The sequence below is a fragment of the Vanessa tameamea genome, chromosome 16 (genome assembly GCF_037043105.1).
Source record: "Vanessa tameamea isolate UH-Manoa-2023 chromosome 16, ilVanTame1 primary haplotype, whole genome shotgun sequence".
Lineage (NCBI taxonomy): Eukaryota > Metazoa > Arthropoda > Insecta > Lepidoptera > Nymphalidae > Vanessa > Vanessa tameamea.
Genome location: NC_087324.1, coordinates 6,316,762 through 6,867,858, shown reverse-complemented (window position 1 = coordinate 6,867,858; position 551,097 = coordinate 6,316,762). Strand labels below are relative to the sequence as shown.

General features: G+C 30.7%; 53 protein-coding genes, 6 long non-coding RNA genes and 1 pseudogene across 70 annotated transcripts in view; 34 read left to right on the top strand and 26 right to left on the bottom strand.

Moving 5' to 3' along the window:
- Positions 1–7,306: 7,306 nt before the first annotated feature.
- On the top strand, positions 7,307–11,296 carry LOC113402971 (tether containing UBX domain for GLUT4). Of its 2 annotated transcripts, none has more exons than XM_026643366.2 (8): positions 7,307–7,507; positions 7,651–7,843; positions 7,926–8,142; positions 8,562–8,937; positions 9,182–9,376; positions 9,842–10,004; positions 10,575–10,758; positions 11,171–11,296. In XM_026643366.2, the coding sequence occupies exons 1-8, from the start codon at positions 7,427–7,429 to the stop codon at positions 11,271–11,273; spliced, it is 1,512 nt and encodes a 503-aa protein (XP_026499151.2). In that variant the 5' UTR covers positions 7,307–7,426; the 3' UTR covers positions 11,274–11,296. The 2 variants fall into 2 exon arrangements, with proteins under 2 accessions (XP_026499151.2, XP_064073298.1); XM_064217228.1 differs by having other exon boundaries at positions 7,374–7,507; positions 7,727–7,843.
- Positions 10,420–57,797, bottom strand: Pka-r1 (Protein kinase, cAMP-dependent, regulatory subunit type 1). Of its 2 annotated transcripts, XR_010309372.1 has the most exons (8): positions 57,504–57,797; positions 55,651–55,812; positions 54,107–54,307; positions 53,045–53,264; positions 52,144–52,266; positions 51,429–51,597; positions 50,900–51,244; positions 10,420–10,429 (listed from the first exon to the last, which is right to left on the bottom strand). XR_010309372.1 is itself a non-coding variant. In XM_026643385.2 (7 exons), the coding sequence occupies exons 1-7, from the start codon at positions 57,663–57,665 to the stop codon at positions 51,160–51,162; spliced, it is 1,122 nt and encodes a 373-aa protein (XP_026499170.1). In that variant the 5' UTR covers positions 57,666–57,797; the 3' UTR covers positions 50,710–51,159. The 2 variants fall into 2 exon arrangements, 1 of the variants encoding a protein (XP_026499170.1); XM_026643385.2 differs by lacking the exon at positions 10,420–10,429 and having other exon boundaries at positions 50,710–51,244.
- On the bottom strand, positions 11,595–14,870 carry LOC113402970 (U6 snRNA phosphodiesterase 1-like). 2 transcript variants are annotated; one of them, XM_026643365.2, is made up of 5 exons: positions 14,680–14,870; positions 14,243–14,385; positions 13,881–14,064; positions 13,589–13,751; positions 12,943–13,347 (listed from the first exon to the last, which is right to left on the bottom strand). In XM_026643365.2, exons 1-5 carry the CDS (start codon positions 14,763–14,765, stop codon positions 13,168–13,170), a joined length of 756 nt encoding a protein of 251 aa, XP_026499150.2. In that variant the 5' UTR covers positions 14,766–14,870; the 3' UTR covers positions 12,943–13,167. The 2 variants fall into 2 exon arrangements, with proteins under 2 accessions (XP_026499149.2, XP_026499150.2); XM_026643364.2 differs by lacking the exons at positions 13,881–14,064; positions 14,243–14,385; positions 14,680–14,870 and having other exon boundaries at positions 11,595–13,347; positions 13,589–13,750.
- On the top strand, positions 20,010–29,209 carry LOC113402993 (dehydrogenase/reductase SDR family member 4). Its single transcript, XM_026643398.2, has 6 exons — positions 20,010–20,319; positions 24,147–24,324; positions 25,870–25,947; positions 26,048–26,194; positions 28,185–28,319; positions 28,864–29,209. Exons 1-6 carry the CDS (start codon positions 20,189–20,191, stop codon positions 29,032–29,034), a joined length of 840 nt encoding a protein of 279 aa, XP_026499183.2. The 5' UTR covers positions 20,010–20,188; the 3' UTR covers positions 29,035–29,209.
- Ecd (ecdysoneless) lies at positions 29,325–35,458 on the bottom strand. The gene is made up of 3 exons (XM_026643363.2): positions 35,178–35,458; positions 34,529–34,731; positions 29,325–30,627 (listed from the first exon to the last, which is right to left on the bottom strand). Exons 1-3 carry the CDS (start codon positions 35,374–35,376, stop codon positions 29,350–29,352), a joined length of 1,680 nt encoding a protein of 559 aa, XP_026499148.1. The 5' UTR covers positions 35,377–35,458; the 3' UTR covers positions 29,325–29,349.
- On the top strand, positions 41,913–45,362 carry LOC113402959 (xylosyltransferase oxt). Its single transcript, XM_026643347.2, has 4 exons — positions 41,913–42,686; positions 42,918–43,060; positions 43,259–43,416; positions 43,499–45,362. The coding sequence occupies exons 1-4, from the start codon at positions 42,100–42,102 to the stop codon at positions 45,293–45,295; spliced, it is 2,685 nt and encodes an 894-aa protein (XP_026499132.1). The 5' UTR covers positions 41,913–42,099; the 3' UTR covers positions 45,296–45,362.
- On the top strand, positions 46,440–50,445 carry LOC113402951 (ATP-dependent DNA helicase Q4). The gene has a single exon (XM_026643331.2). It carries the CDS (start codon positions 46,555–46,557, stop codon positions 50,407–50,409), a length of 3,855 nt encoding a protein of 1,284 aa, XP_026499116.2. The 5' UTR covers positions 46,440–46,554; the 3' UTR covers positions 50,410–50,445.
- Positions 57,798–58,802: 1,005 nt separating the features above from the next.
- LOC113402948 (nucleoprotein TPR-like) lies at positions 58,803–74,439 on the top strand. 3 transcript variants are annotated; one of them, XM_026643328.2, is made up of 14 exons: positions 58,803–59,049; positions 61,080–65,972; positions 66,059–66,267; positions 67,131–67,220; positions 67,394–67,532; positions 67,691–67,992; positions 69,060–69,188; positions 69,409–69,513; positions 69,674–69,827; positions 70,197–70,296; positions 70,507–70,670; positions 71,798–71,898; positions 72,784–72,910; positions 73,857–74,439. In XM_026643328.2, the coding sequence occupies exons 1-14, from the start codon at positions 58,872–58,874 to the stop codon at positions 73,937–73,939; spliced, it is 6,774 nt and encodes a 2,257-aa protein (XP_026499113.2). In that variant the 5' UTR covers positions 58,803–58,871; the 3' UTR covers positions 73,940–74,439. The 3 variants fall into 3 exon arrangements, with proteins under 3 accessions (XP_026499113.2, XP_064073413.1, XP_026499112.2); XM_064217343.1 differs by having other exon boundaries at positions 67,691–67,998; positions 71,801–71,898; XM_026643327.2 differs by having other exon boundaries at positions 67,691–67,998.
- Positions 74,440–75,764: 1,325 nt separating this feature from the next.
- On the bottom strand, positions 75,765–76,527 carry LOC113403020 (gamma-aminobutyric acid receptor-associated protein). The gene has a single exon (XM_026643434.2). The coding sequence runs from the start codon at positions 76,393–76,395 to the stop codon at positions 76,045–76,047; it is 351 nt and encodes a 116-aa protein (XP_026499219.1). The 5' UTR covers positions 76,396–76,527; the 3' UTR covers positions 75,765–76,044.
- Positions 76,528–78,006: 1,479 nt separating this feature from the next.
- LOC113403004 (uncharacterized) lies at positions 78,007–80,145 on the top strand. Its single transcript, XM_026643416.2, has 4 exons — positions 78,007–78,291; positions 79,162–79,398; positions 79,625–79,789; positions 79,870–80,145. Exons 1-4 carry the CDS (start codon positions 78,175–78,177, stop codon positions 80,005–80,007), a joined length of 657 nt encoding a protein of 218 aa, XP_026499201.1. The 5' UTR covers positions 78,007–78,174; the 3' UTR covers positions 80,008–80,145.
- Positions 80,146–83,711: 3,566 nt separating this feature from the next.
- Positions 83,712–85,597, top strand: LOC113403002 (E3 ubiquitin-protein ligase rnf146). The gene is made up of 6 exons (XM_026643414.2): positions 83,712–84,009; positions 84,086–84,171; positions 84,251–84,407; positions 84,667–84,858; positions 85,059–85,245; positions 85,319–85,597. The coding sequence occupies exons 1-6, from the start codon at positions 83,991–83,993 to the stop codon at positions 85,389–85,391; spliced, it is 714 nt and encodes a 237-aa protein (XP_026499199.2). The 5' UTR covers positions 83,712–83,990; the 3' UTR covers positions 85,392–85,597.
- Positions 85,598–86,399: 802 nt separating this feature from the next.
- On the bottom strand, positions 86,400–87,103 carry LOC113403023 (uncharacterized). Its single transcript, XM_026643436.2, has 2 exons — positions 87,036–87,103; positions 86,400–86,829 (listed from the first exon to the last, which is right to left on the bottom strand). Exon 2 carries the CDS (start codon positions 86,822–86,824, stop codon positions 86,492–86,494), a length of 333 nt encoding a protein of 110 aa, XP_026499221.1. The 5' UTR covers positions 86,825–86,829; positions 87,036–87,103; the 3' UTR covers positions 86,400–86,491.
- A 5,216-nt stretch (positions 87,104–92,319) lies between these two features.
- On the top strand, positions 92,320–95,608 carry Uk114 (UK114). The gene is made up of 3 exons (XM_026643427.2): positions 92,320–92,573; positions 94,430–94,656; positions 95,392–95,608. The coding sequence occupies exons 1-3, from the start codon at positions 92,491–92,493 to the stop codon at positions 95,532–95,534; spliced, it is 453 nt and encodes a 150-aa protein (XP_026499212.1). The 5' UTR covers positions 92,320–92,490; the 3' UTR covers positions 95,535–95,608.
- Positions 95,609–99,180: 3,572 nt separating this feature from the next.
- Positions 99,181–103,184, top strand: LOC113403005 (uncharacterized). The gene is made up of 4 exons (XM_026643417.2): positions 99,181–99,328; positions 100,928–101,116; positions 102,657–102,912; positions 103,028–103,184. Exons 1-4 carry the CDS (start codon positions 99,274–99,276, stop codon positions 103,182–103,184), a joined length of 657 nt encoding a protein of 218 aa, XP_026499202.2. The 5' UTR covers positions 99,181–99,273.
- Positions 103,185–107,792: 4,608 nt separating this feature from the next.
- Tsen34 (tRNA splicing endonuclease subunit 34) lies at positions 107,793–342,600 on the bottom strand. The gene is made up of 8 exons (XM_026643395.2): positions 342,311–342,600; positions 342,065–342,151; positions 341,583–341,718; positions 341,324–341,439; positions 341,125–341,235; positions 340,566–340,715; positions 340,176–340,395; positions 107,793–107,804 (listed from the first exon to the last, which is right to left on the bottom strand). The coding sequence occupies exons 1-7, from the start codon at positions 342,360–342,362 to the stop codon at positions 340,199–340,201; spliced, it is 849 nt and encodes a 282-aa protein (XP_026499180.1). The 5' UTR covers positions 342,363–342,600; the 3' UTR covers positions 107,793–107,804; positions 340,176–340,198.
- On the bottom strand, positions 109,894–111,880 carry Rexo5 (RNA exonuclease 5). The gene is made up of 2 exons (XM_026643357.2): positions 111,682–111,880; positions 109,894–111,595 (listed from the first exon to the last, which is right to left on the bottom strand). Exons 1-2 carry the CDS (start codon positions 111,758–111,760, stop codon positions 109,908–109,910), a joined length of 1,767 nt encoding a protein of 588 aa, XP_026499142.2. The 5' UTR covers positions 111,761–111,880; the 3' UTR covers positions 109,894–109,907.
- Positions 112,857–115,485, top strand: LOC113403012 (UBA-like domain-containing protein 1). Its single transcript, XM_026643426.2, has 4 exons — positions 112,857–113,145; positions 114,259–114,336; positions 114,503–114,745; positions 114,891–115,485. The coding sequence occupies exons 1-4, from the start codon at positions 113,038–113,040 to the stop codon at positions 114,915–114,917; spliced, it is 456 nt and encodes a 151-aa protein (XP_026499211.1). The 5' UTR covers positions 112,857–113,037; the 3' UTR covers positions 114,918–115,485.
- Positions 129,897–132,228, bottom strand: LOC113403006 (uncharacterized). Its single transcript, XM_026643418.2, has 2 exons — positions 132,068–132,228; positions 129,897–131,677 (listed from the first exon to the last, which is right to left on the bottom strand). The coding sequence occupies exon 2, from the start codon at positions 131,660–131,662 to the stop codon at positions 131,027–131,029; it is 636 nt and encodes a 211-aa protein (XP_026499203.1). The 5' UTR covers positions 131,663–131,677; positions 132,068–132,228; the 3' UTR covers positions 129,897–131,026.
- LOC135193686 (vitelline membrane protein Vm26Ab-like) lies at positions 130,748–509,315 on the bottom strand. Its single transcript, XM_064217230.1, has 3 exons — positions 509,215–509,315; positions 508,813–509,057; positions 130,748–130,760 (listed from the first exon to the last, which is right to left on the bottom strand). The coding sequence occupies exons 1-2, from the start codon at positions 509,224–509,226 to the stop codon at positions 508,815–508,817; spliced, it is 255 nt and encodes an 84-aa protein (XP_064073300.1). The 5' UTR covers positions 509,227–509,315; the 3' UTR covers positions 130,748–130,760; positions 508,813–508,814.
- LOC135193699 (acyl-protein thioesterase 1) lies at positions 133,579–139,720 on the top strand. Its single transcript, XM_064217334.1, has 5 exons — positions 133,579–133,735; positions 133,801–133,832; positions 133,904–134,117; positions 134,228–134,401; positions 139,329–139,720. Exons 1-5 carry the CDS (start codon positions 133,685–133,687, stop codon positions 139,518–139,520), a joined length of 663 nt encoding a protein of 220 aa, XP_064073404.1. The 5' UTR covers positions 133,579–133,684; the 3' UTR covers positions 139,521–139,720.
- On the top strand, positions 142,764–149,337 carry LOC113403063 (sodium/hydrogen exchanger 8). Its single transcript, XM_026643508.2, has 7 exons — positions 142,764–144,177; positions 144,499–144,655; positions 145,129–145,283; positions 145,713–145,864; positions 146,923–147,051; positions 147,182–147,274; positions 147,807–149,337. The coding sequence occupies exons 1-7, from the start codon at positions 142,989–142,991 to the stop codon at positions 147,957–147,959; spliced, it is 2,028 nt and encodes a 675-aa protein (XP_026499293.2). The 5' UTR covers positions 142,764–142,988; the 3' UTR covers positions 147,960–149,337.
- On the bottom strand, positions 149,556–150,505 carry LOC113403016 (probable prefoldin subunit 4). The gene is made up of 3 exons (XM_026643431.2): positions 150,348–150,505; positions 150,053–150,274; positions 149,556–149,856 (listed from the first exon to the last, which is right to left on the bottom strand). The coding sequence occupies exons 1-3, from the start codon at positions 150,378–150,380 to the stop codon at positions 149,704–149,706; spliced, it is 408 nt and encodes a 135-aa protein (XP_026499216.1). The 5' UTR covers positions 150,381–150,505; the 3' UTR covers positions 149,556–149,703.
- LOC113402968 (uncharacterized) lies at positions 153,539–206,772 on the top strand. 2 transcript variants are annotated; one of them, XM_026643360.2, is made up of 12 exons: positions 153,539–153,853; positions 157,891–158,103; positions 166,117–166,290; positions 171,144–171,313; positions 172,495–172,635; positions 175,240–175,390; positions 197,864–198,019; positions 198,262–198,399; positions 200,478–200,540; positions 201,263–201,412; positions 203,531–203,678; positions 206,253–206,772. In XM_026643360.2, the coding sequence occupies exons 1-12, from the start codon at positions 153,758–153,760 to the stop codon at positions 206,336–206,338; spliced, it is 1,686 nt and encodes a 561-aa protein (XP_026499145.1). In that variant the 5' UTR covers positions 153,539–153,757; the 3' UTR covers positions 206,339–206,772. The 2 variants fall into 2 exon arrangements, with proteins under 2 accessions (XP_026499145.1, XP_026499143.1); XM_026643358.2 differs by having other exon boundaries at positions 201,263–201,418.
- Positions 188,860–189,583, bottom strand: LOC113403017 (uncharacterized). Its single transcript, XM_026643432.2, has one exon. It carries the CDS (start codon positions 189,541–189,543, stop codon positions 189,148–189,150), a length of 396 nt encoding a protein of 131 aa, XP_026499217.1. The 5' UTR covers positions 189,544–189,583; the 3' UTR covers positions 188,860–189,147.
- Positions 236,285–314,015, top strand: LOC113403025 (BAI1-associated protein 3). Its single transcript, XM_026643438.2, has 24 exons — positions 236,285–236,542; positions 246,943–247,147; positions 260,281–260,473; positions 264,785–265,004; positions 269,988–270,213; positions 273,786–273,964; positions 277,757–277,920; positions 285,166–285,404; positions 285,901–286,122; positions 286,495–286,578; positions 287,053–287,217; positions 288,689–288,740; positions 290,920–291,016; positions 292,295–292,445; positions 295,536–295,618; positions 297,128–297,191; positions 302,496–302,656; positions 305,588–305,678; positions 307,851–308,013; positions 308,818–309,043; positions 309,380–309,545; positions 311,023–311,182; positions 311,428–311,662; positions 313,315–314,015. Exons 1-24 carry the CDS (start codon positions 236,389–236,391, stop codon positions 313,407–313,409), a joined length of 3,795 nt encoding a protein of 1,264 aa, XP_026499223.2. The 5' UTR covers positions 236,285–236,388; the 3' UTR covers positions 313,410–314,015.
- On the top strand, positions 236,896–237,786 carry LOC113402998 (pupal cuticle protein G1A-like). The gene has a single exon (XM_026643407.2). The coding sequence runs from the start codon at positions 236,936–236,938 to the stop codon at positions 237,674–237,676; it is 741 nt and encodes a 246-aa protein (XP_026499192.1). The 5' UTR covers positions 236,896–236,935; the 3' UTR covers positions 237,677–237,786.
- Positions 241,064–241,900, top strand: LOC113402999 (cuticle protein 38-like). Its single transcript, XM_026643408.2, has one exon. The coding sequence runs from the start codon at positions 241,101–241,103 to the stop codon at positions 241,833–241,835; it is 735 nt and encodes a 244-aa protein (XP_026499193.1). The 5' UTR covers positions 241,064–241,100; the 3' UTR covers positions 241,836–241,900.
- On the bottom strand, positions 245,474–246,309 carry LOC113402997 (cuticle protein 38-like). The gene has a single exon (XM_026643406.2). The coding sequence runs from the start codon at positions 246,270–246,272 to the stop codon at positions 245,538–245,540; it is 735 nt and encodes a 244-aa protein (XP_026499191.2). The 5' UTR covers positions 246,273–246,309; the 3' UTR covers positions 245,474–245,537.
- On the bottom strand, positions 323,865–324,763 carry LOC113403062 (ommochrome-binding protein-like). The gene has a single exon (XM_026643506.2). It carries the CDS (start codon positions 324,665–324,667, stop codon positions 323,891–323,893), a length of 777 nt encoding a protein of 258 aa, XP_026499291.2. The 5' UTR covers positions 324,668–324,763; the 3' UTR covers positions 323,865–323,890.
- Positions 326,874–329,746, bottom strand: LOC113402978 (lipase 1-like). The gene is made up of 5 exons (XM_026643380.2): positions 329,571–329,746; positions 329,190–329,391; positions 328,640–329,007; positions 328,406–328,564; positions 326,874–327,278 (listed from the first exon to the last, which is right to left on the bottom strand). The coding sequence occupies exons 1-5, from the start codon at positions 329,718–329,720 to the stop codon at positions 326,889–326,891; spliced, it is 1,269 nt and encodes a 422-aa protein (XP_026499165.2). The 5' UTR covers positions 329,721–329,746; the 3' UTR covers positions 326,874–326,888.
- Positions 333,813–336,276, bottom strand: LOC113402979 (lipase 3-like). The gene is made up of 5 exons (XM_026643381.2): positions 336,112–336,276; positions 335,643–335,844; positions 334,880–335,250; positions 334,641–334,799; positions 333,813–334,232 (listed from the first exon to the last, which is right to left on the bottom strand). Exons 1-5 carry the CDS (start codon positions 336,262–336,264, stop codon positions 333,852–333,854), a joined length of 1,266 nt encoding a protein of 421 aa, XP_026499166.1. The 5' UTR covers positions 336,265–336,276; the 3' UTR covers positions 333,813–333,851.
- On the bottom strand, positions 338,313–339,732 carry LOC113403019 (programmed cell death protein 5). Its single transcript, XM_064217368.1, has 3 exons — positions 339,538–339,732; positions 339,125–339,233; positions 338,313–338,797 (listed from the first exon to the last, which is right to left on the bottom strand). Exons 1-3 carry the CDS (start codon positions 339,601–339,603, stop codon positions 338,583–338,585), a joined length of 390 nt encoding a protein of 129 aa, XP_064073438.1. The 5' UTR covers positions 339,604–339,732; the 3' UTR covers positions 338,313–338,582.
- Positions 343,328–346,332, top strand: LOC113402989 (epimerase family protein SDR39U1). Its single transcript, XM_026643392.2, has 5 exons — positions 343,328–343,570; positions 343,860–344,064; positions 344,138–344,372; positions 344,780–345,013; positions 345,935–346,332. The coding sequence occupies exons 1-5, from the start codon at positions 343,546–343,548 to the stop codon at positions 346,139–346,141; spliced, it is 906 nt and encodes a 301-aa protein (XP_026499177.1). The 5' UTR covers positions 343,328–343,545; the 3' UTR covers positions 346,142–346,332.
- LOC113402924 (purine nucleoside phosphorylase) lies at positions 348,940–356,021 on the bottom strand. 2 transcript variants are annotated; one of them, XM_064217314.1, is made up of 6 exons: positions 355,804–356,021; positions 354,367–354,479; positions 353,814–353,992; positions 350,821–351,063; positions 349,715–349,858; positions 348,940–349,607 (listed from the first exon to the last, which is right to left on the bottom strand). In XM_064217314.1, the coding sequence occupies exons 1-6, from the start codon at positions 355,923–355,925 to the stop codon at positions 349,404–349,406; spliced, it is 1,005 nt and encodes a 334-aa protein (XP_064073384.1). In that variant the 5' UTR covers positions 355,926–356,021; the 3' UTR covers positions 348,940–349,403. The 2 variants fall into 2 exon arrangements, with proteins under 2 accessions (XP_064073384.1, XP_064073385.1); XM_064217315.1 differs by having other exon boundaries at positions 348,943–349,607; positions 354,385–354,479; positions 355,804–356,017.
- LOC113402923 (farnesoate epoxidase-like) lies at positions 359,101–365,862 on the top strand. The gene is made up of 9 exons (XM_026643283.2): positions 359,101–359,221; positions 359,291–359,542; positions 360,479–360,704; positions 361,070–361,250; positions 361,895–361,994; positions 362,631–362,817; positions 363,171–363,288; positions 363,794–363,932; positions 365,356–365,862. Exons 1-9 carry the CDS (start codon positions 359,143–359,145, stop codon positions 365,574–365,576), a joined length of 1,503 nt encoding a protein of 500 aa, XP_026499068.1. The 5' UTR covers positions 359,101–359,142; the 3' UTR covers positions 365,577–365,862.
- LOC113403061 (equilibrative nucleoside transporter 4) lies at positions 368,781–377,219 on the top strand. Of its 2 annotated transcripts, none has more exons than XM_064217226.1 (10): positions 368,781–369,106; positions 369,465–369,619; positions 371,232–371,435; positions 371,923–372,161; positions 372,642–372,714; positions 374,581–374,802; positions 375,584–375,771; positions 376,323–376,451; positions 376,728–376,839; positions 377,015–377,219. In XM_064217226.1, exons 1-10 carry the CDS (start codon positions 368,940–368,942, stop codon positions 377,197–377,199), a joined length of 1,674 nt encoding a protein of 557 aa, XP_064073296.1. In that variant the 5' UTR covers positions 368,781–368,939; the 3' UTR covers positions 377,200–377,219. The 2 variants fall into 2 exon arrangements, with proteins under 2 accessions (XP_064073296.1, XP_026499290.1); XM_026643505.2 differs by having other exon boundaries at positions 368,782–369,106; positions 374,581–374,793; positions 377,015–377,217.
- Positions 398,291–400,132, top strand: LOC113403666 (RNA exonuclease 4-like). The gene is made up of 2 exons (XM_026644249.2): positions 398,291–398,663; positions 399,979–400,132. The coding sequence occupies exons 1-2, from the start codon at positions 398,328–398,330 to the stop codon at positions 400,129–400,131; spliced, it is 489 nt and encodes a 162-aa protein (XP_026500034.2). The 5' UTR covers positions 398,291–398,327; the 3' UTR covers position 400,132.
- Positions 400,413–406,279, bottom strand: LOC113403664 (enhanced level of genomic instability 1). The gene is made up of 3 exons (XM_026644247.2): positions 406,075–406,279; positions 402,403–405,990; positions 400,413–401,085 (listed from the first exon to the last, which is right to left on the bottom strand). The coding sequence occupies exons 2-3, from the start codon at positions 405,981–405,983 to the stop codon at positions 400,842–400,844; spliced, it is 3,825 nt and encodes a 1,274-aa protein (XP_026500032.2). The 5' UTR covers positions 405,984–405,990; positions 406,075–406,279; the 3' UTR covers positions 400,413–400,841.
- Positions 407,001–410,539, top strand: LOC113403665 (cytochrome b-c1 complex subunit 2, mitochondrial). Its single transcript, XM_026644248.2, has 10 exons — positions 407,001–407,151; positions 407,311–407,444; positions 407,641–407,815; positions 408,007–408,138; positions 408,510–408,680; positions 409,122–409,213; positions 409,322–409,419; positions 409,552–409,715; positions 409,840–410,061; positions 410,313–410,539. Exons 1-10 carry the CDS (start codon positions 407,107–407,109, stop codon positions 410,394–410,396), a joined length of 1,317 nt encoding a protein of 438 aa, XP_026500033.2. The 5' UTR covers positions 407,001–407,106; the 3' UTR covers positions 410,397–410,539.
- LOC113403669 (multifunctional methyltransferase subunit TRM112-like protein) lies at positions 412,096–412,787 on the bottom strand. Its single transcript, XM_026644251.2, has one exon. It carries the CDS (start codon positions 412,626–412,628, stop codon positions 412,251–412,253), a length of 378 nt encoding a protein of 125 aa, XP_026500036.1. The 5' UTR covers positions 412,629–412,787; the 3' UTR covers positions 412,096–412,250.
- LOC113403667 (DIS3-like exonuclease 2) lies at positions 413,138–417,600 on the top strand. The gene is made up of 3 exons (XM_026644250.2): positions 413,138–415,827; positions 415,913–416,171; positions 416,256–417,600. Exons 1-3 carry the CDS (start codon positions 413,279–413,281, stop codon positions 416,448–416,450), a joined length of 3,003 nt encoding a protein of 1,000 aa, XP_026500035.2. The 5' UTR covers positions 413,138–413,278; the 3' UTR covers positions 416,451–417,600.
- Positions 420,173–422,180, top strand: LOC113393925 (E3 ubiquitin-protein ligase FANCL). The gene is made up of 4 exons (XM_026631044.2): positions 420,173–420,743; positions 420,816–420,974; positions 421,391–421,578; positions 422,011–422,180. Exons 1-4 carry the CDS (start codon positions 420,302–420,304, stop codon positions 422,113–422,115), a joined length of 894 nt encoding a protein of 297 aa, XP_026486829.2. The 5' UTR covers positions 420,173–420,301; the 3' UTR covers positions 422,116–422,180.
- LOC113393924 (COP9 signalosome complex subunit 1) lies at positions 422,316–425,375 on the bottom strand. Its single transcript, XM_026631043.2, has 4 exons — positions 425,230–425,375; positions 425,023–425,101; positions 423,579–424,925; positions 422,316–422,830 (listed from the first exon to the last, which is right to left on the bottom strand). Exons 2-4 carry the CDS (start codon positions 425,032–425,034, stop codon positions 422,738–422,740), a joined length of 1,452 nt encoding a protein of 483 aa, XP_026486828.1. The 5' UTR covers positions 425,035–425,101; positions 425,230–425,375; the 3' UTR covers positions 422,316–422,737.
- LOC113393999 (gamma-glutamyl hydrolase A-like) lies at positions 425,812–433,222 on the top strand. Of its 3 annotated transcripts, none has more exons than XM_026631157.2 (8): positions 425,812–425,963; positions 426,189–426,259; positions 426,435–426,711; positions 427,540–427,590; positions 430,152–430,384; positions 431,466–431,572; positions 431,874–431,971; positions 432,849–433,222. In XM_026631157.2, the coding sequence occupies exons 2-8, from the start codon at positions 426,247–426,249 to the stop codon at positions 433,129–433,131; spliced, it is 1,062 nt and encodes a 353-aa protein (XP_026486942.1). In that variant the 5' UTR covers positions 425,812–425,963; positions 426,189–426,246; the 3' UTR covers positions 433,132–433,222. The 3 variants fall into 3 exon arrangements, with proteins under 3 accessions (XP_026486942.1, XP_064073415.1, XP_026486943.1); XM_064217345.1 differs by having other exon boundaries at positions 426,189–426,334; positions 432,849–433,221; XM_026631158.2 differs by having other exon boundaries at positions 426,189–426,338; positions 432,849–433,221.
- Positions 455,904–457,673, bottom strand: LOC113393891 (SCAN domain-containing protein 3-like; annotated as a pseudogene).
- LOC135193697 (uncharacterized) lies at positions 477,682–478,937 on the top strand. The gene is made up of 2 exons (XR_010309384.1): positions 477,682–477,821; positions 478,695–478,937. It is a non-coding gene; the product is annotated as an uncharacterized LOC135193697 (long non-coding RNA).
- Positions 483,092–484,424, top strand: LOC113393929 (uncharacterized). The gene is made up of 2 exons (XR_003368528.2): positions 483,092–483,451; positions 484,118–484,424. It is a non-coding gene; the product is annotated as an uncharacterized LOC113393929 (long non-coding RNA).
- LOC113393950 (uncharacterized) lies at positions 488,626–490,684 on the top strand. The gene is made up of 2 exons (XR_003368529.2): positions 488,626–488,935; positions 490,338–490,684. It is a non-coding gene; the product is annotated as an uncharacterized LOC113393950 (long non-coding RNA).
- On the bottom strand, positions 494,844–512,711 carry LOC113402086 (uncharacterized). Its single transcript, XR_010309373.1, has 2 exons — positions 512,663–512,711; positions 494,844–495,156 (listed from the first exon to the last, which is right to left on the bottom strand). It is a non-coding gene; the product is annotated as an uncharacterized LOC113402086 (long non-coding RNA).
- On the bottom strand, positions 499,477–500,104 carry LOC113393949 (pupal cuticle protein C1B-like). Its single transcript, XM_026631080.2, has 2 exons — positions 499,947–500,104; positions 499,477–499,838 (listed from the first exon to the last, which is right to left on the bottom strand). The coding sequence occupies exons 1-2, from the start codon at positions 499,956–499,958 to the stop codon at positions 499,539–499,541; spliced, it is 312 nt and encodes a 103-aa protein (XP_026486865.2). The 5' UTR covers positions 499,959–500,104; the 3' UTR covers positions 499,477–499,538.
- LOC135193687 (uncharacterized) lies at positions 502,382–503,075 on the top strand. The gene is made up of 2 exons (XR_010309374.1): positions 502,382–502,455; positions 502,809–503,075. It is a non-coding gene; the product is annotated as an uncharacterized LOC135193687 (long non-coding RNA).
- Positions 512,712–515,292: 2,581 nt separating the features above from the next.
- On the bottom strand, positions 515,293–515,911 carry LOC113402088 (vitelline membrane protein Vm26Ab-like). Its single transcript, XM_026642204.2, has 2 exons — positions 515,753–515,911; positions 515,293–515,595 (listed from the first exon to the last, which is right to left on the bottom strand). Exons 1-2 carry the CDS (start codon positions 515,762–515,764, stop codon positions 515,353–515,355), a joined length of 255 nt encoding a protein of 84 aa, XP_026497989.2. The 5' UTR covers positions 515,765–515,911; the 3' UTR covers positions 515,293–515,352.
- A 2,863-nt stretch (positions 515,912–518,774) lies between these two features.
- On the bottom strand, positions 518,775–519,355 carry LOC113403092 (vitelline membrane protein Vm26Ab-like). The gene is made up of 2 exons (XM_026643530.2): positions 519,216–519,355; positions 518,775–519,059 (listed from the first exon to the last, which is right to left on the bottom strand). Exons 1-2 carry the CDS (start codon positions 519,225–519,227, stop codon positions 518,817–518,819), a joined length of 255 nt encoding a protein of 84 aa, XP_026499315.1. The 5' UTR covers positions 519,228–519,355; the 3' UTR covers positions 518,775–518,816.
- A 2,332-nt stretch (positions 519,356–521,687) lies between these two features.
- LOC135193701 (uncharacterized) lies at positions 521,688–522,641 on the top strand. The gene is made up of 2 exons (XR_010309387.1): positions 521,688–521,792; positions 522,387–522,641. It is a non-coding gene; the product is annotated as an uncharacterized LOC135193701 (long non-coding RNA).
- A 7,748-nt stretch (positions 522,642–530,389) lies between these two features.
- Positions 530,390–538,428, top strand: LOC113393890 (cuticle protein 63-like). The gene is made up of 3 exons (XM_064217382.1): positions 530,390–530,401; positions 530,502–530,765; positions 538,086–538,428. Exons 1-3 carry the CDS (start codon positions 530,390–530,392, stop codon positions 538,416–538,418), a joined length of 609 nt encoding a protein of 202 aa, XP_064073452.1. The 3' UTR covers positions 538,419–538,428.
- LOC113393997 (uncharacterized) lies at positions 534,366–535,655 on the top strand. The gene is made up of 2 exons (XM_026631155.2): positions 534,366–534,411; positions 534,529–535,655. Exons 1-2 carry the CDS (start codon positions 534,400–534,402, stop codon positions 535,549–535,551), a joined length of 1,035 nt encoding a protein of 344 aa, XP_026486940.2. The 5' UTR covers positions 534,366–534,399; the 3' UTR covers positions 535,552–535,655.
- Positions 538,429–541,837: 3,409 nt separating the features above from the next.
- LOC113393963 (uncharacterized) lies at positions 541,838–542,811 on the top strand. The gene is made up of 2 exons (XM_026631107.2): positions 541,838–541,971; positions 542,054–542,811. The coding sequence occupies exons 1-2, from the start codon at positions 541,954–541,956 to the stop codon at positions 542,690–542,692; spliced, it is 657 nt and encodes a 218-aa protein (XP_026486892.2). The 5' UTR covers positions 541,838–541,953; the 3' UTR covers positions 542,693–542,811.
- An 863-nt stretch (positions 542,812–543,674) lies between these two features.
- LOC113393946 (cuticle protein 38-like) lies at positions 543,675–544,430 on the bottom strand. Its single transcript, XM_026631071.2, has 2 exons — positions 544,289–544,430; positions 543,675–544,208 (listed from the first exon to the last, which is right to left on the bottom strand). Exons 1-2 carry the CDS (start codon positions 544,304–544,306, stop codon positions 543,711–543,713), a joined length of 516 nt encoding a protein of 171 aa, XP_026486856.2. The 5' UTR covers positions 544,307–544,430; the 3' UTR covers positions 543,675–543,710.
- Positions 544,431–545,135: 705 nt separating this feature from the next.
- LOC113393936 (cuticle protein 16.5-like) lies at positions 545,136–545,883 on the top strand. Of its 2 annotated transcripts, XM_064217320.1 has the most exons (3): positions 545,136–545,289; positions 545,413–545,618; positions 545,661–545,883. In XM_064217320.1, the coding sequence occupies exons 1-3, from the start codon at positions 545,272–545,274 to the stop codon at positions 545,761–545,763; spliced, it is 327 nt and encodes a 108-aa protein (XP_064073390.1). In that variant the 5' UTR covers positions 545,136–545,271; the 3' UTR covers positions 545,764–545,883. The 2 variants fall into 2 exon arrangements, with proteins under 2 accessions (XP_064073390.1, XP_064073389.1); XM_064217319.1 differs by having other exon boundaries at positions 545,413–545,883.
- A 2,761-nt stretch (positions 545,884–548,644) lies between these two features.
- LOC113393974 (cuticle protein 70, isoforms A and B-like) overlaps positions 548,645–551,097 on the top strand; it is a 6,035-nt gene continuing 3,582 nt past the window's right edge. The window contains exon 1 of the mRNA XM_026631122.2: positions 548,645–548,781. Coding sequence (XP_026486907.1) covers positions 548,770–548,781 — 12 coding nt within the window. The 5' untranslated portion in view covers positions 548,645–548,769. The remainder of the gene's footprint in view (positions 548,782–551,097) is intronic.

Below are 551,097 nucleotides of genomic sequence, written 5' to 3'. Positions count from 1 at the left end.
AGATTATTACATAAACGCATAACTCTATGGCGTGAGGTTTTCTATAAACTAAGATCTTTATTGTAACTACTTTAAAAGTTAAGAGCGCTTATTCTAATTTCCGCTTCTCAGTATCTGTATTTTTTTAAGCTTGTTTGCGTGTATCGTAGTGTACGTGTATAAGCACAACTATATAGTTAAGCCAATCGATATAAAGCATTGTGATACTGTTACATTATTTATTCCGTATATATTTTCTATGGGTTTTATTTCCAATTGTACAGAAAATAAAATGACATACGAATCATAATAAATTACTGAAATAATTATAATAAACAATAAAAACTTTGTGTAAAATAATAAACTGTTGTATATGATACGAAAATTGTACAAAAAAAATATTACCTTTATAGACACTGATAGGTAGTCTAATTATAAATAGCAACTAAACTATGAGTTCGTATGGTTTTTTTTTTAATTCAAGGTAGATGGTATTTAATGTACCTAATAACCTCATTTTTTTAGTCGTTAAAATATGTTATAATTTTTTTTTTTTATATATAAAAAATTTAATGTAAGTTAAAATGACTACATAAATAGTTTAGATCAAAACGTCTTAACCGCACTATACCTATACAAAGACTTAAACTTTAAATTTGCATGAGTATTCCGTTAACAATATAGTTTTGTAGAAATAACATGAAGTTTCAAGCTTAATATTGCAATTTTACACTGGTTTTCATTCCTATTTTTTCTCAAAAATTATATAGGAATACATTTTTTTTTATCAATACATTCTATAGGCTCGTTTATGTAGTGCTTTCAGAAATAACTTGTTAAAATACCAGTAATGTTTATTTTGGATTTTTTCTAAACATTCTATTAAAAAGAGACTAAAATGTTATGAAAACGGCTAATCTGGCATAACGGCTCTTAATTCCAGAACAACTTTTATGAAAAAATATTATGCATAGAATACTTTTAAAAGATCGTAACCTTATTGGCAAAGAAACAAAAAATACTTGAAAACTATGTGTTGCTTTTTTTATTAAAATTTAAAATTTATATGTAGCTTTGCTGAAATATAATTAAGCATTTTGTCATTTAAATAGGATATATCTTTATTTTAGTATATTCCAATCGTGGAAGAATAATGCGATTTCCTAATAGCTCAGCAATAGTGTTATATATATTTTACAACACTAAAACACTTAACTAGTTATAACCAATTTAATTCTACTTCCAAATTTCCGACAAACGCAATTTTTTCCCGAATCCACTTATTTATATCCTATTCAAATTCGACCTACATATAACTATCGAATATTGTTTATTTATTTAGGTTGGCTTTTGTCTTCCGGAGATTGAAATAGACTATAGGTATTGTGACAACAACAAGTATGTTTTATAATAATATCTATTCATTTAATAAAATAAAATAAAAATGGGTGATGAGAATTGTCATACCCATGAAAGGCGATGACCTAACGGAAGTTCTTGTGAAAAAAAAATCGATAATAAGACAAATCGTTTACGTTAAATAATTAGGAACACGACGACGATGTCGAAATAATGTGGCTTGTGCATACTTAAATGTGCCATGTGGTATGCGTATACAGTTTTTATGCGAGAAACTACATCATCTACGGCGGAAGACGTCCACTGCTTGACAAAGACCTTCCGAAAGGATCTCCACAACGGCCGGTCTTACCCGTACCCAGAGACTATCCGCGACCCTCGCAAGATCGTCAGTTTCAGTTTCAGATTGCTGCGTCTTCCGGCAATTCTTCATTCTATGTCGGTTATTTTGGTTCACCGGCGGATATCGTTGATTTGATGACTTTGAACCTTCTTATGAGGCGGCTAGTAAGCGACCTCGTCTCTATTTAATGTCATCACTGAACATACGCTGGTCGAAGACTTTTGAATAGAGATACTGTGATATTTGAGTCAAAAAGTTGTAAAGCTTATTGCATGCGATGCGAGAAGCTTGAGCATTCGTGTGTTTTAGAGCAATTGATTCAATATGCCAGTTACGCTCGGGACACGTTGCTTGTCCAACACGCTACATCTTCGTCAACCTATCACTTAACAATGAACATTAATAAAAGTAATGTATGGATCAAAATGTTAGACTTGTAAAATTTACCAAATTTGTGGGATACCAGAAATGGTAATTAAATCAAAACAAAAATACGAGACAGGTTAAGTCGTCACGTATACTTATGGAAGTATAGGTACACAGAATTCGACAGAGGCTACTTTAGAATCGTTGGAAAAGAAACCTACTTCTAAAAATTATATTACAAAACTTAGATAAGTTATTAGTAGATATAGTTATAGTTATTAATTTGAAGGAATGCAAAATTGACTTTTTTGCAAATTGTTTGCTTATAAAGTGTCTATATTATGTAATTTTAATGAGCTGAATTCGAATATGCTATTGTTTTATTTTTTAACACGTAAGGTTTTTTAGAAATAACGTAGGTGGGCCATGGAAGGCCACCTTAAATGAGGGAACCAAATTTTTAAGTAATACTTTGTTTTATTGTGCACCACATAAATCACTTTTTTTTAAGCTAGCTTTAATCAAGTTTTATTAAAATTAAGTTTTATGAAGCTCTTCCAAATGGCTTTGCAAGGAACACGGCTCCAAACAAGGCGAATATTATACATCAGTCGTTTAACTTAAAAATAGAATTGTAATAATTGATATATCTGCTTTTACTAAAATAACATCATAAGCTCTTTCAGTTAAGCCAAACATTAAATGCTCAATATGTATTTATCATCTATAAAAAACTCAACGATTTTTATAGATGATAAATATCATTACTTGAACACCATCCTATAACTAAGAATATATTTATGGGAATTATTTAAAAATAGTAGTAATGAGTATTATATTGACATCAAATAACTTGCTAACGCGTTATATAATAAAATTAAAAAAACATTTTTTAACCTAAAATGGACTTCTTTTGTAAGGCCAAAATGTTCCTACGAAAATCAAACTAACAATTATTATCAATTATTTTATTTAAGAAGTGAGATTCTTCAAAATTGTGTTTTACATTGGGCTTATTCATTTTTTGACCTCTAGCTGGATTCATTAGCTGGGGTTTTCTTTTTGAAATAGATGAGTTTCGAGCCAATATTGAGCCATTTGTGTCCGGCCATTCTTGTGCATACATATTGAAAGTGTTCTTCATTTTAAACCTCTTACAAAATAAAAAGGCTTATTTCCTGATAAATTTAAGCATAAGCGGTACACCCAGTTTTGCAAAACGTTTGACTCGCTGTGATAAATCCTCTTCTAATTGTTTTGTCAAAATAATTTTGAAAAAGAGTCTATTCAATATGACTTAAAAAAGTTAATAAATCTTATAAATAAAAATATGATAAACATAAAACATTGTTTTAACTGTAACGGTACGTATTTATAACTAAAAAGTAACTGTTCATATGTTATATGGTTTGTAGAAGTTCCTTGTAAGGCCCATGTATCCTAGCAAGGCCAACCGTCAAATTTTTGATTGGCCATTATAAGGAACCAACGGCTTTCCTAAGAACACTACCAATATTTTAACTTATATCGAGGCAAAACTATTTTATTTTTCTGAAATACCATAAACATATCCTTGTACGATAATTTACAGTAACAAATATGAGCTAATAATACGTTATTAAACTAAAGACCTTTGTTTTTCTGTGCGCGCGATTAACAATTGTAACGTCGACGACAAAGGTAGACTTTGTCGAAACATGAGATCGCACAGCCACAATAGTAGCGCCGCATCTGTGGCCTTGATTTTGATGCGTCTTAGTATATAGCAGAAGGAATATGTCTTTACATGTCAATAACTACGAATTTTGAATAGTTGGCATTCAAAGGAGCGTGGCTTTCCATGGTCCACCCACCTTATATAAAATAAGCGTTGTTTATGCCTCAAGACGACGTTTTATCCCCAAGACCAAAAATAAATCCAAGTGAGATTTTAGTAAATGGATTTTTGAGTAATCGAATTTTCTAACATATTTTCCCTCAATTGGATGTAGTCTAGTTATTTCTTATTACCCAGCCTTTTTTAAAAACTTCTTGAAACACACCCATGCTTTATCTTCTTCAAAGTGCTATGTAGCTTAAAGTTTCGCCTTTCATAAGTTTTCAAAAATCTGAACCAACAAATATCACTTTTTTAAGCTTTTGAGCACTCCAGGTTTCAATGATTCTCTGAAACTTCTATCCTCCCTTATCAAGTACATATCTTTGTTTTCCTTCATTGTCTAAGTCTGATATACAAAGTGTTGTGATAAAATGATGCTATTTTTTTTAAATCGAAGCCAATTTCTACTAATCTAATCTACAATAACAAAAAAAAATACCTTTATTTAATTACGTTCATGTACTATATTATATTTATAACCAAAGGCAATAACATTTTACTACATATTTCTAAGAACTAACCAAATAAATATCAAAAATAACAATTGTTATCTGAGCATTTTTGGCAATAATTGATCGATTTTATCAATTATATAAAAAACTATATTTGAAAATTGTATAATATCAGAATAATTTAATAAAATAGATATGTTATTTATTTTATTGGCGAGGAGACGAAATTAAATTAATCTGCTTGGGAACCCCCGGAGAGAGAGAGAGAGGAGAGAACAAGAACTGCTGTGTACATACAGATGCCCAATGCATAGAGTATACAGTGTTAGGGAAGCTTACGGAGACATATACTCATCCAGTAAATTAATAAAGTTCTGCATCTAAGACTACATAGCGGCATCGACAAAGAGTACGGCAACTGACAAAGATCCAACATTCTCACAATACATGAGGCACAGGTACTTGATTACGAGGCGGTCAACGTCATCAAATGTGCCACAAGAAAGCTACAAATGGCCCCTGATCGACGAGATTTAAATTATTTTCTGTTAATACAATATCGCTGAAATACACTGCCATATTAGAGAACGAACGAACGAACTTCATCAAGATAATTTTGAAATATTCACTTTGGCTTTGTTAATATGCCATTCCGCATTTTGTTTTATTAATACTTGCCTCTCTGGGTTGGTGTCGTCAAATATTTCTTTGAATCTGGAGCTATTTCAAATTATAAGTACGCGTACGGTTTCCTTCTTCATATCGCCTTATTTTCAATAATTTGCTCTAGATTCACTAATCCTTCCGTTACTTATATAATTATCTTCATGATCCATAAATTTAGGAGTGATATAAACCGGGGATTTTTACGCGAGTAATTGTGTAATTCATATTTATTTTCTACTACTCTACTCGCTTAAAGGAGTCTATAATTAAAAAACCTTTCCTAACGAACAATATTTTTGAAGAGATACGGTTTCATGATATTTTTATTTATGCCAAATATATTGTCCGAGAAAAACATACGGCGCAGTTATACTTATACCCAGTAAATCAGAAGAAGAACCAGAAGAAGGCGGTAAATTTAGTTCATCTGACATTAGTTTTCTACAAAAATATGTCCATAGATTACAAAAATACCCACACTACGACGGAAATTCCATTTCCATTCAAATTATTCTGTAGTCTTATTCTACTATTCGCCTTAAGTTGTATGTTGAGGACGAGAGTGGTAGTATAGTACAACCTCTTCTTTGTAGCGCGTAGAATTGTGGCATATTGTGGAAAAAATACGAGTATATATACAAAAAATGAAATACAAATATCAAATAATAATCCAAAAAAAAAACGTTTACCCTAAAATTAGCTATCCTAATCCTACGCTGATAACTTTAGAGGTTTCTAAAGTGATGTCGTAAATAAACATTTTTTTGTGCTTACATTGCAAACGCTGGCTGAACCCTAAAATACAGATTAAAATAATGTACTACAGTATTGTACACCTCAAAAAAGTCTTCAAAAAGTCTGCTATGATATATGTCTATATCTTAGGAATAACCCACAATAACCATTTTTTGACCTTTACTTCTTGCGAGAAATAATAGCTTATTTTCGAAGCGATTTTAATTAATATAGCAGTAATTCTTATCCAATTAAGTAGGTACCTTAAATACATCGTGCATTTAATATAGTCCAATATGGCCCTTTACAGAATATAATTTAAATGAATATTTTCGAATACATATTACAGATTTAACATGCAGGGACATAGCGGTTTGTAGTGTCTAATCACAAAATAGCTGTGAACGTTGTAAAACATTCTGTAGTAGACAAGAAGCTGGGGCGGGTGGTTAGTTTTTTATAAATTGTAATTTTCGCGCGGCGTCTCGTTCATAACGTTCGAGCGCCGCGCAGAGACAAGAACTGTGTAGTGGACGTCGTCAGCGAGTCGTCTTGTGAATATATAATTTGAAGAATTGAAAATAGTGTTTCTTCTAAGACGAACAGTTCTCAGTTTCAGAGCTTATATCATGTTCCAAGTGACACCGCATGCTGCTTCTTGTATCAAAATAAAACAGTTCTTGTCAGAACTATAATTTATTTCAAAATAGAAATCACGTCATATATTGTGGCATACGTTTGTTGTTGCTAACGGCGTAACGACGACGTACTGCTACATAGGCATCTAAAACAACGGATGAACGGAAATATACAAAAAAAGTGTTAATATACTTAAGTTTCACTGACATTTCCGGATACGGAAGAACTATCGCAAAGTGGAAGAAAAAAAACGCAAGATATGAACTCTATGCAAAAAAAGACAAAGCTTTACAAAATACAGGACAATCTAATAAATTTGGTTAAAGAATTGTTGAACAAGAAAGAGATAAAAATGGGAAATAATAGCATAATATGCCAATAGTTTGCGGAGTCGCAAAAACACAACAGAATATTATCTGGCCCCAAAATTCAATTACTATCGCGCAATATTCCCAATGCCATAATTTCGTGAGTGAATCGCCAGTCATATTCAAAAGAAAGGCCTTCGATTCGAAGGAATATATACTTAAAAGCAAATAAATACAGGCAGAATGACACATGTTAAACCTTCCAATCTAAATAAAACATTAGATTCATATGAAAATTTCGGTTTTTGATACTTGGAGAGGATCATGGTGCTATCAACGTAAGCTTGCACTGCAGCTTCAGTATCAAAATAAAAAATGAGCAGGATTGATTCATGATTAATCTCAACTTCAACAAATTCATTTGATGGATTGAATACGATATTGCATCGTGAGACGGAAGTAGCCAGTTTAATCAGTATCACTTTCCGCCGGAGACCAGAGAGATGGCTGCATGGCGTATTACATTTGCAATTTGGCATAGAAAAGAGTAAATCAAATTGTCAGGTCAAATCTTGACAGAACCCAGACAGTTGACAGTTAATTTGTAATGATAATTGTTTTCTTGATTTGGTTTTGATTAGCAATTTTGTCCTACATACATTTCTTTAAGCTAATCGAAAGATTTTAAAAATCATTAATAATGTCAAGAGATATCGTCGTTTTAACACCAAATGGGAGAAGAGTAAAAGTTCATTGTACACCGGACACTAATATTTTACAGGTATCTTAAAAATAATAATAACTTTAAAAATAAAATGAAATTTCTCATTTGTAGAATAAATATATTTTATATACAAAATATAGTCATATCAGTTTTATGATATAGAATAACTATAAAAATTATATGTTTCTATTTTATTTAAGCTCTTAGAAGATGTATGTGCTAAACAAGGGCTTGAACCAAATGATTATGATTTAAAACATCATAAACATATTTTAGATTTAACAACAACAGTAAGATTCTGTAATTTGCCAAATAAAGCTTTTCTTGAAATGGTTGAAGCGGAAAAGAAAAGAGTGGAATCAAATGTCACTATAGGGCTCATGTTAAATGATGGTAAATTTCATAAAAAAATAGCATTTTCTATTCATTTATTTTTATTTAACTTTATGTTCATATAATTTCCAATTTTTGTTAGGTGAAAGAATGACTGGTGATTTTACACCAAATACAACACTGTATGATTTAATAATGTCATTGGCTCCAAATGAACTACCAAATTTACACAACCCCACTATTTCCTACATGAGACAAGAAGTAACAGGTGTTAAGGCATTGAAGGAAAAATCTTTGCGACAGTTGGGCTTGATAGCAGGAAGAGCAATTCTGCGTTTACTGGATAAAACAGAACCAATGTAAGTGCTACATTGAGAAAGATAAAAAATTGAATTTAAAATCTGAAACTTTGTACAATGGCAATTGAGGAAGGTTCTGCAACTTAAACAAAAAATTTTATTTACTCATTAGATGACTTATTTTGTTTGTATGATGAGAAATATGTTAATTAAAAATATGTTCCCACTAAATGATCAATAAATGTTCTATTATTGCTAAACATTATAGTTTTAGATTGTTTGTAATTATGTCATGCTGTTCAACATGTTTGCTTCATGATAATGAGAATCACAATCTACCTAAAACAAATTGACCATACAATGCATATCATACATAAAATAACATTTTATATTAATGGTTCAAATGTTTATTGTTTTGGTATATTCATTATACAGTTAGTTTTGGGTTAGGATTGTATTCAATAAAAAATATGTTACAGGCAGGCAAACATATCATCAGTGTATCGTCGAGTCAAAACTGAAAAACCAGAAAATGGTTTAGTAACATCAACTGAACCATCACATTCTAATAATGATGAGAAATGTATACAAGGTCCATCTAATATAAAAAATACTGAAAATGCACAAGGTTCCCTGGATCCCATGATATTAATAAAACAAGAAAAAAAGAAGAAAGATGCTAAAGTTGAAATGGACTTGCCTACTGAACTAGACATTGATCAAAATTTTAAAACTAAGGATCAGGAAACATTGCCAAAACAGCTAGAAAGTACAACTTCATATCAGTCTCCACAACCCCAAATAACTCGAGAGAATCTTGAAAGACGTTTGAGAATTGAAGAAGAAGTTACCTTCGTAAGTTAAATTATATTATTTTCAAAAAACAACTATAGTAATGTACATAAAAATTATCCCAGAAGTTCACAATATCACTTGCTTCATATTTTAAATATTGATAATGTTATAGTAAATTAGTTATTATTTAAACTTTGCATTTGTAACAACTAATATAAATTATTGAATTTCCTTATAATTTATATTTATTATTATGTAATTTTTTTAGTATTGTATAATACACTACTGTTCTTAATTTAAATAGATTGGATCCCAAAAAGCCATAGCTTTCATGCCCCCAGATGGAAATGAAGAAGAATTATCTGATTTACCTGATGATTTTTATGAGTTAACTATTGAAGAAGTAAGAAAAATTTACCATGAATTACAACAACATCGTATCGAACTTGAAAATACACCAATACTTACTTCAACAAAACGAGAAGAATTTGCACAGCAGGTAATCATTTTATTTTAGCTTTGATCTATTAGATTTATTATAACATACACAAAAAAATAATTTACTATATTTGTATAAAAAAAAAACATTTTTCTAATAACTAGTGTTTAAACTTTATATGATAACTTATACATGAATTGGATAGGCAAAAAATCATGTTTCTAATTTGATTTATATTTGACTGCATTGTATTTTTACTTGTCAGAAATACAGTTAAAAAATATTTTTATCTTGTTCTGTCTATTTAACAAAATGTGAGTCTTTGACAATGTGACTGACCGGGAGGTATGCATTGGTGCAATTTGAACTCAAGTGTAATTTAGAGTCTAAATTATGATCTCATACAAAATTTATATATAAAACAACTATTAATGCTTTGAATGGCAGATATGAAATGTATCTATGACAATACAAATTCTGAGTTGTAAATTATATGTAATATCCATAAAAACCTTTAATTTTCAGGCCTCCCTTTCCAAAATAAACATGTATAAAAATGTAGTAGTAAGAATACAATTCCCAGACAACATTATACTTCAAGGAGTGTTCACCCCAAACAATACAATCGAAGAAGTACAAAACTTTGTTAAAGAGCATCTACAAAATCAAGATAAACCTTTTCATATTTGTAAGTAAAACAGTCAATAGTTAATGTATTAACTTGTTATTTAATTTACAGAATTTAAACATACAAAATGACCTCCAAAATGTGGCCAGACCAAGTAAAAAATATTGTTTTAGTTCATAATCTAGTCGAGAAAATTGAGCATATTATTTTAAAATATAAAACATCAATCTTCATTCAAAGAGTTTACAATTTGAGTCATTCGGAATATAAATAAATATGTATAAATCAAACCATAACCCAATATTGTATTAGACTCATCAATAGTTAAAGAAACTCCACTGTCCCACCATTTCAGTTGAAGCCTAGCTTAAAGGCTTTTCTATAATTCTCATGTGTGCTTTCATCATCATCTCTAAACTAAATTATTGTATAAACTTTCGCACACGAATATTTTAATTTAGCAACGTCAGAACAACAGCAAGAAACTTGGATGTTTAGTTTTGTATTGAAAAAATGAGTTTATGTACTTTTAATACTTAGTACTTATATTATATCTATAAAAATACAATGACTTTAAATGACAACTGAAATTTTTTTATAAGATAATTATAATTATATTTTTCTTCTCAGTTACAACTCCATTAAAAGAAGATTTAGATCCAAATGTGACATTATTAGATGCAAAATTTGTACCATGTGTTCATATGCATTTCAAATGGTTAGAAGAAAATTCAGGTCCACCATATTTAAGAAAGGAAATTTACTCTAAGAAGACAACAAATGATGCAGCCTGCATTTTAGCCTCAAAATATCGGTGAGAAAATTGTACTCAGCTCATGTCTGACATATTATATCCTTAAACTTACTGATCCAAAGTGAAAATTAAAAGGAGTTATTTTATTTAAAAAAAGTTATCTTATTTTCTGTGACTAATCTATAAATTGATCCATTAGACATACACAAATATTACATACAAAATTTTCTTCCATCTTTTAGTATAGTTATTTGAAAGGAAAGTCAGGTTTCTTACAGACTGCATTCACTTACATAACATACGACAACAAGCAAATTCTCCAAACATAAAACTAAATAGACTATGTACATCCCAAATCTATGACCCTATAATGCAATAGATCCATATACATTGAATTAAAAAAAATTAAATGAGACAAATAAATAAATCTTACATCTGTAAAGAACTAATATAATCATTACTATCTTTACAGTGCACCTAGCCGAAGAAAGTTGGAAAATCCTCACAGTCCACAACAGTCTAGCAATGGGGCATCTGTATCTAAAAGTAAAGTACCAAAATGGTTCAAGAAATAAACATGTCTGCTAAACTATGTAAATGTTATATTTATTTAAATTAAGTTATATAGTCATTCTACTTTTACTATTACTTTAAATACTTAATACACATCAGTTAATTACTATAAAAACCCTGTTATGTAAACTGTATATTTGTTTATAATGTGACTTATTTAATAATTTTGAAATAACATTTGATACAATAAAGAAAATTTTTTTGGATATAAATTTGGGCATGAGTTTTTTGTAGGAAGTGTCCTACTAAAAATAATAAATTATCACAATTATCGTTTTATTTAATTTATTTACAATAACTTGATATTATTACAATTAAAAAAAAAACTTTTTAAGTAACATTAAAAATACTACAATTGTATAAATGAAGGCAAAGTTCCTATCTTGCATCTAGTAGGTTTTATGTTTTTACAACTATCTTCATTAGTAACCATTTCTTTATAATATCTACAATCAACATCTGCATCTTTTTTGTCACATAACTTTACATTCTTTTTGTTATCCAATTGTGTTAAATCTTTCTTTTTAATACTACATTTTGTCTTAGTTATTTTGAGTTTTGTACTTTTACTTGGTAAGTTTTTATATTTGTTACATGTATTTAAATTATACATATTTGATTTCTTACACTGATTTACTTTTACGTGTCTAAACTGACATGTATCGCCATTCTCACAGTATCCCCGCAAAAAAGAATGACATATTTTAATTTTTTCATTCAATTTAATATGCAAGTAAGGACAATTCTCTTTGGTACATATTCCTTTTAAATAAAAGTAACATGTAGGCATCTTATTCGCAGTTAATTCATGTGAAAGAGCACAATCACTATCATGACAGATTCCCTTTAAGAATTTCCTACAAAGTGAAACATGTTTTTTATCATGAACATATTCACAGTTTCCATAATCTTTTCTTAGACACTTTCCATATTTTATAAATAATCTACATGGAATGTTATTTACTTTGAAATTTGCTTTTAATAATTTAATTTTACTTTGACTTGGCCAGAGACTTTTCTTACTAGTTTTCACATTTGTTTTCAAAGGGTTACCTTCGTTATTAGACTTTGAGCTAGACCTTGTTAGTTTATATGTATTTATATTAAACGAAAATTCGTCATTTGTATGTGATTGTGATATTAATGATGTTGAATTGAAATCATTTCTTGATGAAATATTCTTTTTTAAGTATGTAGCTGGTATTGTTTTATACTTACTTAATTTAATTTTAGTAATATTTTCAAATGGTTTATTTTTTAATACATTTTCCTGCATTTTAGGAGCTACATTATTGGCATACAAATGACAAATCTCAAGGCTTAAGTTCTTATTTGTAACCACTAAACTGGGAATAGAATCCTGTTTAAAATTTTGCTGTATAACTTCTACATGATTTTCAGAGGGTTCTTGGTTTTTTCTAATAATGGTATAACGAGATTTTATAACAGGAACTCCATTTGTACATTTTTTATTCAAAACTTTTTCGATGCAAGTATTTTGATTTTGTAGAATGTTAGTTTTGTTCTTTGTATTTATGCTATGATTCTGAGGTATGCCTTCTGTGTAGTTATTACTTTCATCAGCTTTATTCACAAGAGAATATTTCGATTTTGATATTAGTACTGGGTAATTCTTCACATTTTCATGTCCTTTTAGTTCTGTTGGTATTGGCTGTTCTTGTTTCATTTGTTTGAAATTTGGATTAACATATATTTTTCTGTTTGATATTTTTTCCATACTAAATCTGTTTACAGCTTCAACATTTTGCAATTGTGAACCATATTTATATAAATAAGTATTGTCTGGATGTTGAAATGACCATGTATTTTTAGGAGGAGTTCTTTGAAAATTTGGGTTAATGTATACTTTATTTGGATTTCTATCCATTGTTGAAGTTACTTTAAACAGTACTGATAAATTTTATTTCCACTTTTGCAATTTACCTTATTGATGTTTTCGGGTTTTAGTATATATTTTTGTTGTATAAAAATATCATAGAAGTTGTTTAAAATTTTCAACAGTAAATCTTTTTTATTTCCATTCACACTTAGAATGCTCATATGAAATGATGGATTCTATAGAAAAAGAAAATCTTTTAAAACAATTATTATAATATAAAAAATAAGAGTGTAAAAAACTCATGAAAATACTTAAAAAACATAATTTAATTATGTGAAATCGGTAAATAATACTAAGTTTTAATACAATTCATATGACTACTTAAAGTACAGCACCTGATCCTTAGTAAATTTTCATTTATTGCAAAAGTTTTTTTTTAACAAGGTTATAATTATTTAATTATTGCTGGTATCTTACCTCATAAAATGTTGGTAGTTTGAAATCATCTAAAAGAGTGTCTATTTGTTTGAGTATATTATTCAAATAGGCATGACTTAAAGCATCTACTCCAAGGGCAATAAATGTACGAGTATTTTCTTCATTACAATATACTTCAACAGAATCAAAGTTCAATATAAAACTGAAATTAACAATAATAGGCCATTATAATTGTGTTTTACATAATTATTAAAATTAATTAGTTTATTTTTTTTACCATTGCTCATCTTTAATTATAACTTGCATTAACTTAAATTAATGTATAACATACCTGTTGTTGTTATTTAGCACATTCTGTAATGTTGATGTAAAGGACTTTATCATGTGATATCTCAAAACAAATGTTTTAGATAGGCTTATGTGTACATCCTGACATACCATACATGATTCATCAACAGATTTTACTAAAGCCTCTAATTTTTCTATTATGTGAAATAGATTTCCCTTATTCGGATCTGAAATGTTCAATGTACTAATATTATTTATAATGACCATGAATATGCTCGGAGTCAAGATATGTGCTAAATTTACAAAGTAATTAATTGAATTAAAACTCAGTTTATAGTTGAGGAAGTTAGGTTTTTATTATTCATTTCGTTTTTATTATAAAAAAAAAAAAAACAATTTACTTACATTCAACATATATAAATGTGGCCCAATTTCCTCTTATGTGGGGAAAAGAACGAGTATGCCCACTGTGAAGTGAGGGGTTATCAATATGTTCTTCTGACAACACAACAGAGACTCCACTTAGATTCGGGGTTGGTAATTTTAACCTAGTAATTAAAGCTATTTGTTACAAATCGATTGTAATGTATACATACATATAAATATGTATGTAGTGTTCATTTAAAGGATATGTACTACTAGGTAAATTAACTAATGTGATACTGATAAGTACAATTACAATTTTGACATTGCTTTGATTAAACTTAAACAAATCAAAATACAATGGATCATACAAATTGTATACAATCTATTACTACATATCATTACTTTGTCCAGGTTATATAGCTTATAACTTTAAAATTAAACTGACAATATTAATGAATAAAAAACTACTTGCTTACTTTTTTAAATTCTCAGAATCTTTTTTTTCACTATCTGACGTCTCTTCTTCGCTTCCGTAATCACAAATGTAAGCCAATGCAGACATGAGATTGCAGAAAAATTTTTACACGATTAAGGATAGTAAATCCTTATAAATATAAAAATGTATTGGTTTAAGATTAAAAATAGAAATAAAAATGTCCTTGGCTTGGATTACCTATATAGTATTTACTGACAATTGACAAATTATTGACAAAGAAGTCTTAGCAGTTAACTGTCAAGTAGACTAGCCATTAGAAAAAAAAATTATACTAAAAATAATTATTTAAAGGTTAAGTAAGTTTACTTAATTTTGGGTCCATACTTTTACATATAAATTAATGTATATATTTTATGACGAGTTAATAAAATAGATGGCTGATCTCGTGCATTCTCACTCGTATATTTGATAGTTACAACTTACAAGAAATGTTAGGGACATTTGATTTATGTTTATTAATTAAATGTTTTCAGTTTGAATTAAGACTATAAACATGAATTATTTTCAGTTCGAGGTAACTATCATAAAGTTACAGAGAGACGAGAGTAGAGAGAGAAAAACTGAGAGTTAGTTTCGCATTTACAATATTTGAAAAAACAACTTTCATAACATAATATAATTTTCAACTGGTGAAATACCTTTCCTTAAATCTTACGCCTATCATCACGACGTAATTCAGGGCAAAACCTGGATATGTCCTGAAATTATTATCATTTTAAAAGTAATAATTATGATATTATTTGTGACATAATACTCATGATGTTGTAAAGCACATTTAAAATAATTATGAATAACCTCTTATTCTTCCAAACAATAAACAAGTACATATTAATAAAATAAAAGTAAATTTAATATGGCCTTGCGTTGTGTAAAAACCTTCTTACATCAATCTTGTTCACAATTGCTTGTGTTAACCAAGGAATAACATAATCACGACGACGGTGTTAACATTAATAACATATAACAACTGGCAATTGGCATTAATGTACTAAAGGCGTGAGTCGTATTGGTCATTGAATATACTCGCTTACTAAAACATTAGTTTGTAATGAAAAACAGTCATGTTTTAGTGAGTAATATTAAGCGTTTTGGCTGAAATCTCAGAAAATGATAAGTAAAATACTTTCTGATTTAGACATTAATTTTGTTACTTAGTTACCACTAACAATGTTAATGGTATGATTACTATCTAATGAAACTGGAGAGATTTTTAATGGGACAAGACCTTAAAGAAACACATTTTTAATATTTATTATATATTAAAAACACACTGGCTCATCAGCAGAAGTCAATAAATATGTTCATACGGTACATCGATACGCCATTAGCAATAAAGGAGCCGCCTTTTTTGTGTCTGTGTCATTTTGCTTTTGGCCCCACTAGCCTTTACAGCGTTACCGGGCGTGACGACGAGTACTAGACTCAGTCTTGAAGATTGAACACTCTTGGGGTCCGAGTGATGCGAACATCACTCGGAGACACCCGCAGGCCGAATGAGTGATACGCAGAAATCGGTTCTGTATCAATTGTAGTCGTTTGATTTGGAATACTTTAATATGGGCAAAGACAGGGCTCGCATAGGTCATGACGGGACGAATGAAGGTTTTATATAATGTCCTCTTATTTCTAAGGAACATTTTACTCCGCCCACACAATATCACCAATAGTCTTCCCAATACGAATGCTCTGTTGCAATGCTCTGTTGCCTATTATAATGTGGGAATAAAAATTGAGTTTACTCTCGAGTGTGACTCCTATGTTTTAAACTTCCACGGTATGGGTTGATCGATAAGTGTTACGGAAAAGCGTCGTGCGCTCGCGTGACTCCTTTTTTTCGCGTAATAAGGTCTTCGAAGTTTTCAGAGAGCTCCTAACGCTCGTTAGGGCTTACAGCGTTACTTCGCTGGTACTTGGATCTCCCTGGAGCACTCATTTATTTTGTCGCGTTTGTGAGTCGTGAGATTAATCGCTGCTGCTTTCTCAACGTCCAATACTCTAGGGTTTTCTGAGCGTAGGAATCGAGTGGGCGTCATTGGAGCAGTGACAGCAAAATTGTACGACTGTTGTTCGAGTTTTCTACCCCTAGCATTCATATGGAGAGTCCCAGTTTGGATTTTTACTGACCGCGCTACCTGTTGAAAGGAGTGACTTAATGTCACTTTCTAGCAGCTGTTTGGACGGTTAAAGGTAAACTAAAACTGTATGACGCACAGATGGCCTGTCATAAGTAATTGACAGATTGACGCTTCGATGTTGGTTAGCGGCGGGCTGTCAAGCGGCACGCAGTGCAGAGACTTTTTGTAATAAATAATCGTAAGCCCTGGCGGTGATACGATCGTTCCGTATTATGCGATAGTTAGCCACTGTAATAAGATAACACCTCGTATAGACGGTTTTATTCTACATAATAAAAGTAAGGTCAATTCGGGGAAGACCGTCCGGCGGGTAAGGCCGTATAGTCAGGAATACTACCAATTCTTAATAGCCCTACAGATAGCAGCATGATTTACAAAAATGGTTTACTGTTTTAATATTAAAAAATTAAAATAGATGGCATTAGTTACGATCCAGAGAGAAAAAACTTAATTTTAAATTTAGTCTATCTCACAACGTTCATCGAGAGGACATCGCATTGTTAAAAAAAATATTTTGTGAGTGTTTAAATGTAGTGATATACGGATCTGTGCAAGTAAGTACATTAATGATCTATTTATTTACCTAATTATGATATCAGAATTGAATAAAACTCATATTTTAAGAAATTACTTGTAATGAAACCATTATAACCTTAAAATAGTTTAGAGGCGAAGTCCGTCTAGTCGTTTAGGGCAAAGACCGGCTTACGCCGATCTTCGCCGTTTCCAGATTTTGTAAACATTTTCTGCCTAAGCAATTTTTTTTGTACTAACTAATATCTGTTGTATAATATGAGTGTTTTTATTTGACGTAGGCTTAAGCTGACTTAATGCCTCACCTTATTTGTTTGCAAACGTATATAACTTCACAGAGTGTAAATATCGTAAATATTTTTTTCAGGTAATTTAGATAATACACAATGGGAAAGTATAACAGAAAATCTAACAGAGGATTATACTCTAAGGAGAAATTAAGAGAAGCTGTACAAGAGGTTGAAAGTGGCAGGATGAGTGGCTACAAGGCTTCAAAAATATACCAAATACCTCGTATGACTGTTATGGATCCTGTAAATAAAAGAAGAACTAAATCAACAACACTTGGACGAAACACAGCTCTGTCTGCGGAGAATGAATTTAGATTGGCGACAAATCTCCATTTTATGGAGAAATATGGCTTTGGCATAGAAAATATTATTAAAACGATGGATGAAAATGAAGAACCATTGTATTCTATAATATTTTATAAAACAATAAAAAAACCTAAGCTAACATTTAAAATGACAAAAAAAATCGATCGTGATGATGTTCCTGCCTTATCTATAGTAAAAAAAGTTGATTTAATACAAAATCTTGAAACATTAACCTATTTTTTTGTAAATTGTGATGAAAATTCGATCTACTTTTGAGTTTTTATAATATCTTTTAAAGTCATAATATTTTTGAGTGTGCTGTTTTTTTTATTTCTATTTAATTACCTAATTAAGAAATAATAAAGATTGATATTGTAGAAAAAATAAAAATATTTGAGTAATAAAATTGTTTTTTAACTCTGAATGATGATGCATACCGGACTTATCCGACAAATACTTTTTTTGACGTAAAAGCCGCCAGGAACCATTTATTTAAATTTTGGCGGGATATTTTAAACTGATATTTAAAAACACACACATAGCCAATATGTACAATCATGTAAACTGTCTGTTTATACATTTTTTTTCCAGTAGCCGGACTTACCCGATGTGACAGAAAAATCCATCACTTGGGGGTTTTTCAAAAGTAATGATTTTTTCATAAACGAATGATTGTTTATTAATTTTTTCAGTTGTGTTTAATTGTCAACTAAATGTTTAATCATCCCGAAGTAAAATTTGTCTCAAATATTGTAAAGGTGGCTTAATATGATCAAAAAATTAAAATTTTAATAAAGTATGCCGGTCATTGCCGAACTGACCTTACATAGTTCTTAAGAATGACATATGACATAAGTTATAAAATGATATAAAAACAAGGAGGTTAAATATTACTACAGCCACTTTAGGACTACGCGTGCTAGGTTTGAGAAATGTCTCCTGCACTAACATGACATCGACAGGATGGTTGCGTAGAAAATCGAAAACTAGATATATTTGCTAGATGAGACCGTTTAAATGTAATGAGGCTCAGAAAGCTAGCACCGGTGGCATTGACCGAGTGTAATGCGACTGCGGGGAGAGTTCAACTTAAAGTCAGAGAGGTTTCAGATCCTGTCTGCGTTGAAAATCTTCTTACCCTCGGAGGTAGAATGGCCAGCATTAAATCGTAGTGCTCTTTGGTTTGTAGATTGTGTATGCGGTATACATCCAGAATAATATAATCCAGCTTTTCACCCCTCAGGAATTTGGTTAGTACACGGTGGGTCGCGGTGTCCTATACCTTGTCTCTGATGCCTTGCATGATGTTTTTGGCATGCGTGTAATGCGTGCCGGAGATCCTTGGCCATTCCTTAACGTCGTCTGTTTTAACGGTTTTGTTTCTTTTGGCCACGTTGGCTAGTAGAGTCGCAAATGAGACGCCGTTCGAAAATTACTATTTATAAAAAATGACGCGTACTATCAAGCGAAAGGGAAATGTGCGAGAGCGAAACGGTTAACATTTTTTAAGCCTATCAGGAAAGCTACTTTTAGTGTAGACGTTTTAATTGGATGTTTATTTTATATTTTCTGTATTTTTTTTTATTTCACTTTTTGTAAATATCGCTAAACTAATTTGAAGAGAACATCATAGTTTTCACACTAATAAGAATAAAATAGGGTTATTTCAAGATAACGCAGAAAGCTTATGAAACTTCCTGTCAGAAGTCGTGATTGACAATTATATCAATTGATAATCAATTAAGCTTTAACATATCTTTAAACAGATGTTCTAAGCAATATCCTAAAATAAGCCTTCTAGGTTGATGACTGAACTTATTACGTGAACTAACATTTAAAAAAGCTTTATAGTCTAGTCACTATCGTCTATAGTCCAAACCACAAAACATATATATTCCCAATATATGTTTCATACAAATTAAACCAAACTAATAAACGGGCATTTTTATTTTATAACCAGCTAAAATCAGAAAAAAACTTGTTTTTTTAATTGTGCGAGGCTGGTATTATCTATGATAAAAGATAAGTATTTACTTGAGTAGTCTGTGATTTTGAATATCGTGTCTCTGTTTTTATTATGAACGATTTAACTTTTATTATTTTTTATCATTATCACTGCGTTGGATTGGACATTAACCCTAATGATATCGACCTTTATAACCGAAAGAGTAGCTGTGTAGAGTAATAATTTAAAAAAAAAATCTTATAACACATCATAATAATAATGTTTTTATCTTCTAATTTAACTTCAAAAATTACAATGCCAAAAATATATACACAATTTACAAGTGCAAATAATTTTCATAGTAGCAGGCTGAAAGGCAAAGTAGCTCTAATCACAGCGTCTACTGAAGGGTAAGTCATATTATAAAAACATATTATTACTTAGTGTAAACTCGTTGGATTCCCTTAATTTGTTTTCAATGATTTAATTTTAATAATAAACACAACAAATTCAATTGTGTTTTACTAATCATACATTTCAATTCACTCTTTAGTTATTAAAAAAGGAAATATATAATATGTATTCATAAATTAATATTCCAAAATAAATTGTTAAGTACATTGGATGAAAAATAAATAAAATATTAAGAACTTATGCTTTTTTTACAGGACTGAAATTCGAAACAGATGATAGTTTGATTTTATTATTGCCTTAAAGCAAACCAATTATATACAGAGTGTGTATAGCAAGTAGTAGATTTTGCTAGATAATTAAAAAATTACATACATTTTGGCATCATATTATATATATTTGAATATGTATGATGAAGACCTGATTCTATCAAAGTTCTTACCCACCAAGGTTTAATTTTATAAACTTCAACTTGTAAAAAAAATATCTTTATGAAATCATATATTTAATAAAGATATTAGTATTTTTACACTCAATTCCAATGATTGAAAAACTGATGAAAAAACAAACGGAACAATACCATCAACTTTTTGAGTAGGTTCTATAAGGAAATTATGAATAAGATACTTTTAATTATAATCATGGTTACTATAAGTAAATAGCATGGTAAACTTCATTATTAGGTCTATTTTATTTTTGTAAGTTGTTAGTTTTTATTTGATGTTTAAATGTGGATTCACTTCTCTGTAGTTCATAATTACATTATTATTTTATACAGTACCTGGATAGGCTATCAAACAAATTAATATGTTTTAAGTTTAATGCATACTCCTTATTGTATGGATTTGCCATAATGTTTTTGTTATAATTTTTTATTTTTGTCTTATGAAGTTGATTATATTTTTTGTAAGAATTAACCATTTTATATTGTCAAAATATTTATTGCCTATTGTAGAAACACTTGTGCGTAGTAACAACTTATGGAAATCCATTAATTTTTACTACCTCATCACATCTACCAATTTATCATAATGCATATCAAAATCCAAATATCATATGTTTTTATGCCCATTTACACCACTCACTCATATTATATACGTTAAAAGTTATTGTATACCATTCACAAATAATACTATGAATAGTACTCAATATTTATTTATTTATTTATACTTTATTGCACCCAAACTTAAAACTACAAATTACAATATTGAAACAAAAAGTTGCATGAGTTGCACAGGCGGCCTTATCGCTCAGCAGCGATCTCTTCCAGGCAACCTTTGGGCAGAGGATCATAATATTTACATATATGGGAAGGGTACAGTAATTTAAGTCATAATAAAATACATACATAATATAAAAATGTTAACACAATACACAGATAACAATAAATATATATAATATAAATATATACTATAATAAAAATTTACATAAATAAATACATAAAATATATATAATAAAAAAAAGGAGATATAACAGAACAAAAAATTAACAACGACAACGACTGCTTAATGCGACAAGTAAAAGTCCTTAGCCATACTTTTAAAAACGGCTAACGACTGTGCGCGTCTTATAGCTAAGGGTAATGAATTCCAAATTCGAGAAGCTACAACAGTGAAGGACTTAGAATAATAAGAAGAATGGGAAGGAATGGAGAGAATTAAATTTTCATTCGAGCGAAGAGCGCGCTTATGAGTCTCCCTGAGGAGAGTGAAACGCTCTTTAAGATAGAAGGGTGTCGCTGGATTAAAAAGAATAGAATAGAGAAGAGATAAAATGTGAGTATTCCTGCGAAGGCGAATGGGGAGCCACTTGAGTTTTTGGCGAAATTCGGAAACATGATCATATTTGCGTAAACCAAATATGAACCGTATACATAGATTTTGTAATCGCTCAAGTTTATTTAATTGCTCCTCACTTAAGTTAGTATAACAAGTGTCAGCATAGTCAAGAATCGGTAGAAGGAGAGATTGTGCTAGCGTAACTTTAGTTGGAATGGGTAGAAAGTTTTTCAATCTTCTCAGTGAGCCAATGGAAGAGAATATTTTTTTACTAACCTCATTTATTTGAGGTGCCCAAGAAAGGTGCCTATCAAAGATAACACCGAGATTTTTTGCTGTTTCACAGATTGGTATGCAGGCGCCATCAAAAAGGACAGGTGGTAATTGTTTCCAGTCAATCCGTGAAATAAGTCTCGGGCTACCAATGATTATCACCTTTGTTTTTGTGGGATTGACTCTCAGACCATAAGATTTACTCCATTGACTTATGTGCATCAAATCTTTGTTTATTAAATCAATGGTGTCCGAGAGCCCGCTAAATTGAGTCTGTGAATATATTTGGAGATCATCTGCGTACAAGTGGTAGAGAGAAGAAATGTGATTAGTGATAGAGGAAATGAATATAGAAAATAATAAAGGAGACAACACGCCACCTTGCGGGACGCCAGCGCTTAGCATACACCAGTCTGAGTTACGACCATTAGTGTATACGCGCTGCCGACGCCCTCGCAAGTAACACTAAAACCAATCAGTTACCTTAGGAGATATGTTAAGAGAACGTAGTATAGCTAGTAAAATGTCAAAATCTACAGTGTTAAATGCATTACTGAAATCCAGCAGTGCTAACACTGTAATCAGCTGGTTGTCCAAACCAAGTCTGATGTCGTCCGTTATTTGAACGAGGGCAGTAGCCGTACTGTGACAACAGCGAAAACCGGATTGGAAAGGATTCATAAGGTTATTTTTGGATAGAAAGGGAGTCATTTGTTGATATATAAGTCAATAGTGCGTTAAAATTAAATACCATTGATAAAAAAATGTAAAAGTTTCATAAATTATTGTTAAACCAAAAATATATAGTTAATAACAATAGTTTATTATTTCGGCACTGTTGCGACAGTGACATCGGTTATTTTGTTAATCGTAACTAAATTACGACATTTATATAATTTATTCCTAATTTATATCCATCGTGATTAGTGTAAGATAATAAAAGACGACTGATAAACATACAGTACACGTAAGCTTAAATACTTTTTGGTACACATAATAAAATTAACAGATCGAAACTAGTTATTAAATATTTTTAATAAATATGAAAATATCTCAATGTTAAAATATGATGTTGTTTTTGTTTAACTTTTTAAAAGAACTCGCACAATATTAATTCAGAAAGTCCTTAGTTTTAGATTGCAATAATCTAAAAAAATAGAAGATATATTAATGTCCGTCGATGGAATAATATAGCAACTTAAAAATTATAATAATGCTTCGTGCAAACAGATTTGAGTAGCTACATCCAATTCATTTATTGCTCAAAACTAAATTTTGGTACTTTATTGTCTGCCGACTTGATGAGTAAGTCAAATATCGACGTCAAAAAAAGTCGCGTTCTATTATATGTATGTTATATGTTCGATATAATATAGCCATAATATGAGTAAAACATTTTGTATCTCTAACCATAAATTAAACCGTAAATAATTACGACTTGCGTTACCAGGACACCAGCGATGTGAAATAGCTTAGTTGTAGATTTATCATACAATCGAAATGCTAACGCAGGGTTTTCATTCTGTATAATTTTATTAAATAATAAATTACTTTTGTCTCAGATCTACATGTTAACACACGATATTTTGTAAATTAAATAAGTAATAATTAAATAAATAATTTTTAAAAATACTTTTTCTTATCGTCCGAACATAACTCTTGTTAAAGTGTTTTTTTTTTACATATATCTATTTTGTTACCATATATCTCGGCTTCGTTATGCGATATCTGGTGCAACTATTTGTGCTATTAGGATGTTTTTTTTCCTATTTCAGTATCGGTTATGCTATAGCGAAACGATTGGGCGATGAAGGGGCGTCGGTTGTTATAAGCAGCAGAAAAGAAGATAATGTGAAACAAGCTACAGATAGTTTACGTAAAGATGGTATTAATGCTGAAGGTCTAGTCTGCCATGTAGGCGATGCAGAACATAGACAAAAACTATTTGATTTTGTAAGTATAGCCAAATCTCGCCTCAAGTGTTAGAAATATTTAAAATTAGAGTATGATGTGAGTCTGATAGCAAGTGGTACCGCCTTTATATGCGTTGTAAATTAAACGATATATTGAACAGTTGATAACACTATGCAACATCAAAAAAAATCACTGATATCCCGGGTGGTGATTTGTATTAGGTATGCTTAGTAAACAACAGAAAACAAATTTATATTTAGATATCACGTCCCAGAACAAAAATAACGGTAATTTTCGTAACGAAGATTATAATCTTACTTTATTTACTTTTGCCGCTGTCTTTTGGTGCACCAATGCAGCGGCATGAACCCGAAAATCACGTAGATGACTGTTACTTCTGTTTAACAACTGTGAAAGGCTTTTCAAAAAAATCAAAACATTCGGTGAAGTATGCTACTATGTCATCAGCATCACACCACATTCTACGGACCTGGATTTTTATTCCTTAAAACAAAATTTCTAATGCTAAGTAAGGCAAAAATTTGACAAGGTATTTTCATCGGTCCTGACTTAAAGCAATTGGTCAATGATCCTGCTTTTTTTTCGAGCCTCAGCCCTATTGAAAAAGAGGCATGGTTGGCTTTTGTCGATGTCACAAAAAAAAGTCTCGGTTAACACAAATCATCGGATTTCCATGAAAAAATTAATGGGATGCTGGCTGCATATAAGAAGCTATGATTCAATATGTCGTTGAAAATTCATTTTTACACTCCTATTTAAGTTTCATTCCTGATAACATGGATTCAGTAAGTGATGAACACGGTGAAAGATTTCATCAAGAAATTGCAGAATACGAGAAGCGTTACCAGGGTAGATGGGAGCCAGCCATGCTTGTAGACTACTGTTAGAGCCTCCAGAGGGATACTGCCACTACTAACTATAAGAGAAAAGCCCGTTGTTCGAAAAAAAGTTTTTTTTAATGTAGAATAACAATTTATGTCACTTATTATGCTACCTGCATAATTTTAAGTAAAATCTATGCGTTTCACTATTAAACTTGATGTGATAGAACAATTTTATTTCGATATTTCACATAGTTCTAAGGTGGCAAAATATAATTACATACTGTGAACCCAGTGAAATAAAAAAAAAAAAATACTTTGTTGAATAGTTAAACTATGATCAGTTTCATAAAAATTGGCACTTCTATTTATTTTGTAATATAAATTTCAAACTAAATAGAAGTCTCCTCTTAATTACCAGCACTATATGATTATGCCCTTTTAAATTTATTTTCATTTTCTAAAATTCAAAGGGAGAAAATAGATTATAAATAATACTATTCTTACCATGTTGAGTTCGGAGATGAATTTGGTTAGCATTCGAATAAGTATTCATGCTCAATTTGCCTCAGTGTATCCACTAACCCACAATGAAGCCACGTGGAATAAACGTCAAATCTAATAGATTGTTACTAGTACTTCTACGTAAACGTTATTTGAAATTCACGATTTTTATTAACTGATTTTGATATGTTGATTATTTTATTTAAATTTAATTATTTAATTTATTTTAATATTGCAGGCGAAAAAAAAATATGGAGGTATCGATATTCTTGTGTCTAACGCAGCTGTTAATCCCGCCGTGTCGCCAATATTAGAGGTACCTACCTTACATATATTATCGTATGTAATGAATGTATAATAAATGTATGTTCAAGTAAATAATCGTTTATTTATATTTATTTTATATATATTTTTAGACCGATGAAAAAGTTTGGGACAAAATTTTTGAAGTCAATGTAAAATGCTCGTGGTTATTAGCAAAAGAAGTTTATCCTGAGTTAATCAAAAGAGGAGGTGGAAGCATCGTATTCATTTCATCTATTGCTGGATACCAACCAATGGAAGTACGTAAACAATAAACGTAAATATAAGTATTTATAATAGTTACGTATTGTTCTCTATATTGTACTAGCGGTTAATTTCGTCCTGGTAACTGACATATTTTTCCTATAAGTATTTAAAACGGGATATTTACCATGTTTTTTATTTTTATTTGGTAGAGCTCGATATTTCGACATTATCTACGAATGTCTTGTTCACGAGACTGAAGTTTGCGGGTAGATGTTGACGGCATTATAAGTGACCATATCGGACTACCTCTTTTCTTGTACGTTTTCTGCGTAAACACTGGTCACCACTACGATTGTCACTTTCATCCCTACTATTTGTTTTATGTGCACTCGACTCCGTGTTTTACAAACGAAACTCACCGTATCCATTCGCGATTTTTTTTATATTATTGTTCGAGGGTTTTGCATAACTTTCCACAGTTGAAACCCATCCTCCCTATTGAAATTACTATATATAGTAATTCCAATGGCTTCTCGTACCAGTCGGGGTATGTAATGGCGTTCTGTTGCGAGTATCTGAGCATTATGAAACTCGATCCAATGGTTCGACCCGGCTTCCAGAAGATGTTCCGCGATGTTTGATTTTTTGGTACCATTGTTTTTTACCACCTTCATATGTTCGTTAATACGACAAGATACCGTACGCTTCGTCTGTCCAACATAGGATTTACCACAAGTACAATCGATTTTATAAACTCCAGGTTTTTCCAGGGGAAAGCTATCTTTACGTGAACGCAACATTTGCCCTATCTTCTTGAAAGGAGTGTAAATAGTCTTCACCGCATATTTGCTCAGGACTCTAGCCATATTATCGGTCACTCCTTTAACATATGGCATAAATGCTGGTAGTCTTTCAACCCTGTACTGTCGCGGTAACTTATTATCCCGTGTAGCTGTGTTTCTCACTTTATATCCACTCCGCTGTAGGACCTCTTTAACGTGTGCTAGCTCAGATTGTATGTGGTCTTCATCACAAAGGTCGTATGCGCGATTGGTCAATGATGTTACTACAGCGTTTAAGTGTTGAGGATAGTGGTGTGAGTTAGCATGCAGATATCGGTTGGTATGAGTTGTTTTCCTGTAGACAGTATGGCTTACAGAGCCATCCGTATTCACCGCACTCCAATTTCAACAGCAAGGAATGCAATTTTTCTGTTCTTCTCCATTTCACAGGTGAATTTAATTTTGCTGTGGATGCTGTTTAAGTGATTTAAGCAATTCATTGCACTATCACTGTCTCCCTTTATGGGCTCCCCATTGCCACACCATCTCTCTGTACATTCAAAGACCGGCACATTCTTGAATCATGACTCGACATCGAAACTGACCATCAAGTCATCAGGTTCAACCGTAGTCGAACGCAAGATGTCAACAAATTGTCTGGAGTCCTTGACATTACATTTTGTCTGGCCTGCTAACGGTTGTAGTACTTTATATATGTACATGTTTTGCCAATTCGTAGGTGGGCGAGCCAATCTGACTTACTATCGGCCTCAGCGGGACATTTGGCTTATGTATTTTGGGTAGTCCGTATAATTTAGGTGGTTGTATGTTTCTCGGCAGTAAATATTTTGTTGTTTCATGTCCAATAGCATCCCTACAGTTTTTGATTAGTGGTCGTAGCCCGGTTTGACATATTTTTGTATGATAAACTTCACAATTTGGCTAAACCAATCATGTAAGTAAATAAATAAAGTAGGTAGGTGTAAAAGTGATACGGAAAAGATGCTTATCCGGTGCTCCGCGTTGCGACCTTTTTTAAACGCAGACGGTACGAACTAATAAAATAATTTAATACATTTTGTGTTCGCACATAAACTGCAATCGCGTAAAGCGCCGAGGCAAACATGATCGCAAACTCAACAAACGTAAACTTAATAATACTATCTCATTCTCATATATGATTTTGAGAATATATTGGAAATAACCTTATATACATTACGTTTTGAAATTTTAATTACCTATTTAACTGTTTTTTTTACAGCCTTTGGGTCCTTATAGCGTCAGTAAAACAACTCTTCTGGGATTGACGAAGGCTATCGCAAGCGAAGTTGTTAATGATAATATTAGAGTCAACTGTGTAGCTCCTGGAATAGTTGCGACGAAGTTTGCTTCTGCGGTAAGCTAATCATTTAAGAGTTCACTAAAACTAAAAAAAATAATGATGAATCAATGTACTGATACCACATTTTTTTTAAAGTATAAAGTATATTCGATATTCAAAAAAGTACAACCTAATCAAGAAACCTAAGCGTGACCACGGAAATTCATTTTGTTATATATATTTTTTTACTATAACAAAAAAATAACATAAGACAATCTGGTAAATAAGCCTCATATACTGATAGTAAGTGGTTGACAGCACCTGTTGGCATTTCCGCTGTATGAATGTTACGATTACTTACACTGCCAATGTGTCGCTATCCACAGAAATTAAGATGTCGCATTCCTTATAATTACAGTGGCTGTCGCTATAAATACATTAAGTTATATTGTGTTGATTACGTACTTGATCAATAAAAGAAGCGAGCTTTTGAAGATTAGTTTTGTTTATACAACTGCCGGTGAAAATGACTAATATTTAGGTGTTTAATTTTACATAACCGTGTGTTTAGGTGTAATTTCTGATTGAAATGAATAATCAATTATTTTTATCCTTTTAGATAACTTCTTCCGAGGCGGGAAAAGAAAAGAGCCTGTCCATAGTGCCTATGAACAGATTTGGAAAACCATCAGAAATAGCTAGTGCTGTTGCTTTTCTGGTATCAGACGATGCAAGCTACATGACTGGAGAAACACTGGTCGTAGCTGGGGGCACTTATGCGCATCTTTAAGACGATATTCTTTATAAATACATATATTACTATCAAATATTTTGTTAATTTTACCGTGCCAGAGGTAGACAATATTTATAATTCATTTATTTTTAAGGTTAATGGGATATTTTATATCAATCAAATTTTTTTTAATAAATGATATATTTTTATATTATTCTTATATCTTTGATTTTCGAATAAAAAAGTGTACCTAATAGAAATAGCTTTTATTTAATTTACAAAAGCAACTATATTTATTATATATTTTTTTCAGTAAAGCATTGAAATCGATAAAATTAAATACAATATAGAATAAGAAAATATTTATTTATTTTATTCATCATCATCAGAATCTATTAAATCACATTTATTAATTCCAATTGTTTTCAATACAGTACTAGCAGGACCTGATAAGCCTTCTTCTTTCATGCTGTGGATGAAATTTTTAAGTACAGTTTCTTCATCATTTTCATTGCCTTTGTCGGTTGTTTTTAATTTTGAAGCAAGCTCTCTGTCTTGATCTACATTTACATTGTTCACTTCAATGGAATTGTCACATTCATCACTAAAATCACTTTGATCTGAATCATCAGAAACATCTTTACTTGAAATTATACTTAGCATTCTTTCTAAGCAACTTACAAATTGTTCAGAGTTAAATTCAATTGTTTCATCTTCATTTTCTGTATTAACTTTTTCAACACCCTCAAAGTCTGATGTCTCTTTTAAAAATTTAGTCAAGTCTGAGTTTATAATATGGGGAGTTATGGGATCATTATTTTTCATTTGATTTTTTTTCCCATACCGGTCATTCAAAAACACATTTAATTGATCTGGATGTATATTAAGCCATGTATCATCATCCTCTTCTAATAAATCTCTATCACTTTGGTTTTGTAATAATTGAATAGTACTCTTAAATTTATCAGTTGATTTAATATCATTAATAATATTACAAACATAGGTACTTATGGGACATTCCATGTTGGAAAAATAGGTTTGTGCGTTTGCTAATAATCTTGTATATTCAACTGACCCCTGTAAATTTTCTTTGAAATAACCATTATTAATTAAGCTGTTAATGAATGTTTTATATTCTGGTGTTGAGAAAACATCACTAGCAGATTTAGCTATCATTTTCTTATAAGCACATATCAACTTTAACCCAAGTTTAGTTTTAGCGTCATTTGCCATAGTTTTAAATCTATAACCAGTAGGGAATCTTGTGTGCACAAGCATAGCATATAAAAATTTCGTTAATTTTATTTCAACATTTAAACCATCATCAACATCAATATCTTTACAAAGTTTTGCATCAAGAGCATCAAGACTGCAATATGTACTCACAAGATAAGAAATCAGGGATGGTTTGAGTGTTAACACTGCTGCTATTTCTACTGGCAGTTTTATGATAGTTCTGTGGCAATTTTCATGTATTTGTTGAGGGTAACTCCCAATTCTTTTAAAAATAGCTTGTTGTATTTCGGGAGAGGCTTTAGTTTCCTCAGACTTCAGTGTAAGAATTTGTAAAGCCTCGTTCAAAGTGAGAATAGAATCAACAGGAATAATACATGGTGGAATTATATGAACAGAATGGTCATGAATAAAAACCTGTAACAATCATATTTATTAATGTTCAAATTATTAAATCAACTTAACTAATTTTACCAAAAGGGATGTACCCTACTTCCATGGTGAAATGCCCTGAATAAAAACCTATATAACATTGTAGAGTGTACTAATAGTAGTTGATTGAGTCTATATTAGTTCTATATCTTAGAAAGTCGAGGAGCTATTTTAAAAAAAGAATAATAGTATGTATAGCCTAATCCAACCACAAGAGGAATTCTCTTCTTGAGTTTGAATAATCACAATATCGTCGATTAAATGGAAAAATGACATATTTGGTTTTTTTTTGAAACTACGATTATTCATTAAAACTATTTATTATCTACTATATTTTTAACGGAAAGTGACAATTCACAAAATTATACGTCAAAATCGCTATAATGTCACAAGTGTCATTTCTGTACTCTATGATAATCCGCCATTTTGATTGTTGAAAAACGCCACTCATGTGCTATTGAATAGAATAGTGACATTTTTCAAAAAAGGGTTTTGAAACGATTAAACAAGGCATGTAACTTTACTTGAATAATGTATTTTTTCGAGAAATTACGTTTTTCTTAAAACTTTACTTTGTTTTTCTCAATTTTAATAGAAAAATGTATTTTTTGACATGTGACATCTTTGTGTAGAATTAAGCAAAAGAGAAACGTCAGATTTTTATTTATGACATTATTCTACATAGTCGTGATTTTTTTGTAGTATGACTAACTAGAAATTTGTTACAATTTCAAATACGACTCCGAATGTTCGTTAAAATAAATTATGTTTAAGATTTTTTTTTAAATAATGACATTTGTCTATTAAAATAGAAGTAATTATTATCCTATATGATAACCTGTAATGCTATGATTTGATTTAATGAAAATATTGATAGAATATGTTTTTATCTGTAGGATGAAGCCTGGTACGAAAATTTTGAAAATGATTATGTCTTAAGAACTTAGCAATGAAGAGAATCTAATGCCTAATAATTCGGTTGCATTGAAATCAAATGAAGATACACTTAAAATATCAAATATTTCTGAATCCATGGAAGAGGTAAATTCAGAGTCAAAGCTTCTTATTCAAATATATAAATCAACTGCAGAGAATAGAGAACCATCAAAGGATGCAGATACATCTAAAGTATCTGATAATGTCGACGTCGAGGCTACGCAAATAAATGTCAACCTACCATACATTAATTAGTTTAAATAGTAATGTTATTGTGCTGAATCTCGACAGCACCAGTTATTTTTCCGATTCACAAATTATGCCACATATGACTTTTGTTCTACCTGATTCAAGCAGAGTTAATGCGGACTCTCCGCTAAGTGAGTCAGAATCAATAGAAAGTCGTAAATGTCTACAATCTTGCCGTCAGAACTCAAGGTGTAATAAAATAATTTTAGAATCCGATATTTCCTTTGAAAATAATGACGATGATAGTATTTCTAAATCTGAATACTCGGATAGTCAAAAAGACTTTTCATCTGACGACGTAGATAATGATCCCGATTTTCTATATGAAGATCTTGCAGTATCTTCTACATCTGAAGATGAAGCCGTTAAAATGAGTGAGTGCCAAGACGAAACAGATAAAATTGAACAAGAAAAACAAAAAAAAGGGAGGAAACGAAAAGCCGTCCCGGAAGAATGAAAGAAAAATAAAGCAAAGCTATTAAGAAATTCTGGAAAAGCGTATATATCGTCATCTAAGTCACAAAAACAGATGAAAGAACGAGAAATGAAACCAACGTGTACCGATAAGTGTAAGCTTAAATGTTTTAATAAGTTTAGTGAGCAAACTCGTCAACTTATTTTTATAAGTTATTGGAAGATGGGAGATATTCGCGAAGGAAGTACAAGAAAGGATTACAACCTGGCATTTTATTTTGAAGTTGACAGAAAATATTCGGGTTTGTAAAACATTTTTCAAAAATACGTTAGGTATAATCTGATAGACCGAGAAGAACAGTAGTATCTATGCAAAACTCTATAGTTGGAGGTTTTCTCAAAGGTGACGAAAGAGGAAAACATGGAAAACACAATAAACTTGAAAACGCAATAATTAATAGGATTAAAGAGCATATCAATTCTATACCTAGTATTGAAAGCCATTATTGCCGATCTAGTACCAGCCGAGAATATATTGAAGGAGGTCTCCATCGCGCAATTACATAAAGATTATGTTGCAAAATGTCAGGCAGAGAACATTCCTCACGCTGATTATCAAATATATTATAATATATTTACGAAAGAGTACACAATATTTCGTTTTGGTCTCCAAACAAAGACCAGTGTGAAGATTGTGCAGCTTATAATAACGCAGAAGATAAAGAGCCGTTTAAAGTGAAATATTATTCTCATCTTGAGGAAAAAGATTTAGTGCAAAAAGAAAAAGAGCTGGATAAAGAAAATGCTAATGAAAAGTTTATATCGGCCACCTATAATTTGCAAGCCGTCATGCCATGTCCAAGAGGTGATGTCTCGATTTTTTCATTGAAATCTGCTCCTATTTATGTACCAGAACAGTACATAATGTTGATTAGAACCACCAAAAAAATGGAAATCCATATAGAGTTCATGAACTAAACCATGAAAACTTCTTTGATATTAAGAAAATTGCAGAAGGAATTGGAGCAAATTATACAATGAACGAAGATAGAGAAAAGCTAAAGATGGTAGAAATTAAAGTTGTTAGAGTAGAAAAAAAGTTTAATGATAGATATTTTTATAAGACTTCGTACAAAGAAAATTGCTTCAAAACTGTCATGATCAAAACTCTGACAAATAAGAGGAATAAAAACCTGTGTCAAGAATTACAACCACTTTATTCAACAAATTTAGGCATGTCTAATAATAAGAAATCAGGTATACTTATCCTAATTGATAAACATATTCCCAGGTTTTATAAAAAAAAATATGAAAATCTATAGCTAAATAATGTGTTATTTTCTTGTAGATTTTGAATGTTACTGTGTTGATGGGTTGTGATTTTTTACGTATTTAAATAATACGACAATTTATAATGTTTTTAGAGTTATTTTTTTGTTTTTTTTAGTAAATTTTATTCCAGATTTTAACCATTTAAGACTGACATTTTAATCCTATACAAATTGAAACTAAAAATTATAATAAAATGTGATGTAATGATATATGTAAAGATAAGAATATAATTTTCTTAATTTATACTTAATAGTATGAGTAGACTTAGTTTGAACTGATTGATCTCAATATTGATGCCATTATTAAACTTATTTTATTTTTAAGACATAGCTTCGCTATTGATTCTTATTTCATAATATTTTATTAATTAGAATAGATTAAAAGAATTTACTTAAATAAAAGTTTTTTTCTCCTAAAATTGTGTTTAATTTCATAATAATACCTGCTACAATGTTATTGTATATATATAGATGCAACATGTTTATTCCATTAAATAACGAAAACACAAATCTTAATCAGTGTCTAACTACCTTTAAAATTATATAAAACACTTACATGTATAAATCAAACCTGAGGTGTAAATTGAATTTTAACAAAATTAAAATCTTAAAATGCACATGCTGTAAAATTTGCCTTTTTTTGATAATGTCATTATTCTTTTTAACCAACGATATTTAACAAGGATTTGAATCAAAATGACATTCTAAATGTCCACAAACTGTTATAGAACCTCAGTCAGCTGACGGTAAACTCTCGCGGCCACACTTCAATCAGTCTCATTTTCAGTGACATTTTAAAACTTATTATCAACTGATTAAGCCATTCCTGAGGAGATGTTATTTTTCTATTTTGTGAGATTTTTTTATTTTCTTGGCAAGGCAATTAGAGATCTTAGTATAGTTTACATATTATATAGAATTATTACAAATTATAGTAATTAATCAATAATACTTACTCTGTTTTCAGTAGTGTCAGGATTAGCCCAAGTAGGTAAAAAATCAGCAGCCTCTATCAATAGAAAGTCACCATCATTGTCTTCAATTTGTATTATTAAATCTGGGTAGTTTTTTGTAAGTTCTAATAAAAGATACACAATAAACCATTCATCCTCAACATTGTCACCAAAACATGTGATGCTAATGAGATGTTGTGGAATATCTGAAAAAAAGATGTATGGTGTTAAATTGATTCCATTTAATGATATATGGTATGTATACATTTTTAATTAATTCAGAGCATTATATTATATTGACAATACTATATAATAATAATATAAAAATAATGTATAATTAATAAGGTATTAATTATACCAGTATAAAGTATTGTCAATTTCATTTAAGATGGTGACCCAAGCACATTGTTTTCAATATTGAAAACATTGGCAACTTTAGGTGTTTTAATTACGCATAAGACCAATGTCTATACAAGATGATACTTTGATGAGCATTAAATTGCATATAATAAAGGTGGTTACTATTATATATTAGAGAAAAAAATCCTTGTGTGTAACTTACAATTGATTTCAAATAGAATCTATATGTATCCATTAGGCATGAAAATAACAAATTAATTTTACTCTGTGGAATAACGTGCTTCAAACATACCATTTTTATCTCCAGATGTAATAGGCAAAACAACTTTAAATTCGTCTCGATGCCAAATGTATTCTTGTGATAACGAAGTTATAGTTTTATTTATCAAATCGCACAGTTTTTGCCATTCACTATTATTATAGTTTTTTGAAGAAAAGAAAAAGCACTGAATTGTATCATCATACTTTTGATGTAACCGAACTTTAGACATTTGGTTTCTTAAAAATATAACTGCAGTAAACACAGAATAGTTCGATAAAATTTTAAGTATAATATATAATTTATTATTAGTATAATATATTATTTATTATGTCTTGTATACCTTTGTTGGTTATGTACAAAATATACTATAAAATACCAAGTAAAAATATCTTAATTTTCTACGGAAGGATAGAGAACCAATATACAAATAAAAAATATTTTAAATGTTAGGTACAATCTTTTGCACATAATACGTTATGCAGTAAACACTAACTATTACGGTACGGCGGTACGGTCAGTCAGAGACTATAAACTATAATCAACAATCAGTGATGCCAACTCCTACAGATTGTTCCTCCTACTCCGAGGAAGTAAGGAACAACTTTAAATTAGTAAATTACCCTGAAAATCGATAAAAATTCCCTAACGTTTTTGTTATACATCATGTTAGAGAGACCATTTAAAATATAAATTTGAAAGATATACATTCAAGTATAAAATATGCTGTTGTATTTATGTGGGTGCATTTTATACATTTATTTATGACCTAATAATATTAATGATAATAACAATTAATTTAAGCAAATTTATTTTTTATTTCTTAACTTTTCTTTGCATATTTTTTTTGTTTTTTTTCGCATGTTCGGTTCATATATTACTTTTATTTTTATACTTTTCTTTTGTTTTTTTTTTTCTCTTAATAAAAACCTAAACAACAACTCACTTTCAACAATCAATAAAGCATAGAGTACCTATATTTTTAAAAAATGACAACGTTATAGACTAAGTAATATTAAAATTAAAAACCGTAGTCCATAGTAGTCAATAATAAAAACTTCACTTAATTCCACGATAACCAAAATTTATTAATACATATATAAAAATAATGTTTTAAGTTGCATCCTTAGTTATATATTGCTTTTGATAATATAATAATTCAAACTTTAAATATAATAGGGTATAAACATAGTACATTTTGAAAAAGTACTTCAAAATGTTGATTTTCCCAATCAAAAGTCACAAAAAAATATATTTCAGCAAAATTAACACGTTTTCTTTCCATAAAATTAAATTATATTTTAAACCTTTTTTGTTCCCACGAAAACGCTGTAAGTCATTTTGGTGACGTCATATTGATAAAAACAGTTGTGTAAGAACGACTGGCGCTCATTCAACGTTAACTTTAGTTTACTCTATATTATTTAGTCTATTTAGTTTAGTTAACGTTACGTTTAGCTATAAATATTGGATGTTTTTGAAGAAAATAATGAATTACTATTGTATTTCATTATTTTTCCAAGATCAAATTTCCCAAATTATCGTTATTGTGTAATGTACGAATACTAGCATTAAAACTCCAGAAAAGTTGTTTATCGAGGTGCCAGATGATAATGAAATGACAGTTTTTGCCTATCTGACGCCACACCATGGCGGTGTTTTAGGTCACTTGATATTTACCTACAAAGATGGCGCCGGGTCATTTGACCCAAGCGGCATTTATTAAGATAAACAGTATCCATTTGAAGGTAGGTCATAATATTTACATTATTCTTATGACCTACAAATGGATAACAGTGTTATTTAGTTATTTTACAATGTCTAGGCTTAGCGACCATTAAATATTATTATCGTTACAATCATTGCCTGAGGATCAGTCAGACGGTGAGGGTGAAGATGGGGAAAGTAAATGCGATTCAGAAGAAGAGATAATTCCATCCGAAACGAGTTCTTCAAGCAGTGATGACTCAAAGGACAACATGCCACTAGGTAATTGTTATCTCTCTTCTTTACTTATTCCATAAGAATATTTGCATCTATCGATTACTAGAATTACCAACGTAGATAATTTGATATATTATACAATTACATATAAATATTTTTCGTTGTCTTTTCAGCTATTGTACAACGTCAATGATCATTTAGGGGAAGAGGACGAAGGTGCGTGGGATTCGCGAAATGCAAGCAACGGATAATGCGGATGATAACAGTATGGTGTCGTCAGGAGTATTGTGGAAAAAAATCTCTGGAACTGAGCTTGGTCAAGTAGGTCGACGAGCACAGCACAATATTTTGACTGAACAGTCTGGTCCGACTCCGTTTGCACAAAGGCAAATTGGCGAAAAGTTTATTACTGCCTGGAAACTTTTATTGGATGAAAATATTCTGCGTCATATAAAAAAGTGCACAGATGCTGAAGCTCAGCGCGTACTTGGTCATTCAAATTGGTCGATTACATTAGAAGAACTCGAAAAAATCATCTCAATTTTATATGCTAGAGGTGCTTATGACGCAAAAAATATTTCCGTAAATGATTTGTGGAACAAAACTTGGGGCATAGCTTTTTTTTCTAAAACAATGGAAATTAAAAAAGTAAAGTAAAAATGTTTTATTACTCAGCACACTGCATGATAATATTCAAGTGGATGAAAATACCATGAAGACAAAACCTGTGACCGTTACTTTTTATAACTCTACTAAATATAGTGTTGATGTTGTTGACCAAATGGCCAGAAAATACAGCGTCAAGGCAGCACCGAGAAGATGGTCAGTACAAGTTTTTTTTATAATATATTAGACCCTGCTGTTATAAATGTATGTATTTTATATCAAGAAGTGACAAACAACAAAGTACGTAGAAGAGATTTTATACTCCAGCTAGCTTTAGAACTCAGCAATATGTCGGAGGACTCTTCTACCATTGGTTCAATACAACCAGCAATACCGAGGCAGTCAGCCGTAGCTACTAGAAAAAGACGCCACTGTTCTACTTCTAATTGTAAAAAGAAATCCAATAAAATGTGTGATATTTGCTAAAAAACCATTATGTGGACAATGCAATCAATCAAAAAAATATCTTTGTCAAGATTGTAAATAAATTAATATAAAAGTTCTAGTTATTAAAAACTATATTATTACGCAACAAATTAATGTTTGAATAATAATCCCGCCTTTTCCAAAGATCACAAACATATCTGCAATCAAATGCTCATTGCACATATTAAATACATTGTTATTATGACGTGGGGTCATTTGACCCCTAGCCGTCTTTCTTGGTAAGAGTATTTTACCGTCTTTCTAGTATGAAATTTTTGCTCGATATACTATAGTTGCTCGTAAACAAAGACAGGACGAAACTATTACAGAATACGTACGCGCACTAAAATTATTAGCACATGATTGTAATTTTAAAGCCGTGACTCTTGAAGAATAGAAGAATGAATACATTCGTGACGCGTTTGTTGCTGGGATTACATCCCAAACAATACGACAGAGACTCTTAGAAAACACTACCTTAAGTTTAGACGAGGCCCTAAATCAAGCGATTGCTTTAGAAACTGCCGAACGAAATTCAAGGCTATATAAAAGATATTTTTTTGAATCTAAACGCTCTTTCTAGGCAGAAATAAGAAACGCCAACTCAACAAAACTTAGCTGTAGCAAATTATCCAAGAAAGAAACATTGCTTCTTTTGTGGTGGAAGCATTCATAGACGATTTAAGAGTCCTGCACGTAATGCCACCTTCCAACTTTGCTCCAAAGCAGGTCATTTCGCCAATGTCAGCCGTAGTAACAAAGAAACACTTAACTACGTTGTAAACGAAGACGCATCTGTCGAAGTTGCTACGATTTCTGCTGCCTCACCTTCTAGTTTAAAAAGAGCTACGGTATCAGTAACAGTTAACGATAACGAAGCTGATGCACTTATTGATACTGGTAGTTCAGTAAGTTTCGTAAGCGGTTATTTAGCGCAAATAATAAACCTAAAAAGAAACCCTTATAAACAGGCCATGACTTTAGCCTCACTTAATCACATATCTTTTGTGGAAGGTTCCTGCGTAGCGACAATCAAAATAGGGCAAAATATCTATAAACGTCAGCCACTCTTAATTATAAAAAATCTTTGCGCAGGCCTTATTATAGGGCATGACTTATTACAAAATCATTCAGAGCTTGAATTTCAGTTTGGAGGTAACCAAGGACCCCTGAAAGTCTGCAATGTTATAGAAGCATCAGTTCTTCCTGCAACTTTATTTAGTAATTTATCTCCTAATATTAGACCAATAGCTATAAAATCCAAACGTTACTCTGAAGAAGATTTACAATTTATAAACAATGAAATATCTAAATTACTAAAAGAAGGCGTCATTGAGCTTAGCGTATCTCCATGGCGAGCACAAGTATTAGTTACAGGAGATGGTTTACACCGAAAACTGCTTGTTATTGACTATTCGCTTACCATAAACAGATTTACAGAACTATATGTATTTCCTCTACCTAGCATCGGGTCTGCCTAGTCAACGGTTGCCAAATTTAATTTTATTAGCCAAATCGACCTGAAAAGCGCTTATCATCAGGTACCAATTTTGTCGTCTGAGCGAAAATATACAGCATTTGAAGCATTTGGCAAACTTTATCACTTTACAAGGATACCTTTTGGGGTAACAAACGGTGTTGCGGCCTTCCAGCGAACATTACAATACATTATCGATACAGAAAAATTAGCAGGAACGTTCGCATATTTAGATGATGTCACAGTTTGTGGTAAGAGTAAAGATGACCACGATAGAAAACTTCATAAATTTATGAATGCAGTTAAGAAATACAAATTAACTCTAAACGAAAGTAAATGTGTCTTTGGAACCGACTCTATAAATCTTTTAGGATACTCAATATATAATATATATACGATTAAAAACAAAAATCGGACAATGACCGTCTCAAACCACTACTGGCCCATCCTTATTTAATGGGTAGACAAATCTTGCTTTTAACTGATCAACAGTCTGTAGTATTCATGTTCAATCAAAAACACTCAAGCAAAATAAAAAATGAAAAAATTGAAAGATGTAGGCTTGAACTTTCCAGTTTTAAATTTAAAATTATTTATCGACCTAGTAAGGATAATACGGTCGCTGACACTCTTTCTAGAGTATGTGTTCATGTTAATTTTGATAATAGTAAGTTGAAAGAAATTCATGAACTTCTTTGTCACCCCGGTGTAACAAAATTAGCACACTAGGGAAGAACGAAAAACCTTCCATGCTCTATCATTGACATAAAACTTATAACTACTTCCTGTAGAGTGTGTGCTGAAATCAAGCCTCGTTTTAATAAAAATAAATATCAACTCATTAAAGCTACTTCTCCATTTGAACGATTGAACATAGATTTTTTTTACCCTTGCCGTCCAATACGCAAAATAAATATATGTTAACGATTATTGATGAATACAACCGATTTCCATTCGCTTATCCCTGCAAAGATATGACTGCAACGACTGTAATTAAATGTTTAAAGGATCTTTTCTTTATGTTTGGCACTCCGCTTTATGTACACTCAGACAGAGGAGCGACATTTATGTCTGAACAATTAAAGCAATTTCTTAACTCTCTTGGGATAGCTTGTAGTCGAACAACTCCATATAATCCCCAGGGGAATGGACAAGTTGAAAGACTTAATGGAACTCTTTGGAGAAACATACAATTATACCTTCGATCCAAAGATACGGAGATATCAGATTAGGAAAAAGCTTTACCAGTGGCTTTACGGTGATGCTGATGCGCCTATCATGTATGTATGTGTACGTTTTACGGATTTCTTGGACTAGAGCGTAATTCGGCATCAACATTGATGGAATGGAGGAGACCCTATACAGAGCGAATGCAATGGTATGTCCAACTAGAAGATGCAGAAGTAAATGATATCTTTGTTAGTAATACGGTCGAGGTTACCAGAATTTTTCGCATTTATGTGCTAAATGGTTGGTCCGTACTCCGACGTTATGGATCGATAACCTTAATACTCTGGAAGTAAGTTTTCTAAGCCATCCGCTAAGCACCTTTTCTTTATCGTGGTGATTCATTTGATCGTTCTAAAAGAGACTGCCATCGTCCAAAAAGACGTGTGTGGGCTTACTTTGTCTCAAATTCCTATTTGTTTATTCCTATATTCCTAGATGTTTTTAATCGGTTTTGATTGTCCTCTTTAGATCATTTAAAAAACATTGTTTTTGTTACTATTATTCATCAAGATATCAAATGGATGCAATAATTAAAAAGATATTTTTATTTAAAAAATATATACTAATTTATATATGTACTTATATATACTGCCTTATTTGTCTAGCTAGAGGCTAGCTCAAAAAGTGTTAATCTCGAATAATGAAGGAATGGCTAATGTAGTTTTGTTTGACACTGCTTGGCTTATATTTACGTGTGTTAATAATATATTTTGGGCAGTCGGGTGGATTTATGGCTACAGACCAGCCCCATTGGCCGGTAGTACTCAGGAGGACATCAGACTTACATAAATATATTTAAAAAGAGTCTGTTTGTCTATTGGTCGCAAAGCTTGTATTCCATGCTCTGATTTATATTTATTTTATAAGTTGCAACATATAATTAAATTTATGTATTATTCTAAGTTTTTATCGGATTTCTGAAGTTCGATAATTTCTTTTTTTATGTTAGAAATATAATTTGTAATCTATATCCAGATTCCAGAACACACAAAAAAACAGTGTGCTAAAGCGAAGCATAGACTAGAATTCTTGTCACTTGAACTTCTTTAAACAACATGAATAACATGTACCATGTACCTACAAGTATATAAATATTAATTTAGGATATTATATTCATTTAAAATGTACTTTACTGAACAGTATAGAAACATTTCATATTTTGTCACATTAAACAAAATTAAGATTATTTAACCATGATGTTCAACAATCATAATGGCGATTGTTCGAAGAATTTTTTACAAATACGCAAAGTGTCTGGGGTTAATAGTTTTAACTACATTTTTTGCTCAATTATTTATTTCAATAAGCTTCTTTCCTTCTGTTCATGACAATTTACTTAAAAGGCAAGGATATACGTCATTGGCGAGAAATGAAGCAGATGATGTTTCCGCCAGGAGACAGGGACCCAGCGTTGAAGACGATGAAGATTTGAATTCTAGACCTCATAATAAAGTTATAACACAATTGAGGTTAGAAGAATTAGATTTTAAACCAACTTGTGAAATTAAAAATCGAGAAGCTATCTCAGCTATACACAGAGCCAAGACTCAAATTTGTAAGCAACAAATTGTTAATAAGACTTGTCTCATACAGAATGGTAACTTTTATCCTAAAAAATTAACAAATCATTGTATTTCAAAACAAAAAACATACGGATATCATTTAGGATGTTATTTAGATGAAAAAAAAATGAGATTACTGACAAGTTTTTATGGTAATTATGCAAATACAAATTCACCAACGTTTTGTTTGGATATCTGTGTACAAGCTGGATTTCCTTATGCAGGAGTACAATATGCGTAAGTCAAGATTTTTTTATTGCACATTTGCATGTATTTTCCAAAGCTTTTATTTAACTAATAAAATTTGTAATTAAGTAAACCATCCTAATATTATTTAATTAATTGTACCATACTAACTAAAATAAATTATCATATCTAGTCTATGCTAGATATTATTATTATTATATATACCTTCAATTAAACAATGAAATATTCTAGCTTTTCTTATGTTCAAAAATTTATTTTTAGTACTGAATGTTTCTGTGGTGAGAATGAACCTCCAGCAACTGCTAAAACTTCTGATGTGTCATGTGATATGAAGTGTCCAGGTGATTCTTTACAACTTTGTGGTGGATATTTCACTATGAATGTATATGAAACTGGTTTAGATAGTATGTATAATTTTATTTAATCCTATCAGTTTTACATCCTACATTAATTCTAAATTAAATTATCCTGAGTAAAGCTTTTTTCTTCATGAAGGAGAGTCCTATATCTTGTTTAAACATGTGGGAACAGCTGATAAATATAATATTAAATGTTAATGATTATAATTCATAAGTATAAAACTATTACTCATACTTTTCCAGAATTTCTTCCACAATTGCCTAAAAATCCTGGTGATGAAATAACTTCAGTTCAAATTGTGTTTCTTTTAACATTAAATGGGAGAGCATTGCGTCAAGTGCATAGACTAATAAATGCTCTTTATAGAACAAGTCATTACTTTTACATACATGTTGATAAAGTGAGTACTTTCTGTACTAATTTTTTTATTAAAATTTTGTTTAACAAAATCAAAATATTTATATTTTTTTTCAATATTTCAGAGACAGGATTACTTACATCGTAAATTATTAAATTTAGAAAAAAAATTCCCAAACATAAAGTTAGCAAAAAAAAGATACTCCACAATATGGGGTGGTGCATCCCTTCTCAAAATGTTACTCTCATCAATGACGGACATATCACAATTAGGATGGAAATGGGACTATGTTATAAACTTGAGTGAAAGTGACTTTCCTATTAAATCATTAGAAGAACTTGAAAAATTTTTATCTGCAAATAAAGGTTTTAATTTTGTGAAGTCTCATGGGCGAGAAGTACAGAGGTTCATTAAAAAACAAGGTCTTGATAAGACTTTTATTGAATGTGAAACACATATGTGGAGGGTCGGTGAAAGGAAATTACCTCAGGGAATAGTTGTTGATGGAGGGAGTGATTGGATAGCTCTATCACCAGAGTTTGTGAGTTATGTTATTGGGAAACATGATGAACTTTTGACAGGCTTAGAAGTTATATTTGAACACACTTTGTTACCTGCAGAGTCTTATTTTCACACAGTGTTGCGAAACTCACACTTTTGTAATACATATGTAGATAACAATTTACATGTCACAAATTGGAAAAGGAAACTTGGCTGTAAGTGTCAATATAAACATGTTGTGGATTGGTGTGGATGTTCTCCTAATGATTTCAAAACTGAAGACTGGCCAAGAATACAAAATACGCAATCACGGCAGCTATTTTTTGCAAGGAAATTTGAACCAATTATAAATCAAGAAATTATTACAAGAGTAGAAAAATACATAGGATATACAGACCATTATTTAATTAATAATTTGGAAGCTTATTGGCAAAATCTTTATGATATTGATGATTTAACAGCTCCTACAGACGATACAATACTCACTCATGCAGAAAGTATTGTCCGCCTCAATGCTAAAATACTCAGTGGAGAAGGTTGTCAGATTCAAACAAATGAAATAATTGAAGTCAACATATATAAATATGCTGATGTATACAAGGGTAACTTGATTTTACACAAAGCATTAGTTCAAAATAAAGAAGTATTTTTGGAAACATGGTATAAACCAAAACATCATTTAGATTTAAACTTTGAAAATCGGAATGTTGATTTTATAAAGGTTTTTAAAGTAAGCTCAGAATATGATCAGAAAGAAATGACCTTTCGAAATTTAGGTAATGTTTTAGGTCCACTTTCAGAACCAGTCTTGTTATATCAATTTTCTGCACAGATTGATAAAACTTTAGGAAATTTAACAGTGCTTTGGTTGGATCCAGCTGGAATGGTGGCAGATGTAAATATAATACAAAAGGATGAAAATAATTTAACAAATTTTATTAAACCTACCATAAAACAACCTTTTTTACCTGGTATATGGAAAGTTGGATTGTTCGATCAAAAAAAATTAATTGCAAGAACAAAATTTCTCATAACACCATTGGAATACTTCTCTGGCAAAGAAATTTCCCATCGAGAAGCTAATTTAGTTCACAGTGGTTCTCAAAATTCGTATAAAAATGTAACATTTACAAAACCTATAAAATTTTTACCTGAACAAGAAGAAAAAAATTTGTTAGTGGAAATATCTAATTCAAATATAAAAAGAATAAAAGGTGACTTAATAGAATGGATAGATAGTTTAAATTTAGAATTTTATAATGTTTTAGGTTCATGTATATCAAATAGGAACAATGATAATGTTTCATGTGGTAATTACAAATTTCAACAATGCTCATTATCTGAATGGAGTTCTTATTCACCGGATCCAAAAGGAACTATAGGCAAAGTTGATAAATCAGGCCGTTTAAAACGGATATGACACTCAAATTCTATATTTTTTTAATAAATATTGTTATTTTATAAATAAATTTGACTTTTTAAACAAATGTATTTATTTCAATGGTCTTGTTTTAAAATCTTCAAGCTTCTAGTAGCTTTGATTTCAAAAGGGTACAAAATATACAGTAATTTGTTGATGTCATATATTTTTTTATTAACTAAATCTATAAACTGCGAATCTGCAACTGCCTGTATTCCACAAAATCTCCCTAGGAGTCAATGTAGGCAAAACGATGTTTTACGATCCTAAATTAGTAAATATAAGAAAATATACAAATAAGTGTAATAGGGAAAGGTGCGCAGAAAAGAGTTCCTATGTTTTAGTAAGCTACTACGTATTAAACTCAGAACTTTTATTTTTAATGTACTATGCATATAAGTCAATGGAATGTATACATTAGTCTGTAGTAAGAGTAATTACATTTTGTTAATAACTGCTACAAAAGACCTCAACAAAATTACTTGTCTTAATTAGAACACAATGATATATTACGAGAACCTAATTATAAATTACTTCTTTGGGGGTGGTAAAATGCACAGATGTAAATTATCATCCCAAAAGAAGCAGCGGTGCCGATGTGTAGTAAATACAGCTATATTGGGACTTGAAAGTTGAATCATTTACATTATTACAGAAAGCATTCAGTTGCAAAGTATTTTTATTATTTGCGAGTATTTTTGAATTTACTTTTGTTGTTTTAAGTGATGTGATCTGAGCTTTAATTTAAATAAATGTTATATTTCCTAAAATACGCTCATGATATTTTTGAGACGTAATTCCAGCAATAAATTAATGTTGTAATAAATGTTGCATATCGATAGTATTAAAGTGTTAGATATAGATAGCCAGTTATTTTTCGATAGTGTTACTTTCTCAAGATAAGTCTTTTAGTAGGCTAAGTAACGATACTCTATTTTAATTAAATTTGCACCCATAATTGTATAAGAATTAATACATTTAGTACTTTTTCTTCGATTTATAAAAAAACATGAGAGTATACCGGTTCTATAAATTCTGTCAGCAGTGCAATTCTATGAGAATTCACTTCGTATCTCATTCCTGAAATGTTGACGTTGACACATTCATTCTCAACTTTTCACTGTCAATTTGCCACTTGTCAGAGTTTTCAAAGGCGCGAAATTAGTTATTGCTTACGTTTAGTGAGTTTTTTTTATCAAAACAGCAATCATTTATATATTTAAGAAATAAGGCATTTTTAATTAAGTTAAAGTCAAACTATGGATTTAATAGAAGCTATTAAAAAAGATAAAGCATATGTGAAAAGTAAATCGATAGTAAAAAATTGGGAAAAAGATTTCAAATTAAAACACTCGCGAACTCCATCAAAGTTAGATATAAAAGAAGCTCCTTCAAATATAAAATATGCATATAAAAAGTATTTTCACCTTAAAAGTGCAGCACTCGAGAACTCCTTGTCTATTTGTGACCCAGATGAAGAATCAGTTTTGTCTCCAGAACCAGCTCTACACTTAGAAAATATTGCAGATATTACAACAACTCAAGAATCAATAGTACCTACATTGCCCAGTGTTCAAGAACTTGACAGATTGCTATCGAGTCCAAAATCTAATTATCTTAATGAAAATACTTTTACTGATAAATTATCTAAAAAATTATTTCAAAACACAAAATTTTCCTTAAGGAATCCTAGAAAAAGCATAATTGCTAAAAGTCAGGCCGAGCAACCTTTAAAGAATAAGCTAATTATAGACAGTAGCAATAGTACTGAATCTGTAAATCATGAAAAGTCTGAAATAAAAAGTGATACTAATGTAATCGATAATTCTATTAATAAAAATAGTATTGACAGGGAAGAGAATGAGGTTGCATCTCTTGGGCTAACTTTTAAAAACTTACACAATAATGAGAGTGTAATTGCTCCTGGAAATACAATAAATACATTACAAACTTTACCTATGAGACAAATTAATAAGGGTTGGGTTGAAAGAGCAACTGGTTTTACTGATGAGATGCAAAGTAATGATCAAGTGGAAAAGTTTGGATTAGGAAATATTACAATGGTACATCCTGTGGAGAAAGTGTGTGATTATGTTGAAAATAGTGAATCAGATGATGATATTGCTATAAGTAAACTTAAGCCAGCTCTTAAAAAGCACAAGACTTGTAAAGTGAATGATAATGAAAGTAGACATAAAGAAGAACAAAATGATGATACAATTAGTACAATTACAGACACAAGAAATGAAAATAAACAAAGAAAAGGAAAGAAAGAAAAAGTTAGTAAAATTAAGAAGAATGAAAACAAACAATCTTTTGAACAAATAACACATCCACCAGATTTTGCTGAATATATGCCATTTGGATTAAATGAAAAAATACAACCAAGACATAACAATATATCAGATATCCTTGAAACTATTGAAACAGCTTTAGTGAAAGATAAAACTAAACTTACACCAAGAGTAGCGGAATGTGATAAGATGGAAAATAAAATTCAAAATGGTACATTGAATGAAAATTTTGTTAAAATCAATATAGAAAAAAAAGTTTTTGTAAGGGGTAGAAAGAATATTAGTTATTCAAAATACAAAAAGAAGTTATGGAAAGATAAAAAGGCCCTCCACGGTGGAATGGAATTTCCTGAACAAGGAAAAATAACATGTTTCAAATGTGGCTTAGAAGGACATATGGGTAGATATTGTACAACACATAGGGAAGATACACTTTTGCCTTTGGAAAATTGTGAAGAGCATAACATGATGACATTGGCAGATATGCAAAAAATCGTTGCTGATAATAAGAAAGAGGAAAACAATAAACCAGTAGAAGATCAGTTGTGCTCATTACTTTTTGAAGCAAGTAAAGTTCCTGAAGATTTTTTAAAGTTATTAGCTGAAACACCTGAAGTGACAACTAAAGTTAAACCAGTGTACACTGAAGGTGAAGAAAATTTAAAAGAATTATCTGAAGCACTAAATGAATTTGGGCACAATTCATTTCTTCCAGGGCAAGAAAAAGCCATTAAGAGAATTCTCTGTGGATTGTCCACATTGCTCATATTATCAACTGGAGGTGGAAAGTCACTTTGTTACCAGCTTCCAGCTTATATTTACAGCAAATATTACAAATGCATTACTCTTGTTATATCCCCATTAGTATCCTTGATGGAAGATCAAGTATTAAGCATGCCACAATTTTTAAAAGCTGCATGCTTACATACCAATCAGCAGCCAACACAAAGGCGTAAAATTATTGAGTATGTAAAAAGTGGAGAAATTAATGTTCTTTTAATGTCACCTGAAGCTTTGATTTCTGGAGATTCTTCTAGTGGATTTGCTGGATTATTTAAATCTTTACCTCAAATTGCATTTGCCTGCATTGATGAAGCTCATTGTGTTTCACAGTGGAGTCATAATTTTCGACCTAGTTATTTAATGATTTGTAGAGTACTGAGGGAAAAGTTAAATGTTACATGCATTCTTGGCTTAACAGCTACAGCAAGTCAAGCTACTATTAAAAGTATTATTAGTCATATTAACATATCAGATGGTTTCAAAGGTGTTTTAACAAATCCAGCCTTACCAAATAACCTCCATTTGTCTATATCATTTGAAAAAGATAAAGATAGAGCTATTGTATCTTTATTAGCATCGGAAAAAATAAGTTTATTCAATTCTGTAATTGTTTATTGCATTAGAAGAAATGAATGTGAAAGGGTTGCGGCTGTTATAAGGTCATGTCTCTCACAGCCTGGAAAAATAAATATGGAGAAGGCAAGCAACAAACGTAAGAGAATGTCTTATATTGCTGAAGCATATCATGCGGGTATGTCAGCTGCCCAAAGAAGAAAAATTCAAAAACATTTTATGGATGGCTCACTAAAAATTATAGTTGCAACTGTTGCTTTTGGAATGGGTATTAATAAATCAGATATTAGATGTATTATTCATTATAATATGCCCCCTAGTTTTGAATCTTATGTACAAGAAGTTGGTAGAGCTGGACGAGATGGACAGCCTGCATTTTGCCATGTTTTTATGAATGAGAATAACAATGACAAGGATGAACTACTGAAACATATTTATGCCAACTCCATTGATAGACCAGTTATAAGAAAATTACTGCAGAAAGTATTTATTCCTTGTAATTGCATTTCTACCGAAAATATGTCAAATTCAACAATGAAACAACCACTAAGATGTGCAGGTCACGAAGTAGGTATTCCTATTGATAATACAGTTGAAGAATTGGATTTACCATCTGAAAATATTGCTACATTATTGTGTTATGTAGAACTTCACCATAAACATTACATAAAAGTTCTTAATAATGCATACACAATTTGTAAAATTTCGTCTTATGGTGGACCTATAAAAATTCTAGAAGCAGCTAAAACCTGTCCTCCACTTGCCATGGCATATTTAATACAAGGAAAAAAAGACTTGAACATAACAAAAAATAGCATTTTAGAATTTAATGTTATAGAAGTAGCTGCTGCAATTGGGTGGGAAAGTGGAATGACAAAGTATCACTTAAAAAATTTAGAATGGATAACAAAAGATGGAATATCGAAAAGGTCTTATCTGAAAGTAGAATTTAATACACTTGGTTTTCGACTTAAAGCTCCAGGTGATTTATCTGCTTCAGAGTTAGACAGTGTATTAGATGAGTTGCATGAGACTGTACATACTCAAGAAAAGGTTATGTTATGTCAATTGGAAGAAATTAATAGAGTTTTTTATCAACTTCGCAATATATCTTGTGACAAAATCTATTTTACTGAAGAAGCACTTAAAGAAAAATCTGATGAATTAAAACTAATAATTAATAACTATTTCACAAGAGAGAATAATTTACCTGATAATATTGTATTGGAAGAACGACCATTAGATATTGAACGAGTGGCTTCCGATGTTCGCGCTTTGATTGCGACTTATAAAGATTGTAAATTTACAGGACGAAGTATAGCTCGAATATTTCAAGGTATATCTTCACCTAATTTCCCAGCTTTGGTTTGGGGTAGATGTAAGTTTTGGCGATCACACCTCCACGAAGATTTTGATGGTATCGTGAAAATAGCTACCCAACAAATTATTCAAATGAAAATGTAATTTTTTTAACTTATGTAATAAAATATTATTTTCTGACTGTTGTATTTTCTTTATTTAAAACATATTTTTTTTAGTGAAATATGAAAGATATCAGTGTTTTTCAATTATTTGAAGACACCATCAGAAAAAAAACTTGGAATTACATGTTACATGTAATTTAAAATTTTACTGTTAGGAAATATTTTAGAAAAAAATAATTTTGTTATGGCAAAACAAAACTTTATTTATAACATAAAATCAATAATAATTTAACACTATTGTTGTATGTTGAAATTCTTGATATTTAATGAAAAATAATAAAATCATTTAATTAGAATCTTTTTGTAACTACAATAAAATTAAGTCAAATGCTTATAAATAATATGATTTCATGGCCAAACTATATTGAACATATATTAATAACTAAATAACAGTGACAATAAATATTTTTAAGTCTATTTTGTTAAGATTTAATAAAGATAGCTCCCATTGAATAGAGTACCGCAAGAACAAATGCAACTTCTAAATTAATTATAATATTATTTTATGTTAAAAAACAAGCAATATTACTTTTAACTTATAACTAGTGAGAGTTATCTTGATATTCGAAGTAGTGCAAAACATAGAAATACAATTGTGTCGACCTATTTTATTTACACAAATATTTGTTATTTATTCCAACATTATGTTTTATAATTAGTATAACAATTTTATTCATTTCTGTTGGATAATTTAAGTTTATCTTTATACATTATTTATATTAATAAAAATTTAAACCGATAAAGACACAAAACTGTTGTACTGTGCAATATTTCGTTTAAGGATGTCAGCACAGAGACCCAAAACTCGTTCAAACCTGTAAAAAATGAAATTTTAAATATATTAAAATACTTTCATCGTCACTCTTATTAGGAAAAATCTTCTATTATTTGTTTGAAAATACTACAAGTAAATATAACTAGCTTTTGCGAAACCAATAATGAGAATTATTAATAAAGCCGCTCGTAAGATGATGACTCGGAAGACTCAGAAGACTGTACCTCGCGCGATCCAGCTTGACGCACTTGAGCGGTCCGGCGGCGCGCACGGTGGCGGCGCGCGGCCGGTCCAGCAGCAACGCGATCTCCCCGAAGTAGTCGGACGGGCCGAGCCGCCCCACCTCCACCGCGTCCCCGCCCGCGCCGCGCTGCTGCAGCACCACCGCGGTGCCTGTCGACGTTCGACGTTAAAACAGTTGTAGACTGACAGAAGCGAAACGGCTATTTTTAATATTTAACCGACTTAAAAAATAGGAGTTCCTCGATTATCTTTTTTAAATGATATGATGACGCTAGTGACGACAATGGCCGTAAATTTCGAGGTATTCGAAGAAAATAAAAGATGTCAAAAAGCAGGTCTATTTATAGTATCATCTGAAATGACGATTCGAATTATTTGTAGGAACCAACTTGAATAAAATAAATTTGATTTAGTTATAGCTGTAATGAATTAATTTGTTTGTCAAGATTATTTTAACAGAAGCCAGTACACAAATTGGCAATGATTCGCATGTTTACAGAGGAGTAACTGGGTAAATAAAGTTTGCCCAATAGGGAAAACGACTGCTCATGCGCTAGTTACATGGGCTTCATGTAACCATATTGATTACACTGGCATGGCTACGCATTTTCGAGGTTCAAATCGAGCATTTACTATTGTGTGGACGCTTGTATACATGGTATGATCTAGTAATCGGCGAGGGAGAAATAATATTACCTTCAACGATGATGTAGAAGTCGTTACCGGGCTCACCCTGTCGTACGATGGTCTCTCCTTCGTTGAACGACACCGGCTCCAGCGCATCGGCCACGGTGAGACGCTCCCACTTCTCTAGACTCTCTGAAACATAGGGTAATCCCATACTTATTATGAACTATTAACAATGGAATTTCCATATAATATTAATTTGTTAGTTATAGATTACAGATATTCTATATTATGCTTATATAGATAACACAGCCATAGCCAGGTTGAGACATTTTGGTTTGGGTGTTTTCCAAGCTAACACTGTTAAAACTATAATGTGTACACGAAATATGCTAATAAATATAAGGTGCAACATATTTTCTACTCGAACTTAATATTTTAAAAGAGTGAAAGTGAGCATTTTTTTTAATGTGCTTATGTCTTAACTACTCAACCAATCATCATCTGGTATACACGTTCTTAGAGGTACAGAAAAGAACATAGGGACTAAACTTTTTTTTTTTTTTTCTCGCTGGAAAAACGCGTTACGCGCTTCCCCCAAGTGATGGAAGGTGGGGGGGTGTGTGGGACTCCCCGGAGCCCTGGACGCCGAGTGCGCCCAGGTACGCCGGGTTTACCCACTAAAAAACCAGCGGTACCCTCTCCGTCTTTCGGCGGGCGCCACGGGATCGCTTGCGCATGCTACCGTGACGCCCTGACGGTCGGCCCGCCTATGCGGGCCTCCAACACCTAGAGGGGGTTCTCGGGGTACTGAGACCCCCCCTAGTCCCTGCGACGCCTATTGAGGCGGGGGGAGAAGGTGCGCGTAGCGCTTCTTCCTCCTCCCCGGTCGTCTTCGGCGACATAGGGACTAACCTAACCTAACTATCAATAACATTACTTATCCGTTTGTTAAAACATCGGAACCGACCTAGAATAGAGACACGCGACAGGAATTCGTCGTACATGCGGCGCTTCCTGATGGTGGAGCCCATGAGTATGCGGCGGTAGGAGTCGCGGTCTAGCCCCCACAGCTTGAGCGGAGATCGCGCGCGCACGGTGGCGGCGCGCGGCGTGCCGTAGATCAGCGCCAGCTCGCCGAAGCTGCCGCCCTCGCCAATCGTCGTTACCACCTCGCCGTTCACCAGCACCTGGCGGTCGGACTCGACTTATCAATTCTTATTACAAAGCCGCCTCGTCTGTCTATCTGAATGCGATAAGCTCAAAAACTTCTGAACGGTTTTTGATACAATTTTCCCCACATTCACGATGCGTTTATATAGGTTTAAGTATATAATTAATTAGGGTATTCTGTAAGTTGACTGAAATGTTTACCTGACTAATCATAACCACTTAAATGGAGATTAAATTGTTCAGTAGAAACATGACTTAGGACATAATCAAGCAATCGAAATTTTGCGGAAGGTCATTTTATTTTATAAATGTGCATAAAATAAGACAAATATTAATGATTGTTAGTATGGAATCACATTAGTATTGCCAAAATTTCGCGTACATAACCACATAGAAAGTGATATAGACTGTATGATAAATTTCCTCGAAAATTATCTTAAATATAAAAATCTTATATTATTATTAACTGTAACTTGACGTTTCTGCTTAGGTCGCAAAAAGTCATGCCCTCATCTCAGGTCCCAAAAGGTTTTTATAGCACATTTAATGGAAATTATCAATTGTAAAAATGCAAAAGCCACTGTGCAAGCTCCTCTGGGAAGGCACCTCCACCATTCATCACATATTCTACAACTATACAGTATTAGTTAGTATTTATGTGTTCCGCTTTGAGGGTTGAGTTAGACAGTCTTATTACAAGCACGAGGGACATCACATCTTAGTTTCCAAACTTGATGACGCATTGGGTTAATTACAGCGTCAACGTTTAAATGTGTTGTTGACCACCTACCATCAGCAGGCTGAATTTCTCGTCCGTCAACCTATATAAGAAATAAGAAGAAATTAAATAAGCACTCACCTCAACTTCACCAGAATCGATTATGTAGAAATTGTCCCCCTCGTCCCCTTGCCTTATGACAGTTTCTCCTTGCAGACATTGGACTGGAAACATGGCGTCGAACATATCCGCACGTTCTGATTCATCTAAGTGTGTAAATAACACGTTAGATGCTATCGCTCGGGATAGCGCTCCCATAGTTTTGTAATCTTTTGGCACCACCTATGTCAAAAATAAAATATAATTAGCGCAAACACGAACAACAGCCTGTAAATGTCCCACAAATGGGTCAAGGCCTTCTCTTCTTTTAAGAAATGATGAATGATTGGAGCCTGTTACACGGTGCTCTGAGATGGTGAATACCATGAGTATTCAAATTCACTTGAAAGTTTCTTTAGGACGTTTTCTTTTACCGCCGAGTATAAGATGAATTACTTTATATTTTTAAAACGTTATATTTTTAATATGTTGCACATTTTTTACTGATTCGAAAAGTGTATTATGCATTATGCCAATCTCTCATTGTATACTGTATCTCATGTTGGGATGATGCAGCAAAACTGAAGCCCCAAGAAATTGCTCAACGCGCTATCTTAAAAGAGGCAACTTTACGGCCACAACTCTGTCTAACCAACTTGTTGTATTCAAATTGTGGTGTTCTTAGTGACCGTTAAGTTTCACTTTTATTTAATTAACAATCTTTTACTTTATGTGTAATATTCACATAAAACTAAAGATTCCTAATATAGTTTGTAATTATCTAGTCGATATTTCTGATGAATTTCGATTAATTAGACTTTCGTGGAGGACTGATTATCTTCAACACAGGTTTATGAATTCATTTAGTTAGGATTACCAGTTTGATGATTGACCTGATCTATATTTCGTTTATTGACTATGTTATTATAATATAGAGATCTATATTGTCTTATATCAACCACATGATTGTTCAGAAATATTTTTTATTATAACTGTATATTTCATGATGATATAAATAGCTTTGATTATCTTTCTAAAGTTTAGGTTATCTAATTCAATTATCTTGGAATTATGATAGTAGTTATGATACTAATTAGTCTTAAATTTTATTAGCATTTATCTTGATAAAATCCACACGCTGTTACAACGAGATGTAGTGAGCGAGAAAAGGAGTGTTAACAAAGAAGTTCCAAGATTTATTATTCAAAATGCAAATGCAAAATCATAGCCCCAGTTGTGATTTTAACAGTATGTATTTTAGGATGTTTCTGCATTCTACTACCAGAGATTTGAATTGAATTGAAGATTTGAATGAGATTTAAACTAAACAATTTAATTTGTTTTAATAGTCAGTTGGTAATGGGCAATACAGACAATACATAATAATCTTGACCAGTCATTTTATTTTAATCTCCTCAGACCAATTTGCTAAAATAACGAAAATAGACAGTATTTATGGTAACATATAAATGTTCAGTTATTATTATTGGGATGATAATCCAATACTTTTGAATTTCAAATTGGTTATATTAGACATCAATCACAGTTTTCCAAACATAAATAAACTATATATTGTCCATGCTTACCTTTTTAACATAGCTTGTTGCATCTTCCTCTGTAACTGGTTCAGCACTAATGCCTCCTCGTCTGCGTGGTAACTGCCCACCAGGTACAGGCAAAGGTGATAATTCACCATCTGCCTCTCCTTCGGAAGTTGCTGCTGCCGCTGCTGCAGCTTTCACTTGCTCCTTAAAATACACATTAGTACAAAACATAGAAGAGAATGAAATACATAGAGAAACTGGCCCGTTTGAAGTGTTTTGCAAGTGACTTGTCACAACAGAGGAAGTGTTTTCTAATTATCACACCAACTAAAATTCTGTATGTCGCTTATATACTGTTGAAGTTCTCTTAAAATTATACGTCATAGTGAGTTCAAAATGCTTAATTATAAGAAAATAATATTAGTAGCATTAAAGGAATCTAAAATAACTTTTCCTTATATATTAAAAAAAACTTCTATTTGCACTCTATTATTTTAATTTCTTTTAACATTATTTACGAACATAGTGTGATATAAGTACACAATAAACATTATAATACAGTGTAATTAAAATTAATTTATTTCAATGCCAAATATTTAAATTTTCAAGACACTTCCTATAAAAAAGCAGTTTAAGAATAAATATTTTAAAATTGAGTTGAAAGGCATAATAATTAAACATAAATGTATAGTAATTCATTTTTAAATTTGTAAAATCAAATAATATAGATATTATATTAATATGGTAATCAAATTATGACCATTAGGAATTGTAGTGTAATGGGAAAATATTCTACATATTTATTACAAAATAAACATACAACTCTATTTCTATGAATTATGATATATAGCATTAAAATATTAATCTAATCTTCCTACAATTAAAGTTCATATACATACTATGTAATAATTTTTTTGTGAATGAATATAGATATAAAACAAGGCTACAGTTCTTTTTTTACTTAATTGTTAATTTTATTTATGTAACAAATACTCTTTTAGTAAGTAGGTAGTATTTTACTATTAATAGCTACTACTAGTAGTATTTTACTATTAATACTATTATTAACAAATATTTTTATAGTAATTTTCCACATTTATCAGTAATAAACTATATGAAAACATAAAACTAAAGTGTAAAAACAGAATTCTTTCTGTTCTATTCTTATCTGGGGGGTGACCTTCATATTTTTTTGTGTTTTACATTAGTCTTATAGATTTTCTTATACAAAATATGTTTAAGAATATAATTGATATGCCAGGGGTGCACATAGGCCAGAAGACACCATGGTCAAAAGCAAATCAAAGTAATGTAACATTCAAATAAATAACTTAGTTGTAAATATAGTATTTGATCATATATTTATTGATTAGCTTGTCAATAAGCAATTATATAAAATGCAGCAGTTAATATAATAGAAGATATGACATAAACAGTAACTATTTCATTTATTAATACATATATCCTTTCGTTTTAAGGCTACTGTATAAGTAAACTATGCTTTATATTATCTTACCATTTTTAAAATCTCCTTTAACTCATTCAAAGAATACAAAAATTTAATACTTCTATCGAAACCAATATGAATATTATAATAATGTAAACAGAATTATCACGATAGGTTAGGCACGCGAAATTTTCCTACGAAAACAGTAAAAGTTACGCAGTTATTAAATATAGGTTTAAGATAATATTTATAGTCTAAATAGATCACATCTCGAGAATCTTGCGTGTTTCTATTTTGAGTTCGCTGTCACTTCAAGTATCAAATGATCAAATCTTTGGGTCCATAACACTAACGATTGAATCAAAATAATTATTTAATGTTATATATAAGTACTTTAATAACAATTGCTACTTGAAACGTTTATTGTTTATATTAAAACTACACTTACTCTTTCTAACTTTTGAAAATATTGCCTTAAAAAGACTATAGGATTCTCAGGCTTATGCAAGCAAAGTTGAACGATGCATTCTTTTAACAGTAATTGTATATTATGGTTTTGTATATAGTTTTCACACTGTTGTAAACATTGTACTTCCTCAATTGAGTCCATTTCTGTTTCATTTGGAAATTAGGAAATGGATAATATATTTATTATTTGAGCAGAATACAGATAAGATCATAAATTTTACAATTAATATAATAAGCAAAGAGAATATAATGTGTTGGATCTATAGGGTATACATACACTATACATATACAGTATACAAAGCAATAACAATTGCATATGTGTTACCCATAAACTAAATTTAAAAAAATATATAATTATTGAAAAATATTTCTATTTTTATGTGTATATTTGTAATATGCCAACTTAAACCATATTCATACACATATTAAGCACATTTTATCAGAACATTTATGAAACATATAATATTTAGAACGATGCCCCGAAGGTTTTGTGCGTTTAATTTTACTTCTCATTTTATCTAAATCATCAATAGTCTCATAAAAATTATTATATGACTTTGTTATTAAATTTCTAACCAAACCTAGATTTTAAATTGCGTAACAAACTTTTTATGTACATAATTTACATTTCATAAACGTTACTCTTAATACGTTAAAAATCAATAACTTATTGTATCTACTGAATTTTCTTACAACTTTTAGAAATTTTATAATCATATGTAGGTTTTTTTTATATCTTTCTAGGCTAGAATTCTGTTTTATTTTCTTCGTAAAATTCTAGTCTGTGAAACTTTATCTTCCTATCTATAACTAATAAACGTAACTGTATAATCGTGGGCGTTATGATTTTGTTAGCACGTAGTAATGCATTGAACTCCTTTGAACTGTGTACGAATAACTGTCATTATTAGTTATTCGGCCGATTTATAATAAATAATTTAATATGATTAGAGAACACAGTTAATAACTAACTGAAAATAAAAATAAAACAACAATGTATAGATTGTGGTCGTGATTGGTAATAATTTTAAATAAATTTAAAAAAAAGTACAAAATTCATCTCTCTCTGAGAATATCTGATGGAAGATTTGTATATAATCAGACAGGTTTCCACCAAGCCCTACAACGAAGTCTTACCATAATTATTACCTATGTAAATAATAAGGATGCGTTCTTTAATATCAAAACGTTAATGTTCATAACCAAAACATAAAGATTCCTTGTTAAATCCTTTTTTTTTCTTTTTCGAATTAAATTATCTTCATTAACGTTGGCAACTTGGCAGCTGGCAACACCAATGAATACAATTTTCTGAGTTTCTGCTTTGTACTCATGTTCTGCAAGAAAAATGGAAGCCGTGAATGTGGAAGCCGGTGGAACAAATCACTTAAACAATGTTTTATCTGAAAATGAAATCGCAGATATACCAAACACCATTGCAGATAAAATTAATGCATATATTGACCAAAAGTTTGAAGAATATTTGACCTCCAAAGCTTTATGCGAAACAAGTAAATCACAAATAGGTAAGTGCCGGTCTATTAATGCATTATAAAATACCTTTCTATGATACGCTGTAAATTTATAAGTTAAATACATCAAAATCGTATTCGGGCATAATGCGAGTCTGTTTTTCATTTTATAGTAGGAATAAATATCATTACTGTTGCTATACTTCTACGTGTATGCCGTTGTTTGAAATATAATAAAATATTTAAAAAATATCAATTTTTATATATAAAAAACTTTATTTTAGATAAATTAATTACTGCGCTTGAATATTTATATATTTTTTTAAACTACCTTACGCTTCACTCTTACTACACAGCTATGTTGCAAAGACTGTAATGTATTAGAATTTGTAGTAACAATCAACAGTCGAATTTTCGTAAAAATAACGAGTAGTAAGTAGACACAATTACCATTCCCATAGTTATTAAATTTTGTGATATTATATAAATAATAAAGAAGTTTGGAGACAGTATTCATTGCTTTTCATGCAGGATTCATAAATGTAATTCTATGTATGATTATAACATGTATATTTTACATTGATATAAAAGAGTAACTAGGTATTGTTTCTTGTTCTTAAACTTCTGAAGTATGGTAGCTTCAAATAATTGATATCCATATAACAGTAGTCTTGTAAAAATTATGATTTAAAAAGAACTCATAAGAGCCAACTTGAAGATATTTTGGTTATTTAAATTTTAACTTTCTCATACTATGTCTATATAAAGTAATAAGAAAATATATTAATTACCAAACAAAACTAGTCATTTTTACAATTAATTGATTATTTTTTATTTTGAGATTTGTGTAATAATACTATACATTAATTAGTTCTAAGCTTATTCTCTACTATTTTTTGGTGGTGTACAATATAGTAAATAAATATTTTTCATGAAATGCTCATTATGTGTGGTTGTTATTCTAAATTTATGCTTTTCACACTCCATTCATTTCAATTCAACTAACTTTTAACTTCTATAAACACATAAAATATGTCCTTGATATTTAAATAGCATATTAAATAATTTTACTTGGAACTAATGATTGTCTGCCATTCATACTCATTTAAAGGATTTCAATCACTTGTACAATTTAAAAAAAAATCTTAACCAAAAATACAGCTGTTTAAATAAAGTTATATTTTTTTTTATATTAAAAAAAATCTTATCTAAAACAATGTTAAAGTTAGGTTATAACATGATATTTCAATGTTTAATGTAGTGAATGAAACTGCAGTAGCATCTAATGCAGTATGACAATAATGAGTTGTAATTAACTGCCAAGGCTTACCAAAATCTTGACAGTTAATTGAAATTAAACTTTTACTAAGTATTTTTTTCTTTGATAAATATATTTATTTCAACTATTACCATCTGTTTATGTTAGATATCCATAGTGCATTGCTTTTCTTCTTTTAATTTGTGATTTCATAATTGGTTAATAGGTATTAGCACTTAGTGATTTAAAATATTATAAATGATGTAAATATATACAGATGTACAGTTTATTTTTTTCCCACCAATATAGAATAATACAGATACTATTAGAGTGACAGTTTTGTTACTGAGAAAACCAATAATTACTCCAAATTTGTAAGACTCACGCTGAAGTGACAAATAAATATGAAGTACTCGAGTAATCAATGAGTGTACTCTTTATACAGCATTCTAGCTGGATACTGCCTAAATATAACTTAACTATGATGCTCAACAGTGATACACTAATCAAGTTTGAATTCAGTTTCTGAATGATAAATTTATTAATCTGACTAAATACTGTAAATTAAGTTGTTTTCTAATCCATCATTGGCTGATAATGACTGATGACCTTTCAGACTAAAGCAATATTAGTTAATCAAACTTTGAATAGAATTTGGAGATTAATGTACTATCTATCATTCTTATTTATTTCAAGCTTTCGCTTATTTTAAAGCAATCTTGATATGCTAACATAACAAATGCAATTTCTGCTATTTGTTTATTTGAATAGTTTTTAACACGAAGGCAAGTTTAGCGCGAAACATTAATGAAATATTTGTTTGCAGATGAAAAAATTGCTGTCGCCGGTACCACTATTCGTGAATACAAAACTCAGTATGAAGAAGCTGCTAAAAAACTTTTGGCAGCTGAAGAAACAATTGAACAGCTTGAAAAACAAGTTGGATCTCTTAATAATGAATTGAAACAAGCCCAAGATAAAATTTCTCGTCTAGAAAATGAAGTTTTAACCTTTAAACGTTCTAGAGATTCAGCTGTTGATGAACGAAATGACTTGACAAGAATATTACAAAGACGTGATGCCGAGATTGAAAGGCTCACTGCCACTGAAACATCATTATCACAGCAACTTCGCGCTGCTATCGATTCTAAATGTGAAGCATTAGCATTAAATGATGAGATACAAAACAAAGAATTAACCTTACAATACCGGGAAAAACGGTTAGAACAAGAGCGGGTACTGCTTAATTCTCAAATAACTTCATTAAGTGAAGAGGTCAATAGACTTACTTCCGAATTACAAACAATGCGATTAAATAACACTAGCAGATTGGTAAGCTTAGAGACGCAACTTACTGAAAAACTTGAAGAATTAAATGTAGCAAATGAGACTATAGAACAATTAAATGAAATTCGAAAGAATTTAAATAATCGTGCTGAAAATCTGACACAACGTTTAATGGAACAGCGAGAGATAGAAAATAAAATGTCTGAAAACTACAAAAAAGAATTAGATGCCAAAACCAAACTGGCTGATTTGTTTAAAACTATGAATGATGATGCAGAAGCAAGAACTACTGAGTTAACCGAAGGTATTGCTGAATTGCAAAAGTTATTAAATGAAGCCACGGAAAAATACGGAGAGTTAGAAACAAAATATAAACAGAGTGAAATGGATCATGAAGAAATTTTAGAGAAAAAAAATGAAATAATTGCTTCATTAAAGCATGAATTAGAAAATGCTAACGATCTACTTAAGGCTGCATCAGCTCAAAAATTAGAAACCGCTCTTAATGATATAGCACCATCTGCAGCTATTGCAAGTAAACTGTTAAAGTCAGGTATGTCTTTAACTCAAGTTTATTCACAGTTAGTAAAAGTGACCGAAGACTTAAATGAAGAAAAAGAGCAGAATCGGCGTCTTGATGCGACTATCAATAAAATAGTACAAGAATTAGAAGATAAAGTTCCTATGTTACATAAACAGAAAGCAGACTATGAAGTAGCAGTTGAAGCTAATACTGCTTTATCACAACAAATGGAAAATTTGGTGTTTGAAAATAATAGATTGAGAGAAGATTATGAGGAAAGTTCGAAAATAGCTAACCATTTCACTAGGGAAAACAATAGACTAAAAGGTGAATTGGCTGACTTAGGACGGCAAGTTTGTTTCTTACTAAAAGAGATAGAGCATAACCGAGGAGAACTTCTTAATGGAGATCATGATTTATCACACAATACATCAAATCCTGGAAATTCGTCTGATTTAAATTGTTCCCGAGTCATATCTAAAACATTAGTCACATTTGGAGATATTCAAGAGCTGCAGAGTAATAATCAGAAGCTTTTAAGAATGATTCGTGAATTAACAGATAAACAAGAGGAGCTTGAAAGACATAAAGAAGAATTTGAAAGTGGTGAAATGGAAAATAAAATTGAAACCTTAAAGCAAAGGGTTACAGAATTAACGGAGGCACAGGAAAGACAAACAAAAATGGTAAATGGGCTCATCCGACAACGTGATATGTTTAAAAAACTGTATCACGACCATATGAAAGGTAAACGCCTCGAAACGTCGTCTCTCTATGACACTTCTGATATTGAAAAGGGTGAATCATACGCCATGGATACAACACCAGACAATAACCAAAAACCGCCGAATGCCGATATTTCATCTTTTGAAGCGAAGTATAGAGAAACTGAAAAGCAACTTGAATTATTAAAGGAAGAACACAAGACTTATAAAGAAGAGAAACTTACTACTGAGAGAATGTTATTTGAACAAATTGACAATATGAGACAAGAAATTGCTAAACTGACAGCTGCCAATAGTAAATGCGCTTCAACATCAGAATATAATAATGAAAGATTAAAAATATTACAAACAAATGTATCAACTTACAAAAAACAAATTTCCTCACTAGAGGACAAAAATAAAGCCTACAATGCTACAATTGCCAAACATGAAGTTTCTTTGCAACATTTGAGAGATGAAGTATTAAATTCACAAGGAAAACTAGCAGCTGCAGAAATTCAGCTTGAAAACTTAAAGCTAGAAAATAAATTATTGAAAGACGCTGAGTTGAGATTACAAACGGAAAAAGAGATATTTAACCGAGAGAGACAAGGACAATCTTTACTATTAAAAAATTTAGAATTAATAAAAGCAAGCTTAGAACGTGTTGAAGTAGAAAATCGTGCTAGAATAGAAACAAGATTAGATGAAGCCACTCGGGAATGTGCTGCTCTTCGTAGACGATTGCAAGAGGAGCAAGACAGGTTTAGAGAACTAGCATCTCATCTAGAACTACAAACAGAAACTGCTAAATCACGCATGCAAGAAGAGAAAGATGCTGCAGATGCCATGAGAAACGAAATTCAACAATTGAGGGAAGATTATGCTGAAAAAAGTAAGAGCAACGAAGAATTGACAAAAAGACTCAAAATAGCTCTAGACCCTAACACAGATGGATCGCTTGATGTTGTTAAAAAAGTAAAAGATTTAGAGCATAAATTGGTCAACAAAGATATAGAGATAAAATCACTTATTGAACAACTGAATTCTGCTAAAGAGCATATCAAGCAATATTGTGACATTTCTGAAAGTGCCGAGAAGGAATTAAGAATTCTTAATGAGGAATATGAAAAATACAAATTGGAAACAGAATTGAAACTAACTGAAAATAGTAAAAAAATTCAACAACTTGAAGATAAATGTTCTGAATTAGAAGCAGAGCTGTTACTACATGCGAATGGAGAATATACCAATGCAAATACTTCTTTGAAAAATGAATTAATAGTTGCTCAAGAAGAATTAAAGAATGCATTAAATAGCTTTGATACTTGTAAAACTGAACTTGACGTTGCACGATCTGAAATTACTAATTTATCGGCAGCTGTTCAAAAAGCAGAAGAAAAATACACTCACGAAATGATATTACATTCTACAGACATTCAAACATTATCACAAGTAAAAGATGAGTTATCCAAAGCACAAAATCAATTAAACGAAATTGTAGCTATGAAAAATAGTACTATAGAAAAAATGGAAACAGAACGATTGTCATGGATAGAAAGAGAAAAAATTCTTACAGCCGAAAATGAGCAGCTGGTTCAGCGTTTTAAAGATTTAAATAGTCAAAACTCTTTATTGCATGACCAAATTCAGGCACTAGGAACACAATTATCCGTGTCTCATGCTTCTAGATCTCGTTCTGAAAGTATGAATGAATCTGCTAATGATTCAAATATGAATATATCTGTCAACGAGGAAGACGGTAAGTCCTCAGAACAACTGTTCCAAATAGTTAAATTCTTACGGAAGGAAAAAGATATCACTATTGCCAAATTCGATATTCTACAAGCTGAAACTATGAGATTGAGGTCCCAGTTAGAAATTACTGAAAAACAATTGGATGATTGCAAATTAACTTTAGCTTCCGAAAGAGAAAAGTCTGAAGTGAGTATGGTAACGGTTAATAAACAATCTGATATTTTAAGAAAAATTGAGACATTAAATGCGTTGCTAGACAGCAATAAAATTTTGCGTGAAGAACGTGACACTTTAACTCAACGTGTTGAAGAATTAACAACTAATATTAAATCTTTGGAAGATCAATTATCTCCATTACAGGACGTAATGTCAGACTTAACATCTAAAAATGAAACATTACAATCTGAAAATACTTCATTAAAGGCTGATTGTGCAAGATGGAGAACAAGAGTCAATGCATTAGTTGAACGTGCCAATAAAACTAGTCCTGAAGATTGGAAACGACTACAAAATGAACGGGAAACACTTGCCAAAATGTTAACAAATGAAAAAGAAAATCTTAAAAAAGTTAACGAAGAATTGGGTGCTCTTAAAATAGAAAAATCTAAGCTGGAAGAACAATATAGTCTTCTTTCCCGACAACAAAATATCTTGATGGAAGAAAACAAAAAGTTGCAAGAGGAACTACAAGTTCTCAAAGATGATATGTCACGGCTGACAGAAGAATTAACAAAAGTTAAATCGGAATACAGTTCTGCTACCGATATCAATACTAAGTTAACCGAAGATCTTTCTAGTAAAGAAGTTTCTCTTAATGATATCAAGAATAAAGAGATGCAGATCCGAAAGATTGCTAAAAAATATAAGGCTCAGTATGAGGAACTAGTAAAAACAGTTGAAGAAGAGAAGAAAAAGAATGAAGGTGAAGCTGCTGCAGCTAGTGCATTATTAGTTGAAGGTAATAAAAAAATTGAAGATCAGCTCAATGAACTTCAAGCTCAGCTAGCATTAGAAAAAGCAAACAATGAAAAACTGAAACAAGAACTTGAAACACTAAAAACTGCTAATATGGATAAAGAAGAAAAGGCAAAGCAAGTTTTAAAGCAAGCTAAAAGTAAAATAGTTCAATTAACGGAATTGAAGAATACGCTTAGCCGTGAATTAGATGAATCACGTAACAAAATTGGGACTATTGAACAGAGTACTCGTGACGAGCAAGATGCTAGGTTAGAACTTATAAAATCACAATATGAAGGACGTCTAACACGTTTAGAGAAGGAACGTGGAGAAGCCCAAGCAGAAAGAAATAGAGAAGTTGAATCTCTTATGCAAAAAGTTAACATTCTTCAAAGACAATTAGCTAATCAAGCATCAGCATCCAAGCAACAAGCTACAACTGAGAAAACTACTACGGATCCCCCAACGGCAAATATTAAACCAATGGCCGGTAAGTCTTTGTTATATTTTTTATATTAAGTAAATATTAAACCATTAATTTCTTAAGTATCTAATAAAAACTTATGATCCTATAAGGTGTAGCACAGCAAAGTGTTTCGGCAAGTCGGCGCGGCGGAGAGACGCCGTTAGCTTCAATCCGACCTATGGCACAAGTAGGTCCTACAGCCCCACACGACGCACATAGTACTGAGTACATGCCTGCATCCTCGTCGCGACCACTTCCTAGATCTGCGATAGCGTCTACCGCTTCCCCTGCTTCTGTCGCGCCGCCAGAGTCTACTCAGGTAAAATTGATTAATTTATTCAAGAAATAATTTATGGATCGTTCAGAATTCGCGTTATTTTGTAAAGTAAATGCTTAAGATATTTTTAAATTGTAAGTGACTAAAAACTCACAATAATTCACCAAGCCCATAAAATTAAACATTTCTAATTGCTATTGTTATTATTTTATGGCATAGTATGTTGTGGTATGGTTTTTGATAGATAATATTTTTTAATACTACTTCTAATCTACTTGGTGGTAGGGCTGTGCAAGCCCGTCTGGGTAGGTACCACCCACTCATCAGATTTTTTGATTAGTTCCCAAGCTTGGTAGCGCATTGGTGATGTAAGGAATGGTTAATATTTCTTACAACGCCATTGTATATGGGCGGTGGTGACCACTTACCATTTGGTGGCCCACTTGCTCGTCCGCCTACGGATATCATAAAAAATAATAATAATTACATAATAAGTACCAACAATCGTTGTTTTTATCAGTCTGAATATATAAATTGTAATAGCTTTTTTGTGGCTATTTTTAGTTAGTTGGGATTTAAAGTGATATGAAATGATAAAATAACCTTGTTTTGGATTTAAATTACCATAAAAAAATCTTTAAACTCTTAATGTCAATATCCTCTCAATCATTTATCATTACAATGGCTAAAAACAAAGACATTAATTGTATTGCATTATTAATTACAGACCAAAACAATTTAGCTTTTTTTTTAATTTCCCTTACATAGGCATGTTGTATGAGATAACTGTAATATGGCACAAACCAACAGCCAAACAGTCATTTAAGAGCATCAAATCAAATTAATGTATAGAAATACAGCATTTAAAAAAATAAAATGAAATTATGATTTTTTACCTTTTACAGGATATGGATACAAGTGAAGTCGGAATGGGCAGTTCGGGGTCTAGTGATAGTACAGCACAGTCTTCTTCACATTCCCAAGCACCACAACAGGTTCTTACTATAAAAATAATAATAATAAATAAAGCACATTAGCTGCTTTCAATAATATCATTATAACAATAAAAATAGCAGTATTATGGGAATGTATACATTTAAAGTGTTGCTTCGTGATTAATATATTTAAATTCAATTAAATTTAACTAATATACTAAAATGTCAAATAGGCGGTGGCCCTAGTAATGCCCCGTATAGAGCAACCGACTGGTGCCAGCTCAGGCTCCGTAGTTACTCCATCCGCCAGTTCTGCAGCTCCCGGTGTCACCAGCGCTGCGCCACAACCGGCACTTACACAGCAACTCACTGGTGCGTATTTATTTCATCGTTAGTCTGATGAAATTTCTAAGTTGTCGGTCGTTCGTATTAAAATAGATATTTGCCAGAAGGTCTTCATAAAAAAATTAAGTACTCCGTTTCATAATAATGCTAAATCATATTTAATATTTGTCATATTTTGAAATAAGGAGCCGTAAGTGCGAGCCCGACCTCCGCATCGACGGTAAGCGGTCAAGCTTCGGGTGTGAGCACGTCGCACGCTGCGCCCTTAGTCAGTACGTCGCACGCAGCGCCCGGCGTGAGCACGTCACAAACGACCCCCGGCGTGACCACCACGCACACGACACCCGGCGTGAGCACGTCGCACGCGGCGCCCGGTGTGAGCACGTCGCACGCGCTCCCGGGAGTCAGCACGTCGCACGCGCCGCCCGACGCCCGCCCGCCGAAACGCCGTCTGCAACAGCGACCCGTGACTGCGAAGCGAACGAGGGTACAGGTGCATACATACATATTTAGCAGATCAAGGTTCAATGTTCTTGAATCTCGGATTCCCGGGTCGAAATAATAAACAGTCTTACTGTCACTGGAATTCTCAGTATACTTAATTCATAGGTGCCCATAGTGGGTTGGTATATACCCATAAATACCCGTTGCTAATCTTTTCTTATTCAGGGTCAAAACTTCGCAGAAATATCATTCACTTGTGCCTTGTGATCATTGTGTTTTTTTACATTTATTTAGACTATTTATTCACTAACTTAAAATCATTTTAGTGAAATAAAAATATATTTGATCTTGATCGCACTTCCAAAATTAGTGTTGTGTTCGAAACACGTTACCTACAAAAATCTCCAATGGATAAAAGTTACCTTGTCTTATAAAATCATAAATACAATATTTTAGTCGTATTTATTATCGTATAGCATTAATTAATATTAATCACAAATGAAGTATTGTACGCGTATAAAATAACAATACTACTTTTTGTTAAAGTTAAATTACAACATTACAACAGAGATGTGCTGCAAGGTGAACGTTTGTCGCTTTGCTCCGTTTAGCTAGACACAATTTGCGAACCATGGGTAATAAACAGAACGTGACTTAAAATTAACATAATTATTTCCTATAGAGAAATTTGAATCGATCGACGAAAGATTCCGGGAATTTCGCAAATATATTAAGTATAAATTATACGACTGTATTTTGAAGCCGCTCCAATTTTTAAATGTTTATTGTTGTATATTACTCATGAAATAAGTTTTGTTTGTTTATTTCGGCCTAATAAAAAAACTACTAATTCTATTTATATGCAACTGTCATGTTAATTTAAGTTATAGTTTCAGGACGGACGTAGGCTAGCTTAATATGTTGCATATTATTTTTGTTATATTTTAGATCGATTTAATGTTTAATATAATAACATCTCATTTATCAAAAAATGGCACAGGATAAAATTTTTATTTTACCCATACGAAGTCGGGGCAGGCTTGCTAGTTAATATAATATAATAACGGCTTCAGTTATTAACAACTATTTATTTAAATAAAACTTCGACAGGGCTTCGAGCGTTCGGTAGAGGTGGAATATCAGGTGCCAACTTCGTCGCGCTGTGATCAAGACGATGAAGGTGTAATTGTAGTAGATTCTGAGGAGGACGACGAGCGATGCACCGGCACTATGTATAGGGTAAAACAAATATATCCAAATGACAAGACAAAGACTTTTAAGTATATGTTGAGCTTTTTCGGCTAGGTTGTAAGACTTGATTGATATGTGAATTAAATCTGCATACAGATTATTTACTGCATTTCCTCTTTTATAAAAAAGGTTACAATATAAAGTCATACATATGAATTATATAAAAGGTTTACATATGAAATCAAAAGTTAAAGGGTATATTTTTTAGGAGGGAGAGGAAGATGAAGAAGATATGGAGGAAGAACAGGATGTAGAAGGTGGTGAAGAGGAGGAAGAAGTTGAAGGGGACGATGGAGAAAATATCGTTCGCCAGGTATTCTTCTTAAACCACGTGAATTATTCCGCTTTTGCTAAGTTTTTGTCAGTATAACGTATCGTCCGCACTAGTGAGCGACGATCTGCGGTACAATATTAATTAAGCCTAGGCATATAAATATTTGTCTGGACCCTCAATGTACCTCTATGCGACATAGGATTCGCCGGCTCAGAGCCCCGAGGCGGGCGGCGTGGCCGACGAGGGCGAGGAGGGTGAGCTGGGCGACAGCGGCTCTGGCGCCGCGGCTGAGCCCGACAGCGAGCCCGCACCCGCGCACCAGCAGATGGAGGCCATCAGCAGCGGCACCGAGCGTTGGTTTCATGTTCTTAGTGCAAGATACTATTGATATTTTATACTACTTATTTATTAAAACTGTTGGAACAATTAGAACATATGAACTTATATCATCGATCAAATTAAATATGCTTGTCATAAGTCAATTATTCATATTGACTGTCCAAAGTTTAAACGATTATATCAATAAAACTGGACCACAAGCCATCCCTAGAATCCATGTTTAAATCTTATTTAAATAATTGTAATAAAATTTTTGATTAAGTTTATTAATTCAATTGCGACATGGATTGGAAATGTTTTTATTCTCGGATAAGATCGTAGATATCACTCATGTTTTATTCAACCCTCTAAGTATTTCTGTTTAACATAATTTTACCTTACAGCAAGTGGAGCTTTATCGTTAGGTGGGAACGGTGGCGACGATGGCGATGACAGTATAGTTCCTTCCACTCCAACGCTATACGTCCCTAGACGAAATGACGGGTATGAATATTTATTTACTGTGATTATAAATATAACTGATAAAAAAAAAACCTTTATAACCGATTAAAAAATTTATAATAAAAAAACCATTATTGATTGAATGTAATTTATTATTTCTTAGATATAATATTAGGTGGAGTAAGACATAATTAGTTCTCGTTGATGATTAACAAAAAAGTATATGTTAAAATATTTGTTCGTTCGCGGTAGGTTCGGCGAAGCTGTGGTGTCGCCGGTGGGCGGCGCGGGCGCGGAGGGCGCGGGTGCAACGGGGGCGCGCTTCACGTTCGCGGAGGCGGGCGGCGCCGCGTCGCACCATGACACGCACGCCGACCTCGCCGCCGCGCTGCCGCCGCCACACGCGCACCACACGCGTTCGTACCGATTCCTTCTTATACGCGCGTCTATACTGGCGAGCTATATTTACGATCTGACTGACGATACGACTGAGTAATCGACACAAGTTACATCCTGGATCTTGTGATAATTTATGAGAAATTGAATGGATGGATTAAATATAGATAGTTTCCGTTCCGACCGGTTTCCCAGATTTAGTGCAATTCATATTCCTTGATATTTTGAGGATTTATTGTGATGTAACTATTATGAATTTTTATCACTACCCAAAGAAAACTACACAAAGAACGGCTCATTTCATATTTGGTATTGTCTATACCAAATTAAAACATTACAACTTTACTTATAAATGTTGTTCAGGACTCAATTCAATAATGATAGAAATAAAGAAATAGCTGTTTAACAAATTACTCGCTTAATAACTTTTCAAACCAACTTGTACCAAATTAAAACCACAGCATACAATTTTTCATTTATCAATTTGGATATACATATTTGTTTCTGTTTGTATGTTCCTCGATATCATCGCCGATTGTAAACCGATTTTGATTACTTATTTCCATATAATATGTCTCTTAAAAACTGATAACAAAATATTTAATAAAACTATTTAACTACTAATATCTTTGATATTAATTAGTAGATATTTTGGCTCTATATAAATAAGAAGAAATGATACCACCACTGTGGGTGGACAGCGGCGCTGTCTCAATCGAACAGCTGTCTCTTAAAAGCGTGCTTGTAGCAGCTTGGTGGAACCAGATGCAAATAAAAAAACCTGTACCCTAAACTTCTATCTATATTAATAATTTCGTACAGGTCTGCGATAGACCCGAATGAAACCTGTCCTCAATAGTTAAAAATAATGATTATTTAGTCGACAACATATATCCACAAAATTCCTATAATCGAGATATTTCGATACTAAATCCATAAAATTCAATGACACGTAGTTCAACGGACGGCCATGTTTGATATTTACGATTGCGTTCAGTAAATGTGTTCCAAATAATAATTTCGTAAATTCAATGGAAACTTATCCACAATAAATTATTAATAAATGATAAACCGTATTTGTTTAGTTTTATTTATTTTACCCGAGCGAAGCCGGATTTTCATCAAGTATATATATTTTTTTACACAGGAGGTGAAGGCGGTGAAAATCGTGAATGGGAAGAATCCCGCGGAGAGGAAGAAGCCGCCGCCGTCAGTTCACAGGGAAGCGAACCATCGTCGCCTCATCAGGTGAGCCTAGCTTTATCTTTTCAATGATCGTAATAAGTTGTTCGGTTCGTGTCGGTTTTGCCATTACGTCGGATCGCAATTCTTCTTTAGGAGTGGCTGCCGTAAACGAAATAAATCAGGAAGAAATCAGAAATAACTTTACCTGATAATTATTTATACATACAACACTTTTACCACTTTCGATTATGTACCATTTACTCGTTTGATTTTAAAGAATTTTTGCTAAAAAAAATCTAATCGAAACAATATTATGTCACCCATACTCATTGCTAATGGTTAGAGTCATTCAGATAAGTGCTTAACACTGAAGGTTGAAGAGGTGTCAAATAAGTAAAACTATTGTAATACTGTTATTAGATTTTTTTTATTGTGATATATATTTAATGAATCACACTATTACATTGAATTAAGCCTGTTAAAATAGAACACTATAGTCACGTCGACAGAGTCAGTGATAATTATTGCATGAACACGAGAAGTAAGGATAAACTTATAATGCCAAATTTCCAACGCCTCAAAGTCAATAAATCCGTTTCGGTATTCGTTTCTATTATAAAATTAGATATTTTTAACTTTGCTGATTCATAATTTAAATCATTTGTTAAAAAAAAAGTAAATAAGGCATATTATTCAACACAAGATAATATAAATGATAAAATAGCATGGAGCTAATACTTGTTGACTTTCAACTGTACATGTTATATAATTAGCTATTGTAACAAAGATTTACTCATAAACATTATTTAGCAAGTGTTTAGTTAACAACTGATTTTTCTCTTTCTGTCATCTCCTTTAGTCATACATACCTTATATAACATTTATCGGTTCTGTTTAATCAAGAATTTTAGAAAATAGGTTATAAATAATAATAATTGTGACTCTCAGGTGGCAGAAGAAGGTCGCGAGGCGGAGGCAAGCGCAGCGCCGCGTCGCGCCGCGCCCGCACCCGCGCCCGCGCCCGTCGCGCCGCACACGCCGCACTCGCCGCACCAGCGCTGGATGCGCGCCGCCGGTACTATCGATGACATTCAATATTATCGTAAACTAAAAACCCAATCACCAAGCCTCGGAACATGAGATGAGTCAGATGTGGTTTGAAAATATTTTGAAACCATAGCAGACTAAATACAGTAAAATTTCAGCATACACCTTACTTTGTTTATACTTACTATATAAATATATATGTTTACTTTATATCGGACTTCAGAGGAGAAAGAATCTTCGATGTGAGAGAAATGTGTCTTAAGGGTAAGTTTTCTTAAGGCATTAGGTAACTAAATAAATAAATACCGGAAGAGATGGCGATTCATTAATTATTGTAGATTCGAGAAATAAAGTTAACTATTAAGGCTTGTCTAAGGAATTCTACTTAAAAGTTACATACCTGAGAACCGTCTGCAACACTGAATACCTGTAATTTTAAGAGTCACACCTGTATGATCCATTGGAATAAATCCAAACAAGATATTAGTGATTTCCGTTTCGCTGGATTGCGTAGAAGCTCTTAATTATTACTCTTATATAATTAGGGCAATATCACACATTATCTTAATTTAAGCAATATGATAAATACACTAGTATCAGATGCATTTAATCCTTAAGTATGTTTATGTCATATTTTTGTAACACAAGTATTATTCGTATATAATGAAACTCCTGTATGTCCACAAATATCGCAATAAACAATTATATCAGTCATTAAACCATCGAGAAATATATTGTCTGTTTGTTGTGAATGCATCGCGCTAAAAACAATAGATCTAATAATCATGGCATTTTATATGAAATTTGTAAAACAGACACTACCATAATTCATGTATACAGTGCTACTACATTTTACAGATATGATAATTATTAAACCCACCAAATTTCTTTTTATATAAATACCCAATAAATTCATTGCCAAAGCTAATGTATTTTATATGTATAAAGAATTCATGTTAATTAATATTCATCAGACAGTGAAAGCGGGACGCGAGGCCGCGGCATGCGATCACGAGGGCGGCCGCCACGAAGATCACACAACTACTCTAGATTCTAAGCCAACACGGTGTATTCGGTAGTATTATATTATGTCTAGTTAAATGTGCTAAGAATATTACGACTTTTTTCATACTATCATATTAATGTCAACATTTTTAAATCAGGCCAAATAATGTCATTTTCGCAATGATTAATATAACTTTCCAATTATTGATAAGGGACTGGTGTGTAGTAATCTTTATACATGCCATTTTGATGTCTTAAGGGTCGATTTTTTAATTGCCACTTTATGTAAAGAATTCGATTGTAATCTTAACAATTTTATTCTTCTATTAAAGAACACTTAAAGTTGAAAAATCGGTCCTAAATTAAAATCTTTTTCGAATACAATTACTTAGTTAAACGAAGAATTGTGGAAGACTGGTTTAAAACTAAAATACTTTCAGTGTTGTGTTGAGTAAGTGTCTACTTAGTCATTAAGTCAACAATTCCATATTTTAATTATTATTATTATATAATTGTCATTAATATAGATTTAATGAATAAAGTAAACAAATCAACAAATGTATTTTATTTATTAGAGTAAGGTCCTTCATTTTTGCGTCGTATAATATATTTATAATTGTAAATTAACAACTGGAGTCATAGTCGACCAATGAACAGTCATGTAAGAATTTGCACTATACAAATAATTGCAAAGCACATTTAAAAACATGAACAATTTAAATAACCTTATTTAATACGCAAATAAACATTGAAAACAAAATCATTTCTTATCTAATCTTAATTAATGATACGCAAACATAACCAAGATTATTCAGTCACCTTTAAATTAGTTCGTTAAAACATCTTTTTATGATATAAAAAAGTGTATTTTCTATCTGTAAATTTATAATCACTTATTTTATGATATTTCCCAGGATTTGTGAGGTTAAAGTTTTATGCTTTATTATTTGTTTTTCAAATTACTCTTTTTTTATTTCGACTGTCATATTCATATTAAGATATATAATATATTATAAAGTTATTTAAGTTCATTGTAATGCAGTGTAATAAAATAATTATTATTGCTAATATTAGTCTGATTCGTTAAAACAATCATATTAATAATTAGCGCTACTTATACGTGTCCCAAATATTATAAATACATGTGCTAAATATATAGTATTAAATATATATACCAGGAAGATCGTTGTTTTCATTAATATCGAAAGTAAATTAAACAAGTTTTCAGTTTTAATGTACACGATGCGACTTGAAAATCCCTATGCTGAAAGTTTCATAGCTACAAATATTACATGCAGGAACCGAATCTAGCACATCTCAGCTACAAAATCGATTGTAGAGTAGGAATGCCGCATGCGTAATAATAATAAAAAACATGTAGTCCTGGTCAATGCCTGATAATAATTAGTTAATTATAATTTAATACAGTATTTCATTGTTTAATCATACTATAACTCAAACAAAAGAATTTTGTATTATAAAACAAAATATTTCACAAAAGAATATCAGCCGTAAATATACTTAACCGTATTGTTAGGTACTTATTTACCTAGCCGTTGTTTCCATGGTCACACTCGGTATCGAAGTTTTATTTTTATTTACCTGTACATAATGATACCTCATTTATCAGCAACAGGTTTTCCCTAAAAACTTAACTGATAGTTTTGTAGAAATAAAAATGAAACAATTCGTTTTATATATTGATCCAACTAAGATATTATATAAATAGTAATAAATAAAAGATTCTTTCAAAATAATTTAAAATATTTTGTTGAATTATTGATCTTATGAATGAAATACTTATTTCTTTGTATTTACTATCAAAAACAAGTACTACTTAAAATAATTGGAGTAGGAATAATAATAAATATAAGATATGTATTTTAAATAGATTTATTGTTTATTACATAAATGTTACACTCTTAACCAAACAAAGAAATTGGAATAATAGAATACTTTCGCCCATATAAGTGTATTTTGCTAAAACTATAATAACATTGCATTTACAAAGTTGAAAGATCAAATCGCAAATTAAATCAATTATCACCTTTTAAAAACATAATACATCAATATTGCTAAGCCTTATAATTAAGACAACCATATGGATTGAAAATTTTGCATATGGATGTTAAAGTGAATTTTAATTAAAAGAAAAAATTAGCCGTAAACATTTTCATCGGAAAATGCAATGTAAAGGAAAAAGTCTTCATCGTGATGTTCTTGATACAGCGAGCCCATTGTTGCAGAAGTGGGAGGTATTACGTTGTTAACAAAAAAAAACAATGCATCTTCGGGACGTAGATGGATCCGTTTTCTGATCAAAAAGTAAAATTGGCCCACGGTTAAATCGGATGGCACCAAATACTTTTTTTTGTCGAGATCTCCCAGTCGAGCTTTAGGGGCTTTCTCCACAATAACTGGAACGCGGTCTGGATATTTTCTGCGTATTTTTTCGCCCTCGGTCTTTCTCTTCTCAAAAGAATGTTCTTCTTTATATTGGAATTTCATTTTAACGTAATATGCTCACTGTAATTTGCAAAACGATAGTTACCAATTTAGATTAGATATTACGACTTGTTTTTTGTTTTTGCGTTATTGTTTTAAATGCAATGACGCAATCAGCTGATGTGACAAATAACAACAGATTATATAGAAATACAGATTCTATAACTTACAGAAAGAATAAACTAGATTTTTAACTTATTATTTATAATTAAATATAAAAAATATTTAAGTATACTTCTTCAAGCGAGTTTGTAATAAAAATACCATAATATGCATACATCAAGTAATTATTGATAATTTGAAACCCACCTTGGCTTTCATAATTAACCTTAAAGATCATTAATCAAAATGTACTTTAAATAAGCTAGACGGTCATCTGTCTCTCTAAATATGTTTTCAGTACAGTTACAGTTACCGCTGCTTGTTAAACTCCCACAAAATACTTCAAAAATTGATTATTAATAAATCATAACCATCATCTTATGTTCAACTCTAGTGTGAGATCAAAGATGACTTCGATACAGCAATGCCAATTCCTGTAGAAGATTCCACCTAGGACTAACTTCGCATTCTCCTCAATATTTTTCAGGCAACTCTTAAAGTTTTTGTTGTTTGATAAACATAAGAGACATTTCAAACATAGCATAAAAAAGTATGGCGTTGTATTTAAGTGGCTGCAATTAACAAATTTATGACCTAATAAAACATGATATATTATACTGATATATATATATATACAATAATAATGATAATAAAAATGACATGATAACTATGTTTATTTCTTAACGTTTTTTCCTTAAATTTAGTTTTTCTTAATTTTATTTTATTTCATATTTTAATTTTCTCCTTTTTATACTTTTATTTTATTAGTGTTACCTAAAATATCACCCTAAATAAATGTACCCCTAAAACCCCTTAAATTCTCCTAAAAATTTTTTGGTTCTCCCTAAATTTGGGGTTAAGTCCCCAATTTGGCAGCCGCTTGGATAAAAATCGTATTCTCGAGTTCACTCGGAATCAAATCATTTGTCGAAGAGAATAGTGATTATAAATAGTGATTGTAAATATTGTGAATAGTGAGTGTATTGTGATTAAATCGATGAAGCCAATATTGGCATTTATAATAATATAACCATTAATAAAATAGAGTGAATTTATAAAAAAAAGTTTTTTAATTTTTCTTAATTATAGGAAAAGTTTATTATATATATATATAACACACGTATTATTCACGTATTATATGTACCTATAGCACAAAGTTTATGTGCTATAGGTACACCATATATTCCTTTGACTCAAACTATCTTCATACCAAATATCATCTAAATTGGTTCGGATTCAGCGTGAACCGGTAATAGACTTATTTTCGCATTTATAATATTAGTATAGACTATGTGTATAAATTGTGTGAGCAGATTTTTGTTTTCTTTTTCGTTTTACAGAAATTATATTTGAAAGTTAACATTTTTAATAAGTAGGTAAATATTCAATTATTTAATTGCTATTTTTAAATTGAATTAATTTTTATTAATTCAATTTATTTAGGAGAAACATAATAAGTCTGTATTTTGCACAAATGATGTAAATTTATTTGTACATTTTACATATTTGTTTACTTCAATATTATTAACTAGAAACTAGCAACTGGCAACATTTAATTGGCTTCTTGCTTTGCTCATGGATACAAGTAGAAGCGATTCATTCGTTTATTATTGTGGGTTTCGCGTTTTCGCATTTTATATTGTTGTCGTCTGCACTTGTAACTATATAGTTTAATACAAAATGCGTAAAAGAAAGTCGCTTAAGAAAGCGGATGATGAATCTGACGCCTCTGAGCCTGGGGCTGAACCAGAAGAATTTCAAGATTCGGGAGAGGATTGGACGCCGGATGCCGATTCGGTATGTTTAAAACGATTTGAATATTATTATGAAACCTAACATAATATAACACTTAGTTACAAATAGATTTTATGCATATGTGTGTCAAAACTTAATGGCGCGTGGTTTAGGAAATATTTTTTTAACATACAAAACGTTAGGTTAGGTTGCAGCGCTATCTAACATACGCTCGCATCATATATCTGCTTCTAATCATATTTTAATTTCAATCATATTTTTTAATTTTCAGGCATTTTCTAAATACTATAGGTATTTAGAAAATGCCTTATGCTATACACTTTAACTATTGATCAAAATTTTTATGTAATTTTATTTATTTTAGTATATCTTTCAATATTTCTATTCTTATAGACGTATAATGTGCAAATGAATAGATTGTTTTTTAATTGGGTTATAACATCAAATATATAATCATTAAAAGCAACATAATTAATTAACATATTATTCTGTGCTTCAGACTGAAATGATAATTATAGGTAATTGTCCTCAAAGGACAGGCTTATATTTAGTTGAAATGTATGTAGTATAAAATCTTAGAGTCAACCGAATGGTAAACATGAATGAAGGTGATGCTGCAGTCACTGTATTACTACATGTTTTAATTTGAGGATATTATATTTTGCTAGTGCTTTTGAATTATAAGAAGTATGCTTTTTGTATTACTTTTTATTTCACTAATTATGATAAGAAGTATTAAAAGGTTAATAAAGTAGGTAAATAAGTATACTAGTCATTAATACATAAAAATTATTAAAAATATTTTATTTTAGTACAAAACTCAAATTGAAAGTATCATTTATTATTTACACAATTCTATATACACTGTAATTGTACAACAAATTTTAAAAGTGTTCTTACAATTTGTTATAGAATGAACAACCTGCTCGTGGTGGTCGGAAACGTAAATCAAGAACATCTTTAAACAATTCTAAAAATAAACGTAAAAACTCTTCATCAGAGGAAAGTGAAGGAGAGGGAGAAGAAGATGAAGAAGAAGATGAGGAAGGTGAACTAGATGAAGAAGAAGGTTCAGATGATGAAAAAAATGGCTCAGATGGAAACAAGTCTGATTCAAGTCAATCTAAAGATATACCAAAGCATTTTCATGTAAGAATTTTGCCCATAATAATTAAATGTTGTAGTAACTGATATTGACTATAGCAAGAAGCAGGATCCGATTCAGTAATATTTGCTACTGTTTGACTAAAAACAGGCAAAACTAAACAAAAGTGATACATTGTATATAATTCAATAAAAACCAAATGTAAAATTTTATTAAAGTTATTCATCTATTATATTTGTTATATTCATAATTAACTAATTTATTTTTCAGTCTGGTAACTTTGTGTTGTTAAAATCTGATGTGAAATGGGATGGTGACACAGTAATTTCAAAATTGGATGAATTGAATCTATGGAAAATAGATGGAAAAGCTTTATTACAAAAATTCATTCCAATGGAATCAAATGGAAAAATTCTACACAAATGCACATGTGTGGTTGGTTTCTTTTAAAAAGATTTATTTTAGTATACATAAGAGAAATAGTGTACTAATGTTTATTAATTTTTCATTTGCAGTATTCAGGATGGAATGTTGATAACCGTGACAATTACTACCCTATTACAGAAATTTTGGACCGGAATCCACGTACAGACTCTAAGGAAATATGTGTAGCTTTAGATCTTAATGATCTTATCAAAGTAAGAGACAAGTAACATGTGCAGTTTTCTACTTAATTCAACTAGATAAGTCTAAACAAATGTAACAAATAAAATCTTTTTTTGGCACTCCATTCCAGTTTACTTTGTGTAATTCATTTTTAAAATGGGAATTAAATGTTCATTAAATTTAAATGGGGTTTAATTTAAATGCTGCACTTTTTTAATTTATATAATTTTAAGTTAGTATAAAAATGCACTCATAATATATAATTGAAAATGAATACAATGTGAGGAAAGAAATTCCTTGTATCAGGTTTATTAAACAACTAGACTATTTCTTATGTTCTTATATTTTGCTTCCTTTTTTTTTTCAATTTCAATAATAACTAAAGAAGATTTATAACAAGTTATTTTTAAAATACTGTGTTATATAACTTATTCACACTAATGTACATTTATAGATATTATGCATTGTATGTAATGTGTACTGTTTATTATCTTCGCAAGTACGGATATATTTACATGTATATGTATTTATGTGCTGAGAAGAAAGCCATATATAGCTTTGCTTATTTTCAGTATTTTGCAATTTAACTATCAATTATAATTATTAATAGAATCGTGTTTTGGACTCGTCACGTCGCCGCCTTTGAGCATTCCTTGACAATTCACGTAAGTGAAACCAAACATTTGAGAATAGATAGTATATTTTGTGAACAATCATATTATTATTCAAGTAAAATTGGTTTCTTGGATATAGGCTGTCACGCGCGGTAACTGACGTACGACAGCGGATCACAAGCTGGGAACAAATTGTTAGAAAAGTTGTGCTGCGATTAAGACTATCACGAAAACGAACGACCAAGCGAGCCTAAGCAAAACCAAATTGGCTGCGCGAAGCAAATCTAATGCGGTAGAGCTGCAGGCTCGACTCGAGTCGAAGCAGGCTCTGACGAGACAGCGCGCCCGTTGACACGGGCAGTGGCGGACTAACAGGGGTGGCTCGCCCCGGGCCTCTTGTCTTGGGGGTCCCCAAATTCCGCCCCAGGCCTCTGACGGACTTTTTCCGTCACTAGACACGGACGAAGCATGTTCTGTCCCAACGAGTTAGTACTCGGCTGATGACATTTTCAAACGAATAATAAAACTTTGACGTGATTGCAATGATTTAGAGGATCATGATTGTGAGACTACAATAGTGAAACCAACGTACTAGGAAACTAAGGGGAGCTGAAAGACATTCTCGGTGTACCCTTATGCCGGCTGGCGGTGCTTCGTATAGGGGTGTGGAATGGTGCAATTAATAATGTTCGTCCGGGCAAATAGGGATCGCTTTGGAGTCGAATGACTATAATCCTTACAGACTGATATTCTCCGTAAGAATAGTTTGGTTGCAATAGATTCGACGTCTTGAGGCAGGGCAATTGATGAGTTACATCTATTGCGATTATTAAATAATTTCATCGAAGCCTAAGTTATAAAGTGATTTCATTTTGTGTAATAATGTTCTTCTTCTTGCCTGGTGACATTGGAGGCTATCCGCTCCGCAGAAGAAGACCGGGAAGATGACATCGACGCTATGCGCACCTTCTCTCTCAAGCGCTTCGGGAGTACTATAGAGAATTTATCCCGGGAACCCCTCTAGCTTGTAGGCCCGCATAAGTAGTCCAACCGTAGAAGCGTTACGGTTGCAAGCGCAATGCCCTTGATGCTCACCGAAGAGACTTCAATGCGCTATTCCATCTCGCTTTTGGGTATTTAATTTTAACTTCACTTTGAGAATCTGTGATTGCCTCGTTGGTCTAATGGCTAGATATAAAGATAATAAGAACTTTATTTAATAAAATAGGAAGGGGGCAGGCGAATGGGCCACCTAATGGTTAGTGATCATCCTTGTTATTCGTTGTTATATTTCAAGGTGAAAATTAGGTACATATACAGGATGACTGGTGAATTACTATCAATATTTAATGAGAATAATTTCCAAAAATGTTCATTTAAATAAATGAAGTGTGGACACATTGCCAGCGGCGCGTGCGGCGTGGTGTTGTATTGTGTCGCTTGCTACCTGCAATTAATAGGTATTTGATTACGTATGTCTTATCAATACACAAATGCAGAGTACTCGGACATGGTTTTGTGCTTATTCGCGTGCGAATGATAGCTTGCCGGGTGCTACCAATATGTACCGGCAGATGTTGACCAAATCGCTGAGTACCTACCTTGTGTAGATAAATAGGTAGTTTAATGATCAATCGTTGTAAATAAGTATGATTCTATTTTTAAATACGCCGGAAATACCATGATAAGTAAACAGTTCATATTATTTTTTTATTCACATCATACCTAGTCAACAAATTTGTTGCTTAAACGAGTGAAATATCTTGGTATTTTTGCCTGTCCTAAGCGAGGATAAAAGTATGAAGGGGGATTGGATCATGCTTTTTTATCAAAGGTAACCTGTCTCCCTATTAACCTCTGTCGGCGTTTGGACGTAGGTAAACTACCGCGCGATAACTAAATGTACCCACATACCTGTTTTGTGTCGACAGCGCAACTAAAGTGTCCACACGTAATTAATTACATAGCTTATGGTTAACTTTACTGAGAAGTTTATTAATATTTATGTTATATGTATTTTTTTGTCATATATGATCGTCAAATATCACGTCCTTAAATATCGATAGTATTCAAACAGTCATGCTGTATAATACACGCGTGGGTGTATTACGTATGTATATCTACATTTATTGTATTTATTTTAACTACTATATTGGTTTAATGAGAATTGGTATGACATTTGGTAATCTTTTTGGGAAAAATACCCTAATATTTTCTTATTTAATGATATAGGTGGCAAACGGGCAGCAGTCTCACGTGATGGACTGTGATTACCATCGCCCATGAACATCAGCAATATTGGGGAGCTTGTAGGTGCGTTGCTGGACTTTAAGAAATGTGTACGCTCTTCTAGGTTTTGAAGTGGTATCGGTTTGGAAAGACCGCCGGTGAAAGCTGGTTCCACAAGGTGGTTGTGCGAGGCAGAAAATGCCTTAAAATGACTGTTGTGGATTTTCGAAGATGTCCGAAGGTGAAATTCAGCAGCCGGGATGAATCCATTCTTCGGAAAATTCCGTGTGTGAAATGTGTTAGACGATACAGAGTGATCCAACATCACTAAGCAAAGCCAAAGGATCAAGCAGGTTAGAAAAGGCTTGATCGTCGATAATTAGACCCGCTCTGCCTTGAAGATATACAAATGGAAAAAGCTAGTTCTGGGGTGCGCCCACCCAGAGGTGAGAGCAGTATCCCAGTATTGTGATGCAGAAATTGGGCCTTGTACAGTTTTAGGCGATGGGCCGACATGAAGTATCATCTTGTCTTGCTGAGCAAATGAAGCTTTTTTGACACCAATTTATCTTTACGACGGGGTTCGAAATATCGACGCCAAGTTTTACGAGACTAACTGTGGCAGCAATAGGAATGTTCTCATCAACAATTTAGTTTTATGTTTATTAAATTATTATTAAGTATGGAAATTATCATAGAAAACAACAACCAGTAAACAACAATAAATTGCATAATTACATCAAATCTGTATGAAATATATATTTTTTTCATTGTGAGTTTTACGTGTACTATGTATGTTTATTTTGTTCTTGTGGGTTTCAAGTTTCCGATTTACGAATATTTTGATTTTGAATCTGTGCACTCTATTCTTTACGTCTCAACTGTCAGTCAATTCAGTCAGAACCAGAAGCAGAACTCAGAAAATAAGAAATTGTGTTGTATACGTTTAACATAATAACAAATAATAATGTTTATAAACGTTTACATAAACTAAATTCACTAAAAGCTTTAAAATTGACCTGCCTAATCCAATGGAACAATAAATATTTAGTCATTTGTAGTAATTGCAAATTTACGACTTAAGTTCATAGTACAGAGAAATGTTATAAGTTGCTAATTACTTTAAGAAGAACTGAATTTCAAGTTCTAGGTTTGATAAAATTAAAGAAGTGTAAGTACTTTCGAAAATGGATAAAGATAGCCAAGGTAACAATCGTTTTTATTAAAAATGAATTGTGTGTCATATTTATCTGTAATGTTTATATATATATATATTTTACAGAAAGAGATTGCGCTATTTGCTTACAAAAATATCATCACCCAACACGATTACCCTGTGGGCACATCTTCTGTTTTCTCTGTGTTAAAGTGAGTAATATCTAAACATTTACACTTCATTAAATTATTTTCATAAATAATTTTGTACCTCAAAATGTCTCATTTATAGGGCATTGCAATACAGAGCAAAAAATGTGCTATGTGTCGTATGGAAATACCACATGATTATTTTGAGCATCCAGATTTGATAGAAAAATTGGCTCATGATGAAATAACTTCTGAAGGGGATACTGAAAAATATCAGTGGTACTATGAAGGGCGAAATGGTATATCTTCTTTTTTTTAATAGTATACATTTTGTCCATTCCTTTGAATCTGTCAACACAATTTTGCAGTGTAAGTAGTTTTCAGACTATTCAGTGCAATTCTTTGTTTATTTACCAAACATTCAAAATTTGTTTGTAAAGTTGCATAAATGGGATATTTAAAAAAAAATATCCTTATAAAATAACTTATGTTTGTTATTGTAGTATTATAATTGTAATATAATAATTGTAATAAATATTTTTATTTATGCTATTTTAGGATGGTGGAAATATGACGAGAGAAGTAATATGGATTTAGAAAATACATATAGTTCAGGAGAGACTGAATGCTTACTTCTGCTAGCAGGCACTATATATTGTGTAGATTTTCATAACATGATACAAATACGTCGCAGTGACCCTACTAAACGCCGCAAAGTAAAAAGAGATATACCAACCTTACCTTCCAAAGGTGTGAAACAACCTTTTTTATATTTATATTTGCAATGACCTTTCAAAATACTATCTTGTGAATATAATTTGAAGCTACCTCTAGTTTAAATCATAGATTTTACTGAGTAAAATCCAGGAAAAACTCAAAAGTTACTTCACAATATAAATATATTATAATAATTTTATTAAATTATATATATTTAAAAATATTTGCTTTAGGTATTGCAGGGATAAAAAATGTTGAAACAAGTCATACAGAAGTAAATACAGATTCAGATGAAAATACGGTGCCTAATGATAATGAAGAAACTATTCAAGTCAATAGTCCCAATTTAGTTGCTGTTAATGCCAGTACTAATACACTTACTTCATCCTTATCAGTTGATGATCTTATTGACAGTCTAAGGTAAGAATATACTTAATTAAAATACCTTACATTAACATTTTTAATCTTTCTATTGATAATTAATCTTTTTCAGACAGATTGATTTACATCCTGATGATTCATTAAGTACAGATCATGAAGAGACATTAAACTCAGCAGATACATGACTAGTATAAAAGAGGAATGAAAGTGAATTACCACGAGTATCTATCATATTTTATATATGTTATTATAAATTATTAAATTTATTTGAGACTGAATCTGTTCGCATATACAGTATCAATGTCCTAGAAAACAAATACAAATTGTTTTATTTATTAGTAACTCAATATTCGCTTACTGATTGATCTGAATATTTGTTGTTAGAAAAAAATATTTCTGAGTATGTAAAACTTTATGTTATTTATACATGATGTGTAACTACAAAGGCTAAAAACAAATAGCAATAAAATATATTTTTATAGATGGATTTCCTTAAATATCTGTTTATTTAAATAATAAACATAACAGTTTTTTTTTTAGATGAATAATGTGAAATATTACGAGCTACCAGAATACTTCTGTATTTATATATAAAAATGTTTTTTTTTAAATACTTGCTATGTGTTTTACACTTGCATAATTTAAGTGCTAGTGCATAGATCAGTATAGTTTATGTTAAAATGTAAAATATAAATATTTAGCTATAAATAAACTGTTAAAGAATTATTGTTATTTGATTAATATTGATGATGTAAAACAATGTCTTGTTTTCAAATGTGAATTATACCTAATACCTTCCTTTCATAAAATCAAGACTAATGCAAATACAGCTGCAAAAAAATACATAAACTTAATGCAAATATGTAAATTGACAAATGTTTGGTATATGTTAATAAAAAACTTAATTTTTCATTTTAGAATCGAGATAATGAAAAATGTTTCTATGTTTCCAAGTCTCAAAACTATTATTCTTCCTTTCTGATACAACTATTACATTGACATAATTTAATAATATGATTCTATATTTCTTGAATAATAAGACTAAATAGTGAAAGTATATGCGTGGATTTTTAGTTAACAATATTACTACTGCAAAAGATTAAAATTAACAAAGTGACTAAAAATTCCTCAAGTGAAACTTTTTAAAAAAAAAGATTATTTATTTTTTGTTAAGATATGGATTAAAAGTCAAGTACATTTTTATAATTATTTATTTCTTAAGCACTTCTCCATATATATGTTTAGAACCTATTTTAATCTATATTATATTGTATATTTTACTTTATTACCATGGCCTTACTTTACTTTGGCTAGCATGAGTTAATATATAAGTATTTAGAGGTTTTGGTTTCCTTGCCATCTGTTTATGCCTGGGATGCGCTGGACAAATAATATAAAGTCTCTCTTGTCTAGATACAAAGTAGCAGGATTTACAACGACGTCTTACAAGTCCTTTTACTTTAAAACCGCAAACTTGATTTATTAGTGGCAGATTTGTTTGTAGTAGTTTTTCTTTTGTTACATTTTGTAATATGCTTGAATTAGTAGTCAATGTATTAAAACTTCTTGGAATATGAGTAGTTATTACCGTTTTAGCTAGTGAAATAATTCTCTGCATGTTTCCTGAAAAAAAAAATGTTTCTATTTTGTAATATGTTTGGTTATAGATTATAAAGTAAAGCATAACCTAAAGATTAGGTTTTTATGTTTCTGTCATATTTTATGAGTAATTATGTAAAAAATAATTTATATAATTCTTAATTCTTCTTAATTCTTAATATGAATAATAAAATATTATAAATAATATTCAACGAAAAAATGACATTTACTTTGCAAGTTGACACTTAATCACAGAAGATTGGCATTTGGCAGAAGAGAGGAGAGTAGAGACGAATCCAATTTTTTTTCAATATTTTTATTAGAAAAAGTATTACGCTATACAGTCTATTGATCATTATACATAAATAATAAACTAGTAAATAGTAAATGAATAAAATATAATTATAAATGCATTTAAATAGATATTGTGTGTAGATTCATTCAATATTTCGCATAAAACTATTATTTAAAACTGGAACAGTAGAGCATAGTTAAACTAAAGTAATACCCACATAAAAGACCCAAAAAAAATATTTTACAGAGATAATATCCAGCCATATAGACATAATAACACACAATATATATATATATCGAATTTTAATCGAGTAATTAAACAGTACTATAAGGAGTCTTAGTTTTACATTAAAACATAAATATATATATATATATATATATTTATTATTTACATAATTTTTTTACATCAAGCCCCAATGGTAAACAAAACAAATAAAATATTTTTTTGGTGGGTAGGTACCACTGCACTGTCAAAGAGTACTATAATAAGTATTGTTGTGTATTGTTTTGAAGGGCGAGTGACCCAGTGACTACAGACACAAGAGCATAACATCTTAGTTCCCAAGGTTAGTGGCACATTGGCGATGTAAGGAATGGTGAATATTACCATTTACGATCAGGTGGCCAGTTGCTCGTCCGCCTACCTATAATTTAAAAAATAATGAAATAGGTACTATATAAATCATTACCACATGTAATGGTGCCACCATGATGGTGGCAATTAATGAATGTTGTCGCTACGATTTTTGAAGCGGGCAACATTAAAAAAAAAAGAAAACATTGGCGGGAAATTTAAGCTCTCTTTTGGATACGCTAGAACCGGGAACATTGTTATAACATTATCTTACATTACTGTATTGTTTTACTTTAATTCTTAACTTAACCAATAAAGAAATACCTTACCTATTTCGAGAGTGATACATACAACTTATATAAATACACCGTACAAAGAACTAGCAGCATTTAATTAACAAATAACTTTCTTTTACATGAATGAGTTTCTTAGAAAAAAAACCGCAGATACAAATTAAATTAAATGTTAAGATCAGTTGTCAACTGATATATAATATATATTTACACATTACCTTCTTCAATTCATATTTTCAAGATAAGATTTGAGATCAAAAAGATCTCAGATTGAAATAACAAATAAAAATATTTGATACATAAATGACAAAACCATAAGAGAACTTGGCTTTAATTAACTTTAAGAATTGTACATAATAAAGTGACAATATATATAATATGACAATACATTTGACAAGATAATTGAATACTATAATTTCTTCATAAATTATACGTCATTCAACCCCCTCTAACATTTTCTAACACGCAGCTATAATCTTTTAAATAAAATGGAGTTCGTCTTGTCCTTTCGGATCTCCTACGTCGCAAATTATATGTCCTGAACATCAATATGCTCCGCATTTATATCTCGGTCTTCTGAGTCATAAAAATTATCTACGATATCTTCTTGTTTTTGCTGTCTTTTTGTATTCGAATTTGTAGTCGAATTATTTAATTGTTCTTTTAAATCTTGATCTATGAACATAGATAATTGGAGTGGGGAGTGGAGCTAAGTTCCGATTTGAAACTGTTGATTCTCGCCCATTTTTATGCTTCACAAAAGAGTAATAGGGGTTACTTTGTAATAGTTCAACTTCTTCAACATATGGATCGTTTTTATTGCGTTTATATTTTTTCATTAGCACAGGTCCAGGAATTAAACAAGTGGGTAACGATTCTCCATGAGGGAGAATTCTCCGTGTGGAGTTGTATTAATTGGTATACAAAGAAGTGAACGTATTGCATGTAAGGACATTGGCAGAAATTGCTCCCAGCTTTCAATTGGCATTTCTCTTGTACGAAGAGCAAGTTGTAATGTTTTCCACAAAGTGCCATTTTGACGCTCGACTTGACCATTTCCACGTGGATTATAAGGCGTTGTTCTGCTACATGCAATTCCCAAGGAACTTAGAAATTCTGTAAACTCTTTAGAAATAAAAGCAGATCCTCTATCACTATGAATATAAAGCGGTGTTCCAAAAGTGTAAAATAAATCTTTTAAACATCTTATAACAGTTGCAGTTGTTATTTCCTTACAGGCATATACAAAAGGAAATCTACTGTATTCGTCGATTATTGTTAATAAATACTTAGTTGGAGTATTCGATGGTAAAGTTCCTTTAAAGTCGATGTTTAATCGCTCAAAAGGTGCTGTTGCTTTTATTAATTGACCTTTAGATTTCATAAACCGAGGTTTAATTTCTGCACATATTTAGCAAGACTGTATAAGAGATTTTATATCATTCACAGAATACGGTAAGTTTTTCATGCGAACCCAATGCATCATTCTTACAATACATAACAATTACAATGAGCACACATATTTGATAAAGCATCAACAACTGTGTTTTATTTTCTTTTTCTTCATAAATTATACGTCAATATTCCATATTTTTTATAGTAGCAGGCTGTTCGTACAGGTCAAATAAAGTAATATTATTCCGATTTTTTTATAATTAATGATTAAAGGATGTAAGGTCAAGTATGCAGTACATTTTTTTTTTTAAAGGTTAATATTAACCGAAATAATTTGTCGAAATATTAATACCGAGTCATCCGAGACAGTGCATTCGTCATCGTATCAGCCGAGCGGAGAAAGAAGAGTCAGTGAAGCTTTATATTGAAAATAGACAATTTTACCTATTCATTTTTACTATTAGTTATATTCCTAATAAAGACCGAGAAAAGACCCACAACATTAACAAAAGTTTTACGTGTGTTGGTAATTATTTGAGCAGCGTTCCTTCCGAATGCATCTGCATCGATACTTTTCTCTCCGACTACGTCCGCATACTATCTCAAAAATATGCTGTCTCCGACCTGAAACTATTAACTACGGTTTCCGATTAAAAACCGTGAATTCACTAAGTTTCCCACGATTTTTAAACATCAATTTCGAATGGCCATCGCTTGCAGTGACCAGACTCTTTGGTTGATTAAGGTATTATTAAAAGGTATTATCAAACTACGTTCTGAATCAAGGGCGCATTCCAGTTTTTCTTTGGTTTTACATAGATACCGTCAATGGGATCCTATATTTGTCAGTTTTCTACAGCCCCTGCATCATTTGTGAGCTGGTCTAAATTTGAATTTACAAATACAAAGTCTACAAACCCATGTAAAGTGGGTGGACCATGGAAGGCCACGCTCCTTTGAAGGCCAACTATTGAAAATTCGTAGTTATTGACATGTAAAGACATATTCCTTCTGCTATACACTAAGATGCATCAAAATCAAGGCCACAGATGCTACTGATGCCACTGAAGCTACTATTGTGGCTGTGCGATCTCATACTTCGTAGACTTTGTCGTCGACGTTACAATTGTTAATCGCGCGCACAGAAAAACAAAGGTTTTAAGTTTAATAACTTATTATTATCTCATATTTGTTACTGTAAATTATCGTATAAGGATATGTTTATGGTATTTCAGAAAAATAAAATAGTTTTGCCTCGATATAAGTTAAAATATTGGTAGTATTCTTAGGAAAGTCGTTGGTTCCTTATAAGGCCAATAAAAAATTTGACGGTTGGTCTTGCTAGGGTACATGGGCCTTACAAGGAACTTCTACAAACCATATAACATATGAACAGTTACTTTTTATTTATAAATACGTATCGTTACAGTTAAAACAATGTTTTATATTTATAATATTTTTATTTGTAAGGTTTATTAAATTTGTTATGTCTTTTTCAAAATTATTTTGACAAAACAATTAGAAGAGGATTTATCACGGCGAATCAAACGTTTTGAAAAATTGGGTGTACCGCTTACGCCTAAATTTATCAGGAAACAAGCCTTTTTATTTTGTAAGAGATTTAAAATCAAGAACACTTTCAATATGTATGCACAAGAATGGCCGGACACAAATGGTCCAGTATGTTTTTGGCTCGAAACCCATCTATTTCAAAAAGAAAACCCCAGTTAATGAATCCAGCTAGAGCTCAAAAAATTAATAAGCCCATTGTAAAACACCATTTTGAAGAATTTCACTTCTTAAAAAAAGTAATTGATAATAATTGTTAGTTTGGCCTTCTTAGGAACATTTTGGCCTTACAAAGAACGGACCCAGAAGAAGGCCGTTTTAGGTAAAAAAAAAAGTTTTGAATTTTATTATAAAACGCGTTAGCAAGTTATTTGATGTCAATATAATACTCATTACTACTATTTTTAAATAATTCCCATTAATATATTCTTAGTATAGGATGTTGTTCAACAAATGTTCGTTGAGTTTTTTAAAGATGATAAAAACATATTGAGCATTTAATGTTTTGCTTAAATGAAAGAGCTTATTGTGTAATTTTAGTAAAAGCAGATATATCAATTGTTACAATTATATTTTTAAGTCAAACGACTGATGTATAATATTGGCCTTGTTTTGGAGCCGTGTTCCTTGCAAAGCCATTTGGAAGAGCTTAATAAAACTTAATTTTAATAAAAAGTGATTAAAGCTAGCTTAAAAAAAAGTGATTTATATGGTACACAATAAAACAAAGTATTACTTAAAAATTTGATTACTTCATTTATCCAGTTAATTAACGAATAAAAAGTGTTTACTCGTTAAGGTGGCCTTCCGTGGTCCACCCACCTTACATAGTATTATATACAACACCGAGAAAGGCACAGCGCTGCAGGAAACTGAATGTGTAGCTTGGCTCCAAGAATACTCATAGACAAGTCTATGTTAACTCTACTGAACTTTACTCTAGGAAATCTTTTAAAACTGTTAAATTGGACAAATATATTATTTGCAGAAAATAATAACATGAAATAACTTGATTCAACTATGGCTTGGATAATTATAGATTTTACCGCATAATCCTTTGTATCATCCGTTTATTGAAATATTTGTTATATCTCTAAAACATATTGTAAAGTGTTAAAGACAATGTCTAATGTTCACTTCGCTGAGGCTTAATAGGGCGTGACAAATAAAATAAACTTATACCTCACAACAACTTTTGTATATCCCGAAACTATATCCTATAATGATGTTAAAGTTCCGTATCTGTTACGATATTAAATATAAAAAGGATTGTGCGTAAATTCCAAACAAAAAAAAAACAACATTTAATCAAACAAAACTTACCTCTTTGATATATTAATATAAAGAATGACAAGTATATTAATCATCCAAAGCTAAAGTTTTGTCACCGATAAATTATTATATTTACATATGTATAATATTTTTTCATTTATTTGATTAGTCTCTTATCAAGTGAAAACAAATCATAGTGAACTTTTGACCTCACGTTACTTGATATATTTTATTACTAACTCAGAAGCAGCGGTGAACACTCAAGCAAACGTTCAATTTAATATAAAAATGTCTAAAACAAATACTGATGGAAAGGTAACAAAAACTATTGTCACGTCGCCGCATATTTACAAACCTGTGGGACCTTATAGGTATGTACTTGTACATCATATGAATTCGCTTGGATTTTAATCAATCTTAAATTTTTGCTTATTTATCGTTAAAACGTGACTAAAGTTCTATACTTAAAACGTGATGTATGATATGGAAATAATAGAATTGCAATTGTTACTTTAATTTGACTTAATAATATAATTAATAAATGTTGTTATTATTATCATCTAAAAATTATCAATTAGGGTAAAAACGATGAATTGCAATAAAATAACTCGCGTTTAAAAATGTTGCTTGTGTTTGCTTTATAATTATTTCTCAATAAATATGTATGTGTATATCATTTGCATTTGCCTCGTTAGGGGGAAATTCTCCTAACATATAGCGGTTATGATACGTTACCGATTCTATTCCGATCCAACTTAAACAATTCCTACACCTCACAACAAGAAAAGTCTGCCTAATCACAACTATGGGCCTATTCTATTTATTATACAATCCCGATTTATAAGAAAACGGCTGAACAACAATGATAACATTTTGATTCGATTGCGATAAAGTGATAATTTGTTAGTATAATACTAATTAGTATTACAATTGACATAGACAATTTTTACATACAGACATACACAAAGTTGGCAGTGTTTACACTTCCGCATCTTTGAAAACAAATATAATCATCGATTTGCACCAAAAATCTGTCCGCTCTTTGGCAGTTTGACGGCCGCTGCCAGCAGGACCGATATTATTACAATCTTTTTTATATTTTTATTTTATTAGATAAGCAGACTATGTCAAAAGCGTCATCGGATGGTAAGTGGTCACCACAACCCGTAGACATTAGCATTGTAAGAAATATCATACCCATCATAACCATCTCTAGCACCGTACCTGTTGTTACACGTGCACACTCACCTTTCAAACCGAAATATATAAATACTAAGTATTGCTGCTTACCGGTAGAATAAATGATAAATGGTATCTTGACCTGATTCCCGGACGGACTTAGACAAAGCCCTACAAGTGAATAATCATCCTCGTTTATATTTTAACATGAACATAAGGTGCATGTTGATCTATGTATATATGGTTATATCTTGATCTAGATTTTGTGCATTTATTTGAACTATTGTGGCTTTATGATGGCAAGGCTTATCCAATAAACAGCGAAGTTGGGACCGACCGACACTCATCAGATCAGACCGCCAAACAGCAGTACTCAGTATTGTTGTTTTCCGGTTTGAAGGGTGAGTGAGCCAGTGTAACTACAGGCACAAGGGACGTAACGTCTTTGTTCCCAAAGTTTATTTATTTATTTATTTATTTATTTATTGGAAAAGTTACACCATCAACATATCACTAAGCACTTAAAATTAATATCTGTTGGGTAACATACAAAATGATACGTCTTTAAAGGTGTAAACAACATTGACCTTCAAAAATATTTTTGATAGGAAACTATATAAGCCAAACTAACCTATATAAAATATAAAATTAAATTTAAAAAACTAAATAATAATTGAAATTAAGATAACAAAGAAAAAATACCGTACTGAGGAATATAAAAGCAAATTAGAATATTTATAAAATAAAAAAGAAAAAACAAAACTTAAATTTATTACTTATTAGGTATGAGATCGAACTATGAGATCTTTGGAATGTTTAATAAAATTAGTTTTATTATTATGAAAGATGTCAATATCGATCTGTACAGCCTCATCGCTATAGGTTTTCTTTAAAAAAACGTCCTTTTCGCCCTGAGGCTGTTTTTGTTATGTTTTATTTAGTTATTAATTGTTTCTAAAAGCATGTTTGTATTGTATTGTATGATTTGCACATTTTAATAAAAACATATTGAATATGTACTTGAATGCCTATTATTTATTATTTACAGCCAAGCAATTCTAGCAGATAAGACTCTTTATGTTTCGGGAGTACTGGGGTTAGATCAACAGGCTCAGCTAGTATGTGGTGGTGCGGAGGGTCAAACTCGACAAGCATTGGACAATTTAAAGCACGTTTTGGAAGCAGGCGGCTCCTCTCTCGCGGGGGTTTTAAAAACTACCATTCTACTGAGCAACATGGACGATTTCCAAACCGTTAATCAAATTTATGCGCAATGTTAGTATAAAGAACTTTTATAAAATAATATATATATATATCTATAAGGTTGATGCTTTGTTTCGATGTTGTTGATAATTATAATAATTATGAATTCCTTAAAAAATGACGTTTGAAATTCGGGGAAATTGTTATTAATATTTTAGGAGTAAAATTAAACTGTTAGTTACATGGAATAGTATTCCATTCAAAATAAAAATATATTTTTCAATTATCAAAAAAAGTTCGTAGTAGGTCTAATATATCAAAACAAATCGCTCATTTGTGTTTAATCGTTTGAGCTTAATTGCCGTCGAACATTCTTTTTCTATAATTCCATTGTCGACATTAACCCGAGGTTTGTTAGTGATGCAGTTATGGTGAGTTTAATTAATGATTATTAATTCGTTTCGCGATCTGCGGATAAGGTCAACATCGAGAACAATCCTATAATCATCATGCAAATCCAACGTTATTTCAATTGGTTTTATATATTTTTTCGAGATCCACAATGTGTTTAATCTGAGTAAAAATCGTTAGGCCATTTGAGTATAAGTAAATAATTAGTAGTACTTATAATGTTTCAACTATGATACTCAGATTTCGAGAGTCATAAAATAAGTTCAGGATAATCTTATAGTATATGATTCAGTATTCCTTTTTTAACATATAAAATACCCTTGCCGTTAGATACGACTATACCTATAGGTTATTAAACCATTATATATTACTCATATAGTTAATAAATAATTCCAGATTTTCCAAAAGATTTTCCGGCGCGTGCTACGTACCAAGTAGCTAGGCTGCCTCTCGGCGCAGCGGTAGAAATTGAAGCCATTGCCCTGAGTGGAGACCTCGTCATAGCTGAAGCAGGTCCATGCCCCTGTGCCCGCATTTAATATCCCAGTATATTAGGAAAAAATATCATACTCAAAATACAAATAAATAAATGATCAAATGACATTGACCATAATCGAATGTTTTATTATTTTTATTTGTCAATAATATAGCATTTGTATAATAATACATCTTTTTGGATATGTTAGTTAGTATCCGCCCCGACTATGCAGCCAAACAAGCGCTCCGGTGCAAGCTGTGACCTCTAAAAAGATCGCAATACTATATGCTAAGTCCCTTCGGAGATAAAATACCAGACCAGAGAGAGGCCACGTAGGTGAAATAAAAATTGTACTTATTTAGTATACTTAAGTATAATTTTTTTGAATGAATAGGCAGAGAACATGGGTTCGGTAAAAACTGGTAGAGGTCTTTTCAAAGTATTATTATATAATACCATCATTAAATTATTTAGTTATCTTTTTTTCTAATTGCCGAAAAATCGTATGAGTAATTTTATTTTTATAAAACATTTTATTACCTCTAAAGCTAAACTATAAAATACAAACACATGACAGTAAATCAGTAGGTAATAGTCACCGAGTAGGAACCGATAAAGCCCAATAACCAAAAGGTGATGTCAGGAATTTCGCAGTTAGTGACAACACCATCAATCTTGGTTCAGATTGTGTAGAGTATACAAGCAATTACTAACTAGGTACTTATTTTAAATGATTGCTTATTTATACTTCATAATGTTTTGAGTATTATGTATGATTATTTTACTAACAAATATACTTGACTTAAATATTAATTTCTTAAAACGTCGTTGATTTTAATTATTAGGTACTTAAGTACATTCAATAAATCTAAAGTTATTTTAGATTAAGTACGTATTATATTTTCTCCATTTCTTATGTATATATTAAATATTTACAAAAACGGTCTTACTTTAATTAAATACAAGTAAATAAAACAAAATTCAACTTGTACCTAACAATATTTAAAAAAAAACATGGTAAATATCCCGTTTTAGATACTGTTAGTAATAAAAATAACCATGTTAATTTAAAATATTTACAATATTCTTGTAATATCAGTTTACTATGAAGACTAACGTCTAGTTGAATATTGATATTTTTTTTTATAATGGCGTGTGTTCTATATAATATGTACCTAGTACCCTTGAATTTAATTTAGGTCTGATTAATATAAGAAAAACTTATTATTTCGTTTTATTTTCTTTATAATGTTCATTTTTGAATTATACTAGCGAATCGATCCTGCTTCGCACGGGTGCAAACTCTAAATAAAGAAATAAAATGTAAATGTTTACGAAACTCATTTCACCGATGTTATCTTCTAAAGTATAAATTCGAATGTGTAAGAAACAATTGCACGGCTCAAAGAAAGCTACTAGTTCTAAAAAAAAATCGCCCAATTTCAGCAACTATTTACTATTTACTCCCGGAATCATGATAATTTGCATTCTGTTGTAATGATAATAATTTAATGGAGATCAATTCTGTTCTTTTCAAAAATTTATTTAATGTGATGGAAACAAAAAAGAAACATCTAAATAATCCAAACTTTTTTGTATCAGTCAAGTTTGAAACCTGAAACCACTGCAACTTGCGAAAAAAATAATTATATAATTAAGCATTATTTCATATTATAAATTCGAGAGGATGATGTAATGTTATTTTTAATTAACGTGAGATGTCAGATGTTAGACTTTTTTTTTTAATCTATATTAAATACCAATTTTTAGAGAAATGCTGTCGCGGACTTTTCTGTAGGCTTCTTTGAGATCTACAATTTTCTACTACGTTGTTTTGATGTAGATATAGGATAGGTACAAGGTTTAGCCAGTTAGTTAGTTAGTCATGTTAGCGTACCATAATAGATTTTTTGGATAAAACATCGTCACAGTGCAGTATTTTGTAAATATTATATATACAAACCATCCTCGTTTATCGCTCTTTCTATTTAGAAACCCCGTCAAAATTCACCGAGTGGCTTAAAAGACCGGAGATATACCTACACAGAAATAGAAAGCGTCTTTGTTTTATACTGTAGAATAATAATAAATAAGTAATATTTTATAATTATATTATTATTATTAGTCTATATAAAGTATGTCAAAAGAAGAAAAATATGAATAATATTCAAATGTGTAATTGAAACCACCGAGGTCAAACTTTTGTTGTTACAGTCACTTACCCGACCGCCCATTTCGCAGTGAACGATATTTTTGATTGCACGAAATTTGGAAATGGTGATATCGTCTAAATTAATCATTCGAATGCCCAATCGAGTGGTTTAGAATGCGTTAGCGGAGATACAGGCAAAAAGCGACCGTGTTTTATACTATTTATAGAATAATTATGTTTAATCAAAGTATTTTCCTAAGCGTAACAATTTTTTTCTTAAAGATGTTAATTTATATACGTAAATTAGATTTTGTAAGTAAGTTTGTAGTTTGTAATTTAATTGGAAAAAAGGAATTTCCCTTTCTTCTAATTAAATTCTCATACACACCCATTTCATTAATGAAAGTAAATTCGCTCACGATTGACCTTCCTAACAAAATATTGTAATAAATACCTAAATAATAATGTCGCAAATAATGCATTTCAGATTAGTCCGACTCATTTTTCTTTCTTTTTTTTTTTTGGAGGAGGACTAAAACTATTTTATTATGCAAATAATTAATATCTATAGTACAATATTAATATAGTAAGTATCGTCTTACACGCATTGAAAAGTTATTACGTAATTATTACTTTGAAAAATATATTTACTCCATTGATTTAAATAAAAATGCAATGCAATATTGTTCTTTTTTCTTCCAGTACGATAAGAATTAAAATAGCTTAGAAAGGCAAAATATAACAGCAAAGTGATGCCGATTTTTATAATAGTAGTAAACAATAGGTAATAGTTAATTGAAGTATGTTATTTTAGATCAGTACATTTCCTTTAATTTAATGTTTATCTATACTTATATTGTAATTGTGACAGTAACTCTGTCTGTTTGTCTTTTGGTGTTTAGAGGTCAAACTACTGAACCGAATTTGATGAACTTTAGTATGGAGCAAACTTGAACTCCAAGGAAGGAGATAGGCTACTTTATAATGCTTAAAACCTGACGACAAACCCCTAAAGTGAAAACACCTAAATACACATAATACAATAATAATACAAATTTAATTCCTATAACCATTTTTCTGTAAACATCTTGTAATTCCGCTGAAATATTAATCGATCAATTACAAACATAAATAAAAATCATGTTTGGTACGTTATCAATAAAATCATAGCAGACTTTGGGCGTATGTAAAATAATCTTACATTTTCTTCGGTTACCAAATGTAGGTACGATCTCAATCACGCAAGGTTCAGTCTTATTATGATGAGGACTTTGCCCTCTATATTGTATATTAATAGACTGCTATCACTTAGTCTTTATTTTCACGACTAGTATTTTATTAGTAAAAAGAACACGTAACTACATAAAAATGTGTTGTTAAAAATAAAAACGTTCAAGGTATAAGTACAATAATTGCGTCAAAGTGGAAGAATGCTTTACACTCGTTTAATTTGAAAAACGCGAAGGGGGTGCGAGGTCAACTGAGTGGGCAACCTCCTCCCATAATACTCGTAGCTGCGAACGATACAATCTTGTAGGTGCGCAGTCGAGTTTAGTTCTTGTAGCCGAATAGTCAAAGGCTGTCATTGTTGTATTACAACAGGTCCCTAACTAACGCATGGCTGACATTTAGTATATAGCTGTTCATCATGGGCTGCACCAGCAGCGCTCCAAACATGGCAGACATTCATGCGAATAGCACAGGTATAAATAACAAAGTTTCCAATTCAATCTCTCTAAATAATCGCGTTTTATTAATTCATTAAATAAAGACAAATGCAAGGCTAATTAAGTTATATTGCCAAGAGAAAATTATTTTGTTCAGTATTCAGACATAATAGGTGTTTAACGTTCTTTGTTGTTTCATTAGTCGTGCGAAATCGTGTTCGTAAATACCTGACTCAGGGTTGAACGTTTGCTTAGCAGTTAGAGGTCAATGCTAAAAGTAGAATCAGAGCTTTTTAATTTATTTTTGTCATATCCTAATTTGTAATAACTTTTTTAAATTTATGGATTTTTTAATTTCCATCACAGCTAAACTAAATTGTGATCGACCCAGCATCCGCACGGTCTGCACGGGTATTGCAATATTATTCAACTATAGGTACTAGAATAAACAATATTTAAATGTTCTTTAAATTATTACACATATTTATGTATTATTTAGGTTAACATGATTCTTATCATATATTTTTTTTCGAAGGTACCTACTAAAACAGAAATGAAATAAATCATCAAAAAAGCTTGAATTTCTAACAACTACTTTATACACATATATATTATATAAATTCTTATAAGTTTTTGACCGCGGCTTTCGTTTTAAGCGGCAAGCGTTTTAAACTTGGGTGTTGGGTTCAATTTTGTCCTAGGCTTATGGAATATTGCTGCTCCCTAGAAGCACGAAAGATTTAAGGATGTATAATTCAATTCAATAATTTATTTTAAGCGATGCTATTGACAAATTTTTCAATTTTTAAACCTTGAATTTTGGGTTTCGATATGGTGCGATTACTAAAAAAACTCACCAAATAAGTCAAGTTTGGCCGCCTCCTAAGTTATGCAGCCCTTTTTAAGTAAATAAGGCTATGTGTCGAATTTTATCAAATAAATATTTTAATGTAATTTCGGTAAATGTCATATAATATCTACAAACTTAAAAGTATCTTTACTAAAAAGTTGTGTGGTTAATTGAAGACAGGTATAGAAGGCGACCGTTAGCAAAACTGTATTTGAATTCACTGTTAAAGAATGCCTATTTTACCAGCGTAAGTTGCATAAACTTTCTTTTCAAAGTAATATTTATTGAAAAAAGGTACCTATCAATATCCTGCTGCTGGGCTAAAGTATCCTCTTCATTTGAGGAGAAGATTTGGAGGGTTTTCTCGCAATGTTTTCTTTAATGCCGAGCAAGAGTTGAATTATTTATAAAAATTAAGCAAATCAAAGTGCTTGTCCGGATTTGAATCCGTAATCTACGGTTAAGGTTTAAACACTGAGCTATTTCGACTCTTATCACCCTTGACCCATACTTCAATTAAATTTTAAATCTTAATATCTCCAAATTTACGTACGGACATGATTTTTCTAAAAACCATTTCTTAAATTCTATACATTCTTACAGCTGATTTAAGTTTAGATGACATAGTTTTGTTTTTTAAAAATTGATGTTATTGGGTATACCTACAGATCTCATGAAATATTTTATTGATAAACATACTAAGCCCACAAAAATACTAAATAAATAATTGAAAGCGTATTGTTAAATAGAGTTTTCCTCTTTATACATTACACAAATTGTTTCAGATAATGTGAAAAAAGATAAGACTTTAGAAACATCCCCTGAAACAAAAATTGATGAACTGACGCGTAACGTTGTTGATAATGAAAAAAATAAAATTGTGCTTCCTATGTGTGATAATTTAGAAGAAAATATACAATTATCTAGAAATAATTCTTCCATAAATACATCAGCCACCCAACAAGCGGAAAATGGTATGTACCATATTAAGGAGTCCCGTTTTTCGTAGTTGTGCGTTTGATTTGTTATTTTGTTATGAATGGAATGTTACCGTTGCAACTTAATTATAGTTTAAAAGTGTTACACAAATTAATCACTTTTACGCATTCCTAAGCCTTCAATGTCTGCACAATATTTGTCAGTGTATCTTTATGTTATTTATTTCAATTACTTCGAAATAACATTTTAATGCACATGAATTTATTAATTTAAATATAGAATAAGAACGTTTATTCCTATAACAGGTTAAAAAGCGAAAGATGGCGTATGGTGACATTTAAATACCTACTTACCTATGTAAATATGCAAGTGTACCGTCGCCATTACCGTCGTAATCGTGCTTTTAAAAACGACCCTCAAGCTATAGGACTACATACGTCTTTTCAAACAACGTATATATTAAAAAAAACTCTATTACGATTTGTTCGAGTTCCCGAGGAAAATTGTATTGACAGACAGACAAGGAAGTGATCTTATAAGGTACTTGTTTCCTTAAGTGGTACAGAACCCTAAAAATCGTGTCAAAGATTGCTCGTAAACGAAAGCCTTGACGGCTTAAGGTTAAAATTTAGTAAAAGTTTAATGAGTTTCCAAATACGATAGTAACAAGCCTCATCTTAGCCTGCATTCTGCGGACTTTTGGATCTCCTCGTATTTAATACTAAAGGCACAGAATCGTTTTAACCAAAAGAAATCTGAAAACAAAATTTGTGAATTTGCACTCAGCGCTTAGTTACTTGATGTTATTTGTTTAATTTTAATCGATTTCGAAATATAATATAATTGATCTCAAATAAAAAAGACATATGTTGTCCTATTCAAATAAATGTGTCTTTATTGTTTCTTGTGGTTGGGCACCTTTTTTAATAGGTAGGTATTTGAAGAGATTGTTAATAATAATTATTATTATTCTAATTTTAAAAATCATTTTGCACAATTCGCTATGTAAACTTCTCTCTATCACCTAATCACCTATATGCACTTGTCGTTTATTTAGGTGAACTGCACATTAGGTCAGAACCTACATCTTCTGTCGAGGAATAAGATGGCTATCTGTTATACAATAACACAAGCATACCTTTCGAAAGATTTGATGGTAAGTCAAAACCACTAATATAACATTTAATATTAACTATTGTTATTAGCAATAATATATTCTTTGAAACGAAAATCATCTATAATGTTAAAATCATCGATAAAATAATAAGAGAACACGTACCCTACTGGTTTAGCCACGTCTTTTCTAAACTTTACATTCTGAGTGAATACGATTTGCAGTCGGAAAATAATGGCGAATGAATTGGATTTTCCATGTATTGAAAAGGATTACTAGATATATTTGATTAGAACACGATAACAGATGAAAATTATGCCTTAATGAGCGCTAAGGAGTAAGAAAGAATAAATAAAGGCTACTTCATCAAAAAAATATAATTTGAATTCCTTTTGATTTTATAATAGAGATACAATTAAATTATAACTAATTATAATTAATTTAATTAGACTTTTTTTCAGTTGACCATATTAAGAACATCGTAGAAAAGCATGAGAATCCTCAATTTCATGCAGAACTTACGATTCCAAATGAACTACCAGCTTTGAAAGAAGTTGTGAATAAAGTTTTATCGGAAAATATATTTAAAAGTACAGAAAATATATCAACACTTCCCGAAAACGATAGCGGTAGGGAAGAAAATGTCGTGAAAATTCCTGAAAAAAATATCGAGCCACACGACAGCAGTGAGATCAACGAGGACTTCAAAGAAAATAAGTGAGTAAAGAATAGCAAACTAAATTCATAAAACTGTAAGATTTATAACAATCGAATACTTGTTGGCTCCTAACGGTTTTAATAAATATAAGCATATTTTTTCATTGGTGTATAGTGAACAAGAAGAAATTTTTGAAGAATCAGTAAGTCCTAGTCAGTCAGAATGTAGTCGAGCGACAAGATGGGAAGCACTCGCCGACATAGCTGCAGAACTGCCGCCATCACTCGCAGTCGATCCATTAACTGGACAAATTTACTCGCTTGCTAAATAAATAAATAATTATCAAAACATTTATTAATCTCTTTGAATTTTAAGCTATTTAAGTACTTGATAAATTCGCATTTTTAAATTGTCAACGCCGGACATAACAACAGGTATTAAATGTACCTAGCGTAAAGGTATATTAACTACGTAGGTTTAGTTCTTGAAATCAAAATATTTTGCAAGATAAGCTGCACCTGACCTTACGTTATTTTGCATGCTGGTATGTGAAATGCTTTTAAATCTACATAATGTCAACATAATTTATACGCGAATAAAATAAAAAAGTGCTATTTGCTTACTTTACTGTGGCCGTTATAAAGCTTACTAATTTACATCAAATGGAATACGTAATTATAACAGTTTTGTGTGCTATTTTTTTAATTCAAACTATTGACTAAGTGTAAATTTAAATAAATATTTTAAAAATAAGTTTAAATGTATCTATATCTATATATATATGTATATTATCATATTTATAATTATTGTAAGTTTGAAAATTACTGGATTTGGAAATTTGTTGACCAATATGGTTACAAGACTGTAAATATAATGAGGTAAAGTTAACATTCAAATTATATACTTAGTTAATTATGTCGTGGAAAGGGCAGTATTATAGTACTTTTCTTTATAAAATATTGTAACAGTCTACGACTAGTGAAATAGACACATAAAGGCTGGTATAAGTTTCCTTTTTAATTACATAATATAATATTTATCTTGGAATCTTAATTCTTATATATAGTAGTCATAGCAATTTTATCGTACAGACTATTTTGTTTGACTTTAGTAACTACACACAATGAAAAATCATTCAATAATAAAATATGTATATTTCGAGACAATTTTAATCAATGATATATATTTACATGTATGTTTTATTTGTTTTGGAGTATTGTGGTTGAGTTGAATATAAGTAGAAGTCGACAAGGTATTTTTTGCCTCAACCACCCATCAACAAAACCATTTCCAAAGAGGTTTGGTGTAAGTTGTAAATAATATATGTCTCTTCAAGTCTAGATTGAATAGGCATCTTCTAGACAAGCACGATGTTACAGCTTTTGGTGGAGACCTTAGGCTGTATCAACACTCTCTATCAGTGATAACAGTCAAGCGTTAGCTTATACATTTAAAAAGTAATAACAAAAATGTCTATGTGGCCTAGTGGATAGAAGACGTAAGAATAAAATAATATCAATAATAATTATATTATTTTATTAATTATTAACATAAAGTGCTTAACCATATACAAATAAGAATTAAAAACAGTTGTTGTATTAATCATGATCGCGTGGACTGGTGGCAAGAATGCTAGTAGCATTTCCCCGTTGAATCGAATAAACATTAGGAATAAGACACGAATATTTGGCTCTTAATATTGTTTCTTTGATATGTAACGGGGCCAACGTGTCAAGCATGTAGCGTCCCACACTAGGGCCCACTCTCGTTCCCAAAAAACAACGTCAGTTGATGCTTCACAGTAGAAAATATATTATTTATTTTATTAATTATATTTCTGAAGATAAGAAAAGCATTTTCGATAAGCCAAGTTTGTTTTTTTCATCTCATCCTTATAATTTTGCCACCCTATTTAATTTGGCAATATCTCTGAATGCAGCTAGTATAAATTCAACTCTGGCGTCACCTCCGCTACCAAACAAAAGAAGAAAGATGTACAAGTAAGATATATAACACAGCCTATTGGTCCCAAAATGGTTTTTCTCAGTTTATACATATTCCGGATTCCACACATCAGGCTACCTAAACAACAATTTTCTAGTCAATCAGGACCGAATAGTACTTATATCTCAGGTTGCGGAAACCTTGAGAACAGTGGGAACCTTGGTATGGCAATATAAAATCCAGAATTCTTCATCCCTCTGAGGCGGTAGAATATCTAGGTATGAAACAGACAAACAGAACAAACTGAACAGAGTTCAACTTCCGTAGCGTCAGATGCCCTATATCTGGCCCTAATGCTACTTTAGATTATTTACATCTTTATTTGTATTACAAGTGAAATTAAAATTGAATTTGAAATTAAGTGAAGTCAATTTTACATCTCTATCATTTTTAAATTTTAAATATATTTTTAAATTCATTTAGTATTAAATTAAAATTTATCTGAATCCTGTATTGTTAATTCTAATTTTAGACCTAACAATATCCTTAAAAACATTAATTTTTTTAACTGTTATAGGTATATAATTATAATTTTACGGGAATAAGTTATTATTTTTTCTTGCACGGAAAATATTTGACAGCACTGGTCAGAGGTTAGACTTTTTATAATAGGCTATTTGACTGATTTTTAAAATTCATTTTATATTATTTAGTAGAGGTTAAGGAACCCAGTAAAAGTTGTTTTTTTTAATTCTAGTACATATGTGCTGAAAAATATCAAATTAAAAATTCCATATTTAAATACTATACGCTACTTATACAATATGGCGCTGTAATGGGGTCAGTGACGTCACTTGCCTGTGTTGTAATCTGTGGCACATATAATCCACATACAGTAGGCAAACGAGGTTAACAAGCAAATGACGTCATCATAAAGCCGACCAATCAGGAGCGTTTTGTGTCACGTGACAAACGTTTAAAGAAATGCATTTTTATTTATGGATTTTTGAATAAATTAGTTATTATTTTCAACTTTCGTTTTTTATTAATCGTATTTATTAAATAAACTCATAATATATACTGATTTACAGACAATAATTGAAACTTTATTTTTCGCATTGTGAAATAGCCTATTGATAGGGTACATATATATATTTTACAGTGGCAAAATACATTGTTAATACAGGTAGAAGTCTGGCTTTTTATCCGACTTGGAACACAATATTTAATATGTCAAATTAAATAATTTAAGTAAGGTAACCAATCTCAAACTTAACATCGTTTTTTAAACAAATCAATGTTGAAATCACTACACACAGTCACATTTTTTTTTATTTTGCAAATAGTTTTAAGAATATCCTTCTTAGTACTTAAAATATAATGTATCTATATATTAAATTTCAGCACAGGATAATTCTACAGTACGTTCCACACGGAGAGCTACTATACCTTTTCAAGATTTGTGAAGCACATTTACACTTAATATCGTACTAAGCGTCGTAATATCAATAATAATAATAAACTTGTCAAAATCATTGAGAAGTAAAGAAAAACTTGTAACACCAAGTTTCCGTCTCCGTAAAATCAATTCATGTTTCTTTGGGCAAGGTGTTAGCGTCTATAACAAAACTCCTCAAATACTTTTAGCTTTGTTAGTTAATAAATTTAAATCAGGTAAATAATACTTTAAGGAGACATATTACTAGTTGAAAGATTAAAGAGATGGTTAAAAAGAGTGGAATTCATATTCGTTGATTTCCATGCAGTACAAGAAACAATTCAATTATTGTATTTAATAAACTATGTAACTGATTGTCGGAAAGGAGGACTACTAAGTTTCTTGCCTGTTTTGTTCGGTGGAATTTTCATGGCAAACTAGTGGTAATTTTAAATTTGTTTGAAAGTGACGAATATAAGAGCCTATTTAAGTAAAGTATATTTTGATTTGATTTGACATGAACTGTAGATTAGGAAGAAACAAACTTAGTTATCAAATATCATAATCAATAATAATCGCAGCTCAGTACACGTACCGAAGTTTTTGCTTTAGAAATATTACATTTATATTCATGTGACGACAAAACAGAATGTAATAGATAGTTACGAATAAATTTATCACGCGAATATGCAATAGGTAGATACATTGGATTTGCCAGCTGAAGCACAACCAGAAGAATACTGAAAGATAAACATTTACTACCTAGTAGTAGATAATATAAAAGCCAATTGTAAGTAAGCATCGATTAGAAAATATTTGTGTAGTTCGCGCTGTGAAGTAATTTATTCAATGAGACATAAATGAAGTAGAGATATCTTGTTCAAACAAAAATAACCAGATTTAACCGGAAAAAATATTTATTTATTAATTATTAGCAACACGGAGATACTATGAATTAAGGAAAAACTAAAACATTATTTTTCAGGTGCACATTGGGTGCACCCTTGTATAATACAAGGGTGCACCCAATTCTGCGAAAACGTCATGTCGCTCAATGTTGTTTACACCTTTAAAGACGTATCACTTTGTATGTTACCCAAGTCACATATTAATTTTAAGTGCTTAGTGATAAGTTGATGGCGTAACTTTTCCAATAAATAAAGGAGGCAGCGGAACGAACCGAAGATCGGGGATGAGGAAACAACGCTACCCCCCGCCTCAATAGGCGCCGCAGGGACTATGAGGCTCCTCAGTACCCCGGGAATCCCCTCTAGGAATCGGAGGCATAGGCGGGCTGATCGTCACGGCGTCATAGTAGCATGCGAAAGCGATCCTGTGGCGCCCGCTGAAAAGTCGGAGAGGGTACCGCTGGTTTTTAGTGGGTATTCCGGTGTACTTAGCGCAGTCATGGGCACCAGCGAAACCCATATACCCGCACTTTACTGGGGGAAACGCGTATTGTGTTTTTCCAGCGAGAATAAAAAAAAGGGGGTGTACCCAAATGGGGATAATGGTTACTTAAATTTGAATATATGTACGAGAAAAAAGTTTTGCTAAACAAAATGTTTTCTTGATTTTTGCAAATCCAACGGCTTATTTTATGTCCACAATATTGTATTGTATGAAAAACTGCACAAGTTTTTGGCTTAAAATGGTCCATGTAGTCTTCTATGTCATCATATCATGCAGACATTTCTATTAGCACATTAATCAAATATGGGAATAAGACCAAGCACCATTGGATTTGCATTCGTTGCAATACATCGATGATAATTCTATACAGTGAGAGTTCTAGTTGTGAGTCAATTTCATCTATTCCGACCATACCCGACACTAACCTATTTTGAACATTTTGCAGTATTTGGTACATCGGTATTATCTATAGTATATATATATATGTCTATGTCTTAGATTTATTTTTATTTTGACATTACTTCAACTCTTTTATATTCGTCAAAAGTAGTATTCTAAAAAAAATTTAGCTCTGCTACAGTGGCAGTAAATTTAGTCCATAAAAAATTAATCCAATACTTGATGTAATACGAGCTCTTTTCATAGTCAGCTCATAATTACTTCTATTTTCAGAATCTAAAATAAAAAGTTAAACAATTATTCATATTTCTTGGAAAGTCATTTAGTAAGCTCGATGGTCACTTTTTGCTATCAAAACCCTCGTATTCATAAGTAACGACTCTAGGCTTTGGTAGACTTATGGCTAAATCGTACTCCAAATAGTAATACTTACGAATTATTCTAATCCATGAAACACTTTACTTACACTATTTTTATAGTTTTTTACCTTTGCGACTCATCATAATAAATGGACAACAATCATATACCTAATTTAAGTACTGCACTTGTGGCAGTTGTGCCCAAATTGGCACAGTAATGTTTTGAGCGCTATAAAATTTTTTGCACTTGGTATATCTAACTAAAAATATTTGTGAATACATAGTTCTTTATAAAACTTAATGCAACATAAGTATTCTTGCTGACGTAATTTATCTACATAATACAATAATTATAAAACCACTCTGTGGAACCAGCTTTCGCCGGCGGTTTTTCCGAACCGATACGACTTAGGAACCTTCAAGAAAAGAGCGTACTCTTTCCTGAAAGGCCGGCAACGCACCTGCAAGCCCCCCGGTGTTGCAGATGTCCATGGGCGGTGGTAGTCACTTTCCATCAGATGAGCCTCCTGCTCGTTTGCCACCTCTAACATAAAAAAAAAAAAAAAAAATACATACCTCCACACATCTCTCGATGATGAAATTCGAGGGATCATGACCAAATACTAATGCTAACAAAATTGTTTTATGATACATTAAATAACTACAATAAAATAAGCCAAGACAGACCTTAGGCTACAATATATTATCCTAAGTTATAAGAAGAAATAATATTTTATGTAGTTATAAATAAATTTCAGGAAGGACAATTGAACTTGGCACCCATTTAGATCTCACTTCTTTTGTCGTTGAAGTCAACAACCAAGGTATATATCATAATATTGGACTTAGCTCTCATTTTTACACTTATGTTTTTGATGGGATTTAATTATTTCAATTAGTGCCTTGTAAGAGATAATAGTTGTGTTGACCTTTATGTTTAAAAATTTTTTTTATTGTTATTATTATTTAAGGAATAGCTAACATTAATGTAATTTGTAGTGAAAAAACCAGCTATGAGGTAAAACTGGAGTATTACTAAATAAATATTGATAAAATTACTAATGTTATTGATTTTATGTACATGAAAGTGCTATTTTATTTATTTAATCAATTTTCTTTTTTAAAACACATCAATGCTCATCGCATGAACAATAATCACTTATTTTCAATGTATCAAATATGTCACTATCTATAACAGTTCACCGCATTATCGACGATGCTGCTAGCTCAAATGAACAATTGCTTCAAATTACTGAAATGTCCACAAACTCCCAATAATAACTACTTTTTAGTATTCATATTGATTGCAGTCATTTAATAATAGTTAACATCATGTTGCACAAAACCCTACCACTAAATTAAATTGCCTACAATGCAAAGTGTGCTTACATAATAAAAGCTTAGATATATAAAAATAAAGGCTTTTTATATTGCAACTTACACAATAAATTAATAAAATATTTTTAGATATAAATAAATAAAAAACATTTGATAAATATAACTATTTAATACTTCCATGTGAAGTACCTTTTACTTTCATCATAGCAATACCATTTTCTTTAGTTGTACCACCAAACACAATCACACACAAAGCAGATTGTTTTAGACCATTCCAAATGTTCGCAATCCATTCATCTACTCTATTTACAATTTTCATGTCATCACTATCTTCATCAAGTTTTAAATGACCCATTACTAAATTGTAATCATCTGTCTCTGTTATCGTCGAGATGACATCTTCTATTCCATCAACTGTATTTAGTTTTACCTTTTTCAATTTATTTTTTTTGAGCTGGGTACAAAGACTTTCTTTGGCTTGCGTTAGAAATGTATGATAATCACCAGTAATATTATCACAACCGACAACTAAAGATGTTTTCTTTTGTTCAATAATATGATTAAAAATTGATAAAGCATAATGTGGTTGTATAGCCATTTTTATAGCATTTTCTTTATATTTCTGTCTATTAGTGTGCACTGCATCTCCAAATTCTATGCTTTTGCTAAGCTTAAGCTGAACTAATTTTAAAGATGCCAGAGAATCTTCCACTGAACAATGACCCATAGTCCCTTTTTGGATGTCTTCTTGAAGAAATTCTTTTGCAAGAGTTTTTAGTTTTGGTTTTCTTGTTCTTTCTCCAGTAAAATTATAAATCAAACTTGTATCTATTATGTAAGGATGCATCATTTTCAAGGCATGTAAATCTGTATTCAAAGACTGGCCCACCAGAATGGCATCAGGAGGTAACAACTCTCTTAATTCTTTTTGAACATCTTCTAGTCTTTTACTAACATTTTGTAATAATGATTTAGTAATACCAGAATACCTAGTCAAATAATCAGTAATATTATTATAAGGTTTTACTAAAGATTCATAAACAGTCTCATGTTTTTCATTCACCACAGACACACGAGTCAGCTCAGAGCCAGCACCAGTAAGGCACATTTCACAATCAATACCAAACATTGGAGATGTTACTGTTACAGGTTTATACTCACTTTTTGACATAACATAATCTGCATATGCATTTTTTAATTTCCCTTTTAAAGGAACTGGATAATTTTCTTCAATTAATTGCCAAGCTGATAGTATAAGTTGAGTTCTTGGAAATTTTTCATCAAGATTTGTGGTTTCAAAATCTTCAGATATTCCATCTCTTATGGGAAAAACAGCTTTCATCATAATCATTAAATCTTTTCTCACTTCCAAAGCTAAGTTCATACTGCCATACTGTTGTATTATGCTTTCTTTCTCAGTTTCAGACAAAGGTACCAATGCCAGTTCTTTAACTAAAGATCCACCATAAACTGATGGTGTAAGGATTTCTACAACATTATCAAATATTTTCCTAGTTTTCACCATGGTGTCTTCATATTTCTCCCAATGCTTAATTGAAAGTCCTTCAATTATGAGACAAGTTGTTTTACTTATATGACTACATTTGTCTAACACATACCAGCGAGGAGATTGAGTTAAATTTAGGTTTCCTAGAAGTGAATGTAACAATAAATGTTGTATATCAGTAAGCAGCACTGGTATTCGACTAGCAGCAGGTACTGTTAATGCTGCAGTTTCTCCAGTGGCTTTCAGACGAAAACTAGCCACATGCCTCTTTCGAATTTTGGAACTCTTTTGAAAGGAGGTTGAAGACATAATTTTTTTCTCATTGTCGGCTGTTTCAATATGACCTGTAGACATTTATATAAATATTAAAAATATAACCGACTATTAGTTCATATATCAATGAGCTCGCTAAACTACTATTTAAACTTACATCCATTTTTAGTTTTACGCTTTTTGTTGGCTGGTTCGTCGCAAGTATTGTCGATATTCATAATAGTGTGATCAATCATTTATAAACACAGTTATATACAAGTTATTTATAATAATCAAATAAAAGCTTATTCATATTTTGTAAAACCACATTGCAATTCTCTTACACTTCAAACTTCAAACCACACTTCAACTTCAAAGTTTAAATAATAGTAGGGATGTCTCTCACCAACATCGAAACATTGAAATTAAGGAATTAGTATGTGGATGTAGCGGTTATTCATTGATAATAATTGAAATGAAAAACAGCCCTATGAAAAAAATGTCATGTCTTTTTTCATTTTTATTGCTGAAATACGAATATATTATACTTGTTATATTAATAATAATACTGCAATTTTAATACAAATACATGTTAAATTCACCTTAATTTTTGTTTATTTATTTAATAGGTGGGCCGCCAAATGGGTCACCTGATAAGTGGTCACCACCACCCATAGACTTTGGCGCTGTTAGTAATATTAACCACTAACATTACTACACCAATGCGCCACCAACCCTAGGAACTAAGATGTTATGTCCCTTGTGCCTGTAGTTACACTGGCTCACTCACCCCCCAAACCGGAACACCACAATACCAAGTATTGCTGCTTGGCGGCAGAATATCTGATGAGTGGGTGATACCTACCCAGACGAGTTTGCACAAAACCTATATTACATTTGAAGTAAAAAATAATAATTTTGGGATATTATTAAATAAAGCCTAAAATTGTTCATAAAAATACCGACGTCAATAATTAGGCATATATTAATAGTAATATTTAGTAATTAGCAATGAATATATTGATTTAAGGTAAATGAAATTTAAAGTAAACTGAATCTACATCCAATTCAATAAAACTAAAGCTTGACATAAATCTGCCTATGCCCTATGCCGATTATCCGTTTATCAGTATTAAAAAAGACACGTGACAAATATTATCTGAACTTTTGAAGTTAACTATTAAGTGAAAAGATTTATTAGCATCATTTATAATTTTTGATTACAATTTTATATATACAGCATAAACATAATAAAAATGAAATCATAGTTAAGGCTGAATGGTGGACGTCTGTGATATTAGTAAATAAAAAAGCAACAAGGACATCCGCGGTCCGCCATACTAATACTAAATATAATGACGAAGAGTATTATGTAAACTCGTGTTTTCTCCCTTACTCTTGCTGTACTTGTATCCCACTAGCGCCACAATAATATTACGTTCGTATTCATAACGTGAATAAACATTCATTTGCTTTGCTACAACTACTTTTCTTGCTGATTCGGTGAACTTATACTGTATCAGAACAATATAAAATGGATTCTTTACGTGAACAAGTTATGATTAATCAATTTGTACTTGCGGCTGGATGTGCACGAGAACAAGCTAAACAGTTACTCCAAGCTGCACATTGGCAATTTGAGGTAAATTTGTGAAATACATGTAAACAAACAATAAAATCATGAAATGGCTGCTACTATTTTATATTTTGTAACAAAACACAAAGTCTTATCTTAAAAATGGCTAAATCAGACACTTCGCCTATACAATTCTGGCTTAAATTGGAGTTTGCTTTAGTAGGACAATTATACGATCATTTACCTTGACCGTAACTAGAACGCGTACACATTGATAGTAATGACAAAATAAGCTAGTTTGTAAATAAATTGACAATAACAATGATGACACATAAACGTAGGGGTTGTATTTATTTTTATTTCTAAGGAGAGTAAGGTACAGTGTTATGTATATATTAGTAATCATTAACCTTAATTATTTTATCTTCCACACTAATGCTACTATGTATGAGAATTAGGCATTAGCCTTTGCCCAACCGTGGGACATTGACAATGTTGTGAATGTTATGTTGTAACTTTTCTAATACTTGTTTATGTTACCATTATCTTTACAATTTTATTTACTTTAAGCATTTTAATATAAAATAAACCTAATTATGAATTAGGTGAACAACAAGTATTGACATTACACCACTAAATCATTTATATCGTAATATTTGCAATAATAATTAGATAATTAATGTAAACTATTTCATATACTATTGTGTTAACAAAATAAAATATTATAAAGGTAACAAGTGTAGTTAGTAACAATAATAATATAATGCAATCAAAATAAATGTATAATTAAAAGGTTATAAAGATATAATTAATAATAAAGTATATAATGACTGCGATTAAACAATTTACAACATAATAGGATAGCATTATAAAATTTTAATATACCTAAATATTATAAGTTTTGTAGAAAATATCACTTCTGAATATCCTCATTTTGAAAAAAAGAAACAAAATATTTACTTTATCAAATTTTTATATTCATTTGACAAGAGAAACAATTTTCTTAAATGAATTAAGAAAATAGTTTCTCTTGTCCTTCATTTATTTTTTATTTTATTATTATGTTAAAGTTTTTAAAGTATAGTATAGTCTATTTTCTTCTTATGATCCTGTGCACATGGATTTTTTTTCAGTATAATTGACTGTATGTATTACAATTAATAAAATAATATGTTACAGACAGCACTGTCAATATTTTTTCAAGAGGTGGCCATCCCATCTGGAGCCAATGGCATAGCAGCACCACATTACCATCAGGTATAGGTTTTCATCAAATTTCATTTTATACATTATTACCTATATAACTAGTAAAAATATTATTATAGTGCAAAACAAAATGGATATATAACCATTGTAGAGTTTTATAAAATAAACAGGAATGAATGAATGAATTATATTTTAAAAGCTTTTCTTAATATTTCAGCAACTGATGACACCATGTAATACTCCTGCCACACCACCAAACTTCCCGGATGCTCTTGCAGCATTTTCAAGATTATCAACAACAGGAAGTCCAAATAATGCAGGTGGAGGGGGCGTCAGTGGCATGGCACCGCCTGTATCCCCTCTTGCTACGCATCCTCCACCAACGCAAATGCAGATGAATGCTTTTGCTAGTAACCCAAACCCGCAATCAAATTTTGCACCACTTTCCTGCTCAACTGCAGTAAGTAGATCTTTGCCTATGAAGCCTGTATACCTGATGTATATTTAAAACAATTATAAATATTTTATTAGTTGTGTCTTTTATAATTAGTTAAAAATAATAAATAGTGTTATAATATAATATTAAGATGCATTGTTTATTTCAGATTTGCAGAGAACATATGCCAAGATAAGCTGAATACTTAGGTTAGGATCATCTATAATTTATTTTTATAATGGTGCGCAATGTGAGCTGTGGGTTTGTGAATATTATTTCTAACACCCCTCTGCAGCTTAAGTTTGCTGGACAATATATGGGGTGATATAGTCAATCATGTTAAACATAAAATATTCTCACTGTTCATATAGTGGTTTCTAAAACAAAATGCACTATAGAATAATATTAATATTATATTATAACAGTTTTTGATACCTATAGATCTTTCACTGTGATTATAAAATTTGGTATCATAACTATGTAGTGGTAAAGTAATGATTATGGCTGTATGATAATTATGAAAGATGAAATTATTGTTGTTTTTATTTTTCGTTTAATGTTATATACTTTTCTATACACTGTTTACTGTAAACTAATATCATTTTTGAATATAAAACGTATATTATATTCTTCAATATTATACAGCTTCGTAAAAGACAATATTAAGGATACAATAAAAGTGATTAATTAAGATAAAATGTTCACATGTCATTTTTTGCAATTTAATTCTTGTAATTAAAAATAAATAAGGAAAATCATTAAAACATGTTAATTTCTTGTACATACTTACCTATCTTAAATAAACATTTAATGAAATGCTAAAAGGTTGTTGCACAAATATAACCTACTATATAATATAGATCAATTCATTCACGAAGGCGCGCCCTTCCACGTTCAATTATTATCGGCATTCATTATGACGCTCATGCTCACAAGATGTTTAAGTGTGTGTGACACGACTAAGAGTAAAGACAAAAAATATAAATTATATTCTATTTGTTATCTTTATATCATTTAAAAGGGGGGTGGGGGCGCCTTTCTGAGCGATCTTTAAGTTATGAAGCACTACATCCGCTCAAATTTTTAATACAAATTGCACAATGTGTTTACAACAAAAATATATAAAAAAAACGAAACATAATTAGATTTTTTGACATATTCACATCTATTTGTATAAAGGCAAGTCACTACTTGACTTTTTTTTTATTAATATTATTATACTTAAATGTGAATTCAAGATCAAAATGTGAGTTTTAGTTTTATTTTATTTACTATTACACATTTATATCGTTGAAAGTATATAAATAAATTATTCGATGTAGCAGTGCTTGTTGGATAAATAACTAGTTAGGAAAAGAAAGACAAAAATGCAGATAAGAGAATTAAATGAGTTTGAAATATTTAATCTTATCCTATGGATTCTGTGAATGTTCGGAGCTAAAACTCGATTAAATTACAATAAAAGCGCGATAATTATCTGCAACAGAATGTTTTATTTTCATAAAATATAATAATATGAATAATAATATTACGCGATTGGTTTTTAAAATACTTATTTCATAATTTTCTATATCGGATGCTGTAAACCTGGTAGAAATAGATTTCCAACGAAAAATGTTTAAAAAAGTATTTTTTTTATAGTCACTTTGGCGTTTTGAAAGGAATTCGATAAATTATCCTATACGTGTTTTTTTTCCATATATTTCCTAATATTAGGTCTGTAAATACAATTAAGAATTAAAAAATATATATTGAAACAAGAGGCAATAACAATGTTATATATATTTTTTATTATTAATCTTTTTAAAAACTACCGAAGCGATCCTCAGTATAAATTGCCGAACGGGTGTGTAATTTTTTTTCCTACCATAAAAATGCTAAAAATGTTCAAATCTGAAATCGTATACAAAACAGCTCAACGTAAAAATAATTGTTTTTGTAATGTCGAAGCTATAGAAAAACTCGATTAAAAATTATTTTAACTTTGAAATAAACTAAAACTGTTTTGGGGGCCATTTTTATTAACATGCTATTTTTCAGGGGGATTTGAAAAAAAAATGGGGGGAAATCGACATAGCCATCTGGCAACACATTGATTAACATCAACATTTATGAAATTTTCAAAATCTTTTGAGTGTTAGACTTATTAGGCTATTTAAAAAAAAATACAATACTTGTGTAACAAGGTAAATCTAGCTTTTATTAAGGAAAAAGATTGAAATTAAAATGCAGAAAATAAGCCTGAATTGGTGTGGCATATTCGTTGACGCATATACGTATTCTACAAATTATTTACTTTTTAGTATAACTATTATTGTCTTTTCGATATTGTGGGTGTGGATATACGAAAACCCTCAAATTTATAAGGTAAGGTAAGGTTTTTTGTCAGATGAAACATTAGTAAATACAATTTTAAAGGTACATCATTATCATAGTAGAATAAAAGAAATGTACACAGTAAGTTTTAAAACATTAAAATTATAATATAAAGTATAATATATAAGTTAAAATAAAAAGCCCAATTAATAATTTCACAACGCATACTCACATTTTTAGTGAAGCAGAATGTGGTCGAAAAGAAATCCTTACAGTATTGTTTTATTCTCTTGTTACAATCTCAGAAATAGCTTTTATTTTAATGGAATGGGATTTTGGGTATCTTTATAATAGTAGATCTTTAATATTTTTTATAAAATAATGATTATATTTACTATCCTTTAAAGTTTTATTCATAGTTTAGTTAGCACAGATAAAAAATTGAAGAAGTAATATATAAATATAATTAAGAATTACCTATATGTGCATCATTAACTTCAAAATATTTTTTCTTTTTATAATGTATATTTAAATGACTTTGCCAGAAAATTAAAGTTAGTCATTTTTATAATTTTATAATAAAATTAAACTTCATTGAGCACTTCATAACAAGTAAGTATATGGATTAAAATGCAGTTTAATAGAAGGTGCAATGAGAATTATAACAAAAGTGCATTAATAATAGACTTATAATTTGTCTAATCCTAAACAAATTACACAGCTTATGTAGTCTGACAAATATTTTTAAATTTTAACATTACATTGAATATGCCCTGTTGTTATTACTTAATATTTTATACTATTTCACAAAACATTAGCTCACATTAGTTCAATATATTTGTATTTAATTTTAATTTAAAAAAAAATATTTTTATACTCAACAAAAATAAGTTGTAAACTCAGTAAATTAAGATAACAGCTTATCGGTAGGTTAGGTACTTGGTGATAGGGCTTTGTACAAGCCTGTCTGGGTAGGAACCACATACTCATTAGATATTCTACCGCCAAATAGCAATACTAAATATTGCTGTGTTCGGTTTTTAAGGGAGAGGGAGCCAGTGAAACTACAATTATAATGGACGGGAAGGAAGATGTTATATCTTAGTTCCATAAGTTGGTGGTATATTGGTGACATTAGGAATGGTTGATATTCCTTTAATTGCCAATGTCTACGGACAGTGGTGACCACTTACCATTAGCTAGTCAAATTGCTCCTCTGCATGCCTATATCATAAATTTTATCCTTTGTGATAAAATTACGTAATTAATGACGTACAGAAATAAACTTTAATTAATTATATAATATATACACTTGAAATGTAATTTTAAGTCCACACATTTCAATAATATAAGACAGCATCATGGAGCTCATATTGTACTATCTGTTAGAGCAAAATCGTTTTGTAAGGAGTATTCAAATCGTAAATAATAACGCGAGTTCAAACGTTATTATTTTTGGTGGAGTTATTGGAGTTAATCTACATATATATAAAAAAGAGATACCACTCACTGATTAATCACGAAATCTCAGAAACTATAACACATGCAAACTTGAATTTTACGAAACTCGAGTGGAGTCTACGGTGCGGCGCCGTTTACCGTGCAACGGTACGGCACCGCCGCCGGCAAATGGCGCGGAGCCGTGCCGCGCCACGGCGTCGTGTACCGGCACCTCACTCAACACGTATACCAAAATTTGGCTTGATATGGACCGCGAAAGACGTATCCTGCTCCTGTTGCTGTTAAGACGACGACAAATGAAGAAAAAACCTATGAGCCTATGGAAATGCTAGGCTTAACTATAAGGTAAGAAAGAAAAGAAATTTATGTTAACTAATTTATTCTAATCATAGAAATATTTTTTTTGATGTACTCACGCGTATGCACGTATTAAGTATTAGTCAGGTCTATTTTGTGTCAATCCGTTAAGCCTTTGAAAATTGCTAACTCGTCAAGTGGTCCTTTTTGCAGAATTTAAATAAAACAATTAAGTTCACGCATTTAAACAAATCGCATATTTCTTACTTCTTTTCGCAAAAAAAATCAACAAAGAAGAAAATCATTAAAAAAAACATTTTCTTACTAAATTATAATATAAATCAGTCATGTAATCTTTTTCGTATTTATTATCATTTTAGAAAAATCGTATTCCGATTCCAGTGTATCTGTGGTATTAGACATGATGTCTTCTAAAGGTGAGACTGGTGATGTTTGGCGACGATTTATACTAATTGGGTTGGATGAATTACAAGGTGTTTGATAGTTAGTTTCATAAGACATTGTAGCTTGTGGTTGTTGGGCAGTTTGGTGATAGTTAGCGTCGTAAGATGTTGCTGTCTGGTACCCGCTACATGACTGGAACGGTGATTGATGGAAATCTGTTAAAATCTTTAAAACTCCACTTTTAAATAGCAAGGTCTGATGGTCATTTAACTTGTTGAGAGACAGTAAAATAGCTTTAAAAAATGACAGATGTCGGTTTTCAGAAGCAGCTAAAGTTTCGACAATTTGCTTCACAAATTCATCGCAACTTGGTTTTCGTTTTAGCGTAGTTTTTCTGTAGGGTTGATATCTTGACCTTGTCTTCGGAGTTTGACATTCTTCTTCTATACTATCTTCAGTTAAATTTGATGCATTTTTTTGCAAAAACATAAGTTGTCTATACAAATGATATTCTTTTATACGTTTTAACACCAGCTCCAGATTTCTTTGAAAGTTCTACCTTCTTTGTATATTTGAAAAAATTATCCTTAATGTTAATCCATTTTTTAATGACGTCGTTTCCTGTAACAATCGTTATAACTGATAAAAAAATTGTTTTTATAATGGTGCTGTAAAATTTTATGAAATGTTTTTTTGCAGATTTTTGGCAACAGGGAATTCATTCAGAGACATGGAATTCACAGATTATCGTGGAAAACTTGTAGATGTTTGTCGTGCTATATAGGACATTCTTTTGAATGAAAGTATACCGAAAATAACCGAAAAGCTAATTGAAAAAATAGCCAAGGATTTTGACGTAAAAACTAATTTCCCAAATTGCTTAGGGGCATTGGACGGGAAACACATCCGAATATGTAGTCCTGCCCATAGTGGATCCCTTTTTTTTAAACTATAAATGTTTTAACTCTATAGTCTTGCTGGCACTGGTGGATTCTAACTATAGATTTGTATATGTTGATATAGGATCGTATGGAAAGGAATGTGATTCCACCATTTTCTACAATACAAAACTATACGAATTATTATTGCAAAATCGACTTCCTATACCAGCGCCAAAGCCTTTACCGGGGCTCCAAAAATCAGTTCCCTATGTTTTTTATCGCTGATGAAGGCCTACCGTTATTTAATAATCTAATACGTCCATACCCAGGGAAGCATCTGAGTGAAGAACAAAGGGTTTTCAACTATCGTTTGAGTCGAGCAAGAAGATTCGGCGTGTATTTCATCGGCCCTAAAATGTTCAATATAATTTTGCGATCGACATTATCAAAGCATGTTGTGTTTTACACAATTTTGTTGTAAGTCGAGATGGAGTTAGAAAATCAGAGGAGTTATATATTGACGACTTTCTTTTAAAACTTCCACAAACAGCAGATGATGTTTCTTTAACAAATCCTGTCACTATAAGAGACGAATTTTGTAAATACTTTAATAGTGATGTCGGTGCGCTTAGTTGGCAACTAAGTAAAATATAATTAAAGTTAGGGCACAGATAGAACCGACCGAATGTATCGAGTGTGTGTAAATAACAAGTTGATAATAATACTAAGCACTTTTACGTTTATTGTATTCACTTTATTAAGTTAAAAAGATAAATAAATAGGTATATACTCACCGAGTTTCGTTTTTTCTTTATTGTCCATGCTGTCGAATGATGGAAAAATATTTAGGCAAACATCTTTCCACCCTTCTGTTTTTTAATTTTTATTTTTATAATCTTCCTTTGACTTGTCCCAGAGAACGGGACGTGCTTCCACTAGTGAAATCAAAAAGTCTAAATCTAAATCGCCATTTTATGCAAAAAATTACCGCACTATGCAACTGACAACACAATAATAGTGAGCACGTGCCGGTACACGACGCCGTGGCGCGGCACGGCGCCGCACCGTAGACATGGGTCCACGCCCTAAGGGGGTAAAACGGGGTTTGGAAGTATAGGTGTGTGCGTAGTGTGTGAAGCGGGAAGAAATAACAGTGTCCACAACTTGATAGTAACTCGTATAATACGCACACAATGAACACAGAAAGAAAAAGTCAGAAGGTAACAGAGAGTACGGAAGAAGAAAGCAACAGTTCTGATAGACTTGATAACATATATAAATCACTAAAACTAAATACGCAAACAATTAGATATTAAAGGCTAGTAAACGAATCGCATCGAGTGTGAGAGATCGACTAACTAATTAGCTATGCACTCTTTGGTGACTTACGATATTACGCGGTGGCGGGTAGACGCGGAACAAAAACATCGCTCGGCCGATCCGCCGCATACTACGGGTTTCGCTCGAGTATGCTTGTGTATTAATATTTTGTGTTAATATTGCTATGAAAATAAATATATTAAGTGTAGTAGTGTCGGTGTGTATTGTGTATGTATATTATATTATTACATAAATAATAAATAAATATTAAGTAGAATATTATATCGTATTTGTGTAATTGTATAGTGTAATAAATAAATATCATAAATTAATAAACTAATTATATACACAATAATAATTCACCTACAGAAGTTTGTGTTTAATAAATTTTGCGCGTATAAGGCCGCAGGTTCAACTAGTATAGAATAGTTCAAGAGTTAATATAAATGAACCTGCATAACAAAAAAGTTTTCTAACAAATCTAAATAATTCACAAAGAATTAATATATTCTTACCTGTGCTAAGAATGAGTTTTTATGAGTTTTAGTAGTAATACATAATTGAAAATAACGCGAAAAAGATTCTACATTCGTTTTATCACATCAGCGTATACAATATCCATGAGATATTATGTACTTCTTTTTTGTGTTTTTGTATTCTGTACTATGGTACTTTTATCTTCTTCAAAATTATAAAAAGCTTTACATGACTGAAATCATAAGCACCTATTGAAACTATTATTCTACTTATATCAAGGAATATATAAATTCTAAATTAGCCGTATGTATAACAAATAATCTTGGTCTTATGTACGTCGCATCTAGGCGCGTGACCTCGAATCATCCATGAGGAATCCACTCTCTGACTCGACCAGACGATTTATTTATTTAATAACTAGCGGTTAACCACTCGCTGGACATATAAGAAACCTGAAATAAAATAAAACCGGAAATATCCACGGAAATCAAAAAGTAATATCTTATAACCATCTACGGACGAATCCGTTTGATCAAATTGAACACAGGTAGTAGATACACAAATTCTGAATTAGAAGTTGCAAATTTATTTGAAATACTTTTTAATAACATACCTAATAAAATAACATGTCATTTACAATCATCTACATCAGATGCACCTTGTAATATTTCTTTGCAACTAATGATTCTTCACGAATTAATTAAATTGAATTCATGAAATCAATATTTAATTCGTTTCATAATTAGTTATCAGATCAGTTTACCAACTAATATTAATTATGTATTCTGTTAAAACTATTATGTCAAATAAACAAAAAGAACATATGTAATAGGTATCATATGAAGAATCTAACTTTAAAACGATGCCAACGATTTCGGCTGTAATTGGTAAAAGTCACAAGTTTGACCAAATATTTCTATGGATTGTTTTTACAAACCCATGATAAAGTATATTTATCTTTTGGGTTGTGTTTGTTTATTAAGTAAAATACACAAGTCTATTTACTTTGATTTCAGCTGATATTTAAAAACAGCAAACATTCCAATATTATGACTCCAATACAAAGTCACGATGAATTAGGAAATGAACCATCAGATTGGGATCACGGTGAAGTATCAACTACAACAATAGAAAAGATTCCAGGAGCGAAGAACTGAAACCAATGTATTTTTCTATTTAAGATACTAATGACTCAGAGAATAATGTTTACCAAACATTATATTTTCAATATTTATTAACCACAATAAACATTGGATTCATATGGTATATCAAGATTTCTACAGATGTATATTACGTTCTTGAACAATAATTATTTCATACTATATATATTTATATTAAGTTTTACTATTGACCTATCTCTGTACTAACAACTCTTAGTAAGATTTTCGAAAAATTTATATATCAAATGTTATTACATTTTAAAAAACACAAGTTGCTGCGCAATAAACAATTTCGATTTATATAAGGTCGCTCGAGAACAAATGCTGGTGATGAGCTAATTAAAAAAATTCTGATTTCGTAACTGAACAATCGAGTTCAGAGGCTTGATGTAGATGAGTAAGAGATTTCCTCGGGCCCCGGCAAAGGTGGCGTCCCTCGGGATCTATTCTTGGTCAATTTTCAAAATCCGTGAGTTTCTTTCACAGGTTCTCAAATCTGAAGTATTTTTTCTTTTCTAAATGGCAGAATTTTGACTGTCAATAAGAAAGTGTAATACTTCTATATTGAATACTAGAATTTTATCTACAGTATTTTTATCGGATAAGATCTGGATTTAAGCATTAGCTGTCCCGATGGTGGTGGGTCGTCAGAAAACGGAATGGAAGAAACAATGGAAAAATGTCCGTCAATTACTAACATAAACTAATTATAAAAAAAAAACAAGTCATTTTATGTTTGTTGAAATAAACATACCTAACATATATGACGAATTCCCGTGTACCATTTTGTTTTTAAAAATAATGACGTCAGCATTACTGACGTCATGCTCTTCATTATTATCGTAACTTTCCATAATAAAAATAAGTAAAACTAACTTCTTCAAATTAATCGCTTAATTAGATAAAACTGACAATAGAGAGCTCTATCCTGTTCGGCTACTTGTCACAGAAGCCCCCTTTGTGACAACATAATACATAAACATAAATAATAATCAGCCTGTAAATTTCCCACTGCTGGGTTAAGGCCTCCTCTCCCGTTGAGGAGAAGGTATGGAGCATATTCCACCACGCTGCTCCAATGCGGGTTGGTGGAATACACATGTGGCAGAATTTCGTTGAAATTAGACACATTCAGGTTTCCTCACGATGTTTTCCTTCACCGCCGAGCGCGAGATGAATTATAAACAAATTAAGCACATGTAAATTCAGTGGTGCCTGCCTGGGTTTGAACCCGAAATCATCGGTTAAAATGCACGCGTTCTAACCACTGGGCCATCTCGGCTACAACAACCACTCATATTTATAACTAAAAGAGAGTGGAGCAATCTTATGATTTTTTACAATTACCCTACTGTTTACATGCACCGTACTTATTCATAATAATTATAATTTAACGTAACTAATTTTAACAATAAAATAATAATTTGACAAATAACGATAAACATAGCAATCAGTTTATGATTTTAAAACATACTTGAAATTATTTATAACACATCAACATAAATAAATAATGGTGTTGCGCCGATATATATTATAACTTCCCGGCTTCGCACGGGTGGAGTTGAATTGAAGTGAAATTGAGTTGAAGTGACAAAAAAAGAATTGAGCTTAGCAAGTTTGACGACCTCCGTGGTCGAGTAGTGTGTACACCGGTTTTCATGGGTACGCCACTCCGAGGTCCCGGGTTCGATTCCCGGCCGAGTCGATGTAGAAAAAGTTCATTAGTTTTCTATGTTGTCTTGGGTCTGGGTGTATGTGGTACCGTCGTTACTTCTGATTTTCCATAACACAAGTGCTTTAGCTACGTACATTGGGATCAGAGTAATGTATGTGATGTTGTCCAATATTATATATATAAAAAAAAAAAAGTTTATATAGTTAAGTATGTCATGAATGATTTATAGAATTTAATTAAATCGGTTTAGATCATGAGTTTATTGAGAAACATAGATGAAAATGTGGTCATGGATTTTTTTGAATATTTTTAATTAATATTCATTGTAACAGCGAAGTAAACATTTTTTTTGATTGCTCGTTATTTGGAACCCGTGCTATCTAAAGCATTCATTCGTATGATCGTATGTAACAGAAAAAAATAAATATTAATCCGAGTAAGTGTTAAGCATTATTATTCGGAGAAAATGACTACTTGCAAAAACCCTTTGGTTTTTTACTAATCTTTTATTGATAAAAAGTTTTTCTGAGCACATTAATGTTCTAAGTTACACTCATAAAATACCAAATATATTTGCCTCATAAATGCAGGTAGAGAAGTATTGGTATTGTATTATATATATAAAATCTTTTCAGCATCATCGTAATTTTTGGTCCAGTGACGGACTAAGCCCGTCAGAGGCCCGGGGAGGAAAGGTGAATGTCGCCCCAGCTTTAAAAAAAATGTAGTTGTACAAGCTTTTTATTCAGTTTACATTTGTGTGTATAAATAAGAGTTTATATTAATTTGAAAAGTCTTATCCGTTAGCGAAAATATAAGGACACATCAACCGATTCCTGGGGAAGTACCCGCTACAAAGACGGGGATTCCCCCAGCGTATTGGACTCGTTCAGCGAAGTTAAAAGTATATTAGTACCGCGTAAACAGTCTAGATAACTGTAGAGTGTAGTGATTTGATATTGATGAAAATATGTAGGTACTAAGCACGTTTTTAAAGTATTGTTTAGGATTTGATCAGTGGAATGCGGATGCATTTGGGGCCCACCAAGACTGGAGGCCCGGGGCGAGCCGCCCCTTCCGTCACACTGTTAGTCCGCCACTGTGTCGGTCATCTTCGGGTAGGCGTGGATTATCGGGTAAGGAGAGGGTAGCGCAATAAAAAGGGCTGTTGTAATAATCACTTAACCTTATAATTCACAATAGACTTACAATAGTACTTTGGATTTAACACAATAGTATTTTTAATAGTTTCATTTGCACAATCGTATAACAGTGTTGGGGTACTGGTCCCTAGCTTACTTGTTGTTTACTATTCGTAGATATTTCTTGAGTAAAAGAACACTTTCTTGCTGGTCGGATCGGAATGATTTTATTTTAAAAATGTGTCGATATATATACAAAAACTAGGAATATTATTATCCAATGAAATAATTACAGTGCATATTTACAAATTCTTTCGTCCAAAGAAAACGCTTACTTTTCTACCAATGGAAAGTTACACAATTTACAATGATAAAAATTATGATTCAGCCAATTAAAAGTTATACATTACAATTGAAAATATTTTGGAAATTAAACTGCGAATTAAATGTTCGATTTTTCGACCAATGACGACGCCGCAATTTCGTATGTTCATTTCGTGTGTTGACACGAAAATCCGATAGAGCGCGCTGGGTAAGCGCCGTATGCGCTTGCCGATTTTCGCGTAGTATAAATAGCTCCCGAATTTGGTTTTTAATTTAATTTAAAACCCCACCGACTACGTTCTGAGCCGAGGTGCGATCTCATAGGAGACACCCTCAGGACGAACGTCACTTTCGAGCCCAAAAGGGTTCACCTCAAGGCAGAGTCTTAGCACTCGCCCCAACGTTCGGTGACGCTGTAAAGGCCAGTAGGGCCAACAGCAATACACAACCACAGATACAAAAAAAGGTTTTTAATTTAGTCGGAGCGCGTCTCTGGACGTCGACGCATGTATGAACAATAATGTAGAATGCAATTCCTACAACAGTATTTAACATTCCTCTCTACCTGTTCCAACAAAATAAATAAGGATACACATTAACATACGCTCGGTCCTTCCTGACTAGATTGAGATTCATTGTGAGGTAATTTGGACCGGGCGTGCTAGGCCCCTTCGACCAACTACCAAAGCGTGGGTCGGGCGTACAAGGCCCCTTCAACCCGCTTTACGTTACCAACTACCGAAGCCTGGCCCGGCCGTACGGGGCCCTTTCAACCAGCTTTACATTACAACACTAAAACACACATGCTAATTTACACATCTAGATCTCTTACATCTGTGAGCTTGAGGTTATTCCTTAACTAGGCGCAAATCGTCTTCCGAAGCCGAGACTGTGCCGGAACTGGCAGTGATGGTTTTTTCACTAGCACTGGACGCTGTCTCGGTATCGGTATCCGAATCTGTTGGGTCATTTCCATTTTCATCGACAGCCGACATGTCATCCTCGTCATTGATCAGCTCTGTAGATATTTACCAGACCCTCAAAACCCCTAGGCACTGCACGCAAGTTCTCGTGAGAGTACTTATAAACTCTGCTAGATCTATGAATGCTCTTTGATTCGTAGCGGTCGTTATCTAAAACTCTAGTTATGACTGACTAACATTGTCTGATTACGCTCGCTACTCTTGATGAAGACATTATCGCCTAACTCAGTAGGTTTTATAGAAGTCTTACCTCTATTAAAAAGTTGTTCTTGTGAGCTGGCCGCTTCAATAATATTTTCTGCTGCTTGATTTCTTATGAGATCAGGTCGTAAAGGGAAGCTATTTGGGACATTCCCAAGGACTGTGCGCGTGTGCCAAACTTAAGTTTTGTTAAGAGAAACATGTGACGCCGGATCTAGTGCTATTTAGTACTAATTGTACTTCACCTAACTCCAAAACTGTTTGGTGTCGTTTTCGATTATGGAAAGAAGGCTTTTTAAGGTGTGCATTACCCTTTATATCTGACCGTTAGCTCTGGCAGAGCCATTTGCTATAAGATGTAGGTCTATGTTGTGATCAGTACAGAATTCTTTAAATTCTGTGCTAATAATACATCTACCCTGGCCTGCTATAATTTTTCTGTGTTTTCAGATCACGTGATGTGCCAACATATATTTTTTTATTCATTGATTACCAACTCAAAGCAAGCTGATTGATATTTTTTATGATTTCTGTAAAAAGCATAAAATAAAGTCGCCTTCTGCCTGTCTGTATCTCCGCTTTCTTCTTCTAAACCTCGCAACGGATATCGATACAGTTTGCACGAAAATAAAAGGAGCGATAAACAAGGAAGGTTTGTATATGTAATTTGTAAATATAAGAATATGTAATGCATGTTAATGCTGGCTAAGCCTTAGGAGATAGTTGCAACAAAATAATTTTCTAGAAGATTGTATGTTTTAAAACGGTCTATTGGAAAGTCCGCGATAACATGTAAGTACACTCAAATAGTAAAAATCAATATATAGAACTAAATTTTTAAAACTAAACATGATGTTTTATTTATATTTCAAACATGAAGCTCAACTGAGGCGAATGAGATCGTTGCATTTTATAACGTCCCATTCCATTCCAAAAGTAATGCTATCTCGATCTTGTGGGATCTGCTGCTGCTGATAATATCGGAGATGTAACATCTGTGCAGACAAAAACAGAAACTAATAGTTCTGGTTATAATCTAGAATAAACGATCTAATTATAAACGATAGTGATGTTCTTAATAATAATTATTGTAAATAACTAGATATTATTTACCCTCGCTTTTGGCCCCTATTGTTTAAACGGCATAAAAGTAGCGTCAATTTCCGAAACATTAAACTATTTTATTTTCAATTCAAAAGTTATTTTGCAGTCTTAACTTAAAGGCGTGAGAAGAATTTATTGAATTTCATTTTAGGAAGGCAGACCAATCAATGGGCTGTACGCTCGTTCGGTCCGAGAGGAGGGTAAGACTCCCCCAAATTGGTATCCGTTAGATTGAAAACCTAAAATTATACAATTTACGAAAATTTAGTAAGTCTCTAATATTGGCCAATAAGATTAAAAGACTTCCACTTTATTTATGATCCCTCCCCTATTTTTTAATAAATTTGTCATCAAATACTGTAGCTACTGGCTATAGGTACCTGGTAGCAAGTTAACCTAAAATATATGATGTAAATAAATGATGTTAAGACTAAAAAAGCACTGTGCTGAACTCAAAATCACGGGTCCAAATCCAAGCCACTAAATATTTTTACAAATGTGTATGTAATTTGGTTGAACCGGATTGTCTGTATGTTTTAAGGTACGAAATTCGTATTTAATTACTCATTATCAGAAGGACTTTTTATCCAAATATATGTACATCTTTCACGAAAGTGGCAAGCCAACGAAAAATATATTATTATTTGAACAATTTATCAAAAGTTAATTACTGTTTCAATTAAATGAAACACTAATATTTACATTTCTTATCATTTTCCATATATTTTGTGAAAAATGACACCGAAATTAATGAATTAGACAAGATAATTTTACTCTCCTTAAAGGTAACTAAACAATATACTTTTAAATGCACTTCAATCATACATTGTTGGAATTTATGTCATATTCAAATAATTGACTATAATGAGTATGTTGATAAACTAATTTTATTATAATAATAATTGTATTTATAATTATTATATGATTGCATACATACATTTACGTTCCCATTATTTAACTAGACAATTTGAGGAAATATCCTTATAATTATAAATGAACACAAAGAACACTTTGTTTAAAATAAAAAATCTAATAGTAGGTAAATTAATGTTGCAATTCTATTTTTTTTTCTTTTCTATAATACCATTATTTTTGTAATCTAGTACATTTCATTTACTTTTATTTTAATATTTATATATTAATATTGACAATACTTTACAATTTTTAACATTTATTTGTGTATACCTCAATACATTGACATTATAGATGAAATATTTATTTAAAAGATACTAATCAGCCCTGTTTGTTGATTTTTAGATAACTAACCACTATATAATAAAAAATGGAATTAATATTAAAAAAATCAAGATGCCAAATGTTAGATGGAATTCCAGAAAGTGTTACAATTTATTGAACTTGTTTCTATCCAAAGCCATTAAAGACTACTGGATCTGAAATCTTTGTAGTTAAGTATGATTTTATTGGAAAAGATTTGTTTTCTTTTTGTCAAATTTGTAATATTTGAGACTGAATCGCATGACATAGTTAGGCAGTTTATGTTCACAATAATAATTTTATACTTGTTGTATAAATATCATTTAAAATTAGTACCTAATTTGTATAAACATGTAATAAACATTGTAACAGGGCTAGACTCTTAGACTATACATGAATAATTATTTTAAAATTGTTATTAATAAAGAGGCTAAAACGTTATTTTTTAAAAGAGAAATATTTAATTGTTAATCTTTATGATCTTGCACACACAATGCTTTAAACATCATTTGCATGATGGCTCAAGAGAGGGAATAAATCGAATAGCTAATTTTTTGTGGGTAAATCCAGTTCAAAGTATTGCAGCATAACTAAAATATAATTTCAAGGATGGACTTTGATCAATTACATAAAATAGTATATTAACAGTATTAAAAAATTATAAAACAGTATGTATTTATTCCATAAAATAGGTTTTGACAAACCAATCCATCTCCTGTCACATGTGACAGGCATTTCAAACAAATGTTTGTTTTTTGTTATGTGTAAGTGCGTTTTGTAGAAATAATCATTGTACTTAATCTAAGTAATAGAAACATCCTTGAAATAATTTGTAAAATTAAAGCAACAAGAAAATATATTGAAATAATACTTTTAGATATTGTAGATATAGACTCAGCATGGAAATAAGGTAATCTATGATTGGAGAAAGTAAGAACAGAGCAGGTTAAGTATGAAATTTTAGTAGCAATAGGCACACTCTTAAACCATCAATTAACAAAGATACATAAAAGCAAGCAATTTGTAAAACAGTAAGTCATGAGTAATCTTTAAAGTAATGATGAAACTAGATCACACACTGAACAAGACATAGTTCTACAGCCAAGATTATCATTAAAATTGTTGTTATTTTTATTTCGTAAAATGTTTAATTCACAACATAGACATTTCACGGTGACAGACACTTAAACATAACATATAAAATTGAATACAGTTATTTTTTGGTCAAATAATAAAAATATATCCTAACAGTGAATGGTTATTAATATTAATTACAAGCTCAATTAAAATATAAAAGAGCAAAAAATGGACCACAGAATCATTTTCACTTAATCATACTTCAAATTAAATATACATCATTTCTGCCATTGAGGACATCTTTTTTGGTATGTGAACTAGTGTTTCAAAGTAGCTAGCTAGTTCGTCAATTGTGACATCGCATGGTGGATTCAGTGCTTCCTGAGAGCAGGATCCAGATGAACTTCTTTCTGAATTTGATTCTCTTGATTGTCTATCTCTATATGCTTCACATTTCCACCATTTGGCACAGTCATTTAGGTTATTTACCCTCAGCACTGTGTGGCTATTGTCAGAGGATATACTTAGTTGATTGCAATTGTCAACCAGTGTGTGTAAGTTTACGTTATCAGAATTACATTTTTTTGGTACATGACTATACATGACTTCATTCTTGAACAAATATTGGCACTCATTTTTTATTTTGTTGTGTATATTATATGATTGAGATAATCTTAGAACAGGTTCTTTTAATAGTTTATGCTTTTTTTTACATATTGAGGAATTTTTTTTTCTTTGACATACACAGGTACATTTTGTCGTTTGATTGAATGATTTGGATGACATCCGTCTTTGCAAGGGATTTAAGAATGGATTTTCTTCTTTTATATTCTTTATTGGTTTGCTTGGCTCTATTTCCAATCTTCCCATCCCCACTCTTAGTGATATGTCGTCAGTAGACATTGTTTATCATTAATTCTGTAAATAAAACATGTAGACGTTAATTTTCTCGAAAGCATGCATTTTTTGCATACCTCAAACCCAAAGTTTCATCAATGTATTTGTTGTTAATAGAAAAATAATTGACATTAGCATTAGTAGAATTGATGTAGTCTGTGGTTTGCCTAAATTTATCCTTAGTACAAGCACAAAGCATGGTATTTTAAATTTTTAAGCTGAGACCCAAATACAACAGTGTTTCTCATAATCAGTCTCTATTACACAGTTTAAACGATAAAGGTGATATCTAAGTTTGATTCAAAACAAATATCTTGATTGTTGTTACAAAATACCAAACAATGACTTGTCAAAATATAGGACTTCGTTGTTAGCTCGTTTTTACTAAGAAATAAATACACAGTTACTTACTATATTCTAGGTCATCTATATAGCAAATATATATATGTGAATTATATGACCTTCTAAAACTTGGACCAAATAACAAATTACAAAACACTAAACAATATAATGTGTATATTATATGTACTTTCAGCTCGTTGTATTAATTACACAGTTTAGAGTTGCCCGATCTAAAACATTTAATACTTAAAACCATAGACATTTATTTTAGATATTTGCGAAATAGTCTTTTTTGGATTAGCTAATATTATTAAAAATGTTTATTTGATTGCAAAGTTATATATAAATTTACGACTTTGCACTCAAATAAACAATGTTGTGTTTTGACTATTAAACATATTGTTCAGTTTGATGTTATTGCTTTGTATTTCTTATCAATGAAAACATAACATTGTTTATTAAATTTTAAATTCAAATTTGCAGGATTTAATAGCTAATATTAAATATTTATTTCTTTGTCACCATACAATGTTTATGAAAGTTTTGAATGTTAGAAAAAAGCTAATCATTTATAAAGTAGTCTGCCCACTTACGCCTCTCATACCATATATTTGCTATGAACTCATCAGGTACAAAAAAAAGCATGACACGGATTGCTATACTCACAAAAAGTATCAACTATGTCACACATCTGTACATAACAGTTTTAGTGACCATATCACCCGCATATCATCCCCGTGTCATATCCGTATGGATCCCGTTGTCTCAGTTGTCAAAAAAATCTTTGTATTGAGAACAACACCGTCGCGAGCCATACTTGGGTGTGAGCATAGTCTCATATTTCTCAATACAAAGAATATTTTTTTGTGATACGTTCCTAGTACGGTCTTGGTACCTATTTAGACGGTGTAGTGGGCAGACAACATAAGAACAAAGATCTCATAATTAAGTTGACGTTAGATTGTAAAGAGTAATATTATATGTAGTGTTAGCAATAAAATAACGTTGTGTTGACAACTTTGAATGAACTGTCAAATTTCATATCTGGACAATTTAAACATTATTAGCTCCTTTCCTTTGGAGCTGTTCATTTAAAATTAATTGTTGTCAATAATTTCTCATTACTCTAAGGACCTACTCTAAGTTAATTTCTGTACCTTTAAGAGTTTAATAGAACAAATCTATCTTGCTTTTTAGTTTTCAATTCAATTATACAATAGTTGTTATTTACATACCTATTTTCAAGAAAAGGAAAAGTACACAACTTAAAGTTATTACTTCAAATCTCATTTCACAAAAATATTTTTTTGGCGCTCTTTCCTCTGACTCTGATGTGTTTATTTATAAAGCACTCCAACACAAGTGGGCTTGAACCTGGGCTACCTATTAATTTACCGGTTATTTTACAAGGTCTGAGCGTCTGGAATTAAGGTAGGGGAATAAACGGATACAATAGTATTCCTATATACCAGACGAATCTTTTTTATAAATAGGTATTATAATATAGTTCTAATCTTAAGAATTGCCTATTAACACATTAATGGGCAATACTTATGAAGCGGGCAACTTTTTGTTTCTGTCAGTCTGTCTTCATACGTTTACTCTTTAATCTTTAGTCTTGTCAAGTTGGTTAAGTTGGTTGCGGCGGACAGTACTATTTATTGATTTTCACATACTTATCTGACCATGGAACCGAATCCTGTAATAATTGCTGCTACAGCAAAACAGACAGCATCGGTGAGCAAATTATAAAACTATACAATATTTTTTGTATTAAATAATATAGTACTATATTATTTCAGCTTATATTTTTACATGGACTCGGAGATACGGGGTGAGTGTTTGTACTATGTTCTTAGTGTTATCGCATTTATGATCTCTTCTAAAGTACACATTTAATTTCAGCCATGGCTGGGCAAGCACGATTGCTGCTATTAGGGGACCTCATGTTAAGGTGATCTGTCCGACGGCTTCTACGATACCAGTAACATTAAATGCCGGATTTCGTATGCCCTCTTGGTTTGATTTAAAAACATTGGATGCCACAGCCGCCGAAGACGAGGAAGGCATTGTGAGAGCATCAGACCTTGTGCATGGATTGATTGCTGATGAAGTCAGAGTGAGTCTTTATTTGATATACATTTAAATTAGATATATATAATCAGAATATGATGATGATAACTATTTACATATATTTTAATTGAAATCTTTAATATAAACCTTTTTTAGGCTGGTATACCTGCCAATCGAATTTTACTAGGTGGATTCTCTCAAGGAGGGGCTTTAGCTCTTCATGCAGCATTGACATATCCCGAGTCTTTAGCTGGTGTTATGTCACTTTCCTGTTGGTTACCAAGATATGCCTACTTTCCTGAAATTGTGAAAGCTCCCAGAGACTTACCTGTAAGTAGTAAAGCTTAAAATTTAAAATATATTATCCTGAATTTATAATTAAATTTTATAAATATAAAACTAAATTTCTACTTTTGGCATGCTTGAATATTATACATTTTGGGTTTTCACCTCCTATCTCACAATTAACACAATTAGCTTGTGATAAAATGTCTTAATGCAGATATGAAATAAATCACTAGGATGATGATGTTTAAAAATAATTATGTGATGACTAAGATCACTGTTCAATACTACCAGGTTTTGAAAATTTTATTTTGTAAAAACTGTAGGATGTTACATTTGTTATTCATATAATCTGTAGCATATGATACCACTGGATTCTAGATGTTCTTAGTAAAGAACCTACAGTACTCCACATTTTTGTTTCCATCATTTCATTAAAAATAATCCATGGCCTTTGACTGCTTGTGATATTTACGAATGATAAGCAAATGTCTTTGAAAGCCATCAAAAAATTACAATACATTGTAATATTAGCCCATATAAGTATATTGAAAACATTACCAATTCTCTTATTAAAGTGAAATTTTATTTTTGTTTTTTAATGTATTGATAACACAGTTGACATTAAAAGGTAACAAATAAAGTAGACAATATTTCAGCAATTTTGATTTAAAATTTCATATATTAAAATTACTCTGTATTTATTTTAACATGAATGCCTAGTCATAAATAAATTACTTTTTAATAATTTTAATGTCTTATTAATCACTCGTTAAGCTATATGTCATTAAAAATACTTATATACAATAAATGTGATTGAGTATCAGTGTTAATCGAATTAAAAGTTTTTGCGTAAATACGAAAAAATTAACCAACGAAACTCAAGGCTGTAACAAGATTAGCTACTGACTTGACTTATCGTGTGTATAATTAGAGCCCTACCTTATATCCAATATTTTTCAGTTTTCAATGTTGTACTAATAAAAAAAGGCAACAGTGCGCCGCGCTTTCACGTTGAAGTTGTTAGCAAAGTAACGTAAGCTGATTTTGAAATAGGAAACTAATAGTGCAGGTTCAACCAATGCGATACGAGAAACTGGACTCGCTAAACTAGTTTAAAATATCATAATAATTTTAAACTTTAACTACACACCATTTCATTTAATATTGTTAAAAAAAAACTCTATACCTTCGATACCGCATTTTTTTTAAATAGTAGGAAAACCGAGCCTGTAAGTTTTTTCGACTTTCGATTATGTCACGCGACCAAAACCTCATAAATACTTTCATCGTTTTAAAATATAACATTAACACTAGTAGTACAGCAGTTTTATTATATAATTTATACTAGATAAATTAAGTGAAATTATTTCTTGTTTTGTTAATTAATTATGTGATTGATCTAAGTCAGGTCAAGTTATCATATCGTAGTACAAACCGAGATGATTTTTTATAAATAATAAATTAAATTCCTCTGTTTCTTAAATTAAATTGATTATAGATAGATCAAATCCTTTTAAAAATGCGCTATTAAAATAAATTGAAATAGATGCGAAACAAGTTAGTGGGTGGGTACTAATTCGGACACGCTCAGATAGACGGCATATAAAGTTCTTGATATGTTAGGTCCATTGTGTTCGAATCTAAACAGTAGCGGAAATGGTCATGCCGTTGGAGCGTGCCACGTTTCATATTCCGCAATGAGCGCTTTACGTGGTGCGAGTCTTCATTAGAGCACCTGGATAGTCTATTCCAACCACAAGAGGAGTAAGAAAAATAAACAACTTTGATATTGAATTGACACTCGAAATTATTGGCCGATATCTTGAATAATCTGTGATATTCAATATTGTTTTGTAAAAAAATGGAGCTCTGAAGTCCGGCGAAGCTGTTATTGCAACTTTGGAGTAAAATTTAATTGGTTATAAGTAGTGAAATGAAATAGTGTCGTATTATTTCTAAAGATATATTAATAAAGATGTTTAGTGCATAATGCAGAGATATAAGCAAATTGTATGATATGTATATGCAAATTGAAGGTTTATCTTTACTCGTTCTTCGATTGGATTAGGGTGTCGATGCAGCGATGTACATTTGGTGTGAGAATATAATATTATACGAATCCTTACAGCTCAGCCGATATTTGTCTGAAATGCGCCGACTTAAAAACTTTCTCTCTAACTATTGACATATCAATCGGATTAGTCTTTGCGTGAGTAGAAAAAAACTTAAAAAAAAAACAAAACGTATTTATGAGTCCATGATATTATTATGATTATGATTTCTATTGATTAATGCTTTCTAATTTAACTATAATGTAACGATGGTAATTAATGATGTACAGAGTGTAGTTTTGACACGTGATTTATACATAGTGTAATAAATAACGTAACATAATATCATCCATATTTATGTCAATTGTTTTACGTCTATTGCATATTTATAATGCAACACATTTAAACTCCTTTTAAATATATATGTATATATTAGTCAAAACATGAAAGTATTTGTACAAAATAAGTATAAATAATAAACGCCTAATTGTCCCGCTTCTGAACAAAGGTCAAGGCGAAGAGTTTCGACCTTATTTCTCGACACCGCTCTACAGATGTTTCTGCTTGGTTATATACTTACATATGTACCTACATATCTCATATTGTTTCCAATTTCCTGACGACGCGGGTTTCCTCATAATTGTAGTGTTTTCCTTTACTGTCGAGTATACAAATTATAATATCACGATCTATCTACGTTTGTTGCAAATTGTGTGCGTTATATCGTGAAGAAATGTGAAATGAAATCCGAAATAATCCCTCTGCGGAAGTCTATCTTATCTTCACTAAATCTGTTATTATTCATGATATTCATATATGAAATTACAAAATAATTATGTAGTGGTAACTTAACGTGGTAAAATTCAAACTAGATACTTTCTCTTCATTTCAATCCTTTGACGTTTTATTATGTGGGTAGTTAGGAGGACCGTATATTGTTGGTGTAAAACACGCTTCTTACAATTTATAATCGTTTTTTAATTATGCTCGGATCACATCTAGTTCATGGGTGCATTTCCCTTTCCATTTTATATCCCTTTTCGTAGAAATCTTGATTGGGAGGTAGGGCTTTGTGCAAGCCCGTTTGGGTAAATGCCACCAATTCCTCATATTCGTCCACCCAGGCGCAACACTTATTGTGCTCCGCAGCAGTGCAACTACATAAAACAGGTACCAGAGACATAACATCTCTGCGCACAAGGTCTGTAGCGTATTGGTTATCTAAGAAACGTTTAAAATTTCAAACGGTGCCAATGTCTATAGGCAGAACATTTTTTCTACGGCATACCGATGCCATATGCCATCATTATGATGAGACGCCCAACAATTTCCTGTACGAAAACTCTCGATTGTGGTAGTTAACAGATGTAGCAGGGATAAAATATGTCGATTTGATGATTCTTGAAAATTATTGCTAACTGTTTTTTGTTAAATCTCAAAATAATTAAGTCATTAAAAATGATTACTATCCAGCAGTTTTTTTTTTTACTTAGTTAATATTTATATCGTTTAATAGTCACATTGTCCTAATTGCGTGGCACGATATCGCGGTCCTACAATTGAATACATATTAGAAATTTATGAAATTAAAAATCTATTTATTTTCCGTATATTGCTAGTACACCTAAATAACACCGGTATGCATGCGCAGAGCATTGCTTACTGCGTATTAGATATCTGACGTTAGTGTCAACCATAAACGTGCAAACATTTTTTCAGCTGACCACGTATTTTATTTTGTCTCTTGAGTAATAATTTCCAGAAATATTTTGTATGCTGCTAAATAGTTATGGAGTGTTTTTTGTGTAAATTAAATATATGAAGATGACAGCGTTGTTAGTAGCGAAGATTATGAAGATTTATCAGATGAAACTGATAAAGATATATTTTTTTTTATATATCTTAATACACACATTAATGCGCTTGGTTTATTAAAACATAAAGTTATTTGAATTTAAAAAATATATGTTTTCAATGTATCTTAATTTACACATAGGGAAACGTACGTAGTGACACAGACGTGTTTCAAAGCAACCATACGTCTGTCAATTTCTATCCTATAGATAATATTGCGCTAAAAAATGGCCATGTATACATTCACTTTACATGTTCACTTTAAAGTTAAAATGTATAATACCAAGTTATTCACAGTTCCATATTTGAAAAGGCTATTGTCTTTATTTTAATCAATAACTACATTTACATAACAAAGGGAAGAAAGGCCAGACAATCATTGCATTCCCAATCAGGCGTGGATCTAGTCCTCAAAAAAGGTTGTGGTCATGGCCTCCTGAAAAATGGTCAAGTGTGAGTCGAACTACGAACTTGCACTGTATACTTGTGTTAACGTGTCGAGCGTAGTCCTTTTTATTTAACGTTTAAAAACTCGGTTTACTTACCATGGTGAGATAGTACGTACTTCACATCGGAGGACAATAGTTCACTAAGCTTCTTTCATTTGACCGAATACAACGTACGGCTAGAATCGTCAATCAAACTCATTTTGCTATAGCCTATTCCAATGGGAGTAGAAAAAAATATAAACAAATCTTAGATTTACGTATTTCACGCGATTTGCTAATAATTCAGCGATATTGTGCACTAATAAAGATTATGATTAGTATGTTTTTATTTATATATGTATATTTTCCACTTTAATTTTACTTCCAAAATTCCGATAACAGTTTCGTCGATGTTTAAATGCCATTTTTTCACAAATCCATGGTGAATATCATAGATTAATCAAGCTCTCGATCTATATCGCGTCAATTTGTTGTCAAATGTTGTTTATTTGGCTTTTCTCCTCTTAGGGTTGGAATAGAGTATAAGTTCAGTTGTTCGTCTGTCATTTAATATATTAAACAGTTATAAATCTGCGTAACCTAAAAGATTTTTGACGATTTTTTTTTTAATTTCAGATTTTCCAAGCGCATGGTGACTGCGATCCAGTTGTTCCCTTCAAATGGGGGCAAATGACAGCTTCGTTCTTGAAAACATTCATGAAGAACATTGAATTCATGACTTACCAGGGTTTGACACACAGCTCATCAGAATCAGAACTTAAGGATATGAGAGCATTTATAGAGAAAACTTTACCTGCTAATAAATAAAATATATGAAAAAATAATTAAATCCATGTACTTATAGATATCTATTTTATTTGTAAATGAAACTTAAATTTTATTAAAAGTGCAACATCTTTAACTTGTAGGTAATGAATTAAATATTTTATTTTAACCAGTCATGAATTCTCATTTACCAAATATTTGTGTATTTAAAGCTAGCTATCAAATAAAGTATATTACTGGCATTTAGCTTGTTTCATCAGCCCCTGTAGGTACCTAAATAGTCATTTCAAACTACCTGGACAAACAATTTTAAGCTAATTTACCTATCAAAAATTCATTAACTTTCAACTTCAATTAATTTTAATGATGATTTTTTCCTTTGTGGGAAGTTGGTTCAAGTATTATTAATAATGTGTCTACTTACGTACTCCAAGTAGTAATTTTCAGGTGAGTAAATTCCTCTATTCTATGAACGGAAGATGTATTGGCTGAATTTCAATGAAACCGCTTAGTTAAGGCGCTAGGCTGTTAATTGAGAGACTAATTAAGCTAATCGTTTGCAACGTATATTTTATTAATTATATTGCAAATATTTAGCATAAGGACTAAATTGTAGAATTTTCTTTTTATTAAGCTGTTGCTACTACCTTCAAATCCGAAGACATGCTTGTATTATACACACCACTAGTAAATCAAATATATTTTATTCAAGTAAACTTAACAATTAAGCGTTTTCGAGTCGTCAATATTTAAACACCACCGTTTCCGAAAGCAGCCTCTAGTGAGAAGAAACGGCAAGAAACTCGCATAGTTGCTCTTATGAAATAATCAGATTTACAATGCTGTTGACAATTAGTATTCAATCAATCCTTTGATGAAATCCGAGCCTAAATCGAGGCGTTTTTTTATAAAAAAGTATTATTTACATGATTAATAAGATTTATTGATTAATTTAGTTTTTATAAACTTTTTATATTTATTAAATGGTAAATTACTAAGTATTGCTGACTATGAGTATTATATAAAACTAAGTATTGCTGTTTGACGATATAATATTTATGATGGTGGGGTGGTGGCTAAGCAGATTGGTATTCACAAAGCCCTACCAGCATTTGAATTAAGAAGGCAATAAATTAACCTTAGACGTTAAATAATATACATTCAAGATATATACATTGTGGCAGTTATAAGACATACTTTGTAAGTTTCTACATCCATTCTCAGATTATAAAACAAAACACAAACAGAGCGCGCGGTTGCAGTAGGGTCTTCCAGCTTGGCCGTTAGGTCAATCCGGGTACGAGCCTCTAGGTTGCCCTCCTTAACCGGACAATTCCTCACCGGTAGCCTCAGCTACCGTGAGATTTAGCTTTGACGTAGGTTCAGGGCCTAGTTGGCCCAGTGGTGTTGTCTTATTCGTGTAATTGTCTTATCCAGGTAGTAGAGCGCGCGGAGCGAATAGTCGGTCCTAATTCAAGAAATTTACCACATATGTGTGATAGCGCTGTGGAAATATGTGCGCCACGTGTGTGTATTTTTTATTAAATAGTATTACTTATTTTTTATATTAAATTCTCTTAATTTTGGAAAATTAATGTTTAAAATATTTTTTATTTAAAAAGAGTTATATATGAATATAAAGATAAAGTAATGAAATAAACTACGCCTGAGGAGCGATTGGAAATATAACATAATATGTAAATATACTAATCATATTATCGTTAAACACACACACGCCCAGACATAACACACACGCACACACGCATGCATATATTATATTATAATACATATAATAAAGAAAATTCCTTACCACATTAGTTATTAGTTAAAATATTTAAACATAAAATTTAAACTTAAAAATAAGTATAATAAATGTAAACACTGACTGGGAAGACACTGGTCCTTAAGATACGGGGTCCTAGTTTAGGGGTACAAGGCCTCTTGATGTATGTAACTTGATGTATTAACAATAAATATATTTCATTTGATTGCAAGTTTTACACATTAAACATTATTTATAGAAAAAAATCAAAGCAAATTAACTTCTTGGAAAAATAACGAACGTTTTGCACGTCGACGAAACTGTTATTGGAATTTTGGAAGTAAAATTAAAGTGGATAAGCAGTTAAGTGATGTATTATGAATAAATATATATTCATTATAAACTCTTAGTAGTGCACCATGTAGCTTAGTTTTTAGCAAATTGCATCAAATAAGTAAATTTAAGGTTTGTTTATCTTTATTCCTACTTCGATTGAAATAGGCTATACGAATAAAAACATTTCAATGTAACATGACAACATCAAACATTTCGTTGAGGTTTTGGTGTGGTGGTCGTTGGTTTGTGTTGGTGTTCCAAGTCATCAGTAATAACAAAAATATGAAATAATTTCAAATAGGTCTACAAAACACGCTTATAAAAAAAACACACTTTTTCTGCTTGTTTTTAATCTCTATATTAATTTTGTATAATGAGTATCTGATTATCTCACATACAAAACATATTAAATCTCGATTTATCTTTGTCTTTACACTTTAATAGTACTATACTACACTTCTGTTAACAATATAGTACAATGCAATTGTATAAGGTCCCTCTTTAAGAAGAACTCATCCTCCAAGCCCCATTCAATTATCTCAATATACTTATATTATTCATAGACATACCTTATTTTGCTATGATTTAAGATTGATATACAGAGAATAAAAATAACTAACCATAAAATGTGTATACGAATACATATGCAATATTTCAACGGATATTTTCTAAGTGTCTACTAAGTTTTGTAAGTATTTTAATACTTAAAGATAAAAAAATGTTTTATTATTATTTAATTTTAATCGTTTCAGGGGGGTAATGAAATAGTACGAATTTCTTTTTGTCAATTCTAATAATTATATTTCTTGTAACTGAAATGATAACTACAATTTTATAGCAATGTAATGACCCATTTTAGACCTGTCGACCTGTGTTATCAGTTCACATTCATTACTGACTCTATTGCCTACTCATTTTACAAAATAAGGACTTGAATATTTTTTTCGCAATGAGTTATACTTTTATAGTTTAATGTAATCCTTGCGGTATTAAGAAAGATAAAAATAATATGTAAACCATAAAACGTTTTTTTGATACATTTTTATATTTCAAAAAGTGTTGCCCTATTAATAGTCACAGATATATTCTGTTCGTCATCTTGTCAGTGTCAGCAAGAAGTATCACGTAATGATGAACTGTCAGCTGATCTTGACAACTGCACAAGTTATGTTTTTTGGTAATTCGTAAATCCATCAAGAACCGGAAACCAACTAGGCCGAATATAAATAAGAACTGAGAATTAGTAATAACTATTTAACTATGCTATAAATACTAAACACGATCTAAGTTAGTGTAAGCTTGTGGAACTATGAAAATATTCAGGGTACAAATATAAAAGAGTAATAACTATTTATTTGAACAGTTCAACATCATAAATAACCAGTTTGATCGCGTAAACAATATTGTACAAAATGATTATATTAAAATTACTCTTTTGTGTGTGGATTTGTTTGCTGGGTGTTCCACGTGAAGTTTTGGGCGAAAATGAATACATAGGGCCAATGCCAAAGAATACAAACAATGAAATAATGAATGATGAAATGTTTAACTGGAAAGTACCAAGGTCAAAAAGAGATACTGTGCAAAACATCGCAAGTTCCAGCGAATCTAATTTAACGGATCATTTAACTAATTCGACTACTTCAACAACAAGTTCAACTGAAGCTTCTAATATTGTTTATGATGTAGGACCTTCAAATTCTTCCATATTGGCCGTAGTACCTGTAAATATTTCATCATCTGCTACTCCTAATGCGTCTGATGTGAATCCTTCAGATGCAGCACCACTACCTGGCAAAAGTTCAGCTGAAGATGAACATAACAGTTCAATGGCTATATTCTTTGTACTTTGCATATTGGCTCTTGGCATACTTTTAATCCATCTGATGCTACAAACTGGCTTTTCATACCTGCCTGAAAGTGTTGTTATAGTATTTTTAGGTGCATTGATTGGTATGATTATCAACCTGATGTCAATAAAAAATATTGCTAATTGGAGGAAGGAAGAGGCTTTTTCGCCAACTGCATTCTTTCTTGTTCTGTTGCCACCCATAATTTTTGAATCAGGGTATAATCTACATAAGGGAAATTTCTTCCAAAATATAGGTTCAATCTTATTGTTTGCTATAGTTGGAACTGCTATATCTGCATTTGTGATTGGTGCTGGTATTTACTTGTTGGGTTTGGCTCAAGTAGTTTATAAGTTGAGTTTTGTTGAATCATTTGCCTTTGGTTCTCTCATTTCTGCTGTAGACCCTGTAGCTACTGTAGCCATATTTCATGCACTTGATGTTGATCCAGTTTTGAACATGTTAGTGTTTGGAGAGAGTATATTGAATGATGCAGTTGCTATTGTCCTTACAACAGCTGTTTTAGATTCAAATGATCCCTTGATGTCTACAACTGAAGCTATTTTGTCAGCAATAAACCGTTTTTGGTTAATGTTCTTTGCATCAGCCGGTATTGGAGTTCTTTTTGCACTTATAAGTGCACTTCTTTTAAAACATGTAGATCTTCGTAAGAATCCATCTCTTGAATTTGGTATGATGTTGGTGTTTACTTATGCTCCTTATGTATTGGCTGAAGGTATTCATTTATCAGGTCAGTTAATATTATTAATAACCAATAAATAAATTCCATTTGCCCGATAAAAAAAAACAAGCTTATGTTATTGTTTTTATTATTAGTACTTGATTTGTGCTATAGTTAGCTTAACCAATATTAATGAGTGCAGTTAGATATGTTTTACTATGTACACTAAACAATAAGTTGCCTCATTAACATCATTTATAAGTACTAGAATTATATTACATTGTTATTAAAATTAACATTTTAAAATTAAAAACCTTCTGAATAACTGATGTATATTAAATATTTTAGTTTTTTTTACTTTTTTAAGCCTATAATATCATTTAATTACAGGAATAATGGCAATATTGTTTTGTGGAATTGTGATGTCGCACTATACTCATTTTAATCTTTCAACTGTAACTCAAGTTACTATGCAACAAACTATGAGGACTCTTGCATTTATTGCTGAAACATGTGTCTTTGCATATTTGGGACTAGCTATATTTAGGTAAATATAATTCTACTATTAAAGTAATGATAATACACTCTAGACATAATAACAACAAATATGAGTAATCTGAAAGAGTACATATACTGTAATATACAAGTGAGAGAATGCACTTGTGTTTGCATACACCAGTCCAATAAAGCAATCTCAATTGGCTGGATAATATCAGGTCCACAACAGATAACCAACAGGTTTATTTCCTTTTGAGGCATGCTAAGTTAAAAGTTGTCAATTTACTAACTCTGGGTCTTTACTGTGGATTCCTAGATAATAAAATCAAATGACTATTAAATTGAACCTTGGGATCTGCAGCTTTATAAGCAAGCCACTGATACAATGAGACAGTTCAACAATGTTTATAGCAGCATTCAGCATGTTGCATAACTTTAAAATACAAAATATTTTTTAAAATAAGAAATACAAATCCAAAATATGATACTAGAAATGATACTAACTCAATTCAAAATTTATAGTTTCAGACACCGTGTTGAACCAGCACTAGTAGTTTGGAGTATTGTGCTATGTTTACTAGGAAGAGCTGCAAATATTTTCCCCCTTGCTCTGCTATGCAACAAGTTCAGGGAGCACAAAATAACAAAGAAAATGATGTTTATAATGTGGTTTAGCGGTAGGTATAATTACCAAAATATTATGTTATAAATCTTTTAATTTAGTTAAACGACTAAGCAGAGGGGAGGGCATTACAAAAAATTGCTTTTCTCATTTGTATATAGACAATGCGATTATCTGGGGACTAGTGGGGAGAGATACGTGTGATATGTTTAATTCTGAATTATAAAATGCGATTTCTTTAATGCATGATCAACATGAAAGAGGGACATACCTGCCTTTTAAGCCTGGTCTATAATATGGTTACATTTACTTAATATGATATTTCAATATAAAAAATGGTAGTTTCTTAGTGAAAACCATATAAGGTTTCATTACTGCTTGAATTTTAATTTTAATAAGGCCAATGAGAAATTATTTATGTAAAATTTATCTTATTCAAGTAAAAAGAAATACTTTATGATTCATACATGAATTTATATTTCAGGATTACGAGGCGCCATATCTTACGCGTTATCACTTCATCTGGATTTCTCTGATGAAACACGTCACGTCATTATAACAACGACTCTTATAATCGTTTTGTTTACTACTTTATTCTTCGGAGGTTCGACTATGCCGTTATTGAAATTTTTACGCGTAAGTAATATATACATTACAATAACAATATGCCAAATAGGTATAACACTAGTTTTCCAGCGGCTTAGCCCGCGCAAGGGGGAAGCGGTGGTAGGTGTGGTACCTTTGTGAATGTCCTTTTCTGTACCCCTGACAATTTGTATGCAAAAATATATGATGACCGGTTAACATTAAGACTTGAAAGCGGAACGATCAAACTCACGCATTTATGAGATAGGGCCTAAATGCATTTACAAAATCGATGCAACATTTATGGAACATAAGTTAATAATTCACTATTTACATATGATGAGGAAAACGTGTTTTTTGTGCTTCTTTAGTTGATATTGAATGGCATCACTTTTCTTGTATGCTTTAATAAATTTGATAATTCTTGCAGTATCTTACATCGGCCTTACTAATTTATAATTTATGAATAAGAAGTGTCGTTGATTTTACAATGAATGAGAAATGTAGAATGTGAATGCGTATGTTATTTTAAATTTACTTGGCGATAAGGCTACGTACAAGCTCGTCGGGGTAGGAACCACCCTATCCTCACATTTTTTTTTAATTTATTTCTATTTGATGGCAGATGGTTCATTTTCTCATGCTATTCCAGTGTATTTAATTTAACAATTCCAATGTAATTAAGCTTAATGTTTGTTCATTTATATGATACAATTAATAATTAATTGTTAAATTACTCAGTTGGTTATCAATCAATTTAAAATTTTATAAAATCTCGTCAATGTAAAACTCTACAGGTTTGTTATAAAATTGGTGTGTTTTCCAAATAAAATAAGTCGTATTATATTGTTGTATTTTGGTTTAAAGGGTGAGTCAGTAACTACAGGCACAAGGAACATAACATCAGTTGGCGGTGTATTAGCGATCTAAGAATGGGTTAATATTTCTTATAGCTCTAATGTCTATAAGCGGTGATGACCACTTGCTCGTCTATATTATTGAGAATCAATTTAGAACCTGCTTATCCACTATTTAATTTTTATAATTTTATTAAATAATTATGGATGCAGGTAGTTTGTTATATTGTATTATTTTGAATTTGTCAATAGGCCAACAAGAAAGTAAAGCGATCGAGGTCCTTACGTAAACAGAAGGAAGTTAGCTTGTCGAAAACAAAAGAGTGGGGACAAGCCATTGACTCTGAGCACTTGTCTGAAATTACCGAAGAAGAACTTGAGGTAACCGATCTATGTTAGAAATGTTATACCAGTAAAATGTAAATTGTGTTAATAGTTTGCAAATATATATTATAATTTTTAATTTAATTAGTAATATATATATGATAATATATTTTTTACATTATTTTAGGTGAATTATTCTCACACAACAAGGCTTAAAGGCTTTGTCAGGTTGGATATGAAATATTTAACACCATTCTTCACGAGGAGATTTACGCATCAGGTAAAATATATGTAGTTACAATCATTAATATTATTTTTTATATTTATTGAGCTTTAAAAAGTGGTAATTGGTAAACTTCGGTTTTGGAGAGCGTCGTCACTCACGCATATAATGATATTTAAGTGTTAAATATAATATAATAATTATGTAATCAAAGTTATTAAAACCCCTAACTAAAAATGGTCTATGTCATGGTGAATGGTATCTATAGTGTGATAAAAACTAATAAAGTAAGAAGTTAATATTCTTTTAATTGTATTAAAACAATACATTTGAAACGTAAAGAATAGGAAGCATCAAGAGCGAGTAGTTACTGCAATTTAAATAAAATCGAAACAACATTTTAAAATAAACACTATCCATAAGCTTACCAATTCCGCTAAGAGTGCTATGCTGCATATCGGCATCGGCATAATATGCTAAGTGGTTGTCTTGGCCTGTCAGTATGACCTTGGATCAATAGGCATATCGGTAATATACATATTAAAATATGTTTTTGTTTAAATAAAAAAATATATAAATACAATTTCAGGAATTAAAAGATTGCAAGAGTCAGATGACAGACCTCACAAATCAATGGTACCAAGCTATCAGAATATCTAATGATCATGAAACAGACGAGGATGAGAGCTTACAAGCAAATTCCCTTTCTAACTCTCAAACAAATCTACAAAGAGGCGTATAAGAGAAAAATAAAATGGAAGTGCAATATATTAATGTTTTGCAAGTGTATATTGATTATACATGTACATATAAGCTTTTCATAAGTTTTAATAATGTTACTGTGTACATGTCAGGTAGGCAGGGCCTAAGACATTGAAAATGTAAAATTTTAATCTTAAATGTATGTGATAAATTAATCTTTTTCATAGTATTAATATTTATTATAAAATTGTTTGACAGTTATACTTATTGACATATTTTTATATAATTAAAAATGACTACTGCACATTTCCTTTACAAAAAAATATTTTAGCTATTATATCTTTGCTACTTTTAAATTAGGATAACAGTTAGTACAATTTTGTCTCATGTGATATTGAACTTGATTTAGTCAATAATAGTAATGAATTACCAAATTGTATTATTAAATTAATTTGCATTGGCACATAGATTTAGTCGAAGTCTCCAAAGCAAAGAAGATTGTGTTTTGGTTGTGTCATATTAAATATGTACTTAGCCTTAGAGAATATTTGTTAATGTATTTTTTATCTATGACATAGTTTCAATTTACGTATTCAAATTATTCATGTTGATATAAATGCATTCACCCTATTTAATGTATTTTGAGAGGTATTTTGATTTAAATCCTTAATTTTAGTTATTAATTTTTTATAATGAATTGAGTATTCAAAATCATGAGATTATTTTATAAATATTCTACATATTTTATAATTTGAAAGTATCCTTTTTTTTGCTCAAATATGAATGTACAGATAATCATTTTCTATGATAGAATCTTATTACATTTAGATTATTGCCTTATTTATAAAATCACTATCTCGCGGTTTCATCCACCATGCCACAAATCGGGTCCCAATTTTTTTTTCGTTTTTGGCACTTTACTAATTACGATGCAAAAAAAATAATGACTCATATTCACAAAAAGTTCTTTTTTTAATGTGTTTTAGATAGAGCTTAAATAAATGATAATATCGAAATTTAACTTCACTGTGACATATTATTTCGATCATTATAAGCTAGTGTGTTATATCCTTAAGACACTTCATAATTATAACTTGCTATCTTGATTTTTAGTTGTATTGACTTATGTTTACAATATATACCATCACAATATCAAAAATAATATATTGGATTACTTCTAGGTTTCAAAAATATTTTGTTTATACATTTTAATGATAGCAACTCAATCAGTGAAGTACTTTTTAATTATGGGAATTAAAATACTTTTTATTTGTAGGGAAAGTGTTTCCAAAAGTATGTATGCAATAAGTATTAAAAATTTTCTCCTTGTGAACAGCCTCTTGGATTGAGGTTTCAATATAGTAAATGTATTTAAAATTGTGAATATTAATATTTGTGTAATAAATAAGTTCCTACTATGATGGTTTTTTTTTTCTATAGGGTAAAAAAAGCTTGCAAAGTGAATATTTAGTTCATTTATATATAAAATTTGAGAGATTTAATAAGTTTGGTGTACAAAGAAATAAAACTTACAATTAAAATTAAAACTGATTTATAAATTTTGTTAAAATAAATGGTTAAATTTTGATGATACATTAAACTATTTTAATATAAAATAAAATTAGGTGTTAAAAGCAAATACATTTTGAATAAAACAATACAGACATTTATTTCATAACATCATTGATATGCTCTAAGGTTATGAATAGGTCAGAAAATTTGCATTAATCTTTATTTTTATTAAATAATGTTAAATTTATGTTTTAAATTAAAAAAAGTAAATTCTAGTCCTCTTCATTTTCCAAATTAATGTGACTTCCAAACTTGCCATACAAATGGGCTTTGAGTTCTCCCATCAGTGATTTTAATTCTTCACATTTAGCTTCCAACTCACTGATTTCATTTTGCTTCCTTCTTTTATTTTCATCTAAGGATTTCTGAAATAAATTTTAAATATGAAGCAAGTTTAATTTCTTTACTGTATTCCTATACAATATAATATATATAGGGTAGTCATTAAAATGTAATGACTGCTGATGTTAAAATAATTATAAAAAAGAGATTGTATTTTGCCAGTCAAAAAATGTAAGAATATAAATCAAACATGTTCTAATAAAATGTAAGTATACTAACCAAAGTATTTTCTAAGCTTTGACAAATAAATACTTCTCCAACAAGGTAAGGAATTTTATCAGATTCATCAGCAAGGCTTAATTCTTCTACAGCTTCCTCTAGATTTTTCATGTCATTCTGTTTAACTTTTAGCTCATCTTTTATATCGTCTACTTTCGCATTAAGACGGGCAAATTTATTTATCTTTTGCTGATCCTCATAGGAAATATGAACATCGGAGTCCTACAGTAAAAAACACAATAATAATTAAATGTATAATTTAATATAATATAAAAATTAATAGGTTGCAGCATACCGGTTGAAAAGTGCCTTTTCCTGAATTAGCCATGTTATTTATGGTAAATTTAGTTTTTTTTAAATACTTTAGAAGTAAATAATGCTTTTATAAGCAGAAGGTTTTATAACCTTACTTTTGAAGTTTTGACAATTTCGAGATTGACAATATCAATTGTCAGTTTTCAGTAATATTTTCAATGACAGTAGACCATGGTTTGTTTTCATCTGTACTAAAATTTGATACGGCCACCGTACACGCATAGATCAATATTTTATCGGATATCAAGCAATTAAATTTTATCCGGAGTTTATCATTAATAATATCTATTTAAAGTGAGCTCAGTATAAATCGTATTAGTATTGTAGGATAGTGTTAAAATTGTTTCAATCTTTTGAGCGATTTAAATTAAAAAAAGTATCATAGGCTTAATAAATTGTCAAAGATTAATTTTGCCGAACAGAAATAATTACAATTATAATTACAAATTAACTTATGTCTGACATAACAATAAAGAATATTTAAAATATTGGTCAATTTAAGTCAGACATAAAGTGAGATCTGTATAAAGTTTTTTTATATTTATTATATGATATTTGATTTTGATAGCTTGATATAATTAAAAAATAATGATAACTTTTACTGTCAATCTTCATCAGCCGCACTTCATCTTCTGATGCGTACCTGAGCAATATTCTGAATTCATTTAATTAAGAAAATTGGTGTAAAAAGAAAAAGTCTTTAGGGACATCAGTTAATGTAGGCACAGAAATCTATTCTTGGTCCATTGTGCAAATTGGTTTAAATTATTTGACTTAGAATAATGTTTTAAGTAACAATAAATATGATATTTCATAATTAAAAACAATATAGATGTTAACAATGGTTTCTTTGTAACACTGCATGGGTTGATAATACGTAGAAAAACTAAAATATATCAATTTTACTGCCGTGAGCTTAAAGTATGACGGTCAATGATATAATTAATTTATTGGATATAGTTTAAAATGAATACATTTAATAAAAACACTATTATTACAATTACTTTCTTCTACATTTGTGTTTTATGGCTTGGATCTTGTGCTAGCGAGGATTACGCGAAGATAAAACTCCCTCGGGCCATTTTGTTCTTCTGAGTTCCGATTTCTTGTCGCATTTTTTGCAGTTTTGTATTTTAGTTACTTCCAAAGCATAATATTTAGAACCGTTTGTACGGTAATATAGACAAAAATATTTTTTAATACTAACCAGTAATAATAGTTATCAAAATAATGTCATTCTTGCAAAAGACGGTTATTCACATAATTGTGCTCTTCGTGCCTAACGATAAATTTAAAGTAAATTCAGAAATTAAAATAATATATCTCAATATATATCCCATAAAATATTTTTCCAGAAGTTGTAACACATATATGTGTTATCAATAGAATAAAATACTATGAACAGGTATAAATTTATTTTTTACCTCTGTTACTCGATTACACATGCTTAGTTATTGTTTTGCTCATCTGTACTCTACTATAAAATGATCCAAGGAAACGTTCCAAAATATTTAATAAATATTAAAATCATGCTAAATTAAGCTGAATAATTTTATCATGTTGGTGTTTTATTGAAATTGTTATAATAATTATTATTAATGAATATATTTGTAAATGAAGCTCGATTTATTCGTGTATCACAAGCTTAATTTACTGATGTCATATAAAATAAGACAGGAAATGGGGAAATTTAAGATATGATGGTAGGTCTTATTTTTTTGAAAATACCTACATATATATATACATAAAATCATAATTTTGCACATTTAAACCATGCTTCTATTTAAATTAATTTCTCGATTACATCCGTACTTTTTTTATTGCAATAATTTAAGTACAAAATAATAATTAAGCAATATTATGGACACATTATATGATAAGCGTGTTATAAAAGGACATATTTTTATTCGCGGATTCGCTCTCCTGAATATATAAAATGAAAGCTCACCTTATATTGGTTTCATATCTTCAGGTCCCATTAGAGAGATAAAATACATGTCATTTTTAAGAGCAAAAATAAGCTTTTAAAGTATTAAATATAAAAGCTTCATGAAAGTCAGTTTATTATATTTTTATAAAAAATATTTTTGTATAACAGATAAACATTACATTTAAGCCTCGTAATCAAGACCACTTATTCCATAAATACAGTTGTCAAGTTAATTTAATTTGTAGTCTTAATGCATATTAATTCCTCGTAGGTATTTCTACAAACATGACGCCTACACGTATTTAATAAAACAAGGAAGAAAATTCTGTAATAGCCGCGCATGAATGTAATTTGTATAGTGATGCATCAATTATATGAGCACCGGCATGCATTGAGTACGTAATTTTCTTTCTTGCATGTCATGGATTTCCATTGAGGTATGACTACTTCTAAATCACAATTATTTCTTCAAGGCTGATTCGAAAATTGTTTATGTTGTGATTTCGTTAATCTTTCTTCAGAAAGGTTTTTGTTTGTGATAATTTGCTCGGCGATAATAGATGTGCCTACTTGTACTACTTGAATAAATCTATATTTATAAATTATAATAAACGATGTTTTTTAATTACTTGCTCTGAATTTAATATTAATCTCCTTTAATTTCATCGTAATGTTTCTCTTTATTAGCCGACTTCAAGAAGAAGGAAATCATAAATTTTACCTTATTTTTGTGTATTTTCCTCGATAGCTTCACTGTTACACTGCACTGTATAATCTTATTTAAAATTAAAAGTAAGAGTGGAAGATTTTGTTTCTCTAAACGTTTTAGAAGAGCTTACCAAAGGTGTACCGTTTAATGTACTTTAACTAAATTTATCAGTTATTATTGAAGTCGTTGTTCAAATCATAACAGACTTTTGGGAAGGCATTCTCATTGCTAATTTAATATTCTATGCCATTAAGAATTAATTAGATAATTGTATATTTTATTGTGTTATAAATTATGTGAATATATTTTTATATAATTAAGCTCACTTGTTTTATAAAGCTACTAGAAAAAAAGATGTTAAAATTATTGAAAATTCTTCATATTTAATTGTGAAAACACGATAGTTATAATGGTAGAAGTAATAAATATATAATTTTAACTTAATTAAAACTTAATTTTACCACGTTTAAATGGAATATTGCTAAATTTCCTGTAATGGAATCTAAAAATGCCATGATATCAGTTAGAATAGTTTGTAGTTTGTACGTATGGAGAAGTAACTGAGCATCCGTCATTCCAACAACTTTAACAATACAATCACCATCTCGCACCGGTGACCCCACCACAGCCGGTGCGCCTACGCCGAGCGAGCCGACAGCCATTCACTTGGCGCACTCTTGTTTAGAACGTCAAACATCGCGCGCGCACACCAAATAAGATATATTTTTTAAATAAAGAATACAATATCGTGATGGAGAAGGAGCATCAGCCAGATTCTATGGCTACTATAACCATGAAACCGGAATACCCGCCATCTGAAGTTTACAGTGCTTCAGAGCCGCCACCGGTAAGTTATACCGTTACTCGTGATGAAAATATTATACTTTTTGACATTGTTTATCAAGAACTTATTCTTTATATGGCCAAAAAGGATTAAAAAAATTAAGCGTTATTTACTTTATTTATAAATTATAAAATACTGTTCTATTATTAAAAAAAATGTTTTATGTAGTTCCTATTAATTTAAAAATAAATTTGGTTGATAATGAAATGATCGAAGTGAGTCATTCTACTATATAACAAATCATGTACTGTATATTGTAAAACGATGGGAAAGCGCCTTTCTCTCAGGCAGCGGTTGTTAGCCGTTGACGTGAAACCGCCCATTGGAGAACATTAGTTAAACACTTACGTCTATACACATATAACGTAATGCATTTTAATAACATTCAAGGTAAATATTACTTTGAAGGCGATATAAAAATATTTCTGCCAAGTTAAGCTTTTACTAATTGTGCAACAAAATAAGAAATGTAAAAAATATAATCTAATTCCAACTTTCCTCACTATAGAAGCGGTTTAAGTATTTAAAGTTATGATGATATGTTAATTTGATTGCGAATTTGTGTCCCCAGTATGGTATCATATACGTATAAATATAGTTGGCATGCGATGAACCGCTAGTACGTGAGTGAGGTTCTAACGTTACCGGTTCTTTTCATAATCTTATTCAATCATCGATGAATACTAATAAAACCCATACGACATAAGTATCTCGCTTTCTTCACATATTTTAGTTTACTTATTCAAATATTTAAAAGTACTAATAACGTATTTAATGGAAATTCGCTCATTCTTTTTTTAGAGTAAATGGTGCATATATTTTTATATATATTGTACACAGCCTTTCGAATGACCTTTAGAATGCATAAATAAAAAAAATATTCAATAATTATATATGGAAATGTTGGAAATGGCTTACTTTTAAAATATGACAATTATCTTCGTTTGAAGATAATTGCCATATTTAATCGCTCAGAAAATTTTTCTTGTTAATAAAATATTAAAAGTGAATCTAAGCAACGTAGAGTCGCTCCTAGGCTGTTGGTTAGGAAAACAATATTTTTCGAATCAACATTGAACAAGATAAGATTTGCTCCTTTCTGAGAACTGTGATGAAATATGTGCCCATAAATGTGGGAGACTCATTGTTCTATTGTTCTTACTCATCATTATAATAAACATTATATAATTACAGTCGGTCACGCGAAAACATAGGACAACTGAATTTATAAACACATTTTTTTTTCATAGTACTTGTATCGATTTAGTTTTGCTGTATTCGAAAATTCGAACATGTCGATTGTGTTATAAATAAGTGCATTAAGAAAAATGATTTTGTCTATTTGTGTTCTAGAATGTAATGATAGACAATTAATATGAGCGAAATAAGTCCTTGCATATATATGTACATACATAACAGACTATAGTTTGTTATAATTAATGATAAACACAAAATACACAAAAAAGACAAAACTTAAACAAACAAAAAAGGAAGACCATAAATAATGCTTTTAAAATATTACAAGGAGCATACTTTAAACTGATATAAATTTAATGTTTCATCAACATAAATTCATGACAATTCGACGTTCGAGATAAATATTAAAATGTTATGTTAAACAGATCGGAAAAACCCTATAATACCTACTTGGAATAAAAAGTAGCGTAGAATAATGAAATCGTTACTGGCGTAGTTGACCAAGTCGCATTGGACACAATGATGCTTGCGTCACATCCTTCGACTTTTAACAACTCTATAAAAAATCGTTGTTTACATTCTCAAGTCTGCAAATTAACTTTGCATATTTATATAATCAATAATATTATCAATCGACAGCAAATTGAAATTGCTACGTCTTATGTGTTATTTTCAAAATTATAATTACATACTTAACGCCGCAGAAGATTTTTTAGTATTAATTTGTATATATTGGATAATTAAATGGAAAATATGTTGATGATAATATATATTGTCTTTTTTTATTATTCTTGATTAAATATGTATAAACATGTAATTAAGGAGCCCGTTGATGTCTTTACGATGAGGCTAATAATGTAGTAATTACGTATGCATGTTTATAAATGTAGCATTTAAAATGTTTATATTTTAATAGCATGTATGTACAAGCTTATTGCATATAGCTTATAGATTTGCAACAAAGCAATCTCTGCTAAAATAAATGAAACCGACTCATATGACTAAGGTTATTTTCCTTGTAAAAGAAACGGTATCGTAATGTGTCGGTGTTGGAGATGTATTGCTAGGCCGTGAAAGGAGTTGACATCGATTTCCTTTTTATTTCTGTTTCTTCATTAACGCACCGCTTATTCTTTTGTAATTTAGTTAGGTTGAATGAAAATAGGCTTTGCTTTGTTCAATAAGATCTCTTTGAATGGACGAAAGAATGAAGTGTAAAATGAAGCCGAAGGTCTTGTAAAGTTCTAGATAATATATTGGATTTAAATAAATACCTTATTGTAATATACGTAGAGTTTAAAGTCGTATGACGTTGTGATATCTAGACGTTGACCACCATACTTTAAATACTTAAGACTATATCAAGACTTAAGAGTGCTCTTTTAAATTAGTTTGTAGTCAAAGATCATTTAATATGGCAAAAGAAGGGAAAACATTTAACATTTTATATTTTGAGACTACTATATAAAATTGAACGTTAATTAACAAATTATTTGCAAAAATATGCGTGCCCTCGTTATTTAACATTTTTGTAAATTTTCGTAACAGTGCCTTAAGAAACCGATTCTTTGTTATATAATGATTTAATTCAATCTTCTTCACAGTAAATGATACAGAAAGTTAATTCTATTGTAAAAATTAAATTCGATTCGGCTTAGTAGTGACAACTGTTTGCAAAACGAATTACGAAGATTAAAAATTGACATCGTTCTGCTCTCGGAAGACGGACAGTTTTCCAACGCAGTGGAAGTGCTTTCTCTGATGGTACTTTCATATAAACTGCAGTACAGCTTGTTACTATTATAAAATGTTTATTAATTTTATAATGCAAAACAATAAAAAAAATACCAAGTTGTTTGTATGTTAATACATACACGTGTAACAACAAATATTACTATAAATTTTTTTTTTAAGTTAAGGAATATTTGGTTCTCTTATAACATTTTAATTTTAGATAAGGCTAAGTTTAACGGGAAATTGTGGAATCCTAATTTTAGTGACAGTTGTTGTTGTATTGTTAATAAATTCCTTGATATAGTTTCATACAGCTGTAATATGAAATGTTGTAACAAATGAATATGTAGTCATTTTGACTCTAATATAATTCTATAAATAAACTTTAAACAACAATATCTATAAGTCGCTACTCCAGTTTTTGTGAAAAGTTCAGTAATATCGTCGAAAAGCGTTCTAAATTTAGGTAATTTTACAGCTTGTATTTAAATTGTAGAAATAGTTTTTGCTTAAATTTTAAAGCGTTTAAATGCTGAAATTTTCATTTACTCGTATTTAAATGAATTTGAAGTGAAATCGTTAGTATAAAATCTGCTATGTTTTACTTTTTGAATAAAACGCTCTGTTTGATAACTATTGATTATTTATAATACTTATGCTAAATGTGACGAACTTTAAAAGTGTTTAAAAATAACATAGTCATGTAACCACTTCAAGTAAAACAATTCAACATACACTTTCAGTAAATTACATATTTATTTAGTTGTATCAATATAATACATTAATTTAACTCAGTGAAGTATTGTTTAAGACATTTCTAATATTTTAGTTAGCGACGAGTGATAGAATAAAACTGATCATTTAAATTTAAATGTTTTTTTTAATGTTTTAGCGACTGATATCTTATTATAAATGTCAATTTAGAATATGAAAAAAAAAACTTTCTTTGATTTTCAAAGCTTATAGTTCACACTACCACTGACTATAAAGTTTATATTTGAATCAATTGTATTTGTGAAAAATAAAAATATATGCTTTATCTTCTCCATTACGTTTTGTATTATGTGTGAAACAAATAGACACATTACGATTTTTATATGTTTTCACAGGCCTATCGCCAGAGGGTATCCTCGTCAGTGCAAATCGCTCGTATCGCTGCTTTGACTGTGGTCGCCGCGTCTTTCATCCTCGGCTCTTTCATACTGGCATCCAGTTGGGTATCAGCGCGCGCTTCATGTCACCAACTGGAGCAATTGGATGCCATGCTTGACAAAGAGCTGGCTTTAGAGGGAAGGTCATATGGAAACGATGCTCTTATGCCTGTAAGTACACTTTCAATTTTACCAAATTGTCGAAGATGAGAAGGTTGGGGAGATATTTTTTTTTATAAATATAATAAGGCCGAAGAATAATTAAATATTACATTAAATATATTTTTTTGTTAAATCGTATATAACAAATAATTTTGATGAGAACAATGCAAGAATTTAAATATAAAATAATATTGCATAACAGTAGAGTCAACACAAAATGATTGTTCAACTCATTGTTTTAATACAAATATTTTTCTAGTATAATGTGAAAAACGAATGGACTATTATAAAATGGAGTTGTTTATTAATATAAACTAAATAAATAATAATTCGAACACCCGTACTTCTAGCAGTTTGAATGTTTATTGTAAACTTACTACAGTTGGTTAACAAGCGCATAAAGACAAAGTTTATCTGTAAGCAATAACTTTTAAACTAGCTTGAGAGAATTTAGTACAGGTTAAAGTTTAATATAGGTAAGAGGAAAATGTTCTCTATCTTCGTACCTTTGGAGAAAGGAACGCAGTCATCCATTCTTACTTCGAAATGAGAGTTCAATTACCGTTCGTGACAAATATATGGAGTTATTTCAGCGCAGATATATTCTCTCAACGAACATGTAAAAACAGTGTTGATAGTCGTCGATATGAAGGTTTATTCAAAAAGTATATATATTTATAGTATTTCATTGTTAGTTTACAAATGGTTTGTTCATAATGACTGGGAAAGGTTGATTATTATGTAATCATGAACATCGCAATAATTCTGTAGAGAAATGGAAAGAAAGTAACCTTTACCATTGAGATATTATAATAGACCTTGAGTATCTTTCACCTGTTTAAAATAAACACAGTTATGTAATTTATTGTGTCATAATTTAAACAATGGAATATTGTACTGTTATAACATTCATCTTTCGCGTTGTTCTTATATTTGTATAACAAATTTTCAATGAAATAACTGTTTTTGTTTAAAGGTTTTTTTAATACATATATTATACGATACTAATATTTCTAAAAGTTTCGAATGTGAGCTCGTAAGTGAAATAAATTAAAGATTTTATAACTAGACATCATTGCCCATTGCTTGACCTAAGAGTGAAAGGTCATCAAATCTTTCTCCTATTTATTATAATTTAATAAACTTCCTCAATTCTCTCTCTAGAATAAAAAATACAGGTTTTTCTTGATTGATTCTATATATTCAAAATAACCGTTTCGAGTGGACTCATTAATGTTATTATTTATAATACAAACCACAGATGTATGTGAACTAAAAATAAAATAAGTATACGTTTGTATAGAATGTATTAGACCTTAAGAAATATAAAAATTTATGTTTTCTCTCCCGATCCTAGAAAGTTTTTGTCGTCAGAATTTCACGTTAGACGTCGTATTTTCTTCCCGTTGACGGCGACGACTTATTTTGCTCACGAGTGTTGTTCGTGACCAGCATAGACGAAGAGTTACTTTAAATTCAGTTGCAATTTTCTGGTGGATGACGGATTCGGTCTTGGTCAATAACGCCCTTTCATTAGTTTTCCCGTGATTTATTGTATTTTCTAATCTCGTAGAACACGAAACTTATTCTGAGATTGTTAAAATAAGACTTCGTAAGTTTTTAAACATATCGTTAACACACATATTTAATATATGGAACATGTTTATCTTGCATTAATTACATTAATTTAAGGTAGCGCAGATAACTTCAACTTAATTTTTATATCGTTAAATAATTTTATGTTAGGTTCAAAATAATCTTTTATTATTTTAGTTTGTTGACCTGTAGGCTTAGCGTTGTCGATTATTTTAGATTCAAGACACAACACAACCCGTGGGAATATGTTCTGTCATTGTTATAAAATGACAATTTACGACTGGGTAAAAATGTATCTTTGTGATATGGAAAATAACATAGTAAATATTGTTGGAATTAAGAAAACACACGAAAGTAATATTTAATTACCTTTGTTTTTTAAGTAATACAGAAATACAGAAAGATAGATATTTTGTGTTTTCATTGTTTATTTCTGATGGATCACAACCGGTAATATTTTGGTGACGTAATTGTGTACTTATAGCGTATGTTTGTTTATGGTTGTGTTGCAAAGTCCGCTGTGCCACGACGCGACGCCGCCGCACCGGATCACCTTGAATCTTCACGTTACGCAAAGCTGCGGTTCTAACAGAGCTGTCTTAATGATCCGAGGCAAAAAGTATGGTTGGGAAATTAAAAGGTCTCTTTCATAACAAAATAGAACTGTATTGTGACGTATTTTAAGAGGTAACTCACCTGTTCACAAACTCTGATCAATAATAATGTTTATGACTAGTTCATGTAATGAATGTGTTGTTGACGATTGTGATAATGTTCTATAAATAGTAAAATGGAATTTGCATAATAATAATAAGATGACAATAAATTAATATATAATGATTATCTGAGACACGAAGAGATATTCTGTGTCGTAAAACATTACACGGTTAGGACGAGTTATATCTTGCGTAACTTGTTGACCTTTAATGGTGTATTCATTTAGGGATAGTTCGTTACCATGTTTGACATTTATAGGGTCACTATAAAATAGCTATACACAAGTTAATTTTTTTTTAATACTAGAAGTAAATCTAAATGTTGTGCTTATCATTTTGTAACAAGGCTTTTAACCTTCACGATAATGATTCGATAGTATGACATTGATTGCGATTATTTTTTTAGTGTAATTTGTTGCCAATCGCGCTGATGATCACTTTTGATTTAATATTTATCTAGATACGAAAATAAAATTACACAAAATATAAAAACTACTTTAATTTTACTAAACTACTATCAATAATATAAATTTTACGAATCTTATGAAATTCTCAATACTTTATGTGACGAATATACAAAAAATACTGCAAAGTGAAGAATATAATTATGTTTGACCTCTATTTATATATAAAACGATTAAAAATATTATACTAAAAGCCTAAACATTTAATTTATAATCTACCTAGTCATATAATACATAAACATAGTTTATAGTTCGCAATATTGTCTCTAGCGAAAGTTGCAATACGGTCAATGACCCCAGGTCGCGGGTGCATCCACGTCATAGAAAATCACGGTTTCGAATATAACACTCACTTGTTAGCCGTTCTGTTGGTGTACTTAGAAAGTAATAAGAAATTATGCAATAAAGGAGAGAATAGCTTTAAATTTTGCGCTATATTATAGTACGTGTGTTATGTAAATTCCAGTAGGTCCGGAACTTGGATTATTCAAGCAATGGTTATGTGTTTATTTTTTAGAGGCCTTAGTTGTCATTTGATTTTTCTCTTTCTGATATATAAAATGTACGTGCGTTTATATTGTATGATAAATATGTATATATAGGCATGCTTATAGATATAGGATAAATTAGTACAAGCAGTCTAAGTAATGACGCTCTTCGTCCTTACTGTCCTTGATTTCATGGATGGTCTGAACGACTAAAGATCTTAAGCTTTCGGGTTCGAATCCTGTCTGTAATAATTTACTTGGACAATTTTTAGTGTCTCCCCTGTCTTGAAAGGCATATCAGCCTATTACTACTGCGCCTCTATTTTCCACAGTTTTCCTAACAATTTTCGGGCATCGGGTCAAAATCTGTCAGGACTCGCTCAGGATTAGATGTCGTAAAATATGCGGAAATAACAATAGTTCGGAAATTGAAAAAAAAAAACTTTTATATACAGTATTGCAATATTACGATATATTCAAAGGACATATACTTTAATTTAAAAAAAAAAATGGTCCACCAATAAGCGCCACGTTAAAATAATGAAGGTATAAATTTTTAAGGTATCAACATTTTGCGTGTTGTATAACACTTTCTTTCCCCTTTTATGTTTAATTTATGATTGCTATAATAAATATTTACATCTGAATTCAAAAATAATTACTTTCTTTTCACGCAAAATTAAACTTTCTAATAAATTTACTTCACGGCAAATGATACACTTTTATTTGAATATAAATATAGCTTTTTGGTTACGGTATTGTGTTATTATAAATTTTTTTTATTCCTTATATAACTCTTGACTTCACTAATAGTTTCATAATATTACACCGAGCATTAAAATTTAATTAAATTAAACGTTAGAGTTTGAGTATTTGTTATATTATTAAAGCGAATATTTTTTAATTAATTTATAAATGTTTCGAAACTTAGCGATATAGCTTAAACTACCAATAGTTTAATCTATATCGTTAAGTTTCGAGCATGGGACATATTCTAGTGATTTAATTTTTCTAGAAACGAATATTAGAATTATTAGTTTTAGGTGTGTAGTTAATTTTTTTACGTGTTGTCATATATTTTAATAATAGTTTAAGAATGAAGATATCGTAAAATAACAATTAATATATCTTTCTAATATAGTTCATTGCATAGTCTTAGCTAGTTCTCGTAGATTATCTTAATTATAAAATAATATGCTAGTGCTAATGACCTATAATAATAGCATGTTGCAATTTCTGAGGCTACAGTTGTAAAAATATCTTATTGTTTAATCGTCAACGTAATGATTCTAAACAAAGTATCAAAGGGTCAAAGCATCGAACTCTTTCTCTCGTGATATCAATCGTATGTCTATGAAGTTATTTGATACAAATTATATGGCATGAACTTTGTATGCGACCGTCAATGATCACTCGTGCGGACTCTTCCAGAGAAAGTTTATTTTGTTATTTGTTCTATTTTCGAATCCTTTTGTTTACAAGATAAATAAAATATTGTTCTATTTTTCGTTTGTATATTTAAAGTTATAACTATGCCAATTATTTTAAAATGAATCAGTTATTAAAAATAATTATGTAAACGACTATACATAATATTAATGTTATTACGTAATATTATCTCATAAATCGTTATTAACGATTTATATAGGGGTTGTCAAAACTATCAAAACACAAGTAATATATTTCCAAACAAAGCGCACTCAATTTAAATATTTATTAAAGCGGAAAATATCCTCACGTCCCTATACTATTGTGTATTGTTATTTTACTTTGAAGTACAATTCAAAATTACATAAATAACAATGTGCCGCAAATTGTTTTGAAATTACTGCATTTTAGGTCTGACGGCTCTAAAACTACCATATAAGATAATGAACGAGTATGTGTCTATTTGGAGAACAAAAATTAAGAATCAAATAGCATTACTTGTATATTTCAATTTTTAAGGCAGTGGATATACTTCCGTTCCATGAAAAACACGCAAGGCTGGTCCTCCAATTTTCCTGCGCCTGATTCCCATTCGCCGTTCGTGTCGGATTGCGGTCGAGTCAGATTGTTGTATTATCGGACAATGAGAGTAAGGAAATAGAACGCATATGTATTATATCTTTGAAATAGGCCGACGGAAGTTCTTTAGGAGGCTATTAATGTTATCATTTTACGGGTAGTTTTTGTATTACAACGTCCAATACTTTTGGTAGGCATACCTGGGACATTGTTGAATTAATCGTGACAATGAGTGACAATGGCACTCCGCTGTTTGTGGATTAATGTGGACTAACTAGGTTAAGTGTAGACCTATTAGAACATGGATTCTAAGTTTGGATTATATTATATTATAACAAACAAATTATACGTACATCTATTTATAGACGAATACGGTAATCATCAAATTAATTGTAAGTTGGTCGTCAAATTCAAGTCATAATTATTGTAATTATAGAAAAAAAAATCTTACTTAAAACCTCTACAATATATCAATCAGAAGTTCTTATACGTAGGTTTTTATTCATTTAATAACTTCTAAAGTCTGTGAGGGACGGGCATTGAATTACATTCAAGAGTTTTATTCCCTTTGGTAATCCAATCCAGCATCAGTTATTTCCTTTCCGTCTCTATTATCATGTTGAGGTCTTAAGTTTCTAAAGTTTAGTCGATTTTACGTTTTGTTACTTGCATTTCATACGCAAATATATTTTCAATTTCATTTATCTTTACAATTTATTCAAAAACCTTTAAATGATAAATTATAACAAACATTACATTATAACATTTATTTAATTGACCCACCTTTTCATAGATGTGTGATATATAAGTTTTAATTGAGAAATTGACAATTAATTTAATTATTCTATCATTCGCCGGCACTTCCTCGTTATCACGCAACGTAGGCAATAACTGTTAACGTTTAAAGTATTTCGTAAAGCAGTAAAAGTGTTGTGGGCGTCGGTACAATGCGACAATTGTAGGCGACGTAATCGTCGTTTTCTATCGGTTGCGGTCGCAAACACTGCGCGCTTGGCTGCTCGTTATTAACTGACAATACTTTAAATCATTATTTATTTATTTTAAAGTATTTTTTTTTTTCTACATTGTTTCATAATCAAAATATATTCTTGTCCAAAACAACGTAGGTCATATATAATTTAGAGATGTTATAGTAAATAAAACTTAAAAGTATTTCCACAATGACACTATAACATTAGTGATTAAATGACATTGTAAATAACAACTGTTGAAAATATGACAAAATTCTACCTGTAATGTAGAGTTTTCTCAGATTTTTCCTTATTTATTCGATAAAATCATGAAACAAGCGTTTACAAGTATCCTTAAAAGTTAACTTGATCACGCGCAAATCACAGATGACCGCTATGATTAGTATGTTACATCTACTGTTTTTAAAAATATATTTTTGTGTAATGCTCTACGCTTTCTTGAATTAATCATATAAATATTTCATTATCTTCGTCTTTTTCTTATGAGACTAAAACCATACCTATGGTAATATTTTATAATTAAAATATTTGAATTTCAAAAACATTGTTGTTCTGGATTTGTGCGACGAAAATATAGTACACGCAGTTTTGAAACCGTAATTTGCTTTTGCATGAGCTGAGTTTTATTTAAATTGCCATTCTATTGCCACATTTAATTGCGTACATATTAATTTACAATCAACTGTATATATACAGCTATTGAATACGTTGGCTTGCAGCAACTAACCTTGCACTTTTTCTATGCGTGGTTTATACGGGCTCAGAATCCGCAATATTAAATACATTATCTAGTGAGAACTCTATAATTGGCCTGAACAAAGAGCTCGGGTATATTTGTTTGTGTGAGTTTGTCTGTTTACAGAAATACATAGAATTCGTTACTAAAACTTTACAAAATCATTATATATTTTTTTCGTCCGTTCAAAATTTATTTATTACAGTTATGGAATGGTTTTAGCTTAATAAAACATTTGTATACTCGAAGGAAATATTTGAAAATGACTTACGTAAGAGACTGGGTACATCATATAAAGCGCCGCCATTTTGCGATGAGCACTGGATGGCTTTTCTGAAAGTGAGCGGTGCTGTGGAACGTCGACAACTTTTTGCATGTTGTGTTTAAAATAATGTTTTTGTGCGCAAACATTTTAATTTTAAATACGTAAAGGTTGCTTCATATATTATTTTAGTAGAAAAATATGCAAGATAAAAAATATTCATAAAACTGAAAATCAGTAGTTTAATTCATGATTCGGCATAATATTTTGCTTCTGAAGAGTGTTATTGATATTAAAAAAAGACAAAAAAATAAAAACCATGTATATTATTATGCTAATTTCTAAGCAATCTAGCAAATAACAAGCTATTAAGTACTTCCGTCATTTACCTGCTATTCATCTCTAGTCTGAAGATAATTGACTAACGTTTAATTATAAAACGCAAAACACAGATTTTTTGATACAATCTGTGTTTTGCGTTTTACTTGTATTTTATTTCCACATTTGAGTTTTAATAGACTTAACTCTAATAACAGACTTTTATAGATGAGTGATTTAGAAATAAATTCATTATAATTTTCCACTGCTAGTTGATGTAAATTTGCACTCACGTTAGAATGTCTACATCTGACAAATTCTATATGATTTTTTAAAACATAACTCATTCTCAGATATACGTAGTATTTGAAATACGTGTTTATTAATTGTACGTCTATATAAAAATAATAAATAAAACAACAAAGTTATCATTTTGTTTCTAGGATGAACCATTACCGATCGCTAACGCTCACGCCCTCCATGCGGCACCACCAGCAGTGCAAGAGATGTCATCGGTGCCTCAGCAACAAAAACCAGTAGTTGGCTCTCCCGATAGCTTATTGAAAGAGGATCCTCTCAACCATGCCGAATCTAAAATCGATGAAGATAAACTCCAGGTATAACAGCATGTTTAATTAATCTTGTATTTATTTTGTGTAACTTGTAAAGTATTGAATAAGTTTGTTGGGATATATACATATATTCGCGATATTATCCATGGTTCGTACACATATTACGAAAGCTCCAAAAAATCCGTGGAAAGTTTATGATGTTTTTTTTTTTAAATTGTACTATAACACATAGCATCGCATACATTAATATAACTGATAGGTAGTTTAATAGTAAACTTTAGCTTAAATAAATATTTCCATTACGGTAATTATATTTTCTCATTCAACGTTACTGCTTAGACAAAGTCATTATTACACACACACGTGAAAGTGTCATTAGTGCATTTTAGCTCTCAAATCACGGCCGATTGGATATAGAGTTTCCCGCTTGCGACATTTGAACTAAGTTCTCCTTTTTCATGTTTTCATTGCCTTAACGAGCACACCGGTAGTGTTCGAATGTTTAATTGAGACAGAATACAAATGACGCGGCCGTTGTGTAATGCATTATGTAAATTTGTTAACAATAATTTCGATTCATGGTTTAAATGTACAAATGCATGCGATGGAGCGTGGCTATGCAAGTGGTGACGTCACGCGACCGCTTTCACTTGCTTTGAGCTTCGACCATTGCACTGATCGTGAAAGCGGATATAGGAATTATCTTTCACGTCGGTTTAATGCATTACATTTACAATAAATAAGAAACTTTATGTGTCTTTAATTTCTTATGTTCATTTATGTTTATATAGGTCTAGGCTTTAGTTATTTTTAAAGTAAAATACAACATATTGTTATACTTGACTGCATCATTGCTCTAGTGGCTTGCTATAAGGCTACTAATTCCTATTCTAGGTCGGGTCGATAAAGAGTTCTTGGGTTTTTATGTCGAAAAATTCTCAGCAGCAGATCGGACTCTGGAAGTTGGCAGTGTATACTTGTGCCTCGGACAACATGTAACCGTTGCGTTGGTCCTGCACCTGAATTTCTATCGGATTATGAGAGCGGGGGAATAGAGAGTGCACCTGTGTTTGCGCACACACTATAATATAAACTACACGTGTTTTGCGTATTTGGCTGGTCTCCCTTGAGATTGTTCGTCGAAATCGGCCAGGACGACATCATCATCATTATTATACAATCTAATGCAATGTAAAGCTATTATATGATAAAATTTGCACGTCACCTATTGTATGTTGATGTACTATACCAGAAACTTTCACGCAAATGCCAACAATATACAGCTTTAATTCGAATCGAAACGCATAGAATACGAAGAAAATAAGCCGCCTCGACTTCGTACGGGTGCAATCTATTAATATAGAAAATTAAAAAATACGCTCAGTAATAAAATGTATTAATCTATATATTTTGTCATTCGTAGCTGTTCTGATTTTTCTAGTTTCTATTAAGTAATTTAACATATATGTATCTTTTTACAATAAAAACCAATGAAATAAATACGCCAGACTTCGAAAAAAAAGAAATTCATTTCGCTCATAGGAAATTACTTTATCGAAATTCCAAATATCGTAAATCAAAAGTTCCGCCCTGAATTATCTACGGCAAATTCAATCCTTAAAGTTTTACCGCTGCGGATTACCCGATCTTTTTTTTTTAACCTTCGTATGATAGTCTTCGAAACTCTTATTAAAAAAGTATTTGTTTAAAACATACTTCTTTACATTAGACTGTGACATAATTTATTTTATTTTAATTGAATTGAAATCCTAATATAGGCTTTTCCCATATAATAAATTTGCAAAAATCCTTACCTACCAGGTAAGGATTTCGACTTTTCTCATAAAATTTAATTTAATTTATTTGTATGAAGTAATGTTTATTTATTTATAATATCAATATTTACTCGATTTAATTAATTAAACAACGATATCGTAGTTGATTATAAAATTTATTATTTTCCGTAGTTCTTTTGCAAATAGTAGATTTTTGCATATGGATTTCAGCTATTTGATTAAATGATGAGCTATCTTTTCGATTGCTAGTAATATTTACAAACGCATAATGTAACAATGGCGCGCAGGCGCATTGTCTCGGGCAGGATGTCCGAGAGTATTGTGGCCGGCAAACAGTACAGAACGAGATATTTGATATTTGTTTCATTCGAGATTTTCATAAAATATTTTTTTTTATTTTTGATCATCTTTTTAAAAAGGGAGAAAGCGATGTTTTTGAAAAATATTGTATAATAATTCATAATGCATTATTTAAAATAACAAAAGAATAATAAAGATATGCGTAGTCAACATGTCACAGGTGACAGCTATTAAATGTATTGCTTTTTTTTTTTTAAACAAAATTTCGTTTGTATCCGGTTGACTATTGAGGAGAGCTGTCGTCTGGAGGTAATTCAAGGTGTAGAATCAAGTTGTGCTCAACATAAAAATGCAATGTCATCGGAACTGAATCAACATGTAAAATTTAAACTCTACGGCTAAGATAAAGAGGTTCTAATTCAGCTTGGAGGTTTTGACCTAAACAAACAAACATGTCAAATTAAATAAAACCTTGTAAGTGGACCAGTGTCTTATAGAAACTGTTCGATTGTGATTGTACTCAATCACAATCGAACAGTTTCTTATATAAATTATTTCTTTCGTTTCTTACATGCTACTGCATTATACTAAGATTTCGCATTTATAATATTAATTATCGATACTCAAATATATATTGCATTCCAAAATGTGATTAGATGATAAATTTGTAATAACTGATGAGATCATTATAGATCCTCTTCGGTAGTAAAATATCAGGGCAGAGCATCAAGGATCAAGACTAAGTTATCGCTCTAATAATTAGATATATTTCTTTTTATATTGTTTTGACATTAGGAATATATATATATATATATTGACATAAGAATTATTAACATAATAATATACAAGTGAAATTAATAAATAGTTAATTTACAAATCATGACCAATTAAGAAAAAGGCTTTCTGGTAAGTTTTTAAAAAAAAATAGCGGTGGGACAAAGGCTACATTTTATCATTCTAAATTTGCCTATAATATAAGATGACTATCCTTGTAATAATTGATTTAATTTTCATAAAAATATTACTATGTTTTAATTGTTCAGTATTTTTTTTATTATATATTATAAACGGCATTATATTGGGACAGTTAAAATTGATTTTTAACGGACCAGTCCATATCAGCCGTTTGTTAAATAGTGACAGTGCGTTAATTCAGATTTTGCATATGACAAAACAATTGGTTGATCTAAATAAATTAAGAAAAATTATTATACTTAATGGGGTTGGCTAATGTCAGTTTACTAAAATTTGAATTAACTTCTTCTAGTTGGGTGAATAGTGCGAGCTTGTGCGTGTTTTCCCAAAGGGTAGAATTAGCTAAGCCATGCATAAACATACGCGTAATAAGTGGCTAGCGAAACTTATAAACTGGTGTTTTTTTTCTCGAAGAGAATTTTAACATTTTGATCGAATTTTATTTATCTGCGTCTAAGTGAATTTTTTTATTAATTTCTACTTTTGAGTTTTGATCGTTCAAAAGTAAATTTAAATGTGTTATTTGACTGACTAAAGTTTTTAAGTAAATTTTCAAGGTTATGCGCGTTCATCCGGTAATTTCTTTTTAATGAGTTTAGACTGAAGTTTTCAATTAAATTTATCCATTTTAAAACAAGTAGAGCAATTGCATATAAAGGAGAAAATTTTGAGGCCCTCTTTTATTGCATCGTATATTTATTAGTAGTAAGGCTTTGAACCCTTGGTACCCAGCTAGGCTTAGTAGCTGGATTTAGTGCAAACAAAGTCAAACATTCTTTTACCTATTATAATACAGTATTCATATCATAAATATGTAATCTATATTGCTGTGTATTGATTATAATATTTAAATAATATTTAATATTGAAAGTCAGCGTCAGATAATTACAGACTCGAGAGAGATAGATCAACTTATCATCTTAGATTGCACGATTCGCACTTCACACTTCACGTGAAATAAAAAAAAAAGTTGATCGCACTAATTATACGATAATACGACATGCAAAAACAAAAACTAGTTTGTTACGGTCGCAATCGTAGGTTTTTCTAAGCTGTTTTATTTCGTGTTATCTTAATACAAATTTAATATTTTCTGACATAAAAATATCACAATAAACGATCCGAGCACGATAGCAATTTAGTCTATTATTATTTAGTGAGTGCTGTGTCCCGCATTATCTCTAAATTGCTACTCATTGTGCCGTGCGATTATATTCTACACGAATGGTTGCGAAGTGCAAAATTTTATGTTATTTATAGTACATACGATTCACCTCTTGCTCTATTGGTTGCATGTTTACTTCACTTGCGATTGGAATATTTCTCTAACCTTAATAATAATACCTTTCACAATCGAGTCGCTTCCATGAAGTCTATTTGATTTCTCTGCTCTGAGAATACTGATTATTCCGGTGTGAGTTTCGTTATTGTAGATCGTATACCTCGATGCATCTTAATATTATTATTCTTAATACTATTATGATATATATTATTGAAACTCGAATGTATGTAATATTACAATATTTTCAATTTGACTACATTCCCCATATGTTTATTTAAGTTTGTATAATTTATATAAATAATATGTTTTTAAACACGTGTCTCTTTTGCTACATAAACAATAGATAGAAGGAGTAAAGATTTATTGCTTTACACAATACTATGTATTTAATACATAGCAATAACATTTTTTTTGAAATTAGAAAGTAGTTGATACTTTCAATGACATTACTGCTTCATATCTACCTTTTTTTTTTACTTCCATGGGCAAATACATTTAATGGTCGAACCTTGTTATTAAAATATGTATTATCTAATTGGTTATAGAAAATCGATGACGTTAAGGTCGATACGGCGAACTCGGGCAGCGACGAGAGTTCTGAATCCGATAGTTCCGGCGAGGAAGATGACGACGACCTCATCAGGCCCATGTTCAAGCTCCCCATACAGTTCGACCTCGACGAACTCGCTGGTGCTTTCTTGGCAAACAATCAGAAGTGAGTAATATTATCTACAATTAACCAAGGACATTACAATTACTTAGATTTACTAACTTAAAGTTTTTTTACAATACAAGTAAGTGGTGTTAAATAAAATAATTATCTGCATGAAGTTAATGAATTAATTGTCTTTTGGTTTTATTGAGTAAAGCAACAAGTTGTATCATTAGAAACATATTTAATATTGAATATATATATATTCTATGACAATTACACAAGACTATTACCCAAAAATTCGGAGCTCGGTTTATTTTGGTGTTTGAATATCGAAATAAATGTCAATAGGCGCTGCGTTACTTCGATAATAACAATGATAGATCAGTTATTGTGTGGCGTTGTGTTCATGTTATTGTCAAGGATTTATAAATAATCAACAATAATAGAAAATGGATTGTGACATTCATTTTAAAAAGAAAAAAACTTTTTGATCTGTTCAGTGCCATTTGTATATTTGGACATAAAATTATGCGTATTTTTTTTTATTCGTTCCTATTTCTTATAAGGTCAGAAAATATAGTAGGGACTGAATATGGGACCAAGGAACATATATTGTTAATTTTATATAAAGTTGGTACTTTATATACTATTATTATACGTTTTTATATGTTCATTATCAAAATCTGTTATATCGCTAACGTCATTCCGGGAATATGATGCTTATTTCAAATGCTTGTAATTTCCTAATAATTTTTTGAGAACGAAACAATACCCAGTCCTATTTTATTTCATTTGACCCGCATTAACTCATTAAGCATTAAAGCTTTCAAAAAAATCTATTATAGAGATAGTGAATGTATGTAGACAGGATCATGACGTGGGTACACCAATTAACACACAGACCATTTCTATAGTCTATCTCTTACAAATAATATTGTAAACAATAATTTCGGTTCTCGTTAAATAATTCATTTTGAATTTTATTCCAATTATATTCAAGCATAGCGATGCTACGATTTGTCTCAAAACATCGTCCTTTTGTTCTGCGTTCATACTGAGTTTGGTTGAGAGGCTTTCATCTTTGGTTATTTATAAGTATAAATATATTATAGTTTAATAAGCAATAAACCTAAGACTAATAGCAGTTTTAAATTTAACTATAAAGATAAACGTAGGATGATCATGATAATACAATATTTTGTTCAGTTGCTCAGTAAGATATGTATTTATGTGGCTTGCAGAGGTCGCATGAACTGCGTGGTGGAGCGGCGCCACGAGGAGTCGTTGGAGAACAAATTCCCCTTCAACATTCTCGGCGCATTCGGACCGCGCGCCGCGCCCGCCGAGCGCGTCGCCATCATCTGCCACGGCGGAGACGAAAGGTGACTGAGGCTTCATCTATATCCCATGTATCTCACGACGATTCAATTCAACTTATAGCTTTCAATTCAACTGTCATCTAAATCTATATATACAAGATTTCATATAATGCCCATTTGGAATGTAGAGCCTTATTAGAGTCAGAAAATTAACGAATACTAACTCTCCTTTTGGTCTTTTAATCGTTCGTATTGAATATTAATCAAATAAATTTATTAATAATAGAAACCATCTTGAGTACTTGCATAGTCGATAACTAGCTGCTAGCGGCTCCTTTTTGAAAAAAATAAATAAATTCGTATTCAAATGTTATTGGTGATTACAAGATGGCCGGTATATTTAGCAAGCCTCACCTTCGGTAAATTCTGTCGATTTACAAATCGACCGACTTTGCCGATGAATTAAAAATTGTTTTCAAAACAGCGATTCGCTCACCAGCAATTTAATATAAATATTTAACTAAATTCGATTTTCCAATAAATAATTCACGCTATTCGATGCGATTACATATGCACTAATGTTCGATAAAACCACATATTTATATAGTTTATTCGTTAAAGCGAAAAAATATTAAGCAACAAAACATATTGATAGTGAAATACTGCGTAAAATTCAAAGAATTTTAGAGAATATAAATATTGTATATTTGTATGTATGGTATTCAAAATATTTTTTATTATTCAATCCAATATACCTACCGATGGCTGACTATACTCGTTGATAAAACATTTGTATGTTTGTTTTTGTAAAGATAATTATAAAACAATATTGTTATCATAACAAACGGATCGGTTTGCGATTTGTTTAATGTTTATGTTTTTTTTTATTCAATTAGGTTAGACTGGTAATTGGGCTACCTGATGGTAATTAGTTACCACTTATTATCAGGTGGCTCGATTGTCCATTCATCTACATATATTTTAAAATAAGGAAGAAGAAAAGATTTTTTTATTACTACACACTAAACTTAAAAAAAACCTGTATTAAATAGTTAGGCGATCGGGAAAATGGGCCGCATGATGGTAAGTTGTCACTACCGTCTATAGACATTGACGCCGTAAGAAATTTCACTCATTCCTTACATCTCCAATGCGCTACCAGCCTTAGGAATTAAGTTATTATGTCTCTTGTGTCGGTAGTAACACTGGGTCAGTCATCCTTCAAACTCAACAATACAAGGTTGCTTTGCGGTAAAATACATGATGAGTGTACTATCTATTATACCATAAAGTGTATTTAATCTATTATTGATACCATTCTATTGATCTTTAACACGATACCTCTACTGTAACTTAATGAGGAGTTGGGTATCCTGTTGCACGTAAAATCAACAGACAATTTACCTTGCAAGTAAAAACAGATGTATAACGAGTATTTTTTAATTACAAGTATATTCTATTATCTATAAGTACTAAATTACACTAACAATTAATGTAAATTTAAATTCAATAATAAAGCAAACACGGAGATTTCTAGTTACATAGTAAAGTACTTCTTGAAAAAGTCTACTAGCAAATCATTTACATAGAAAAAGAGCGCGGCCTTTGAAAGTGAAAGCAAAATTTTTAACCAGTCTGTGTTAATATATAAATTATTATTTATATATAAGTATAAATTATTATATAAATAAAAGTAGTGACTATATAATAATTGCTTTCTCTATATGATATAATCGCCACTCGGAAAGTGTGTACAAACTTAATAAAAGAAATGAGACAAGTTTTTAATTTATTTTTGCTGTTGCTATTTGACTATCCCGATTTAATTTTTGATATTGTTGAATTATCGTAATAAGTTGAATTTTTTATGTTGTGGAACAAAATTTTCAGATACAAGACTTATTAATTATCGATGTGTGTGTAAAGAATCATTAGAATAAATTGTAAAATAGATCTTTTAAAAGTTAATAATAATGTTTTGCGTTGATTAAGTAAAATTCTTACTTCTCTGATTAAAGTATATGCTATTAAAATATAAAGAAAATATTTAAATAAATCGGTATTATATAATGACAATATTGTTATATTAAGATATAAAAACACTTTTTTGAAAATGTTTTTCGTAACCAGTGAGCTAATTAAACTTGCTTGATAAAAATTATTAAATGCTTAATAAAAATTATCAAAAGGAGAGTTAGTAACGACTAACTCTCCTTTTGATAATTTTTATTTAAGATAGTGGTAAAGAAATATTTTTGTCTAAAACATACTTACATCTTATTCAATAACATATTGTAATTTATTTATTATCTTTGTGTTTATTCCACGTTTTAACGTAATATTTCCTTATATCGTGTACAAAAAGCCAATCTAATGGGCAAAGAGATCGCTAATATATATTTTTGTATCTCAGAATGCACAACCATTTTTAATACTGTAAATTAATGTGACCTTTGTGCAAGTCGATATGAACACATTATAAGTAAATCTTTGTAATCTTAAAAAAATTAATGATACGTGTATGTATGCTTAAAAGGTACGGTATTGGATGCTTTAAACATAGCTAACATTTATTCTATAGGGTGAACAAAAAGTTCTTTCCGACACACAGAAGGGATGGATATTAGGAATGCTTTGGATATATATTAACAGAACACTCTGTTGCAGAGCGATGCCGATGTTCCCCGACCCGCAGTCGCAAGTGTTTGCGTTCCCGCTGTCGGGCCCCGTGCGGCTGCCGCTGCGGCCCGCGCCCGAGCGCCCCGCCGAGCGCGGTCCCTTCGCCGCCCCGCACCGCCCCGCGCCCTTCCCGCTACCCGTGAGTTTACATCTTATTATATATAAATTAAGCTTCTATATACAGCCGATAGGTTTCTACGTAATAAACTTGGTATACATTCTGTTCGGTGACTATTAGAATCCGATAGGCAATCTGACCCGACTGCAGAGAGCTTCTGCTTTACGTTAGCGCTGACGTCATATTGTTCGCTCCCGAGAATTTGTAGATTCCAAAATCCCAGTAACTATTCATTGGTGCGTCACAGAATTGGGATCCAATACGTGGAGATTAGTAATGATCCACTAGACCAAAAAGCATTTTATACACAGCAGTCGATAAAGGGGTTTAGTTTAATGTGTCATAAAGGGCGATCAGGCTTCGATCCAGCCTTAGATAACATATGTATTTTCAAAATTATTGCAACAATATTAACCTAAAAGACTGATTCACTGACTTTCAATTTGTAATTTAATAAATAATGAATTAATCTTTAGTTGTTAAGATCTTAAGCAAATGGTGTCGTACTAAAACATACATAATCTATTACTTGGTTTTCTTTTTTTTTCTTGAAGTTCTTTGTCATAAATTTTCTTATTAAATATCAAATTATATTTAACGTTGGCTTAAATTTTTTAAATACCCTTAGACATTTTTAAAAAGTAATCTCCAAATTTCGAGATTTTCAATAAAATTCTGTACAGTGTTGTTTTCGTCGTTATCATAATAGCTAAGATAACTTAACACTGATAGAGGCAATGATATTAAATGCTTTTAGCGTAAGCGAGATGGAAAGCTAAGTGAAGTTAAAGTTAATGTACGTCAATCTAAAAACCCTTAGGCCACCAAATTAAATTGCAAGGGAAAAATGTATGTTAAATTTTTTTATTAGGTATATTTTTAATTGATAAAATATAGCTTAAGTAGAGTATAGTAAAAAAAGCTTTGGAATGCATAAATAAATTAAAATCAAAATGTTATTATTTAAGTTGGATCATAAAAGTACTTTTTAATCATCATGTTACGGTTTTAAATTAAATGTAAAACTACCACCGGCAAGAAATCCAGTAGTTACTCTAATAATGAAAATATTATTATTCAGGAACTTATATATTATTTAGTAAAAAATAATATACATTAAAGTATATTTTAAAATTATAATACCTTTACGTTTTGTTCGATTCCGGGTATCTGACACTGAAATCGCTGGCGGCCATCAAACGTGTATCACAGTTATAAGTAAGAGTAGATATAAATAATAACAACATATAGTATAGGTATTTTAACTGTATGTATTTAAATATTTCCTTTAAAACATACGTTCGTGATACACACGTTTTAAATTTTCATTTTGCTGATCATACGATAAAATATTTACCCAGTTAAACCCAACTGTTTGATATATTTGTAAATAGTTTTAATAATGCAATTGATATGAATTTTATGAATTACTTGCTAATTGCTTATTTATATATATAAAATAATATTATATTATATTAAATGAATATTATTTATAGTTCTAATTCAAACTGGGTTTTTCAATGAAATATTAAAATGAATGAAATAAGTTGACAAACACTTTAAAATATAATTATAATCTTAGGATGTTTGTAAAAGAAATATACCGAAGATATAAATTAATAGTTTTATATTTTGAGTACAGAATATATTTTTTTAATTTAAAGTCTTATTAATAACCTTAGCTAACAAACTAACAAGCTAACAAAAAAGGTGAATCGCATTGCACTTGGTTCATGATTTCAATGCAAATTGTGTTTTATATTTGTTCCTTTGTTCGTCCTTTAAGATATCCGAAGGTAAACAGAGCACGACGTTGAGTTTGTTGTAAAAAATAAATAAAGATACGAACATACCAAAAGCTTTTAATCCGTTTTAATATTTAATGCATTGCGTTGAGACGGTGAAATAGTTATGATGACATGTACAAGTATACTGAGGATGTGTTGAAGATAGGAGGTTAATCCCTCAATACAATAAGGCCACTGCTGGACATACGTCTTCTATAATTGGCATTTCTATTTTCACTTAGTAGTAGTTTCTCGCTGTCTAAACGTTGTCAGTCCATTTCAGGGATATACTGTGCTCGCTTTGCTGTGTTATTTCTAGTTAAAAAGTTGATGTGGCTGATCAACTTTTGACTCTGTGACAAGTATATCTGTGACCGAATCATATAGAGATCAGAAGAAGACAAAGGAAAGTAAAGGCAAGCTAACAGTGATGTTGATGTTATTGATGATGGTCATGATAATGATTTTTTATTTATTTATTGTCGTTATAAGTATCAAATCAAACAAATGATAAATAAATACAAAGTACGGTTTAGTATACGATACGTAATATGCACTTATTAATTCTCAGTGGCGTATCGCGACGGCTAACATAAAATTAATTCGACCTTAAACATTTATTATTGAAAAGGAAATGCATATCAGTTAAAGATACATTAAAACACGGATATTCTCATTCTCGATATCCGAAAATTAATTAAAATCTCTTGATTTTAATATATCTCGCCTCCAGTCGCGAAGAAAAACATAAATGTATGTGTCCAATAAAAATCTGTCACATCTATCATTTATTTATAATATTGATTTTTTATAAAAATATATAAGTTATATTTATTAAATGTCATAAATATAAAAAAAAAAATTAACAATAAGATATTGCATTTTTAAATCATTTACTGCTGCTCGAGTGAATAAATCCCTCTTCCATTTATTTGTTGTTTCTTATTTAAACTTCCTTTCAAAACAATCTCAGCTTACGATTTGTAATTAATAAAATTAATCCGACTTTCTAAGTGTAAATAGGGCTATACAAAATAAATATTGATACATCTAATAGTACAATAGTAGAGTTTAATAATAGTTCTATATATCTTATGTGTAATTATTTTCTATGTGAACCCCTTAAATGCTTAACACCGCGTTTTACTTTACTGTAAAATACAATAAAAAATCTTATTGTATTTTACAAAAGGCGGGCGTAAAGTTCAAATATATACGAGTTAAGCTTCGGAAGTGTAGGTAAGAACGATCGTAGCTCTGCAAAATATATTTAAAGGTTTAAAAATAAAGTTAAACAAATAAATAAAATTATTTATACAACTTTAATACATACATAAAGTCACGGATTAAAATATCTTAGAATATCTGTCTTTGGCGGTGCACTGTGTAAGGTGTGACATTTTATCGTTCTTTTATTTTCATTTCCCGGGTACAAAGGTTAGTAAAGTTAGGCATGTTCTTTTCAAAATAAGTGTGTACAAAATTGAGATAATATCAACCCGTATAAAATATGAATCCTTTTAAAAATTCACCTCTTTTTAGTTAATAAATCTAATCTTAGTCCATATGAATCAATATAGTTGCAAAATTACAATAACGTTGTCTTTATGAAATATTTCGAAGTACAAATTTAACCTTTAATTATAAAATCATTTCTTCAAATGAAGTTAATATAAAGGATCATGATGTGATTTTTTACATTAACATTACATGATGTGATTGTTTTGTTTTATTTAATTTACAAAATTAAAGGATATTTCAAAACATTTTCGTAATAATACTAACGATAAGTACTTTTTTATTTTAATACAATTAAACGTCTTAAGAACATAAAAACTTGATGTTAATCGTTACATTTCTTAAAATATTTACGCCAATAAAGACTCGAATTTTATTAAAAACCAAGGTTAGAATAATTAGGCAGTAAAATTAATTGAGTACGAAAAGTAAAATTATAATGACCTACATCTTAAACTGCGCAAGGATTCTTTCATTAATTACATTTTTTATCTACATCATTAATTTTTAATTTTATTTTAAGCGTAGCAGTATCGCGGTGGCCTTTAGTACGTTTTATCATTCAAATTTGGATTTTAATACGATAATATATATTAATTAATAATTATTCTATAAAGATAGTATATCATGTCACTCCAAGTCGTGAGTAATATTTGTTTAAATTGCAAAATGTGCTGTGTGACTTCAATATATGAAAAAACTTAATTTGAAATTATCAATTCTGTGTTTTGTTGCCAGTGATTAATTGTTGTATAATTACTAAGATATAACAATTTAGTTAAGAGTAAATTTATTTTTTTATTTAATTTACTAACAATAAACCAAATAAAATATTTACAATAAAAAAAATGTTTTGTAGGCCGTTCACGCAAATAGATTTTAACTTAACAATGTGGGTTATTATTAACGTATTGAATAAACCTTATAAGTTATTCTGTATATATGCGCTGTGCTTTGTTACGTTCGGAGATTTTTTATCGATCAACGCTGTATACGGTCTATTCACTGGGAACGCTTTTTTACGTAACGCTTAATTAACTCCCGTGCGAATGGTCGTATAAGCTCTAGTTTCCTAGGATAGCGGTGTCGTGATATAGAAAGCTATGGCGGACGTAAAGTCAGTCATCTAACATATCGCATCGTATTATATATGACAATGATTGCAATGGTATTTGGCATTACGGTGGTTTTCTACGAAACTACGTCTTCATGTTTCCATAGACAACGTTTCAGTGATGGACATCATTTGACGCTATATAGCGACTAATGGCACCGCTATTCAAGGAAACCTGAGCTTTAAGGTCTAGTGCAGTGACAGCCAGTAAATATCTCACTGCTGAGCAAAGCGTCATATCCTGTTAAAGATAAGGTTTTGGGCCTTATTTACATAAATCATGAATTCAGCACATAAAGAACTGATTTGCTAACTCAGATTAAAAACTGCGACGTTCTTTTGAGTTCCTTAAAATCGTGATCTAGTCATTAGGCCATAGGTTTTAAGTTTTATTATGATAAATATGAAAAAACTTAAGTGTTTATGTAAATGTAAATTTAATAATACTTTGGCACGTCAGTTGGCATTCTGCTTATACTTATTTAATACATTACCAAATTTATTTTAACATTCCATTCGGACTGACTCAGTCTACATGAGTCTAGATCACGATCATGACAGTTGCAATTTTGTCGAAACTTTGGGCAAATGCATAGAAAATAAACCGGTTGAAACGCGAATATTATATATAGAAATAATAACATACATCGCTTTAAAATGCACACACCGAATTCGTATGTTAAACGAGGAGCTTGTGATATAATCTTTACATTACCTATCCCCTGAGAACCTCTATTTCCCGGGATAAAGTAAAATATATTGTAAGCTTGTAAGTAAATCATGTCAAGTTAAGTGCGACCATTTTCAAACAGAATATATAGATAGATAAACTAAAGTAACTGCGGAACAAAACCTAAGCTGGTCATGCTGCGCCGGTGCGGGTTTGTGTATACATGTTATTTGTGAATTTCATCCGTCACGTGCAACCTCCACGTGACCGACTCAGTCAGTATTTTTCAAATTTGCGGCTTGAACTGTGCCGTGTAGAAGTACTACAGAATCAAACGACTATATACTGTATAGGTTTTCGATTATGTGATTGTTACTGTCTTTTTAATGTATACTTAAGAGTAGGTATTAGGTGTTACTAGACAATTTATGACATACTAAAGTATACGTAATTCATAGATGTCATCGCTGCAGACAGAAAGAATATTGTTCAAGTTTTGGAACAAACTAAATTATAGTTGCATGTAGGGGGAAAGCAAATGTTCATTGTCGCTATGCAAAAGTTACGAAAACCGAAACTAACTCAGAGAAACGTTAACAGTTTGTATGGCAAGCATTAATTTATTTCTAAATTTAGTTTTTAAGAAGTTATAGTTTAATTATTATGTACATTTTTTGTATTATATATTAATCCCGTGGAGGAAATATCGTCGCTTAGTAACTAATTTCCTTTCTAAAGAAAATGTATATTTTTATTTTTGGGTATACACCACGATGAAAGCGTGATATTATTGTAATTTAAAATTACGAGAACCAAGAGGACCATTAAACCACTCTGAGGGAATTGGAGCGTCGACAAATTATTTTTCTTATTAGAAAAACCACTTCAAGTGTGGGGCCGAGGCTAATAATGTTGAAACTAGCTAGAAATCATATGTTAACCCAAATTCTAAGTTAAGTGAATATTATGGCCTTCGTATTTATCTAGAAAGGATAATGTACGTTATATCTAACACTGGTAAATAAATAATAATTACTCGTTTTGTAACATGAAATACTTAACAAAAATCAGTCCCGATGGGTCATTGCACCTTTACTGGTTTCGCAGCTTGAATGCACATGGGCTTATGCAATAACTATCCGGTTTTGGCCAACGATCACCTACTTTTTTTTTTAAGCAACCATCAGGGCCCTTGCACTGTAATAATGGACACGAACGTACTTCGAATATTTTTAAAGATTAATAAGCAAAAAGTTTTAAATGCTTGGTTTTGAGCTTAGAATACTTGTTTTTATAAAATTGGTTCTACAACATATCTTGAAATACTGAAAAGTTTCTTATTTTTAATTCTTAAACTGAATATGTTAGGTTTAATTATATCTTATTTTTCTAATTACATAAAAAAGCGTCTAAGTTGTTCAGTTATCAAAAGTCTTTCAACTGTTTCTTCTTCAGTCACTACATTGATTTGGATTGACTTCATCGTAATAGTTATTTGTTTATTTACGGGGAAAATATAATATTTTTTTATTCGCACTGAGTAATAAAATCGATTGTTTTAATTTGAAAGTGTAACAGCATGGCCAAATTAAAAATCACCGTGGAAGGGTTTTGTTTCACAATACAGAGTTTAAATATTCCTTTTTACTGTAACATTATTGTACAAATAATTTAAAAGAACAAATTTTTTTTGAGACAAGTTGCCTTCGTGGTTGAAATACGTCAATTTTCTTTGTATTTTACGGTTTAGTGTTCGACATCTTGAAATACAAGTTGTTTACTTTGTAATTTGATATTGTAACTATGTTTTTATTTTTGTTGTAGTATTGTATATAATTGACGGTGTACAAGATCAACTAACGCTTGATTTTTTGTTATTCAAAGTGGAAGTGTTATATAATAGTTCAAGGACTTAATATAAAAACGCCGTTTATCAAATCTCACGATTGCTCAGGTTTATCTTCTAATATATTTTTAAACGATTTCTACGATTATTTTAAAATATTTCGATTACTTTAAAAGTCTACGATTCTAGACAATTGCTTTATTGTGTCATTTTTTTTGACTACGTTATAAATTTTAAATCCAATAATAGAATAAAGCTGCTAAATTATGATAAAAGGAGCCGTCGCATCTTTAATTTATTTCTGTATAAATTTGTCATACCATGATTTCCTGCGACGCAGGTGACCTACGTTAATTTATTACTATTTGATTACTTGTTCCCAATTAATGTATTCTCTTCCAAATGTCGAAAAAAGAGTCTTTATATCAAATCACTAATCGATTGTTTTATCGATCGACGATAAGAACATGAATATTGAAAAAAATTGGTTGTCACATTTATAAAATAAAGCTAAATGTAGTTGTTAATCATATATATAGGTAAATGTATATTAGCATTCAATAGCAATTAAAGTTGTTCTCTGTCGTACTCGTGAGAACAATGCCATGGACATTATATAAATAGAGTTTTGGCTGTATTTGTAATAACAAAAGGTTTCGTAGAGTTATTACTTAAGTATTATAGAGATTTTATTCGTTAATGTTTTCTAAATTGGCATATAAATGAAAACTTATATTCAAATGTATTGTTTTTCATGTAAATTGTGTTATTATAGCAGTGTGTTTAGAATAAATTGTAACATCGACTACCAGTAGTAGTAGTAAAAAACATTATTATTAATTACGGCTAAAAACTTACCATTGGAAAGATAATGGAGGCGTAGTGCTATTATGAAGTTTTATTTTATTTATGGATAACAATTTACGACATTTTTGTGTTAGATATAAATTTCAATATGTTAGTTTTGGTTAAAATAAAAATTAAAAGATTATAATAATTACTTTATTTTTATTGATTTATAATATAATATAAATAATTGCGAGAAGAGTTAATATAAAATGAATTTTTATAGCAGGTAAATGAAGGTTTTACTCTTTGAATGTAAAAAGAAATTAGTTACTTGATAATCTTTATAAAGTAGAATCTTTAGTATTTGATTTTAAGCTAATTGGTATTTAGGTGCATTGTTTACTCATTCAAATAGGAATTTTGCGCCTTTTAAAATTGTATATGAAAAAAATATACATATCTTAAAGCAGTGAAAATGATGAAATATAACTTAATCGCATCTTAAGTCAATAATCAGACAAAAACAGTGGCGTATCCTGTTGTCTTAAAAAACTGCTATTTTGTTTGAGCAAAGTTTGACTATAAATTGACCTCGAAGTCTAAGTTTCTAGTTTCTAAATTTTTTAGTACTCTTTTTTCAAATATTTTAATAACTGCTGATATGTTTTATTGTTCAGATAGAGAACAAGACTGTCGTAAAGTTTACCGTTATTGAGCTTATTGCCCAAATTCAATACAAGTAAAAGATTATTTGAACAGACTGTCGAGCTTGCCCTGAATAAGCGATTATTATCATCGACTAAATGACTAACATTACTTGTGGTTTAACGGTACAAAATAATGAGTGTACGGAACAATGAGTGAGTGTCAGTGGGGCAAACAGAAATGCTCATCTTATTCTTAAAGTAACTGTACGTGATACTTATCACCTTTCTTTTAATCACAAGCGACGAATAATTTAGTGACGTGAAAATATAACTATCTTTCGCACTGATCATAATTATAATAATAATAAATTTAATGTAAGCCTTTTAGATATTAATAGTAACTTAGTAATGCAGCTAGAGTATGTATAAACTGTGCGTCAGATCGGCGTTTCTTCCCATACAATCACAATTTAAAGATAATATTAATTTGTTTTAGTCTGTAACAAAACTTTAAATATATTATCATTTTAATAAAACTTATATACATAAAATGCGTCTCAAATTTACATTTTCTTTTATTTTTCTAAATTTGTAATATTACGAGCAATGAACCGCAGTGGTAGCAGACGTGACATTTCATACCAGTCTCCCGGGTCTAGGGAAACGTTAATTCACTGGATCATTCTTTAGCCCGACCTCTGATAGCGAGATGTAATCTTTTAGGATGAATCTGCTACAAATGTCTTCAATTCAATTATTTAATCCCACAAAAAATTTACCAAATGTCAAAGAGTAGAAAAACGTTTTCTTGGCCTTAGATTGCATTTCCATCTTAATAATAATAATAGTAATAAAATAATATTAATAATAAATTAAAAAATATATACGTATAGTATATATATATACTCTAAATATAGTACGATCTATATTTTGGATTTGTAAAAGTAAAGCAGAGTAATAACTTTAAAGTTCGACGAACAAAAAATTTTCTATTCAAAAATAGTCGTCAATATAAGTTTAAATAAATAATATTGATTCGGTTCTGCAGATTAAATTGAAGGTATAGGGATAACAACTAAAACTTCTTGAAAGATGAAGTTGGCTTGAAGTTTTCTCCTCTTTGTATTCGACCTTAACTTTGCCAAGTGTCTATTGGAATACAATTTTCTTTCAATTATAGTTTCAAAGAAGTAGTTTAAAGATATTTGTTTTTGTTCTAACCAAAACTAATTACGTTTTATAACTATATATCAACTAATTATAAGTCGTAATAGAAACTACACAATCCTAAATGAATTTATTTTTTTAATCCATAAAAACTTGTAAACAAATTTTTGATTACTTATTGTAAATATTCTGTTTTTTTTTTACTAAGTTAAAGTAATCAAGAATTTTTAACCATTTGAATTCAGCTATAAAAAATATTTTAATGACTTCCCGTACAATCATACAAATATTATCACGTAAATAAATGAGTTTGTCAAGTTTTCATTAAAGTTGATTGCTTAATTCAGTTAACGAGCCCGTTCCCTGAGGGAAAATAGTGCATTAGATATATTAAAGAGACAATGTTCTCGGAGTAACGCAGGTCGTCATAAATTATCAACTTTATTCCTTTGAATCCGAAAACTGTACATATACAATATAGATATTCGAATGTGCCTGTTAAGTGTGAAGATTTATATGAGTTAGTCTGTATGTACTAAATAAGTGCTCATAATTCTAATGATTAAATCGCAACTGTTAGGGTTCTCTAAATTACATACGACATAAGAGAAACGCTATAATGTTTTTAAATAAGATGTTAAATATCGCTGTCGTTTTCATCGAAGGCTGATGTCTTGTTACCCGAGTCTAATTTAAGTTGAAGGGCAGAGGGTAAACGCCCCATTTACTAGTTCTACAATACGCGGATAGCGCTGTCTGTTCTCAGTAATGATGAAACATTTTACTTGTCTTCTTAGACACAAATTAAACTGATTTAATAGAAGTTCTTAATCATTTAGAGGTTTGAACTTTGTAATAAAATTACTACAATAAATAAATAATACTTCTTTTTTCTAAAAATCCAAATATTCTTTATTCAGTAACAGAATCATGTTATTATTTTTGAGTCTTAATTTTACAGGATTAAATTGAACGTCAAGTTACCACCGGATCGGAACGTGGATTGTACTGACAAGAAACTTTAAAGTTATACGGATTGGTATACTGAAGTCTACCACAAAATGCCTCAATATAATACAAGCTTATTATTCTAATATCAACATTTGCAATATAAAAGACACCGCTGTGCTACGCGTATCTTAACGATATTGTTTTAATTAAAGTTTATTAGATTATAATTTTAGCGCTAATGAACTCAATCAACATCTGATGAAAAAGCGCGTGGCTTCATTTGTTTTTATTGAATAATTTCAAGTTTTTTATGGTGACTAATACGATTTAAATTTCCGTGAATAATTATCTGTATAAATGTTTATATGGATTGATGATGTATATTTTAAGGTTGTTTTTGTCCGATGATTTGAAACAATTAAAAAAAGAGGATTTACAGTAACTTTTAATTAATTAAATGAATTAAGCTGAACTTTTATCTGATCAAGAGTTTGTTTCGCCTCACTAAAAAACTGCTTTTACAATTGAACGCGCAAATGACTATTACACTAGTTTGAGGGGTTTTAATTAAAACAACTAATTATGACAAAATTAATTAAAACTGGGCCATAAAAATTTTGATATACTTTGGTTAAAAGAAAATTATTTCACAATTATTATCTCAACATAATAGTTATGTTACTATCTTTTGTTAGACTTCGATTTAAAACGTCAAAATATTTACGAGTATATATCTACTATAGAATTTAAATGTGTGTTATTTTATTCTATTTAATAATCGTTTGCCGAAATATGTAGAAGATAAATAATAAATTAGATTAATAAATAAAGGATACTTAGCCTTAAAGTTTAAATCGGAAAATGATATCTTTACTAAAATCTCAGATATAGAAGTTTTAAATCAAGACAAAATTAGTTTGCATATTTTTTTAATATTAAATCCATATTGTATGTTGTCACAAGTTATAAATTAATTTAACACTTCTGATCTAGTATTTGCTGAGTAAGTGAACCTTACAAATTAGTACATAAATAATATTGAGTTGGTTTATTAACAAAGTTATTTATGCTTGGTCGTGAGAATCGTCTGTATAAACGTATAAGAAGCACGATTTACGTGCCCGTTATACGTATATGTTTTTTGATGTAACAAAATCATTTAGTTAATTTTTATAACATTTAAAAGAAACATCTAATAGATTGAAACAATTTTCGTGATAATAATGCTTTATATACAAATTATATAAAATACATTGGCAAATTATAATTTGGCTGCAAATATAATTACGGCTGTATAATTGACAATGTGGGCCCCAACACAGTTACGGTAATAAAAAATACAATTGCTTCTTGATATATCGGTAGGTATTTATGACCATAGCGATATTAATTTTTTTGTCAAGATCGTGATGAAATAAAAAGTACGTCGAATTATATATGTAATGTTCATAAAAAATGAATATACTTACATTAAATTTGTCAAAGAATATTGTGAATTGTAAATTTTATAAAAAATTATATTTCGGAAAAACATTTAAGTGTTTCTATACACCTTACTAGAACACGGTCGAATCACTTAAAACACTAAGTCACAAATAGTTTTAATTAATATATTCTTATTTGTTAAAAAAATAACAGTAAAGAAAACTTATAAAATCTAGTACTAATGTACCGGTCCAAATATCGACTTGAATTCACGAGTAAATTCAAATGACGTTGGCAAGGGTAAAATGGCTCAGAATATTATATAACTGATACCAGAAACAGATTGGTAATAAATTAAAGCAAGCATGTATATTTATTCAAAATCTCTACTAATGTTATGAATGCGAAATAAACTGTTATTTCTTTACGTTTCAACCGCTGTACCGATTTCGATAAGATCTTAAACAATGGTATGGGAATAGTTTAAGTCCCGGGAATGTCATAAAAGGCTACTTATTTAATTTACCTCTCAAAAGGGGTAAAATTGGAAGTTTGTATGCTATTGGTAAAGTTTTATAAACTTGTGTTATGCGGCCCAACCTGAGTTAGTAATAAAACAATAATAACCTCACCTCTGTGGAGAATTGTTAGTTAAAAAAAAAAACAAAAGTAATGGGCAGAACACTGTTTATATATATTTGTGTAAAAACGAGTATGCTACACTCTTAAACAAGCGGGCGAAACTTGAGAGCATCTAATATTTTTAAACTGAAATATGTTAATTGTTATCAATTCGCTGTTTATTTTTGAGCTGTCAAATAATCTCAGTAATCGAAGTTTAAATCGATGATGTCATTTTTAGAAAATACATTAAGTATACAACGGCAAACAAGTTGTTTCTGCCTTTTGCGTATTATTATACATTTGATATTGTTAAATCGAGTGTAAGTTATGATCGCATTCGATGTTATTGCTGCAAAGCTTGATTTTGTGAAAACTATAAATGTAGAAATATATAAATATCAAATAGTTATCTAAAACAAAGCAATTATAATATTGTTATTCTTTTATTGTTGACACTATTCATTGTTCCCATTTCAACATCAATTTACTTAATTATAAGATATAATTAGCAAGCATCAGCCTATGCACGCAATATATTAATTCGTGTTGAATATGATTAATCCATTAATCATAAATATGCGGTTACAAAAAAAAATATCGCCAGGGAAAATTTAATCCTGAAAAGATTTCGTTTTCGACGTTTGTAATTTAAGAACCCTCGAGAGAGAATGAGGCTCGAGAAACGAGTGATTATACGTTAGAATAGTTCACAAGGGTACGAGATCGGCGCACATAATCCTAAAATTGCCTATTTTACGAACGAATTAGAGTAAAATCAAACAAGTATATGGCCATACCAACATCATTAAAAGATTAGTGAAAGTATTTTGCAAAATCACAATATAAAGCGCTCGATGGAATCAATATTGCATAATTCACTCATGCCTGACATATTATTTGTAGCATTCCATTACTATGATGTCCTTTAGAATAATTTTAATAAATAACAAAATTTGTTTAAAAATAAAGTATATTTCTATAATCCACATCTTAAAGTAATCTAAAATTTAACTACATTATTCTAACAATAGTCTTGTTTATCAATCGTAGCCTGTAACATGCCGTCACACTAACGGTAAACTTGAGCATTCGATCACAGCCACTTCATACAATTATCCATAAAGTCCAAGCGCCTAGCCATGCTTGTGCGCTAGAGATGCGCTCGAGGTACGACCCGTTCCACTGTTGATTAGCTTCACGCAGCCTTGACATTTAGTGGCCCGGCGGCGGCTCGCGGCCACTAGCCCCAGCGGCGGAAACGGTTATAACGCACCACAGGAAGATAAGGGTATCTAGCGGGCACTATCACATTTTCGAGATTATATCCTCGTCTCTGTCTCACGAGCTCACCGCTTTCTAATTTCCTGACAGGCTTTATGATCTTTACTACGTTCGATTCCAAAATTACATTGTCGGCTACGATGGCGTCCTCCGGTCTTAGTTTAGTTACGAGTTTAGCTTTGTTCTTCTGCGCATTTAAATATTCCTCATTGAGAACATAGTCTAGGAGCTTTGGAACTTGGTTATATCTGGTATCTATTTCCCTTTCGTAGCCCAAACGATCGCGTGGAAACGGTGTAGGAACAGCGAACGTGGACGCTGCTAGCACAATAGCGAGCGCGAGATACGCGTTCATGTTGCGGTGTGTGTCGAGTGTTTGAGCCGCGCGCGCCCACAACACATTTTATATAAGTATGCGAGCGATCGCCGTTCCTAATTTGAGTAGATATTTTTTTGTATTCTTTATAAACGAGACGTTCTTGAACTTGGTAAGGTAATTGATCGGAGATGCAACATGGAACGCTCGTGACGAGGCCACGGAGCTCTAAGTGGCGCAGTGTGAGTTTACTCCGATGTAAATACACTTGGAATCATCTTTAGAAAAAAATATGCAGTGATGTATCGGGTTATAAACGCTCATGAACCTTGTTCTACTTAATGCATGCTACACATACAAGGCGACCATCACCCGGGTGCGGTTGGTGTTGATTATATCACACCGCTTCTAACGTAGAGTTGAAACATTAGCAGTCATGAGTTATGATAATTATTGGCGTGCATGTACTCTTTCAAATGCATTTGCACATTAGGAATAAATAATAAGTTTACAAACAGGTTAACAATTCTACTAACGACAGGTTTGAATGTTTTGTTTGCTTATCGATTGTAAAATTACAGTTTCAGGTTACCGTCACAGTATAGTGTTAGCTTACGATACATAGTTTTTATTCATCAAATATATTGTTTTTGAAAAATATTACTTAGTAATATAAGAATTATTCGACTCACTCCAGATTATTATGTTCCATGTCATAGAAGTCACATTTTATATTTACTAACTACTAATACTCGAAATTTCATTTGGATTATTGTTTATCGATAATTTATTATTTGTATTAATTTGGTATAAATAAATCATTTTGTATGTGTAACTTGTGTTACTACGAAATCGTATTTTCACGTGCCTTCGGTATATCTGCTTATATATATTTTTTAATAATAATTATATGTTATAAGACGTTTATAAAAAGGGTATTATATTAAAATTAAACAAAAAATCTATCTAATATTAAATATTAGGTACTTGTCATTAACCTTGCCACGTCTTGCATGAAATTATAGCTTGATCTATTTCGAAGTTAATTTTTTAATAAATATATAGTTTTATAAAAATAATTTAAATGAGAAATTGACATTTAAAAATAAAAAAAACTTTTGAGATAAATCTATTTATTCAAACAAACTTTACACAAAACAAGCATATTTTATAATGATCAACTATTTTTTAAAACAACAGTAATTTATATGTATATATTATTATAGATGTTATTAATAAATAAAGAAAATGGTCGCCACAGCTCCTAGAAAAGATTTTATGTATCTGTGCTTTAATGCTAGTAATATAAAATTAAATCAGTAAGAAATTGATTTAGAAGTTTTATGGAAGTCAAAAAGAAGTAGAGATGCTCTCCTCAATCAAATTACAGGCTTTAGCCTGTAACTTGATAATCGTTTTATTATGTAACTATTCAACCGTTTAATTTCCTTATTATTCAAAGAGCTAAGCAAAATCATAATTACAAGTTTAAAACAAACAATAACAGTTATTTACAGGAGCGTTATTTTATAATATTTTTATGTTTTAAAATGTAAACAAGTTGTCGGTGAAGTCTTAAATAGAGACTACATTCGTTTTTATTTTACAGTCTGTTAGTTGTTGAAACTTTTTAGTTGTTCAGGTACTTAGTTTTATACATTTTGCTTTTTAAAATGGTTATTGTTTAACTTTATCTTGTTATTGAAGCACCTTTTGAAAAGTGTTCATGCTCTTTATACTTAATGAATTCAATAGATTTAATAATACTTTCGTAATAACTCGGTCTTAAACTTGTATTAAGTTTAAGACCGAGACCGAGAAACATTAGGCATTTGATTATTTACCTTTGTGAAAAAAATATTGCCCATTAGTTGAGTACTAATTATACGCATACCAAGATAATTCAGTTGGCCTTTTTGTTTTAGTTCTTTTGTAGTAAAGACACTCATAGATATATCTGTCAAAATATAAACAGTCAAAATATTCGTCTGTCATTCTAATAAGTATGTAGATAACATAATATGATACAACACCGATTAAAGTTTCCTATAATTAAAAAAAAAAAAAAAAACTTTGTTATTTATGTGATTTTTGCATTTGTATACAAAATATATTTATTATAATTTTGAGTGGTAAAAAGATACTGTAGTAACTTTAGTATTATTATTGATTGCAAGTGAAATTTTGGACGTGTCAGAATTTGTACAAATGGCTAAACGAGATACACAGGTGTAGACTTTAATCATAGAATAGGATGTAATATACTTTGCTTCAATCAATCATTACTAAAGTCTAATATAAAAATGAGACATTAAATTATCACTATCTTAAGTACCTATGGAATGATTTCCTATTGTCTGCGGGTTATCACATTAAGTACTCATTTATTGCTGAATGCTTTGGTTTAATTTGTTACATGTATACATGACCATCTTAAATTACGCCTTTACGGAATAAAACACGACTTTTTCAAGGATGTAGTCATCTACTAATAAACATTAGCTCGTGGGGAACTATTCTATGCGGTTCGTAACTTCTTTGTTTCTATATACAAATAACTTAATGGTTATGACGACACAGCTCCTGTCATAAAAACGCCATTCATATTTATACCACGTAATTCTATAACGAATGGATGGCTGAAGCCGATGCGTGTCATACGGAACTGAAAATACGAGGTCATCTTCAAAATGTACATAGAAAATCAGAATACAGGAAGCCGATGGAGCTGTCAAGATCTGACCTTCCAAACTAAATCTTGTTCGAAAGATACCGATTGTTTTTGTCTAAAAACGGGCTTTACTTTGTTTTATAACTTTCCTTTCCTTTATAACTTTATGAGATTTCTCAATAAATATCAAGACACGTTTAGAAAAATGTTAAAGAAAGTGGATATACCAGTAAATTTTGTAAATCAATATGTAAGTATATGATAATGAGAATAATATGCTGATGAGATAACATAATGTTCCGTAGCCATGATTGTTTATTGGATATTTCTTATAAAGCCAGTTATATATTCTGGGTTAAAACCTTAGGTCGGGCTAATAAAATGTTATTTTTTTTTGTCAAAAAAAATTCACTAACAACCCGAAGTGTGGTAGTTGCCAGTGAGTACACAATTTGTCATTTCATCGAATTATGACAGCGACGATACAGAGAGTGCATCTGTGTTAGCACACACATTTGTGCACTATATTATGTCCTGTATAGATGGCTGGTCTTCGTTGAGATTTTATGCCATGGCCGAAATCGATCAGGACGAAGAAGATATCACGACCATAGCGCAAGTTTGTAAATTATAATTAACAAATTAAAACGTCTATTCTTTTATTTAATGAAAATAACACTAATTCAGGTTTATATGCGTGTAAAGGAAATGTGTAAATTCCAACGGAAGTACATGTTACTTAGCTTAAGCCAAGGTAACGACTTTGTAGCGACTAAACTCTTAATTAAATCCTTTTAACATTGCTGTGAACCGATAACAATATAATTTTACACAACATTAACATAACAATGTGAAATTTTTTTAATTGTATTAAAATTTGTAGTATTATTTAATGATAGAGATACCTAGCTATATCATTAAAATCTGACGGGCAACCTGATGACAAAAAATGGAACCACCACCCTTAGACATTGGTGCTGTAAGAGATATTAACCATTTCTTACATCGCCAATGCACCACCAACCTTCTGAACTAAGTTGTTATGTCCCTTGTCCCTGTTCTTAACCTTGCTCACTCACCCTTCAAACCGGAGCACAAAAATATCCCCGTATGTGCCCGTATGTGTAGGTGGTGCCTACTCATACGGGCTCGTACAAAGCCACCAACTAAAGTAATTTTAGATTGATGATTATTTGCTATGTACGGTAAGGTAAGATATACAAACTTTGTATATTAACTACAGGTTAATTGTCAAATACATTTACTATACAAATTAAGTTCAACCCTGACTGCGAGGAACTGAAACCACGATAAACGATTAATTAAATTATTAAACAGACTATCGGCTTATTTGTTAAGAGTAAGTAGCAGTTCTATTGTTATCACGACAGTTTCCTCCAGCTATTTCTAACAATATAGCCACATGAAATATAATTACTTATTATTTGTTAGTTACATCATGTAATAGTTTAGTTGAATAATGCTGGTACATCGTATTATTCTTCAAAGCTTCACACTATATTAACAGTACATGGTTTTTTATTAAAACTGTTTCTTAAAAGTCTCTATATGATGCATGTTATTGCATATCGAATCGATTTGTAATGCTTGTCGCATTGCAAGAGTGTCTGGTTTGACAACGGAACTTTTTTTTTATAATACGTTATGATGTCTTCCTTACCAATTTAGGCCACGATAACCAATCTCTAGAGAGACCAGCCATTAACCCAGGATATGTTATAATGTACAAGTAGGTGTGTAGATACAGGTAAACTGTATTTTTCCACACTCTCATAACCCGATGAGATGGCAAATCCGATAGGACTTAAAAAAAATTCAGGCGCAGGACGAACGCCTTTACGAGAATGTACATACTTCCAACTTCTAGACTCCGAGTGTTACTAAGAATTTTTTGGCGGAAAACCCAATAACCTTTTATCGACACGACCTGGTGACCTTTAAACCTAGGACCTCGGGATCTGCGGCTCTAACTACTAAACCAACGAAACAGTTAATTCGTTAAATCGTAAAATGTATTTTATTATTAAGACCAAACGTGATACTTCGTTCGCAAAGATTTTGTAAAAATAAAATAATTGAAAAAATGTTTACCATTTGTGGTATCGTCGTTACTTCTGATGTTCCATAACACAAGTGCTTTAGCTCCTTAAATTGGGATCAGAGTAATGTATGTGATGTTGTCCAATATTTATTTATAATTATTATTTATTATATTATGGTTGTGCAAACAGACATTTAAGTATACTCCTATATAAACCTTTTTTAACAATAATAAACTTAGATAGGTATAATAACACCATAATGATGTTATATTGATATAGCAAAAAAACAATATCTTACGAAATAACAAACAAACAAAAAAAAATAGACAACTATATTAATGAAATAAAAAAATAAAATATATTTATTAAATTTACATAAATAAATGAATGATCTTTGTTCTACATAATCAGTCCTTAGAAATCGTAAGTATTATGAAATTGTTAGTCGAAGTTCTCGTATCATTTATTTTAATTAAGTACACGAAATTGTAGTGGAAACCGGTTCTGATCATGAGATTAAATGCTCGTTAATATCTTGTTAACCCTCGTGTGGTCGAAGTCGGGTGTATGTTAAAATTCAAACAAACTATAGTTCTATAATTTATCATTCGGTGTTATTTTGTTTTAGTTTTAAGTGTTAGCTTCGACTCTTCTTAATTAGGTATATTAATTCTACTATCACAATTTATTCATATCAAAATGAGCTTGCTACGATTACTTCTAATTTTACCTCTAATATATCATGATTAGATGTATTCATCGTTATCATTGGTAAGGTAATATTAAATTTGATTATCATGGTAATTATTTTGCATTGATGGAGTCAGATAACAACTATAATTATTCTGTTTGTGTAATAAACAGTAATACTTAATAAAAATATGATTAATTTAATTAAAATATTATAAGTATTATTCAATGACCGATATTTTTTAATAATACACATACATACACTGGATTCAAGTTGTAATTGAATATATTCAATACAAAACTTTTAGTCTATTATTGTGTGTGTCAGTAAAAATAAATAAATATTAGTAGTACATTTCTACATGTTAGGATTTAGTCAAAAAAAGTAAAACTGTTTCGAGCCACTTTTGTACGAGTCTCAGACGAGTAACAATTAAAAGGTAAACCTTTTCCAGAAGATAGTATAAAACTAACTCGATAATCTTCATAGCACACTTCCTATTCGATAAAATTGTATTGATATATATTTTTTGTATTTAAATAAGGCTATAAAAAAGACAGTTACTGACAAATTAGTGCTTTGCTAGATTGTGACAATGCGTACTAACATACATCGAAGGACGTAAATACGAGTATGCGGACAATATGAAGAGACTTAAGATGCCTCTTCCGTGTTTTTGTTTCGTTCCATATTAATCATTATAACACGTCTCGAATATTAATAGAATACTATGAATATAATTATGACTACTTGTAAATCTCAATCTAGTTACAATATGTTATTGTTACAAAGTTTGAACGTATTAAGACAAAAATAATTCAATGATAATTATTCAATGATTCCTGCAGTGCTTATGATCTTTAGTAAATCGTTGTCTAAATGTAGCTTATTCGTGTGAAGTAAACGATATCTTACACGTCACTAACCATTACTTAAATATAATCAAAATCGTTGTAAGTTGTAGTTTTTAGTGCTTATTGTAAATATATTATAGAAGATTGCATCGAATGTAAAATCATATATATTTGATTAGTTTTATTTATTATACATACATCATTCGATTCTTGTTTTATTTAAATTTAAAATTTGTAAACATTTATACATTTGATCACCTATTGAGTTTTGAGCAAATCGTGAGTCCTCGATAAAAAACAAGCGAGAACTTGCAGCGAAAGGTATCTTTAAATATTTGAATATAATTTATCAAAGATACTTACGGTGTAGGACCTTCACGGTCAAACTGACAGACAGCCAACAAAGCAAAGCTACAATAGTTCAGACTTTTGTCCAAAATAAAAAAAAATATATATAATATTTGGAAGATATTTGAGTGATTTATTGTGATATATCCGCGAATCTATACTTATATATATATAATGCAATGTAATAGACTATCAATAGCCTGAACTACTCGTAACAACTATAATACTCAAAAACTTGAAATGAAGATCTTCGCTTTGAAGAGATAAGAGGTGCGGTATGAAAGAAGTTACGAAGTTTTGATTTTATGGCGAAGGCATCGCATCCTCTTATGTATTCTTAAGAAGTAAATAAGATGATTATATTGCTCTATATCTTTACATGTTATATGCAGAAGTTCCCCATTGCGACCATTCTTATGTGTGTTCGCGATTCTTATATTGATTTTCATTCCATTTACACTGATAGTCGGTCTATTTTCGGGAAAATGTAGGTACCAGTATAATTGATGAATATTTTGTGCTAATTACATAATATTATTATGATTATCGTTGAAATCGTAAAAACCTTGCCCTAGAGTTCCTATCGAGAGTATAACTGGTTGTTAAAACTGAATTGTTCCTTTGCAAGGTCGATACGTGTACTTTGCTTTAATAGTAATTAGTAATTAATAATAACTACTTATATATATTTTTTCCAATTACTTTATTGAATCCGTTCTTTAATTCAGTCGAAAAAAAAAAAAAAAAACAATGACGCAAAATTACTTTCGTATTTCATATAATATTTGGGGTTCCTTTTATTTGTTTTATGAACTTTAATTCATCAAGCCTTTGTTACTGTGTCCTCGAAGAGATGACGGGTCATTGATTTCAGCTCCTTTTTCGTCTCTAAATAAAGCGAACATGCGCTCTGCGTTCGCGCAACATTGATTGCATTATTCATAATAAAAATACTCGTACTCTAAGGTTCTTTGTCCTTTAATATTTTACTAAATATTATTTTATTATAAGTTTGCTGTAGATCATAAGTAGCTTATTGTATTCGTAATATTAACTTCGTTTTATTTATAGTTTAACTATCCTGAACGTTAACTGAAGAAATATTTATTTAATCTGAAATAAAAACAAAAATGTCAATGACCGCAGCAACAAAATTTGAAGGATTTTTGTTTATTGCTTTTAGTCATTAAAAAGAAAAACATTCGAATCGCCTCTGTTTTTTTAATGTCATTAATTGTTAATATACATTAATTATAATTGTTTAATGCAATATATTAAATACTACTAGTACTTCATAAGTAGAAATATGTAGGTTTTACTAGTTTTATTTTCTTTTTTGTCTAATAACTGTTATTAACGTATTACTTTGTACTAGTTCATCTGCGTAGGTACTAGATATGGTACATATTAGATATTCCACCGCCAAAAAGAAGTACCCAGTATTGTTTTGTTCCGGTTTGAAGGTTGAGTGAGTCAATGTAACTAGGATATGCTCTAGGGATATAACATCTTAGTTCCCAAGGGTGGTGTTGCATTGGAGATGTAAGGAATGGTTAATATTTTTTATAGCGCCATTGCCTATGGGCGGTGGTGACCTTTTACCATTAGGTGGCCCATTTGCTCGTCCGCTTAACTATATTTATTAAAATAAAACTTATAGCTGAGTTTAAGTCATGACTAATAATAATAAAAGAAGAACTGTTTTGTCTATAAAGTGTGTTTTTAATTTTAGATGCCATGGGAATCTTCCGAGGAGCAAGTGAATCCTAGAGAGATGCGCATCCACGTTCAGCGTGTGTTTGCCATCCCTGCCCCGCACAATGTGCCTCCACGCCCGGAGACCATGGGACCCTTCGCACCTCCACCACCACCTCAAGACCAGAACGAGGTATTTAAAAAAAACTGTCAGTTATATTGATCCCGAGATTTTCAAAGCATTGCCTATGTGTCTGGGTTATAAGATATAGTTATGTTCTTTGTGTATTTAGGCCTAAAATAGAAAACATTGTAATAATTTAAAGTAAGCATTTAAACTAAATCAATATAATTATTTTATTCGTTGTTATTTTTCAAAACGATTAATGATATCAGTTAAACATGTTTACAACATACATATGTTTTACGTATTAGCGCGAACAAGAAGAGATGAGTGCTCCACGTCAAATGCGAGTGATCGCCATTCCCGCCCCACACAACATGCCACCAGCGCCTGAAAACATGGGACCCTTCCAACCTCCACCACCACCACAACACCAAGGCCAAAACGAGGTACTTGATACGCTTATGCTTTTTATTCATATGTGATTGGTTTGGATAGGAAAGTAATTTATGCAAAATATATACATAATAACTTGAGTAGTTTCAAAATGATTACGTTACACACCAGGGTCCACATCAGGTTCAAGTCCATACAGAAGCTACACTAAGTTTATATACTAAGGCGTCAAGAAAAGACGCCTATATTGTAATATAATAGGTAGTGTTTAGGGTTGCCCGGTTACATTCGGGCGGTGACCTCCGTACAGAAGAAAGAGATTATTCAGCATAAAGATTCAGAACTTATTTCAACAAGCTACATCACATCGATTTGGACGATGTATAAATCGGACTTCTTCCAACAATTATGTATATATTGTTCGTCATGATATTTTCCTTTATCGATACGATGATGACCGAGACGATGTGATATATACTTGTTCTAGCTTTACATGTAATTCAACACTGTAGCGTGATGATTTCAAAGTGCTTTTATGAGCCTACTTGATTTTGTAAATATTTCCACAGGAAAAACTGTACAAATTTAAATTTTAGTAATTAATAGTACTATGTGTCTTAAGGTGAATTTTACGTGCGTGTATATTTTAATCGTAAAATCCAAAAATAAGGAGACTTGTCGAAATTGGTTTGAAAACTTTAATTATTCCATTATCGATAAATTACTGTTTCCTGTGATTGCCTTGTTGCTACAGCTTATTCCATCCTATATGTAACTGATCGAATAATAAAAGTATATTGCTTCAAATCGTAAAATTAAAATTTACTTAAAGTTACATATTTGGGTCGAAGTCGTTTGATATTAAAAAACGACTTAAATGCTCTCTCTAGCACTTAGCTCGCAAAACAGGATCTGGGAGTACCGTAAGAATTTAATTCGACTGTCAATAATAGCTTTGGCGCGGAGTCAAAAAACTTTACTAAGTAAAAAATTGGTACTCTGTTATTTCGTTGTATTAGTATCTAAGTACTATTATTTCATCTTTGTTACACATCTCCCTCCAATAGATAAAATAACAAACTTTGAGCTTATAATTGACCTTAAATTAAACATAATATCATTGAAAAAAGCAAGTAATTTTTCTCGAATTACTTGTAAACACATACACACACACACACATAGATACTTTTATCGTTGTCATGCTATGGCTCTAACATCTGTGAGTATAGACGCGTATTGTCTATACAAATACGTAAAATAACTTACGCTGGAATCACTGAAGCGTTTCCACTAGAGGTTAAAGAACTGTATTCATTAACATATGAATGAGGTCAATATTTTACGTTTCTTTTATTATGTTTTTAATACGTCTGTTGTAATGCGAATTTCGGTTTTGCTGTGCGTAAGTTGGTTGAAAGATTTTTTTTTTTCATTTAGTTTAACTAATTAAAATATTATAGAAATTGATTTTATCAAATTAATGTGCAATTACAACATAACATGTTATTTTCTATTACTTTTTATATGTCCAATTTCGTGATTGTATTTTTATATAAAAATTGTGCTAAATTCGTCCGATGTTGTTGCGCATCACACTCAGAACAGACTAAAAGAGAAAATATAAAAGAGATCGTAAATCTCTTTTCAATTATAGGTGACAAAATTCAAAATGTTTGCCCTCGTTCCTTTGCACGGTCGTTGCACGTAACATGACGTACTATAACAGAAAATCCAAGTTACATTTTATTTGTAAGGGGACATAATTCTAAGTGAAATAATAAATTCTGTTCATTCCAATTATATACATGTACTTATATATAAATAGAGCCTAACATCCCATATTGGGCAACGTGTATCCAATTTAAATAATATCAATGATAAATCATATCATATGTTAAGGTGATCACTTCCAAACGTTTGCTCGTTGACCTTAAATATCCGTAATAACATTTTATATCTTTTATTCTTCCGATGGGTTTACTTAGGTTGGACAGGCTATAGTCATGAAATAAAATCGATACATTGATTTCTCTGTCGGATACATAATATTTAAAAACTTACGGTTTTATTTTTCCAAAAAACTTTATGATATAAAATAATCACACGTTACTTAGTTTGTTTTTGTTTCTAGCAACAGGCCGTTCTTCACCAGTTCGTGCCTCAGTCCGCTCCCACACAGGAAATGGAGCCTGAAGTGAGTATTGATTTATTAACCATTACTTTTTACATTTTTGTTTTACATTAACAGCCTGTAAATTTCCCACTGCTGGGCTAAGGCCTCCTCTCCCTTTGAGGAGAAGGTCTTGGAGCATATTCCTCCACGCTGCTCCAATGCGGGTTGGTGGAATTCAAATGTGGCAGAATTTCGTTGAAATTAGACATATGCAGGTTTCCTCACGATGTTTTCCTTTAATGCCGAGCACGAGATGAATTATAAATACAAATTAAGCACATGAAAACTCAATGGTGCTTGCCTGGGTTAGACCCGAAATCATCGGTTAAGATGCACGCGTTCTAACTACTGGGCCATCTCGGCTCTGTATATTAATTTCCGATAGCAAATGTATACAACATTCTTGAAAATTTTAATAGAAAATCTCAGTAAATTAGTTTAGTTATTTATTACTAATATTACTAAAATTATATTATTAATTTCATATTAAATTACGACAAATATTATTTACGAAAATTTTAGCTATGTTAGGGTGATAGGAACAAGGTGAATTCTGAGATGTCTACTATACGCGGTATCGGAGTCTAATGACAAGCTTTTAAGCCTGCAGATCCTCGTATCCTGGATTTTAACCCCATGCCGGTAAATGATAATCGGCATTTCTTATACTCTTAGTAGTGGTCAAAACCTTAGATCACATTATTAATAGTATGAATAAAAACGACATAATTAATTCTGATCAGGTACAAAAGATGCAAATGGAAGGCAGTCCGGTACAAATGAACTTGCCCTGGGATCTGACCCCTGAAGACTTGCACATGATCCACCGCACCACGCAGGAGGCCGTCGCCAACCAGCGCCGCGACCAGCAAATCGACAACGACATGCAAGAGGTACTCGTAAGTGTTCTTCTCTCTACTTCTTTTAATTTGCAATGATTTTGAAGTAAATTAAAATTATAAAAAATAATAAACGTTTGCGCGACCTCTTTTTTAATATTATTAATATACATTGATTCGAATGATAGGAAAAATTTGGCCCAAATGGACGATACCTTGTCATTTAAAAAAAAAAATCAAAAGTAAAAAAAAACGTTATTGCTGTTTAACTCTGACATGACGTTTGTTGTCATTGGAGTATGAACTTAAACTATGAACGTTTCTTATAGTTAATTGAATGTTAAAATGCATACTATATAAAACAATTATTTCATTATTACTTTCTACACTACTTCTCAATACAAACTTAATCTGTGCTATATTTTATACTCCTATGTCTACGTAATATTTATTAAATGGGGTAAAGTTGTTGCTTCACGTTTTCAAAAGAAAATGTTTTGATAAATAGGGAAAAAACAGATAATGCATTGCTTTTGCATTGATTTATATATAAATATATTAGGAGACTAATTCCGAAACACTACCCACATTTTTCATGTTTTGAAACTAACTCTGAAAAATGTTGCAAAATTAAATTCGTATTGATTTTGTATTTATTCAGTGTCTAAAGTAATTTATTACTTCGGGTGATTTGTTGGTTCAATACCAGTAACTCTTAATTCGATGCGATAGTACAATACGAAATTGGAACTTGAAGTGGAAAATTTCTGTAGTATCAACAAAACAAGTCAGCAAATATAACATTTTTGTAATACTTATACATCGTGTTTTTTATAACAAACATAAGACTTTATGGTATTATGTTTAGGCAATGGAGCTCTCCATACTTTTGTAACATGGAAATTAATTACGACTATTGATATTTCCTCCTTTACCAACTACTGTCGTTACAAAAGAACTAAAAAAAGAAAACTAAACAAATAAGAACTGACAAAGTAGCAAAGCTCTCTCATTTAAATTACTGTAACGTATTTATTTTTAATCAAAATAAAAACATATGAATTCTTTTTTTAATTTGAAACATTAATATGACTTTTATTTTGCTATTGCGCAAAAAAGGAGAATGATTGGTTTAACCACTTTACAAAGTTAATATATGTATTATGTTAAGGATACTTAATAGAAAAACTAAAGTTAATACATATTGTATTGGGAGATAATTTTAAATTTTTATTCTACTTAATGACATGAATGACATTGTAATTTAAATCTTTCATTTTCAATGAAACCGCATGATATGATATCATAAATAATACTACTGTGATAACAATAATCTATCTTATTGTAGTGTTTGAGGATTTTATATATCGTATAATAAATAATAGAATCAAACACTATATAACAGTATCATCCATTGGGAACTTCATATGCTCTAGTTTATTACCAAAAATCAAGTGTTCTGTACTTAAAAAACTATCTCATCTGTAGTATATTAATAATCTGAAGCAAAATGTAAAAAGTCATTAAATAAGACGCACTTTACTTATAAATGACAAGCAATACAGGTAAATTAGAAGTATTACTGACCTATTAATAGTAATAATATTGTAATTATGAATAATGTTATAGATAAGTTGTGGAAAAGAATATTGCACATTTAATCGATGACAGTTTTTACTTTAGGGAGGTACTTATAACTATTATATGTTAAAAGAAAAAAAAAAAAGAAATAGGTGATTCTTTTTTTAAAATATAGAGACTATGTCGGCTTCTGTCATAGTATATTGTATAAACTATTACATACGTACGTGATATTTTGATACAGTTAACTTGAGGTAGTTGTTTTACTATCTCCTGGGAAGCATTTTATTTTCGATATAAAATAAAAGAAGAATATCTTACCCGAAGGTACGAATATAAACTACGATCACGACCTTGGCATAAAACTTGTTATGTTATATTGTATTCATATGTTGCGAGCACACTCTGATGGTCAGAACTTTTTCCCGTGTAGGGACGATACATATCGTATTATTCACTTATTCATGTTTAATGATTCATTTGTATCGTTTATGTAGTGTGAAAATTTAATTAATTACTTAACTAAATTTATATTTTTTTTGTGTATGGAAATAGTATTTACATATATGTATATAAACATAAAAATTTCAGGTTAAGACCATAGTGAATAGCCTCGCCGCAGCGGAGGTGGAGGCGGAGCAGGCGGAGCAAGCGCAACAGGCGCAGCAGGCACAGGCAGCGCGTGCGCCGCGCACGCTTCTGCTGCCGCAGGACATGCCCGTCGATCAGCGTCCGCACTGTGAGTAACTACACAACTGCCTCATCGGCGTAGTTGCTAGATTATTCGGCTGCAGAATACATTTATAAGTCTATAAAACTGTAGGTGCCATTTTGATGGGTGTACATATATTCGGTCGTTTCGAATTGTTGCCTCGCCGGAATTTGAGAGTCTATATCTTTGATATTGGGTTTTTGTGGCCAGAATTCGGTCCGGAGTAATAGAAGTAAGCAAGTATTTATGCGATCAACGTTAGAACTGTAATGACAGTTCTAACGTTGATGAATAATGATTCATCACTACTGAGAGCAGAGAAGAAGGTAGTGCGAGTTTGTAATTGTCGTAAAAATATGCCTTATATTTATGCTGTAAATAATTGACAATATATTCAAACTATAGGTACGTAGTTATATACGATTGAAAGACAATTTAATAAAAATTGTTGGTAATGAAAAGCTAATGCTTCTTACAACGAGAATGACTGTGAGCAAAGTGGCCACTTACCTTCGAGTGGCTTATTTGCTCGTTTGCCTTCCTACTTTTATAAAATTGGAATATTCTAGAAATTCATCACAGTTAAACCATTTTACATGTTTTTTTTATTGGTCAATATACAGCTTCTTCGTTAATTATTACACTAATGCATATAAATCTATAAAATATATTTTGATACTTATATGAAAAATGTAAATTTTTATTTCGACATTGAGCGAGTAATTTATTTAACGAAGAGTCATTAAACTTACTTATTGCTAGTCAAAGTTAATCTGCCATCGGCTTAGAAAAGAAAATAACTTGACCTGTGAAGAACCGGCATTAGATACTCAGCTCAGGTTTCATTTTTGACAAATCATGTAATTTTACGATTTTCAATATAATTACGATAAAGCCAGGACGCGAGCGTTTCTTAATAAAATAAATGTTAAAAAAAACCTTTTAACACTTTAAGCAAAGGCTATAAAAAATATGTTTTTTTTTTGTTTTGATTAAATTTAGTCAAGAAGATTTTAGTTTTACAATATTATCTGATTGACTGACTGAACGAGGGTCGCAGGCTTTCGACTAGATGGTAATTAAATAAATTTCACATTTAAGCGTCGATTTCTGAGCGCAGAACCGTCAGCAGATGTGATAAATGACTTATATGATAATTTTTACTTTAATATATATTTATGGCATTATTGCGTAATTGTATCTTTAACGATTAATGATTAACGATTAATGATTAACGATAAAATATATTAAATTGTCTACTGAAAAAGAAATAAGCAAAGAAACATTCGTTTTATATTTATCAACTTAAGCATCTGTTAGCAAAAAAGCCATATTAAACGAAGATTTTCTGAGAAGGTAAAAATAGACAAGTGTCGGAGTTTAAATATAAACAGTAAAATCATTAGGCAAATGTTTTTAGAAAAAGAGTTTACGGTAAAAATATATATGTGCCACGTAGGCACTACATAACTATTTTTAATTCATATTTGTATGTATTTAAGGACTTAATGTTAATAATTCGTAGGCACTTGGTGTATTTCATTATTTTTGTAATAAATATATTTGCCTTAACGTAGCTGTACTATATTGTGCCTCACACTCCTCGACGAATTTGAATTTTGTAGCAAGTTTTAGGGGAAAATAATAATAATAATATATGTGATATTATTTCAGATAATAATTTATCTCTTTGATAAATTTTATTCAGTTCGGTTTAACTGTTTTGGCGTATCTTCCATCCATTCAAAAAATTCCCATGAATAAGATTGCTTTGGATATAATGATTGGGCTTTACTTTGATTAGTAATCGAAGTCATATAACTAATTTAACGTTATTCTCAATTATCATTGGTTAATGACAGCCGATGACGTAATGGGGGACCAAAGAACGTTCAGTGATTAATCATAATAATTAATCTGACTTGGAATATCTCATTATACATGTAAAGTTTGCATACAGAAACGCGTCGAGACCAGTAGTCGGAATATATACACGTTTGAGCCTTAGATTAAATTTTTCCCAGTGACATTTTCTACATCTGAATAAAGTTTATTCAGATGTAGAATATAGAATATCTATATAAATACATATATACTTGATACTACACCAATTTTTATACTCTTTTCAATCCAAATATTCTATAAGTTTTATTTTGATTAACATTATTAATAGTAAAATTTATATTGAAATACATGTTTTAGGTACATTTACATATTATTATATACGGTAAATTATTGTTACCTTAATAATGATTTTGTATATTTATGTAATGTTTTTTTTTGTGCGTCTATCGTGTAATAAGTACTGTATCGGAATGAGACTATGACCAATAAAATGCGTATTCGAACGTAGTTGGTTATAGGCTATTATTTCATTTTATACGTAAACTAATTGAAAAAAAAGTATCTGTAAGAAGTGTTCTCAATTTGAGTATTAAATACTTATTATACCGCATATTGTATATTTATAATGTTTTTATATTTATTTGTCTAAAATATCCGCTGGCCAAATGGTAGGTATTTATTGGGTAATAACTCAATAAGTGTAGTGTGACGTTGCGCGTGAGTGTGTAAGTGATGTGTCTCTTTGTTTGGTTACAGACATGCAGCCGCGTTCCGTGCGCAGCGTGGACGCGCCGCACGAGCGCGAGAAGCGCGTGAAGCGCTGTGCGTGCAGCTGTGCTTAGTCGTGCTCGAGCGCCGCATGAGCGCTACATTCTCCGTCCATCCCTAAAATTGTCTATAGTACGGTTTCGGTTAATGTAAATAAAAGTGTTACCTTTTCAAATCCCGTGCTGTTTCTTTCGTATTCCATGTATCATATTGTTTTAATGAATAATATTATTGTACATCAAATAATAATAACGACGAGGTAAATTGTAAGTCACTTGCAAATACTGTAAGATTATTAATTAAGCATTTAATATCGAAGATTTGTGATGTCTTCGCCGCGCCGGTTAATTAACAACCGTACCGTGTTAACGAATCTGTCGGGATATTGTGGGCCGTAATCTAACATTAAATTAAATTTAACCTATTTTTGTGATCCTAAATTAAATTTTAATTAGTTTTAAATATGTTTTGAGTTTTAATTTTGTTCCATAAACCTTTCGCTTCAAAATGTTATTTTATTTATAATACTAGTTTTTCAAATATACCTATATCCTGACGCTTGCACTTCATCGACGGGTGATAGTTTAAGAGAGTTACATGTATCTCGAAATGAAATTTAGTTATAAATCTTGCACATTGAGTAAAACCTAACGAATGATTATGGCCTGGGCCTTTCATTGATCATAATTAATCTTGCATGTGTCTGATGAAATGATGGAGCAGCGTGGTGGTATTGATACTTCGAACCTCCTTCACAAAAGGGCAGCAGCTATCCCAGCAGCGGATATTTACAAGCTGCTATTTACTACTCGAAATGTGGCGGTGGCACCATGAATACTACTCTTCGGAACTCTTAATTTACGTAACAACAGGGGAAAATATTTTCACTTAATATCAAGTAAAATATAAAATAATTTTATATTTTGAAACAGGCAGCATGACAATAAAATATGGAACGTCTGTCTTATTTATATTATTTAATGTGTTATTCTTCCAAATCAGTAATTCCATAATTTATTTAACACGTAACATAATAGGTAAATAGTAATATTTTTAGTTTAGGAGTTTTTTTAATAACCAATGTGTTCTTAATCAGTATAAAAATCTATCTTTCCAATTTAAAATAGCCATCAGAAACGATTTATGTCGGCATTTCTTTAATAAAATGCGCTCTTAATCCTTGATAAAGTTATGAAATCTGGTTGTGACGAGAAAATAATACGATCCTATTTACCTTGATAACTGGTTCTAATGGAACACCAACAAAGCGATCTCTTTAATATCGCATTTTAATACACAAAGGTTTTCAAAAAATCTTTACTGTCTATACATTACATATAGGATTTAATCTCAAGATATACTGTATTCCGATTTAAAAAAATGTTAAAGAGTTAGATAGCCCATTTAATGAGAAAGGTTAGACTTTAAATCATAAAACGACTTACTTAGAAGTGTGGAATTAACTAATTTAAATCAGCGTAAATTTAAAAACTACAGAAGTCACAAAATTGCAAAATATTTTCGTCTGTTTGTTTCTTTAGCTCTATATAGTAGTACTCTAATCTCTCCTTAGTAACTGTCACACATATATAGAAATATATTTCTGTCGTAACTGTTTTTGTTTCCTTCTTAGTGACGTCAAAACATTTGTACTTAAAAAGTTTTATTTTAACCTTCTTCATAAATAAGGTTATCAATTCGGTTGCTTTTTTATTTTATTTTTATTACCTCAGAACTCCATTATTTATAAACGGATTTAGAAATTTTCTTTTTTGTTTTGGATGGTACAATTACCCGTTTGATCCTATCTAAAACTTGAAAAAAGAAACTGTAATTTTTGCATAAAAATTTATGTTATTAAACGGACTATATTGATTAAACGGACAACTAAAATCGATATTTGAATGCAATAAAATCGTTAGCGTTAGTTATTACATAAAAATGATAGTTTAAATTGTTTCTAGATCTTAACGTTACATTTCTTAAAATAGAATGAAGTGTGATTAATTACTGATAAGATATATCGATTGCCCGTTAATATACAAATTCTTCATTATTGTGCATCTTTTATGCAAACAATAATTTGTCGTAAGGGTAGAAATCTTTAGTGTTACAGTATGTCACATTTATAATAGGACTTATTATAAATTCCGATTTATTAACATGGGTGATGAACACAAAACATTTTCTATCCTTGTGAATACAGTGCAATAATTTATTCATAAATCAATATTTTGTCGCGGAATGATAAGACATGTATACGTACGGGTTAGTGTATGTACAAAAACGTGTATATACTTAGAATATCCTTTATGTTTCCATAGAATTGGATTCTGTTTATTAGAAATATAACTTTGGCTATATATATATTAGTTTATTATATTTATTTAGGAAGCACTTACACTGACAATGCACGTCAACTAAATGGATCCACGATGTTATGTCCTTGTGCCAGTAATTATATTCACTCGCTTATCAAACTCGACCGCAGCTATTCAAGGTATTGCTGTTTTGTGTGTTATTTACTCACCTAGACGGGCTTTTACCGGCAAATTCATTTTGCACGATCGAATTTACCGACAACAAATTCATCATGCATATTTTGAGAATAAATTATGGAATCTGTTCAAACAAATATTATCAGACGTTTATATTTGCTTTATTATAAACAGTTGACTAATTTACTAGTGTTTTCGATCTAGCAGTCAAGTTTCAACCCGTGGTAGGGCTTTGGGCAAGCCCGTCAGGATAGATACTAACCACTCATCAGATATTCTACAAATAGCAGTACTTAGTATTATTGGGTTCCAGTTTGAAGGGTGCATGAGCCAGTGTAACTACAGGCGCAAGGGACATAACATCTTAGTTCCCAAGGTCGGTGACGCATTGGCGATGTACGAAATAGTTAATGTTTCTTACAGCGCAATTGTCTATGGGCGGTGGTGAGAAATTACCATCAGGTGGTCCTCGTCCGCCTACCTATATATAAAAAAAAAATTGTTTTATCTCTGCAAAAAGTCTAAACAGCACAGTAATAGCCTGTAAATATCTTACTGCTGGAGAATGGCCTCTCTTCTTTTAGATTATGTTTAGAATATTGCATTAGGGAGTCAAATGTATACGGACTAAATTAACCAGAAAAAAAATTAGTCCTTCGTACTTTTGTTTTTACTATATATATATTTATGAGGTGAATAGGCTGAAATAGCTCCTCGGGCGAGACTGATCACCTGTCACGCGCTGTCCCCATTTCAAATAAGTACGAATACAATATACTGTTAAACTAAATTCTTTATTGGAGGAATCTAGTGAAGGGTAGTTTAATATTATATCGTCCTTTTCGATGGGATGTTTTATTTATTATACTGGTACTAATTTATTTATATAGCTATATTTAAAATAATGTCGACAATTGTCCTATGTGATCCACCTAATTTTGAGTATAATTTAAATGTAAAATTTAAACAATATGTGGCCATTAATAAAAAACCAAATTGCAAAAATAAGTTATAGACTTACAGTGTTATTGCAATATATACAGCATACAAAACATTACATGTAATATTAAAATCTTAAAATTATAAACATCGTTAAATTTATGATTTTTAATCTGTCCAATGGAAAACGTTCTTAGATATAACGATTGATTTTAACGGACAACTCATGCCACACAACGGAAGCTTCATGAGACAGATAGAGTTATTTTCTTTTCTCTATCAGCCCAGCTCAATGTTATTATAATGAAGCCAATAAAATTATACCAAATAAATTCAACATACAATGTCCCACCTTTTATAACTTACCGAAAATTTTCATTTGACAAAAGGCAGATGGAACTCTAGTAACATTATATCGAAACAACAAAATCAAATATAAAATCAAAAGCGAATTCAAATTCTTAGTACGAAACGACGCTTCGTTTTGTTAATACGTCAAAAAGTGCTTTTTTAATGATTATTGACGTGTTAACACATTGTTGATTACTGTATGACATAACGGGAATTTGCATTCGATTTTATAATTTCACTTTATATCACGCGTCGCTTTTGTTTTGTAAGATGATATATACACAAACTTTTTCATTTATAATATTAGTTCATAAATTTAATGATCAACTCTATCGCCATCATTATTTTCACTTACTGACTTTGACTTAAAGTGTTTTAAGCTAAAATACCTCCTGTGTGGGATAATGTAATGGCAGTGCCTAGTGTTAGATTGTCCTTACTAAAGAAAGATAGATGATGTGAACTTCAGTAGCCGTCACGAGCAATTTATAGCTCTTTCTTGTTAATAAATTATAGCAGAGTAAAATAAAAAGTACCGAATTCGAAAAGTTTATTCAGCAATTTACGTTTTATCTACATCGTTTTGTTTTTTTATTTTTATATGTGAATTCTATTAAAACAAGTAAAATTAACATTAAAAATTCAAATAAATTACGATTGTCAAGTTGTATCAATATTTAAACACGATTTACTTTCGAATAAGTTCGAATTGTCCATGTTAATTTTTATATTTAAATAAAAAAATCATTCAATAACCTATTTTGTTTAATATCGCTGGTCACAAAAGAAGAAAAAGTAAGTATTCATAAAAAACATTATTTAAAGTGACCAAGGTAGAAAATTTATAAAAAAAAGTTCCTTTCTGTTTTATAATTAAAAAATTATAAAGGAAACAAAGACTTCATTCTAAGGATATAAAAATATAGATAAGCTGAACAGAAACAATGGGGATGCATTTCAAGAGCAGCATGAAACGCGGTAATAGGATTTCTGTGGAATTGATCTCGTCCGGGCTCGCGCCGTGTCGCTTCTTCGTCTGCTCATTAAATAAATATCAAACTTTTGCATTATTATATATTTTATGCAAATGTTCAATAGTAAGACTAGAAATTGTTTTGGATTTGTATATCTTTGAATTAAATAATTATTATGACTGATATTTTATTATTAATTACAGGATTTAGTATTAAGATTTTTATTTCGGTATTAGAAATATTTCATTAAGTATTATTAAGGTATCTGTTTAATAGGTATAGAAAGTCAATTCATTTTAATCACTGACTACAGACTTCAGTTAAAAATAAATAAAAATCAAAAACTTAAAATAAATAAGTATATAATAATAGTTATATACATTGATTACATCTGTGAGCACATAATATGTACATGGAATTATAATTAACTTATATGTTACTGACTTGGCACTTCATCACAGTAGCCGTGCTATAATTCGGTAACGAATTATTTGATTTACATTGTAATTTAAAATTAAGTGTAATTAATGTGATGTAAAGGCAGAGTATAAGGATATTCAACGTAAAACCTAATATATAACTTACAAGAACTGTGGAGAACGATCTGAAACACCACAACTTTATGACGTCCTTAGAAAAAAGATAGAAATTTACATCCAGGCAAAGCAAAAATGTAACAATAGTAAGACTTCTTGCGAACTTCCTTATTTTATCGGTTAAGACTTTGTATAAAACTGCTAAATAAAATAATGTCCCTAAAAGAATGAGCGGCCATCTAAATAAGAGGCAAATTAAAAAGTACGACATCCATTCATCCAGCACTTTCGTAACAATTATGACTGTCCAGACGACACTGACAGGAATCGGGATCAGCCATGACCAGCATATAACACTATACAGATTATATTTACTTATTTTTACTATCACTGTTATTAAACTATCGTACATATGCTTTATAAAGTAACAGACTAGAACGATAATAACAAAATCTATATAAATTGTAAAGCTTATTAATGTTATTTGAACTTTCAATGATGAATCGAGTTCAGTCTTCGCATTCATAAATTGTATAAAGAATATAAATCTTTTAATAAATCGCGCGACACTCAGCTGCATTAACATTTGATTTCTGTAGTTTGTCCTCCAGCGAGAAATTTTGAGAGCTGCGACAGTTGATAACAATAACTCTAGAGCTGTCATAACAATTTCCAATATTATGAAAGTTTCAAAGACGCCAGAGTGATCTCGTATTTCATTTTTAATCGAGATAGAGTGTGAAGATGAATTGTACATGACTTCTGGAATTTCCGTAACATTGTATGTGGTTGGGTCCGTAGTGAGCAAACTCAACTTGTCTTCGAGATCTGATGTAAAATCCGTGGCAATTGTGGTGTCAATTTCCGTCACAGTTTCCATTTCATTCACATGGAGTAGCACTGTTTATTTACTTCACTTCACGATTCACGCTGAAACACTGACAGACTGGTGGGCTGTGTTGCGAAAGGTTTTGAAACAGGAAATAAATACTTGATAAATATTATTCATTCGATTCTTCTTATTCGTATTTGCGGTTGACAAACGTCATTATATTAAAACGTATATAGGAAACCCAAGACTTTATATGTCACAGGTAATGTACCCATAATTATTACATATTATATTTGTATTTATATTAATTAGGTACTGCAACGGTCAAGAGAGAAGAATTGCGGAATTCACGGAATTGGTTGTAATCGACTTAAAGTATACTTAGCTTCCTATGTAGTAATAACACTATTACTTTAAATGAAATATGCAAAAAATAAGTGCGTTTAACGCAATACGTAGAGTATATTAAAAAAAAAAGTTACAAACTCCGTCGGCACAGAGGAAACTTGAACTCGGAATAAATGTGCGATGGATTTTCCATTACTGCATAGAATTAAACTGCAACATTGTTAATAATTGATGTTATTAATGAGCCTGTTAGACAAGCTTTACATGGCTATTATACCATAATGAATACTACAACTAATTAATTTTGAATTTGTATTCATTTATAACAATTTACGAAAACAGCAGATATTTGATTTGTTTGTGTGCATTATATAAAACCTATTGAGATATTTCAATCAAATGGACGTATTAAAAAGTAACAGCTTGTCCCACTGTTGAATTACGGCCTCCACTTCTTTTTAAGGGGGAGATTATTCCTCTACTAGTTCGGGTTGGGGGATACGTATATGGCAGATTTTCATCCGACATATTATGCAGATTCTCTCACTATCTTTACCTTTGCTGAAGATTGAGAGAAGTTATAAAAAAAAATTTAGAACATGAAAATTCTGTGATCCCACTTCAGGTTTGAACAGCATTCTTTAATTGGTATTTAAGTGTTTAAAACACTGGGCCATCTCGGCTCGAATTTGTACGTATGTACATATATATACAGCCACATAAATACATATATACAGCCACATATAGTACCGGTAAAACATCGGAGGCAAGGAATAATTCGCGTTAAATTCGGTGCAACAGGTACATTTTATAGCTATATCTATATCCTCGATAAATTGATAACTGACTTCATTTCAGGGTTGCATGTACAGACCTTTGTTTGTAGTTGTTCGATCAATACCTTTAAAATATAGGTCAAGCTCACTTTGCGGGCGAATTGTTCCAGGTAACGTGTTCCCAGGAACTTGTAGCGTTATTTATATATCATATATTATGTGGCATGTCAATATTGTTGCTACTTTAATGTTGATTGCTTAACAATCTCGAAATACTACAATCTGTTCCACCAAAGAGGAAAATCCTTATATCATTAATTACAGCTGAACTGCGCAATTAGCATATTTTACTCTGCCTTCAAAGGTACGTCAAAACTAATTTAATTTTGGTTATGAAGTAAAAAAAAAAAACAGTTTCAATGAGTAAACTAAATGTAACAGCTGACTTTTAATTTATTTTATCACTGCCTCTTACAAGCACTTTTTAAATTAACAAGATTAAATTAAATTTAAACTTACCACTGGCACGGAATGTATATTGTTACGAGAAGAACCGTCAGGAAACACTGCAGGTATACTTTTCCGACAGTTCAATTACAAAGGTACGTCAATTTGATTTTATTAAAGAATATCATTAATCTACAAAATAGTTAACAAAATATGTTTATTAGTAAATAAAATGTTAAATAAAAAGCATAAAGTAGGAAAGAAACTAAACGTCCTACTACTGGACTGAGGCATCTACTTACTCCACTACGCTGCTCCAATGCACGTTGGTGGATACATATGTGGCAGATTTTCCTCACGATTACCAACGACTTCGAGCACGAAAGGAAATACGAGCACAAACTACGCACATTAAATTACAGTGATGCGTGCCCAGGATTGGTCACGCGTTCTAGCCACTGGGCCATGTGACGAATAGATCGATACGTTCCAAAAGTTATCGTAAAATAAGAAACTATGAATAATTTCGATACTATGAAAATAAATACAATATCAATAAAATTGTTAAGTAGTAAGTTACTATGACACCAATAAATTCTACGAAAACAATTCAGTGTTTATATTGACTCATTTCAATTATACGTATTAAATGATCATATAGAATTGATATTTTGAACATTGTTTGATTGATGCTTTATTTACCTTATATAATTTTGTTATCACAATTCATTATTAAACACGATTGTTTAAAATAACAAGAGGAATAAATATGACTTTATTCAACGCGATGTGATTCCTTGACGCTGTGTATATTATGTGGTCGTACTCGACATACTAATTTCCTGAGAGGAATTGATAATCACTACACTGCTTTGGTTGACTAACGGACAGTTAAAGGCTGTTTCTGAAGTCTACACATTATCTTTTATATTTGAATTACATCAAAGTGTTGTTTTATCTTATCATAAGTGGTGTACTTATTTATGTATTTCCATAATTATCTTCGATTCTTAATTTAATCCGTAACGTTTTTCGTTTGTATTTATATAATTTATGAGGATTACGAATTATGTTTTTGTGTTTACTTTTTATTAGGATAGTAATATAAATATATTTCATTAATTATATTACCATTCGACAGTCTACACACAAAAAACTACTACTAACAGTCTGCTTACGCGACAAGATATTGGATTAGTCCGTCGGAAGCTTTCGCGATAAGTAAATACTAATCTCTTTAATGCACATCATAAAATGAACTAAAAAGTATTTAATTGGATATTTTATTAAAATATGTACTAAAAAAATCGACTTTCGTAGCATTAGACCGCCATTTTTTAATGACTTTGATAATTAAAATTTGTACTTTATTCAATAAGGTGTAGTTTATTGCTTAATTTTATTATTAATTATTTGCAAACATAAATTGTAAAAGTTTTAGCATGATTCGAAACAGGGATGTGTATTAAGCGTTCAAATTCGAAGTGATCGTCTTGAGGATTGAGGCATTGTTTATAACAAATCTCCCCTTACCACTCGAAACCTCCGCATTGACTACGTTCGACCCCGTAAGCCCCTCGTTGTCCGTAGTCGTTACAAGTTTCGGCCGTTCGGGACTGAAAGGATCAATTCAACTTATTTTCTATGCCATAAGCTAGATCAATATTGGTAATATCGCTTGTGGTTTGGACGAAATAGTATAAATATATATTTAAAATATAGTATAAAAAGAGACCGCCCCGGCTTCGCAAGGGTTTCAAAAATTTATTAATTAAGAAATATAAGAGGTGTATTACTTTTATAACGTTTATTCATTATTTTACAATGGCAATAATAAGTTTATTATATAAGTATGTTAGAAATGTGAATAGTATAAAAGTGGTCGTAATTTAATTACAAAATTTTCATTACAATTTGTTCACAGCTTATAAATTCAAATTTGGGTATCTAACTGTCAAGGTCGAAATTTTATTGTAACAGCCGTTTATCCAACCAGCTGTTTTCAAGCAGCGAACGATTTTTGAATCAGTGATATATTCTTAAGTACTCATTGGAATGATTTAGTGGAAAAATAGTTAAAAAATATAGTATTTAATTTATTTTTGACATTCACCCAAGGTAAATAACATATTTATCCGAATAAAAAAAAAGTTAATTAGAGAAAATGGCTTTGAAAAATAATAATTTTTTTGTAAAACTGAAAATAGCTATTATGGTACCATAGAAGATAGTAGATATGTGCATAGCCAGCGTTAGCCATGTAAGCGAAAGCAAACGAGGTTTGTATGTATACAAAACTCGTTTATCGCTCTTTCTATTTGTGGAAACCGCAGAGTAATACTAAAATTAATAATGTTATTTAACTAAATAACCTATAATTAATAAATAATCAAGTACGTACGTTTAAAAATAAAAAGTACCAAAATATATATAATACAAAGAAATTGGCTCTTAGATTATTACAACTCAAAAGTTTGTTGTTTTGTATTTCCTATTCATTAACACTATTTGGTCATGACTTTTCTTTTAATATTCAAAACCATTTTATTAATTATAAACTAGCTATGACCGGAAGCCCAGAATGAGTTCTCTCACGGCTCTATCATGATTATGTCTGCTATGTATGCGAGTTTGCAAAGGCTGCCCGGTCTGGACAAAGTTTGATTAATTGTTATCAGACTGTTTCTGGTTTATAGTTGACAGATGGGGTATTCCTCTGTATGTTTAACTACAAAAAATGAATGTCACTTTACGTATATTAAATTTTATGTATGCAATGTCAAATTAAGAGATTAATATTTTAGTTATATCTAAATATATTATACCGTTTATTTTATTTTTTCTATTTTAACAGTTATAAATAATTTACCTATCTATTTGTTTCATTGATATATAGAAGTATTTAGAAGACCACAACAGTATTATATATTCTAGATAGGAAGGTATGATGTAATAAAACATAGACAACATATACCTAAAAACTGTGAAAATAAAATTCAAGGTATACCTTAGAATAGTGATCTGTTATAGTAGATATATCTTTAAACCTCGTATAAAATATTTTCCTTTACTGTAACTAAAGTATTTATTATCAAATATCATGTCAGAACTTTTTATCTTTAAAGCAACCTGATTTTAAGTATTCAACACTGTCTATTGACAGTTAATATTTCTTACGATGTCTTATTACTGTAAGAAATATTAACCATCCCATACATCGCAACCCGAGATGTCATTAACCTTGTGCTACATTTTAGTTACACTGTCTCACTCACCCTTTAAACATAAGTAATATTGCTATTTGGCGGTAGATCATATGATTGCTCCTTCATTAGTTCATAAAATATTGTGTACAATATAAGGTTTGAATGATAAATAGAGTTTAATGCGTTTCTTTGTCTTTATTTTACTATACTCTAAGGTGTAATCGGGACTTCAAATTGGAGCAACCGAAAACAAAATACTTTTTTACTAACTTCGCTCAATAATTCACACTCAACAAACCTCTTTACTAGAGATTTTGTTTATGTTTAAACAACTGAAAATCAGTCTAATGGTTTAATCTTTCGCAAAAAAAATACCTTGTTCAAAACATGTTTACGATTTCCCGTTATCGTTTGATGAGATAAATGTTAATATTCAATATTGGGCTTTATCGTCGACTTGTAATAAACCTTAACGACTTAGTTAAAGGACATGACTGTTTATGACTCACAATCATTTACGGCTTACTCCTTTGACGTCAAGTGTTCTATACCCATGTAAAAGATATACATTAAGAAAAGAAATGTGAATTTATCCAAATCAAAGTTCTTTATAAGGGAAATGTGAGAAACACAATAAGATTTTCAGCTGAATGTGTATTATGTTAGAGTTGTTGAAGTATTAATCATACATTACATCGCCAACCTTGGGAACAAAGATATTATGTACTTTTTACTAGTCGTTACACTGGTTCGCTCTCCCTTTAAGCCAGGACACAACGATATGAAGTATTGCTGTTTGGCGGTGGAATAAGTGATGGGTAGTCAGCCATTACATTACGCCTTTTACTGTTAGAAGGCTGCAGATCCCATGCGGCTAGTTTAATGCCGGGCCGTTAATATGTTATTGGGTTTTTCTGTAAAAAAAATTTCATTAGCAACCCAAAGTCTAGAAATTGGATGTGTGTTAAGGAGTCCGTGCCTCGAACAGCACGTAAGGCAGGAACTATTTCCGGTCGTGTGATATTTGTCGTCCCATCGGATTCTGTGTGTGAGGGTTTATAGAGTGCACTTGTGTTTGAGCACATAATTGTGCACTATAATATGTGTAGTGTAATTGGTTAGACTGCCTTAAGAATGGCAGGCCGGCAGGACTTGCCGACATCGATCAGCAGGACATGTTCCTACATCGTTAGTATTGTCTAATTATTATATTCACCTTCTAGCTCAAAATTTATATATATATATATTAATCTAAATCATTAAAAAGATTATTTTTTAAAAATTATAACACATAGTCGTGATATTCTGGACATTTAATATTAGAATTAGATGAAAATAAACCATGTCCTAAGTCTGATTACAAATTCAGTATTCAGGTCCCCTGCGCAAAATATAATCAACAGCTTTAATGATAAAATTTCAAACACTTCTTTGGTCCCAAGCTCGATATCCTCTTTAAATTAGAAACAGACGGAATTGTCTGTACTGTTTGAACTACATCCCACAGTCGTGAGAGTTAATTTTGGAAAATGCTTGAGTATTCGGTGCATAATTAGTATTACAAAATTTGTAGCCTGAATCTATTTTTTAAATAACGATATCGAATCTATTTCAACCATTTTAAAGGTATTTACGAATATCTGTTCTTAACAAAAACGATTGAAATATAATAAGAGTTTGAAAATATTGTTAAAGGCGAAGTTGAGGAGGAATTTTAAATCTACAATTAACAAGATTTAATTAAATTTAAAGCCACCGGTTTTGATTGATACATTCTATCTAGAAATTTAGTGAGAAATTCAGTAGTCATTTTCGTTTGTCAAATGAAATATTTCAATTTATTTGTTTTTACGACATCAAAATGCTACATATATAGATATATATATATATATATATATATATATGTAATATTTTATATAATATAATTTAATTTTTAAAGATTTTTTATAATAATAATAATGGATACTTATGGGGCGGCAACTGCAAAAGTGTCTGCGAAATTTTATTTAGTATCGGGTATTCCTCAGGAAGAAAGTATTAACTTTATGGCTAGACTTGACTTTATGAGATTACTTATATTTTTCTTCTTATATTTAGTCTAGATAATTTTATTTCATTAAAGGGAACATTATTTGTCTAATATATGCTGGAGTAATAAATTCAAGAGCGTAAAGTTTAAACACAGTTATGTTTTAGTCAGAGTTAAATAAAAAATGAGTCACTAGAAATGTATGAGACAATGATTTAATATAAAAAATATATCGATACATGATTTGATGTTGAGTAAAATAGGTCCAATTATAATTTAGCTATAAATAGCCTAATATGTTCTTGTTTTGTTATAAACTGAGTGGGATTATTCAGGTGTTACCATACCTTTAAAACATACATTTTTAAGCAGTCATAATCAGCCTGCATGTTATATTTGATGAAGATGTAATTATGTTATTTCCTTTAACTTTTAGATTCAGTGTTGAGATGTTAAATTATTTAAATTGATAAGACAAATGTTTCAGCCATTTTGTTCGTATAAAAAAGTTTATCCACGCTTGACTAAAAGTTCTAAGGTTATTCGAATAACGTCAATTAAAATTTTAAGACATAAATTGTTATTTAAAAATATACGAATAGTGATTTGAGTTGTTTATATCACAATAAGTTTTCAAATATGACAGGAAAATTGACCTTTAATTTAGGCTTTGATTCTTCAAACATCGCCTTCAGTTGTTTCTGTTAGTCTCTTCAGCCATTGACATAACTTTGACTAGTTATGACTAGTGGGGTACATATTTTGCCTTGTAGTGATTATCAATTATAAGTTTCACATTGGTTAATTCTTCTTCTTTTGGTGCATGTCTTTTTCTTGTGCTGCATGTTAACACGCTTATGAGTTAATATGCAGAGATTGCGTGTGGTAGGCGTTGTCCAAATCAAATTAAATAATAATATTGATTCAGAAAATTGCCCTGTCAAGGACTACTAGGAAGAGTTAAGGAAGCAGTAGGTTTTCTGTTTACCTTTATGTTTCTGGTAATCCCAGTTTCAATCTGGAGTATAGAACAAGGATGAATAAGTTTTAGGGAACTATCGCTTGATGAAGCCATAAACGATTTATGGTATCAAAAGTATTATCGAAGTCAACAAACAGAGGGTAATTTATCTTTGAAATTGTTTCGGGTATTGCGAGTACGACGTGAACTGTCTGTGTCTGACAGATACACAATGTATCGGAGCGAAATCTAGCGTTTTTGTTTTAAAAGTACTTTACCAAGTTTTTTATTACAGAGAGAAGCAATATAACTCTCTAGTCGTTGAAACTACTAAGGTCACCCTTTACAAATAGAATATGTAGATTTCCATTCTTCGGTATAGCTTTTTGACACCAATTTTATGAATCGGTGAATCGATAGAGATGTCGTTATGTTGGTTTTAAGGATTTCAGACGCTATAAGCCCTTGGATTTGATTTTTTAAACATTTGGGTAAACAAGCTACTTCTTCAAATTACTGATTAGTATTATTAATTGCTTGAATAGAATTTCCTGTGGCGAAATAAGGCAGATTGTAAAGCTGCTATTTTTAAATTGATGTACCGCGAAAGATGTCAGTAAAATGCTCGTGCCAGGGATGCAGTTGACATTCCACTGTAGTAACTACTAACTAGTATGGCGTAGTGTAGTAATTATATCATCAGATATAGATATCCAATTTCATTTGCGATTTCATTTTACGTTTTGATACTAATAAGTAAATCAAATAATAATATTGAACAAAAAATAATCCACTTAAACGCCGCCGGTTACTATAGTCCAAGCAGCGATGTTATAAGAACTGCAGAGTATTTTATATCGATAATTTTTAGTCTATTTAAAATTCTATAATATTTTTCAATGGATTACTTCAACACATAAAACATGCAGAAAAATGATTAAACAGTAACTAACCTGATAGACGTTGTTTGGTCGTGTGGTAAATTCATTTTGATGATGATATAAAATAAAGCAGTGGAATCAAGAGGCAACTTGTTATATAAGGGCGGTATCCAAAATCTTAAAACTGCTTGAATTACTGCTAAATTTATATACAACAAAAATGAAATCCTTAATCCCGATGAAAAAATTAAGGCTACACGGAACGGAACGTAATTATAACGTCAGTTTTTGGGAAGCCCAATAAACAAGTGCTACCAATCAAATTGAATGTAGTAGTGGTTGGTACAGATATTGTTATATAGAATAATATTATTCTTAACAAAAATTTGTTTTATTAGAGATATACATTATTATTAGATATTGATTATTCCGCACTCACATTGAAGAACTGTTCCTTATCATCACTTATATTTGTGAGAAATTATAAGCGTTGTTGGCCTTGCCTTTTAATTGATCCAATGAATTGCTGTTACAATTGGGTAACACGTCAGTCATGTTTCTTTAAACTTGTTATAGATCCTAAAAAGATAAAGAAAACTATTTAAATATTGGTCTCAGGTTTGAATATTTCACAGTTAGAAAACATCGCATTGTGTTATGCAATAGTACGTTGTGACCATAACGGTTTATATAAAATTAAAGGTTTAAAAGTTCACTAAATCGATAAATTCCATTAAAACCTTGACTGTTAGAGTCTGTCGGTTTTTATATTAAATACGGTGAACGGCTGAACTTTACTGTAAGGTGTATCAAGCAAGGTATCATTGTATTTTATCTACCTTTATATGTATAAGTAAGTGCGTTAGTGTTATTTATATGAAAATTAATAATTCATAATTTTGCACTAACAATTAAATTAAAATACGATTAAGATAAGCATAAGCGAATTATCATTTGATATATTTTTCAATAAAATTTTAAATGCTTCTTAGCAAACGTTTTTTTTTAATATTAATTAATTCCTTAAGAGGGTTTTCGTTTTGAGGTTAAAATTAATAGTAACTTCTTTATCTTGGGCGCAAAAGTGTGCAAACTTTGCTAATCATTCTAATGGCTACTCATTAAGATTTGAATTATTACTAAGAATGTTTGAAGAAAAGTTCGTTTGCACAGACTTTAGTACGTATAGAACATCCATATGAGTTATCAAAATAATTTGAGAAAAATTAAAATTTAGTAGTATTGTTGGAAATTTATTATTAACGCGTAATTGAACAATTCTTTAAAATACATATATAGGTACATGTTACAACGGATTTACATTATTTTGTAATCAGGGTTTTTAATTAAATAAGTTAACAAACTAAACTCGTGCACTAGATCTCTAGAAATTGGACAAACTGAACAAGCAAATGCGTTGCTTGAGAGTTCTACATAATATTGGGAACGTTAATGAGTTTGGTTAGTAAAGAGTAGACTTATGTTCTGTGAGTCAAAATTTTGTACGATATAATATAATTAAAGCACAGATAATATATAAACACGCTAATGATATAAATTCGTAATCATTATTTTTTATTTTATATTTATTGTTCATTCAATTGTAAGTGATGTTACGAAACTTCGTCGATATACGTTCCCTTTGCAAATCCTACATTTTGCTTTAGCTGCAAATAAAGAGAGCTAAAATGTTATATATCCTTAATTACAGTCGCTCTCGCTCAGTAGCTGTTCAAATCAGATCACAGCAATACCATGTTTTGACATTTGGCGATGAAATAAATGATTCAAGGATGATAGAAACTTAGTCAGGTCTGTTCAAAGTTTCACTGGTCAAATATTATTTAACTGGCGCATAATATAATATCTCTGTACAAAATTAACAATGTAATATATTTATGAGTAGGGTATGTCCTAAGGCGTAATAACATACATCTTTACGTTTTAAAATAATGGTTTATTTTTTAATAAAACGCTAGATTATCTTTATGAACACAGTCTGTATTTATCAAATCATTTGAAATTTCTAAATTTTATAACGTAAGGGTTTTTAGAATTTAGAAATTGCAAAGCAAAACAAATTTAAAAAATTACACAAAGAATATCCCATTTCTAATCAAAATAAATATTCCACAGATCATCACTTAAATCTTTTTTTATTTGATATTTCTTTTAAAAATAAAGTTATATACGATTTATATATGAACGATTGTAAATATTTTTATTCTGTAATTTGACCTACTAAAATTATAATGCAAGCGGGTGCTGAAATTTCAGGTACATTTATAATCGATCGGTTATACCATATATAGTAGTTCGTAATTAAAAGCGTGTCGGGATCACCTGTCGCGTACATGATCAACAGGAAGATATCCGGGCGAGGTTCGAAGGAGCACGCAGCCTGCGGGGAAGGCAGTCGCCGCCCAACCGCCCAAGCGTCGGCTGTCTCGCGCCCTGCGTCACGCGTTGTTCCATAACAGCACTGATAACTCATAGTTTTATCATTGCTACATTGGTTCTCAACTAAAAAATACATATTGGTTAAATCGAATGAAGTGAATAACTATATTAAACTATTCTGAGACTCGTAACATCCTTCTCCTGTTAGCGTCTTGCTCGAGGCGAGGTAAGTTTTGAAAATATATTTAAATGTATTCCAGGATGGCAATGGATTGGAATTTTCTTACAATATACTTTTCAAATTGATTTTATAATTTTAACGTCGTTATTTTAAAGAAATATTATTTGATAACGTGTTCCTATAGTGTTCTTTAAGGAATATTGTTATTTATTTTGTTTAGCTTTCGATGTTTGAATTTTAATTGTGAATACTTTATAGTGTTTTAAGAATATATTTCTTATGTTATTTATTTATATATTTAAGATTATTCTGACCTATTATTGCATAATGATTATGTATAAGACGTATAGTATATACAAATTTTAAGGGTTTTGTTAGTGAGCTATATAATGAGTTGCAAATGAAAATAAATAATATATAAGATATCAATATTCAATATATAAACAAACACTACAGTAATAATACAGTATAGATTATATTAATTAGGGTAATTTTTTGGAGAAACCTGTTTCGTACAGTTTATTACTTAAAATTTTACTTAGACACCATTTTAAATAAAAATTAAGAGGTTCTCATGATAAACCCTGCAATATTTTCAGTTTTAACTAAACAAAGAATAAATTAAGGACAAAAACACTTCTATTTTTATTTATCAACAACATTAACAGCCGTCGCGTCTATCAGTTACATTTAAGTCAATTAAATTTACTGCGAGGTCTTAATTGTCCAATCTGTATAATCCATCTGCGAAAGCAGTGAAAATTTAATATTTGACTCTTCATTTCATCGTAAAACTCAATTTCTTTTACTGAAAATGTAAAACATTTTTAATATGAGAAAATATTTTATTTGCTTCTTAAACGCGAAAGAAATAATAATGAAACGGTAGTTTTGTACATTATTTATACACAGCATTACTAGATGATGATGATGATGTAATTATGACCGACGGTGTGAACATAGACCCTGTACGCTCTCTGTTCCCTGACTCCCATAAGCTCCGACGGCCAATTCGACTTGAACGGAAAGTGTTCAGGGGCAGGACCAACGTCTTCACGTGCTTTCCGTGGCACGGGAGCTTACACACTTCCAGACTCCAGGTTGTTATTGAGAATTTTTCGACTCAAAATCTCAATAACTTTTACTGAGCCGATCTTGGATTTGGACTCAGAACCTCAGGGTCTGTGGCTTATATCTAGCCACTAGACCAACGAGGCAGTCATATATAATTTACATATTCTAAAAGATTACATAAATGACTTTACATTATTTAATTTAATGGTATAATTTTTTGTGTATAGAATTCATTTAAAAATATAAAAACAATAAAAACAACATTTAATTTCAAGAACAGGCGAATATTCAAGATATCTGTGAAATAAAATTAGATTGAGGGTATCTCAATGCACAAATTTCTTTGTCAACGGTATTCCAAATTCAATTTAAAATATAAGCTGGGTATCATTGTTATCTAGAAAGATGTAATCTACAATGTAAGGGCGTAGCGTCACAAAAACAGAAGAAAAGGATACGTGTGTAATAACAATCTATTCTTATTAGAATGTTTATAGAGGTTGTTATGGTATGTCTGGCGACGAATGGTGCAATCGTATCATCTTTATTTAAGTACTTCTGAATTATTGAAGGCAATCGAGTAGAACAAATGAAGTGCTCGGAAAATTGATACGAATATAATATCAAAATAATCGGTGGTTATTTATTTATTCAATAGTATAGGCTAAAATGTATTATTAGTTAGATAGTTCATATGCTATTTACGTATTATTAACTATAAGGTTGAGGTATTTAAGTCAAGTTTAAATATATACGAATCCAAAGTTTATCATATTCGATTTAGTAAAAGTATATGTATATATATATTATGATATAGATAGACGGACGAACAAATGGCCACCTGGTGTTAAGTGGTTACAGCCGCCCATAGACAATGGCGCTATAAGAAATATTAACCATTCCTTACATTGCCAATGTGCCACCAACCTTGGGAACTAAGATTTTATGTTCCTCGTGCTTGTAGTTACACTGGCTCACTCACCCTTCAAACCGGAACACAAGAATAGCTAAACAAAAACTTCCATCAACTGAATCATCTGCTTAATTATAATAGCAAATTTGCTGTATCATGATATTGCTATATAATTTCAAAGATACACATACAAAAGTTGATTTAATATCTAATTGACTTCTAATAGCTCATTAGTCCATACCATCACTGTATATCTTTAATATTTACGTCATACGGCGACAGACAGACAATTACCGGCATACTTTGATCAATTAGGCGTGCGGGGTCAACACTTACAAAGGCAACAGACATGAAACAAAATTACCAGTTGTTTGTGTAGTAATTCACCGATTTTGACTGCCTCGTTGATTTAGGGGTTTTATAAGGATGCGGATACTGAGGTTCTGGATTCAAAATACGTCTTGGGAAAATGGAAATAGATATATGGATTTTTTGTCCCGAAAATTTCAACAACCCGGAGTATGGAAGTTTGCAGTGTTTATAGTCGCGTGCGTCGGAAAGTACATAAAATCGTTGTTCCTGCGTCGTAAATCTTTTTGGTCTTGACGGATTGTTCATTTCATCGAGTTATGTGCATAATATTTATGCAGTTGGTCTCCCTTGAGAGTTGCCACCGTGACTGAAATGAACCAGGAGACATTAAATTGCCATTTTTTTTATTCTCATTTAGAATGCGTTTTTGTTAGATAAAGCTGGAGCTGAGCTGTTGGACTAAAATAATATGTGTTGTATTTTTAAGCTTACTTGAGAAACATTCAGAGCGATTCCGCTTATTATTAATGCGAGATCTGCATAAGGTATTAATTTCCTAAGCTAATTAAAATCAAAATGCTGTAAATAATTATTTACCTAGAAAGAAAGCAAAATATTTTAGTTAATATTACATTGTAATTCGTCTTATTAATATTAATGAGACAAACTTAAACGAAGCTGAATATTATGATTTGTCATGATTGATTTTTTTGAAAGGATTTTTTTGGTCTTTATTTTTTAAGAAAAGCTTACACAAGTTGAGATCAGTGCCTTTTTTGTTTCCGATTTGTATTATAACTTATCTCTTTTGATTAAAAATCTATCCTTAATACTAATTCTTTATAATATTTTAAAGATATATCTCACAATTAAATAATATATATTAATTCTAGATGTGTTAAATATAATATGATTAAAGATGAAATGTCGTAGTGTATATCAGTTTTGTTATCTGTGCACCTTAGCATTACCATTGCAGGCATGGAATAAAAACTTTGTAAGCTGCTTAAAGCAAACTATTCGCACAATGACGTCGGAAATAGTGGCGTGCTCGCTTCTGGACCTGATGCGATTATTTGTTGGCACCACCCTTGTTACAAAGTTGACTCCCCTAGAAATCTCTACCGAAAATGGATTTATTATAATAGTTTTTGAAACATTTTTTTTTTCATTACATCTTCTTTATCTATAATATATATGTAAGCTGAGATGGCCGAGTGGTTAGAACGCGTACATACTTATGTGCCGACCCGAACGAGATTGCGGGTTCAAACCCAGGCAAGCACCACTGATTTTACGTGTGCTTAATTTGTATTTATAATTAATCTCGTGCTCAAAGGTGAAGGAGAACATCGTGAGAAAGCCTGCGTGTATTTCATTTTAATAAAATTATGCCACATATGTATCCACCGAACCGCATTGGAGCATTGGGATATTTACATGCTGTACTTTACTTAACGTATATTTGTATGCTTTAGTGTAGTTCGCAAAGCTATATACTCAAAAGTAAATACGATGACAATTATAACGGTTACGTAGTTAATCTCAGTGATTTAGTATTGCCGTGTATTTAAGTACTTTACTGTGTTTTGTACATGTATCTGGTGAAACTACACCTATGTAAATTAAAGTAAAGTAACAACTTGATTTTACTTTATATTGTTAGATATTTTTTTAGATCTATTAATATTATCTTGATTAATTTTCTATAGTTAAGTCAATTGGTGATAATATAATTTTCTAAAACGAATTAAACTGAGACCATTATCGATCTTCATAAAATGTGGATATATGTGCCGTAATAAAATATAGTATTTAAATAGATGGCCGATTGCAAAACTTTTAAACTAACTGTAATAAATTCAAAACATGGATATAAATTCCGTCAAAGTTATAAAACTTATGCCCTAAGCGCTTATATTTAAGTAGAAATAAATTTAAAAATTATGACGGTAATGAGGTTAGCAATGTCAGCAAAATTTTCGGTAATGTTTGAGTTTTATGTTTTTTAAAAGAAAGCAGTTCTTTTTTTTCAGATTACAGTGAAAAAAAGAACTAAAATGGAAAATTATTTCTTCTTGTCAGGATTAAAAAGACCAATTATATATTGATCCATACATTCAAACAACAAAATATACCAAGATTACAGTTCTAGGAAGGTACACCTTCGTAGAACTACAATCTTGGTATATTGGTATGGTTAGGACTTTCTTGTAAACAGCTGTAAATTTACAAATGTGTATATAGGATGAAATATGTTAACCATACATTTCCTAGCAAACTTAATTATAATAAATATAATACTATTAGTTATGCAAACGATTATTAAAACCACGTTAAATACACTGAAGTAGACGCAGAAAATTAGTCCGTCCGTAGAAATTTCGATGTAGAATAGTTGGCCTAGTAAAATATCGCCAATGCTATAAGAAAAATATTTGTATTCTACGTTACAAACGTGGTACACAATGTAGTTATTACTAGTAGTTCACTGTAGAATTAAACCTCACTCAGATTTCATTAGTTCCACCAACTATAAAGTTTGTTTCAATTGCAATTTTTTTCTGGTTATAGCAGAGATCTTTGTCGCGATGAGCTGTGTAGTACTTGTGACTTATGTATCAAAGCTGAGAATTAAGTCAACTATGAAAAAATTAAGATTTTGTAATGCAATGTAGTTTTGAGGAGGATTTTATTTCAAACGTCGGATTTATCATTAAATTTACAAAATAATGATTAAAAAAATATTTATTTGTTAATGAGGGTCACATTTTCAATTATATATTACTTATAGAAAATGAAAAGAAGCTAGTGATTCTTAAAAAATGTAATTAAAGTATTGTTTCAATTTTAGATTTAGTTGTTTAGCTATTATTTATAATATAATCAATTGATCGCTTGAGATGGAGATCAATACAATAGATCACGGGTTGATGCGTGATAGGAACCATATTATAACTCGACTGCCGCGTTGGTCTAGTGGCTAGATATAAGGCCGCAAATCCCGAAGTCTGGGGTTCAAACCTCAGGTCGGTCCGGTAAAAAATTATTGGGTTTTTCTACTGAAAACTTCTCAGTAACAGTCCGGAATCTGGAAGTTAGTGTGTACATTCCGTGCCTCGGAAAGTATATAAAGTCCATGGTCCTGTGTTCTCTTTGCAGTCGTGTCGGATTTACCGTCCCCTTAACTATGAGAGTGAAGGAACAGAGAGTGCACCTGTGTTTGCACACACACACTTGTGCACTGTAATAAGTCCTGCGTAGTTGGCTGGTGTCCCTTCAATTTGGCTGCCGTTTACGATATCGGTTAGGACGACATTATTATTGTAATTTAACTCAAAAAGGACTCATATCATTGAAACACAAATAAACTAACGCAATAATGATATTAATAAAATTATAAACTAAATAAATTACGCAGTTCTAATACAAATTACAATTGTAGGATTTTTTCACAATCTTTATTTATCTCCGTGGCGTCTCGTTCCAATGGAGTGTCAATTTCTGATTAAAATGAAAATTCTTAAGATGTTCATAATTTTTTGGTCTTAACATTTCAACAGAATAATTTGAACTTTATACCTCAGAAATGCGGTCACGACGAACAGACAGACATACAACGGAGACGGACAACGAAGTGATCTGATAAGGTGTCCTTTTTTCCTTTAGAGTCACGGAACCCTAGAAGTAATCTAAAATGGTTATCTGTCTGTTTACTTGTAACGATTAATCTCAAATGATCTTTTCATTTCACTTTCATTCGCAGATAGCCGAGGCTTATAGGAGTAGTTTGTCTATTTTTAGTTATTAATTTGTTTTAGAAAAATCAGTAGGATTACGCGCAAAATTTAAACCCAAACACAACACACAAACGTAATTGTTAGCGAAATCCGATTCAACTTCCACGCGGACTAAGGCGCTGGTAATACCTAGTATAATACAAAAAGCTCACGATTAGATAAGTCTCGTTACAGTAGATAGTGGTGCTGTCGGTGTGTCGTACTGGTAGTTGATAAAATTAATTATTTTTACTCTCATTTCTCACACGAAGTTTATTAGTATATCAAGATACCAATAGTGTCTTTTAAAAAATATATATTTTTTTAATATTGACAAATCATCAAAGCCAAAGCACTCAAATTGAAAACACGTTAAATACAAAATGTTAATCCGCTATCTTAAAATGTACATACACATTTGTTTACAGTATTTTTGTACTCAACAAATACAAACTCCGGGTCAATGAAGAAATCGTCGTCGTTGAGTTCAATGCAAACTTTACGACGTCAATTCGCAATTCAAAAATTCATATTGTGGTGACGCCTGGTATAATGCCAAATAATAAATAAATATAGGCACATTAAAATAGCATAACGACAAAACCAGCACGTCGGTGATTAATTAATTTAAAATAAAAAAACTCAAAATCGGTTGATTTATTTTTTCTCACGATGATTCCCTTCACAGCGGAGCACAAGATGAATTATAAACACAAATAAAGCACATCAAAATTCAGTGATGCTTGCCTGGGTTTGAACCCGCAATCATAGGTTAAGATGCACGTGTTCTAACCACGGGGCCGTCTATGCTCATCTTTGTACACTTGTGAGTAATTACGAAGGTCAGTGAATAAAAAAAAATATAGTTCGTTTTTTTTTTAACATAAACTTAGTTCTTTTTTTACTTAAATTAAGTTATTTATTTTTATGTATCATGTATTTTATATATTATAACAATTGTTACTATTGGATGTTTGAATGAATAAACAAATGGAAATACTAAAATGTATGTAGGAAATCCTATTTATATTCATTTTTATATATTATAAACTTGATACGTAGTATGTCATTATACTAATTTGATATGTGGTTAATTTAAAATAAGAGTGCATATTTGTTACTTTTCCACGCTTCAACGCATGATCAGAGTGAGCTATATGGAATAAATTTATCCCAGTAAATAAAATTTTCGACTATGCTCTGACCGAAGTCGGATGAGATCATTATATAATTGATCAATTGTATATATTTTATCAATCTGTACTGTAATTTTTTACGTATAATAAAACAAATCTTATAAAGCTTTAAGATAACTTAAAATCCTTACTTTACAAAACAAAAAAAGGAAAAATCCGAAATAGGGAGAGGTGGTACCGAATCTATTTACGTTTAAATGAATTTATAAAGCTAGTGTTGAGAGGAGAGCCTTAATTGAACGGAAAAGCGAAATGGTTACGTATTATATGTTTTGATAAAATATTAATTTATCAAATTATAGTAGAAACGAAAAACTACTGTTAAACAAAAACGTGTAACGTGCAACGTGGTTCTATATCCTCATTTAAATGTGATATCACGTATTATAGCACCTCTCTTTCGCATCTCACTTACACATATACATACATATATTAACATTATAAACACGAAAGTGATTTTTTTTTATGCCTTCACGTTTTGACTAATCAACCGACGACCATAATGCAATTTTACAAACACGTTGTAAAGGGTACGAAAGGAGGAGGGGGCGTTTTTCAGGGGTACAAAAAGGGTTATGGGTTCCCCTTTGGTACGACGTTGTAAAACGTACTACCATCCATATGCATATCCTTGTAAAAAGTGTTGTATTATATAACTTTATATAATACAACACTTTGCCCGATGTTAATAATAAGAAATAAAAATACTTGGCATTGGTTTTTAATAATAAAATAACTAGTGAGTAGCGGCTGCTTAACAACCTTGTACTGAACACCTATCAGTAAGAGACTACGTAAATGGTCTTAAATTCAATACATAAATTGATCGTTTTAATATATATTGTCTAAAATCCTTTCACTTAATTTTTTTGCGAGTCAACCTAGAATGCTACATGCAGATCAATTTGAAATGTATATTCCTAATTTAATATCAAATTATAAAACGAATAGTACATAATATTAGGAAATTCATCAGAACATTTTCAACGCTGTTTTTTGTCAATGATATCTCCTATCGTGACTTTTGCGTCTATGACATTTTTCGAGGGTTGTATTTTTGTTTTGGTTTACTCCGTTAATTGCGAATTTGTAATAGATTGTTTATATAAATGTATATTTACATCTAATATAATAAATATTTTTATAAGTATAATTATTCATATAATATAAATATTTTTTTTGTGCGCTCGTTCTTGATACTTGATAAAAATCTAATTCATCTTCAAATAATACTTTATGATATCATGTTTAAGTAACAACGTAAATAAACGTCACAATAAGGTCACCTTCTGGTATTTTAATAAGGTGGGTTCGCAACGTTAGTTTGGGGTGTGGGTACATCAACAAAGCCTCGCTAATCAAACTACGTCCGACGGTGTCTGCCTTTCAATACGGTAAGGATGAGGAACCAAGATCAAATGAGAACATAGGCTTCCGGCTTAATTGATTCGCCTCTAGTTTCTGTTGGAAATTAAACACCATTGTTTCTTAAGGTTTACCTTTATTACTACTGTACTAACGGTTTGTTACAATTATTTTATAGCTGTATTTAATAGATTACATCATAATTTATATTTTTCACCAATAATCTTAGACAAAATACTTATATTAAAATGTACAAGAGGCATACCTTTGCCCTACTTTGGGGAAAAGTACAAAAAAAGAGTTACAAAATAACCATCTAATATTTTTTTAATAAAGTTTTTAAATATATAACATTAATCTATAGAACGCTTTTAGCATGTTCTTAGTATCCTCTTGTAATTGATATAATTAATTATTATTAACATATCATAATTTGTTCTTTGAAACATATTTTTTTATTTCTACTCAAAAATGTTGCTTAAAAATATGTTAATTTTTGTAATTTTAATATGTCTAATTATGTCACTGTGAAAATAAACATTCAAAGCCTTTGATAAAGGTAAAGCGTTATAAATACGGGGACTACATTTATAAATAGAGTTACATGAAAAACGACTTATCTAATAAGTTACGTCCTCAACTTATGGAGTAATCCATCATGATGTTCATCCTTCACGGAATTTCTTTTGAAGCTTCGAAACGATTTTAACTACCTGTCCTATCTATCACTGCTAAATTCTTTCAGAATGGAATATATTTTTGAATAGCACGTCTCTATATGTGTATTAGCTTATGTATATTAACTGCAAATATTCTTTTTATAATTTAAAGTTATGTCCTTGTTTTGCTTTATAACCAATTTATAATAAAATTAATATATATTTTATCGTATATGCACTTTTAAATCGTCATTCAACATCATCATCATCACTACATTAGTAATAAACTCATAATTCATTCGGAATGTTGACTTCAACGACAAGTACTATCAAGATAGGTAAAATTTTACAAATGTATTTAATAAGGACATAATTATCTTAAAAGACTAATTCACACTTAGAAACCTACGAAGCAATGCAAAAAAGTCTGTGAAAATGTGAAACGGAAATGTTATATAAATAAAACAACATAGTAAGAATGAGGAAGCTGCAGTTGCAGTTTGTCGGTCAGATGTGAGTTCTGGATCGAGGCAAAATGGCAAGTCGTAGTAGAAAAATGAGAGCCATACATCGGACTCAGCGCCGTTCCTTGGTAGAGGAACTATGTCAAATAGTTGACGAAAATCTACTGATGATGGCAATATATGGGCGATCCTAGCAATCGCGAGCATCGTCAGCACATGTATGGGTGGTTATACCATTACCGGTACCATTTTCGCAATATTTAATATGGAAGATATGTGTACGATTTTAACACTGATAGCGCTATAATAATGATATTATGTTAATAGAATTAGGAATAAAAAAACGGACTTTTGATGAATAGTTTTTAACATCGAATCGAAGATTTTGTTACAATTTTTTACGATTATAATTTTTTATATAGTTTTTTCGTAACGTAATAAAAAACCTAATTAGAATAAGCGAGTTTGCAATGCTTAACATTTTTAAAACTAAAGCGTAATAACGGTTTTTTTTTCTATGACCATAATAGAGACCACTACTATAATAATGGCAACCGTCGTGGTGGCCAATAAAAAAAACGCGAATATTTAGTTTATTTACATTTTTCGTTTTTGGTATTTCAACACAAAACAGTACACGTTAAAATATATTCAATAAAAACCGTTTATCCACATAACATTATATGCGTATATTATTAGTAAATTTGTTAAAAATAACAAAGTAAAATTTTAAGCAATTTTGTCTGACTTAGTAATAAGGTTGCAATTTAATTGACATTAAGTTTTCATTTAACCTTGATATATAATAAATTGAATGACAAATTAAAAAAGGGATAAGTTTTTGTGCGCTCGGTTACTATTTTAATATTCAGATTGGTCTTCTATCTGAAAAATATTCTCTAGCAAAAACAACTTCCTGGTAACATTAAAACAGGTGTTTTGATATGTTGATTTAGTCACAAGATAAAGCGAGGATCGAGCTGGAATCAGTATTAAAACTCGTCACTCGGCTTAATTGATAAAATATGAATAATTGATTTATAAAATAAATGTTCTTACAACTTTGTATTGTGTGGTTAAAACCTTGTATTTTTGTAAAAAAAATAAAAAAACGAACTCGATATTTGTTTTTCAACAAACAATTCAACATTCGATACATTTATTTTTTCTTTTTAATTATATCAAACAAAAGCCTTTCGTCCTTGAAAGAGACATGTTTTAAATAAAATACATGTTTAATGGTGATTTAAGAGTAAGAGATAGCTTGTAAAATTCTTATTTGTATTCATCGAGAGATCGATTAGTATTTTAAAAGACTTTCAAATAATTTATTTTAAACGATAAAGTGTATGCAAAAATAAAGTTAATCATAACTGTTTGAGAGAACAGTTCCACCAATATATATATATATATATATATATATATATATATATATATATATATATATATATATATTCCGACTTAATCGACAAATGTCATCAATCTCGTGATTAGGAATTAAAACCCACACAGAATTAATAAAATCATTCCATAAAGTGCACACAGTATTAATAAAAATGTAGATTAAAATGTAAACTAAACAAGTTTCTTGTTAAGTATAATTTTAGAATAAGCTGTCTTACATAAAATATTTGTTGATTACAAATAAATAACCATTTAAATAGTTTTCCAAGTAGTATTATTTTGTTAGTGTTTTCTGGCAGTACATAATATTAATACCATACATATTTTTGTATGATTGTGAATTACTATTTCAATAATAAAACTAGAGAAGAAGTATATGACGGTAATTTTGATGAAAGTATTCTATATATACAATTAATAAATTTATACATATAAAGGGTTTATTAATTGTTTCTAAAACGAACTAAAAAAAACAGTTTAGTAGCTCTTACAAAAGTGACAGCGTGTATATGTCCCACTTTTGGTCTAAGCTGTCCTCTCTTTTGAGGAGAAAGTTATGAACTTATTCCACAACGCTGCGCTCCAATGCAGCCTGGTTGATACACATGAAGCAGCATTCCATTGAATTAGACACGTGTAGGTTTCTTCACGATATTTGACTTCAATGTCGAACAGAAGATGAATTATAAACACAAATTAAGTACATGAAAATTCAGTAATGCTTGCCTGGGTTTGAATCCGCAATCAAACAAACAAACAAACAAAACAAACAAAAACAAAAAATGTTTATTAACAAAAAACAACATTATACAATGAGATGTCCGGTGGTACCCACACTAGGTATTTCTGTGTCGTGGGTACCTATTGATAGTTTTAATCATGAGTTAAGATGCACTTGTCCACCAAATGGCCACCTCGGCTCTTAGATAAAATTTATATGTCAATAATCATTGGTCAAATGCAACAATTATACAATTATTACATTAAAACATGTAATAGATTACGCTATCAATTGAATTAATCTGACTATTGTTCTATGAATATCCCAGCACGCCTCGCTGCGGACAATAACGTTTGCTTTATTTTATAAGAGAAACGCATAATGCTTGCTAATATTATAAATGCGTAATTAGTGCCTTTGTTAAACTTTCAAATTTCAACTATAACCGATCGTCATGTAATTTAGCGGACGTAGTTAGGGATATAGAAAAACACACGCGGGCGTGGCTGTGGGCATAAAATAGTTTATTCCTAAGTAAGTCTTAATTAATATGTTATCGATTCGTCTTAAGTTGATCGGTAGCAAAAACGCCGTTAAAAATAGTATTATTCCTAAAAATCGTTCATTTATAAAGAATAGACTAATAAACTGACACTTTAATAGTATAGTAGACTCAATAATCAATAAAATCGTGATTTTCACTTGAATTAATAAATTTAGTGATTTTAATTGATTTTTTCTCTTGTTTCAGATTAAATAGTTGAGGGTGTGAAACACAAATGAAGAACTGCCTAATTTCAATACTATGTGTGCCATATAACTTAATTGCGAGTGCTAATTAGTGGTGACAGATGCATTAAGTGTTTTAAATAACAAATATGAGTTTCCTAACATCATTGGGGCAGTATGTGGCTGGCATGGCAGACAGCGTCGCCGGGCTCGCGCTTTCCCCGCGACGTGCGCCACCATCCCGCCATCGTTCTGCTGAAGAGTCCCAACAAAAGCCACAGACTTCAGCGGCTACAATGAGAGGTAATAAAAGTCTTAACAAGTATAATAACTTTCATAGTTATAATATGATAACCTTAAAAATAAATCCATTATTTCAAACTTTCACCTTTTAAGAAACAAATATATTGTTTTAACATTTTATTTAAGGCTCCTATTTGAATGTTGAATTATTAAAATCAGTTTGCTAAGTGCACTTATTGATAAGGCTTATTTTTATTTATGATGTTAATTGATAAGACAAAAATAGGATAATGCTTCCCTTTGGCCTTGTCAGTTTAAATATCAGTGACATTTAAGCACCGGTTTTATTACTTACTGCTTTATTACACTAGGTAACATTTATTATTCGGTATAAATACGATACTAACTTTAGTCTGTCATCAGTTGTATCTCATCCGATTAACAAGTATCACGATGTTCAAGTTAGCAGTATTGTGCGCTTTCCTGGCTGCGGCTACGGCCGAACCTAGTGCCATCCTTTCGCCCTTGGGATATTCGGCTAACATAGTGGCGCCAGCAACGACTGTCGTCTCAAGCTATCCCAACAACCTGTTCTACTCGTCGCCCTACTACTCGTCGGCACCTTTGGCTTACTCCGCACCATTGAGCTACTCCCATCTGATCAAGAAACGTTCTGCTCCCTTAGCAGTGAGCAGCTACATCGCGCCTTCTCCGTACTTCGCCTCTACACCTCTCGCTGCCTCTTACGCCTCTCCCTTGGCAGCGTCTTACGCCATTAATACTCCACTGACTACTACTTATACTGCGGCTGGTCCGTTGGCATCATCTTATATTTCTCCCTACTACGCAACTAATGCCCACCTGATCAAGAAGAGGTCAGCTCCGTTCATCGTGCCTTCTTCATACGTGGCTCCTTACGCTTCTTATCCTGCTGCAACTCCATTTGTGCCAGCAACCTACGCAGCAGCTGGTCCCTACGTGTCAACTCCTCTGATCTCTTCCACTCCCTTTGGCTACAACACCCACTTCATCAAGAAACGTTCTGCTGCTCTCGCTGTAGCACCCTACGCTGCTCCTGCTGCTTTCTCTCACCAATCAAGATTTGACTACCGATCCAACTCTCCTGCCATCACTTATTCTTCTTACTCACCCTTCGCCTACTCCAGCCCAATTGCCGTTCCTCATGTGTTCTAATGGGACCCATGTTCAATATTAACTGGGAAATATCTCAACTAATGTCATTAATGATCGAGATGTCGATGAATAAAAATCCTACAAATATTGTTGCAAAATAAATTTGTGGAAAAAATATTTTGTTTCTTTTACACGTTTTTATATAAACCTAATAGTTAAGAGAATGCATAACTTATGTTCATGACTTAAATTTTTGTTATATTATATAATCTTATGAATGGGGTTGATATAAACATACATACATGGCAAACCCTAAAAAGTATATAAAATAATTGTGAAATCCAATATGACAGTCAAATCCAATTTCGTGATAAACCTATATCCATTTTTATATATAGAAAATTACAAAAATATGCGATCGATTGCTAATTGATTCAAAAAATATTCCAAATGCGTTCGCTTTCTTTCTATCATTTTTGTAAATTATAAACAATTATGTAATAATATAATATGTAGCAATAATTATATAAGGAAGAAAGAAAGAAAAAAAGATTTTTTACAGTTTTTACCTTTTATAACCACAGAATTACGAAAAGTAAAAAGTGTATTTTTTACTTTTGGCATAATTGTTTTATAAACGATACAAAACTTACTATAAACCATACAACGAAAGTCAATATTAGTTCAGTGCAAACATTATGGAATGATAGCGCTTAATTAAATTGAAATTAGCCACAATAGTTAGTATACGATATTCCAATTGGAGAAGGAGTAAAGATAAACAAAGCTTAGATACATATATATATATTCCATATGATTTGCTGATTGCTCTGCTACGAGGTTATTATGATCAGTAGAAACTGTTCTTAATCTATATATCTTTATTTTTAATACATTAAATACATATTAAATACACTTTAATTTTACTTCAAAAACATTTTAGTATGATTCGTTTAAATGTTTAAAAAAAGAGGTTACTACAAAAAAGCATTTTTTTTATGAATTTATTTGTTTAAAATAAAATTTGTAGTAATTGAACCAAACAGCATAAATTACATGAATTACAACTAATTACCTAATTAAAATAACCGAAACTGCAATACTAGAGCACTAGCGGATATAATTAGTATATCTACGATAGTATAAATATTTATAAGCTAACTACAACTGCTCCGTCACAAGATCTCCGATCTATGTAGGTCTGATTGCCTAAAAATTAAGCATAGGTACTTACTCCTTTTTCGACTTGGATGGAATTTCAATTTCAAGTGGGAGAAAAAGAAGGGTGACATTGTATAACTTGCCGAAATTCCTTATAACTTTTGTACGAAGTCGGGACGGCCAGCATATATAAAACGAGATATCACTAAAACTGACTCATTAAATTTATTGGAACTTTTAGTTTTTTTGCCTTACTTTATCAAAGCTTGCTGAACCGGAGCAGTACTAATTCCATGTCAATTGATTTAATGAGAAAAAAGACAAAATCAAGATGTAATAACGCTGTATTCTAATAGGCTCCGCGAGCTTATATTTTTTTAAACGAATTGTTATTGTAGCACAATCATTACGAGTTACGAGCCGTTAAGTCGTCCCTATTAATCACATAACGAAAATAACGAAACGTTTTTAACCGATTCAATAAAAAGAAGCAAGTTCTCAATTCGGTTGTATTTTTTTTCCCAAGGATTGGGAAAAAAAAATCACCAATGCGCCACCAACCTTTGGAACTAAGATGTTACGTCCCATGTGCCTGTAGTTACACTGACTCACTCACCCCTCAAACCGGAACACAATAATACTGAGTACTGCTGTTTGGCGGTAGAATATCTGATGAGTGGGTGGTACCTACCCAGACGAGCTTGCACAAAGCCCTACCACCAAGTACCTTTTATGTTTGTTACCTCAGAACTCCGTTAAATCTGAACCGATTCGGAAAATTATTTCGGAAGGTGTGCTTGGCTTGGTTTCATTTTAATTAAAAAAAAAAAATCCTAAATGATGAAAAGTACTCGTATTTTATTTATAATAATTTATTGTCTCGGTGTATTATTTGAAGATTTTTTTTTGTTTGTTTTAAATTATATAATATTTATGGAGACGTTTTTGAATTACTCGTTTCTTGACTATTCTTAAAATGACATTTTATAATTTTATTTTTTATGTTCACCACTGGTTCGGCATGTAGATAATACTGGTTAGAAATGGCAAGAAACTCGGTGGTTAGTCTTTTTCATGAATCATATAATAATCATAAGCATATAAATGTTACGCAAACATTTATATGCTTATTATATAATATATAAACATATAATAAATAAATATTATTCATTTAAAAATTGAAGAATATTAAATATATATAAACATCAATTAGAATATGCAATTAAAATTTAAATTTTATGTACTACTTTTAAATAAAAACGTATGGTTATTATTTTATCCCATATAATTTTTGGTCATTTTCTCTTTGCTCCACGCAGTTTCACCCCCCTTAAACTTTATTGCTCCGTCCCGGTGGGTCGTAGTGTGATGTTATGTATTCTATAGCGATTCTCAATACACAGGCTATCTGAGTCAAGATTTGTTTATATCGGACTAATCAGTTTAGAAAGTTCAAGCAAACATGATGTTCAACTTTATAATATTTGTACAGATATTTATAATATAACAGAAATAATAACTATTGCTTACATCACACGAATGCGCCACCAACCGTGGGAGCTAAGCTGTCCCTTTTGCTCACTCACTCTTCAAACCATAACAAAACAATATTTAATATTGCTGCTTGGCGGTATTATTTCTAATGAGTGGGTAGTTCCTGCCCAGACGGGCGCAAAGCCCTGTCATCAAGTAAATTTGACAATTTGATATTGTTACGTTCACTTGTTCGACACAAGCCCTCTTTTTTAATTAATATTGTAATGGGTGGCTCAGTTCCCCGCACCTAGGATGACGTCGGCTGGATGAAACTGAAGTGTTCCATTGGTACCTGGTATATGTGCTTCACAAAAATTCCCTAAAACGGGTCAAACGACATACATTTATACTTTGAAATAATTATGTATTTAATTATTTTATTTACTTATTGCACACCAGAATTCGATTTTTCAAAATATAGGCAAATTATGTTATGTAGATATGTTGAAAATATGTAGAAAAATAATATTTTTATGTTGTAAAATAATAAAATATAAAATTTTAAATCTAATATCTAATAAAATCTAATAAAAAATACAATACCTATAATATATCCCGGAATAGTACACGATTAATCTTCTTTTGTATAAACTTTTGATGAAGTTGTTAGGCGTGAATATTAACGTGGCCTTGTGATGGATAAATATCAGCTTCCTTTATGGCCTTTCTATACCGGTTCGAAAAATAAAGTCGCCCTTAGCTCTTAAATGTTTTGTATAAATACGATACTCGGTTTGTTCAGTTATCAGTTCTTCTCTATCCAAGCATTGGAATAATACAGATCAAGATGTTCAAGTTCGCAGTGTTGTGCGCTTTCCTGGCTGCGGCTACGGCCGAACCTAGTGCCATTCTATCGCCTTTGGGATATTCGGCTAACATAGTGGCGCCAGCAACCACTGTCGTCTCAAGCTATCCCAACAATTTGTTCTACTCGTCGCCCTACTACTCGTCGGCACCTTTGGCTTACTCCACACCATTGAGCTACTCTCATCTCATCAAGAAGCGATCTGCTCTGAGCTACATCGCGCCCTCAGCGTACATTGCGTCTGCTCCTTTCGCCGCCCCTACTTATGCCGCGGCTGCTCCTTTGACTACAACTTACGCCGCAGCTGCTCCTCTGGCAACCACTTATACCACTGCTGGTCATCTCGCGACGACCTACTCATCGCCTTTCTACGTTGGTGGCGCCCACCTGATCAAGAAGAGGTCTGCTCCTTTTATTGCTCCCTCTACTTATGTGGCGTCGACTCCTTATGCCGCTGCGACTTCTTACTTCGCATACCCTTACGCAGCAGCCGGCCCATACGTGTCAACCCCTCTGATCTCCAGCGCTCCTCTTGCCTACAACACCCACTTCATTAAGAAGCGGTCTGCAGGTTTAGCTTACGCTGCCCCCGCTTCCTACTCACACACCTCTAGATTTGATTTCCAAGCCGCATCCCCTGCCATTACTTACACTTCGTACGCCGGACCAGCCCCTCTGAGTTACGCTCAGTCATTCGCTCTCCCTCATTTAATCTAAAAGAAAGCTTGACATAAAGTGTTTACAGAATGCACAAGATTGAAAAATAAACTTTTAAAAATAAATTGTTGTTTTATATTTTAATAGCACACCCTCATATATATTTAATGGCAAGTACTATCTATTGACAAAAACTCGTATAATTTCATTGGTAAATAATAGGACTCCTCAGTTTTTAAAATAATAGATTTCTTAATATTTTCTTCTTAATTCGTAACGAAATTCAATTATTATGTAATGGTATGACCTGCTTTGATAAAATAAAACTATAAATTTACAGTTATTAAACCGTTCATAGTTATTACTCACAGAAAAAAAAATCACGATATTTCCTAGTAAAATTATGCAACAGCGTTCCTGTTTTGCATGTCTTTCAGCTACCGTGACAGCTGGCAGCAGTAAACCTTATCACTGATGAAAGGCGACAGGATTAAGTAGCGCGGTAGAATTTCTCATAAAGCTGGTTAATTTCAGCCTCATCTTTTGTGCTGTAGTAATGGCTTATAAAAATGCATTTGAATATGTCAGTCACATTCTGCAAGACAACAGCTCTCTGAGAGGCTTGTATAAAATGTCACTAGATATAAATTAAAACCAAGCAGTTATATGCATGAATAAATTGAAGATATATTATTAGATTGTCTGGTATGAAATGACTGTTTTTACAATCTTTCCAGGTACGCGGGTATTTTTATCATTGCCGATTCATAAATTCAAAACATTTGTAAAAAATACATATAGGTACATTAATACAAAAAATATAAAAAATATTCCATACAAGATAATCTAGATGATAAGAAAGAGTGGGGCTAATACTTGTTGACTTCCAAGCCGGATATATTATAATACAATTGTATTTAACTAACATAACTTTGTATTTTAAATGTTGAAAAGAAAACTGAATTTAATGCTGGTTCTTCTACGTAGAATCTACATTCGGAACCGATGGTGGCTTCACTTAATACATCACTTAATATAGTTTGTAAAATGATGATTCAAAAGTGCTTGTCTACGAATAAAATATATTTTGATTTTGGATATTCAATTTAATTTAAATCTTTGTTTTTTTTTTAAACTGGAATTGTAACTGTACCCTACTATACTGTAATTGTAATTATTTATATTTTTGATATTTTGACATATTAATAATAATTATTCAAATTGAAATTTGACGTTTATACACATTACGCTAATTGGATTTTCCATGAGAAATTATTAAGATCGATAATCATGATTTTTACTTAATAATGGCTGCAGTTTTGCTGAAATTAAGAATATTTGTTTATTTAACAACAAAAAATGTGACACAGTTCGTATTTTTTCCCTAAGTTTGTAGATGTATTTACTTCGTATATGAAATAAAAATATTTATCTGCCACATATAATGTGTGCGTGGGTCTTGAAACCTCTTATATTGTAATTTTATTCTCGTTTATTAAATTCCTATAACATTATGTTAATAAAAATAATGTACCTATATTCTGACGATAGAAATTAAACCGATAAAGTATCCATATTAAAAGTAACTTTTTTACAAATAACAGACTTGTCTTATTTTTTTAAATCTTTAATTGTGATTCATTAAACTACTTAACTACTTACAGAATAGTCTGTAATTAATAAAATCTTGTATAAAAGAACAATAATACAAGATGCATTAGGTATAGGAGTAAAATAAAAATCGCATATATATATAATTGAATTTTTCGTCGTCAGATAAAGAGACATAAAGGCCCCGAGGCAACGCAAGCCTTTGAGCCCATCTCCTCTTATTTATTTATTGCTTTGATTATTATATAAGGAATATTTATGTAGTGTGTCAGAAATTTATTACATGAATAGATAACAATATAAATAACCCAGTCATACTAAAATATAATCAATCAATCAATCAATGAAACGTATTTTATTCAAATAAAATACGTTTCTAACTCTACAGAAAAGCATCAAAAATTGTCTATAATAGTTTAAACTCTATTATCGTTTCGAAAAGCATGGCAATATTTTTCAGTAATTCAACTTTAAACTTTAGTAAAACAAAAAAGGAAAGTATCAAATTAAAACAACTCGTCTTATTTTCCTCACGAATCACGCGGCCTTTAGGCGATGCCAAAGGCAGTTTCTTGTTTATGTGGTTGTATCAATCAAATTTTAATCTCTGAGTAATAATGTTGAAGCTATAATAAGGTTATATATATTTCAATTTGTTTGTGTTTATTCACAAAATAAAAATAGCAATCCAATAAGAAAAATCATTTTTATAGTTATATCGTTTTTATATTGGTTTTGAAGGGTGAGTGAGCCCAGTGTATTATAGGTACAATAGATTTAATATCTTAGTTCCCAAGGTTATAGTGGTTGGTTACATTAGCAATGTAAGGATTTTTTTATATTTTTCACAGCGATGGGAGGGATTTTTATGGGCGATGCTGACCGCTTACCATCAGATGGTCCATTTGCCAGTCGGCCTTTCTATTTCATAAAATATATATACATATTACCCGATGTTTAAAATAACATTTAAGACAAAAAACTCTCATGAGTTGAATTTAATTTAAATTATTTAAATTTATGTGTACAACACAAAACGTAATATAAAACTGAGCTCTTTTTATATCATTCATCAAAAACAAGTGGGCGTAAACCTAATACGTAAAAGCGAATGCTTATAAATAAATAAATTGTATAAAATAGTCGTTTTCTGCCTCTATTTGTAACTTACAAGAAATTAGCGATAGCTAACTGCTATTCCAATGCTTGGATAGAGCGAAATTAGCTATAGCTAATTTCTTGTAAGCTACTTAAAGGATCAGGATGCGGTTTTTACTGAAAAATAGTGATAAACGAAATAAGCTTTTGTATAAAATTTATAAATATTTTATACAAAACTAACTGGCTGCACTTTGATGGTATTTTATTAAAAAAACTATTTTCGTAAGTTAGCCTGGCTAACGCTGGCCGAATCTTAGAAGATAAATCTTTTCTAGAAAATTATAGGTCTTAACAAGGTCCATAGAAAAGATGGTATATAGTGGTAGGACTTTGTGCAAGCCTATCTTGGTAGATACCATCCACTCATTATAATTTTTCTACTGCAAAACAGCAATATTAATATTTTTATGTTTTGTTTTGAAGGGTGAGTAAGCAAGTAACGACAGAGACTGGGGACAGTGGTGACCACTTCTAAATGATGTTAAATAGAATAGCTTTTAAGTTATTAATAAATATGCCAATATGTCCAGCTAAATACCCGTTTATTATTTTATAAATCGAAAGCTGTTATGAGTTGTAAAATATAAGATAATACATAATGTGAATTGTTCACTGTTCTTTAAGTATACCTAAAATAGATAGGGCTCTACAAAAAATGTAAATTGGTCTTTAAGAGGCGTTCCAAAATCGATATCTATTTGAAAAATATTTATATAATGAAGTCAAATTTAATATTTTGAGTATTAACTATGTTTTCTTTATTTTTAATATTAACTAAATTTACAAAAAAAAAAAATCCATAATTAAAGCTTAATTTTTAATCTATTTTAGAGTTATTGGTTATTGATTATTAAACGAAACACAAGTAAAATTAATACTTTATAAAAATGAAAGTCTTAGAGGCCAGAATCGAAAAAAAAAACGAATTCGAATTTGTATTATTTTATTATTCAACCATGTAAATTATTTCACATGTTCACACGACTTCATTCAGTACAAGTGAGGATAAGCGATTGGCCTAGCGTAAGCCAGGGGAGATGCACCAGCGTACGAAGTGTAAGTAATGGCAGGGGATGCGGCTTGGAAATCAAATCTAGAGGTGTGTGAGTAGGAAGCGGGGGCAGCGTAAGCTAAACCTGCAGACCGCTTCTTAATGAAGTGGGCGTTGTAGGCAAGAGGAGCGCTGGAGATCAGAGGGGTTGACACGTATGGGCCGGCTGCTGCGTAAGGGTATGCGAAGTAAGGAGTCGCAGCGGTATAAGGAGTCGACGCCACATAAGTAGAGGGAGCAATAAAAGGAGCAGACCTCTTCTTGATCAGGTGGGCGCCACCAGCGTAGAAAGGCGATGAGTAGGTCGTCGCGAGATGTCCAGCAGTGGTGTAAGTGGTTGCCAGAGGAGCAGCTGCGGCATAGGTTGTAGTCAAAGGAGCAGCCGCGGCATAAGTAGGGGCGGCGAAAGGAGCAGACGCAATGTACGCTGAGGGCGCGATGTAGCTCAGAGCAGATCGTTTCTTGATGAGATGAGAGTAGCTCAATGGTGCGGAGTAAGCCAAAGGTGCCGACGAGTAGTAGGGCGACGAGTAGAACAGGTTGTTGGGATAGCTTGAGACGACAGTCGTTGCTGGCGCCACTATGTTAGCCGAATATCCCAAGGGCGAAAGGATGGCACTAGGTTCGGCCGTAGCCGCAGCCAGGAAAGCGCACAATACTGCTAACTTGAACATCTTGATCTGTATTATTCCGATGCTTGGATAGAGACGAACTGATAACTGCACAAAGTTAGTATCGTATTTATATGAAACAATCAAGAGCTAAGGGCGACTTAATCTCGAATTGGAACCGGTATAGAAAGGCCGTTGACGAATCAGGAAACTGATATTTCATTTTGACAAGGTCACCAAACGCCCGCGCTAAGCATCCATTAATACTAGTGTCGAAAGATAACATGGGGATAGATGTTTCTATACTAGCATCGATAGATAGATCCTTTAGTTACTAAACATTTTCTAAGATGGTATTATATAAATATATCATTTATATAATACGATATTCGAAATAGAATACAATTGTTTGTATGAAATATATGTTATAAAACTATTTAAAAATAGGTTAAATACTGAGTTCGACTGGTGTTTTTCGAGGAATCGATATTAGTAATAGTTGATATTCAGTTTAGGAGTCTTACATTAATCTTTATCTTAATAATATAATGTTGTGAGTATTAATTGTTTGAATGGCATATTAAAATAATATAAATTAGATACAACAATGGCACGGACAGCACGTCTTTAGTGATATAATAAAAAAAATGATTTAGATGTGACTAATACTTAAGGCTTGCGACACATTAGTGTGATGTTTTTTGTATTATTATCGACTTTTTTTTGATCATAGGTTTTCCGCGTGTATTACCTACCGAGGGTGCGTCTGCGCTAAGTTCTCGTCGACGCACGTTGGACTGTTTGGGACCATCAACGGCGCCCCGTCGAGGTGGATCGTTACGTGTACCAAGACCACCGCAGCCCCCGGAAAAGCCTACCATGGCGTTCTGCAAAAGGCGTTTATCGTGGCCGGAGGTCGACAATTCAGTTAATTCAGGGTGAGATTTGTTCATTATATCTTTATTTTATGGTACTGGCACTGCACGAATTATAAACCACTTTTTACCCCTTATTTTTTATTTATTCGAAATAGGTAGGTGGACTGGCAAATGGGTCACTAGTAGTAGTAATTGGTCGTCACTACCTGTAGACATTGTCACGGTAAGAACTTGCCATTCCTAACACTGTCGAAATAATCAGTTATATTCCTTGTCCCTATATTACACAAGCTCACTCACAAAAATCTCAATCGAGATGTTGCTTATAATTGAAGTATAAAAATGATATATTTTAAAAACATACTTTTATCTCAAAAATAAAATTATTAATAGATGTAACCAACAACGGTAACGAAAATAAAATAAAAAATGATCATATGAAATGATAATGTCTTACGAGTTTCGTGTGTGTCGAACTTTTCGATCATCTCATCAATCATTTGTTAATAAAATATTTAACAAAGTTAATTGCCATATGTGAGAAGAAATGTTTATACACTAGCTGTACCTGCGACTTCGTGTGCGTTTGAATTAAAAAAAAGTTATAGTTGTAGCCTAAGTTACTCCTTATTAAATCAGCTATCTGCCAGTGAAAGTCCTGTCAAAATCGGTCCAGCCGTTCCAGAGATTAGCTGAAACAATCAGACGGACAAAAATTGAAAAATATGTTATTTTGGTATACGTACCGTGTATGTACATAAATATGCATTTAATGAAAAGCGGTTAATTTAATGTTACCAACAAACACTCCAATTTTATTACATGTATAGATAAAAATAATCTCACAGCTCGTTTTTAGAATTTTGAGTATTGGTTCGAAGTTTTTTGCAAATATATAATAAATAATATGATGCAAAAAAAAATTATATCTGCCTTGCATAAAGTTGCGGATTTAGTTATACTGTAATTGGGAGACAATAAAATCTACCGGAAAACCATCCATGTTTCAGAGGGGCAAATTTGAAAAGTAAGGCTCTTCAAGTAATCTGTACTATACTGTATATGAATTCAATGTTACTTTTTAAATTTTTCCAGCAAACAAAGAAGTATATATATATTTATTTATTTATATTTAGCCGGTGGCGGGGCAAGACCAAAATTATTTGTAAAGCCCTCTGGTAGTGCAATAGACAACACCGCGAGGCTATAGGTGTTGGCCTACGTCAACCGCACCTTACACCGCCTTTGTGTTTAGCAATTACGTTAAACAATGCCAAGGACACTTTGTCTGAGGAGATTAATTAAAAAAGACATCATTAAATAAATATCTCAAAATTTAATTTAATATAATAAATATGTTTCTATTGTGGAACAATTTTCATAACATGCATATTTTTAAGGATTTGTTTCGTTTATTCAAAATTTTACATAAAAATATACTATTAAAATACTAATTTAAAAACAAACTTACAGTAATATACAAATTAATTAATTGCATTGTTGTGTTCCGGTTAGAAGGGTGAGTGAGCCAGTGTAATCACAGGCACAAGGGACATAACATCTTAGTTCCCAAGGTTGGTGGCGCATAGGTGATGTAAGGAATGGTTAATATTTCTTACAGCGCCTTTGTCTACGGGCGGTGGTGACCACTTACCATTAGGTGGCCCATATGCTAGTCCGCCAACAAATGCCACACAAAAAAAAAATTATAAAATCTACACGACTTTCTATATTGTTGTTGAAGCTCTTTGAATAGCGAGATCTTTGAGTTAGCTCGTCAGCTTGTCGATCACCAGTAGTGGGCAACAAGCTCATAGAAGTTTTTATTTTGTAGTACCAGAATTATACAGGAAAAGTGTATGAAGTTTCGAGAGCTACATTGCTACAGCCTTACTGAATAAAAAACGAAACCAATATAATTTATGACAAAAGGCACAATGTATTCCCTAGAGCGTTTTAATGTATAATAGTATTATATAAGTAGTTCGATGTTTCATCTGCTTTTTATTTATTATAATGACGTGTTAAACGTGAATTTCATATTCTGCTAATAAATCTAAAATAATAACGACGCAGAAATCAAAATGGCGTCAATGTGACAGCTATTGGGCCATGACAAACTTTTCGAATAAATATCCAATATTAAAAAAAAATTGTAATTTATTTTAAATTACAGTATTCGTACTGTCAATTGTTTTCCAAAAGTAATGGATTCAATACTGACAATAAAGCCAATGTTTAATTTTGGTAATGGCACCCGATAAACAAAGCCTCGTAATAAGGAGCAGGCGGTCTCCCGTTTCTAGATGAATCAATTTTTCGGTAGGGATTCGTTAGACCTGTATTGTATTAATTTAATGTTATTTAATTAAATCTTTACATAGTATAAAACAAAGTCGCTCTCTCTATCCCTATGTCCCTTTGTACGCTTAAATTTTTAAAACTACGCAACGGATTTTAATGCGGTTTTTTTAATAGATAGAGTGATTCGAGAGGAAGGTTTTTGTATATAATACATAGACAACATAGTTAAGTAACACTGATAATTTTAAAAGTTTCTAATGTGTAATGTCGTAAATTTATAATTTTTTTGCGCTTACATTGTAAACGCTGGCTGAACCCTACTAGATAGATCAATATAATATACTACAGAATTGTACACCTCAAAAATGTCTATAAAAAAGTCCGCGATGGTATGTGTCTATCTGTAAGTGATAACCCACAATAACATTTTTTTGTTATTTATTTTTTACCACAAATATTGGCTAATTTTCGAAGCGATTTTAACCTATACAGCATTAATCCTTATCCAATGAAATACCTTAAATACATTGTTGATTTAATATTGATCTATATGGCCCTTTACAGCAGATGATTTAAATTAATATTTTTGAAGATATTACAGATTTCAAAATTTTACAGATTTAAAAAACGCGGGAGCGTGCTATAAGCGCGTCGGAGGCCACGGTTCTCCCTGTAGCACTTTGAATTTAGCAGCGATCGGACGCGGTTATTATCGGACTTCTCTAGCGATTGAAATAACAATTCATACTTCCATACTAATATTATAAATGCGAAAGTAACTTTGTCTGTCTGTCTGTCTGTCTCGCTTTCACGCCAAAACTACTGGACCGATTTAAATGAAATTTGGTACACAAATAGTCTAGAGCCTGAGAAAGGACATAGGCAAAAAGTGCTGTAAAGGGTTGAAAAGGGGGATGAAAGGTTGTAAGTTGTTGAAAGTATTGTCATGTTTAGAATTTTTAGAACTAGAAGCATAAAACTTATATTTTAGGCTGTACACTTATAAAATAACATATCATGACACCCACTCGGGAGGGAAATTTGGATATTCTACCCCTAATGGGTGAAATAGGGGTTGAACGTTCGTATGGAATTTTTTAAGTTAGAAACATGAAACTTTATTTTTGGGATACTGATTAAAAAGGAGTAGATACTTATTTAAGTGTTTCTGCATATTCTACCCCTACGGGGGTGAAATAAGGGTTGAAAGTTTTTATGGGAGTCAGCCATTTTTTAAGTAACAAACACACACACACACACACATCAGCCCGCATTCGTCCACTGCTGGACATAGGCCTCTCCAAATGCACGCCACTGTGGTCTTTCTTCGGCAACTCGCATCCAGCTCCTGCCAGCCGTCTTGCGCAAATCGTCACACCACCGTGCCTGAGGACGTTTGCCGAGACGCGGTCTCCACTCTAGAACACGTTTTCCCCAACGGTTATCGGTTCTACGAGAAATATGGCCAGCCCACTGCCACTTCAGCTTACTAATCCGGTGGGCTATGTCGATGACCTTGGTTCTCTGACGGATCAAACAAACATAACATAAAAGTAACAAACATGAAACTTTATTTTTGGGATACTGATTAAAAATGAGTAAATACTTATTTAAGCGTTTCTTCATATTTTAGGCCTAAAGGGCAAAATAGTTGTTAACATTTCGTATTCAGGTTAGTCTGGAAGTCTGTCATTTTGAAGTTAGAAGGTTGAAATTTTATATTTGGATTTTTGAAATACACACCAATGTGGTATACAAAGAGGTATTACATTAACGTAACATTTTAAGTTAATTTGTAAATATATTCATATTCTACGCGGGCAAAGCCGCGGGTAACAGCTAGTATTTTATAAAATGTATATACTAGCGACCTTCTCCGGCTTCGCGCGGGTGCAATTTATTAATAAAGAAAATGTAAAGTGCGGTTGATAAAAAAATATTAAGTAGACATATTAATTTACTTTATGACGTTTATTAATTTATTAGTATATATGCTTACAATCGTAATTTTATTGAGTAACATAGATCAAATTTGTCTCTGGCTGATAGATTCCAATTTCAGTTAATTTCAATACCAAGAACAACAGTTTATTATTACAGCCAGTTTGAAACACACATCGCAACAAACGTTTTTTTTTTTGCACCGCATTTGGAATCTATGAACCAGTCGATTCATATAGTGGAAGCGTCAATCATAATTTATAGTAAACTGACCTATTTATCTGAAAATGGATTAATAATTAATCGTAGAAAATGGCTTCGCAAATAATGTATAGTTTTTTACAAATATGTAATAGATCAAATTATTATTATGTCTTAATAATAATAACTATTTTTAAATAATAAATAAATATTGGACAATATCACATACATTATTCTGATCCCAATTTAAGTAGCTAAAACACTTGTGTTATGGAAAATCAGAAGTTACGATGGTACCACAAACACTCAGACCCAAGACAACATAGAAAACTAATGAACTTTTTCTACATCGACTTGGCCGGTAATCGAACTCGGGACCTCGGAGTGGCGTACCCATGAAAACCGGTGTACATACTACTTGACCACGGAGGTAGTAAAATTTTTATCTATTACTTTCCTTAAAAGAAAGATACGTCATGCTATTGCACTTTTTTATAGGCTTTTTTAATATTTTATTATAATGTTTTGATTTATCTCCTAAGGTTAAGTCTGCATTAAATAATATAACATTAAGATTTATGGATATAACGCCGTCATAGCTCAGTCATTTTGAACAACATATTTAAAAATTATATATAGAGAGACCTGTCTCGTTTATCACTTTTTCTATTAACGAAAACCAAATTCCGTTGAATGGTTTAAAGGTTATCGCAGTTACCGCAGCTAGTTAGCAGATAAAGGCATAAAGTGACATTATTTTGCACTATTTATAGATTTTCTAATTAGTCGTTTGTTGATACATTAATACAATCTTGACCGCCACTTTGGTCTAGTCGATAGATTAGTTACATATATGTGTATGTATGTATTTATTTTTTTATAGTTTTATATATAAGTATGTATACTTGTTATGTTTTGTCAATTATTAATGCCTTCATGGTTTTCTGTTTGACCTAAAGGTTGACTGGCAGAGAATGCCTTCATGCATTAAGTCCGCCTTTTGTCCATTTACTTTGTGGTGGTCAATAAAGCATTAAAATAAATAAATAGATATAAGGTCGCCGATCCCGAGGTACTGGATCAAGCCCTAGGTCGGGCCGATAAAAAGTTATTATGGTTTTGTGTTGAAATATTCTCAGTAAAAGTCTGGAAGTTGAGATTGTGCAAATGTCGGATGCATGGGAGGCATCGTAGGCTCGTAAGGCTGTGGGCCTGCGCCTGAAATCCTTCATTTTGCATTTGCTGTCCCAACAGATTAAGAGATTCAGAGAGTAGAGGGTGAATTGGTGTTTGTGAACACACTTGTGCACCACAATATAAGCTGCGTAATTGTTTCTCCCTTGAGATTGCTGTCGTAGCCGATATCGCTCAGGGCGACATCACAATCTCAAATATGTATAAATATATCCGTAATTTTTTAGTACCCATTACATTTTGAATAGAAATACTTTATTGATATAAAGATAAAGGAAACTTATAAAACAAAACACATTTAAACCTATCATTTAGTAACGTTAGCAAAATCCTATTGTAATTAAAACAATGTAAGTACAAAAATGGGGCCGTCTTCGACCGACAGATGAGTTTCAATGGTTATTAAAATAATTAAAGTAAGAGTTCGAGGCTATTATGAGTTCTAGTGTAATAGGTTTAAAAAAATAGAAAAAGAATAAATAATAACACAGTTGTGGTACTAAAAAAAATGATTTTCATTATAAAAACCTAATTAGACATCATACGAGCCACGGGCACACGATATACTACAGAACGGAGATGGGTGTTAGCAGAGGAAGGCCATGTCGTTTGTCGTCACGGCATACGAGTCGGTCTAAACCCTAAAAGACATTGCACATAAAAAACAAAAAAAGAATAATTTCTTAAGTTTAATTAAAGCGATTTGAATTACATATTATAATTTTCTACAAAGTAAAACATTTTGAATTAAACGAGAGCATTCGCAAGTTCCAATACGAATTAGTATTTGCTGTACAGGAATTATGTCCCCCGTTCACTGACAGCACACTTCATAATTGCTTCATATCCCTAACGGGAGCAATTAAGGAGGCTGCTACAAACCCATATCCTACTCATGAGAAACTCAATTACTCCACCTTAATACAGTTTATTTATTTATTCAGGTAGCCAGTAATGCAATATGTTAGTCGTTTACGAACATTATAGAGTTATAACCTTGTTTTAGTTTGACAACGTTACCAAGATGGGTTGTGCCATAATTAAATGATACTCTGATTTGATTTGTATGCGTAAATTGTATGTATAAAGTTTACAATTTTTTATGCACTTTTAAAGAAAAAATATGATTAATAATTCATCAAAACTGAGAAAAAATACCCGTGAATTCTTACAAATCCTTATTATGCTTCCTTCCTTTTGATATTTCTTACGGTACCACAATTTATTGGCGATGGTGACACTTAACATCATGTGGCCCATTTTCCCGTCCAACTACCTATTAGATAAGAAATTATCTCTGAATCGCTGGTTCAAATAAATAAAGAAACTCGTTAGCTTTTTAATACAATTATAGATTCGATAAAGGAAATATCGTCAGTAGGTATTTAATAACTGTATATAAAACAAAAGCGATGTGTGGAAATAGGGAAGAGGGGGAGGAAATAAGTGCAAGGACGTGCAACAGGTCGCTCCATGACCTACTTAGTATGCATATGTTTTACATAACAATGATATTATTGATGCGTCCGGGAGCCGTTGCGTTATCTCTTTTGATATGCCATTTAGAATATTTCGAATATATGTATCTCTACAATATTATAAGGCCATACTGTTTCAACCGGGTTTCATTTAAAACAAACTATACTACGACTTTTTAAAATGTTTATACTATTTCCTAATGTTAAGGGCCTGTAACTTACATTAACTACCTAGCTCTATTAGTTTAGGCGACATCCAAAAAATTAGTTAGAAATTTTCTTTAAGTAAAATAATATGATGTACGTTGATTGTTTTCAATGATTATATTGTATTTTTTTTTTTCTAAATATATAAAGGTTAGGTTTTATTTCTCTGACCTGTCTCTATAGTAGTCTTTAGTTGCTTCAAATTAAATTAAATCGAACTGCAACTTTACTCGTTGCCTTTTACTTTAATTCTGTTTAAATACCTGTCTAATTGAGCTGATGAACAATATTCCTATATAAACTGGTAACATGAAATGTTTTTAAAATCAAGTGATAGTATGTGTATTTATACCAACAAATAAATTCTCCAGCTTCATAATACTAGTATAGATTTATACTCTGAAATCATATCAACGCTCATTTCGCTTTGTACTGAAAAGCGTTGATACGAACGTTTTTAATGACTTGCCGAATAATATTGACAAAAAATAATATGAATTTTAAACTTATCTACAACTTTGGGATTTTTTTATAAATTATAAGATATCGTTGTTAAATAAGTATCTAATGAAAAAGTAAAACAGAACCAGCTCTTCTGAAATTTTGGAGTAACTTTGAATTTTTTTTTGTATGTAGTTCACGTCATTTGTGTCAAATTTATAGCTAAAATAATTATAATAAAAATATTATTCATTGTAAAAAACAAAGTTTATTAACAAAAATATCTAAGATACGTATTAGGGTGGCATGATCGCTAAGGAGCGATCTCTTCTCTTCCAAACAATCCTTAGGGAACTATTTGAAACAAAGATAATATAAATTGAAATTTAAGAATAAAATATACTAATATCATTAAAACTTTTTACGTTTGACATAAACTTCAATTAAGTGTTAATTTAGCGATAAATATTTATTAAGTATTATTGTGGCCTATTTGCCATAAAAAGAAGCCTTATACTCTTATTAGAGTTCTTAAGACTAGCAGAATTTCAAGTTTCTGGTCTCATCCTGATCATCTTGGGACGAAAGTTGTTATGTTTCTTCTTGTGTCTGTAATTATATAAACTCACGTCTCTCAAATGGCTAATGGTACACCATTCCTGATTACGACTTAACTTTGTACATTACAGAACCTATAGACTGAACTTACTGAAAATAAGTAATCGTGTGAGAACCATTTTTTTTTTATAATAATTGTAACTGTATTGTGACAATCAGAAAACTTTATAACATACAAACTGATTTTATTTATAAAGACTATTATGAATATTAAAACCCCATATTGATCCATTGGCTTATAAGGCCGCAGTAGATCCCTAGGTTTGGGTTTATTTGGGTTCAAACTTCAAGTTAGGCCTTAAGTTATTGGGTTATTTTTCTGTTCGCCAATTCAGAAGCTGGATAGATCCTGCGACTTTATACATCGCTAGGCGGCGTAAACCATTGCGCCATTGATACTTAACGCATATATAACTATTTTTAAATTTATCTAGTATCTACTTAATATTTTGTGTTTTTAATTGAAGGAAATAAAAATGAATATTAGTTTCTTTACTAGGCTGAGTGTAGTGCACACAAAATTTTCCTTGAAATTGAAATTTACGAACTTAAGTCTAAAGTTTCTCATAAGTTAAAGACTGTGATATCGATAAATGATGCTTGCGTTGTATGATGTTTTTATTTAAATACATTTAAATATATATATTATTTGTATAGAAAAAATATGGATATTCAATGTTAAATAAAAATAAAAACAACAATATCATGAAAGGTAAATCTACAATTATCCGCTCGCTTGCGGCAACGAAGAGCTTTCAGGTAACTCGATATAGTGACGAAAAAAATTAATCAACATGGATGAAATGAGAGCTCAAGAAGATTATCGGTTCGCAATTTAATCATCATTTAGTTACACCTGTTCTTAATTTTCTTTTTCTCAAAATAAGATAGAGGGAGTGCGTAGGTGTAGATCAAACTGATTAAACCGAGTTAAGCTGTTAGTGTGTGTTTATGAGCGGAGTGGTAGCTCCTCAATATTTAAAAGGTTGTCTTTGTGTGTGTAGATGTATTGATCACCGATGTATAAAAATAATCGGGACAAAAATATTGATATTTTGTGAACTTATAAATATCTTGTTCAAATCTTTATATCAATAATCTAGCTTACGACTATAAATATAAGTTACATCCCTTAATTTTTCCATAATTTTCGTTAATGTTGTTACTTTGCTATAATTTCTAATAACTTATTCCAAATCAGCTATGTCCGACCAAACCTTGAGTACTATATCACCAATGAGCGGCTGTTTACGCACCAGAACCCAATTAATGTAGATTATGTTCTTTGTAAAGTCTACAATAAACTCATCAAAACCTCAAGATCATTGAAACTGAAAAGGTACATGGGTGAACAGATACCCAAAATCACGTCAATACATTGTACCTAACCTGAGCCCAAGTCGAAATGCTACCCTCATTTGAATTATGATATAGTCCTCCAGAAATGTTTTCATTCACAACTTTTTTTTTTAATAAATATTTTTTCTCATAAGTGCCTAAGAAATCGAGTTTTCATTTTTAGTACGGCATCATTACAATTTATATTTGCCTGGAAGTAGATGCACGGTCCCAATAGCAGGTCGCTAATATTGAGAGCGCAATTATATTATCTACTTCGCTATTTGGACGTCTACCTTGACTTACCTATTCCTTCTATGATACGTTTTACAATATTTTTTTCAATAAAATTACAAATACTTGTTTTAAAACAAAAGTTCAATAATATTATATTACCCAACAGTAGTCTCTTTGGTGTACCAATCGGTAGGTATTGCTTTTTTATTTAAACATAACTTGTTTTTTGACAATAAATCGATAATTTTATAGTATCAAATTGAAGACTTACATCAAAATACGAATAAAAATATTAAATTGTATAGTTTTATCAACGTTCGGTTTAAAAAAAGATTTTAATTTTATTTTTGTAAGCATAACAGTAGAGTGGAATATAAACAACAGAATTAATTATGTGTGAAGGACAGGCGAGATATATTTATATATATTTGAACATCCATCATGCGCGTCACAGTGATAGGGCTGCTCGTCAACTCGGTACTGTGTCCACAGATAACGCAGAATCGACCGCCATTATCCACGATTGAATGCACAGTTTAAAAATGTTATTTTTAACTTTAACCTGTAATTTTTTTCAACATATGATTTTGCAATGTATAATAAAAGCATGGAAGAATAATATTGTGGTCAAATTTAAATATACTCGTATATTGATGATTTTTAAGGCTTTTATCATTAGATTTATATCGGAAATGTAATAATTGTGTTTACTTATTACTTCATAACGTCTGGCTACTTACTCGCATATAAAATACAATACGTACGTGTGTTATTACGTCATTACTTAAGTAAATATCGGATATGTACTACTTAATTATAAATATTTGTTTTCTTTTCTTCGTTTTTAACATATTAAAATAATATAGTCTGTCTTATTTTCGAAAGTCCTCATTTTTTTTGTTAAATTGCGGATAAAGGCCTTAATTATTTAATGTCTACGTAAAATAATTCATATTAATTTCCTCATCAAAAGACAGCGAGAAAGTTTAAACCTTTTCAAAAATATCATATCACTTCCTCAGTTAAAGTCTCGTCACGTCTCTCTTGCAAATAACGGAATTACAAGATCTGTAGCTTTAGTTTAGTAATTTTAATTTGACCCTTATTTGATTACGTTTACTTAAAATACCATCTGAGTTGTGGTTATAAATTAATATGCTATAGTTATACGGTTATAGACAAATATATTAGCATACTTTATATACTTTGTATTGTTGTGTTCCGGATTGAAGGGGGTTCTAATGAATGTTTAATATTTCTTACAGCTGCATTGTCAATGAGCGGTGGTGACTACTTACATCAGGTGGCTCAATCGCCGGTCCGCCTAAATAAATCACAAAAAAAAAAACTTTTGAATATAAAACGTTTCTGAAATATCATTGACGTTATTTTGAAAATTTCCCTTAGATTACCTAGAATAAAATATTTTTTATGTTTTTACTTCAATTCTTATAGTTTCGAATCACATTATCAGAAACCTTAACCTAAGTAAATGTTTATACGTTCTTGTTATTAAATGGTTTCATTGAAAAATAAAATAAAGTAAAGCCTATAAATGTCCCACTGTTGGGGTTGAAGTTCCTCTTCCTTGAAGGTTTGAAGTTAATTCCACCATGTTGCATACATGTGGCGGAATTCAATGAAATTGCACATGCAAGCTCTTTACCGCCAAGCACGAGATGAATTAAAATTATAAATTAAACACATGAAAATTCAGTGGTGTTGAGCCGGGCTCGCCCAAAATCATCGATTAAGATGGACATGCTCTCACTATTGGGTCAACACACCTATCATTGAAAAGTAGCATTTTATTTTCGTAAAATTACTTTCATAAATATTACTAAGCTGAAATATTGGATGGTACAATTACAATTTTAAAAGTTTTCAAAGAAAATATAGAACGCAATTAGAATCCGATATATCGTTGGCAATAAGGTCAGCTTAAAAGAAAATTTTCCGCATTTAGTTTAAGTTGCTTTTGATGCTAAAATATATTTATTTTATACGAAAGTGTTTAACATAATGACTAGGTACGTTTTATCTTTTATTGCAGCGAACATTCATATAACGATGTTATTGATCTTTCTAGCCGATAGCGGTTGGATTAAGGCCACTAATATTAAAACGTATACGATAAACGAGAACAGGGAAAATATTAACGAATACATTGAAAAAGAAAATATTATAAAAAAAAAACATCTATATTAATAATAATTTATTTTTATAAACATATATAATGGCTTCAAACATTGAGTTTTAAATTGTTTATACCAATAATAAAAACCATAACATGACATTTACGGTGTATTCCCTTCCATCCCCACTTAATGACAGTCATGAATACATTCTGTTGATCATTACGCATCGACGATCGGGGACATTCTACGTTGCCACATTATCGGTTCGTATAAGAAGTTATACCCTTATTTCTATGTCAATGTTCTCTCACTGTAATAAATACACCTTATTGTTCGGAATTTATCGAAGTGGACACAGACTAAAATAAACAACATGTTTTTACATTAATACGGAACACCGAACGTTGACATTTAAGCTGTGTAAAAAGAGCAATATTTTTAATGTGAGCAAGTAGAGTTGTAAAAAATACAAGATTTTAAACATTTTAATGTTTTCATTGTGATTTTACTTTATCCTAATATTTCCTTATTTTATTTTATTACGTATCAGATTTAAATTTCGTTGTGTGATACTTCATAAATTTAATTAATTAATTGACTTAATTGGATAAGGTTGTGGTTCGAATATATGGTATTTATAGACATACTAATTAGTCCCGTTTCGTACTACCAGTGTAAGCTGCTTTTCCTAGAAATTATATATATCATGTTACGTTGCAATCTAATACAATTTGTTGAAATAATGCACACATGCTATGATAAATTATACTTATTAAAGCAATGTCTACTACATTATGTAATAAATAAGGTACCAGCCATTCCTCACATATTCTATCGACAAACAGCAGTGAGTGAGCCCGTGTAACTTCAGGCACAAGGGACATGGTGTCGTAGTTACCATGGCTCGCCTAACATTAACGACGTCAGGGAAGGTCGAGATCGATCGATGGTGGTGACCATCATTGCGGTGGCCCATTTTTCAGTTTGCTTACCGATTTTATAAAAAAGAAGAAGATAAAGTATTTCAAATAAAATCTTCTATTTTTAAAATTTAAATGTAATAATAAAACGAATGTATTTTTACTATTGTGCGTAGAGTTCAAGACACCGATGGATCTTATTTCGAGAGCTTCACAGCTCTCTCGTGGCGTCAAGAAAACAGGCGCTTAGCAGCTTTGCGACTAGCTGAAGCGAGGGCTGAAAGACCACCGCCGGCTCCTCATGATCTCGGCCTGCCGAGTGTGTCAGCGCAGCTGTCGCATAAAGAACACGAACATTTGTATACAGAGGTAAGTCTCTCTTAATATTTCAAAAATGTTTGTAACATGAGTATATAGTTTTTATATATCCCACAGCTACGCAATGGTTATAGGTTTATTTCCCGACGCTACAAAAAATGTTGGTGGTTGCACGTGGCGAAATTTTATCGGACAGATACAGGTTACATCCACTGAACTATCAAGATAGTCCAGTGGCTAGAACTAGAACCAAGGCTCATAGTGGAAATAAATAAATTATAAAAAACATTTTTGTAGGTTAGTAATTCCTTCTTCTGTAGTCAATTCTGCATATAGAATCAGGTCATGCTTACTTTAAAAACGGATTTTCATTGGAACTGAGCCTACATGTAAAACGTTAACTCCGTAGGATTAGAGTAAATGTTCTAATTCAGCTTGCAATGACATAAACAAACTAACAAACAAACATTGCAAGTTAAATAATAGCTTGTAACAATATGTAATTATGGAATTTACAGTAATTAAATGCATATTTTATGATTCGCTTTGTTGATGGTTCCGTCTGTATAGACTTTGGGTTAACGATTATGGAAATAAAGGTTTTTGTGTATCTTATGAGAACCCTTCTATTTCCAAGATAAATACCTTTTTACCAGCATGTAAGCTCCCGTTTTACCCAGTTTCCATAACATGTAAAATGCAAAGACACGCCTCTAAAAAGTTTTGTTACATGTACGTTTAAAATTAACAGAAAAATATGAGGAGACTTTCTCTCTAACTTAAAAGACTACTAAAGTTATAGTAGGAGATGTAGCGGTTTTCGAAGGTTTCAGTACATAGTATAATGACATAAATAGCTTCGTTTCAAAGTTACTCTCCCTTTTAAATTAAGACTATTACGTGACAAGCGTAAATATCATGTGTTTTTTTTCGATATTTATTTGTTCATAAGTATTAATCGTATTTGTGATTATTACTTTAGTAAAACGGTCACTTCCCGTTTGGTACAAAAAGGTACCTAGTGGTAGAGCTTTTAGCGAGCCTGTCTGAATAGGTACCACCCACTCATCAGGTATTCTGCCGCCAAACAGCAGTACTTAGTATTTTTGTGTTCCAGTTTAAAGGGTGAGTGAGCCAGTGTAACCACAGGCACAAGGGATATAACATCTTAGTTCCCAAGATTAGTGGCGTATTAGCGATGTAAAGAATGATTAATATTTCGTACAGCACCTCAATGTCTATGGGCGGTGGTGGCCACTTAACATCAGGTGGCTCATTTGCTTACCTAAATTTGATTTAAATTAATTAAAATTAATTACCTACATAAAAAAAAATCACCAGTCTGGCTTGTACTTTACTTTGTAAACAGTATCTTAGGGTTAATGTTTATGTGTTATGTGTAGTATGAATTATATTATTCGTCTACATGAACAAGATTTTTCGTAATAAAAATAACAATTTTCATTATTTACACTAAAACGTGTATATTTATGCTACTGAAATCTTTACAATAATAAGCTTAATAATAACATAATCATCCACCATTCCTTGTTCAAACTTTTTTATTGTAAAATAACATTATGATTCAATAAATGGCGAATTAAATACACCTAAACGAAGCTACGAGTTCTCAACAGGCATAAAACACGCAAAGTTTTCCTACTTGTACGCATTATTTCACGTCAACCCTTTCTCAATGCGAGGTCCATCTTGAATACCTACATACTTTGTCTTGGAAATGGTTTCTTTTGTTTGTTTTTGAAATGTATTTTTTATCTACATTGAAAAACAAACAAAATCAAATCACGTTATTTAAACGTTACTTTACAATTATTCGACACTTATCTACATTTAATAAAAAAACAAAACCATGTTTTTTTTTGTATAAAGGTAACTTCGTAAATGCTACTAGTTTTTAAATATATAAAATAAATCTCTGGTTATATTTTGTCAAGATTTCCTAGCTCGTATGTGTTATGTGAATTCTTAGCGGGATAATAATTTTTCGAATCCAGTAACTCTGAATATTTTCATAAATTTCGTCGTGGAGAAAAGCACCGTAACGTAATATGCATATATAGTATCCCCATAATATGTCAGTGAAGTAAAATATTTCATGCATTCAGAATTTACTCAGTAATAAAAACATATTACTAAAATGAGATATTATGTATCATACGAACCTACAATATTGAAACGATCTATCGACTATAATTTTGCTATCTAACCATTATTATGAATTTCAAAAGCAGCTAATGATATCAATAGAAGCGTATAATTCCACATGACATTAAATACTATTCGTACGTACTAATAGTACTAGGAACATAAGCTAGTTACAAATGCTACCCGACAGAGGGTTAATATTTAATAATGTTGTTGGGAACTGTATACGCTTTTACAACAGGATTCCTGTCAAAGAACATTTATGTGTTAAGATATAGTATAAAACTAATGACTTCTATGATGATTCCACCTTGGGAATGAAACTCGAATCCAGGCCGATTCAAATACTATAAAATTATATAATAATAAGTATATAATAATAATAAGTATATGATAAAAACGTGACAAGCGTTTAATATCATATAAATTGTGTCAAATGTGAAATGACGTTATAACTTATCAGTAATATTATTTATTTTATTTTTTAGAGCGCATTTAAATAAAAGCTTGTTTTGAAAAAGGTTTTTTAGTTTTACTTTTTAGTAATTAAATGCGTATTCGTATTCTTAGTAAGCCATTTGATACCCACATTATAGGCAAGCACTAAAAGTTTATTCCGCCATATTGGTTTACAGTTATGTCACTTTATTTTTTGACTTATTCTCAGCAAACCCTCTCATTTGATACCCATACTGTAGTGAATTAAAAAAATATATCTGCCATTTTGGGTGTTCTGCCATGCAGAATTTTTAATGACGTCACACAGTTAACCATGCATTTTCATCCAAACTGAACGCGTATATAAAATTACAGCTCACTCAGTTAAAGATATTTGCTTTTAAATTAAGTTGCATGGTTTCACTCGTACATACTTACATTGCAAATTAAATAAAAGCTTGTAATTATATAAGGTAATAATCACTGAATATTAATTTGTTTTAATAAGAACACCATCAGAGAAGACTAACATTACAAGTCATCTCAGTCGGAATATTTATTAAATATTAAAGCTTTACACTTATTAATTGTCAAGTAACTATATCCGATTTGGAAAGAATTTCACAAATAGTATTTTAATTCCAACTTAAATATCTATTTGTAAAATATTGTTGACTGAAAGCCCATGCCATCAGGGGTCGTCCGTCGTTGATGATGTCATTTTGACCGGTTTTGTCCACGGTGACCGACCTCCAGGGAGACTAATCAACTACGCACGTAATATTATAATGCAACAAGGTGCACTATCCCTTCGCTCTCATAATCCGATGACCCTGATCCGAAATAAATAAGGTAAATACATCCATACAAAGTTGTATGAATTATAAAAAAAATATTAACAAAAAGCATGTGTGTGCACATCAAGTATATATCTATAATAAGTCCTGCATAATTGGCTGACCTCCTTCGAGATTATCCGTTGTGGCCGAAATCGATCATAACGACATCACCATAAGGCCTGTAGTGGCAATTCACCATCAGGTGGCCCATTTGCCTGCCCACTTACCTAAATTACAAAAATCTAATTTAGTAAATAGGCGAAAGAAATCTTAACCGATGATTGCGAACAAACCCTGGCAAGCACCACTGAATTCAGGCGCTTAATTTATGATTGAAATTCATCTCGTGCTCTGCGAAGGAAAGTATTCTGAGGGAACCTGCATGGTCTAATAGCGATGAAATTTTGCCATATATGTATTCAGTAATTGCATTTACAGGGTGTAACTGTACTTGTGAAAAAAAACCCAAAACTGATTATAAAAATTAAGGTTATTTTTAATTTTCAAAGTGGGAGTAGTATGTGTGGGACAAATAAGCTGCCTTACTCTTAATATTATATATAGCTATTTGCTTCGCTTATTAGCTGAGTTTTAGCTTTTAGCTGAGTTTAGCTCTTAGTACAGTGTAAACTTTAGACGACGATTGTAAATTAGAGCCAAGTAAGTTGCAATGTATTGCGAACCACCATCATCGGCCCATATTTGTCTTCTTCTCATACGTTTATTTAATATAATGTAATATACCTAAATATTTTCCAAACAATTTTTCTTAATTTAATACGAGATCTTTGCTTAGCAGTGAAACATTTTCGAGCACTAGCTCGTGATAGCAGTCATATCACAGTTATTATTTGTTAATTATAAACTTTTGATGGTTTTGGTAACATTCATATATTTTATCTTTAATTATATTTCATAGGTATTATACTGCATCGAAAATGCAGTAGGTGCACCAGCACCAGACGGACAATTTGCATCATATAAAGAAGAAGTGATCGAGTATGCACGGAGAGCGTTTAAGATAACGCCCGAAATACATGCGCGTGCTCTACGTGCCGCAGACAGCGAGAGACCCCCAACTGTTGTATTGGGCTGCGCTGTCATTGAAGCTGATGGACTCGAAGCTAAAGATGCTAATGGTACGTACATACATTGCCATACCTTTGTAATATTAGCAATATTGAAATAAGAAGGCAGTGGATCAGTTAGAACACTTGAATTTAACGTTACCCCTAAGGTGATCACATGATATGCATGTTCAATGTACTAGATATATGCAGGTTGTCTCACACGTAGAATAGCAGTTGTTGTTAGTGTATTTGTTTAAATATGTTTAACTATTATGTGCTTTATAATTAAAGAACTTATAATCGTACTATTTTCTTGATCAACTATTGAAAACTAACTAATGAAAACTGAAAACTGAAACTATTGAAAATTAAAAGATATAAGAATAAGTCATTACAGTTAAGATATAATATCAAAAGCACGGAATAAATATAAATGACATGGAATATAATTGTAAAATTGGAAGAGACAAAAATCACGTCTCTGAATTTAATTTAACTGTTGATAGCAAACCAATTTCTTCAGATCAGTATGTATCTAAAGTAGTTGAAAAACATTTGATTGATATTTCAATTTCGACGACGTAATCACTTAAATTCTCTCCCACTATCGTCAAATAGGTAATTGAAAGATTTTAAACAATATTAGATTTGCATTTATTTGCATGAATGTATAAATATAACATAAATTATATAATCATTGCGTATAAAGGAAACGACCGACAGTCAGACAGACAGTCAATTATTATTGATGTTACCGCACTTACTTTATTTAACATATTATATCAAACAACTCTCACCGCCCTTTTACCTGACCATATATATCATAATAAGTTTTTTAATTTTCAAATCGTGTAATACATCAAAGCCGAATGACTATAGATCAAATACCAAAATCTTTTGTGAGAATTTTGAATAATATTATAACCAAATAATAGTACATTTTGCAAAATAAAATTTACTCAACAATTTACATTTTCAAGTACCGTAATGTTCTATAAAAATATTTTTAAAACCTCAGAGGCTTCTAAATGATATTTTGTGATTTAACATGAAACGCTGATCAGAAAACGACATTAATACGGCATTTGAGAAATCACAGTCAATCTTCTTAACAATTGAATTCAGAGGGTTGGTGTAAGTGGAAAAGGATCTCTAAAGACTAAAATGTAATTAAAAATAAAAAGACACTTATAAAAATATATGACAATATTAATAATGCTCTCCCATAAAAACATAAAAGATTTATTCAGAAATTGGGACGTACATACTATTAACAAAAGGAACGATCATAAACTTTTACGATTATTACACACATTGGGAATGAAACGATCGCCTCCAGGCGATCAAATAAAAAATTCAATGTTATTTTATTGGAAAAAAATTATATTATACAGAAAGAAATATTTTGACTTTAACTTTGACCTAGGCGTGCTTCTCCCGAGTTTCATTTAAACCAAGAAAAATATTTTCTTTAATTTCATAAAAATTTAACAAACAATTATATAAATGAAATCAGAAGGAAATTTTCTAAATTCTAAAATAAATCGAGTATCACAATAACAAATCATTCAGATGAATGTACGTATTTTTCTTAAATATAGCAAATTACTGGTATGGAGTTATAAAAAAATAAAAATAAAAAATTATCCTTCATTAATGTTATGGTTAAAATTTTCTGCTATTTTATAAACATTAGATGTTGTTTTTGTCGTAACTTCAATTTTTTTTCACATAATTTATGCACTTTTTTTATACGATTTATACGATTTTTTTTTCTTATGAACATGTTCAACTATTACAATAATATTTATTGTGTAAAGGTTTTATATTATATTGAAAATTAATTAAAAAGGTATTAATTACACGTTTGTATTAATATTTATAAAAATTAGAAAGGATATTACCGCACTCATTTTAATTTAGATTCAACCAATATTATATTATTATTATTTGTTTTATTTCATTAGTAAATTTAAGGTCAACTATAAATATCTTTCTTTAAGTATTTTATGACAATTCAACAATTAAAACAAATATTTTGTTTTAATTTTTATAACATACCTTACATATTAAATCGTTAGATTTGGTTGTGAGGTCATTTGAAACATACATTTGAAAGAACTTGTCAGTTATAAAGAGTCTTTAACAGTAAATATCTTCGGATGAAAGGTTTGGGCGAACCCGTATTGAATTACGGAACAAGGGCGATACCTCGCTTGGAGATGATACGTAAACGTCCGACAAGCTTTTGTGCTGAGATTGTATCTGAGGACGACAACATGACAGTATAATAGAGATAGTTACAAAAACCCCTAGTACATTATTCTATACCTTTGGCATATTTTGAATGTAACACAAAACCTATAAAATGTCGTAAAACTTACTTAGTGTGTATATATTTTATGTTGTATAATACAAAATACAAAAAATCAGATCTATTAGTTTATTAAAGATCTTCACATGTTACTTAGTTTGTAATTTTCTCCTTTCAACACACTCGCTATACTTATCATATTATTTTTTGTTAATAATATATTATTTGCTATTTGTAATCGTTATTGGCAAAACATCAAATAGAGGAGAAAAGTTTACGTGCCCTTCGCGCAACGTGACGTGACGCTGCATTGCCCATATCGATTAAGTAAACAAAAGTCCAACAGGGAATCAATCTAAAGGGAAACGCAATTTTACCATTGCACACAATATAAAAATACAATTTTCCAAGCGGTTATAACGTATATAAAAAAAAAATAGATTAGTAATATTATATGTTATGTTGATTATATATAATGTGTGCAACGAATATTTAATCATATAATATAAAAACAATAAACGGTAAAATTGATCTCAAACTGACTCAATCGTGAAGCGTAACTCTTTCAAAGAGCCAAAAACGGTATTCAGTTTCAATTAATAAAATAAATTTTGTTTCTTTCATTTAATAAAATAAATCCTAAGCTATATTATTGTACTTGTCCAAGAGAGCAATCCATTATAACAGTACTCAACGATGTACATCGTTAGTGTGGACAATAATGCACTAGGTCACATAAGACCCTTCTGCTGAGACGTTCTATGCCGTACCCGGAATTATATGATATACTTAGCCTTAGTGACTCATTTAATCAAAGGGAATTAATTATTTGACTACTAAGAATTATAGTATATTCGCTTCCTCTATTCTCTTTATTAATCTCCCTCTCTCTTGTGCATTTATTATTCCCATCTGGTGGTGGGGTCTGCCTTCCTATTCTCTTTATTAATGCAAATCCAATTTCGAGTAATATTATTTTTTTCCGAGTATTAATATTAATAATAGTAATTGTCCCAATTACTATTATTACTACAACATCTAATGGATTTTGATGATTTTATTTAAGTTACTCTGAGTCGAATGCCTTGTTTTTTCAACAGCCTGTATTTTAACTACGTCTCTAGCGTACTCTTTCTTCTCATTTATTGCCATGCATATCTTAGGAATCCATCTCAATACATGATATCGATGTTAAAACTTTAAAAATACTTATGTTGCTAACTGTTTTATTATCAGTATTTAGTCAAGAGTCTTATTAAAAAATTCACTATATAGGTTGTAGTTAATATAGAGATCTGTGGCATATACCTTGTCTGATATAATATAAGCATAATCTGAACATAACAATGATTTTTTTTTTTAAAACAGTATGCAAATGCATGCTAACATTTTATACACACAGAACATAATTAAATATTAGACAACATCACATGCATTACTTAGATCCTAATGTAAGTAGTTAAAGCACTTGTGTTATGGAAAATCAGATGTAATGACAGTACCACTCCACAAACACTCAGACGCAAAACAACATAGAAAACTAATGAACATTTTCTACATCGACTGGGCCGGGAATCGAACCCGGGATCTCGTAGTGGCGTACCCATGAAAACCGGTGTACACACTACTCGACCACGGAGGTCGTCAAAGTCAAGTACTATCATCGGAATTTAAGAACAAAGTCTTCTCCGATGATAGAATAATAGCCACATGGGATGGGCTACATTATTAGTAGTATTTGCGGAAGACCTAAAAAGGAAATAGTACCAATCAAATTAAACATGGTAATAGATAAACAAATTCAGGATAATTTTTTTTTTATTTTTTTGATAATATACCCAATGAAATAACATTTCACTTAAAATCATCAACATTAGATGCAACTAGATTATTAAATAATAATATTTCTATGTGCGTTATATAAATGGGCATATGGGTTATTTCGGTAAAATTTCATTATAACATTATCATAAAGTATATTTGATTATTAAGTTGCATAAAATATATCATTATCACAGTATCTCGACAAAGGTCCACAACTAGTAACAGATCCTAACATTGAAATGTGTAACCACTCAAATTAAAGTGTTACGTATAAATAAAATATATCTCAGTTTAACAAACGTAGTTAGAACTCCTCTGTCACAGACGGACACTGCATGCCCTAACAATTGACGTAACTTTCCACGTACGGGTTATAATTTAATCGCTACAAACTTTATACAAATGTCAAAGAGGAGTTCAAATCAAATTGCTAGTAAGTTGAACATTATATAGCGAGTTTCACAGTTGTTTAACGAGTAAACAAAACATTACACAATGCGGTTTTAATTCTGTTAGTCTTGGACAAATGGACATGTTTCTGAATTGTCTAAACGTGACAAGTAATAATGTTTTGTTTTTCTCAAAACAAACTCTTTATGTTTAGTGGTATGTTTTTAATTATATTATGTATACATATGTACATGTTAATTACCAGGAAGTAATTCTATAGTACTTTATATTGACCTACGCATAGTCGAATTACAAGCTCGTCAAATTTTCTAGATTGAAATCCGTAAATAAATTTAAAAATATATCTTTTTGAGCAGCTTGTATACATGCAAAATAATGTATATGCATCATCTGAAAAATGGGAAATGCTTGAATAAAATCCTTTTACCAGTAATTATTTATATAATAATAAATAATAATCTCCTTAAATAAAATGTATGAGTCAATATATAATTTATGTGTAGGATTCAGCGATCCCTATTGCATGCTGGGTATCCAGCCAGCGTCTCTGCCTGCTTCGCCTCGCGCTTCTGAAGATGAAGGTCGTAAGCATGGCTTCAGACTAAGCTTCAAACGTCGTGATGGTCGACAGCAACGCGACAGTCTTGGGAGACTCCCAGCGCGATATATTCGGGCAACAAGCGTCCGACCGCACACACTGTCACCCAAATGGAACGAGACGTTCAAATTGTAAGTTATCTTCGACTTTTGTTCCTTACAAGTTTTCATCTCATTTAAGCCTCTTAGGTGATGGATGTTAAAAAATATATATGATTGGCATAATTAGTCTCATACCTACAATCGTTATCATATTTTTGACTTTAAAATGGAGAATATTTAACCCTCTTAAAATTTTCATAAGTCCGATTCTATTTTAGTGCTTATCTGTGTGATATACTGAGCTCCTGTGCAAAAAATATATCCAGCTTTGGCTCTGTCTGTTTTATGCATTGCAACATAAGGGTTATATTAATGACTTACGTTTAGTTACATCTTGTGAAGATGACCTGATGAAGCGTGACTTTTTTTTAATCCGCTAATACTGTAGTTTATATTGATTTTATTTTAATTTGTAATATAACAATTACAAATTACTAACTATATAATACCGCCAGTTATAATTATTTTATTTGTATATATTTAAATTAAATCGAAAACATCTCATCTAAAATATTATTTTATAAAACAAAGCTCGCGCTGATTGACAGCTTGCAAATTAAAACGTAAATAAAGCTTTGGGTTTCAGGTAATTATATTTCACACAAGATAAAAATAAGTTATAAATAACTTCTAATGTATAGACAAAATGGATTATTTTTATTCAAACGAGATTTTGTGATTGTTGATAGAGTGAGACACGGGCGGATATGAAAATCCAAAACGCATGCTCAAACAAAACATCAATTAACAAAAAGTGTTGTATACTTACAATCGAGTTTGTAATATAGAAAATTGCTCCGAAAACATTGAAATATTTTTCCTAAATAATAAGAAACATTTTTTTTTTTTATTTATTAAATGACTTGAGTTAGGATTTATAGGATAGGATATACTTGCCAGTTGCCACGTTTTTCTGTTTAATTTATTTGTATAATAGAATGTACTAATTATATTGTAGTAGTAAAAATATTTCTCTAGTTAAACTATAAATGTGTAGATTAGATCTTATCAAATATATAATAAGGCCTATTGATATTTCAGTAATGTCGCTTCATCAATTAATTATACGCGTTGGCTGTTTACGCTCGAGCTTTCTTACAAAGATACAAAATTCCGTCCACTACTAAGATATCCTTTACATAAACCAATTAATATTAACGGATTCGATGGTATAATGGCTGTATAAAGCTACTTATCCCGAGGTTCTGAGTTTAAGTATCGAGTTGAGCCAATGAAAATGTATCTAATGCTATAACTATCCTTATGTCGATGTCCTGTTTTATTCCTATTTATTTAAGGGTTATTATGTTATAACTTGATTGCTAGAAAGTCAATATTTTTGCAAATCTTTATGTTTTGGGAACGACAGATTTTTTTTCGAATCTGAATATTCGGGGTGCAGATATGTATAGATACATACATAAAATGTATGTGTGTACTTATATACGTATATATATTTATTAATGATTCTTCTCCTTACACCTGGAGAATAAAGTAAACAAAAATGTTTATATCAACCTTTATAAAAACTTTGCTTTACATCGCTTGGAAGACCAAATGAAGTAAATATATTTGCTTGTATTAAGGGAATAATTGATAATATCAATAAAGCCAATTATTATAATACAATAAGATTCATTAGAAATATTCAAATTGTAAGTTTCTCTGACCAAATCACACTAAGGAAAACTTTTTTTATTTTTTGTTCGGAGCTAATTTATTGCACAGATTCATTCTCTCTCTCATAAGACCTTGTGATTCAATATTGTTTCTTTTGTCTTTGCTTTGTTAGTCCATAAAATATTGTAATAAGTATATTACCATTATGCTTATTTGTCTTGGTAGAAATTATGTTGTCCCGATCGATTTCGGCCACGGCGGCCCTCTAAAACGGCTATCTCAAGGGAGACCAGGCAACTACGCGGGACATATTATAGTGCACAATTATGTGCGCAAGCATAGGTGCACTCTCTTCGAGGTAATGGAGTGTATACACTTCTAACTTTCAGACTCCAGACTCCAACCTGTTACAGAAAATTTTTCAATCGTAAAACCCAATAAATTTTATCAGCCCGAATTAGGCGTTTGAACTCTGGACCTCAGAAGATATCGCCTTATTTCTAGCCACTAGAACAACGAGCCAGTCAAGTTGGTTGAAATATTTAGGTGGTGTAAGATCCCCCTCAAAGTTAATAAATTTGCCCAAATCCTTTCTTAGTACACATTTAAAAATCTTTCAAATTTGAAATATCTTTATTACTGGTGAGGGCTTCAGTCTGTCAATATATATTTTAAAAAAATTAGATATATTTTGGTATAAAATTAGAAAGTAGCAAGGAGTGTTGGAGTAAGATCCAAAACTTCTTATCAAGAAGAGTAGAGAGAAGGCTTTAGAGTAACAATGATATGTTTACAGGCTGTTCCTTTCCTTTGATTTAATTTATACTAGCTGAACCTGTGGCAAAAATTATCAAATTATTTTTTATATTATTCAGTTTGATTAATAGTTTACTAAACACTTTTGCAATATAACAATATTTTTTTTATTACTATCAGTATTTAAAATGTCTTGTTCATTCGTAGATAATGTCGAAATATCGAGCTCCACCAAATAAAAATAAAAAACATGGCAAATATCCCGTTTTAAATACTGGTAGTAATAACAATCTTGTATATATTAGTAAAAGTAAAGTAATATCAACATTGTCGAAGTATCCGGTCGTGGTTTTGGACGGAGGCGTCCATTAAACAGACGATCGATTAGTAGATTCGGCGTTGCACTGCGTCGCTTCATGCTCGGCTGTTCATTCCAGGGCTTAAGGTCGACATAAAAATAGTCTGTGAACGAACTTCAATAACATTTTCATACAACAATATAAGGCTTAGCGCTTTGTGTTCGATTCATATACGTTAAATCGTTTACATGTTTGAATTTTATGCAAAAGTTGTTTTGATACTGGCTTTTGTCTTATCGTAATTGTTTAGAGATTTGAAATTTAAATATTATTCAATTATTATATTATCAATACAAAGCAACAAATTTTAAGAAGAATTTATTTAAAGAAATTTATTATTATTTTTATTATATGATATAAATTAGACACTATCTAGATAAATAAATAATTTAAGGTTTTGAAAATGTTATTTCCAGAATAAAAAAAAAAAGTATATATATATATATATATACATATATATATATACGAACTTGGTTAACAAATAGAAAAACGGTTAAGAAATAGGTACTGAACTGTAATAAAGTGACTTCTTAGTGTACGTTAGATGATTAATATAAGAATAAAGACATTAAAAAAAAAAAACAAATTCGATTATTATATTTGATAATGTATGCCGATAATAATTTAACACGGAGCGGCGCGCCTTCGTGAGAGAACACGTGAAAAAGTGTACTATAGAGGATTGGTAGACAAGAATTTTGGACGAGGGTATTATCTCGTCTTCGTATGTTCTTGTTTTCCGTAGTGCAGGGGTTATCATTTACTGGGATTTTAACTAATATTGTTTTTTGTTACGTGATTATTCGTTATAGTTTATTAATATTATTCTTTACTATTGTAAATGTAATAAAATATTTTTTTAATTAGTGACATCGACGATATATCGTCGGACGTACTGCACCTAGACATCTGGGATCACGATGACGAGAGCTCTGTACTGGATGCGGTGTCGCGTCTCAATGAAGTGCGTGGAGTACGAGGCCTCGGCCGCTTCTTTAAACAAGTATGCCAGAGCGCTCGTCAAGGGAGCCAGGATGATTTCCTTGGTAAGAAGATAAATGTTTATTCATTGTGTTATATATGTAACAAATATAACATACATATACACACATACACAATGTGACACACACATACACAAAGTGACACCTTCGCTCATAGAAATTGGTACTGCTTGTATAAATCACTCTGTACAACGTTAATATGCCGTCAGCCACAGGGTCCAAGATATGATGTTCTTGTTACCAAAATTATAATGGATTACATAGCTAGTCAACTAAAACACAGCAGTAAAAAATATGTACAATAACTAAGAAGTGGATTTGACGCACTCAGACCCAAACAAGGTTCTGAGTCGAATCGTTACCGGTATTTTACATCTTTTTTTATAAGAGATTCACTAATTAAATAAAATAAAAATGTTTTTTTTTATAAGATTAGGTATACATCGTGTTTTATATGTCATTAAAACATAGCATTTTGCACTATATATATTAACTTAAATCACTTTAAAGTACATTAAATCTCATTGACTTAAAATGTCAATCGTATTCAAAATGAAAATAAACAAATTCGAACTACCCGGTTCGTATTCAAATGAAATCAACAGGAAAATATAAACTTAAACAAAGTATGGTATTAAATCCGAAAATTATAAAAGCATACATCAAATAAAGGGTTTTAATTATTGAATTTATTGATAATGTTTGGTCTATATTGCTTAAAAAAGCTATAGCAGAACGAAGTTATATAATTAGGTTATGATTACATGTGGCATTTCTTTAATTTTATACATGATTGGTACAGCTTGTGTAGACTTACCGAAATATTTAAAAAAAAAACTCGAGGAGACCTTTTCCATACCCGTGCTAAAAAATTATAATTAACATTGTTAATATGTGCTACAAATTATAATGTTTTTTGGTATGAAATTAGCGGAAACCTAGAGATAGGATGTTTAACTAAATTTTCTAAATAGACAACCTATACAGACTTTATCTATTACAAATAGACAGGAGATTGTGTATGAATTTATTACGTTAAAATAGTAAATTAATTACAAAATAACTAAGATCTTACTGAAAATCATTAAAGTGATAGTTATCTTGACTTTCACAAATATACCGTAATCGTGATATAAAAGGAAAAGAAAACGGAACGTCTGATATTGTAGTGCCTAAACCTGAATTTAGTTAATCCTCGTTTAAAGTGTAAACTGTTATCAGTTTACACTTTAAACGGGGATTAACTATAGAAATACTATTATTTCTGAAAGAAGTTTTAGCAATTACAAATACGTACCTCACCGAGCTCCTTGTTATTCGGGAAAGTGGTCTCCAAATTAAATGTAAACTTGTAATCATTATAATGTCTACTATAAGGTATTTTTTTAACTAATATCAATAAATTATTTTTATTAAACGTAGTCGGTAGTTTATTTGATTAAAAAAAATAAATTGATGTGAAACCGGATATTTTCGGAATGTGTTAATTAAACTTCAAACGGGTTGGAGGAACGGGAGAATTAGTTTACCCTTTAACTCATTAGTACTGATGTAGTATTTTGTTACGTACATTGAAATGTCAGATTCTATTTTACAGTACGTGAATTGTCAAAATATCACGTTTCCAATCATCCTATAAAAATAAAACGTAAAACAACTCCACAGCAATATCGGTATTTACGTACAAATGTTACTTTTCTCATTTATATTACGATCGTCTTCTTTTTTTCATTTGTTCTTTTAAAATTACCCAAGACCTTGAAATCCTCGTCGGATTGACTTGGTATCCGACTGTTACGCAATTCCTAAACTTAATAAATTTTTGTTGCTCGTAGAAAAACTTGCTTATACTAAACATATTAAAATTCCAATTCTAAAAGAAATTTGAATATATACCTGAAGTAGAGTTATTATTTATGCATTCATTCCAAGCCCATTTTTTTTTAAAGTCTGGCCGATGAAGGTTCGAGTTCGATGAAAAATGGAATATAACAAGATTAATGGTAGAGACCAAATCCAATATTTATTTAGGAAGTCAAATGCGCTGTAAGCATTCGAATTAATACAGAAAGGAAATAATTTGGCTACGAGCACCGATAAGAAGATTTTACAGCCGGCTGAGCTTAGAAAAAAAAATGCATGTCCAATACAATTTTCTCTTCATATTTAAATAAAATTTGATAATTTTCTTCTTTTTTTTCTTTTAAATAAGAACGACGAATATCACTTGTGTATACATAAATGTTTACTTTTCAGTCTGACCTCCAATTGGTAGCAATTTGAGGTTATTCATAAAATATTTATGAAAGAACAAATACACAAACAGACTAGAAAAAGATCAATTTCTAAACTAAAATAAGAAACACCAGCATAAATATATTTATATATATTCTTAATTTCATGTTCATTTCATTATATTAATTCCAACATTAAATATTGCAAGTAAAAGCAAAATATTGAACAGTAATCAACCGTCCTGATTCTATCCTTCCTTTTATCTCAAGCGTTATTGAAGGTAACCTTAATCAATTAAATCATTTCCCTGCAAGAAAATTCTTTAAAACCTTTTTCAATTCGGTTTTCGTTCTGTTCTCCTCGTATTTGCTGTGATGAAAAATTACTGATGACTTAAGATTAAAATGAATAATACTGCTCTTAATATATCTATATCTTGACAAGAAATAAAATGGTTCCGTTCTTCCTTGTATCTGCAACGGCAGTGTAAACAAGCTTTTTTTTTTCTTTATCTCGTAAAACTACGTTATGGCATTTCGCAAGGTGGTGTTCTGATTTCTATATTGCTTTATGTATTTATAATATCTATTTCATCTGATATGTAATAATAATATAATAATATAATATTTCATAATATATATACATTACCATCTCTATGCAGAAGATGATAAAAAACATTTTAAATATACTTGATATATAAAATACAAAGCACAATAGACACCTAAAAAAATATATATTCATACATTATTGCTTAAATAATAACCTCTTCCAGACGACCTTTGGGTAGACGACTTCTAGTTGAAGTTGCGGTAAGGAGGCTTACAGGATTCTATTTCAATTAATTAATATATAATAATAGCTGTGTACCCAATGGAATATTCCATCAGAATACAATGTTGGACGTTGGTATTTTACCTGTGAACAAAAAACTAAGCCCCGATTTCCATGTTTCTTATACAAAAAATGTGCAAAATATTTTCATCCTTGATTTTACCCTCTTGGGTGGTAAATTTACAACATTGTAACAACTTTACTTTACTTATAAACAAAAGCCTAAATACCGATACCAAATTTATTTTTACACTTATTTCATTCCTATAAAAAAACGTCCATATGAACATTAAAGAAATATTTTCTACACATTGTTTCATTTATATAGTGTAACATGAAAATATATATATAACCACTGTTGACCACATTTACACTGTTTAACTTTATAAATCTTTGGTGTAAGGAATACTATAAATAAATGAATAGTTATTTAGCTTTCATCTAATATATAATAAGCGACCAAAGAAATATAAACTCTCTTAAAAAGCGGTCCATATTGGTTATAGGAAGTCAATGATTTTTAGTAATAGGTCAATACTAAAATGGCGGTTAAAAGAATCCGATATATATATCCGAGATAAAGATCCGACCTCTAGAATTCATTTGAGGCGCCAATATTTTTCCGATGACCTTGGAATGTTTAACTCTCATTATTTTTTTATTAAAGTACTGGTCATTGGTAACCAATTCTGACAACATTTTATAGATCAAATTTTATTAATTGGACAGCTTGCTATGGGGCCAGTTATATATGGTGATATTTTGAAATAGGATCTATAAACATCCCACTACGAGAGATACCGTCAACGGGTGTTGAGGCGTGGTACAAGTTGGAGGCACGCTCTCAACGCTCTTCAGTTCAGGGACGCATCAGGTTGAGACTCTGGCTCTCGGCGAGGGAAGCTGGCAGACATGATGATGATAATTGGCAGCAGGTAAGAATACATGATAAATTTATTTTATTTGGGCTACACGCAGGTTCTTAAGCTAGGATATTATTAGTGCATCTCGTTGACATACTAGTACAGTTTTGATATCCTCTTGAACAATTGGCTAGCTGATAAGGTTTCAGATCCCAAAGTCGTCGGCTCAAACTTCAGTCAAGTTATCGGGTTTCACCGTCGAAAAATTCTCAATCAGCCTAGAAGCAGCCTAAAGCTTAGAAATTCGCATTGATAAAGCATTCGTGCTACGCCTGAAATTTCTTTCAATATAAAGTTGACAAACGAAAATATAATTTATTTAATTTTAAAGGGCAACCGTTAATTTGATTTTCTGTATAACAATTTAATTCATATGGTAAAAAACCTTAGCCTTGATTCGGTTTTGGAGAATGTTTTTGCACATACAGATTGACAAGAGCAGATCGAAATATCAAGTGTGAACGACACAGCTCGGTTGACATTTATCATCTTGTATATATCAAACATTGTAATGAGAACCGGCAAGGAGCTCACCTTGGGAGTTAAATTAATTACTAGCTAGCGACCGCATGTTTTACTTACGATTATAATAAGTATATGTTGAATGTGTTTTCTTTTTTTTACTTCAAAAAAGTTAAATTGAAGCAATTTCAATTGAGTAAATTATTTATATTAATATTATATGTAGATAATTATTAGAATACCTTTATATTTTTTTCTTTTTAAAAATTTTAATGATACCAAGATTGTCCTCATTCTGCTTTAGAAAGTCTTTTTTTTATTTATATCTTGGCATCGTTTGCCTTTGTATACGTTTTCCTTTCAGACACTGTACAAAAAATAATATTAGATATCAATTGAATCAAAGCAAAATTCAAGAAATTGATATCGATTAAAACTTTACTTAAATTGATCATATAAAAATAAATATTACTTTATATTATAAAGCCTCAATAAACTCCAGGGGAAAAAAGTTCAAAAACTTTTTATTTAATAATTACTGTTAAATTTTGTTTAATCCTGTAAAATGACGGTTCAGAATTGCTTCTTGCAGAAGAGCCATACTTGAATAAATCATAATTTCATTTGATTTGATTTGAATAATTATTCGCCACAATTTTACTTGAAGTTATACGCTTACGCAACAAAACAACGTGATCTAATCGTCATCGATTTGTATTTGTTCTACTATTCATTCCCTATTGATAATAAAAGTGAACCAATTACAAGCCACAATTAGTTCCATAATCTATGGCTAACAGATTTTTTTTATAACCACAAAAGAAAAACTTACGACAAAAATCCCATTGTGATAACTCTCTGAAGTAGTAAGCCGGGCATTAAATTTTTATTAGTTTTCCACTGAGATCCATTAGTCCATACATTCATGACGTAATAACATCAGCTTTAATAGTTTATGTCCACCACCCATCATATAGTAATTAATCTCCGACCGACATACCTCGCTGTACTCCGACTCTTGAAATTCAATTAGATAATTCATAACGCTCTTTTGTTACCATGATTAATTAATATGTAAATTAAATAAGTAATACAATTAAATTGGTGGTGAGTGTAATATAATTATTAATTTGGAGTCCTCTTTTATCGTGGATAATGACGTTGTTACCACTCTAATCTGCCGAGATCAATCTTTGAGCTAAATGAGCACCAGTTCTTGGACACCAGGACCATCTTAGAAATTATATAATTAAAAAGGAATTTAATTTAAAAATACAATGTACAACAATTTTTATTTTGCATTCCTTATTTGAATTAAACCTTAATTAAATGTGTGAATCAAGTAAATAAATATTTTTAAATAGGTTCCTTTTACCGTTGTATACTTATAGTTACCACTTTTTAGCCAAATGGCAAAGCGAATATTACGATTTTAATCAAAAATATATTTGCGAAATATCATGATCAGAATATAACCCGCAGATCGGCTACTACTGGACAAGGGGCTTCCTCAATTATGTTCACGATGGCCTGTCTTGTGTTATCCGCATCCAGTGGCTTCTTGCTACCCTTACAAGATAGTCGGTCCGCCTTGGCCTGCCTATGGCTATGCCTTCGTATCATTGTCGCCACTCGAGAACCCTTCGGCCCCAGCGTGATTTCTGCGAGCGATGTGCCCCGTCCACTGCCATTACAATTGAGAAATTCTTCGGGCTATGTTGGTTTGTCTGCGGATTTTATCATTACTGTTGCGATTTCGGGGAAACTCCGAGCGTAGCTGTTCAGGTCACTGCAATTGAATTCCACAGAAATTAAAATGTTCTTAATATTTTTTTCTCGTTGTCCGTGCCTTTCATGTATCTTTTTTTATTATTTCGATGTGACTGCATGTTTCATTTCAAGACAACATCGATTTTTTTTCTAAAAGCTCAAAATGGTTTAAACATTTGAGCTAAATATTTAAAATAAATTGCCAGCAATATTGGTGAAAACGGAACCACTAATTCACTTCACTAATCCTCGTAATTAACCATAGATAATATTAATCATAGAAGTAGCAATTGTCACATCATGTCCACAGCCGTATTTGTTTATATAGCTTGCATATTATACCTATGTCAAACAAGGAACTCTACTATTTTTACCACAGTTATAATAGAATATTTATTATTAGTAAATAATTTTCGTGTATACATTCCCAAGCTGGATGTGCTCGGGAATGTATGTATATTCTCTGTGAAATTTTTAATTCCTTATAAATTTGAAATAGTAAGTTGAATATAATTATTGAATTCCGTTTAAAATAAAAATATTGTTTTCGTGTAATGTATCCCGGTCCAGCTTTGGTTGAACTTTTGCGTTAGCTTAATAAATGATTGAGTCAGCGAGTGAAGCGAAATTGTGATTACACGATAAATCTAATTCATTTCTCGAGAGTACTTCATTCAATACGACTCGGGACTCTGTATTCTTTCCACGATTTCTACATTTCAATTATATTTTTAGAAATCAATAAGTACCCGTAGGTTGTTTGTTTGTCAAATATATGTAAGCTGGATTAACTGATCATACTTATACGACCATTTACGACATTTACACAGAAACATTGTATAAATATAGGTGCGACTTTAGATATTTATCTATTGAAGATGAAATTATACAATTTTACATAACACTACATTAAAAAATGCGTATAATTAGTTATTAAAAAATAAATAATTTTTTATCCGTAAAAAAGTATAAATTCATGATTTTCGAATAACACCCGTCTATATTCAACGACTTATGATGCTTTATGATCGAAACATTTTTTTTTGTCTCATTTCGGCAACTATTTTTATTATTACACAACAATCTATTATTGTAGGTATTTAATTATAGTTATTATACTCTTGTTGTAAAGTTGTAAAGGAAATTTAATGGAGATTGATCCTGTACTTTTAAAAAATATAATTAATGTGATATTCATTGTAGATTTAATATATACTTAGTATGTCGAATCACTATCTTACTCAGAGTCGTTTAATTATAATTAATATAAAAAAACTAAATATATTCTTATCAACTTATAACCAAAATACTTATTGTACAAGTAAAGAAGTGTTTAAAGCATGCCCTAATAATGTCTTTTGAACGTTTAAATATCAAAGATTTTAAATGGCAAGCGATTTAATTCTGAGGAAATTTCCATTCAGTCTATTAATCACCAGTCACGAGTAGACGTGAAGTGATGTGCAGCATACGTGTAATTAAAGAGGTAATTGCTACCTGCAAATGTATGACATTATAGACATTTATTTAAACCACTTGGAGTATATTTATGTAACAAAAAAGTGACGCAAAAAACTATCATTGTTTTTTTAAATTACCTACTTAAATTAATTCAATTACTCAACGGGAGTATTCGTAATCCAACTTTTAAAGACAACTGCAGATCTGAAACTACCTGCCTATGCCTCTATTGCTAGATGAACTAGTATTTTTTATCTTACCTTCGGGTTTGCCCACAAATGGTAACAAAAAGATGATCACGTATAATCAATTCTCACCTTTTATGGCTACTGATACCTGAATCAAAGTATTTAACTAATAGACAAGGTCTAAGGATTTGTGGTTTTTTTTTCGCTTCCACCCAGACTGTCTATTCGTACTAGAATCAGTTTGAACCGAAAGATTTATGCGTAGCAGTATCAAATCGTGTTCTCTTCTTCCAGATTACAAGAGTAAAAGAACGGCTGTTTGTCTTGATATTAGGTATAAACTGTTTGTAGATAAATCTCTTTGTGACAAGTATTAGAAAACTTAGTGAACATCCCAAACCAGTTTTATTTGTACTTCAAGTGGGTGGATGGGCGTTGCTTCAAGCCTTTAATATACGTCTCAGAAGAGGATGTCGACTGAGATAGTCAGAGTACTCTGAATTCCAAAGAGTATTCACGACAGATTCTTGTACCAAAATGGTATTATAAGATATTTTTTCCATATGAAATAAATCTGATAAGAAGCGTGCTAAATTTGAACCTGTAGGCTTATTATATGAAACCTTATTGGTTTCAGCTCATATAATCCACCAATACCATGCTGGTTTTTATGTTTTGATGGTCAAGGGACACCAACTGCTCACAAGAAGGTTTCTTTGCTCAGTTGTCAAATCTGTAAATGGTTCGTGCCAGCCCCACTTCTCCAGACTTCTAGATGCACTTCCTCTACGTTTTGGGCCGTCGACCTGTTGAAACATCCACTAGGACTTTGTGAACATTATAAATTGTCCAAGGAGTGTAGTATCTAAGTACCATTTGAGTTAGTCATGTCGCAAACAAATCTATGCATCGCGTACCATTTGGCAAATATTAATGTTGTTATTTGAGTTAGAAGTAGCCAATCCGGTATTGCACGATAACGGGACAGGCTATCGGCTTTGGTGTTGTATATTTTGGGAGTATGAAAAGTTTCTATGTCTTTGTGATATCTGTCCAATATTCCAAAAAAACTTTATGTCAGATCCTTAGATTTTGAATCTGGAATCTCCCTTCCCTAGTTCCGCAGATGTATATGATTTAGTTATCGGTTTTTTAGTGAATGATAGAGCAGTAGAGACTCTGATCATGCTCTTTTAAAAAGACTAAGAGGTCCTTCATATATGAAGGCAGGCCCACTAACGTAAGCACCCAATCACCTATCAGATTCGTACTGTCTATTTTATGCTACGTATGAAGCATCCGAAAAATGTTTTGTACAATTGACATGTATCACCAAATCAGGTATTCCTTTGATTCCTTGTTCAACGCAATAATTTTTGAATTGAGATTGTTGTGGCGAATTATTTATGAACCTTTGGAGCTGACAGTGATTGAGTTTGCCTCAGGGTATGATAAAACTTGCAAAATTGATCATTCCGACATTTTGTAATTTGTAAAGTTTGGTAAAGCTTCGTTGCAGAACTTTTGAGATCTTATTTTGTGAATATTTGCAGTGGGTAGAAAATTTTCCACGGGTCCCAAACAATACCCAGGTATTCCACGCCTTTTATTATGTGGTTTTTAAAACGCTTTATTTCTTAATTTACCTCCAATTTAGTGAATACTTTTCAAAATCACTAAATAAGAATATTGGGTTGTACACATTTCGGGTTCTTTTAATTTTGTTTCGATTGTTAAAGAAAATGCAGCCTCATTATTTTCGAGTTCAGACTGATCGCTCGTATATAAGCTTCTACTTACATTATCATTAAAGTAATCATCTTCTTGGTTTATTTGATAATGTGACGCTATTATTTAGGTCTATATTTGTATTTGGTATTTTCTATTTCAATCGTCTTTGGTAATATATAACAAGATAACGTTACTTTAAACCTATAACAAAAAAATATATTATAATTTCAGAAAGTACAGAAATACTAAATAGCTTCGTTTTTTAAAACATTAATTATCGAGCGGTCACACCGCTAATTCATATTTCAAAAACGACTATACATTCATAGAGGGTAGTTTGAAATAGGGTAATTTGAAAAAAGAACACTTCTTTAGAATACCTTACGGCTATGAACGACGAAAAACTCTGAATTAAATATATTGATATTTTTATTAGAAAATATTTGTTACTTTAAATTTTAAATTAATCAGTGAATATATCTCACACTTTAATGTCGAAATTTCTCATTAAATGAATTGGGTAGAATATGGAAAAAAGTGCAAGGTACGTATGTATGTATGTTCATTCTGTACTCCTGACAATGTATGTGTAATTTTATGATGATCGTTTGAGTAATTAAGACGTGAAAACGTAACTCACGAACAAATTCACTTTTACATTTGAGTGAGGATGATAACGATCCTCTAATGCTAGTTTCACATTCACGGTCCTCTCACGTGTTGACTTTTTATCTTTACGGGAATAGATCACTCACAGGGAATTATCTACTGCGAAGGCTTATGTCTGTCACATGCGAATATTACGTTCCGATTTCCATCGGCATCCATAAATCGATTACAGAGCGGAAGGCAATAAAGACGTCGCATTTTTATAATTGTCTTTAGGTAGCTTTTAGGTCATCGTTATTTCAAAATCAATAATCGTAGTTAAACTTTTATTAGGTCATTGTTGAACTATAAGTAAATGGCATATTTGGTACATTTGGTTGTGATGAAGGACATTTATTTATTTATTTATTTATTTATTTATTTATTTATTTATTGGAAAAGTTACACCATCAACATATCACTAAGCACTTAAAATTAATATCTGTTGGGTAACATACAAAATGATACGTCATTAAAGGTGTAAACAACATTCATCTTATTGGTTGAATGAATATATTTATTAAATTAATGTACAATAGATATTTAACTCAGTATCTTCTACTTATTTTAATTTTAGTCAATGCACCGCCATCAATGGGATCTAAGATGTTAAGCCTCTTGTGCCCGTAATTACACCAGCTCACTCGCTCTTCAAACCAGATCGCAGAAATACAGAGTACCTATTGATTTTTGCGATAGAATTATTTATTGAGTGGGTGGTCTACGCCCAGACAGGCCTGTACTAAACTCTACGTATTTAACCCTGTGATAGGGTATCACAGGGTTAAATACGTAGCATTTTTCTTCATATGTTTATTGATAGTCTTATGCATACAAAAGTATTTCATACATTTCAACCGTGATACCGTGTTAATAGTTAGCAATAACATGTTTGTTGACGATATTAATGAAGTGAAAATTATTTTTATCGAAGTTTTACAATAATATAAAACGCTACTACACGATAAGGTTTATTTTCATAAACTTTTAATTAAAGGTGCGGCAACACGAGCGTCTGTTTGGCGTACTTTTGGCTCATGAGGTTGATATGGCTGCGAGTACATCTACGAGCGGAGCGGAAAGCGAGAGCGGTGAATGGGAGGGAGAATTATGTGGTGCGGCGCAGACGCTTTTGCACCAACACGCAGTGCAAGGGGACATGAGCTCGCTTCAAGCAGCAATTGCTCGCTTTGCTGCATCGTGCAAGCTCAACAGCGAAGCACCGCTGGACCCGAAGTACGATTTTTTTGCTGTTGTAATATATTTGTTGTTATTTATACCTGTTTTTGGTTTTCGTTTTAAATAAAAGTGAAAATTATTTTAAAATGAAAATTTTACAAAAATTTTTAATTGACAACTTCATTTTTATTTTGTATATATATTTTTAAATGTATATAGAGAAAGATGTAATAGGAGTTTATTAGCGAATTTTAATTATCCTACATATTTTAAACTGAAATAAATTCTTGTAATAAACAACGTAACTTTAATTAACACGTAATGTTCAACACAATCATTCAACCGTGTATTCGATTGAACGCCCACTGTCAATATACACCTCCTAACGCGTGCATATTATTAATTATATGTCCCATACTATTAATATTACATACACATATTGCGTGCAATCGTGAATTACAGTACATTTTTTTAAATGATAGGTTGGATAAATGAGCATCAGATATTACATAGACAAATTAGAACGGAAGAATATAATTTTTCTAAATAACAGGTACATGTATAAGTTGCTGACCGAGTTGGAGCGGGCATGGTGCGCGAGTGAGAGTCTTAGCCTAGGAAGCGGGAGCGGGAGCGGAGATTCAGGATCGGGCGCTACACGAGATGAGGAAAGGTGGCTCGCGGTCTGCTTCTGCGAGTTTGTGGAGCGTGCACTTCATCAACTGCGCTTACATCGAGACTTATACCCCGTACTGCATCATTTGAGTCTCAACAAGTAAGTATATTTAATGAGGTCCTGTGAAATGAAAATATAAAATTAATAACGCTAGGAATTACAACATTTGATCACTGCAAGTAAAATTTGTGTAATAACCAATAATTCTAAACTACCTGGAAACAAAAACTTTGCATTTTTTATAGAACCGTTCAAAAAATATTATTTTGATTCGTGTATTTTTTATATACGAAAATATACCCCTAAGACAAATGACCCGTATGGGTTGAATATTATTTAAGAAACTTTTTTTTTTCTTAGTAATTATCGAATTATTCACAATCCATCCTTTTTTTTGGCTATGTTTTGAAAGATAAGTTTTACACATTTTAAAAGTAATACACATGAATATAGCAATACTCTTTCTTTCAGATTGGAATACCTCTTACGTTGTCTCAATCAGCTCTCACAAATGAAAGCATTTTGGCGCTGCTGTCCTTTTAATAATGAAATTAGGTCAGTGAACTTTGTCTTTTACCCCTTAAATGAAGCTGACCCTCTTCAAATCAAATATAAACATTTTAAACTTCATAATTTATGACAGAATACCTCAGGCGATACCAAGGAGATGCAAATTTTGTTTTTGATAAACAAGTTATTATTATTTTTCAAATATATTAAATATTTCTTTTAATATTAAAATTAATTAACTTTAAAATAGATTAAGTCACAATAGGATTCATTTAAAATAGGATTGAAACTTCACAAAACTTAAAATTACTTTGGTTTTCAAAACTCCGGAAATTTATTTCGGAAGAGTTTTTAAGGTTTACAAAAACAAATACACATACTTTTCTAATGGTAACGAGAATTGTAAAACATTAAAAATATATTAGAACAAGTTTTAATAAAATTTAACTAAAGTTGGCCTCTTATTAAGCTATGTATTAATAAACAAATCACTGATTTATTGAACTTATCCCAAACCAGGAGTGAGATAGTATGCGCGCTGCGCAAGGGTTCGTCGGAATGGTACGAGGCGCTGTGTGCGCAGGACACTGACTCCGAGCGCGGGGAAGACCTCGTCAACCTCATCACGCTCGTGCAAATCGACCTGCAACAGGGGCTCACTTACTATCATCCCCTCTTCGAGACGTAAGCTAACGACTTAATTTAATCATTACATAGCACAGAGTCGCTTATCGCAGTCTGTCCCTATGTATGCTTAAATCTTTAAAATTACAGAACGGATTTTGATGCGTTTTTTTTAATAGATAGATTGATTCAAGAGGAAGGTTTATATGTATAATACATGCACAATATATTAGAGAAAGACTGATAATTTTAGGTTTAATTAGAGATTTTTGAAGTTATGTTGTAAATAAATAATTTTTACCGCTTACATTGAAAATATATGGTCATCACATAACGTGAACAAGGTATCCAAGGAACTGAAAAAAACACGAGAAGAAAAACATAAATAAAGAAGATCTACTAGTAACACAACGTAGTCTTGTCTTAATTTATCTAGATGAAATCATCACAATGTTATTTTTTACAGGTTATTTATACTCGAAAGCATAAAAAGAGGGTTTTTTCGTATAGATTTTATGTATGATACAGTGACACGTATCGACATAAATTTTTATCACCTATAAAACTCGCATTTTACGCACACAAACACAAATTAACAAGCTCAAATACGTGCACGCTCACCTATACAAATGTTACGTCACTTTGAGTAATACTATTCCACGTGACAAAAAGTAATCCCGACCTACGATTACTGTTACTAAACTAATCTCAACCGTCATGTTTACGCAGCTTCAGTAACAAAGCCATTTACAGCGAGTATGTTGTTGGTTTGATAGCGTTTTGTGCAAATTCATCGGCGGAGTTATAACTTTTAATTACTATTTAATATATTCGGTTGAGTTTTAATAATAAGTAAACGTAAAAGTCTGTAAATGTCGAATTTCTAGGCTAAGATTTCCTCTCCTTTTGACGAAGGTTCTGAGACTATTCCACTATCTTGCTCCAATGCTGGCTGGTGGCTTTATGGAAGATTTTCATCTTACACCGAACGCGTAATGTAAATTATAAACACAAATAATAGTTTGGGCTATCTCGGCTCTATATTTAATACATATATTATTTAAATTTAATATCGTATCTCCTTCTCTCAGTAACTGAAAATCTATCAAACCTATTAATGTGATAATTGGAACGGATAATATTCTACAAAATTATAATAAATAATTGCAATAAGCATGGTTATTTTTAGGTATAATTTTGTGTTCAACTTTTCGAAGGAAAACGCCATTGACAAATATACATATGTATGATAATAAAATAGTCAAAGTTAGGGATGTGATAACTTAATCCTATATTACGGTAGGTATATAGGGTTAGGTACGTAGAATACTAAAATTTAAATTTCACAAAGGCTGAATGTCCTCCACGGAAACATATTGCAATTCCCATTAGTATTGTCATATGCGAATATACTCGCTTTATCATACAATCGAGTTAGCGAAAGCTTTCTCTTGTGATTCGAGGTATTGTTTGTTGTTTTAGATTTCATTTGAAAATGAATATTATTTTATTACTTTACATTTTGTTTCAGGACGAACAACGTTCCGTACTTCACTGTCGTCTTTACGCAAATTGACAAAATGGTAAGTCACTTTATTATATACAAATTTATGATTGTTTATTTTTCCTTTTCCATCGGGATGTACCAAATCAAAATCATGAATCGAAGTTAAAATGTACTTTATTTAAGTAGGATTTTTTAAAACATCATTTAACAGTATTAAATTGAATGTTAGGTTGCCACTTTTCTACCAAGACGAAACGGCAAGAAACAAATTACTCTTTGAATAAAATGAAATGTTGTTATTAGTTAAATATTATTAATACCACTATCGCACTTATTATATATATATATGTTTTATGTCTTGTATTGCGTAATATGATGAAACTATTTTTAATGGCTTTTATTTTTGCCAACAGGGATTTCGCCAATGACACTTGCGAATGATTAAACAATAGATCTTGTTTAGAGGGTGATTCGTTAAACAATGCTTTGTCTTATTTTATCGTATGATTTATCAATAATGTCAGCAAAACATATATTTGTATTCGATCAAACAATCAAATAGCCGCTTTAAGTGATGTTAAATAAAGGTTAAATAAAAGTTAAACCTTTATTTAACATCACTTATATTAATTAATCGCCAAAGTGAAATTACATATAAACTTTAAGTAAATCAATGTAACGGCCGTAGTATACCTTTAATTTATTCCATTATCATAAGCAACAGTTATTGTTACAAATTAATGTTTATAAAATATATTAACAGTTAATAGCCGAAATTATTACGACTAAAAAGTATTTATAGCGCGTATTATTCGTGTAAGCAACACGAAACAAAAGCAATTTACTACACGCTCACAATAATTATAAACTATAAGCTCCGACATATAATGTAGGTAATTGATAATCTTGATTTCACGCTTGTTTTATTTTAAATTTTTATATATAAAGTTTTTGTAAAATAATGGAAATAAGTTTGACGTACTACATCTACAGATATTTAGATTTGTCTATGTTATCCTCTTTGTTGATTGAACGTAAATATGATGCTACATAAACAACCTAATTATAAGGGATGTTATGGATATGTCATTTCGGATACGAAATTATTTTGAATTATCCGATTGATTTAGTTACGGATATTAAATTGACTTTATTTGAAGGCTGTTATTTAGTATTAGGTATCATCACAGAAAAAATGACTAGCTTTAAAATATTAGCTACTCTCTTTAAGATTAACATTATGGAAAAAGAAAATTATAATAAATATCGGTTACGGTTCTGGATACATTTTTATTTAGGATAACCAATCGTTTCGGTTATGGTCACAGAACTACATAGAGAGCACATCTATGCTAATTATTTACTTTCCTTTATCCCAGTTCTTTTTCGTCAGCGCCGTGTATATTGTCTCTTCTATTTCTAAGTCTAATCTCTATTCACAACCCCAGTTATTCACACGATAATGAGTCAGACCAAACGAATAGAGTCATTTTTTTGTCTAATGTCATACCGCACACAGTTCAAGCAATATTTTCTGGTCTTCGTCTTAAAATAAAAAAAAAATAGAATGGTATAAAAATGCTTTTATAATATGACACTATTACATAAACATAAATTTCAAGATTTTATTTAGCACTTAACTATATATTGTCGGTACAATATGTTGGAATAATGGTTTAAATTATTATCAAGCTAGTATCGAAAATTAACTAGTTTCGGGGAATTTAAATTATCTTATTTGTCAGCTGAACATTAGTGGCTTAATTGCAGTTCACTCAATCGAGAGCGGAAAATCGATAATGACCCATCAAAGTGACTAAATTCGATAGTGGTAAGACCGAGTGAGATGCGCTTTGACAAGCCAAAATTGGAAAGATTTCGACTACTAAATTTCGAATGTATAATGCGGTTTTCTTGCAATTGAAACTTTGAAATATGGCAAAAAAATGGAAAATGGAAAATTGATTATTTTATCCCGACTAAGGGAAAGCAATTGGGTTTTAAGTTAACTTTACGAAAAAATGTTTTTAATTTATATTTTTTTAAACAATAGCCGTTTTTATAGAGATATTTATTAAATACATAACCATCATATTTACATACATAAATTAATAACAGTATATTTCCATTAAGTAAATTGATTTCAGGTCTGTATTATAAAACGTTCTAGGATTTCAAATAACAACTAAATAATTAATTGTAAGGTAACGTTTCTATGAATGAAGTCAAAAACGATCAAAATTTCATTTTCTTAGGTTTCGGACGACGTGAAACAGTGCGTTGAACTCTGGGTATCTGAAGGCTGGTGCGGTGTTGCTGAAGAAGAGATTTACGACGAACATGGAAATGGAAGTAAATAATCCACTTACCTTGTTTACCAGTGGTGCTATTACGTTTATAGCATAGCAACTGTTGCTATAAAATATTTGTTGCGGATTGATATCAAATCAAATCAAACATATATAAATCAGTATTATAGACCTATGCAGTAGCATAATACTCCATAATTCTGATTTATCGACTGCAACATTTAACAAATATTTGATAGCAACAGTTGCTATGTTATAACCGAAATAGCACCACAGTTCACTTTGAACGTTAGAATTGAAAATAACTGTCCCTTTAAAAGGGATCACTCTTTTTAGATATTAGTAGGTTAAGGTTAAAATAGTTGTGAGCAGTTAAAAAGTAATATATAAACGTATTCATTAGAATACATAAATATTATTCCGAGATAAGACACCCTCGCGTGCTGGCTGCATGCCTCGGCAGATAGCGCCTTTGAATAACAAATGAGGTTCAGGCGAAAGTTCCGGAAACTTGAGTGCCAACACTATGATGCTATTTAGCAACGCTACAACTTTAATATACGTTATAGTTTGTTTACTACATGCAAGTAGAGTTTAATATTATGGAAAATTTTATTAATTTTACTTATAAATATAAATTATATACCTACATATTCATTTCAAAGGATTTACAAATAGCCGCAAATCGTCTTATGTGTTAAAGAAAACTTCGTTTAAATGTGTTTACCGCTTGGTAATAAATAGTGACCTTCGGCTATAGAGATTTATACTTTAAAACGTGTAAACATATATAAACTATTCCTTTACTTAATGCACCGATGACTAAGTCTCTTCAAACTAGAATGCTTGAATAAAAAGTATTTGACGTTAGTATTATAATCAGTGAATGCCTTGTACCCATCCAAAGGCTGCACGAAGCTCAACCCTACTACTGTCATACCCTACTAACATCATTGTAAATGAATAAATAAATATATTTAAAAAAAAAACAATGCCATTAAGATTCTCAGTGACAGCTGAAATGATTAACATTTAAAATAAATACAAATGCTAGCGCTGAACAGTAAAGCTCTCTTTGTACATAAAGATAACAATAAAGATCTAACGACTATGTATTTACGTTTTATACAAATCACAAGATATCTAAGCTTCAGCTGATTAATTAGATCAATAAAATTCAATTCGCATCCCTATCATATCAGTCACACACACGATAAAAGTTACTTATTTTAGATTGCAAACAAATTAACATTGAAATTATTCTCATTTCGTTTCAACAATTTTCACTTTAGAAATATATTAATAATGTGTGCTCTGACAGTCTGCGTGGTGTCAGCGAAAACTCTTCCGTTTGAGTTGCTGGCGGCGGTACGTGAGCTGTGCAGCGCCGCCGCGCCCTCCACGTGTATGCATGCTGCACACTCCACTCACGCCGCGCACGATCTGCCGCCACAGCTACTCGAAGCGTACCAGTAAGTAGAACTTCAGGACATTTATTTAAAAATAACGTTTTCAATTTGAACTGAGACCTAAGTAAATACTTTAGTATTTTTAAAGCTTTTTCTAATAATCCAGGCTATGTCTGTTTCACCTTCACGGGTCTTTGTGATACTACGGACTAGTATATTTACTAGAACTTATACAATTATTTAAGATGTTTTTATATCGACATTTTGAAGAAAATTTTGTAACATTTTAAACCTTTTTTTTTAAATAAAATGTGCTTTAAACACGTTACTTAATTTCAATTTTAATTAATAATAAAAATTCAAAATAAAAAAACTAGAAAAAAAATATTAAATCATTCCAAACGCCTCACATTCAAATATATATTTGCATAACTTTTAAAAAAGGCGGTTCTTACAAAATTTTATCTCACAATCAAAAATGTAATTTAAAAGGGCTTTCGACCACGAACTTCCTTCGAGCTTAGATAATTTGTAATTCGGAATGCCATTGGCACGTAATATACGGTTCCAATAGCATTTCGAATTACAAATTTATTTATTATTGACATTAAATGAGATCGAATTCGCTCGGAATCTAATTATTGTTTGAGTTTTGCTTTTATTGGCATACTCTTCAAAGTCCTGAGGCTGCAAACGAAACATTTGTAATGATAAATCTTTAACAACCTAGTAATATCTCACAGTGAGATATTACGATATATTATGAGAGTTTATTTTGTGTAATGGATAACGAAAAAAACATATTTTCCTAGCTCCTTGACTGCTGGTTGATATTATATGAGTATGTCATTATTTTTACGACACGCACAGATTTCGTCGTAATAATTGCCGTCATCACCGACTACTGGACGAATTATAATACAATTATACGACATGAAAATCATAGATGTACGGTTTCGGATTTAAACGAGCTACCTCTGGCAACGATCCATATGAATATAGATACTTTTATGATACTTATGTTTTATTTATATATATGTAAACATGGAACCATCTCTCTTTATATTTCAGATATCTCAGTAAAAACAAGTTAGTTGGTTTTCTACCTAACAAGCAAAGTATATTGCTGTAAAGAAGGCTTAGCTTTTATTTATTAGGAGAAAATAGAAGCTTTTGCGAACACCTACGTAGTGTTGTGTTAATTGCTAAGATTTTTATTTTACATTTTGTATTTTATTGTTCTATATTAAATTGATTATTATTATTAATTAGTAGTAAGTAACATTTAAGTATAATCCATTTTTATGCATAATATACCGAGATTGAACAGGTCGGTTGAAGGTTATCTTGTGTCTTATTTGACGGAAAATTCACGACGACTTCCTTAAGCATTTTTCATGCATTTTCTTCAAGTTTGTTTAGTTAGTGTTTCAAATTTTCGCAAGAAAATCCGTATCGTTTTTTTTTCTCTTCGCAACGTTGTAATATTTATATTACATAAGAAGTACATTTCAGCTGAAATGTATTTGAATATTATGATAAGTCATAGTATTTGTATCTATTTTTAAGGTGATTTTATTTCTTTTGCGAATGATTTATTCCTTAAATTTTGCTGTATTATACGAGTCTGTAAACTATTTTCAAATGTAAATAATAATAATTTTCTCCATGGTGCTAAAATATGGGACAGATGTACATATTGTAACTCGACAACGAATTCGTTTTTAAGGAACAAATAAGTTTGCTATGATCAACAATGAATGATTAGACTAGTCAAAATTTGCTTAGCGAATTAGGCGTGAAAATACATCAGAAGGTCTTTCTACTTAACCGACCAATACGATTAAATAATGCAATTATCGAGTCGTCGCCACTTTCACAGTGCAGCGTGGTCACACGCAACCTTGTGATCGCTCTGATTAGATGCAATCAGCGTAATGCATGCAATCGGTAAAAATTACCACCGTATATGAAGCGGACGAGAGAGCTTATAAGGTTTACATCGATATGAGCTATAAATGCAATTATGGCTTAAGCGAATTTTGTTATACAAAGATAATATAGCAATCATCGAATTATACGGATCGTAATTGAAGATTGCAGGATCAAATTGGGATATCACCGCTGAGATATCATATGAGATTTGAACACTACGGGCGACTACTACATTTTAACTTGATTTGTGTTTTTCCTTGGTCGTACGGCTTTGTGCAAGCTCGTCTGGACCCACTTTTGCATATTCTACAGACTAAATGTTTCGTTCCGCTTTGAAGTTCCGCTGAGTGAGTCAGCCAGTGTAACCACAGCACAAGGTACATAACATCTTAGTTCTCAAAGTCGGTGTTGCATTAGCGATATAATGTTATGGTAATATGTCTTACAGTGACTATGGTCGGTGGTGACCTTAATTACTTACTATTTTGCCAATTATCTTACCAATTGTATATAATTTAAAAGGAAACATTTCATAATCTGTAACTAATTTAATATTTCGCAAAAGCTACACTCCCAACATACTTAATAAAAGTAATTACATCGTAAACAATGCAAATTCAATTCTTTTGTATTTTTATAAACATGAAACATCTCACGTTGAAAATATGAAACGTTTATTTTTTATTTCCGTTGAAGCGTTATTAAATTCTCGACGATTCCTTTTTGTGATCATTCGAATAAAATTAACAATTTGTTGTCATTCTTTCATCGCTCATATTCATTTTTATTATGAGCGATGAAAGATACAGAGATATATATATCTTGAGTTATTACAGCGCAACTCCTATGATACCCTAAAAATATGTTGCTGATATATTCTTGAGCCGAGATGGCCCAGTAGTTAGAACGCGTGCATTTTAACCGATGATTTCGGGCTTAAACCCTGGCAGGCACCACTGAATTTTCATGTGCTTAATTTGTGTTATAATTCATCTCGTGTTCGGCGGTGAAGGAAAACATCGTGAGGAAACATGCATGTGTCTAATTTCAACGAAATTCTGCCACATGTGTATTCCACCAACCCGCACTGGAACAGTGTGGTGTAATATTTTTAGCGCCATAATTATTAGGTATAATATAAATAATAACTTCTTGTCTAGCGATACATTTAAAATATGTTACACCCTAAAACATGTATGTACAAACCTACCTTAACAGATGGTTCGAGCCGCTGATCGATCGATGGCTGGCAGTTACTAAAACTATGGCGTTACAACGAGTACGTGCAGCGGTGGAGTTAGGTATGTTTGAAACACACAACACATACAAGATCTAAGACATACAAGTAGTCAGTGTAGATACATTATTTACTTCTAGATATCATCTAAGTTCAATACAAAACTACATCAAGTGAATATAAACACAAAAATTTCATTCATACAATTATATACATTAAAGTAAAAAATGAGCTTTGGTTCAGAAATCTGTTCTGTTTGTCAGTCCGTGTCTATGTGAGCTTGAATTTCAGACAGTTGTTCCGAAATGTTGGATACCTTCTACGTACAAGTTAACCTGATAATCTGAAACTATCATTTTAATTTATAGACCGAAACAATTACTTAACTGTTATTTATCTCAAATATTCGTACTATGATTAAAATACAGTAATATTATAGCTCAAGTAATTATTAAATAACGTCAAGATTTAGTCGGAAAATAGGTAGTAATATTAAGTTTATTAATAATATCCTAATATAATATTTATACACATATAAATGTTAGCAGATTGTAAATATACTTCAGCATTATCTTAAACTTGGTTTTAAGAGTGAAATATATGTATAATATATATTGTTGTTACCATTTATCGATGAGATTTATAATAATCGTCGCTCCTATTCTACCTTATTGCCTACATAAAGTCACCCGAGATATTAATATTTATCGGGAATATTGTTTACGAAATAACTTATTAGCTATCGTCTAGAAACCAAAACTGTTACTGAAATTACTACAAATATTATCGTCGATGTTGCTTAAATCAACATTCTGGCGTTGAACTCTCAGAGTGTAGATTAAAATACGTATTAATCTTCTCTTAAATTAGCTAACATATAATATGTTATATGAGTTCCTTTAGGAAAGCTTCTAAATAATTTTATAAATTAAAATCCAAATAGTATCTAGATATTGAATAAATGTGTTTGAAATGAAAGGGCAATAGGGCATGCCTAATTATCGAGGGCAAAGGCAAAGGTTCACACCCGAGCCTGGCCGCCATTTAGATAAGCATCGGATTCTAAACGGTGGCGTAACACGAACGCTTTTATTGGTCAGGACAAATAAAAGATTACATTCGGATGTTTGTTATGGTTACTTAGATAGAAAACGATGATTTTTGTTCCATTGTATTGCATTACATTTATAAATCAACTAGATATATCGACTATGCCCGTCCCGACTTCATACGGTTAAATTCATACAAAGTTACCCCATTTTCCTACAAGTCGAATCTGCGTCGCAAAGTACTAACTATACTAAATTTTAAGTCAATCGGACCTGTAGTCTCGAAGGTCTTATAATGTGTTAATGGTGGTTTGCTTATATATTGATTAACATACAGAATAAATCTACACGTTTTACAGTATACACTTACAATATTCTCGTTCTTATTTTTTCTTCTATTTAAAAGAATATAAAAGATAGATTGTATTGATTTCATTTTTATTTATGTGAGATTTAGTTGGCATAGCCGTATCTATTATTAAAATGTTGCTAGTTTATAAATATACATTTATTGTTGTTCTTAGATCGCTCAGTGGAAGGAGAGCAAATTGTTAAACACAGCACCTCTTCCGTCGACACAGCGGCTTGGTGAGTTTATCTTATACTTAAGCAATGCAAACAGTTTGAACGATATAATTATTCAATATCTTTACTATATTATAGGTGTGAAAAGATTTTAAGGAATATACCGTATAATACACCCGAGGGATTAAACTACGGGACAGTGAAAAGTCATTCCGACACATGCAGTAACGTGATTTTACGTCAATAACACATTAGGTTTGCTTTGACATTTGTAGGGCTTGTTTTAAAGTCGATTAGTATTTTTTAGTTAGACACATTAATGCCCGGTTACTTTATTTAAGAAACGATTCGTTTTGCTAATGGCTAGTATAACTGTCTACGAGGTGTAATAGAAGCTACGAATAAGGGATACTAGAGTAAATCTATGAATATAACAGATTGTGTTTCAATAAAAATTTGTAAACGTTGTTTGTCAATTAGACAATTCTACTATTCGTAAGCAAAACGAATCGTTTCTTAGATGTTGTAACCGAGCTTTAGTAAGTAAAATCATTAGTATATCATAATATTTACAGTGTATTTGTAGCTTTGCTAGACCAAATTACATTCAATTAGTTTTGACATACATTATAATTAATTCGTATATGTAAATTTGTTTTTAAAATTAATAAATAAAGGCTTTTTGATATTTAAAAGTTCTACATACAGGTCCTAAATGTTTGATTGTAATCTGATTTACTATTTGGTTTCCATTCCAAAATTAATACAAATACACATCAACCAAAATACAATTACCTTATAGTCCAGGAAGCAACTGTGAAATTCATTAAATACAGTTAAAACCGTTGATGACGACATCGTTTAGAACAATATATCGGTTATATTGACCAAAATCTAAGGTCCCGGCTGAATGCAAAATATAACTGTCTTATCAAAAATATTGCTTTGTACGACATTGCTTACTACGAAATACCGCATTAAACGACCACATTTGGCTAATGTTTTGGAGAATTATATCTGTAGAACAACCAGCTGAGCGGTATTGTAAACAATTACTACTGAAGCAGACGAGTGCATTGATGTAGATAGGTCGACTGCGATTTGTGCTCCGGCTACGGAAGATGATATTGTACGAGAAGTTCAAGAAGAAAATGACGAACTGATGAACAATTTACAGTGGCAACTTTGAATTATGGTCTCAATGCTGTTAGTGTATTACGCAAGATTGTTCTTTTTAATGAACAGTTTCACATGCAGGGAAATTATAACGATACGCTGATTAAACTCCAAAGTGAATTACAAAATGTGTATACAAGACAGGAGTGTTCCAAACAAACCAAAATTACAGATTTTATGCATACAGGAAAATGACATTGTTCTTTCTTAATATGCATACGTTTTGATTGAAATAAACGAAATACATTAATATATTTTGCCTATTAATACCTATGACCTACACATTCAATAATAACACTTCATAAAAAAATAAGCATCACCGGTTGTTACGACTATCGGTTTTTACGGCTAAATATGAGTAGTCCCTTCAATGTCGTTATAGCAGATTTTGACTGTAATTCAATTTCTCTTGATAATTATTATTACTTTAAATGGCTCTCGAATAATAAGTTGCAAGTACAACAGTTCCTTGTTTTACTAGTAGTATTATTGTGATCAAAAAAAATTTTTTTTTTAATTAAACTAAACTGAATACATAAAAAAGAAAAACGTCCAAACGTAGATTAAGGTTTACTGAATGTAATGAGAGAAAAGATCTAATGAGTCAAAATTCTCTCATTTCGCAAAGGTTTAGAGTGGAGGGTGAAAATGTCATTACCCGAAACAATATTTCAAAAAGGAATTGTAGGTATTTGCCTCCAAGACTGGCAACTCTCTCTATCTCACGATACGGGTCGGGACAAGCGCTATGAATCAGATATCAGATAGCATTTTTGTATTCACTTCAAAATCATCTTAATATATTACTAATTAATATAGGTATAATATGACATGGTTTTAATGATCCTGACTACGGTTTTTATGAAATATATTAATACTACCATTTGTAATATTTTTTAGTGATTTATCCTATATTATCATAATAGATGACTAGACATATTTTTGATAAATGTATCCAACAAAATAGAGAATTGCATGCATTCTGACGGGCACTAAAAAAACTCATGCACTTATAGCTGACGTAGGTCTATTTGTTAAACGTCACACTATAAAAAAATCTACAATAGCAATTTATTATAAAGAAAGACAAATCAATTATTATTCATTTTACACACATGGTTCAAGAGTTATTCGAATTCTGATCGAAATCGAGTTTTTACAGAAAATACGCCTTAATTTATGAAAATACGCTCATAAATGTACATTATGCGTATTTACTATTTGGTATGTATGGAAGGTATACGTTGCTTGTGACCTTCTGCCCTCCTACGTTATCTAATATATGGTATAGAATTAAACATTTACTACATTTTCTGTTGCGCCGAGGTGGCCCAGTGGTTAGAACGCGTGCATCTTAACCGATGATTTCGGGTTCAAACCCAGGCAGGCACCACTGAATTTACATGTGCTTAATTTGTTTATAATTCATCTCGTGCTCGGCGGTGAAGGAAAACATCGTGAGGAAACCTGCATGTGTCTAATTTCAACAAAATTCTGCCACATGTGTATTCCACCAACCCGCATTGGAGCAGCGTGGTGGAATATGCTCCATACCTTCTCCTCAACGGGAGAGGAGGCCTTAGCCCAGCAGTGGGAAATTTACAGGCTGCTAATGTAATAATGTAATGTAATAACATTTTCTGTAAACATACTGGACTAATTATAAAAAACTGTATTACAAAAAAACAAGCTAATGACCAGAGTAAAAAAGATAAAAATTTGCATGGTTTTCCATTTTTCCTTTATAACTCTTTAATAAGGAGAAAGCATTCCTTTTTATTAGCATTACTTAGTACTTTTATCACTTATACATCTAAAATTTCGATCATTTGTACAACGTATTATTCTTTTATAGAGATAGGTACATATTCGTGATATTCTACTCAAAGGCATGCAGGTATCTTTCAGTAACATATTTCTTGTAAACGCTTCTGATAATAAAATACCAACATTTCATCACAGGCGGGAATTCATACGGTTTTATTACATATTCCATTATCATAAAAATTGCCTGAACAAATAGAATTATTTTAATAATATTTTCCTTTGTTAATAAATACGTACATAAATGCAATATTTTTTAGCATGAAATTATTTGCAACGTTAAGTCTGATACGATTAAAATAAGACGTCGAATGTTTTTATTATTTTTTATATTTGTTAATATTATAATTATTAACAAAAGTATTTTTAAAATAGTTTACGTCCATTGCATATATATTATTCCCGTTATTAAAAAAAGAAACAAGATTATAAAATAAGTAATAAATAAAAAAAATATCTCACGGTCGCCTCGCCATATCTCACAAATACTCTTCGTAGAGTATTAACGTGTCGCCGCACGTGACCCGCGTTCGCAGAGGAAACAGCTAATAAATTTTCATATTCCAATATTCACTTCATACTTTACTCGCTGAATTTATTTAAGAACGCACGAAATTCAGCAAAATGTAGTAATTTGTGACTGAGTGTTATAGTTAGGCTTTAATGCGACGCGTACACCTTGGACAAGGGTATTTCTTTGATTTTCTAAGAAGCTTTTTTTTAAACTTAACATTTCCTATTTCGTATTATTTACTATCGTCGTATATAATTTAATAATATGTTTTTATTTTTAAGATTGTTACAGGTCTTTTAAGTGTCAAATTATAGGTTTTTAGTTGCTTTATTTTAATCTCACTATTGTAAGTATCGTGTGACAATTATTGATTTAAATCAAAATATTTCAAAATAATACAAAAGTATATTTTGAAATATTTAGATTTAAATCAACAATTTGTCATCAATCATAGTATGAAAAAAATCATTACAAAGTTTAAGTTCATGAAATGCGAAATAAAGCAATGACCCACGTAGGTGTCAAGTTACACAGTATATACACACCACACAGCAGAATTTGTTTTAATCTAAGTAGATTGGACGTTACATTACAAGTAAATTACATTAAATAACTTCACTGGTGTCTTTTTTGAATGGAATGAAAGTTTTTATTCATCAAATTGTACTTATCACTATTTCTTATTAAGTTTACGTTTTAATATAAAATATTTAAAACTAATTTAAAGCCCAAAGTAATAAAAATAACAAAACAACTTCGGCTTCAGCTTTCACGATGGGACTTTTTGAGTTAAACTAAAATATTCGAGAAGATATAAATTAATTAAATATTAATCAAGCAGAGTATCAAAATTAACTTGCGGCGAATGTCTATCTTCGGCATGAGGTACTTTACAGAACATGAAGCTGCCTGTATCCGCACAGGACACACACTTTTTTTTAGTATTGGCACTTCTAGCGTTTAGACATCAATGTGCATATGTATTTATGCATCGGTTTCTGTGGGACATACAAAACTTTTTCAGTTAGACCTTACAAAAAAAAACCTATCCGCATTCATAAGAACTAATGAAAAAATTTTAATAAGAACAGAATATTATTAGTAATATTTTTTCAAAATGCTTTACTGTTACCTACCTGTAACAGTTTTAATATTATATGAAATGAACTCCATCATCATAACCAGTATAAACTAATAGATGAAGCCAACGCGCCAACTATCACAAACTAATTAGATCCATGAATTTTCGAACAATAGCTGGTCTTAGAACAGAGTTTCTCTCAGGATTACAAGACATTTAATTAATTCACGAAATACCTATCAACTTTTTAAAGTTAACTGTCAAATTATATTAAGTTACGAGGTATTTTACTGATTAAATTAACATATTTTAATAAATGAGTACTAAAGCAATTATCTACCTGTAATTAATAAACGATATTAATTTTACTCACGAATTTCTTACTAATTATTACATTTCAATAAATATTTGTATACTTAACATACGTAATTGCTATTAGAGTAGTACGATTTTAGTTATTCATAAACTCATATACAAGAACATTTTTTGTTACATATTAATGACGTAATAAAATCATTTTCATTAGATATATTAATTACAATTTTGGGATACTTTGATTATATCTATTTTGCCCTAGATGCTAATTTCTTAGTAAATCTACTTATAATTAGCTTTGTTAGCTCTCGTCCTGGGCATTAAATTACATATACACACTTACAGAAATAAAACATGGATACTTAATATAATATTAATATAAATTGCTATTTAATAATAATTTCTTAAGAATATTATCGCTTGAAATGTATATACTTTACTATACTTTTCTTGTTAGTTTATATCACATGCGAATGGTATGGCGCGCCATCGGCGGCGCCCAAGAGGGCACTATTGGCGGAGGCCTGAGGCTCCTAGAGGCGGCGTGTGCCACCGCACTTCATTATGCCGACCTCATACACGGCGCTCTCGCCGATCAGGGATTTTATGAAAACCACGGTAAGTGCACGGTTATTTGTGACAAACATTTACATCTGAATGTGAAAATATATAATGCTATATACATTAGTGAATCCTCTTTCACGAACGTGCTTGTATTACAAAATGTAAACGCAAAATAATGTCAAACATAAATTTAGCTTAGAGAATATAAAATATGTGAAAGTATTTATTTTTAACGTATTTTCTTATTGTAGCTGCTATTACTATGCAGTACTGTGCACTGCAAACTTGCAATCAATATATAAAGCTAAGGAGTTATGTGTTCAATGTGTACTACTATTATAAAGTTGAAAAATTGATTGCGCTTTAATAGACCGGTTTGAAAAAATTAATTTCCGCTAGATAGCCCATTTATTGAAAAGGGCTATAATTATATAGATATAGAGTGTATATCATCGAACTACATGGGAACAACCCATGGGAACGGAGATAATTTATTAATATATATGAAAATGCATAAATCAATAACAATTTGAATATTTATATATATATTATTATATATTTATTTATATACTACATTTATGGATACACTTTGACACTTTATGATATTTTCTAAACGTAAGGGCTGTTATGAGTTGAGAACTAATTATCTCTATAGCCGCGCTCCTTCAGCACACTCGGGATACTTGTTTTGGTGTAGTACGATCGTAACCGCTTAAATCGCACTCGAGGGATAATAAGATTTTTTCTTTAATATTTCCTTTCGTCAATGTATGTATGATTAAATACATAATACATTTATGTATATTTTTAGTTATTTTTCCAATAAGGAAAATACTTAATTCGATCATGATTTGTTGAGTTATTATTTTTAATTTTGATTCCTATAATATAATAATATAATATACTATTATATTTAAAATAGGTCCTTGATGTAAAAAATGTTATGTATTTAAGTATATTTATTTAAAAATTTATTATATTATTCTAATAAAATGACTTTATCAATCTCTTACATAATATGTAACATTTACATGTCAAGCGCTAATCATCACTCCAACGGCCGAGTTCACTCATCGCGGTTACAACACACGTGTCACTACACTACTGTACACTTGTATCCACTTCTCACTCAAGGCATGGTCAATGACGTGACAAAGTGACGCCTGTGATCAATATTACATCTACTCTATCTCATTACAATAAGTAAAATTCAGTAAAATAATACAAATTTGTAACCCCTGCTTTCCGCTTGCGTACGGTATAGAGAACGTTTTTGGGCAATCGCAAATGTTATAACTATGCGAGTTTCTTGTCGTGTCTTCTCATTAGAGGCTGCTTTCCGAAGCAGTGGTAGAGTTTTAATATCGACGATTCAAAGTTACTTTATTGTAAAGTGTACTTGAATAAAGTACATTTAATTTGATTAATTTGTAGCTTAATAATATTGAAATTGGTCGTTAGGCTCACAAGAATATACATAGGTATGTGTGTATAAGTATAATATTCTGCATATGGCACACTTACAATGGATACTACTACAGGTAATCATAAGCACGTGTTGAGTCTCACGGTTCGCAGCAAATTTCCCATATCGTATACTTAAAGTTTGTATTTATTATTGAAAACTACACGTGTTCTATAATTTACTAACGAGCGCATTATTCGATTTTTATAAAATGTACTTAGTATAACTGTAAATGTGCCTGCCTCCCCTTCGTTTGACGAGACGATTTGGTGGATATACATTTGGCAGAATTTCATTGGAATTAGACACATGCAGGTTTCCTAACGATGTTTTTCCTTCACTACCGAGCACGATATTAATTATTTATTATAAACCAAATAATGAGCAGGCAAAATATATATCTAGTATTTTCTTTATTTATTATACAGAGTTTTTTTTTTGGTTATCGTTTTCGTAATTCATGCAAGAACTACTATACCAATACCGTTTTAATTTAATTGAGAAAATATAATATAAAAATATAAAAATTTAAGAAAATTTTATATTTTAGTTTACAATTTCATGGTGGCCATATGTAGGTTATATAATATGATTAAATAACGTACGACCTGTACTACCGAGACAGTTTTAAAATGAATAAAAAGGGCGTGGTAACCCTGAAACAAAGGCTCTTACTCTCGAAGACACTTTCTTCTTGGGAGCGCTCCCTTGGTCTTCACACACTCGAAGAACACGAGCCAAGAGATGGGTGATATTATCCACGTTTCAATATACACATCATCCTAATCAAGTTACACTCGAGTAGCAACCTAACGCGCATATCGTGTAGGTAATAAGATACAAAGTGCCATATTTTAAAAATACATTCCTCCTCAAGCGTGGGTCGTAAAAATGTTTGAATATAAACTTAACATTTATTTGTAGACATATATACCTCTATGTCGAATCTAATAACATTCCTTTGTTTTGTCATGTCAGGAATATTTTCTCAAAGAATATTTGTGTATTCTTGAAGACAAAATTAATATATTTTATTTTTTTCAAAGCGACACGGACAATTTATTTGGCACCTATTTATATACTTGATCAATGAATTCATTAGAGACGTGGACGAAATCGGTTCTGTAAAAATATATCTTCTCTTTTTAAGGATATAAAAATAAATTTGAAAAGCCCGTAAAATAAATATTATATGTGGTATGAATGTAAAAGTATTAATAATATACCTAATATTGAGTGCTATGTAAACTAGTTGTTTGGCGAATTTTATGTTATAAAACTTGGATGCTATAAAGAAAATAAAATCTTGAAACAGATTCTGCTAACATATGCGATACAGTAACCCAAGCTAAAATTTATCTTTGTCCGTCAATAACGACAAATGTTTGCCCACATATATAAGTATGTACCTTTATATATGACATCATAATAAATAATATCCAACTCTTTGAAACGTAGTGTCAGGATATCTCGACAATTTTGCTGTCCGTACGTCCGTAATCCAAATATTCTATTCACAGGACAAAATAAAACTACGGAGGAAATATGCACAATTGTGAACAACTTGGAGTACGTGCGCCGCTCGCTCTCCGAGTATGATGACGAACATATGTGAGTATAATCTTTTGATCACGAATAATCATACAATATCACACAATTAATCCATGGTTCATTTTCATTAATTTTCATTCGGAAGGATGGTTTATTTTTCGCCCAGGGAATCGGAATTACCATTCATGTTGTATGCGATTTAAATGCTGCTTGCATTAATGCCTTTCCACGCGGTCATGATTCAAGCTGTATTGTTTTTAAGACTATTGTGTATATATATTTTTGGCAGTAATAAAACGATAGAAATCTCAAAAACAAAATACTTCTATCTATAACAAATGATAACAACGTTCAACTATTCGTGTTGGATTCTAGAAATTTCCTGACATAGTATCGCAGAAATGTGAGTATTCATTTTTAATCTTTGATAGCTTGAACAAATGATTTATATCAACTAATTGTTGTTATTAAAAAAAGAAATAATCTTCGTTTATCATTTAAAATTTGTTATTAATTAATCCGATTATTAATTATCATTGTCTTCATTTGCCTTTATTTTTCGAACAGTTACGTACGTAATGTTTTGATAATCATTATTGAGGTAATTTGTATGATTTACTTAATTTCTTATAAAGTGTTATCACAACAGCATTATAAAAAAAACTTGTTTTTTTTTTTAAACCTTTTATTTTAATAAATACAAATAATCTGATTCATGATTCTTACATGGAGATTTAAAGTCCTGATTACAATTAATGACAATTCTACTCTAGATAATTATTCCATCCGATTAAAAATCACTGTAAACTACAAAATAACCTTTTCTACGATTGAAACAAAAACAAGAATTAAAGACATACATTTTTTTTTAATTTCGGTAGGATCAGATGTAAATACATTTATTCATATTTAATACCCCACTATTATTATGGTCTGAACATATATGTTATGAATACTTATTATTAATTCGTTTCTGCTTATGAATTAACAAACACAATTATTAAGACAAAATTTCATAATTTAAATTCAGTGTTGAGCCGTTGGTAGAAACATGCAAAAAGATCCTGAGTGTCGCCAGTCTTAACACAAAAAATTACCCACAATTGAAAAGGAGTTGATACTCAAATTGAAAAATCAAATATAGAATATTTAATTCATAAATTATTAGCCATTTATAAGGCAAAAATTATCCGTTGTATTTAACCGTATTAGTTACTAAAATCTAACTACAATAATAATTAACTGAAACGTGAAATTTAATTTTAATCAAAAAAAATGCATTTAAAAAAATTGGGCTAGCAACATTAAATCTGTGACGTAGGTAGCAGCTGTGTAATACATTTCTAATAATTTAAAAATGATTACGGATTAATTTAAAAGCAGTTGTTTAGTATCGAGTAGTTATTAATCAGATTATTTTTTGAAATTATAATTAATTTTGTAATAAATATATTTACAAAAACCAAAAATATTTTTTAAAGGTGTAGTGCTCTTGTTTACTGGTTACGTAAACATTACGTACACCTAGTTTAGACATGCAAAGCTTACGTGCATGTGAAACGTGCTGAGGTTTACCTTAGCTTTTTGAATAAACCATTTGAACACGTCTTTACTTCAATTATATAAATTTAAGGATTAAAATATAAATATTTTAGTAAATTCACAATTTATTCGTTAATTTATATTTAAATTAATACAGGCAAACATTTTTTCATATAATATTTGTATAAATTTAATTAACCATTCGCTATCGCAACAGACGACCGTTCCCTCGTGTATTGAAATTTAAACTCGCCAATAGTACTAACAATTCATAATGCTCTATAGATGTTATATTATCGGCTCGTACATGTTTCGTCCGGTTTAGTAACCTTCACTTAAATTGGGCTTAAATTTAAATAACAAAAACTAAAGATTTTCTAGTAATGTAAATAACATTCTTAAAAGAGTAATTTATATTTATTAAAAGACGAAGTTGAAAATAAATTAAATATTTATTTTTATCGTTCGATTGTAAATAATATATAACAAGGCATATTCAACTAGGGATTTAAATAAGAATTAAATGTATCTGTTTCTCGGGAAATATTGATTACTATTATGCTATATAGATCAATTATCGAAAAAGACTAATGACTAGGATTTTCCTATATTTATTTCAATTATATTTATATATTTAATAGCATAATATTCATCTGCCCTAAGACTATTAAGATCAATCCGTGTCGTCAGTGCCAACGATGAGAACGCTCGCCAGCTAGTCCGCGGTGCCCTCGGAACGCTGGAGTCGCGCTCAGCGCGCGCCGCGGCGCCACTTTCAGCACGAGCTCGGCCACCACTTCGTAAGGCGGTGTTCCATCTCGCCTGGTCGCCTGATACATTACCTACACCACAGGTAAGCAAACCAATCTGTATCAATAATCTGTACCAACTTTTATTGCAGAGGGTATCATTGAAGATTTATTATTACCTGGGTGGAGAATGAAATGTTTAGGTATTTAGGTATTCCAATTATGAAGGTCTAAACGAATCTAACATATTCTTGATCATTATTGAAAACTAAGTATTATTGTATATTACCTGGTGACAGTATTATCCATCAATCATATGTTTTTTAAAGTTATAATAGTATAACTTTCAAAAGCTGATAAATAATGAATGGTATGATGGATGAAGGGATAAAAGTATGTAGTTCGATATGCTGTTTTAGAACATTTTTATTAGTTTTGCTTGTCCCATGGGCTACACACATAATGTGAACGATATTGCGAGACAATCTAAAAGTTATACTCGTATATAATGGCAGGGATGCATTTCATTTCAACTTTAGAGGGAAATGTTAAATTCTTACTAATATATAAATGACGATTATGTCCTCCTGACCTATTTTGGACATTCTCATCGAGACATAGCCAACTACGCAGGCGATAATATAGTACATAGTAATATAGTGTGTACGCATAGACTCAACAGATGCAAATCTTTCTAACGGCACCCATACTTACAATGATACACCAATCAGATACGGCTGTAGATACTTCAGACACAATAATAAAGCCTTACTTTTCCCTGCCAAGGAAGTCTAAACTCTGCGAATATCTATAATTCATTCCTTATCAATGGCCTAACCAGGCAACCAAAGCTAGCCGCTAGACCGAGGCGATCATTAATATACATGGAATATTTTTTTTTTATTTAGGCAATAACTCCACTGCTGGAGTTTTTGGATCAACATTTATCATCATTGAACACATGGCTACTCCCGAGAGCATTCCTCCGAGCTTTAGCCGGTTGTTGGAGCGCAGTGCTGAAGGAAGTCTCTGCTCAGGCTGACGCCGGTGGTGCGGAGAAGCCAAGAGTGTACCACCACAGACTAAGGGAAGCCTTGGATCTATTGGCGGAATTCTTCCATGCCGAAGGAAAGGGTACGTAATAGACTGTCAATAGTTAATACTAGTATTAATAAAAATTATAATAATCCTGGTTTAATCTCGTATATAATGATGAGTTTATTTATAGTACGCTCTGGTCCATTTTTAATAAAGATAAGACGTACCCCCTCGAAATATTTATAGTAAATTAGTGATTCATTATTATATGGTCATCGCTAGAATACATTTTGTTTGATTAATCTTAAGATAGGGATTATTTTAATAAAGTAAAATTTTCATTATAAATCTAACACTCAAATAACCTAGAATAAAAACTAGAGATGCTGGCTTATAAGAGACCAAGTATAATCTCAAATCGATGATACGCAGGGCTACCGATGTCAGAGGTACAGAGCCCGGAGTGGGCGCGCTTAGAGCAGCGCATGCAGTACCACCAGGCGCCAAGCGAGGAACTGCTCGAGCTATGGTTGGCGGATCGGCTGCAAGAACAGATGCGCACGCCACTGCCTTCACCTTACGGCTCCATTTTGATCAGGTAACAATATTTTTACGATATCGATTCTTGTATCTAAAAGTAGTCGTATAAGTATTCCTACTAGTAGATACAGTTTAGTTTACTCCAAAAAATATCTTAGGGATTATTATTAAAACATCACCTCCATAATTTATGCCTTATTGAGTAAAAGTAAGTGCAAATGGCCCAGGTTCGAAGTCCTGGCTATTAATAGGTATTGTGTTTTTCTGTCAATAATTCCATAGTAGTAATCCCAAATTGAATTTGAATATGTACATACATGAATGTATTGATACTACAGTATAGTATGAATATTACACTTCTCTGCTTCCAAAAACCGTCTCTTTTTATGAGAGCCTTGGAGTTTAATATTCGGTCATGAGGATTGTATAATAAAAACAAAGTACTAACAGGAAAAATAAAATAGGTTATTTACAACGCACTTCATTGTTAGAGACATTAAACGAAAAATGAGGCTGTTGTGTTTTTTCTTTTACTTGAGTAGCTAATTTTACTCCTTATTGGTTTTTTTAACCAATTTCAATTTTAGCTATAGTAATACATAAAACCAAATTTTTACTTATATATTTATTAAATACTCAGTAGTCACGCGTGTCTCATATAAACCATAATTTTGAATTTTAAATAAAGAAATAAGTGAAGTAGCTGTTGTATAAAAAATAATTTATATTTGTTTGCCAAAGGCATTAAGGAATGCAATGGAAGTATTTATCTACTCAAAGTTAAACAAACTCAACTACTAAGCATTCCAGATCAAAGTGCTTCGGAAACTGTAATGAAATTAAAACTTGAAACGGATATTACACAATATGAAACAATATTAACACAAGAAACAAACACAAATTTCTATTTATCTTCACCAGTTAGTATCATCGATTCCAGACAAACGATTGATCTGTAAATTCTCTTACTTCTTTAGTCCATGATGCTAGTGAATACATTCTTGTATGATACACAAATATTTTTTTGAATAAGGTTTTCCGAAGTTGGTGATGAGTCTCTCGTAAATTTACGTAAATGGTTGACGGTCAACGTGTGAGGATTTTCATATGGAATACGTTTCATCGTTTCGTCATTTTAATCTTTGCGTAATATTTATTCGTTAATATATTAAACATATGGTTTTTGGGATTGGATGGGACTAATATTGTTGGAGATGTATAAGCTTGAAAAAAAAATGTAGCTTTTATTACTTTATGTCAAGAGTAAATATTCCTTTCCAGGCAACTATTTTTCCGAGTCCGTTGAGTATTCTTTTCTATTTACCATTCCAAGTTAACGCTTATTGAAGAGAAATCCCCGGTGATACGACACTTTTATGTCGTTTACGTATATTTTTATCATTTACCTCATTTTATCATCAAAAACGTAAAAATAAGATATTATTATTGATCAAAAATAATTAGTGGACCCACAAAAACTGCAACACTATTGATTTAGGAATACGGCTTGAGTACAAAAGTTTTTACTCTGTCAGAGTGTACTACAACCACGATTCGCTGTGTGTGGAGGTGTTGTCTGCGCGGGACGTGATCCCGCTCGATCCGAATGGTTTGAGTGACCCCTTTGTTGTGCTAGAGCTGCTTCCGAAACGTCTTTTCCGGAAAACTCCAGAACAGAGCACAAATGTGCAGAAGGTATTTCTTAGGAACACTACATAAAAAAAATACATAACTTTTATTTTACGACTTGCTTTACCTTTTTTTGCTATTTGTTAATGAGTTTGGATAATAAAAAAATATTCACAATCAATTATTAATTACAAAACGATTGCCTATCATAGTGACTATTTTTACAAATATTGCATCATCATCATCATTTCGATATCAAAGTCCTAATAAATTGAATCTAGCATCACCTCGCACCTATCTTTACAATATAGAAAACCCTAAACCCGGTGTGGGACGAATGCTTCGAGTTTGGAGTCTCACTGGAGGCGTGCAAGTCCCCACAAGCGACGCTGGCGCTGTCTGTGTGGGATCGTGACGTGCTGACAGCGGACGATTTCGCGGGCGAGGCGTTTGTTTCGCTGTCGCGCGTACCCGGCGTCAACTGTCACGCGCCTCCTGACCCGCTGCGACCCATCGAGTTGCCACTCATGCAGTTACACGACCGATGTGAGTAATTTCGTCCACCACTCGTACACTTTTCTACCGAATACAATCCAATACTCTGTTATATATTGAGATATTATTTATTCGGTTACTCTATTTTCGCATAAATCTTTGTAAAATGTCGTTGATTTCAGTTATCAAAATACTAAGTTTTTACAAAGTAAAAACGAAAGAAATATGTTATCATTTAAAAGAAACATATTGAAATGAAATCAATAAAAATATATACATCAAAAGATGAGCAAAATGATTTCCATAATATCCGAGATTCATATACAGTGAGTACAATAAAGTATATTGTGAAATTGGCTAATTTTCGTTAAAAATGAAAACAAAACTAAGTGAAATCAGCAGTGATGTTTTTCAACTAACATACAAATGTAAATCTAGATGGACACGATAAAGTAACGATTGACACAAATATTTTGATATAAATATTGATATTGTATTCAATGAAATAATAAAGAAGCAAGATTAATGGTCCGGCTACACGCAACAATATACTAGCGCCATTCGGTATGCATAGTCAAATTGCTTCTAGAAAACGAAACGACGTATATTAAACATGGGTTGAACTCGTTCTTTTTCTCTCAATGTGTCAATAAACGTACAGAATATAAAAACTAGCCTATGTAATTATTTAGCAAACTGATTATTTCAAGATTGTGGTATTCGACACTCGACCTAACTGGTTGCGGTATCCGTTTTAATTATGAAAATAATAGCTAACTAATTGTGTTATCTCTAACAAAAGATCAATTAAATTGACATATATTACCTAATTGAAATACTTTTATATAATGTATTATGTTAACAGAACATCTTACAGTTCAGATAATAAAGTAAATAAAAAATTTCCTTATTTATATCCTTTGTAAAAAGATATTCCTTTATAAAATAATAAATGTAAACGATTTAACAAGAAAACTTTTTAATAGATAGCTAGTAAGTGACTCGATGGAAAGACTCGTACATAAATGTTTTATCAATATATCGTCTAACTAGTAAGTGTTCAGTGGCATTTAAAAGGACGCCGATAGTTACATAACTTTTCTAAGTAACGTAAGCGGACTCTTATACTTGAGTCCTATAACTCGACATTTATGAAAGTTTGTAGAAGAAAGCTTTTAGTGCGATGGACTGAGAGAGAACTTATACTAGATGAAAAAACGGAACTAACTAGCATTATTAATTTAAATTAGATTATATAAACAATATGTTTATTAATCCATTTAGGATTTACTTTTGTTATGTTTAAATAAACATTACATAGACAATTTCTAACGGTAAACTTCGCGATGAAACCTTGAAGAAATATTATTTTTATTTAGATATATTTATCTAATTTGACAAGTAATTTTATTTTAGAATAAAAGTTTCGTTATGAAATCATTTCTTATATAATAATAATATAAACTTAGTAATAAGAGTATTAACCAGTTACCACGGTCTCCTTTCCCTTTTGAGGAGAAAGTTTAGGAGGAGGATCTTTACTCCACCACGCTGTTCAAATGCGCATTGGTGGATACGTGTCATGTTCTCATACACCTCATGCAGGTTTCCTTCACCGTCGCGCACAAGATGAATTATAAATACAACTTCGTAATTATCTAACCAAACCTGTCAGACAATAAAATGAACATATTTGTTTGCAGGTCACCCCATCCTACAGATCTTGGAATCGCGAACGACGGATAAACTGGCGCTTGATTTCGTTAAGAAACAAAAATTACGTTTTGCTGAACAGTAAATTATAAATGCCTTATTTGTGACTTCATTTACGTTCCAATGTTTCTTTACTTCTAAGCACACGTCCATTTTAAATATCGACAATATATAAATTATATACTTTATAAAAGATTACGATATGTATATTTAAAATCAAAATATTTAGTTTATACAAAATTATTCGGATTATTAATATTTTTAAAAATGTTTGTTAAGATGCGTCGACATCAGTATTAATGATAATTATACTACAAAGACTGTGCTACTCTTCTAATCACGAGAGAATATTGCGTAATCTGTCAGATTGTCCTTTACTACGTGTAGCTGCACTTGGAGCTTATGTCCCTAGTTGTTAGACTCTAGTAGAAATTCCCGACCAAATACTTTAAGACTTGTTGTTGACTATTATTTTGTATCTATTACCGTGTATAGCTTCTATTTCTGCTGAACCGTTTATCTGATCGCGTTCCTTAAAATGCTCTGTGTAATTATTTTATGAAATACAGCTTAAGGCTGCTTCCACACGATGTATTAAAGCAAAGTCACGGCAGCGCGATTCACTGCATTTGTAAAAAATGAATTAAAGTCTAGCCGCTAAGAAAATGTGTGCCTGATGTTTGACAGTTGGTAACTATGGATTTTTCAAAATTATTATTTTCATATTTATTTGTAATTCAATTTAGCGCAAAATTAAAATATAAATAGTAGATATAATTATGTTATTCTTTTACTACAGAAACTTGACATACTAGTTAAATACACAAAAGTAGTACATATTTTGTATATTCTTTGCCACGTGCAACTGACATCGTCCATTTAATTACAGAACTATTAAAAATGCTTTTTCTCAGCGGCTGACTATTGAGTTCGAACATTTGTGAGTATTATGGCACTACTACCGCGGTAATATGATATTAAATGTATCGCCTATATAAAAGTTCGTATGTAAATCAAAGGTTACAAGAAAATTGGTATCGTACTTCATTCAATACTATATGACCCCATGTGTAAGCAGCCTTAACTTTTAGTTAAAATAACAATTTTTTTATAATGCACGGTTAATATCAGCCCGTTATACTGCACCGCTGGCCTGAGGCCTTCTACTATTAAGGTATTGTATGAATTTGTTATCAATTTACTATGAGACCCTGGAGTGTTATCTTCGTTATAATTGTATCTAAATGTTTGAATAGGCAACATTTTCTCTAACAATTGCATTTAGGATTGCCAGGTGGTCTTCAAATGTGATCATTTTATTTGATTTTTATTTTATGGACAGATACAGATAATCGTCATTCAGCATAATATGAGCGTTGAATAAGTATATAACTAAAAAACGCTTCGTAAAGTCACGAGGCGATTAATAAACTTACACCCACGTGTGAACCTACGCATTCATCTGAACACCGCATTTTGAACTATATTCTATCAGTAGGTATTGATTTATCGCAGGCTTTAAAATAACAAAATGAATACTGGGACTAAAAATACTTTCTATCCTAAATGTTAAACCATTATTTTGATTTGATCATTCGTTTGCTATTACATAAAACAAATGAAATCGTAACAATAACGAACATTACTCGTTAATTTTTATCTCGCATTATTAAGCGTATACGTTAAGTTGTTATATATGAAAAAAAAAAAAAATAAGATTTTCGTATTAAATTATCATTAGTTTTTTTAAAAAGCTGAAGGTATTATTTTGCTTGCACTTGAAGATGTGATCTTCACAGATTATGTACGCGTATTTAATTAAGGGTATGTTTTCTTCAACATAGATAACCATAACTAGTTTTTATTGTATTCCTACCTGGCAACCCTAGATACAAAGAACCTTCGTGCCGTAACATCAAAGCTTTAAAACGAGCTTTCTCCCCACCAACACTTATCATATGTGTATCATATACCTTGTCTGTGACGACTGATTTTCATCGTTAGTTTTAATTAATATTATATTATTATGAAAATTTAAAAATTTTATAAATGTACGTGAAAGAGATCAATGTGTATACAAGTTTATTATTATAGATGTATTGATGTTTATTATGTAGCGAAGAAATATTTATAAAATTATATCATATTATATAAATGTGTATTAAATGTAAGATGGCTTGGATTTGTGTAAACAGGGGATACTTTCATATTATCTTTTTTTAAAATAATAACGTATTACGTTCGAAGGAAGCTTAAGATGAACCGATCCGAACGGACTGTAAAAACGTTTCAAATATGATCTAAGTTTATTGAATTTTTTATTATATTAATATATATTTTACAGCATAATTATGACATTAGGCCTCATTCAGCACTATTTATTGACAAGAACTTATAAGATTTTGCATAAAAATGAATTACTTATTATTTTTATAGTAACTTTTAAAATAACAAGGATTTCAGATCCTTTCATATGTTTGAAATAAACATCAGAAAAAATAACTATAAAAACTTTTAATAGTTATCTCGTATTTTGTATGAATGAGGGTTAATTTAAAGATTAACAAAATGTATTATAAAACGTATATATTTACATATAGAATGGAATCCAAGATTTGAATAGTATTTTATCTTTACTGTAATGCGTAAGAAACGCAACAAGTTTAGCTTTTTGATACTCGTGTGAATTTTTCTGCAATACATTTTAATAGATTTTAAATGTAGAAGTATTATACTGGCTTTTTCCGTGTAACTATGAAAACCCAAATTATATCCTACAGAAAACTATACGTATCGCTGAGCTCTCTTAATATATATTTCTCAACCAGAAAAATACCTGTCAAAATTAGAACAAGACCATTCCAAACGTCAATTACTTGAATTAGGCTATACAAATATAAAGTCTTATACATGCATTTAAAGTATATATATTTTTGAAAGAATTGCAATTTAATTTTTATACTGCTTACATTTTATAATATCTACTGCTTTACAGAACAGAGTTACATATATATATCAAACATGGAATCCTACAATCTGAATATAACTAATAAATATATATGATTATTTTCGCAAGAAATATTGCAATTATTTACAATTTTTATCTCCTTTTAATAGTTGCAAGTGTTTCTTTATTTTATATAGGATAATAACTGTACATTTTGACCTAGTTCTCTGAAAACGCAAACAATACTCAAATCTACATGTGGAATATAGATCGGTGTTTGTTTAGACGGTGTTCCTGCATGCGTTATGTCAGTCATTTTAATAGTAAATTAAAGAGTGTCCCTTTAGAGCCGTGCCGTAGTATTTCAATGATGTGTCTGTATTATTTGTTTAAAAAGATTGATGTATAATGCAATCGTTACGTACATGTTCCTAGCTTTTAATTCTATAGATTAACGACTGTACTTTCTTTTGCTGTGGCCAATTAATAAACGAACAATAAAATACATATAAATGTGAATTTGTTATTTCTTTTCGATCTCCTTAGAGTGATGAGCATCGTATCCTTCATGAAAATATAAAACTATGAGAAATATCTGAGAAATTTTGTTTACTTTTAATATAACTTAATGTACTTAATATTACTATTCGATTTTTTTATATATTTAAATATACTTTTTAGTCGTAAATTTCAAACGTCACGACTTGACTAAGGTTTTGATGCTGACTTAATGCGTTTTGACCTTTTTACACATTTATCCGAATTTCATCGCTACAAAAATAAGACAAATAAAAGTCAGTGGTGCTTGTCTGGCTTAATATCGATATATCTGTTTAAGATACACGTGTGTTGTTTCATTCGACCATAATTTTGAATAAAAAGTAATATTTTGAGAAACAATGCTCTCATACAATACTGCAGTATTGTTACTATGAATATTATACAACTCCGTATGTTGCTTTTGTTTCAAATTTTGCTCATTAGCAAAGTTCTAATATAAATTTGAATTTAGTTTCTAGATTTGAACAAAACGTTGAATATTAATTATACTTAAACACTAAGCGAAAACGTACAAAGCTAAAGATATTTATGTTATATTATTTGCTGAGACTAACTAATTAGTAGTTTATAGTAGTTTATTCTATGAATATCCATAAAATATTATTTGAATTTTTATTATTGATTACATTTTTTAATATCACCTTGTAAGTATAATATTTTATGAAAATGTATAAAGTATTAAGTAAACCAAAAAACAATAAATTTTAGTTAACGTGAAGTAAATTTCTCAGCATTTTCAGAGCTCGTGAGCTTCAATCTAAATTGCACATCAAGCAAAGGCTTTGTGGTAAACTAAATCACTAATGAAGTGTGTTGGAACCTATCTACTCTACTTACCTAAGATTTAGGCCCCGAACAACCACAAAGAAAACAGGATATATTCTAACGTGAAACGGTATCTCTTGTGAGATTATCAGAATGAAGGATGATAGTTTTTGAAAGTAATTCATTAATTCATTTATTTTTTACTCAAATTACTTTACAAGATTTTATAACCTTTCAAATTTCAATACAGTAATTAATACAAACTTAACAAATTATATTCGTTTTGTAATAGTATAGCAGATTATATAGAAGAAGATCTTCAGACAGGAATTGTAATGAAACTTCAAAGTTTAAGGCTTCTTGGCCGTGCATGAAATCTAGGTCAAGTCCATAAGATTTAAGCAACTTAAGTGACTTCCTTTTCAAGTGTTTTCATGTAATTTGTAACTGCAATGAGAAAATCCGAGACTACCTTTTGACTTGGCGTCCAGCCGAGAGAATTCTTCACCTTCAGTAAAACTAACTTTTCTCAGCTGTCAGTTTGTGATAAATAATATTGTCGAAGTATAAAGGTAAAAATTATTTAGTAACTAATACAATGTTGATTTAAAGTAACTCCAGAAAGAGTCGTTATTCATAAAATATCAACACCACTTAAAAAATCCTAGAAGTCTAATTACAAAAATGTTATTACCAACCATTAGATATTTTAAAAACTCAATAAAATACCATTGCTCTTCATCGTACTCTGACAATCTAAAGGAAGATACTTTATTTAGAATATTTTAGTTATTTAAGTCAGTCATTAGTATAGTCTAGTTAATACTGCGTAGCGATCGGTTACTTGAGAATAGAGTTCGGAAAAAACGGGATAATCAAGTAGAACAAGTGAGGATGAGAAGGTATAGCGGTAATGATAAATGGTGTAAAGGTACTATAATTCGAAGTTAGTCTTACGGCAATATTTATTTGAAAATGAAAAGGGTTAATACTAACAAGACACATTGACCAGATTTAAAGAAGGACACTTTTACCTAACTTCCATTTTTCCTAGTCTGAACAAAGAGTTTAATGCGAATACTGTCACGATACCACAAACAGTGATAACGACAACTCTGCCAACCCAGTTACACCTGGCTTCGCAGGTCGACCAAAACGAAAATTCGTACCGGTTATAAGATACGCAAATAAAAAAATTAAAAAGTCGCCTGTGTTATAGATTTTTTAAGTTTGTGTTGCTTTGTTATTTATTTTTTTATAAATAGTTTGTTGTTAATTCAATAATTTAAATAACTCAATTTTAATTATAACTTATGAAGGGAGGAGTATGTTGTTATTGCTAACACTGGCAGATAATAAAATAGTTTTTTAGTGTACTGACATATAATGGTAATATTTCAGTTTTTGGTAATAAATTAATAATGGCGAATATATTTTTATTGTTTTGAATTTAACAGCATGAAACATGAAATCACAAGTCATTGAAAAATCTTTAGCTATACTTTAAATTCAAATATTGTTAGCGTTAGACGACAGGGCTGGTAGCATTCACGTCGAAGCTGTCATGACAACTTTTTGTTTTACTCCTCTTTGCGTACGGCTGTTATCAATCAGTCCGTAAGAATCGGTGGAATCCGGAAATGATTTTAATTGCGTAAACAGCTAATTTGAATTGTTCCTTTCGTGTCCTGATAAAATATCGTTAAATTGGTAATTTCGTAGTTATTTGTAAAATTTTAATTAAAATTGTTATTTCTTAAGTGATAATTGACTTATAAATATATTTTTTTATTTATAAAACCATTTTTGTTTTAACTTTTTGACGGAATGACTTTCAGAATGAAGATGGTTTTTATCGAATTAATGTAAATATTTATTGTTGTTTTTTTTTAAGTAAAGTTTACTCCATATTATTTTAAGTAACCAATGAGCTTCTGTTATTCGCCCTCTTCACTTAACGTTAAAAATTAAAGACTAAAATTAAAAATATTCGCTTTGAAACATAACTTGAAAACTTTTAAGCAATTCGTTTAAACTTTATTCGTTTCACTGGGCAAAAAAGGTTGCTTTATAATTTCATAATTAAATAATAATGTATGTATAGAACATAATTATGTATCCGTCAGAATGGCGGGTGTATGATTTTCAAATAGATCAAACTATACTGAATAAATGTACGAGAAATGTACGTAATAGTACTCTACTTTTTTTTATGTTATAGCGTGAATTTTTTTACTATGCTCACTTAATGGAAAATTCTGCAACACTGGAGGCTTGCAGGTGATTTAACGGAATTTGAGATATGACTAGGCTCTTTTCTTGAAGCTTCCTTAGTAATATCGGTTCAGAAATACCGCCGGCGATAGCTGGTTACACAGAATGTTTATACGAGGTGGAAAATGTTTTAAAATAGGTGCTGTCGTGGATTTGCCTATTTTGAGGTGGAGTGTTTAAATTTTAGAATTCTAACGCAATGTCCGAAGGTGAAATTCAAAGATCGGGATTAATCCAAACAATTGTACGGAAAATTCCCCGGGAAGATGCGATACAAGTTGCAGAGTTATCAAACATATCTGCGCAAAGCCAAAGGATCGAGCTGGTCGGAAAGGGATAATCGTCATCAATTCAAGCCCATCTACGTTGTATATGGTCATATGAAAGGAGCTGGTACTGGGAAGCTCCCAACCAGAAGTGAGAGCAGTACTCCCAAGTGGAGCCAAAATTGCGCCTTTTATTGTTTTAGGCGATGTTCCGATTCTTGTTTATGTATTCCCGAAAAGTATTAGCGCGGCCAGTGAACATTGCTTATTTGCTATATGTCATTGACATCCAGAAGAAACAGAGTAGGCGATATAGTGATACTAGGATAGTACATAATCTTGTGGAATATTATAAATTTAGTATCAGCTCTAACACCGGTAACGACCTATTCCGAACTAACAAAAATCTGGGTTATTCAGCATAAGGAAGGATGCTTCGAAAGAAGCTCTTTGTGCCACACGCGATCAAAGGCGTTTTCTAAGTCCAAACTAGCAGCTAATATTATAATAGGCGGAAGCAGTTGAATCTATCGGGGAAGGCTCTTGGACGCAACTGCTTCCGCACATAAATCCGTGAGGTAAATTAGATCAACATGTACTTTGTCGTATGTTTAGAATAAGTTACATTAAACTGAGCCACCATTCTGTCATCAGGTTTACAGCTGCGACTCGCATAAATAAATTTTATATATCTTACCTTATTTTAAAATAATCAATAAAAAAAAATGTGTATTTTTATTGCAAATTAATTTAAAATACTTAAACATTAATATTTAGATATTTTAAAATACAAGAATTATGTGAAATTAAAAATAGTATTAAATTAGCGAACGGAACTTTGCAAGCTATATTCGTCCAAAACTGATTTCACAGAAATCAGTTTCCCGGAATAAATTACTTTCAATGCTGAGTAGGGATTTTAGCTCATCGTAGTGCAAATCCTATTTTTTATAATTTTCATTTTTGAAAATAAGTGTAATTTGACACTATCAAATCCAAACACATTCTAAATCACAATATCGAGATAAAAGTATCGAACACTGAACGTCCTAGGCTAAGTCAAGTAATGGACCATTTAGTTCTGCATTTGATATATTGATACTTTACATTATATATGGATAAATTATTTATTTTTATTTATTGTCAATTAAAATTTAACAACAACATCTAGCTCCAGCTCCAGCCCTATATGAAGATCACAAATACTAGTTTATCAATAAAAAAAATTAAACTAGAAATGGACAATTCTTCTATAGCATATCAATTATCGTGTAATTTTCGCGTCGAATTTTTACATATTAATAAACTAGCATACCATCCCGATTTCTTGCGGATGTAATTAATTTATAAAGGAAATGAGAAGTATGGTTTGCAAGAAAATAATTTGTCGAATATTTATTTTATTACGCTTACTAATTATTTTATATATGTGTCATCATGAAGAAAGAATGAAATTACATGTGATTAATATAAAAATTGGTTTGAGTCGTAATTTTACTGTAAAACATAGATCATAACGTGTCTATGGGTTATAGATTAAAATTTGGATACTTTTAACTGCAAAAGTTTATTGCTTCTACGGTCGGTCATCAGACTACTCATTTCACAGCTAATTTTATTTTTGGTTGCACTTAATTTGAAAACCATGTTATCTTCTAAAGTATTCATTCGAATGTCATAGTTTGAAATACCATTATCAACTAATATCTGGACAAGGAATAATAATGAATTGTAGGAACCGACTTCGCAAAAAACGGTTTATAATGGTTTCTTTTTTTATGTATTCGTAATAGATAAAAATTATTACTTATGAGTATACTTTTAACAATCAAAATTTAGTTTGTGTGCTGTTAACAGTTGAATAGTTCCCTCATCAAGAACCAACTTTGATTACAATAGCCATGTTATGGTAGCACTTATAAAATTGAATACGTATTCGAAATTTCGTGTCTGTACTGTTAAATGTTGAGGAGAACACCTCAACATTTAACATCATCAGGAACCGACCTTGAGTGCGGTAACTATGTCATGGCAGCACTTATAGCGAGTGTTCACAATTGAGTGCCTCTACAAAATGTTCGTGGCTGATTAATTGTTCTCTAAGGACTTTGCTCGACGGATGCAAACTTTGAGTTCAGCTGAGGGTATCACAAATAAATGCATTTACAAAAATATGCTGTTAATTTAAGAGTTCGCTAGCCAGAAGTCGACTTTGAGTGCAAAGATAATATCAAGGTAGTACTTAGAACGAAATACCACAATGCAATGAATGCAAATCCAAAATGTTCCCTCTATATTTTTTACCGTTGCGGAATTCCATCGTCTGGAGACAATCCTGGGTATAGTATCGAGTCATGATTGCCATAAAAATGCATTGTCATTGGAACTGAATCATCATGTAATATTTGAAGATTACAGGATAAGGAAAAGTAGTTTAATATTAATTTGCAAGATTTGTTTGAACACCGGGACGGAGGAAAATTAAAAAACTTTGTAAATAAGCAAAGTTTAAATTTGTTAAAAATAATTAAAGCTGAGTGGATCATGATTTTTATTTTCTGGCATTAATAGCGCACGACTCCGCTTTGAGTTCGAGGTTTGCGATATGTTTACACAAGTTATATCCAGCTTTATCGTTCTGTTACGTCCCATTAAACTTAAAACGTCTGTTCCCGGAAGTCTTAAGTTTTACTACTAGAAATTTTCTTGTATTATTCCTACAAAATATTACAAAACTACTCGTATATACACAATAGAGATTTAATGGATGATAGTAATATGCCATCAAAAGTATATAACTATTCATTCAATAATATTTTAAGGTATATATAGTACTATAGAATAAAACCCTCGACTTGTACGTAACAAGCATTTATGTTGTTGTCATACATAAACAAGATTAAATTTTAAATTATATCTGTGTATCATAAATATGTTTTTTGTAATGTATATATTCTTTAACAGTGCAATTTTTTTGTAATCTATGGAATTATTCACAACTTTACTACAAAATGTGTCTGTTATCAATGTTAAAAAAATAGGTATATACAAATATTAGACAGCAAACTGTGCTGATTTTTATAATTTGTTGACGCTTGTCAGACGTCTTTACGCACCAAAGGACGTGGCACTTCATCGCGATGTCGTCGACCAGCTGACTTGAATGCTAAACAGCTTTCAGGAATGTTATATTGTATAATAAAGATGAATAACGTTTTAATTTTATTCATTTCATTAACATTTTGTACATTTTAAATTTTAATAAATAATATAATGTTATTTTAAATGTTAAAGAAACAGACGTACTTGATGGTAGCGCTATATGTACGAGTATAATTTCGTCTGGATAGGTACCACCCAATCACATATTCTACCAAACTTCACCACTTACAACAATTACTATTGTTTAAGTTTTTTCTTTGATTGGCTAAATTAATTTATTATTTATGATTTGTTGAAACAAAAATCGTAAATAATAAATTAGTTGACTCACCTCAAGTGAGTCTTTGTAATAAGGGCAAAGGACAACATCTTGTACCCTTTGGTTGTCACTTAAACGCATTAAAGTTACCTATTACCAAAGGTGATCACTTTTTACCTGTGTATTAACTCGTATACTTTTGTAAAATATTTATAAAAGACTTAACGAGACGCTATGTCATACTAAATATTGTTTTGAAAAGGAATTAATGAAAATAATGTTATAATTAGTCTATTTTTATTTTTTCACTATAAAGTAAGTTTTTTCATTGTTCAATTACATGGAGTTAGTTTTATTACTGATCTTTCATCACTGTACACAATGTTATTATTATTATCGAATGCTAGCCCGTAACCATCCGTTAAGGGCAAAATTTCAAAAAGTTGCAAATTCTTCTGATCCATCAAATAAATTCCATTCTTGGCTATCAAATAGGGTTTCCCTTTCTTATCAGTTGTGATTCCGCGAATGTTTCTAATACTATCAGCAAACATTACTGGTGATTTAGCTTTCTTAGATAGAAAGAAAATACCGTTTGGATTTGCGAGTATTGCGTTATCACCACCATCTATCGCGAAATGATAAATTCCGTATTCTTCGACGTTATAAACAATCGTTTTCTTGCTATTTCTTAGCACATAAAGATCAAGATTAGTAGTTTCTACAAAATATAAATAATCTTTGAAATGCATATCGAATACATCTACACCACTTACAACTGCTGGTCTATCGACTTCCTGAGTTGTATGGTTATACTCGTATATGCCGTCGCTACCACCGAGATAAACTGTTCCAGTATTTTGATCGACAGCACTCGCAAATCCGTTACGTATATTAGGCACAATCTTGACCATTCCTGAATTTAAATCTACAACGACAGACTGAAAACTTTGTTCGGAAAACTCATCAGCATTTATACAAAAAAATAATTTATTTTTGTTTCTGTCTATTGAAAATTTGTATGGAATATTAACATCAGCTAGAATAATTTGTTTCCTATGAGGTTTCCCGTTCACTAACACAATTTGTGTTTTCTCGTTCTCAGACATAGGGGTTTTGTTGTAATATCACTTTAAAATAATTTACTGTAAAAAAAAATGAAAATTATGTTTTATTGTTATTATTGCGTCATGACGTTTACAAATGGCAATGGTCCATAGTTTAACAATTAAATGTCACATTCATTAATATAAATCTAGTTGTCACAAAAACAATAGTGTTAATAAACTAACTAACTGGCTAACTAGAGACTATATAGAACTTTTTATAATAAACTATAATGATGATGTTCTCCTGACCAATACTTATAAATTTAAGCTATAAACTATAAAATCTATTTCGATTATACTGAAATGCCAACTTTTAAACTTCGAGACTTTACTGAGAATTTCTTACAGGTATGAAATATGCCAAACTTTTTATTTATCAAACCCAGGAACCAAATAAACCAACGTTACAATACAATTTTCTTTGGTAGTTGTTACCTGTATAAGTAATTAATTTATTTAATTCAACATTATAAAATAACTTTTATTTCAAATATGTCTGAGTTCGAAGCTGTAAGGTCGAGAAACAATATTTTTCCAACCAAGTTTAATCTTTTCCTAGCGTATTGTATTATTTTAGGAAAAAAAATCCTTCAAAATTTGAAAAATAAATTAAATTCACATATTTACAAAAAGCTAGATCGTTACTTTATAGAAATACACATTTGCGATAACGATACGCATATTCCGCTATATGCCGAAAGATATTTCAACGTTTTCCATTTCCATTTACAAGCTGACATAACCTTTATTAAAGGCGCTGTCATTGTATACGAGACCTTTGGTCAGTTGACTATGGAATCAACTGTTGTTTGTTATTTTTGTATATAAGATAATTTACTGAATTACTATATTTATAAATTTCATTTTTAAGAAATTAAATATATCATACGAGATTTGTAAATGATTATATGATTTAGTAAATACTAAATTTTCGATGCATTATTTGAAATAAAATAATATATTGAATATTTTATAACATAATTAATTAAAATAATATATTTCAAATTTATACAGAGATCTGACAATACGACGCAGTCTTATAATTTCAACCTACGCTTTAAATAATAGTTCAATAAAATAAAAAACTTTTGAATTGTGTTTTTAATACATAAAACAGAGACTTTCTTGAACGGTACTCGTGAAGTTTGTGAGCGAGAATAAATTAATGAATACAAATGCAGAATAAAAATGCGGGTCAAATCGGTTGACTCGCATTTTGATACAAAATTTTAACAAATTGTTACTTAGCAGAAAAACCTTAATTTTCTGTAAAATAAAAAGAAAGGAAGTTGTCCATTTTTCTTTTTTTTATTTCTTGCTCAACATTCATTTATTTATCTTATTTAATTACTTTGTGTGAAAAAATAGCAACCCAATATGTATATCGGGTTGCTATTTTCTCGACAGTAACGATACATCGTTCGAGAAAATGAAGGTACTATTTAAATCATGACACTTTCCTATAAGAAGTAAATCTTATACAAAAAGTCACGAGCCAAGCGATCCGCCAGTACTGTGCAGCATACAGCACAATGTGCTTAAACGAAAACGCTTAATACCTACATAATATATTTTGAAAAGAAAAAATAACTGCATCACACCTAATTTGGATTTTTTTTCATTATCCTAAACGTAAAAATGTTTCCTATGATTATAATAAAGATATGTTATTAGTAACTTTTTGCTCGTCGTCGTATATGTTGTTGCTAACATTTTCTAGATAAACATCTTAAGCTAAGCATGTTTAAGCTTTTTTTCATATTTAAGTTATAGCACTGGCAGAATTCGTTTGAAATCTCACCAGTCCGAGATTACCAATCGAACGTTGTATGGTCCAACGTTTAGTCATGTTATATAACCTTTAATAAAGAAACCTTTGAACAAGAAATAATAAGACGCAATTTATAATTTCTGATTAAAATAAAAAGTATCACATTTGGAGTCGAGTTGAAAATTGCTGCGAATTATAAAACTTGACAAGGTCCTCACCTTGTCAAAATACGGGAAATATGGGAATTGTAGATATTTTGTATTATATTACTCTTTTTTTAACCACCCAATCCAAGCTATTACGTTTTTAGTCGGTTAAATTCAGAAATTTAGTTTACATTAATGAGGTAATTCAGATATTTTAGTTAAACGAAAGAAATAAAACAAAAAAATTGTGAAATATTTTATATTATAACAAATTTATAAATAAATTTAAAGATCTAATCTTTTGTCAATTTTTAAGATCCATAAGTCGCATGAAGTTTATCACTTTGTCATATACCATTTTTTTCGCATCAATGCCCCACATGAAATCCACGTGACTGAACGTCGACTGTGATACTTTAAATTTACCCATTGGCCTTCCTAATTCTTTAAATAATCTGTCTACATCAGCAACGACTGCTAACGGATCTCCTTCTGAATAATGGAGGAAGACGGGAGCAGTAACTTTAGATAAATCGTAACTAGGTGGGATTGGTGTGCCATATTTTTGTAAATTTTGCAGAAGACCAAAATCGTATCTACGAAATTCTTTATCCGTAATACTTTGTCCAAAGTGGGCCATTTGTTTCACTGAACAACCCGCTGGTGTATGTCCTAATATGATTGGTATTGTTGACTGTAAATATTAAAATAAGTTAATTCCTTCAAATAGTCTCTTAAAGTATTTTAAATCGTCAAATTTCCATCTCGGAAGATTCTACAGAGAAGAGTCAGCAAAATCTTATAGTTAAACGCTAATAATTATTATAATTCGAAATTACAAATTGAACAAATACTGATTAAACACTTATCATCATCACATATCATCAAATAATATTTTGCTGAGTAATACAAATAAAAAAATTACACTGATACTGATCATTTATGTCAAATAGAGATAAACAATTTAATTAGACAACAATTTTGTTTATCAATACAAAAAACATTCGTCGTGCTCCTCCTAATTAATAATTAATTTTCTGACCATACCTACTTTATCAAAATGCTAACAAGTGCTTTTAATAATTAAATGTAACATGTCGATCTCATCGTTTTAGTAAATCAATATCTAACTACATTATATTTATGGTAGAATAGTAATTTTAAATACTGTAGGCGTTAATTCGGCTTATTTACATTATATTTTGTGTCAATTACAAACCGATTCGTGAATTCATTCTTTATTAAATAAGTTATATCCAAGTTATATCTAAATTTCTGCTTTAAGATAACGATGAAAAAGTGGTTGATTCTTCTCTTTGTAAGTTGTGATCCGATTTCAATAAAAAAAATGTACCTTGGGGAGATCTTAAAGTGTAAAATAAAAAACCACCTCTAAGGATTTGATAAGATATTTCACTTGTTCCTATAAACGCTATCACATTTGATCAATGCTTTTGGGAAAGCCTATTTACTAAGCACTATATTGACTAAGCCATATGTACTTAGCACTAATTTAACACCATTTAAATATTAACAATTGTATATATTTCCCTTATTTTATATTACTGTTACTGCTATAACTGTGCTTCTGTAAATGTCACTCAGCGGCCTTGATGCCAACATGTAAAACTATTTATCGAATTTTTGGATTATCTGAGATTATACCGCGTATGTAAAAGAATTTTATATTAATCATTTTATACTGCTATACTAATATATCTGTAATATATAAACAACTGACTCATGGATATTGTTTATACGTAATAATTTAATTACTTCAACGAAAACTTATGTTATCTTTTATATAAAAATGGAACATACCGCATTGTGCTGGTTCTCATTCCATCCAGCTATTAAAAATATTATAGCACTACAAAAAGGCTGTGTTTTTGCTCCATCAATACAAAAAAGACGACCCAGTAATGTGAAAATCTCGTGATGAGACAAAATTTCTTCGATTCCCAATAAAGAAGCTAATGTCTAAAAAAGAAAGTTAACATTTAATTTATCATAATAGGGTTAAAAAACTTGAGAAAAAGTTATAGCAAAAATTACCATCAAGTCTCTTCCGTAAGGTGCTATCTTCGTAAATATATGGTCCTTTACATGTTCCATATAGGCCACAGGTGCCATTGCATGCATGGATATAATTTTCTTATTATACTCTGGTCGGAGTGAACCCATTACAAAGAAAACAGTTGTTCCCTGAGAGAAACCAATATAATGTAATGCCGATCTTCCTGTATGTTGAAGAGCATAGTCAATCATTGCTGGCAAATCCCTTTCTCCGATTTCATCCCAAGAGAATTCCCAAAAACCATTTCTGGGAACGTCTGGATTTAGACTTATGTGTTTGCGTGAAAAGGAATTACCGCGAGTGTTACCCATCCAGACGTCATAACCTTCGTCAGCTAAAATATAGGCTGAAAGAACGTCCGAAGATTATATATGATGCAAAGAAACTATTATACAATAATCTATGATAATGTCTATAACTTGACACGTATATCATAAGAAACAACAAAAAAAAATATTTAGAAAATATCATCCAATCATTATTTGTAGATATCGTGCAAAAATTATTCCGAAGTCATCATTCATTTACCTATTCCGGATCCAGGTCCCATAATTACATGATCGGAGGAAGACGTAGGCCACCCGTGCATAAGAAAAACAACCGGTCTATCTCCCGAAACATTGTACGAAACTCGGCCATGTGGAATTCGGTGCATTCCCAAAATATAGCCATCTTCAGTCGTCACAAAATGCTCTTCAAATGGATAGTTATATTTTCTTACTAAATCTGGCTAAAATAATAAATAGAAATTACTTTTTATTGTTGTAAATTATTTGTCTACTTGTCAATTATTTTTATTAAATTATCGTTAATAATTACATTCGAAGTGAAAACGTTAGAATATCGATATTTTTTGGCAACTATAAAATGAATGCAACGCAATTTAAATAATCTTGCATGTTAACTAACCAAATCTAGAGTTGCGTCTTCCAAAATATTATCTGAGATGCGACCTCCGAATGCATTGGTCCTGATCAACTCTTCAATATAGTCAGCATGTGGTGAAGGGCTACCTGCTACAATCACCACCACACTTAAAAACACTGCAATTACTGACATATTTATTTCATCACTAATTACTTCCCATTTAATCACAGTTTTATATTAACATTTATCTTTAATCTACAAATATAATGAATCTGTTTTCGATTGTGTCTGTATGTAATATATTTTTGAAAAAGACTCTTATTTATTTTTAATAATAAAATGCGAAATAACTAATAATTTAAAATGTAAAATATATGCACTGATATGAGAAAAATGAGCTGAGATGGCCCAGTGGTTAGAACGCGTGCATCTTAACCGATGATTTCGGGTTCAAACCCAGGCAGGCACCACTGAATTTTCATGTGCTTAATTTGTGTTTATAATTCATCTCGTGCTCGGCGGTGAAGGAAAACATCGTGAGGAAACCTGCATGTGTCTAATTTCAACGAAATTCTGCCACATGTGTATTCCACCAACCCGCATTGGAGCAGCGTGTTGGAATATGCTCCATACCTTCTCCTCAACGGGAGAGGAGGCCTTAGCCCAGCAGTGGGAAATTTACAGGCTGATTATGTTATGTTTTATGTTATGAGAAAAATGATGATTAAACTTATATTAATTATAATAATATCCGCCTGACCGATTTTGGCCAGTGCCGTTCTCGAATTATGATAGCGCAAAAATGTGTACAAAAATCTCTAGGGCGGGACAGGAAATCTAACAGAACTGAAAATAGTACAGATCATACATATAGTCTAAAAAACAGATACCATAAATTAAATTATTACCGCAATATCCTTATTGTGTATCTCACTCGAACAGAATGGCGGCCATAACAACACTAACTGATTAAGATTCGTATCAGTGAATTAATCGATGAACGCGCCACAGCGCGATGTTTACACAATTTTCTATATTTTGAAAATTTAATCTTATGAAAAGTCGTATACAAAGTTTAGATTTAATAATTGTCTTGCTAATGCTTACCTCTGAATAAAATGTCTAAACCAAAGATTTTCGCTCCGTTAACATAAGCAACATTTTATTCTCAATCTGATGATAAGAGCTGAAACTACATACAACCAAACAACCATGACTAATGTAAGAGGATTTGTCTAAAATGAAAAACAACTTACCTATTTTTAATTAAGTATATAAAAAGAATATTTATTTTCATATCAATCCGGTTAGTATTGTAACAAGCGTGAAAAAACCCGTTCACATCGAAACGGTCTGTTTAAACGGAAGACGGTGGCCGGACGTGCGTTTTCCCACATGCACCGGTCGACCCCAATCAGCTTACATTTTAAGCCTTCGTACAAGATAGACGACGACTATATCCCATTACTTTGGAGGTATTTAAAAATAAAATGTTAAATAAATTTGAAACATTAATCGATGAATTATCTTCCAGTTCAAGTTTTTTCCGAATGTCTCTTTCTTCCTTGGTTGATGTCATTAGACGAAATTCAATTCTTGTCGGCAGATTCTCTCACCACATTCTAATACGAGCGTTCTGGAAGCACCTCCGCATGTTTAGACGGACGTTCTGCAGGCTCATCAAACAGATGTTCCGTCTTGGTGAGAATGGGCCGTAAGAAATTAAGTCACCGGTGAAAATAAGAAGTGATTTATAGCCGCAACACATTTGAATATTCCAAATCACGTGAGAAAAAATCTATCACTTTCAAGTGTGTAGTATCTTCGACGACGCAGGTCTGACAATTTAGACTAGTTTAATACTAAACCTTAAAAAACCTTAAGAATTAAATATTCTGAAGGTTTCTAAAAAATAATAACATATATATCTTACTCAACACACAATATATGAGTATATAATTATGACATTGTTATTATTGCATATCTTGAGGACAAATAGTGATATCGAAGTCACACCAATTTAATCTTTTGCGTAGTCGCATAATAAACACATAATTAGTTTTCCATTTCATTTGTATATTATTAATAAAATGAAATACACGAATAGAAATATTAGTTACTAAACAAAAACATTTCGATAGATATCATATGTAATTTATTTTTTCTCGCAAGATAACGCGATACCCACTCCGTCATATCTTCAGCGTATTCTTCTGTGATCTCCTTTGCCTCCTTAGCCAGAGAACTCCTCAAGCTTGAAGGTCCCTCCAAGCTTGAGGAGATTCCCGGCTACAGAGAACCTCCCTACTCCCAGCGACAGTTACAGAGGAGGAAGAAAGTATGCATAGCCCCACACCTTCACCCCTTTCTTCTTCGGCGAAGTGAGGCAACGGAGGCACTCTCCTCACGCACCTGCTCCGCAGCCTCCTACGACATGACATTTTCGCTCCACCCACTATCGCCACCGGGGAATGCCCCCAAGCGGCACAATCCGGCACCTGCGTGGGCCTGAATGTGACTGTGCCATGACTCCGTTCCACCCAGCGACTCAAATGTGGACAAATCGCCTACACTTTTTTCAATCTGCTGATGTAACGAGATGTTGTGGGTGTATTATGTGTGAAATTCTTTATTGCACTAGATATAAATTATCGCGTAAAACAAATTAGAATTCAATTATTTTTGTTACCATATTTTTCTAAAAAGAGTTATACCAGCTAAAGAGACCCCAACCAAAAGGACCCCCGATCGTAACAATAACTTAACAATGATCTTTAATAATGATTTTTTGTAATCCATATTTGTAATAGTTATTGTTATTCCGATGTAACAATGTACAAGCGCTATTATTTTCAATGTTCCTATTTAAATTTTACTTTGAAGTAATAAACAGATTTAAAATTTTCGGATAAAGCTTGAATCTTTAGAGACTTGTATTATATGTATTTATTTTATATTTTATAAAACATTAAATTAAGAAAATAATATGTTCGTCATTGCAAAGTTATGTAGAAGAAAAATTTACATCAGTCAAAAAGATCAAACTAACTTGTACAGGGGTAGAAATTTTAGATAGCCGTTTTAGCGATTCTCATAAGATATACGCTACGCTACAACTTTTGAGACCCAACGCTATGTCTTCCAGTTCATGTTTACCAATCGAAAACCTTGTCACTCCAGCGCCCTTAAGTTCGGTGAGTAATGTGCCTGACTCACTGCCATTTCAATTCTTCGTGTTATCTCGGTAACTTTGATTCGCCTGCGGATTTTATCATTTCTAATACGATATTGCAGGAAAATTCCGAGCATATGGAGAAGGCTCCAATACTCTTTGTCTAAGCTAAGTCAATTACGTCTTTCCTCAACGGATGAGTGACATATATTATTTATTTTTTTGTTAAATACAATAAAAAATATAACTTATTGATATTTTTGGCTCATTAATTGAAGTCCATAAAAGCTTATGTAGAAATTGATTATACCTTAGCCTAACCTTAAAAGTTTTTTAATTGACAACATGGTATCTGCGCAATAAAGGTAAGCATTTATGTAGAAGGTTACATTTCTCAATTTCAATGCTAATAAGTAATTTATATTGCTTACTTGGACATAAAAAAATATCCCGAAATGGGGATGACTTTTTTCTACTTAGGTCTAGAAATTTGGCTTTAAAAATAATGTATATAGGTACATAGATGTTATCTTTGATATACAGATTACTGAAAATGTCAATAACTTCTATACTATGTTAACTACACTATATATATACTAACTTTGCAAATCTTATTCGAAGAATTATGGATCTGTCGGCAGTCAGATGTTTTATCGCTCCAGAGAACTGATATAAAATATGATGTTTTATGGCTATTATTATATTTAACTACCAACTAATATATTTAAACAACAACATAGACAATATTCCATATCTATCTATCTATCTATATACTATCACACTAAAATAATTAACATTCGATTTTTTTATGTTTGACGGCGCATGGTGCGCCCTCTTGTTTATTTATACTTATCGGAAAAGTGTCTCTGGGATTTCAACAACACTCTCTAGTGAAGCATCGCCTAGCGACGCGGCCATCTTGAATCGACGGTTACATTTAAGTTTTCCCGCGCACCACGTATGCAACAATTCGCTAATTTTCGACATTATCTTTATTATTTTGTAGTAAATTCACTGATTTACTTATTTTAAATATATATATATATTCATATATGTATTTGCGGATATCATTGTCATGTCAATAAATAAAACTGTAAACAAACTCGCTAAAACATGTTTATTAATATTTTTCAATTACCTATCTTATATTTTTAATCCATCATTCTTAATAAATTTATTAGTCTGTCATACACCAAATCTTTAGCATCGATACCCCAAAGGAAGTCTAGATGACTAAAGTTCGAATCTGGCACCCTAATTTTTTCCATCGGTCTTCCTAATTCTCGGAACAACCTATACACATCCTCCACTTCAGCGAGCGGATCGCTTTCAGAATAATGAAAGAAAGCGGGTGCTACAACCTTAGATAAGTCATATCTAGGTGGGATAGCAGTGCCATATCTTAATAAATTTTGTAATGTACCGAAATCAAATCGTCTGAACTCTTTGTCGGCTATACTTTGTCCGAAGTGGGCAAACTGCATAACTGACGCTCCTGCAGGTATATGTCCAAATACTACCGGTAACATAGTCTGTAAAAACATATAAATTATATAACATATATAAGAACCGACATCATCATGGGCTAAAACACGTGTGTATCCGCATTGGGGTATTCTGATGGAATAAGCTTCATATTTTCACTTGAAGAGAAAAGAAGACAGTTACATGATTTTTTTTACTTACAAAAAACAAATTGCAGCCTCGCCATTTTTTAGATAAAATGATTTAAAAAATTATAAAGGTGCTCCAAAACTTATCCTATATTATTAAGGGGAATTTCTGATATGAATATATTTAATAATCATATAAAAAATTAAGATATTAAGTCGCGCTATCTAATCGAACCTACGTAGGTATTAATCCATGTCGACAACGAATTATAATTTGTATCTAAAAAAACTAAATGGGTACTATTTTCGAAAAAATTAAATACATACTGCATTATGTTGATCCTCGTTCCATCCACCTATGAGAAAAAGAATACTGCTGCAGATAGGCTGGAGTATCATACCATCCATACAAAGAGCCTGACCTGCCCAAGTGTAAATCTCTCTATTGGGTAAAAATTCTCCAATTCCAATTTGTGATGCTATATTCTAGAAAAAAAAATACATTTTCGGTCACTTTTATGTTAAGGAGAATTTTGTAAAGATTATATAAATAAATTATAAAGTACCGCTATTTCCTTTGAGACGGGGGCCAAAGCCAAAAATATTGGACTTTTGTTATAAGCCATGTATGCAACAGGTGCTAAAGCATGCATTGAAATTATTTTATCATTATATTGTGGCTGAAGAGAGCACATAACAAAGAAAACTGTAGTTCCTTGCGAAAATCCGATGTAATGCAAAGCTGATTTTCCTGCATGCATAAGAACATAGTCAATCATAGCCGGCAAATCCTTATTTCCGATTTCATCAAACGAGAATTGCCAAAAGTCAACATTAAAGAGAGCGTCAGGATTTAGATTTAAATGCCTGCGTGAATAGTAGGTTCCACGAGCGTTGCCCATCCAGACGTCATAGCCTTCATCGGCTAAAAGGTAAGCTGAAACAAAATTTACATACGTATTCGTTATACAATTTAAATAAAATTTGGTGTACCGGATAAGGTTAATGGCCAATAAAGAAGTTATAATATATTTTTAAAGAATGTAAATTACGATATTATTGAAATAAATAAAAATAAAAAATATATATCAAAATTATCACATATGTATAAAGAACTTGTATATTACCTATGTATTAAGTTTTCATACAGTTATCCACACACAATTTGACGAATTATGACCGAATTAAGGAATTAATAAGTTTACTTAATTTAATTTACTTACAAAGGGTTGTTAAAAGATTTATTGAAAAGCTTTAATTTTATTTTATTGAGATATTTCTTTAAAAGAGCAGTGAATAAAAAATAATGTAAGAAATCAAGCTACTTACCAAGTCCAGATCCGGGTCCTGGTATAACGTGTTCAGCTGATGATGACAATAATCCGTGCATGAGAAACACAACTGGTCTTTCCCCGGGAATATTGTTCGATGAGCGTCCATGGGGAATTCGATGTACTCCCAAGATATATCCATCTTCAGTCGTCACAAAGTGTTCTTCAAAGGGGTAGTTATATTTTCTTACTAAATCCGGCTAAAAAATGAAACAATAAATAATAATTTATATTTATCAATGTTTTTTATTATAAAAATATTTATCGTTTTGAGCAATGCCTGCGAAAATGGAATTTTGTGATTTATTTTTAAATAATGTTTTCCTAAAATAGAGACTGGAAATCTGATATAATACAATAATAAGTAGTACTATAATAATAAGTCAAGAAAATGAAAACAGTAGTATTTTTTATCGTTTATTTTTTTTATCTGGTTTGATTAAAAATAATTTCGCTCTCTTACTAACCAAATCAAGAGTTGCATCTTCTATAATATTATCTGAAACACGAGCTCCAAATGCATTGGTCTTGATCAACTTCTCGATATAGTCAGCATGTGGAGAGCGACCACCCGCCACAACTGCAACACAACTCAATAACACGATACCTAACATTTTCATTCAAAACTGATTATTGGGATTTAAATTAGACCTTTATAAAACATCTTGGCTTTGATAAAATTCGTATCAAACGATTAATTAAAATAACACGTGTGATATCTTTAATAGTGTTATAAGGGATATTAATTAATATTACAAAGATTTTTGATTGTGATTATAATAAAAATGATATATCGATGAAACTAATGTCGTCGTGACAACATGTTTAAGAAAAGTTTTAAATTCTATATACATATATATATATAAGAGGACACAGAAGAGGGCATATAAGAGGATGAACTGATTTTTAGACCAACTTGGTCAAAACAATCAAAGTAACAGAAAAGTATTTTACCTATATGGTTTTTGTTTAATTAGGACGCGATGAAAAAAGTTATCCATATCAGATACAATTCATCATTCTTTATGTATGTACTCATTAGCTCTTTCTCATGCAATACATTTTGACTTACTTTGACACAGTTAATGCAATTATTTTATATAAAGACAAAATATAATTTTGATATGTGATACAATAATTGAAGTATAAAATTCTTAACCATAATAGATATAGGATATCATTACCTATTATTTTTTAGAACAAGTTTTTTATTTTAAATTGTCCATAAATATATGATTATTTTAATGTTCGGCTTGCTTCTCTTTTTTGTTGGAGTCAAAAATCTTTAGCAACGTATAGCGTGATGTAATATCCATGGAATATAATAGTAGGTATATAAAGAATAAGCACTTATTTTTGCATACAAATCTGAAAATCTGTCTGAGATCTGAGAGGCCACCGTGACGAAAATCGGTCAGGAAACCATAACTAATTACGTAATTATTATACAAAAGATTTATCTAAGTATAATCTACAGCTCAGGGGCTTAAATCAATAACGTACATTGCAAATTGATATTTCTTTATCAATAAAAGTATCAACAGTTGTTTTTTTTTATTAACACCAGATCATTATCTTCCCTTTAGTACGCGTAACATATTATTTTTGGATTTATAAATGGCATTTTCGCCAAATGAATGAATCTTGTAATTAATATATTTTTTTGAAAATGATTTTATGATACGTTTTTAATCGACATTCGTTTTATACAAACTCTCTCTGCTCTATCCTAGATGGCCGCCCCTATTTTAGCAAATAGATGGCAGGCGCTATCTGCCCTATATCTTTGCCTTAGAGATCTGGTTCTAGGTGTCCCACAAATCCCAATTCAAACAAAACTGAAACATGTCCAGTAAATGAGAGAAAAATTTGAATTACGTAACTACGTCCATAAGCAAACTATAAACATGGTGAGCTGCTCATGGATGCTGATGCTAGGGATGGACGAAGTATGCGATTTTTATTCGGAATTTGGCGTATCCACTAGTTCATCGGACATTCGTCTTCATTGCCTAAAATATCGAACATTTGGCTAAATTTAACTATGCTATGCTTGTCTGGCGTGTTACAATAATATCATATATATACGTCAGCTATGAAAACTTGTAATGTTTGTATTTTGTAAAATAATAATAACCATATTTCATATAAAGTTTATTTATAAAGCCTATGTAAGCAAATTTTTATAAAAAAAGTATATTAAGTTGAGAAAGCGAAAGTTTTAATGTTAGTTTGCCATCAAAATGTATGTTATAATGTATATTATAAATAACTAAAGATTATAAAAACTAAGATCTATGATTAATATAACTCTACGAATTTTTTACCTTTAATACAAGTATAGTTAATTTAAACTGTTAAAATTAATTAAACTATAATAATTATTAAAATTTAAACATTAAAGCATAATATTTTGATGTTTTGTTAGAATAAGAATTTGATTTTAGTTTTGACTTCATAGTAATGCCATGCAAATAACACTTATCATAAGTATAACAACTCTTTTATTAGGTTATAAATTTAGTTTGAACTTATTGCATTGCATCAACATACATATATCATACCTTAAAGGTCAAACCGTTAACATAAAATTTCAGTAAGCAAACAATAAAATAATATACAGCTTTCGTAATAAATCTAGTCTATAAAAATGGAAATTTAAAGAAAGTCAAATTCAAATTGCAGTTTATTTCATTTTCAAGAAAGGCACTCGTAACACAAATCTTAAGTATCTTTTTAATAACAGTTTGGAATACAGTTTTTAATAACATTAAAGGCAATTTATAGTCTAAATATTGCTTTTGTATCACTTCTTAAAAAGGTCCAATCAGTTGTAAGCAGCATTGCGAACTGCTCACATCATATTAGTATCAGTGTATTTCTATTTCAGTTCTTGTATGGTTGGACAAGTGTAATGATGTTTTGTGTTCATTGAGTACTACAAATCATCATCATCAGAATCCAGTGCTGCTCGTCTTCTATCAAACTTTACAGTGCTATTTGATCTAGGCATCTGTTGGTTCAAAGACTCTAGCAGTTGGATCAGTTCTTTCTCTGATATTTTTGTATTGACTTGTCCCATTTGTGCCATTCTACAGATCATATTTTCCACCATTGCAGCTTTTTCTGGTTTACTTAACTTGATTATGTTTACTGTAAAGTGAAAAAAATCATTATAATAATTTATTAAGAATAGTAATGTTGATTTTTTTTTTCTTTGTACTAACACTTATTCTTAAGCAACAGTTTTATAAAATAATATGTTTTTCAAGTGGACTTAAATCTCCTTATCCATTGAAAGCTACATACTCAATATGTTTATAATAAAAATACACTAAGAAGTGCTATAATTATAATTAATATTATTAAGAAGTCTTTGATTTGTTTTGACTTAGAGACTTTCATCGTATTGAGCTGGATCTTGTTATGAACACACAGGCTCATTTGATTGTAAAATTATTTTGATAAGGGTATACTTACATCTTGCTCGAGCATCTTGACTTAAAGCTTGGGCGAGAATTGAATGTTTGGCTTCTTCCATTGCCTGCATTCGTTCTTCTTGAGCCTTGGCTTGATTAGGATCTCCACCCTAAACAAAAAAATCATCTCAAATGACAATTTGTCGTCAACATGTTTTGTAATTAATATCAAAAATATTTAATTTGTCTTAACGTATAAATTATTGTCATTAAACAAATCATATGTATACAATTTAAAAATGACATTTTGGAATTGGAAATGTAACTCTTGAAGTTTTTAAACGAAACAGAATTTATAAAAAGTTTATAAATAAATGTTGGTCCTCATTTTATGAAAAAGACACGCAATTACAGAAAATAATAATGTATCATTACTACACTTAATACGCGCATAACCTCAATAGCGGTACTTACCCCATGTTGAGCCTGTAGCTGTGCTAAACGTTGCTGTCTTATTTTATCTAATTCGGGATCAGCCATTTTATTAATATTTAAGCTTTATTACTTTTTCTTAGAGAAAATATATCTGATTTCTCAAAAGCAAAAAAGAGTTATTTAAAATGTCAAGTAATTCTTGACATTTGACAATGTATGATTGAGACGAAGGCAAATGACAAGTAGTTATATCCTCTGTGCGTAAATGACACTTTGTAGCTGTAACCCCTCTTAAGAAAAAGTACAATATTTATTAACAGATCAATTATTTACATTAAGTTCTTAATTATATACAAATAAAAATTAAAACATCTACTGTACAAATCATGATGATGATGACAGGGGGGCCCAGTTTTTAGCCCAGAGGATCGAATTGCGATTCAACGGGGAAATGCTGCTAGCATTCTTGCTATCATTCCACGCGGTCAAGATTTATACAGTACTATTTTTAATTCATATTGGTATATATTTAAGCACTTAACGTTATTAATTCTTATGATAATAAATAAAAAAAAAAGAAATTAAAAAAATCTATATTTTAATAAAAAAATAATAAAAACCATATTAAGCAAAATAAAAACTTTTAATTCAAAGGAAACTGGTACAAAAGTGGTAACTGGCCTAGCATAAGTTAACAAAGTCATCCATTCAAAGTATCATGCCATTGTATTGTTTGATATTCAATTTTTCCATAATTGTTGCAAAAACCATACAGTGCGAGTTTATTGACTGCCACAGATAATCTTCCAAATGTCACTATGTTTGCAGGTCGAAAACATTGTGCAATATTACTTACACATTTCAACATATACATTGCATGAAATCTTACTGGATCACCTGAAATTTTGATAAAAATATATACTTATGTTTTTATTAATCAATCTTTTATAATCATATGTTTAAGCACAAATTAAAATTTAACAGAAGATTACCAATAATACACATTATCAATAATATACACTTATATAGGTAATGACAAAAAACATTTAAAACTCATAAAAATATACCTTGGTATACAAGAAAATCAGCACCAAATTTTGAACCACTTGTTATATAGTAACCTCTTTCCCATAAGTCCTTGAAAATAGTATAGCGTATTGCTCCATCTCCAAACATTATACAGGGTCTCAAAACATCTATTTCCAATTTAATGTTCTCTAAAAAAACATTTAACAATAAAATTGTTAAAAGCTGTTAAGAGGCTTAATAACATATGCCTAAAATTGCAGACATAATTTCATCCAACAATAAAGACCATAATAAAAATTAAATAGCCAAAATATCCACTTCAATAATCACATAAATATTGAGATGATACAAAAGGCAATTTTATTCATAGTTCTATAATATTCTTATGGCCTGACTATGTAGATACCATCAATCAATTTATGCGTTAACCAATGTCTGATGAACTGGGGCAAGGGGCATAACATCTTGGACTCCATGCTTAGAGGCAAATTCATGGTTTAACTGACAATGACTTATAGTTCTTACAATTACAACATGGAACATTTTCCAGCACTAAAAATTGTGTTTGAAATATTTTCGATATGTTACAAAAATTACCTGTATTTATAAAATGTTCTGTAGGCAGATGAATTAATATATTAGCAGGAGTTGCTTTGGATAATTTATTTATTTCTTCTTGCAATAATGTGTCTTTATCGATATTTATATCTGCAATACAATTTATTATTACAAATTATAACTCATTTCACATGTGTATATTACACATACATATTGTTAATATTAACTGTGTTCTTACCAAATATTCCTTTAGACATCATTTTCTTCTTCTTTCCTGCGACAATTATGTCAATCTTTTGTGACAATTGTTCTATTTTCTTTTTCTGCAATGCCTCTGATTGCTCATTTATTATTCTATAATTAGAATTATAAATTATTATTTATTATTAAGATATATTTATCTTTATAATTAATAGTTTAAAAACACAATGCAAAATAAACAGCTCCTTGAGTTGATTAAAGAATATAAAGTTAATTAATAAATACTTATTCCATACTTTTGATCCATTTCTTGTATTTTTTGTTTCTTTTCTTCTGAAAGTTCTTCGTTTATATTAGGCAGTTCAATCAACTCACATAATCTTTTTTCAACTAGTAATGCTGCTTCCTCAGACATTAAAGCCATTGGTAACCCTGTAATATAAACCAATATGACCATTATTATGATTGCAATATATATTTAATCTTCACTATTTATTTATATGAAGGGTATTATTGATAATTTGTGTATATATTTTTTAAATCACAATAATACAAATAATAACACTACCCATATCCTCCAAAACCTAGCTAGAAACCTTGTATTGGATAAGGAAACATACCAGAATCAGGAATTAAAACTATTAATTCCTGTATGTATTAAAATTATTATTCTATGTATGATATGTTTTAAATTATTACATCTGTGTATGATATGTATTAAAATTATTATTCTATGTATGATATATTTTAAATTATTACATCAAACACAACCACTTACCTTGAAATTCATTTTGACGAGGATATGAAACAATGGTACCAATCAATGCACCACATATCCTGTGAGTTGACCGAAGAGTATGCCAGTCTAAAAAGCATGTAAAAAAACCTTGTAAGATCATTCATACCTTATTAAGTATTAAAAAAACAACCAACCTTTCATTGATATTTGTACTAAGTATAAAGAAAATATTTAAGTAATTTACTTTTCTTGTTTAAAAAATTGTAACTTATTTAATAAAAATACCTTTTGAATTCCAAACATATGCAACACCATCATTAACATATAAAGGTATCATGATGCGCAGTATTGTATCAAATTATTTTGATAAACCAAAGATCCTTTAAGTGTGTTAATTATAATCGTTTTTAAAAATAGAATTATACCCTGTATAATATAATTATTGTTGTAAGTAATTTCCTAACATTTGCTATATCTTACTTTCTATTTTTATATATTGTGTGTATTATTCTACATAATTATTCATTTATAAATGCACGTTTACGTTTATTATAAAATTAAAATAACCACTACCGAGTTTGTCAATATAGTATTGTTTATTTGTCAACATTGTCATGTTTGACATAACATTGAGTTGTCAATTTATCTTCAATTTATGGCTGTTATTCGCGTTCTCTTCGTTATTATTATTTCTATGCGAAATAATCTGTGCCTTTTTGGCACAAATAACAGCCACAAAAAAATATATAAATTTTTCCATTTCGGCTGTTCTTTTTTGTGATAAAAAAAAACTTTTTTTATTTGTCTTTTGGTTTTTTATAAATTGCAAAAATAGATAAATACTTTAATTGAAATAAATGGTAACGCAAGAAAAAGAATTACCGAATAATCATTTAAAAAAAGAAAAAACAAATTTCGTGTTGGTGAAATGGGTTAAGTTGTTATTTAACTACTAGGATGAAAACTGTTACCACACACACACTACTGTAATACTTGGTGAAAATTTACAAATTATAACTGAATACCCCGTCATCACTTATTGATATAAAAAAAACTAAAACTTTCATTATTATTTTTTCTTTCCCCTTCTTTTAGTGATAGATTCTCTTTATCTCCCTCTACTTCGTCTTTTTCCCCAAACAATAAAAAAAAGTAATTTCTCAAATAGCTTTCAAATTTTTTTAACAGATCGCTAATAGTTGAAATATCATAACAAAACAAATTGATCTCCCTGCGCTAACTTAGTGATAAGAAATACCAAACACTAAAGTGAAGTATCAAGTGACAGTATAGTCATGTCAATTGTCTACTTATCTGTTTTTGTTATTTTGTCAAAGAAAATATCAGCTGTTTCACTATAAACAATCGTTTTCATGAAAACTTTAGAAATAATTTAAATCGTAAAGTATGCTTTAGATAATAAGTTAAAATAAATGTTATATCTACAACTGATTTAATGTTAACTAGATTTTGTATCTAAATCAAAATACGGCTAAAAAGTTACATAACTTGTTAAAAGAATGGCTGCGAAAAAAGTTTTAATTGGTGAGTTATTAGATATATATAGAGCATAAAATGTTTAAAATAACTACTAAAATGTTGCTGCCTTGCCATGTATCAGAGAATATCAAACCAAATCAATGGACAATGTATTACAAAAAAAAAAACAAAACATTTTAAATAAAAAGTAATGACATTCATATAATATTTAATCCTGTAGACATTCAATTTTTTAATTTAAATTACCAATATCAAGCAAAATTATTGATTGCATAGATCTAGTTAAATATGAGAATAATGCGAATACTTGTTTATAACGTCTTTAATTTTGTAGGTGGTGGTACAGGATTTGTGGGAACTCGTACAAATAAACTTTTAAGGGCCAGTAACTACAATGTTGTCAATATATCCAGAATGCCTGCTGCCAATAATATATCTTGGACATCATTGGAGGCATCTGGATTGCCATCAAATACTTGTGCTGTAGTAAATCTGGCTGGCCAGCAATTCATGGATTTTACAAAAATATGGACTCCTGGGTCAGTGTTTTTTTGATTAAGATAAATTGTAAATATTTTTTTGAATTAATAATAATAATGTCTACACTTTCAGATTCAAACAAAATGTTCTGAACTCACGGGTATTTACAACAAGAGCATTAGCCACAGCAATAAACAAGAGCAAAAATAAACCCAAAGTGTTTGTTTTGGTAACTGGTGTTGGTGCCTATGAGCCATCTGAAACTAATAAATATGATGAGTCTAGTCCTTCAACAGGCAATGATTTCTTTTCAAAACTCCTTGTTGAATGGGAGAAAGCTGCTTATGTAGATCCACCTGTCCGACTTGTAAGTGTAATTACTTAAAGTTTTGTTACTCATTCAATGTAATACCTGTCAGTTTTATAACTGAAATGACAGATAAAAATATTATAATTATATTGAGAACATTTTCACATTTACCATACATTAACATTGAGTATCTACAGTCCATACTGACTTGACTGACATTTCTCTAAATCCATCTGGATTATACACACTGTCATATAAAATGTGCCTGTTAGCCTTTTTCCTGGTAGATGTGAATAAATTTTACAACATTAATCAACTACATAAATCAACCATCAAAAATTAACACAAATATAATGACAACTAATAAATTAATGCGGATAACAATTTAATAGAATAGTATTGTAGATATAGTATACCAGTAGTGTCATATAAATCACATATAAGCATTTGCTTTTTATTTTCAGGTAATTATCAGATCTGGAGTGGTGTTAGGTCGCGAAGGTGGTATGATTAAGAATATGATACTGCCATTTTTTTTTGGCCTTGGTGGCCCAATTGCATCTGGTAAACAATTCCTACCCTGGATTCATATAGAGGATTTAACCAGACTAATTCAATTTGCAATAGAAAATCAAGAAGTTAAAGGCATATTAAATGGTGTTGCCCCTCAAGTTATTACTAATGTCGATTTTACAAAGGTAATCACATTTTTTATATAATGATGAAATTAAAAAAAATACTTCCCAAAAGTAGTATTTACAAATAGTTCTTTATGGCATATATATTTACTGTTTCTATTATATCAAATTTAATTTTTTTTTTTTCATGTATAAGGACTATTAAATCGTTACATAGTATAAAACAAAGTCACTTACCGCTGTCTGTCCTGTCTGTAAATTGCAAACGATGGCTGAATGAGATAGATCAAAAAAATGTACTACAGTATTGTAAACCTTAAAAAATTTTTCAAAAAAATTGTAATAGTATATGTCTATCTCTTAGGGATAACCCACAATAACCATTTTTTATCCTTGACTTTTTACTAGAAATAATGGCTTATTTTCGAAGCGATTTTAAGTAATAAAGCATTAATTCTTATCCAATTAAGTACCTCAAATATATTGTGCATTTAACATAGATCAATATGGCCCTTTACACCATGTAATTTAAATTAATGTTTTCGAAGATATTAGAGATTTAAAACGCAGGGTCATTCAGGGTTTGTTTTGTCTAATGTCTCAAACTGTGAACGTTGTAAGACATTCTGTAGTATATTTAGTATCAACATTGCACCCGTGCGAAGCAGGGGCGGGTCGCTAGTGTACATATGTACGAACAAGTAAATTTTTGAACTCCAATATTGCAGTTTCAAACCCAGGCAAGAAGCTCTGAAACTTTATGTGCTTAATTTGTTTTTATTCATCTTGTGCTCAACTGTGAACGAAAAATAATTTTAAAAAACCTGCATCTGTTGGATGAAAATATAATACATATATGATAGTTTTCATTAATCTATAATGGAGCAGCAGCTGCAAGGACAAAGCTCCTCAAAAGTAGAGCCTCAGCAGAGAGATATTTACAGGCTGTGATTTTATAAAAATAAAAATAATTTTTTTCAGGCATTTGCTAAAGCACTATCGCGGCCAGCTTTCTTCACAGTCCCGGAATTTGTACTTAATATTCTTCTACACAAGGAAAGAGCGATGATGTTAACTAAGGGCCAACATGTTACTCCCAAAAGAACATTAGAATATGGTTTTCAATTCAAGTACCCCAATATAGATGCAGCATGTGCAGAATGTGCTCACTTATTCTCAAAGTATTAATTTACTCTGAATATATTAAGTAATAATTATTTATAATTAAATTAAAATAGATTAAATGTATTTTAAATATTTCAACTTAAAAATTAAAACACAATTTAAAAGACATTAATAATATTGATGTCATTAAAATAAAATAAAAAGAATATTAGATCTTATAAATATTGTGTTTATTAAAGGTTTGTTCAATTATTCATTTGGAGCTTTAATTATCCTAAACTTCAAACAAGAATAATTCATATTTTTTTCGCAGACTGTATACAATAATTAACATTTCAGCGTAAGATACGCAAGACTGATAATGATGATGACAATGAAGCAATTTAATATTAATTGTAATAAATGATACACTCTAATTAAATTTCTTTCAAAATAATAAGGTCGTAACATAAATAACTCTTTAATTTTACGGAAATTGTTAGAAACACCCATAGACATTGTAGCTATAAGAAATATTTAGCATTCCATATGACACTGGTTCACTCACCCTCAACTGGAACACAAAAACACTAAGTTTTTCTGTTAGATGGTAGACCACCTTAGTAATATCACCATATATTCTAATATATGATGGATGAATCTTACCCAGACGGGCTTGCTCTACCGGCAAGAATGGTTTTTGTATCGAACACTTAATCGAAGAAAATTTAAATGAATACTGTTTATAATAAATAACTGAAAATTACTTAAAAATTAACAGAAAAAATACTTGATATCTTGAATATTTGGGATATGCCCAATTATATAATAAACAGTAATTGTCAATGGCATTAACGTGCTATCTCTGATAAGGCGGAATCTATATATTTGACAATAGCACCACTGCAGCAGGGGAGTGTTTTAGGAGTTCAAATCGCCCCCGGATTTATTTCGATTCATAAAATAATAGCGGTTATCATACTTTCAAAATACATTAGTACGTATAAATTTAAAAATTTATTTCGGATGAAGTATCCATATACTTCAAGCCGTTTCATTTATGGTTACGAAACTTTTGTTGAGTTTAAAAAAGTCAATACTATTTAATTATTTGGGCAAGGTATTCGTTTATATAATCTATAAAATGTGTCGATTCATGCATTTAAATCATTTATAAAAAAACGTTAATAAATAAAACATTATTCAACACAAGATTATATAGATGATAAAAAGTGTGGAGCTAATACTTGTTACTTCCAGGCAGGATATATTAAATTTATAATTGTATTTAATTAACATGATGTATCTCAAAATATATTGGAAAAAAGTAACCACTGAGTATCTTCTTCTTCGAGGATTCTCCTCACATTGTCAGCCGGTGGTAGCTTTACTGAATATAGTTCTGTAAAATGACGATTCCCAACTGCTCGTAAAAGCCTACTACTTGATTAAAGTTTATTTTGATTAGTTGATTGATTTGATAATCAATGTCTAGTACATTGATTACCAAAGCAATCATACTAAAGATTTTGTCAGTCAAGAAGATTTCTACCTGTACTTTACATGTATTTTAGTACGTTAACCTAATCTGACAATTGCAAAAACCTGTTTAATTTGAAACCTCTCCAACTATTTCAGTACTATAATTATTAATATTAAATTCATTTTTTATTCACAAAATAATAGAAAATATGGAAAAAGGGAAACTACTTAATAATAGAGACAACTAAATGGCGACGACTTCACTGCGAGTAGGGTGACAACAACACCGAAGCAATATGTTGCAGCTGACACTCCCGAAGAATATTACAGATGCGCTTAATTTATCCATAGGCACTATATATATATCTCGACTTCTTAAAGATTCTTAAGGCACAGAAAATCCTTCGGTTTTCATACTCGAAATGGCGTTTGCGCCTTGTTCAAATTATACCAAATTTCAGATTGATCGGTGGAATGCACTCTTCGGAAGTAAATATACTTTTTTACGGCATTGGTTGGCCGACGAGCATATGGGCCACCTGATGGTAAGTGGTCAACACCGCCCATAGACAAAGGCGCTGTAAGAAATATTAACCATTCCTTACATCATCTCTGCGCCCCCAACCTTGGGAACTAAGATGTTATGTCCCTTGTGCCTGTGATTACACTGACTCACTCAGCTTTCTAACCGGAACACAACAATACAGAGTACTGTTATTTGTCGGTAGAATATCTGATGAGTGGGTGGTACCTGCCCAAACGGGCTTTCACAAAGCCTTACCACCAAGTAAACTTACAGTATACATCTATGATAGATAATAATAATGTTAAATTGGAAAATTAATACAAAAGACAAACATTTCATTGGTGCAAAGCAATAATTTATTAACAAGTTAAAAGTACAAATATCAGTATGACATATTTTTGTATGACAATAATATATAATACTTAACTAGAACCTCCTTAATTATATAAATACATAATAAATCTTTGAAAGGCTATCTAATATAGAACATTTATTTATTTAGATTACAATCGAGATACCAAAAAGATCTCATATTAAACTTAATGGGTACGATAGTCCAGTGTTTTACCTTCCTTGTTCGAAACCTAATACACGATTAGGTTACACGACGTATATTACGTGATGAAAATATACATTTCAGTGTAGAGCAATAATCCTAGTTTCAAAAATAATAAATCAACGCTAATTAAAACTAAATATAGATATATTCACTCACGAAGGTTTGCCTCTATACGTTAAATTAAAAAAAATAAAGTTAACAGCAAATAATAATTTAACGTGGAAAGACGTGCCTTCTTGAGTGAATCGATCTATGCTTAAGAATTAATAATAAAACTATAACAAGCTGATCATTAAAAAAATGTTATTCAAAGGATAGAGTTGCTGCTGAATTCGTAGAAACAAAAAAGAAGTATTTTAACTAGTCTAAAAGATTTTCGCCACCGAACCATCCGATCTTTTGATCGCGCCTTAATAAAGTATAAATTATACAAAAGCAATTTTTTTAATTTTCGTTTCATTCTATTGCTGTATTCATACAAAAAAACGGAGTTACTCTTCTAGAAACCATACTAAAATGCGTGATATTGACACTGGATCAGGATATACTGAGCTGTCTGCGTATTAAAGTTTCATAATAATCGGGTGTTTCGATATGTACATAATCAGATCCTCACAGAGGCCTCATGATACAAAGGATAACAACATTTTTTTTATATTCATGCTCTACCATTTGAAGTATATTTTTTTAAACAGAGAATATGGTTCGTTTTTGCTGAAAACAGTTTTAAACGTTTATTTTTTTCGGTGCTGAAATACCAGTCTATAATATGTCCAGTTTCAAGGGTTGTGAGCTTTCATGACCTTTGAAAATCTATCGACTAATGTCGTTACATATTTGCGGAGTATTTCCTGTCGCATGCGTCCTACGTCAAGTACTTCTTCGTGATTAGCTTCTGCGTCTTGATCATAGCTCGTTACGCATTCATTCGTAATCAAGGACAAACCGAACACGTTCATGTCGCAATGTCTAGCCGTTATTACCTAAAAAATAAACATTTTTATATGTTATGCTCGTAATATGTTTAATAGATTAGTTTAATTAAATATTTAGATTATTTAATATACTTTTTTATATAATTGATACTTGCCTCGTGCACCGTGGACATGCCTACAGCATCAACTCCAACCATTTTCAACATATTTAATTCAGCTACAGTTTCAAAGTTAGGACCGCCTAGGCAAGTATACACACCCTCCTTTACAATGTTCTCTATATTTAGTTCTTTTGCCACCTGAAAGAAAGTTTGAATAGCATTAAATACGATTAACAAGTAGGTTTTAGTTTTAAATAGACAACTACATAGTAACGTTTCTTATATTTATAATTAATGTATGAACTCGTATATAAATTGTTTTATTCATATAAAATGTTCATAAATATTGAAGTTATTTACTAAGGAAACTAAAAATTTATTCTATCATACAAAAATAAATAATTATTATTTTACAATAACTTATAGATTAAATTGATTAGAATGAATTTCAATGACGTTTCTGACTAACATTTGTAGCGTGTAACCCCAACCGATAACCTTTCAAACTCGGAAGAATCACTATTAACAATGGAAGCGTTTATCTGTTTATAATACACTGATCTTTTGCCTTATGCAAACGAACAAAAACATATCCTGGTAGAGATAGTCGAAACGGAAAATATTCAAGAGACAAAATATGCAGTTTTATTCTTTAGCAATTCTTACAATATACCTATTATTTTATTAGGTTAGCCGTGTACCCAATGGGTATCATTATTCAGAAACCCGCTGAATTTTCTCAAATATTGGAGTTTTTTACTGCCCTGCGTCGGCCAAAGATTAATTTTCATATATATATATATTTTATGTTAGAGGTGGCAAAGTGGAAAGTGACTACCACCGCCTTATTATTATTTTATATATTTATAAAATCAATAAAGAATTATCTTATAGTTATACCCTCGCAGCTGTTAAATTTAAAAAAAACACATATTTTTTGCTTATAAGTAGAAGCCTACCAAATTGTATATTTTCAACTTTCAAAAATGACAGAGTTCCATACCATCTCTCATTTTAAATTTAATTAAAAAATTCATCCGTATAGATCTAACTGTATTGACATACAGTGCCTAGCCTAAAACCGTCAGGCATTTTAAAATTTATAAAAAGGCGTGTAGCTTTTTTATTCATTTATAAAAAAAAGAAAGTACAAAATTTACCTCTTTAGCAATTTTTCTGTACTCGAATCTGTATGCTTTGTTCATTGGAGGGAATCTTGGTCCAAATCTTTCATCGTTCGGACCATGCAGTGGGTTGTTTCCAGCGAAACCCATCATGTTGATATGATCTTTTACAATCATTAGATCTCCGATCTTGTAGTTAGGATTAAGACCTCCTGCCGCGTTCGTAGCAATCAACGTCTGCACTCCAAGAAGCTTCATGACTCGTACCGGTAAACAGCACTAAAAATAAATCAAATTTAATTTTTAATTGTTTTTTAACGAATATATATATATATATATATTTGTAAATTGCGTACCTATTAAAGGTGAAAGACAGTTAGGATTCCTTATCTAAACGATTATTGAAGTTTTTGTTTTAATCTATAAATTGTTTTTATCCGTATATCCTAATCCTAAAAATTTAAATAAATGCTGCATGATCCTAATAGCCGCTTAGCAAAGAAATATCTCCAAATGAATTGTACTTGAGAAGTCTGGACAGTGGACAGTCCTAGAACTAGCCACTTTATTGTATTCTGCCGGAAACGACACGCAATTATACTTGGATGTGACAATTTATGATCCTTGTAATATTAACTGCTCCGTTGGTCTCCCGTCTAGATAGAAGACCGAAGATCCCGAAGTGCTGGGTTTAAAATTTAATGGGTTTTCTGACAAAAAACAAACCCGTGCCTCGGAAAGTACGTAAAGCCATTGGTTCTGAACCTGAACTGTTCCGATCCTGTCAAATTTGCGTCCCATCGTATACATACAGTTGTAATTTTTTTTGTTAGTTAATATTTGCTCAATTAAAAAAGTTATAATGTATTTATAGAAGATAAAATTATTGCATATTATGATCTAAAGGAAAACTATTTTTATGCGTAGTTGAGCTGATGCAATTTGCGGAATGATTAACAATTTCTACAATTACAACGTACAATATCAGTGTCACGAAAGTTTGCCAATACGAGGTTATCAAATATCATAAATATTCAATTATTTTATAAGTTATTATTATAATTAAATCCTAGAATGTAAATCTGTAAGAGTATTAAAATTAAAAAAATATTGTTTATTTTTCACCAGCCCCAAAGAAATGCAAAGAATTTTAAGTCGATCTATTAATTTGTAAAATGTCCTACAAAGTCTAACTATATGGTTATGTCAAATAATATTTTGTTAAAACAGTCTGTCCTACAAAGTATATTTAATATAGTAAGTTAAGTAAATTTTTACAATATGTCGACAACCCTTCTTGATATGACATTTGCTCTACACTAACAGATAAAGCTATCGCTTGACAAACAACTTAGTGTAAGCATTTATTAATTCCAAAAAAATAAACATTAACAAAAACAAAAAAAACCTCATTACAGAATAGTTTACCATTAGATAGTATTTTTATCGAACGTGTAATTTTCCAAAAATACTATGTACGTAATAATATATTTATTTAGAATGTGATAATTAGCAATAAATAGGCAAATATTTTTTAGCAGCCCAATATTTATTGGTTACAAATCGGTATTTTAATTTTGATTAGGTACCCATCAATTTGATATTCTTACAGTAAGGAAGGTTCAGTATTTGCGACAACAGCACGGAATTACAACGTTCAACGTTCAAAATCTGCGCAAATAAGTTTTAATAATGTAAACACTTATTTTCTAATTTTTTTTTGTACTTCATAAATTAATTTAATAAATAAATACATATTGGACAACATCACATCCATTACTCTGATCCCAATTTAAGTAGCTAAAGCACTTGTGTTATGGAAATCAGAAGTAACGACGGTACCACAAACACCCAGACACAAGGCAACATAGAAAACTAATGAACTTTTTTCTATATCGACTCGGCCGGGAATCGAACCCGGGACCTCGGAGTGGCGTACCCATGAAAACCGATGTACACACTACTCGACCACGGAGGTCGTCAATATTTTAATCTCACGTATTTTCATTTAAAACAATTATTATATAGAAAAAAAAATCATTTAATATTAAATATAGAGACGTACTAGTTTTAATGTAGCCATTTGTTATTTTTTTTACATTTATTAGTGAATTTGGAAAGTACTGGTAATTTTTAATCCGACTCCACAGATCTAATTAACTAAAGCTTTCTTAAAATATTAAGATTTAAATTATTTTTAATATTAATTTAATCTAATATTAACCTAGATCTAGATTACTATAATTACTCCATTTATTTATTAAAAGTCAGTTCTTGACAATAGAAAATAGAAGATGAAAATAAGATATTATACAACTCCGATGAATAATTTCTTTTGTCAGTAATTCCTAAACATTTTGATATAATATTTTGTTAATCAAATGCATACGTAAAATTCACTGAGTCTTAAGAACCGCATGAGGTAATCTAAAGATTATTTTGAATCACCTCAATGTGTAATTATTACATATTTATTTATTGAATTGTTTTTATAACGAGCGTAGATACGAGTCCGTTATCTAACGCGTCATTAATTCACTATAGGAGGTTTATGATAACATTTTGACCGGGGAGGGTCAGTTCTTTAGTCGAGACCCTTGCATCAGTCAATCCAGATCTTTCTACGAATATATCTACTTTTTTTAAATTCCATAACCATAGTTAAAACCATACGTTTGTAGGTCGTTAAGTCTTTCACGGACCTATGCCTCGTTACACCTGACATTGAGACTTAACGAAGTTCTAGAGCGTTTCTAGATATTTCAATGATTTATTACCATAATTAGCATATATATATATATGTATATATATATTATTAATATAATATAATACTACTTAAAATATTAAAATTAATATTTATGCAAGTTGCAAGTTATTTGTTTCAACAGTTCAATTTCGTTACGTTTCCTAATAGAAACTATTACAAGTAATCGATCACTACTGATAACGCATTTTGTACTAAAAATGTACACTTATAATGATTTTTGATAACATAGTTTATCTATCCCATACATATTAATATCTCTCACCTTCCAAAGTGGATAGCCTTCGAAATAGTGGAAGCGACCCTGCATGGCAACTACTGGTATATCACCGAGACGGCCGAACACCAACTTTCCGTAGTGTCCCTCTACCGTGCTCACGGGGAAATTCGGTATTTCCTCATAAGGAATACACTGTGCTTCCGTTATAGTTTCAGCTAAAGATCCTGTACATATAAATAATCGTATATTAGAAACAAAATAACATAATTAGAATTAAATGTTTTTTTATGATTCCAAATAATAAGCATTTCTTAAATATTATTGATGAAGCTAGTTTTTCTGGTACCTGTCTCTTTAAACCATTTTTATTAAGAACAGGTTCTTTAAGTGGGCTTAAATAATTTACTTAAACATTAATTTGATCATATCAAGAATATTTTACAATTGTTTTAGACAAATTTATTTATTCATACGATTCACTGCGCCGATGTATTCGTATGAAATAGATAATAATCCGATGAAAGTACTCATTAATAATACAAGCAATCATTATTTTAAGAAGCGATGATGCGTATATGTAATTCTAAGCAATATATACCCTCGTTCCAATACGAACCGAGCCCAGATCCGCAAATAACACCTATTTTAGGTCTCACAGGAGTTTTAGATAGAAGGAAGTTTGCGGTCTCTACCAACATTTCATACGAGTATCTGCAAAAAAAATTAAAGGTCAGATACTGCATTATTTCCTGCAATTATCATAATCATAAGTTTAATCTTTAAGTTGTAGGTATTTTATAAACAAAATATATTCTTAGTTTTTTTTATATTTCAACGATGAAACCCACAATCCGCGTGGATTTTAATCTTGAACAAGTATTTTTGAGATTCAGTCATCTTAATTTTAAAATATAACAATGACATCTGTTATTTGATTCGAAAAATATCTGCAACAATTAATTCAGAATACTTTTCGTTTACACTTTATAGTGTAATCTTATATATATGTATATATTTATATTTAAAAAAACTACTAAAGCAACATAACTCTAGGTTGAATTTATAAAATTAATTTTTTTGTTAGTTTAGTTTAGACTTGTCAGTTATTATAAAGACTCAGTAAAAATAATGATGATGTAATAACAACATTCCTTAATATCCACGAGAATAATAGATCGCTCAATTTCGTTCAAAAACTTTTTAGGATTTCCCGTCTAACGAAGAATAAATTTAATTATTGTAATAAATATTGTTTTACTTTACCTAAATTCCAATATAATTATTAATTTTATGAGTCCATTAATCATAAATAATAAAATAAAGTAAAGGCAATTAATTATTTACATAGTTGGTGGATGTCTTAAATATATTTCTTAATTTCATGGTAAAAGTAATGAAATATATAAATTTCTTATGGGGCTATTTTTTCTTTGTATTGTATCTTATATTTTTAGTATCCAATTATTAATATTATTAATATGCTATTGTAAACTTAAATGTAATATTTATATTATTAAAATATAACGTATTCAAAAAAATACAAAAAAGTTTGAACGCTGTGTAATGACTTTAAACAAGTTCCCAAGGTTTGGCGGACCGCGGAGGTAATAAAAGTAAACAGCAAATATGTGCTAAAGAATATCGAGTATGCATTATATGTCATTGGTCCGTCAACTGGATCGTACAAGTTGATTCATTACTGCCGTATCTCAGAAACGATAACAGGTTTCGTTGTTAAATAACCATATAACAGGATAATAATAGATAAATTTGTGATAATAGTTAGCAAAATAACATCAGAAACTCAGAAAACTATGAATCCAGCATACATATCAATCTGAGGAATGTTATATAAAAATATTCCCAATTAACCCTAGTTGATTCTCGACTTGCTGGCACTTGTATCACATACGGTCTTTATCTAATCGTTTTCAATTATATAAACATAATTATTATATCAGTTTACTGCTGATTTCTGTCAAATAAACCAATATATGTTTTATTATTTATGCAAAAATTATGAATAACAGCAAACCTTTTGTGTTCGTTTCCATTGGTATCAGTTTCCACTTCAGGCAAAGCCTTTTTAGCGGGAGATTCGACCTTGGTCCCGTTCACATTGTCAACATTGATTGGAGCCATCACTGAACAATTCATAAAATTATTGTAAATACAAACAGATAAAATTGAAGTCGTCTACTGTCGTCAATGACACAATATAAAATGCGTTAGGTTGGACTCTCGGTCAGTTTTATAGTGCGTGTTGGACACTGCGAGAAATAACAACTCGCTTAGTTTCAACTGAATTCTTTATATCATTTTTAAATTGTTATCAGTGGAATACCGTCATTATTACGATTTCATGTGACGTAAATATGTCATCATTTTTCATAAAAAAATAAAACAAATGAACCAATCATTTTGTGCAATTTCGTTCTATTTTAAATTTAATATCGTAATTTATTGTTTAATTTCAACTTTTCGTGATTTGTATTTTGTCATATATTTAAAACGTAACACAATTAAATGCAATAAAAATAAAATATTTAACGTAATTAAAATTAATAAAAAAAAACTAAGTAAAAGTAAGTACAGTAGCCAGTACAGTTGAAGTCAGCACAGTAATGAGGCCTTAGCCTCTTCTATGTATATTATATATTACTAGCTATGCCTGCGACTTCGTGCGCATTTGAATTTAACAAAAAAGTTATTGTTCAGTTCGCAGATTTTAATATAACTTATTAAATCTGTATTAGGCAGCTTTTGTGATATTAAGTCGTTGGTAGGAGACACCTGACGTGACGGCGCGGCGGAGTGATGGCTTGCGCGAGGGCTGTGTGAGGCACTGGACAGTATTTGGACATTGCAGCGAGACTTTATTATTATTTTATATAGAATTCTTAAAATAAAAGCAGTTACTCCTTATTACATCAGCTATCTGCCAGTGAAAGTCCCGTCAGAATCGGTCCAGCCGTTTCAGAGTTTAGCCGGAACAAACAAACAGACAAAAAAATGTTATTTTGGCATATGTACCGTGTAAACGTAACGTGTATACAAATGCATTTAGTAAAAAGTGGTTATTTTAATATTACAAACACACTCCGATTTTATTATATGTATGCAAGTATAGAGTATACTTAGATGATATAATATAAAAACACACTTAATAATACAGAACTCAATTATTGTACTAACTGATAATAATAATAATGTAAAAGAAGTAAAATTTTGAAGGAAAAAAATTAAAGTAAAATGCTTCTTTTTATATATACATATTTTTTATAGACTGTAACAGTTAAATTTGTTCGAGACTAATAATAATCTACGAGCGTCGGATTAAATTCCTTGTTAGGTTAAATAATTTTTCAATAATCAATCACTAACCTATAGTCTAACTGACGTAAACTTAAAATTTAACCTTTATACAAAATATATAATTATTTAGCAGTTTGAAATTGCAAAGAGCGGCTGCATTATCAATCATATTAAATACTTATTATACCTTCCCCGGAACGCGCTCCATGTAACACATGACACAAGTTTTATGTATATTGGTTTAGATTTGATATATCCTGACAAAATATTACCGCTCAAGTTTAATAAAATCTAAAAAACAAAGGCGATCTCTACTGTCTCAAAATACCTTATGAAAGTTATAGGTTTTAAGAAGCTTTAATTCATAAGAAATCATCATCATTCATCAATAAATAAGATAGTTACCAATGATGGTGGCGCATTCAGCCCAATGTTTATGGGCAATGAGGAATTCTTACCATCACATGGTGGCACATTGGCCTGTCTTAACCCAGACTGCACGAGGTCCAAAAAACCCGGGCGCCTCGTCGATAATGTTCAAGTATGAGACAATGGTCTCATACTTGAACCACTTACCAATGGGTAATGCGCCCCAAAAGGTCCCTTAAAATATTTTTTGAGGAGAAGATCGCCAGAACACTGCTAGCACCAAGCTGCTTTTTGTGCTTGCTAGGTGGCATTCACCTACCAATAACTTAAAACGTATACCGACTTCTCACGGTTTATCAATTTTATTGTAATCTGATCACTAACTGAAACGGAAAACAATAAAACGAGAACTTCAACTTACAACAACAACAACTGTGCATTCAAAAATATATGCAAATTCTCAAACTTTACTACTTTAAAATTTTATTGTAATTTTATTTTATATTAGTAACAAAATTTTTCATTATCTCAAATTATGTCACATTCTGTTAAATACTAATTATGTAAACTTCAATATAATACTTTGTCTAATACAAATATTTGACTGCCGAGGAAATCTAGGAATACATTAAGTATCAGTGATTTCAATACGCCATTGTGACTAAATAGATTTTACTTGGATAAAATTCTGAAAAAACAAGTCACAAACTTGTTTGTGACTTGTTATGACACTGAGGTTATTACAATTTTTTAATTATCTGTTACTATTAAGGGTCAAATTTTGCAATCGAATTTCAAACATTTAACTGGTTAAATTGATATTTTGCAAACAATTTTTGTGTTGGTTCAGCAAGCCGCTAGGCCAACAAGATAGAAAAATGATTTTCATATTATAAGGAATTGTGTATCATGCTGTAAAAATACATAATTAAAAACATATTTTTTTATGATTCTCAAGAGATAATTCATTATTCAACAAAATCATAGCTAGTAAAAATAAAATTTAATTAAAGAAAACCTATAAATAAATATTTCGTAATATAAATAATAACGTAGAGTTTTTATTATATATAATTCAATATATATTTCTTAAACAAATTATAATAATATGTAGCAACAAAGTTTGTATAGCGCAAGGCAAGCGCAAGACATACTAGAGAATAAGAAGAAGCATCAAACAGAGTGTAAGATGCCATGAATGCCGTTAGCCGTCGCGGCATACGAGGCAGTCCTACCCTCGTAGCTAATAGATGTTTTACATCAGAAACACGAATGAACTATTTATGGTTACCTCAAATGATTAATTCTTTACCTCAATTTTTTTTGGTATTTGGTATTTACAGTACTTGGATAATATTATTGAATTCCAAGAAACAAAACATTATTTGTAACATGGGATTTCTCGTATTTTTCCGTCTAAGTTTACCTTCTTCTAAATTCATATTTCAAAATAATTTCAGCACCAAGTGCGCATTACGAATTCTCCAAAAGACACATGAACTGAATGATTTTTCGATAAGTATAGAAAAATACGAACAAGAACATTATTGTTAAGGACTGCTGCGTCTTTAAACTTCCAGGTTTGAATAACTAATACTGTTACGTAAGATTTGCGATTTTTATCTTAAAAAAGTATTGAAATAGCACTTCATCGTTTTATTAGTATCACTTTACTCTTAAACGAAAAGAGATGTGGGCTTTAATCATATTTATATTATTTTTAATTATCTTTAAAGAATTTATTCAAAAACCACCTTCGTATCCTCCAGGTTACTTGAATTATATTTTAAAGAAATATGAAAAACATATCTAGAGTGACATTTTTATTCTTATTTTAGGCCCACCATTATTACCAATATTAGGCAACGTCCTATCAGTTTGGTCGAATTTAAAAAGGTTGAAATATCATCATATCGTCTGGCAATATTGGTCAAATAAGTATGGACCTATTCTGGGGCTTCGTCTTGGATTAGTCAATGTGGTCATTGTTTCCGGTAAGGACTTCATCAAAGAAGTATCAACAAGAGATGTTTTCGACGGGAGGCCGAATGGATTTTTTTACTTAATGAGATCCTTTGGAAAGAAGCTTGGTAAGTGCATATTTAACGAAGATTTAAATATCTTAAAATTTTTGGCCTTATGCTTCAATTACTTGGTACCTATAGTGCGAAAGCAATAAGTTTTATTGTTTGCCAATTGGCTTTTATTACTACAGAGACGGTTGATAAATAATCGCTAGGCTTATGTAACAAATCAAAGAGCATGTCTTCTGATAAATATTTTGAAAACAAAGAAGTTTTTTAAGCGAACATATTTCGTTATACAAATTACGTAAATTATTTGTGATTCATATAAAATTTATGTAAAATAATGGAAAAATGGAAAGTTTAAAAACAAGTTCATTGTTTTAATTGAAATCTATTCAAACTAAGGAATAGTTACTGGCCCCTAAGTTACGGGGTCTCCTAGTTTAGGGGTACAGGGCCTCTTTGATGTATGTATCATGTATCATAATAAAATATTTGTTTATAAAGAAACATCAGATATGGTGGCAAATTACTCTATAATTAAAAGTATCAAGGGTATTTCTGATACATCAAATAAATTTGTTTTGAATGCTAAAAATATAAGTTTTTATCTAAAATGGTTGTACAGAGTAACTACTGAATTCATTGCCGGTACTTCTTGATGATTCCGGAACTGGTAGCTTTACATCTATTCTGATATACTTACTTGTTGTATATATTATACTAGTATATTATATATGCGATAGAGTAATTCTGAGTAACTCAAAAGGGTATGTATGTACGTGCCCCCTTATACGTGGCCGAAACCGCGGCCGTAAAACTAATTTTATAGATTATTTTGTTTTGGTCTGATTTAATTCCTCTAAGATTCTAAATAAAGCATGTCTTATAAAATTATTTAATATGATAGTATAATATACATTTAGACTCGTCTTACGATAATATTGTCCGGTTTTATCCAAACCAATGTGAATAATAGAACATTTTTATGCTAAACAGGTTTAGTATTTTCTGATGGACCAACATGGAATAAAACACGACGTATGGTTCTGCAAAGTCTTAAAAGGTTTGGTTATGGTTCACGAGCTATGGAGAGTAATATAAGTGAAGAATGTAGAGCCCTTGTTGAATTGAGATTGGCTGAAACAGGAAAATCTATATCAGTGAATCATATGTTTGACGTTTCTATCGTTAATATTCTTTGGAAGTTAGTTGCTGGAAAAAGGTAAATAAAAATAAAATAATATACGCATTTAAAACGAATTTATTCCGCAACATCCAATCATTATGCACAAAGGATGAAAAGTTGTATCCATAAAACACGTTTTTATTTTTATAGAACCCAAGAACAAAAACATAAATTTTAGTAGTATAACTGACAGGTGCAATTTACTTAAACCGTACAAAAAGATTTTACACCGTTAATAATTTAAAACAAATTCCTGTTCTAAATATTGTAAAAGTTAATTTGGGAAGTATTAAGAAAATATCTCTTGAATTCTTAATTTATCAAGATTTTATCAGTTAATAGTTTGGTCATAACTCATTAAATCCTTAGAAAAAAAAAATATATTTTTGTATAAATTTTAGGTATGATTTGAAAGATGAACAATTAATCATTTTATGTGACCTCATTACAAGATCATTCAAGGTAGTCGATATGAGTGGAGGTATTTTAAATTTTTTACCATTTCTAAGGCATGTCATGCCTAATGTAATTGGGTATACGGAATTAAAAAACATTCACAATGCAATATATAGCTTTTTAAACGTAAGTATTTAAAGAAAAATAATCTTATTTTTATTTTCATGCAAATATTTCCTTAAGATAATTAAGGTATTTAATATATAAGACCAGGAAACCTGACGATTTATGATGTCTGATTTTTTTATTGTTCTGTAAGAATTCCCTTTGTATCACGCTCGTGAGATGTTGACAACCGACTTACGGTGATACGCCATTTTGATACATAAAATATCTATTCTAGAAAATATTAAATATTATAGTGAATGTCGCATATCAGATTCTAATATTTCACGCTCGTGTGCTGCAATTTCGATTATCTTCTTACAGAAAACAAGCCAAGATGTATTTAATAAGTAACTCATGAATTGTAATAAAAGGCAAATTCATTAAAAATATGAAATAATCGTAAAAAAACAGACATCTGCTAATTTTATAAAATTAATGTTAATATCGGAAGACGGGAAGCGATTGATATCAGGTCTACGTTTCGTGTATTTTAAGTATTTTTTTGTTATACTTTACTGTTTTTTTAGTTCAGTATCGATTAAAACGTCTTATACTAGTATAGTTTCGTCAAATACCTAAGCATATTAAAATAAAATTCATAACGCTTGTTATATAACATATATTTTTGTGACTAATTTTATCTACGAGTTTAACTATTTTAGATCACAATACAAGAACATCGAGCTACAATAGATATGAAGAATCCAAGAGATGTTATCGACATGCTCTTAATAGAAACGACAGCAGACAAAAAAGATCCTTGTACGTATATTTTTTATTTAGTTATTTAAGTAACTGACTTAGTCCACTATATATGGCTACAGTTTGAATTTAACGAATTTAATCAAATACTAGTGGGTGGGCCGCGATACTTCGCGTTTAATCAAACGATTTTTAGGAATTTTGAAACCTATGACAGGTTTTATTTTGATTTCATCTCATTGTAAACTGCAAGTGCTGCATTTGGCGCCAAAATGATGAAAGAAAAAAAAAGTTAGAATTGAAGTTTGTCGATATCAATTTACTTTAATTTTGTTTACGATTTTAATTTTTTTTATTATAATCTAACCGGCCTAATTAAACTTAGTAACTTTAAAATTTTTTTTTTTTAAATTGTAACAATTTAAAATCCTCTTTTTTTTCTGCACATCTAAGCCTCTTCAAAATGAGACTATAACCATGTTTTATGTGCAGCTAACGTCCCATAATCACTGGGACAAAAATCGGCTTACGCTATTAATATATAAAATTTTGGAACACAGATTTTTTAATGTGGTTAAGACAATGAAAGGTTCGTTATCATAACGCCAATGAAATGCTATCTAAACTGAATACATAAATTATTGCTATTAAATTTCTACCATAGTTTATTGTATAAAATTACTTTTTTCCTATTAGTGACTGATGAAGAGCTCCAAGTAATATGCCTTGACCTACTTGAAGCCGGAGTTGAAACTGTCAGCAATACGGCAGTGTTCATGCTGTTGCATGTAGTGAGAAATGAGAAAGTTCAGAAAAGACTGCAACAGGAAATTGATATGGAAATTGGATCTTGTCGACAACCTACTCTTAGTGATAGAGCCAGGTAACAAGGTTGTCTAACAAACGATCGTATATCAACACTATATTTATATAACATATGTAATATAGTTTACTTCTTACACTTAAACTAGCAAGAAATTGCTAAAGGTTCATTGATTGCATGATCCTGCTTTTTATCTTCTATTAAAGTATTATTTAGAAATCTTTACAAAGTAAAATTTAAAAGTATATTTAGATATATTCATCAATGAAAAGAAGTTTTTCGCTGTATTGGATGTAGTTTAATTGATGTGTAATTGTTGTTTTAATAAAAATCTCTCTTAGCTTATGTGATAAGAATTTGAGTTCAATAATAAAACCAAAATGTTGCGCATCAAATAAACGTGTTTTTAACAGAATGGTGTATACTGAAGCTGTGTTACTTGAAACGTTACGTATATCCAGCGTAGCTGCTGTTGGTATACCTCACATGGCGCTAGACGATGCAAAACTTGGAAATTACATCATACCAAAGGTAAAAAAAAACTCACATTATATATTCTACTGTTGAAAATTCGCCTTCTATTCGTATTTTTATACCATCCTGTTAGCTATATTTAATTCGCACAAATGATTTCAAATCGATTCTTTCTTAGTGAATTCAGCAAAAATAGAGAAAAAAAATTTAAATCGACGATTATTCAATTTATGTAGTTCTTTTCGTATTTTATTTGACCCAACTTGGCTTTTTGCAAGTTTTCATATTACATCAGATTTTTGAAGTTTTTATTTAATAAAAATAAGGTTATCGGATGATAGATATAAGATATTTGTGAAAAATCCTGCCTTTTCTTTTTGGGTATACAAAAAAAACAGTCTGGAAGTCTAACTTCATTCTCAATTTTTTTACCTCACTGAGCACCTGATAGTAATAATCATGCATTAATTATATTGACACAGTGACTCATCTTTCATTTGTGAATGAGCGACCAATTGATTTAAATGGTAAATTTGCTAGAATATTCTGTTCATAATTTCAGGGAACTTTTGTATTACTCGCTATCCACGACTTACATAATGGCCGACATTGGAAAGACCCCGAAATATTTCGACCCGAGCGTTTTATAACTAAAGAAGGAAATTTAATACAAGATGAGTGGTTAATGCCCTTTGGAAGCGGTAATTAAATAATTATTTCTATACTATATTAAAGCTTGTAGATTTTATTTTTTAAACTTTTTTTATTACTAATGCGAATATAGTAACGTAAAATATTAATTCATAAATCACAATCAGTTGTGTATACTGGCTTCATAAACTATAAATATACCGGAAGCAAAACCTTCATGGATATCATTTTACTAATCCAAGTTTTTCTACCTACCAACACTTACAAACTATACTTATTTTATTGAAATAAAATAAAATTTATTATCAATGTTAATTTGATTCAAATCCGGCACCATTAAATTATCGTGAAACCAATATTCGTGCTTAAAAATAATACATAATTTACGAGTATATTCACAAACCCGTTTTAGAGCAGCGTTTCGCACTTAATTTAACTCCAAAACTTATTCCCACATTTTTTAGTATTTATTTGATTCAATTACTAGTAAATAATTAAATTTACCGTTTATCGACGTTTAAAACGAATTAATTACGTATTAGAGATACAAATGCTCACAATCATGTCAATAATTATTTAAAATTGATATGAAATGTCAATGTTATTGCAAGGATAACAATGATTTTATTTATAAACCATTTATTTACCTGTCTTGAAATTTATCGGATTATCAAATGTCAGGCGTATCTGCATCGATATGCCGATATGTTTGCAATAAAATTAAATATTTATATAACACAAAAAGGCACAAATTCTATTTCTGTATTTTCAAATGTAAATTAAGAAACATACCGCTTATCTATTGATTTCGTTTTACGATTAAATCATTTTCTTAGAATTTGATAGAGTTTTGTTCATAACCCTTTATATGCGCCAATTATTGTACGAAATTATTGTATATTATGCTACCTGTTCCAATTTAAAGGTTGATCAATGTAATAATGGCCACAAAGGGACATAAAATCTTAGTTCCCGTGGTGGATGGGACATTGTTGATGTAAAAATTATTATAAATACATATATTGTATGAATGGTCCTGTTTACAACTTAACCACGTGATAACCGCTGATCATTTGATGTCCCGGGCATCAATGACAAAAATCAAATATTACACATGAAATACAATTCGTGATATGGACACAATTAGCACTTTAGCTTTGAGAATAATCATTGTCATTATTTATTTAAAAACAAAAAAAAAACTAAAAAAGAATGGTTACTTGAAATACTTTATAATGTATAAAATATATATAAAATAAATAAGGATGAATAATTATTTCTCATTTTCCTGTAATCACAATTCCACTGATTCTATTTCTAATTATACCAGTTAACAATACAATGTCTTGCTATATAACATAGAAATGTACCTACTTAGTTGTCCGAGAAGTTAGTGAAACATAAAAATGTGTAATATAGCTCTCCTAAGTCTAGTATTATATTAATAAATGTTTTTTTATTATTTTCCATCAGGTAGGAGACGATGTATTGGCGAAGGATTGGCAAGATCAGAACTGTTTATGTTTTTAACACATCTGTTGCAAAGCTTTGACCTAAAACTACCAGAAGGTGCCCCTCTACCAAGTACAGAACCCGTGGACGGAGTTACTCTATCCGCGAAAGATTTCAAAATTATATTTGAACCGAGGTTAAAAAAATATAACTCTAAGAAGTTTTACATCAATATATCATAAAGTACAAGCAAAATTCGTTAGCGTTCGTATCTTTATACACGTATTCATAGCGATTCTTTGAACGGTAAAGAAGTAATGTTCTTCAACGCTATCCAGCGGTGAATTACACCAAAGTCGATAGTATGAGAAACGTCGTCGAAGTCGATCAGCTGACACCGATACCAACCAGTCTCATAATTATATATAATTACATCTTATGATGTTTATTTTAAAACGTTTTTATAATAAATATACTTTACAAGTTTACAGACCTCATAGTATCTATATAGATATAAATAATTTGTTATGCTTTACTTTGACGTCATTACCACTATTGATAGTAAGTTAGTATTAAGATTGTTGTAAAAAACAACGTGTTACCTACACGAGAAGATATTATGGTATTATTTGTTTTATTATTCATATTTTTGTTTGTGTGTTATTAAGTACAAGTATTTTGACTATTATTAATAATTAGTGTCATTTTCTCTTACATAACATATTTTATAAGTAGTAAACATAATAGGATATTTGATGCAGTTTTTTAATAAAAATCATCTATTATTGATTTATATATATATATATATATAATTAATGAGCCTTATTAAGAGTAGTAGCTATACAAAAAAGTGTTGTTGTTATTATTTTAACTATACCAATATTATATATGCGAAAGTATTTCTGTCTGTCTGTTGCTCTTTCGAAACCAAACCACTTGACCGAATTTGATGAAATTTATTATGAAACAAGCTTGAACTATTTAAGAAACGTTGGCTATTTTTTATGCCTACCTCTAAAATGCGAAAGAAGCCTGGGGTGACAACTAGTTTTCTTATGAATAAAAAATATTATTGATTGCATTTGAATCTTGGCTGAAATAATTGTCAATAATAATTAAATTATAATAACAATTGTCTTGTGATTTTTTGCCCAAATGCATTAACAACTATGTTGAGAATACGTAATGTTAAGCAGATATATTACACAATTTGTGTTCGTAATATTAATATATTATATTGTGTAAAAATAATGTTTTAATAAAAAAAAAAAAAGCCTTTTATTTCCTACTCAATACAATATTTCAAATTACAAGTTAATTATTTTAATACCTACACTTAGCTTTATCTTTAAATACCATAATTTTCTTTGACTTATCGTTATTATTATTTTATTTTTATTCTTTACATTAAACTAGTTTTTTTAGTTACTTTAATTATTTTACAATTTCGTTTTGCTAAGTATTATCTGCAGGAACCCCATATTGAGTAGGCCTCTTCCAAGGACGCCCAATTTCTTTTGTCCTGTGCAATTGGTTTCCAGTTTGGGTCGTATGTCCTTATAATGTCTTCTTTCTTTTACCTTGAGGACCTTTCCAAAATGTCACCAGGGTCCAACTCTTATTTTTAAGCCCCGCGACATGTCTTGCCCATTTCCACTTGAGTTTCTGAGCATAAATCAGTACATTTGTTGCTTTAGTTCCTCAACCTCAACTCGTATTTTTTCTAATTTATTTATTTTTAGTTTAAAAAGTAAACTTTAATGATTGTCGTCCTAACCAAGTTTAAGGAGGGTGGCCATTCTTATGTCAGACTAGTTTAGTTCACAAATTTGTGAACAAACACAATAAACATATTCTCTATTTCATAATTCTCAATCCGAGAAAACGGGATTTCCAACACGAAAAGCAAGTACTCAGGCGCAAGATCAATTTTTTATGTGTTTAACGAAACTTGGGACTGTAAACATAACCAAATTCAGTATCCTACGATTAATTTCTCGATCGAAAAAACCAATCATTTTTAATTGCCCGATTCAATTTTACAAGACTCCAACTAGTTAGAATACTGAGAAAATATTTTTATAATAATATTATATAAAAATTACATTTTCTAAAACAACAATTGTATGATGTAAATTATATTTTTTAATATATATGACGACAAAAACTGTGACGATAAAGTAAGGTTATCGTACAATATTTTTTATATTATGAAATATTTAATCCTGAATCACACAACATTTATGCAGTGTCAATTGATTTCATAATATCGTTCGTAGTCAATAAATTGTTTTTGTCCATAGAGCTGTTAAAACTGAAAAACATAAAGCAAAAAAATAAGAGAAAAGCAAATCGCGAAATGATAATGAATCACTAACTGAAAAACTTTCACGAAGAAAAATTAATTGGACGTTCAGAAGACGTTGATGATGGTTCAAATTATCCGCGTTATTGTTGGATTTGAGAGACATGAGATCAATAGTAAATATTTTAACTGAGACCCTATATAAGTACATGAAGCCCTTCCGCCAAGCATATAAAACTCTACCAAATAGACAAAGCCCTGCTTCCAAGTAAAAATACCGTGTTATGTGACCTGATATGTCCTGATATAGACTTCTGTTAAAAGAAAATTCAGTAGTATCGTCGTAAATATAAATCGAAAGCGATAAAAAATATCGCTAATATCAGCTCTAGATTATTACGTGTAGAAATAATGAATTCTACAGGTTTTGTCCTAATATCTTAAAGGATTATGAAAATAAATTAAAAAAAAAATAGTTTTTATGTGTTTATCAAAGTCAACTCTCAAAACATACTATAATATTTTATTTTAACTGCTTTGAATTTGGCCCTGCTTATCAAGTATTTTGTTTAATGCAAGAAAGTAAAATATGCTTTGCACTTTACTCTTACACTTAATAAATAGTACTCCATTATAACCGAAGGAAAACATGTGTTATATATATGCGTATAAAGTTCAAAATCGAATAATAAAGCGTTAGCTGTCGTGTTTATAAAATCTATAAGTACAGTAATATAATATGCACTTTTATTTTTTAAAAGTTAAAAAGACTTTGAAACCTCGATAGCAAATAACATATTTCTTATTAATAAATAATATAAACAAACAACGAAAGATAATGCGTGACGTTAAATTAACCACACAAGAAAATGTAAGGAGATGCCCTTCACTAAAAATCGATCATTCGTACGCATGCGTCAGCCATTCTTAGCTAGCATACACTTTGACTGTCAAGTGAAAGCCGATTCAAGAATGTTGTTAGTGAAAACAACATAAAACAAAATAAAAATACAATCGTTCGCATAAAACTTAATGATAAACGTTTTTATTAACATCTAGCAATATCTGTAAAAACTTTATACGTTTAGATTTTTAAAAGTTTCTATTAAATAAACGATATACATAAATAATCCTCTACTAAGTAATTATTGAAGATAACTAAACAATATGTTAATGCTCTAATTACAACATTAATTATTCAAATTTGATTCGATAACATCACATTTTTGCAAATTTCTAAGCTAATACGGTGCAGTGATTAAAAATGGACAAAGAAATTATAAAGTGAATAGTGAAAACAATGAATGAGACTCTAGGACGCGGGTACGCCCGCATTGAAGCTATACGTGCAGCTCGTGGTGAAGCCCTAACGATGCCGGAACCCGGGGCGCCCCCACCGGACCGATACAACTCAGTTTACTTGACATTGTTTGTTGCGGGCGCTGCCTTCTTACTGCCATTTAATAGGTATTCATTACATATTAACTTTATAAATGTTTAAAAATACACGTAGAGCACAAGTTTTTATACACACACATTAAAAAATATTGTATTTTGAAAAATAATAACAGTCAAATTGGTTCAAGATCAAGCTAAACAATATAAAACTGGTTTAAATTTATGATAGTATTAAATATTTGCAACATTATGAAAAAGTAACTAGGCCCGTTTAAGTTTTGATGTTTAACCATTCGTTCCATTTCCACGGCTGAAGGGAAATTTAGTAATACTTTGTTTTTTAATAATTTCACTCTTTTGAATTATTAGGATGAACTATTTTCCAAAGGGTATGGCAAATATGTGACGTATTTGTTTGGGATTTCAGTTTTATAATGGCGGTAGACTACTTTCAATACCATTACCCAAAATCTACGATAATGTTCGACATGTCTACTGTGTATATCGTCTCAGCGTGTGTCGCAGTGATCACGAACAACATTCTGCTCGATATCTTCACATACAATACGAGGATCACTTTTGGTAAATATTAAAATCTCGAAATATGTTCTTATTAACAGTAATAAAATAATGTTTAAAAGGAAGTAAGTTTAGCGTAGCGTGGAAGTAGTAAGTGTCCCACCTTTCGAGAAGGTGGATACGCCATGTCTTCTTACAGCGCTAAGCGCTTACAACAAATTATAATACAAATTAAGCTTATGAAAACTCAGCTAGCCCTAATTCGAACCCGCAATCTTCAGCTACGCTAAACTTGCTCAAGCTGCTAGACCATCACAGGATACTCGATTTGTTTGTTATAATATAAAGACATTGACGCCCTAGAAATTTTAACCATTCATTACTACACCAATGCGTCAGCAACCTTCAGAACTAAGACGTTAAGTCCCTTGTACCTGTAGTCATACTAACTCCCTCACCACCAAGTATTGCTGCTTATCGGTAGAATATACAACGAGCGGTTGGTACCTATCCAGACGAGCCTTCACGATACCCTACCACCAAGTTTAAGTCGATTAATGTGGGAAGTAAAATACTAACTGCGTTAATATAACACACACGGGAACTTGATAGAGTTTCAGACAGAGAGACAGAGAGGAGATATTAGAAATATTTTGTAAAACGTATAGGTACACGCGTAATACTGGCTTACGAGATATAGGAGCTGGCTTTTAAAAATTGAATTGAAAGCTACTTTGACACCAAAGGCTAAATTAGCAACAATTAAAAATACATTAAAAGCCGAGCCGTTGCTTCTGGCAGCAAGCATCAGCAGTTAGATCAAACGGCTTCGAAACAGTGCCATAGAAAACTCTATTGCATACCATGGTCATTTTATATGTTACCTCTATTATTGTATTGTACTTAATATAAGATTTCAGCTGCACTAAGAATATAAGACTTATCATTTAAACGACAAGACCGGACCATGTATAACAATAGAGTGGCAATAATAAGTATGGAAAAGTTATATACTTATAAATACGAATGTTACTTATAATATTACTTAGAAGAAAGCGATGCGTTTTTTGAATGGCAGTGACAATTATCTCACGGAACCCATGCTGCATAGTATCTACAGCTGTTTTTGAAAGTTAATAATATTAATATTAGCAATGATTGCAGAAATGTGTGTAGAAATAAGAAATGTAATTAAGTATACTTGCAGTTGTATAATTAACACTCTTGAGTTCTTGATCTTGTTTGGTTACTATTTACATTATACTGATCAGTATTAGTACTACAGAATCCCCCAGCAACTCTCAAATAGTATATTATATCAAAGACAATGGACATGGATTTAAACAGAGACAATTCTTCTACTTTTTACTTATATGTAATATTCCTAACATTATATGATCTAAAACGTAATTATATCGTTTCTTAAATATATTTCGTATAATCGTACTACTCGTCAATATAAATGATACGTAATAATTGCTGTTTAGTTTTATGAGTTTTCAAGTCAGATTAAAGATGTTAACAATATTAAAAAAACGAATGTAACCCAAGGCTCATGTGTGTGGAGAAAATGTAAGATGAACATAAGAAAAGTAAATCGTCTAACTAATAATAAAAAGCAATTCCGCAAATGCACGTTTTAATTACGTTTAACTAACTCAAATGCTTATTTCAGGAATCTTACTCTCTTTGGCGACGATGCTGTTCGTGGCTGTGTGCAATATTGGATGGGACGGTTTTTCATCAAGCGTATCTTATACTATTAATTTAGTGGCGATCGGAGTTGTGGCTTTCGGATGTACAATGCAACAGGCATCCTATTACGGTTTCACTGGATGTCTTCCACCTCGATACACGCAAGCTGTTATGGCAGGAGAGAGTTAGTTATTCGTTTTAATATAATTATAACAGTATAATACAAGTCTTTACAATAGTATATATGTGAAAATATCGTAAATATGTAAATATTAACACAAAGGTTCAATATTTCAATTAAACTGATAAGTAGTGACCTTCAATTAAGTTTTGAACAAGACAACAACAAATATTTGATAGAAACAGTTGCTATACTCTAACCGTAATATAGCCCCACTGTTATAAGTTTTAATTTCGATTCACGTCGAGTTTATAAAAAAGTTTAAAGCAAAAGCGATATCGCTTTACAAAATAATAAAACGCCCATATTATATTTATACATTTCACAACCAATAAATCTTATAATAAAATAAAGTGCATTTATTTTTGCTACTTTCTGAAACGGAGGTAGAGATGAAATATTCACGTTGCTAAATTTTAATTTTAAAATACATTTTATTTGATTTCATTATATTTTTCATAACAACGTAAATGCTCTTATATTTTTACAGGCGCAGCTGGATTCTGGGTGTCACTCGACAGGATCGTTACAAAATATGGATTCCGTCAGCCAAAACGCAGTACTTTTATGTTTTTTGTTTTTTCAATATTGATACTTCTCGGTCACTCCATGTTACATCACGTGATGATGAGACACCCACTTGTACAACACTATTTACGTTTAACCAACGAATCCCGACATCGACGCCGCATTCAACTTCATCTCAATCCGACTGAAGACGCTACTTTGGTATATTATATACAACCTTATAGGATAATATATTCTTTTAGAGCTATTTTTATGACAAGTAGGCGGACAAGCTATTGGGCCACCTGGTGGTAAGTGGTCAACACCGCCCATAGACAACAGCGCTATAAGAAATATTAACATTTCCTTACATCGGCAATGCGCAACCAACCTTAGGAACTAAAATGTTATGTTCCTTGTGCCTGTAATTATACTGGCACACTTACCCTTCAAACCGGAACACAACTATACTGAGTACTGCTGTTTGACGAGTACTGCTGTTAGAATATCTAATGAGTGGGTGGTACCAGCGAAGACGGGCTTGCACAATACCCTACTAACAAGTAAAATTCATGATCAAAACCTCTACGTTACTTAAAATTAAAATACATCAACAATAATTCGATAATTAAAAAACATAAAATATCTAACTAGTTATAGACATGATATTAACTGATCTTTTAAAAAATATTATACTTTTAGATGGAAAGTGAAGCTGGAGAAGCTAGTTACGGTGTACTGAAGCTCCAGAGCCCAGCGCCATCAACTGGAATAGGTTAGTGCAAATTAACATTATCAATAAGACTTGAACTCGAAACGCTTATCATAAAAATAATACTACTATTACATACTTTTTTCTATATTTATAGCTCGGGCTCTATTGTGTTCTATATTTATAGCACGGGTTTTTATGCGAGTTAACACGCTAAACATCAGACCAAAACAGTCGTGTTTAAAACATATATAATCCGAAGCAGCCTCATTTAATTTTCATTAAATTCTTTATTACACTTTTGCTCTTTATATATGTTGAACTAGCAGAACCTGTGGCTTTACTTACCACACAAACCATCAACACCATTTTACAATAGAAGGGTTAATTAAAAATAGTTGCTTATGTGCCCCGGGACTGTAAATATCATCTGAATCGGTTCAGAGGCTTAAGCGTAAAGAGAGAATTACTTTCACATCTATAATATAAGTATAGATATACATTATACAACAGTATAATAGTGTACAGTCGTAACATAAACTCAAGCTCTATAAACAATAAGAATACACTGTACAGAGGATAATGACCACTCTTTAAGAAGTCACACTCAAAGTTACTCACACTTAAGCGCTAAATAATAACAACACAACCTAGATGTTCATCTATACGAATATGATAAATGCGATGTTTAGCTAGTTATTAAATCTTCTACCAGTAGAGCAAGAAGTTATATTATATAATAAATTTTATTTATATTAAACAGAAATCGTCTATTACTACATTTATGTAAGTATTACTTGCACTTTTGTAATTACATTTCCGTAAGTGTCAACAATTATTTATGTTTAATACTTAACATTAAATACAAAACAGTTTCATTTATATCTGAAGTGATGGAATATAATATTAATTTCAACTCTAACGTATTGTTTTATTATTAATTAAACAACCTTACACAATATAATATTTTAATATGAATAACATATAACATTTAATTTCGTAGACTTTTACAATTGAGTGAATTTTGCTTAAATTAATTTATTCTTGACCAGATTTTTTGTTAAGGCAGTGATGAGTGATAGGTACATTTTATACTATTGAGATAACAACAGCGGTAATTATCTTCCAAATGTCACTGTTGTGCTGTGTTTTATTAGTTTTTGTTATTGACAGCTGCAAATGCTGTTTTTTTTAATATGTACAAAATCCTCAATTCTACCACTTTTCAACTTTAGTTACTTCTGAATTCCTGGCGGATTTGAAGATCAACTTAAAATCCTGTCGAGATATTACAAAACTTGAATATATTTTTTATTTGCGCTGTGTGAATTTGATCTCGATTCCAAATGGTTGTCACTTCGCAACGGCTCTTACATCCTCTCCAATTTACTGGATAATCTCATAGCATAAATACTGTTAGGAAAATTTCACTTTTAACTACAAAGTTGTAGTGCGTTTATAGTACTCGTCTAACCCTACTTCTTTTCTCTACATGCAATAAGAATTTCTATTTAACTTAGTTACGTTTATATAAAAACATACTGTACCTAAATTATCTGATAACAAAGTATAAATCTGTCATTTTCCTTATATTTGTTCGTGCATCTTATGTTTTTAGACGAACGTTCTGAGAATACTTTTATATCACGATAACTGAATTTGACATGCAAAACTTGTCTATAATTTTACTACTTGCGGCAATATTCGCTATATTTGTTCGTACTTTTTTATTGTAATTACTATTTTATTATTATTTTACTGCCATTAATTATTTACATGTAATTAAAAACTATTTTTAATTATGCCGTATACAATAAATAAAAAAAAATTGTTAACATTAATTAAATAATTTACAATTTTTCTTCTCAGACTTTATTTTATGCTCAGATTTACAACATAATAAATATATTATATAAAATCTGTTTCAAGCGGAGGCCGAGAACACATTTAGTTTCGCGAATCCCGTTTATTCACCAACCGCATCTGCGCCTGTGCCTGTACCGCTTGTTTCATCGCCGCCGAGTGTATCCGAACAGTCCACTGTACCTCCTACAACACTTCGAACTCCAAGGCCGTCTTACAAAGTTGAAGATGTAGTTTTTGAATCACCCGAGAGACCAACATCATGGAGAAATTTCAAACGTAAATATTGTATTGTTTATAATTGTCAAATATTTAATAATGTATTTCATTACAAATTCACAATACTCATCTGTATTTAATCGGGGATTTACAAATATTAATAACTAACTGTACACAATTATTTATATATAATAAGCAATAAATTAAGCAGTGAATTCCCAAAAATAATTAAATTCTACTAAAATATTACCTACATAAATTTTAATGTATTGTCTAATCTAATATATTATTGTATTTTTAATAATGCATCTAGCTTCTCGTATACCAGGAAAAAGCCAATGAAATATCTATATGTAGTAATAACGTGATGAGATGATTTCTTGACAAACACAACTCAAACGGATCGTATAATATTTGTTGCAAGAAAAGTTCCTACATAATTACTATGATATTTTTTTTACTAGACATTGTAGTTTTATACGTCCTCTATTCCGGTGTCCAAAGTCGAGGAGCGTTCTAACAATGAAAACTTTGGGTCGTTCGACTTTCAAACCTTTACGAAGGCTCCTCTTTATTCACTCCCCTAACCGATGTTGCTGTCAATTTCAGGAGACTCAATATAACACATTACAGGTTAAAGAAAGCTTTGTATCAATAAGAGCATAGTTTTTGATTTTACAAAAAATCGATCACCAACTGAGTTTGATACGCCAGTGATTAATTTAATCGTAGAATTGTAAATTGTATAAGATTTTAAAGCAAAATGATAAAATTTATGGATGCATATTTTTTATATTAATAACGAAGTAATTTTCATAATAAATATAATAAATTCATGAATAAATTATAGGTGGTGTACTTGCGAGGTGGGCTGTCGCCCGAGCCATATATCCCTACATGGTATCAATAGGGCTTGTATATTTCACCACACTAAGCCTGTACCCCGGCATCGCTTCAGAGGTTCCATCATGTCGCCTGGGATCCTGGATGCCGATCATTTTGATGTCCTCTTTTAATCTTTTCGACTTCATAGGAAAAGTAAGATATTTATAATTTGATAACACTAAGCTTTATATAGTTATATCCATGGTACTATATATGTTATTGTTTATACTGCATATCAGTAAAATAAACTTCATTTAGATAAAAAACTTCTAAATTCGTATTCTAAATAAAAGTAAAATAAAAGCCCGTAAGTATCCAACGGCTACGCACTCCTATTAAGAATTTTACAAATTTCGAAGCCTACGACAGTTGTTTTTTATTTAATTTAATTGTAAACTGACGACGTCTGTTCGCACGATTTTAATTTTTATATACAGCCATAACGCAGCTCTACGTGGCCAGTAACTCTAAAATTAATTCGTAACAATTTAAAAAATTGCAATCAAGATTCAACTTTATTTTTCTGCACATATACGGCACATAATCACTAGGACAAAAATCAGCTTACGCTATTAATTTATAAGATATATACACAAAACAACACAATTAACAGTCGGTGGTCTTGTCCAGATTTTTCATTTAAGTTTCACGTGTTCTATCCACAGACACATTTCGCAAATGTAAATAACTATTTACGTAAACAGATCGCAGCGGCATGGCCTTACGAGTGGAGTCGTAGTCAGCTTTTGATGGCGAGCGGCCTTCGACTTTTACTCGTTCCGTTGCTTTTGCTGTGCGCGGCGCCGAGACACTCACCTCACATCGTTGGCGATGTAAGCAAATACAATTTCTCATAAATAAAGAGTTCACTAGAACTTCTAGTTCTAACTCATGAAGACCTCGACATACGTGAGATTTTTATATATCTGTATCGACTTTATGAGGAAGTCATTTATATCTAGTAGGAAACCAATGGAAATTTTCATAAAATAAAATATTCATATCCTTGAAGTATAAGTATGTAAATAATTAAGTAGAAATAGGAGTAAGTACATACATAGCTCGACGTGTTTTAATTAGTTCCTTATATATTATTGTTCAATTTTCAGGTTTACCCAATAATGTTTTCCGTCGTACTGGGATTTACAAACGGGCTGTTCGGATCGGTGCCCATGATAATGGCCCCCTCAAGAGTTGGAAGGGAACATCGTGAAATTGCCGGTAATTCTACACTTTTTAATGTATATATGTACTATAATTAATTAATAATGAGTTAATCATTTCTTAACATTTAATACAAATAAACGTGGAGTTGAATAAAACAAATCGATTGTATTTTTTTTGTTTCTACTTGATATTTCTTTATTAAATATTATTCTTTTCAATAATATGCCAGGAAACATGATGACGTTATCATACAACGGTGGACTGCTGTCAGGCTCATTGGTGTCCTACTTACTGCTGGGCATGCTCGGGCCCCCCGCTGAAGCTTGTCGCATTTACCCCACACCGGTATTACCTACTGTATCCCCCATAGCCAACTCCGGCAATGGTACATTCATATTAACAGCTGTCCATTAAATAGTTATTTTTATTCAAAATTAAATATTTTAAATAAAATGCAAGGGTTCCGTGCAATATTAACAATTATTAACAATTCATTTACAAGTCACTATGTATAAAACTGTATATTTTATTAGATATTTGGCGAGTTTTTCTTGTTTTCTTGTCGTGGAATTTATCTTTTAAATTTTTGTCATTCTTTATTTTATAAAAGCACATAAACAATAAAATACTAAAAGTGTCTTAAATACTTATTAAATACTTTTTTTATATCTCTACCAAATGGGAGATATATACTTGTATTAATTTCTACAATTATGTAGTCGAAGAGTTTGACGGTTTTGTTTTAAATAGAATATGATGCTGAGATAATATTGTTATAGATGTATATAAATTATTACAAGTACACAATTTTCTTCTAAGAAAGCGCGTAATGTTGCTTTCATATAACTTGCCCAATAACATTTTTTTTTCAGGACACTCGCACAAAAAGATTTTTTTGCATCTTTCTTTCCTATCTATTCCTTATTTAATAGTCAAAAATGTTATCTTATGATATATAAAATTAAGAAGGTATTGAACCTCTGTAGTGCTAGTACTTGTATTTTATTGTTCTTAGAAATGTTAAATTAGATTGTACTAAATTGTAGATTTTTTTAAGTATTAAAGTATACTCTAATAATATCACTATAATCAAATATATCTAAAATACTGCCTTCATTATATTACAATGTGCACGCAATGAACTAATTCTAGAATTACCTAATATCATATCACATACGTAGTAAAATTATCAAAATGAAATGGAAAACTATACATGAAAAATGCCGGAATCCAAACAACATGTCTTGAACCTAATCATATAATAGAAGTATTTTAGTTTTAACACAAAATAAAAAACGTCACAACTGCTACTTTTAATAGAATATTCAGAAGTATTTTATCGAAACAAAATCGACTTTAATTTAAATCGATTTTATTACATTCTACAGCGGTATCCCAAATGAACTAACTAAATTTTGACGTCTCATTGTTTGAGATAAACTAATTCAAAGAGAAATTAATAAAAGTATTCCTTTTTTATATGTGTACACACATAATAAAAATATTTTATAATCATCAAATAAAATTCGCATTTTAATATCTGTCAAAGTATTGATTGTACATACTGTAAATAATTTATGTAAATACGTGAGTATATAACTACATATCCTTTTTTAATTTTTAAGTTCCTATTTTGAATTTTGAATACAATATTTCACTAACTTTTGTTAAGTAATATTTTTCATAGCGCTATATATATAATTATATTTTTGTTTATTTTTAAAATCAAATAAAAATATAAATGAAACCGTCACCTATTTTATTTATTTTTATAATTGCTATTTAGTAATTAACATATTTATGTCTTAGTATTAAATAACACTATAGGATAAATATATGTATATTATATTCATTCATTTATAGTAATTAATAAGCATATAAAATTATGATTATTTTTATATTTTATTTTTATTTCAATTGACTTTGTACAAAAGGAAAACATAACTATTAACAAAATATTATGTCAAATGTAACGTTGTTGTTGTAAATGTTGTTAATTTGTTCGTTTAACTTATTTTTGTACAATATGAACAAAATCAATTGAAATAATATTGAAACAAATTATATAATATTTGTAATAACCAAAGACTAGATCCATAAAACGATAATATTATCATAAGTAGGTACACATCTTATGGTAGCTAAGTAAATGTTTCAATTGCTAATAACAATTTGTTTTATTTAAACGCAACATTTGAACTATTTATCAGTTTATCTAAACCATCGGGTGGATGGTTTAAATTGGTGGACTTAAATTATTTATTATTTATTTTATGACATAGGCGGATGCTCAAATGGGCCACATAATGGTAAGCTGTCATCGCCGTCCATAGAAATTGGCGTAAGAAATATTAACCATTACTTATATCGCCAATACGCCAACTAACTTCTGAACTAAGTTATATTTCTTGTGCTTGTAGTTACACTGACTCACTCAACCTTCAAACCGTAACACTATATACTGAGTACTGCTGTTCGGCGGTAGAATATCTGACGAGTGTGTGATACCTACCTAGATGGACTTGCACAAAGCCCTACCACCAAGTAGACACAAAAAAATAATACATTAAATTCATATTAATTAAAATGATATTCATTTCTAATCTTATCTACATCGAAGTTCTACTTCGTCGAGATAGAGTACCAATAACACTGTCAGATTGATCTCTATAGCAAAACTTAAATCGTACCAAGTAGGTGTATCTCTTAGGCACATACTCGATAAATCGGAGATTATTTCCTGCAAATTACTAAAAGGACAAAATAAGTATTAATTAATATGATTTAAAACTTTTTTCAAATAGTAGCTTAAAAGTACACAATTTTAAATACAATTATTGTAGTTATGTATCAATAAGTTTTAAATATTCATTATATAAGGAAAGAAAAACACAAATATGCCATCGGATTTATAATTGCGCTGATAACGTAACATTTTGGTAACACTATTATCAATACAAACTCTTTGCAAAACATACTAATTGCTCAATTTCACTATCTTGTATTAAAAGATAATTAAATGTTTTGAAAAATTTGACAAGTTCAGTGTGTTTAATTTTTTTTTTATTTGACTGTGACTCAAAATAGAAACAACATTTAAATCAATAAAACAAAAGAAGAAAGATGAGGACAACGTTACAAATCTTCCCAATTTTTTTTAAAATAAATTTAAAAATCGAAATTTAGGTAATATTAAAGTGTGTAGGTATGTAGCGTTATTGTGTATAGAATGTGTGCAGACACACTAGAAGTATGGTATTTTGCCATTCATAGACGAAAAATATTGTCTGTTAATAAAACTTAATTATGTTTAAACAGTAAATATTAATACATCGCATTTGAATGAAGTGTTTTCAAATTACACTACTGGTACTTTGTGAACCGTATGGCCTGAGTAATTTTATTACATTTACGATCTTAATTGTATCAGAATAATATTATCTTTACTCTAAATGTCATTTAGAAATATTTATAGTCATTATACAAATGTATTTATTACGTGACTATTAATATAACACAGAATAGAGATATCGTTACCTCGTTTACGCCAAGCAACTATATTGTCATTCATAAACAACATAAGTTATTATTAGATATAATAAAACCACAAGAGTTATAGATGTTTCTTTCGGTAACGGCCTTGTATGTATATTTTACGGAGTAGGTAGATATATAGAATTTTAATTAGTTCATCAATATGCTTTTTAGATGCATGGACATCTGCAACACCGGAGTGCTTGCAAGGCCTTTGGTTCCCCAGTCGTGTCAGTTCGGAAACACGTCGGCGAAAGTTGTTTTCACGGATTGGTTGTGTGAGGCAGAAAATGCCTTAAAAATAGCATTGTTGGGTTGTATATATTTATTTATAAGTTCTTAAAGGGTTTTCGTCAAAAACAGAATTCCAGTCGCTATTTATACTTATATATACCTATTTTATGTCTCATTACTATTCATATTTATCTTTACAATTTAGTTGTACTTTATTTTTACTATAGGAAAACAAAATCAAATATATGAGAGAAAGTAAAATGTCAGCTTGATTATGTTGTATAATAAATTGATATGACTTGTTAAAACGCAATTGCTAGTGCTCATCGACTGACCTAAGTTCACACGTGTTTCATTTACATTGTTCAGAGACATGCGCTTCCAAACGTTTCTCATAGAACTATATATAACACGAGAACGAACGTTTGATTAATGGAATATTAAATTGCATCATTCAATTGATAAGACTATAACATAAATTTCTAGTTATTTCCTTACGGTTTTTACTTGATTTCGACGCATTTTATATTTCACCTTGATATTATGTATAGCATATTCCAAGGGTTAGAGTATACATAAATAAACTAATTTGACCTTGAATTAACACTACCATTTAATATATACTATTCAAGAAATAGTTTAGTAGTCAGGTCACTGGTTGAATTCATTACCCTCTAAAAATCTTGGTACACATTTAGATAATGAATGTTTCCACATTTCAATTGTAGTCCACCTGGGAACACCGCTGTGCTTTGAGCACAGATGTCCGTTTGGAAAGGCGGTGGACTCTTTCGGGTTTATATGATCTCTCTTGTCCACGGAGTTCAGGTAAACTTTTCTGCCACGGTTCATTTAATGACACAATAAAAAGGGCTCTTGCCACCATCAAAGTTCCTGGTCTTACTGAGACTCTTGGAATTAGTCGTGATGATGGTAAAATACCTGATGGACTGACATTGGTTCCCTGGGCACGAGGACGGGCCCTTGTGTGGGACGCTATATGCGCTGACAAGCTGACCCCGTCTCATATCCGAGAAACAATGTTAAAAGCCGGAGCCGCTGCGGAATAAGCTGAAGCAAAAAAAAAACGATTCAAATATTCGTGTCTTATATCAATGTCTTAATAGGTCAAAATTATAATTAGGTCAAAAAAAAAATGAAAAAAACAATGGAAGAGCCCCTGGAGAGGACGGCGTTACAACAGAGCTATTGAAAGCAGGAGGTAAACCCGTACTTAGGGAGCTCCAGAAGCTTTATAACTCTGTCCTCTTCGAAGGAAGAACTCTGGAGGCGTGGAGTAGGAGTATGGTCGTTCTGTTCTTCAAAAAGGGAGACAATATGTTACCAATATAGTTACCAATGTTCAGCGGTTTGAGGCATAATATATCTGACAAAAGAAATTTCGTTAAAGTAAATATATTATCGGTATTTGTACATGAGATATATTATATTTATGAATATTATTTTTCTTGTAATGAGGCTACATTACATTGTTATCAAAGACATTTTAGCAGTAACTTAACCGGAAACGCTAGACATGCAGACTGTTAAGAGCGACTAATGTAGATAGGAGTCAAACAAGTGAATAATAATTACAAAACTAAATAAGCGTTATTCATTCATATTACAGAATTGAATACTTATTACGCTTATTTTATACTTTATTAGTATATAAGTAATAATTTATGAAGAAAGGAAACCTGTTCATATCAGAAGATAATTAATCCGTAATAGTATTATAGCTGAAATAGTTACACCATCAACATATCACTCAACACTTAAAATTAAGTGATACGCCTTTAAAGCTAATAATATTGATCTTCAAATATATAAACCAAACTAACATATATAAAATATAAATTTAATAACTAAATATAATAATTGAAATACTATACTAAAGAATTTAAAAGCAAATTACTCGACTTGTCTTGAAAAAGACGAACAAAAGAAAATGTTATCGTTTTTCTAATCATTTTGATTAGAAAGAAACCTATAGAAGAAGAGGATTTGATAACTCAAGGGGTCAGGCATCGAACCTGGAACTATCACATAAAACAATTGAGGACATTATTTTTATCAATAGGATGGATTTGAAGTTTAAATCTTAGCAATATTTTGATATATTAAAGAATTTCTTTGTAATAGAATTTTATAACACAATGATCTTTTTTGTAGTTGTTGTAAATAAAATTAATAGGTGACCCTAAGATAAGACATTACTTTCAACAATATGAAGTTAATTGTAAACACGAGATCAATTCATGTTGCTTAGTTCCTATCTGATTCGTACAAACAACGGATACCTAATTTATAATTATCTTTTAAAGAATACGGTCTACGAACACATACGTCACATAATTATGACGTATATATATAGTAAAGGTACTATGCCTATAATTGTGACAGTCGTAAACATACTTCTTACCTTATATTTTTATAATATTATCATTTTGCGGTCACGATTTGACTGTATAGGGTTAATATCAAGTTGACAAGAAAATAACATACATAACTTTATTAAAATTACAAGTTATTCCTTATTATGGTGTGCCATCTATTAACGTGAGCATATTATCTTTTATATGTAGCGCTAAAGTTACTTTTACACTACATGAGAGAACCCTCAGGCCGGACTTCATTCTAAGGCCGAGCTGCCTCAAATTCAATTCAATTCAATTCTTAGTTTAAGCTTTTTAGCTTTTAGTTATGCCGACAGGGTACAGATTATTTCGCCAATGTCACGAAGGATGGAGAGGACACGGATGAGATTGATCGGTAAGCTAAGTATAGTAGTAGTAATTTCCTTGTTAACCCTTAACCTATAACAACACCAAACATTAAGAGTTAATAATAGGGTAAATTAATAATAGTTGTTAGTATTCTAAACTTATTAACAATTTAATTTTATTACATTTGATATATTTACATAATAATGAACAAAATTGACTAAACAAAAACGTCAACAAACATTCAACATTTATAGGGCGAGGGCGAGGGCCTCCTAAAGTCAGGAGGGAGGATGTCGTATGTCTCAAATTTATAGGCTATATACTTGGCCCCTGTTCACTGTCCTTTTTAAGCCAGTCATATAGTACTAGTCATATAGTACAATACATATAGTGATTACAGTCATGTAATAAACATGCTTGTGTTGCTCTACCAATTAAGCTAACAACACATACACAAGTATATATATATACTTAGTACAGGAGGACTAAGACTCCATGACCAGTACAATTCAATTCAAGTTCAATTTTAAAATTTAAATAAAATGGCGTTTATTGCTATACCTCACACAATGTATACAAATGATGATGATGATGAAAATGATAATACAAATTACATAGTTTTTACTATTAATTTTGTATAAGTACTTTGTGTTACTTGGTTTTTCTAGTCTTATTCACTGGTCACATTGAGCAGTGGAAAAGACTAGTAAGTTAAAACTATCAAATTCAATTTTTTTTTTTAAATCTGTCATTTTAATACATAGTTAAATGAATTTATATTAATTACCAAACAAAAAAAACAGCGAAAATCTGTTGATAAACAGAAAAAAAAGATACAGAACTGTTTAGTCTTTGACTATTTATATATAGATAGCAATATGCAATTATAATTAATAAATTGTTTCGTGTAAATCATCTATTATTATCACACCATACATGAAGTCTTTTTATTATATTTTATTATTAATATTTCAAAGTTTTTTAATATAGTGGTGTGTGTGTATTTGTATTTGATTTCCTTCAATTTTAGGTGTAATGTGTTAAGCTTACTAGAAAATACATGTTTTTTGACTGTTTTTTACATATAAATGTAAAAACTAAATGAAATATATAGATATATATGTGTATAACTATAAATATTGTTTAAGTTTTAAATTTAATTTTAGTTCTGAATATATATTTATGTAATAAATACAATATCTGAGTTATAACTCAATATTAAAAGACAATTAATAATTGACAAAACTCTTAAGTGTTTTAATAACTTAAATACTATATTTTTATGTCAATGTGAAATTGGCTAATAAAAATGTACAATAAAAAAAACATAAATTTTAAATCGAAATAATTTATTAAATATAATAATTACAATATCATCATCTCTGTAAATTATAAACAATATACAGCGTATTGACTAGCAAAGGATAAGGCTCTATCGTTCATCAAGAGACGACGCCATCTGCTTTCACTTTCAACTCCGATGAGTTGTTTCCAGACTTTTTCGCCATCAATCGATAATTCTACCTCTTGCGTCGTCTCGTACGAGGTCTATGTGATGATTGAGAACTCCATTCTAAACTAAGATCGCTTGAAGACGGAGGTGTTTCCGGAAATTGGGCGTCCGATGTCCAACGACACGAAGCACAGGCTGGTTTTGGCGTATCTAGTAATTTTTCAGTTCCACTACCGGTGCCGGCATACGACTCTAAAATATGCTTGTAAGCGCATTCCAATGGCTCTGGACTGCGACCTCTCGCTGCGCACAATCTTATACGAACACAGGCATTGCAGTACCCGCAAATATCGCCACGTAGTACACTTCTCACCATTTTGACTGCTGAGCTTTAACGCACTTAATAGACTAGAATGTGTCTTTTCCCTACGTTATATTTATGCGCGTCGCGACGCCGACAGGCGTACCGCACGCGCCCGCCGATAACCCCGGCCCGGCGCCAGTGTAAGCGACCGCTTAGCTATGGCCTTAGAAAAATTGTATGCTGCTTTCTGGATACTCACCTACTTACGTATTATTATTTTTATCGCCTTATTAAGCACTGTAATAAATCTTTAAGAGCAATAGGTTATATTTAATAGAATATTTAATTGTTAATAATAATCATTTACTTCTTTATAAATATAATTTATGTGACACTGTAATCTTTAAATATTATATGAAATTTTAAATGAAACAATATATTAATTATTTAAAGTAATTTACTTTGTTATTATATACTAGGGCTGGTAATTATTGGTCATTGATTTTTCGAAGCATAGTAAATATTATCTATGGATGCCTTTCAAAACGAACAAGTTTAGTTTCACTTGTCTAAGTAGCAGATGTCAGCTTCTGTATTTTATTCCCGATAACGTCAATACTGTTCTAGATCCTTACTAGTAATTACCAGATAGTCAACCTCATTATACGATGCAAATACATTGAGTAAATGCATAACATGTGCATATTCCCACGTAGATATAAAATTACAATGCATACTTTTTGCGGAATTAATTCATGATTATAAAATCCTTATTGCGTTTTAGTCTTACAACATTAATCAATTTTATACGCACAAAGGCAAATAATAAATCTACGTACTTTTGTTAGGTATATAATATAATATATGTAAGTTATTTTACGGCGTATTTGGATAGGCAGCGCGGGCAGGCATTATATAGCGAATACAGCTTTATTTATAGTTAAATAACTATACAATATTTAATCGATTAGTACGTATGTATAGTATTATATTTTATGAGTTTATATTAATGATAACTACGATCAATTACGCAAAAATATTTGAGTTTTATTAGTTTTAATGAAGCAAAAATATATATTTTATTGGGCCAACGAAATTAACCGACCAAATAAAATGTTTCTTGTATAAAATATTAACAATACAAATGCAAATAAATTAATATTAGTTCGTCACACACCTTCGAGATTTTTTATTTTTATTTTGATGTACTCAATTAAAACATAAACACTCACGATATCCATTTATTTTATTATTACTCAGCTCATTAATTTTGATACTTCATTAATATCAAATAATAGGTACCTAATTAACTATTTTCTTATACAGTATGTATAAGAAAATGTTCACTCAGTTGTCGAAATCCGATAATAAATTACAAAGATTGAAGTTATTGAACGTATGTAGATATTCTTTAATATCCGCTTGGATTTATTTACGAGTACATCAATTGATGTGTTCTCTATTTTTTTTAACTGTTTACTTAATATATCGCTGTCAGTGTTGATGCATCTTACACAAGCTAATTCCGGTCGCATGCGGTCATAACGTGTCAAGGTTAATTAAGCTCATATATTCTTTCAACATATTTTATCCGTTTTCGTCAATTAATATTAATATATGAAATTCGAATTATGTCGAACATTTTTAAATGTCAAATCCACTCAAAATGAATTTATTCAAATTGGCTTTCATACGCACTTTTGAATCATAATTTTACAGAATTAATATAAATGTAAAAGCTGCACCCGTGTTTTGGAAGGTAGATTATATCGAGAATAACAAGCGAGATTCCTCTGATAGATACTCTATTCCAACAATTTAAAAACAAAGTTATATAATTCAACTGCAACTAATACATAGTATATCCTTTTTTCGCTTGAAAAATGCATTGACGCGTTTTGTCTCAAATTAATCGGACTCACCGACTGTACCGGAATACAAATTTTTAACAAATGACTTTTTAATTAACAAAGTAAAATTAATATCGCTTTCTTGGTTTCAAATATATTTTATTTTAGAAAAGTTAGAGTTTACAAATACATAAACTATTGATTAACCTAGTTATGCCTGTATGATGTCCACTTCTGGACTACGGCAGATGTCCTTTTGAGAAGAAGATTTTGTTCTTATTCACCACAATACTTTCATTCGGCTTGTTAAAATGTCCTCAGGACATTTTCTGTAATCGCTATGCATGAGAATTATAAACATATATATATTTTTTTACATTAACAGCCTTTTAATTTCCCACTGGGGGCTAAGGCCTCCTCTCCCTTTGAGGAGAAGGTTTCATATAGGAGCATATTCCACCACGCTGCTCCAATGCGGTGTGGTGGATACATATGTAGAAGAATTTCGTTGAAATTACACACATGCAGGTTTCCTCGCGATGTGTTCCATCACCGCCGAGCACGAGATGAATTATAAACATTGAATAAGCACGTGAAAGTTCAGTGATGCTTGTATGGACTTGAACCCACAATCATCGGTTAAGATGCACGCGTTCTAACCACTGGGCCATATTGGCTCGTTAACTAGAAGTATAGGCTTATGTACTTACTAGCTTACTTTTCCTTTCATTGGGTTCCTAATTAACAATGTTAAAAATGCCTTAACGGTATATGTTTAGATAGCTATGAGGTATTTTATATTTATTATTATATTACACATAAGTAGAAAATCCCGCAGACAATTCTGGAAAGAGTACGTTCTGGTACAATTCAGAAGATGTTGTTATCAATCGGTCGACAAGGCACAAACAAGTCAATGCTATTTATAAAACCCTGCCAGATGTTTGTCCTTAACTTAGCTATTGACACTTTTGACATGACAGATTTTATCATTCAATTCCCAAAATAAAATATAATATTACAAGTATATCACTAGTGATTCACACACGCGAGATCAAACAATGTGTTGTAATTCTGTTATTATTAACATTTTATATCAATACCTGCAGATTATAATATTTACAAATTATTAAAATAACTGATCATTAAAGCTAATTAATTAAGTATTGATGATTTTAAAAAATAGCTTTAGGGGTATTTGTAAAATAATTAATTAATAAAATTTCAAGCTACGGAGAGCGTAATATGCCATAGCTTGAATTTTTATTTAAGACCGAGTATTACTTACACTATTGAAATCAATAATAAAATAAAAAAAATAAATAAAGTTCAAGACGATTTGCCAATTGTTGTCTCAGTTGATAATTATTTAATAAGAGGATGTGTGAAAGAGAAACACAAGCAGCCGAACCTTTTAATATAAGTAAATAATATGTATGGTATACATAATATGTATAAAAAGTCGTACTCGCAGATTTAGAGAAGGTTAGATAGATAGAAGCCGTCGGAGCAAGTGTGCCCGAAGTTTCTGCTATGCACAAACTCGACAAGCGACCACTTTAGGTTGTGTTTGTAATTATGCCATTTGAAAATGTAAAAAACTTTTAGGTTAAGTAAATTGAGTTTATGGGGGTATTACCTACCTTTGGTAAGTAATTTTGTTGCTCAAATAGATGTAATTAATTTTAAAATCTTCTATTAACGATGTTTAAGTATGGCTGGCGTGACGTCATCGTAAGCATACAATGTTCAGAGCATTCATCAAAAAATGAACGCTCTGTTTTCATAAACATGCGGTATCGCTTAATCTATGCTTGTCCAAGTCTCCTAGATATTTCTGGTCACTTTTGCAGTCGTCAGCTTAGTAATACAACTACGGGATGCTGGGCTGATATTATGTTAGTATTCTGATATTTATCCTGTAGTAGATAAAATAATTTGCACGCAGCATGTTACAATAATAATAGAATTTAGTAATGTTTTTAAGAAGGTTGAAATCGGTGTTGTCAATAATATTTAATTGATCATTGTATGAATAACTATACGTAAGATGATATTTATATACGATTATTGATTCACAGGTTAACAACGTTATTTTAGATTTTCAAGTCAATCGAGTATATTTAATATTAAGGTAAAATCTGTAACTCTTAATGTTATTAGTTACAATATATTAAAAGTAGATTAGTTTGTTGTTCTCTTAAATGCCTTAACCGATTGACAATTGGCATGCGTACAAAATCTATACCAATAATATAATTGCGAAAGTAACTCTGTTTATCTGCCTGTCTGTCCACTAAGCAGAATTTGGTGAAATTTGGTTTGAAGCAAACTTGAACCCCAAAGAAGTACATAGGCTACTTTTTTATGCCTATCACCTGACGACCAACGCCTAAAACGAGCGACAACAACTAGTCTAAGAATTAAAGAAAAAAGGGTCTGAAAGAATTTTGTTGTACTCATAACACGCCCAGTTACTTAAAATCCAGATAGATTATTTTTCCAATGATGATAAGCGGTCATTTAACTTTATTTAAAATGTCACGGCTTCGTCACGGTTTACAAATCGAACATCACTGTTGTGAACATGTTTTAAACTTTATAAGAACTGTGCGTGCTATTTTTCATTTTTAAATGTAACTACGTATCTATAATTTTTCATATTTTTTAATATATTCAGGTAATAAACATATATATTTATATTCACCTCACACAAAATGATGATATAAGTAATACTGATAAAGCCGGCTACAACCTTATTTTCAAAAGAAAAGAGGCCCAGATGTAGGAAATTGACAGGCTGTTATTTTATATTAAAAATACTATGTAAGTGTTATATAATCTCTACACTATATTAATTAATGAAAGCATTTAATGAGCTCAAGTATCGAGACAATAACTTGCAATGGATCGTGAGCACATGCCCAACGACTCACTTTACCCTGTACCGTAATCAATAAAACAGTCAGTTAAAATCACTAGGAAGATGGAGGGTCTATTAACATACTTGTATGTACATAGTATGAATAAAATAAAATGAAAATAATAATAATAACTCTATTTCATTCATTCTGATTATATTCAAACGTAGTAGATAAAAAAAAATCCAGAAAACAAATGTTACGGTTGTTTTATACCATAAGTAGACGGACGAACAAGTAGACCAGTTGATGGTAAGTGATCACGCCCATAGACATTAGCGCCGTAAAACACTATTTCTTGCATTGCCAGTATTCTACCAACCTTAAGAACTAAGAAGTTATATCCTTTACGGTAAAGGACGTACGGAAAGTAACTACGGGTACAGACTGTACCCGTAGCTACTTTCAACCACAACATAACAATTGTATGTATTGCTGTTTGGCAGTAAAATACATATGTGATAAATAGTCGGTATGGGCTTACGCAAAGCCCTATGACAAAGTAAAAAAGGCGTGCTTGACATTAGGCCTAAATGATACTTCTTTTAAAAGGGAGAATAGGAGATTTAGATCTTCTAGAAGAAAGATAGCAAAACTAGTTTCTGGAGTAAGAACACAAAGGCTTATCCACTTTACCTAAAACTAAAGCTTTGAAACTGATGATGATGAGATTTATAGAGGACTTCTCTGTTTCCAATATTTATCACGTCACTAGAAATAATATTTAAACATAAAATTTATATCCATCTTATTATAACTGAAATAAAAAAGTAACAAAAAGTATCTCAGGAATACAAATCAAATAGAAACAAAGTTAATAATAAATAATTATTAATTTTACCCCTAGGTGAATTAAGTAACTTTATCAATTGAGATCAATACTTATCAGGAAAAATATACTAAGTTTATATATTATACTTTCAATTTACTCTTAAACATTAAATCAAAATAATAATAGCATTTAATTAAATATATATATATTTTTTAATTTTATGATAACATAATAAACATGCATTTACAGCGGTTTCTGCTACAGAATCTAGAGTTGGAGCAAAATTGAACAGAACAGATATATTGTATTTGTAACATCTACATTTAAAATATTCTCCTCATTTTAAACATTTAAAAATGGCATTATGCAAAAATAATTCTGTTATTACTATTTGTCATCCGCGGCTTCGTGGTGATGTCCGAAGTGTTAGACAAAAAAAAAGTAGCCATGTCCTCAGTTCATGTTTGCTTCATACTAAATTTATATAAAAGGTACGTTCAATTATTTATCTATTAATCTTATTTATTTATTTATCCAATGCGCCACTGTGTGTTTTGGTGAAATATTACTAATTATTAAAAAAATAGAAATATTGATACCGTAGTTTATTTATCGCTACTTGCTTATTAATAATAGCAACTTTCCCAGAGCCTATTGATAAAATTAATATCAGAGAACATTCGGATACTGCGATGAATATCAAAACATTTGAAACAAAGTTCATCGCGCCACAATGTCAAGCCACCTATTCCAAGTTCAAACCAAGTAAAGGTTAATAACTAAAACATTTTATTTTTAACATGAACGTGGCAAAAAATTCAAAATATAAAAAATATAAGTTGTTATTATTAAAGTTTTGAAGACGAATTAGTATAGAGCTTGACAAAATAGGACGAAAAGTATGAAATATTTTTTATAATTGTAAGAAATATAAGACGGGCAAGTTTATTACACAGCCCTAAGGTGGAAATATAAAGAATTAATAGTGTATCTGACAGTGTGTGTTCCTATGTTGAGTGAGGCACTTGGTCTCTTGGTCTTGGGACAGAGCCAGCGCCAGACGTGCGTACTCACTGAATTAGTAAAATCAACATGTCGGAAGACAATAGTAATCGGTTAGGTGGCTATCCATGTGAATTCTATATATATAAACCGGAACAAAGTTTATTAAGGAATAAAAAATGGCAGTTTCCATGCGGAATTCAATGACGACAACTAAGATTGTTAAATATATAATAATACAAAAAATACTGATTAGTGTAAAAATAGAATTGTTGTTCCTATGTTATTTTTATGTCTCCAAGCCGCAGTAAATACCTACTACGATATTAAATTGAGCGAAAGATTTTTGTAGTCAAAGCAAGAAACTATACTTTTTTTACTAAAAGATAAAGATATTTATAGACATTTGATATTATATTATTATGCAATTTTATGAATGATTTCGTAAGAATTATGCTTAAAGAAATACAGAGCTTATATTATTTTAATTAGAAATATTGAGCAGACTATATTTAAGTTAACCGATATTTAATTAAATTAACTAAACTATATTTAATAATTATCATTTAAAGGCCTCCGTTTAAGGCCTGATGTTACAAGTTTTAACCGTGTGAAATGTGGGATCAAGGGTCTATCCCTTGAGGCGGGATAAGAAGTGGGTTATATTATATTATGTACATAACAATTGAATACGTAATAAATGTGGTTAGTATGAATTTTTAAACAGAATAATTATGTATTTAGTGTCACTTTCAGTTGGAACCTAATTCTACCATATGCTGTTTCTGTTGTAATTATTGGTTGGCTTCGTTTCATTAAGTGTAAAAAAAGTTTGAGTTAGTATTTTAATTTCGAAACATAGAAAATATTACAAATCGTAAAAAATGCCTTTTTTAACCGTTAGCCGTATACCGTAACCGTTAACCGTATTTACGAAATTAGGAATTCCATTAAACGCATGCAGATTAATAATAAATAAACAAACAATAAATAAACAAATTTTCATGTGTTTATGTTAATTCAATTTTTAGTTATTAACCTTTACTTGGTTTGAACTTGGAATAGGTGGCTTGACATTGTGGCGCGATGAACTTTGTTTTAAATGTTTTGATATTCATTTCACCAAAACACAAAGTGGCGCTTTGGATAAATAAATAAATAGGATTAATAGATAAATAATTGAACGTACCTTTTATATAAATTTAGTATGAAGCAAACATGAACTGAGGACATGGCTACTTTTTTTTGTCTAACACTTCGGACATCACCACGAAGCCGCGGATGACAAATAGTAATAACAGAATTATTTTTGCATAATGCCATTTTTAAATGTTTAAAATGAGGAGAATATTTTAAATGTAGATGTTACAAATACAATATATCTGTTCTGTTCAATTTTGCTCCAACTCTAGATTCTGTAGCAGAAACCGCTGTAAATGGATGTTTATTATGTTATCATAATATTAAAAAAAAAAAAAAAAATAATTAAATGCTATTATTATTTTGATTTAATGTTTAAGAGTAAATTGAAAGTATAATATATAAACTTAGTATATTTTTCCTGATAAGTATTGATCTCAATTGATAAAGTTACTTAATTCACCTAGGGGTAAAATGAATAATTATTTATTATTAACTTCGTTTCTATTTGATTTGTATTCCTGAGATACTTTTTGTTATTTTTTTTATTTCAGTTATAGTTATAGTTATAGTTATAGATGGATATACATTTTATGTTTAAATATTATTTCTAGTGATGTGATAAATATATTCAATTATAGGGTTCAGTGAAGTAAGTTCAATATATAGAATATATTAAACATTTTGTTTGTTTCAATTGATTACACATAGCGTTTGTATTCTTACACCAGGAGACATCAAAGAGGTCTTCAAGCAAAGCTGTGTGTTTCAGATACACATATAATAAATAGATTATCAAATTTAAAAAAAATGTTCAATTATTAGTTAATGTTCATTTTAACCGAACTACGAAACTATATATACTTAGGTATATGTGTCAAATGCAACTAACAATTTTGCTCTAATTCTAGATTCTGTAGAAGAAAGCGATATATATAATATTTATAATATAATCCACACATAAAAGAAATACAAAAGTACATAAGTACTTGTATATGGGCGCTCGGCCGTGCTGCCATCTGGTTTCAATGTATGTAACAAATTAAAACTAAACTAAATCCATGGGCGTTCGCCGTGTTGCCATCTGTTGTCAATATATGTAACAAATCAAATAAAACTTATAATCTGTAAAATGACATCTATCAGCTAATTTGGGATTTAATAATACAGGAAATATTATTATCTACTTTTAGCAATAAAATAAGTAAAATGTAGAATAATAAATTGTAATTCATATTTTAGAATCAATCTTAGATAATACTAAGTTATATTTCTTATTTTGGAATGTAGAATGTATCAAGCAAGTCATTCACATTTGTTTTGTACCTATGGCGTTAAGCCTATGATTTCCGGACAGATTTATTATAATAAGTAACTAATTAAATAAATTAAGATTTAACAGAAGTTTTGGCTATGGCAATTATTAACTAATACTGTTTAAATAATTTAGAAATATAAATATGATCAATTTTTGTCATAAAATTTTTAATAATTTTGAAATATAAATATGATTTCTTTTTGTCAAGAAATGTGTAAATTTGATTTATCCGGTATATTTTTAATATAGATAGTGATAAATAATTAAGCTAATTACAATGTAGGGGTACTGGTCCCTAGCTTACTTGTTGTTACTATTCGTAGATATTTCTTGAATAAAAGAACACTTTCTTGCTGGTCGGATCGGAATGATTTTATTTTAAAAATGTGTCGATATATATACAAAAACTAGGAATAATATTATCCAATGAAATAATTACAGTGCATATTTACAAATTCTTTCGTCCAAAGAAAACGCTTACTTTTCTACCAATAGAAAGTTACACAATTTACAATGATAAAAATTATGATTCAGCCAATTAAAAGTTATACATTAGAATTGAAAATATTTTGGAAATTAAACTACGAATTAAATGTTCGATTTTTCGACCAATGACGACGTCGCAATTTCGTATGTTCATTTCGTGTGTTGACACGAAAATCCGATAGAGCGCGCTGGGTGAGCGCCGTATGCGCTTGCCGATTTTCGCGTAGTATAAATAGCTCCCGAATTTGGTTTTTAATTTAGTCGGAGCGCGTCTCTGGACGTCGACGCATGTATGAACAATAATGTTGAATGCAATTCCTACAACAATATATTTCGATTTTTAATTAAGATTAAAAATAATTATATATTATTATTTTATTATTATAAGCCATTAATAGTTATTATGTTTGTAACAAAATTTAATTTAATTTAATTTTCGAATCATCCATTGTTCAATTAAAATAGTCATTAATAAAATTACAAATATAATGAATCACTTAGTGAGATCACTGTTTAATAATAATTTTGCGCTGTTTGCTATCCATAAAAAGTAAATAAAATTCTAGTCATTAACGACGCCTCTACTACGCAACGACTATGCAACGAATTTAAATGCGGTTTTAAACTTAAACTTCACAACGAAGCGTTTTTGAATCGTCGATATTAAAATACTACCACCGTTTCGAAAAGCAGCCTCCAGCGAGAAGAAACGGCAATAAACTCGCATAGTTGCTCTTTTCAAATAAACAGATTTACAATGCTGTTTTTTTTACAATAATTAGTGTCCTGTGATGGAACCCGAACCTAAATCCAGGCGTTTTTTTTCTAAAAAGTACTCTTTTAATGAATAATAAGACCTATTTATTAATTTAGTCTTAATAAACCTCTTAAATTTTGTAAATGGTAAATTGGTTACATTTCCCTGTATCTTATTATATATGCGTATACCATTGCCCAAAAACGTTCTCTGTACCGTATGGAAACGGAAAGTAGGGGTTACAAGTTTATTCTTATTTCTTGTATTAATAGTATATATATCAGCTTTTATGGAATACTTTTGTATATTCTTCTATATAAACATTATATTATCATAAATATATCGTGAAACAGCCTTTAATACACCTGTTTCTTTAAATTTTTCGCGTAATGATGTCCTAGAGCTAATATTGTAAATAGTTCGGATAGCTCTTTTCTGCAGAATAAATACTATTTCAATATCTGCTGCATTACCCCATGACAACATTCCATATGACATAAGACTGTGAAAATTACTAAAATAATAGTTTATTTTACTCACTTTTTTTCTTATTGTTTTTATTGCATAAATGGCACTACTTAGTTTCCCTGCTAGGGCATACATATGAGTGCCCCACTGAAGTTTGGAGTCGAGGGTTATTCCTAGAAAGGCCGTCGACTCAACAAACTCAAGCCTTTCATTATTCAAAATGACAGCAGAAGAATTTGATTTGACATTTGGCAGAGAAAACAAAATACATTTAGTCTTTTTGGCATTTAGTACCAAATTATTTATTATTAATAATAATAATAATTTGATATAATTAATGATATAATGCAATGACATAACACCATAATGGGGGCTAGGGCTACTCGCTAACAATATATTAATAACAGGAGAGGTCCTAAAATTGAACACTGTGGTACACCCATTTGCTCCAGAGCGCCATTTGATTTTGCACCGTTAACAACAACCTTCAAAACTCTTTCATTAAGGTAGGAGGAAATGAATTTCAATGTAGGTCCCTTGATTCCATAATATTTAAATTTTTCTAGAAGAATATCACGCCTAACGCAATCAAAAGTTTTTGATAAGTCACAAAAAACTCCAATAGCATTTTGTGACTTCTCCCACGCATCATAAATGTGCTCAACAAATGCTATACCCGCATCAGTAGTCGAGCGACCTTTAGTAAAACCAAACTGTTGAGAATGTGGCGTTAGTTTGATACACTATTATGGAATATATATAAATGACATTTAAAATGATTAAGCCTACAGAAGTTATTTAAGAAAATTACATATGCAGATACAACAAATATAATTTGTATATATTTTACTTTTTTTTATTATTTAAATTAGCATTATATATTATGTTAAATTGAAAAAAAACAAAAAAAAAAAAAATGTCAGTGTGGGCCACGTCTTCCAAGAAGACGACAAGGTCGAAGTCCAGCGAAGATCTGCTGATGTTCAGTAAAAATATAAAATAACGCCACAATTTATAAAAATAAAATGTAAAAAAAGGCACGGGCAACTGTGAGCCCGTGGATGTTGTAAAGTAAATAAAAAAAAAAAAATAGCATTTCATGTTGGATAAAATTTAATTATCTTTGAAATAAAACTTCAGTCAATATCGGTGATACGACAGTGTTCTGTGTTCCCAGCTCTATTTATATAGTAGTAGTAGTAGAGATCAACTTTTAGTGTCTTGAACAAATCAACTACCGTATAAAAAAAACTACTTCATTTTAAGTTCCTGAGTTTGTATTATTTTATTTCTTTAAAAATAATAATAACGCCTTCACTTTTTTTAAGTATTTTATATCCTATTAGGGTAAATTATATTGAACTAGCTACTCATCCCAGCTCCACACGACTACAATAAACCCTTATTGTAGCCGTGTGGAGCTATTTACAATTTTTAGATTAAAGAAAAAAAATAAAGTTTTTTTCTTTTTCCTGCTGGGTAAGTTGACATTATAGTCTTTTTTAATGAAAACTACATTAAAATTCGTTGCATAGTTTAAAAGATCTAAGCGTAAAGACGACGAGAAGCGCGAGTTTGTTTTACATTATGTAGAGGTGTCGTTGATGACATTACTGTACATCCTTTGTGCTGAAATTTTATTTACTTTTTATGGGAAGCTACCAGCGTAAACGTAACTGTGATCTCACTAAGTGATTCATTATATTTGTAATTTTATTAATGACTACGTTAATTAAACAATGGATGATTCGAAAGTTAAATTGAACTCTAAGTAATAAACTTATTTAAATTGAATTAAATAAATTGTCATTTTTCGAGTTCGCGTGAATTTATTTACTTCAATTTGTAAAGCATAATTATATTAAAGTATAATATGATAGATGATATAAAGTATAATATGATAGATTAATAAAATTATAATAAAAACATAAAAAAACATAATCAGCCTGTAAATTTCCCACTGCTGGGCTAAGGCCTCCTCTCCCGTTGAGGAGAAGGTATGGAGCATATTCCACCACGCTGCTCCAATGCGGGTTGGTGGAATACACATGTGGCAGAATTTCGTTGAAATTAGACACATGTAGGTTTCCTCACGATGTTTTCCTTCACCGCCGGGCACGAGATGAATTATAAACACAAACACAATTATAATATTTTTTTTAATTATAGATTTTTTTCGACTTCTTTTTTAAATATTACGATGACTTTTTTTTAGTTCATAAAATAAGATGAAATATTTTTTAAAACCGAAAAATATTGCGTGATTAACACATACTTATTCTGAATTATCTAATTTCAAAGTATCCTTCTAAAGTAAAAACCACTAACTTTGGAAATTTTATCTTCCAATGCAAATTTGGATGTTTGGAGTTGGTAACACTGTGATATTGCCTCTGGTAAAGGAATCCCCGAAATATCTTTACCGTTAGCATATTATTATTATCGCAGCTTAGTTATATAAATATTAACAGTCGTTCCACTTCCATATTATTCTCCACTTTACACAAGTACTCAGCCAGTTCTGTTGCTCACCCCCTTGAATAGCTCTTTTAACATCATAATCGTAATTACAAAATGTCGGTTACAAACGTACTTGCCATTGATTGTGAAATGGTTGGAAGTTATAATAAAAACTTGTTAGCGCGTGTATCCATTGTGAATCAGCATGGAAGTACTATTTTTGACGAATATGTTAAACCTACATCAACAGTTACTGATTATAGGGCTTTTGTAGACAAGAAGTGGAAATTAGAAAATGGCAGAGACTTCTCCCTTGTCAAAAACCAAGTGGCCAATCTTATACAGGCACGTATTTTAGTAGGGCATTCAATACATTTCGACCTTGAAGTCTTGCAATTGTCTCATCCTGAGAGCAAGCGCAGAGATTTGGCGAAATACAACCGTCTCCAGGTAAGAACAGTAACAATTATTTAATTTATTTGCTTCTTAAAATAAACACCATATGACCTTCTAGAAAAAACTTTTCCATGGACAACAAGTTCGTTTGTGTAGACAAATGAACCACCTGATGGTAAGTGGTCACCACAATTGATATTGACGCCGTAAGAAGTTCTAATTATTCCTTACGTGTCCAATGTGTCACCGACCTTGGGAACCAAGTTGTAATGTCTCTAGTGAAATTAAATATAAACACAATAAAAATTATATGTAGCTGTATGGCGGTAGAATATATGATTACTGGGTTGGTATCTAGTATCTACTCGGACGAGTTGGCACAAAGCCCTACTGAACAGTAGTACGGTAATACAGTATTGAATCAGTGGTGATGCTTTGACGTCCAAATCTGTTTATTTTAAAATAATCTCTTATTGTTTACATAGGTAAATAAATTTCAACAATTTAAAATAATCTCTTATTGTTTACATAGCTAAATAAATTTCGACAATTTAAAATAAATTCTTAAGATTCAGTAGTCATTTTATAATTATGTCTAGAATGTAACTTTAGCTAATAAATCTTTATACTTGTTGATATTACATATTTGATTTACGTAAATTTTCTAGTTTTAAAACTTTTATTCATTATTTGTTATTTAAATAAGTAAAATAGTTCTATAAAGAAATAGTTGTTAATCGAGAGTTACATTGGCGTTATCGAGCAACTCCCACTAATTTATAAATAATTTATAAACAACGAGTTCTTGAAATCATATGGCTGCCAATGACGAGACCCGTTATAGTGGTTTCAGCGTTATTCTGTTTAGATTAATTTTATAAAACAAACTGTTCCTCTTGCTCTGCACACATGATCAATTTATCATTCATATTGTATTTACATTCATTTGCAATTTTCATTAAAGCTTAGCAATCGTTTTATTAATTAGCTACTGATGTACCAGATAAGTTATTTTAAATACAGTTTTTTTTTTTGTAATTGGTCGCACTTCGAGAGATCTCTTACTTAAGTCGACTAGTCGAGTAACTTAATTTTTTTGTAATGATGTGCTGAATATGCAAAATTCTATTTTTTACGTTTAATTATTTATTAAATCTTCATTTATACCCGACGTTGCTCGCTAGATTATTCAGGCTGATTTTCTTAAAGAATAGAATCGTTCATGTGAAGTGCAAAACTCATTAATTAATTCATTAATTAAAGAATAACGGACGTCGTTAGTTTGTCCAAAAAATACGATGCCGCTGAAAGCGTTATTTACTGGGAAATAGCAAATGTAGTTTTGTTTTAATGTGATTTTAATTTTCAGCGAAATGGCCAGCCTGTGGCTCTCAAGACTCTTTCCAAAAATTATTTAGGAAGAGATATACAACCAACCGCTTACCATGACTCCGTGGAAGATGCAAAGGCATGCATGGATATCTATCTAAAACTTGCCAATGAATGGGAAAAAAATTATTAAACTTTTTCCTTAAAAAATAATAATAAAATAAACACTTGTTTCTTTATGCTTTAAAAGAGTTAGTTTTTCTTTCTATAAACTGGGTACATATTATTTTGTTAATAATATAGTTATAATTCGAACCCTATAATATTTTTTTTTTCATTGCGGACCTTTATGCTTTCGACAAAAATTACATGTAAAATCCCTAAAGATTTTAATAAAAACAATTCATTAAAATTATATTATTTTATTACTAAAAACATATTTTTTTAAGTATAAATGTAATAATGATTAAATAAATATAAGTAATAATAACCATTACCGAACCTTATGTCAATTTACAACTAGTACGAATATTATAAAGTTATTTTAAATGTACTAAGTATGCTTTCGCGAAGTAGCATGTTATTTTTACTTTCAAATATTATTTAATAAACAACGGACATAAGCATTTATTAGTTCAACAATATTACAAATAAATAACAAATACCTGATGAAATCATAGTATAGTACATTAAATAATTAAGCTAACGAAAAGTCTTGATAAAAATATAATCAATTTACTATTACAAATAAATAACTAAAACTGATTTCTACTTTACATACATTACCTATATATAAGATTTTTTTTTGTCTTAAACTTCACAAAATCCATTAGGTGCTTAAGTTATAAACGAAATGTATATACTACATATATATAATTAATTGTAAGTTAAAAATAAAATTGGTTAGGTTAGACTATCAGCAAGGTTATCAAAGAAATCATTTTTACAGAGAATATTTAGTGATTTAAGATAATGACAAAATCGATTGTTTCTTTTCATGTTATAATCAGTTTTGCTCTTTTCTAATTTACATATCGTTCTACAAGACGGCCAGTAATCCAAGGCGGTCGCTCTTCGATCTAATATTGCAGAAGGATTTAAATAACTAGATAAGGTAATGTGTCGAGACACTATCCTGTCTCTCTCCCTGGAACAAAAAAATATTATTTTACAATTGGTTTAAAATAAATTCCAGATAGCGTCTGTTGATGATTTAGCTTGTTATAAAATATAACAGTGATGCTCTCAATATAACAAATATTTACAGTTACAAGTATATATATATATACATTCAAAATCTGCTAACTACATTGAAGGGACTACTCATATTTAGTCGTAAAAACCGATAGTCCTAACAACCGGTGATTCTTATTTTTTTTATGAAGTGTTATTATTGAATGTGTAGGTCATAGATATTAATAGGCAAAATATATTAATGTATGAAATTAAATTATATTTCGTTTATTTCAATCAAAACGTATGCATATTAAGAAAGAACAATGTAATTTTCCTGTATGCATAAAATCTGTAATTTTGGTTTGTTTGGAACACTCCTGTCTTGTATACACATTTTGTAATTCACTTTGGAGTTTGATCAGCGTATCGTTATAATTTCCCTGCATGTGAAACTGTTCATTAAAAAGAACAATCTTGCGTAATACACTAACAGCATTGAGACCATAATTCAAAGTTGCCACTGTAAATTGTTCATCAGTTCGTCATTTTCTTCTTGAACTTCTCGTACAATATCATCTTCCGTAGCCGGAGCACAAATCGCAATCGACCTGTCTACATCAATGCACTCGTCTGCTTCAGTAGTAATTGTTTACCATACGGCTCAGCTGGTTGTTCTACAGATATAATTCTCCAAAACATTAGCCAAATGTGGTCGTTTAATGCGGTATTTCGTAGCAAGCAATGTCGTACAAAGCAATATTTTTAATAAGACAGATATATAGCATTCAGCCGGGACCTTTGATTTTGGTCAATATAACCGATATGTTGTTCTAAACGATGTCGTCATAAACGGTTTTAACTGTATTATGATTTAAATAATATATTTATCTCTCTTTTTTATGAAGTAACTAAACTAAATATATAACTAAACTTATTAACATAAGAATTGATAACATTAAGTGCTTAAATATATATACTATAAATTAAATTAAAATTATTATTTAATAAATTAAATTAATTTATTAAATATGTAAACTATAAATTGTTTAAACTAATCTCAGAAATCACTGTGGAAATTTTCATTCTGTTTCAGTAGAAAGCTTATGTAAGAAACACAATTTATGAATATTTTATGCAAAACAGCAAATGTTTTTATGATATTTGTCCATTAAGAAAAAATGTGCCACCCATTTGTCTTACTGGACATTTACAAAAATATCAAAAATGTATATATGTTCGAAGTAATGTATACCAATTAAAATACCATGTACAAAAATACTATTCTTACCTGTAAAAGCTCATAGTAGGGGGAGCTTGGTAATTATTACTTCTTTCAGTCTTAAATACTTTTTGAGCTTTTGAAATTGTTCTCGTCATGAGTATGTTTGAAATTTCTTCACCAATACAAATACTTTCATTATAACCATTGAAGTCCTCACTTTCCAATAGACTAGCGGTTTCGTTACAATGCCATGGTGTTGAAGTTATGTTGGATCTAGTATCAGGCCTAATACTATCAATGTAATCTACTGTACATAATGTGTCTAAAATGTCTACAACTCTATGTATTTCACTTCTTTTTTCTAAATTTTTAGAATGTACTTCCATATTGTCTTCATTTTTAATAAGACTCAAATGACTGGTTAAATTCCACCAAACATCAAAAACATTTGGCGAGCTATATGAAAATAATTGTGATTGTTTGTCAATATTACACATTGATTGAAATTCATTAGAGGGTGTACTTTCCAAGCTCTCTGTATCAGCCCAAGACATACTTGAGCTTTCATCATCAATATTACATATAATTTGTGAATTAGTTCCTTCATCAACATGACTATTATTTTTAAATGAGTTCATGTAAAACTGTAAGCAATTTATCGTTTTTCTTATATCACCCTTAAAATAATCTAACACTTTTTCTCCAAGTCCCATAAAACACTTTCCTACATCAGCTAAGCACATAATATCCAACCATGTCCCTAGCATTCTGGGCAATAATGGACGCATATGAATAATTTTTCCATTTTGTAAGAATTTCTGTAAATGTGGACACGATGGAGATGATGTCACCAAAATAACAGGTCTTTTAGAAGATTGAATTAATTGAGAAATAGCTGAACAAAATCCATCATCTTGATCAAAAATTATGTCAGCATCATCTATTAAAATAAGTGACATAGCTGTTCTGACACATTCCTGACTTGAAGGTATTTGTGTTATGGTTTCACATGTTGGTGTTGAACTATTATTTTTTGCATTAACATCTATTGCTCGTTTAGGCCTACCACGTTTTTTGGTATTCAATATGGTTGGTACTTCTTGTGATAATTTTTGAGAGTTTTCTATACCACTCTTAGCTCTATTCACCTTGTGAGACTGTGTAGCTTCCTGGAGATCTTGTAACATTATTTTACCATTTCTCTTACTACTAGCATTTACTTCTATGACTTTTATAGCTAGTTCTGAAGCAACAGCATAAATACTACTAGTTTTTCCAGATCCGGTTTGTCCTGTTACTATAATTATGTTATTTGTAGACCTCATTGCATCTCTACTATCTATGTCAGAACAGTAGAAATCAGACATATCAGAAACATCACTAGCATTAGTTTTATCTTTTATCAACTTTTCACTCCATGTCTCTAGCCATCTCTTTAATTCTTTGACACTCTCAAAATTACCAATTATTTGCTTGGATGATGTGGGTTTATATTTGTCACACCAATTAAGTTTATCTGGATTGTCATTATTAATCTCTGCACAATTTTCAATGATTTCTATACTATTATCTATATCCATATAATTAAAATCTTTAAAATCCCCTTTACACTTACTTCTGAGCTTATGATATGTACGATAAACAGGAAATTTAGGATATGCACTCTTTATATATTTCAAAACTTTCTCTGGCTTATGTTTTAAAATAGGAACATTAGGATTTTCAGCTGAGTCTATTGTTATAAGTGATTTGAATGAATAATTGTGTGTTATATTTATTTTCTCAATATTGTTACTAGTAAGTTTGAACCAATCTTTTCCTTGAAAATTATTAAAATGACAATCATTCTGTTGAATGTGTGAAACAGACTGAAAGTATTCCAAAAATGTGGTATTGTTTATTTGTTGTACAGTACTTTTTTTTAACTTTTCTGGAACACCACTTTTCAGAAACCTCTGTTTGGCCTCAAGGGCTGCTTGTGAAAGTTGCGGTTTTGTAACGAATATTGGAGCCAACTTTGATGTCTTTTTGTCATTTTTCACCTTAACATTTCTTAAATTCTTACTTCCATTAATATTTTTTGTAGATTTTAATTCTCTCTTCACTTCAGATTGTACTTTATTACTTGGATTTTTGATATGATTACTTAATTCTTTTGATTTATTAGATAACTTTAAAGTTAATTTTTTTTCTTTATCACTCGCAGGCAGTTCAACCTTTGCAATTTTTGTATCAATATCTTGAACATATTTTATTACTTTGGTTTTTGAACAATTTTCACTATTCCTTTTTTTCTTCGGTGTAAAAATGTGTAGTTCTTCATCAGAGCTGAAACAATGTACATCTTCTGTATATTTTACAGGCTTTTTAGTATTTCTTTTTGGTCTACTGTCATTATTCTTTATGTTTTCTGTGATTATATGAGTATTGACTTCATTTTTTTTATTTCGTTTTCGTTTCCTTCTTTCATTATTTTCTATTAGTTCACTATTATCCAAGTTATTTGAATCCCTGATTGGTAATTGTTCTGTTTGAGCACTCAGACTGTCAGTAATACTGCACAAATCATTATTAACAGACTTGGATGTTTTTATTTTCTTCTTTCGTTTAGGTGTAAATTTTACTTTAATGATAGATTGAGTATTTTCATCAGAACAATTTACTTCAGATTTCTCAGAAGTTACTTCTGTTTCCTTAGAAACTTTTTTAAAATAACAAAGCATGTTTTCCTTTTTTCTAATGGATGGTGACAATTTTTTTAAGAATTCATTGTCTTCATCTGATACTGTCTCAAGTGGTTTACTTTCATCAATTATAGTATTTGTGTCACTAAATATATCACATAATTTAAGTGTCTTATTGTTTGGTGTAATAGGAAAATTTTTTAAGGGTTCTTTTTTGGATTTGTCTAAGATATTAGACTGTGTAGACTGTTCTTTTTTGTCATTTTTGGTTAGCATATCCTTGAATAATTCCGCTCTTTTCAACATTTTATTTTTTATACAATTTTCTCTGTACTCTTCAATTTCCTTTTTCTTTAAAACTCCCTTATTTTCAGCCATTTTTTGAAGTGACAAAACTCTTTTAGCCTTCATAGCTTTTTTATCTTCAATTTCAAGTGCATTATTTTCTTCTGTGCTTTTTTCTTTACCTGGGGAATTACTGCCAATACTTTTATTCCTTGAATCCATTAACAATTTAAACGCATCCATTTGTTTACTAGTTTGTGACTCTTCATCAAAACAAATAGGAGATACATCAACATTTTGTAAAATATTTACATTGTTAGTTTCCTTTTGTATACAAGTTTTTCTTTTTCTGACCATTTTGAATAGATAGTTATTCGGTTTTGGTTCTTCTACTTTATTATTCTTATTATATATTTTGTCTGAATTATTAGGAGACTTGATTCTTAATGAATTTACTAAAATTTGGGAAACATCTAATACATCTTGATCTTCTTCGCCATCTCGCCTTAATTTATATTTTCTTAATTTCTTTTTCAACTCCTTATTGCATTTTGGTTTAAATAAGTTTTCTTTTGATCTCAAAATACGCTTATGGTTGTTATGGATCTGAAGATTAGGAGATCGTGTAGTGTTCTTTAAGTCATCAGCAAAAGATACTACCTCCAACAAATCAGACATTACTATCCTGCAATATATAGATAAAAGTTTTTATAACATATAGTATTAAATAATATATATATATAATAGATTTCATTACATGTGTACAAACCCTGCATACTTCTAAATTAAGACCAAGCAGTCAGTTGTATGTATATGAACTATACATAAATGTATTTATTCAAACGCCTTAAAGAGACGAAATCATGGACATGACGCCAAAAATCACCAAAGTCATAAAAATCTATAAAACAATATTAAACACAATGTATGCAAAATTGGCGCCTAGCGATATTTATGACATATTATTCTTATGTCAAATAACGAAGTTGTAAGTTGACATTTATAAGTTTTTCTTTATTATTTGAATATGTATTGCAAAGGTTGTAAGTCAAAAGCTTTGATATTTTAATGTTTTTAAGCAAAAGGGTTTCCGCAATCACGACGTTTTATTCCGTTTTACTAATTAAGCAATGTACTAGGAATCGTATGTTGCAAACTGAACTTCCTTTATATTATTTTATCTTGTACAGGTGAATAGTATACTATTTCATTATAATAATATTTAATATAATGATATATGTGTGCTCACATTATTTTTAAATTTAAAATATTCAAAGGATATATACTGCTAGTATCCATTATTCTTAATACAAGATTCTGTTTGTTTTGAAAATAGCTCTTGAGCGATAAGATCGTTTCTACAAGCGTGTTTGTTATTAAAAGTACTGAAGTATTTTTTTTATGTATTATTGAAGCATAATAAAAGTTTATATAGAATAAATAAAAGTAGTCTAGCTAAAGTTGTTATAAAAGTATTGATACATATTTCTTTGCAACAAATTAAAAATCAAATACCTGCTACTTACAAATTACATTTATTAATTCAATAAATAATTTACATGCTCATATTTTTAAATATAACTATAAATTTTTATTCCAAAAATTATAATAATTAATAAATTTCTGATTAATATTTTATTATAATAGTATATATATTATATTTGGATTTGTAATCTGTTACTCATATCTTAGTGTTGCCTGCTTTAATAAACGAATTCGATTTTGCGACAAGTAGGTGAAGTCCTAATAGACTGCTGGATTTAGTGGAGAATATATATAATTTATAAAAAATACCTTTAAAATGTCGTCAAAAACACTTGCGACACCTCTTATTCGTCATGTTACGGTAATTATACTACTATTTTTGATTTAAAGCAGCTTAATCAAAATAAATGAATGATATGTCAAAACCCTGTTATGTAAAACCATATGATAGGACTGCTTTAAACAAATGATTTTTTCTTTTAATTGAATTTAAAATATAGTAAATATTCTTAAATTCTAGACAAGGGGTTACGCCCAAGCGGCTCCAGCCCTTAAGAGAGATGCAAGAATCCAGTCCAGTGTTTTGCCCAATAAAACATTTGTCGCCGCTTTAGATAATGGTTCTCCTGTAGCTCGGGTTACTATAGCTTTCAAGTAAGTAAGATATAAGTTATCAACATTTTTAACTAAAAATATAATATGTGCTTATTTAGGTAGGTGAATTATTTTTTTAAAACTAAGAACAGAATTATGCCATGTTTTGTCTATCCTTTTTAAAAATAATTATTTGCACTTAGTAACTATAGAAAAAAAAAAAAAAAATGCTAATCTATTACTTTTTATTCTCCAGAGCTGGTTCTCGTTATGAGCCACAATCAGAGTTGGGTGTAGCCCACTTACTCCGTTCTGCAGCTGGTCTCACCACTAAAAATGCATCTGCTTTCATAATTTCCCGAAAACTAGCCCAAATTGGTGCATCATTCAGTGCATCCGGAGATCGTGAGTTCATTTACTACACAGTTGAAGTAAGTACACATATGAAATATTTCAATCCATTATATTAAGTGATGAAACCATAATTTTTTCTTGTATTCAACAATTCTATGTAAATAATATGAATACCATTTTAGTGACATGTTATCTAAATATTTACTAATATTGATAATGGATAATATAGTTTATTCTTGTTTATAATTAAATTATAATTTTTTAACAGGCTACTCAAAACAACCTGCAGCAGGCTTTGGAATATCTGAACAATATTGTATCAAACCAAGAATTCAGACCATGGGAACTAAGTGACAACATTCCCCGTCTTCAGTATGACCTTGCGGCATTACCTCCTCAGGTAGGCGTCAGAAATGCTTATAAAATGAAAATTTGTTATAGTGTAGGTAGACAATAATATCAGTACTAATTTAAAAAAAACTGAAAATCATAAGCATTTTATAACAAGGAAGGAAAATTTTTAAATAAACTACTATGATTGTTTTAGTTGTTTACCTCAAGGGACTTTTAATACATGTTAAGTTATTAGAGTTCAAATAAAGTTACTTCGAGATCTACCTAACCATTAAAGTGAGAAGTTTAAGATAGACTATAAAATATCATGCTATGACCCACAAAGGCAGAGCAGTAACATTTAACATTAGTGAAGCCTCATGGAGCAATTATTTACTCTGTGTATATAATACTGTAAAACAATTTTCCTATTGATAGGTTCGTGCCGTTGATTTGCTTCACAAAGCTGCATATCGCCGTGGGCTTGGTAATTCTCTCTTCATTGCTCCAAAAAAGATTGGAAACATCAGCTCTGAGTCTCTGCAGCATTTTGCAGCAAGCACTTTAACACCGGGTCGTTGTGCAGTCACCATTATTGGAAATAGCCAGGTGAACATTGTTATTATTTAGATGCTACTAAATTAGTTTAAAAACTGTGTCTATATTTGCTTAGTTCCTAAACAACTACTGCCTAAAACATTGATTTTAGGATATTGTAGCTCCCCAATTAAAAATAAGCTACAATTTTTTTATCATGTTATCAATTTGTATGCGTGTGTTTTATATGAATACACAATAGTTAAAACAAAGTTCATCAGAAGCTTTAGAATCTCTATAATGTTTAAGTGATTTTTCATTAATAATTATATGTTAACATCACACTGCATGCAAAATAAAAAATACACTTAATCAGAAAATTATTCATCATAATAAATTTTCAATTTAGCTATATCATATTAATTGCTTGAATATGTCTGTTAAAGTTATGCAAAATTACATAATTTGTAGTAAAAATTCTCATTCTATGACTATTATTATTTTTATTTATAGGAAAATGCTACTTTGGTTGCTCAAGCACTTCAGTTGCCAACTGCCAGTGAGGCACAGAGCAATCCCTCTACATATCATGGTGGAGAATTAAGGTATTATCCATACAATTAAATAATAATTTGAAACATGACATGCTGATTAGGGTCAATGTACAAATATTAAAAATATGTTATGACTTTTTAAATGTTGCGTTTTTACAGAAAAGAAATGGGTGGTGATTTAGCTCATGTAGCTTTGGCTGTACAAGGTGCTCCTGCAGGTTCCCCACAGAGCCTTGCACTTGCAGTTGCTGCTAAAGGTATATAAAGTTATGAATCATTACATGTACATTACAATGATACATAAAAAGCACATCAACAACACATCATTGGTCACATTTTTGGGTTATATAAGAAATTTGTGTTCTTTATTAAGATTGTAATTTTTAAAGCACTCGGCAATGGTCCTATCACCAAATGGGGAGCTGACAACACACCTCTTGCTAAGGCTATTGGGAATATTGGACCGTTTGCTGCTGCTGGTTTTAATGTTTCATACTCTGACAATGGTCTGTTTGGATTGGTGCTCTCTGTCCCTAAGGATGAAGCTACTACTGTAAGTATAATATTATTAGAAAATAATTAAAGAAATTTGAGAATGAAAGTAGGAAATATCACTATTAATAATAATAAAAAAAAATGTTATATTAACTTCATTTTTATTGTCGTATAATTTTAAGGCCGTGAAAGCAGCTGGTAAACTCTTAAAGAACCCGAACTTGAGTGCTGATGCTGTTAAGGCTGGTAAAAACCAACTAAAATTGCAAGTATTGACTGAAGCAGAAGAAGGAACCACACTCGCCGAGTCTATTGCCTCTCAAGGCTTATACACTGGTGTTGTGAAATCACCAGCTGAGATTGCGGCAGCTATTGATCAACTATCAAACAGTGATATTTCTCAGGTAGCCTTAGAAATAATTTACATTGAAATGATAACTTAGAAATGTTATGTTTATTAGACAAATTTATTTATAACTATTATTAAATATAAATGTCAAACTTTGAAATCTACAAAATCCCTACCTTGTAGATTTCAAAGTTCATTCAGATAAAATTATGATTTACTTGTGACAAGGATGGATGTGAGGAATGAATTATTTTTATTGTTAGGTGTTATTGCACCTTTGAATAAAATCTGAAAATATTATTTCAGGCTCTTTCAAATGCAGCAAAGAACAAGATTTCCATGGGTGCAGCTGGAAATCTAACCCTCGTCCCATATGTTGATGAGCTATAAAGCCTGTTATAGTCAATATTAGTAGAAAGTCAAAAGTAACCAAATGACTATTAACAACCACAAGCAAAAAAATACCAATTTAATATAGATCATTGTTTAATATAATTTATTGTTGTATTAAATAAACAAGCTGTTTATTTCAATGGCTTATTTTTTCTAACTAACCACCATTCCGCTTTAATTATAATTATAATATTTTTCTAGTAAGCATATAAAAGCGCTTTTGAATCATTATGTTAAGTATCGAGTTAAATATAAAGCTCAGAATGTATGATTTTATCTAGAATCCACTAGAATGTGAGTAGTTACTCATTCCGTACTCTTTGCATACCTAAGTAAATAGTGGTAGATTAGAGTACATTTAAAAGGGATTATTAACTGCTATCATCTATTTGCATAGAAAATCTTACAAAAATTTACCATCTTTATGGTACAAGAATTATATATATTCAGTATATAAAAAATACAAAAGCATAATGATTTAACATACAAGTCTCAAAGTACATTCACTGTAAATTACATAGATTTTGAACTTCTATATCTCAAAGTTAAAATAGGAAAAAGCAAAAAGAAATGTTGAAAAGTTTATATACTTAATGTAAATATAATTTACGTTAAGTATATAAACTATACTTTGAAATAACTTGCAATTGAAAAATCGATGGGTAGGAGTTTTTTCTGCTTAGGGCTATTAAACAATTCATGTATATCTTGAATCTTGATATACACAATGGAAATATAAGCAGAGTTACAGAAAAGCGAAATGTCGATCCATTATTATTATATTTTATTTTGATTGGTACTAACATGTGTTTAAAATATAATATGGTTAGCAAGTTTAATTCAAATTCTTTTCAGAGGGCTGAAAGTCCTATAAAACACAATAAGCTTTTTTTAATATCATTTGATAACAAAAATCCACCTAATCAAGAATTTTATTTTCTTGTTAAACTGCATCTCAGTATTTTTATTACTTATCTCATAATTGGTCAAGTTAATAAAATAATATTAGTATGGTTGGTTACATAAAACTAATACATACCTCCTGGAATAGATTTTAATTTAATTTAAAAATATAAAGTCTTACACGACCAAAGCAATACAACTTATATATTTAATCAATAAAACTACTATTTGAAGATATATATTTATTTTTTGACCAGCTCTTTCTTTAAACTTCTAATATTCATTGCAGTACAATTTGCAAAAAAAATGTTGGAATGCAAAACAATAATGAAATATTATTTCACAATTTAATTATATCCCAGAGGCAAAACATATTTGTATGCAATTTTAGAAAATAACATTTGAAGGGATATTAAATTATAAATTTCTAACATACATATAAATTTAATATAAAGCTACTAATTAAAAGTTTTTACAAATATAAAGCTGTACATAAAACCTCAATGTAATTCACAATTAAATATTGCAAAGGAAAATTTTAGATATTGTTGTACCTTTATTATCTTATTCCTATTTAAGAAAATTAATAATAAAAAAAAAGCAACAATTTTATCTAGAAGGCATTCAAAGATTTCACAGGAATGTTAATAATTACAAAATGAATACAGAGTTATACTAAACATTAGTTCTAATATTTAGATCTAATTGGCAGCAACTCCCCTAAATAACTATAGTAAAAAAAAAATCATAATCTAAATTAATTATTTGAAATCACATTACAAAAGTAACTTAAACAAGTAATTATGTAATATTGTTTTGACTATTTAATCCATTAATTATGAGTTTAAATGCCATACTTGAAAATGTAACTAATTTTAGTGTTGCAAATTTGTAACGCTGTTTTTTGATTCAGGTAATATTAATGTAACATTTATTTATATACTTCATTTATTGCACTTCTGCTTCTGTTAATAACATATTAGGGATGCCTTTGGTTATAGGAAATTGTCGACCCGATTCAGGACAAGTCAAATAACCCTCTTCCACTTCTACCTCTAATAGAACTCGGTGTGCTTTTTTCAAGAATTCCTTGTCTTCATCATAGTTTCGTTCAATAGTTTGTGGTAAGCCTTCACTATGACCTATACTGTCTGCTGCTTTCCACAATACTTCCCAATCTAATTTAGGGATAATTCTAGAAATGAAGTCGGGATTAAAATCAACTTCATTCACTTTAATATTCGTAGCTTTAATGGCAAGTGGATAACCTGTAAGAACTCCTTTTAAGCATTTTGATGTGAGCATGTTGTGAGTAATAAGCTTCATAATGTGTATAATTAATTATGCCACTTATGATTAAAAAAGTAATGTCTTCACTAAATTACATGTAGCGATTTTTTATTTTTAATGTTTATTTATACCGCCTTACAATTTTGTAGGTTTTTTTTTCTTTAATTTGACATTTAACATTTACTGTTTTAGTTGACATATTGTTTCAGTGTGACATGCTATTATTTGCAATTACAGCGTATTTATAATAATAACTACATTATTGAGAGGTATGTATTATACTTGTTTAATTTCTTGGTGAGAAACTATATTTTGTACCGTAAATTTTAAGTTCCAATCTTATTCGTTAGTTCCATAAATATGGTCTTATGCCATTCCTAATAACAAAGTCTAGATACAAACGCACAATTTAAATCGATATATTTTTCGTGGGATTTCGGATCAGATAAAATTCTTTAATATTTCAAATTTAAAAGAATATGGAAAAGGAAAACAATTATAGAAGTCTGACACTCAAAATCTTAGCTTGGCAACACTATATTTAGGTCAATATCATCATTTAGCAAATAGCAATATTAATTATGCAGAATGCAGATAACATGTTAACAACTAATTATTTACTCAATATTACGCCCCTTGCTTAAAATTATATTTTTAAAGAAAAGGTTAAAAAATTCTCGTTAGTGATGTCTGATTTACTAGAAAATCACTTGGCAAAAAAACAGGAGAAGACTAACCCATCCACGTCACAATCAACAAACTTGCAAACAGTACCGTCAGGGAGTTCTCATAATATTATTAATGATATTGGAACGGATTTGAAAGAAATGTCAGCGTCGTCATCTTCTGCATCTCATTCACAAGAGGAGCAAATCGAGAAGATATCTTCCGATATACATACACTCAGCTTTAGCGATAGGTCGGAGGGCAATCAAAATATAAATATCAATAGTGAAGAAAATTCCATACAAAATAATTCTTTGAGTGGATCGAAAAAAAGGAATGCCAGAAAAAAAGAACGATTGAAAAAATTGCAGATACATTCACCAAACGAGAGCAACCAGGACATTAAGCCTGAAGCTATTCAAACTGCGCCTCCAGTTCCAACGCAAAATGGTATAAATCCATTGCAAAATTTTTTCCTAAAACAAGTTGCTCCATTGTATGCTAATACTAGTTCAAGTTATTTAGAAAATCTCGCACATCATCCACAACTACATTTAATGCAAAGTATGCAATTAAGGGAAATGTTTCTACATTATCAGTTTGCATCAAGTGCACCAAATACTCCTTTAATGCAACAAGCCCATGGTTCCAATTCTCACAACTTTGTGAATTCAGCATTTGCATATCAACCAAAATATTTTCAAAATGCAATGCAGCATCCTTTACTTAGTAAAACTTTTGTAAATGCTAATCATTGTAATATGCATCAATCTTCTAGTTTTCACCAAATGACAAAAAGTAATAGTTTTTCTAATTCCCAAGAGACTAAGACCAATAATTCTCCAAGAAGACAAAGAAATCAGAAGAAACAAGACAATAAAGACAATGATGACAAAAAGTTTAATGCTTACATCTCTTTAGAAGAGGTAGAATTAGGTTTACAAAATAATACATTACTAGAAGGAGTATTAAGAATAAATCCTAAACAATTTCAGCATTCATATGTTTCAAGTACTGATAGAAGTGAGCAAGATGTTCTTATAGATGGTATTAAGAATAGAAATCGTGCCCTGGAAGGTGATGTTGTTATTGTTCAATATATTGACAGCGAGAGTGAAGAAAATAATGATTCTAATGAAGATAATAAGCAGAAAAGAGGCAAAGTAGTGTTTATAAAAGAAAAGGTTCACACTAGATTATGCATTGGAAAATTAAAACTGATGCCTGATAAGAATAGACAAAGAGCATTATTTGTACCCAGGGATCACAGAATACCAAGGTTAAACATACCATTTACAAATTGGCCAGATAATTTCTATCAGGATTCAAAAAGTTATGAAAACACTTTGTTTTCAGCTAAAATCATTGACTGGTTTGATGTACGGTTTGCTTTGGGTAAATTAGACTGTAATATAGGAGAATCAGGTGATATGCAAACAGAAACTAAAGCAATTCTGGCTCAAACTGACTTGGACATAACACCATTTGGCCCAGAGGTAAGGCATTTATATCCTCGTTTAGATTATACAATTCCTGAAGAAGAAAAGAATATAAGGGAAGATTGTAGAAAGTTATGTATTTTTAGTATAGATCCAGCTAATTGTCGTGATATAGATGATGCTGTTTCATGTAAAAAACTTGATAATGACAACTATGAAATTGGAGTCCATATTTCAGATGTTGCTCATTTCTTGACTGAGAATACAATTTTGGATGAAAAAGTAGCAGAAAAAGCTACAACTATATATTTGGTTGAGAAAGCATACCACATGCTGCCAGATGATATGTGCATGCTGTGTTCTTTATTTCCTGGAGTAGATAAACTTGCATTCTCTATATTCTGGGAAGTTACAGAGAGTGGTATAGTCATAAGTCATAGGTTTGCAAAGACAATTATACACTCATGCTGTCAATTAGCCTATGAACATGCTCAAGCAGTACTTGAATTCAAAGAAAATGCTGAAGACAATTTTCCCGAAATATATAATGGGTTTAACTATCAAGATGTGTACCAAACAATTAAAATATTAGGTAAGCTGTCTGCAATATTTAGAAAAAATAGATTCGAGGGTGGTGCATTGCGAATCGATCAGCCTAAGGTGTCATTCCATTTAAGCCCTGTAAATGGATTGCCAGATTCTTTTTGCATTTATCAAAGTAAAGAAAGTCACCAGCTGATTGAAGAGTTCATGCTTCTTGCTAACATGACTGTAGCTAAGAGAATATATGATGACCATCCACAATTAGCTGTCTTGAGATGCCATCCTACACCTAGTATTTTTATGCTAAGACAGCTTGCTAAGTCATTGAAACCAATGGGTATTGATCTAGAAATTTCATCTGCTGGTGATTTACAAAGATCACTTTTGTCCTATGCTGGACCTGATTCTGAAGATAGGGGAAAAGGTATGGTCTTGAACATGCTGTGTGCTAAGCCAATGACGAGAGCAAAATATTTTTGTGCAGGTGGACAAAGCGAAGAAGATTTCCACCATTATGCCTTAAATGTACCTCTATATACTCATTTCACTAGTCCAATAAGGCGTTATGCCGATATAATGGTTCACAGGTAAATTTATTCAATAAATATATCTTATTCTGTCATTAAAAATTACCTACTTTTATAGATTACATTAAACAAAACACTTTTTCAGATTATTAGCTGCTAGCTTAAATTATAGAGATGTACCTAAATGGGATGTGGACAAAGTTAGCATGATTACTGCACAGTGCAATAAGCAAAAGTATAATGCTAAAAAGGCAGGGGAATTATCAACAGAACTATACACTCTGAAGTACATCGAATTGAACTCGCCTCTTGTTACTGAAGCTGTTGTTGTAGAAGTAAAAGAAAAATACATAGATGTAATAATAGTGGCAATGGGTTTAAATAGAAGAATATTTTTCAACAATGTAAGCTATAATTTTATTTATTACTTAATGTTTTTTGACCAATTAAGATTATCTGGTCTTAAGATTACCTTAATTTCTTTTCAGGATTTTCCTGGGGATTATAAGTGTATAAAAAACGATGCAGGTATAAAATTGTCGAAAATGGAACTAACATGGAATGCCATTGAAGATTTGCCAACAATAATACAGGTTATTGAAGTTTTCTCAATACTACAAGTAGAAATGCACAAAGGTGATGATATGGTGAAAGTAGAGACAAAGCTTGTAAGGCCGAAATAATTTATTTTAATTAATTCTACATATTGTATAATTTTACAAGATTTTTTTATTAATTTGTATTATTTTAATTATTTGACAAATTTCATTACACATTTCAGGTTGTAAATTTTTAAATTTATTATTTTTGTACTAATTCTTAGGTACTTGCACTTTATTGCGCACAAATACAATTATGACGACAATTATTTGTAAAAATAAACTAAAGCTGATTAAAAAAAATTAATGAATTTATTCTAATAAAATAATGTGTAGTATATGAATGAGATTTATAATATCCAATAGGTTGACAAACTATGCATGTTATAATTTTTTTTAAATGTTTATTCATTCGACCCTGTTGTAATTTTGTTTGAGGTATTTCTTGTTTATTTATTCTGACAACTATTTTGATACTTTTACATCTTATGACATTTATCTGTAGGTATTTTGGGATATTAATTGTTTTTCAATTTACAATGATGCATTTTTGTGCAAATTTTACAAATAGTAAAAAGCTTAAAAATATATCTAGATTAAAAAAAATAGTAGTATGATGTAAATTTTAACGAAAACAGCAATAATTCTTGCCTAATACCACATAATATAAATGAATTTAAAAATACAAATTTTTGTAGAATGATATATATGCATAGTTTTTAACTTGTTTATGCTAAAATTACATTGCATATTTTAATCAAATATTGTATACATTTTTAATAATTTGTTTCGAGTATATCTTTGGAAAAAAATTTAAATACATATCCTATATGTAAATTATTTATACGAATGTCTCATTTTTAACTTGAAACTTTAATTGGATGATATGAAAGCTTAATTTAATTGCAAAAAGGATTATAAATATTTGCATAGTATAGCTTTTATGATGATAAAAATTAAATTTTTATAAAAACTATTGTCAAGCAGTATTAAAATTTAAAAATAAAATTAATATGAAATAATATAGTATATAATCTGGTAGTTTATATTTTTTATAAAATGATTGTATAATTTTTAGCTATTACTTATATTTAAGAGTAGAATCAGTAATTTATTCAAAATTACTATTTTCTTACTACCTCTCAGCATTTTATGGGAATGAATACTTAGGAAATGTGTAGTACAATTAATTGTTATAATATAGACATTAGATTAAGTGTATGCATTTAACAAATTAGTTTTTTTTTAATTTTAAAATTTATTTAGTGTTAAACCCAACCTTCCTATTAGATCATTAATTATAGGTAAACCGCTGTAAACTTGCGAAGGGTGTCACTGGTAGCCTAAAAATCTAAATATCTACCAAATTCTACTGCCACCAGTAGAATTAATTGATTGCCATCTTGATTTAAAAAGGGGCAACTTTAGTTGATATAATAATATTTTTTTTAAATTAAGGGATAAAATGTGGCTAATTATTATCAATTAATATAATAAGTAACAAATTATTTAGAAAGAGTTCGAAATAAAAAAAAATCGGCGAAAGCTTTTCTCCGGATCGTAGATAAATGAAAAAACATTTACAAGAGGAGTATGGCGATGAACGATAAAATTGTAATTTTCGAAGCACCAGGATTAGAGACGATAATATGTTTTCTCTGGTCACAAAATCTTCTCGCGAGCCGAGTATGAGACTTAGTCAATCCGACTCAGGAAGAAAGATCGTGTTGTTGATGATACGAGATCGTTACCCAACAACGTGAACAACGAAAGTGGGAACAATTTGATAATATTTTTTAATTATATGCAAGTTCAATGGGCCGAATGTGATTATTATAAAAGATGAAAATATATACAAAAAAATAATCGAATAGATACATAAGTATACGCCTACGATATGTATATTCCGGTTTCTATTGGATTATCGCCAGATAATCAGATCGTCCTCGGAATTTAAAAATGAAATTATTTTAAGTGATGATGAAGAAAGTTTCGATAAATGAAAAAATATTTATCTATTTTCAATTTGTACGCAATTAATAACTAAAATTAATAAAGACCATTGTTATTTTATTTTGTTCAATTAAATATCAGACAATTGTACCAGAAATTAATATATTAATATGTATTAAACGTGTTATTTACTTCACGCTTACGCTACAAAAATATATTTATTTTCTTGATACATGTAAAATAAACTGAATAAAAATTCTTAAGCAAGAACCGATAAATAATTAAGCGCCGCAGACTGTCAGGAGGGCCAAGCATACAGCGGTTTACCTACGTCCTTAATAGGTTTCAAATAAGTGTTTCAATTATGGTGTTTTTGTAAGCAGTGGTAACTTGTAAGTTGCAGGTGGAAATTCGGGCAAGCTCTAATAATTTTTTATGTGCATAATTTGTACAGCGGTTAACATGAGTATCGCCATGGAATGAGGTCCTCTACTCAACAGTGAGACATTTACAAGCTTTTTCTTCGCTTTTTTACTGTAGAGATTCACGTGCTCATTACGTGGTAATATTAATGGTATAATTAATAGCAATATTGGAGGTGGCACCACTAGCGCTTGAGAATCATATTATGTATAACTATGCAGCATTACATTAAAATAAAAAACATGAGATGATATGCATAATACAAATGATACCTAATTTTTTTTATTACTTTGCAAATTTATTGGGTATTCCTTTATATATAATTATATCATCACTTTAATTTACCTACCAATAAAAAATATTAGTATTAACTATCGCCAGTTTCGAGTGCGCATTGTTCTAGTTCTAGAGACCTAGAACAATGCGTTATTTTTAAAGTTATAATTCTTTTGGCGCTTTATGAAAAAATTATGAGAGTGAATTTCTATGTTGGGGGTGCGTCGGGTGACTTAAAGGAGTTTTCTTAAATTGGCTGGCAGCGTAAGTAGTAATAGCAGTATGTATTTTGTAGTGGCAGTGTAAAAAAAATTTTCTTCTTGCAATGATTTATTGACAAACGAGTATTTATACAAAAAAATAAATAATAAATAACCATTGTCGATATAAGGAAATAATATGAAATAAACATCCAATTTTTGTCAAAACTATTCATTATTTCAGATGCTGATGTAACATATTGTGGCATGTACTTGTTGTTGCTAACGGTGTAACGAGGTACTGCTACATGTTACAAAAAACCAGTGGTACCCACTCCGTCTTGTCAGGCGGCCATCACTGGATCGCTTGCGCATGCTACCGTGACGCCCCGACGGTTGGCCCACCGTTGTGGGCCTCCAAGCTAGAGGAGTCACAGAGAACCCCCCCTACTCTCGGCGAAGCTTACAACAGGGGGAGAAGGAACGCATAGCGCCGACGCCTTCTCCACGGTCATCTTCGGCGGAGCGAGTCCGCAGCGGCACTCTTTCTGCAACAATACACTTTCGCAGAAAAAGACCATCTCGTTCCAGCACCTCTTACTGCATGGCATGGCGGTTATCACGCTAGGCAACGAGAGATCTCCGCCGACTTTTGCCACCAGGGAATGTCTCTCGGGCCCAACGATTGAGGGTGAAGTTTACCCTCAATCGTTTTCTTTATAATCAAAGAAATCATCGCCCAAATACACTGGTTCAAAGTGTGGTGGAGGCTTTAGAATAGGTTTTCAATAATAGTGAATGCTCTATGATAATTATTAATTTGACAGATGACAATACATATTGTAATCAAAATAAAATAACCACTAAACTAAGAATTGAATTGAAATTAATAACAACTATATACGATATGAGATTATCATTTTAAACTTTAATAAACAATACATTTTTATATAATAAATTGTTGATATCTACAGCATACAATGTCCATTAAAAATGGTTATTAATTTTATGTAGTTGTAAAACATTTGATTTAATATAATGCTAGGTTTGTTTTAGAAGATTGCTGAAGAACATTATAATAACATGTATGGACCTAAAATAGATAACTTGCTTGGCCTTTTCTTAGAAAATGATATAAAATTTATTGACACAGTCAGTTTAGACATAATCGATAAAGAGTTTATTGAAGAAATTAGAAATTTGCCCGAGGATATATCCCTGTCTTTTGGCAGAAGTCTTCGAGAATTTAAATGTACTGTACAAGATTATGAAAGTCAAAGAGTACATGAAATATTTTTGAAATATAATGGTCTTCATAAACTGACTATTTCTAGAGTTAATCTTCCTCACTCGCAATTGCAAGAATGTGAATATTCCTCAATTGAAGAGGTTGTACTCGCTTTTCGTCAATACATTAACAGCTTAAGCTTATATTTTCAAGAACTAGAAAGTATAGACACATCTTTTACTGTGATGGAACCAGTCAAACCTACCTTTAAAGATGATTACAGGAGAATATTACTTGGTTTGCTGTTCATTACATTTTTGTTGTTAAATTATTTTTGTATTCAATAATATAAATTTATATGACTTGCAGATGAAAGAACATGGTTGCACGTTGAAGTGACCAGTAATGGTTCAGCAATGAATATTCATCTTGTTGGTCAGTCAGAACATTGGCATGACAAATTACAAGCTGGTCTATTAGCTTGGGATCATGACAAAGACATAGTGAGCAACATTACAGACATATTTGGTAAATACTAACATTTACCATATGCATATTTAAAAAAAAAGATGTGCATTGTGGAAACGAAGTTGTTTTGCTATATATACTGTTTACTAAATAATAGACACATTAATTAAACAAAATTATTATCAAAAATATGGTGTAAATTAAACCAATAACAAAGAATAAAATAATTATTTAATATAAATCCATTTACAAAGAAAGGAAAAGGTTGTCTTTGGAAGGGGCATAAAGCTTCTTCTTTCCTTAGAGATTTCAGTTCACTCTACTGTAAACTATGTCAAAGAACTGCGTTCAAAAAACATTTTAAAAATTTTTTTGAGGAAAACATAGCATAAAAAAGATTATTGGATGAACAAAAAGCACTAGTCATAGTCATAGTATTTCATTTATAAAATAAAACTTGCTTTTTCTATTTGTAGATTTGATGAAATCTTCATCTTTTGTCAAGCAATTAGACAAAGTAGAAGCAACAAATGATAACAAAGTTGACTTTCCCTCATGTGCCATATGCTTCTGTGTTGAGTTACCAGACAACCCAGGAGTACCACAACCAGTGTGTCAGAATCCTAATTGTGGTGTTTACTTCCATAAAAGTTGTTTATTTCAGGTAATAATTGTCTATATTGACATATCCAAATTATTGCAGGTCTTTTTGTGAAAATTCAAATCTTCTGAGATTGCTTTATAATAGTCTACCTTTAGAATAGATCAAGTTAAAGTTAAAAATGTTCAATATTTGATTAGGTCTTTAAATTATGTATTTAAATTGGTCTATGTAAAAATAGAATGGTACTGCAACCCTAGTTCAGGCTTACTCAGATATACAAATAATGATCAATTATTATTTTAGCATTTTTCTTTACAATTATTAGTATCTAATTTTAAAGACTTGTTTATTTCATAAAGATGTAAGGGTATTTTGCAGTACATAATAAAAAAAAAATCGAATTATATCATTATTGAATCTTTTTACCACAAGTTTTTATCACTTAAATGGTTCAAAAGCAAATATGAAAAAAAAAAATTGTTTTTGTTTCAGTGGCTTGTTGCTTGTGAGAGAGGTCGCCTGCCTGCATTTGGTGTTGCAAATGGCAGTTGTCCAACATGTCTTCAATCTATAACATGCAGCGAAAAAGACAACTAGCTTACGTTTTATAGCATATACTATTGTGTCCTATTTATATTTCTTTAATAAAGGTTTAAACTATTTCAGTGTGTGAGTTATTTTTTCCAAACTTAAAAATAGCACAACCTTTATAAATATTAGGAAAAAGATATTTGATGCAGGATAATTTGCTAAACTTTTCAGATATGGACATATTTTGTTGAAATTAAAAGTCAATATATTTTTACTTTTTTAATATTATTAAAAATTACGTAGACATAATATTTTGTGGTTACATAGAATAATTCTGTATAAACAATGTTGCAAATAATGCTTGCATCAGCAGTTCAAAGTTCGTGAGAGCTGACAAAACATTACACTTAAAATCAACACCAGCATTTGCAAAGGCAATATTGCTGAAACCACACAGACCTACTTCTGTATTTTTTCAATAAAAAACCAAAGTGGGTATTTAATGGTACTTAAAGTGTTTACTCAAAATGAAAAAGAGAAGATTTCACATGACAAACTAAAATGTATTTCTTAATTAAAGGCTTCGCCTAAAAAATTAAATTGCATGATACAATTTGTGTCTGATGTACAAATTATTTAAATTGCCATGTAAAAGTGTTAGATGTTGACTATTTTGTGAGATACTTTATCACAAGGGCACGGTCTCAAAGGTGCGCGGTGTGTGACTGGTACTGGAGCCAGGAGCCTCACCACATTGTGGACCAGTTTCTCGGCCAACATTCTGTAAGAGTACAAAATCACTGTTCCATAAGTATTATCACATTTTTCAACATTCTATATAAAATGTTGTTTACAATATAAAAATTAATACTTTATGAATGTAATAGATAGATAGTTACAAGCTATTTGATTATTTATGCTAATTAAAGTTTGACAATTTTAGAAGCAAATTGTTGTTCTTGATAAAGTTACTGTATGTTTAATTTTCTGAAGAGAATATATTTTTCTTTACAGTAAATGATTTTATTAAGAGCAAATTAAAGTTAAAATAAAAAATAAATAAAGCATTATCATTAGTTGGAGTGAAAGAACATTAATCTAGAATTATTGGTAAATGAAAAAGTTATTAATTTTACATAATATATATAGTCTGGCTACAAGTTCTAAAATCATTTATATTTTTACCATCATCAATTTTTTACCCCGAAAGAGGTAATACAAAAAAGTAATTTATTCTTGGGCTCCAGATAACTTCATTTCAAATTGCATCAAAATAGGTTCAGTGGTTTATGTATGCTAGTGTAACAGATAGAGTTACAAATATATTTATAATATTAGTACAGATTTGTTATCATAAAGCAATTTAAATTTCCAAGATTATGCAATACTCATTTTCTGTACTTCAGTACAGAGTGAAAAATTACTTTATGAGATATTAATGAAGCCCCAGTCAAATAATAATATTTCACGCAAAAACTTTTTTTACATTAAGTTTATTTAGATTTATAAAATAAAATAAACATATATACCTTAACATGTATTTGATTTTTGAGCATGGCAGCACGTAGAATTAACATGGATGTCCGTCGCTGATATTCTTTCCCCATTGCAAGACTTCTTTCAAAAGTAGTGCTCCTCTGGTCCACATCTTTAGCATAGAGTATTTTGTTATGTGAATCAATGCGTGCTTGAATTTGTCCATCAAGTATTAATTGCATTAATTCATCTTCTAGAGCATTTACTGTACGATTAAAAGCAGCAGCCATTAGTCGCATGTCAGCTGACAAATAGGGACTAAAGTACTGAATTAAGGCTCTGTTGCGTATCTGCATGTATAAAGAATTTAAGTGTGGTGCTAAATACATATCTAGAAGAAGATTGTCACGTATCTCATCAAGTAACCTTAAGCAGGATGCATATTTAGATTCATAAAATTTAAAAATTATGTCTCGTAACTGAGGTTCTAGTTCTAAAAATAATTTAAAAGAACTGCTAACTATCACTTGTTTTTGAAGCTCAGATCGATCAAAAGTAGCCAATGCACAAAGTCCTCCATAAACGGCTACATTATTGCTACTAAGAAGTTCTGGATAATCACAGTGATCAATACTGGCAGCTAGAAAATGTTTTGCAGCAGACTTGTATTTCTTAGTTGCTAACTCAGCTAAGCCTGCAGCACACTTTAAGCGAGTAAGTATAGCTTGATTGGAATCTTTTCCAGGAACTTCATTAAAATCTGGTGTTCCTTCTGCTTTAGAAACATAATTTAAAACATGTGCCCAGTTCTGCAAATACACTGAAACCTTTACTACATTGAGGCACATCATTATTATATGTTTGCCACTTGTGCAGTAATCTCTAGCTCTAGAATAACACTTTAGAGCACTAGTTAGGTCACCGCAGTCAAGGTAGTGATCACCTAAGTCATCATGACCTCTTCTTATGCTTTCTTTTATAGAATTAGTTTTGTAATTTTTAAGATCTGTATCTAATTTTTCCAACTTTATAGCAGCTTTTTTAGTTTTTGATTCCACCCACATTGAGTCAAGAACAGGGATATCCTGTGAACCCATCTGAACAGCTACATCCGGTAAGCCTGCAGTTGCTATAGCTTCAGCAAGTTTCTTGTGGAGTGTTTGATAAAGACTTACATTATAGGTGGTCATGACATATGCTATAGCCATTTTAAGGGCTTCTAATCTTAGAGATGGACAGTGGTCTGCTACAAACATCAATCTGTACAACTTAGCAAAACCTGTGTATGACGCAGCATATGTCTCCAAATCTAAAGTAGGATTTTCAACCACATAACATTCTGTCTCATTGTTTTCATTATCTTCAAGTGGAACATCCACTTGCATCGGTTCCGCCGTATTCTGAAAGAACAAAGTAATCAAAGTACAATATTATACGACTTTATCAACACCATTAGCTGGTAATTAACGTATATATAAGAAAATACGGTTGACTTACCATTTCGAACATTTTATTAGTATAAACTTGAACTAAAATATAAAATACGCGAATTCCCTTGTCAACGCAGGAAACCAACCTAGAACACGAAGGTATTTTTTAACTTCCTTGGTTTTTACACAATGTAGATTGATTATTTTAATGATTGGCACTTTATTCAAACATCTGTAGAAACAGATGTAACGAGAACAATTATTATCAAAATACCTTTATCATTACGTTTCTTTTTTGCAGCGGCATTTTTCTTTTTTGACGAGAAATCTATAGGGTTACCCTCTGTAAATTTGTCAAATATTTAGATAATCTAAATATTTCAATAATTTAAAAAGTACATAGATATTAAAATCTTCAAATGTAATTTGTAATAAGCGTTGTCATCAATTTTAAATTGCTTATTTATGTACTAATCATTATTTTTTTTACTAATACATATATATTATGACAAACGGAAAAAATTATATATACATATCATTCAAAATAAAATTTGCGTTGCTATTAGTGAAAACGGTATATCTACTATTATGATAATCTTTAAATGAGAAATTTATTTAATATAGTGCGGTAAAATGTTGCCTGTTTAAATAAATCGAATAATGAATTCTTAAACTTTATTTAAAATAAATGAATAGGGGAGGACTACTTTTACCGTTTCTGCTTTTTTGATAACTCATTAATAATAATGATATATAAAAATAAACATACAATTTTGATATTATGCTTCGTTTGTTCAAAAATAAATACGCATGCGCACTTCATACTATTCAATATTATTGAAATATATTATTGAAATGTGGCATTTGTGCAGCTCAGAATTAAACATAATATATGTTTTTTATCATTATACTAGTAATTTAAAGCCTATTTTACATAAAACATAGAAAATTTGTGAAAACATTGCAGTGTTAATAATTCAATTTTAAGAATAAAGCAAAGCATTAAAGGTATGTCAAATTTTTTTTCAAGAATAGTAGTTGTAGGACCTCGGATTAGTGCAAAAGATTTTATTATACCTAATCTGAATATATATTTGAATGTTATTACTCTTATTTAGAATAAATATCAATCAATTAAACAGTATTTCATCTATTGAGTATACTTTGAGGCATAAATATTCATCAAATTATGCAACATTCGACTAATCAACTTCACAATAATTTTATTTTTAGCCACTGAAGTAGCTGAATGCTGAACAACACGAGCAACACTAAATAGACTATTATGTAAATGAGTTGTTATGGTTAGTGTTTTATAATTTTGATGTTAAAACATTAAAATCATTTTAAAATATGTAAATCGAACTGAAAAGAAAAGTGTAAGTAGGTTTAAAAAAAAAGTTGTGACTATAACGTCTTTCGATAACTCGTAGATGTAGAGCTGATAAGTTAAGATAATAATTTGTATAAATTTCGTAGATTGCTGTTTTTCATTGAATATTTGGTATCAATTGATAACCATGAAAGGGGTAATAATCATTCTCGCAGCGTATTTCTTGTATTATTGCAAAGGTGCCACCGTCACCTTTAATGTGAAAAGCAATGTGCTCAACGATCGACCGATTATTGGTGTATTGTCCCAAGAACAATCGTTTTATTTGCACTCGAAATATCCCGACGAAAATTATACGAGCTACATAGCATCTTCTTATGTTAAGGATATTGAATCAGCGGGTGCTAGAGTTGTGCCAATCTTGTAAGTGAATATTATTTATATGTTTATATATTATGTACAGAACCTAATCTAGTTAAATCGAATCAATCCTTAATATAATCTTATAATTTAGTATAAAAATCAAGTCATTAAGCTAAAATATTAATTAATAATAAATCTATATAAATAAAAATATCTACACTTTATTTAAATAGGCCTCCAAATATCAATACTTAATATTGGTATATTCAAACCGTGAAGGACGAGTGAGCCAGTGTAACTGCAGCCAAATGCGACAAGAGACATAACATTTTTATTTTCCACTTAAGTGGTTAACATTTCTTACGGTAGTCTCAGGCAGTGGTGCCCACTTACCATCAAGTTGTCCGTATGCACGTCCGCTTACATATGTTATTTTTTTAAATACGTTTAATATAAACTATGAAGTATATTTTTCTTAAGTATTGTTTGTTTGAATCTAATAAAAATTGATATAATTTTTTGACCCACGAACTGAGAAAGTCTTATATAAACAAAATACAGATATTAAGAAACTGAATATTGATATTTGCTTGGTTAATTAATTCTTCTCTGATTAACAAGCATGCATGTCCGGATTGTCCGGACAAACGAGGTCTGGATTAGCGAGACTGCAGTTTATTGTTTTTTCTTCTTATATCTGTGATTGCTTCATATACTACAATGATTACAATATAAATCAAAAATCTGTTCTTAGCAAATGTGAATAGATAATTGTAACAGGACAGGATACAATGTATGCGTATGTTGTAATGTTACCTATCAAAATGAATACTGATTGTTTTTATTAAAAAGCAATTGTTTTTTTATATTTTTCGTTTGTAATTTCAGGATTGGTAAAGATCGTGGCTACTATGAAGAACTTATGAAGAAGATTAATGGGTATAATTTTGAACTCTATTTGAATTACTTTTGCTCGTCTGTTTTATAATATATATGTATCACTACATAGTATAAAACAAACTCGCTTACCGTTGTCTGTTTTTAATAGATAGACTGATTCAAGAGGAATGTTTATATGTATAATACATGCACAATATAGTAGAAAAACACTGATAATTTCAGAGGTTTCTTAAGTGATGTCGTAAATAAACACATTTTTTTGCGCTTACATTGTAAACGCTGGCTGAACCCTACGAGATAGATCAAAATAATGTACTACAGTATTTTACACCTTAAAAGGGCCTTCAAAAAAGTCCTCAACGGGATATGTCTATCTCTTAGGGATAGCTCAAAACAACCATATTTTTTTCTTTTACGAGAAATAATGGCTAATTTTCGAAGCGATTTAAAGTAATACAGCATTAATCCTTATCCAATTAAGTACCTTAAATACATTATGGAATATGGTCCTTTACAGTATAAAATTTAAATGAATGTTTCCGAAGATATTACAGATTTAAAACGCAGGGACATAGTGGTTTGGATTGTCTAATGACTGAAAAACTGTGAACTTTGTAAGAAACGCTGTAGATTATTTAGTATCAGGATTGCACCCGTGCCGGGGTGGGTCGCTAATATATTAAAAACGTGTTACTTTCAACGCTTTCTGTTTGTTTGTGGTGAGCTAACACTACTGAAAATACTGAAGTGGTCGTAATAATAATTATTGATGGAATTTTCGAGATAAAAAATGACAGGAATGTAGCCGCTGGAGATAGTTAATTATATGTTTGAAATAATTTAACTTTAATTAAAAAGTAGGGAGTATAGTATTATGTTTGATGTATTACCGACAACTGTCATAAACTTTTATTTATGAGTTGCTGATTCTATTATGAATTATCGTGTCTAACATATAAATATATATTTAAAGAGAGTGCACGTGAAGAGTATTAAATAGTATATTCAAAAGAATGAAAAAAAAATGATCGTCGCGGGACACGCGGCGCATATGATGACATCTAAATTTAGGGCTTTTGAATCAATATATGCTAGTAAACCGATATTAATAAAAACATAATTTCGTTAAATATATTTATTATTATTAGTATAAAATATAGCAACAAAGTATACAATTATGTTTCGCATTCGATTTACTTTTACCATATTGAAGATGCGTTCCCACGTATCGCCTTGCACGAATTTTTAGAGGGTACTTTTGTTTTTTTTTTTGCTTGATGATTGGTCTAATCTCTCTGGGACTCATTATTTGATTGTAAATCGCTTCGAATGAAGCTGCTCACATAATTGTAGTCGAACTTCACTTACAGGTAAGTTCGTTTGACCATTAATATTACAGCGTATTGCTGTTTGCCGTTACAGCGTACGAGTCGATCTTCCTCTATGATTGAATAATTGAAAATCTATTTTTGTTTAGCGCTAGGGTGCCTACAAAAGGACGACATATTCTAAACAATTGTAAGATAAATAGTTTACTGCGTCATTGTATTGTATTTATTCGATATTTATATAGTAATCAATTAAAGTTTTCGTTTCATAATATATGAATCAAGGTCCTTCTAAAATTGTTGATCAAATCTTGGGGCATCTTGGGGTATACATTATGTGTTTATCTACTGCTACTATTTGCTTATGACCTGGAAATCTGTTGCTGTAATCACTTAGAATATTACCTGTATCTGCTGTTAATTTTAAGTGTTCAGTGATAGGTTGAGAAGATATAAGATCGTGTAACTATTTCAATAAATAAGTTAATAAATCTCTCCGGGCGTTGGTCACCACTTCCCATTAGGTAGCCCATTTGTCCGTCCTTCAAACCTAATCGTGCAAATCTTGATAAGGTACGATTTATTTATCCAGTTTGATCTATAATAATGATAAATGATTATTGAAATAACTTATCTATCTACTTGAAAACAGACTAATTCGTTTGTAGAAATTGCGAAAATGCGTCCAACTTAGATAAATGGGACGGGATTGAAGAATGAAAATAATTACCAATAGCTTATTTTTTTATGACATAGATAGTCGACTTCGCAAATAATAAAATACAAGTTAAATGAAAAGTCAGAAATATTAAGCGTTCTTTTATAGCGGCTAACTGCACATTTTCTGTTTCCCCTTGTCCTATCTCTTTATCAAATATATCTAAATTGTGTGTATCAAATGAAACGTTTACTCCTGCACTTCCCAACGTCATATTTTTATGTGTTTGCATATTCCATAAGTATATTGCTATTAAAGTTCTAATTAGGTGTTATAATTGGGGCTTATCAGGCAGTGTAGGCAACTGCCGCATGGGATAGAGGCCCCTAACCAGGCCAAATATTTATTTGTTCAGGTTTTAAAATGTATTGTTAATGAGATTATTGAAACTAAATATTTCTCCAATTTCTGTCATACATGGTGGCATACATGAATAATTTATGTCACCATCTTAGGTGGCTTACCTATTGTAGTAAAAATCGTAAAATGTATAGTAAAAATATATATTGGGATCTTAAAAAAATGTAAATGCTGATTTTAATAATTATTTTTAGGGTATTCTTGCCAGGTGGAGCAACATTCTTCAATCAATCAAACGGCTTCGCTGACGCTGGTCAGCATATTTACGAAATCGCAAAGAAATTGAACGACAATGGAGATTATTTTCCGATATTCGGAACATGTTTGGGCTTCGAGTTGCTTATTATTATAGCTTCAGGACGAGGTGAAATCGAAAATAGAATAAGATGTTATTCTCATAGTAATCTTCCACTTAATTTTACTCAGGGTAAGTATTTTTTTTAACTGTCTGTTGTATAAATTATGAGAATAAATTAAAGCGATGAGTTCTATTCCGACTACCATGTATTTACTCATTACTTAGTCCAACCGTCATCATTATTAGCTGGAAATAATGTACCTACTTATTAAAACTCAGAGATACGTAATCAGATTTTATTATTATCTACTCGAATGTTTTAATGTACCTTTATCATCAGATCATATATCTATAAATAAACAAATAATGTTTAAGTTTTTTCTATGCGTTCCTAAATTAAAACGTCATCCGATTATATTGTAACTGGCAAACCTGTTTTGCGTTTGCACTAGAAGGTTTCAAGCCCACAAAAGTTATTAAATAAATGTTTTATATATGTTTGTCCTTCGATATAGACGTTCTATATAGAGATTCTTATTTACTCGGTTGATGACGCTATGCATAAAATCCCTTTTTTTGCACATTCTATGCGCAACCATTGTTCATCTGATCGAGTCTAAACTTTCTATGATAATAATTGGTACATGCGTGAAGTTTTTTTGCATTCTTGCCATTGTGACGTCATCGTAATACGTAACTCCAGGCAAAGGGTACATAACATCTTAGCGTCCAAGGTTGCTGTTAGGAATATTACATATAAGTAAAGAGCAGTATAAATAGTCTATGTCTAAATCACATTGTCTTTGATTAGACATCTGACCGTACGCCAGAAGGCTATGTTAGAGTAGATTCTATGCCAACGGACTCTTTGGTAATAATCAGTATTATTTATACTATATAAATAGTACCAAACAAGATTAGGAACTTTAAATTGATAATTAAACAGTTATGTAACAAATAGTTCATATTTCTTGTGCCAATGGGCGGTGGTGAGCACTTACTATCAAGTTACCTATGTATTTTTGTCCGTCCGGCTGCCTATTACATAAAAAAGTAGGTGCAAGTTGCTGTGGATTTAATTTTACTCACATTTGGTCCTGTAATATTTAATACATTGTCACTACGGCCGTTGCAAAAAAACATATTAGTTTTTATTTGTTTATTTATAAATATCTATACCTTAAATTTATAAAATATGTTTTTTTTTCAGACTACCGTAGTAGCAAAATGTTCAAGGAAACTCCACTTGATATTATTAATATATTGAAAACCAAAGATGTCACCGTGAATGCTCATCAGTTTTGCATAGTCGACGAAGTGAGTTTAGAAAATGTTACAATTTTTTTATCATGTAATCATACTATTGCTCGATTTCGTACGGCTGACGATTGAATTTGCGTGGGTTTCGAGGGTTATAGCAATTTACATAACAGCGATATTATTCGTCAATACTATTAATTTTAATATATTTTTTTGTAAATTTAGTACAAAAGACAAATTGATTGAAAACTTCATGTCTATATGAATTCGAGTGTAGCGGTTAGCAAATTTTTTAAATATTTATTTGTACAAATTATGAAGTAGTAACGTTATTGATTTGTGATATTTTCTTCCTTAGAACTTAAAATCTCACAACCTTACCAACGATTGGCGGGTGACTGCTCACAGCAATGACGACTACAACGTCGAATTCATCGCGAGCGTCGAACACAGGAGGTATAATTATAGTCCGTGATATAAGAAGTTTACAAAATATTGTTATGTTGCAGTTGACGGTGGAATCTTTATTCTACCGCCAACTATAACACAACACCCTTTGGTGAGTGGGTAGTACCTGCTCAGACAATCTTGCACAAAGCCCTTTTTTTAGTTTTTTAATGATTTATTACAATATATACGATGTACATTTCTGGCACAATGAGATTGTTCGATTGTTGACGTTTTAAAAAGCAAAAGAAAAATCTAGTCAGTCTGCGTTGATAAAAAAAATATGCTAAAAAAGTATGCTATTTAATTTGCATATGACTTTTTTTTGGAGGGTTTTTTACAATACTTATAAAAATGAAGAGAATTTATGAGGCAACGATTTTGTTTCCGAGATACTAGCGCTAGCATCGTAATAAAATCAACGTCTAAGTATTATCAATGGAAATAATTATCGTTAGGTAAGCAATCGATAGGAGTGATTTGACCTATAAATTTTCCAAGTCATTTTTCTAAAAATGTGTAGCCCAAATCGACGTGTAAAATGACTCTCAATTTCCTATTAACTTTTCTGAAGTCATAACGAATCGAATGAACGCAACACGAAAAATAAGAAAATTTGTCTCATGGATTTTCTTTGTTATACATTATCTGATCCTTTCATGTTCACACATGTTTTGCCGATGGACGAAATGGATCGACTCGACAAAATGTACAGACTCGTTTAGGTACTAAATTACTCGCTCACTCTCTCGTCACTCGACTAAAATACTAGCCTAATCTAAACAAGGCTTTACAGTGCTATTGTCTATTGGCGACTGTGAATCATATCACGGCTAATACATGGAAATAAACAAACATATAATTAAACAATATTTCTTTCGTATAGATATCCATTTTACGGGGTGCAGTTCCACCCAGAGAAGAGTGCGTTTGAATGGAAACTCTCGAAGAAATATCCGCATTCGTACGAGGCTGTGAAAGCCAACCGTTACTTTATGGACTTCTTCGTCCAGGAATGTAGAAAAAGTCAACATTCTTTCGCCAGCGCCGCCGAAGAAAATCGTTACTTAATTTACAATTACGAACCACGTTTTACGGGTGACCTCGGAAGTGCGTACCATCAATGCTATTTCTTCGAACCCAAAGGAACAGTTTCATATAAAAATTAATATAAAAATATATTATAATCAATTGCGTGTATGCAAAAAAAGTAAAGTTTAATAAAGTTTAAAAAATGTGACTTCCATATAGTTAATAGTTTAGAATATAATATTATGAAATAAAATGATATTTTATTTGAAATACTTTTACTGTTGCGAATGAGTGTGTGTTTATATTTATGTTAATAAAATAATTACTTTCTTATGTTGTTAATAGATTGCGTTACACGTTCTAAAGTTATTATTTTAAGTCCGTCATTACCGTCAATCAAAATAAAAATGGACTTTCCTGGATCAATAGTTCGTTTCATTCGTCGTCTAATATTGGCCCTTCGAGCCGGATAATATAATAGTGTAAACTCGAGTCGGGTCGCAAGTTTGATAATAGTAATAGTGTCATGACAAATGACGCGCAGGGTTTTCGATAACGGTACTGTTAAAGTACCATTATCTGTAGAGTATGTATATGGTATTGAGTTAAAGTGACTAGTGACTGTTCTGTAGTGAAGTGTAAATAGTGGTTTTACTGTGGAAAATGCCACCATTTGCCACAATAAAACAAAACAAATTTGACAAATAATTTACTAACGAACTGGTGGTAATCGTTAGTATACACTGTACAAGATAGCTTGACCTTTTTGACAGATGTAATTTTTTCTGATCGACGTAACTTTGCAGTGACGAACATATTATTTTCTTAATTGAATGATTTCAAAAATTGTAAAAATATTAAAAAAAATACATATAATACAAAAGTTCCTAAAGATTCAAGCGTTATCCGAAAAATTTAAGACATTTTTTATTATATATTATTGCTTCAAAGTAAAGTTTAAATAGAAACACTGAAAATAATAGACGCTTGTACAATGTAACATCGGTCGGACGATAGGGACGCGAATAACAGGCAGTAACTGCTACAAATATCGATTACAAAAATCCTTATTAAAGATCATTGTTAAGTTATTGCTACGAACGGTGGTCCTTTTGGTTGGGGTGTCTTTGGCTAGTGGTTGGGGTCTATTTAGCTGGTATAATTTTTTTTAGAAAAATAAGTTAAATAAAATTGAATTCTAATTTGAATTACGCATTCCATCGTTCCATCGACTGTTATATATGTTATAATTCTGTTTCTCATCACTAGCCCGCCTGTCAAAAAGATCAAGCTAACTTGAACAGGGTATAGTAGAATAAGCAAGACAATATGTGAGAAACGTAATATATACACTTTAGTAATATTTGGACTTGTAAAATTTAAAATACATATTGATGACCTCCGTAGTTGAGTAGGGTGTACACCGGTTTTCATGGGTACACCACTCCGAGGTCACGGGTTCGATTCCCGGCCGAGTCGATGTAGAAAAAGTTCATTAATTTTCTATATTGTCTTGGGTCTGGGTGTATGTGGTACCGTCGTTACTTCTGATTTTCCATAACACAAGTGTTTTAGCTACTTACATTGGGATCAGAGTAATGTATGTGATGTTGTCCAATATTTATTTATTGACTTTTAACTGCTACGTCAAATTGACATTGTATTAAAAATACTTCATATATTGTGAACATTATTTTTCGTGTAAACTGATTAGTTGCTTAGTAAATATCACTTTAAATAAAATGGAATCATTACAAAGAACACAAATAGATATTTCTACACAAATTGAAAGATTGTAAGTTAACTTTTAAAAAACTACGAAGGATCGCATAACAACAAATGCTTTTTTAGAAACTAGGCGAGGAATGTTGTCAGATCATTGGTAAAAATTCCAAATACGACATACAAATTTAACATCAACCTTAGCAGGTGATAGAAAAAAGTTGGCATATTTTAATAAATATGCTTAGAAAGAATTAAAAATATTTTTCAACGTAGTATGACTAATTTATCAACTGAAATAGCCGGTGGCATGTTTATATTCTATCTTAATAAAATAGTTACTTTATTTTGTTGTTAATACATGGCCTTGGTTATTCAAATCGCGCTATAATTGTCTAGAGTTATTATTTTGAGTACGTATATCGTCATTCAAAATAAAAATTGAGTTTCTTGGATCAATTGTTAGTTTCATTCGTCGTCTATCAGAGTGATTTGAGTCAAAGTCAAAGTCAAAAGTCAAGTCAATTTATTCTACAAAAATATAACTATTAAATTAATTTACAAGCAGCGAAAATCTCGATCAAGGATTAAAGTCTTCAGCAGTGAGGCGATTATACTGTTAACATTTTCCCATTGCACAATTTTATTTATGAAAATAAATCATTTTATTAAAATCATTTTTAGAAACAAAATTGTGTTACGATAGATACAATGTAAAAAATGCTCAATTGCATACAATACCAAAATTGCATATGATAAATAATTTTTAAGACACTTTCTGCCTCGCACAACCACTCTGTGGAACCAGCTTTCGCCGGCGGTTTTTCCGAACCGATACGACTTAGGAACGTTCAAGAAAAGAGCGTACTCTTTCCTGAAAGGCCGGCAACGCACCTGCAAGCCCCCCGGTGTTGCAGATGTCCATGGGCGGTGGTAGTCACTTTCCATCAGGTGAGCCTCCTGCTCGTTTGCCAACTCTAATATAAAAAAAAAAAAAAAAATGATAATTTTCTTGATGGTAGGGCTTTGTGCAAGCCCGTCTGGGTAGGCACCACACACCCATCAGATATTCTCCCGCCAAACTGCAGTACTCAGTATTGTTGTGTCCCGGTTTGAAGGGTGAGTAAGGTAGTTTAACTTCGGGCACAAGGGACATAACATCTTAGTTTCCAAGGTTGATGGCGCATTGGTAAAGAATGGTTAATATTTCTTACAAAGCCATTGTCTATGGGCAGTGGTGACTACTAACCATCAGGTGGCCCATTTGCTTGTCCGCCCACCGATATCATAAAAAAAGCTTATAGTTGTTTCTATCAGCATAATGACAAACTGAAAATAAATGAAAAAGTTTATTTTACTATCGTAATGTCTTACAACGTGTATACAGCACATGACGATTTCCCCCTTTTAACGATAGTAAGTATTCTTATCACATTCATAGAAATATTTATACTCTTAATGAAAAGAGAACATAATATTGGCAAAATTGTTTATGAGGTGAAATAAGTAATTCAGACGCAATGTTATTTTTCAATAAATGTTAGCCATCTAACGAGCGTTCAGTGTGGTCAAATAAGTTTATCTGATTTTGTCTTCAACGTTCACTTGCAGTAAATAAAAGACAATAAATCGATGCGATATATAAAGATTGTCCGCAACAATTTTTGTTTTAAAGATTTCCAGCACGGTAGAATGTGCGTTGAGTCGAAAACTTTAATTCTTTTCATAAATTTTTAATATTTCTACTTTTAATATTTACTATCTTTAACAGCCAGCAACCCTTATTTGCAGTCAGATTCAATTAGGCAACCGTATATCATAATAAACAGAAAAAATAGCATTAATTTGATATATAAATTATGAATGTACGTTGTGAGTGTATAAACGTAACAAAATCATACCTGTGTAAACCTGGCTGCGAAGAGGTGCGGCCAGATGCGCAACGGCAACCATGATTTTTCAGAGTCTTTATAGGTGTTGCCGTAAAGTGGACGACATTTTATTGAAAAAAACATGTCAATGAAATTTTTGACGGAATAAGAATTATTAATAATTTAATTAAAAATACTAGCGGTCACATTTTGATAGGCAACCTGGTAGATATCAATTCTCCTAATCATAAATATGTGTAAAAATTTGGTTTTTAGCAAACACACGATGGGTACTCTGATTCTGCAGCGGGATCTTAGACTATAACATCAATTTGTAGCCTTTTCTAATTAGAATCAATTTGCAGATTATGAAAGTCACTTCTATTAAAAATTTCTTAAATTGTAATGCATAGCACGGTTAATTAAAACCGATATACATGTATCGATCTTTCGATATATAGGACAAGAGTTCAAGTAAGGTTATATCTCGGAATATTTTTTATTGTAATATAATTTAGTAACTTCAGTAAGTACAACATTTCCAAGCCACTGAGCACTCATATTTATGATTATTATTACGAATTTCTAAGTCAATAGCCCGCGGCTGAATTGCATGATCTAGCTTTGTCGAGTTGAGGTATTTAAACTTATTGATAGTTTATGTTTAAAACTTATACAACCCGTAGTTGTGTTTGAGTTAGCATATGGATAAACAATCAATGTAAACACAATAACTTCTAATATATATATTTTTTTATTTATATACTTATGTTAGCTCATAGCATAAAGATGTTACATGCTTTAGGATCAAATGACCAATCGTAATAGTAGATTAGTAATTCTGTTTGGCCATTTTCATATTCTATATTTTGATTTAAAAAAAAAAGTGAGCGTTTTTTTAAAAAAGTTCTTACTTCCCTCGAAAACTTGTTTATCTTCATGTTCTATTTTTAAATGAAAAATTTACTAAAATTGCTTCTTGTCTATTGCATGGAACAATAATGTCCCAAATTCCTATAGAGAAGGTTTTTGTCTCCTCTCTCGCACACCAATTCTCATGTTTTTATTGGCCGTTTTATTTATCGATTGGCGGAGAGCGTATAAGGGAGATATAGAGGCGTCATGTTATTTAGCGTCACGGCATATGAGTTAGTCTTACCGCTAAGGGGCGCCAATAGATATTTCACAACAAAACATCGCTTCGTATGGAATCTGACGTTTATATTAAACATATAAGCGTTAAAAGATTGAATACGGAAACACGTCTGATGATAATTCCATTGGGGACCATATATCGTTTAGATAGCAATTTACACTAAAGGACTGTTTGATGATGGGAAAAGTTTAATAGTATATTGTAAAGCAAACTCCTATAATTAAGTATGAGATGCGGGCATTGATCCCGTGTTTGTGTACCTGTTGTATACACATGAGAGATTACAAGTTCATAGATTTATGACCCTAGTTTGTTTTATCAATTCAATGAGGTTTTTTAATATTTTGCACTTTATTGAGCCTCCAGTAAGTTCTATGAAAAAAGTCCACGGTACATTACAGTGCAAACAAAAGCGATTACAAATTCCTGGTAGAGCGAAACCAGACGTCTTTTTGACGTCAATAGGCCTCCTCTCCATTTGAGGAGAAATTTTGGAGATTGTGGATAAACACGTGGTAAAATTTCAAAATTTGAAATTAGAAACTTGCAGATTTCCTCACGATATTTTCCTTTAACACGAGCACGTCGTGCACGAGATGATTTATAAACATAAACTAAGCACATGATAATCCTGCTTGCCTGGGATTGAATTCGGAATCATACGACGTTATAAATTGTATTATGTTGTGAGCCCGCGGAAATGGGTAGCCTTCTGGTAAATCGTCACCACACGTATAGACACTGGCGTAGTAAAAAATATATAATCATTTCTTACATCGGCAATACACAACCATCAAAATCAAATATTGATCTTAACCCACGCATTCATCACTGGTAGGCGTTTTTACAAGCCTTCGATTTCATATATCGCGAAAGATGTGGTATGGAACACGCAGATTACTTTTCTAGAAATCCCTTGCCAAGCTCCAGATTTGTGCCATAATTCAGATTCTTCATCCCGAGCTTCCTCTACGCCAGGGCGATAAACTTTGTTGAACTGCACCAAAGCTATGTAGAACAATATAAGCTAATTTGTAGAATAGAAGCGAGCTGCAGTAATTTAATCTAATTATCAAGTACAATAATAAAGATTTTCTTGCAGGAGGTCTAACATATGATGTAAGAAACAGCATTCTTTATAGGAAGATGGTAAGAAATGAGATAGTTTCATGGCTACCAGTTGTTCCTCGTTCCTTAATTTGGACATTGATTAATCACTTTCACAATTAGTTACAACATTTAACCAATTTATTAACCGGTACAAGGGCACAATAACTACATTTAAATTCCATCCCAAAGTTGTCAGTACAGTAGCATACAATTCATATAGACTTTACTAGGAAACTATGTGGAAAGAGAGAAGGAATATTGTTCTGTAATTATAGACGCGTTTACTAAATACATTTTGCTAGATCATACATCTTCCTTAGATACAGCTAGTGCTAGTTGTACGGAATTATTGGGTAATATTGTAGTCAGTCGGAGGAACGATGTCATCTGGGCCATGAAGCTGTAAGCGGCAAGCACTTATTTATCTTCTTGTTAGTTTTTATCAATAAATAAATATAAGCATCGTTTTCGTTAAATCTGAAAAAAATATTGTGCGAGAAAAACGTGCAAATCCCCTGTCATCGGCAGAAATGGTCAGAAGATATGCGTTACAAATCCAAAGCATAGACGTTATAAAACACGCGTTTTGTCCATTGTCCTCATTAATACAACATGTGGTTGGAAATAATCGACAATTGTTCTTAGAGTAATATTAAAAAACACGTGCTTTTATTTGGATATAGTAATGTCTAATCGTTTACGTCATCTATACTTTCGTAGCAAATAGGCATATAAATGAAGGTCTAAAAGGCCAAATATTAAATAATATGTTTTCATTGCGTCAAAAGTCAAAAAGTTATAGCTGTACGTAGAACACTTGAATATACTGTGCAGTGAACAAAGCAGACAAAGACTTCTTGTTTCCCAAGGACAACTTTAATTATAACGATACGAGATAAGCGTGGGCCCTGAATTATGCGGCAGTGGTGGATAATACCGGTTTCTATTCCGGTAACAAGGGTTAATGCAGTTGCTTCACGTGGTGAGTAATTTATAATTAATAGAAGTTTTGCTATGCAACACTCATGGGTTTCGTAGAATTTTAATTGAGTTAATTTCTGGTGAAACTTATTGAAAACCATGTTTTTTTGTAAGAATCAACATTTATCAAACAGAAAATTAATTCTTTATAACTTTAACGTTAATTTCAGTTATTGCTGTGATTATTTTTTTTAATTACACACAGATTAACATTTCGGTTTCGGTTTAAAGACATTTATTTCTCATAAAGAACACAAAAGTTCACTTATAATAAGAAATTACAATAATTTAGCTACCCTCAAGGGTACATTTAAAAGTCTGCCTTATGAATTATATACAGTAAAATAAAATGTTGCGGGTAGTTATGTTACACAAACATGTTTAGGTAGGGGTTACATTAACTTATAAATTATTTTGCACATATTCCATTACACGAATTTTGAATATAGGAAAACTCTTGCTATTGATGATTAAGTCTGATAATTTATTATAAATTTGAACTCCTTCAAATAAAATGTTTTTCTTTCCATAGTTGGTTCTGGTTTTTGGAAGTTCTAGTTTATTACGTTTTCTAGTGTGGTATGTATGTGTTTTTTTATGAAAGTGTAATTGTGAATGTGTTTTATTTGTTATTATTTTTCTAATCAACATGCAGGTTTTTAAAGTGTATAATTGATTTATACACTTTAAAAATCATACTGATTTTTAATAGCTTTACCATTATCTAGTAATTCTAGTATCTAAACATTGGTCATAATCATAACATTGTTAATTGTCATAATTACAGATTGAATTCATAATTAAATAATCTAAATATAATACTAAAACAGACTTATAAATCAGACTTTTAAATAAAATCAACTAACACGATAGACTTCTTTGATGATTTAATAGAATAGGCTTTTAAAAAAAGTAGAGCGTCAACAACTTGTCCGACAATCTGTTTCTGATTTTTGATATAAAGCCACCGGACAAGGGAACACTCTCTTGTTTTCTACAGATGTCGATTTCGACAACAATTTCGACAATCTTGTCTCGTCTCGAGTCTCGACGCGAAAGTCCCGGGAGTTCGAGACAAGAGAAGTCTAGTAGTCGTAATCAAGTAGCAAATACAAAAATAAAGCTATGGCAATATGCAAATAGACACACATATTTTAAGAAATGACATTACTTAACGCGAGTACGAAGGTACATATGGATGTACTTATGGTTACGCTGTTTTTATAAAAAAAAAATATTTATACTTTTAAATAAACGAAGTCGAATGAAACCAGAACCTCTTTACGAATTATTATTTTTAATAAATGATCTAAGGATCTAGCGCATAATTAAACCTTCACATTCAATGATACGATTGAACAATTTTATTGTTTTGATGTTTCAGTCGAATATTTTTTAAAGGTCAATGACATTCCCTTTCTCCTTTATCGGTAAATGTTAATTTCCGGTATCATTGATGTGTTTTCACTGAACTTTGTCAAGTTGTCTAGTATTCTGAAGATTATCGAAATGATTACTGATTCTAGTCGACATCTCTATTATATTTCTTAATTTAAAAAGTTTATATCCTGTTTTACGTTTACAGCTAGGTTACGAACTTTGTGAAATGAAATGTGAAATTGAATGAAATGAAATGATTTTAATCTGATTTATTTCACGAAGTTTATTGATTTTGGTAATATTATTTGTCCAATATTTTCCTTATTGTAGAACCGAAACATGTAGGCAGTTAATTGGAAAGTGTCTTATCAATTATATGACTTATATCAGTAATTTAAAAATTTAATATAATGAATGCTCTTCATTGATTTTCCTGATGATATTATTTTTGTATTTATCTCTGATAATTATCCGTAGATATAAATACTTTACGCAAAGTAATATTGTCCAGATTTGGTTACTTTTTGTATTTGGCTACCCAGTACTGGGTAGGTAAAACCTATCGATCAGATAATACCACCAACACCGACAGGGGACAAAACATCTTATTTCTGAAGAATGGTGGCATATTGGCGATGTAAAGAATGATGTATTTCTTACAGCGCCGATGTCTATGGGCGATCGTGACCATCTCAAGTAGTCCAAGATCATCATCAAGCAGTTCATCCGCCTACCTTTTACCATACGTATGTAATGTACATAATCTAATACATGAAGTATATAGCAGAATATTATCGTAGGTAAGTCATTTTAAAATTTTACCCGATCAGGTCAAGGGTCGATCGTAAATTTTTTTCTCATATAAAATATCTACGCTGCCTGGTGCGCATGGCACCAAAACGGTGTGGCGTGTGGCATTCCATCGAAACACAATTGTAATACAAGATACCAGCACTCTACATTTATTATACATACATTGTATTGTATAAATATATATAAATAATCAGAATAAATCAAATTCAGTTAAAATAATACAAAAATCTGATTCGTAATTTGATGTTGGTTAAAAAAGTAAAGGGCAAACTAGTAATAGTAGACCCACTTTTAAATTTAAGGCCTATCTTCTATTACTTAGATTAAATTATATCTGTGACGCATATCATTTTACTTTGCGTAATAAGATCGTATCGATTGTTCATGTAAAGTAATTGGTGATAAGGCAAATGATAAGCATTTTTGTTAAGATAAGGTTATCGAACTCGGTGTTTTGTTCTCAAAGATTATTAGTCGATGTTAAAAGGAGTTGCTTTACATTCAAAGCTAAAAAGTTCTTGTACCATCATTAATTTAACTTAAAAGCGCTCTAATGATAAATACTTCTACAAATATAACTTCAACTAAAAAAAATAAACTAAGTTTTATGTTATTTGTTTAGTTTACATAGTACTTGTATTTACGTGTATCGGCAAAAATAAAGTGCAGTAAGAGATTTTTTTAATGCAGTTGCTTTAAGAAACTATAAAAATGACATTATGGTGTCTAGATTTTTATGACATAATTAAATCTAAATTAGACACAACAAAAAATGATAAGCATTGATCATCTTCGTTCCCCTCCCTTGTAATTTTTATATTAAATAGAAAAAATTTAAAATGTCATTTTTTTGTATATAATTGATATGGTTTTGCTGGTTCTGTTTTGTATACTTTCAATTCTCCATAAAATTATTATATGGTTCGCATAACTTGCCCCTATGTGCGTTGAGCATAGGGGTTTTTGATTATTGTATTTAAAATATATCTACCTTAGTCTTATCGATACACATATCGAAAACATTTAATTACAAAGTAGTCAAGTTATAACATTTGAAATTTAAATATTATTGACATTATTTTTAACGATCACATGAGATCACATATATAACTGATACGTCTATTATCGAGCGTGTAACTTCTGAACGACTTCACAGATTGAGTTCATATTTACATAGTACGTATTATTATTTTTCTTCCAGCCAATGCTCTTTTTATTTTTTTTCATCTATCTCCACAGATTTGCGTCCGTGGCATTTTACGATCATTTGCGTTGTTTCGCTTTGTTATTCGAACGTTATTTATATGTTACAATTAAGCTTAGTGTATGACGTTTTAAAGCAAGTGAGTGATGCCTAAACTCAAACTCAAGCCATATAATTAAGGTTATGGTAAAACGTATAGGATTTTTTTCTCAAAATGCTTTAATAAACATATTTTATTTTAAACAAAAATGTATGTTTTTATAAATACCGATTTCCATGTTTCCAACGCCAGAAATGACTTACCTATTAAATGTATTTTATCTTAAAATTTACCCTATTAAGGAATTCATCTTTATAAACGCTGTAAATACGAACTTTATCTTTTTAAATATGTTACATCATCTTAAAATGCTATAAATCGTCGTCTATGGGTTATTGGTAGATATAAGAATTATGTACATAATTTAATACATGAAGTATATAATGGAAATAGGAAATGATTCCAATTAGTCCAGTCGATGCATACGTAAATCGATGATATCAATCATAATTTACTTATATATTATGTATCAATATTTATGACTATTTATTTAGTCGTTAAGTTTATCTGTGTCCATAGATAATAATTAAAGAATAAGAAATTAACTATTTAAAGAAAAAATATATAAATTATGATACCTTAAAAAAAATGTTTCAATATTTAGTATATTCTTTACATTTTCAAGATTATTTAATTTTACAAATAAAAATATGCGAATATTATAAAATAAATTAGTATACACCAAATAAAAGAAAAATAGTATTATCGGGATCAAAATAAGGATTTTTTACGTGTGATTTTTATTTTATGTTACTTAAATAATGTATACACGTACTTTAATCTTTTGTGAGTTGTGAATTCATTAATCGTAAGCGTGATCGTGAGCGGGGCACACATAACGTTGTATTATCGGAAATTCTATTGATGGGCAATTTTGTTTCTTCATTATTTTCGATATCGAATATTTCGGTCATTGACATTTGAGGAAAGGATTTCTAAAGAATAAAAATATTTTAAGACTAAAGTATGAGTCTTTAATATAGAAAGTTTTTTTTTTCAAGATAAAGTTCATTGAACCGCTCTCTAATTTATAAAGGTGTTTTCGTTCTCTCCTCGTTCCGCAAGTACACCAAAATTGATGACCTCCGTGGTCGAGAAGTGTGTACACCGGTTTTCATGGGTACGCCACTCCGAGGTCCCGGGTTCAATTCCCGGCCGAGTCGATGTAGAAAATTGATTAGTTTTCTATGTTGTCTTGGGTCTGAGTGTTTATGGTACCGTCGTTACTTCTGATTTTCGATAACACAAGTGCTTTAGCTACTTACATTGGGATCAGAGTAATGCATGTGATGTTGTCCAATACTTATAAAAAAAAAACACATTATGGAGGTGAAAATATGGCCTAGAGAATAAAAATCTTTACTCTTAACCGAAGATTGTGGGTTCTTTACTGAATTTCATGTTATTAATTATTATTTGTGTATATCATTCATTTTTTATTTGGAGGTGAAGGAAACAACCGAAAAATAAAGAAATATAAATCTTTCCTCTTGGCTACCATGTAAAAATAATACATATATTCCTAATATCCAAAACTACACTTCACTTCAGACAGTTAAACATTTAAATTAAAGTGACGGTGTTGTTGTCTACGTAAAATCCGATCTTTCCTTTATATACCATGAACCTGATTTTCAAAATTCAGCCTCTGGCTTTATAATTATTCTTAACTCCAACACTGCTATTTTTTGCATATATCGATCACCATCTCATGGCAATATTGACTCTTTTATTTCTTGCCTCAATATTATTCTTCCCTGTCTTGATAAATACAAATCAGTTATAATTACAGGCGATATTAACATAGATAACATAACATATAAAACCTTCTTCTTTAGATTCACGTTCCCAGGATTAGCTTAACACCCTTGCTTACCATGGCCTCCTTCCCGCTCACACTTTCCCAACAAGAGGCAACAATTGTTTAGATCATGTCATATTACGCTCAGAGTTTCCGGCCAAAACACTCATATTTAATTCATCCATCACTGACCATTCTTCAACTGATAAACTTGTTAAGTCCCTATCTTTAGCAATCGCTGAATGTACAACAGTCTTAAAGGTCCCAAGAAGAAAGAGAACATTAAAACCATGGATCACTCGGGGTTTATTGAAGTGTATGCGAAATCGTGATGTGATGCACAAAGAATCTCATAAATTTCCTGATAATTAAATTCTCAACATAACATACAAATGATACAGAAATTTGTGTTCAAAGATTCTAAAAAAGGCAAAAAGATTATATGACACTCAAGAAATTAATAAAGCAGGCAATAACATTAAGAAACTATGGGAAATTCTTAATAAAATATGCTTTACTTCTAAAATTAAACAGCATAGTTCACAATTATTACTGAATGATTCTACTCCGCTACAAGCATGCAACAATATAAATGAGTTTTTTGTCAATGTCGGTTCTAATCTAGCTGACAAAATTAATCATAATATTGATGATATAATTTTATCTACACTTGCACCCTCAGCAAATAACCTATCCTCTTTTGTTATGGAACAAACAGATTCTGATGAAATTGTTACTATTATAAAAGGCTTACGATCAAATTCCACTACTGGTTGGGATGGCATTTCATCAGTCATACTTAAAAGGTACTCACAAACTCTGGCACCTATCCTATGTCATATTTTTAATCAATGCTTCCACATGGGCATCTTTCCAAGATCATTCAAGAAGACTATAGTAATTCCTATAATTAAAGGTGGAGATGTGAAATCCATAAATAATTACCGTCCTATTGCAATTTTAACAGACTTATCGAAAGTTCTTGAACGTTTAGTTTATTAAAGACTTGTTTGCTATATCGAACAATATGATCTAATTTCTTTCTAACAGTTTTGGTTTTAGGAAAAACAAAACTACAACAGATGCCGTCCATGAGCTTACATTATGTAGTCGAACATCTCAATAACGGACACAAAGCTTTGACAGTATTACTAGACCTTACCAAAGCATTTGACACCATTTCTATTCCCACACTCCTATCGAAACTTGAGAGAATAGGTGTTAGGAATACTCAAAACAATTTTTTTCGCAGCTATCTTACTAATCGTTCTCAAATTACCAAAATCAGCAACCATGTTAGTGATGAGCTGTCGATTTCTTACGGCGTTCCACAGGGTAGTATTTTGGGGCCAATTCTATTTCTTATTTATATAAATGACCTTTGTGGAATGCATATACCCAATGGACAAATTGTCTCCTTTGCTGACGCTATTACCTTCATCGGTAAATCTTGGCCTGAACTCCAAACTATAGCCCAGAATGAACTGAACTCCATCCTGCATTGCATCCACTCTTTGCACCTTACGATCAACGCTACAAAAACTAATTTCGTAACTTTCTCCTTTCGGTCAAACTCTCAACCAAAAACTCCAGTATTCCTCAAACTTCACTCTTGTTCCAATAAAAACAACCTAAGCTGTCAATGTCCATCTAAAACCTCTTCTGAAAAAATTAAATATCTTGGCATTGTTCTTGACAAGCATTTAAATTTTAAAGATCATATAGAGTTACTAACAGGCAGAGTGCGCAAATTAATTTATATTTTTAAAACACTAAGACATGTTGCAAATTTTTCAGTGATTAAAAAAATTTATTATGCATTATGCCAATCTCTCATTGTGTACTGCATCTCATGTTGGGGTGGTGCACCAAAAACTACTATGAAAGAAATTGCTCAACGTGCCATTTTAAAGGTGGCAACTTTTCGGCCACCTCTCTATCCAACCAATCTGTTATACTCAAATTGTGGGGTTCTTAGCGTAAGAAAATTATTCGTATTAAATTTAATTATATACCAACATAAGAGGATTCCGTACACTGCTATTGACAAACGATGCAAAAATAACATTTGTTGTTTACACACTCCAAAATTTGTTTTCACTAAACGATTCGGTTATTATCTTGGTCCTTACTTGTATAATAAGCTGAATGCAGAACTGTTTATATATAAATTGCCACTAGCTCAGTGTAAAAAAATGGTATTCGCGTTCCTGCTTAACAAGACGTACGATGAAACAGAAAAATATATTACTTCTATTACCTAATTTCAACTGACCCATACACACTTACACGCACGCACACGCTGGCACACACACGCACGCACACACATATACAGTAAACGAAGGAACACTCCCGCACCCACAAAAAAAAAAATCATACCTCTTAATTATTACCTATTTTAATCTAATTAATTATTTACCTATAAACATTTTACATAAGATACGTTCTGTAATACCCAGGCGATAGATCTCTAATGTATTTTAATTATTTCTACTTTCGGGGAGAGGACTGATTATCCTTAACACAGGCTATTTAACTTAGCCTAGCTAGGATAGCCAGTACTTGACCTGTTTTTCTTTTGATGACCATATTATATTACACATTAAGTCTTTACTCATAGTGCAATCATGTAATAGTTTTATAGATGTTTTTTGTGTGAAATAAAAAAAATAATATCTTCTTCCTCTGTCCTTGAAATCGTTCTCTACTATAATAAGGAATTATTAATATACCTCATTATATTGGAGCTTATTTCACGAATCTGCAATGTGGTTTTAGTTGCAAATGCTTTCAAAGACAAAGCTGTAGAGGGGTAAAATCATAACTAAGCTGAATTATTTTTTAGTGTTGTTAGTGTTGATTTTTTAATCTTGATTGTCAGTCAGTCAGATAATCTTTATCTATATATAACTATACTATAGATTGTGTAAAAGTCTTTTCCATGGAAAAATACATATCTACGTCTTTCATTGTAATGGTTCAAACGGTGTCGATGTCTATTAATTTAAAACAGATCCATTACAATTGTGTATTATCATTATGAGGAGCCAAACCTCTACCAATTCATCTCAGTTTAGCTAAAAAAGTATTAAATTATATGCCTTACATACAGTAGTTACTATATACATATGTTTATAACATCTAATAATTATACTTCTACCTTTTCTTGATAAAGATCATTTATTTGTTTAAGAGAACATCTATTTGTATTGTTAAACCTGAAACATAATATTGTTGATTATATTTTTTTTGTTAAAAACTTTTTTATGATTTTAATACTACAATTCAACCCAAGATTATATAGATGATAAAGAATCGAGGAGCTAATACTGGTTGACTATCTATTATTTAATTTAATATATGTAAAGAGCTATATTGATCTATATTAAATGCGCAATGTATATATTTAAGGTTTAAGGATCAATCCTGTATTGAAAGGATAAAAAATGGTTCATGTGGGCTATCCCTACTAGATAGACATATACCATCGCGGACTTTTTTGAAGTACTTAGTAAGTTGTAAAATATTTGTAGTATATTATTTTGATCTATCTCGTAGAGTTCAGCCAGCGTTTGCAATGTAAGCACAAAAAAATGTGTATTTACGATATAACCCTCTAAAATGATCAGTGTTTATCTACTTTATTGTAGGTGTATTATACATATAAACCTTCCTCTTGAATCAATCTATCTATTAAAAAAACCGCATCAAATCCGTTGTGTAATTTTAAAGATCTAAGTATACACTTGGGACAGACTGCGGTAAGCGACTTATTTGTTTTATACTATGTCATGTATCACCGTAGAATTGTAAATACCGTTAGTTTGTAATCTATCTCGCAAGATTATAAACTGGCTAAATATTGTGAACGGTGATTTAACTCAAAATAAAAAGTATATAAGTAAGTTTTATAAGTAATGTACAAAAGTAAACATATATCTTGTCGGTAGAATCTACATCTGGAACCGGTGGTAAATTCACATATTATTATTTTGTAAAATGGCGATTCAAAAGTGCTTGTAAAAACCTACTTGAATAAAGTATATTTTAATTTTAAGCTTGAATACAAAAGCGATAGGCCATCTATTTATAATCAGGCTATATCTCGCTACTGGGAAAGGCACAGTTGGTACCCATTGACGCGGCTTCATTGATCGGGGGACCCTCTGCACCAAGCTTTGACCCAATTCTCATGTTCAATGAAATAAGGTAGTCTTATCCGTAGTCAAACCTAGGTAACCGTAGTTTCATGAAATTTTCAATATTTTTTATTTGATTTTTTTTTTGAAATTCGTAAATATCTACTCATTTCATATTTTAAATAGAAAAAAATATTAATATAAAATCTATCTAAAATTATTACTTTCTTCTCAGTATGAAATTGTAACATATCAAAAACGTAAAATCCTAGAATTTAATTTACTAATATAATATTTTTTGTTCTATTTTACTGGTTGCTCAAGGACACAAAGATGCGCTTCTGTAGCGCAGCAGGGATCGTTGACCGTGCGACCTAGTTTTCAGCGTTGACGTCACAGCTACGCCCCCATGACGTCACGCCGAGCCTCCTCTTCTCCATTCAAAACTGGACCAACCCCTCATATACCTTACCTGTAACTTCACGAGGTCGCAGAAACATAAATATACTTTTGAGGTCGTTTCTCTATTTATACTGCGAAAGGTCACAGGAAAATTAACATTTTAAATATTTTAGTCAAAATATCAATAGATTTCCGTCATTTTACAAACGTTTTCTAAACTTAATAAATTTTTATTATGTTATTGAAGCATATAAATTTCCAGGTAGGTAGATCGATTAATATAGATAAGATTATTTATTTTATTTTAATAGTTTATTAAAATAAATTAATTTAAACTATTTTATTATATTATTTTCATTTTATTATATAATTTATAAATATTGATTATATTTTATTTGAATTAATTGCTTTGAAACAATGATATTTATTAGTATTCCTTTGAATATTTATAACTAATATATGTACTTAGTATTACTAATAAGAATTTACTTTTACCATAGAAGTAAAATACTGTTAAAATTCGACAAATAAACGTATACTTTAAAAATCTATAACGCCATCTACTATTATATTTATTGTGTTTTCAAGTTTAAGTTAAATTTTATAGCATTTTAATTAATAAACGAAAAGTAATTGAATCTCAAAATAGATGAGAATAGTGCTAATTAATTTCAAGTACTTATCCGAGTTTTCGTTACTTTAATTAATAATTTAATTTCCAATGTTTCAACCACACCATAAAGTCAAACAATCGTTAAAGTATTAAACGACAATACGGCAAAAATAATTTTCGGATGATGTAGTATAACTGGAGGATGAAATAATTTCATTGTGAATGTTGTGTACATTATATTGAATATTATAATGTCTGTCTAATTTGTAACTAATTGCAACACTTAATGTGACGTATTGTAATTGTTCCAGACATTCATTTTTTCAATATTACGATTATTTTTTCTCAAATATAAAATCCTGCGAAATACACAATATCCGATAGCCAGACGTGTTAAAAAAATTATAAAATAACTATGGTATTATTTGTATTTACAAGCGCGACAAAAACCAATACCAAGAATGGGTATTCTCCTTTCTATTTAAGGTCCATCCTTGACACAAATACAGTGCCGGGGTTATGACCTTTAGTGTGATGTGAGGCTGGAGTGTTAACGGTTCTATACAAAGAACATTTTAAAAAGTATTACAAGCCTAATGGACACAAAATTACTCTTTTAACGACTATAATTATATTAAAGAGGCTTTTATTACCAAAAACTTATATAATTATTTGAATTTACATTTTTTTTTAATTTACATAATATTAGATAATATAAAAAGTTAAAACCCTTTTTTATGTCTACGCATTGTCTTCAGTTAATAATATGAATTATTATTAGATGTTTTAAAATATATTCTTTTTAGTATTGATACTTTAACCGTTTTAATTTATAATATATATAATTAGTTTATTTAATAATTAATTGCATTAAGTAATTAAATGAAGTATCGTTATAGTCATTCGAACAATATTTACGTTAAACTGATAAAAAATTAGAAATATACTAACTGGCATCATAAATAGAACCCTCTTAATGGAGAAAAATCTTGTATTAGGTAAATAAATTGAATAACTTCCTCCCACCAAGTATATTATGTTTTAATTGTATCTATCTTTGAAGCATGCATGACATTTGCATGACATTAAAAGTGTATATCGAAATAAAACGGTTCTGTATTCATATAATATATTATTTTTATGACGTAATATGTTAATTTAATACGTAATAAGAATGATGTAATTAATTTTAATCATTCTTATATTATATTATATCTTAAAGATGTTTATTTGATGGTAGGGCTTTGTGTCCGTGTGGGTAGGTACCACCCACGCAGATATTGTACCACCAAATAGCAACACTTAGTATTGTTGTGTTCTGGTTTGATGGGTGAGTTAGCCAGGGTACCTTAAGGGACAAGGGACATAATGTCTTAGTTCCACAGGTTGACGTAAAATATAATCAACATTTCTTACGGTGAGTAATATATCTGAGGATATCTGATGAGACTGAGGCCATTTTAAGATTTTGCATGTATGTAAGCGATGTATATTTAAAAAATATAATGTTTGTTTTTACATCTGTGATGCTCCTCTCGTGTTTCATGTGCGTAATCTGAACCTTTGGGTATTTTAACGTATTATCATTTTGAGAAATGGTATCTACTAAAATAATTATCCCCTTTTCAACGAGTTTATGATACATTTTATTCCTTATCTTTCGTCTTTATTAGACTATGATATTATAATTATTCCACGTATAGTCAAACTGATGTCTATATGAATCGTGAAATATGTTCTAAGGTCATATGGACTTCAATGTCTGATAATTTAATTTAAATGCATGTAAGGCTATGACATGACCTAGTTCTAGTTGTTTTGGAGGTGACATGAAGTGACTATTTCTGCAATATACTTATTGTAGCGTTATAATCATCGGATACAAAATATATCACAATAAAATATATATCTACGTACATTCGTGTATGTCTAATCTAAAATGTTACTATGTAAAATAAATAATAATTTATGTGTTCCAGCTAATATTTTCATTGTTTTGTTTTTATCTTGTTAATTAGGTATATTGTTTGAAAAATTTATAGATATGAATGAATCCTTATTAGTTGAATATTTATTTTATAAGTTGAAAGTTAAGAAATTGTAAATAAATACGAATACGAAAATTAGTAATTAAACGAATCGAGAATTTTTATAAAACAGATAATTAGAAATGTTATATTAATATTATTTTCAAGCAATTACTTAGTTATGCAAAACTAGTGAAACCTTCAGGAATATGTAAGCTAGCGCTTAAGATGCGTCCTCGGTTGTCGTGGTCAACTTATATAATTGTTTAAATAAGGAATTCAAATAGAGAACAATAATATCAGTTGAAAATGTCCAATATTTTTTATTATATAAATATAAATATTTTTCTTTTTGATATTAATATTTTGTTGGCCACGCATGTTCTCACTGTCAAATTAAATAATTTAAATATTTTATAATTCTGAAGTGTTTATGTATATATTATACACACAGTTTTTTCAATTATAATTATTTAAAAAAAACATACGTAGTATCTTTTTGGCCATTGCGGCATTTGTGAAAAACTGAAAAAGAAAAAGGTCTTAGAAAAAATTTGAAGGTTTCTGGTCAAAAATATTTCAAGCTATACAAGTGTAAATAATTTTAATAAAATTTCAGAATACAATATAATAATTCGAATTAATTTTAAAATATTGTTTTAATAGAAAATTGTTCCATTGTCTAATTTTTTTTATTTTAAAATTGATATCATTATAAAATATGCACGAGGAAAGACACCAGTATCTGCAAGGATGTTAATGTCACGTTGAGTCTCTCGTGGCTCATTGTTATAAATAAGCGCGTGTTCTCCTCCCCGCTTCACTGAACATGCAATCTCTCAGATTGATTGAAAATATTTATAGTGCACGTTTCGAAATGATATACGAAAATACTAAAAACATGCCTAGCAGATGTTGCCTTTTAAATTGTAAAATAGGAATTTTACACAAGTTTCACATTCATGCAGTTAAAATTATATTTGTTTATCGAAGAACAAGATTTCACTTGCGGCTTGGTCCGCTTGTTAGGGGCATCGTATCAAATTTCATCAAATTCAGTTCAAAGGAGAGCTTACCCGTGAAAGCGTAACAGATAGCCAGACAAAGTTAGTTTCGCATTTATAGTATTTGTATACATAAGACTAATTAATATTCTTTAAAACGAAAATGTACAAAAATCATTGAATATATGAATTTGAATCAATCAAAATTAAAATTATTTTACAAGTTTTTATTTAACTTGCAATGTAAGTATTTACGGGGAAAATATTGCAAATCAATTTTGAAGAATATATCTTTATCCGATTGAGCTGAAATTTTGTATATACCTTTAGTTTGGATGACAATACATAGTTAACTGTCATTTTAAATCATGCACAGCGGCATACACAAGATGGCGGACCAATTATTTTTAATGCATTCCTACAATATGGGTATCAAATAAAAGGGCTTGCTAAGAATAACTCGGAAAATAATGTGACGTCACTCTTAACCAAATATGACGGACTTCTAAAGCTTGAAAATCAATTTTAATGCAGATATCTTTAACCGCTGGAGCCAAAAATTTTGTATACACGTTCAGTTTGAATGTCAATGCATGGTTAACTGTGTGACGTCATTCTAAATCCTGCATGGCGGAACACCCAAGATGGGGATAATGCTTTTCGTGCTTGTCTCTAATATGGGTATCAAATGTAAGTCCTTTGACTTACTGAGAAAACTTTTATTCTTTTTAGCGTATTTAAATAAAAGCTTGTTTTTAAAAAGGTTTCTTCCTTTAAATTTATTTCATTAAAAAAGAATCTTATAAATTAACTTACGAAATTCATACATTAAAAAAAAAAATTATTCGCATTATTATAGTAAACATTTATATGAATTAGGTTCGTTTAGCGACGTATCGTATCAAAGGGTTTTGTAGTACTTAATAAGATAAAATAGCTTAATAAGATATAATTTGTTCATAAGCCATTGTAGCGACAACCAAGATATTATTCCATTTATTTTGGTAGAATAACAGGGTAAATTAAACTGAAAGTGGTAATCACGTTGTCGCGTAGAAAAACACTAAGATATATTATTATATAAGTCTAAAAATAATGTAATAATATAATAATGAAGGTAATGATTGTAAAATTAAGATTTTTGATAAAATATATAAATGATGTGATGGTTTAAAACAATTACTTTATTTATGAATAAAGTAATAGTATTAATAGTATTATTAACAGTGTGGGGTTCTATGCCACGATCTGTTTTCGTATTAGATGTTATTAGTTTACAAGCTTAGTTAGTAACAATTTTGTTATGTATAATGTTTATGGCATAATATAGTTACTGTAATCTTTCAATGAACCTCTACGCCTAACGTAATTTAAGATCTCGCCTACATCTACTACGCAGATACCAACTACGGCGTAGTCCTGCTACGCAGATGTAAACAAACTTATTAAGGAAGATTTGCGGCGACAAATAACACTGTTTAATTTTGTATAAAATTGCTTTGCATAATTTGTAACTTTGATCTTTTGACGCGCTCATTACTAATGAAGAATTAATTTGAGATGTTGCGTAATAAAGGAGCAATTATTATAAATTATATATAATGTAATGATACAATTGATGAAATTATTTCTAACACCTATTATACTTTATATTTTTTAGATCAAGGTCAAACTTTTGTATGTATTTCTATTTATTTAACGATTACTCTAGCGCAACCATTGTATAAGCCTAGGTTTACAATGACAATTACAGGAATCACATTGAAATTTGCTATAGTGATTTATATTCTAAGTTTCTATACACATTTGATTCGGGAGATAAAGTTATTCAATTCGAAATATCACAAACAATAAATACCATATAAAAACACCAGCCAAGCCTATTCGAAGTAGCTTAAATTTTTTTATTTTTTTATTTTAAATATTGTACATCATTTACATGGACGGTTTTAATTTGTGGTAAGACTTCGTGAAGACCTGCGTGGGTACCAGCCAGCTATTCTACCGAGAAAGAACAATACTTAATATTACAGAATTTTGGTTTTAAGGGGACATTTTTATAACACGCGGAAGAAGCGTAAGCGTAGCGACGTATAATATTGGATTCCGTGGTTGGCGGAACATTAATTAAGAAGCGGTTTACATATTTAACAGTGCCGGTATGTGGACAAAGGTGTATAATTTTATGTTCTAAGCAATTGGCTAAGCACCATGGAGAATGAACAGGACATTGTTAACAATCAATAAAAGGCATAGAGATAATTTGTTTATTTGAATATTCTTTATATTTTATTCCATCTGCCTCGGCTGCCTCGTTGGTCTAATGCAGTAGTTCCCAAACTTATTTTTCTAGTGGACCACTTTCAAAATTTTACTGGTTTCGGTGGACCCCCTGCTGCTACATTTCTATCACATTCTTAAAGTCGCCAAAAAATAAAAATTGTGTCGCTTCTGAATTCTGTCCCTATATTCCGATAGGTAAAATAAAAAAGAAAAATGATACATTTTATAACACTTTATTTATTAAAAGAACAGAATTACAAGAAAAAATTAATATGGTAATATAGGTTCAGGTCATAATTTTAATTAATGGGAAGGATGTATTTGATGGAGTGTCAGCAAACGATCAATGTTTGGCTTTATTTTTGTGAGCAATAACCGCAAATCCCCCCGCTCTGTGATGTTTAATTTGCTCCTTTTTTTGTTAAGAGGTGTGTAACGGCACTAAAACTCCTTTCGAGAAGGTATGACGAGGGAAAAGCTATTAAAAATTTCCTTGCGATTTCCCACAGTCCAGGATATTTTTCTGGTATTTCTGCTTGCAGCCAAAATGTTTGGTAGCCTTTTCTAAATTTCACCTTCAGCTCCTCATTGGTGCTTAGCTCGAGCAGCTCCTCTTGTAATACAACATTGGCCACTTCCGTTTCATCGAATGGATTTATGATCCATGGTGGTATATCCATCGTCAGCATATCTTTAAACCTGGTTTTGAAGTCATCATGCAGGGCACTTAAATTTTAACTGTAGGTATATATATATATATTATATCCTCATCAATATATTCTACCTGCGACAAGTTTGGAAATTGAGAGAATTCGCGCCGACTAATGTTTTGCTTCATAGATTTCAATTTCCCAAGAAAAGCCGCAATTATCCCCTTTGTTTTTATTACATTCAGGCTGTCACCTTGTAACTGCAAGTTAATATCATTAAATTTTTTAAACAAATCTGTCAAATACGCAATGTCTGCTTTGAATTTGATCAAGTTTTCTTTTAAATTTGTATCTCTACTTTCTAGGAACTCTAATACGGAATCGAAAACAGAGTAAAATCTCATTAAGCATGCACCTTTCGACAACCAGCGTACTTCAGTATGTAAGAGCAGCCGTTGGAAGTCTTCATCATTTTCGTCGCACAATTGAGCAAATAAACGCGTATTCAATGCATTGCTTCTGATTTTGTTGACAGCTTTTATCACAAAATGAAGAGATAGGTTCAACCTGTCACTTAAATGTTTTGCCACAAGATGTTGTTGGTGGATTACGCAATGAATATCTGTATGTCCTGGTACAATTCTTTTGAGATGTCTTATAAACCCACGATATCGCCCGACCATTGCAGGAGCTCCGTCTGTTGGCACTGAAATAATGTTTGTAAATGAAATCGATTTTTCCGTAAAAAAATTACTCAGGACATTAAATATTGATTCGCTTTTAGTGTCAGTCTCCAAAGTTCTGGCAAATAGCAATTCTTCGTGAATTTCTTCCTCCATAATAAATCGGACATATGCCAATAGTAATGCTTCATTACCGGGGAACGTTGACTCGTCCAGTTGTATAGAAAAATGAGTTTTTTGCAGATGATTGCACAAAAAACTTTCGATATCAGAGCTCATTTCATCAATGCGTCTTTGTACAGTATTGTTACTCAATGAAATTTAGTACGTCAAATGGAGATTTGTGCAAAACAGTTTTTAAAACCTCTTCAACAGCGGGTAAAATTAATTGTTCTCCGATAGTGTGCGATTTTCCAGATTTTGCTATAAGTAATGAGATATTGTAAGATGCCCGCAAGCCATTATCGTTACTTTGAGATGTTGAAGCGAACATACTGTCCATGGTGGGTCTCTTTTCATATTTTTCCTTTAATTTGAAAATATTTTTAATCTTTACCTTTTTTATCAGTATGACACCTTTTTAGATGATCTTCGAGCTTTGATGGTTTCATAGAGTCATTGCTCAAAACTTTGTTGCATAATAGGCACATGGGCAATTGTTTGTCTGCCTCTGATGGAACAAAACCTTATTTCAAATCATCGACACTATATTGTCGACATTTTTTCTTTGCTGTAGCCATGTTTTGTGTCAGTTACCTTACCTGTAAAAAAAATGATTTAGTAACCAAGTTTTTTTCTGAATTTAGACCGCCTCCTTTGTCAGCACGCGGAAATAGAATCACAGCTTGTAAAGGGACCAACCAATAAACCGCTCAGACAAATACAGACGGTTTCACAAAACGGTAATAATTTTAAAGTACCTAATTTACCACTAATTTTTAATAGTAGAAATAAAAATTGGTGTACTCAGTATGGAATACTGATCATATTTGTGTAGGAAAAAATAAAAGTCGAAATCCCAAAATTGTCCATAAAACCGATAACTAACATTTCATCAAATCAATGAGTTCACGCGCTCCGTGTATTTGCGTATTTTTTGTCTGCGGCTTCATTGTTAAAACGTGACAAACTGGCATAGCCGGCATATCTGGCATAGACGAAGCTCAAGCCCCGCCCTTTTCCCGTCGCCCGCGCACCGCATGCTCTTTCGGAAAAGGAATAGTTTTGATAAAATATTTACTTCAAAATCAATTTAAATGATTGTGAAATTACTGTTTTATATAATTAGTAGTTATTTGCAAGAAAAATTACAAAATTAATTGTTCTGCAATATTGCTTATTCGGCCTTTTTAGAGAGGTAGTGCTTCTCTCGTGAAAAAACAATTGAATATAACGTGCTGTGTTTGTCTTCAAATCGAAAGAGGACAATTAAAATATCTGTAAGTTACTAAGTTACCTATCTATACAAGCAGTTGTGATCAACCGACTAGTACACGTAAACAAAATACTTAGATACTATAACAAAAAAAAGGTAGGTACTTACTTTTCTCCGGCACTAGCAAACACTGATATAAATTTTCTCACACCTTTTATTCGAAATTCCGGAAACAAATAAATGACTTTGCCTTTGACATCAAGTATTTATAGTGGTGATCAAGTTCATGTCTGAACAAGCATTGTCGAACGGATAGCGCTTTGAAAGTCTGTACACGAAATTGTACGTAATATCGAATACGCAAGTTTGGACAAGTAACAGTCGCTTGCCCTATTAAAATATTATCTGCTTAGTTAGGTACTTAAAACAATGTAGGCCCTTATAAAAACTATGCTTACATTTTTGCTCTTTACTATCAAAAGCAGATAAATTTTCGTGGACCCACATTAACATCTTATGGACCACCATTTTTTATTCACGCCTGCGTAAACTCCCAGCAAGTCTCCCGTGGACCCCTGGGGATCCACCTGGACCACTTTGGGAATCACTGGTCTAATGGGATCCAGAGGTTCTGGGTTCAAACCTATGTTTCTGTTGAAAAAATCTTAATAACAGCCCGAAGTCTGGAAGTTAGAAGTGTGTACACTGCCGTGCCTCGGATAGCGTGTCAGATCTTTGGATTATGAGAGTGACGGAATAGATAGCCTGGACACCTGGGATTTGCGCACATTTTTGTGCACTGTAAAATGTTCTGCGTAGTCGACTGGTCACCCTTGATTCACCGTCGTGACCGAAATCGGTCAGGACGTTTGAGTCAGAGGAACATGAAATATAAAAAAATGTAATAATTAAGGCAAATTATTCTACACAATATTACAAACTTGTTAAATTTGATGACATCAATTTTTTTTCATGATTTTTTATTCTGAAAATAGGACATATATAACTATCAAGATCTTTTGTATATTCAAAATGTAATTGCTATTTAATAAATAAATTAATCAAAATATTCAGATATTAGTCAGTCACAGGGGTTATTGGAATATTTGATTTTATTTATACAAGCGAACATAAACAGAATTATAATAACAATTAAGGGATTATTGAACGTTGTATACATTTTATATAAACGTAAGGTTTTTTTTAGTATTCACGGTGTAGGTTCGATTTACTGTTCGACGAGGCCCCATATTGGTTTTCGTCCAGAAAAGTTTAAGTATTTTAGGTGGGATAAACAAAATGGCAAATAAGATGATTTGATTTAAGGCTTAAGCATGTTTTTAAGATTAAAATTGTATTTTTTTTATGTAATACATGGCAAACAGGCTAGACTTAACTGACACAAAGACTGCCAACGCTAAACTATATCTGCAACACCGTAGAGCTGGAGATGAAAGGAAGTTGTAGGTTCTTTAATTGAAGGTTTTCAAGACATACCAGATTGGAGAAATTCACGGTGAAAGTTGGTTTCACAAAGTGGTTGTTTGAGGCAGAAATGCCTTCAAATTCAACTATTGAGGATTTCCGGACATCAAGTCTGGTAGGAGTCATGTGGATGGAATTTGAAATTTAGACGCGGTGTAAAATAGACAATATCATTCAAAGTACTTGAAATTTGGTTAACTTAATTGGAATAGAATGCCATTTGGTTTCTTTGCCTTATTTGTGAAAATAAAACAAAGTAATTATGTGTTACTTGTGATGACTAATTTATGATAGAGACATATTCCTCCTAAAAAACCACGGAGACCGCATTACCCTTAGGTAGGGTAATACTAATATTATAAAAATACGAAAGTTGCTCTGTCTGTTACCGATTTAGATGAAATTTGGTATGTAGATAGATGGAACTCCGGAAAAGGATATAGGCTCATTTTTTTTTAATTCACCCTTCGAAGGTGTAAATGCGGGTGGGTTTGTGTGCTAAGGGTAAAGTTTTTTAAATTTTGCGCGGATAAAGACGTAGTTCTGCTAGTAATATGTATAACTTAAAGCTTTATACAATTTATAAGTAAATACTGAGGTGGTATTTATGTATTATTATTTTTAGACTATTCACTTTTAATATTAATATTTTTTAGTTATATGTGAATGTGTTAGTGTTTTATATTATAGTGTAAATGTTTAAATAGGGCATATACATGGTATCAGTCTAGTTTAGACAAAATTTGTGCTCCAATCACCTTGATGTTGTGTAGGTCGCGAACACAGCGGGGCGTGTATCATATTATATTTGAGCGTAGAATACCACAAAGTTGTCTTTTGATAATCTATACGATTGAAAGTAGACAAATAAACAAAATTAAGGTTGTATTATACGAGTCAATATAATTCAGATTACATTGAAATTCATTCTAATTATATAGTAGTTAAGATAATATTAGTTACATAGATATCGTTTAATTTTAGCAATTATATTAATTTTACAATTTTTTACTAAAAAATATAGTAATTAATTTGGATCATAAAAAATGCTAACTTAACGGCAAAAGTTATGTAATATCATAACATGCGTAACGAGGATGATATGAGCAGTTATAAGGACTTTGTTTACACATTCCCTGCGGCAGCGCTAGACGTAAATTTATACTCAGTATTTTATGCGTAATATGCTACCCGTATCAAGAAAGCCGTTATGACTACCATTTCCACTACCCCGAAACGCTGATATATTCGCTAATACTTAATGAATCCTTTGAAACGATTTTTTTTGTGGTGTTTGAGGCAACATATTATTGAAAAAACAAACAATTTTAAGATTTTTTTATAAAATTATATAAAACGCAACTAGGTAGGAATTCCATCATATCGAGATTATCATTGTTATACATTACCATCAGTATTAAAGTAAAAGATTTAGACATATGTCACGATAGTCGCCCTCAATTCAATCGAAAAATAAAGAATTTTATTTGTGCTCAATTCTAATCATTTGGTTTATCTTATTAATTATTATTTATTATATAATAGTTTAAAAAATGTATTGTATTCCTTATTTTTAATTATTATGCTTATGTTTAATTCATATTTTCAATAATTACATTGTGTAATATGATAATGCATGATGAGACTACCTGTAAGTAGTAGAACTTTTGCCTTGATAATTTTGAAATGTAATTTTTTATTTTTTATTTTGGATGTGATATTGTATCTACTGTTGGTTGTCCTAATGAAAATAAAATAAAATAAAATAAACTACAAATTGGATATATTATAAATTGTATCTTATTTTTTTTAACTTTTTAACAGGACCCTATATTCTCGTGTGCCGTAGAGCCCTGGCATGGGCCAAGGCGGCCCTGACCTAAGACATAGAAAGACAACATTGGATTATATTTTTTAAACTTATATAACTTGTATAATATATGTATAATATATATAATAATATGTTAAATCTGTATATATAGCTGCGGTCGCCCAGGATTCTATGGGATATATAAAAACACAAGGTAAAGTCATTTTTCAAAATCGGTGATTATACGGGAAGTTGCTTCTCGTATCGCATATAACACATATGATGGAAGGGACGGGGTACAATCGTAAAATAGTGGGAAGGTTATTAATATTAAGAAAAAAAAGTAATTAAACGAGAAAATGTGTTATTAATGAAATTATTGTCTAGGAACATCGAGTCAGGAGCAGTTGATATTACTACTTGATCGAATACTCAAAATGCCTTTCTTGTCGACTCACTTCATATTACCAATTCTTTTTGTTACGCAATTTCTTTGTGTTACGCAAATACTATATTATTTATATCTCAAGTTCATTTTTAAAGTAAATTTTAATGAACTCGAAGCAAGAATATCAGCAATATAAGTATCTCTTTTTTACATTTACGTGAGGAAATTCCACCACGTGCAGTTTATTCTTGCTTTTTTTAAAGTCATGGATAGTGCTGATAAAACCGTTAATATATCTTCTAGATTAGATTATAAAAAAATAGAAAACAGGAAATATTTCAGGTTATTTATTTTTGGCACAGAATCGAGAATATTGCCGACGAACGATGGGGACTTATGGGTTTGGCGGCCTGCGCAACACGACATCACGCCCGTTATATGTTTTGCATGAAAAGTTCAGAGGTCGCATTATTTCACGTCACAGTGACGTCAAATGGCCGTTGACATTATGCGATTAAGGGCTGTCGGATTTTATTATAAGTTTTCTTAACAGTCGCTTCTATATAACTATTATTGCATTAGTAAATTATTGGCGAGACCTACGGAAAAGTCATGGAAAGAAAGCTACTGAAGGATCTTTGGAAGTAGTCAACTTACTGACATCATTTATCATACTTAAATAAAATGATAATTAAATAAAATAAAATAAGTAAATAAAAAAAAAATAAGTCCAATTTGCGATAAAAAAAATACGTAAAATGTTAAATAATAAAATTAAATTGTAATATTTTATTTACGATTTTTTTTTATGAACTAGACCACTCTTTAGAAATTACAAATTATTAATTCTTATAATATTAATATTCTAGAAGTTTTAAAATTAGTATGTCAAAATAGAGAACAAATAAATATATATATATTTATTTATTTATTTATTTTAACATATATATTTTATATTCCATCTGTGAGATAACTAAATGCGGCACTAAATTATGCTATGCAAGTAAGGCTAACTAAGTATTTCGAAGAACCAATGGTTGTCAAAGCAGATTAATCCTTGAGTAGATCGGCAAACGCAATTGCAGTGTCCCTGTAGATGTAGACCGATGACCAAACGAAGTTGACGGAGGACAGGGGTTTGGTGCACTTTGGAAGTACCTTCGAGAGAATTTACGAATGGTGATTCAATGCTTATACTTGTTCAATTTATATTTAATAAATACTTCATTAAAATTTTATTTAATGTACTTTCATTAGAAACTATTAATTTATTGATATAAAAAGAAAAAAAAACGTGTTTTACAAATATGACCAATTTTCGTAGATTACATTTTTTCAAATTGAAAATCGTAGTAGTGTAGTCGTAAGTAACGCGATACAATTGACGCAATGCAGAAGTAATTAATTTGTTTGTTACAATATTTTATGATAAAAGTTTATTGAAAATTTATTAAAACTTTAAAGGAAGTTTTACCGAAAGTTATCTTACCACTAATCAACAATACTGTGAATTTCTGTTTTAATTTCGAGGAAGAGTGCCCCAATTTGATGATAAGCACAAGGGATACATAATCTTAAGCCTAAGCCTTTAAGGTTTGTTGTGCACTAAAGGTAAAAAGAATAAATACATCAATATGTATTTAACAGTATCAGAACTAATTTTGTTTACAGTGCCATTATATTTAGACTGTGTGTGGCGTGTAGAAGTTTACACGCCTGTCAGTTAAGAAAAAAGTTTGTGAAACATAATAAACAGTACTAAGGCTTCAGATACACAGGTGAGACAATGACAATATAAACTCCAGTCGTAATTTTAATAATAAATAGTTTGTCTATATTAATAAAAAGAAAATACTACTTTGTGTCAGAATGTCAACCGTATATAAGTTCCCCTTGATATGTACAATTTATTACAATTCTGTGAAAAGAGGTGTATGACATGAAAATGTTGCCAGCTATTTGATGTAATTAAATTCAGTGTCTGGTGCATATTTTCAGAGATATAATTGGATTAGCGCGGTGGAATTAGCTTCGAACCGCCTACTTAATCAGAGTGAGACCATAGCCCAGCAGCGAGATAATTGCAGATCACTTTAATTTTGTAATATGACAAAGTAAACGGACAGAAAACGCTTACTATTTACAATTTGAATTCTAATGATTACCACCGAAGTTATCACTTCATATTTAAACAAATGCATGAAACAAAAAAAGAATGTGCCCGCGGTAAGGTAGCGCAGAAAAAAAAATGACTTCACAGTAGTTTGATCGATCAACAATTATTGATTGTATTATAATATATTTTTATAACTCATTATTTAAAAAAATAATGAGTTATAAAAATAAATTTCAATTATACATTTACCCTTTTATATACACAATCTCAAAAAAAAAACCTCGCAATAAGTAGTTTATACCATAAACGAATTTAGAAACACTTTTTTTAAAAACAAGTTTTATGTACAACATTTCAGGTATGATGTTTATTGTTAAGAAATTCCATTGTATAAAACCAAAGCTGGGTGTATTAGTAGGTCAAGGTCACGATAAAAACACATTGTTTTCGAAACTTAACCTATATGTAAAATTCAACTCCGTAATATAACAGGAAGAGGTCCTAATTCAGCTTGCAAAATCCTTAGGTCAACTCAACAAAAAAACTTGGCAAGTTGAATACAAACCTGTAAAAAAGTTCTAAGCGTTAGGTTAGTAACTATTACCGAAATGATATATTCATTTCGGTAATTGTTACTATCAGTTTAATATATTATACGAGTTAAAACATTATTATTCAAACTTTTATACAAATCACAACCAAAATATCAAAATAAAAGGCTTTTAAAAAGTAAACATTTAAATATCAAATAGATAATAAGATAGTATTATTATGAAGATCGTTAGGCCTGTGTTGCAATTTCCTTGTTAATATTGCAGTGTGACCCACTTAACGTTAGTTAGCATCTATCGACCTTTTCATTCATCATGCACAGCGGGAAGGGGTCCAAGGCTTACAGGATGACGTCACTGAGGTTTAAAAATCATAACCCCGCTGCATTCCCCTCTTCTGACCTACTAACCCAAAACGGCATACAGTGACGTAGGCAGATGTACAACCTCACGGACAGCTCTTCCTCTTCAGCCTTGTGTTACGAGGACACGAAGGCAAAACTTTGGGTGTAGTGAGTTTTGAGTTTTCAATGGATATTCCTACGGTGAAGTTTGTAGCTACAGCTGTATGTGTTGTGTATTTATATATATATATCAGTCATTCAAGGTTTTCTATCACTTATTAAAAAGTATAATTTCTACAAGATATGGGAAATATTATGTGACCTTGACTATTAGATTCTAAAATTTAACACTGCCTTCTGGTTCTTGTGAGTAAAGGTTTAACATAATTTAATCCATATTAAAAGAGTATGACGTCACTGGTTTGTTTTTTTAGTTATTTTTAATTGTCGTATTTGTTTGTCACGTATTGAGATGATGAGAGTTAGAATGACTAGTATGAGTATTTTTACGATCGTTATATGCGGTTTAGTTCCATTGACGACAAGATACGTTTGATTGATTTACTGGAATTCAAGAACCTATTATATATTACATACTGAGTATACAATAAAAATATCATATACATTTACTCGTGCAGATTGATTCTTCCTCCATTGTAAATTATCGAATTTTATTTTTTTTGCTGCCTGACATTAGTCATCTCATACACACTTAGAGATTTTGTAGAGAGCAATATTCATACTAATGCATTCGGACAATTAAGCGTGGATCAATTGTTGATCGAATGATATACTGACAATTTAACGATTGACGACTTGCTGACAATAAATTAGTAGTTTTTATCATTTTAAAATATTTATTATAAAGGATCAATTTCCTGTGGAAGGTTTAATTATTGTTTAAATATTTTTTATTTTCGAAAAATGCTAATTATGCCGTAATATAAGGATTTGAATACTTTTTCTTATAAGATCTTAGTATTTACTGTTTTCTGTTGTTTTGTTGCCCGTACGTTTACAATACAATACAAATCATTTATTGATAAATAAACATGAAACAAAACCTGTATACCTACATCATACATTTTAGAGAATATGCTTTTATATTGGGTTCACCTTTTCGACAATTTGGATTTATGTATATGTGAAATGGCATCATTGGAATTACATTGATTTCTTTTTTCACTGTTTGTTATAAGCTGTATATTATATTAGTATGAAAATAAAATGTATATCGGCTTTGTTTTCAATTTTACTAACAGTAAGTTTACAAGACTAATTAATTAACTAACTAATTTTACAAAAGCATTTCTTGTAAAACAAAATAAAATATATATTTTCATAAGAAATTTCCCTTTTGTGCATTAAAATTGTGATCCACTAAAAGCGTATTTCTAAGAAGGACTATTTTTAAGCAAGAGCACTTTCATATTATAAACAACAGTTAAAGCGAGTTGGCGTACTTGGAATACTGACTTAAGGGATTTATGAGGTTGAGTTATTGAGCAATTTTAAATATCATTTGAAAAGCTATTTATCTGTCCTTTTTGAAATAATGTATTTGCATGTAATGTAGCCTGCGCAGAGCTTGAGCGTGTTATTGTTGTATGCGTATACAGGCCCCCTAGTGGATTATATGAATTGTTTGAAAATTAATTGGAAAATGTTTATCGAAATTATCTGAATCTAATAAAGAAATTATTGTTTGTGAAGATTTTAATATAAATTTACTGCATAATACAACCACAAGTATTAGATTCAGATCATTGTTAAGTTCTTATAATCTAGTAAATCTGTTCTTACAACCAACTAGAATAACAGATTCCACAGCAACTTGCATAGATAATATATTTGCTACCCATATTCCACAAAATAAAATTATTATTAATAAACTAAATTCAGATCATTGTGGACAACAAGCTTTATTTAATTTCCATCTTAAAAAAATAAGCAATTCCGAAAAAATAATGTTTGTTCCTTTGACCACAAGTCGTATTGAGAAGTTTAGAAGTAATATTATGGCCAATCTCCCACACCTATCTTTTAGTGATAATCCCAATTTTTTGTATAATAATCTATTTAAATTAATTAGAAACAAGTTTAATGCAATATTCACTTCTAAAACAGTTAATACAAAAAACTTTTTAAAATTCAATGATTGGGCTACTATTGGAATTCATAAAAGTAGGCAACGAATGTACGAGCTTTTTAATGAAAGGACGTACAATCACAGTGCCACTTTTTCCAACTATGTAAGTAACTATTCAAAATTATTTAGAAAAGTGTGCTTTTTGGCAAAGTCTTTAACTATAAAAATAGAATTAAGAATGCACATGACAAAATAAAAATGACTTGGAAAATGATTAATTGTGAAACTGGTAGAGGTGGCAGTCGCAGCTCCGAATTGAACTTAAATAATAATAATAAAGTCATAAATAGTGAACGGGAAGTTGCTTCAGTTTTTGAACAATTTTTTACTACCAACCCTCAGCAAAATATTTGAAAAAAATATTCTAAATCAATTATTAGCATATTTCAATAGATACAATCTGCTTCATAGAGAACAATTTGGATTTACGAGGGGTCGCTCGACTACCGACGCAGGTATCGAACTTATAAGAAATATCTATGAAGCCTGGGAGAAGTCGCAGGATGCCTTAGGGATTTTCTGCGACTTATCCAAAGCCTTTGATTGTGTTCAACATGAAACTCTGGTCAGGAAACTATATCACTATGGAATTAAAGATTGTGCACTCGACTTTCTGACATCTTATCTTAACAATAGAATTCAGAGGGTTGACGTTAAAGGGACAAGGTCTACTGGGGTCTCAGTTGGTATGGGGGTCCCACAAGGATCAATTCTTGGACCTTTTCTATTCCTCATATACATAAATGACTTGCCCTTTCTTGTTGGGAACAAACATGATATAGTATTGTTTGCTGATGATACCTCTTTGGTTTTTAAAATTAATAGGAAACTGGTACAGTATGACGATGTAAACAATGCTATGTCTGATATAGTACACTGGTTTAGCGTAAATAATAAAAAAACTAAAATTGTAAAATTTAGCACATCAAACGTGCAAAATGTAAAACCCGATGTATCCAGTTCGATGGATCCAGTTGAAACAACTGAATTTCTTGGCCTTACTTTTGATGCCAAGTTACAGTGGCTCCCCCATATAAACGGATTGGCGGGTAGACTGAGTTCTACGGTATTTGCGGTCAAAAAAATTAGATTATTTACCGATGTTGATACGGCTCGCCTAGTTTATTTCAGTTACTTTCACAGTATAATGTCCTACGGTATTATACTTTGGGGTAACGCAGCCGCTATCCATACTATATTTGTGCTGCAGAAGAGGGCTATTCGCGCAATCTATAACCTAGGAGCCAAGGAATCATTAAGGTATAAATTTAAAGAAATTAAGATATTGACTGTTGCTTCTCAATATATATTCTGTAATGTTTTGTATGTACGGAAAAATATTACTGTTTTTATGAGAAAATGTGATTCTCACAACATTGGTACAAGGAACAAACAAAATCTTGTTACTCCTGTTACTGGACTGCATAGAGTCAGTAAATCTTTTATGGGGCAATGTATACGCTTCTACAACAGGATCCCAGAAAGCGTTCAAAATGCTTCAGTTGCCAAATTAAAAAAAAAATGTTAAAGAACGCTTGTGTGCGAAAGGTTACTATACAATTAGTGAGTTTATGTTTGATAGCACACCTTGGGGATGAAATGATCGCCTCCTGGCTGTTTCTATTCATATACAATTATGTATCTACTTAATTTGACAAAAAAAAAAGACCCGCTGAGTTTCTTACGCCGGTTCTTCTCAGATCATGGTGTTCCTTTTTCCGAACCGATGGTAGTGTTTAATTTGACCATCAATAAGTAAGTGTGATGCTTCTATGTTGAATAATGGAATTTTGAGTTTGAGTTTGTATGAAATAGTATGTAGTTCATAATGTGTATTATATGTAATTTGATAGTCCATAATTATATGTTATATATAATTATGTGTGAATTACTGGGATGTAGGGATATGTGTTATATATATGTTCTTATGTAATAGGTATTATCTCTTCTCTCATATTTAATACTTTGTGTTCTCTTACAAACATAAAACCGTATTAATTGTTGATTGTTTTTATTATTATTACTTTTATGTTATGTTGTGCAATAAAGTATATAAAATATAACGATATATAATTAATATATAATATAATTTGTGTATTTCAAATTACACATATAATATTCAGAATATAATGTAAAATGTTATATTTTCTTACACTTAACATTTGTATGGTTACCTATCCTAACAAATCTTAGAGTTGATTTTTCTCAAAAAAATTACGCTTATATTTAAAACGAGATAATATCAAGTGTCTTACTATGATAATGGTTTTGTTTATGAAAACATAATTTATTTAAAAGACTGCAGTACAAGCCTAAGTATTGCTGTTTCGTAGAATATATAATGATTGATTAATGATGATGTAGAACAGAGACATAGGTAGTTATTTTAGAGACAGATTTTAGGGTCGTTATATCATACAAAAAAAGTAACCTATGCTCTTACTTGGAGTTCAAGCTTGCTTCATATCTCATCAAATTCGATTCAGCGGTTTAGCCGAGTTTGGAAGAGCAACAGACAGACAGACAGGGTTACTTTGGCATCTTCACGTGATAACGTATTGATATCAAAGCTAATTACATTGTTAATGTTCTTTTGCAATTATTTTTATAATAATTAATAAATCGAATAAGTTGAAAATATCGAATATAAATTACTAATATCTTACATAAACAGCTGTTAAGACTTACATACAATTACACTACTTTATTTGTTTTCAAACTTCATTATGTAATAGATTCTACTACTATTGATAATCTTGTATTTATCTGCCAAATTTCTTTGACTTACATAAATTTAAACATTATACAAAGCTTGTTTGTTAGTTGTTTGTGTGTGTTTTGTTTATTTAATCGTACTAATCTCAGGATTTACGAATCCAATTTATCACAATGTTTTCATGTAGCCCATTTGGCCTGTGGCTGTTAATTTTATTTAAGAATACAATAATTAAAACATTATGTATACATAAATCAGTTGATATCATCGTTGAAAAATAATTCTTTATTAAATATATGCCAAAGAAGAGAATATCTGCGAGTGATAATCACTGTTAAACAAGATAAGTAAGGGTAACTTTATATAGTCATGTTTCCGACTCTGCAAAGGCAATAAAATCTCTAAAGTATTTGTTTCTTTAATAAAAAAAATATCATTGCAAAATTACTCAACAAAAGGTTATAGCTATATAGATGATAAAAATCTTGGGGTTGCTTCTCGGACAGGATATATAAATAGCATTGTATTTGTTTGACAAAACTTTATAATTGAAAGAAAGTAGTAAGTAACTATTTCTAATTCTTCTAATATTAATCTAATATTAATTATAATTCTTCTAATGTTATAATAATCCTGTAAAATGATTCCAAAGTGTTTGTAAAACTCTACTGGAATAAAATATATTTTGATTTTGTAAGATATTATTTTATAAATAAGAAATAACGATATGACGACGAATATTTATTTGTGCTGATAAATTAAGTTTTTACATTATTTTTATTAATTTTAATAAAATAATTAAAAGCCTAGTATTATAATTTTGTTGGCTTTAAATAGTTATTATTAGATTATTGTGTTGCATTTGTCTGTATATTGTTTTGTAACAAAATTTATATAATTATTATGTAAATATTCCAAATATAGATTTATTAATATGATATATTTAAACACAATACAATATATATATATATATATAGACTAGAAATCCTAGATCAGAGTTTATTAAAAAACAGCATTTATCTTTCGAGTCGTCTGTATTTTACAATCGGCTCTCGATCGAAATTTTGTAAAACTGCAGTAAATCTCATATTAACTGTAGTTTTTAATCGATCTACAAGAACTTTTTCATCCAGATTAATATTTCAATAATCCTTTATTTAAAATGATAGAGAAATTGAACATGAGTGAACATGACTGAATATGAAAATGAAGAGAATACAATTAAAATTAGAATACACCTATTCAAAATTTCTTATAATTCAAAATTAAAATTCTTATCTATTGTCGCAAATAGAAAAAAAAATGCCAATTAAAACATCAATTTGTCTCTTTGATTCAAAACAATTTTCCTAATGTCAAAAGAAAATATTAAACTTTCCGTTGTCACGTGTTTGAGTCACAGGCTCTATAGATTCAGCCTGTGACGATGGCTCAGTGTGGGCGGAGGGAATAGGGCGGCGAAAGGTGGCACTCCGTTAGAATAATGAGGCAATCAGTATAGTAACAACTAATTGATTTAAATTGTTTCATCTTTTTATTTCGTTTGTATTGTTTGAAGTAGGTTAGTAGGTAAGAAATCAAATATATTTAATTAAAAAGAAAGAGATAAATAATTTTCAATTTTTTTTATTTAATACCAAAAATTACAATAAAAATGACTTACAACTAATATTAATTACTTACTCTATCTAAATATAATACTGTGAGTGATTCACTATTTGTGATTATTCTATCAGTTTTTACTAATAATACTGATTTTAAAACGTTATAGGAAATTCTTAGAATTCAGTGATATAGTTTACTTATAGTATTCGATTGGTGTTTGTGTTTACAGAAATGAACTTAATCTTTAAAAGATTAATTTACAGGTCAAATCATGAATCTAATTTAATTAAAAATACAAGTGTTTATGCTTATATATTATATTATAGACTAAAACTAAATTACTTTGATAAAGGCACTATTCTTCTTAGAGGAAATATGATTTCATACTTAATATTAATTTATACATATCGATTTATAGAACACATTCATAATGTGAAAGTGTTAAGAACATATGATTTACATCGATGTTTCATGTATTCATATCAGCAACGAAGCCAATGATTACTTAACAATTATGATTAAATTGGCACAGTCTTTCACAATTTCCTTAAAGCTTACAGGGTAACATCTGGACTCATTCCTTGAAAAATTTGACTACATTCGCTTTTGCTTTGGTCCTAAATGAAGACAACGTTAATTTGCTTAACTGGCCCAGAAGATTTTGAAACTACTGATATGATGAAACATTTCTCTAGAATTTAATACCGTCCGATACTTTTTAACCAGTCTTTATCTCCTTTCACAATCTTTTGAAATATTCTTGTTTCTAAAGTTTTTACCGATTGAGACCTAAAGAAGCACAACAAACTGTGTGTCGCGGCACTCTCTGTGTCGGTAAACCAGACAGGCCTCGAACATATGTGTAGGTTACAGGTGGCCGAAGAATGCGCTTTGGCTGCGTTTGTTTCTTAGGCTGTCGCTGACGTTCCGTCGGCGAACAAGATTGTGACCGGCTTGTAAGACTTAAATTTTTAAAAACACGTCGTAACGAAACTGTTGAGCGGTGACGTCGATGACGTTCTGAACTGTCGCTGCTGGAGTCACTAGCTGAGCAGGAACGGTCCTCAGTCCGGCTTGTCTCCCCAGACATGCTATCGTTGCTACTAGAACTACCCAATGAATCACCGTCTGCCGAGCGTCGTGTAAGTCGCTTACTGAGCGCTTTCAGCAATCGCGAACCACGAGCTGTTGTAGTTGGTTCACTCACTTCTTCCACAGGTGGACACACCACAATTTTTGGAGCCATTGATTCCTTGCGTGTTGTCTTCGGTGATTGCTGCCTCGCCAGATTCACCGGCAAATCACCGACGAACCTCTCACTCGCCACAATGTCGCTTCCCAGCTTATTTTTCATAGGTTCGACAAATATACACTTTTTGTCCCAAAAATATGCTGTTATTCCTTTTGATAATATAATAAAATATTATCTAAAAGATGTAATTTATTAAAACTTTTACGTGATCGTTCGTAAGCAACTGACTCGGATTAATATCTAAAGTTCCTGAGAGCGAGTTGCAAACTGCCGCTTATAGGGATGATGCTGTCTTTATAAAGGCAATTTGGCGCATGCGTATCGCTCAGTTTGGCTGGCCATGCAACTTTTCACGTACTCGGAAGGCTGTCATTATCAGGTTTCTACATTAATAAAATAAAGCAAAGTTCTTGCATTAAAAAATATATTTTCATAGAATTTCTTTATCCTATATCTTAGAGTCCTTTTGATTTTGTACATGAGATGTTTGATATAAACACTGCAGATTGCAAATATTTTCTGCTTATCGAGATAGTTTTATTTTGAATATGTTTTGTTAAAATAATTCTAGGTATAACCAAACTATTACATATGAAGTAAATACCAATATTTTGATTGATCTGAAGAGGCAAGAAGTTAACGACCTATATATACCTAATACAAAATATACATATAAGTAATCTTTAATCCTTTGATTATTTCGTGTAATGTAAGAGACATGTGAGGTAAGTTAAGTTTGTCGATGTTATTGTTTCATCTATTGACGCCTGCCGGTTATATTAAGGACAAATAGATTTAACACATATAAAAGACTTAATGCTATAGGCGCTTTTGGCGTTAACTCAATATATTCATAAATTTACTCTAAAGTTTATTGAACCTGTAGTATAATACGTCTATTTATAATTAAATTTATGTAAACACATGAGTTTATTTTAATTAAGTGATAGATTCAGTTACTGAACTCGGATTTTTACTTTCCTATTAAAGCAGAGGTAGGTCAAATAATTTCACATAAATAATAAAATATATTCTTCAATGGTATAAAAAATTTGAAATATTTATTTATTTAATTGAATGGTATGATAAATATATCTATAATACTAATATTGTTTTAACTAAATTTTATCAATTCTCTAAGTCAAAGGATCTCGGAAATTGAATTTATAAAAACATAATATACTTTAGGTATTAGACCTTTTAAATACTGTAAATAATCATTTTTACGGATAAATTAACTGAAAATCTCGGATATATTTAAATTAAGTATATCAAGAAGAACAGATAGGAACTCAGTGGTTATAATACAATTTAATGTACATATACTGCACGGAAAATACTACGGCATTTAAACATGCACATAATCTTGTATAAAATAATAAGCTTAATTTATACATATTTTTATTAACCTATTATGCTTTAAATGACGGGTGATTTTTTTATTAACAAATCTAACCATTAATTAATATAATACGTAATTTTTTTCAAAATTATTATTACAATCATTCGTTCGTATGTATCAATCTGTGCGCATTTCAATTCGGATATTTCTTACGATCGAAATGTAGAAGCTGGTGATCGCTCGAGTCGGGCCACGTGACAAACTTTTTATACAAAATTAGATTCGAACGTCGCAACGCCACGTGAAGACATTTGCGATTCAATGATGATTGTTTTCTTTGGAAAATTTAAATTGATCGCGTGCTGCAAAACTTGAGAAAAAATTGTTTCTTAAATTCTAAATGGTTCAGATAATGGAACGCATGAATCTTAACGAAGGTCACGGCATATATTTGTAAAGCAAATAATGCATAGAGACACAAAATAATAAAATGCATACTGCATTCGGAGATAAACGAAAACAACGCAGGGAAAGTTTCATTTGTAGACTAAGAGACGGTTCAGTGATTTAGAAAACAAGAGATACCAGTAGAAGGTAGATTAAGAATTCATCATTTCATCATCATCGTTCATTAGGAGCCTGTAAATTTCTCACTGCTAGGCTAAAGGCCTCCTCTCCCTTTGAGGAGAAGGTTTGGAGCATATTCCACCACGCTGCTCTAATGCGGGTTGGTGGAATACACAGTGGCAGAATTTCGTTGAAATTAGACACATGCAGGTTTCCTCACGATGTTTTCTTTAACCGCCGAGCACGAGATGAATTATAAACACAAATTATGCACATGAAAATTCAGTGGTGCCTGCCTGGGTTTGAACCCGAAATCATCGGTTAAGATGCACGCGTTCTAACCACTGGGCCATCTCGACTCAATTAAGAATTGTATCCGATAAATTATCTGTAACGAACTAGACATAAATAGATGTTGCATAATTAATAATTACACGACAGTGACAACTATCCGGTAAACAAAACAAAAACACCATGAAAATACTGTTCAATACTGTATACAAAATTCATATTTACGTACGAGTGGGCACTAACAGTATCGACAATGAATATGAAACTGACATGTTTAATATACAATCCTTAGAATAATATACTTGTCCAAAATGACTGCATTGCTGTCAAATGATTCAATTAATAAGCATTCGAGATAATGCCCAGCTCGCATCGTTACGTAATACAATACACAATAGTTTTATGCTTTATGTGTGCCCGATATGCTGTTATCTTACGCCACGAACAGTGTTTACAAACTTATCGACGGTTTTTGATCATTTCAATATTTTTTATGGATTTGTTAGATGTGGTCGCTTTTGTTTTTTTTGTTGAATACCAACATTAAAATATTCTACTTCTGTTCAATACTAATTATAATAGAAACTAAATTACTTGAAAATTTTTAAATTGCAAAACCAATCGAATCGTGGCACCTTGTGATGCAGTTACATATGAAGGGTTTAAAGAATAACCTATATTATGGATGCGACTTGAATCTTTTGTTATTATTGTGTTGCGCTGATTGAGAATATGTACGTTATTTAAACATAGGTAAATTTTGTTTCAAACAACGATTGCATAACCAATTACAATAAATATTTGTATATTCGCCAACCTGTATTTAAAATAGGCTGGCTAGAATAGCTGAATCAATTAGGCTAATATAAGTTTGATTTAATTAAAAATGTTAAATTATTAAATAAAATTTATGCTAGTACCTTTATCAAAAAAGTCTAATATTTTATAATATTCGTATTAGCTTGTACACCAGCAAAACATAAATAAGTAGTTTTCTATTCTTTTCTCCTTATCGTTGTCCCAAACTATTTTGGGACGACGCAGCACGTGCTTTTCTTCCATCGTCCTCTTTCTTTTTTTTTCATCCATATTAATAAGTATTCATTTAAAATTGATGTTAATCTTGTGGCAGTTTAAAAATCAGTTGGTAAATATCCCATAGGCGGTAAAAGACTCCTCTCCTCTTAAGTATAAGGATTTGAGCTTATTCTGCGAATACACTGAGTATGTGACAAAATTTCGTCACGAGGCTTTTATTTTCTACTATCAATTATTAACAAAAATTAAGCAAATAAAATTTCAATAGCATTGAACCCATGTTCTTCGATTATGAACTGAGTATTCAAACCACTGAACCATCTTATTATCATTCAAAAATTGTTTAATAAAGATAAAGATCATTTATTGTAAACCAATACAATCTCATGACGGAATTGTGGTGGTCGCATCATTATTCCGAACAGCGCTACGGGACTGCGTCTGCACGCATTGTTTGCAATACTTGGCCTAAAAACTGGTCAGTTTCGAGCATATAGATTAATGTTGCTAAATTTTATCTATTATTATATTTATATAAGGAACTTTACATTATACAATCATTACGCTGTGACTTTACACAGCCTTAATTATTATTTCAATTGAAGTCATTTCTTCATGCAACAGTTTATACAAGTATTTTTCTTAAATAGTGGCCACTAAGTAAAATTTCTATTAAAACGTAACTACTTGAAACAAATTATGTCATTTCACTTGTTTCTAGTTATATTTCTTAAGAATATAAAAATATATTAATATCGGCCCTCAATATACTTTTAGAATTATGAGGACCTTGATTCTCAAATAATAAAAACAAAAACAGTTTGTATGTATAATTACTTCCAATTTATTAGTTTTTACTTCATTTTCTATTAGGGGCTAGTAAAGAATAAGTTTTAAATTTTTTTGTACAAAATATGTTATCTTTCATATTCTATCGACAATCCATACGTACATATGTATGTATGTATGTATGCGTGAGTGATATGTTTGTCAAATGTGTCTAAGATAACAAATCAAGGAAGCTTCTTTTTCCAGTGTAGGTGTATAAAAAACAGTTACAATACAATACGATAAACATAACAATGATAATTAGAGCAGGATGTTGTGTAGAGCAACGCCATATTAGGATAGCGACATGTAATGATCAATATTTAAACTTAGAACATATTATGAAAGAGCCTACGCATACTGTTTATAAATATTTGAGTAAGTTAAATAATATTATTACATAGATATTATGTATTACATTATGTAATCCTACAATTTTACTCAATAATATTAAAAAAAATATGATTTTTTTTTTTTATTTACTTTGGCTTTTTACTTCTAGTCTAGTCATTATTTGAACTAAAATGACTCAGTGATAAATATATCGGGTTCATAAACACTGATTTTTAAAATGGTCCGCTTTAAACGGTAATCCGATGATATTACGAGCTAGAAGCAAGAAGTTCTCATACATCCCTTGGTTGGTGCATTTCCATGTTAGAAGTGATTTATATTTTCAGAGTGCTAGTGGCTTTGGGGAACGACTAGAATACGGTCCAGATGTACCCTACATTCGAAAATTAAAATAGCAAAAAATGTAAAAAGATAAATTCGAATATCGGTTGAAATTATAGGTGGTTACACTCTTTTAAATTAAAATTAGCCATACACAGTATGTTCTAGCCTTTATAAAACTCAGCTTCCACGCTAAGTTAGGACCTGTATGAATGTTATGGCGATCCTTAACTCATATATGAGCCTCGTTGTTTTTGAAGTTCAAGGATATATTTTTGGTATATAAATTAGTGGCCTAAAGCAATTCGTCAATGTTCTCGTACAAGAAACAAACACCAACCATGTTCTACAAACTGGTAAGATTTATTTTAATAACTTAATTATTTAAAACTTGCGAAACATTTTCACAAAACGTGAACGTTCGCGTACTTTCTCTTAGTCTAAAATTAAAGTCGAATTATTTTTTCTTCGAAAAAGTTTCTTAAAATCAAGTTAAGGTTTGTTAATAATAATTTGTGAGTTACTTAAATCTATTTTTAAATGTTGTATACAACTTTATTTTCTACAATTAAAAATATGTATAAATTAGAAAACACGTTTACGTCTCACCGGTCGGTTGTGGTGCATTGTACATGTATGTTTACCAAACGGGAGTATACAGGTGTTACTCGGTAGAAGGGCTTTGTGTAAGCCATTCTGGGTACCACACACACATCATATATTTCACTGACAAGCAGCAATACTTAGCATTGTTGTGTTCCAATTTGAAGGGCGAATGAGCCAGTGGCGCTGTAAGAAATGGTTAAAATTTCATGCAGTGTTTGTGAATGAGCGAAGGTGACTATTTTATCACAATAAGACCGCGTTTGCCTGGAATTAAAAAAAACTTTGTGTGACTGATGGCAGACTATTCAAATCTGAACTGTAAAATACAAATCAGCCGGAATTATTTAAAATCCAATGTGATTTTTACACAAAATTTAAACAAATTAGTAGATATTTATTTATGTACTTCTTTACGCGTGCGAAAAATAATTCAACGTCGAATTTAAGTCCAACGTAAGCATGTTATGATTGAGTGAATTTTTTCTGACGTAAAAATAAGTTTCCTTGTTACTGTCACGTGTACTGCGTGCACGCGCTTTAATTCTGGTTGTCTACTTGTATCCGGTTCTTGAACCGAAATCCGTTTATTTAAATACTAACGAATACTAATGTTTTTTTTACAGTTTGCTCTGTTTGCTGCCCTGGCCGTGGCTTTCGCAGCACCGCGACCAAATCCAGCACCCCAGCAGTTTCTGACTTATACGTCGGACTATTTGTACCCAGCGTCCGCCGGCGTGCCGTCCTTCGTGTCTCCGTACTCAGCTCCTCTCGCCCCTCTAACTTACTCAGCTTATCCATACGCAGCAAACACTGTATTTGTTAAATAATTTCGATGCTCATTCATCTACTTCAATTCCGTTTAATGCTTAATCAAATCAACGCTCGGCTATTCTTTTTGGATAAATAAATAATTATGTTATAAATGAAATGTTTTATTTCACAAGATTTTTAAAAATGTAATCGAACGTCGCTGTTCTGTTATTCATATTATATCAAATGTTTTTAAATACACTTTATTTTTTATTCCGACACTATCTCAACACTAGATAATTACAACAATCTCAAGACTAGTTTGTTGTAATAACTCAAAAGTAATTAGCTATTGTTACTCATAGATAAAATGATTACTCAGAAATAAACCAAAGTCAGTAATTATATATAGGCTGTAAATGTGGTTTATGACGTGATTAGTTAAACAATGCTGTCTCATTCTTTCAAATTAAAATCGAAGTTTACAGGAAGGAGTTAGTATTTGACTTAAAATTTGTAGAACAATTTGTATAAAGAAATTCGAAACTCACCAACAAACATGAGCGTGAAATGTCAATTTTATTAATAATTATAGAATTTATGGGATACATCTATCACCGTAATTCCGTTGTCAACATTTCACAAGTTTGTCAACATTTGTTTCTCACAAAGTTCTTACAGAATCGCTCTGCTATTCACATTTATAGGTAAGGCAAAAAAAATTGTTTCTTAAGTAACAGTTACCTTTTTTCTTGCCTTCACCTCTTAAATTATATAATGAATAAATACTGTCATCGGAGCAGAAACAAATGGGTTACAAGGCTAATTCTTAATTACTTATATGAAACATGTTTGACATGAGTTTGTATCAAAATTGTTTGTATAAATTTGCTTAAGTTATTAAGATATATTCTAATTTTCTAATACAAATGCTTATCAGACTGGAAATTATGAGAATCCTATCTAAGAGACTAATTTCTTACTTTATATGTTTCAGTTGTTTTTTGATATTTGTATTTAAAATCTGTTTCAATATAGACTTTATTATAAATTTCACTATTGTATTTCAAATGAGATTCAACGTAGAGTAACTTCAAAGATTTTATAGAAGTAAAAGTTTGGAGTAAAATAATCGAGATAAAATATATTTTTTAGATATTACCCATTATCAAAATACAATGGATAAACTATTTTTCTATCCGCTGAAGTAGACATTTTAATAAGTTAGGAATACCGTTGTTACCTTTTTACTGTGGGTATGGATTTGAAGAAAACTGTTTTGTTATATAACTATTTAATTGTAGAAACCAAAATGTATTAATCTTACAATAAGTTTAGTTACAGCTTTCATTACTTAATTTAGTTACAGCTTTTATACTATAGATAATTTAAAAAAATATGCCAGCTAGACTCAGCGTGGGTCACTTGGGATAAAAGGAATGTTTGAAAATTCAATGCATTATAATTTATCTTATTAAATATTAAAATCTAGGCCCCCACTGACGATTCGAAGATAATTATTTATTTAGTACACCGTTCGCCAGGCCGGTGTAACTAAGTTTGTATAAAAAATTATAGTGGGTACATCACCAAATTTCCAGCTACATGTGGATATTGTTTATATCTAAGGGAACAGGCATGCTATCTTTTGAGTTGCACCAGCAGCTATCTGGACACACTCAACCAGGAAACTGCAGCTGTCCACACTTAATATTTCAAATCCATGTGGTGGGTAAAAAAAAACCTGCAATACGAAATATACAGGTTCAATAATCAAGTAAATAACCAAGAGATAAATACCTTTAACGAGGGATGTAAGCAGTAATTTACCTTTTGGAGGTTCAAAGTCCTGCTTACTTTAAATGACGATTTCAATTCCGGAGAATCATTCCAATGGGTCAAAAATCACTGTAAATCACAAATTAAACATGACTATGACTTTCTAAATTGCAAACCAACGCATTCAAGCAAAAACAAGAATTAAAGACTTACAATTTTTTAAGGTCGGTAGAAATATGTTGTATAAAGTTTTTATCAAACTTCAAAACTCCATTATAAATATATTCTGAAAAGATATATGCTGTTAAAGCACTGAAGTAATAATCAATCACAAATAAAGAAACTGAACTATTAAGGTAACTCACCGGTATATTCAGAATAACGAATTTGAAGTTTGAATTCGGTGTTTAACCGATGATATAAAATGCAAAAAGACCGAATCGAATGTTCTTGAAACTTTGAAACGTGCGGGAGTGTGGCCAGTATAACCACCAAAATTAAATAGGAATTATATCCATATTAAAATCAAAGAAATAATTATGGAATAATTATTTTATTTAATAAAAGCCAATTATAAGGCAAAATAAATCTGTCATAATATATTTCCGACATTTCCATACAAATACCAACCCTTTATTGGATGACGGCTAATAAATTAATCTGAAACGATGCGAAATGACTTCTAGACAAATATAACAAACGAATTAGATAATAAAATCCAATTGTACTAATTATTTCACTGCATTGATAAAATAAATGTAATTTATTTTATTATTTAAATTCAAAGAAAATGACAAAATGATGTATTGGGCTAGCAATACCGATATATGGGAAGTGATTTTAGCGAATTGACACTTTTGTGACGTTTTATATAATTTTAAAAAAGGCTAAAATTATAAAAATAATTTTTAATGTAACACCATAATACACTGAAAAATCGGAATCATATCCGTCACCCCAAAAACCTTCCCTGAAATAGAACTCAGCAGGACAGCTAAGTTAATTAGTTTGTAATTCATGCAGCGTGGTTGAATAAGCTTCAAACCTCATACATTCAACCATCATTTTAAAATTAGAATCTTCGCAATAAAAATATGTAATAACGTATACTTATTTTTTAAATCTGATTTACTTATCTAGAACACTAGGACTAGCGCGTGAAAATATTTTTATGTGCTCTATTTGTGTTTATAATTCTTCATGTATTTATATTCTCAACTCGTACTCAGATGTGAAGGAAACATCGTGATTAAACTGCATGTGTCGGATGATTCTGGTATTAACCCGCATTGAATCATCGTGGCGGAATAAGCTCCAAATCTTCTCCGGAAAAGGAGAGAAGAGTCATTAGTCAGCAGTGGGACATCAGGCTGTTACTTAATCATTAACGTAAAAATATTGTTCAACAAAAGACAACATTCTAGTAAAATTAGAGATATTTTATGTCTCTCACGAATTATTTCGTGTGTATGTCCATTTGATTTAATTTTCTGCAAGTAATCTTATAATATAGTAACAGTAATAATAGAGTAACAAGTTACATATATTATTATTAAAACGTTTAAAAGGATAAATAGAGTTAGATAATAATGTACACAACAAGGGAAAATATATCAAGTAATAGAAATCGCAGACGTCACATCAATAACACGAGAGTTGAGAACGGTGTGTTGGTCACGTGATAAAAGATGAAGTTGGCAGTTAAAAAGAAAAGAAAAGCGTAATCCAAGTCGGGCCAAATCGGTGCATAGAACGGAGCGGGGGATTAATTTTTTACAAGTTAAAGGGTCCTGGCACGTGACTCTAGGAAAACATTAAGGTGGCCCGGCAGACGTAGTTTTTACCAACGTCACATAATTCCTGGGCCATTATATAATATCACGTTATAAAATGAGAATATTTTAAACAATTATCTGAAACATTTGCAACGGAACCAATTTATTATTACTACCAAGATATTATGATCATTTCCTACGTAACAAACATAAATCATCGTATGGATATGAATTTTAATAAAAACTCTATAACGTAATAAGTGCTTAGGGATTTAAGTACTATAGAACGGAATGTTATTTTAATCAGCCATGTTACTTGTTTATTGTTGATGAAAGACGCACCTCACTCACAGTTCAAAGACCTTCTTTGGAAGCTATTTACGTTGTCATCCTCAAACAAAACAGGAATAAGCTTATGTCACCGTAACGTAATGTGTATTAAAAATATGAAGATAAGTGTTCTTCGAATACATCAAAGAAAAATATTCAAAGAAATATGATACAGCAGAAATCACGTAATATAAATATATGTACATTCTCAAACATCGATTTACAAACGAAAAGTACTAGCAGAGCCTATTATATTGTGTCACAGTTTTGGATATACGTACATATTCATACCTTTCAGAATAGTTATAGTTTCAGTTTTAGGAATAATTTAAACGATTTTCTTTGTGAAAAACATTGTATAGATTGTAGAATAAGGCATTGGTTTTTGTCAAACTACCTACCTACGAGCTACGACTGTGTTATTGCAATAAAAATAAATAATACTTTAACCATATGCGACTCATGTTCTCGTCGACGTTTGAGTAACACAAAGAGGACCTAATTGTTGATGTACTGCTCGTCTGCAATATGTTTTTCTGTATTCTAATTTACATAGCTCCAAGTTATTCTTTGTGTTGTTTTCCGCCATGTTCCAAGACCTCAAGGACAAACTAAATGTATAAATATTAACGAAATAAAAAAACTGTATCAGTGCGATTGCTCAATCTAAGGGAGGTAGAAGCATCTCCACCTTCAATACTCTACATTACCACAACTGTTATTAACCTAAAATGTTTGCTAAGTTGGTGAGTATTTTTTAACTTACGAGTAAGGGTGAATGTTTCAAGTCAATCATTTTAATTATCGTTAATTTATACTTTCAACCGGTTTTAAGTGTATTTTGTATATTGTATTCACTAGTAGTAGTGCATAGTGTATCATTTGAATTGGTACTGTCGGCTTATACTGATCCTGATTTATTGCTGTTATTTGTCATGAAATATAAATACCCAGTGTTATAATAATTTCCAGCGCTAATGACATAATACCTTGTTCACTGTTTCATGATTTTTATGAAATCTGTCATATGTCTGCCATAGGTGTAGAACCAGCTTCAAACTTTACCCTCGAAAGATATGATTTTTTTTAGCACTGTAGTAATATATTTACTTTTATAAAATAATCGTAAAAAAATGTATTTTATGAAATCGCGTTGAGAAACTTTAGTACAAATACAAAAAAGCGGTATTTATACCGAATTATGAATAAGTAATTTGTATGTATGTATATTTTTCAATTAAAGGTTTATTGTTTGATGCGACACATCATACGTACATATATATGATCCATTATGTGTCATCATATGTATACATTTTAAAACTAAAAAATCGTATTTAAGCTTTAATGTATGTATAATTTATGTATTATACTGTTCATAATATAATCAATTATAGTATTATTATTTGTTTCAGATTATCCTCTTCACTATTGTTGCCCTAGCTATGGCTCGGCCGCAGCTATACTCCGGGTACGGCTATAATAATTACCCGGCTAGCTATCCAGGATATGCTGGTTATTCCGGCTATTCCAATCCGGTAGCTTACTCTGGAGGATACGGAGGATATTCGGGCTACCCTTACAATTACGGCTATGGGTATTACTGATTGAAAACATAAAATTACTTTTTTACCAATGTTACCTTTATGTTAAATATTGACATTTCCTTTTTGATTTCATTTATTTTCATTTTAAGAATAAAATAAATATGTATTTAATGATTTTGTGCTGTTTTATTAAACATATTGTGTTGGACTGTATATATATATCTTTCAAAACAAATAACTATCGAAATCCGCTGTTCATTTATCCTTTGGAAGCTACTAGTAGTAATTATATGGATCTTAGATGATTAATTGATTATGTATTTGTTATTCTATATTGGTTTATAATTTGAAAAAATATTATATATAGTTTTAATTTATGTAAAAAAATGTTTTAATAATTTTTATATATGTGTTCAAATATTATTATATAGACAACATTTCATTTGTATTTTATATTAAATCATCTTATTATTAAATGCATCAAGAACGTTATAACAGTGTGTTATTAGCATTTTTATAATAAATAGGTATCAAACAATAATAAATCCCTATTATAAAAATATGAGTTAATATCTAGACAAATTACCTGCAAAACAAAATGAAAAAACTTTACCTTTATATCTAGTTCATATGAATAAAGTCGAAGTTGAATAAATGTTATATGTAAAAGCAATGAGTTTGATCCATTATTATAGTTTCTATAGCTTCTCAGTAGTCTGGAGAGCGTTGTCATTGACTTGATTCGGTCGGTCGATCGGTGATCACTGTTGAATGTTTAATATTGTTAAATATAATGTAAAACTATTTTACTAACTATTAACTTATAGAACTAGCTTAAGCTTGTTACCTTCGCATTCCGTTTACAGGGTTCGTAACTCGTGGGACAATATATACGCTTATTATAAGGGGATCCCAGCAAAACAACATAAATTAAATAGAACATTATAAAAAAATATAAATTCATTAAAAATTGTTTATTATATTATTGTTAACTAAATTCTATTATAAAACTATCGCTTATCTATGTCATAAACACATTGGAAATTTGTGTTTCTTTAGCCGGTCTTAGGTATTTTTGAAATTAAATATTTTCGTTTGTTTTTTTTTTTTAATAATTTCCTGTAAGACGAGATGGACCAGTGGTTAAATCATGTGAAACCCAATAGAAGATTACCAGTTGAAACTTTTCATGTTATTAATTTATGTTCAAAGTTCATCGCTTGCTCAGTGGTGAAAGAGATATGTAATTGTTAGGAAACTAGGATGTTTTGTTTGAAAATATGGCACATGTGTATCTTTTAACCCGCATTGGAGCATGATGTAGGAATAAACTCCAAATATTTGTCTAAAAGAAGGGCTTTACTCAACTATGGGGCAATTACATGCTATAACTTTAGATAATTTTAATTACATCTAAAATGAAATAGCAACCCCGTCAGTAAGAAGCATAAGAGAGAGGGAGAAAGAAATATTACTCCAGTTCCATAACCTCAAGTTAAAATTTGATTTAAATAGTGAGATTATATTCAAAGTATAAGTAATAAAATATTTTGCTAAATCATTATGATTGGTTGAACATGCTCCTATGACGAACTCCAACAACTAACTTGCAGGTCATAATTATGCAATACTTTATAAGAAACCTTGCAATACCGCCCGAGCAAGTCGATTAATAAGAAATTTAACTTGCAATATCAGAAGTTACTATTACATGATGACGTTGATATAACAAAAAAAGTATACGACATCATAGTAGGATCAGTAGACGTCACTTGAGAATCACGTGCTTTCCAAATAATGATAAAAGGTTCTCAAATTTGCTAACAATAAAGTTTCATTTATTTATGGGCCATCTGATGGTATGCAGTCGCTACCCACGGACATCGATACTGTAAGAAATATTAACTATTCCATACATTTCCAATGCGTCACCAACTTTGGGGACTTGTGATGCTGATGCTTGAGATGCTGTGTGCCCTTGTGCCTTCAAATTCACAAAACAAAAGTAATTTGATTGCTGCTTGGCGATAGACTATGTGACGAGTGGGCGGTACCTACCTAATACTCTAGATGGACTCGGACAAAGCCCTATCAACAAGAATGTAATTTTTTTAAATGAATCGATAGTTAAAGTCTCAATAGCTCAACGGTGCACGGGCCGCCTAGCGATGAAGCTTTATGATTAATTGCATCTATAATAAAATTATTTGTACCGTTTTACATTTACCGATAACGTCAAAAATTTTTTTTTTTTTTTTTATTAATACAATACAAATAAAATATGCTTTATTGCACACCGAAAAATTAAAATAAAAGGAAACTAGAAAATAATTATTTGAAAACAGTAATTTGTTACATAAATTCTTGCGTATAGAGATTAATTGTTATATTATTAGAACATAAATATTTTTATATTTACCGATATAACCTTCAGAAATATGCTGTTGTTGTAATTACCTTTTCTAATTATTCTTTGTATATCCATATTCGCTGATAGGAGTTATTATTTAAATAATGTATGTATGTTAATTGAAGCTAGTTTCCAATACAACAAAGTAATAATTATGGTAAAACATCGACGAAGATAATAACTAATATGACATCGTTACTTTATTATATAATACATAAAGTAAACGATATAAAATTATAACAATATTAATGGTGCGCGCAATTTGATACTTGATTTTAACGTACTTGTATGACTTACAGAGCACAGAATCGTAGATAACCAATGAATTTCTGTCAACTTAAAAATATTTTTCATCTGATATATTATTTAAAAAAATTGTTTGAGGATAAATATCCTTTTAGCTTATTTACGTCTTGTAGTCCAGTCATTAATAAATTTGGAAATGCAGTCAGAGGACTAATTGGATTATATATTTTGGATAATAGATATAATATAAGGGCTTTCAGTTTCGCGCTCGATATTTAAATTTACTTTATACTTAAACTTAAAATCATCCTAATAGTATAAAAAGGTAAGTTAAGTTTTTTTTATCTTATATAATTTCCTAATCATATTGATAATCACACAAAACATTTGTCTACTTAAAATGCAATATCGACAACTAAAGTTTAGTCGAATTACCATAAAATGTTGATCCTTAAGAAAAAAAGAAAAATTTAATTTTAAACGTTTTATATAGCTAAAAGTTGCCTTTAATTCTTTGCAATTTGAATCAGCAGTTTTAAGAAATACAACGAGGTTTTTAAAGAAACGTAATGAAAAAAACGCGGTGCCTGTTGTTCGACGCTTTTGCATAAAATACTTAAATGTGTGGCTTAGGCCTTCTCTCCCTTCGAATGTCGAAGGTTTGTTTATTAGACCATGCTGCTTCAATGCAGGTTGGTCGACACACACGTGGCAGAATTTCAGTTAAATTAGACACATGTATCTCTCTTCATGATATATACATGTGAAAATTTAGTGGTAATAATAATAATAGTATATAATCGGTAAAGAACAACGCGTTCTAATTCTGGACCATCTCGGCTCATCGACGATTTGCATAGTAAAGGTTGGCGTTATTTATATCTCATTAATTAGTAAACTATTCGGCATAAAATCTTTACTTAACCCAGTTTAGTAGTCAGTTTAGTTTAGTCAGGATGAGCAGCAAGTAATTAAATAAAATAAATTATTAATATACTAACTATGATATTAAGCCGAAGTTTATGTTTTATTGTTGAGATGTATGTATGTGGTTAGAAAATAATTTCATTTATTATATTTGAGTGAACGTAGGCGACGTTCACTTGAACATGTTTGTATATGTTTAACCAAAAAGCTTCGGTAGTAACTAAGGTAGCCTCTACATGTCCATAGTGCATAGGAATGTTATAATAATCAAAATAATTATCTATGACAAAGTTCGACGCTTCTAAACTGCTTTTATGAGCCTCCTTGAATAAAGAATATTTTTATTTTGATTTTACTGAATATTGAGAGTAGATCATTCAATTACAACTTACCAAATTCAGTTAAATTATAAACATAGGCTAAAGGCTAAAAACTAGGTTAAAAGTCTTTCTCACTACTAGCTTTTCAATCTCACTACAGCAATTATAGGCTAACGATGCTAACAATTATCCGGTGACAGATATGTACATAGCAATTTTGTTCCGTGTCTTAATATTTTATAATAATTATTAAATTGTTCATAGCTAAGTAAGGTAGGTGAGGTAATGTGACGATAGCATACGAAAGCGATCCCGTGGCGCCCGCCGAAGAGACAGAGAGGGTACCCCTGGTTTTTTAGTAGTATTCCGCTATACTAGTCGTTCTGGCCCCCAGTGAGTCCCACGTACCCCTCCCATTTCACGCGGGGGAAACGAGCAATACGTTTTCCAGCGAAAAAAGAAATGGTAGGTTGTTACATTTTTTGTTGACAGTTCAATTGAAAATATGGATTTCACAGTTTTACAGCGCAATCCTAAGAGGCAGACAGATGTTAGTTACGAGTACCTAACACGGATGTCAATTATTCACATACTGATAGGCAAGTTATAGTAAGTACATTGAATACATTACTTTGAAGATCAAGGACGGTTTTTATCAAGACATAGTAAGACAACTAATCGAGGCGTGGTCGGAGATATTGTATATAAATCAGAGCATTTGCTCAACAGATATCACTTGTGAAAACTCTTCCAAGCAACTCCATAACAATGTTCTTCAAACTGGTGAGTTAAATGTGATTTCTATAATAATCACCACATATCACTTTTATAAATAAGATGAAACACAAATAAGCTGACAGCGAAATCTGTTGACTTTTTTCTCGTTCGTATATTTTTTTTTAGATAAATGTTAATAGTTTTAGTTTTATTGTTATGATAAATAATAAATCTTCATATATAAATTAATTATATTTAAGTATGTCCCAAAAAAATAATTAATGGCATACTTATTCTACAAACACATTAAAGTTATACATACTCAATAGTGAAAAATTTACATTACCAGCCTGTAAATTTCCCACTGCTGGACTAAGGCCTCCTCTCCCTTTGAGGAGAAGGTTTGGAGCATATTCCACCTCGCTGCTCCAATGCGGGTTGGTGGAATGCACATGTGGCAGAATTTCGTTGAAATTAGACACATGCAGGTTTTCTCACGATGTTTTCCTTCACCGCCGAGCATGAGATGAATTATAAATACAAATTAAGCACATGAAAATTCAGCGGTGGCTGTCTGGGTTTGAACCCGAAATCATCGGTTAAGATGCACGCGTTCTAACCATTGGGTCATCTCGGCTCTCGAAAAATTTAACTGTTTGGGTAACGTTTGAAAATACAACTCAGTAATCATTTCGTATAGATGTTTGATGTATTATATGATGTTATGATGTAAGGTTTCATGGTATTCTAAGTGATATACATTTCAATATAAGTATGTGCGGTCGTTAACCCTTTGTGAATTAGAAACAGCCATTTATAATTTTAGTCTATACAATTGGTGTTTTGGTCCATTGTCCGCTAAGCTTTTTGTAAAAATACGGATCATCTATAAATGTTGTGTATAATGTAACAACAGTTCTTTTTCTTTTGAATATAAAATTAGCGATGAGATAAATGGTTTTTAACGAACAAATAACTGCTAAACATTTTATAAGAGTAAAGCCGATACTTAATATTTTATTTATTTAAATCGTAACCATTTTGCTTATACAATAGTTGTATAGTTATATTATATCAACAACAAAAAATGTACGTAGTTTTTCTTTTCCTACTAGGTACTGCCCGGTATTGTTACAATGTCTCAAATTTATTTGTAAGCCATTATCCGATATGACTTACACTAAAATAAAATATTCTTTGTTTCTAAATGTATACCCATTGTTATGTTGATCGGTCTAGCGGCATTGCAGTCTATTATTTAAAATAGAAGTTTTGAAACCAACAAACTAACATGATTTTTTACATATAGTGATTTGAGAATAATATTTTAATAAATCGACTTTTGTTCATTCGTACGTAGTAGTTTAAATCTTCATTTGTATTGACTTAGCGACTTTTTTTCGAGGAATCTATTTGTGTTTACGGTGTTAATTTAAATGTCACTAATATTTTGTTTTATCTGTTTCAGTTCGCTTTATTTGCCCTCGTGGCGGTGGCTTTCGCCAACCCTAAGCCCGAGCCTCAAGTTTTATCCTACGGTGCTGGACTCTTACCTTCCTACCCTTACTATTCATCTGGTATCTACGCCGCTGCTGCTCCTTACAACGCACTACCCTACGCTTACAACGGATACTTTCTTCGCTAAGACTAAACTATGAGGCCACCAGATCGCCAGGCATTTTAAGATTTCCTAAAATAATTGTAATTCCTTTGTTTTAAGAAATTTTATATGCTCACGCTATGGTGACCTTAGCCGACTTCTCGCTAGATCAATGAATTTGAAATGCCTAACGTTTAAATAAATTTTTATGCATATTTATTTTGTTTTATTCCTAAATAATTATCTATAAGTCCTGTTTTTGAATATATAAAATTTATGTGCATTAGCAAATTTCGGAAACATATTTTATTTATTCAATGGCAAAACTAACGTATAACTATTGGTTGTGACGTGTAGAAGTTTGAAAAAAGAATATTTTTTTAGCGTGGAGATATATTATTTAATAAATATAAATTCTAATTAATTGTCTTCGAAAACATCATTCTACTTTAAATAAATAATGAATTATTTAACATATTTTTCTTCTACAAATAGAAGGTCTTTTTACTCTCAAAATAGTAAAAAGGTATAAACGAGAATTAATATTGGGTACAATAAATAAAACATATAGGTATTATTTAAACAATTTAGTAACACTCAAATAAAATATTTAATATAATGCAACAAACAAATGTAATATAAAGTAACAAACATATTATATAAAATGATAAAAAAATATAATAATAATTTTACTAATACAGTGTTGCCACAATGATAATTATCTTTTTTTTTTCAAAAAGGATATACAAATCAAACGAGAAAAGGCTTGTTCATTGTATCCACATTATTTATACCATAATTATTTACGATAATACCAGTCTGCGGCATAAGCGTAAGGTAGGCTGTAAGGTAGAGAAAAAGCTGAGTTGACAACAGGGTAGTCTTGGTAACTGTAAGTAGAACCATAAGCATATTTGTAATCTGAAAAGGCCACTGGGGCAACCTGAGCTGCCGGGGCAACGGCAGAATAAGTCAGTGGGGAAAAGGATGCAATCTGAGTTGCTGGGGCTACTACTGGTGCAGCTGGTTGTGCGACAAGAGCTGCTGATGTGAAAGGTGAAGATATTAAACCTCCACTTAGTATAATTGCTGGGTCACCCGATGCAATGGCAAACAGGGCCAACACAGTTAACTGCAAATGAAAAAAAACTTACATTTAGTTTATAATATTTAGAGAAATTATTACTAATACATAGTCATTATGTGATTTTAATTAACAAGGTTGTGCCCTGCAGTTTTAAACCTATTAAATTTATATTATATTATACGTAAGCCTTACGTTATTATAACTTTTGAAAGAGTCAACTTCAAGATTTTGATGATTATAAAAAATAGTTTTGAATATTTCCCCAAAAAAACCTCTGTTTTTTGGGGAATTCCTGTCTCTCTAGACAGGACTATAAAATTGTTAAAGTTTTCATAAATTGCAAACTCGAGTTAATTTTCCTAATTAAATCAAAAACATGATCCATCGAAACATTCTTCTTGAAAAGAATAGGTGGCCTCAGTCTAGTATTTACCGGATATAATTTTATTTTTCAGCCGATTTTAATATTTATTTTATTTATTAATATGAGAATTGCCAATAACAATAACACGTGAACGATTACAATTATTGCAAGCAGCGTATCGGGAAGATAAAGAATTATCAATTGTATTAATATCGGTGCAAATGAATTAAAGGTTCCTTAGTTGTTTGCGTATGCTATGATTAAATAAAAAAAAAATGTTATTCCAAATCTTACCAACAATAAATGCATATTGCCAAATGTAGATGTACACTTGTTTTCTATTGCCGAATTGATGTATGACTGAATAATACTGAAATGTCCAAGCGTATTTATTTGAAGTTCACAAAATAGGTAACAAATGACCAACAGATTTATGTACGTGTGACAAAATCGCCGCTTTAAAACTTGCCAAGGCTATTTTGAATGGTTTCTCCCGAAACAAAAGAATGTATAATATTTAAAAGAATGTAGATTGAAGTTGTAACATATATATGTATATATTTTTCTAATACGGCCTTGTCACTGCTTTACATCCTTGAAAAACAAAAGATAATTCTTGAGCTATATTACAGACAATGTCCCGGAACTCTAGATATATATATATATACATACATAATACATAGATGTATACATGATTCTAGAGTGACGTGCATTAACATCATTATATATTCGTTCAAACGTCAAAAGTAATGCGAACATTCCTTTTTTTGTTCGAATTTTCTTAGTTTCATCCATAGTCTTGTATTGTTCAGCTAAGCTTAACAAACATTTTAAGTGCCTCGTTAGTGTAATGTACTATAAGAATGTAGGGCTCGAGGACACATGTTACATTTCTTTGTCAGGGAATAAAATACTTATTGAGTTTTCTGTCAAGGAGTTCTGTCTGTAATAGTCCAGAATTAAGTTGAGACTGTGATGAATAGTAAAAGCTAGATAGGACATCATCATTATGACAAACGAGATCTCTTAAGGCAATCCAATACGACGGGATCGGACCGCAAGACTCATGTCTTTGTCAAGTCTCATGTACGTCTATGTAAGTCTCATGTCATTGTCAAGTCTCATGTACCTTCCCAAGTACTCACATTACCGAACATTTAAGCCCTAGCTGCTACTTGTAACCCATCTGGTTCAACTCCCAACTGTAAACCTAAAAAATGCTTACATAAAATTCGACAAAACTCAACATATATAATACAATAACCTGTTATGTTAATATGTTTTAATATGACATAGTAATCTCTTTTAAAATTTACAATGAATTTTGATCGATTTATTTCTAACATAAAATGCTGTATAATGCTACATTGCAATGCTACATAACTAAACTTTATTGTCATTAAAATAAAAATAAGATGTATTAATAAGTTATAGAAAACGAGGTAGAAATGGCGAATAATGTATTACTTGGTGATATAGAGTTGCAAGCTTTGTCTACCTTTTTTATTCCATTGGAAGGGATTCCAGAGCTAGTGTAACTAGTGTAACAGTGTAAAATGTTTTCTGGTGAAGAATATTATACTTATTTCATTTGCCATTTACTGAAATATGTACATATGTTACTTTTAATAAAGAACATTCCATTAAATATTTCCTATAAATATTAATAACGTACTTATAGGTGTGTAATTATTATGAATTCCTTGAGTAAGTAGCAGTTTATACATTGTTGCATAAATTTATGATAATTGTCATTTAACTCCAAAGATAGACCAATTGCAGGTAATACGAACACTTTGATATAAAGGACGTCTACATTTTACAACCGGTTAATCAAAGCATTTTCTGAGCAAATTTCCCTTGCATTTGTTACCAATTGCATAATTTTTGTTATGAATTATGTATTAGAAGCAATTTATTGCTTTTAATATTGTGATCTTTAATGTCGTATACACGTGTAAGATAAGGGAATATTATAAATGCGTAAGCTATGCCTTGCAAGCAACTTTGCTTAAGTGAATAAGTTTGTTAATTAATGTTGGTGTATACGAGTATGTTTTAGATTAATTGACTCCACACACACACACACACATGAAAGTTCCCACGTTGTATTTCTTAATAAATGCGGTTTTTATACTATCGATTTTGTTGTAACTCACTGTAAATCAACATCAAGATGCAATAAATTAACTTATATACAGTCTTTTATCGATTGTCATAATAACTGTTATATAAGTAACAGGCGACTAAATTAGCCATTCAATTAACAGTCTGTCATTTTAACTGAAAAGCCGCACCGTTTGATCATCGGTCTAACAAAAAATAAATTTACAATTTTTTACATTGTAACATGTGAGAGTATAATTTAGAAAAAAAAGGTTTGACCAAATAATTATGTTCGTTTCGTAAAATAGCTTGGCTGGTTATTGAAATGCTAATTAAATAAGTTGGTTTCGACATATACATAGACAGTACAATGACTGTCCGGTTTCTGTAACGAAATAACGAAAATATATTTATTGTTATTGTATGAAAACAATAATAATTGTATAATATGACATTAACAAAAAAACCAGCTGAGTTTCTTTCGCCCGTTCTTCTCTGGTCCGAGTTGTACATATCCGAACCGGTGGTAGATTTTTGACTATCAATAAGCAAGTGTAACACTTCTGTATTGAATAAAGATTTTTGACTTTGACTTGACTTTGACGTCAACCCGGCCATATTGTATTGTTATAATTATTTCTTAATTATCGTAACGAACTTAAACCATTAACTGATTTAAGTAATAATATTCTGTTTTTAAAAATAAAAAGGCGAATGTTTGGTAATTATTCTGTAAAATAGGAAGGTATTCCTCATTCAGCACAATACATGTCGTATTTTTAAATAAAAAAAAAATGTCTTAGAATAATAAAAATAGTTATTCAGTTATATAGTTGATTTATTGTACTGAAATTTGAAATAATAAATAAATCGGTCGCCATTGTGAACACATTTTTAAAAAATTGATAACAGTCGTCGTTTGTAATCAAAATATTTTTTTAAAGATAGTATGAATAAGGTGAAGCGTAGGTGTAGGCGGAGTATGCGACCGGCGAATAGGCGTTGTACGCTGAGTACGCTACTGGAGCCGTGTACGCTGCTGCAACAGGTGCAGTGTACGCCGCAGCAAACGGTGCAGTGTACACAAGAGGCTTGGCACAGGCGAAAGCCAGGAGAGCGAAGAAGATCACCTGTTAATATTAAACATTTTAAATATGCAAAACTCCACTGCATTGTTAATTTAAAACATAAATTACAAAATAGTTTTATATAAATAATGTAAAGTGACATATTATCTTATTTAAAAAGTTAAAGTCAGCCTTGATAACAAAACGGAAAGAACATTTTTATAACGTTATTCAAACTAGAATTGCAAATAATCGGTATCCGAAACGAAAATAATATTACGCGTAGCCTGATGGTGTGGATGGATGGTCACCACCACAATCTTGGAAATTAAGTTGTTTTAGTTTAATTTGTAATTGTAACAAAATGACGCAAACGTTTCTTTTAAAGACATTTCAATATGGATAATTTATGCGAACGAGTCTATAATAATAACTTTGACTACACCTGTATGGAGATTTTATTAATACGTATTACCGTAATAAACACATTATAAAACTCATTAAAATAATTCATTTATAAAAAAATATCATATTATATAGCTTGATTTGGAAAATTTCAAAGAAATTTTTATTGTATCGCAACAAGTAAACAAATTTATTAATTAATATTAATAATATTTCTTCTATATTACCATTATATTATTGTATTCCATTATAAGTGCCAACAAATAGAAAATATAATTCATATCACAATAAATTAATAAAATTCTATACAAAGAAAGTTGCAATCAATCTTATTTTAAGATCTGTATACTATTTTGAATTTGCTTTTAGAATCTGTTTTTAAAATGTAAAAATATCTGAATACATAAAATGGTGTTGGAATAACGATTCAGACTTGCTATCCTTATTTACCTCACACATAAGAAAGAGAAAGAGAGTACTAGTATAAATATACCACTGTCCTATTTACCCAATAATTGTATACAACGCAATAACATGTAGAGTATATAATATTACAATTATAATTATTAATAATAGTTAAGAGAAGTTGAAATGAATTTTTGTCACGAGGGAAAATAATAATATCTTTTTTTATTAAAATATTAAATCAAATGGTAATTTGTATGCTACAGGCTGTTACTAATAACTGGTACATAAATAAATGATAACCAAAAACTAAAAGATGTATTAAATATAAAATGTATTAATTATTTCTAAAAAATAATAAAAGTACTTACAAATTTGAACATTTTGATTCTTTTGGTTGTCCGTTGAACACTGACTGCTGTAGTTTATCCCGCTAATATATAAGGGACACTGGTGACCCCATGTTGGCATCGTTTCGGCGCCTGCGCACCTCGCAAGGACATGAGCCATCAGGACAAGCACGCGACTTGAATTCACTTACATTGCACATTAGCTTATACAGCATGTTATATTAACAAACTACAATAATTGTTACAAAATAACAGGATTATGAGTATTACATTACTTATATATTTAAAATATTTTGTAAGGATTCAATTAATTAATGTATACTGTAAATTTATTTACTGATTTAAATGACCAAAATCTATTTAAATTAAAATCATATTATTTTTATTTAAATGTCTTATCAGGAGCTTAAAGTCCAAAATGAAACTTTAATTAATTTAACTTAAAATTTTTACAAACACTTAGTAACTTCGATTTTTGTACTTGTTTTACAAAATATGGAATATATTTGTAATACTCAATATTGACAAATTTATTCGACTGGAAACAATATACTAGACTGAAAAAAATTTGATACACAGTCAATTATAAATTTTAATATCTGTAGATTTTATTACTTAATAAGACGACGAATATTTCAGGTGTAGTGTAACACTGTTAATTTACTAACTCTGGTGGGATACTACTGATGATTTCTTGCCAATTAAACTTTTTTGCCCCGAGATTTGAACCCAGGATCTCGAAATCTACAACAGGGTATAAGATATATAAAAATATAGATACTACACTCCCGATGAAAATTAAAAAAGAAAAGATTGTACTAATATTTAACTATAAATTAAACCAAGCCAATAATTTGTATTCGTTAAAATTACATGATCGTTGTTGATAAGAAACTACATCAGCCTGTATAGCGCAATACAATCGAATTGTATAAAGATCTAATACTTGTAGAACATTCGACGTAAATGTACTTGTCGCATTTGAATCATTTGAACATCCTTAATCAGCGGGGGACGGGAAAGGACACCTGAGCAACCTTGAACTTGAATATCAAGGTTTCGCGAATGTTATTATTACAAGCAAGAAGATCTTATGTAATGCATAAACATAATATTATATTATTCTAAACCTAAATGTAGTTTAAGCAGAGTAGATCGTCTATTCCCTTGCTTGTTGTAAGAACTGACTAAGATTTTATAATAGTCACGATTTAATTAGCTTAACATATCTATCGAATAGGGCACACGAGTAAAATCAGACCACCATCAAAAGTCAATTCAGAGCTGGCGTAAGGTAGGAGGTATGTCTTAAAAATATGCCAAAGTGGACCCCAAAATAATTGGACAGAAAAATATGAAAATATTTTTTGACGTTCCTTTTATTTTTGTCTAATTTTGTTATAAGTGGATACGACTACTTTTATAGGGCAATTCATTTCGCGGAAACAAGGTGACACTTATAATTACTACTTTTTAACTTTTAATTTTAAACACTAAATCAATACACGAATGTAATTTGGTTATTTATTTTTAAATATGAAAAGTAAAATTGGTTCACTAATCCCTCTTTTAATATAATGGAGACACATAGAGCAACTATGAGAGTTTCTTGCCGTTTCTTCTCGCTGGAAGCTGCTTTCCGAAAAGATGGTAGTATTTAAATATCGACGATTCAAAAACGCTTCATTATGAAGTTTACTTGAATAAAAATTTGAAAAAAAAAAATATTTGATATAGTCATAAGGAAAAAAACGCTTGAATCAAATTGTCATTATAATACTGCATATAGAATAAAATATAAACAGAGTCCCTTTAAGTAGCACAGGTGCAAAATATTTTAGTAAGACTGGCCATATAACTAATTTTTTTTAAAATTACTATATTCAAAAAAATATTCTTATGATTTTTTCTTTAAGTACTAATAAGAAAGCAAGCAAAGGGCGGATGACATCACGTTCATACCTTCGCCCGACAGTTTCCTATACACATAACGTCGTATGATGTCATATAGGTCTCTCATATTGTCCTATTGTCAGTTGCTTAAAATAGCACCTGCCAAATACTATTAATACTGTGATTACATTATAACATTATACATACGACACTGCCTTCATTTAATGTCAAGAACATGTGTATCCATCAGTTTGATGATATTAGAATTTATAAATTGTATTTGCAATATAAATTGTAATGTTATAATGCCATATTTGTGACAATATAACCAAATAATAATAGCTCTTATTTAGACTAGATATGTCCAATGGGATTTACTATCGTCGACAACAAAGTAAGGAAAATTATTAACTAAATTTTTATTGTTTTTGGGTAATTTATACCTTCCAAATACCTTCAAAAATTAGTTTCACGTAAAAAAAAAAACGAAAATGGATCGAGGAAAGATTAATTCTATAACGCTATGAGAATTGACTTATTTTTAAAAATAAAATCTAAAACAACTATTTTCCTTTACTAGGAGTTACTGGCCGTTTTTCATTTTGATGTACAAAACATAAAAACTGTCTTTTTATGTTATAGTAACTGCCACCACAACTTAATTCATGACTAGAAAGCAAACACTTCTAGAGAGAATTATAAAGAATAATTACCGGGAAAAGATTAAACATAAAATTAATAACAAAATTATTATTTAGTCTTATTTTTTTTGGAAAACAATATCATATTTTGAATAAAACAGGTCATTTATAACAAAAAGAAAAAGTTTTTTAAACGAGGGAAATATTTAAATTATGTATATTGACTTTATACGTTTTGATGTTTTAATGATCAATTCGGGTTTCATTATACCAATAGTCTTTTATTACTAATAGATACGAAACCTCCTTTAAAAAGATATTGTCTCATTACTTATTATTAAATTGACAGTCGGAACTGATGCTTGACGGATACGTTTGTAAAAAGTTAATATTCATTGAAAATTTGAATTAAATGTTATTCGTATTTACTTTATACAATATATGTAAAATATATGGAATTTCATAATTATGTCTTTTACTGACAAGCATAGATGTTATAAATAGAATTTAACATGTGAAACATGACATATATGCAAATTTGTGTGAGTCACCTCAGCGTAACGAGGAGTTTTTAAAAATATAGTTTTTCCAATATAAGTCACCTTTAATAAATGTGTCATTATGTTACTGACTAATTATTTATGACTAATCATTTTGATTTGTTAGTTAAATTATTAAAACATCAACAGTTATTATACATATCACAATCGTTTATTTATATACTTTAACAAAATTGCATCAATTATTCATTTTATTTGAAGAAGACGGGAGCTTTGTACGCTGCAGCCACAAGAGGTGAAGAGTACGCTACTGGAGCTGTGTACGCTGCTGCGACGGGAGCGGTGTATGCTGCGGCATAGGGTGCGTACGCTGCGGCAACCGGAGCAGTGTAAGCTGCAGCCACAGGAGCGGTGTAAGCTGCAGCCACAGGGGCAGTGTAAGCTGCAGCCACAGGAGCGGTGTAAGCAGCGGCGACATATGGTGCAGGGTAGGCTACAGAATGGATGCCGGGCTTAGCAGCCACGACGGCAAGGAGAGCAGCGAAGATCACCTGTAGATAAAAGAAATTCAATTACACATTTTTGCCGTACTTTATAAGCTGAGATTGACTCTTTATATATTTTGTTTATTCATTATATGTAATTGTTGTACACATTACCTGTTTGAACATTTTTAAAGTTTTTGTTTTGGTTTGTTCTCGGCAAGGAAAGAGATGTGAATGATGTTGGAAAAGCAATCTCTCCAGTTTAAATACTTTAGGGGGAAGATATTATTCTCGACATGATTTGGATGGTTTGCTAACGTCGAGCGACTACCCTGCTCCGAATTCATGACAAACATCTTGAAGGTTGTTAAGCGAAAAAGACCCAATATTTTTGCCACGTAATTTATTATTTTATGATTCGTTGTAAAATTTATTAATATGAAAATGATTAATTATTCGTTGTTATTATTTGAAATATAAAATAGTTAAAATTTTCGACAGCTTGTACCAATAGAACACAAAAACAAATTAATTTAAATTAACAGGTTAAATTAATTATAAAAGGTTAAAAGTTTAAATTTACAGTTTTTTAGGATAAGAAAATTTTAATTAAAATCTGGTTCTTCTTCTTCGTGTGTTTTATTACTGAAGGTCGTGCTTGTGCTGAAATGCTTTCACCGATGTGTCGACTCTCTTCCTCCACACCACTCTGTCCTCGACTAGTCTCAGGGTAGTCGAGAATTGAGTCCCGTTATATTTTGAATCTGTTCGGGCCAGCGTGTAGCTAATCGACCGCGTATTCTTTTGCCTTCGATTTTCCCTACTACAAATATAATAATATTAAAAAGTTTTTTAGAATTTGAATTTGAATTTGAAATGGAATTTAAAAATACTGACTGACTGAACATGTTTATGTAATTGGCACATTACTTGTTAAAATGTTACTAACATAATGTGTTAATTGGTGACAATATGGCTTTGTCCAAGCCCGTCTGGGTTGGTACCACTTACTCATGAGATATTCTATCGCCAAATAGCGCTTAACGCTTTATGCTAACTTTTTAGCCGGTACTTAAACCCATCACCACGCCATATATAGATTTATACCTATGAGACTAATACTTACGTTTAAATATCTAAAATATTACATACCTAATGTAAATATACATTAGGTATGTAATATTAACAAGAATTCAAACACAAAAGTTTTTAAAACATATTCATTTAAAAGGTATTCAAACTTAAATAAAAATAAAAAAAATATTGGTGACACTCTTGTATGTATTATCCGTTTCAGAATGCGATGCTCGTTTGCACGTTGCGTCAGAGGTCAGTGCGCGCGTGTCTGTACTATTGTAGTTGCAACAACTGTTGGAGGTCAATGTGCCTATTTAATGTGGATCTATACGGGTCATTCATGGTTTTTTCCTGATCTTACTATTTGATAGCCATTTTTCGTTCTGATTTGTATGTTGATAAATGATAATTATATTAGGAAATCGAAGTAAAAGTTATACTGTCAGTTACAAATTATTTATATAAATTTAGATAACCTAAAAAAATATATGTCATCATAAACAATATTAAGACTTTTTTAAAGTTCTTGTTTTTTTTTGGTAGTATTGTCTTATTCTACTTTTTTATCAAATAAAACTAGATCTACTACTCAACCAGTTTTTTAAAACATTTTACAATTGTTGCTATAGCTTAGTCAACACTTAATTTTATTTTTGTGAAATTAATTATCATTACTGATATAGCATCCTCATTACATTGTCTATATTTTATCCGTTAAATATTATTTTCATCCAAAAACAACGGAAAATTTAATACTTATATGCGTACCATTTTTTATTATTCTAATATAATGTGTAAAATAACAATTTCAGTCTTTACTCTATATTTAGCTGTATTATATTACACAAATGTCGTCTGCCCTTCGTAAGGACACACATTTAAGGTTATTGTCAGGTCCTTATTCTTATTATCTGTTATTAAAAATGTTCTTTAAATTTAATCACAGCAAATAGTTTTTAAGGCTTTAAAAAGTGGTTTATTTTGAATAATGGAACAGGTTAAGTTTTCTAAATATACAATAAAGAAAATGAATATACGAAAACACTATTGTGGCTTACTTGACCTCATAACTTCGAAAGTTTAATCTTGAGTCAATTGTTGTGTTATTTAACGTAATTCAGAGTATAGTTCACCAAAGTAAGACAATGTAAATCAATTGAGATGATATCAAGAGCGTTGGCAAAACTTACCAGGTACTAACACTATTGCAAAAACATTAATTGTATCTTCACAGACAGGTTGTCTGTGCTTCTGAGAATCTTATCTTTGATTTCATCGCATTTTCATTAAAAATAAATCGTATATATAATTAGCTTCGCGTAAAATAAAAAATAAAAAAATATTGATCAAGTCAATTTTTGAAATCTTTAATGTTTACAATAAATGTTCAATAAATGTTTCAGCTTAGTTGCCAAGTTTACCTTTAGGGGAAATCTGTATAGTATGCCTTATTAACATAGAATCTCTACAATAGGAAGACGCATATTAAATTATTACTTTCCAAGCGATATAGACCTTCGCAACCTCAGTATAAAACTAGCAACCAACAGCTACACGATATCATTCAGTTACCAGCTAATTGATAATAAGCAAGATGTTCAAAGTGGTTAGTAGATTATAAACATATTAAATTAAAAGTGTATTTTGACAAATATTTAATGTACTGAGTAGAAATATATATCTTTCGCAACCTGATGAGTAAAGACCACCTCTCCTGTATATTCTACTATGCTGCTCCAATTGCTTGGTGGAAGGATACACATTTTAAACGAATTATATTTAACTCATGCATCTTTATGATATTTTCTTTTATTGTCGAGCGGGTCCTATTTGTTCTTCAGTGGACAAGTAAAGGACTCATCAACAAGAAACAAATAGAAATGAATGGGTTATTTTCTGTATTTAATTTGATTTGTTGGTTAGATTACGACATATAATTGATTTTTTTTTTTCTTGCAGTTGATGTTTATTTGTTTCTTGGCTTTGGCCGCTGCCAAGCCTTTCGTTCCGCTTGCTTACACGGCGCCCGTAGCCGCGGCGTACACATCACCCTTTGCTGCTGCGTACACGGCACCTGTAGCGTACTCTGCCTACACCGCTCCTGTTGCTGCCTACTCCGCATACAGCTATGCCTCCCCTTACGCCGCTTACTACTTACGTTGAAACATACAACTGGAAAAACTGGAAACGATAAAAATAATTAAATAAAGTATTTATCCTATAAAATTGTCTTGTTATTGACTTCAATGCTCTACTTATAATTTATTTATTTATTTAAACAGGTACTTATCAATATAAATATTTTACACTAAATATAAGCAAATATTAATTTTTAAAGTCTAAATAAACTAAATATAAAAATTCTTAAAGTCGATATGATATGAACGATGATTTTGATAATAATGACAAACTCGTATTCTTTGCTAAAAAGTTTCGCATTAAAAACTTGTCATATACCAAAACTCAAATACATTGGATTTTAAAATGTTCCCGCCGAAAACGGCTTTAAAAGAAGGCCCTGTTTTTTTCTAATACCGTCTTCTTTGTATTCATATTTCTTATTCGTAAACTGTGTCGCTATTCGCTGTCATTTGAATCAATCGTTGATACAAAACTAGTCTTCGCCCATTGGTCGAAATTCGACCGTAATTCTATTAACTATGAATTTATCATATTAAATATTGTGCACATAAACGTGTGTGTTTTAAAAGTAATGTGTGTAATGTTTTTTTAATTATTTTAATGAATTTCTAATGCATATTTTATAAAAATATTAGCCTTCTACACTTCTTCTCCAGATCATATAGGTACATTAACAGCGTAAGCAGATTTTTGTCCCAGTGGTTATGGGACGACAGCTGCACATAAAAATTCGGTTATGATCTCATTTTGAATAGCTCCAGTCGTAGATGTGCAGAAAAATAAAGATAATTATTCATGGCAATTTATTATATTGTCACAATTCAACAAAGAATTAATTTTAGAGAGCGGAAAGAAGTTACTGGCTGGTTAGAGGGCGCTACTACGGCTGTATAAAAAAAAATATGAAAAACGTAAACAAAATTAAAGTAATTTTTATCGACAAACTCCAATTCTAACTAAACTAATGTATACTATTTGACAATAAAAATTTCATTTAAATAATATTTCATCATTTTGGCGCCATTTTAGTCGTACTTAAGCTGTATCTATAGAGATTTCACTAGAGAACATCTATAGAACTATTTTTTTTAGTAAAATAAACTTAACAAATAACACCTAATTTGCATTTTTTGGTGTGTTTACAATAAGTCATCTCACGCACACTAAGATATCCTGTAAGCACAAGCGCAATTCACTCATTACTAATGCACGCCGATTATAATAATTTAATTTTAGGAGCGCGACTTTGCTAGTGAATAGATCTATACTAATAAAATATAGATATAATACCTATTTAATGGATGTGTATATTTTCTCATATAAGTTACAAAAGGTGAACTATATTCATGTCTATGGCTATGGCTATGCTAAATTTAGTATGTAACTTTAGTAGTAGAAGTAGTAGTAATACTATTACACTATGAAGTAGTAAGGCACTTCGACGGTATCACACTGACGGACACTAATCATAGTATCCAAATTGTTCAAATTTTGTGACTTAATATGAAAAAATATACTCATTCAGTTAATAGGTATTACATCTATAAAGATAATTTATAAAACAATCTTAAGTAGGAAAGTTTTGGAGAGTTTTTATTTTAATTGTTTGCTTTTTGACGAATTAAATTGCAATTCAGTCAATTCAGTTAAATTTTTCACTCGGCGTTAATGTGTATTAAAATAGACATATTAATATTTGTTCATAAATAGGGATTGGTGTTAATTCGCATTTTGACCGTTTGTTTTAAAATATATACTTACATTAAAGAAGAAAAATAAATCACGCTTGATAATAACCGTGGAGTGTCTTATATAAGCACGGTACAAGTGGACAGATATGTATGTATATAGAGGTATTTAAGAAAGAACTCGAAACTCACTGCAGAACATGAGCGTATGATTTTATAATGTGAATTCTAACAGAAACGCACAGTTGGACGAGTATATGCCTGGTAAAAAAATCATGTACTAAGAAAGATATATGTTTTTAATTTATACATATTGCTATTAATTCCTTTGCAGAATTCAAATAAATATTTTGCAAACAAAAATGAGTGAATAATGAATAGAGCTTGATGATTTCCAAAAAAAAAAAAAATTAAATTTCTGTTGTCGACATAAACGATGAATCGAATTAACAACATTTTTTCACCATGTTTTTATATCAGTTTTACTAAAAATTGTTGAGTGGGTTGAAAGGCCACCGCGTATTAATCAGATCCAAAGAAATATATAAATAAGCAGCTGCTGACATAATCCTAATGTGGGTGGGGGTTAACTCTAGGATCAATAAAATCCTTGGGCGGGACAACATTATTATTTTTATTTTGTGTTTTTTTTTTTATGCAATGCTCCATTATAAGGAATTACTAATTTATATTTACCCCTCCAATTAAGCTTAAAGTGTGTTAGAGTGGGCATTTTTGATCTATATATGTATATTAAATAATATCTACTTTTTCAATGTATAATTTTAAAATAAAATTTAATAAAATAAGTAAGAAGAACTCTTTATTGCTGAACATACATACTATTTTGTTTAAAATTGACTCTCTGCTACGAGCATTCTTTAACGTTATCTCTCTATGTCGTCGGCGTGGCAAAAATAGTTGTAAAACTGTTCATTATTAATTTTTTTATCTAGATATTTGATTAAATATTTCTACACCAGAAAAAGTCAAATAAAAAAAATACATTTTAAATTAACGGGGATGTTTGTTTTTATATTTTTCTTATTATATTGTGTGTGTAATAATGATATTTTATTTAATTGTTATATATTTTTTAAATTAATAATTTAAAAATGTATAAGGGTGAATTAAAATTATATTATAACTTCAACAAAATTTATTTTCATATAATATATATATACTATTTTCTATTTTCCCATTGAATGCGAAGGTACTCTTTTTCGGATATCATGTTCAGCGCAAATAGTATGCAGAGTACGGGGCAGCATACGGGTAAGCTGAGTAAGCAGCATATGGGGCATATGCCGAGTAAGCTACGGGTGCGGTGTATGCAGCTGCCACTGGAGCGGTGTAAGCAGCTGCTAGCGGTGCCGTGTATGCCACTGAGACCAGAGGTTTGGCAGCAGCTAGAGCCAGGAAGCAGGCGAATATGAACTAAAAATAATTAAAATTGGTTAAAAACACATGTATCTAACGCGTAAAATTGTATTGATAGCGATACGTTATATATATTAAACAAACTGAGAATATTTTTATAAGAAACTTCCTTATTTTTTGAAACCATTAGTTCGTTATCACACAACAAACTTATTTTAGGACGCATAGACACTTACCAGTTTGAACATTTTGGTTGATTGTCAATTGCTTCTTCTGAGCTAATGATGTCAAATTGTAGTCGGTAGTGAATTTTATACTAAAGAAACGAAGGCCGGAATGCGCAATGATTCTCTTGAGTGTCAACATGTACTTTGAATTACGATTAGCCTCGGAAATAGGGAAGGAAATTACATACAGTCTAAATGTAATACGAGTATGAAAACAAATGTCATGTTTTAGAAGAACCTTACACAAATAAGAATTGTTTATGCTATAAACGAAATAAGTATCCTATGTCTATTTCTAATTTAAGCGATTAATGATTTCGTTAGAAAATTACTATAAATGAAAATACCAAAATTCATGGAAATGCGAGAGCGTTTGTTGTTTGTCGATCGTTTGGTCTTACTGAAAATAAGTCTCATCTGAAAATCTATTTTTAATAGTCACAAAAAAAAAGTACAATAAAATATTAAAATAGATCTCGTTATTATATACGTAAGTTTATTCATACTTTATTCTTTTGAAACGCATGTTCTAAGATACACATATTATATTTTATATATATTTTTATTCTTACAAGTAATTTTAGTACTGGATGAAAAGATTGAGTTCGGTGTAGTGAGTTTTCTATATGTCATAATAACATATACTTAATATATATATTTTAGTTTTGTATAATTTAAAAATAATATTACAATAGTATATTAATGTTTGTAATAATTAATTATAATATCAGACATTTTTTAGTCTAACTTTACTGCGAATTATTTTGTTAAAAAAAGTGTATTATATACTACCTAAAGTATATACAAGTAGATATATAGATAAAGATATAGAAAAACTGCATCTAGTTATATAATAAATTGGTTCAACATTAATAATAATAATTCAAATATCACGTTCGAATTTTCGTTTTTACAAATATTATAGTTTATTTTATTAAAGATATTAAATTCAGTATGAGACGATATAATATCAGTCAACAACCTAATTCCAGTTTGAAATACAAATTATAATGAAATGAAACCTCATAAAGTATTCATGTTTTTACCATCTCTCTTACTGTGATTTATAGGTTAAAAACATCACGAGTTATAACGACAGATTTAAATATTATCACATGACCTCTTTTATAAATCGTAGACAGCACAGATCTTATATTTCTACACAAAATAATACATGGAGTTATAAATTGTAGTAATCTGTGGCAAAAGATTCAAGTTAATGCTCCTTCTCGTATACCCCGTATAAAAGCATATAACTTATTTAATATTCCTAAATTTCAATCAAACTTAGGCCATAACGCAGCTGTTCCAAGGCTCTGTAGACAATATAACACACTTTCTAGGAATAATAATAATCTATCGAAATTACGAGATTCATCGTTACAGTTTGTCCAAATTCAGAGTGTGTCTAACTAAACGGTAAACCTAACACAAAAAAAATGTTTAATTAATAAGCTATTCTTAATTTTTATTTACTAATTTATATTTATTTTATTATAGCTATGTATATTTTTTTCACTTTTTATCTTAATTGTATTTAAATATATTTTTTTTGCTTAAGCTTAATGCATGCTGTTTGGTATAAATGAAAGAGCACAAAACTTGTAACCCTTATAGATATAGATATAGAATATGTATTTAGTGTGTATATTTTGTTAGAGACTCGTGAATTAAATAAATAAATGTAATTCATGAAAACACATACAAAATTTTTGGAAGCGGTAAATTAATTTGTCATATGATAAAATTTATTATATAGTTTAAAACGCCCTTGAACTATATACATGAAGCTGCCTTTCCCGACTCATTACGGAATATATATTTTTTTTCCAGGATCCAGCGACCCATTCAAAACCAAACAACAAAAAAACCACCAAAATCCAGATCCAGGCGTTTTGAAGTAGGTAGTTCAGAGACTGACCTTGAGTACGAAGAATTACTATATATAATTATAAAAATATATGCAAATTGTTCCCGTGGTTTTTCCTTGTGTTTAAATATGAACAGTTTGGTTGTCCTTTGACGAACTTTAATCTGAGCGCCTCAATAGTCTATGAAAGCAATTTACAAAATATTGCTTTTATAATATTTATAATCATATTGTTTTGTATTCGTCTGCAGATCCAGGTGGCGCAAAATATCATTAATTTATTTTCCGTACTAGCAAAAACGATATATTGTTGTTGGAAGTGCAAACGTGTTTATAGGTGATTGGTAAAGAACAATATTAACGTTATGGTAAAAGTTGTAGATAATTCTAAAAAAAATTGCAAAAAGTATTTCAATAATAATAAAACTAGTCCTAATTAATCTGTAATTCTGAATTAAATAAGATCCTCTGTAACTCGATCACTGGTTTTGGTACTATACTATAATTATTATGACTTTATACCTATAATATCGTGCAGACAACTGTTATATATTTTTTTATATTTCATGAAGCGTAAACCAATTATTTTAAATTCAATGAACAAAACATATAAATTGTTTGAAATTATTTATTCATCAGTTCACTAAATATCACACAATCAACGACGAAGGTAGTAGGCGGAGTAAGGAGACGCGTAAGGGTAGGCGGAGTAAGCGGCCACTGGAGCGGTGTAAGCCGAGTACGCAGAGTAGGCCACTGGAGCAGTGTACGCTGCAGCTACTGGAGCTGTGTACGCTGCCGCTACGGGGGCTGTGTACGCTGCTGCGAAGGGAGCGGTGTATGCCAACGGTAAGACACCGGGCTTGGCGGCGGCGACAGCGAGGAAGCAGGCGAAGATGAACTGTAAAACAATGGGTTTAATTGAAACTTAATTATACAAAACATTAAAATAATAATTAAATAAACAGCAAAATTTTTAAATAAAATATATTAGCACTGAGAGCTAATAATACCACTATAAATGTCAGTTTAACTGAATGTAGTCGTCGTACACTTACAAGTTTGAACATTTTGGTTGTGGAGATTATTTGACAAGCGAACAAATTAAGTTAAGAAATGTGTGTGGTACTAAACATCTGACAGCGGGCCGTTTTATACTTGTTTTCCTATGAAGAAACAACCTTGCGGAACGCGCTTGGAATATCCAAAACTTTATGCAGTGATAATTTAATTCATCTCACCCAATACCTTAAATCGACATGTTTATTGATCGATCGATAAATGTTTTGTAGATTAGAAGATTAAAATTAAATTCTACGATTTCATAAGAAAATAGACTTTGATGAAATAGTAAATTAGAAAAAAGTCGTTAGATTTTTCTTTTTTCACATATATTCGAAAAGACATCATTGTTACATCTGATTTAGAAAAGTTCAGTTTTAAAGTAAGAAATAATATAAAAGTGTCAATCAGTAGGAAAGTTATATTGAATCCCAATTTTCCCAACATATAAATGAAAAAAAAATGTGTTTTGACGTCTGCTGAGAAATAGTGGTAGTTCATCCTTCACATCAAGGATGAACTACGCGTAAATGTTACTTTTTGACGGTATATTTTCGTTGAGCGTTCATTAAGCAGGACGTGACTCTATAATTCTTAATTAGTAAATCTAATCAGACTACCTTTTAATATTATTTGTTTAGAAAAATTTTGCCGTTGTTCAAGCTTGAAATAAGTTCGAAATAATTCTGAATTATAGTACAGCTATTATAGATTACAATAATAAACACGTTATCAATTTACTAAAATTATTTTAATCCGCCCCTTATGTTAGCACCTCGAACGAAATTCTTACTAACATAAGTTTAATTATAAATCTTCTTCTTATTAATAGTTAAGTGAGTACAGTTGTAGATATTATACGTTTTAATCTTAAGATACTTTGTCGGTAATCTATAAAATCCTAGTTCTCAATAGTTATTTGAGGAACATAAAGCGATGCATATTGAATTGAACGAAAAGAAAAATCCCGAACTACTTATGAAGATTTATATAAACGTATCACAATATACACATCCATATATATTTATCTTTTTTCAAAACATACATGTAAAGATATATTTCTCTGAACCAAATATTATAATTGAATTTAATAGATTTCTATATTATAATAATGATTTTCAAAAACAACATTTTATAACAACATACAAAGTAGCACATTATAATATACATAATATAGGAGTATAGGAAGAAGAAATAAATATCGTATTTTTTTTTGTATTTAATTAAATATAATATATTTTGTCAACATTTTTTTTTTTGTAAAAAATTTTGTAAAACTTTAAGAATTAGAAAAAGTAAAAAAAAACCCTAATACTTTGGTTAATAATTCACGCATGTTTTCATGTATGTTTTCTTAAATCATTTTTAAAAATAAATTAAACACATAAAAATATGTACTGTATAAATAACTTGTTTTTGAAATCCTATTTGATCATATTAATGTACTAGTTCGTTAATTACAGATTTGTTAGGTATGTATACAACTTATTATTGGTATTTATAATATATTATTTGAGCAATGGCTTAATTTGTAATTGATTTTATTTGACATTTTGTTCATGTTAATTTGGGGTACAAAAACCCCAGGTTGGGTCTATTTTTATTGGGTTTTAGTGTTGAAAATTTATTAATAGTAAGTCGGGCTGGAATCTGGAAGTTGAAAGAGTGTACGATCAGAGAGCATGTCAGCTGTTAGTCCTACGTCTAAACTATCTCCAGTCGTTTCAGATTTGCCTTTCCATTCGATTATGAGCGAGGTAGCAGACAGTGCACCTGTGTACGCGCACATATGCCATGTATGTCATGCTTATTCACTCTCCCTTAAAATTAGATGCCGTGGCCGATCATCATCATCATTATATATTTAGTATATTACGTGTGACAATTAAATTATAATTATTAAGCACTTTTAAAAAAATAATTCGTTTTCTATACTAAATATAAAATATGAAGAACGAAGAAGTATACGGCCTCCGTGGTCGAGTATTGTGTACACCGGTTTTCATGGGTACACCACTCCGAGTTCCCGGGTTCGATTCTCGGCCGAGTCGATGTAGAAAAAGTTCATTAGTTTTCTATGTTGTCTTGGGTCTGGGTGTTTGTGGTACCATCGTTACTTCTGATTTTCCATAACACAAGTGCTTTAGCTACTTACATTGGGATCAGAGTAATGTATGTGATGTTGTCCAATATTATTTATTAATTTACGGCCAATAGTTTAATAAAGAATTATTCCCGTAAAGAAAACTTTCCTACTAAGTAGAGTAAAGTTTTATTAACTGTATTTTAAGTTAATAAGTTTTGTTATAGCAGCAGTGTTAAAATATAACTTCTTAATATTTTTAGTATAAATTTATTGATTTTTATGATAAAATATTGTTGCGAGTATTTTATTTTTATATTATTTATCAAATGGTTTTAAAGTGTATTTTTTGTTTTTAAACTGTAAATACTATATAGTTGTATATAGAAACATTTATTATATAATATTGTGTTATACGCTTCATATTATTTTTCATTTTTTTAGCATAAGCTTCTTGGAAACTGTTTCCATAGACCTCACCTGCATTTTACATATATTTATACGATTCTATTTTATTTCAGACAGCCATTACTTTATTTTATTTATATTTTTGTTGAGGTTAGTTCCATTAAAAAAGACAAGAGTTTTATTTTAATATTTTTTTATTTATTTATCAATTCATTCAATGTTACAAAATTAACGGCGAAGGTAGTAGGCGGAGTAAGGAGACGCGTAAGTGTAGGCGGAGTAAGCGGCCACTGGTGCGGTGTAAGCCGAGTACGCAGAGTAGGCCACTGGAGCGGTGTACGCTGCAGCTACTGGAGCTGTGTACGCTGCCGCTACGGGGGCTGTGTACGCTGCAGCGAAGGGAGCGGTGTATGCTAGAGGCAACACGCCGGGTTTGGCGGCAGCGACGGCGAGGAAGCAGGCGAAGATGAACTGTAAAAATAAGAGAATTTAATATTGTCCTGTTCCTGACAGATTAAGGACACAGATGCGGCAGAGGTATTATAATGTATATGCAAATAATTACACTCAATAATATAATCGATCGTTTTCCGATAATGTGACCCCCGTTAGGAAAGAGATTAGTCGCAGTACAACAAGCTTTTTGTCCTTTTCGAGCCTTGAGAGCATAAAGCTGAAATCTTTCGTACTTCAGGTTACGAATGAGAATTTATTGTAAAATAAATTCTATAAAATTTACTGAGATGCCCAGGATTCAAAACGGGGACCTCAGAATCCGCCGCCTTATAAACAAACCTCTAGAACAGCGAGGCTATTTATAATTAAAGTATAAATATATATATTTAATCTTTTAATTTATAAATAAAATCCTAGATTGAGTGTTTTTATCGAAGTTTATTAGAACAATTCGTGTAATATGGATAATGACTATAATATCTCGTTTATATACTTACAAGTTTGAACATTTTGATTGTTGGTTTTTTTGACAAGTGAGCGTATGAACTCGAGAAATGTATGTGGTACTAAATGTTCGATACCAGGGCATTTTATACCCTCTTGTCTTTTCCTATGAAGAAACAGCCATGCGGAACGCGCTTGGAATATCAATAACGTTATATGACGAGAATGTAATTCATCTCGTACAATGCTTTTTATTGATATACTCAATTTACATAATAGTACATTTTAATGAATTTTACACTACATTTAAGTCGGTATTTGAAACACGTGAATCCTAATAGAACTCAAATTTAAGTGCCGTGTTGGACTAAGCTCCGCCCCGTAAAAAAATATTTAAAGTAACAACTTTACCTTTAATTTTTTCTCTGAAGTTTTATTTAGCCCAATCAAGTGGTATTGATTTGTACTTATCTTTTGTATCGTTTTGTTTATTTTTAATTAGTACCTAAAAATACAATTAATAAACTAATACAAACGGTTGACATTGATAAAGCACGTCATTTTCGAGGTACAGGTCAGTGTTAACTTCAAAACTTATTTTGACCTTGGAATGTTCAGTTGTGAATATTTAAAAAGTCAATATTATTATTAACTTTTTAAAAATCATACGAAATGGGTCAATTTCAAATCTATGAAATAGAAAAATAATCATCGAAATCGGTTCACGTTCGGCTATTGGGGATAATTAATTCGAATAAAAATGAAGCCAAAGGTTTAAGTCTTAATCATACGATTGAGGATAATCCAATATAAACTATTCGTTTGTGGAACTCATTTGCTCTCGAATCGAAGGACAAAGACGCTCCGTTTAAAAAAACACTATCTTACTCTCTCGTTTTGTATCCTTTATTAATATTTAAATACGTCAAAATGAAAATATACTTTATTCAAGGATGCTTTTATAGCAATTTTATAGGATTATATAGAATGTGAATCTACCACCGTCACCGGTTTGTACGAAACTCTGCAGTTACTTTTTCCACAGTTACCATGTGTAGTCAATTAAATGTAATTAAAATCAAATATTATTTATATATATCCTGCCTAAAAGCAAACTAAAACTAACTCCACACTTTTTTTTATTTTTATAATATTGTGTTGAGCAATATGCCTTTATTAATATTATTTTAAAAAGCGATTTAAATCTGATAATTGGTCATTTTTCAATTCTCCGTATATTTCTATTAATTATTTATTTATTTTTATTTATTGTGATTGTATTGTAATGTTACATATGTACATTACAATACATGTAAATATGCGTGGATGTGTTTTTTCTTTTTTCATCTTCCTTTACGTTGCCTGGAAGAGAACGCTCTCATAGAGATATTGCCATCTCTATATTGCATGTATAAATTTCAGTAGCCGAAGTAGTTCTTGTTCTTATTGTAAAATGACTTTACCATTGCAGAATACTATCAAAACAATTAGAAAAATGTTCATTGTTAATATATTCATTGAATTTGAAATAGAATCTTAATGTAATAAACAAAATTCCTAAACAACTCGTTTATTGTACAGGCCATAAAGTTATGGAATGCCTTTCCAGTAAAAATAAAAAAGCACAAACAATTTCACCTTTTATAAAATGCTGTTAAAAACTATTTAATAATTGAGACGACTTCAATTCATTTCATTATATATAACATTTTATTATTTTAAATATTTATTTGTGTTTAATCCAATTGATAGTTTGGCAATAAAAACACTCATTGAGTATATCTCATCATTTATTTATATATAGGGCTAAATTGTTACATAAATGTCTTTATACAATATATATATTTGTTATTATTTTTGTTATATAGACTTAGTATACTAATTAATGTAAATGTTGCATAACTTAGACAACTACAGACAAAACATGCAAAAGTTGATGTACTCTTAAAATGTTCAAAAATGAAAAGACAACCCTGGCCCCCTTGCTATTCTTTCCTGCCTGGCTAACCTTTCTACATGTGATTTTTTTTTAAATTGATTCATTATCCGCTTCGTAGAAACAAATAAAATTTACCTCTTTAAAATATTAGTATAGATTAAAATTTTTGATCAAAATATTCGATGCAGTTTTTCCTTTGATCTCCATGTAACGTTTATACATTTAACGTTTGTTGTGTATGCTCAATAAGTATGAGAAACATAGAGTTACCAAAAGTGTAAACGAAAATGTATTTATATAAATTAACAGTAATGCTAAAACTGGAATAGATCTTCTCTTTATATAGAAAGCTTAGAGCCTATTACCCCATACTATCATGGAAGGTTTGATATGAAATTTGCAGAATTTCAGCCACCAAGTGCAGGTTTCTTACAATGTTTCCCTTTAGCCCCGAGTACGAGATACATTTTAAAGTTTTAAAATGTAGCCAAGTGGTGGTTGTGTGTATTTGAATCCGTGTTCGTACGGTTAGATTCAGGTATTTTGTGTCTGTATCAATAATTTTCATATTTAATTATTTATAAGTCAAAGCTCAAACTTACTAAAAAGTAACCAGCAATTACCAAATATAACATAAAAATATTATTGTTAAATAAAAATATACATATTATCACTAAAATCAATCAAGTTTAAAAATGTTACAAAATATTTTGAATGTAAAGATATTCAAATATAATACGCAAATTTGTTTGAAATTATTTATTCATTAGTTCACTTAATACAATAATTATCATTCTGGTAAAATCAACGGCGAAGGTAGTAGGCGGAGTAAGGAGACGCGTAAGTGTAGGCGGAGTAAGCGGCCACTGGAGCGGTGTAAGCCGAGTAGGCAGAGTAGGCCACTGGAGCAGTGTACGCTGCAGCTACTGGAGCTGTGTACGCTGCCGCCACGGGGGCTGTGTACGCTGCAGCGAAGGGAGCGGTGTATGCCAACGGTAAGACACCGGGCTTGGCGGCGGCGACAGCGAGGAAGCAGGCGAAGATGAACTGTAAAACAATGGGTTTAATTGAAACTTAATTATACAAAACATTAAAATAATAATTAAATAAACAGCAAAATTTTTAAATAAAATATATTAACACTGAGAGCTAATAATACCACTATAAACGTCAGTTTAACTGAATGTAGTTGTCGTATACTTACAAGTTTGAACATTTTGATTGTGGAGATTATTTGACAAGCGAACAAATGAAGTCAAGAAATGTGTGTGGTACTAAACGTCTGACAGCGGGCCGTTTTATACACTCTTGTCTTTAGTTTTCCTATGAAGAAACAACCTTGCGGGACACGCTTGGAATATCAAAAGCTTTATGCAGTGATCATTTGATTCATCTCACCCAATACTTTATATCGATATGTTTTTTGATCTATTGATCGATCGATGAGTGTTTTATAAATTAGTAGATTAAAATCTAATTATGATATTTACTCAAACTAGGCAGAGATTAAAAATAAAACAGTAAATTGGAAAATATATCTGTAAGATTTCATTTTTTATATTACTTTTTAGGAAGGAGACATTGTTATATCTAATTTGAGCAATATAATAATAAAATGACTCTTGATCTTAACGTGATTCATAATTTGATTCGTATCATCCAATACTTCTTATTACTGGTATATTTTCCGAAATCTTGTTTGATATATATCTTATCAATAAGGCCTCGATTAGCATCTTCTTATACTTTATTCTATTTAGTATTTATATTAGTGCACAATAAAGAGAATTTGTATTGTATTGAGTTTTGAAAAGTGTGATGACCATATCACTTCAGAACACTATCATAAGTTTTGATAACACATTGTTAATAAACTGGTACATTTTTATTTAATACATTTTATTTCTAGAGACATTTACATAAATGGGATTATTGCATATTAATATAGAGCTACATTGGAAATGTCACAATTCTAGGCAAAACTTATTACGCGGCAGTGCGGGTTGATTAAAACATATCTCGCAGAATTTCTTTCAACACATACTGCTCAAGTGGTTTTACGTTATAGCAAAGGCTTAACTATATTTTTTTAATAGTATAATTAAATTGACCATACTATTATTGGTCATTTATAAAATAATAGCATCTGTATCACGACGCATCACATATTAGAAAGGATATATTCAGAATAGCGTTTTGCGCGCAATATACGTGTACTTTGGACGTCGTTAAATTGCTTATTATAATTATTTATATAATTAAATATATAGGTATGATATTCTCTAAAAGAAGTACGTATATACGGTAATTGTCATTAAGTTTTGCGCGTAAATATTGCATTCTCAAATACTAATGAATTATGTCAAGCGTTAATAGCGTAATGGTTTACGGGCCGCCTATGAATGTTAAAAGTCGCAGGAACGATCCTGACCTATTGGGCTATAGTCGTCCTCACTCCTTACACAAGTGATAAGCTTAAAAGGAAGAGGGGTAAATAGGAATATTAGTAATTACTTAATTAATTTAGAGTGTTGCTACTAATACTTTTTAAAAAAAAAATAGATTTGATGGTTTAATTCATCAGTTTAAACGAGTGTCGTTTTATCTTAAAATCAAATAGAAAATTTGTATCCTTTGCGTAGATTATTTAAGATTAGAATGTGAAATTATGATGTATGTGGCAGAAAATATAGCATTTTTCTTTTTTTAGATATTCTAATATTTGTTTCGTTTTCCAATATTTACATTATTTATATTATTAGCAAGCAAACAAGTCGTTTTAAAATTAATTTGTACTTGTGTTTGTATTTCTCTAAATAGGAACTCAATAAATATTATCTCATTATTAATATTATTATTTATAACTCATTAAATATCGTTATTGTTAAACCATTAAAGTTTTCGACGGACCGTCAGAATTATGTCTTATGATTTGATTTCCACCAGCGTCCTTTCTCATCATTTTATTTCGGTTGCTTTGAAATAAATTCCTAGTTTTTATACATTTTCGGAAAGCTAAGTAAACGATTATGTTTTTAAAATAATCTGCAGAACAAGTTTCATAATGTTTTTTTTTGTTTTTCAGGCATATTTGAGGGAAAAAAATAAAAAATATATTGTAATAATATCGTTTTCTGTCTCGCATTTTTAAATTTGGACCGATAATTATTATTTAAATATTGAAAAATATGCAGTGTTTAATCGTTTTTATAAATCAGAAGAAAAAAATAGATTTTAATTGATACTTTTTTTTAAAAAAATTTTTGAAGTTGCATTTGGACTTATTTTGAAAAAATCTAAAAAACGCGATAACTCAAAAATGGTTCACTTTTTCATCATGCATATGGGGGTTAAAATTATCGCAAATAATCACCCCTATCACCTCCTAACAGGAATACGTCGAATTACCAATAACCCTGTATATGTTTATATACGTGATAGGGTATAGCCTCATTGGAAATACGTAGTTAAAAATGTTTTTCTGAATCCCATTCGGCAAAGAGTAATTATGGAATGAAATAAGATTAATTTTGACTATGACAATATCAATCTTATGTATAATTTTGTCCAAAAACATTGTAAACGAAAATGGTAGTTCCAGATATCGGTAAAAGAATACTTTAAATCGAAACGAAAATTTTACAATTTCTTTTTTTTTCGATTGGTTTTGCTTATGACTTTTTGAATATACTCAGTTATCGCCTTTCTTTACACTTTAATTTGATAAAATTGGCACATACATAGGTAGATGTATGCTCAGATATTTTATAAAACTAAAATTTAATCAGTATCCTAGTAATAAAACAGTAAATACAAATGTATTCACTAAAAGATTAATTTGAGAAGCCTATTGGTTAGAACGGGTGCATGGCATCTTAACCGATGATTGCGGGCTATAACACGACAAGAACGACTACATTTTCATGTGTAAAATATGACATGATTGTAAGGAATCTAACAAAGATTATTGTTAATGTATGAAATCGTCTGATGAATTATTTTTAACAAAAAATCAAAATACAGAAATATTCTAACAAAAAGTAACCAATATACACTGGGTAGAAATATTTGAATACCGTATTTACTACATTTCTAACAATTTGATAATTTTTTGAAATATTTTATATTTGGCTACGATAGCTATATTTTCACAAAGGGCGGGATTTTTAAAAATATTTTATCCATTTTGAAATATAATAACAAAATATAAGTAATACGCAAAAAATGTTTGAAATTATTTATTCATCAGTTTGCTAGATAACACAATATCAACGGCGAAGGTAGTAGGCGGAGTAAGGAGAAGCGTAAGTGTAGGCGGAGTAAGCGGCCACTGGAGCGGTGTAAGCCGAGTAGGCAGAGTAGGCCACTGGAGCGGTGTACGCCGCAGCTACTGGAGCTGTGTACGCTGCCGCCACGGGGGCTGTGTACGCTGCAGCGAAGGGAGCGGTGTATGCCAACGGTAAGACACCGGGCTTGGCGGCGGCGACAGCGAGGAAGCAGGCGAAGATGAACTGTGAATGAATAATTATATTTTAATAAATTTAGTAAAATAGAAACTATACATATAAAATACACTTTTGAAATTTTATTTATATATACAATAGCTAAATGTTATATTTACAACATGTATTGCAGTATTGCAAAGTTATTTTGCTTCGTATACTTACAAGTTTGAACATTTTGATTGTTGAAATTATTTGTCCAGTGAACAAATGAACACAAGAAAGATATGTGGTACTACATCTCTGGCGCCGGACCGTTTTATACTTGTCTTCATTTTGCCTCCTATGTAGAAACAACCTTGAGTGATGCGCTTTGAATACAAATAAGAATCAACAGTCAAATTTTATATATCTCATCTGGTTAATTGAAAAATAATAAAAAAAAACCTTTGAATTTTAATAAAAATATTATTACATATTGAACAATATCAAGTTTATTTAAAAATTTAATATCAAGTTTAGTAAAAATGACTTTTCAGATTTATATTTATATTCATTAAATTCATATTTAGTTTTTCAGCTATTTGTTACTATTTGATTTCAAGTAGGTTTTTTAAAGAATTCTCAATCGGTACATAACAACGCAATTTCAATTTGAAATTACTATCAGCAGTGAGATTCTGTTAGAAATCACTTTGAATCTCACTCGTGAAATGTTGACAAACAACTTACGGTAATATAGCACTTTAATACTTGTATTCTATAAATTTTATAATTATTATAGTCGAAGTTGCATATCACATTCTGAATTTCATTCTCGTGTTCTGTGGGGAGTTTCGAGACAGAATAGCTCTAAAACTTAAAAAATATATTCTAATCGAGAGCCAGCTTATTCCTGCAGGTTTTTTTGTACATATATCTTTATATATACATATGTAAGTGCAAGTTTTTAAAATATAACAAATCCACATATTTTAACTTTGCGCTGTTTTTACATACGTTTGAATAGAATACAATGTTAAGTAAATTAATTAAAATCCTTATATACGGTAATTTAATGAACCTATGCTGTCAATAGTTTTTTTATTGATCCGTATTAAAATATGTTTAGTGTAGCTACTTGTATACATCTTTAGTCTCGATAATGCCTAACGTCCATATAATTTTATTAGAGTTATAGGAATAATACCCTTAACCGTTGCTTTATCAAAAGTATTTACTATCAGTAAAGGGTCGGTTTCGACCGTATAAGTTAACCGAAATCTTTTAAAAAAGTAATTAATTGAACACACTAGGCCGACCCCGAACAAACACGGTAAATAAAAGCTATTTATAAGCAAGGACACTCAATGACAGAATTACATGCTTGGTCTATTGCTATTTTTTTTAAACTAAAAGCGAAGTTGAATCTACAAAAATGTGTATGTGTGATTTTATAATATATATGTATATATAAATCTGTTCAGGCGCGCATTACCGAATTTTAATCAAATTTTTGGCGGTCTTTAGTCTTATGTCAGTTATCTCACGTATAGTAAGACGTGTTGTAAGCGCAGTGTCAGTTATCCGAATGCACGATAATTTAACGTGGAAGGGCGCGCCTTCGTGCGTGAATAGATCTACGCATGCAGTTACGTAGTTTCAGAATATACATTTTTTATATTTTATTTTATGTAGGTGAAAGCTTGGCGATGCTTACTATAACCACTTCTCAGGTTTATGTGTACTTAATAATATCGTATGCGTTTTAAATGCATATGTTTTATTATAATTAATGACAAAATTATGCATATTTCCGCCACAATAATATATTTTCTAAGACAAATATCGAAGTAAAAGCCTTTGTGTATATACTTTAATATTACCGCTAGTAGCCTGTTCTTCTACCCTACATAATAAGAAGTAATACTTCTTCTTAGTAAACAATATGATGTAATGTAATAAGTTTAATTACGATTTATTTAGTGGTAGGGCTGTATGCAAGCCTGTTAGGTTAGGTACCACCTACTCAGCATATATTTTACCGCCAAACCGCAATACTTAAAATTGTGTGAGTGAGCTATTGAAATTACAGGCACAAGGAACAAAACATCTTAGCTTCCGAAATTGGTGGTACATTGGTGATATATAGAATGGTTATTAATTGTCTATGGGCGGTAGTGATCACATACACACATCAGATGGCCCACTTGCCCGTCCGCCAAGCTATTGAATAATAAAAGGTTAAGATCTCCTCTCATAACACCACATATTTCTAAAAATCAAATAATTTTGTATACGTATATTTTTTTAAATTATTTTCACAAGTACGTACCTCAGTTTTTACATCATAAAATATATTTTTTTGTTATTCAAGCATATATCTCTACACGTACATATCTCGAAAATAGCTCGAAATATGATCATGACTTGGTAATAAAAATATTAACATTCAGTTACAACTACCGTCGGTTGTACACAACAGTCTTTACTAGCCTTGTTAGGACAGATCGAGAAACAGATAAACCACAGTGAAGTTGCGACCGTTTTACTTTCATGCAAGAATAAAAGAACTCGTTCGTAATCCAAATTTAGGCGGGTGTTTCCTTGACCTTATGTTACATTTGCCGGATTCCTACGAGGTTTTCCGTGACCATAATTTGAAATTAGATTGATAAGGATGTTCAGTTATTTATCCGCCTTACAGCGCTCATGATGCATCAAGTTTCTATATAAATAGAAGAACAATTGATTCGTATCATAGTACGATATTTGCTACTAAATTAAACGATACAATAAATCATCATCACAATGTTCAAATACGTAAGTTATGTTTCTTATCACACGACATCAATAAAACTTTCATATATAATATGGGAATATAAATGGGCGTTGCCGTAGATATGCTTAGTACATGTGTTTATGTATATTTTGTATAATCTTTTTTTATGTATATTTCTATTTTTTTTATCTTTTGGAAGTAAATATTTAAGTTAATTCTTATTTTACCCGGACAAAATCGGAACGTGCTACTAGTGTAAATAACAAAGTCACGTGAAATCCCGAACAACACCTGAATTATTTAAGTCGATTTTATTTTTAAAGAAAATACACGGAAACGAGTCTAATTCCAAGACTTCGTTATTATATATATCGTGTGTTTGTCGAAATGTTTTTTTTTAAAAAGATTTAGCTATTTCGTTTCTCATTTACAGAGTTTAGTAAGTATGAGTCCATACTCGCATAAGATGCGATGGGTATTAAAAATATATAAAATAGTAATTTTGTGTTAATAATATCTACAACAATTAATATTCAATTTCTATAGACATAAAAATTGTCACAGATACGACAAAGATTAAATATTATTAATACGTATAAAGATAATCTGTTTTTAATGAAAGCTGTTCTTTCCAGGTGTTTTTCGCTGCTCTTTTAGCTTTAGCCTCAACAAAGCCATTAGTTGTGGAATATGAGTACCCGATAGCGTCGGTAGCTTCCTACTCGACGCCAGTAGCAGTGGATTATACTGCACCATATTATTACCCAGGATACGCAAGTGCATATGATTATGCACCATACACCTACCCCTACAGTTATTTTGTACGTTAAAAAGCTTTAATTTGTATCTTACATAACATTAAAATAAAATATATTTATTCCATTAAATAATTTGCTTTTTTGTTATTAACCTTGTAAGTGACCAAAATATGTTCATACAAAACATTATACGAATGATAAGTAATAATTAAATAGTTATATTACATAATATTACATATTGTGTTTTCGTTCTCTGTTAACGAAAGCGGAGAATTTCTAATTTTAACCCCGTTTTGGGCCTAGAAATTCTTGATGGCAGACCGTAGTTTGAAAGTTGATATCCTTAAAACATTAGGTCCTGGCGTCTGAACTTTCTCCGATCATCTCGTATTGCTGCCCCAACGGATTATGGGGATGAGCGAATAGAGATATGTGTATATGTGTCTGGGTTTATGCACACACTTGAAAATTTTAGTATATCGACACAGTTGGCTATTCGCCGTTGAGAATAACGCGGTGGTGACATTATCGTCATCAACATATACTTACGTCCTCATATGATTTACAATAGATGGTATTACAGTAGATGGTAGATCTACCATCTAGAATTTAATTTTTTCACGTACTTTTGAAAGTATTAGTTGACTAATCAAAAACACAAGACGTCTGTTACATGAAATTTATAGTAATCGAAAAAAAAAAAACGAAATAACTCGTTCTTTATTCAAACGTGATCGCTGATTTCTCGTTTCGCTTTAATAATTGTAATATTAAATTCATTGTATATATTTTCACGTTTTCGTTTCTAGCTCGGCGCGTACTTTTGAGACTTCTTCTGTTACCTATATTATGTGTTCATTGAATTAATTAACATTATAATAGAACATGCTTGTTATAGAACATACAAAATGCTAAAACATGTGAGTAGGTGTTAACTTCGAATAAAAAATTAGAATCGCAAGAGTTTGGTTCTAGAAATATATTAAAGTTGTATATGCTTTATTACTAGAAAAAAATATTCGTAGAAATCATTTTTTAGCTTTCTATGGATTTAGATATCATTAGAAGCATGGTGATCGTTCGTTGGTTACGTAACTCTAAAGGATAGAGGATAGAGATAGAGGAAGGCACTCTCTAAAGGACATAAATATGCCATATTGAGGATCTACAATGTTGTGTATAGTTAACTTACTGTGTAAATCATAATATTTCTCTCCATAGATTTTTTATTTAATCAAATGTTTTATTGCGCTATGTTATATCATTTAAAATACTTTTTGTAGCTGAAAGCCCGATGACGCACGGACTCTTATAGATTCCTGAGCGCATGTGACTTGGTAATGTTAAAACATTCATGACGCATTTATAGTATACCTTGATATTTTGTTAATTAATATTATAACTATATTTAAGTAATTTTATGTCCACGTTAATTATAAGGAATTTCGAGAACTTAACCATTGCTTTTAAGAATAATTTAGTCATTAACAGACTAAATAATTTATATTGAAATTAAAAAAGTGCCCAATTATCAATTAGGGCCTATAATCGCCGAATAACGGTGGAAAAAGGCGCTAAAATGTCAGTGTATATGTATGTATGCACAATACATCCACACACACATAGCTCCACACATTTGCAAAGAAAAAGAATCAAGTATCTACTCCATGGTTGCCAGTCAATATTACTCTCCATCGCCCTAGATTTTGTAAGTCATTCATTGTCGGCGTTATATTGTGTCAATAATGTAGTAGGTTGGAAAAATCTACATGAATAGGGTATTCGATAAACCGCTTCTTACTGCGTATTTTTTTCTTAAAATTAAATGTAAACGAGATGTAACAGAACACGTAGATTTTAACTAAAGTATACAATTTAATTCTCTGGACTAGTAAGATTCAGTTTAAGGGAAGGAAGGAAAACATCGTGCACATTCGTATTTATGTTAAGATATATAAACAACATATCAGAAATCTATTTGCAATTAAGACATACATATTGTTGCGTTATTCTCAAAACCCTAATTTGCTATTCAAGAATTGCAATGCGCTCGACGGCGTGACGAAAGTTCAACCTTATACGCATGTCCGTGAATACGTATTCCTATATTTGAAAATTTTCTTCGTTCGATTTCGTTATTTTGTGTACCCCTGACATAACAAGTCGTCGCGTCGTAAACAGCACGTGTCATTTGTCACGTGAATCCAGCGACATTTTCTTTAACAGACGCTTTAATTAATATTAGCAGTGTAAATAATGGCTGTACATTGACAAGATATTAATGATATTAAATATTAACTTAATAATTTAAAAAAAAAACATATTTTTTTTACAACCAATATAGGAATAAATATTTTAAAAATAAAGATCATTAGATGTTTGTTGAATAGTAAGCATTTGGAAAAACGTTAATGTTGCCAGTCTATAAAAAAAGATGTTTTAAAAGCGATATGATTTTACCGGAAAAATATTTAAAATATAAAAGGATTTCAAATATTACTACTATATGCGTATTATAATAATCATAAAGATAAATAATAATAATCACAAATTTACATAAGGATGTATATCATGAAACAAATGGCAGGAGTTTTACGTCTGTCGTGTCAGTAATTCGGATTGCGAATACTTTTATTATTTTATAAAGTACATACTACGCATTACGATCTATCTAGGGTTTCGCATCTCAATCATAATGAATATTAAGTTCTTTGAAATAAAAAAATAGAATAGAATTGAATTAGTTTATCATAAAAAGTTATTTAATTTAATTAGTATAAATATAATATAGCTCGCTTAAACTCTCCGAAGACATTCAACGACAAAATCAAATTCACTTCCAGTGATGTATTATGATTAATTCCGAACGGTGGCGTGAATAAAAAATACAGAAAGAAGGAGCAAGGTTTTTTTTGTATGTATGGACTGGTTGAACTTCTCCTTTCAGGGCTGTTTGTACTGCTTGGAAACACATGATTATAAACTTTGACAGTTCAGTTTATGTTTAGTGTAATTACATAATACAAATATAAGTAATCAATAGGATTGAAATCTAAATAAAGTTTCTACGGTGGATTATCGTTCTAGAATATTATATTGATATCATAAAACTATAGAAGAAAATACAACTATTATTATTATTTCGATAATATTTAAACAACAATACTTGATTTGCAATTGATTAGTCATTTTTCATTTTAGCAGTTCAAATCAGGTTTTGCTTATTATCGTTTCGTTGTGAAATTCAGTTTTACTAATAGGACTTTTACATATATACATATATATATATATATACATACATGAAGAATTGTATATATAACTGTTGTAAAAATATATGTATAAAAAGGTGCCGCTGAGCTTCTTTCGCCTTTTAAATTACAAAATAACATTTTTTCCAAATTTCAGCTTTCTAGGTAGGTATGGTTGTGCGTTTATAATGACATTATTAATTCCTATTTTATATAGATTTTTTAGGATTTATTCCTCGAGAGAAGCCGTACTCGTCAAAGAAAATTGCGTCAAAACGTAATAATATTCTTAGTTGGTAAAGTCTGGGTAGTACATGCAAAATTTAAGATTAAGTTAATTTGAATATAAAAATATTGTACCTGCATTATATATAGATGTCTTGTATTATGTATCTAACGTAACAACGACACAATAAAAGTAATTTTAATTGATTTTACATTAAGTAAAAGTAATTTGTATTCGTTATAATTTTAAGAACTATCAATTAATACACATTAATGGATATGGTATGTATGCCTCAATATTGACTAAATGTTAAACAAATTTAAAAAATAATAGAACTATTTTAAGTAAATAATTCCAACTATACTAGTATTCAATTCTTTAATTTTACTCGCCTATTGATTGTAAAATATTATAAGCGGTTTGGAAAACTTGAGAAAACCAGCATAAGACATTTCTTTGTTTGTTTCTTATATTCACAGAATTTATTTAATTTATGAGTCTCCAACAAAATATACACACTAAATACATATTCTTGAGATTAATCAATGTAAGGTTTACAAGTTGTGTGCTCCTTCAATTATTGGAGACCACAGCATGCACTATTAAGCAAAAATATTCAACAATTACGATAAAATGTGAAAAAATAATACAATAAAAATCAAATATAAATTAGAAACTTAAATTTAAGTATAAGTTTAAGTTAACAAGGTATAGAAAAAGACTTATGTTTTACCACTGTACGCGAACGTTATCTATACAATATATTTTTAGGGTTACATACCCAAGAAACGGCACTCTATTACTAAGACTTCGCTGTGTGTGCGTCCGTCTGTCCGTCTGTCTGTCACCAGGCTGTATCTTAAGAACCGCGATAGCTAGACAGTTGAAATTTTTACAAATTATGTGTTTCTGTTGCTGCTATAGCAACAAATACTAAAAATACAACAAATATTAAAGGGGCTGTCATACAACAAAAGTGTTTATTTTTAGGTTCCGTACCCAATATTAATTTTGTGTACCTACTGTTGTTTACCTAGTCTATAGTACCCTTCGTGTATGAGCCCGAATCGCACTTGGTCGGTTTTTATTTAAATTCATTGTTTCTAGAAAATTTAGAACTATTACCTAAATAATTTTAGATTACAAATAACGCGTAGGGTATATAGCCATCTTCTGCGAAAAGTGTAATATTTTTATAACAACTTAATATTGGCTACAAGAATAATTAATCTAATAGTTTTCCTAGTGCTATCTTAAAATATTAATTAAATTATAAGGCGCGTGAAACTTGAAATCTACACACAATATTGATACGCTTAAATGTGAATCACATCTTAAATTAGGTACAAAATTAATTCAAATCACGTGTTATGTCTTTAAAGGCAAGTTTAGACATACTTATATATATATATATATATTTCAAATATTCAATATTAAGCTGTTGTTGTTGATTTTGTGTATCTGTTTAATAGTTTAGTGGGATGGTAAAACCAGCCGTGCATAATTAATTTAAAGCTTAACATCAATACTTTGCAGACTTGTCGTGGTACCAATCGTTTATAATTTAATCTACGGCCCAACACCTTTATATTTCTGTTTAAAGTTTGAGCCATGTGTTTATTCATAAAAGAAAAAATAAAAATAAATTTATTGACATGAAAAGTTAACATAGTCACAAAACATCCCGTGGTCCCGCACTAGGCAAGCCTCTCTTGCGGGTACCAACCACGGCACCACGATATACGATCCCATAAAGAATTATATAATAATATTTCGTTATATAAAATACAGCAATATATATGAAAAATAGAATAATGTGTAATACCTAAAGAACAAAAACAATAAGTTCAAGTTCAGTACTTAATGTAGTATATTTAATACTGTAATATAAAATTTTTTTTTTTGATATATTAGTAAACGCAACACCAACTACAGGCACAAAGGAATCATTTACATGTCTTTGAGCGACGATGGTACCTTTAGGTGTCCCATTTGCCCGCCCGCCTACGGACATAATAAAAAAAATATACATATTTAATGTTTGTACACCTAATTCAACAACTGGCAACCAATAATAATTTAGATAATGAATTTTAATCTCGTCTTAGTACGGGCTGGGTTATTATTAAACATACAACAACATATATATAATGTAATGTATGTTGTTATTGCATAACATAATTCGGAGCTAAATAGTCGCGAGTGACAATGCATTGTCCAGCACAGACGTCGACAACACTCCCCCAGTTATTACATAAACACCTGTTCATGATATTAATTTTATGCGTTTTATGTATGAAACCAAATCAAGTTATTCATTATTTGAGTAGCCTTATAAAATCAATTTCCTATCGTAATGTTCAAATAGTATTGGATTAAATATGAAATTATATCGTCTTTATCTATTAAAATTACAGTAGTGTTAATACAATGAATTTATTTATCTTCCACACTTTTTATTCGTTATCAATTAACATTAATAATTAAATAATAATTAACGTATTATCAATGATTTAATTTTTAATTTTTTGGTGATTTACTAATCATTATTGAGTTAAAATTTCGGAATCTTCGTCGAATGTATAGCATATATCTATATTTCTGTCATATAATATAACGCATGCTTCAGGAAATCTGTATTGTTTACCTCGAGTCAGAATCTTAATGTTGATTCAACAGTCAACTTTAAAGTGATATTACTCTTGCTAATATGTATGTAAGTCTAGTATAGTAAAACTGACTTCTAATGTTTGATATAGAAGTTATCTTGGAACAGAACATCGATTCCTTTATTTTTTTATAAATTCTGCATTTTAATTTTCAGGCTTGTCTTGTGGTCAAGTAATAAGTATAAGGTAAGGTAAGGCAAGTAAATATATTTACTTTTAATATATTAATAAGGTAAAAAAAACGATTTGTTGTATGTTTGGCTCTACGCGTTCTCATCCCTTCACCCTTCACCCGATCGTGGGGAAACTTTGCTTTAGTGAGTTATTCAGCGTACGCCCGCGAAGGTTCTGGCCGAAAAAGACATGTCCTGTTATATTTTTGTCCTTCAGTACAATCGTTTTGCGAAGAACCTTATTGTACTCATGTCAAGGCTTACCTTGTAATCAAATAAAAAAATATTCTTCAAATAAACATTTTACGTTAAAGTTTATGAGATAAATATCAAGTGTTTTTTTCAATTTATGTTCTTGAGAAGTTTCTTATTTTTTAAGTTCATTTAAGACAATTTTGCTTTCACTACAGTTATATTTAAATTTACAGTATTAAGGAATTGGATGTTCGGAATATTTAATGAATAAATGCATGTCTTAGCATGCAGAATACGAGTATATTCGAAAGTAATGTTGGTAAAATAAGTCCTTAATATTTAACTTAAAATGGAAACGAATCTTTTAATGACCATTTCTTTTATTTAAGTTAAAATTTAATAGCTTTGCGGTTAGAATACACGAATCATAGCCGACAATCGCGTATTCACATCCAAGCCAGTACATAAATATGTAGTGTTTGAAGAATTTCTGGCGTATGTGATATATAGCGTATATATGTAATAGAATACACCTCCGTGGCCGAGCCTTGTGTACACCGGTTTTCATGGGTACGCCACTCCGAGGTCCCGGGATCGTTTCCCGGCCGATTTTTAAAATTAAAAAGTTCGAAAACATTAGTTTTCTATGTTGTTTTGGGTCCGGGTGTTTGTGGTACCGACGTTACTTCTGATTTTCCATAACACAAGGGCTTTAGATACTTACATTGGGATCAGAGTAATGTATGTGATGTTGTCCAATATATATTTTTTTATTAGTATTTTATTTATTATTTCAAAGCCTTCATTTTAACTGAGAGAATAGACCTTTGCTTTTGGATTTATCGTTATAAATTTATTTTAAATAAATGATAATAGTGAAAGCTGTTTGCTCTTCACGCAAATGTTGACAAAAACTTAACACAAAATTATTCTTAATATAGCGACTAAAGAAAAATCTCACAAAAATATCAAATGGGTCAATAAGGTTTTTATATAAAATTTAACAATACATTTAAAATGTTAATTAATATTTATAATGGAAAAATACCCTTAGAATGAATATCTATTCATTTATGAAAGAATTAATATAAGAAAACTTTGTGAATGGTGAAAATTAAATCGATAAATAATAAAATAAGTTTATACGAGCGTAAAAGAAAAAGTGCAATCGAATGATTTATCCCTCTCAGTGGCGAAACGATGGTTGAATTTGATTCAGCTCACGCGTGGTCCAATGCCAGAGACGATACTCAGTTTGGAACGCGTTGCGCCACGTCTTCTCTGCCTACTATAAAACGTCCACTGAAGTCGGCAATGAGCATCACTTATCCTCTTGCAGTAGCATCAAAAACACACAAACCAATTCACAATGATGAAAATTGTAAGTATATAAAATTATTATCTTTTTTTAAATATATAGTGACGTCACAAGTTCAAGTCACAAATTGTTAACTTATTAATATTATTTTTTATTTTAATAGATCGTCCTCATCTCTGCGCTGGTCGCCATTGCTTCCGCCAAGCCATCTCTAGTCAGCGCCCCCCTCATCGCCGCTCCTGCACCTGTAGTGACTGCGACCAGCTCTCAATACTACCACCGCATCAACAACGGCTTAGCCGCATACTACGCTGCTCCTGCTGCATACGTCGCTCCTGCTGCACCTTACGTAGCATCTCCTTATGTAGCTTCCCCATACGTAGCCGCCGCTTCTCCTTACGTCGCTGCCCCAGCGGTCGTTGCCTATTAAATATGTTTTCCTAATTCGGCCCCGATATTGTGATATTATGAAATAAAATAATGATATACTGCATTGAATTGGCTTTTTTACTATTACACTTACACTAAAAATAAAAAAAATATATTAATACATTACTATTAGTAGCTTAAACTTAGTTTAACTTTTGTTTAACTATAGATTACCGTATTTCTGCTATTCGATAAACATATAATTAATAAGTTCAAAATCAAAATATACTTTATTCGATTAGGCTCTCAAAATGTACTTTATTGGCATTTTTGAATCTTCATTTTATACCGTTAATTCTATGTTAATTTAGAACGACCACTGTTTCGGAATGAACATACATTCTACCGAGAAGAACCGGTAAATAGTCGTAGTTACTTTTTTACATCAATTAAAAAATGTAATAAATAATGCCCAATTATGCATCAACGAATACGAACTCCGAACTCTTCTTTCGTTTAAATAATCTTGTACACCATAAATAAAACTTCTTAAAAAAACATTAGTGTTAATTTTAAATACAGCTAAATGTAAAATGCTTTGCACAATTTCTTTATATAATATCATACGCTGCCCAAAGAAAGATGTACTAACTATGTGTATTCGAAAGCTTGGGGCTTTTCTTTACTTCTTGTGTTCACAAAATGCACTCTTTCTTTAAAAAAAAAAATCGATTTTTGTATATGCAAAAGATACGCATTATGTTGTAAATATATCGTAATGCTACCATAAGTATTTCTATTTCACCAAGAACATCACGAACGGAGACTCCTAAGTTCTCAGATAACAAATACTGTCGTCATGACCAGGATTACGGTTTATCATCACCATCATGAGCAGGATATCGCAAACCACTGCTGGACGTTGACTACTCAGTTGACTGCAGCAATCACACCAGTCCATAAGCATCCTTTAAAATCTATAGCTATAGACCAGATGACCTGCTGTGATTTCACATAAATTAACCTAAATATCTTTAAAGTATAATGATACTAGATGGCAGGGCTTTGTGTACGTCCATCTGGGTCTGTACCACCCACTCATCAGATATTCTACTGCCTAACAGCAGTACTCAGTATTTTTGTGTTCCGGTTTGAGGGTGAATGAGCCATTGTAAATACAAGGGACATAACATCTTAGTTCCCAAGGTATAAGTGGTAGTGGCGCATTAGCGATGTAAGAAATGATTAAAATTGTTCACCATTATTGGCTATGGGCAGTCGTGACCATCCATGGCTTATTTGCTCGTCCGCCTATTTGTATCATAAAAAAAAAAACAAAAATGTATATTTACTTGCGCTTTTGTTGTAATTTTTTGTTCCTTCTTCTTTATAGATCACTGACGAAGACGCGCCCTCTATGTTAAATTATAATATTTCGTGCATTAGTATAGGTGAGAAATTTTCACGCTTGTACAAGATGTCTTAAGTGGGCTTAATATGACATAAAGAAAGGTCAGCAAAAGTTACAATTCGTTACGTTAATTTTATTAAAAAATAGTTCATTTAACGTGGAGGGGCGCGCTTTTGCATGATATATTTATAAAATATATATTATCACTCGTTTACGTAATTGTTTATGCCAATACATCATTTTAAACATTAGTATTAATAAATTTGCCATTGTAGTGAAATTTAATAAAAAGCATATTTAAATAAACAAAGGATGTTATTGTCATTACAATTAATATTTCCAAATCTTAAATATTTTGCATACAAAAAATAAAAATATATACATTTTATTCGAAATGTGAACTTATTTCTGTTTCGTTCAAATTTTTTTTCAGGTTAACGTTTTTTCTACTATAATAGCGCCTTATGAAATACATACTAATATCGGAATTGTTAGCTATTGCTATTTTTAAGTACTTGAAGATGAGGAACTTGAAACTTTTTAAAACCTTTTTTCAATTTTCAAACGAGGTTTGAAAGGTTACACTAACAAAGATTTATATTTATATTACATTCGATTATACATTCATTGTTATGAATACTTTAATAAATTTAGACAAGCTTAAGCATAATATGCCTGTATTATAGATCACCAACACGTTATTAGAAATTGTTATTTACCGGTATTAACACAAAACTTCTAGTAGTGCTCTTTCATACGAGTAGCATAGTAAGACTAACCTTCGACCTACCGATTTATTAACTCAAACTATATTATGTCACTTCAACTTTCAACTAACAATCCTTTCTTTGAAACAACAAGAAATATTAGTTTTGGATTTTAATGTGATTGTTCCTGTAGATAATTATCGTTTTTTTTTTATTGTATGGTTAAATTACATTATCTTCAAAATTATAACATATGTACTTACTAGTGTCGACTATGCTCGCATGTATCGCATATTAGTTTGGATCGTTTATTTTTATAAAGTTTCTTAGGCTCTAATTTGTACAATAATTCTGTAATTAAGTTATTAGTAATCTTTTATTATATTTTGTTCCTAAAATTGTATAACAGAACACTATTTGCACTTTATAAAACTTCCACGTGTTGAAAATATGTTCAATAATAGCGCCTACACTATTTTAATTGCAAAACTGTTGCTAGAAAAAAAATATTAATTAAAAATTTCAAGCTTCACATTGCACGTGCCTCTTAATTGAATTTATATTATTATATTTTTATGAATAAAGCAATATGGTGGTCTTTTTTTTCGTAACAACGGTTGACAGACTGTTGGTGGGCGCTACCTGATAATATGAGGAAATTTTAGCCATTCCTATCATCGTCCATCAACCTTAGAAACTAGGATGTTATATCCCTTGCGCCTGTAGCTACACTGGCTAACGCACCCTTCAAACAACAATATACACAACAGCACTAAGTATTTCTGCAAGGCCATTATTTTTCATAATTTCCTTTTGAATGTTTTCTCTATAGTAGGTAGTTGACGACGGACTAATCTTGTTGTAAATCTTAGCCTTTTTATTATTCAGTACTCGTTCTATCACATTAGAACGAGAAGACAATTGGACGAAATCATGAGGATATCATTTGTTCGTTAACTTACAATGGAGAAACACTGTAGGTGCAGATAGGAATACATACATTATTTTTTTTTTTTATTAATTTAGAATATTGAAGCAAAATATAAAAAATGTTAAAAGAAGTATTTACTAAAGGAACTACATTAATAATTCTCTTTTATTTAAAAACGATGTAGGTATTTTGATATAATTACGAGTATATACTCGTATCTCTGGAGTGTCTATTAATTCAACTCTTTAAATCTGTAGATTTATGTTCTTGAGTCCTTACAATAAACTTTTTTTTTCGATGTAGTAACAATTTGAAAATTTCTCTTGGATTTTCTTTATTCAAATATATTGAACTAACAAGAACTACCCAATATTTATTGAATATGTACATGAATTAGTGACAATAACTGGTACTTTCGCGTTGTCCACATCTAGTTATTATTATTCTTACGTCGTAATTTCAATACGATTTTTGTAGCCATCAAGGCTCATGTCCTTACCCATTGCAACATTAGGTATTCCGCTACACGGGCTACATTGCCACACCACGATGCAAAATTTGTTACACCTATATATAAGCCCACACCCCATTTCCTATGGCCCGCATTTCAATTGAATAATTGTCTCGTTGGAGACGCTCCACCATGCTTGTGACGGTATAATTTCATAATTCATATTTATTTAACACATAATAATTATTGTGTTTGTTACATATAATACAATTTTAAGATGAAATATGTTTAAAAATAATAGTGATTATTTTTCTGTTTCAGGTTATATTATTATCGATAACATGCGGTATAGTCAAAAGCTCTGGATTTCATCCGGTCGGTCCAGCTGGTGCAGCGCCGATAGTTACAGCTGCAAGTTCACAGTATTTCGAAAGAACATTTAATCGCCTTATCGCAGCGCCAGTACAGCCATTTATTCCTGTAGCACCAGCGCCACCAATTCCAGTAGCACCAGCACCACAACCTATTATACCAGTTTTACCTCTGCCCCCTGCTCGACCAGTGGTTGTAGATGCACCTAGGACCACACCTGTGGGTAATCCAACAAATGCATTACCATCACAAAGTGCTCCTTCGGATCCCAATGTGGCCATCGCAGTTGCAACAGCTCATGCTGCCGCTCCTGTCGCAACTATACTTCTGCCGCCATATCCATTTGGATTACCACCCTCATTTGGATTTATACCACAATCACCACAAGCCCCACCACAACCGACAGACAATCCTAAAATCAACAGGGAGTCAACGACAAGAAGAACAACTTCAACCCAAGTAACAACAACCGAAAGAGTGCAAGAAGCTACAACACCAGTGTCATCAAATATTGACAATAGTTTTGCGCAGGCTCTACCTTCGAACCAGAATGTCAATTTCAAACAATATTTAGCACCAGCACCTGCACCGAATCCGAGACCTCAAAAGGTCAAAACTAATGTAGAAGTGGTGCCTGTTCCACTAGCGTATATTGCTCCACCACCCCTTGATCTACATCACCATCATCATCACCAGCATCACCATCATCACCATCAACATCAAGCGCTTAAAGTAGTTCCGCATATTCATACATTCATACCAAAGACAAGAATAATAGTAAGACCTGCCACTTCGCTTTTACGGGTCAGAACAGTTACAATTCCGGCAGGATTTGCTAAATATGGACCACCTAAGATGGTTAAGAAGGTGGTAAAGAGATACCCACAAAATATAAAGTCTAGATCACGAGATACTGAACCTACTACGTTCCGGCCAGTGAATTTTCCTTTTACCAAGCCACCCAGGGTATAAATTTATAGATATTTAGCAATTTATTTTTATATTAGTAGGTAATATAGTCAAAATATACACTTGTTAAAATGGACACTGTAAATACAATATATTTATATTTTTTATCTCTTTGGTTTTATTCCTTCAGCCTATAATAAATAAAATTTATTCAACGAAAGTAAAATAGCGTAAATATAATAATTGGAAAGTATATTTATTACACTATTCAAAAAATTTTACCTCATTACTGGACAATCCAATTTTTTATAGTTCCAGTTATATTTATGAATTAACACTGATATAGTCTTATAAGGTTCCGTTTTATTTTCATTATTTAAAATTTATATATTTAATATTGCTAATTTGACTGATGACTATCAAATTCAAAAGATATTTAATTGAACTTTTCTTATTTAGTGTTTTTTTTTTTTAATAATTTAGCTGACCTATAACTGATTACTATAACTCAATATAAGTATATAGAATCATATTAAGCTTAATTTATTTTTTGTTCAGTTTTATGATATTTACTTCTTTCCTTTCTGAAGAACTATAAAACGTTTATTGATCGTAAAAGTTTTTTTTTGTATTTTCAATATGAAATATATTTTTATGCGCATTGGGCGGTAAGACCGTACCTATGTCTTGGCGGCAAACGGCATGACGCCCGCTTATGCCTTTGACATTTCATGTCTGTCATGCCTTTTCTGCGCCGCCATTCTCTCTACTATATTTTGTTTGTGTGGTGTATACATAAATACATTACTATAATACACAAAAGTATATATTTTACTATAATAAATTAAAAAAATACGGGTATTCTTTAATAATAGGTACTCTTAATAAACAACAATTTCCATGTTTAACAGAAACATTACGCATTTATATAATTGATTTAAAATAAAAACAAAAAAATTAGCTGTTAATAAATATAATAAGTTTATAGGCCGGTTTGAAGAAATGAAGATGCCAAAACAAAAAAATATTACTTTTTAAAATAGATTGCATTAATAATTCTGAGACTTAACTAAAAAATTAAAAGCCCCCAAAGATCAATGTCGTTGTATAGTATATAATAGTAGCATCAAGGTGCAGACGTATCACCTGTGATATAATCACTATGATATATTTCGTATATTATATTAAAAATAATATTAGTATTACTAATAGCAATAGTATCATAAAATTTGATAATATTTAGTGAAAAAAATATATGATAGACAAGCCCACCAAAGACGTAATAACATTTTAAAAATAGTAATTTGAGGACCTGTTGTTGACTTTCCAATACTAATGCATTTTTAACATTCAGAGTTTATTGGTGAAGATTAGTATTTACCTCAAATCTCATGAAAGCGTAGCGTGCACCTTATAAATCTTCACGTCTCTCTCAATTTACTAATTATAAATCCTCTCCATAATTTTCAGTTTACATGTTTTTTTCTTATTTGTTAAATATAAATATTTAAATTAAGTTTATTTATTTATTCCTTCCCTAACAACGTCTACAATATATGCAATTAAATCTATAATCTAATATCACAATTATAAATAAAAATAAATAAAAGTTTAACTTTATTAAGAGGTGTAAATATTGAGGGCTCATTTGCATTTATTAATTGACTTCTAGAATGATTAAAAAAATGAAAATTTTCTGCTAGTATCTTACTGGCACTTATATTGAAAGCTTATTCAACATCTATATAAATATAAGACCTAATACTTGTTATATTTGAATAAACGATATTGAGAATCAATAAATATTTCGGGTTTCATTTGTCTTTCATTGCTTTTTTTTAACGTGCACGATAAAGTCATATTTTTATTGTATCTTTAACTTTTATACTTTCTACTTGTGTTTTAATATATTCCCAACATTTTTTTTGTATCTACTTATGACAGTATGTAAGATTTATGACGTCATCAGTCTTGCGCAATACGTTAAAACATGTAGTCACTTTTATAAGAGATATAATTGAAATTAGGTTAAGTTAACCAAAATTGAAGATTTTTTTGTTTATTTTTTTATTATGGTACTAAAATAACAGTTTATAGCAGTGACAGATGCGCTGTATTAAAATAATAACAACTTAGTAACGAGGGTAACAACATGAATACGTTAATTAGTAACACGTAGACAATACTTTATGACTTGTTAACGATACCTTTACAAAAGCGAAGCATCGTATGCACCTGACATTCAAACTGCGCGTAACTACATTTATTCGTTATCAGTCAGTCCAGCCTTGCTTTTGTAATCGAATACGACGAGCACGCGTCCCGAATGCTTGCTGAGCGACGATTTAAACCCGTGCAATACCAATGACGAAACCTGCAAGGTGAATCTTACTCTCTTTGTATAAAAGGTACGTCCTATTACCGAACATTATACACCACATCGAGATCTTTCGATCAACACAACAACAACAAAAACAAGCAACATGTTCGGAAAGGTAGCAAACGATTTCTTATAAACAAATAGCCTAAATTACGTTTAATAATCATATGTATTCAATATTTTACAGAAAGAGATTAAAATGTATTTATTTTTTCAGATCATCTTCCTCGCCACCATTGCTGTAGCTATTGCCAAACCTAGCCTGGCACCAGCTGCTCTAGTGGCACCAGCGCCATTAGTTGCCGCCGCAGCTCCTTTGGTTGCTGCACCTGCTCCTATCGTCACCGCGTCTAGTTCTCAATATATTTCAAGAAATTACAATGGAATTGCCGCTCCATTGGTCGCCTCCGCACCTGTGGTTACATCCCCATACGCATTTGCTGCTCCTTACTATGCACCCGCAGCCAGATTTGTAGCTCCTGCAGCGCCTTATGTAGCAGCTGCGTCACCATACTACGCAGCTTCTGCCCCTTTGATTGCCCTGAAGTGAAAAAAATGTTGCCAACTTAAAGATGAATTGATGTTATAATAAAAAAATATAAATCATTATTTTGTATTATTTAGTTTTCACACAGTTCATTTACATTTTGATAACCTAAATACCCAATTAAGAGTCAGTTAACAACAATGTTTTATAACACCATGTATAAAATGAAACGAGAATGCTTTACAAAATTAACAAATCTGATAAAAATATACATATAATAATTACTATTAAAATAGCCATTTGAACATTAAAATAAAAGTATATGATATTACATACAAATGTCTAGAAAAACGATCTCATATTTAGAGTAATAAGGAAGCCGAAAGTCCTTGACAAAAGTAAATATCAGTAGGTACGGCATTATATTTCCTTACGCACAGAAACCAATAAACAACAGAAACAATTGATCGTGTTTCAGTTTATTTATGCCTTCGATATTAATATAAATAGATGTCTATTTAAAGTTTTTTTTATTTCAACTAACTTAAATTCAACGAAAATACACATATCACATAATGCTATCACTTTATACAATTGAAGTATTATTTTTAAATTTTATTTACAATTTTTGAAAACACTTAAACAATTTTTATTCGTTGTTTCTTTTAGTTTTCATTAGTAAGACGTGATATGACTAAATATGTTCGCGACACCATAAAATTCTAAGCGCCGTTCATAAGTTTTCATTTACAATCAGGTTAATTCTATTATAATAATGGTCCTTAAAATATTGATAGTCTGTCATCATATTTAACAGATGTTATTTTATTTCTTCGAGCTTTCCATTTCATTTTTATGATTAACAGCTATAGGTTATATATAGTGCACGATAGTGATTTAATATTGATAATTTGGAAGATATGTCTGGGCAGATAGTACGTAAGTAGTGCCAATAAATAAATGGCAACAAAATCATCACGTAATCGTTAATTATTCATTTTGATTTACGAAATACTATTATTAGACTGAAGATAGATCAAAGATTTTTTTGTCGAAAATGTCATTTGAACATGAATATAAATAAATACTCATAAGATATTTTACCGCCGAGATAAATTTAAGATTTTCACAAGATATTTAAACATCAAAACTTAGCTTTGTCATTTACCGGTTTAAAGGGTGAGTGAGCCAGTGTAACTATAGGCACAAGTGACATAACAACTTAGTTCTCAAGATTAGTGGGGCATTGGCGATGTAAGGAATGGTTAATATTTCTTACAGCGCCAATGCCATCAGGTGGCCAATTTGACCGTCTTACTGTCTATGTCATACAAATACATTTTTAATAATATAGGATCATAATATTTTATATATATATACATTAACACTATTAAATATCATCGATTTATTAACAAAAGTCAAAAGTATTATTTCCATAGAACTAACTTTATTACCAACATACAATTGAAAACATATTCCGATTTCGCATTGTTAAAAATAAGGTTGTATCACATGAATTTACAAAAATTAAAAAATTAAAAAAGTATATATCTTATATTATAATATGATTAAAAATGATTACGCATAAATACTTCTTAGTTAAAAGAACATGATTTATTTATAGCAAATCCATCCGAGAGCGTTTTTTGACTGACTTATAACAACACCATTGATGAATACTAAGTTTAACCTAAACACGAACGAGCTTCATTAGTTATTCAACACGAACATGGCAATTGTATGAACATGTGTGTACTTTGCTCGATATTTAGTGGCTTACGTCCCTGATCTAAATATTAGAAATGTAAAAAAAAAAAATGTAGGCCATTTCGGAATTCTTTAAATATTATATTCGGGTATGATAGTGTCTACATCAGCATAATACACGAATGAGGACATCTATAGCGGTTTAACCTTGTAATCTATGTATTTTAACGGTATATATTCATTTATTAGAATGCAAAAGAGTCTCGCAAAAGCTTAATTAAAAGTATAACACCTTCCTTTGTTGCCTTTACTGGTGATGGGAGGTTTGATTCATCTTTTGCGCAGAGGATCGAAATTACGATTCAACGGGGAAATGGTGCTAGCATTCTTGCCACCGTTCCACGCGGTCATGATTTATACAGTAACTATTTTTAATTCTTATTTGGGTATGTTCAAGCAAACAAGAATTATTGACATTAGTCAATAAATAGAGTGTCATAATTAAGTTTAAATGTTTACTCTAGTTAAACTAATATTCGATTAAGATGGTTTGTATTTTAAAGGAATTAAATGTCATAAAAAAATTAAATAATAATGTTACTTATAACGTTAAAAAATGGACGACTTTAATGTATGTTAATAAATAGGTTGGGTATTTTTTTAAATATATAATGTTGATGTAGTTGTAGGGAAAATTGTCAGCCCAAAAGATACACTCAAACCTATCTTATGTCTAAAAAGTCAATGTCAACATATACCTACATACATCTTGTGTACATAACTCACAGAAATTATTTGTATGTTTAATAAAAATGGGAAATAAATTACGGAAATTTTAGTTTAAATTAATAATCACGAAGAATTCTTCGGATTAATAAATCCTTAATGTTGTTTATATAAATGGAAAAAGGAAAAAGGATTAGTAAATCCTCAGGAATATGGAAAATAACATAATTTTAAACTGAAATGGCTGTTTAAGAAATATTACGAGATATTTATACAAACGCGTTGAAAATATGCGGAGGGTGTTTTACGATGTATTAGCAAAGTACGGCTGTACAAAAGGTAGGTTGTCGAATGTTTCTATCTCAATGTTTAAAAAATAGCACCGAATAAATTCCTTATTTTACCCGTACGGGTTCGGAGCACACAGCTAGTATAACATATACAGTTACAGCACTAAAGTATTTGTAAAATATTATCAAAAATCTAAATCACAATATACTTTATTCAAATAGGTTTTCACAAGCACTTTTGAATCGTCATTTTAATACAAAAACTATAATAAGTGAAGCTACCACCGGTTCGAAATTTAGATTCTATCAAGAAAAAACGACAAGAAACTCAGTAGTTATTCTTTTCCAACATTTCAAATATAAAGTTATGTTAGTTAAATACAATTCAATATTTATTTTCGTTAAATATACAATATACTGCCTGAAATTAAGTTTACAAGTACTCCACGCTTTTTTATCATTCATATAATCTTGTGTTGAATAATATGCTTTTTGTACATGTATTTTTTACAAATGATTTGAATTTTTGAATCAGCCAAGTTAAAAATATTATAATATACACACCAAAAGTAAATTTGTCCTAAGAACACAAATGTGCATTTTTATGGTATCACGATTACGAAATAATGTAATATTGTTTAGTTACATAAGCCAACCTTTGATGGTCAAGTGAGTGATATATTCGGTTATCGATAATGTCCGCATTGACACCTAATTGAGAATGCGAATGTCCTGACGATGAAAAGTGAAACCGATATCGACGAATATAGACGTAATGCTTGCAACAGTATGAAGTATATAACGACCTGTGACACATACATTAATATACTTCTACATATCCCTTCGACTAATCAAGTCGTCACGCATCCAAAAATATGTCTTTCCTCAGATTAGTAAGTATGAAACTATATTTAATATATTTAAAAAAATCCACATTATATATTGATGAAAATCTCTAATTCCTTGTCTTTTCAGGTCATTTCCGCTATTGCAATTATAGCAAGCTGTGAAGCTAGCGGGCTTGGACACTTCATACCGGCAATAAAATCGATACCAGTAGTGCGTTATGCTCCATTTTATAGTTTTCCACATGGAGTTCGCTCAATACACGCAGTTGCTCCAGTAGTACGAGCCTTTGCTCCAGCAGTTCCCGTAGCACCAGCACCAGTTTTACCAGCTCCTGCGCCTATACTTCCAGCTCCAGCACCAATATTTCCAGCAGCGGCTTATGCTTTCCCGGCACCAACTCCTGTATTCCGAGCTCCAGCTCCTGTATTCCCGGCTCCTACGCCGATTTTTAGAGCGCCATTATATCCTGCTCCTTTACCGGCACCGGTATTAGCACCTGCGCCAGCTATTGCCCCCGCCCCTGTTTATCCAGCATACCCTAGATTTGCTCCTATTCCCGCTTTACCCGCAGCTCCTGTATTTCCCAGAGTCTTACCTGCGCTACCATCAGTACCTTTCTCACCTATTGTTAGGCCTGTAGCTCCAACAGTATTGCAAGCACCAGCTCCAATTTTCTCACAACCACATTTTGCTTTTACAAAAGCTCATCCACTTCCGGTTCATTTACACCCAGCTCCATTAGAAAAACATCTTGCATGGAAATGATTCTAGTCTGATATTTAGTGGTAAGATATTGTTATCGCTTTAATTGTAGTAGTATGTTGTTATTGTTTTAGTATTCTAAGTCATTTTGTACTTGTCAAAATAAAATATGTGAAACTAAACTATATCTGTCTTTTATCGCCCAAATTCTAAACCCTATAATTCTTTTTCTACGTGCAATTAAATTATCATGTTATTACATCATTTTTAAAATGACAAGATGTTGAAATAAATGTGTTTTTTATTTCGATATTAATATATTAAAAGAGTATAATAGTAAGACAATAAGAATACTATAAATGAATACTTGAAATTAATGATACAAGGCATTTTTGTTTCTTTGGTCGGCTTTATAATTGATAAAAAAAAATCTTATTATAAATGCTTAGCCTTAAATTTATAAGTCCCATTTTAAGATACCATTTTCTTATATTTTCTGACATATTAAATGTTCTTATTATATGTTGGTTTATAGTTTGGCATGATTTTTTTTTGTTTAAAAAGATTATAAAATGCAAAAGTAGAGCATATTTTACTTTTTCTCTAATTTCATATCGTTTATATAAGCAAAGTTATTAATGAAATTTCTGTAGAAAGAATGAAAGAAAGATAAAATTAAAACGATCTTCGCTTTAATTTTTTCTTTCTTTAGTAGTATTTGTTTACCTTTTTTGTGCCAAATGTTTGTAGCCATATATCTAGTATGTGAATACATCAAACAATTACCTAGTATAACAATTAACTATTATAGTATCAAAAATACCACAAATATAAAGGAATCTATATTAGATTGTTGATAAATGACCATAAATAAGTTAATAAATTGGCCGTTTTGTTAATTTTTATAATAAATGAAAGTGGGTACGATTTCTGGCTCTAATTATTAGTAATTTCAGGTGAATTGTAGAAATAATAATTAAATAAATTAATTTATCTTAAAAATTTATTACAAAATAATAAAAATTTTAATCTATTTACTAAGTCTTTTTCGAAAGGAAGGTCTAGTAGTTTTACTCTAAATCTATCGAACAAACGCTGGTGCATATCCGTAAGGGGCGCGTAATAGGGGCGCTGGAGCTGCACCGTATGGGTAAGGAGCAGCGTATGCAGCAGGACTAGCATACGCGACAGGGGCAGCGTACGCAGCAGGACCAGCATACGCTGCAGGGGCAGCGTACGCAGCAGGGGCAGCGTACGCAGCAGGGGCAGCGTACGCAGCAGGACCAGCGTAAGCAGTAGGATAACCATATGGAGCAGCGGCGTATGGAGCTGCGAGTGGAGCCGCAACAGCAGCTGTTGGCGCAAATCTCGTGGCGAAGGGCGACGCAAATGGAGTAGCAACTATTGGGCTTACTGCCTTATTGACCACACTGATTTGGGATGCATATGGAGGTATGTTTTGGGGTACAGCATGAGCATATCCCACGTGAGCTGGTGCTGCTATTAAAGGAGCGGCTGGAACTGCTGGAACAACAGCACTGCATTCAACCCCCACGAATACTGCAGCAATGAGTACGATCTGTAAAATAGGTAAATTAAGTATATTTCAATATAAAATAAAGGCTTAATTAATATAGTAATAAAAAAAGCAATGCTTACAGATTTCAAGGAAAACATCTTGCTTGTTTTTAGAAGTGGACCTTCCTTATTGAAAAGAGGATGTGAAGTGTGTCTAACATCAAAAAGTTAAAGCCTTTTATACTTTGTTTATTGTGATTCAGATAACGTTCGACAAAATAAACATTTGACGGATTGCGGTCGGTCGATTTGGATTCGCGAAGGATCGCGTGGAGAAATGGATCACATTGGGAAACTTTTTTCGTTGCGTTTATTTTTTTGTCGATGCAAGTTGCAAAAAGACCTGCATACTTAAGTGTTTCATACATACAAATATACTATTGACAACACATGCACTTTTTGTTAAGTGTAATTCCTGTTTAATTAGAAACAAAAGGAAGTTGAAAATTTATATGATAAACTACTTCAATAATATATGATGTTGAAATAAATTATATTAAGTTAAATAAGCAAAAATTATACAAACAAAAAATTATAATTATACTGACACAATACAAAACAAAAAAGTTACTCCTATAAATTAGTAATTTAATAAAATAATTGTATCATCGTATACCATGGATGGACAAACGAAGGTTGAAATTAAGTAATCGTTTAATTTACGGTTAAACCCAATGTGGGACTTTATTCTTGATAATTTTTTTATAGATTACAGTAAATGTTAACCTAGCTACGGATAACAATCGTTTAATTCTAGTTAGTTAATTAGTGGTGTATTTGCTAGTTATCTAGGAAGTACTTTTCCCTTTCGGCCGTTATGTAACCTATAGAAATTGATGTACACAAAGTTTAAATTAGAATGCATTGCCCGTCAGCCGAGTCTGGGTCAAAAATCGTGGTGCCAACAGCGATGTCCTGCGCATTAGTTACCTACGTATTCGTCGTACGTACCATTGCTCAATGAAATGAGCATTTGGTATATAATGTGATGGTACCTTCGAGACGACACAGTCCATCGAATCCTTTAGTGAACTAACAAGTGAGCAGTCACCAAATCAAGCAAAATGATCGCCAAATTTGTTGTAAGTATTTATATGTACATTATATATTTTAATATTATTTTGAATTAAAGAAATTAATAATTTGTCTAATACTTTATAAACTAACATTATATCAATATATTTTAATTTTATTATATTTTAAAGGTAATCTTCTCCCTCGCCGTCGCCGCCGCCAATGCCGGAGTGCTGCCGCTCGCTGCTGCACCTGCCGCGCTTGTGGCTCCCGCAGTGGCGCCCGCGGCATACGCTGTGGCACCTTATGCTAGTTCATACTCTGCACACTCAGTCAACCACGCCGTTGCTGCCCCAGTTGTCGCCTCCGCTCCCTACGTTGCTGCTGCCCCTGCCCCAGTTGTCGCCTCCGCTCCCTACGTTGCTGCTGCCCCTGCCCCTTACGTCGCTGCCGCTTCTCCTTACTACGCAGCCGCTTCCCCTTACATTGCCAACCCATACGTAGCGGCAGCTAAATACGTCTCCGCCCCCTACTACTTATAAGCAAATTTTGGTGTTATCATTGCCCAGTGACTTGCTCAAAAAAGCTGTGTTATATTATTATATATGTAGGTATATGTATATATTATATAAATAAATAATATTGTTTCATAAAAAAAACAACCTTTTATTTGTGCTTAACCTTACCTATGCATAATTAATACCATATACATGATATATGTATATAGATAATATATATGGATAAGGTTCGTAATTGGACGGTTAAGAGACATCGTATCAAACTCAAATAATATTTTACTATTTTAAACTCGTTTATTTATATCTTTTTATATTTTTGACAATTTCTTTATTTTTCAATGACGGCTGCCAAGCCGTGATCGAAGCCCATCTAGTCGCCACCGCTCCCTCTACTTCACTCCAGCGTATTAAAGACGATATTGACATTATTTTAACTGTTAGTTAAAACAATAAATGGAATCTGCGACATGTATATTGGATGTTTTTTTTTTCATATTGCACTTGAATATTATATATTAAATAAATAAACAGTTATTAGGCTTATTTATTGAGCTCATTAGGATAATAAACCACGATCAAAGTTTAAAAAGAAATGTGTGTCTATTACTTATTAAAAATAAAATAATGAATGCCTGTGTCGTGTGATATGAAATGATAACAAGTTGACCACCGATTAGTGTCATTGAAACGCCCTGTCCTCGTTTAGCAAACGTAACGAGATATAAACTAGAACCATAGATTATTTCATACAATCTATTAAACTTTTTTTTTAAGATAGGATAAACAATCAAATATGCTCAAGCAAATATTTTATAATCAGCTTTAATTTAATTGTTAATTGAACTATAATCTATTAATTAATAAAAGCGTAAAATTATAGTATTAAATTTGTATTTAGAATCTAATTAAAATGATCTTTTTTACATTTTAGTATCCGTAACTTCGACAGGAACATATAGCCTCGAACCACATAGTTAATCAAATAAGATAATTGATAACAATAAGTAATAACCTAAAATTATCGATACACAAAGATTCATTTAAATCACGAACAGACAGATATGTTGCCAGGAAACATGGTGATTGGACTTTATGTTTGTGCAACCCAGTATAGGTAGGCAGGTAGATAGGTATCACATATTCTGCCGCCAAACAGCAATACTTACTATTATTGTGTTCAAATACAAGGGACATAACATTTTAATTTCCAGGGCACATTGGCGATGAGCGGAATGGTTAAAATTTCTTACGGTACCAATATTTATTGACAGTGGTGACCACTTACTATCTGGTGAACCATTTGCCGTCCGCCTAAGTAATTGTAAAAAAAGGGGTTTTGTTTTTATTATGTTATTTTAGGTACAAATAATTCCTCTTTTAAAGTGTTAATATATGATTTATTTATAATAATTACTCTTTTTACTGGTTCTGGATCTAATAGTTAAATACTCTACAAAATACTCGTATATCTGTATAATAATTATTGCTCTAAAAGTGTCATGTGTTACAAACAAGCAATTTTCATAAAGGCAAAGATAAATAAATTTTATTTACTTTACTCATACCCAGGAAAGTATGTCTTAGGTGGATTAAATAGTTTTGATCATCTTGTGATATAATTATATACTAAAAATAAGTACGAAGTACTTTATATTTAAAATAAAGTTATTAATATAAAACTTTAGTTATTTAAAATATTTAATAAAATACTCCATGCGATATTTGAAAATTTGTCGCGTATGGTAAAGTTTTGTCTTTTTTATAATTGGAGTTTCTAGTTCATTAATTATTTTAAGGAATAATAATGTATACTTATTATAATACGATTAATATTCTTTAGTGGCTTTTGTTAGTTGTTCGAATTGTAAATATCAAAGTTCTTTCATCGAAGTATATTGTATGCATGGAATGAGTGGAATTAAAAATAAGTTCAACAGTACGACCAAGTGGTCGAAGTACGGTTAGCAAGAATATTATCAGGTTATTTTAAAGTTTTTTAATGATTATTATTTCCTCTTTTAATATAAAAAAAATGTATGAAAATTTGGTTTGTAAGAAATTAATAACGTTTATAAGATATGTATATAAATTAACGTAAATATATAGTATATTTTCTATATAAAGTAAGCATGTGTATATGATCTAAACTTAGCATTGAATTTAAGAGTTATTTATTAACTAATTGATATTTCTCGTAAGAGCCTACTTGAATAACGTATATAAATTTCGTTTTTAATTTTAATAAATTGAAATACGAAATTTCGTTATACCAAACAAGATTAAATCGATATATTCGTTAGTGATTTTTTTCTTTTAAAATAAAAATTACACTACCACACCACCATCACTTCACTAATTATTCCATGTTTATTATAATTGAATTATAAAGATAAAAACAAAGCAACAAGCAAAATATTTTACCTTGAATTTATATTATAAAACAAAATAACTGAACATTCGAATGCCAATGATGTAATAATTATGCATTGTTACAATGTTTTGATAAATTCAATACGAGATTAAAATTTAATATTCAGAAAACAATGTTAATTACATTTTCCCATAATTTCAATTCGGAAGCTAATAATATCAAAATAGATTATTATGAATGAATAACGTGCAAAGCAATAATTTTGCTTGCAAATGCGTTTTTTTTTCCGTGACGTGTCGATGGTTTATTAAAATATGAAGTTGTTAACGTTAAAAAACATACTTTAATTTTACTTATATATCTATACACAAACTTACCTCTTACGTAAATGTAAATACAATTTTACGCATATGATAGTATATGATAGATATTTGATGTTAAAGCATTTTTGTATTGATTTGTTTTTCTGTCTATACCGAGATATCAGATTAAAATTGATATCGATGACCTAGGCCCAGCTGGAGGTAGGGTTAGACAGATTTGGCCGAGTTATGTCTCTAAGCACTATAAAAGCTCGGTAGTTCTAGGCCCTTTGCACATTCGTACCTACTCACTTCTTCTTCGGTTCTAAGTAATCCTTTCATCAAACCCCCATCAAAATGTACAAGCTGGTAAGAATTTAAAAAAACAATTTTATATACTAATGTATTTCAACTTATATAACTGAATAATTAATATAATAATGCCGAAATATATATTATATTATAAAAATAAGTTCAACAAAATTTGACATCAAAAATATTTTTTTTTTTATGTGTTATATAAAACTTTCTATAGTATGTATTTATATTTTAAAGTAAGTAAGAGTATAGTATATTCGCAAATATCGATTACTACCTATACTATATTGATTACTACAAAATAAATTATTAATTAATAATCCAGTTTCGGTTACGTTATATATCGCGGAATACTTAACATGTTTCGGGAATACTATAGTTATCATCATGGAGTGGAATCACGTTATCGTCGTCAGTCGACGTGATGACATTTCGAAGAATGTTCGTCATGATTTTGAAATTTCTAAATAGCGTATGTGAAACCTTATTATATAATAACAACACTATTTACCCCTCAATTTCATGTCGATATATATTCCATCATAGTTTCATTTATAAATTAATATGTTCCCATTGTTTGCTCAATTATTTTGATGAATATTATAATATTTCAACAATATTAATAACAATCGTTATAAAACAATTTAAATCGAAACATACACGACGCCAGCGTACAAAGATGTGTTTGTAAACAATTTAAACTAAAATAGTCATTGTTTCAATAAATAGATCAGAGATTTACGTCCGTCATGTCGGTAGGCCGTGAAAGTGTTCAAGTTTTTACAATATCATTTCGTGTTTTTATTGACTTGAACTTGACATTCTCGTTAACGGCAACGACCTGTCGAGGCCAACTTCTTATAGGGTATAAAAAGTGTAATATTAGTCGTTACGTGTAAATAGACGCCGAAAATTGAAGCTCTTGAAATTTACTACATCCAACACTCAACTTCGTCCGCGTATATGATGTCCTCCTTGACGTGGCCGTCAACGGCGAATTTGGCTAGTGTGTTTCGTGTTCCGCGTATACATATAATAAGATCTTGGGCCATGTTTATTTTTTGTGGGTCAACTTTTTGTCCTATTTTTTACAATACATCAGTTTAAATTCGACTAAATAAATATTTAGGATAAAACAATTCAAAAATAAAAACTCGCGAAGGATAATATATTTTCTATAAATAATTAGACAGTAGCGCCATCTATTGTTCGTTGACGTTAAGTCAGAAAATAACGCGCAATGCCAACAACATTTGTATAGTTCCACGTCATACAGATGAACGGTACGCAAACGACGAATGAAAATAAAAATTAATTTTAATATATTAAATAAGCTATAATATTGTATTAAATTTTTTTTGAAAACAATATTTACAGACAAGTCAAGCAAACTATTTATAATTTCACATTTTTACAATCGTCATTTACAATTGTTTGTCCGTGTTTTATTTATTTAATCTACTTCATATAAATTAAATAATAATGCAAGACTCGCTTTGCGTGCGATTATAAGTTTATCATTGTGGTGAATGTTATTAAACTCCATTTCCAAACATAATTTATTTATAAAATATATTGCATACAATTACACAAATGGTTGCACAGGGTAAACAATGTAATAAAAGCTTGCGAAGGCGACCTTATTATTTATTGTAACATTTCCAGGTAACCTTTGAGACAGAACTACTGAAATTAAAACTGTATCATTTAAATTATTTTTTATTTTTTTTATTTTGGCTCTATTTGTGTCTAGAGGGCACAGATTATTTCGCCAATGTCACGTGCGATGGATAAGACACGATGGAGATTGAACGGTAATAATTTAAATAATAGGGTAGTGAAAAATCTGCCATTAAGACTAATGTCATTTTCCGTAGTTTTAGAAACCGCTGATTAATAAAACCAATATATCTGTTAATATATTTTTAAATTTCGGTTTAGATATCTTGCCCGTAGTTTTTTCGAATAATGTAAATAATTTGCTTTAATTAATTTGTCTTTCTGAAAAAAATACAATTTAAATAAAATATACTTAATTTGAGTTAAATTTACGTTTGCATTATAATAAATATATAATTCTGTCACCGATTCGGAATAGCGATTGCTCTAAAATGACATGAATTTCAATGGTTTTTATTCTAATTAAAATGTCTATAATATTTAATATTTTATCAACATTATTCGCAAGCGTTATCAGTCATCATTCATTTTTAGCATTTAATTTTTAATATATATTTTTAATATAAGTTGATTCGGTTAGAGATTTGGGAATATATATAGATCGAAATTTTATTTTTATACCACTCATTAACAATGTAATTAAACGTGCATCTAAACATGGAATCCTTAGAAAATCGTAGCCAAAAA

Excerpts from the sequence above, each read along its gene's own strand:
- LOC113402971 (XM_026643366.2), top strand. The coding sequence starts at position 7,427 with ATGTCAAGAGATATCGTCGTTTTAACACCAAATGGGAGAAGAGTAAAA. Across the intron at positions 10,005-10,574 it reads AGATAAACCTTTTCATATTT|TTACAACTCCATTAAAAGAA; the intron begins GTAAGTAAAACA and ends TTTTCTTCTCAG. Across the intron at positions 10,759-11,170 it reads ATTTTAGCCTCAAAATATCG|TGCACCTAGCCGAAGAAAGT; the intron begins GTGAGAAAATTG and ends CTATCTTTACAG.
- LOC113402970 (XM_026643364.2), bottom strand. The coding sequence starts at position 13,159 with ATGGATAGAAATCCAAATAAAGTATACATTAACCCAAATTTTCAAAGA.
- LOC113402993 (XM_026643398.2), top strand. The coding sequence starts at position 20,189 with ATGTTTTTATCTTCTAATTTAACTTCAAAAATTACAATGCCAAAAATA. Across the intron at positions 25,948-26,047 it reads CCGTGTCGCCAATATTAGAG|ACCGATGAAAAAGTTTGGGA; the intron begins GTACCTACCTTA and ends ATATATTTTTAG. Across the intron at positions 28,320-28,863 it reads CGACGAAGTTTGCTTCTGCG|ATAACTTCTTCCGAGGCGGG; the intron begins GTAAGCTAATCA and ends TTATCCTTTTAG.
- Ecd (XM_026643363.2), bottom strand. The coding sequence starts at position 35,376 with ATGTCTAAAGTTCGGTTACATCAAAAGTATGATGATACAATTCAGTGC. Across the intron at positions 34,732-35,177 it reads TACATCTGGAGATAAAAATG|ATATTCCACAACATCTCATT; the intron begins GTATGTTTGAAG and ends TCTTTTTTTCAG. Across the intron at positions 30,628-34,528 it reads CTGACACTACTGAAAACAGA|GTTTTTATTCATGACCATTC; the intron begins GTAAGTATTATT and ends TGATTGTTACAG.
- LOC113402959 (XM_026643347.2), top strand. The coding sequence starts at position 42,100 with ATGGCGATTGTTCGAAGAATTTTTTACAAATACGCAAAGTGTCTGGGG. Across the intron at positions 42,687-42,917 it reads TATGCAGGAGTACAATATGC|TACTGAATGTTTCTGTGGTG; the intron begins GTAAGTCAAGAT and ends ATTTATTTTTAG. Across the intron at positions 43,417-43,498 it reads TTTACATACATGTTGATAAA|AGACAGGATTACTTACATCG; the intron begins GTGAGTACTTTC and ends TCAATATTTCAG.
- LOC113402951 (XM_026643331.2), top strand. The coding sequence starts at position 46,555 with ATGGATTTAATAGAAGCTATTAAAAAAGATAAAGCATATGTGAAAAGT.
- Pka-r1 (XM_026643385.2), bottom strand. The coding sequence starts at position 57,665 with ATGGACTCAATTGAGGAAGTACAATGTTTACAACAGTGTGAAAACTAT. Across the intron at positions 52,267-53,044 it reads GTCGCGTGTCTCTATTCTAG|AGAGTCTAGAGAAGTGGGAG; the intron begins GTCGGTTCCGAT and ends CCTATGTTTCAG. Across the intron at positions 51,245-51,428 it reads GTCAAGCTGGATCGCGCGAG|GTTTGAACGAGTTTTGGGTC; the intron begins GTACAGTCTTCT and ends CATTTTTTACAG.
- LOC113402948 (XM_026643327.2), top strand. The coding sequence starts at position 58,872 with ATGGAAGCCGTGAATGTGGAAGCCGGTGGAACAAATCACTTAAACAAT. Across the intron at positions 59,050-61,079 it reads AACAAGTAAATCACAAATAG|ATGAAAAAATTGCTGTCGCC; the intron begins GTAAGTGCCGGT and ends ATTTGTTTGCAG. Across the intron at positions 65,973-66,058 it reads AAATATTAAACCAATGGCCG|GTGTAGCACAGCAAAGTGTT; the intron begins GTAAGTCTTTGT and ends TGATCCTATAAG.
- LOC113403020 (XM_026643434.2), bottom strand. The coding sequence starts at position 76,395 with ATGAAATTCCAATATAAAGAAGAACATTCTTTTGAGAAGAGAAAGACC.
- LOC113403004 (XM_026643416.2), top strand. The coding sequence starts at position 78,175 with ATGCGTAAAAGAAAGTCGCTTAAGAAAGCGGATGATGAATCTGACGCC. Across the intron at positions 78,292-79,161 it reads GGACGCCGGATGCCGATTCG|AATGAACAACCTGCTCGTGG; the intron begins GTATGTTTAAAA and ends AATTTGTTATAG. Across the intron at positions 79,790-79,869 it reads TACACAAATGCACATGTGTG|TATTCAGGATGGAATGTTGA; the intron begins GTTGGTTTCTTT and ends TTTCATTTGCAG.
- LOC113403002 (XM_026643414.2), top strand. Across the intron at positions 84,172-84,250 it reads TCTGTTTTCTCTGTGTTAAA|GGCATTGCAATACAGAGCAA; the intron begins GTGAGTAATATC and ends TCTCATTTATAG. Across the intron at positions 85,246-85,318 it reads GATCTTATTGACAGTCTAAG|ACAGATTGATTTACATCCTG; the intron begins GTAAGAATATAC and ends AATCTTTTTCAG.
- LOC113403023 (XM_026643436.2), bottom strand. The coding sequence starts at position 86,824 with ATGCAGAGAATTATTTCACTAGCTAAAACGGTAATAACTACTCATATT.
- Uk114 (XM_026643427.2), top strand. The coding sequence starts at position 92,491 with ATGTCTAAAACAAATACTGATGGAAAGGTAACAAAAACTATTGTCACG. Across the intron at positions 92,574-94,429 it reads AAACCTGTGGGACCTTATAG|CCAAGCAATTCTAGCAGATA; the intron begins GTATGTACTTGT and ends TATTATTTACAG. Across the intron at positions 94,657-95,391 it reads TAATCAAATTTATGCGCAAT|ATTTTCCAAAAGATTTTCCG; the intron begins GTTAGTATAAAG and ends AAATAATTCCAG.
- LOC113403005 (XM_026643417.2), top strand. The coding sequence starts at position 99,274 with ATGGGCTGCACCAGCAGCGCTCCAAACATGGCAGACATTCATGCGAAT. Across the intron at positions 99,329-100,927 it reads CATTCATGCGAATAGCACAG|ATAATGTGAAAAAAGATAAG; the intron begins GTATAAATAACA and ends AAATTGTTTCAG. Across the intron at positions 101,117-102,656 it reads CACCCAACAAGCGGAAAATG|TTGACCATATTAAGAACATC; the intron begins GTATGTACCATA and ends ACTTTTTTTCAG.
- Rexo5 (XM_026643357.2), bottom strand. The coding sequence starts at position 111,760 with ATGATTGATCACACTATTATGAATATCGACAATACTTGCGACGAACCA. Across the intron at positions 111,596-111,681 it reads GCGTAAAACTAAAAATGGAT|GTCATATTGAAACAGCCGAC; the intron begins GTAAGTTTAAAT and ends AAATGTCTACAG.
- LOC113403012 (XM_026643426.2), top strand. The coding sequence starts at position 113,038 with ATGGATTCTTTACGTGAACAAGTTATGATTAATCAATTTGTACTTGCG. Across the intron at positions 113,146-114,258 it reads CTGCACATTGGCAATTTGAG|ACAGCACTGTCAATATTTTT; the intron begins GTAAATTTGTGA and ends AATATGTTACAG. Across the intron at positions 114,337-114,502 it reads CAGCACCACATTACCATCAG|CAACTGATGACACCATGTAA; the intron begins GTATAGGTTTTC and ends TTAATATTTCAG.
- LOC113403006 (XM_026643418.2), bottom strand. The coding sequence starts at position 131,662 with ATGTCTACTGACGACATATCACTAAGAGTGGGGATGGGAAGATTGGAA.
- LOC135193699 (XM_064217334.1), top strand. The coding sequence starts at position 133,685 with ATGGAACCGAATCCTGTAATAATTGCTGCTACAGCAAAACAGACAGCA. Across the intron at positions 134,118-134,227 it reads TGATTGCTGATGAAGTCAGA|GCTGGTATACCTGCCAATCG; the intron begins GTGAGTCTTTAT and ends AACCTTTTTTAG. Across the intron at positions 134,402-139,328 it reads AAGCTCCCAGAGACTTACCT|ATTTTCCAAGCGCATGGTGA; the intron begins GTAAGTAGTAAA and ends TTTTAATTTCAG.
- LOC113403063 (XM_026643508.2), top strand. The coding sequence starts at position 142,989 with ATGATTATATTAAAATTACTCTTTTGTGTGTGGATTTGTTTGCTGGGT. Across the intron at positions 144,178-144,498 it reads TGAAGGTATTCATTTATCAG|GAATAATGGCAATATTGTTT; the intron begins GTCAGTTAATAT and ends ATTTAATTACAG. Across the intron at positions 147,275-147,806 it reads CGAGGAGATTTACGCATCAG|GAATTAAAAGATTGCAAGAG; the intron begins GTAAAATATATG and ends ATACAATTTCAG.
- LOC113403016 (XM_026643431.2), bottom strand. The coding sequence starts at position 150,380 with ATGGCTAATTCAGGAAAAGGCACTTTTCAACCG. Across the intron at positions 150,275-150,347 it reads GAAAAGGCACTTTTCAACCG|GACTCCGATGTTCATATTTC; the intron begins GTATGCTGCAAC and ends TTTTTACTGTAG. Across the intron at positions 149,857-150,052 it reads AAAGCTTAGAAAATACTTTG|AAATCCTTAGATGAAAATAA; the intron begins GTTAGTATACTT and ends AATTTATTTCAG.
- LOC113402968 (XM_026643358.2), top strand. The coding sequence starts at position 153,758 with ATGGAGAAGGAGCATCAGCCAGATTCTATGGCTACTATAACCATGAAA. Across the intron at positions 158,104-166,116 it reads GAAACGATGCTCTTATGCCT|GATGAACCATTACCGATCGC; the intron begins GTAAGTACACTT and ends TTTTGTTTCTAG. Across the intron at positions 166,291-171,143 it reads TCGATGAAGATAAACTCCAG|AAAATCGATGACGTTAAGGT; the intron begins GTATAACAGCAT and ends AATTGGTTATAG.
- LOC113403017 (XM_026643432.2), bottom strand. The coding sequence starts at position 189,543 with ATGAACGCGTATCTCGCGCTCGCTATTGTGCTAGCAGCGTCCACGTTC.
- LOC113403025 (XM_026643438.2), top strand. The coding sequence starts at position 236,389 with ATGAGTTTCCTAACATCATTGGGGCAGTATGTGGCTGGCATGGCAGAC. Across the intron at positions 308,014-308,817 it reads ATACATTACCTACACCACAG|GCAATAACTCCACTGCTGGA; the intron begins GTAAGCAAACCA and ends TTTTTTATTTAG. Across the intron at positions 311,183-311,427 it reads AGAGCACAAATGTGCAGAAG|AAAACCCTAAACCCGGTGTG; the intron begins GTATTTCTTAGG and ends TTTACAATATAG.
- LOC113402998 (XM_026643407.2), top strand. The coding sequence starts at position 236,936 with ATGTTCAAGTTAGCAGTATTGTGCGCTTTCCTGGCTGCGGCTACGGCC.
- LOC113402999 (XM_026643408.2), top strand. The coding sequence starts at position 241,101 with ATGTTCAAGTTCGCAGTGTTGTGCGCTTTCCTGGCTGCGGCTACGGCC.
- LOC113402997 (XM_026643406.2), bottom strand. The coding sequence starts at position 246,272 with ATGTTCAAGTTAGCAGTATTGTGCGCTTTCCTGGCTGCGGCTACGGCC.
- LOC113403062 (XM_026643506.2), bottom strand. The coding sequence starts at position 324,667 with ATGTCTGAGAACGAGAAAACACAAATTGTGTTAGTGAACGGGAAACCT.
- LOC113402978 (XM_026643380.2), bottom strand. The coding sequence starts at position 329,720 with ATGTCAGTAATTGCAGTGTTTTTAAGTGTGGTGGTGATTGTAGCAGGT. Across the intron at positions 329,008-329,189 it reads GGGACCTGGATCCGGAATAG|CCTATATTTTAGCTGACGAA; the intron begins GTAAATGAATGA and ends ACGTTCTTTCAG. Across the intron at positions 327,279-328,405 it reads ATGAGAACCAGCACAATGCG|TCAACAATACCAATCATATT; the intron begins GTATGTTCCATT and ends TAATATTTACAG.
- LOC113402979 (XM_026643381.2), bottom strand. The coding sequence starts at position 336,264 with ATGAAAATGTTAGGTATCGTGTTATTGAGTTGTGTTGCAGTTGTGGCG. Across the intron at positions 335,845-336,111 it reads AAGATGCAACTCTTGATTTG|CCGGATTTAGTAAGAAAATA; the intron begins GTTAGTAAGAGA and ends TTCATTTTTTAG. Across the intron at positions 334,233-334,640 it reads ACGAGGATCAACATAATGCA|ACTATGTTACCGGTAGTATT; the intron begins GTATGTATTTAA and ends ATGTTTTTACAG.
- LOC113403019 (XM_064217368.1), bottom strand. The coding sequence starts at position 339,603 with ATGGCTGATCCCGAATTAGATAAAATAAGACAGCAACGTTTAGCACAG. Across the intron at positions 339,234-339,537 it reads AGCTACAGGCTCAACATGGG|GGTGGAGATCCTAATCAAGC; the intron begins GTAAGTACCGCT and ends TTTTTTGTTTAG. Across the intron at positions 338,798-339,124 it reads TCAAGATGCTCGAGCAAGAT|TAAACATAATCAAGTTAAGT; the intron begins GTAAGTATACCC and ends TTCACTTTACAG.
- Tsen34 (XM_026643395.2), bottom strand. The coding sequence starts at position 342,362 with ATGATACCTTTATATGTTAATGATGGTGTTGCATATGTTTGGAATTCA. Across the intron at positions 342,152-342,310 it reads ATATGTTTGGAATTCAAAAG|ACTGGCATACTCTTCGGTCA; the intron begins GTATTTTTATTA and ends CATGCTTTTTAG. Across the intron at positions 340,396-340,565 it reads TGATTTTCTTGTATACCAAG|GTGATCCAGTAAGATTTCAT; the intron begins GTATATTTTTAT and ends TCAAAATTTCAG.
- LOC113402989 (XM_026643392.2), top strand. The coding sequence starts at position 343,546 with ATGGCTGCGAAAAAAGTTTTAATTG. Across the intron at positions 343,571-343,859 it reads TGCGAAAAAAGTTTTAATTG|GTGGTGGTACAGGATTTGTG; the intron begins GTGAGTTATTAG and ends TTAATTTTGTAG. Across the intron at positions 345,014-345,934 it reads CTAATGTCGATTTTACAAAG|GCATTTGCTAAAGCACTATC; the intron begins GTAATCACATTT and ends AATTTTTTTCAG.
- LOC113402924 (XM_064217314.1), bottom strand. The coding sequence starts at position 355,925 with ATGAATTGTTCAGTGATGGCTCCAATCAATGTTGACAATGTGAACGGG. Across the intron at positions 354,480-355,803 it reads AATGGAAACGAACACAAAAG|ATACTCGTATGAAATGTTGG; the intron begins GTTTGCTGTTAT and ends TTTTTTTTGCAG. Across the intron at positions 349,608-349,714 it reads GCATGTCCACGGTGCACGAG|GTAATAACGGCTAGACATTG; the intron begins GCAAGTATCAAT and ends TTTATTTTTTAG.
- LOC113402923 (XM_026643283.2), top strand. The coding sequence starts at position 359,143 with ATGTGGGCTTTAATCATATTTATATTATTTTTAATTATCTTTAAAGAA. Across the intron at positions 359,543-360,478 it reads ATCCTTTGGAAAGAAGCTTG|GTTTAGTATTTTCTGATGGA; the intron begins GTAAGTGCATAT and ends TATGCTAAACAG. Across the intron at positions 361,251-361,894 it reads CAATATATAGCTTTTTAAAC|ATCACAATACAAGAACATCG; the intron begins GTAAGTATTTAA and ends TAACTATTTTAG.
- LOC113403061 (XM_064217226.1), top strand. The coding sequence starts at position 368,940 with ATGAATGAGACTCTAGGACGCGGGTACGCCCGCATTGAAGCTATACGT. Across the intron at positions 371,436-371,922 it reads AGCTGTTATGGCAGGAGAGA|GCGCAGCTGGATTCTGGGTG; the intron begins GTTAGTTATTCG and ends ATATTTTTACAG. Across the intron at positions 376,452-376,727 it reads CACCTCACATCGTTGGCGAT|GTTTACCCAATAATGTTTTC; the intron begins GTAAGCAAATAC and ends TTCAATTTTCAG.
- LOC113403666 (XM_026644249.2), top strand. The coding sequence starts at position 398,328 with ATGTCGGTTACAAACGTACTTGCCATTGATTGTGAAATGGTTGGAAGT. Across the intron at positions 398,664-399,978 it reads CGAAATACAACCGTCTCCAG|CGAAATGGCCAGCCTGTGGC; the intron begins GTAAGAACAGTA and ends TTTAATTTTCAG.
- LOC113403664 (XM_026644247.2), bottom strand. The coding sequence starts at position 405,983 with ATGTCTGATTTGTTGGAGGTAGTATCTTTTGCTGATGACTTAAAGAAC. Across the intron at positions 401,086-402,402 it reads CCTACTATGAGCTTTTACAG|GGAGAGAGACAGGATAGTGT; the intron begins GTAAGAATAGTA and ends TTTTTGTTCCAG.
- LOC113403665 (XM_026644248.2), top strand. The coding sequence starts at position 407,107 with ATGTCGTCAAAAACACTTGCGACACCTCTTATTCGTCATGTTACG. Across the intron at positions 407,445-407,640 it reads CGGGTTACTATAGCTTTCAA|AGCTGGTTCTCGTTATGAGC; the intron begins GTAAGTAAGATA and ends TTTATTCTCCAG. Across the intron at positions 409,420-409,551 it reads ACTTGCAGTTGCTGCTAAAG|CACTCGGCAATGGTCCTATC; the intron begins GTATATAAAGTT and ends TAATTTTTAAAG.
- LOC113403669 (XM_026644251.2), bottom strand. The coding sequence starts at position 412,628 with ATGAAGCTTATTACTCACAACATGCTCACATCAAAATGCTTAAAAGGA.
- LOC113403667 (XM_026644250.2), top strand. The coding sequence starts at position 413,279 with ATGTCTGATTTACTAGAAAATCACTTGGCAAAAAAACAGGAGAAGACT. Across the intron at positions 415,828-415,912 it reads GCCGATATAATGGTTCACAG|ATTATTAGCTGCTAGCTTAA; the intron begins GTAAATTTATTC and ends ACACTTTTTCAG. Across the intron at positions 416,172-416,255 it reads GAAGAATATTTTTCAACAAT|GATTTTCCTGGGGATTATAA; the intron begins GTAAGCTATAAT and ends ATTTCTTTTCAG.
- LOC113393925 (XM_026631044.2), top strand. The coding sequence starts at position 420,302 with ATGTATGGACCTAAAATAGATAACTTGCTTGGCCTTTTCTTAGAAAAT. Across the intron at positions 420,975-421,390 it reads CAACATTACAGACATATTTG|ATTTGATGAAATCTTCATCT; the intron begins GTAAATACTAAC and ends TTCTATTTGTAG. Across the intron at positions 421,579-422,010 it reads ATAAAAGTTGTTTATTTCAG|TGGCTTGTTGCTTGTGAGAG; the intron begins GTAATAATTGTC and ends TTTTTGTTTCAG.
- LOC113393924 (XM_026631043.2), bottom strand. Across the intron at positions 422,831-423,578 it reads AAAATCAAATACATGTTAAG|AATGTTGGCCGAGAAACTGG; the intron begins GTATATATGTTT and ends GTACTCTTACAG.
- LOC113393999 (XM_026631157.2), top strand. Across the intron at positions 430,385-431,465 it reads TCCACTTAATTTTACTCAGG|ACTACCGTAGTAGCAAAATG; the intron begins GTAAGTATTTTT and ends TTTTTTTTTCAG. Across the intron at positions 431,972-432,848 it reads GCGAGCGTCGAACACAGGAG|ATATCCATTTTACGGGGTGC; the intron begins GTATAATTATAG and ends TCTTTCGTATAG.
- LOC113393890 (XM_064217382.1), top strand. Across the intron at positions 530,766-538,085 it reads CCCCAGCGGTCGTTGCCTAT|ATCATCTTCCTCGCCACCAT; the intron begins TAAATATGTTTT and ends TTATTTTTTCAG.